General features: G+C 37.4%; 16 protein-coding genes, 2 long non-coding RNA genes and 1 pseudogene across 33 annotated transcripts; 12 read left to right on the forward strand and 7 right to left on the reverse strand.

Annotated features, from left to right (window-relative positions):
- Positions 1–15,285: 15,285 nt before the first annotated feature.
- On the reverse strand, positions 15,286–107,545 carry LOC125226266. The gene is made up of 3 exons (XM_048130197.1): positions 107,427–107,545; positions 60,693–60,755; positions 15,286–16,023 (listed from the first exon to the last, which is right to left on the reverse strand). Exon 3 carries the CDS (start codon positions 15,965–15,967, stop codon positions 15,515–15,517), a length of 453 nt encoding a protein of 150 aa, XP_047986154.1. The 5' UTR covers positions 15,968–16,023; positions 60,693–60,755; positions 107,427–107,545; the 3' UTR covers positions 15,286–15,514.
- Positions 104,048–132,729, forward strand: LOC125226263 (putative uncharacterized protein DDB_G0292636). 3 transcript variants are annotated; one of them, XM_048130191.1, is made up of 6 exons: positions 104,050–104,109; positions 128,965–129,024; positions 130,092–130,119; positions 130,820–131,443; positions 131,840–131,857; positions 132,204–132,724. In XM_048130191.1, the coding sequence occupies exons 1-6, from the start codon at positions 104,065–104,067 to the stop codon at positions 132,230–132,232; spliced, it is 804 nt and encodes a 267-aa protein (XP_047986148.1). In that variant the 5' UTR covers positions 104,050–104,064; the 3' UTR covers positions 132,233–132,724. The 3 variants fall into 3 exon arrangements, with proteins under 3 accessions (XP_047986149.1, XP_047986148.1, XP_047986147.1); XM_048130190.1 differs by having other exon boundaries at positions 132,201–132,717; XM_048130192.1 differs by lacking the exon at positions 128,965–129,024 and having other exon boundaries at positions 104,048–104,109; positions 132,201–132,729.
- A 636-nt stretch (positions 132,730–133,365) lies between these two features.
- LOC125226264 (protein PIF-like) lies at positions 133,366–136,766 on the forward strand. 2 transcript variants are annotated; one of them, XM_048130194.1, is made up of 5 exons: positions 133,366–133,875; positions 134,283–134,310; positions 135,014–135,643; positions 136,030–136,047; positions 136,394–136,766. In XM_048130194.1, the coding sequence occupies exons 1-5, from the start codon at positions 133,831–133,833 to the stop codon at positions 136,420–136,422; spliced, it is 750 nt and encodes a 249-aa protein (XP_047986151.1). In that variant the 5' UTR covers positions 133,366–133,830; the 3' UTR covers positions 136,423–136,766. The 2 variants fall into 2 exon arrangements, with proteins under 2 accessions (XP_047986151.1, XP_047986150.1); XM_048130193.1 differs by having other exon boundaries at positions 133,564–133,875; positions 136,391–136,766.
- Positions 136,767–139,743: 2,977 nt separating this feature from the next.
- Positions 139,744–143,910, forward strand: LOC125226269 (probable mediator of RNA polymerase II transcription subunit 19b). Its single transcript, XM_048130199.1, has 5 exons — positions 139,744–139,824; positions 140,221–140,248; positions 141,950–142,078; positions 142,795–142,812; positions 143,784–143,910. Exons 1-5 carry the CDS (start codon positions 139,747–139,749, stop codon positions 143,813–143,815), a joined length of 285 nt encoding a protein of 94 aa, XP_047986156.1. The 5' UTR covers positions 139,744–139,746; the 3' UTR covers positions 143,816–143,910.
- Positions 143,911–148,521: 4,611 nt separating this feature from the next.
- Positions 148,522–156,282, reverse strand: LOC125226262 (calreticulin). The gene is made up of 7 exons (XM_048130189.1): positions 156,128–156,282; positions 155,874–155,978; positions 155,456–155,691; positions 151,869–152,066; positions 150,808–151,017; positions 149,791–150,129; positions 148,522–148,968 (listed from the first exon to the last, which is right to left on the reverse strand). Exons 1-7 carry the CDS (start codon positions 156,213–156,215, stop codon positions 148,948–148,950), a joined length of 1,197 nt encoding a protein of 398 aa, XP_047986146.1. The 5' UTR covers positions 156,216–156,282; the 3' UTR covers positions 148,522–148,947.
- A 7,780-nt stretch (positions 156,283–164,062) lies between these two features.
- On the reverse strand, positions 164,063–170,782 carry LOC125226259 (guanine nucleotide-binding protein-like 3 homolog). The gene is given in 10 exon segments (XM_048130185.1): positions 164,063–164,322; positions 164,324–164,425; positions 164,550–164,714; positions 165,594–165,701; positions 166,145–166,367; positions 166,638–166,821; positions 167,529–167,753; positions 168,377–168,563; positions 170,005–170,294; positions 170,630–170,782. Coding segments are annotated over 10 exon segments (1,731 nt in total). The 5' UTR covers positions 170,649–170,782; the 3' UTR covers positions 164,063–164,094.
- Positions 170,783–171,961: 1,179 nt separating this feature from the next.
- LOC125226261 lies at positions 171,962–255,503 on the forward strand. The gene is made up of 4 exons (XM_048130187.1): positions 171,962–173,044; positions 238,836–238,894; positions 253,976–254,176; positions 254,640–255,503. The coding sequence occupies exons 1-4, from the start codon at positions 172,252–172,254 to the stop codon at positions 254,829–254,831; spliced, it is 1,245 nt and encodes a 414-aa protein (XP_047986144.1). The 5' UTR covers positions 171,962–172,251; the 3' UTR covers positions 254,832–255,503.
- LOC125226271 lies at positions 221,968–223,026 on the forward strand. The gene is made up of 3 exons (XR_007177063.1): positions 221,968–222,028; positions 222,470–222,586; positions 222,928–223,026. It is a non-coding gene; the product is annotated as an uncharacterized LOC125226271 (long non-coding RNA).
- A 1,063-nt stretch (positions 255,504–256,566) lies between the features above and the next one.
- Positions 256,567–257,745, forward strand: LOC125226268 (DNA polymerase epsilon subunit 4). Its single transcript, XM_048130198.1, has 2 exons — positions 256,567–256,966; positions 257,500–257,745. Exons 1-2 carry the CDS (start codon positions 256,661–256,663, stop codon positions 257,638–257,640), a joined length of 447 nt encoding a protein of 148 aa, XP_047986155.1. The 5' UTR covers positions 256,567–256,660; the 3' UTR covers positions 257,641–257,745.
- LOC125226257 lies at positions 257,744–272,021 on the reverse strand (annotated as a pseudogene).
- A 656-nt stretch (positions 272,022–272,677) lies between these two features.
- Positions 272,678–305,482, reverse strand: LOC125226256 (5'-3' exoribonuclease 1). The gene is given in 34 exon segments (XM_048130184.1): positions 272,678–274,641; positions 275,774–275,866; positions 277,069–277,172; positions 277,698–277,958; positions 279,499–279,613; positions 280,914–280,981; positions 281,069–281,146; positions 281,581–281,665; positions 283,376–283,528; positions 283,974–284,233; positions 284,661–284,764; positions 284,767–284,858; positions 285,450–285,631; positions 286,229–286,356; positions 287,849–287,978; positions 288,991–289,205; positions 290,018–290,085; positions 290,813–290,962; positions 291,573–291,742; positions 292,199–292,377; positions 295,951–296,062; positions 296,816–296,989; positions 297,750–297,942; positions 298,236–298,317; positions 298,795–298,849; positions 299,087–299,191; positions 300,069–300,229; positions 300,861–301,143; positions 302,077–302,241; positions 302,644–302,804; positions 302,889–302,941; positions 303,431–303,657; positions 304,978–305,262; positions 305,393–305,482. Coding segments are annotated over 33 exon segments (4,608 nt in total). The 5' UTR covers positions 305,053–305,262; positions 305,393–305,482; the 3' UTR covers positions 272,678–274,514.
- A 478-nt stretch (positions 305,483–305,960) lies between these two features.
- On the forward strand, positions 305,961–309,635 carry LOC125226265 (nuclear transcription factor Y subunit B-3-like). Of its 2 annotated transcripts, XM_048130196.1 has the most exons (6): positions 305,961–306,281; positions 306,507–306,631; positions 307,002–307,214; positions 307,413–307,455; positions 307,557–307,683; positions 308,180–309,635. In XM_048130196.1, the coding sequence occupies exons 1-5, from the start codon at positions 306,185–306,187 to the stop codon at positions 307,658–307,660; spliced, it is 582 nt and encodes a 193-aa protein (XP_047986153.1). In that variant the 5' UTR covers positions 305,961–306,184; the 3' UTR covers positions 307,661–307,683; positions 308,180–309,635. The 2 variants fall into 2 exon arrangements, with proteins under 2 accessions (XP_047986153.1, XP_047986152.1); XM_048130195.1 differs by having other exon boundaries at positions 307,557–309,635.
- A 344-nt stretch (positions 309,636–309,979) lies between these two features.
- LOC125226464 (ATP-binding cassette sub-family G member 5) lies at positions 309,980–317,231 on the reverse strand (the record flags this gene model as incomplete). Its single annotated transcript, XM_048130449.1, has 12 exons — positions 317,007–317,231; positions 316,179–316,296; positions 314,947–315,131; positions 314,404–314,548; positions 313,938–314,069; positions 313,462–313,602; positions 312,871–313,072; positions 312,424–312,541; positions 312,243–312,336; positions 311,874–312,012; positions 311,375–311,560; positions 309,980–310,343 (listed from the first exon to the last, which is right to left on the reverse strand). Coding segments are annotated over exons 1-12 (1,878 nt in total), but the record flags the coding sequence as incomplete, so codon positions are not given.
- Positions 317,232–319,051: 1,820 nt separating this feature from the next.
- LOC125226270 lies at positions 319,052–393,183 on the forward strand. Its single transcript, XR_007177062.1, has 4 exons — positions 319,052–319,294; positions 372,264–372,293; positions 392,428–392,493; positions 393,025–393,183. It is a non-coding gene; the product is annotated as an uncharacterized LOC125226270 (long non-coding RNA).
- Positions 393,184–393,955: 772 nt separating this feature from the next.
- Positions 393,956–406,165, forward strand: LOC125226193 (ATP-binding cassette sub-family G member 8). 2 transcript variants are annotated; one of them, XM_048130108.1, is made up of 16 exons: positions 393,956–394,106; positions 394,900–395,031; positions 395,421–395,561; positions 396,065–396,209; positions 396,550–396,746; positions 397,823–397,973; positions 398,304–398,459; positions 398,972–399,163; positions 399,426–399,695; positions 399,890–400,007; positions 400,274–400,454; positions 401,690–401,813; positions 402,498–402,662; positions 403,015–403,135; positions 403,698–403,981; positions 404,371–406,165. In XM_048130108.1, exons 1-16 carry the CDS (start codon positions 393,985–393,987, stop codon positions 404,626–404,628), a joined length of 2,757 nt encoding a protein of 918 aa, XP_047986065.1. In that variant the 5' UTR covers positions 393,956–393,984; the 3' UTR covers positions 404,629–406,165. The 2 variants fall into 2 exon arrangements, with proteins under 2 accessions (XP_047986065.1, XP_047986066.1); XM_048130109.1 differs by lacking the exon at positions 393,956–394,106 and adding an exon at positions 394,166–394,297.
- An 18-nt stretch (positions 406,166–406,183) lies between these two features.
- LOC125226194 lies at positions 406,184–415,851 on the reverse strand. 5 transcript variants are annotated; one of them, XM_048130111.1, is made up of 9 exons: positions 415,604–415,851; positions 415,201–415,384; positions 414,190–414,359; positions 413,374–413,552; positions 409,152–409,271; positions 408,620–408,730; positions 408,114–408,227; positions 407,406–407,534; positions 406,184–406,590 (listed from the first exon to the last, which is right to left on the reverse strand). In XM_048130111.1, the coding sequence occupies exons 1-9, from the start codon at positions 415,646–415,648 to the stop codon at positions 406,371–406,373; spliced, it is 1,272 nt and encodes a 423-aa protein (XP_047986068.1). In that variant the 5' UTR covers positions 415,649–415,851; the 3' UTR covers positions 406,184–406,370. The 5 variants fall into 5 exon arrangements, with proteins under 5 accessions (XP_047986068.1, XP_047986067.1, XP_047986069.1 ...); XM_048130110.1 differs by having other exon boundaries at positions 408,620–408,736; positions 415,604–415,848; XM_048130112.1 differs by lacking the exon at positions 408,620–408,730 and having other exon boundaries at positions 415,604–415,849.
- On the forward strand, positions 409,650–412,798 carry LOC125226196 (basic phospholipase A2 DE-1-like). Of its 2 annotated transcripts, none has more exons than XM_048130116.1 (4): positions 409,650–409,775; positions 410,303–410,364; positions 411,042–411,191; positions 412,163–412,798. In XM_048130116.1, the coding sequence occupies exons 1-4, from the start codon at positions 409,713–409,715 to the stop codon at positions 412,362–412,364; spliced, it is 477 nt and encodes a 158-aa protein (XP_047986073.1). In that variant the 5' UTR covers positions 409,650–409,712; the 3' UTR covers positions 412,365–412,798. The 2 variants fall into 2 exon arrangements, with proteins under 2 accessions (XP_047986073.1, XP_047986072.1); XM_048130115.1 differs by having other exon boundaries at positions 409,659–409,779; positions 410,304–410,364.
- A 239-nt stretch (positions 415,852–416,090) lies between the features above and the next one.
- On the forward strand, positions 416,091–418,290 carry LOC125226323 (cryptochrome-1). Of its 3 annotated transcripts, none has more exons than XM_048130273.1 (3): positions 416,091–416,231; positions 416,325–416,458; positions 416,702–418,290. In XM_048130273.1, exons 2-3 carry the CDS (start codon positions 416,348–416,350, stop codon positions 418,133–418,135), a joined length of 1,545 nt encoding a protein of 514 aa, XP_047986230.1. In that variant the 5' UTR covers positions 416,091–416,231; positions 416,325–416,347; the 3' UTR covers positions 418,136–418,290. The 3 variants fall into 3 exon arrangements, with proteins under 3 accessions (XP_047986230.1, XP_047986229.1, XP_047986231.1); XM_048130272.1 differs by having other exon boundaries at positions 416,109–416,241; XM_048130274.1 differs by lacking the exon at positions 416,091–416,231 and adding an exon at positions 416,232–416,249.
- Positions 418,291–418,930: 640 nt separating this feature from the next.
- LOC125226143 (cystinosin homolog) lies at positions 418,931–487,347 on the forward strand. 4 transcript variants are annotated; one of them, XM_048130034.1, is made up of 11 exons: positions 418,931–419,113; positions 423,390–423,469; positions 463,371–463,477; positions 463,875–463,974; positions 464,323–464,523; positions 465,008–465,248; positions 469,264–469,383; positions 471,082–471,252; positions 474,692–474,912; positions 477,014–477,121; positions 477,427–478,079. In XM_048130034.1, the coding sequence occupies exons 3-11, from the start codon at positions 463,393–463,395 to the stop codon at positions 477,467–477,469; spliced, it is 1,290 nt and encodes a 429-aa protein (XP_047985991.1). In that variant the 5' UTR covers positions 418,931–419,113; positions 423,390–423,469; positions 463,371–463,392; the 3' UTR covers positions 477,470–478,079. The 4 variants fall into 4 exon arrangements, with proteins under 4 accessions (XP_047985991.1, XP_047985990.1, XP_047985992.1 ...); XM_048130033.1 differs by lacking the exons at positions 418,931–419,113; positions 423,390–423,469 and adding an exon at positions 439,165–439,301; XM_048130035.1 differs by lacking the exons at positions 418,931–419,113; positions 423,390–423,469; positions 477,014–477,121; positions 477,427–478,079 and adding exons at positions 439,165–439,301; positions 487,183–487,347.
- Positions 487,348–487,587: the final 240 nt, after the last annotated feature.

Consider the following 487,587-nt stretch of genomic DNA (forward strand, 5'->3'; position numbering starts at 1 on the left):
TTAAACATATTTGGGTATTATTTTTTTCCAGTGATATTATTACTATAGAGTAATTAGTAAAGTGTTTTATTTTATAACCTATAAGATCAACGAAATAAGGGAATCGAATCGAAACTTAGTAAATCCTAGAAGACCATAAAATGTTCTCTAAATATAATTATTTGTATAAAGAAATTTTACAAATCTAGTATCTTTCAAAGAATATATTTCGAGCGTTCTCTATTCTTGTGTTATTTTTCGTGTTTGGTAGATTTGTTTGTTTCAGTTTTACGATTTTATGTCATTGTTATAGTCCCAATAGTTTTGAATCCTTTTATTTAGCACTGAAAGCTGATTATATTGCCTATGAATGCATTGAGTGATGGTAACGTTAGTTATATTCATTAGATGTATTACTAATTACATTAAGACGTATTAATGTATGCATAAAAATATTGTTTGATTTTTGAAGACTTACTGAATGGTAGTTTATTATTTTGTTAAAGATATTTTATGTTTTGTTCTTGTACAAGTCATGAGTTATTCATAATTTAAATGACTTAGTCTATTTCTTAGCGTAAAAAAATATTTTGTTGTATATTTTAGATAATAGTTTGTTTTTTTAAAAGATGATTATTTGATTTTTGTAACGATTTTTTGTTGAAAAAGCACAGATAATTTAAATATGTGTCTAGAAATGATCATTACTCTAATAGTTAATTTATAGTATTTTATTCAACAGGCGTTTAAAGGAGGTCAAGAAATATGAGTGGCGTACTTTCCACGAGTATTTTGGAGTCAGTTAAACACCATTGCATACAATACTTTTACAACGACCATGCACTTAGTTTTTAATAGTTTTTTTAAATAATTCTCGCGAAATTCACACTGTTTCCTGTATTGCAAAGGTTTGCACTGTCAGCTCAGCTGCCCAAAGCCTTCCCGCGCACACACGCAGTATCGTTAATGCAATGCGTTGCCATGATTACAGAACCAAACAATGCGTTTTCAGTTTTTTCGATACGCACAATCCTGTAAATGACGGATAACAGTTCGGGAGTAGAAAAATCATTAAAAGTTTTGATTAATAAATAATGTATTGATTCCTACATGACGACCGGTCTGGCGCAGTCGGTAGTGACCCTGCCTGCTACGCCGCGGTCCCGGGTTCGAATCCCGGTAAGGGCATTTATTTGTGTGATGAGCACAGATATTTGTTCCTGAGTCATGGATGTTTTCTATGTATATAAGTATTTATATATTATATATATCGTTGCCTAAGTACCCACAACACAAGCCTTCTTGAGCTTACCGTGGGTCTCAGTCAATCTGTGTAAGAATGTCCTATAATATTTATTATTATTTTATTATTTATACCTAATAACATAAGTGACCATGACTGATATGTTACTAAAAAGTTTGACGTCGTCGATATTGTGTTAATATTTTAATGCTACTTATTTAAAAAAACACAACAATCACTAACACCGACAAGACGCATTTTCTCAAAATGGTTTGTGGGTTGAGTATGTAAACAATATTTGAATGTAATGTGGCGCACAATATTATTCCTTCAAACTTGTGGAAACTATGGTATGCGTTGAGCTTCTTCTGATCTGGTGTGCTATTTTATAGAACCCGGCTTTCAAATGGATTTCGCTTGCAACTGAATCGCATTAATTCATGAATCAACTTTGGTTTTCCAATGTGTTTAGCTTTGTATGTGTGCTGATCCCTTGTAAAATCAAATCTTCGTCGCACCGAAGTTTTTCCTTCATTCATGTTTTGGGTGTTTTAAGTATGTGCTTGACATTCTAAAAATATAGATACATTCGCCTGCTTACGTGTTTTCAAACGACTCATTAGCAGTCATTTTGAGACAAGATATTTCTTAATAGCATTTTTTATAAAAGTTTAATTCTTTCGGCACTGTTTGTCTTTTATGTATTCCATCTATTGTATCTTTTGATGTAATGACTGTTTGTTGCCATAATAAAATAAAATAAAATAAAAATTAAAATTCTGTCTACAAAGAGCTTTAACAGATTTCATTCACTCAGAAAAATATTTATGAATAGACAATATAATAATCTCTGAATAGTTGAAATCAAAATCAGGAAAGCGGATCCTGCGCTAGGCCGGGAAAACGCCAGGTTGAAGAAGAACAAGTAGAAATGAAAATATAATCTTTATAAAGTATATACATATAGGTACTTTACTTAAATATAATTTTAATAGGGATGTAATATTAGGTCTAATGTAGCAGGTAAATAAATTTAAGAAAAAAACTTATTTTCTAGTAACTTATTTAAAAATGTTTCTTAAAATCTATAAATTTTAATGTATTGCAGTCATAACAGTTCACTATACATTTTATAATGTCAGTTTTTATATCACTTTAGTATTAAGCCACCGCCTGACTTAGCACGCATCAGTTCCGATCACACACTGTGTAAGCCCTCGAAGGCATCAGTTCCGATCACACGCTATGTAACTCGGTATAAGTCATGTGGAAGCTTACTTCGGAGTGTATACCGTCCGGTGGCTTTTAATATATTCGGTATACTTTCATACGGCAGATGTTAGCTTCGATATCACTCTAGTATTAAGCCACCTCCTGACTTAGCACGCATCAGTTCCGATCACACACTGTGTAAGCCCTCGAAGGCATCAGTTCCGATCACACGCTGTATAACTCGGTATAAGTCACGTGGAAGCTTACCGCGGAGTGTATATCGTCCGGTCACTTTTAATACATTCGATATACTTTCATAGGGCAGGTGTCAGTTTCGATATCATTCTGGTGTAATGCCACCTCCTGACTTAGCACGCATCAGTTCCGATCACACACTGTGTAAGCCCTCTACGGCATTAGTTCCGATCACACACTGTATAACTCGGTATAAATCATGTGGAAGCTTACCTCGGAGTGCATATCGTCCGGTCACTTTTAATACATTCGATATACTTTCATAGGGCAGTGTCAGTTTCGATATCATTCTGGTGTTGCCACCTCCTGACTTAGCACGCATCAGTTCCGATCACACACTGTGTAAGCCCTCTACGGCATCAGTTCCGATCACACACTGTATAACTCGGTATAAGTCATGTGGAAGCTTACCTCGGAGTGTATATCGTCCGGTCACTTTTAGTATATTCGATATAATTTCAAACGGCAGATGTCAGTTACGATATCATTCTGGTGTTATGCCACCTCTTGACTTAGCACGCATCAGTTCCGATCACACACTGTGTAAGCCCTCTCGGAGGCATCAGTCCCGATCACACGCTGTGTAACCCGGTATAAGTCATGTGGAAGCTTAACTCTGACTATGGTTCGTCCTGGCAACCGAATTCATCTAGGGGAGCACGGGAAACGAACAAACATTTTACATCACTAGTTAAGTAGTAATAAGATAGTATCTTTATTATTTTATTTATTACATGAATATTAAGGTAACAAAAGGCAAGTGTAATACGTATTAAATTATTAATTCTTATAATAAGTTATAACTGATAGGTATAGCAGGTAGTTAAAATAAATAATAGGAAGGTTTACTTAACGCTTGCAAGAACTAATTTGCATATATTTCGACGAAAATTTAATTTGCTAAAATAAACGTGGCAGTTAAAAGCTGTTATATGATGCTTACCGATTTTAATCTTGTTAGTTTAGACCGTACTGTTCTGTGAATAAAATGTCACCTTCAGAATGTGATTAAATATTTGTATCATTTTAATGATTTTTTTAATAAAAATTAATTAATATCATAAAACAAATGACTAATGGATCAAGACCGCTTAAGATCAAAACAAGTCAAGATGTACGAATTGAGATGTTATTTTTTTGCAATAAATTGTTATTGTATATAATGCCGTAATTGATATGAAACAAACTAATGTGTAAAAAGTAAAGTATAGTTACTTTACACCTAATTTTTTACTATCATTAACTGGATGTAGGCTTGCATCATCTAGGACACACTGTTTTATCGTAAAGCCATGCATTATGCTATTACTTACACAATTCCTAATTTACTACTACTTTATTGGTTGTTATCAAAGGTTGCTTTTGTATTAAATTTACATTTAAATGCTTAAAAACGTATTCTTCGTATGACCGCAATTAAATTATTTGGTTTAGATATAGTTGCATATTGTGGGGTTGGCTAATAAGTACGTTTAAATAATTTGTTATATTAAACGCACTGTGTTTGTAAGTAAAGCATGCACACGCATTTCACAACCGTTTTTCGTTAGGTTTAGTGGTTTGTAACCTGTAGAATACTGTTGTTTTACACATACATGGTGTATTTAAAAAAGTAATTAGGGCAATTAGCAAGACTGACTTAAAATGATACAGTTATATGAATAACAACATAATTTAATAAATGTCCGCTCAATTATGGAGTAAACAGGAAACATTTTACAGGAAAAATACATACGTTAATCATAAACATTATTAAGGGTATTTTTATGACTTGGTTTAATTATGGATTTTGCTATATAAACTGTAAATAGGTTCAGTGTTTTCTTATTTTACAAATGACAAGAACGGATGGTTATGATTACGTTCTTTTATATATGATTATTTTTATGGTCATAACATATACGGTTATTTTTAATTTCATGTTAAAGGGACACCATATGGGTATATGTATATATATGTTTTTACAAGATACACAGTTTTGTAAATAATTGGAAAAACAAAATTGTACCAATGATGGTTTCAACTTTCAAAGGATTTAATAATGTTTTTCGTAAGTTGGGATTTCATGAGTTTTTTACTAATACATGACATGGACTGAAATTAATTTACATGCGTAGGTTATATGTAGGTAATATGTTTTCACTTATAATTTTAATGTGACTCAAGTTTTGCTAGAAAACAAGCTAAGCCGTGAAACATTTTCATAACGTCCGCGATAAATCGTAAAATATTGTATAAAATACATATGAATAAAAACTTAACTATTTTGTTAATGTTAGGCTGACCAAAAACGAGATAGCGTGACGACTTGAATTTATTATATGAAAATGAGTGGAGTAAACGAGAAAAATTTTGCCCAGTAGAGGGACACTGTAGTAAGTGAATAAAAAATTAAAAAAAAATCAATAAAGAATTACTAGTATTTACAAGACGGCTTAAATAATATAAATTATTGCAAACACACAAAACATAGTATGAAACCCCTGTAAAACTAGGATATATATTTGCGTCTGCTATGAAGGTAGGGAATATAAAAGTATATAAAAAGTATTATGATTTTTAAGATATAGCGACGGATAAACGTTCAGTGTGTTAGGAAAATCTTCATTAAATAAGTATTTTTTTAAGTTGAACTGTTTTATTTTAAGTTAAATCCGGGCGATGGCAAAGGCACGTCGATGACATATTGTAGCATGTGATGGTAATTTACAGAATAATAGTTTAAGAATGAGTACTTATCTTAGAAAACAATATACATATAATTAAGCACTGGTGTTTTACACGCACACAAAATTTGAAACAATGAAATAATAAAATAGTTTAAGATATTCAAACTTCACGTAATCATAAGGTAAAAAGCGTAAGGTATATTTAAGGTTCTTTCATTCGTATTATAGAGATGATCGATGAAAACATGAAAACAGCATTAGGTAATCATATGATGTAATATAAGACTGATATAATATAGTAGCTAGCTATAGATGGTATATTAATTAAATTATATAGAAATAATTTTATACAAAAATTGTATAGAAGAAGAATTGAAAAAGGGTTGAGTGGCAGTATTTTTAAAGAGTGATAATCACAAGAAGTCAAATGTTTAATGAGATCTGATGATGGATGGATCCAGGCGATGTAATTTAGGACGGATAAAATATAAAATGGTATATTTAAGTTTTGGCAAATGAAAATAATTGAAGATAAGTTGAGTGGTATTTATTTTAAAAGTTAAAAGGTATACGAAATAAGGGTAGTAATTATATAAGAAAGACACATTTTAAAAATCTAACGAACTTATAATGATAACGAAATATATTAAAATAAAACCCTAATACTTTTTAATGAACAGGGTTCGCTCTGGTCTTTTTGTACTTTTTTATATTCAGGTACCGCTGCAGTTAAGTAGTTCAGCTTCGCACACTTGTTGTTTTGAAACAGATGAATTGGTATTTTGCCTTAAATTAGAAGGTATCATCGTATCATCAGTAGAGGTAAATATATCTCGTTACTTTAAATTTTATACATATAGTTTATAGAGAAACTTATTATGTCACTGTGACGTAAAGCAATCAATAGTATAGTAGCACTCAGATGGACTAACTATGAATTTAATAAGTTTATATTTATTACGTCTTGGTTATTTAAAGCTATTATTATTTTAATAGTTTCAAATAACTCATATTTTTAAGTCGCCTCTGATATATCAGAAATAAAATATCATGTTGCGTTTTAAAATTCACTTGGTGAATCGCGACCTAACATAACAACTTTTAATGAAAATATAATCACCAACAAAAATGATTTCCTACTGAGTTTCTTTGGCGCTTCTTCTCAGTGGATGGTCATTTTCGAAGCGCTGGTAGAATCACTTAAAAACACGAGGGTTTTTAGCTCTTTAGCTACAGAATCCTAAAATCAACATTATTTTATATTCGAAATTTAATAATGATGTTATGCATTATGCAACAAAATAAATAAATATGTTGAACTAAAAACCGTATCAATTGAACATACCAATTAAAACCACCAATTGATATTAATATAAAAGTACATTAATACGTTATTGTATGCTGACAAACATCATTTTGATACTAAAATCATCTCAAATTAACACATTCAAAGCATGTTTTAGGTTTAAGTTTATTAATTTATATACATTTTTTCCAGTTTAGACTGCGTGTTTAAAAATTAAATTATCACCATTTGCTTCGTGTTCAGATACTTTCAAGCCTTCGGAAACGTTTTTTTTTTCTTTTCTTCTCTTTGTTTTTATATTTCAGCGATGAAGTACTTAATAGCTAAAATATATTACACTACAGTTTTCTACCATATTTCTTTACAGACATATAATGAACTTTGCACTTTATGATTACACCGAGAAATAATTTATGATTATTCCTCTATAGTGTGTAAGCTGTAAAGGCATCTTTTTCAGTAAAACATTTACAGGTAGTGAGCGAAAAAAAAGGTGATCACTATGCACTAGATAAAACCAGACCTAACTAAAACTTACCTACCTAATTAACATTTTACCAAGGTTAATAGGTAATAAAAACATCAACCAAGCAACCATCTACAGAACCTTCAGGTATTCCAGTAAGTTAGAACTCACATGGAGTCAACAAAATTGTTATACATAAACTATATCTACTTAATTTTATATATTTATTTACTTACAAACATCATTAGCCAGATCATTATTTTGTTAATTAGCAATACAAGGTAACAAGGTATGTAGCTTGTGCACTAGTAGAAGTTTAGTCACGATTGCAAGAACTACCCTGTTTATTTTTTATTTATTTTTATACATGTAATCGATTTTTGTATATTGAGAATCTGAATCTGTGGCAGTAATAAAAAAATTTAGGCGAACTTAATTTGAAACAAATTTTCAGTGTCATTTAAAGTAATCGTCTTTTTTGAAATGAACGCTATTTCATTTCACTATGTATTTATAAAATAAAAATAGGGTTTCATGTTTTACCTACCTATTCCCTTAATGCCAAAGGATGTAATCTGTCAGTGATTAAAGATTCCAATATTCGCAACAAATTATTTGTGTTAATACAGTCAACGTCTATCATATGATAGTGAATAAATAATTAAACAATGAAATCGTAAAAAATTGTATTCATCTTGATCTACCATGATTCTACTTGAAACTGTATTAACATTTCTATTACTTATCTTTTCCCAGAGTAAATTGCAAACAATTTTATTTCTTCATTAGTTTGTAAGTTTTTCCTCATACATATCTCTTTCAGTAATTTCTCCATCGCGGTCGTCGCTGGTATAAATCTGACAGACAACATAAAATCGCGTTACTAAACATCGGAGGGGGACACCAGGAACTCGTTTAAATCCCAACTACAGTTCTTGCTCCAAATAACTGTCGTCAGTTTCACAGGCGTCGAATAAATGTATAATATTCAATCAGGTAAATTAAATGAATCAGGTTTCTTTGTTACGCTTATTTTACCATTCAAAAAAACATTTCGAATCAGGAATTTGTGAGAGAGAAAAACTACTAAGTACAAATAAACTGAGTAAATCACGATAAGTTTGGTTAAACTTGAATTTATAACCTGTAGACCTACGGCCTCATGATTTTGGCTTTTGTAGCCGTATGTAACACGGTTTATAAAATTTGTCAAATGATATTATTTTTCCTGGAAATTATTAAAAAACCTCTTCAGCCAAATAGTTATTGGTATATTAAGCTTTTTTTTCTACTAATTTCCCACTTTGTTTCTTTTGAATCAAAATTGTTTTAGTTCATAAGTTTTTCCTAAATGCCGTCTTTTCCAGTAAAATTTCTAACAGCATATCAATCGGAGAAATTGGAAGCAGACCGTGAAATATAGAAGGTGATAGCACACTCGTCGAAACTTCATATATCAGTTCGTAATTTTGATCAGGTACACATCTAATGACGACAGGTGGCTAAATATCGGTAAACTTCAGTAAGTAACGTGCTAATACTAAGAAAAAATCTAGATATTTATTTTTCAGCTAATTTATTTAAACCATTTAAATACTAATGTTTGAATTGCTTCACATACCTTGCAATTAAGCAAAATAAAAAAAAACTTGGATTTTTTTAATGATTTGGTCGTTTGGCTAAAACATTAAACTGTATAGGTACCTATAAGCCTGTTTACAGTCTTTATACTTCTATGCAAAGTGAAACGGAACAGTTTGAATGCATCCATTATATTGTTCTAATTACCTACCTAATCTAATTTGATTTTACATAAATATTTTAGTTTGTAAGTTTGTCCTTATCTCGAATCTCTTCCAGTAAGATTTAGCTGTCGTTTATTTTGGCGGTAGCGGGACTCGAAGGCGGTCACGGACACAAAGTTGAGAGGCGCTCCCGAAATAATTGAGGGACACTTGCGTTACGAGAGGCAATTTCCAATACCTACGAATGAAGGGAAATTAAACACGAGGCACAGGAACATCGCGCAGAATATTAATAAAATTTAAATGTACATCTCGGGTACATAGTGACAGGTATCACTCGTAAGTCGGTAGAGTATGCAATATGTATCTATATTTATTTATACTATATATTCATCAGTTACCATACTTGTATGTTTTTAAATCTTTTACAGTTATTTACCTATAATGCGACGACAACTCGGATAGCGGATAGGTAGCGTTGCCTAAATTCGTGCTACGAGATAAGGTTAATTTATTTAGGGGTAAGTCATAAAATATTTCTTCTTTAGCAAAAGGCGCCCTAGGGTTCCGCGTTTGAAAACCCATTAGCAAGCCTATGACCAGATCAAGCACTATCCTAGTGTGGTTAGTTGCTTATCGTTTATAAAACAAAATTGACGTAAGCGTTGTGGAATGACATGTGTCAGTATGTTTATTTACTAGTCATATCTATTTTCATAACACGATAGAACGATTAGTGTGCTCCCATTTTGGTCCGTACCGATATGGGAATTATTTTTATAACTATACAAGTAGGAACATATATAATTGATACACTTATATACGAACGAATATCAATAATTTAAAGCGTTAACTATTTATTTGGTATGTGTTTAATATACCGTGTAAGTCATAACAAGCATAAACATACAAATAAAAAACTGAACGCAACAAAAAATATGAATGAAAAACAAATAAAAATATAAAACATCACAAACAATAACAAAGTACAAAACTAAAACTAAACAAAAGAAACAAAAAGGTTTAGTTGCCAACTTAAAATATTTACTCAAATGTTGTTTCCAACCAAAATTCCTATTGCAAATGTAAAGTATATGGAAATAATAATAACAAAGTTTAAACACAATAAATATACATTTTATATTTGATTTTTACAAATATATAACTGAAATAAAATAAAATAAATACTTTTGAAATTTCAATTTATCAAAAAAAGGAAGAAAAAATATTTAAAAAATGATTTACTTTAAATCAATAATATGATAATGACATAAATTATGTTAAATATATATTTTTTTGTAAATTCAATAAAATACTTGCAATAATTAAAATCAAATTTCAGTATTAAAAAAAAATTGTATAATTTGAATACGAAAACAAATTTCTAAAAATAAAATCAATTAAAATATGATGGCCATCAAAATAAATTTTGCTATTTTTGAAATATATTGGCAATTTTAAACCTACCTGTTGTTTTATTCCCAACAATCCATAAAATGAAGATTATAAAATATTTAATCAATTTGGGATTCAGGACTTTATACCTGCATTGCATTTTAATCCCAAAATTAAATATTTTATTATTTTCATCATACTACACCCTGAGACATTCAGCCAGCAACAAACTTTTCAGCAATTTTTCTAAACATTTTTGTTAAAAGTAAAATAATTGTAATCTTTGATTTTGTTAATTATACTAGATTATCTTAAAGTTTTGTTGCTGACTGGTTATATAAACAAGGAAGATAAAGTCTTGAACAAAATTGAACTATTAGGTACGAGTAAGTTGGGGCAAAATTAATGACTCAATAATATTTATACATTTTAATTTAAATATTTAGTTATTCACAATTTAATTTTGCCCCACCTTGTGGATCATATACCATACCATAAATTAGAATACCATAAATTTGTCTTACTGTTGAATCTAAACCTAATTTTGTTGTAAGAACATTTTAATTTTTATAGTAAGTTTTACATTAATACGTGACTTCTACAAAGAGTAATTCAGTAAGACAAGTATGTGGAATTATCAAGACAGCAATATTTACCCAAATATCAGTTGAAAAAAAAAATCAAGAAAAACAGAGCAGCGGGCCGATTTTTGAGTCACGCGTTCGAATTCAGAAAATTGTCACTGAAAATAATAGGCAATTCACCGTTTTCAACCGGTATTTTAGTGACAGTGAGACTCAAAAATCGGCCCCTAGGGCTTTAAATTATATGGCTCCAAGAAACGTAATTGGAGAATTGGGACTAGTTGGAATACCATAAGACCATTATCCTCTACTGATGAGTCTTCTTACTGGTTGGTTTCTATCTCGTCCCAATTATTTACCTAATCAGTATAAAATATTGGGGCTGCAAATAAAACACAGTTTTATTCATCGGAGACCTTGGTCTGCGGCAGTTGAATGCAGGCATCGGCAGCAAGCGGCACAGAACTACGAGAAACAATATTTTGTGTAAGTATGAAGTGAGATGGTAAGACATTTGAAAGTGTCAAAGAATATTTCTTCAACACTGACCCAAGTATTCGAAAATGTATGTAGGTAGGTACCGATTATTAGGACACCTCCAACAATTATTGTCATAATTATTCAACATAGTCACAAATACGAAATTGTGATAAATATAATAATTATTTTCAATAAGTAGTAGGAAGGGTCTATATCGAGAGTCTTTACAACGATGTAAAAAGGTCTTGTTCTGTCATTTAATTTCACCCTCAATAATACATGAAATTGAGTGCTAATCAAGTGGAGACTAACCCTACATAAAAATACCTATAAGAACTCAATAAAACTATCTTCTTTTTTGTTATTTGATCACAAGCTTAACCATAACGCCATCTACATACTGTTTTGGTAATTAGGTAGTAAAAAAGTATGAAATATTCTAAGAGATGTCGGTAGGAGGTTACTTGATGTGTAGTTATTAGTTCCAAGTAAGGCCGCAAGGTGGCGGAAGCTTCCCACTCTCCCCAGTTTGATTTGATGATGATTGATATAAATTAAGTATACATATACTATGATAGAAGTAGTGATTAAGGCTTCAGGTTCACGTCCCAGTCCCATAATATTCTATTTTGTTGGCTCCACATCACATTTTGCTACGTACCATGTGATACATACTGTTTTTCACATCACCATAAAGGATTTTTTTATTAGTTTTAATGATATATTCATTTAAACAAAAAAGTAACCATAGTTGAAAATCACGTATCCCTCCTAGCAGTAAAGAATAGTGCCTCTTTGCTCCCTCGGGTGACGTTTCAGATAAATAATAAATAAATAAATAAATATTATAGGACATTCATACACAGATTGACTGAGGCCCACGGTAAGCTCAAGAAGGCTTGAAACTTTAGGCGTTAGGGTTTGGCTAAGGTAGTAAATTACACAAACATTAAAGTTGTAAAATTATTTATATTGCAATATATACCTAAAATTGTCACAACAAACTGTTAGGAATTGCCACGAGCCTACCATATACAATTACCACTTACAACATATGATATTTATGTCTAAAATATGCATATCTGTACAGTCAAACACAGTTCATTTTCACTGAATTCATTTTGTACCCAAAACCATTAAATTTTGTACTTAAACCAAAATAATAACAATTCGATAACATATTTTCACGCTCCAAAAATCATAATTTACTTATTGAGTTTACAATCCAGATTCAAAAAAATAATTTAAAGAAGTACAATTTTAAATAATTGTGTGTACAGTGTACACTGTACATCTTTCGCTCAGTACCATTTAATATTAAACGTCGTTGAATGATAGGTAACAGCATATTTAAATTTATTGCGTTATATTATGGCGTAGGTACCTAGGTACCTACATAATTATTATTGTACAATATATACTAATGATTTACTAAAATTATTGCAATAATTGCCCTTCAAGCAGCTTGAAATCAGATTTATAATATGGTACCCAGACCTTTCAAACTTTTAGTTGTGTAGAATTTCCAGTCCCTCGTAGAAACTAATAGTAAGTACCTATTTACTGTTCTCATACTATTTGTATGTGCATTCTGTTCTCTTACGTCTTACAACTACGTGTTTGACTGTATACATATTAAAACTAACCTAAGCGACTTAACGTTACATCACATGTAGAACGAGATATTTTATAAGTAACAAAAGAGCTCCTACCGTGAGTATTTCACGTTTTAAGTATAATAAGTTACTCTAGCGTAAACGTCACGGAAAATGATAGAAACACGGCTAAATTCAACTCAAACGGTTATGTATGTATGTATGTATTTTAAGCTTTATTGTACATAAAGGAAACAAAAGAGACACAGTTACAGAGTCAGTACCTAATATTCAACGTAGGCCGACTTATCCCTTAATGGGATCTCTTCCAGTCAACCTTTGAGTGAATGACAAATTTAAAAATGTACAACCACTAAAAGAATTAAATGCAAATTTTGTATACACAAACTTTGTATTTACTAATACCAAAAATTACACAGGGTGTAAGGCATACGGGCGATAACTTAAACGATACATACATAATTATAATTCATTAGTGTTATAATGAGTTCAGTTATCATTAATTAAGAGGTGTTTTTAAGTTACTCTTAATTTTCACCCCATAATTAGTTTTAGAGAATTTGCTCAGCAGCAACGTACTATAAATTTAATATGGTTGTGATAACAGTTAATGACATTGCGGGCTGAATTATTTTGTATGGATAAAATTTTCATTCCAATTTCAAGTAAAAATTACCTAAAAAATTACATTTCTTAACCACCGTTCAGCGTTCAGATTCGCCCGTATTAGAATTACACACTGTATATACACACACCGTGTATTTTCCATGACATTTACGCTACCGTATAACGTAGTATTCTAAGACGTGAAACACCCATGGTAGCGGCTCAGCGGAGCATTGCTGCGGCTCCTTTCCCACCAAACGATAAGTTTGACAGTTGATAAAAGTGCTCTATTGTGAACAAGGCATTGCTTAATATTATGCGATTGTTAAACTAGAATTAAAACATCGAGTTTCTGTCAAATCTGAAAGTCTAAACAATAACAAAATTGTGGATAATTTTACACTGCATTACAGTCCTGCAGTTGTGTTAGATTTTAACTTTTTTGTATAGTTATTAAAAAAACAAGTTATATTTTAACTTCTGATTGGCAGAAACGTCTGCAATCGATGCCGTTAGGCTTAGGTACCCAAGGCAGACATTTTCCACTTTTAAATTTAAACAAGTTATATGTCAAAATTCTTCATCACCCAATATAATAGGTAATATATGTTTACACAAATATACATTATTTCATGCTTTTTGTAATTAGGTGCACTACTAGCTGCCCGCAATTCTGCACATTGGGCGTTTACTGCAGTGTAGTTGTTTTCCAAAAACAGAACAAATGTCTAAATACGTTCCAATTTGAAAGAAAATCTCAGCCATTAACTTAAAATTCCTGAAAAGGAACAGGAAAAAATATTACTCTCAATCAACCTAGTTAAACGATATAGAGTTCAATTTGATAATTTATTTCACTAGAAAATTAAAACGGCAAAACCAAACAAACGCTTTTGTACAATTATTAATATTTTACATTACAATTTTTCACGAAGGTGGCAAACCAATGTAACAAGTACCTATACTATACTTATGGGCCCTATTTGTGTACCGCAGTCTATCGCAATTAGTTAGGGCAAAAGGTTTCCTTTACATAATTATTCAATAACTTTTATCAATATTTTTCACGTACTGAGATCTCCCTAATTTTTCGTAACATACTGATTGACCTACAAATCTTTTCTGTAATTATGTGGTAAATGTTAATACATATTGGTTTTTCTATGGATCTCTTAAATAATACATACTCCAGCTTTTAATAATACGATTGAATAGTCAGTACAAATCTGAGAAGTCAAAAACTTACTACTTATTATACAATAATAATAAATATTATCCGAGTAATTGACATAGAATAAGTACAAAACTGGTCTATTTAGTAATCTATGCCAACATCCAAAATACAGTCTTAGGTTTAAAGTTCACTTCAAATATGATGTCGTAAATCACGAAATTGCGTAAATAAGTAAACTAGACCGTCAAGCTAATAAAAGTATGGATGATGAACTTCGATAGGTGGCACCGAACTACCTAAAAAGTACATAAATGTATTAAAAACATCGACATACTGTGGCGTAAGCACCAAATATATACACAGATAAGACCAGAGTACCTATTGGTTTCGCGAACTATGCCTCTGGTCAATAAATCCGTGATTCGTTCTTATATAAATAATAATATAATAATAAATATTCTAAGCAAAGCTTGTACTATGAGTGCTAAGCGACGATATACATACTTAAATAGATAAATACATACTTATATACATAGAAAACATCCATGACTCAGGAACAAATATCTGTGCTCATCACACAAATAAATGCCCTTACCGGGATTCGAACCCAGGACCGCGGGTCAGCAGGCAGGGTCACTACCGACTGAGCCAGACCGGTCGTCAAATAAAACTATAAACTTATATCGTAGGTAGTGGTGCCAAGTAGTTTTCCCAAACATTAAATTTATCAATCTTCTAGATGGCCAGTAATCTTGATGAGAATGGAGTATCGGCAACGCATGCTTTATCTCTTGTTCTTATTCTTCATGGTGAGCCGCCGCCAGAAGCTGGTCTTCTCCGCCGGCGGCTGCTCCTCCCTGGCCTCCTCGCCCCTCGTCTCTCCTCGCAGCATGTCCAGGAACGTCGGATCATTTTTCCGTACGTTCTTCTCAATTTTCACAGCCTCGGCGCTCAATTCTGCCTTTAGTTTCTCAGGGCTCGTGTTCTCGACCTTAAACTCGTTAGGGTCTTCAACGAACGCCTGCTGGAGATCCCGCATGATCTTCTTCCGTATAGTCTTCTTCATGCTGAGGTGTCGTTCTAAGGTTTTGACGTCACCGTTCGTGTAGGTGCGGTAATCGTCCTTCTTTTTCTTGGACTTCTTGCCTTTGTCGTCGTCTTCGAAGCTCTTGGTGTCGTACTGCTGGTTGAGGCCGAAGATGTCCCGCAGGTGCGGGATGGCGCGCTCGGACGTCATTCTGGTTGTGTAGGCGACTGCCTCGTGCTTAGATCACAGACACCTCATTGTGGGACCTGGAATTGAGAAAATAAAATATTTAGAATAAGACTATCACTTTTATTTTATCTTTTCTATGTATGCTTTATATTTCCAGCATTTATTGATGTTACGATTTTGATTTTGTGTAGACAAAATGGAAAACAATTGCAATTTCATTAGGATACTAATATCTCATCGTTACATGTTCTGAAAACCGTGGGAAATAATGAATGTTGATTGTTTCGACAACACGCAATATTTGACTTGTTTTATAAGCACGCAATTATCTTAAACGAGTTTCCTGTGCAGTGTGCAGGTAGGGCTGCCATCTCGAATTTCGCCAAACCCGGACAAAGATACAAAAAACCCGGACATTTGGCGAAAATCGCATTTTTTCCCCGGACGAGTCAGAATTTATTTTTAAAAAACATGACCTTTAATTTTAATAAATTTATTTTTTTAATTTCACACCATGTATTTTTGCGAGAAGAAACACCAAAAAAATGTTTTTAATGTTTTCAATTTTATGTTTTTTCTACTCAGAATAACGAGCCCTTTCGATCTAGGGCAAAAAACAGGAGACAGAAAAGTGGTCAAAAAATTTTCTATTATTTTGCGTAAATACTTTCCACTTTGTAACCGTTGTACAAAGTGTTTGGAAAATGGTTCGAAGTGGAAAAATTAAATTTGGGACGCCTTTTTTTACCTAGTAGGATCGAAAGGGCACGTTAATTCTGAGTAGGGAAAACGTTAAATTTACCTATTTTACAAAAAAAAGTTTTTGAATCTTTTTTCACGAAAATGGCCATTTGCAATAAACAATAACAAAGACAAAAAAATTCTTACAAAAAAATTAAATTTGTCTTTTTTGAGGTTTATACTGAGTTACTAGGTCAAATTAGAAAGAGTTCAAATTGCACATAATTATCAAAACTATTTCTTATAATTGTTTTGTTGAAGACAAAAAAAGAATTTTAAGGATATTGTTAAAAAATTACCGTTCTTCCCCCGCCCCCCTTATCTCCCGAAGTTTACCAACGAAAAATTGTGAACATTTTACGAAACATTATGCTAAATATTACAGGAAAAATTGAATCGAGTGTGTATCTTGGAAACTGTTTTTTTAATTGACAAAAAACTTCTCGATTTCAATTTTACCACCCTTGCATATACAAATTATACATCCATATCATATTTCAAAATTATACGAGATTTTACTTAAAACATTCTTTTAAATAAAGTAAAAACTGTCGAAATCGGTTAACATTATAAAGTATTTTCCCTGAAAAACCATCATACAATACAGGTCGCACAAATTAGTTAGAGAATTCACTGAGAGATGGCACTATACTATACACAATAATGTTCATTCTAAAGGGTGAACACTATTAAACTGTCGCCGGTCGAACATGCTACAGAAGAGAAAATAAAAATCTTAAATACTTAAAACTTTTTATATAACTAATTTTACATTACGTACAATCGATAAAAAAAATTATAAGGGCTATTTCAAGGACCGACGAGAAAATTCCCGGACTTTACTTTTGATGTGATTCATCGACCTTTGCACGGAATCGTCTGTTATCAATTTGGTGCATTTAATCCATTTCCGCTGAAAGTCTGGCAATGAAGTTGCAGGTTGGCAAGTTTTTCGTAATTTGCTTTTTATATTTGCCTAATATTGTTCAATTGGGCGAAGTTGGGGACAGTTAGGCGGGTTGCTCTCCTTAGGTACTAACTCTACTGAATTCGCCTTATACCATTCCAAAGTGCGAGAAGAGTAATGGCAGCTTGCTAAGTCTGGCCAAAATAATGTTGAGGAAGTGTGTTTCTTAATGAATGGTAATAGTCTCTTTTTCAAGCATTCTGATATATATATACATCAGTGTTGATTGTCCCAGTAGTAATAAATGGTGAGCTCCTCAAGCCGCACTGACATATAGCTTGCCAAACAAGGTATTTCTTAGCAAATTTTTCTACTGCGAGAACCTTTTTCGACTCGTCAAGATTCGAGGCGTCACGAGCTGAATAGTACTGGTTACCTGGTAAAGACTCAAAGTCTACCTTGACATAAGTTTCATCGTCTATAATTAGGCAACATTTTTTCTCAATCAATAAGGCATACAACAACCTGGAACGTCTTACCGCACGATTAAACTGATCCACAGTTCTCTTTGGAGCCTTTTGCTTCTTATATGTTTTAATGCCGCAAACTTTTTTAATTTTTTGAACATTTGACTGACTAGTTCCCACTTTTTTCGCCACATCCCGGGAAGAGATACACGGATTCTTCTCAAATAGCTTGCACACCTTTCTTTGTAACTTAACATTAGATTTTCTGGTAGGTTGACCCTCACGCCGCTTCCTATCTATAGATTCACCTTGTTTAATTTTTTTTAGGGTCCGTTGAACCGTCCTCCTAGTAGTTTGACAAGATTTTGCCAGCTCCAAAGTTGATAAACTGGGATTTTTACTAAATTCATGCAAAATTAATTCACGAGTACTTTTTTTGTGTAACGCCATTTTCATAAATAAAAAACAAATGCATATTTCATGGTTATCAAATAATACAGGAGTGTTCTAAATTTAAAATTTTAAACAATACAAAAAAAAGGTTTGATGCATTACGCTAGAAAAATAAAAAAAGTAGGCGACATTTTAATAGTGTTCACCCTTTAGTACCTATACTTCTAGACAAGTCATTAGAGTTACATATATGAACTGAGTTTTTTTTAACCATTGAAGGTTTGTACGAATACGGTACCCTCGGTGGGCGAGTCCGAGTCGCATTTGGCCGGTTTTTTATTACGTAAACAGATATTAGTTAATCAGCCAACTTAAATTCGCTGATAAATACTTAAATTCAATGAGGTGCTTCCTTACGTGAAAAATGTCCGGGTTTTCCCCGGACACTTCTTGACTCCCCGCCCGGACGGCCCCCGGACGGCCTCCAAACTAGGACAAATCCGGGGAAACCCGGACGGATGGCAGCCCTATGTGCAGGCAATAGGACTTAGATTACTTGATAATTCACAGTAAATTCGGTTCAGTGACGATTCATTAAGAATTAATTCTACAATCTTTTCAGTTGAATTTGATTCTTAAGTACATATTACAATTAAAAAAAAAACTTGGATTAGGTACGTGTATTTCTAGTACAGTAACATAAAACATTGTAGAGACTAACAATAGACTTTTGAATTTCTATCCCGTTGGAAAAGGCGATAAATCAAAATCTTTTTCTTAACGCGCACGCGATTTGTCTTGCGTTGATAGTTTTTATTTCTTTTAAATGAGATTATAACAACATAGTAAAATTTAATTACAGATAGGGATAGGTACCTACTTGATTTAACAACCACTTATTAAAGTTTGTGTGTTAGATTAGTGTGCTGTGCGGCTTAATTATGTACAAGTAATTAAGTACCAGTAAAAGTAATTATGAAAGGCCAGTGTAGACAACAATATTACTGAATAAAATGTATACTTGAATTACAATAACTATATTATAGCGTATATTAAATAGTGCATGCATCATAAAAGGAATAAAAGTTTTCATTATTTTAAAGTCATCTACACCGCGCTATATTATGATGACGTTTTATTATTAATTAATTCGATTATGTAACTATGGCTTCAACGTAGGGCGGGATTTAAGCTAACAGTGGAGGTACGGATACCGTTAGTGCTTAATGACCTGAGTAATTAGTAATTTAATAACTTCACTGAGCCGTGGTTCTGTTTTTGTTATTGACAAAGCAAAACCATTAATCTGAGCACAATATAAACGAAGTGACGATTTGTCAATAGGAAAAAAATTAAATACTAGGACATTTTACAACAGTATCTTTTCTTTATTTCTTTTAAGTCTTCAGGCTAGGCTATTAAATAAATTTTATAATACGAATATAAAAGTAAAATACAAAACCACTTACAAAACAATTAAAAAAAAACATATTATAAAAAACCTAACCTAGGGTGCCGCTAGCAGCGAGGCAGGGTCCAAGCTGCCGGTGGTTAAGGATGCAGAGAGAGAGAGGAACCGTCGGACTATCCGCGCCGTATCCAAGATCACCGCCTTCTGCATCTGATCCCACCACCTAGCGAGAGTCTCTCGAGATGTTGGTCGAGACTCTTCGCTATGAGACCGTTCGCTGAGACGACTATCGGGACAATGATCGTCGAATCAACATCCCACTTGGCGGTTATCTCGTGAGCCAAGTCCAGGTACTTACTGGACTTGTCCTTCTCGTTCTTCACGAGATACAAGTTTTTTTTAAGATTATGAATTTTTAAGACTGTCTGTGGGGAGCCAATAAATTTGGTATTATATACTGTGATATGAATTATGAACATAGAAACCGTACCAAGTTGATAGATTTAGCTCCATTCAATAAGAGTAAAATACCATGCATGAAAAAAGATTGGTCACCCTAGTCGTAAAACCACACATAGCTATTTTTTTCTTTAAAGGTCATATTTATCGTTCTAAACCTATTCGCGGGAATTTTGATATCATTTGAGACAATGAAAACAATATAATGATTAGAACTAACCAAGATTACAAGCAAAATAGAAGAAAATTGATTGTCAGTGAGGTTTATGAACATTTTGGTAAAATAAGTACTTACTTGTGAAATCTTATGTCGGATTTCGGTTTCCATTTACTTCCACAATGCTGCACTATGCAATACATTGCGCATAACTTAAGGAAACCGACGAAAAATGTTTATATCACAAAAGAAAACTCTGAATTGGTGAATTACTTTTGACAATTCTGACATATCGGGCATATTTCTTTATTATTAGTGTTCCCATAGTACGCAGGAGGTAAATACCGGAGAAATAAGGTTTTTGCTTGAGTGCTTTTTTGTATAATACAAAGAAAACTAAGTCAATTTGATTGAAGAATGTTTTATACGTTTTTTTTAGTAACTAATCTGGCAATACATCACAGTGTCGGAAAGAGATAGAACATAGGAGTAAAGGTGAATGAACCTGGCTTCAACTCATTGGTCGGCACGCACTATCCAGAGATATATATAAAATTCTTGGTTTGCTGTGACGTTGACGTTTGATTTATATTTCTTTTTAATGTATATTTTAGTGTTCAGTTCTTACTTTATTTCCTGTTGAATTGTATACTTTTTACTGTTTTCTTTTTTAAATTTGACTTTTTTTTGTGTAAATGGTTGACTGGTGGGGTAAACCGAAAGTACCCGACGAAAAGTCGATAGTTATTATTTTTACTTGTGTTTTTACGCACGTTTAATATTTATTATATATCTATATCTATTTTATATATTAGTACCTACCTGGTGAATTATTATGTCTGATGATGAATCGTTTCTTTCAGCATGCGACTTGTCAGCTTCTTTTCATTCCTTCAACAACAGTGTATCAGAGCCGGACACCCTCGGTTGTGTCCTTGAACGCACTTTCATAACATCCACTAAACATTTTAACGCATGTCACATCAACGCGCAAAGTATCCCTAGCCACTACAACGACCTCCTTGATTCTTTTACTTCGGACAATATTAACGCTATTCTCATTTCTGAAACTTGGCTCAAACCTACCCTCGATTCTACTTCATACAGTCTACCTGGTTTTGTGTTGCTGCGGAACGACCGCATTGGTAAACGTGGCGGAGGGGTTGCCATTTACCTCCGTAGCAATATACCATATAAAATAATTTCATCTTCTCCATCTCAGTTTTCGGGTTCTATGGAATATTTAGTGTTAGAAATAAATATAGGAGGGACAAAGGCCGTGCTGGGTGTAGTGTACTGTCCACCTAACACTGACTATTTCTTGGAACTTGAGACTCTTTTTACCTCTCTTAGCGTGGATTACGAACATCAGATAATCATGGGCGATTTCAATACTGACCTTTTAAAGAACAATCGTAGGACGCGTAAACTTACTGCCATCATAGAGTCTGCCGATCTCTCTGTGCTTCCCCTTTTGCCTACTCACCATAATATTGACACAGCTGACTCGTGGTTAGACCTTATTATCGTCGCATGCATGGACCGCGTGAACATGGTTGGCCAGTTCCCCGCTCCAGGTTTTTCACATCACGATCTTGTCTATGTAAGCTATCGTCTTCGACCTCCTAAGCCGCAGCGTGTAACTATCCAACTCCGCAGTTTTGCCAGACTAGACGTGCAAGCCTTACAGACCGATGCGCGCGCGGTGGACTGGTCGGCGACGTTGTTAGCTCCATCTGTTGATGAAGCGGTGGCGGCCCTTAACTCGTCAGTTCTTAAACTTTTCAATATCCATGCACCCGTGCGCACAGTAAGACTGAAGAGGCCGCCAGCGCCGTGGATTACGCGAGACGTTCGTGTTGCGATGACTAGGCGAGATCGAGCTTTTCGTAAATTTAAACGCGATCGCTGCGAGGAGAATTGGTGCCAATTTAAGGCTGCCAGAAATAAATGCAACCAGATGGTAAGAGCAGCTAAACGTAAATTTATCCACCATAACATTGCCATGTCATCACCGGCTGACACGTGGAAATTTTTAAAATCAATCGGTATAGTTAAGTCTCCGGGTAAATTAACATCTTCAGCTTTTTCTGTAGACGATCTAAATTCTCATTTTGCAAAATCATCTTCTTTAGATTCTGTTACTAAAATAAATAGTATTGCTGAAATTAGTGCCCTGCCTTGCCTTACCACACACACTTTCTGTCTTACCCCAGCCACAGATGAGGAAATTAGAAAAGTGATAATTTCTATTAAATCGAATGCTGTTGGCCATGATGATGTAAGTAGGACTATGATCACTTCCATTTTAGAATGTATTCTCCCGGTTATAACGCACGTTATTAACTTTTCCATGTCATCTGGGGTTTTTCCTTCGCTGTGGCGTCACGCCCATGTCATTCCACTTCCAAAAGTTTCCAACCCCAGTGCTCTCAAAGATTTCGGCCCATTTCTATTCTTCCTTTTCTTTCAAAAATATTAGAAGCAATAGTCCATAAACAACTGTCTACTTACATCCACTCCAACCAACTGCTTACTTCACTCCAGTCCGGTTTTCGTCGTGGCCACAGTACTTCCACTGCTTTGCTGAAAGTGGTCGATGACGTGAGACTCGGTATGGACTCTTCGTTGTTAACAGTGTTAGTTCTTATCGATTTCTCAAATGCATTTAATGCTGTCAATCATGATCTGTTACTGGCCACTCTCAGGCACTTGAATGTATCTGCATCTGTGGCTGGGTGGTTTTCTTCGTATCTGGAGGACCGCCGACAGATGGTCCGTGCTGACCGTACGACTTCTGACTGGTGCACGATTACATCTGGAGTTCCACAAGGGGGAATCCTATCACCACTTCTCTTCTCTATTTTTATCAATCTCGTTACTACTAAATTAAAATGCTCTTACCATCTGTATGCTGATGACTTGCAGCTTTACACAACAGCAGGTGTAAAAGATTTGGATCAGGCCATTGCTGAAATTAACATGGACCTTAACCACATTTCCACTTGGTCACATTGCTTTGGCATCACAGTTAACCCAGCAAAATGCCAGGCTATATTACTCGGCAGCCCCCGCCTACTCTCTGGGGTGAAGATGGCTGACTTGGTGCCAGTTCTCTTCGAGCAAGAAGTTATACCTTTTGTGTCGCAAGTGAAGAATCTGGGGCTAATAATCGACAGTGGGCTTACATGGGAACCTCAGGTGTCCGATGTTAGTCGTAGAGTGACTAACACATTGAGAGCACTCTACCGTTTTAAATATTTTCTCCCGGTCAGCACAAAAACTCTCCTCGTCCAAGCTCTTGTTCTGCCAGTACTTGATTACGCTGATGTTTGTTATTCTAATCTCACCCAAGATTCTTTGAATAAGTTAGAGCGGTTACTTAATAACTGTATTCGTTTCGTTTTTGGCCTTCGTAAGTACGACCACATCTCTTCTTTCCGTAGAATGCTCAATTGGCTTCCTATTCGAGAACGTAGGTCCCTTCGTACTTTATGTACTCTATACTCGATTCTCTTTGACCCGTCAGCCCCCGAATATCTCCGCTCGAAATTCAAATTTGATACACCACGCCCTGGCGCTGATCTTCGTTCCTCTCGTAGTTTAAGGCTTATTGTCCCTCAACATCGTACCGGTTTTATGTCCAACTCTTTTACTGTCCAGGCAATTAGACTTTGGAACTCTCTTCCTCTCTCAATTAGACAAGCACAGACCAAATGCATTCAAGCGCATGTTGCGCAAGTATTTCCTTGACAAAGTTTCTTCATCGTCATCTTAATGATTCACACTAGGTATATCAATGTAAATATATATGTATGTTTATTTTTATTACGTATATATGTAAGTTTATCTTGAATATGTATAGTTTAATATTCATCTATCCATAGTTTAGGTTACAGTTTCCTTTTCCTTCTTTTTATTAAGACACTGCACCTACTTAATCTTTCTGGTTTAGCCCATTGGTTGACTGGTAGAGAATGCCTTGAGGCATTAAGTCCGCCATTTGTATCTTATTTTGTTGTGCAATAAAGATTAAATAAATAAATAAATAATATAATTAAGTTCAAAATCATTGAATAGTTTATAGTAGGTACTAAATAATTACTAATTAGTAATTACCTCGTAATTACCTGCCGTTAAATGTGCCTGATTTTTATTGTTGTAGGTACCCCATTTGATGTGGATATACCTAATTATTTAGGTAAGTAGGTACATATTTCTTGTAATTTCGGTGCTACTAGCATATGCCCTAAATCAAGCATACCTACAATCTAAATTTAAATGAAACTTCAAATTTGGGAGCAAATTGTAAAGGAAAAGAGATGGAAATTATTGACATATCCATACTAATATTACAAATGGGAAAGTGTGTGTGTCTGTTTGTGTGTCCGTCTTTCACGGCAAAACGGAGCGACGAATTGACGTGATTTTTTAAGTGGAGATAGTTGAAGGGATGGAGAGTGACATAGACTACTTTTTTGTCTCTTTCTAACGCGAGCGAAGCCGCGGGCAAAAGCTAGTAATATATAAAGCTCTTCTGTATTGGCGCGACAGAGCCAAACTGCGTTTCGATCGGCGTCTAGCGTCAACGATTGTCATTTTGGCTAGGCCGACCGAGAGGTTAAATAGCCACCCTGTATTAAACCTAACCTCCGGCATTAAGTCCGTGTTTTCTGTAATTTTGATGGATCAGTCTTAAAATAAATTAAATCACCTTAATTATCCCTTATATTATCTATCACCCGATACAGCTACATATATACTATATATAGGATATAGGATAATGTGAAAGGGCCCTTGTTATGTACGTTAATCTGGCCATCTCAGACGCGCTGACGTCTGACGCACAATGCAGCCACTATAAACAACGGAGGCTGCGTACCGTGAAGCCTGGTGCTCGAGAACACAAGTGCTATAAAAACTTACGTTTATACAGGCTGAAAGAAAAAGGACCAGCCAGTTTGGTTCTGTCGCGCCAGAGCGATAGAGATAGATTGCATTTCCGCGGCGTTTGACGTCGCAGAAATGCTATTCGGCTACGGGGCCAGCCATACTTTGCATAGTAAGATTAGGTATGTTATGACTTGAGGTACTTAAGCTTATGAACAACTTTTATTATGGGACTAATGGTGAAATCGCGAAAAAAATTGACTGTTCTATACATTCCGGCTGACGTGGCACACATTGGTTCATTTTTATTTCGCGATTTCAGCATTTATCTCATAATAAAAGTTGTTCATTATGACCTCTAAAAAAACTGGTACAATATGGCTGGTCCTTTTTATTTCTGCATCTAGCACTATGGCACTTGAAATATCTATTCATGATAGGAGTAGAAAGAGCAAATGCAATTGAATTATACTTACAATTTACACAGATGAAAATACACCTAATATAAAGTAACACACGAAAAACGCAACAGCTAATCACAAATAAAAAATAAAAAACTCAATATGTTTCTAAACCATTTTTACAAATTCTTCTATTTTTACTGGGCACTACCTTAATAACTATAATACCTATTATAATTATTTTAATGTAACTCCGCCCCCGCCAGAACACGTGCTGTCTGGATTTAGAAACCTCAACTCAACATTAAAGTGACAGTACAAAAGCTGCTCATTATATAAAAAAGGTTTTGAAAAAAGCAACCGCAAAGATTTTCGCACGCGACCGTAGTTGCATTGTGGAAAATTGCGCTCGACTGCATCACTGCCTTCCCAACTCACAAAACGTTTTCAACAGTACGTTTGTCCCCAGAATATCTAGACCTGCACAACTTGCCATGTCGCGCGCGAGTACATACTTGAGTTGCGCTTGATGTATGGACTCGCGCGCGATAAGGCAAGTTGTGCTAAAGGGTCTGGGGGTCTACGCAAGTTGACGCATCGAATGACAATGTCAGAGGGTACTGAAGTTTTTTGTGACTATGGCCCGATTCGTCAAATATTTGATCTAGATTCGATATGGATCGGATATGCCAGTGTCTAAAACAGTTTTTTGTTGAAAAAAGTTGCAGTAAATCCTTACTGAAATCTTAGAATCGTTGCTCGCATACGGCAAGATTTTTTTAAATATACTTAGGTACATGTACTTTATATCTACATACATGTGTTTTCTTGTCTTTTTACAACATTTTTTTATTTTTCCACAAGTCTCTTCATTACAACATTGCTCTAAACTAAACATCTTGGCTAGACCCCCAGGACACAACACACATATGACATATACCTCCAAATAAATCGGATATTATTAAGTATCTTGTTGTTCGCAAGTCATTTTGATAGATTTTGAGTGGCATTTCACATTTATAGGCACATTTATAGTATGATAATATTTCTCAATGCTGGTTAAGTTTGACTCAATGGGCCCGCTTTTTCTTGTGAAGAGCAACGCAGGGATGGTTGATAAATCAAGTTGGTGGTTGACAATCAAGCAAAAATAGACTCTTTTAACAATAACATAAGAACACAGACGTGTAACCAAACGTTGGCAGATCTGGCCGACTTAACAAAAGGAGTGTTAACTATATTCTGTTCTGCATAACAGTTTGACAATAATGCATAGATTGTTCTCGAACGTGATGGACTTTCCTTGCTTTTATCACGTCATTTGCAAAATATTTGACCCGTGACGACGTTTCATTCTTTACAAAAATACAATTGCTCTAAATGCTAAAATCTTACGCACCTACTTGTGAACAAAATTGAAGTCAAAAGAAACGAAAGAAGTTTAAGACTAGTCGAGGTTATAGATTAAAAGATTAGTATTTCTGACGATGACTTTCACAAATGGTCGGATTACAGTTACTGGATGCTGGAAAGTAACTAAAGCTTAAATATCATCTGGTTACATAAACTGAGCATCAGAATAACTAGCTTAGCTACCGACTGGGTTCAAGACCTTAATCCTTTTCTGTCGAGGGGTTCCTTTGGCTATTCGATTGCATCATCATAATAATTATATCAGTTCGGTATCAACAGTTACATAGTCATTGATACTTATTGGCCAAATTTCAATGGGAACTTATAGGCTAAAATAATATTACTACAATACGTTAATCAAATGAACATCTAGATAAGATATACGAGTACGAGACTTAGAGATTTTAAGTAGATATTATATTTTAGGTAGGTAGTTACTCTTTAAGTTAACGCAATACAGTGGAAAATAAATAAATATGTATAATAGCTTATAAAATGTTAGTGCAAAAAATTCTAGACACATAAGAAAGCCAGACGATATTATGCGATATGCGATTCTTACGAAGTTAAAACTAAATCCGAGCTCTGTCTATTTAAACCATCGACACAATCTATGTCTCGCACTTAAGCTAAAATAAACCAGACGCTACAAAAAGATGAAACCCTTCCAGAGAACAAGTGTGAAACACAAACAGTGGACCGTTGTTCGTTATTTGTCCGATCGGCGATCGGAAGCCGACAGACGGGCCCCAGACTATTGAGTGGTTACACCCTCCTCAAATAGATTACTGCAAGTTTAGACGCGGGTTTATTGCCTTTGTTTTGTGACGGTTTGTAGATTGCACTGCTGGGATCTAAACGGGATTTATTTCGTGATATATTTCAATTATATCATTCAGACCACATATTTTAATTTCAGTATAATGACTAAACGTAAGTACTTACTTACGTACAGTAAACGGTCATAAAGAATGCACATCGGTTTTTCATCTTCGTAGAGCGTTGTCTCGTTCTTGCTTATATTATTGTCTCTTTCCAAAGATCGATCTGCATTCTTTATGGCCGTTTACTGTATATAATTCTGCAATTATTTACATTACACCGTTTTTTTATTTATTTAAACGATGCAGTTAAAATAAATGCCAAAAGGACTATTTTCTAGGTGGAAGATAATATTTATCTCTGAAATTGTTACTTTTGTATTGTAAAAAGTTAAAAACCTTCTACGCATCTTCTACGCATTACACACGCCACATCTACCACAGAATCTATCTACAGTTTACTAAACCGTCTCATACTGGCGCTTTAACAGCTGACATTAACATTGACCGGGGTCGCTGCACTTTACCTAACACGCATGATTGGCGGCCATCTTGTGACGTCATCGCGCCGTGTGTGGAAACGGTGGAAGTAGGATTTGATTTGACTTCCACTTAGAAAATGGCAAGTTTTTTTATCGCAATCGCAAGTTTAAAGGCCCTACATAGAAGAAATCGAACTAGATATTTTTTCAAGCAAAAATTACACTAATCTTAATACTGACATATCTAAACCATATCGTATCTAGAGCTAATATTTTACGTATCTTAAAATTTGAATCGACCCGAAAGACAAAGTAAATTATACAGAAACTGAAATGATTAAAATGTATCATGAAAGAAATGTACCTATTTAAGTATTTATACATATAATATTTATAATTTTAAGTACCTAGTTGTTAGTTTGACTATGGACAAATAAACAAAATGTAATTTCCAGTATACGTTTAATCATGTTAGAGCCAAGAAGAAGATGAGAATGAAAGGACGATATTCATTAAAATAAACATGTTAACCTTGTTTATAATCGTTTGCCCTTATCTGTCATTTAAGTAATTTTGTTGTTGATAATAAAATTACAGAAAAACACAAAACAAACAACGCGTTAAGTATACAAAGCTTTATAAATAAGGGGGTTAATGTTTAGTTACATAAAACAAAACATGTTTATTTTATGGTCTAGGTCATTGCACAAGTCATTAAAGTCCTCTGATTTAATTCTGAAAGCTAGTCTCATCTTGTTTGTTTGCAAACTAGTGGAACAGGTCTCATCTCCAACCCAACTTATATCTTATGTCAAGAAATTTAATAGGTTATGTTTCAAGTTTTTACTTGTGCTAGTTTGACGTAATATTTAACGACCCATGAATACTTACATACATTTTAATTTGAGTATTCGTCTTTATATTGTAAAGGAAAAAGGAAAACATGATCTAGTATTACCCTCTGGTCTAGATCTAAAAAAACTCCTGTAAAGAGTCCGCGGCAAGCCAAATTCAGTTTCCACACACACACATAACCATGATCCAGGTTATAATAAGACATATAAAATGAAATGAGTTATGTCTATCACTGTAGATTGTAATACCTTCAGCGTATAAAACAAACGAACTAGAACACAAGCTTTGTTTCTTTGCTTCAAGTGGATTTTCTATCACTGTAGATTGTAATACCTTCAGCGTATAAAACAAACGAACTAGAACACAAGCTTTGTTTCTTTGCTTCAAGTGGATTTTCTTAACTTTGTGGTATCTGAAGTTACATAAAGGTATACATACATGCATATAGTTATACATATTTAAAAAGATTTTATATTGTAAGCACAAAGTTTCACAGTTGTTTAGCTAGTAGTTTTGAAAATGAGAGCGTAAAGATTTGACTTGAGTTTCAGGCGTCCATAGGTTACGGTAACCGCTTTCCACCAGGCCGACTGTATACCTGTTTGCCACCGACGTGGTATTAAAAAAAGTCTGGAGAACCGAGCTTGCTTCACACTTTTAATCTACAGTCACAGTCTACAGTGTAGATTCTACAAGATTTTACAGTCTACGCCAACGGCACCTACCTCGTATTGTATGTAGCGCTGGGACACTTTTTTTCTTCCACTGTGATTCTGTGTACAATTGTCCGTAAAATTCCGCATGCTCACCTAGCTTATGTAGCACGGATCACACGAGATGACCGACACGATGGCCCACAGATCCACTGACACCAGCCAACTCGACACTCCGCAGACAACTCGTTATAATTACGCCACTAACAGATGAACATGACAAAATGTAATCACACTTTTTGATATTAATTATTGCGTTTTAATAATTCACGTATAATCACTTAAACTTTAGACAATACTTCTTTTGTCGATTCCACAGACAGATTGCTGTCATGCGTTTTATGTTATATTATACCACTTTGAGATAGAGTTCAAAATGTGTTATAGATATTAGAATCCAGTACACTTTGGTTAGTTGGCTCGTTGAGTCGACGACATCCGGAAAATTGTGGGGCACAACGGGATTGAGACTAGCTCAGGACCGGGACAAGTGGCGTACTAGAAGAGACCTATGATCAGCAGTGGGCGATAAAGGGCTGATAATTATGATGATGATACATTAAATACACTAGGATTACACTTATAATTAGACTTATCTCGTCGGACTTTAACAATTTAAATTAAATTCAATAACAAAGTTGTGTTAAGATCACTCAAAGATAAACATTTAATAACAAGTTATTGTAAACAACAAAACGTTTAAAGAATTAGTAAGTTGTACTTTGAATTATTTTGGTGCTAAAACTAATTATAGTTAATTAGAATAATTAGGTAGGTAAGATGAGTATTATCATTGTATCTTAAACTGTAAACAAAACAATAACCCAAACATTTATTTCAATGGTCTTGTTTTGTAAACATTTTGTTGTATTTTTATTTCCGTAATATATGATCATTAGATAGATATTAGGTATTCAAGATCTAATTACTGATCTAATGATCATAGTGTTACCATTAGGTACACTGCTGCAGTGCCGCCGGCCTAGCCGAAGTTACAATTTTTGACGCTACGTGGCGCTGGCGATCGAAACATTTGGCATTTCGCTCTGTCACGCCACTACAGAAGAAACGCACGAAGTGTAACCGTTTGTAACGTTGGCTAGGTACCCAAGTAATTATCTAATAGGCACTTCAGTTATTACGGCTGCAATAGAGTTAGCGAACTTCAGTAAAAAGCTTCTATATTAAGTGAATTATAAAGTTATACTAACTGTATTGTATGCAACTGTAGAACTCGTTGCAATATTTCTAATGGATATTTTGTGGGTTTTATAAACATAAAAATGAGGCTCTAAAATATTTATCATTTTATCTTTGCCATAACAATCAGATACAATAGACATCGCAATGTTAGTCAGTCATCTGATGATGATGATGTTGTCATGGCCGGTTTCGGCTACAGCGACTGCGTGTTCTGGAACAGACAGTTTCAAGAAAGAGAGAGTAGCTGTTCCTCTCTCTGGTGCCGTAGCCGAATGGCATTTCTGCGACGCTAAACGAAAACGAAACGCCGCGAAAGGTAGTCTGGGTCCGTCGCGCCAATACGCAAGAGCGATAGAGATAGATATCTACGAGCGGTTCGTTTCGTGAGTTTGTGCCATTCGGCTACGTACACTGGTGTGCCTTTACGTGGCTCGCGTACCCTATCAAAAATTATGCTCACAACACAAGAGTTACATTACACAAATGCATTTAGATCACATAACAGGATATTTCAGGATTCCACTAAAATATACATAACTATATATCGTCACTACTTTAAAAAAAATCTCGTATCTCACGCTGCTCCTCAAAGTTAAAACGCAGTAATCTATATGCATTCCATACATACTTACTACAATTTTATTTTCATTGACAGACGAAGATACAAGTTTTTTTTTAAAGTAGTGACGATATACCACGGTCACAATTCTTAAAAGTAGAAGAGAATATTCAAATAGAGGCATTTAAGTCGAACATCGTAGGAATAAGCAGAAATTCTAAAGCAAACTATAGGTACGCTGGTACGTAGAAATGCAGTTACACGCAACCCGTGTATCGTGGTCGTAAAATGCAACCATGGACATTTATATACAATTCTAGTGATACCATACATATTTTATTACCTATGTAATTACATATACATACAGCCACTCAAAAAAGAGTAGAAAATAATAGGGGCGCCACCGTCTATGAAAACCGTTTTGCATGTGGCAACTATTTTGACAGGTTTTAACACTTTTGACACTTCTATGAGAAAAGTGTTGCTAATATAAAAATTTAGTACCATTTCTACTCTTTTTTGCCAACTGTATTATAGCAACTGTAGTAGAGCGCGTCTTCGTGAACTATGTAAAAAAATATTAGTAAAAGCTTCACTATGTACTTTCTTACTGTAAAAATATGATTTAGTTATTTCATTATCTCGTTTTTTAAACACGCTATATCATTCATAATTTTAGATTCTAACGTACGTCATACATATTAATTAATTAGCAGTAGAATTTCTACAACACATTAGCTAAACTGGAAGCCGAAAACTGCTTGCAACCGCTTCGAAACCGCCTTTCAGAACCTAGAAAGAAGGCACGGACCGTGAAGGATTAATATAATTAGACAATATAGTGTTATAAAGTATTATTTACTGGGGACAAACGTTGCACCAAGCAGACAATGGCCTGGGTGGCTAGGCGAATGGCACAATCGCTCACGAAACGCTCACGAAACGAAGCGCTAGTAGATATCTATCTCTATCGCGCTTGCGTATTGGCGCGACAGAGCCAGCGGCGTATCGCTTTCGTTTGGCGTCGGAGAAATGCCATTCGGCTACGGGGCCTCTGGCCTTGCAGGTTTTTAGAGAATAATAAGAGTTTATAGCTTATTGGTACAAGTGCGAGTCACAATAGGTAGTCGCGGCAGACAAACCTTAATTTATTCTTGTGTCAACAGTGAGTACAATACAAACATGTGACGTGGAGACGAAGGCGAAGAAAGCTTGTGTTGTTATGGTGATATCATTTGATGTTGCTAACAATAAGTACCAAGCTGGCGCTTTATCTACGACATAGGTAATAGCAGTTGATCATAGTCTGTAATGTTAAAGTAATTGGCCAAATTAAAATAGATTAAATTAGTCTAAGTTGAAATTACAAGATTCAAGACGTTTTATAACAGTCATTATTCATTAATCAGCAGCAAGAGATGCATCGGAAACTACAATCTTAAGCACAAAGAAAGATTTGTCTAAATGAGGTGTTATTTTCTAGATTATATTTGTTATTATTTTTTTAACTAGGTATCCTTATAACATACCTATACCTACATATAATACTTTCCGCTTATTTTACAAGAACACTTATGTAATTACCCAATACATTTTCAAAGATTGATTTTAAACTCATATGCCAATCATCATGAAAGACAATGAGTGGGTTAGAGGTTCTAAACTTTGACAATTAGACAATTCCTCTTTTGGCGTAACCGAAGTATAAAGTCCGACCTCAGGGTCGTCGAATCGAATCGAAAAAAATCGCCTTCTATATATTTATGAGCGGTGAATTCGATTGCGTCGCTAATCGACGCATTTTCATAGTAAATGTAGAAGGCGTATTATTGAGATTCGTTTCGGCGATCCTAGTGGACGACAGTCTTAAACATACGAGTACATATGTATACTGTATACCTAACAGTTTGTAAGTAATAAACCATGATACAGTCTGTTTACATTTAGCGCCTGCGATCTAAGTAACAATTAATCTTCCCACGTAAACTTTACAATCGACAAGCGAACCGAATATAGTGGCAAATAAACAGCTCAGCCGGCGTAGCCGAATGGCAATCGTCAACGCCAGATGCCGACAGAATTGCAGACTGGCTCTGTCGCGCCAATACGCAAGAGCGATATAGCTACGAAACAGATATTATCGTGAGCGTTTGTGCATTTGGCTACGTACCCAGCTGTTTCATGTTAATGGGATAATGGGACTAATTAAAAACGGGCGTCGCGGTCTGATTGTTCGCACGCAAGTACCAGGGTGACATAAAACGCTAATAATGACAACTTGACAACATAATACGCTGATCTGAGTGTTCGGAACATGCGGGTACTTGTGAAATTTGATGTGAATTCAATTACCTGCCGTAAAACTGTGACTATTTCTTCAATAACAACTGAAATTTCTTGGACTTGGATTATCCATGGTCATTGGTCAACTTCATTATATATATATATTTTTTACATTAGGTTCTAATGCTTTAAGAAAGCAGTACTTTACTTGTCTATGTCGAAACTTGAAAGGGCCATTATTTAGAGAACTGTTTTGTTTTGCCTCACTAAAAGCGGTCCCAAGCTGCAGATTTCCCATTTAACCATGTTTCACTGACTGTAGTAGATAAAATACAAAAATATTGCCCTTTTTGTAAATCATTGCGAACCTTGTTATAAATAGTAACCCCCTTATTCATAAACGTACACTAAAGTTATCAAGCCGATAAAGTTCGTTTGTCCCTTTCCGACGTATTGGTGTGATAGAAAAGGATAAACGAACTTTATCGGCTTGATAACTTTAGTGTACGTTACGTTTATAAATTAGGGAGTAACAGTGTAAACCACAGGCAGCTTTCGGGCGTCAATTTTTGTAAGTTGAAGTCAATCAAAACATAAAAAAATGCCTCGTTACGTGATATTCAATTGCAACAACACAAAAATTATGAACAATCAAGAGCCTGAGACATATTTAAAATTACAGGCAAGAAACAACTTCAGTACAAAATTTGACACGCTCGGCCCCTATACAAATAGATGAACTTGTTTCTTCTATATAAATAAAGTTCTGTGGTGTAAACAGTGTAACGTAATCCATTTTGATTCCATACGACAAGAAACGCGCGTCACTCTATTGTGCATCAGCCAGCAATGGTGTCATAGCGACAATGACCGCAGGATGCGGCTATCTCTTTTATTTACCATTGTGGTTTATTGCTGTACCTACGCACAAATTGGAACGAGTGACATGAGAGTAGTACCTAGTAACGATTACCTTTTAACGAATTAAATTGTGTTTTTAAAACTTCAATACGCTTTTGCAAAACTTTATAATAACCATTGAGATTTAAATAAGCTTACATCAGACCCAGTACTCACTCCATGCGCTTGATTATTTTTTAATCGTTTTATGTATCTTAAGCCCAAAATCAAAAGAGCCGAAACGGTGGTGTATTCCCACTCGCCCCATATGACGAATCCATACATGAGGTGGTGTTTTAAGGTATATGAAAAACGGGTAAATATTTACTTTACATGCAGTGCTCATTTCCCATCTGTGTAAGACTTTGTAATCGATTTTGACAAATAAGGTTGATATCGATCGATTTTTTGTGACGTGTGTCACGTTTTCTGTTACAATTACAAGCATAATAATTTTTTGGCAAGAAATTAATACGTTATTTTCATTTATAGGGTCAGGATTGCAAACTATTAGTCATGTCTACAATGTTTTTTTTTTCGAATATAAGACAAAAAATGTGATTAATAAAACAAGACAATAGCAAAGGCAGTGACTAATGACATCTCCTCGTCACGTTATTTCCGTCATGTTAGACCGAGATAGCTGCTAATAACGCCTTTTGTCTCGTTTTTTGTTACACGATGCTAAATTGTCGTCTTATATCGATAACATTATGATATGATTAGACGATTTATGACTGTTATTGTTTTAATTATGATCCAAGTACTTAATAAGAGAGCTTTTTATAAGTATTTATTTTACAAATAATGAACACTATGACGAATATAAAATTAAAAAATCAAAACCAATTTACAGTTTCAAACGATCGTAAAAATTAAAATCGTGACCGACACACACACACAACACTGTGTGTGTTATAAAACACTGTGGTGTCGGTCACCACAGATGTCATATATACCATAGATCAAGCAAACGTATCTACTTAGCGTGTCAAATGAACTCAGTGAAATCCACTGAGTTGTCTGTCTTTACTCGCAGCTTGCAGCTTTCGGGCGTCAATTTTTGTAAGTTGAAGTCAACCAAAACATAAAAAATGCCTCGTTACGTGATATTCAATTGCAACAACACAAAAATTATGAACAATCAAGAGCCTGAGACATATTTAAAATTACAGGCAAGAATCAACTTCAGTACAAAATTTGACACGCTCCCCATATAACCATAATCGGTCGCCGTTCCTACGCAAATCCTCCTATTTTGTGTACACACAGGTCTTCGGGTCTCAATGCTTAGTCGCAGTACGGTCGACGTTTAGTCGCGGCGACCCAAATGGGGACGATTGGTAACAGGCACAAATGGTCACAGAAGTGACAGAAGTGTGCACTACGCGTGCACACATTGTTACCGTTTGGCGACTACTTTCCCAAAATCATTCGTTCATTTCATTCTTTTCAAATGGCGACTGTCAGAGACGTCAAAGTAAAAAAGAAATAAAATCATTTGACATTAAAATGTAATGGCGTAAGAATTTGTTAAAGATAAAATATTGTTTGCATTTGTAATATAATGTGGGCTAATTACCATGGCCAATTAAATTGCTCGAGTGATTTCATAAAATAAGTCTAAATTTATCAACGCGCCATCAATTTACCTCAGTTTAACCAGTAATAATATTATTGACTACTCGGTGTTTGCGTGTTATGTATATCGATTGGTGAAGTTTTAGTGCTCCGGTGCATATACTATACTGAAATAATAAAAATAATGCCTAGAAAACCAATAAAGTTGTTAAAATATGGATTAAGACGGTAATATTCCATGTAAAAAACAGTCGCCAAACGGTCACCAAACGGTCGACAAACGGTCGCAAAATGGTCGCAGCGTACACGCGTGACGGAAAGCAGTGAATATTTATTATATTTTCAAAATGGCTTCATGTATTAATTTTTTCCAGGTATCCTCAAACTTTATAAACAATTAAATATGCCGTCGTACTCAGTTGCCCTCACCAAAGAAGATTAAAAAAAAATTGTAACGTGCGTACCGAGCTGCTGGGTTGTAAAGGATCGGGGATCATATTATTATGGTCTTCTATAGAGCAACTAGTATTTTGCGGCATTTCACAATTGACACTTGTTGAAGTAGTCGTTATTAATATTACTATCAACATTAATTTCAGCGATCTGTACTTCTTAAGTCAAGATTTTTGTATAGATAAGTGTCTACAAATTTGTAATGTTAAAGAGACATAAATAAAACGTAGTAGATTAAATAATGTGTTTTTTTTGTAACCCAAACAAAATACTTGTAGATACGAGTGCGGAAAAGAGGAAAATCGATACGAGTAGCGATAAATTAATACACGAACGAAGGGAGTGTTTTACTTCGACACGAGTTGTGAATGTCCTTTTCGCACGTGTATCGTACGACGATTTTCAGTACCTAAATCTGAGCTAAGAGTTTCGACCAGACAAGAAATGAATCATTTGCTCGCACTACTGCGTTAGAAAAAGCAGCATCTGTACTGAAAAAAACTATCATTGCGGAACAGAAATTCTATTAATATCACAGTAAATACTCTATTTCATTTGATTCTTACTTTTATTGTGTAAAGCAACACTACACTTCATTTTTATCAATAAGAATTAAAAATTATATATTTAATACATTAAGTATTTATAAAGTGCTTATCTATTTGTATTATTTATTTATTTAATCTTTATTGCACAAAAGAAAAATCTTACAGTACAAAAAGGCGGACTTAATGCTTTAAGGCATTCTCTACCAGTCAACCTCGAGGCTAAGCAGAGAGACTGTGAGCGGTGCTACAATTTCAACAGTAAAAGGAAATAAAAGAAAGCATACTAAATAAACTATAAACATAAGTACACATATAATCTACAAATACATATACATACATATAACTATACACACACACACACACACACACACACACACATATATATATATATATATATACACGTATACACATACACACACATATATATATATATATATACATATATATCATACGAAACATGTGAAACTAAGAGTTTTTCATTCTGCTAGCAAAGAGAGCTCGTAAGGATTTTTTGAAAGCGAACTTAGTTGGGGCGCTTTTATTTAATTTTATAAGGAAGTACGTTCCAGAGACGAGCCGCTTGTACGGTTATCATTCTGCACTTTTCTTAACTTTTCCACATTTCTATAAAATGTCGAAGAGTGCTTAAATGGTCGTCGTCGTTTATTATTATTTAATTCGCTCATATTTAAATGATTCAAAGCAACCAGTCCACAACTTCACAAGATAGTTTGAGAAACCTTCGTATTTCAGATTGTCATTTGCGGATACAGTGGTTTAGGAGCAGTTCGGTAATCAGACCTACACATGTGTGTACAAATTCTGTCAATGTCACTGTCAGAAACCGTTCTGACAGTGACAATGACAGCCACAAATTCGTCCACATGTTGTTACCGTTATGTGTGCAAACGTCGACTAATAAAGTGTCGTTAAAAGTCATTCTGACAGTGACATTGACAGCCACAAATTCGTACACATTTTGTTACCGTAACGAGTGCACACGACGACTACATTTTGTTATTGTATCAATACGGTCGCATTGTTTGCACGACGTTACCACGCGTTATGTCACATTTGACAGTTAGTTACTGATTTGAAGATTTTGCGACTGAAATGGTTGTATGGGTCGGCCCCTATACAAATATATGAATTTGTTTCTTCTATCTAAATTAAGTTCTGTGTCGGTCACTTTTAAATTCCTATGATTATGTACATAAGAAAACAACACCACGGTACGATTTTTTTTATATTAATTTTTAAATATTTTGAAAGAAAGAAAGAAAGAAAAGACGTTTATTAGTACAGCATACACTACATTTACTCATATATTAGATGATTTATAGTGTTTATGTTTTTACCCTGAACATATTTTACGACATGGAATGCGGCGGCAGACTGAAACCGTCGGAAGGAAGGGTTTGATTATATGTAATCTCTTATTTTGTTGTAACTTTTAGTGATATTTAAAAATATCGTCACTGTCGTAAAATAATCTAGAATGGTATGTTTTGGATTAAAAAATAAACTGTTTTTCTTTCTAATTGTATTCAATGACATATTAACGGGTAGTCTATCATATGCTAGCCCTGCAGGGTAAAGCCACTTATTTATTCTTAGACAAAACAATAGTAGGCATGCCTCATCTGAGAAGATATTTTAGATTTTTTAAGATATAAATAAATAGTATTAAGATTTATTTATTTATTCGTATGGCATACATGTTAGAAAATAGAAACATAGAACGTGAAACTTTACTTAAATATCTAGACTAAGAGCAGTCAGCCATTTGCTTCTCATCTGATCAGGTCATCGGGAGATATTTTGAACTATGTGCTGGATGGTTTTTCCGCACCGCAATCGCAGGCTGGAGAATCCACCCACCCACAGCGGTGTTTGTAATAGGCGCATCGAGTATTAAGATTAAGAAAGTACTGCATTTATTATTTAATTTGTTAATTTTATTATCCTGCGGTTTTTCGTAGATCTTGCTTATTGAACGTAATAAATTCATCGCCTCGTCATTCGAGGTCTACCGCAAAATAAGTGTCCGATAACCAAATAAAAACGCCATGTTTTCATATCATAATTATATAGTCATCAATACAGTAACAGTTAATGCATGTAAACCTCGGTAATTCCTCATATTAACATTTCCATTACCCTAATTTGCTTACCTCATGTCAATAGTAGACTGCAAAGGTAATCGGCAAATAACATACAATTAAGTAAATGCCTTGTACATGTCTGCGTGTATCGTTCATTTAATATTATGCGTATGAGTAAAGCGTGTGAAGTTCGGAATGAATGTCTTTAAATGCTGTTTTTGAGTTTTTTTATTTTATTTTTTTAATATTATTCCCAAATTCTTTATTTACCTATATGAACATATTTACATAATTATATAAGAAACTAAGACTAAACTTAAAAGCTAGCTGATGTCCAAAATAGGCCCTTGCGGCATTGTACCAAGGATACTGACGACATTTCCTCGCTGTATCGCAATGCTGATACGTTGTGCGAGAAAGTCGCCAGCTCTTCGATCACCAGTTACCTCAACCAGACGCTTCGCGATTTCTGTGAACAACTTGTTCGCGCTGGGACCCCATGGACCTAGAGTTTCTACGCCAAAATGTACAAAAAGGTATTCTTTGCCAAGACTTAGTTTGTCTAGGTTGTTTTTAGAACAGAGCATTTAGAAAAATGATACATACGGACCATGAACCGTAGCGTATCGCAGACATCGCAGTTAGGTATTTCTGTCTATCGCTCTTTCGTAGGTATTACATAGTTAGACAGAGATGGATAGAAGATAAGAAGAGAAAGAAGAAAGAAAATAATGCCTAAGGGTTTCTCCAAACGTTGACGCGGAATCGGCTCCAGCTGACCAAAATCACTCGTTAGAATGAATACGCTTACGCCAGGGGCGGCTCACTCCGCGATTCTATCGTCCCGCTACAAGTACATGTCGGCGGCCGCGAGTTCGCGGCCCATTCAGTGGTGACGACCTTCGCGCGGCGCAATAAAATTCAATGTCGGCTGCTCGCGTGCGGTCCGTTTGTTAATGTAGGTAAGAATTTAGGATGGCGGCATTTTGTGAACATCAAAGGAGTGAGCCTTCTGTACTTGTACTATTATATATTCTGTGCTTACGCATCGTCGTCGCTGAACGCATGCGTACGCATGTTCATACTAATGAGCGATTTTTGGTCGCGTCCGCGTTCCGCGTCGATAGGTTTGGAAAGACCCTAAGCTTGCAAACCAAAATAAAATAATGCTGTCGTCGGAATAGCCTCTCAAGGAAATCAAATATTTAAGTTTCCCTCTCATCCGAACGGAATGAAAAATACAGCGGCTCGTAATATTTAATGCGAGCAAACTGCGGAGGTGAGACGATTCCTGTCTTAGCTTTTAACCCGGGGAAGTTCTGTTTTAGGTATTTTAATATTGAATAAACTCAGTTTGAGGAAGTTATGCTTTGTTATTAGGGACATTCTGTATACTTATAACATGTAAAATGGTGCAATAAAGAATATTTACTTACTTACTTACTTACACGAGTAAAGGTTACGATAAAATATGCTATTTTGGCGTCTCAAAGAATTCCTCAGAAATACGCAGATTCGAATTTGGAGACACTTAAGGGGTTTATGGGGAAGCCTTCTGAGCGAAGACTGAAATCTGGCTCTGCCTATACGAATAGTTTCGGTTTAAAAAAGTACCAATACCAATTAAAGGAGCTGTGTCGACGGTGTTAATATTTCCCCCCCTTGGGCATAAGACTTAGGTAAATACCTATATATAGACTCTGAGAGCTACCACGTGGAGGGGACCTGCAGGAAAAAGACGCGCCGGCAAGCCAAATAGCCGTTGGACTGATGACATAAATAAAATAGCTACCTGGAACTATGTAGCTAATACAGGGATCGATGGAAGTCCTTGAGGAGGCCTTCACTCGATGAGGGGTTCTTGTCCGCCATAAATAAATACACAATTTTATATCACAATTTTATTAAATATTATATTAACATTAAATTATAAATTAAATAAAATTAACATTGACATAATTAGGTAATTAGAATATAACTATAAATTGTGACGACATTCGATGATATGTAATAGCTTAACTTGGACTCGAAATAAAAGGCTTTTTTTATTTTTTTTATTTTAAATACCTATATAAAATTGAAATTTTTAAGGGGTAAAGTACAACAAATTACAAATATTCCCAATAAAATAACCCCTTGTCTAAACCCGTGCAGTTGCTCTTCGTTACAGAATCGTTATGATTCTCACGACGCATTGGATAACGCGGGTTACTTAACCGCTCATTGAATTAATAATTATACTTATTGTTGCGCAAAGTTCATTCAAGGTTCGAGGCGTGCGACTGCGCACAATGCCTGTTTTTACACGATCGTGATACAGTTTAACAACAGGCTACGTTAGAATATACTTTTCCCCTCACTAGCTCGGAAACACGTGTTTTGTCCTTTAATACCAGCGGGTAAAAACGCATTTTATCCACTAGTGGGTAAAGTAATTTGACCTTGAATAAAGTCAAATTAACTGCTTTAAAATTGATAAAAGTAGGTGAATCTAGTAATAAAGATGATTTACCACCTGTAGAACTACTGGAAGCAGTGATAAACGCATTTTTGCGTTGTAGTTTCCTCGCTATAGTGAGGGGAAAAGTTTTGTGTTACACTCGGGTGCAAATGTATTTTACTTCTCGTGTGTTAAAAAACTCGCAAGTTCAGGATTCTATTCTCGAACCACTCGCTTCGCTCGTGGTTCAACTATAGAATCCTTTCACTTGCTCGTTTTTCAATTTCACACTCGGCGTTAAAATACAACTTTGCCCCCTTGTATAACAAATAACTATTAATTTAATTGTCGCTATGAAAATTAAAAGTAAATAAATACCTGGTTTAAATTTTTAATTCTGCGGTGCTACCTCCCAACTCAAAACCTCTGGCCAATATAGGTCTGGAGGACCGATCTGGCCTAGCTTGTAGTGACCCTGCCTGCTAAGCCGCGGTCCCGGGTTCGAATCCCGGTAAGGGCATTTATTTGTGTGATGAGCACAGATATTTGTTCCTGAGTCATGGATGTTTTCTATGTATATAAGTATTTGTATATTATATATATCGTTGTCTGAGTACCCGCAACACAAGCCTTCTTGAGCTTACCGTGGGACTCGGTCAATCTGTGTAAGCACGTCCTATAATATTTATTTATTTATTATTAATAGGTACTATGTATATATGGGTATATATTTTATTAAGATTTTATGTGTATATGCTGTTTGTTCTCTATTAGATTTCTTGCACTGTATCTGGAACACCCTGGAAACCCTAAGTAATTAAGATGATCGTAAATCTTAATTATATTTATAGTTTTATTTTGTCTAATTGAAAGTTGTCTGGAAAAGATCGTTTTTTAAAGAAAATACTGCCAGTTTTTACACCTTCGTGGTTTTCTGTAATTCATTGTATTTTTACTGTATTGACGATTTTCTGTCTGAAGATATAATATATCTTCAGACAGAAAATCGTCGTCATAATATGTCGGTGTGCAAAACAGAATAGGTATTTAAACACTGGGTAGGTAAGTACGTGTAACTTTCTTGTTAAAATTCAAGGATATATTACTATGTAAGTACATAAGATAGAGTTGCATAACTAGAGAAAATTTATAATAAGGTTCTGTCCAGCGAGTAAGCAAAGCACGTTGCTCCTTTGTAAGAATAATTGCATTTTGTATTAGGCGTCGTCGTGACATTTTTTGTAGCCATCTTGCAGTTCCGATTTGATTGCAACGCTGGCCGTGAGGGTCTGTAAGGTCATGTGATTGTTCTGATACAAATAATTACATGCATAAGAATAGGTTACATGCATATACGCGCAGTATTTTATACATACATATATATATATTATTTTATGATTTAGGAATTTTAAGACTATTGTTATTAGGAGTTCAGGTTAGGGAACTGCATTACAAGGATTTCAATAACTTTCCTACTGTCGATTTCAAACAAAGTTGTACCTATCTCGGAAGTCTGTTGGTATTTGATAATTATTAGTTTTTTTTAGAAAATAATTGTCAGAATGTTTAAAGATCGCTGTATCATATTCATTTCTCTGTCTGTGTTTCCGTCTGCATGCAATAAAGCTTATAGTAGACAGTACGAGTAGACGCCCATTTTTTGTAACGGTGAAATGAAGGCTATTGAAATATCGTATAATATAGTAAGAGCCCAGGCTATACGATATAATGTACGTTACACAGGAAAAATTATATATAATGACGATATTTGTAAACCACAGGCACTTACTTTTATCAGATAAGTTTCGTGTCTATCGCAACCAATGCCGTGCGACTGACTTGTAACTTATGTTTAGATAAAACAATGGAAACTGCACGGAAATATCGCTAGCAATAATTGCAAAAGGTTAATAAGGAAAATAATCATAGTCATTGAAACGGTATTTTTTACGTTTTACCACTCCTATTCTAATCTATTTATATTCTTGACGCTTTTGAAAATTCGTATGAAGTTCCGACTATTCCTTCGATAAAGATGTTTTAGTACAATATAAAAAAATATATTTAAATGCCTGTAAAAAGGAGGCAACGAGTTAGGTCACAGTTTCCAGCGAAGTTTGAAGGATGAACTTATTTTTGAATTACCCATGTCTCGAGATGGTAACATCAATTTAGACCGTAGATATTACACAATTGGATAATAAGTTGTCTACGAGTTTCTTTACATATCTAAAAGTCGGATATAATAATAAATTCTCAAGATAGTATAAAAACAGTCTGTATATCTCACTTCATTAATTTAATATTTGCGACCAGGGCGTGTCTTTTAGATATCATCATCAGTTTTTGTGAGTTCTAAGTACCTCTCAAAATAATAATTCACGTCACCCGAGACAAATGCTCATTTTCGAAGCACGTAGGTGAGGTACAGAACTAATTGAAAAAATATAATTACTCATCCGTTTTTACCGTTTCTTACTCATTACTTACTTCTTGTGGTTGACCTAATGTCACACAAATAACCAACAGAAATCTTCTCAAAACGGGTTTGGAACCACCCACTGGCTTTGTTGAGTTTTTAATATAGTAATTAACATACAATAGACTAGATGTCGCGGCTATTTTTGTCATAAGCGCCCCTGAACTGAAGTGGGTGTTTGAGTTCCGATAACTATCAACATTAATTTTATTAATATTTATATTAATAGCAGATGATTAAGCTAATATTATTGTTTGGTGTTTTTCTTATTTATAAAGCACCACATACTGACATACTATTCGTATATTTAAGTTATACCTACCTACCTTCATGACGTGCGTCACGCTGATACTTAGGTAAATGCAATAAGAGTTTCTTTTACATGTAACGTGACGTACTGAATGGTACATTTTGGGACAACTTTTTTGATGGTAGGATGAAGATTGTTTTCGATTTTGAGTATGAAAATCGGGTTTTCAATACTTATTTTAGAAAACGCCCATTAATTGTCTTTAACAGGTGTCAGATTCTCAGATTCCCACCCAGATATGGGTCCCATTTCTCCAAAGTTATTTGTCTAATGTGTTGTCATACATGTCATAGCAAACCTTACGATTTTTTTTTTTTTTTTTTTATGGGATAGGAGGCAAACGAGCAGACAGGTCGCCTGATGGTAAGCGATCACCGCCGCCCATGGACACCCGAAACACCAGAGGTGTTGGAGGTGCGTTGCCGGCCTTTAAGATGGATGTACGCTCTTTGACAGTTCGTGGGCTAATATTAAGTCTAATATCGTTCGAGAAATGAGCGATCTATTTATTTCATGACAGTTATTCTAAGAGCCTGTCACTAAACTGTCCAAATCTACCTCCTGTAATTCGTTACAAGCGTACACTTCATGTTTGTTTTTCCGAGCAAGTGCGTTGTTTTGGAGTTAATCAGCCAAAAGATCAGAATTTCCCCAGATCCATGTAGATAGGAACCGTGAGAAGCCGAGTAATCTCACTTCCCGTCCACGGGTATCATGTTTAACGGTGTTATAGCCCCGGCCCTGTGCTATAACGTGGTATAACTCACAGTGTAAACAGACCAGTGTAATTGTGACCTTACAATCGGAGTAGAAACTTTACTATGTGATGACCGGACACTCTTTTTAATACAAACGTTCCACCTATTCTACTCATTGAATAATAACGTTGTAGAAAATTTATACACCCCCTGTTGTAACTTCATCGCAGCAATGCCTTTTCTATTTGTTAATTGTCCTTGCTTTTAATCAGGATTTTTTTTTAAATCAGGAATAAAGGAAAGCTTTAATCAATAACCATTAACTTGTTTCAAAATATCGGAGCGTTTGTGCCATTCGGCTACGTATCCAGTTTGCTAAAGAAGGAATCACTTTTTCTTAAAAGTCTTGGAGGCTTCTTAGCCTACAAATTATCAGTTCGCCAAGTGATATCGGCAAATCGGCATCAGTTAGCTCTAAAAAGCATCAGTGCCGAAGAACTGACTCGGCCACATCGTCCGGGGATCTGGTAACCTGTGGGTCCCTCTACACTGGTTGGTGTAAAATGACTTGGATCTGGTAACCTGTGGGTCCCTCTACACTGGTTGGTGTAAAATGACTTGGATCTGGTAACCTGTGGGTCCCTCTACACTGGTCGCCGACAACTCAACTGGCTCCGCATGGTGTAAAATGACTTGGATCTGGTAACCTGTGGGTCCCTCTACACTTCCAATGGTTGGTGTAAAATGACTTGGATCTGGTAACCTGTGGGTCCCTCTACACTGGTTGGTGTAAAATGACTTGGATCTGGTAACCTGTGGGTCCCTCTACACTGGTTGGTGTAAAATGACTTGGATCTGGTAACCTGTGGGTCCCTCTACACTGGTTGGTGTAAAATGACTTGGATCTGGTAACCTGTGGGTCCCTCTACACTGGTTGGTGTAAAATGACTTGGATCTGGTAACCTGTGGGTCCCTCTACACTGGTTGGTGTAAAATGACTTGTGGATTACAGCCCTGCAGAGGTTTGCTACTTGTTCGAAACTTAATGCCGTTTAAATCCTATAATGGTTTATGTGTTATGCAAGTTGTTTACGTAAATACACGTTTTAAATATTCTTAAAGAAAAGTGAATGAGTAAGACTCAGTTGTAGATAAAGATAAGTAGGTAAACTTTTTAAGTAGCATCTAAAAGTGCCGTGTAATCTTAGTTGAGTGCTTTTATACCTATTTATTTCTACTATGTTGTGTAGGTACGTGAGAAAACCGGGCTAATTCCAATAAGGTCTAGTTTACTCTTCGGGTTGGAAGGTCAGTTGGCAGTCGCTTTCGTAAACACTAGTGCCTACGCTAAATCTTGGGATTAGTTGTCAAAGCGGACCCCAGGCTCCCATGAGCCGTGGCAAATGCCGGGATAACGCAAGGAGGATGATGATGATGTTGTGTAGGTACAACCGGGGGTGTAGTCATTAAATTGGTCTGGTTTACACAAGACTGCAGAATTATATATTACATACATACATACATACAATCACGCCTGTATCCCATAAAGGGGTAGGCAGAACACATGAAACTACTAAAGCTTCAGTGCCACTCTTGGCAAATAAGGGGTTGAAAGAAAACGAAACTGCAACATTGCAGTGACAGGTTGCCAGCCTCTCGCCTACGCCACAATTTAACCCATATCCCATAGTCACCTTCTACGACACCCACCACGGGAAGAAAGGCGGTGGTGAAATTCTTAACCCGTCACCACACAGGCATATATTTCATAAGGATAATAAATAATTAAATATCCCTCATATCTATGTAAGGTTTCCAAGAAAATGATGGAAATACAATACAATACAAATCCACTTTATTGCACAACCTCAGAAATTTACATAGGAACACACACATTACAATAAATTTTATTACAGAGGTAAACAACAGGCGGCCTTATCGCTAAAGAGCGATCTCTTCCAGGCAATCTTTGGGTAGTGGAAAAATAGTATTCATAACTTTAGCTAATTAGGAGGTGCAAAAAAACTAAATTAAAAGTAATTAATTTCTGCTAAAAAGCATATACCTACATAATACATATAATACCTACACATACATATACATGCATACTGCTTACATATTATATACCTACATACATATATTATAATACATACAATATTTCGTGCCAAACGTGTAAGTGGAGAATTTACAGAGACACTAATGAAGGGACAAATAATAGTCTTTCAGATGGGATTTAAAAGTAGCAAGGGATTGAGCGCGTCTCAATTCGACAGGAAGAGAGTTCCAGAGCCGAACAGCCCGAAAAGTGAAAGAAGAATTGTAGAATTGGGAAGAGGAAGGAGGAACAGAGAGAAGCAAGTTTTGTGAGGATCTAGTGGAGTTTAAATAACTGAAATATTCTTTTAGGTAACGAGGTGTGGTGGGATTAAAAAGTATATTATTTAAAAGACAAAGAATATGAAAATTTCGTCGGAAGCGGATTGGGAGCCACTTGAGTTGCGCGAGGAAATAATATCGCTTCTTTATTTCAGTAACTTATATCAATAACACGTAATAATATATTATCCTTAATATATCCAATAATAAGTTCTCCTTTGCTTGAAAATGACATGCGCAAGATACACAATGACGTAACATGACATCAACATGTTCCCATGAAAATTAAGTCAATTGAACAATTATCTATGAAGATAACTAATACACCCACTAACAGATTAATTGCAATTCCACTTATCAATCAGTTGAAGCAATTAACGAATTATTTACGTTTTTGCTGAGAAAATAACTCCAACACATACCTACTCCGATAACATAGACATCAACGCGCGGCGCGGTGCATTCCTTTGCCGACGCACGTAATTTCATAAATAAGTGTAACGATATTTTGACGTAATAGTTACTCGGGTTGTAATAATGAATAAATAAATAAATATTATAGGACATTTTTTTACACAGATTGACTGAGCCCCTTAGGATCAACATTTGTTCAAGCTCAATTTTTCATACAAAATAAATATTAGAAGTACGCTTGTATTGACGTTGTCTGGGACTACTCAGCAACGATATATATAATATACAAATACATATATATGTATGTACATAGAAAACATCCATGACTCAGGAACAAATACCTGTGCTCATCAGACAAATAAATGCCCTTACCGGGATTCGAACCCAGGACCGCGGCTTAGCAGGCAGGGTCACTACCCGCTAGGCCAGACCGGTCGTCAAATATTATTTTAAACTAGTTTCCTTATGAAATACACACACACTAGAAACATACACTAGTGAAATTTTGACGGGTACCTCGGCGGTCGAGGTGGTGTAGCGGTCCTACTCGTCACCCGCGACTGGACACCCGGATTCAATTCCCGGCTGCCCCGCCAGTGGGATTGATCGCTTTTTCTTTAGTGTATGGTATCTGTTTCAGTTTATAGTCCTTATGACTTTGTCTGTTTGAAACGATAATGAGAATAAACACTATCATAAAGCCTTCTCGGCGTCAAGCTATCTCCATACCATTTCGTTTATCGCTTCCGTAAATTGATAAGTTTCGCCATGTCTTTTCCGTCCGTCCGTCCGTCCGTCCGTCCGTCCGTCCGCGGATAATCTCAGTAACCGTAAGCAATATTAGGGTACCCCCCCCTACATGTAAAGTGGGGGCTAATATTTTTTTTCATTCTAACCCCAACGTGTGAATAATAGGTATTTAAAAATGAATAAGGGTTTACTAAGATCATTTTTTGATAATATTAATATTTTCAAATAATCGCTCCTAAAGTAAAAAAAAGTGCGTTCTAACTTTTGAACCATTGTTTAAAAAATATGAAAAAAATCACAAATGTAGAACTTTATAAAGACTTTCTAGGAAAATTAACTTGATAGGTTCAGTAGTTTTTGAGAGAAAATAAAAACTACGGAACCCTACACTGAGCAGCTCTTGGCCGGTTTTTTATTTAAGCTTGAATAACTAAAATACAGACGTTCACATTTATGGGGATTACATTTTAGAAAGATAATACAGTAATTATGTAAATATTGTAAATTAAGTACGACTATTTTTTCTCGATTGACCTGAACATTAGCGGGTACCAGTAAATGCTTAGTTAGTTACTGTATATTGTTAACTGTGAGTATTTGTTTTCGTTATTTCTCTCTCGAATTTCACAAGAAAATATTTTTAGTCCTTCCCTGACATGGTGAGAAATGCATAACAGTCATAAAAAGCGTGAAACGCGACATGGTTGCATTGCATGCCGATTGTAGCACGTGAGAAAACGAATGCAAATCGAGATGAACCCGTGGCAATACTCACGACTTTCTTTGAGACCCACTGACTTTAGGATAAGGGTAGAAAATTAAATTATTTGCATTAATAATATATGCCTAGCTAATATGATAATCGCTTGAAGAAACGAATCGCTAATATATGAACGTGAAATGCAAATTTAAATCCATTCTGCTAAATAAATAGGGGCTTATGGTGTATGATTATCTTTCAGATCAATATTATATTTTTCTATATTTATAATAAACCTTAAAGCGTCCATTGGTTACCTGCTTTCCATCAGTTGGACCGTATGTTTGTTTGCCACCGATATATAAAAAAAGGGCCATTAAGAGATACTGATGGGCAAATATATGAACAGGTTTTCTACGGAATAAATAAATCGTAGGCCACGTCTTTGCCTTTGGCTAGTCTGTGGCCAAGAGTAAGCCCATTAATAATTTAAAAAAAAAATTAAAAAATCTCAAAAGTACTGATGCTATCATAATTATCCTAAGATGCACAAGGATTTAATGCGAAATATCGAAATTATTTATAGCATTTAAGCACTATGTACAGACATAATTAGAATAAATCAATACAGAGCCTTGAACCCACTTCCTAATACTAATGGTTCGGGCGAACGCACGATCTGTGACGTCAAGGCGCCGGCGGCGCATACGCCGGCCATTTGTATACATGAGGCAGTTTTGAGCTTTGTAATGGTGCTTTACAAGTATTAGAACCCATACACGGTCTCATTGCAACTTTACTAGATATATAGGTACATATGTCAAATTTAATTTTGTTAATGATAATATCATTAACAAAAGCGATATTTCTTTAAACAAAAGCTAGCTTTCGACATTGCCGTATCCCATTCGTAACGTATCTAAGCTAAATCGTATTAAAAGCTAATTTTGTGACTTATATTAAAGAATCAGACCAATACACTAAGTTGCTGTCACCTGGGGTAAACAGATATTTGACCTAGTGTGAGATGTTTAAAATGTGACCTATATTCTCATTATAGTTGATAAAGAGTCATTCAATGAAAAAAAAAAACTATTGTCCCTGTTGCTTGCTTGTTACTAACAGAAAAATAGGAATAGGACAGTATTAAATTTTTGATGGGTAAACTCTAGATAGGCAAATTTCCAAGTAGAACGTTAAGATTTTTTTCCATCTAGGTACATCTGTATAAATACACAACAATTAAGCAAGGTGTAAGATCAAAGACATAACGTCTACAGCGCTTTAAAGAATGTCCTAGTCTAACGATTCGTCCGTGGTTTGTCATCGTAAAAAACGCGAAGTATGTCACAAGGAAACTCTTACATATTCAATGGCGGAAATCATAATTGTTGTACTAGTTAGGGATATCTCGGGTAAAGGATGCAACTTGCAGACTGAGACAATAATATATGAATAAAGAAATACAAACTGTGTTAGCTTAATTGTTACATAAATATTTAGATAGTATATCAGATCGTATTTGCTTTAACAGCGTCGGAAGTTCACAGCAGTAATAGGGTAATAATTTAACATGAGTTGTAGTTAGTTCAAAATTATAAGAGATGTTAGAGATGTATTAACAGGACTGATTTGTGATATCTGCTAAATAACAATTTTATTCTTATGAACATATGGTCGCAATTTTATTCTGTATTTCCCACTCTTGTTATACTCATTCTGTCATGTCATCATGTGCGGCAGACTTTGAATATATCTTAGAAATTCGGTGTTCTAATAACCCGGCAACCATCAAACCAAGGGTGAACAGGCATCTTCTGGGCGAGCTCACTCCATCGTAGGCCACGTGAGCCACGTCTTTGCCTTTGGCTAGTCGGTGGTCAAGAGTAAACCCATTCATAATAATATAAAATAAAATGTCGGTGTTTTGGAATAATCTGTAGAAGATGGGCACTGTGCAAATAAATGATACAACATCAGTTGTATAATTTGTTTGCATCATTTAGCTATTTACAGAGCATTATATATGACCAAGCCTTCATTAAATTGTTACTACTAAGCTGGTAATTTCCTTTCAAGTACCAGGACACCATAAACATAAACCAACGCATCAACAGGATGAATAAACCAAGTAATTTGTGACACATCCCTGCTCGATGGGCGATGAACGTGCGCGAGCGCCGAGCCAAGCATTCATTTGTTTCTTTTGTTGCAAGCCCAAGTCATCGCCGATGACTTACCCAACAATAACTTGTGAAGTACGCTTTGTAATGGATCTTTGTACATCATAGCGATTATTTTTCTTACACAGATTGGCTTTCCTAGTTATTCGATTAGTAATCTCATCAGACATAAAAGTATATGTACACCGGTCAAATCTTACATGAAAATCGGCTAAAAAAACAAAGTGTGATGTAAAGCTGGATTTTTGGTATGTTATTTGGAGTCCTTGGGGGAATGTAAGACTATATTTTGCAAGCAAAAAAAAAGTGTGCTAACTTCGTAATTTAAAAAAAAAAGTAAAAAAATCGGACTTTTTTTGGTTTTTATTTTTTTATTAAAAAACTATGCGTTTTTGATCAAAAGTTGCTGTGTAATGTTGAAAGCGCATTAAATTTCAAACAGTTTGACATCTTCTTTATCAATGTCCGTCAAATAGTTTTCGAGATATGAAGCGTCAAAAAAGGTTAATTTTTGACGCATTTATAAAATGTAGCGTTTTGCCAATATTTTTAGACAAATATCTGCAAAATACTTCATGATATGGTATATATAGCAATCTAACATTGTATAAAATTTATTTTGCTTTAGTTTTAATGCAAATAAAGGTCAGTAAGACGAATAGTTACTTTGGTAAACAAAAAAAATCTATTAATAGAAAAGCCAAGAGTCTGGTAGATTGGTTAAGGTAAAATAGTTTACGCTAAAAGTTTTAGGTTGAAAGTGCTATCTATTCGATCTTACTTTCTTTGATATCCGTTTATCTGAAAAAATTGTCTAAGCTAACTTTGCATCGATTTGACTATTACTAATGAAGAAATAAATACAGTAAAATTTTGAAGTTTAGTAAATTAGAAAAATAAAACAGAATTTGTTACATTTAACTTTTTCCTTTTTGAGGGTCCTGGTTCTGCATCTTGATGGCACAACTCCTGTAGTGATAGAAAGTCCACTTGAGTTGTATTTGACCACCAATTGCTGTGGAATAAACTACGGGAAGAGAAAGCGCCCACGCCAATTATTAAGATACTGGAGAAGTGGTATTCCCAGCAGAAGAACGTAGTAAGATGGAAGTCAACTCTGTCCACAACTCCACAGCCAGTGGGCTAAACTGTGGCGTGAGACAAGGTGGCAGTATGTCTCCAGCTCTCTTCAGCGTGTACATGGATGGGCTGTCGCAGGCTTTGACCAGTACCGAGGTTGGCTGCTCCATCAATGGGCAAATGATAAATCACATCGCATATGCAGACGATATGGTCCTACTAGCACCATCGGTGGGAGTTATGCGTAAGTTACTTGCAGAATACGAGAGATACGCCAGCCAGCATAACATGAGATACAATCCGGACAAGTCTGAATTTATGCTCATGGAGGCAGCACATATGCCCACACATGTACCACCTCTTTTTCTTGATGGAGTTCAATTGCGGAGAGTACACGAAGTCAAATATCTTGGCCACAACTTGTTGTCCAGTTTAAAAGACCAGGAGGACATAGAAAGGTAGATGCGAGCCACCTCAGTAAGGGCAAACATGTTGGCTAGAAGATTCGCCAAATGTAGTGACAGCGTAAAAAGACAGCTGTTCCTCAGTTTTTGTACAAGCATGTATACTGTCGAGTTATGGTCCGACTACACCTGCGCGGCGGTGAGAGACCTGCGCGTGCAATACAACACATGCTATGTACTGATATTTCGTTAAACGGAGAGTACTATGATTCGGGCACATCCACGACAACGCTCGTGAGATTGCATCGATGTTATTGACCCCCAGTGATATGCTTTAAAAACCAGTCCGTACAAGAACAATTTCGGAACAATATGATTCAATTAATGAGGGTTTTCTACTCGTAAATATTTTTTTCCGCCAAGCGGCGATTCTGAGCTCTTTCTGACCATAAACTTAACTTACTAAATAAATGTTGATTTGATATACGCAAATATGTGTCTGAGTAACACTTGAACAGCCCCCAAATAATAATAATTCGTTCTCCGCTACGCCTCCTGTAAATATATGTAAAGTAAACTATCCCATTTGGCCATTACCATCCACCGATTATTTCTGATCCAGTTATACTAGACTTATGATATAATCCTTTTTTTTTAAATAACTGGCACTCTTTTGGTCTTAAATGAAAGCTAGAGAAATTTTCTACATTTTTATTTTACAATTTATGTAATAGCCTGAGTTGTTTTGCTGATATCAGTCTCAAAATATGAGCAAAACGAATATGTTCATAGAAAGGGGAAAAATGCTCTTTTTTTGACGCTTCATATCTCAAAAAATATTTGACGGACATTGATAAAGAAGATGTCAAACTGTTTGGAATTTAATGCGCTTTCAACATTACAAAGCAACTTTTGACCAAAAATGCATAGTTTTTTATTAAAACGGCAAAAACCAAAAAAAGTCTGATTTTTTTACTGTTTTTTTTAAATTACGAAGTTAGCACACCATTTTTTTGCTTGCAAAATATATTCCTATATTCCCCCAAGGACCCCAAATAACATACCAAAAATGCAGCTTTACATCACACTTTGTTTTTTTATTTCTCTTTTTGACCAGTGTAATGAGCCAGTTGCACCGGCGTGACCAGCACCACTTAGCACTTTGAAATGATTTATGAAACTTTCAACACCATAAGTTTCGCGAACGTTTTAATAGTGGCACGGTCCTATTCGAAATATGTACAGGATACCTATGTCAAAGTCAAACATAACGTTCTTGTTTGAAGATATATACATGTCTGACGTACTGACATTTAACTCACATCATAAAAAGTTTTTTGAATACGTTTGATATGTATCCACAATCAATTAACTACATCTTCGCTTTTATTATGTATCTAAATTTTTTATTTTTTTAATATTATGTCCTAATTATAACCTATGTAATTAATAAAAAAAATATATATATAACCTGAATTGACTAAAGTATGTTTCTGTTTCTTAGGGCCACTTGCACCAACGAAAAGGTTAACCCGAGGGTTAACCCACCATTTTATATGGAATTTGACAGTTGGCAGCCCACTAACCCTGAGTTAAATGGTTGGTGCAAATGGGCCTTCAAGCGTGGATCCAGCTTCGTGCCCAGGGGGGGGTCACGTGGTAAAGGCCCAGGCCCCAGGGGGGGGATCACGTGGTCAGTTTGTATGGCCAAGCTAGGCTCCAGGGGGGGGTCATGACCCCCATGACCCCCCCCTGGATCCGCGCATGTGGGCCTTAACAGTATCAAAAGACAAATCAAGAATGTGGCTACAAGAAATCGTTTGACACTATAACGCGGAATAATATATAAATGTCAGTGTGTAACTGTGTATAAGTTTTGCTTACATTAGACTACACGGTATATATACATTCTATACACACGGGACGGGACATTATAATATTTACGACATACGGATCAGAAAGTTCTGAAAAGGGGTAACTGGAGCGGGTTTTGTTTAAGATCTAGAACACCGTGAGTGCAAATACAGCTGCGGTACTCAGGGCCGATTTGTGCAAGCAAGTCGGTACATATTTAAAATTGAAGACGCCTCTGCATGCCTTGTATTGTACTGCATATAACATTTTATAAATAAATACTTATTATGTGTAAAGCGAAAGTGATTTGTCAGGATCGAAGTAAATGGAAATCCGTGATCTCTGCCTACCCCTCTGGGAAACAGGGTGCGTAGCCGAATGGCACTAACGCTCACGAAACGCTCACGAAACGAAACGCTAGTAGATATCTATCTCTATCGCTCGTGCGTATTGGCGCGACAGAGCCGGACTAACTGGCGCGGCGTTTCGTTTTCGTTTGGCGTCGGAGAAATGCCATTCGGCTACGCACGCAGGCGTGATTGTATGTATGTATGTATGTATGTACTTATTATAGGACGTTATTACACAGATTGATTGAGTCCCACGGTAAGCTCAAGATGGCTTGTGTTGTGGGTACTCAGACAATCATATATATATAATTATATAATATACATATACTTATATACAGAAAACATCCATGACTCAGGAACAAATATTAGTGCTTATCACATAAAGAAAACCAAGTATATCTGAAATATGATTGAGTTGATGACATAAATGATAATATATCTAGTTAGTTATTTTAATGCCTTTTTTATTATGTAAAAATGTAATAAATATAGCTTAGGTATTCAGGAAGTAAAGTGATGCAACATGCGAAGTTATGACAATTAGTGCCGTAGATGGTAAAGTCACTCACCCTGATGAAGTAGAGTAAAAATGACAGATTTTAACATCATACATAGACTACAACTAAGAGTTAGATGCATCACTTGTTGTGAGTTATAAGACCGTTTTTTAAACATATCTAAATATTTTAGAATATGTTCGTATGTTCAAAGAGCACGTAGTAAAATGCATGATCACCGAACTTTTAAAGGTGTTTATGCTACGTTTCGAATATACATTCAAAAGACGCATTAACACCAAGTGACACATTCCTCAGATGACCCTACATTTTTATCAAGAAACCATTAAGTTAAAAGTAACAACATACACAAGTGAGAGCACTTAAATACGTATAAGCATCATGTCTAACATACTACCTACTATCAGAGGACAAAAGTGACGTTTCGTGTTGATTCTCTGGTAATGTGGATAAAATCGCAGGTTGTCGAATTACCTGTCAAAATGTGACTTTGCAATCCACAAATAGGTAACAATGATAAGTTGACAATCAAATCAAACTATTATAAACTGTATAGTTGTGTAATAATAATAATATCTCGGCCCCACGCACGCCTTCCAAATATCCGGGACTCCATTGGTCCCGATACATGAAAGACATACAAATAATATATAAAACTTGATATTTATTAAGTAGGTACTTACTTACTTTTTTTTCAATTTATATATTTAGGTTAGTTGATCGAATCAAAATGTGACAATATTCACAGTTAATTTTAAGAATAGAAGAAGCCTCTGTCTGTGTCTGGAACTACTCGCTAAGTATCAATCATTTGCGATTTTTATAGCCAATAAACAATAGGTATAAATAGAGACTCGGATGAAGTTAATCGTGTTTTAGTTTTAATTTCCCAACGAGTGAAAGGCAAGGCCGAGACAACAATGCAGCCGGAAAGACGATCCATTCGCTTTGTTGCCGAGATCCTTGTTACTGGCTTCGAATACGGTGCAAGTACAGTCCGATTCGATTAATCTCCAATAAGTACCTTATGAATCTTATGATATAACAGGCATTAAGAAAATCTTCCAAAATGTTCGATTAAACAATAAAAGGTTTTATTAAAAAAACTGTCTTAACCAAATACAGTTTTCCCGAATTCTGTAAGTTGATATTAAGTGTATGAAAACACAAACGGAATTTTTACAACTTAATAGACTTTCGAAATCAACAACGCACGATTCCCCAGATTTCAAAGTCACAGATGAGGATAGTTTTTCGTTTAGCGATTGGGCTGTCTATGAATATCTCTCGTAACACAACATTTCTCGTAAGTACCTAACTATTTATAAAAAAATTATATTAAATAAGTATTGTCAAGGCGAGTCATAGAAGAAAGAGAGAGAACTAAAAATAACAAATAATCTAATCGATAAGAACACTAATTTTCTAACTTTTTGTCAGCGTGACAAATCTAATAATCACGTACTTATCAAAATAAAAGACTAAGTTTTTTGAAGGGTTACAAGAACAATCCGAATTGCAACAGTCGGCTAAAGAAATAACTGTTCAATGCACCGGAAACGCAAAAGGTTGCAATGATCATCTTCAGACGTTGTTCAAACACAACTATGTCCCTGGTCACGGGTCGAACGTTTCGAGCAGACGATACGATAAGTGCAAGCACGAAGTAAGGAAGGAATTCCGTACAATTTATTGACTTGGCTATATTTTCTCTTTACTAAGATTATTGCTTGTTTCGTCTTCATCAAATTAAAGTAAAATTGGATATAACTATCAGCGCCGTACGTTTCGAAAGTGATGATGGTATGCACAAGTTCAGAGAGCATTTATTACGTGTCAATGTAGCGGTTTAAACGAAAATGCCAGACGCGTGCGTGACTTAATGGAAATATTTGTAGATATCATAATTGTAATTATTATATTAGACGTCAAACCGTTTCGGTCACTATAAAAATTCAGGAAATTAAGAAAATGTAGACGCGAAAGTTTCTCGTCAGTTTTCTAGTGACCATCTATACAAAATTTCAGTGTCTAATTAGATATTTTTAGTACTAAATAAAAGTGCATCGCAGCAAAATAGTCTTGGATTGCGCACTTTATAAGAGTAGTGGGCTTATAGCACTCTTATATTTGTTTTAGAAAATGTTATGCTCTTATATTAGCCTTAGACAAGTTAGTACGCACTCTAGTACTCTCTGTCTCATTACTTAGTCTTATATATGTATATAAGCGCATTTTATAATACTATTATAAGCCTCTTACTCCTACAATAACATTTACGTAGATTCATTGTTCTTGAGAGTAAATGTTCTTATAGTCCCCTTCTCTAAGTTTATTTGATTTTATAATGGTCCTAATAAATGCTCTTGTAAGAATGTCAGGCTAATATCTGCATAACATAAAAACACTATAAGTACATGCCTTTTTCATCTTATTCAAAACTATTATAAGATCAATAGCAGTAGTTTAGTAAGATATTAGAGCGATATTGGATCATTTGATGTTATAATAGCCTTAATAAATGCTTTTGTAAGAACTTCAGACTAATATCAGCATAACATAAAAATACAATAGTGCATCTTTTTGTGACCTTATTTAAAGCTATTATGAGATCAATAGCAGTAATTTAGTTCGATATTAGCGTGATATAGAATAAACATACTTAAATAAACAATAGATGAGATCAATATAAAGTGATTAGACCTTAAATAGATTTTGAGAACACAATTGTAAGTATACAACCATTTCACATCACCAACATTGCCATTTGTATAAAAAGTAAAAACAATAAGTATATTTGTTTTTATAGGGTCAAGTGATATAAAATCAGGTCAAGATAAAGAAAATGAGGTTTTATATAGGTAAAGCAAGGAACCCTAAATTAATTAAACATGGCCGTATCATTGGTATTCAAGAATGCTAATATTAAGTAAATGATCTTATAATAGTCTAATAGCGCACTGAGAAAATGCAACTATAACAATGGCGTCTTTTTACTGCAAATATAGAAATAAAATAATTAACGAGGATACAAAATACTATTATTTGAGTGGGCGCATGAAATTTGAAGTGTAAATAAGGGTCCATTTTACAGTAAATAATATTTTCCAAATACTTACTGCGCAATATGAAGAAGCACCAAGGATAATAAACACGCTATTATAAGTTTATAAGTATGTATTACTAAATGGTAATCGTACCTTCAGTGTTTATTTTGTCACAACATTTTTTTTATATTATCACGCTACAGACCAAGCGTACCGTGTTGTCGTACAAAAATCAAAATAAGCTTACTTAGGCTCATAAGAGTCTAACGTTGGACCAAAATAAGCCTATGCAGGCCTAAGGAGGCTAATATCGCTTTCAGGTAAGTATTTTATAAGCCTGCATAGGCTTAAATTAGTTTTGGCATGATTACTGTAAAAGCAAACAGTATACAATAAAAGTGATATTAGAACGATATTAAAATAAATACGCTTATAATTGTGCCCAAATCCAGGATTATACGATGATATAGAATCAATATAAAACCAAAAAAATGTAGTCTTGAGATCGTTGTAAGCGCGACTTTTGCTAGTTGACATATCAACAGCGTGAAACAGAAGCGTAACTTCAACAATGGTAAAGAGGTCGCCCTACATTTTCCAATGGCTGCCGCTGACTTTAATCACTACAAACCACTTGGAGAAGAGGACTACGTTTCCATGCCCGTTGAAACTTATAAGGACGCTTTGCAGTTATGGCGGTGAATCGGCAAACAAAGGGAGCTGGGACACATACACGCACACATTCGCGCCATTTTCATAGTTCTATTGCGAAAGTTTCGTGAGATAAGGGAGGTGAGATACGTGAAATTGATAGTATTGAACTGCCCTGTGAAGGGTCAATAGAGACAACTATATATACTTATTATTTGGACAGAAAAGGGGACCTTTATTGTCATTTTGATGTCGCCGAATATATGTCTTTAATATATGTCTTCATTATCATATTAATATCTTACCGCTCAGTTTTACTTATAGTTTTTTGTGCTTTTCTGATATATCTCCAACATCCCAATAAACATTTTTTAAATAAAAACTAAGGCTAGTCGGGCATTAAGTAATCGAAAACAAAATTACGTATACCCAGTATAGGGGTACCTACCTAAACAACTTACGCCTAAGTTACTTACAAACTCTGTACAAATTACAAAAAAAAGTTTCTCTCTTAACCTCCTGGGGTTCGATGTCCTAATACTAGGACAAAATACCTACAATGAAATTTGAATCTGCGTGAAATAGAATTGAGTTGCTTTTGTTTTGATTCGTTCGATTTTCAAACAAAAGAAATTCAGCCCTGTTTTCTAGTACCATTGATTCAAATTAGATTGGCAAAATTTTTGTATGGTGGATGGCTAGAGGTTAGGATGGCATAATAAAGATTAAATAAAAGTTATAAGTACTCACTTAGTTACAGATCCATATTCCGCGAAGCGAAGGCCGGGTTGTGTTGGCCGCGTCGGCAGCCGTCTGCAATAACGAAATTCAACTTTTTCAACACGTTCTGATTTTGAACACTCAGCATTGGAATTTATTGATTGGCCATAAATTTTTGCGGGAACAGGTTTCGAGTAGGCATTTTTAAGGCATTGTTTGTCGTTTTAAGGGTTCCGCAATCAGAGATTGTGGACAGAACCTGGGAATCCTGGGATAATGCTGCAGTTTAGTTTTGTTTATTTGTATCTTATACTATTAAACGAGCAATTCTTGTATATTTATTTATTTATTTATTTATTTATTTATTTATATATACCGACGATCTCGGAAACCGCTCTAACGATTTCGCTGAAATTTGTTTTGTGGGGGTTTTCGGGGGTGAAAAATCGATCTAGCGTAGCCTTAGATCCCGGAAAACGCGAATTTTCGAGTTTTCATGAGTTTTTCTTTCGCATTTGTAAACGTAAAATATGGTCCTTAATTTCGCCGCGCGCGCATCGATTCCGCTTAGCTCAGTCGCACGAGGTCGGTCTAATGTACGCAGATAGATCGTAGGTGTCAGGGTTTCGAATCCCGGTCAGAAATTAAGTTTTTGTTTTTTGTCTTTTTTTTTGTTTTTGTATTTATAAGAGTTTTTTTTTATCTAAAGACGTGATATATTAAAATAGAACCGAGCGAAGCTCGGTCGCCCAGATATTATTTATTTACGGCAGTAATTTTTCTAGTAAAGTAACATGAGAGTATTTCCTAATATGAAAAATGTTGTAACGAAGCGCTTATGATCGGCTTTCTATCTTATCCCGCAAGACCTTTCAATCTTCACCCCATGTTTACATTATAGCAATCTTAAAAACATGATAGCAAAGTAAATAATAACAACATTAAGCAAAAAAATCTTGATTCCCACGGATTTCAGGCAAAAAGTTTCAGATAATTTTTGATGCACATATGCAATTTTCTCTCGAACATTCGAGAATGAAAGTGTAGGTTGTTACGAATTGTAATATTTTCTATCATCAATTCATCACCTTACAAATACATAATCGAATATTATTCCGTAGGCGGTGTTCAATCGCAGAGATCGATTGTCAATCGATCCATCACGTTCGATAGCAGTATCATAAAGATCTCTCCGTGTAATAAGCTATAACACCCACCATTGTTTTGCCATATCACGCAAGCGTTAAACGTGTTAGAAAATGTGAGAAAGTAAGAGTATCGCCGATCACAGGGGGATCGATTCTATATCAATTATATCGCGTACTTATTGAATTTGTATAATGTTAGTAATTAACGTTTGTTAATTTAGTAACTCATACTTAACTGACCAAAATTTGAGAAAGTATGGGTATCGTTGATCACAGGGGGGTCAATTTTATGTCAATTATATCATGCACATACTCATTGGATTTGTATAATGTACCTAAGTAACGCTTGTTAATTCAGTAGGTAATATGCAAATACGCAGTACGCACATAACTAACTGACTCAATTAAAATTTGCAGTTGTCGGTTTTTTGTTTGAGTTCCTTACTACATACAGTTAGCAATAGTTACTATTCACTTACCTAACAATTTTTGCATACAAACTTTTAAATTGGGGGTCACTTTTCGCTGCAGCGGACTGTAGGTTCATTATTGACCCTTGCCGCTTCCGAAAACCATGCCTACAGTATAAAAATATACATGTCCACCTAAAATAACATACCTAATTTATAAACCAACATCTCAGTTAATAGCGATGGATAAAGCCAATATTTTTACTTTTATCAACTCAAACACCGGTAGCCCCAAAACCAGCTTTGCGTCGGCAGTCGGCAAGGGGCAAAGTAATTTCCACAGGGATCCGAGGCAACTCATCTTGTTTACAAAATAATAATCGCTTACCAGAATGGAGTGCTGTTTTGGGAAACCGGATCAAGGATAAGACACGTGCGAAGTTTATTTTAACAGCCGGTTTTTGGTGAATAAAAAACATGAGGACTATAAACGGCTGTTTATTATATCTACATAGGGTTTATTTAAGAAAATAATGATTTCGGACCTGTGTGTAGGCATACATTTTATTTTAATGTGTCTGAATTGGTTTACCACCGTTTTCCTGCTTCTCTGCACTTCGCACATAAACTCACGCCTCTATGGGAGTAAGTAAATACGAGATAGACATATATTACATGAAACTGAGCAAGTTTCAGGTCAACGTATTTTTATAATACGTTTAGCAGCGTACCTAAGTAGAATATATTTATCCATACTAATATTATAAATGGGAAAGTGTGTGTGTCTGTTTGTTTGTCCGCCTTTCACGGCAAAACGGAGCGATGGATTGGGGTGATTTTTTAAAGGGAGATAATTGAAGGGATGGAGAGTGACATAGGCTAATTTTTGTCTCTTTCTAACGCGAGCGAAGCCGCGGGCAAAAGCTAGTATGAAATAATAGTAAAAGCACAGCAGCACGAAAAGAAGAATATTACCTAAGACATTTTGCTATTAAAGATTTATTTTTATTAATTATGACTCGCAGCATGACAAGTATGACAACATAGTCTATGTCATGATTAATAAATCAGTTCGTTTAGTCACGTACTCGTATGACCTAAGGTACAGCGGGGCAAATTTCGACTCGATTGTAACTGATCCATTTTTTCCATTTATGATGTTGAGTTCTACATGTTTCCACTGAACACGCCTGTATACCATATATAATCGGTGCACGGTGGACACTCTATGTAATAATGCAAACATGGAAAAAATGGACACTTGTCCCCCAGTCGAGATTTGCCCGCTGTACCTTATATAATATATGTATAGGTCATAAGTTTATATTATAAACTTGAAAGAACTTATCTGAGAAACGAGTAGGTGCTGCGAATACCACCAACTTAAGCAATTCATCATAAATATAACAATTATTATACATATGTACCTATATCTGAAATTCACGTCAGTAACATATCAGCAGCAGTAGATATTATAAGAATTATGCAATTTATTTAAGTCCAAGGTTAACTTTTAAAATATAGGGATCTACAGCAGTTATTTGATCACATTTAAATAATATACACAACTGTAGTTTTTTTTATATACACTTTTGTATATATACAGTATTGCAAAGTAATGAAGCTTAAAAATAGAGTAGAGTAATACATTTAAAATTAAAATAAAATACAAATTTAAAGCATCAAAGCTATAACAAGCCGTGATTCGCGACTTAAGCCTCGCTCAACCGGTTGCTCATAAGGTCAGGATCCGAGATCTAGCTAGATAATAACAATATTACCTATCTACGCGTGTACATATTGTAATATGTTACGATATTTTAAACTTAGAAACGCTTACACCTTATAAGTATAACCTAACCACAAAATTAAAATTTTGAAAAACTCCCGCCATAGTAGATCGATTTTCATGAAACATGGCTTAGAACACTCCTGACTAATTCAGCTTCAAACAAAAAACACTAAATCTAAATCGGTTCGTCCGTTCGGAAGCTACGATGCCACAGACAGACAGACTGACAGACAGACAAACAGACGCGTCAAACTTATAACACCCCGTCGTTTTTGCGTCGGGGTTTAAAAACTCCACCACCGCGTCTGTCTGTAGGTGAGCAAGAAATTCAAAAACGACTAAACTCACTCAATGGAGTTTGCATGAGCTACACAACCTATCAACAGAGCCTTAGGAAAGAAAAAGTATAATAATATAATATGTAATGCTTATTGTGTGGATTGATCAACTCTTGCGAAATCTTCTGATGGACTAAATTGGGCTTATCAAACCATGATGGTAAATCTACATAATAAAGAAAGTAGCCTAGTCATAAGTAGCCTAGAAAAGAAATTTAACACCTATATACTTAATTTAATTATTTATTTAAACTTTATTGCACAAATTATCAATAAAAAGTACAAATGGCGGACTTAATGCCTTAAGGCATTCTCTACCAGTCAACGATTGGGCAAAACAGAGATAGTTAGTTTGGTGCACAAGATTATAAAGCCAGTATGAGATTTAATTATGTAGAAAAATATCAGTAATTTATTTGGTCAACACCACAGGGTTAGTTCTGTTTCTGTACTGTACAAATTACAACGAAATAGATCAGATCTAACGCCGCGCCGCAGGGCCAACCGCCTAGTGACATGACAATGTGTTTTTTGTCCATGACATTATTGCCTAAACGACCCATTATTCTATCATTCGCCAAAATTACTCGTACCGTGTGACCGGCCGGTAACTAAGTGTATGATTAGTAACATAATATATCATGATTCATTATTTTGGTAACAATTGTGGGTAGAGCAGATCATTTGATGAATAATATTAATTAATAAAATGTTTATTTTCCTTTGCTTCAGTTCTTACATTAAGCATCAGTAGAACTCACTAACGAAAGTTGCTTCAAAGCACTAATAACGAAAGTTGCCTTTTTTATTCTTTGAGTCTAAATTTGCTAGACAAAAAATTAATGTATTTAAATAGCAATTGTTATTACGATACTGGAAAAATAGGTTTGTTTAGAGTTCAACATAACTTATAACTCCACTAACTATACGTTTTTACGACAAAATTACCCATTAGATGTATACCGGACGTAAATAACATAGGTACTTATAGGTACTATGTAGGTATCTGAAACTTCATAAGAGTGTAAAGAAAACAGAAGCAAAGTCTCATAAAGCATACCTATTTGTTTGCTACTAGAAGCAAGTGAAACTCAAGAAAATTGAAAACTCATTTCTCCCTAACACAAACATTAAGGTAGAATGTTGGTACACGTATTGTGGTCTACAGAAAGGTAGAAAGGCTACCTGTCGACCGCAACAAGGAGAAAAGCGCAAGTGACCAATAGGGGCTCTCTATAAGTATTATGCGATTATAGTAGCAAGTGCAAGTCCGTAGATTTTATCATTGCATGTATTGCAACTAATTTTATGAGGTAGGCTTCCAGGTTTCTCTGTCCACAGGTTATACATTAAAACCATTATAAATAAAAAATATGCACTCTTGATTGATCTATGATATGACACAACAATCTCAAAGTTATTCGTATTTTTGTTAAAATCTCGAGATTTAAAAAAAAAAACAATATTTATATTTTTTTCGTGTTTTGTTGAAACATACATTTATTAATTTAAAAAAACGTAAATTATTCATAATTTCATGTTAGGTAGGTGCAGTGATTTCTTTTTCATTCATTTGCTTACCTACTTTGTTTTCAAAATAAACTAAAGTCTCCAACATTAACTATCTACATATTAAAAAAAAATACTTACATTGAATTTCGTTTCGTTACCTACTTACAAAATATTTTTTCATTAAACTATGACAAAGTAGTAGTTACACCCATGTCAACGTATGATTAGAGTGTGTTGTTTTTTGTTCAAGTTTTTACAGAGTTCACATCATGGCACCTCGTTACTCACACCCAAGAATGACGCCCGAACCAAACCAACACATATTTATGTCGTTAAATTTGTTTTCACACATGGTTGTCTTATCCACTCTGTTCTTATTATAGAACTGAGATGATATTTATCATATTACTTAGTGGCTGATGTTGGTTTTAGTAGATAAATACGATTTATAAGTTCCAGTTGATTTAGTCTTAACGTGTTATTTATGTTTTCTTTTTCAGTGAGGGTGAAGGGTACCTACTGTGTATATTTATTATAGGTAGTATAGGTACTATCTATATATTGGTATTATTGGTCCTTCCATCCACCAGGGAATCAAATATGTAAAGTACCTAATCTAAATTCACTTGCCAAATATCTACCAACACATATACCAACCTATAGATAAAACATTAGCCTAACTACTTTTTTATTAAGGAACTCAAATATCGTTACACGTCTCGACTCGACGCGCAACTCAAATTTAGGTTAACTTGATTACTGACTATGTATTTTCAATAGCAATCATATCCGTTATTCGGTTAATGTAAAATGAACATTAACCCATTACGGAAATCTAAAAAGTAGTGCAGACATGAGTGATTACCTATCGGATATAGTCGTCATCAGAATCAGATATATCTCAGCGGCAATGATGCTCACAAATATTGAAACGCGCCTTATTGTGAAAGGCTAAAGTGCGTGTCCAGATGATTTTGAGCGCCTCGGATGCTCCGATATAATTGGTAGCTGTGCTTTCCTAGCCGCATCAATCAGCAACTTGCCAAAATCTAAAGGTGCTTATCTGTTACGTGATTTTATGATTTATAACAAAGTGAATTTTTGGTGTTACTGTTTGCCAGCTTTGACAGTCATACATGCGTTACGTTACGATTGCAACAATACGAAAAGTAATCATCAATTTGTCAATGATTTGTTAAGTTCTGAAAAAGTCTTGCAAGTCTTGCAACGCGGTTCTTTATTTTCAATAGAGTCACGAGCGCGCGCTCTCTAAAAGTTTCTGCTAAAATAAAATGTGTCTTAATTCTTTGTAATAAATATGCAGGAAAGTGAGACAGGGGTTTGTGAAGTAATAGGCCCACGCTTGGCTTGGCGGCTTGGATTTCGACTTGACATATTAGGTTACCGTGTTGATAAGATGTTCACAATAAGGTATCATTAGCATTCTTTAATAGATAATTATGGTTTAAGCATCGTCTTTAGACTTAGAAGGAGAGATTTAAAAACTTATGGAAATCTGCGATTATTTAGTTTAGTATTTTATGGAATGCTTAGTAAATAAAATATTATAAAATGCACCAATGTGGAAGCAATGATACTACAAAAATGTTTTGGGAAAATATAACTGTACATACCGGGTGCCCGGTAATTAATGGACAACCTTTTAACCACCAAGAGGGCACCTTATACTGGTCCAGAAAATCGACATTACGACGACCTTAAAGTCGATTTTCTGGACCAGTATAAGGTGCCCTCTTGGTGGTTAAAAGGTTGTCTATTAATTACCGGGCACCCTGTATATAACAACAGACAATCTTTGACTATCGAGAAATGCAAAATATTGACATACAAAATTCAACGGTATTAATAAATATATGAATAATTGCACCACTTGCACCAACGAAAATGGAGGGTTAACCTGAGGGTTAACCCACCATTTTATATGGAATTTGACAGATGACAGCTCACTAACCCTGAGTTAAGTGGTTAGTGCAAGTGGACCTAGTATCATGAGTTTCGAATCTTCGCCTGAACTAAATATTAAATATCCTAATTATATCGTATCCACTCACATAAAGAAGCTAAATTGTCATAATGAAGAGGCATAATCCGAATAACGTACCGGCAAAGCGGTGAACGCATAATTAGCTGCGACTGCGCGACTCGGTGTCGCCCACGGTGCGCCCGCGCCGCCGTTTAACGGGCCTCGCATTGTACTGTATGTTCGGTAAAAAATAATCATTATTTAGCTCATACTTAGCAAGAAAGACATACTAACTTATTTTTGTTGAACAGTCTGCATCAAAAGTAGCGGACCAAAGTAGCGGAGAAAAATTATTCAGGATGTTAGATAGGTACTTTCGGTGCGTTGTAATACCACTTGTATCTGTCATCCGCTACAATTAGCAACCTATACTGAGCAAGAAAAACCCACATTGTCATATTTTACAAAAATCTAAATAAGAATGTTAAAGGAATAAAATCTATTAGGACGAAAACTATACGATTTCAGATTAATAGATTTCATTTATCGCTGTAAATACACGTGTGACCTCAGCAAATACACGTAAGTAAATAAAAATATAAGATCTGATAAGGTTAAGGTCTTATTCGCTTACTTAGATCATTGATCGATTTACTAATATTCTACAAAATTTGATTCAAGTGTCTTTCGCCCGCATAATTGCCATAACATAAAAATCACATCACATGTATAAGTAAAAAAACTAATTTTCTGGTTTTCATCAATTGGGTAGGCACAAAAGGGGAGTTATAATTAAATTAATAAATATGAGTAATAAAAATAACGCCCTAATGTTAAATAAATAGCCAATTAAGGACCCTTTTTAGTGTCACCGGGACGCATCAGATAATGGTTTACGCACACGCAACAAAAAAAAACTAAATAAACTTAGGAACGGCGGAATACACTCATATAAGTCGACTGTAATTTTCCGTAGAACAGCCAATTCATTATTTTTTGTCCATGACCATTACAAAATTAAATATTTTGAGGTAAGTAATAACTAATTAGTTAGCGATACCATCTGAGGTCGAATCGTGTCCATAAAATGTATAAAAACAGTAGTGTAATGGTTTACACACGAAACTAATTATATTTCTTTCCATACACGGACGTATCGTCGATCTGTAACTATCATAGGTACTGTAATCTGTGATCTGTGATCTAGTTTTAATATAAGAATTTCGGTCAGTTCGTGTGGGACGCTCATTGCTCATTCCAGTTCAATGAGAGTTAGGATAACGGATTCATTCAAAAAGTTTATTGAATAGGTATCTGTATCTACAGAGAACTGCTAAAATATGGGTGTACACATCTTACTCAAAGATATATCATTTTAATCCAGTGTAATAATAATAATAATAATAAAAAAAAAAAAACCGCTGACACTGACGGACGTGTCTTTGGATAAATTTTCACAATTTTATTTATTTTTATAGTATTTTTATCGCCGTTCTTGGTTTTTGTGGTTCAGTTTATGTGTATTTCTTACGCTACATTAAAATCATGTACAATGAAGAACATCCAACGAATTACTATACTATCTAAATACACGGATATCAGCATGAACTGTCAAACGGCGATAAGTGCATTGTGAAATTTGTGAAAATGTTAACGAGGTCACGCACCAAAGCGGCACAAAGAAACGCACGCCCACCATCCCCGCCCGCCTCGTCCAGCTCCCCGTCCGCATCGTCGTCGGGCGACGAGTTCGCCACGGCGCCCGACACCGACGGGTCCAGCGACGAGAGCGGGCCGCCGCCGCCGCCGCCGCCACCACCTGCGCGACGAGGGCGGCCACCGCTGCCGGCACGCTTGGGGCCTGCGGGACATCCTGCCCCGCCCACGGCTCCCGCTGCCGGTGGTGTAGTGCGTCGCATGACATGGACTCGAGAAATAAACGAGAATGTCATGCGCGCCTATTACGGGGCCACAGAGGGGGGAACCCGGCTATCCGCGTACCGTTCGAGAATGCTGCCTCTGTTTCAGGCACTCGAGCCATCCACCACCGTATCGGAGCAGCGGCTATCGGATCAGGTGCGCGTCATTCAGCGGTCAAAGCGGTTGGATGACGCCACACTTGATCGGCTCCGCCAGGAGGCTCTCGCTACTCGCGCGGACCCTGCCTCGGGGCGGGATTTGCCCGCCATGTCGCCGGACCCGGTGCCCGAACCCGACCTGGCACCGGAGGCGCCGCGGGTTGATTCCGGTAACGACGGCGGGGACTTCGCGAGTCAGAGCGAGAGTGAGCCTGCCAATGAGCAACTGAGGAGGTCTTTGGAAGAGGCGATTACGCAGTATCGCTCCACAAGCAATCCTAGGCCACGATTACCACGTCTGCCCATGAATAGACGCAATCTAGCGCTAATAGGAGGCTTAAATGCTTTACTAGATCCATATATGCGGACTAGTAAAGATCTAGATGATACACACTCGATCATGTACTGCGGGGCCATCGCGGCGTGCCGTGTTGCTCGAGTCAAGTTTCCGGACGCTGACCGTGCAACTAGGACCGCCGAAGGTGTCCCTGCATGGCAAGTACGGATCGAGCGTCGTATCAACTCGTTTAGGACTCTCATTGCAAAGCTGATCTGCTTCAGAGGGGTAATAATCGCCCCCGAGTAATGCGCTTTGTGAACCAGGCGTTCGCGGGGACGGACATCAGGCCCCGCGACTATTTGGCCAATGTCACAGAGCGCATCGACTTCCTGAAGCAGAAAGTCTATGCATGGGCAAGCCGTATTCGCCGCTACAGAAAGCGTGTGGACCGATTCCAGCAGAATCGTCTTTTTCAAAGCGACCAAAGGAAAGTATACCGAAGGTGGGAGGAAACCGACCCTCGTGTGTCTGACGTGCGGCTGCCGGATGCTACTGCCATGTCTGATTTCTGGCGTAGCATCTGGTCGGTGCCCGTCGAACACACGGAGGGTGAGTGGATGACCGTTGTCGAACGCGAGTGCGAGAGCATCGAGCCTATGGGGGCTATCACCATCAGCCCCGACGACGTAAGTTGTGCTACCCGTACGGCCCAGAACTGGAAAAGTCCTGGACCGGACGGATTGCACAACTTCTGGCTAAAATGGTTTCGATGCTCGCACTCGCGTTTGGCAACGCAATTTCAACAAGCCCTCGATCTTGGTTCTCTCCCACCTTCCCTAACAACTGGTGTTACTTTCCTGCTCTATAAGTCCGGTAGTACCACGGAAGCAAAAAACTACAGACCCATCACGTGCTTGCCTACACTTTACAAGCTCCTTACATCCATTTTGAGAGCAAAAATTAACGCGCATATTGTCGCTAACAACATTCTGGCTCCCGCTCAAAATGGATGTAGGGTTGGGTCCCGTGGTACTAAAGAGCTCCTCCTCATAGACATGACCATCTGCCAACAAGTTCGGCGGAACAAGGGGGCCATTTCGGCCGCTTGGATTGACTATAAGAAGGCCTATGATTCGGTGCCTCATTCATGGCTGAGAAGGGTATTGGAGCTGTATAAACTTGATGCAGCTTTAATATCCTTCCTGGCTGCATGTATGAGGCAGTGGACCACAGTCCTTCGTCAACCAGGAGGCAGGGATGGCCCCCCTGGCCCGCAGGACTTCATAAGGATTGAGCGAGGAATATTCCAGGGTGACAGTTTGAGTCCATTATGGTTCTGCCTAGTTCTGAATCCCCTCAGCACGCTGCTGAAGGATTCTGGGCTAGGTTGCCGGCTTCGGAGAGAGGGTGAAGTCATCTCTCACCTTCTGTACATGGACGATCTCAAACTATTTGCACCGAACACCCAAGACCTGATGGTGCTATTGAAAACCACAGAAGTTTTCAGTACCGCCATCAGAATGGAGTTTGGTGTCGATAAGTGTGCGGTCATGCATGTGCAGCGGGGGGAGGTTGTAAATTCAGAAAATTTACAACTTTCTGAGACGATGTCGTTCAGATCTATCTCTGAATCAGAAACCTATAAGTACCTTGGTATGTCACAGTCGTTGGGTATTGAGGATGTTGGCATTAGACGGTCGGTGAAGGAGCGCTTTTTCAGTCGGCTGACAAAAGTCCTTAACAGTCTTTTGTCAGGAGGCAACAAAGTGCGCGCCTTTAACGCCTGGGTAATGCCTCTACTCATATACTCCTTTGGCATACTACGGTGGACCCAGACTGAGCTGGACGCCCTGGATCGGAGGGTCCGCTCACTGCTTACCACACACCGTATGTTACACCCGCGCTCGTCTGTTATGAGATTGTACATCCCACGGAAGTGCGGAGGTCGAGGCTTCCTAAACGCCAAAGATCTCCACAACCGTGAGGTGTACAATCTCAGGAATTACTTCCTTAACAACGAGTGCGGAATGCATCGTGATGTGGTGGCAGTGGACGGAAACCTCACGCCGCTCTCCTTGGCGAAACAGAACTGGCGCAAACCTGTGGTACTAAGTACTGCGGACCGCAAGGCGGTATGGGAGAGCAAGCAGCTACACGGGCGGTTCTACAAGGCCCTCACGGGACCCGATGTAGATCTGCTCGCATCGGTGAACTGGTTACGATTCGGGGACCTCTTCGGAGAAACCGAGGGTTTTGCCTGTGCAATTGCGGACGAAGTTATGATGACGAACAACTACCGGAAATATATCCTGAAGGACGGTACGGTCGACATTTGTCGGGCATGCCGCCGTCCCGGAGAGTCACTCAGGCATATTATTTCCGGTTGTTCTCATCTTGCTAACGGCGAGTACTTGCACAGACATAATCTCGTAGCCAGGATTATTCACCAGCAACTTGCTCTTCAATACGGCCTTGTGGACCGCGAAGTACCGTACTACAAGTACTTACCTGCGCCAGTTCTCGAAAATGGTCGTGCCACGCTCTATTGGGATCGATCTATTATCACTGACAGGACTATTGTAGCCAATAAACCTGACATTGTGATAATAGATCGACTGCAACGCCGGGCAGTGCTCGTTGACATCACCATCCCCCATGATGAGAATCTCGTGAAAGCCGAGAAGGACAAGTCCAGTAAGTACCTAGACTTGGCTCACGAGATAACCGCCATGTGGGATGTTGAATCAACGATCATTGTTCCGATAGTCGTTTCAGCGAACGGTCTCATAGCGAAGAGTCTCGACCAACATCTTAAGAGACTCTCGCTAGGTGGCTGGATCAAGGGCCAGATGCAGAAGGCGGTGATCTTGGACACAGCACGGATAGTTCGACGGTTCCTCTCTCTGCAGCCCTAACCACCGGCAGCTTGGGCCCTGCCCCGCTGCTGGCGGCACCCTAGGTTAGGTTTTTTATAATGTGTTTATATGTGTTTTATATTGTTTTGTATGTGTTTTTGTATTTTACTTTTATATTCATATTATAAACAGCCTAGCCTAAGAAAGAAAATAAATAAAGAGTATAATAATAATAAAATACTTTATTGCACACTACAGAAGAAAAAGAAACATAATTCAGAACAGATACAACGTGGTAGGTAACAACAGGCGGTCTTATCGCTAAAACAGCGGTCTCTTACAGACAACCTTCAGATAGTCGAGTGGCGATCGGAATAAAATTTACGGGTGGTGCAAAAAAGAATAACAGAAGGCTAGTACCTAAATGTACAATATAATAAAATACATATACTACAAATATAAAAACTAATAAGAGCCATAGTACCTTTTTGAGACGATTTTGCACTTGATGGCACCGCGGCACGCGTGGATTAGTACCACATCCACGCGTGCTGGTGGATTGCAATCTCAAATACCTATGTATTGCATTTTATAAAAGTTTTCATCACATTTGCTGTTTAAAGGTCTCATTGCGTCTACGTGTACTGAAGAATAATGTACTATTTTATTCCCAAGGGAATAATGGATTTAGTTTTAAAAATTAATACAATCCGTACAATACTTCAGGCAAAGGATGTTTCAATCAGCCAAGGACATTTATTTTGTAAATTTCACGTACAAGATACAAGATACAAGACATTTATTGATAAAAGTCAATGTTTTACACGTCAAAAAAGTTTACAATTCATTATTATAAATTCAAGGTTACATACCTACATATTTAGACAAATAAATAGTGGTACAGCGTAGTCTAAGTTAACATTAATGTCAATTATTATGATATATTAAAAAAAATACAATTATTGAATTTATTACATGAGATAAAGTGAGTAGGTACCTAACGATTAGTGCACAGTTCAACAAATTCGTCAATGCTGTAGCAAGCTAAGTCGGTTAACATTGATTTAAGACTTCGGTCAAACTTTTTGTCGCTTTTTTCTTGTTTTATATTGTCAGGCAGCAAGTTATATAATTTCACGCCTAGGATCGCCAGTGACTTTCGGGCCCTTGCGAGCCTGCAACGCGGGGGAATTAAGCGGTTATTTCTACGGGCCTGCGAGTGGGTAGCGTATTGATTCAGATTGGTCCTAACATACTTACATGCGGTTAATATGTAAACACTCGGAAGAGTAAGTATCTTGAGTTTTGTAAATAAACTTTTTGCGGGATGATCATACGACTTCCTGCTAATGATGCGGACAGCGCGTTTCTGCAATTTGAAAGGCCTTTCGTAGATAAATCGTTACAATTTGCAATCTGGCAGGAAATTGTGACGGCCGTCTCGATTTGCGCTTGATCGCGTTGCCATAGCAACGGGCAGTACAACACCGCCATTCATTAAAGGTTTTGCCTTATGTTTTTTTTCTCTGTGTTTTCCTCTCAAATGAGATCAAAAATATTGTGTGTAACTCAGGAGGTAAGGATTTTGTAAACTCGTGTCTATAACTATCTCCAGCCTACGGCTGTCGCGAGTTATTAACACTCGTCGACCATATCCCCCTTACCTCCCTTGTTGCACAATATACTCTCTCTCTCTTCTGAACTTGTAAACATTTAAAATAAGTGAAGTGTCGGAACTTTTTACCTTTGTAAGTTAAGTAATTTCTATCTTCATTAAATGACAACGACAAAGTGGGACGTTTTGCTAAACACACTCACATATATGTATAGGTCCAATTATTTACACACTAAAGAAAACCTACCAAATCTAGATTAAGTGTACTCGGGTAATTCCGAACGTCAAAAATCGTCGGTGAATTCCGAAATTCAAATGATAATCACCCTTGATTTCATAGTAATAAGGGTCCCTTTTCGGAATTTACCGACGGTTTTTGACGTTCGGAATTACCCGAGTACACTTATACATAAATAAATAAATTAAATAAATATTATAGGACGTTCTTACACATGTGTTATTTATTTATACATGTGTTTATACTCTTGGATGCATACTTATTTCTTTCTGTTTCATTCCACTAACAACCAAACATTGTAAATAATTCGTTCAGTAGTAGTTATAGTTTTTAAAAAAGCATGTAATATCTTTCTTTTTTGTGTGTAATATGTTGTTTTCTATAATTTTGTTCATGTTATCTGTCGTGATTGTTTTTCACCGAATGGTTTAACCGGAAGATCAGCGCTGGAAGTCGCCAGCAATATGCTGAGGTTAAACCATTTCGTGGCACCTTCTCGTTTTTATGTGTTCCTATTTGTAATATTTTTCTCTTTTGTGTGTTTACGAATAAAATTTATTCTATTCTATTCAATAAATAACAGATATTAGCCACTCTAGAAACCTGCAAAAACCAAACGTCTGCATCGCATAATGGAAGTGAAAATAGCTCAAACTTTCACTGAAATGCACTTTTTTATCCCGCTTCTTGTGAATGGATAATGCCTCCTTGTACGGAGATCTAGATAGTGCATTATAGCAGACTATAGCAGACTATAGGACGTTAATTGTGTCTGATTCGGTCGATAGTGTGCAATAATGCGCCTTTGTATGAAAGCGGTACGATTGCTGGTTGATTTAGTACTGGATCGTCTTGTTTTTTGTGGGCTGCTAATAATCACGCTCTGATAGGTATAACCTAAGGTTATAACGAAACATTTATGTAATAAAAATTTAAGGTTAATTTTATTTTTTTAGGTTTGTTTTAATGTTTTATAAAAGAAGAAAAACAGAGACATATTCCTATGAGAGTCCTTCTTAACTTTTCAAGGAATTGTAATAATTAAGTATTACAAGATAAAAAAAAATATTTACACTAAATATTTTCATGACCTTTGAATAAGCGGAACCCATTTTATAAAACTGACGTATGTATTAGAGACATTTTTATTGTCGTATTCACTTTGTTTGGCTAAATACCCTTTTTTATGTAACAAAAAAGGGATCGTAAGCTTGGTTATTTTTAAAAATCGAATAGACGGATTAAATTACCCACGAGCCTCTAAAAGGGATTGGTAAAAGGTACCTAATCCTTTAAGGATTCCCTTTTACTTACTCACTTGTGCAACCGAAAATAACGAACGTGTATTTAAAAACCTTATGAAATGTATAGCTTCATCCTCATACATATAGTTCAACACCGTGCCTAGCTCTAAAATTACATCATGCTTTAGGAATTGTAATATGCGAAGCATGTTTTTGCAATTAATTTAAATCATCGGGCTTGTTAGCTCGCGGAAACGAATTAAGGATAGGGAAAACTAAAGCACTTTCGCTATTGAAATGAATGAACACGACATAGGTAGGATATACCTAAGTTATCTGTAAGTTACATAAAATTACTAATAGTTTACATACACATGAGACCCCGAAGATCTTGAGGAGAAAGTCGAGATTTTCAATTACCGAGGCAATTCTATCGATGCTGAGAATCTGGAATTCCGCACTAACCGCGCCGTAAATCAGTCGCGGACTGGGAAGCAATCATTCGATAAATCACGGCTAGTTGGCAATCACGCTCATCAGGGTGGCTAGCCGAATGGCACAATCGCTCACGAAACGCTCACGAAACGAAGCGCTAGTAGATATCTATCTCTATCGCGCTTGCGTATTGGCGCGACAGAGCCAGCGGCGTATCGCTTTCGTTTGACGTCGGAGAAATGCCATTCGGCTACGGGGCCTGGCCCCGCAAGCGCGATAGAGATAGATATCTACTAGCGCTTCGTTTCGTGAGCGTTTCGTGAGCGATTGTGCCATTCGGCTAGCCACCCAGGGCCGTGAATGTCGCCTGCGAGCATAGCCGGTGAGTCCTTCCGGTTTAATGTGTAGCAAATAGGTCGTTTATTAGAGTGCCTACTTATCGTTTAAGCACGAAACATCTTAACTAGCTGAAAACTATTTGACAACTTTTTTGTCATCAAATACAAATGTTGCAGTTCATCTCACCCGTCATTAATTACTAAAATAAGCCTCTATTAAGAGTTTTGTATGATTCACGATTATTTTTATTAGACTCCCGGTCATTATAAGCCTCTATTTTCAAGATAAAATGTGTCGCTTAACGTCAAATCCATTCTGGTCTAAGGTTGAACATATAAAAAACATAATATGTTCTGAAAGATAACCAACCTAACAGCAGAATAGGTTTACCCAATTTTGAAGTTAAGCGACACAAATGAATGTTGAAATATTTAGAGCATTATGACATTTGTGACTGACACTAAGGTACCGGCCACATCAGGGCGTCGCGTGTCTCGGGGCGCGCAACGGACGTCCGCGCCACGCCACCTGAGTGTAATTCAAAAAACGTCTCCTCAGTACATTTTAAGACGTGCCCCAAGCTTATTCTGGATGCGATTTGCCATGAAAAAGTACGTATTGATAGTACTAATCAAATCAGTCAAATCTTTTGTAACTGTCCGCCTTTTGTAACTGTATATTTTTATTGTGCAATAAAGTTTAAATACATAAATAAATATTTACATCTTGTTCAAAGTGAAAAAGACGTGAATGTGCATCTTAGGACTTCGTCTTAGTCGAGTCGATGCGAAGTGATAGTAAGTAGTCACAAAGTCCATGGACTTTTGCGCCTCTAGAAGATTTACCAACCTTTTAAAAACCTGTAATATACTACACGAATTTTCAGGAGAACTCCCTACCTAGCTCTCGAAAAAACCTCGGCAGGGAGCTTATTCACCAGATGGAAGAGAATTCTTCTTAAACTAAAATTGTGAGGATGAGTTGAGTACTCGTACCTAGCCGACGGCGAGTGGTGTGGTGATAGAAAGTGGCCTTTGGCATCATGTGTAAGAATTCTTCTGAGCCTGTGCTTAGAAGATCGTCTGTACTTTTACCTTTACCTTTGACATTATAGGCAGAATCTAAAGGATTGAAGCTTTACGTTCGATGCATCTTTACATCATATTGAGTATTGAGACCATTCAGGCATAAACATGATGCGTCATAGAGGAAGTGAGAGGCGTGACACTGCGATGTGCAGGATGCCTGATGGATTGGATGGCTTCAAATGCATAAAAAATGTTATGTGTAAACGTGGACTTAGGTGGATTGCGTTGAAGCGTGGTGATTCAGCAAATGGATTGCCGTTTTACTTATGCAGGTTGATGGTATTGCTTTTAGCTTACCGTCGGTGTGTATATCTACATCTTTGTACAAGAATTATATTATATACCTATAATAAGTGGAAGTTGACGGGACCTATTTATAGGACCCATATTTTTCTTATGAATCTATGGGCAATCTTTGAATGAACCCAGTAATTACCTAACTATAATTTTATAATAATCGGGGTCAAGATTTTTTCGCGTCTTATTTCTGACCACTCTTACATTAGTATTTTTATCTTTTATCAAATAAAAGAAATCGGACGATTGTATATCTATTTAGCTTTAGATTATGAGAAACCATAGAACTCATGAGAAAAAATATTAACAATATAATATATGCCACCCATAGAAGCTCCATTCTATCATTTTATGAAAAACAAAACAACGAATATAGGTTTTTACCCAAACAACTATATTTGATATTTGGCTTGTAACACCTTATCATCAATTGATAGTATTACCTCAAATTTACAGGAAAATATTCAAGAAGTTGGTAATTACATGTGCAAATGTTAAATGAAATTACTTTACTGATGTCAAAATTGAAACAATAAATAGTTACATCCCACTTGGTTCCGCTCCGTTTGGCGTGCCGAGTGCCCAAAACACACACTTTCGCTCTCGGCTGTTGTGTGTTAATTAGGTACCCACGCCGCACTCATTAATTGAAACTGAGGCTGTTTTGATTGTGACATCACTTTCGGATGACAGATAATGTAGTCAAAAAACGCTGTTGATTAAATGAGATGAGTCTCTACGTGAAAAGTTACGCACACTATTAAATAGGTATCTGTTAGTAGTGGGTATGGACCTACTAAGGATTTTTTAAATGTAGAGATAATATATCACGATTGGCCACTGTTTAGACTCATATGGAGATCCATCCTCATGTTACCAATCGCGATATATTAACGTGAATGCATCCGTTAAAAAGTGCCATCTTATTATCTAAGTCAGTCAAAATGTCTGTGATGACTGTGATGTTAATAATCTGTTACCTAGTTCACCTAGTTTATTTGAGTTCAGAAGATCAGAACACTTCATTATCATCAAACCAATAGCCCTAAAGTTAAAATATTTAAAAACTCTGCAAAACTTCCGCGAGTACCTACATTCTATTTCTTATGTTACAAAAACAAAACATTTTTGTGATTAAACTGGGGTAAAATTAATGACTAAATATAAATCAACGTAAAAACCTTTTTCCGCGTAAGTAGCATAGATTAAGCAGATGCTAAAATTTTATTAGGTTAAAACAATGCTGAGTCAGGGGCGTATCTACCCCTGCTACACTGGTAGTATAGACATCCCATACAACCATTTCAGTCGCAAAATCTTCAAATCAGTAACTAACTGTCAAATGTGACATAACGCGTGGTAACGTCGTGCAAACAATGCGACCGTATTGATACAATAACAAAATGTAGTCGTCGTGTGCACTCGTTACAGTAACAAAATGTGTACGAATTTGTGGCTGTCAATGTCACTGTCAGAATGACTTTTAACGACACTTTATTAGTCGACGTTTGCACACATAACGGTAACAACATGTGGACGAATTTGTGGCTGTCATTGTCACTGTCAGAACGGTTTCTGACAGTGACATTGACAGAATTTGTACACACATGTGTAGGTCTGATTACCGAACTGCTCCTAAACCACTGTATCCGCAAATGACAATCTGAAATACGAAGGTTTCTCAAACTGTCTTGTGATGTTGTGGACTGGTTGCTTTGAATCATTTAAATATGAGCGAATTAAATAATAATAAACGACGACGACCATTTAAGCACTCTTCGACATTTTATAGAAATGTGGGAAAGTTAAGAAAAGTGCAGAATGATAATACAAATAGATAAGCACTTTATAGTTACTTAATGTATTAAATATATGTATAATTTTTAATTCTTATTGATTTCATTTCATTTCAATAAAAGTAGGAATCAAATGAAATAGAGTATTTACTGTGATATTAATAGAATTTCTGTTGCGCAATGATAGTTTTTTTCAGTACTGGCCCTGTAGCCGAATGGCATTTCTCCGACGCCAAACGAAAGCGATACGCCGCTGGCTCTGTCGCGCCAATACGCAAGCGCGATAGAGATAGATATCTACTAGCGCTTCGTTTCGTGAGCGTTTCGTGAGCGATTGTGCCATTCGGCTAGCTACCCAGATGCTGCTTTTTTTAACGCAGTAGTGCGAGCAAATCAAGCAATGATTCATTTCTTGTCTGGTCGAAACTCTTAACATAGATTTAGGTACTGAAAATCGTCGTACGATACACGTGCGAAAAGGACATTCAAACTCGTGTCGATTTAAAACACTCCCTTCGTTCGTGTATTAATTTATCGCTACTCGCTTCGATTTTCCTCTTTTCCGCACTCGTATCTATAAGTATTTTGTTTGGGTTACAAAAAAAACACATTATTTACTCTACTACGTTTTATTTTATGTCTCTTTAACATTACAAATTTGTAGACACTTATCTATACAAAAATCTTGACAAAAGAAGTACAGATCGCTGAAATTAATGTTGATAGTAATATTAATGACGACTACTTCAACAAGTGTCAATTGTGAAATGCCGCAAAATACTAGTTGCTCTATAGAATACCATAATAATATGATCCCCGATCCTTTACAACCCAGCAGCTCGGTACGCACGTTACAATTTTTTTTTAATCTTCTTTAGTGAGGGCAACTGAGTACGACGGCATATTTAATTGTTTATAAAGTTTGAGGATACCTGGAAAAAATTAATACAAGAAGCCATTTTGAAAATATAATAAATATTCACTGCTTTCGGTCACGCGTGTACGCTGCGACCATTTTGCGACCGTTTGTCGACCGTTTGGTGACCGTTTGGCGACTGTTTTTTACATGGAATATTACCGTCTTAATCCATATTTTAACAACTTTATTGGTTTTCTAGGCATTATTTTTATTATTTCAGTATAGTATATGCACCGGAGCACTAAAACTTCACCAATCAATATACATAACACGCAAACACCGAGTAGTCAATAATATTATTACTGGTTAAACTGAGGTAAATTGATGGCGCGTTGATAAATTTAGACTTATTTTATGAAATCACTCGAGCAATTTAATTGGCCATGGTAATTAGCCCACATTATATTACAAATGCAAACAATATTTATCTTTAACAAATTCTTACGCCATTACATTTTAATGTCAAATGATTTTATTTCTTTTTTACTTTGACGTCTCTGACAGTCGCCATTTGAAAAGAATGAAATGAACGAATGAAGCTAGGAACATACTACGCGGACGTCCGTCGTAAAACGACCGCGACCGCGACCTATCAGTGTGCACGGAACAAAACATCCAGAGAGCCAGATTTCGATCGGACGTCCGTGCGCTCAAGGCCACGTCCGCGTCCGTCGACCGATAGTTTGCACGGTTAATGTGTATTTCCATTGTCCAGATTCCCGTCCGCGGTCGATTCACGACGGACGTCCGCGTAGTATGTTCCTAGCTTGATTTTGTCAAAGTAGTCGCCAAACGGTAACAATGTGTGCACGCGTAGTGCACACTTCTGTCACTTCTGTGACCATTTGTGCCTGTTACCAATCGTCCCCATTTGGGTCGCCGCGACTAAACGTCGACCGTACTGCGACTACGCATTGAGACCCGAAGACCTGTGTGTACACAAAATAGGAGGATTTGCGTAGGAACGGCGACCGATTATGGTTATATGGGATGGCAACTTACTGGGTGCATACGCTGTTTGGTGCCGAGTCGGCAACAGGGACAAATGGGTAGGACAAGTAGGACAACACACGTATTTGGGTTAAATACGGGTGGAAATTGGTGCGTGAGAATGGGGATTTTTATGCTAATATTTAAATCAGAGGGTGTTTCTAACAAATATAGGTGACTGAAATAAATTGCTAAACAGGTATCCGGATTTCGAACACAATGTGTTCAAAATTTAAGTTAAATTAACATTTTTGCTGTTGCAACTGTTGCAAGACAGCAGTTATAAAAGAACAAAAGTTTCAACGCGCAGTGTGAAAACTTGCGGCTGAAGTTTTTGAGTTTGAGCGGGTTTTCACGTTTTTCGGTAAAGAAAACTCTAAAATGCTGATTTAAAATAAGACGATTTTTACACATATTGTAAACGTAAGGGTTACACGATTAAATCTAATTTAATAATAAAAAAACTTAAAAAGTATGAACTTGTCCCTCGGTTTTCTAATAACAGGAAAAATTATAATTAGTCACGTTTTCCTAACTTTTTCAATAGAGGCCTCACAAAGATAATCTTTATGAAGCATTTGCCACTGATTGAAACGAAGAAATGGGGTAAGGTCAGTCGGGTTAATAGGTAGTAACTACGGGGCAAATGTAACTACTGCAACTTTTAAAACTATTATTCTTATCATTCTGCGGCATATTAATTGTATTGATAATCCTGTCCTTTTACACTGCAATATTAATTGCCGAAGCGCAGTAAAATATTCATAATTTCAAGTATTTCAACCCGAGCAATCTGCACGTCAAAGAACGCAACGCTTATCAACTCGGTAGCGAGTAACGATGTTTCACATCGACCCACTTGCATATTTGCAACATTGATTTTATTTTTATAATAAGTACCTGTTGGTACAGTTGGCATCAGTAAGTAAATATTATAGGACATTCTTACACAGATTGACCCACGTTAAGCTCAAGATGGCTTGTGTTCGTGTTGCAGGTACTCAGACAATAGTAGCGGACGAATAACGCACCAAAAGTATTTGATTTCGAATAACTTTTCTAAATATAAATAAATCTGCACAGTTCATTTTCAAAAATGTCAAAGCTTATTTTTTTATGTATAGACAGACATGTTTTTTTGTTCAGCGGTTACAGAATGATACATCATACATATAGTTACTTCTGAAGCGTTATTTGATCGCCTAATTTTGATGCTAACTGTAGGTACCTGCTTAATATCGTGATTGCTAAGAAAACAACTGAAGATGTACTGATTGGAAAAGTTTTTTCTTAAAACTTATACTCATTCATACAGCCCAAATCGAACTTTAATAATCTACGTCAAATATTACACCTATTAAACACTTTCGATATGGATCGGATATGTCAGTAGGTATTGTCAATTTGCCAGTATCAAAAGTGACGTTTCTTCAACACGATAATATACGAGATGCTTATCGTAAATGTCCGTAATGTCCTATGTTGTGTCGCCCACACCCACATAATAGATATTTTAAGTGTATTAAAGTTTGAAGGAGGCCGTGAGGTGAGGCAAGCCCTTGCCCCTTTACAAATTAGACCTAAATTATAATGTGAACCATAACCTAACTATTTTATTACATTAATTGGGTAATTTTACATTTATCTAGCCCATGTTAATATTTATAGCGATCCAGGTTAAACAAGAAGTATGAGAACACTAACCCCGTTGCTGTAAACTTTTTACGGTGAATCACCTTTCAGGTCAACGGATTACCTGGTTTGTTATAGTTCGGTTCACACTCTATCTACAATAAGTATAACAAAAAATAGTCTGAAATTGTACTTTCTAAGTAATTTCGATATGGGTACGTATATCCTGTAAGGGGTTGGTAAGCTGTACGATCCCATGCAGTAGTGCCAAAATTGCTGTAGGTAATTAATTGACAAATTCAAATTAATTAGGTACTTAATAAATATTTAGGACCAAAAATGTTACAAATTCATTTAAAATTAAAATTCCTTCAATGGAATAAAACATCTTGTATTTTACACAACGCGCATTATTGTCTCTGTATTGTATTCATAGTAGGTATCTATTTATTTAAAGAATTTCTCATTTCAAATAAAAAAATACGAAATTTCTCCCCATCTTCTATAATTTACACCGTCCCGGTTAATGCTAACCTCGAATCGTACGTAAAACCAGTAATTTCGCGTAATGCCCACAATTACCATCGTTTTGAACTCTTACCTTCGCCCTTCTTCGCGTCACGACCCAAACAAAACCAACGCTCCGAATTGTGCGCGTGACCGGAGCGCCTTACTTTTTCTACCACCCTTCCGAAGCACTTATCCTTACACAAATAGAAGCTAAAATCAAACAAACACATCTATAGAATTCCACAAAGAGGTTAATGCAGTTGTATAAGTAGAATCGTAAAGGTAGTCTTCAGAGAACAGTGGCCGGCGGACGGCAATGGTAAAATGGTTCTGGGAGGTTGGTACACCTGATCCCACCACGTAATGGTGCTTACATAAGTAATTTACATTGTTTCCGGGAGTTCGGGTGCAATGGGATTGTTATTTAGAAAGTGGAAAGAGAATGGATAAATAATTAGATTTATGTGATGGGAAGATGTCCGTTTAAAGGTTACAAGTTGTAAGGCACATAATTGGTTTAAGTGGAAAATATAATTTTAATATATAATCGTACCTACTCTTTAGGGTTTTGTGTCAAAAAGATCCAAATGGATGTTATATTATGTTTTTTTAAACATAATAAATGTTTACACAACATGGGGACAATAGATAATAATATCTACATACCATTGTCCCAAATGACCACAAATAAACAAGTGACCAAGCAAGCCCTCGTGCCAGTCGCGGCGAAGGGAGATTTCCAAGATCGAGTATTTCTTCCTCAGTTTTATAAAATGTCTCAAGCAGTTGAACAAAACATGGAACTAAAAAACTGGGGTCCGTTTTTGCTCCCAAATCGTGATGTATTTTTTTTTAATCCGCCACCGAATATTAGAAAGCGTTCAACCTTTTTCAATATCCCTTTGTCGCATTAGTGGTCTTCCCGTCGCTGCCACACTCGAGTAGCCTCCGGCAAACCATTCAAAAGTTCGATCTTCAACTATAGTAGCTCTAATAGTTATCGAAGTCCCAGTTCTGGTAGACATCCTTTAAAAATCGCCAGTGCTCGGTAAACGAGAAATATTCAGAAAATTCTTATCCGAGCTTTACTGGGTCCTTTCAAAGTTTTTCTGTGTTAGCTCACTAGTCTAAGTCGGAAATCATTGTCGGTTCCTTTTAGGCTTATTTTATCGCTAAACGGATTATAATAACGGATGTCAAATTTAAAAGACATTCATTTAACTTTATATTAGAGCAAGGAATTTTATAAAATACTTAAACAAGTATTTTGCCCCACTTAGCAAACCCGAAATGTAAGTATAATACAGTCGATTAGTGTAAATAATAACTGGCCATTGTTTCTGCTAATATGCTTTAACCACATAACATTTACCGATATAAACCAGTAACGATAAAAATTGTACAAACTCAAATTGTGTAAGAAAGTGAAGGGTGGCAAAATGGCATTGAAAAAATGGAAATAATGGTACCGTACTTTATATTGCGGTTGTTGACTCCAAAGTGTGTTACTAAGGGAACCAAATCAATACCTACTTGACATAGATACTATATTTGACGAAGCCTGTATTGTGGATTTATTTGTTACCTACTTATTTTTTTTATTTTTTTGCTTATTTATTGAATAAAAATGTTTAATACACTTTGTTCATTATAAACACTTCGAATGTGACTAGGCCTAGGCGTACTACCTTCTAACTTCTAAGGGCCTACGCTAGCTTACGCGGATTACCCGCAACGGACGCCCGCCTCAAAGAAATTGTATAGACACCGCTAACTGGCGCGGGCGCGTGCGACGGACGTTCATCCGCGCGGCGGGCGGCGGGTGTCCGCTCGCTCCGTGCGCACGCGGCGGGCACACGGAGCGGACTTGTTTCTTGAATTCAGTCGAGCGCCGCATCGTGCCGCGGATACACGCGCCCACAGAGAACCTCCTATAGAGTGGCAGTCTTGTATATTTGGTTCGCGATACGAGTCACCAGTGTTTGGGGTGCGAGGAGCGGGCGGGGAATGTGTTAAGCGCGCTGTGATTGGCCGTTTCAAGGACGGCGGGCAGTCGCGCCAGATGAAAAGGGACAGAAGTATGACTGTCCCTCTACTGACGCGTAAGTGGCCAATGTAAGTTGACCTATGCCGGCTCTGAATAAATTATAAATATGACTTATTTGTGGAATGTAATGCCGTCTGTTTTTAAATTTGAGCTTCTTGTTACCTTTCCACACCATTTCACACTATAGGTGGACATCTTTAAGGCATCAAAATACCCTTTTCCAATTTTTTTGTGCGAAAAACACGCGCTGCTTTCGGGTCTGTTACTTGGTCGATACTGATCGGGCACGGCGAGCGCCCGCGCTTATATCAGTGCAAATACTAGGAAGGCTGGCCACCGCGAGTCGTCTTGTAATAGATGTCTATAGGGGTTGGTCTGTGCACGCGCCGGACAGTACAGTTGAGACAATATAATGATCGACACGGAGCGCGTAATATTAGAAGTGCAAGCTCGACCAGTATTATAGGATATGAGAAATGAATTATATAAAGACAGAGATGCACGTCAAAAGGCGTGGTTAGAGGTTTGTGGAGAACCTATTATTCAGGAACACGGAGATCTGTCGACGTTTCTGTTTCTGCCGACGTTTTTTCGCCAAATAATAAATTATTAAAAAATCCATTATCTAACGGACACGTCTGTACACACTGCGAACCAAAATTATACTGGTAGCGCTAAGTAAGGCGTGCGCCCGTCGCGGGCGCCCGTCGCGGACTCGCTGGCCCGCGGCGGGTGTCCGGAGCGGGACCCGCGAGCGTGCGCACGCGGCGGGCGTCCGCGTAAGCTAGCGTAGGCCCTAACCGATTTTCTTTTATATTAGTACAATATTAAATAATGATCTTTACTTTTTAGGATTTAAGGTCGACGGTTCTCCATTTAAAAGGACATTAGCTTGTAATGCCCAAGTTTCCAAACTGAAAAGTTTAACAATAACAGCCGGACTGTGGCCATTTTGCAAGCCGTCTGCTCAAACGTTGCATAACGGAGACAATTCAGTAAAATGGTAACCATTTTGTTATTGATTTTATGCTGGTGTGACTAGCTTACATTATAAATAACAGCTTTTTAGATGACTTAAATAAAAATCTTAAAAATTATTAATAAAAACACCTAAAACTAAAGGTACCTACTTATTTTTTTAATGGATTGTATTGTAATTTTAATGAAGAATGAAATACCAAGCACTTGAATACGATAACATCGGATAAAGGAAGTGTTTAGCAACATCATGATGTTCTTTGAGCGTCTCCTTTTTGCTAGCTCCACCAGACTGGAAAACAAGGAGTGATTTGCTACTTTCAGTAATATTTTTCATTTTTAATTAGTTTATGAAATACGAGTACCAAAGTAATTTCTACTCAGCGCAGTCTTTCATAAAATATAAAGACGAAACTAAATTAAATTGGAAAGTTATTAAATTCGGCTTCAAATTAGGGGCTCCAACCCAGTAACGGTTTACATTGAAATTTCAATGGCTATAAATTGCAAACTGTTTCAACAAAACTTTGTGCTTGCTACCTAACACGTCAAGTATTTTCATAACGTTAAATTAAATTGCATTTACTTAAATTATGATTCACCTAAGTACAGCGAAATTGTTATTGATTTGGTGTGGTGAAAATTTTTTGTGTTTCACTCGGTGGATAAATTTGTTTCACCTCGCAATGTTCAAGATTTCATATTCGAGCGACTCGCTACGTACGACGCGACGTACGGTTAAACAACTTTGCCCCCTTGTAAAACAAATAACAATTTTTAGGATCCTTCTGTACCGGAAAGCCGCAAACAACCGTGCCAAGAACTACAGCTACGTCACCCGCGATTAGAAAAGGAAACTCAATTCTGAGGGAATGTGCAACCCGAGCCGCGTGTGCCGAGAGCAAATTACCGCAACCAGACACGAGGGCCGCCTCTCCTCTCGTTTCTGTGTCTTAATTGCTTTAATTTAATATATTAATTCTTAAATTATTAATGATAATGTAGTAGGTCATTTGACTTACTTATTTTAGTCGTTATTTGACTTAATTACTTATCGCAGTAAAGGAAAATTGGAAATTGTTTTTTTTTTCAATTGTAATAAATAATAGTTATTTGTTATACAAGGGTGCAAAGTTGTATTTTAACGCCGAGTGTGGAATTGAAAAACGAGCAAGTGAAAGGATTCTATAGTTGAACCACGAGCGAAGCGAGTGGTTCGAGAATAGAATCCTGAGCTTGGCGAGTTTTTCAACACACGAGAAGTAAAATACTTATGCACCCGTGTGTAACACAAAACTTTTCCCCTCACTATAGCGAGGAAAGTACAACGCAAAAAACGCGGTTATCACGGCTGCTTCCTTCCTATAGGTGGTAAATCATCTTAATCACTAGATTCACCCAGTTTTATCAATTTTAAAGCAGAAAATTTGACTATATTCAAGGTTAAATTACTTTATCCACTAGTGGATGAAATGCGTTTTTACCCGCTGGTATTAAAGGACAAAATACGTGTTTCCGAGCTAGTGAGGGGAAAAATCATTTATTTACAAAAAGATAGTTACAAACAGACAATACATAGATAGGTATCACGCAACAAGACAGGGAATCAGGGACTATGTCAGGTAGAGGAAGGATTGGGTAGGGCTGCGCCGTTGTTTCAGGTTTCAGGCGATGAGCGAACTTGTGACACTGGATCACTGCCCATGCTTTGCCAACTGAGCTATAGGTATTATAAACCATGTCAAGAGCTAGAGCCAGGGGCGGCTCACTCCGCGATTCTATCGCCGCGCTACAAGTACATCCTGGCGGCCGCGAGTTCGCGGCCTACTCAGGGGTGGCGCGCGTTCTCACGGAATGCACGTTCGCACTTTCTATTGTTACTTTACGTCGCGAGTTTTTTTAAGGTTCATATGCGATGTCCGCGTGTCGAATGGCTAATAATACTTAGTTAAATAGACATCATGAATAAAATAAATACCATAGGACATTCTTACACAGATCTATTACTAATTAAGTCCCACGAAAAAGTTCAATAAGGCTTGTAATGTTGGAACTTGAACAAAAATATATAAATACAGTATGGGTACCTAGAAAGTACCCAAGACTTGAATATAATAACATTTTATGTGAGTATTAATTCGTTTTAATCCATAGGTAACCCTATCGCCGGACGCCGCGCACGTGCGGCTCGTTTCTTTGTAAGAATTTTGTAGGTATTTAAAAAGGCGGCATTTCGTAAACATCAAAGCAGTGAGCCTTCTGTACTTGTACTATTATATATTCTGTGCTAGAGCTTTATACCACTTATTTGTCACTGAAAGAATTCAAGAAGGAAAATGGCAGGTTCTAATGGGGAAAAATATTAATAAGCAGTCGTAATATTAGACATAGACATAGAATCTTATTAAGTATACCTTTATTATTTGGGCAATGTAAATTAACATAAATAACAAAATAAAAATTGTTGACAGATATTTTCGTTTTCTGGATATTATTTACACGAGTGTTAAAATTACGGATATCCTGTACCTACCTATATAGGTCATACGGCTAATCATCATCTCTATTATCCACAACATTGATTGTTCTTCTGAAATGACCTCCGACTGACCTTTGCAAGTGAAATGTGATGCGTTCAAAACGTTTGACCATGGACGAAATGTCACCAATTTACCTAGCGAGGTTATACGGAAATCTAAATCGGGCTAAATTGACAGATGTCAGACGTACAGCGGAAAACAATTAGCACTTAGCTTTTATGTTTTTTGCTTTGTACTAAAGTACTAGCTAGGTTTATTCAAACATACCTAATTGTAATGGACGTAGGACATTTTTGCGCAGAGAATTGTTTGCAAAACTTCACAATTTCTTTAAAAAAATACTAGTTAGCGAAACTCCGTGAAGGATTAAATGCCATAAAATAATAAGTAATAAATGTGCATAGGCAAGTACATAATATTTCGGTTTTTATGTGTGAGCTTCCTACCGAATGAAAGGATTTCCTGAAGGTCTAATCCGCTGTCTTTTATACCAATTGGGTCCTTCAAAAGAGGAATGGTACAAGTTTTGTTAAGGTTCAGGATAGTATAAAAATATGTTTCCCCTTTTTGAGGTATACCTTCTTAAAAGACACATTTGTCGTCATGACTTCCATATCATAACCTCCTTTGTTTTTCCGCACATGCGTTAAAATATAATATTTATCGAACACATTGGCAACACAACCATTAGTAACCCTGTCAACCCGTCACTTGTCAAGTGAAATGGGTCAAGTGTGCAGTCCCCATCAAATCTAGAGGTGCTTAAAAGCATCTGACCACGCACTTTAACGCTTTTACAATAGAGGCGTATTCAGATATATATGAGAGCTTTAGCCGCTTCGATATCTCTGATGGTGACGTACAAGGGTATGATAACAACCCCATAATAAACAGATAGTGGTCGCGCTTATCTATATGCCGGGGGAATCAGGGCGAGCAGCGTTAAAGTTTAATAGGTTATGGTGGAGTTGCCATCTCATGATTGTTGTGACAATATACACGTGAATTTGTTTTTTATGATGGGGTATGGGGTAGATAGTCTCTTGGGGTTTTTGCCATATTTGGGTTTTCTTCAGGGTTCATTAACATTTTATCGTTTACAATGAGTTGAGATAGGTTACCTTCTTTAGATAAAATTATCGGTGACACAATTAATATTCGCTCTTCGGTTCGCTCTCTCGCAGTGACAGTTTTGTCTTGTTACAAGGACATGGGAGCATACAATCCACAATGGTACAATACAAAATTCTTGAAAATTCTCGTGCAATTTGTAACCAGGCCCCGTAGCCGAATGACATTTCTGCGACACGAAACGAAATCGAAACGCCGCAGAAAGGTAGTCTGGCCCTGTCGCGCCAATACGCATGAGCGATAGAGATAGATAGCTACGAAAGAGATATTATCGTGAGCTTTTCTGAGCGTTTGTGCATTCGGCTACGCACACAGGGCTTATAATAATGTGAATATTTATAGTGAGTCAGTTTTAGAAGTAGTTTTAAGAGGATACGGTAGCGAAAATGCTAAAATGGAAAGGAGCCCCCCTTTCGACTTGGGAATTTTAGTTAAATATACAAGTGCTATTAACTAGATTTTGTCCATTAAGATCAACTCAGTCAAAAGATATTTCAAAAAAAATCTTTAAAATCGAGGTTCCGCTCTCGACTCTTTACTCCTTCAAAACTTAATTAATCGGAACGAAATTTGAGAATCTGAAATAATCTATATCGTACCGTTTAGCTTTTTTGGTTAATTGTTACCAATCTTGAGTATCACACCTTTTTTTGCGCCACAATGAAAAAGGCCGTTTTTGGAAATTTTTGATTGGCTCTAGAGTCTTTAAAAAGCAGAATATCAAATAAATCGAAACGGTCCCACACAGGTAAAAATAATAACAATCTATGTTGAAAAAATTGTCAAAAAAATCAAAATCAAAATAATTTATTCAGCAAATAGGCCACAGGGGCACTTTTATTACACGTCACATGTACATATTTAGAAAATATTTAAAATTGAATTGAAATTACAATTGATACTATTATATACTAATTTTAAGTTTTAACTAAAGTTAACTCTATACAATTAATTAGAGATGTAGAAGGTCTCTAAATGTCGAATTACAACCTAGAACTACACTAAATATAAAAAGTACAAAAAAAAGTCTAAAATTACTTTAGAGGTGCAAATGACTCTAAATGTCACAACTAAAGATAAAATGTATACTTAATCTAATTCTCCTTAGAGATGTATACGGTTGCCTTAAGGTGTGCATACCTATCCGTAAGCATCAGTAACAAATCTAAAAATAAAAGGCACTAAATAGCCGTCATTCCATTGCAGGCGAGTAAGCTAATTTAAACCTAGGTTATTGTTCGTACCTAGTTCGGTATTCTTGCCCGATTTCTCCAGCACTAGCACGCTAATCGTAGCTAGGTATCAGATATTGTGAACTACACTTTCCATTTATTACAACAACATACTGTGTAGTGTAGGTGTTTTGTAAGTAGTGGCTTTATTACAAATCACTTATTTTATTGGGCTCAAATTAGGTACCTGTATGACTGTATGTACCTACTCGTACTTAGGTACCTAAAAAGAAGTGGTAAAAAGTGGTATGCAACAAGTTATTAACTCATCATCATCATCCTCCTTGCGTTATCCCGGCATTTGCCACGGCTCATGGGAGCCTGGGGTCCGCTTTGGCAACTAATCCCAAGATTTAGCGTAGGCACTAGTTTTACGAAAGCGACTGCCATCTCACCTTCCAACCCGAAGGGTAACTAGACCTGATTGGAATTATTCCGGTTTCCTCACGATGTTTTCCTTCACCGAAAAGCGACTGGCAAATATCGCACATAAGTTCCGAAAAACTCATTGGTGCAAGCCGGGGTTCGAACCCGCGACCTCCGGAACGAAAGTCGCACGCACTTACCGCTGGGCTACCAGCGCTTCACAAACAAGTTATCAACTACAGTCTGAAATTGAAATAAAATCATAGTTTTTATTTCAATAATAACGTATATAGTTTTTAATCAATATTTAATTTTTATTTTATTTATTAACCTTATTTAGAAAGTCCCTATTCAATCAAACGTGCCTATACAGCTTAATCAAGCACGAAAGAAACGCATTGACAAACGCAGCATGCTATTTGTCACAGTTAGCCACAAATGAGATAAAAAGCGATCGGAACCTGATTGTATGAGTCACCCGATTGCTGTTCTAGCCATAGAATAGCCAATTCGAATTAAAATTCCAATTTCAAAATGGTGTCATTGATAAACTATTCATCTCGCTCTCGTACGATAGAAATCTACCTACTATGCGAACTAGGGTAGTTACCATGAAGTACTACAGTTCGACAGAAAAGAGTAAAAATTAAAAAATGGCTACATTGTAGTGTCGACCCGTTTTCTCACTCTTATTGATTTGAAAGGGATGACACTACAATGTACCACTTTAATTTCTACTCTTTTTGGTTAGACTGTGAAGCCGCTCCGTTTAGGTTTAGAGAAAGAGACAGAGCTATATCTGTAGGGTCTATATTAATTCGCATAACTGAATACTCCTAATATGAATTGGCATACCGTTTATTACGCATAACGTTAAATACGCATATCATTATTTCGCATAACAGATTACGTATAATGCTAATGCGCATAATGTAAATTGGTATAACGATGAATTGGTATAAGTATAATAAGCATAACTTTGTTTCGTAGAATTATTAAATGGCATACAAGAAAATTATATTTTCACCACACTAACGGGTAAAGACTTACTTTGCTGTTCGAAAACAGATAGCAAATTTGAATTTTATCCACAAAAGTGCAAAATAATTTCATACAAATTTTAACTTGATGTCTTAAGCTAGTTGTTTAGTATACAACTTTTTTATTTATATCGCTGTATTACCTCATTGGATGTAGTGAGGCTACTGGCCTGTTATTAAAATCACATGTCATGCAAATACTTCAAAAAGTCAGTGTCACAAATGTTTAAGCGAGAGACAGCAGAAATTCTAAATAATAACATAATTTGAATACGTATAAACCAGAAGAAGCAGAAGCAGAGGCCTCTGCCAACTCCAACTGTCGCCACATCAGGTAAGCCCACTAGCTCCATATGCGGTAGTACGCCTTACTTCTTTATCACACAATACAGTCCATTTTGAACATCTGCTGGCTTTAAGCCACACTATTTGATAGAATTTTACCTATAAATGATGATTTTGAATCATAAATATTGAAGAAATCGATGGATTTGATTTAGTTTGATGTTTTATAGTCAGTATTTTGTTCGTGTTGGGGTGGAGAAATTTTTTGTGTTTAAAACTCGGTGGCAAATTTTAACGTGCTGTACGAAGGTTAACGTGCCTTGAAAGCCTCGCAGGGAGAAACGGACCAGTTACATCTGCCCCCACTCGAGATTTTCCCCACTGTACCTTACTTGCCCCTATTTTTTTCAAGCTTAGTAAGCGAGACAGTATAAAATTAAACACTCAAAATCGAGCGCTCGAAATTGGAAAATCAGCCCCTGATTGATCCAATCGCTTGCTCCATACAGTTAGTAAGTATGGAAATTAATTTTAGGATAATTAAAGTTATACGTAATAATAGTATGCAAATTTCAATTATGCAGATTCATTGTTATGCGAAATAAGAATTATGCATTTTAATATTATGCTTATTCAATGTTATAACAATTAAGTTATGCCAAATCTGTTATGCGAATTCAAATTATGCGAATTAATGATAGGCGAAATAGAGGGCACCCATATCTGTATCCTTTTCTGTTAACCTAAACTGAATGGCTTTATGGTAAGTCGCCAGAACGATTTAATTATGATATCGGAATGCGTGTTCGAATTGCGCTCCATAGCGAAGTTGCATGCGCGGGAGTAACGTCACCGTGTCGTCTGGTGAGTCATTGTGAAAAGGAACTGTTTGCTCTTAGTGCATTCCGGATTCTCTAACGATCTTTTATTGCAGCTGAAAGTTTTAAGAAAAATCGGGGGATAGATTGAGTAACTAAAACCTAATGGAACATCATACATAGCATTTTTCCTACTTCTCATACCTACTTAAAGATTTCTTCACTGGAGATCTAACATAGTATATCTATACACAGCGTAATTGAATGTATTCGTCAGGATAATTGTTATACAAATCCTCTGAATCAAGCATATAACAACATTAATTAGATCGACGCATGCGAACTTAGTGTGCAATGTCCTGTGCATAATATCAATCTATTAGAAAAGTTTTGCCGTGATATTTTTTGTTATCGACTATAACAAACTTACTAAACTTACTATTCAGGTTTAAAAATTGTTATTTGAATCCAAGTTAATAATATATATTAGGTACATATTAGCATACTACATTTTCAAAATCGGAATGCGCTTCCAGCCTTGCGCGCTTCGGCCTAGCCGAAATGACTACTAATCTTTGACGCTAGACGCCGATCGAAACGCAGTCTGACTCTGTCGCGCCAATACCGAACTACGATACGACAAAACAAAAGCTACGATGAGGAACGATGTTATCGTAAGCATTTGTGCATTTCGCTACGTACCCGTGACTCGCCAACCGGTTCCATTCTCCAAACACACCACACAACATACAATACTACAGCATACACTAAATTGCGCTAAGATACGAACCAGGCTTTACCATCTAAGGCTTGTGGGCTCTCAAATCTCAAATTAAGATAACCAATAGGTACAGTGTGCATCAACCTACCGACAAGATATCGCAAAGTTTCATTGTGTCCATTTGTTTCAACGTGGGGCAACTGACCCAAAATCAATACCCAAATTGTGTTATTGCACTTATTGATAGAGAAAAAAGTTCGCTGCGTATTTGTTCTGTTTGGCCCATTTGACTCACCCCCCTTGAACTTTCCATATCTTGAGGATGTCAGATACTTTTGGTGCGTTGTTTTATCCGCTACTATTGATGCTGTTGCTGACTGTACCTGCATAAGTACATGTTTCGAATGTGACTAGAGTCAAATTTGACTGTATGGTTGTGTTTGTAAATGTTGGTGCAATGATTTCCTTTTTGGGTGCTATTGTTTGGATTTTGTGATAAAGTGAGAATTTCACTGCCGTGTTTGGGTATTGAAATGCTTTGTGTTGCAAGATGCAATTTTATGACTTTGTACATTGAAATCATAAAAGTATTTTAAAGGATATGCTCCCGATATATCTTAGATACTAAAAAGAGCGCTGGGTGGCCTAAAAAAGCGCCGGTGGCCTAGCGGTAAGGTAACAGCGTGCGACTTCCAATCCGGAGGTCGCGCGTTCGATCCCCGGACACCAATGACTTTTTTGGAATATATGTGTCATTTGATATTTGCCAGTCGCTTTTTGGTGAAGGAAAACATCGTGAGGAAACCGGACTAATTCCCAATAAGGCCTAATTAGCCTTCGCGTTGGAAGGCCAGATGGCAGTCGCTTCCGTAAAACTAGTGTCTACGTCTAAATCTTGGGATTAGTTGTCAAAGCGGACACCAGGCTCACATGAGCAGTGGCAAATGCTGGGATAACGCAAGGAGGATTAGGAGGATATCTTAGTAATACTTACTTACAAATCGACAACATATTTCGACGGTTACTTAGATAGATTGCACAGTGGGGAAAACAGATCAGTTCTTAGTGTTCTTACCCTTATCCTGATTCCATTTAGTATTCCCTAAAGCAAATTTATCCCTCCTCAATCAACGATGAGCAAATAGACGATTTAAACACTGATGCTTCTTGGTGCCAATTCACTTCGGAATTGGGAATCAAAACGTCAAAAATACGATAAACCACGATACAGACCTCGCCTGGTGTGGGACCACGGATATAGTTGTACAATTTCATGTCACTTCTTTTAATAAACAATTTTTTTTTTATTACTTCTGTTGAATTTTTAAACTGGGTTAAAAAATCTAGATTTTCGTTTGTTTTTGCCGTTTCGTAATTTTCGTAAACCGGAGACCGTCAAACGGAAATTCTATTGCTGCAATACCTAACGAATTAACTTGTGATTTTAAATTAAAAAGTAAATGTTTGTATTCTTTTATTTTACGCATACGTACGTACGAGTAGTAGGTATCATATCGATAGGGGGAAAAAATGTCCAATTTTATAACAAATCAGCAAGCAATTAGAATAAAACAATCGTAAGCTTTGAAAAGTTGAATATTGTTACTGAACCCTATATGCCAATCAGTATAGCATTTAACCCAGGTTATTAAACGTTCTCGTCCAATGTTTGTTCGTCAAACAAGGCAAAATGCACTGCGCAGGCGCAGGCGGCGTGGGAGCAGAAAATAACACGATCCTTTTAATAACATTGCCCGATATGGCACGTGACATAATATCAGTACTGCAGGAAGATTCTCGAAAAACTCGTCTTTTCATTAAGAGCTATAACCGGTTGAGCTGAGACCTTAAGGCACTGGTCCCACCAAAAGCGAGTAAGCTATGACATCGAACGCTATAAAAACGAACAAAAGATAGTCGCTCCCGTGTAAATAAAAGAGAGAGCGAGCGATTTGTAGGTCATAGCACAGAATATATAATAGTACAAGTACAGAAGGCCCACTGCTTTGATGTTCACGAAATGCCGCCTTTTTAAATACCTACTAAATTTTCACAAAGAAACGAGCCGCACGTGCGCAGCGCCCGACGCTAGGGTTGCCTGTGGATTAAAACGTATTAATACTCAAATAAAATGTTGTACTATTATATTCAAGTTTTGGGTACTTTCTAAGTATATATAAAGTTTTTATATATTTTTGTTTAATTTCCAACATCACAAGCTTTATTTAACTTTTCCGTGGGACTTAATCAATCTGTGTAAGAATGTCCTATGGTATTTATTTTATTCATGATGTCTATTTAACTAATCATTATTAGACATTCCACACGCAGACATTGCATATGAACCTTTAAAAAAACTCGCGACGTAAAGTAACAATAGACAGCGCGAACGTGCGTTCCGCGAGAACGCGCGCCACCCCTGATTAGACCGCGAACTCGCGGCCGCCAGCATGTACTTGTAGCGCGGCGATAGAATCACGGAGTGAGCCGCCCCTGATCATAGCTCGGCTACGAACTATAACTCGCCCGCGCTATCATCGCGTCTCTTTTATTTACACGGGAGCGACAATATTTTGTTCGTTTTGTAGCCGATAGCTCATAGTTTACTCGCTCTTGGTGGAACCAGTGCCTAAGAGCTACGATAACATTTAATAAGTAGTTGTGCTAGAGTGCTAGAGACGTCATCTGGGATATTTATAATAGTTTCAATGACCGTCAATAAGCTACTGAAGTAAATAAAAACAAAGGTCGTAATATTATTGTTTACCGCAAGAAGGCTTTGTTGAGGTATGGTTCATAAATATGGGAATAAGATTATATGAAACGATTTGTCAGCGTTATTTGAATGATAATTGATAGTTATTATGTTTATAGTAGGTAAGGCGTGTAACTGGAAGACAGTCAGGTTGTTGCACTTTTAGCACCAGTGATCTTAAGCTACCTACGCCCTCAATATTGAATAAAAATCGATTAAATTTGTATATTATATTTTTATGCATAAAGTTAAATTTCGTCATTGGACGTTTTTTTTGGGCAACCTTTCTTGTTTCAACCATGATTAGTTAAGGACACAGTTAACTATTCATAACTACTTATACCAAAAGAATCACATCGTTCACGAGAAAGCCACCAGTTGCCTGATTTTTTTTGCCCCAAAACTATTGATCTACACTGTTCTAGTACCTACTGTCCTAAACTTCACCAGTACTAATTCTCTTACTTCATATTTATCAGTCCTTATCAAGATAAACATCTCAAATCGACGATGATTCACTCCGAAAGCGTTTCGAAACCCCAGAAGATGCAACCTTATCTGACAAACTGTTTGTATGTCATCGATAAAGACATTCTTTTGTTTGGGTTACATAATAGGCCTATATTCGTCATCAAATAACAAATGACGAAGATATTGCAGTCATGTTCTAAATTACAAACAAATAAATACTGACCGGCCAATATTCTAGGCACCACCAAGAGATCATTGCTGGCGACATTTTTTGACCACTTTTTAAGTAAGTGTTTTATTTAATTTTGTATCTAGTCTCGTTGTAATTTGTGGCACTAATAAAATATACAACTTTATCAAGAAGTAATTTGCAAACTAATAAAATCGAGTAACTACCGACTGCGACGTCATGTAATAAATACTATATAACTATACTATTTATACTTAAATAATTACTCGCATTATTAGCGAAGGTAAAAGATTTTTTATATGTAGGTACATTTTTTCATTTACATTTTTTATATGTATTTTCTTCCTTACCGACCCCACATTCATTTATTCACCCTAAGTGTGATATCCCATACATTATACAGGCACCATCTAGGATTTTTTCCATTGAAATCCTTCCGACATCCGATATTGGATCGGATAATGTGAAAACGGACTTATTGTGCTCCCACATTGGCTGTTATAAATGTTATATAACATTGTGTGACAGGGACAGCGTGTTAAGTTTTCCTTGTCTCACAGTAGTATGTAACATTTATAACTCACTCTTATAATTGGCCACAGACGTGGTACAGTTTCCCCGCTCCGGCGCAGACGTTCGCAAAGTTAACGCTCTCATTGTCTGGCGCAAGCGCAACAGAAACCGGTCCGGCCATGCTCTTACGGCGGGACAAGAACATTGATTTACAGACGACTCAGCGATTGTAGGTTCCAACTCCATACATGTTCCAACTAGCTTTTTGCCATCCACTTTTAAAGGTTCAAATATAACAAGCAACAATTCGAGCGTAGTTTCTGCAAACCTTTATACTCAACTCAATGTCTACCCTCTTAATTATACATAGACTACCGACTACCGACCTAGGTACCAAAGAACTCTTAAGTGAAGGGATCAAGATGCCCCACTCCTAATGATATAGGTAATTATTTAGGAAAAGACTTAGAAATAGTGAGAGAGAAGAGAAATCAAACCCTCTTGTACCAAGCGTTTGTAGTCATCTTGACCAAACACCCGTAATACACTTGTAACTTCTAAAAATCGTGCAGTGCAGCCACATCTATGAATAATTTTGACATTTGTTAGAAATTCGAAATTTAAATTCAAACTCGGTTGAAAAGGTCCACCAAGCCAGACGGAGTACAAGCGGAAAATTAGTTCCAACCGGGCGCAGCTATGCGTCATTTGAAAGCACGGCCCTCATGATGTGATACGGGACGGGAGGTTTTTGTAGGATTTTCCGCAGACAGTTTTACAAATTGTTGGGGAAACTACGATTTATATTGTCTCCCTGTGATTCATGTGAGGTGTACTTAGTTGTGGGTGAATACGCTCTTTTGTTGTATAGAATGAAAAATGTATGCTTACATTAATATCAGACGCACGAACGACGAACTTTTTATATTTTTTCTAGCATTAAATTTTCATGTCTCTTTTTTCAGGTTTATTAAGTGTTGATGTACATACATACATACAACATTATTTACTATCTCATTGTGCCTAGAATTTGACCATGTGACTGCCTCGTGCAAAAACTGTATTTGACGTCGTGACATTTCCCCCACTCCTGGATCCGCCCTTACTTTTCGCAATTTAGTATTAATGCTGATTGATCTGTCTGTCTGTCAAATATAAATTAGTCAATCGCCAGCAACTGGTTAGCGAACTAGCCAAACAGGCCGCTTGCCAGCGTCAGCGACGTCAACGAACTAATTGTCAAACAAAGGGCGCGTCGTGCTTGCACGAGCCTGCATCGCTGCATTTCATTGCACGCAAAAGGCTTGAGGCACTTTAGGGTTACTGACATAGTCTGGATAGAGCTCTTTAAACAATCTACGGCGCACTTGAGACAAACGAGAAATTGTCGAAGCAATCTTGATGAAAAAACCAGATTAATGAGCCCAAATAATCTACCGTGAACACTGAAGTCCTTTCCTTCATATAAAATGTTATTAGACTGAGATCACTGAAGTAGTTTAGATGGAGTTCTTCAAACAATCTAATAGACTTCTTACCACCTTCATAATAGTAGGTTCAGTGAACTTGGCACTACCAATATCACAAAGAATGTGTCTCGTGATTTGTGATGGCAATAAGTAGGGACATCGCGCGGCTTTGACGACCGGTCTGGCGCAGTCGGTAGTGACCCTGCCTGCTGCGCCGCGGTCCCGGGTTCGAATCCCGGTAAGGGCATTTATTAGTGTAATGAGCACAGATATTTGTTCCTGAGTCATGGATGTTTTCTATGTATATAAGTATTTATATATTATATATATATCGTTGTCTGAGTACCCACAGCACAAGCCTTCTTGAGCTTACCGTGGGCCTCAGTCAATCTGTGTAAGAATGTCCTATAATATTTATTTATTATTTATTTATTTATGACGCTTTAAAAATAATGATGAATAATCAAGTTAATTAAGAGGCCTTATTCCTAAAGACGAGCGTTTTTTGCAACATAGAACCTTTTTCATTCAAAATTATAAAGAAACTATAAATGATTATTAAAAAAATGATAATGTTCCTAAAAGTACATATCTTAAGCTAGAAAGTCAATTGGTACTACTTTAAAATATGTCTTTTTATACTTCCGAAAAATCAGTTTTTTCGGAAGACGTTTTCAAATTTCGTAGTGGAATAGCTCGTTTAGAATCGTGATTGTGCTGTTAAAAATGTTATTTGGGGTAATAAATGATCACAATCCTATTTGTTATATCCTGTACGAGTTAGCTAATACTTTGACATTTTAAGATTTACTTGAAATGGTGGATAAATAACCTTCCGTATCCTCCCCATTTTTTCGATAAAAAGAGGTTTACATTATGTATTTTTCCTGCGATTCCTGCATTTTTTGTAACTCTTAAATAATATTATCCTAAACTAGAACTTCTTATTGACCTATAAAAAAAAAAATCATACATATAAGACATACCTTTCTGTCGATAGATATGTTTTTAAAACACCTAAAATTCGAATAAAAGACACTGTGCTAACGCGAGCCCGCTCAGTCTGCGCCGAGCGCTCGAAGACAACGGACCTGCGTTTGATCGTCCGGCGCACCTAGCTTTCGTAAGCAGCTCGATAGTTCCGAGAAGTGCCGTAAACTGCGACTAAACAAATCTTGATCCTTTTTACACCTTATGCAATTTTAGCATTCGACATGCTTTTCATATGATTTTGGATTTTAAGTTATACGTGAAGTTTGTTGAGAGTTTGAATTATTATTATATTTTGGGACCAGGATGAGGTTCTGGTTCTCATGATGATGGAGTCAGGCAGGAGATGTTCAACAGAACTGCTATTCTACTTATCATAACTCCACCATGTTTGGGCTCATTAGATTTGGGCTGATGAGCACCATCGATCTAGATGAGGTCCAAGGTCTCATGATGGAGTCAGGAGGTGGTCAACAGAACTGCTATTCTCCTCATCATAACCCCATCATGTTTGGGCTCATTAGATTTGGGCTGACGAGCACCATCGAACTAGATGAGGTCCAAGGTCTCATGACGGGGTCAGGAGGTGGCCAGCAGAACTGCTATTCTCCTCATCATAACCCCATCATGTTCGGGCTCATTAGATTTGGGCTGACGAGCACCATCGAACTAGATGAGGTCCAAGGTCTCATGATGGAGTCAGGAGGTGGTCAACAGAACTGCTATTCTCCTCATCATAACCCCATCATGTTTGGGCTCATTAGATTTGGGCTGACGAGCACCATCGAACTAGATGAGGTCCAGGGTCTCATGATGGAGTCAGGAGGTGGTCAACAGAACTGCTATTCTCCTCATCATAACCCCATCATGTTTGGGCTCATTAGATTTGGGCTGACGAGCACCATCGAACTAGATGAGGTCCAAGGTCTCATGACGGGGTCAGGAGGTGGCCAACAGAACTGCTATTCTCCTCATCATAACCCCATCATGTTCGGGCTCATTAGATTTGGGCTGACGAGCACCATCGAACTAGATGAGGTCCAAGGTCTCATGATGGAGTCAGGAGGTGGTCAACAGAACTGCTATTCTCCTCATCATAACCCCATCATGTTTGGGCTCATTAGATTTGGGCTGACGAGCACCATCGAACTAGATGAGGTCCAGGGTCTCATGATGGAGTCAGGAGGTGGCCAACAGAACTGCTATTCTCCTCATCATAACCCCATCATGTTCGGGCTCATTAGATTTGGGCTGACGAGCACCATCGAACTAGACGAGGTCCAAGTCCTCATGATGGAATCAGGAGGTGGTCAACAGAACTGCTATTCTCCTCATCATAACCCCATCATGTTTGGGCTCATTATAAATATGTGGAAGGTCGTTAATAATAATAAATGTTTTATTAGGGTACCCCTACATGTAAAGAGGGGACAGATATTTTTTTTTTTATCTACTACTTTTTTTTTATCTGTATTCATATACATTCAATAATTTTTTTTTAATCGGTCCAGTAACAACGGAGATATCGAGGAACAAAGATAAAAAAATTAAAAAAATAAATAAACATACAGACGAATTGAGAACCTCGCCTCAAATCTCTCAGATTTGAGGCGACGGTTAAAAAGTGACACATCATGAGCAGTTTCAATGCACCAAATGTCACTGTTCTGGACGTAAGTGCATGCTGTTCTTATAAAAATATGAAAGTCACTATAACTGTGATAATTTCCGAAAATATTAATATTATCAAAAAACGATCTTAGTAAACCCTTAGACTTATATTGACCGGGATATAGACCGTGATTACCTTTTTGATTTTTGTCGAGCTCCCGATATTTCGACGCAGTTGCATGCATCATGATCACGGAAAACTGACGAAGGCGGGTGGATGTTAAAGTTGTATAGACAGCGCGCGATTTACCCTCCTTCGCGCGCGTTTGCTGCGTTCACTTTCAGCGTTACCACTGGTCGCGTTCACACTCGATGGTCTGTCCAAACACACTACACTCACAGTGTCACTACGTTTGTTCAATTCTGACTTCACCGGCCAAAGAAGCCATTCAGAGAAGCCATTGAGATTCACAAATATAAAAATTTCAATCGTGAGGATGGCTTCAAACTATCTAATGTATGGAATCCAGTGATTTGTTTGTGTAAAAAATCGGTGACGTCAGAATTGAACAAACGTAGTGACACTGTGAGTGTAGTGTGTTTGGACAGACCATCGAGTGTGAACGCAACCAGTGGTAACGCTGAAAGTGAACGCAGCCGACGCGCGCGAAGGAGGGTAGATCGCGCGCTGTCTATACAACTTTAACATCCACCCGCCTTCGTCAGTTTTCCGTGATCATGATGCATGCAACTGCGTCGAAATATCGGGAGCTCGACAAAAATCAAAAAGGTAATCACGTATAGACCGTCAATATAAGTCTAATGAAAATAACCGTGAATCATTCAAAACTCTTAGTAAACCCTTATTCATTTTTAAATACCTATCCAAAAATATATCACACGTTGGGGTTGGAATGAAAAAAAAAATCAGCCCCCACTTTACATGTAGGGGGGGGTACCCTAATAAAACATTTTTTTCCATTTTTTATTTTTGCACTTTGTTGACGTGATTGATATACATATTGTTACTAAATTTCTAGTGCTTACGGCTACTGAGATTATCCGCGGACGGACGGACGGACGGACGGACGGACGGATGGACAGACAGACATGGCGAAACTATAAGAGTTCCTAGTTGACTACGGAACCCTAAAAAACAGAAATCACTATTAAACTATTCTCTAATTTCAAGTTCCTAACTAAAATTTTCCTAATAAAAAAAAAACAAATTGATCCCGCTACAAACTTTCACCCCTTTTTCCCTCTACTAGGGGTGTAAATTTTCATATTAAGCTTTGGTTCAACCAATTGCTGTCTTACGCGCGGCCACCTACTATTTACTACACAATCGCAGTATTAAGTTATTAACTCACTATCAAGATTACGGGGCCCACTTTATTAAGCTGTCTGTGACGAAACCATTCTATTATGATGGGTCAATGATGATTGGGTTGTATGTCACAACGTTGAGCATGTCATGTCATGGCTAGGCTACTTATTCCTAAAGAATTAAGTTTTAATAATTATAAACTTAGCAATTAAAACCAGCTTATCAGCGAAGGCGTTTGTGCTTCAGATTTTCTTGCACGTTATCGTCGCCATTAAATACGAACTCTACCGATTTAACAATTTTCTTGTTTTGATTACTCTCTTTCTCTTCATTTTTTTATAAGGGTATTTTTTTGCTCTATGAGTCGGATTCGAGCCTTGAAATCACACCTTTTTAGGGTTATTTTTAGTCTCCAAGGCAAGGGGGAAAATGATTATCTTAAACTTTACTTATGTTAATGTACTCAACATAATTCTCATAATCGGCGACATCTTTCGCAAGCATCTTATTCCATTATCATTTTGTTCACGTCTCAGCTTGCCATTGACTTCCAGGATATGGTATATTTTACCTTAAGGTACGTGTTATGAGCGCCAAGGTGATAACAACTTGATAAGAATAATGCTACTTTACATAGTGTGGAGTGGCGTTAAACAACTCATAGTTTTAATCGCGTAGTACCTTAATAATTTACTATTTTATTGATCTGTTTTCGATAGATAAGTATTATAAGGATTATAGTTGATACAAATTCCTTCAAAGGCACAGTATAATTCATTAATCCATCATTTAAACTCAATAAATCCGTAGCGATAGCGATTTCCATAAAATATTCATTAATCAAATTTAACATCATCCTAAGTAACGAAGACTTTGATGGATGTGAAATTTATCGGATTAACAAGCCAAAGTTTTGAATAAGATAATCCTAAACTTTTGTTTATGTAATTTAGTAACCATTTTAGTAGAGTCATAAAAACTACTCGTTATCATGATATACTCGTACGTTTTATTTTTGTTAATCTGCAATGAAAATTTCTACACAAACATTCATTTCATTTGTCAACGTTTTGTGAGGATGAGGACTTGTGTCCTTAAATATACTATACACAATCTAAACTACATACTTATATTTGTAATGGTAAGTTAGGCGAGGTTTTTTTGACTATTTACTGTAATTGTATAACTTGTCTTCTCGCAAAAGCTATTGCAAAGTGAATCAACCCTTGTCAATGTGGAATCCCTCAGCCTCTATCCCTTTTTCAAGCCTTTTGCGGACTAAAGCACACCGCAACCGTGAAACTTCGCCAATTACGAGGATTTTTCCCATTCACTCCAGCATAAGGCTTCATAAGAGTGACAGAGACAGATGCCTCATTTTCTATTTCACGATTTTATCCCAGGAATGGAATCGAACTGCGAACAGGCCACAAGAGAAAGGGTTGCCTTGAGAACGTTCCGAACTGCTGCATCTCGTGTTTGACGGGATCAGCGTCGGACACCAACACGACTGTAATGTCAGGGGCGTTAGACTGTACATTTAACAGACTTGATATTTCGTGAGGGGTAATAAAACTAAGACTCCAAAGCTTAAGTTTCATGTAAACGTTTATAACATTACAAGTATCGAAAATGACTCTGTTTCTCTAATTAAATTTAATGTTCTATGAAAGAGATCCCGACGAATTGAGAACCTCCTCCTTCTTTGAGATACGAGAATCGACGTCGCACTCGTACAAGTGGCGAACATGACCTAGTACAGTATAATTAAAATGATTTATCAATAAAAGGACACAAAAATATATAGTAGATAGTACGAGTACATATAATAAACCGAAAAGGGCATCAAAGGGTCAAAAGGAAGTTAACAAGAGCGTAATAAATTCCGGTCTACCTGATGTTAAATACTTAGATCGGGATAACATTACGTATGTGGAACGAGATCGTATTAAATTGGTAGTTTAATATTAATTCACGCCCATTACCCCATCAGTAAGGAAGTCCTCATAAATCCTTAGGGGTACCTTTTTGACATCTTAGCTTAATTAATATCCGGGTACCTTTGTCAATATCCCTTCCGTTTAAAGTTATTTACATTTAATTTCATCAACGGAAGCTTCAAATTAGGTTTAAGGTTTAGGGTATGAAACCCTCTTGATTGCCGAGAAATTAATTTATAAGGAAAAGTACTGTTTATTCTTCCTACCTTACGCTTTTCAGAGTAGTCCTAAGTTCTAATGTTTCTTAAAGTATTTTGTCTTACATGCCGTATGAAGAAATATAGTAAGATACTATGTGATGGAACTCACAGAATCAGCAGCCGAAATAGGAACTTTTTTGGTCTAGGTAGAGTCGCATTTTTATAACGACTTTAGGTAGTTATTTGAACTGCTGACTGTACATACTTTAAGTCAATATGAGTTTACATATAATAATTCGACAAGTAAGTGTTAAGAATATAATCCAAATGAATCAAGACCGGACAGGCAAAACGGAGATGAAAAACAAGCCCCCTCTTAAGGTAACGAATGCTGACCAACCTGAAAACCGCAATATCCGAAAACCTTCTCAATTTTCCCGTTTTAATTTGATAACAAAGCTAACTGTAAGCCATCAACTGCGTAAAACGATAAAATCAGACATGGCAGTCACGTTTGCGAGGCAAAACAGGTGTTTGAATTGAAAAACACAACTTCATCTTCGTACAATCCCTGTTAAGCTGAGATTCGCTCACATTTCAACAAAGTTTAGTATTTAAAAAGTCTTAAATAACGTACCTTAGGTGATAATGACTTACAGGAGAGAAAATCCGATAGTTTTTATGTGATAAATGTGAACACAGCACGTTTTTTGTATACAATAGTGGGCACTACGCGCGCGTGTGGATTCCGCGGAGGAGGCGAGAGGACTGGCCTGCCCTCTTTGCGAGGGCGGAGGGGCGAGCCTCCATACCATGGGCGCCGCGCAGATTACTTAGATTTGATGTACATTGATTACTAACTTAGATTTTCCAATTTATTTGTCCCAAGTCCCAATACAAATAAAACGGTTTACCTATTTCTATATAAATTATGAATGATTTACTTACATTGTTTTGGATCAATTAGACTCTAATTATTAGAAAATCGTTTTCAAGTATTTTATTTATTTGGTGGAGAAAAGAGTTTTCGGGAATGGGTAAACGGAAATGATTTCTTGTAACTCTTTCTTAGATGTGAAAATAGGTATTTCCTATTTTTTACGTTTTCTTTGGCAAGTTAAAAACACTGGAAGAGATCCCTTAAAGGGATAAGTTCGCCTTTGTACTATTGATAAGCTTTTCTTGTGTGTTGTATTATTTTCTGGTACAATAATAAGTGTTTTACTACTTACTACTAAAAACATTCCTATAAGTACTCAACAACGAGTTTAACAATGAATACTTATATTTACCGACTAACGAAACGACTATACGAGTACATATCATCGCCCACTTGACTCTCTCCAATCCTAGCGTCAATGTACAGCGTCCAATAACCAACATCCGCTCTCACATTACCTCCAACTGTCGGTGCGGGCAGGCAGTGAGGTGGGTGACTGCAGCGGTGCATCCCAGGCTAACTGGAACACCCTGCTTCTGCATTCGGCGGGTTTTCAATTGGGTCATGGAGTCTCTTAGGCTCTTATCTCCATACAAATCAAAAAAAATCTAGCACAGTTCCATGTAATTTTAAATGTAAGTCAAAACAAAGTGTATTGGAATGTTAAGTATTTTTATTTAGACGTACAGTCAACCAATTGGAACCCTAGGCCACTCTACAACCATGTCAAAATGACAAGCAGTAAGAGACTTCTTACAATCTGATTTATAAAGTCACTATGACATAGTTCTACAGTGGCCTAGGGTTCCAATTGGTTGAATGTACGAGTACTTATGTATGTCAAATAGTTGTAGAGTTATGAGGGGTCAAAAGAAAATGCTACAAAATTCAGCAACAAAACTACAAAAAAATCCGAATATTTCGTTCTTCTGGGTAATATTAAGTAGTAGCGCAGGGCTATGAAATGATTACTTTGTACTTAAATCCAAATTTTTTCCTTTTTAAAGTTTCAACATAATCTTTTGGATAATGTAAAACATTACACCCAAACTCCCCGAGAGTTTAACAATTAACCTATACAATTAACTCAACCCTGTTCCTAGACTCAGTTTGCCTCTCTCCTAAGAAAGATCCTATCAGAGCGTCAACGTACAGCTTCCAACTCCCGACATCCGCTCTAACATTTCTTCCAACCGCCTCTCAGTCCTCTCGCGCGGTGCAGGCAGTGAGGCCGGCGACTGCAGCGGTGCATCCCAGGCTAACTGGAACACCCTGCTTTTGCATTCGGCGGGTTTTCAATTGGGTCATGGAGTCTCTTAGGCTTTTATCTCCATACAAAAAAAAAATAACACAGTAAGCTACATCATTTTAAATGTGTCAAAACAAAGTGTATTGGAATGTTAAGTATTTTTATTTAGATGTACGAGTACCTATGTATGTCAAATAGTTGTTGAGTTATGAGAGGTCGAAAGAAAATTCTACAAAATTCAACAACAAACCGACAAAAAATCCGAATCCTATCCTATCAGAGCGTCAACGTGCAGCGTCCAACTCCTGATATCCGCTCTCGCATTTCCTCCAACCGCCTCTCAGTCCTCTCGCGCGGTGCGGGCAGTGAGGCCGGCGACAGCAGCGGTGCATCCCAGGCTAACTGGAACACCCTGCTTCTGCATTCGGCGGGTTTTCAATTGGGTCATGGAGGCTCTTGGGTACCTGTCGAGGGCTTCAAGATCTCCATACAAATAAATCTGACACAAAGCCACATGTCAGGTAGGCGTACATGTAGGTAATTTTTAGGGTTAATGAAATTTAATCACAGGGGTCACTTTTGGGGGTAAAATTGAAAATTAAAAATCAAAGTTATTAAAACTATATTGTGTTACATATCAAAATAAAAGAGCATTTTATCAGCATCTGAAATATATTTTTTTTATATTTTTTGTTTTGGTAATTTAGAAGTAATTTAAGAAAATAAGCAAAAAATGACCATTCCCCCCCCTTATCTCCGAAACTACTTAGCGTAAAATTTTCAAAAAAATACACGAGATAGCCCTCTCCCTGTAGATTACAGGAAAACCTATTAGAAATCTACAGTCAAGCGTAAGTCGGACTTAAGAGAAAAAAACTCAGATTACGAATTTCACTCACTGCCGCTGCAAGTAGTTACTATACGTCTTAAAATTGTGTAAGCGAGTTGGACAGGTATAAAGAAATTCATTTCTGTCTTTTTCCTTTTAGAACTTGTTCAATTTTTTTTTCATTTGTACAAAATGAGTTAAGTTCCTACTAAAAAGGAGGCGCTTAAGACTGTTTATAAATTGACTGAGCAAAATTTTATTCAAATCGGTCCAAAAAAAGGTGTCTGTTGACGAAAACATAGAATTTGTGCCACCGAGAGCCCAAATCTGAAGTCCATTTTGCTCTATCTCTTATCGTTTCCGAGATATATACGTAATGTCTTGAAAGTGCGAAACGTTAACTTTGCCATCATAGTCGTTCAGGCGCTCGAGTTCTTTGTATGGAAAAGTCGAAAACCGACTCGCACTTGACCAATGTTCATAGAACGTTGTGGTTTTTTTTTTATTAGCAAAAATGACTTAAGCGCCTTCAGAAGTGCAGGTGCTTAAGACCGTTTGTAAGTTAAAGTTAGCTGTGATGGCTCAACGAAGAAAGAAGATTTCAATATCCTACTTATACATATTATTTCATTAATTTAACTATACAGTTTTTAGGGTTCCGTAGTCAACTAGGAACCCTTATAGTTTCGCCATGTCTGTCTGTCCGTCCGTCCGTCCGTCCGTCCGCGGATAATCTCAGTAACCGTTAGCACTAGAAAGCTGAAATTTGGTACCATTATGTATATCGATCACGCCGACAAAGTGCAAAAATAAAAACCGGCCAAGTGCGAGTCGGGCTCGCGCACAAAGGGTTCCGTAGCAGCAAATATAATAAACTTATTATGTCAATTTATACACCTGCCAAAATTACAGTTAAATCAACCTATCTCAAAAACTATAAGAGATACTTTGATCAAACCAAAAATCGTTGAAAGAGTTAATTAGCATGCATCACCTCTATTTTTTTTAGAATTTTATACCCCGTAGTTATAAAAATAGAGGGGGGGGGACATACTTTTTACGACTTTGAGAGCTGATATCTCAAAAACCGTTCACTTTAAGAAAAATGTTTTTTAGAAAACTTTATATCATTTTAAAAGACCTTTCCATTGATACCCCACACGGGTATGTACATCGAAAAAAAAATTTTCATCCCTCAGTTACATGTATGGGGGCCCCACCCCAATTCTTTTTTTTTACTATTTAGTGTCATAATTTTGTAGCGGTTCATACAACACATATTCCCATCAAATTTCATCACTGTAGTACTTATAGTTTCCGAGTAAATCGGCTGTGACAGACGGACAGACGGACAGACGGACAGACGGACAGACGGACATGACGAAACTATAAGGGTTCCGTTTTTGCCATTTTGGCTACGGAACCCTAAAAAATGGAAAAAAATGTTTTATTAGGGTACCCCCCCTACATGTAAAGTGGGGGCTGATATTTTTTTTCATTCCAACCCCAACGTGTAATATATTTTTGGATAGGTATTTAAAAATGAATAAGGGTTTACTGAGATCGTTTTTTGATAATATTAATATTTTTGGAAATAATCGCTTCTAAAGGAAAAAAAAGTGCGTCCCCCCCCTCTAACTTTTGAACTCTATGTTCAAAAAATATGAAAAAAATCACAATAGTAGATCTTTATATAAACTTTCTAGGAAAATTATTTTGAACTTGATAGGTTCAGTAGTTTTTGAGAAAAATACGGAAAACTACGGAACCCTACACTGAGCGTGGCCCGACACGCTCTTGGCCGGTTTTTTTTTTTTTTACACATTAAGGGCCAGTTGTATCAACCACATTTTGACAGACACATCATCGTCACGCAGCAAATGTCTCTATGGACCTTTCCAACACTAAAATTTAACGAACGCTTTAACGCTGACAGGTGGTTTGATGCAACCGGCCCTTAATCAATAATTTAATAAGTAATTAAAAAAAAAATGCATTGGTTTCTTGATACTTTATACTTAGTACAGTTAGTACTTATTTATCAAAATCTATCCAAAGTTGTATTTCCCCGAATATGAGCATTTAGTGCGATTTGGGATTATCCGATAGGTATCGCGAAAATGACTAATCATTACAAACTCACTGATAATAATTTTCCTTAAAATCTTTGAGATTTGAGTTAAGGAATAGGTACCTCAATCATACCTTGAAGATTGTCACACTTTGAAGATTTATATTTAAACACATTTAAGGATTTATTCTCTTTTTTTTAAGTATATTCTCATAAGTCTAATGGGGTAAGTTTCTAATGGGTTGGCAACGCGCATGTGAAACTCCTTGAGTTGCAGGCGTCCATAGGTTACGGTGACCGCTTTCCATCAGGCGGACCGTATGCTTGTTTGCCACCGACGTAGTATAAAAAAAAGTCTATATCTAGTCATTTTTTTTGATATCCGATTCATATCGTATCCAGAGTTAATATTAGACGGATATTATATTTTGAATCGGTCACTTAGCATTTGGAAAAGAATTATCGAATAACAAATCTTTTGGAGCCTTCGCTACTATTTATAAAAGCTGATTGTATGTACATAATATTGTAAAACATACCTATACTTGATATACTTAGTCTAGTTTTTCAACGTAACGTCTCTGGTTGTCGACAGACCCCATTAATCTCTACCCACTCGTGACTGCGCTCGCGACTGCCTGGGAACACCGCGTACGTAATTCGCTCAGACACTAAATGTTATTATTATCAACTAAAACAACTTAACTTTAACTTCCTTCCCAAAGCAATTGCTTTGTCTCTGAATTTACATAGAAACTTTCATTATATATATATACACAAGTCTTTGTGTATATATATATAATGAAAGTTGATGTTGACTCTCTATAATTTATTGTAAATCTCAGGAGGTTGTTTTGTTACTATAACAAATTCATTTAATTTGTCCATAATTTATATTAGACTAAAATACATTGTAGGTTAATTTTAATAGTTTTAATACTTTTAATCCTTACATAATTGAAAGCTGTTTTGTATTGTAAATATATTTAAAATAATGTGTTATTAAACTGCTATCGCAGATTAATGTCAGGATTGATAGACAAAAACATAACCGATGGATTAACGGAAGTAATTCCTTAGGAAGTTACTCTGATTCTGGATTGAGGAGTTGGATGGATTCGTCTAAACTTCCATTTTGTAATGTAAGTAAATTCCTATGAAGGAAAAAGTAATGTTATTAAGACATCTGTTCATAAATTAATAATAAAATCGTTTATTGTAAAAACCTTCTACTTACATACAGCGCCTTAATCTAAAAAAAAAATACTTACTCTCTAAACACTTAAAACTATGTATTAAATACATCCAAAAATAACATTTTACAACAAAAGTAAAGATGCATCAGTTACAGAACAACAAAAAGAGGAGTATTTAACTAAAAAAGACATTGGCGCTGGCGCTGGTGTAGTGGCTATAAAGGGACGCCACTCAGCATATGCTCTGGTATTATGAGTACCACAAGACCTAAGATAAAGGTAAGGTAAGGTAGGAAATTCACAAATTCCCATACATATCTGAGTGTGCACGGGAAAACGTCCCACTTTGTCGATTGCTATAAAGCCGCTTTGTCAGTTTATTCATATAAAGATACAAGTAAATCTCGCCTTAATGGTAACCGACAAAGTGGGGCGTTTAATTTACTAAACACACTCACAAATATTCTACTATGAACATTACACATGTATCAGCAGGCCCTAAGCTCAAAACCTGCTCTCTCTCTCTCTCTCTCTCTCATCTTAACGGTTTCCCGGTTGCATCCTCAGCTCGGGCGCTTCGGAGCCCGGGGTCCGCTTTCCGGCTTTTTCTCCTCCACTTCGCACGGTCTTCTGCATCCCTTTTAGTGAGACCATTAGCACGCATCCTAAATCCTAAAGCTCAAAACCTGCATTCCAAATGTTACCAATTTCGTATCAAAACACCAGGAAGCTGAGACAATCTCTCGAAATACTGACAAAGGAACAATGAGTTAGCGCCTGCGGCTCACTTGAGGCACTAAACAACATTACATCACCCACATTTTCCATGGATTCTTCGAGATCCGCATGTTAGACGCTATATCATTGATATAAAAGTGTTTATCGCTTGGTAGTTGGTAGGCAAATTTGAAACGAGTGGTGTTCTGAGTTCACTGTAACACAGTTTAGTTTAAGTCGCGTACATTGACTTTTTCGCGTCGGCTATATAGGTAGTGTAAGTTCGTTGAAAAAATAAATAGGAGAAGCGCGTCAGTAATGTCAGTATCCACTCCCACGGTATCCCGCAATGCACTCTTCCAGTGTTGCAGGTGTCCATGACCGACGGTAATAGCTTGCCAACGGGTGAGTCGTCTGCTCTTTAGCTGTCTATGCCACAAATAACATATTAATCTAACTATATACCCAATGCACTTGGAAACTAACTATGGTTCAATAAAATCTTGACCAAATCCATTCAAGTTCTCTCCAAATTTTCTTGAGCTACCTCTTCATTTAAGAATTTAAGAATAACTAAACAAAAGTACCTACCTAATGCGGGAGGCGAACATAGTATACCTACATCATGTTGGCTAACCGCACGCGCTCTTTCGAGGTGCTGCAAATTCTACTGCGCTTGGCTCCTTGCATAGTTACTAAATTAACGTTAATCTGGTCCAATCAATGCCGAATGGTCGGGTGCCCAGATCGCATTACCGCGCTGAATAAGAGATGCTAATGCGCTCAGCAAAGACTGAACCAGTCATCTGGTGGTTAGCATCACGCTTCGCTAGCTTAGTAGTTGTTTTACTTACATTAATTATAAAACTAATAGTATTATTGGCGTTATTCAGAAGTAGGGAATGCAAGCCGGTAAACCGGTTTACCGGTTTCCCGGTAATTTTGCCAATTTTGGGTCCGGTAAATTACCGGTAATTATATTCGAAAACCGGTTTTTTACCGAAATTTAAATTTACTTAAAAATTACTACAAAAAGCACTTCTGTCGCAATTTCTTCTTAAATAAACACTTATAAATACTTCTGGTAAACATTTTATTTAGCAAGAATTCGTTTTCTCCACGAAAACGTTTATTTTTTGTGTCATTGCTATACTATATTGTGGTATTGAAAGCATGTCTGTTATAATTATCTTACCCACGTGCGAGAGGGATGAATGGTTGTCGTTTCATAAACGTACCTATGTCTGCCGACATGTTTCGTGTCATATGGAGACCCATCATCAGGCATGAGTGCTTGCGGCGGCTAGAGTCCGTACATTCCTGCCTGCACTGTGCGTGCCTGCATTGTCGGATCCAAGATCAAAAAATCTGATTTCTATAAAACCAACAAGTGTGGAATGTCCACAGTTGGTTTCATAAATTCCAAATTTAAACCCCGAATGATTATCCTCCATTAATTCACTCATTGTTATATAAATATTTGATTAGCTTTAAAGATAAGACATCCTCCTCGCATTGGTATCTTCATTGCTGAGGGTCGTGAAGTCCCAATAGAATCAATTTCATTCTGACTTTTGGTTCCGGTTCTGAAATTGGGTGTAGAGAGTGAAAGGGATCTCATCTGTCCATCTTGTTAGACTGCGACCTCTGGATCGTTAGCGATCAACCTTGCCAGTTGCTCAAGGTTGTGGCCTTTTCCAAAATTCTCCAAACTCCAAAATTCTACGTTATCAGATGGTTGATAACCTTGTATTGATTTTCAATTCGCGTAAGATAGACACATTTGTACGGAAGGCAATCCAGGGTATTTGCAAAATCTTCATCTAGCACCACATCTCGGAAGCGGTTGCGGTCAGCCTTTTTCAGACTCCAAGTCTCAGCTCCGTAGTAGAAAATGGAGAAGACTAGAGCGTAATCCAAACCGGTTTTGATCTTTCTAGACATGCGGTTCTTAGGAACCAAGAATTATGGAGATAATCCTTGTAGCTAGGGCTCTTTTGGAACTATGCGTTTTCTAATTTCTTTTTCAGAAGAACCGGTATTTAAAAATATTTTAAGCGGGTTACTCACGTATTAAGTCGATATAGCGTTCGACATGTTTCGGTTCAATTTCGAGAACCTTTCTCAAGAGTAGCGACCCCGCCTTTACATGTCGAGAGCGCGACGCATACTGCGGGCGCTTGCTCGGTGCGCGCGGCTGCTGAAGAGGTAAAGGCGGGGTCGCTACTCTTGAGAAAGGTTCTCGAAATTGAACCGAAACATGTCGAACGCTATATCGACTTAATACGTGAGTAACCCGCTTAAAATATTTTTAAATATGTATGAGTCTCACGGGAGTTTTATAGTTAGAACCGGTATTGTCGATGTTTGCGCCGAAGTATATGAAGTCATCTACTGTTACTGGCCTAAGAGCACCTGTGTGTTGTATCTACCTAACACAATCCACCACCACGAGCTTGGTTTTTAATGTGGTTAATCTTGAGATCCGTTTCCAGACTGATGCGTTCTATAAGTATTTTACCAGTGATGTCAACCATTTCCACTTCATTGGCGGCCAGAAAATTGGTGTTATCTGCCTATCAAAGATTCGTTATTTTGGTGCCCACCAATGATGATTCCTTCCTCCTAGCTTCCGCAGGCTCTTCTGATGATATGTTCACCGTAGTCAGGTGAAGGGCATATCAACACCTTTTCCAAAAGTACTTAAAAGGGCTCGAAATTTCTCTGCCGATTCAGTTTCCTTTTTAGGGTTCCGTAGTCAACTAGGAACCCTTATAGTTTCGCCATGTCTGTCTGTCCGTCCGTCCGTCCGTCCGTCCGTCCGTCCGTCCGTCCGTCCGTCCGTCCGTCCGTCCGTCCGCGGATAATCTCAGTAACCGTTAGCACTAGAAAACTGAAATTTGGTACCAATATGTATTTAAATCACGCCGACAAAGTGCAAAAATAAAAAATGGAAAAAAATGTTTTATTAGGGTACCCCCCCTACATGTAAAGTGGGGGCTGATATTTTTTTTCATTCTAAACCCAACGTGTGATATATTGTTGGATAGGTATTTAAAAATGAATAAGGGTTTACTAAGATCGTTTTTTGATAATATTAATATTTTCGGAAATAATCGCTCCTAAAGAAAAAAAAAGTGCGTCCCCCCCCCCTCTAACTTTTGAACCATATGTTTAAAAAATATGAAAAAAATCACAAAAGTAGAACTTTATAAAGACTTTCTAGGAAAATTGTTTTGAACTTGATAGGTTCAGTAGTTTTTGAGAAAAATACGGAAAACTACGGAACCCTACACTGAGCGTGGCCCGACACGCTCTTGGCCGGTTTTTCTACGGAGTTTCAATGATAGCTACCAAATTCTCGATGACAAAACGATGCAGTCAAAGGCTTTGCTATAGTCGATGAAGCAGAGAATCATCAAAGTGCTGAACTCGTAAGCGATCTCTTTTAATGGACGTATGTACATTTAGGATCTGTTCGCATCTTCGCCCTTGACGAAACTTGCCCGTTTTTGCGGGATCTACCAGTCCAGGATGTGACATAACTTGCTGTGTAACAGCACTTTTCTGGCGTGGGATCGGTGGGATACACGAATCAGGGTCCTGTAGTTGTCCTTTATACAATTACAAATACGTGATATTTCAATAATCTGTGATGATTTCTTGTGTTTTAGTTGATTTCATCGAAGATGATTGCTAATTCTAAGATTTGGCATTTAAAATTTATTTATTTTTTGTAACAAAGACCTAAAACCTGCATTTTTCAAGATTCCATTATTAATTTTTGTCTTTTGAGAGTGTTAGTTTAATGAACACTACTAAAAAAACGACTTACCTATCGATTTTGACGGAAAATATAGATTTTTCATGAAATAAAGTAAAAACCGTGAAATTACCGGTTTACCGGTTTTAGCGACGTTATGTCTGTAAATTACCGGTTTTGAAAAACGACCGGTAATTGCATTCCCTATTCAGAAGTCAAGGTACTGATAAAAGTAATACCGACCGTGGTATTGGCGACCTTGACAATTATCCGTTGAACCGTGGCCGATGTGAAACAAATGCTTTCGTTTTGCCACCTCTGGGTTCTTTGTCTGCGATTTAATTAATGGTGGTTTCTCTGTCGAACTTGAGACGACGTTATATAATTTTTATCACCATGCGGCATTTGTGATTTTACGACCCCATGTAACTATTTAGTTGCAGACACTTTTCAAACTTAGGAAAGTTCCAGCCCCCTTTTGACCTATTTTTGAAAATTTCGAATGCATAAATTCGCTGTTCGAAAGTCTGCTGAAAACGTCGAAATGCTATTTTTGAAAATAGCCCTTTCTCTATTGGGCATGCTTGTATGGAGAGGTATATATTTTTGAGTACAGCATTGGCGTTTGGTATGGGTATTATACACGTCCTCCTGAGTCAAATAAGACCGGTAGCCACTTTGAACTCCGTGTCCGAAAGCGGGGTGGGGGGGTCAAAGTATGGAGCTTCCGGTGCTCAAAAAAAAATTCTGGCCGATTAGTTTGAACTTTTAAGTTAATTTTGGTGTCATTTTTATGTAACTAGATAATGCTCAATTTATTCCCAATACTAGTTTTTTAGGGTTCCATAGCAAAATATAGCGCAATATTTAATACAATAAATTTTTCGTAGCCACGAAATGTAAACAAATCCTCATATTTCCATATTCTTATACTAAACTTGTTTTAAAAAAAATACTGTTTAAAAGATCGTTTTATGAGTAATCGAAAAACATTAACATTAAATATAAAATTTATTATATTTGATGTTAAAAAAAATATTGAAAGTACTGCAACGATCGCCAGCGCAGCACAGGGGCCGGCATAAAGATTTTTAATAATCATTATACTGCACCCCGAGTGTTGTCCACGATGAATAAGAAGCGATGTGTTATAAGTTATATCGTACCTCCTCCACACTTAATTTTATCAAAATTTGTTAACCTACTTGGGCGTGTAAAAGTAACAAAGTAACACAGTACCTATGCTCACCAACTTTTGCCTTTAAAATATTACAGTGACTTTTAATCCTCTTCAATTTAAAAACGAACCGAGGTAACAGTTAAAAAGAAAAACATACAGTAAAAGAAGGAATTATCTTATTTACATCCACCTCCACAGTGACATAACTTTGCATTTGAGCTGGCGTTTGATACAATTGCACCTGAAACTGCAAGATTTAAGGCACCGACATCTTATCAATTCTAGGCATGTTTGAGCTGCCATAGGTCTTTGGGTCCACAGTGGCATCCAAGCTTCGTCTTCCTTCTGCCAACCCCATTCAGATGGACAAGGGAGATTTTGAGACTTCTGCAGGCATTGTCTCCAAATAGAAACCGCCTGTAACACTTGTTTTTCAGATCATGCCCCTACGAGGCGGTAAATGAGTGCCGAAAATTTTTGTTTACAAAAAAAGGAAAGACAAATTTAAAAATTTTCTCCTACAGATGCTGCTCTCAAACAACATACCTTGGCAGTGTTACAGGCGGTTTCTATTTGGGGACAATGCCTGCAGAAGTCTCAAAATCTCCCTTGTCCATCTGAATGGGGTTGGCAGAAGGAAGACGAAGCTTGGATGCCACTGTGGACCCAAAAGACCTATGGCAGCTCAAACATGCCTAGAATTGATAAGATGTCGGTGCCTTAAATCTTGCAGTTTCAGGTGCAATTGTATCAAACGCCAGCTCAAATGCAAAATGTCACTGTGGAGGTGGATGTAAATAAGATGGTTGTCTATTGTTTGCCCGACAGTCATTTAACATAATATTCATATGTGCCTTAAATCTTGCAGTTTCAGGTGCAATTGTATCAAACGCCAGCTCAAATGCAAAGTTATGTCACTGTGGAGGTGGATGTAAATAAGATGGTTGTCTATTGTTTGCCCGACAGTCATTTAACATAATATTCATATGCCCGAATCTAACTTGCCTGAATTTCATTTGCCCGAATGATTTGTTTACCATAAAAATTGTATGACATACTGGTTGTTTATCCGAACATTACCTTCCATAATCATACAATGCCATACTATTTGTTAGCCATATTATAAATTTGTTAGCCATATTTGTTAGCCATAAAATAATTATTTACTAAATTCTACCAGCCAGCTCAAGGCACCAAATTAAAATTTGTATGAAATTACTTTGCACTCTTGTGGATAAAATGCAATTTTGCTATCTGTTTTCGAATAACAAAGTAAGCCTTTACTAGTTGGTGTGGTGAAAACGCATTTTTTGCGTTGTAGTTTCCTCGCTATAGTGAGGGGAAAAGTTTTGTGTTACACTCGGGTGCAAATGTATTTTACTTCTCGTGTTTTAAAAAACTCACAAGTTCAGGATTCTATTCTCGAACCACTCGCTTCGCTCGTGGTTCAACTATAGAATCCTTTCACTTGCTCGTTTTTCAATTCCACACTCGGCGTTAAAATACAACTTTGCCCCCTTGTATAACAAATAACTATTCTACTCGATCCATTAGGGACTTCTCGTTCTTGTACCAGAAAATGTGCAGAATAGTAAATTTTAAACCAATTCCCCCGGAGGCCAGTGCGGACCTTCGGGCCTAAGTATTAGTGCCTGCCCTAATCGTGTTATCTTCGATTTAGATTCGATCAAGGGGATGGCCTTATGGGATTGATATTATGGATTTTGAGAAGTTGCCGATGCGAGTCTGCAGAGCTTATAATTTGGCAGTATTTTAATAAGTTTAGTACCTATTACCTGTTATTCCATGAAGCAAACAATATTTTCCGGTTAATATTGTTTTTTTTCTTTTGAAAACGAATTGTACATGAACATTGGTATGCATATTATATTAGTTATATTACACGTGAACATTGAACTTACCTAAAAAAGTAGGCACCTATCTAAAAGTAGGTATCTCTAAAATACGAAAGCTTAGAAAAAATATCAAAATTGACTTCTACACGGCTGAAATCTTTTTTTAGTCACATTGAAGAATCTATTTTACAGCATTTTAAAAATTATGTTACGATGAGTAAATATCTTACATCAAATAATTTTCCGTCTCTATTGGTTCCCATAAACTCTTACGTCATAATGTATCTTTTGTTCACATTTTCATTAGTCATAATTTGATTTTTCTCAGAAACGCGTAACTTTTCAGAATTGCCAAAAAACAAACCTAACCTAACCGGTTGGTTAGGTTAGGTTAAAGATTACCTAAATGAATACCCTGAAAAGTTAACCGTTTCATAATTATGACTAATGCTAATCTGGTAATCATTACATTATGACTTGTGATCATTATGTCAAAGAAAGGGATCCGAATACTTTTCCCTTACCAATTTAGTTTAATCAAGAGCTACTAAACACAAATTATTTAAACATACAAATTGAACAGTTATGTAGACAGGCAGCTCATACATACCGTGTAGCCAATCATCGTTTCCCATAAAATGTGTTTTAAACCGATCGGACCCTAGAGCCTACCTTGTTAATCGTGTTAACATCGATTGGACATAGCTCCCCCACGAACGACATAAACCCAAAGAAACGTAAAGAATGTTTACGACAGACGACGTAAAATTCCCTTTGACAATTTGTCATGGGGGGGAATATAAAAGCTTAATGGACCGTGACGGAATTTGGGACTCAGAGATGTAGGTATTGTAATTGGGTACTTATTCTTTCTGATATTATATTTATTGCAACGATTAAGGATTGATTTGAAACAAGAGAAATGATGATAAGTTCCGAGGATGTGCCAATTTTTTTGCACATCTAAAGGATTTTGAAGTGTAACAGGGGGCAACTTTCAACAGACACAACACAAGGCAAACACAATTCAACAAATCAGCTTGATGGTACCAATCCATACCATAATATGAAGTTTTAGGAGAATCAAATACTTAGGATTACCTAAGACACAACACAAGGCAAACACAATTCAACAAATCAGCTTGATGGTACCAATCCATACCATAATATGAAGTTTTAGGAGACTTCATATTCAACAAATCAGCTTGATAGGAGAATCAAATACTTAGGTAATCCTAAGTATTTGATTCTCCTAAAACTTCATATTATGGTATGGATTGGTACCATCAAGCTGATTTGTTGAATTGTGTTTGCCTTGTGTTGTGTCTGTTGAAAGTTGCCCCCTGTTACACTTCAAAATCCTTTAGATGTGCAAAAAAATTGGCACATCCTCGGAACTTATCATCATTTCTCTTGTTTCAAATCAATCCTTAATCGTTGCAATAAATTTAGGATTTAGGATTACCTAAGTATTTGATTCTCCTAAAACTTCATATTATGGTATGGATTGGTACCATCAAGCTGATTTGTTGAATTGTGTTTGCCTTGTGTTGTGTCTGTTGAAAGTTGCCCCCTGTTACACTTCAAAATCCTTTAGATGTGCAAAAAAATTGGCACATCCTCGGAACTTATCATCATTTCTCTTGTTTCAAATCAATCCTTAATCGTTGCAATAAATATAATATCAGAAAGAATAAGTACCCAATTACATTAGGCCCATTAGGGCAGGTCAAAATTTAAGTCGGATTAAAAGATTTGGCACAAAGAATAGACTTACAAACATTACAATTTAAATAAAATCTTATACAAAACAGCTTAAAGCATTCTCGTCATTTTTGCGTTCATCCAGATAGAGATACCCGTATCAGTCGTCACCGGATATCCGGCGAAATCGGGGTGGAATTTCATACAAATGTTGACGTTTCACATTATCACCTTGTGTTACAAATACTATTTTAAATCTGCAGTCCGCAAACAGCAAACCCGAGGAAAAGTCAACCCTATGACTTTGGCAGAGGGCGGGAGATGGTGGTTTCTTTTATTTTTGGTTGGTATTTGGATAACATTAACGAGGGTTGAAAAGAGAACCCTAGTGAGTTGTCAGAAAGCGTATAGTCACCGTTCGAGGTATTATGTTAAGTGTTTTGATTGTTAAAGCAATATGTTTCAGTTATGCTGGTGATTGAATGATCATTATTCAGTCAGCGAAAAGTCAGAAATAGCAGTAGTTCTTTTTTTTGTGAAAAGATATATTTTAAATTTGAAATATTACCGGTACCTATAATTTTCATTAATAAATTTAAGTAAAGTCTTTATACATAAAGCTATGTTAGCTATGATATATTCTTGAAACCCTTTTTACCTGAATTGACATAAAATTCCTACTTTTTAGTGTGTAAGTTTATGCTTAGTTCAGTTAATCGGCTAATTTTTCCTATAGTAATACAACAGCAAATAGGTGTTTGGAAGTAACAACGGAATCATATGTCATACTTATGTAGGCGTTATTCATTATAATGATGGTGCCCTTGAAGCCTTTAACATAATTCTAGATGCTTTTTGTGGAGACATAAATTTGTATTGGGTAGCTATATTTTTCACTTATGTAAAAGAATTCAAGAAGTTAAAACTTCTGGAGTTAGAGCCAATAGAAAAGAAAGAGGTATTGGCTAGTAGGAATTAACCCTGCCTGTAGGTAAAATCGATGGCCCTCAGTTCAAATCCCCGTACTTATCGTATTTTTTAATGTAATAAGCACAAATATATGCCAGTACAAGACAAATGCATAGAAAGTAGGAGTTATAGAAGGTCAACCAAAGTACATTTTCAATCAATTTTGAAGTGTTCTGTACTCGTCGATGAATCCCCCAATGTTAAGATTTAGGAACTTTACGCGTTTCATGAGTTTTGCCACTGAGCCCTACGTTTTTCAAATCTGCCGCTTTTTTAGTGCCAACTTGCAAGATTTAGTTGACCATCGTATAAGATCAGAAGATCACGCAGACAGCAAATATCTTATTGTCAAACTCGTGGTAAGTTTACAGTTCACCATGAGTTCATACTGTTCATAGCTTTCGTCAATCGACCTGTATGACTTCTGAAACAAGTGTCAAGGAGTGTTCGTAATAGTTCGCAAACAATGACAAACCTCATGAAGCCGTGAAATCGCACTTTACGCGTATCATCACAAGAATAGGTGAACGACAGAAATATACGCAGTACCTTATTAAATTGACGTAGGTTGCGTCTACCTAAATTCTCGGAAACCTGTAGGTACAGTCAGTTCTTTAGGTTTCTGTAAACTCACTAGCTCGGAAACACGTGTTTTGTCCTTTAATACCAGTGAGTAAAAACGCATTTTATCCACTAGTGAGTAAAGTAATTTGAACTTGAATAAAGTCAAATTAACTGCTTTAAAATTGATAAAAGTAGTTGAATCTAGTAATAAAGATGATTTACTACCTGTGAAACTACTGGAAGCAGTGATAAACGCAGTTTTTGCGTTGTAGTTTCCTCGCTATAGTGAGGGGAAAAGTTTTGTGTTACACTCGGGTGCAAATGTATTTTACTTCTCGTGTGTTAAAAAACTCGCAAGTTCAGGATTCTATTCTCGAACCACTCGCTTCGCTCGTGGTTCAACTATAGAATCCTTTCACTTGCTCGTTTTTCAATTCCACACTCGGCGTTAAAATACAACTTTGCCCCCTTAGACTTATATTGACCGGGATATAGACCGTGATTACCTTTTTGATTTTTGTCGAGCTCCCGATATTTGCCCCCTTGTATAACAAATAACTATTATATTTTTTTCTTCTTCTAAGATACACAGCGCGCGGTTGTTTTATGCGATAGACAAAGCCTTGAACGAATACTCGTACAACCAAGAAATAATGAAAAACTATAGGCGACTATTTATATCTGTTTTGATATGTAATTTTTTATACATTACGTTGATTGCGTTGCGCGTTTATCCACACTTTCTGCAAAACACGGCTTTCAGGATTTTTTTTTTACTTCTTCAAAGTTATATTACATGTAATGTAATAAAGCTATGATGTCTAAACAGTAGCGGTTATTATCACTAGGTAAGTAGTTAGGTAGCCATTAATGAGTTAAACACACGTAAAAACTATACCTTAGGTATATGTAGGTGTACATATACATACAATGTACATATCGCATTTATATGATTTAAAAACCAACGTTTTTTCAAAATAAATGTATAAATATACCTTATTATTTAACAAGTGCATAAATTTACAAACATATAAAATTACTAAATCTAAAAGAAAATAAAACTACAGGAGTTTGGTTTTTTTTAAATAATAACTTTATTTAACATTATCCTTATTAACCGCCGCCCCAAATCTCAAGGAAGGTGGTTCTCAATTCGTCTGTATTATTTTTAATGTTTGTTCCACGATATCTCCGTCGTTACCGAACCTATTTGAATTTTTTTTTTATTGAATGCATACAGATTGGTCCCATTTGTATCAGAACCCAGTTCTGATGATGGGATCCTGGAGAAATCGAGGGAACTCCTCAAATCTGAAAGGCATACATATGGTGATTTTTATGTTTTAAAGGAACAGCATGCATTTACGTACGGAACAGTGACATTTGGTGCAGTGGAACTGCTGATGATGGTCAGAACGGAACTCCTCAAATCTGAACGGCACACTTATAGTGACTTTGGTATTTTATAAGAACAGCATGCACTTACGTCCAGAACAGTGACATTTGGTGCAGTGGAACTGCTGATGAAGATCAGAACGGAACTCCTCAAATCTGAACGGCACACTTATAGTGACTTTGGTATTTTTATAAGAACAGCATGCACTTACGTCAGAATAGTGACATTCGGTGCAGTGGAACTGCTGATGAAGATCAGAACGGAACTCCTTAAATCTGAACTGCACACTTATATGTAGTGACTTTCGTATTTTTATAGGAACAGCATGCATTTAAGTTCAGAACATTATTTGTTAGGAGATTTGTTCTCTTTGTTATGCTTACATATTGAGTTTTCAAATGTTGTCAAGCTCGATTTCTTATAATCGGATATCGGATTCATGAGGAATTGAGGAAACACTTCAAACCTTAACGGTATACGTATATTCATTTGTGTTTCCATCAAATAATCAAAGGTTTACAGTAAAAGCAGTTTTAAAATATACCTACACATTTCTACATAATCATACATTCGCAAGTACATTTCACCAGAAGTACCAGAACCCCAAAAGCGGCGGTTTTTTTTTCTCAAAAAAAATATTATTTATTATGATATCGAATTGTCGAATCGATCTTGACTATTCAAAATTTACACACTTAACGAGAACATCTGTTTCTAGATTATTTATTTTTGATGACTAATTAAGAAATTATTATAAATAATTTTTAAGGAAAAAAAACCGTCGCCTTTCGGGTTCTGGTGAAAGTTACTTGCGAATGTTGGATTATGTAGAAATGTGTAGGTATTTTTTAAAACTGCTTTTAATGCTTTAATTATTAGATGGCAACACAAATGAATATACGTATAACGTTAAGGTTTGAGGAGTTTCCTCAATTCCTCATGAATCCGATTATATTATAAGAAATCGAAGCTTGACAAACTTTGACTTGAAAACTCAATATGCTTAACAAACATAACTAAATAAATGTCACTGTTCTGAACTTAAATGCATGCTTTTCTTACAAAAATACCAAAGTCACTTATGAGTGTGCCGTTCAGATTTGAGGAGTACGGTTCTGACTATCATCAGCAGTTCCACTGCACCAAATGTCACTGTTCTGGACGTAAGTGCATGCTGTTCTTATAAAAATACCAAAGTCACTATAAGCGTGCCGTTCAGATTTGAGGAGTTCGGTTCTGACCATCATCAGCAGTTCCACTATACCAAATGTCACTGTTCTAGACGTAAGCGCATGCTGTTCTTATAAAAATGGCAAAGTCACTATAAGCGTGCCGTTCAGATTTGAGGAGTTTGGTTCTGGCCATCATCAGCAGTTCCACTGCACCAAATGTCACTGTTCTGGACGAAAGTGCATGCTGTTCTTATAAAAATACCAAAGTCACTATAAGCGTGCCGTTCAGATTTGAGGAGTTCGGTTCTGACCATCATCAGCAATTCCACTGCACCAAATGTCACTGTTCTGGACGAAAGTGCATGCTGTTCTTATAAAAATACCAAAGTCACTATAAGCGTGCCGTTCAGATTTGAAGAGTTCCGTTCTGGCCATCATCAGCAGTTCCACTGCACCAAATGTTACTGTTCCGTACCTAAATGCATGCTGTTCCTTTAAAAACACAAAAATCACCATATGTATGCCTTTCAGATTCGAGGAGTTCCCTCGATTTCTCCAGGATCCCATCATCAGAACTGGGTTCTGAGAAAAATGGGACCAATCTGTATGCATATACATTCAATCAAAAAAAAAATTTTCAAAATCGGTCCAGTAACGACGGAGATATCGAGGAACAAACATTTAAAAAAATAAAAAAAATAAAAAACATACAGACGACTTGATAACCGTCCTTCTTGAGAGATATGAGGCGACGGTTAAAAACTAGTTAATACCTTTTATTATTCCTCAAATTATTTCTTGATAAGCCAAGCATGAGTGTAAGTAAATGGTAATAAATATTTTACTTAAGCATGAGGTTGATAATGATATAAGTACCTAAGTATTATTTAACTATTAATTTTACTGATACATATTAAAGACTGTATCGTTAAATATGGAGACAACTTTGAGTAGCCGTATTTATTTGCTATTATATTTTTTTCTTATAACAAGCCATGGGCTTAATAAGGCACATAATAAGGTACGCATTTTGTCCTAGAAACTCGACGTAAAGCATGTGGTTTAGACAGCATTGACTTAATCCTCCCGAGTACCAATTACGATTTCGGACAAATGCTACTAGAAAATTCACAAAGTGCGTACAAGACGACACAATTGCGAAAAAAAATTGTACAGTGCGAACCTCAACGACACATGATCCACAAAGCAGAATATCTAGACATAGTTTAGCCACTGTTATTTAAAAAAATAAAGTTCATGATCTGTGTATGGCGGCCATTTAGAGAATGTGGCATGGTGCTTACGCTAACTCCGACTTTGATGTCGAATTTAACTATCATACACTGTTTATATCGATCTGGTTTAGGCATTGTTCAAACACCATGAATGTCTATTAGACATTGGCCTATGCCTAATTTTTTTTATCTATTTCTCTCATCCTGCTTGTATCAAAAATTTACGGCAAACCGGAACGTTGCTCAAAAATGCGTTTTTTTAAATTATATAAATTTACCGCATTTATTCTGCAAGTACCCAATTGAACAACCATGAAGAGGACTCTTAAAAAATATATTTTGGCAGCATATTAACCTTTGTTTGTCGAAATCGTACAAAAAGTCTTTGAGATATTCTCAAATTAAGCCAGATTAGGGGTTGTCCGAAATGTATTTGCTAAACCTTAATGAAAGTACCATAAAGTCCCTAAAATAAAAAAATATCAGACCTTCTTATATCAAATAGTACTTACCAATACCTTCAGATCATACTCTCGGACCATAATAATACAAAATTATGCACATGTCAACATTTAGACGAGGTTTGTTGTGTCCCTATAATTAACGATACAGTCCTTACTTATTCTCCACTGCTACGAATTTTCCACCAGGATTTTTATAACACTCAGATATAAGCACTGGAAACTAGCTAAAAGTTTGGAGTATGGTAAAATACTAGCTCCATTGATGAAATGGTCGTCCAAAATGAATAGTGATGTCCAGTTATTTTAATTTTGATATGACAACCCTATGATAGTACCTAGTTAATGAAATGAAATGAAATTAAATTAAATTAAATAAAATGAAATGAAATAAAAATGAAATGATTGTTTGCTTGAAATATAGTACAAAAGTTGTTCAGACAATATTAATTATAAATAGGCAACACATATTAATTTGTTCATCCGGTGAAACAATCATGACGGGTAATTCCATGTAACAGAGTAATGTAAGTGACCAATTATTTGCATGTTTTTTTATTCATGGTGCTAATTTAAATATCAATATATCTAAGGATTAAAAGTAGGCTTATCTAGAGATAAATAAGATTTCAATTTGCATCATAAATAAAAAAACATGCTCAAGGAAGTGGTCACTTACATTACAGTTACGTGAAATTATGTTTTCTATAATTTTACTTTATGTACATATTTTTTTTCTATAATTTGTATGTCAAATAACTTTATAGAAAACATAATTTTACTTTATGTACATATTTTTTTATGCAAAACTTTTCATGCTTGCCTTACAATTCTGTTATATAAATATGACTAATAGAATGGACTTGCATTCAGACTATAGACGCTAACATGAGGCAACTGTCGGTGTGGCTGCTCCTGACAGTTTTTATTGTGGTAAATATAATTTAATAAACATATTTTAATTGTTTAAGATTGTACATACTAAAATCGCTGTCAATAGAAATTGTCAACAATGTAAACAAACCATTATATAAACTATCAATATTTGAGCCCAATTTTATTATTTTAAAGGTTGAGGATCATAATGTGATATGAATTGATTAAATAACACCTGGATTTAGCCAGTATCTGATGAGTTAGAATGGAAATCAAAGACAATTTGAGTACAAGAGTACAAGTAAACAAAACATTGTTCACAAGTTCTATTGACGGCTACTTTAGTCACTTTTTATTTATTGAATAAATTTATTTGTTATTTAATAAATTCGATGACGTATTTTGCAGACTGTTTATTTATCGCAAGTTTGTTGTCCTAGTTCATTGTTTCAAAATGCCGTAGGTTCACCAAGTGCATATTTTTACTAGCTAAGGTACCGCTTAAGACCATTTTTTTTTTTCACGTTTAATATACTTTTGCAGTTTTGTTTATAACATAAAGCTAATAAACATGGACACATAATTTAAGCTCATTCGCACTTACAAAAGTTTATCTAACTTTGAAAGTGGAAAAGCAAGAGCCAGGCCCACTTATCTAAAAACTTAAGGAAGGGAAGAGTTGAAAGTAAATGGTCAAAATCACGCAACTAGCATAAATTATCAGTACTGCTACTCGACACTAGGCCGACACTTGCCAAAAATGTAATATTAAAACGTTTATACCTTATATTATAAGTGAAGTAATTGAAAGCAAAGTACTGATTAATACTATTGTAATATTAGCTAAAAATTGTTGAGCAATAGACTTTTTGTTCGTCGTGACATCTATTGAAAGTAGCATAGATAATTTACGCTAGTTGGCGCGTGATTGACGAGTGAATGACGATAGATGTCACTACAAATAACTCGCATTTACTGATGTATGGAGTTACAACTCTTCCCTTACTTATTCCTCTATGCTTAAAATAAGTCTTCGTCTTGCCTCTTAACAATTTTATCTTACTCACCTATGTATGAATTATAAAAAAAAATATTTTTGTATTAATAAGTTACTTTATTTACAGGTGTTAACTTACGTACCTGACAATGAAGGTTAGTAGTTCTTTTAAAAACTGTAATGAGAATGTTTTTAGTCAGTCTATTTTTATTTGTTTTGGCACCTTATTTTATTTGATATATAGTTCAGATACATAGGTTAATTTATGAATTGACTTAGTTATTTATTGTTACGAATTCATTTAGTCATAAGTTTTTGATCAAAATTTGTATTTTTATTACTGGTAATCCTGATATAGGAAATTCTTAATTAAATATGTATGTCATGTATATTAAATTCTAATTAATTAGGCAATTATACACCTTCCACTTCAAAATTATTTTGGTGTAACCTCAGTAAATTTTAATTTACATACAAGCGATACACTATAAAAAAATAATTATATAAGTAGGTAGGTATGTAAGATCTAAAGAAATTGCCTATAAGCAAACAACTTTCGAAAATATTCTGTTTTTTTTTATGTTAGATTTTGTCTCAGAATCAGAATTATTCACGTTTTCTGGAAATAAGTAGAAAAATATATCGTATTTATTGACCATCATCACCTGAGTGCGTTTTAACATTATCCGATCCGATATCGGATGTAGGAAGGATTTCAAAGGCAATAATCAAAGATGGCTTCTTAAATGTATGGAATATCGGTCCTACATTCGATATCGGATCGGATAATGTGAAACGCACTAACGTGTGCAACACTATGAAATTCTCATCAATAATAATGTTATGTAATTCCAGTAACAGCAGCACCAAGCGATCACGACCACCATCATCGTCATCGCCGTCATCGGCCCAAACACGATGATGATGATGACGATGATGACGATGACGAAGACGAAAAGCCTAAAAAACACAAGCCTAAGAAACATAAGAAAAAAGGTGATAAAGATAAAGATGATGATGACGATGATGATAAAGATGATCAGGATAAGGACAAGAATAAAGATAAGGATAAGGACAAGGATAAAGATAAGAAGAATAAGAAAGATAAAAAGAAAGGTAAGGATGATGATGGCGACGAAGATAAAAAGCCAAAAAAACACAAACCTAACAAACATAAGAAAAAAGGTGATAAAGATAAAGATGATCCGGATAAGGACAAGAATAAAGATAAGGATAAGGACAAGGATAAAGATAAGAAAAATAAAAAGAAAGGAAAGGATGATGATGACGACGAAGATGAAAAGCCAAAAAAACATAAGCCTAACAAACATAAGAAAAAAGGTGATAAAGATAAAGACGATGATAAAGATGATAACAAAGATGATGATAAAGATGATAAGAAGGATAAAGATAAGAAAAAGAAGAAAGGTGAGGATAAAGAAAAGGAAAAAAGCGACAAGTTGATGCAAGATGGAAAAGGTACAGTATTCACGTCTCACGACCTGTTTCTACTTACAGTTAATAATAAAAAGTATACATTTTCAAGATTTATTTGCAGGCTGCTGGCAATTATTGATGGTTTTGGTTAGGTAGATCAAATTAGTTGCATCAACCACATTTGACAGGCACATCATCGTCACGCAGCAGACGTCTATAGAACTTCCCAGACAATAAAATTTTACAAATGCTTTAACGGTGGCAGACGGTTTGATGATTGATAACGGTGCAACCGGCCCTAAGGCCTAACCATAATAAAGACCATTAAATTTTGAGTTGATAGGTCTGATCATAACTTTCTACTACTAGGTGGTTTTTATTTTACCTCCTAGACCCTAATTTACGTTTCTTTATCTAATTTCGCATTTATTGTTTCAGAAATCATCAAAGATATTGGTAATTACATTATAAAGTTTTTTTTATATATATTTTACGCCATCTTTGTGTGGATGGCTATCGATTTTAGACAATTGCCTCCCAATATTACTTATATTTTAAAAATACATAGCTGTAACTACGTAAATTTACTAATTTAGTTATTTAACTACATATGTCTTAGATTATTATACAATAATTACTAATTAGGTATGTAAATGAAATATGTTCATGTAAATAAAGATTTTCTTTACTATAATTACTATGTACGTATTGTATTGTATACTTAGATAGGTAGGTCAATATTAACAAATTTAATGTGGAAGGGTCAAATAGAGATATAAACAATATTTTTCTTTTACAGCAGATATTTTGGAGCAGATATTTTCGCGGTAAACGACGATTGCGAAGCCCAAACATCGAATTACTGTAAAATATACCATTTTGATAAAAGTTTTTTTTAACACGAATATCTTAAAAAAATATTTTTATTTCTTCCCCTAGTACCTTATCCGGTTGCACGTTGGGTATGTCAGGCCCCGTAGCCGAATGGCATTTCTGCGACGCTAAACGCCGCAGAAATATGCAATCTATCTCTATCGCTCTTGCGTATTGGCGCGACAGAGCCAGACTGCCAGAGATACCATTCGGCTACGGGGGCAGGTATGATGATTGGTTATAGGGGAGTGGGGGAGTGAAGGGGAAATTTATGGTGGTAAGTTCCTTCTCCTTGGGATATCCTAAAATCCTGATTACTTTCATTTGATATGAAATTATATGAAATGAAAATGAAATGAAAAAACAATATTTCAGACGTAATTCCATAGAGTTGTTAGTAAACTTAAAAACTATCCCTACTCTATATTAGTCACAATAATACCAAAAATAAATTAAATTAAATTACAATATAAATTAAACTCTACAATAATAAATACCTACCACATAATTATTTGTTAGGAGATTTGTTCTCTTTGTTATGCTTACATATTGAGTTTTCAAATGTTGTCAAGCTCGATTTCTTATGATCTGATATCGGATTCATGAGGAATTGAGGAAACACTTCAAACCTTAACGGTATACATATATTCATTTGTGTTTCCATCAAATAATCAAAGCAAAAGTCTACAGTAAAAGCAGTTTTGAAATATACCTACACATTTCCACATAATCATACATTCGCAAGTACCTTTCACCAGAACCCCAAAAGCGGCGGTTTTTTTTTTCTCAAAAAAAATATTATTTATTATGATGTTGAATTGTCGAATCGATCTTGACTATTCAAAATTTACACACTTAACGAGAACATAGTCTGTTTCTAGATTATTTATTTTTGATGACTAATTAAGAAATTATTATAATAAACTAGTTAATACCTTTTATTCCTCAAATTATTTCTTGATAAGCCAAGCATGAGTGTAAGTAAATGGTAATAAATCTTTTACTTAAGCATGAGGTTGATAATGATATACCTAAGTATTATTTAACTATTAATTTTACTGATACATATTACTTATTCTCCACTACTACTAATTTTCCACCAGGCTTTTTATAACACTCAGATATTAGCACTGGAAACTAGCTAAAAGTTTGGAGTATGGTAAAATACTAGCTCCATTGATGAAATGGTCGTCCAAAATAAATAGTGATGTCCAGTTATTTTAATTTTGATATGACAACCCTACGATAGTACCTAGTTAATGAAATGAAATGAAATTAAATTAAATAAAATGAAATGAAATAAAACTGAAATGTTTTTTTTTTGCTTGAAATATGGTACAAAAGTTATTCAGACAATATTATAAATAGGCAACACATATTAATTTGTTCATCCGGTAAAACAATCATGACAGATAACGAATACAAATTATAGAAAACATAATTTTACTTTATGTACATATTTTTTTATGCAAAACTTTTCATGCTTGCCTTACAATTCTGTTATATAAATATGACTAATAAATGGACTTGCATTCAGACTTTCTATAGACGCTAACATGAGGCAACTATCGGTGTGGCTGCTCCTGACAGTTTTTATTGTGGTAAATATAATTTAATAACTTCGATGACGTATTTTGCAGACTGTTTATTTATCGCAAGTTTGTTGTCCTAGTTCATTGTTTCAAAATGCCGTAGGTTCACCAAGTGCATGTTTTTACTAGCTAAGGTACCGCTTAAGATGGTCCATTGTTTTTTTTTTCACGTTTAATATACTTTTGCAGTTTTGTTTATAACATAAAGCTAATAAGCATTCATAATTTAAGCTCATTCGCACTTACAAAAGTTTATCTAACTTTGAAAGTGGAAAAGCAAGAGCCAGGCCCACTTGAACGTCAGTTTCTTACTTAAAATAAGTCTTCGTCTTGCCACTTAATAATTTTATCTTACTCACCTATGTATGAATTATAAAAAAAAATATTTTTGTATTAATAAGTTACTTTATTTACAGGTGTTAACTTACGTACCTGACAATGAAGGTTAGTAGTTCTTTTAAAAACTGTAATGAGAATGTTTTTAGTCAGTCTATTTTTATTTGTTTTGGCACCTTATTTTATTTGATATATAGTTCAGATACATAGGTTAATTTATGAATTGACTTAGTTAGTTATTGTTACGAATTCATTTAGTCATAAGTTTTTGATCAAAATTTGTATTTTTATTGCTGGTAATCCTGATATAGGAAATTCTTAACTAAATATGTATGTCATGTATATTAAATTCTAATTAATTAGGCAATTATACACCTTCTGCTTCAAAATTATTTTGGTGTAACCTCAGTAAATTTTAATTTACATACAAGCGATACACTATAAAAAATAATTATATAAGTAGGTAGGTATGTAAGATCTAAAGAAATTGCCTATAAGCAAACAACTTTCGAAAATATTCTGTTTTTTTTTTTATGTTAGATTTTGTGTCAGAATCAGAACTATTCACGTTTTTTGGAAATAAGTAGAAAATATATCGTATTTATTGACCATCATCACCTGAGTGCGTTTTCACATTATCCGATCCGATATCGGATGTAGGAAGGATTTCAAAGGCAATAATCAAAGATGGCTTCTTAAATGTATGGAATATCGGTCCTACATTCGATATCGGATCGAATAATGTGAAAACGTACTATAACGTGTGCAAAACTATGAAATTCTCATCAATAATAATGTTATGTAATTCCAGTAACAGCAGCACCATGCGATCACGACCACCATCATCGTCATCGCCGTCATCGGCCCAAACACGATGATGATGATGACGATGATGACGACGACGAAGACGAGAAGCCTAAAAAACACAAGCCTAAGAAACATAAGAAAAAAGGTGATAAAGATGATGATGACGATGATGATAAAGATGATCAGGATAAGGACAAGAATAAAGATAAGGATAAGGACAAGGATAAAGATAAGAAGAATAAGAAAGATAAAAAGAAAGGTAAGGATGATGATGACGACGAAGATGAAAAGCCAAAAAAACACAAGCCTAACAAACATAAGAAAAAAGGTGATAAAGATAAAGATGATGATAAAGATGATCCGGATAAGGACAAGAATAAACATAAGGATAAGGACAAGGATAAAGACAAGAAAAATAAAAAGAAAGGAAAGGATGATGATGACGACGAAGATGAAAAGCCAAAAAAACATAAGCCTAACAAACATAAGAAAAAAGGTGATAAAGATAAAGACGATGATAAAGATGATAACAAAGATGATGATAAAGATGATAAGAAGGATAAAGATAAGAAAAAGAAGAAAGGTGAGGATAAAATAAAGGAAAAAGACGACAAGTTGATGCAGGATGGAAAAGGTACAGTATTCACATTCACGACCTGTTTCTACTTAGGTACAGTTAATAAAAAAGTATACATTTTCAAGATTTATTTGCAGGCTGCTGGCAATTATTGATGGTTTTGGTTAGGTAGATCAAATTAGTTGCATCAACCACATTTGACAGGCACATCATCGTCACGCAGCAGACGTCTATAGAACTTCCCAGACAATAAAATTTTACAAATGCTTTAACGGTGGCAGACGGTTTGATGCAACCGGCCCTAAGGCCTTAAACCTTAATAAAGACCATTAAATTTTGAGTTGATAGGTCTGATCATAACTTTCTACTACTAGATGGTTTTTATTTTACCTCCTAGACCCTAATTTACGTTTCTTTATCTAATTTCGCATTTATTGTTTCAGAAATCATCAAAGATATTGGTAATTACATTATAAAGTTTTTTTTATATATATTTTACGCCATCTTTGTGTGGATGGCTATCGATTTTAGACAATTGCCTCCCAATATTACTTATATTTTAAAAATACATAGCTGTAACTACGTGAATTTACTAATTTAGTTATTTAACTACATATGTCTTAGATTATTATACAATAATTACTAATTAGGTATGTAAATGAAATACGTTCATGTAAATAAAGATTTTCTTTACTATAATTACTATGTACGTATTGTATTGTATACTTAGATAGGTAGGTCAATATTAACAAATTTAATGTGGAAGGGTCAAATAGAGATATAAACAATATTTTTCTTTTACAGCAGATATTTTGGAGCAGATATTTTCGCGGTAAACGACGATTGCGAAGCCCAAACTTTAATGTATGTGGGTAGATTTAGGTTTCTACAATAGAGGGTAGATTTCTCACATTGTTTGTCACAAACTAAACACTTATCAAAAAATGCACTGATGTCCAATTGTTCTCGTCGCCACTGAAGAGTTTCTGACGAGGGTCTAGGAATCCAGGATATGAGGAGATCACAAAAACACGTCCGTTCAGTATTACGTTTAATCCATCGACAAACAATGTGAGAAATCTACCCTCTATTGTAGAAACCTAAATCTACCCACATACATTACACAAACATCGAATTACTGTAAAATATACCATTTTGATAAAAGTTTTTTTAACACGAATATCTTAAAAAAATATTTTTATTTCTTCCCCTAGTACCTTATCCGGTTGCACGTTGGGTATGTCAGGCCCCGTAGCCGAATGGCATTTCTGCGACGCTAAACGCCGCAGAAATATGCAATCTATCTCTATCGCTCTTGCGTATTGGCGCGACAGAGCCAGACTGCCAGAGATACCATTCGGCTACGGGGGCAGGTATGATGATTGGTTATAGGGGAGTGGGGAGTGAGTGAAGGGGAAAGTTATGGTGGTAAGTTCCTTCTCCTTGGGATATCCTAAAATCCTGATTACTTTCATTTGATATGAAATGAAATGAAATGAAATGAAAAAACAATATTTCAGACGTAATCCCATAGAGTTGTTAGTAAACTTAAAAACTAGGATTACTCTATATTAGTCACAATAATACCAAAAATAAATTAAATTAAATTACAATATAAATTAAACTCTACAATAATAAATTACATTACATACTTAAATTTATTTTACATTATTTTATTGAATTATATTAATTTGCTCATGGAGGTTGTTCCAGCGTCTCATGAGAGGGCTATCCATCCGGGAGACTATTAATATAATGCGTTCAGGAGACCGTTGGTACCACCCTGTAATCGATCGATACCACTGAGAAGCCGCTCTTTTACGCATGATAGCGTAAAAGTCGTCCGTATGGGCATCCGCGAACATCCCAGAAGCGCTGCAGTACCGAGGGAGGCCCATCAGTATCCTAACCTAAACGCATTATTATTTTGAACACGCAGGGTGGTTTATGCTCGCTGCGTAAAACTGGCCTACAGGCTGCAAGTATAGAAAGATTGACAATAAGATTTAAATAATGTGATCTTGACTTCATTACTACACTTTGCAAACCTGCGCACCAGCATGTTGCATCGAACAGCCAACGCCCTACGTTCCGTTCTACGTTCCGATATATAACACAATATAGTTCTAGAAACTTTGATTTTTAATTTTCACTTTTACCCCCCAATAGTGGCCCCTATAGAGGTAATTGAATTTTCTTAATTTAAATTACATGCCCGTCTTTGGGTCACAGGTTTACATGTGTGCCAAATTTCAAGTTAATCGGTTCGGTAGTTTCGGAGAAAATTGGCTGTGGCAGACGGACAGACAGACCCACGAGTGATCCTAGGGTTCCGTTTTTCCTTTTTGAGGTACGGAACCCTAAAAATATCATAAGATTGAGACACTAATCATTCTGGAGATCATATTTAAGACTGCGTTGAACATAGAAATTACGATTTAAGGCTACTCGTGCTTTCACGCTACATCTAATATAATTCGGATCCCACGGATCCGATAAATGGCCTATGCCAGAAAGAAGTTTCCTATGAAATGTCAGTGTCGCAGGGAAATGGCCTAAACAGAGATTTGAACAAATCTTTAAGGACATGATTAAATCAGGCAGGATGATAAAATTACGAATCCATTTCATCATTTTTCCAGAAAGTTTCAGTTGATAAGTAAGACTTCAAGGGACGAGAAAAAATATCTCACTTAAAGAGGTATTCCACTTATTCAGGGTCTCAGTTAGACAGGTATAATAAAATGTTTGTCTCATTTATAGAGGGTATCACTAATAGAGGCCAAAATAGGGAATATATCAGTTATAGAGGTGATAAATAAGGTGTTTTGCTTATAGTTATTATTAGTTGTATACTAAAAGAAAAGGTAGGTACATAAGCCTTGTTTTTAGGGTTCCGTAGTCAACTAGGAACCCTTATAGTTTCGCCATGTCTGTCTGTCCGTCCGTCCGTCCGTCCGTCCGTCCGTCCGTCCGTCCGTCCGTCCGCGGATAATCTCAGTAACTGTAAGCACTAGAAAGCTGAAATTTGGTACCAATATGTATATCAATCACGCCAACAAAGTGCAAAAATAAAAAATGAAAAAAATGTTTTATTAGGGTACCCCCCCTACATGTAAAGTGGGGGCGGATATTTTTTTTCATTCCAACCCCAACGTGTGATATATTGTTGGATAGGTATTTAAAAATGAAGAAGGGTTTACTAAGATCGTTTTTTGATAATATCAATATTTTCTGAAATAATCGCTTCTAAAGGAAAAAAAAGTGCGTCCCCCCCCCCTCTAACTTTTGAACCCTATGTTCAAAAAATATGAAAAAAATCACAATAGTAGATCTTTATGAAAACTTTCTAGGAAAATTGTTTTGAACTTGATAGGTTCAGTAGTTTTTGAGAAAAATACTGAAAACTACGGAACCCTACACTGAGCGTGGCCCGACACGCTCTTGGCCGGTTTTTTATGCAATAAAATTCTAACATCATTGTGTCTTAAAACTTTTATATTTTAATAAAAGTTTTTTTTTTATTTTTTATGTTACTTATCGAGATTTTAGTTTTAATAATTTTTAGTATTAATTAAAATAACCAAGAAAACCGTTAAACTCACCTAAACACAAAGAATCAATCGCGTAGGTAATAGATAGGTTTAAGAATTATAAAAAATATGGAAATTGATTTTCAATAAAGTCCAAGTTACGGAGGTCATAGATTGACTGTATCTCAGATACAGAGGTAACTTCTTATAAAATTCTTAACAAACAATTAACTGAATATCCATTTCAAATATAGTCTCAGTAACAGAGGTAAGATACACTCTCTGTCTTACTAATAGAGGGAAATGTGACAATAAAATAGAAAAGGCTAATCTCAGTTATAAAGGTCTGTTTTGTCTCACTAACAGAGGTAAATCGGTGCGAAAGTATCGGGACCGCACCTTAGGTCCCAGCTAAAGAGGTTTCTCACTTATCCAGGTCCCACTTAACCAGGTTTCACTGTATTTGACCAAAACCCTGATTCTGTCAAGTGAAATCACAAAATCGGCCAATAAACGCGCCACGCTTTGTCATTTCACTAGATTTGTTTGAAAAACAAATAATATAATTATTTTGCATAGTTTTTCATGCATACCGTACAATTCTGCTGTATAAATAGGGCGACTGGAATGCAAGTATTCAGACTTTCGACACACGCTAACATGAGGCAACAGTCGGTGTGGCTGCTCCTGATAGTTTTTATTGTGGTAAATATCATAATAACTTCAATGACGTATTTTACTGTTTATTTATCGCCAGTTTGTTCTAGTTAATTGTTTCAAAATGTCGTAGGTTCAACCAGCGGTGATTTTCTAGCTAAGATGTCGGCGTCTAAGATGGTCCATTGTTTTTTTTTTCACGTTTTAATATCATCTTGCTGTTTTTGTTTATGGTGCTAATAAATATTGACACATAATTTAAGCTCATTCACATTTACGAAAAGTATGAATGAGAATTTTAAAACGTGGGCGTCACCGCGTCAGTAGTGTTAGTACCTTATTGAAAGACTTCCCATTGCCTTTTAACAATAGTTTTATCTTACTCACCGTTGTATGAACTATTATTAAAATTGGTTTTTGTATTATATGTTACTTTCTTTACAGATATTAACTTACGTAGCTGACAATGAAGGTTAGTAGTTCATAAATGTTTTAAATTATAGGAGCATAGATGAATTTGCTCTGAGTATATGAGCATGTTCATCACTTTCATCAGTCTTTTTTATTTATTTAGGCACTTAGTACATGTATAAACAACTTTGAACCATGGTTTTCAATAAACGATTTTCTTACCCTGTTACTAGAAGTTAACTTAGTTAACATATAGAATATTTAGATGGAAATCAACGACACGTTCTATAAACGCGCGTTGAATTCGTTTGTTCTATGGTTTGATTAGTTATTACTTACTTTTGAATAAACTAGAGGTAGTTAACACTACCACACATGAGTAAAACTAAGACCTTTGACATCTATTTATACTGTATCTGTTTATACCTATTCCATTTAAAAAGATGATAACAAAATTGTATATCGGTCTACAGATGGTGTTTTTTTACGCTCTAGTGTGAGAAGTGGTTCATTATAATTTCGGATTGCCATCTGTACTGAAAAACGTCGTACGATACACGTACGAAAAGAAAATTCGTAACTCGTTTTGAACTTCCTTTTTTACGCACTTGTATCGTAATGTATTCCTAATTTACATCAACGATCTTCCCAAAGTAATAAACCATAGCAGTATCCTATTCGCAGATGACATTTCCATAGTTTTTCCACACTCTGCACATGAAAAAAATTTAGAGACGCTTTTGGGCGACACCCTCAGTAAAGTCGTTGATTGGTTAAATTTCCATAACCTTGAATTAAACATAGGAAAAACAAAAATTATGCAATTTAAGCCGCACCAAAAACGTAGCATAACCATCAACTATGAATACAATAATCAAATCCTGTACTTTGTAAATTCCTCTTATCTGCTGGGCCTTGAAATAGACACAAACGTAAACTGGAAACTTCATATCCAAAAGATTACATCTAAACTGTCCTCTTTTACATACGCTCTGAGAGAAGTAAAAAAACATGCAGATTTTAAAACTGCTTTATCTGCATACTACTACTACTCCTGGCTCCGATACGGCATAGTTTTGTGGGGCAACAGCACAAAAATTCACGATCTATTTATCTTACAAAAGAGATGCATAAAAATCCTAACCAATTTAAAACAAACAGATAGCTGCAGACCCCATTTTTTCAAACTTAACATACTTACTAACACTGACCTCTCTATACATACTCGAAATATGTAAATTTAAAAGGAAAAATAATAATTTGTTTCCAGTACCAAAAGATCCGAGTATCTCACATCTACGCCCTAGAAATAATTATTCCCGTCCCATTTTCAAATTTAAACATCCATAGCTCCAGTCCATATATTATGTGCATTAAGATCTACAATAAACTTCCCATAGAAATAAAAAATGAAAAATTAGACAAAGTATTCACCAAAAAACTAACTAAATATTTATTAGAAAACACCTTTTATAATACGCAAGAGTTTTTTGAAAGTTAAACTACATTAAATTTAAAAGAGATCTCATAAATATTACTGTAATTTATATAGTTATTATAAATAAAGATCTATCTAGTAATAAGACTAATAAGTTTACTAATTAGAATTTAGATAGTAAGCTAGCAATAAGGATAAGGATACAAATATGCAGTGCCCTTACAGGGTTCATAGCTGTCCACAAAATGAATACTGTAATAACTTTATGTACCTATGAATTTGCAATAAATTACTCGTACTGTACCTATTATTATTTCATTCCAGTAACAGCTGCACCATGCGGTGATTACAAATATCCTCATCATCATGAGAAAAAAGGCGATAAAGTTAAGGATAAGGATAAGGACAAGGATAAGGATAAGAAAAAGAAAAAGAAAAAAGATAAGAAAAAAGGTAAAGATGACGATAAAATATACGCAGGGAAAAGCTACAAGTTGATGAAAGATGGAAAATGTACAGTATTCGCGATCTAGGGATCGATTTTTGAATTTGGAACGCACGAATTCGCCGTTCGGAAGTCTGTAGAAAACGTCGCAATGCTATTTTTGAAAAAGGACGGCTAGTATTTTTAAAACTAGTGGCAATGACCACTCGTTTTCGATTTCTGTTAGTAGAATTTAAATCGCTAGTAGTGGAGATATTATTGAACTAATTTCACGAAATCGAATGGCCGAGATTCAAAATCGGCCTCCTGTTTCTACAGTTAATAAAAAAGTAGGTACCTATACTTACCTACATTTTCAAGATGATCAACTTGCAGGCTGCTGGCAATTATTGATATTTTAAGGCCTTAATAAAGACCGCCACCCTAAGGCGTTTAAGAAGTGAGGGACGGCATGGATAAATTCACACATATCCAGCAGGCCTCCGTGGCTCAGTTGGTGAGAGCGATGGCTCCGGCAAAGTCGCAGGTTCGAGTTCTGCCGGAGGAGTGAATTTTTCCATTTTTCCTTTAATTACTTAAATTTAATGAGTTGGTGGTATCTGTAGCTGATGGGTCTGATTATAACAAGTTTCTAATACTTACTACCCGTGGGTTTTATTTTAGCACGTAGATTTAGTAGAGCCTCATTTAAGTTTTTTATCTAATTTCGCATCTATTGTTTCAGAAATCAAGAAAGATATTGGTAAGTAAATTGTAAAGTTTTTTCTTTATTATTTTACACCTTCTTTGTGCGAATGGATACCAATTTTAGACAATTGCCTCCTAATATAATTTGTATTTCTCAATAAGATATCTAAATGCAATAAACTAACCACAAAATAAAATTTTGAAAAAAGCCTCCGAGCTAGTGAACTGATCTCCATGAAACCTAGACTCCCGACTAATTCAGCATTCAAACAAAAATTAATTCGGTTCATCCGTTCGGGAACACAGACAGACACGTCAAACTTACCTACATATCGTTTTTGCGTCGGGGGTTAAAAACTAAGCTATAACGTTATAAAGTATAATTTACTTCAACATAATACCTACGCAGCAGTATGTGTATATTCAATTGTATTCAAAGGTAGTTGAATTGAAGAATAGGTTCTTAGGTATACAATGTATACCTATGCAATAACGTAACTTAATAGCAAACATACGCATATGTTTTAATTAACTACAGGTACTTACTTAATAGTATATTTTTCCACATGTACCTAATTACACATATTCAATATTAACAAATGTGACGTGTGTGAGTGTGACAGGGTCAAATAGAGGTTTAAACTAGTATAATACCTACATTACAATACAAGTGCGTAAAAAAAGAAGTTCGAAACGAATGGCGATAAATTAAAACACGAGCACGACCGAAGGAAGTTTCGAATTTATTTTCGCACGTGTATCGTACGACGTTTTCCAGTACAGATGGCCCTCTGAAGTTTCAACCTGACCTATAATAAACCACTTCTACTAGTGAGAGAAGTGGTTTATTTCTTGTGGTCGAAAATTCAGTACTGAAAAACGTCGTACTGATACACGTGCGAAAAGAAATTCGTAACTCGTATCGATTCAAAACACTCTCTTCGGTCGTTCTTAATGTATCGCCACTCGTTTCGGGCTTCTTTTTTCCGCACTGGTATCGTTATGTACTATTTAATTCTTTTACAGAAGACATTATGAAGAAGATCTTTTCACGTTAAAGGATGATTGCGAAGCCCAGAAATCAAAGATACTGTAAAATGTACTTATTTATGTATACGAATTATTAAATTTTATCATACGAATATATGTTAAACATTCTGTTTTTTGTTTTTCCCCTCAAGTAAATCCCAATGCGTACAAATCTACCTATCGTCACTGCTTTGAAAAAATCTCGTATCTCACGCTGCTCCTCAAAGTTAAAACGCAGTAAGTATATGCATTCCATACATACTTACTACAATTTTCTTTTCATTGACAGACGAAGATACAAGTTTTTTTTAAAGTAGTGACGCTATGTAACGTTTGATGATTAGTTAGAACAAAAGGGGTAATTAAACTAATTATTAATTAATGATGGTGAGTGCCTTTTGGGATATCCTAAAATCCTGATTAATACAAATGCAAACCGACAGCTACTTAAGAATGGCAATATAAAAATCTTGGAAACCGACCAAGTGCATATCAATCAAAATGATCAAACATCAAACCAAGCATAATGGAAGGTTCCGTGCCTTTATAGGATACAACTCTTAATTCTCATAATAATATTAAAAATCAAGACAAATCAAATGCATGGTTGTGGCATGGCTGTGCTATACAAAAAATGGTGCCTAAGTACCTACCTACTTAATTTGTAAAAAAACGATTTCGGGCATTTCTCGAAAGGTACAAGCCTTGTATTACAAGTGCGCGAACTGTCAAATCGTATGGGTTGTCATGGAAACACACTTGTAATACAAGGCTTGTACCTTTCGAGAAACGGGCCCCTGGTCATCCAGTTTCGTATGGTGTAGTGTGGCGTGTGGCCAATAAGTTTCTTATTACTCAAATATTTCCTACTTTTCTCACTTGAATCGTAAATAACTATTAGGTACCTGCTTACTGGAATAGAATAGATACATAACATGATTATGTCCGTAAAACTAAAAAAATATTCCACAAATGAAGTCTTTTGTATGACATAGTTAATGATATTCCGCGTGGTACGACCGTGTCCAAATATCGCTATATAAATTCCTCAGTATTGTAACGCTACACTGTCAGACAAAACAACGGGTCAGTATGAGAAGACATCCAATTGTGATCGTGTTGGCGATATCCATAGTGGTAAATATTTACTGGATTTTTTTACATAAAAAATTAGAACATGAACAATCGCTTTCAGCAGAGGTAGTTAACTAAATTAAATTACTCTTAACTCATTAAGGCCCACTTGCACCAACCACTTAACTCAGGGTTAGTGGGCTGTCAAATTCCATATAAAATGGTGGGTTAACCCTCCATTTTCGTTGGTGCAAGTACCCTAACATATCAACTAGGTATTTAACTAATCATAAGATCACATTAACATAGATCGCCCTTTCTTTTTGACTATTTTATTATACGTAATTACTTATATTGAGAAAGAAAATTTAATCAGTTAACTTTTAATTATTTCAGATATTATCCTACATCGCTGATAATGAAGGTCAGTTTACCTTAATTTATTAGAATTTAATTACCTAAATAATCAATGGCGTTGGCCGGTCTCAATATTATACCTGTAGTCCTATATTTTTGCCTTGTCAATCCTTAGAATTATGCCAAATTCATATCTTTTCCTGATTTTTTATTTAAAATTCATCATATCGGGGTACGTAGCCAAATTTACAAACACGACAATATCGCATGCGCGGATCCAGAGGGGGGGTAGGGGGGATATGTCATGGGGTCATGACCTACGATTGTTATTTCGACTAAGCCGGCAGGTCTAGATGATCTAGTTAGGTATTTATTAATTTGCAGTGACAGCAGCGGCAGCGCCAGAGCCCTGTTTCTTCGACCTGCCCTTCCGGCTGCCCCGCCGCAGGAGACCCAGGGATGACCTTGACGATGATGTTGACCAACCGAAAAAAGATAAAGATAAGGACAAACTGGAGAAGATACCCAAGGCAATAATAGACCGTAAGTTATACACGTTAAACTTTCGTGAGACATATTCAAATCATTAATGAATCTACGGTTGTACTCACGTTATTATATCGCTGTTGCTGCGACATGTTTCGGGCCAATTTGAAGGCCCCTCTTCAAGCATATAGTCCGCAGAGTCCACGGAGTTTAGCCGCCGCGGAACTCCTATAGGTATGCCTGAAGAGAGGCCTCGCCTATACATAATACCCACTATAAACCTATTTTTATTGCTTTGTTTCAGAACTTAAGAAGGATTTTAGTAAGTACCGAAAACATGACACTTCGTTAAAACTCGACATTTTATTTTAAAACTTAATATTCTCAATATTTATAAGTCAATATTTTATTCTTGTAACTCAATATTTTCTTTTATATTTTATTTTATAAGTATCTGTTTTTTTCTTAATACGGAATCCATTATTAATAAAATATGCATATTCATTATTAATCACTTATGAATACCTAGATACCTACCTACTTATATTTTTTTATTTTACAGACTCACTGGTTTCACTAGTCTAAGGACTATCTCAAAAGGTAAATGCAGGCAGTGCCTAATTGAAATCAAATCTAAATACATCGTTAACACTACAATCGTGTTTCATTTTGAAAATATTAAATATACATTTATACAATTTACAATAAATTATATGTATACCTATTTCTATCGGTCCCTCAGATGGCTCGCGTCGTATATAGGTACTCGTATATAATTGTATACAATAGTTTATTCACCATACCGACTGGTACCTAAAGGCTCTCTTTCAAAATGGACGAGAAAGTTCCATCCAAAGACCTTTAGTGCGTTTTCACATTATCCGATACGATATCGGATGTCGGACCGATATCCCATACATTACAGGCGCCATCTTGGATTTTTTTCACTGAAATCCTTCCGACATCCGATATCGGATCGGATAATGTGAAAACGGACTTACAGGGGACAGCGGAATCATATTTTTTGCCATACTAAATTGAACCTTATCACTGAGACAGAAAGGTGATCGTATCAGACTAGCGTAAACGGTCCACATGAGAGGGCATTGTTTGGGCTGGTGTCCCTATAGCACGTACGTGTGGCCAGTGTTAATGAGGTTACCATAGTAGTAGTATTTTTATCTGTATATTACCTCACTTTATAACTTCTTATATAATTTTAGTGTTATATTCAAACTAGGGTTTCGATATATTTTAAAGAATTGGCAAATAATTATAATGTAATTATTTTGATGCCAATAAATCAAAGATTTGTATTATTAAAAAATACCTTGAATTGGGTATTAGTAGATTTGGTAGTAACTTTGAAAATTGACTGGTATCCCCAATGTATGACAGTGACGACGTCACTGAATAATTTTGACAAATTGACATTGTTTTTTTTTTTGGGGATTTTATGGCAATTGACATTGTCAGTAAGTAAGAGGGATACCAGCCCAAACAATGACCTCTCATGTGGACACACTTTTTGACCTAACTACGCAATCTAGTTTAATAATTCTAAATCTATGGTTCCATCTTATCCACAAGAGTGCAGTCATTTCATACAATTTTAACACGATGGCCTAAGGGACCGGCCACATCTAAGAGACGCATGTCCTGAGGTGCGGAACGGACGTCCGCGCCACGCCGCCTGGGGCGCGTCTTACGTCCTTTCTATACAAAATGTACTGAGGAGACGTTTTTTGAATTACATTCAGGCGGCGTGGCGGAGACGTCCGTTGCGCGCCCCGAGACACGCGACGCTTAAGTGGGAACGCTGCCTAAGATAGCCTGGTACAATTTACCTTTATTTGATAACGATTTGATTTAGTTTGATGTTTTACAATTAGTATTTTCCTCGTGTTAATGCCACGCCCTTGTACGTTAATGTGGTGAAAATGTTTGAGCAGTTAAACAACTTTTCCCCTCACTAGCTCGGAAACACGTGTTTTGTCCTTTAATACCAGCGGGTAAAAACGCATTTTATCCACTAGTGGGTAAAGTAATTTGACCTTGAATAAAGTCAAATTAACTGCTTTAAAATTGATAAAAGTAGGTGAATCTAGTAATAAAGATGATTTACCACCTGTGGAACTACTGGAAGCAGGGATAAACGCATTTTTTGCGTTGTAGTTTCCTCGCTATAGTGAGGGGAAAAGTTTTGTGTTACACTCGGGTGCAAAATGTATTTTACTTCTCGTGTGTTAAAAAACTCGCAAGTTCAGGATTCTATTCTCGAACCACTCGCTTCGCTCGTGGTTCAACTATAGAATCCTTTCACTTGCTCGTTTTTCAATTCCACACTCGGCGTTAAAATACAACTTTGCCCCCTTGTATAACAAATAACTATTGTCCCTTGTAAAACAATTAACTATTTGATTGACTGCTCTGTTACAGTATGACCAAAGAGTAGAAATTAAAGTGACAACATTGTAGTGTCATCCCTTTCAAATCAATACGTGTGAGAAAACGGGACGACAATACGATGTTGCCACTTTTTAATTTCTACTTTTTATGGTCAGACTATAATTATTGTATAATGCACACAACTTTAAATAAATATGTCTAATGTTATAAGAAGTGAAAATCCCAGTGGGTTTTTAGCATTGTCTATTTTGTCTTGCCTCTAAAGACACATTCACTGTCCATTGCCCCAACTTATGGGTCCAGATCAAATATTATTACAATTCCTACAATTAAATTAATGGGACAGTGAACGTGTTAATGCGACATGAATAAATAATGGTTTTTAGGTTTGTGCATTGAAAAACAAAAATCAATTTATATTAATTTTTTAATCAGACTCATTTCACAACATAACAAAACTCATACATCACTCGAGATTATTTTACAACATAGGCTTTACACTTACAAAATTAGGCGGCCGACGTTGTAAAACCACTCACAGACGACACACAGTGCCGTCAATAAACGACGCTGCGAACTTATTGAGACGAAAACACTACACAGCCCCGACCGTCTCCGATAAGTCTGCAGTGCTTTAAAATGAGCGTGACTTATGTACACAAGTTGCATAAATAAATAGATACTTGTGGCGTCCAGGTATTTCACACATTAACATAAGTAACTAGGGAACGTTAGGGCCCGTGCACACTGCGCGAACTGCGGGCACGGGTCCTAAAGCTGGAACGTTTCACTCGTGTACCCGGCGGTACTAATGTCTTTACACTATTCACTACGCTTACAGCTCATCGTGCTCCTCCTGTGAACAAGCAAAATAAAAATATGTTACTAAATGTGTTGACAGACTTAACTGATCAAATATCCAGAGAAAGTCCTACATAGACACATTCACTGAAGATTTTTTCCATGAAATGTGAGAGTGAGTAGAAAGCTATGTTATTTATCATAACGGTTTTAGTCTTTATGATTTGGTTTAACTGATTTTTGAAGCGAAGATTTGAGGTTTATCTACTATTATTCTTTATCCTTTGTATACTATTGTTTCTACTAGATGAGTACTATTCAGCTTTGTTAAATCTTCACAATATGTTTACAATGTGTTGAAATTGGCTACAGGCCAACATCCTTTGTTAACATTTGTTCAGCTTCACACGTCAAAGCAGACCATATTCTTTGTCTTTTACCTCGAATCAACAATGAAGAAATATAATTTCAAATAAAAACAACTACTCAGAACCTAACATCTTGACTACATATTTGCAGCTCAAGCAAATTTCGAAACTATTTGCATGACTGAGTAGTGTCGTGGTGAAATAAAAAGATTATCAATCATCCACCTACATAAAAGAGAAAGTATAGTCATTGGCTTGATTCAATGCAGATTTATCTACGTGGTGTAGTTTTAATTTAATGAATCCATTTCGATTGATATATCGCCTGAGCTGATAGCTTGAATTACGTTGCGCGTCTCAATGCCTTTAGCGCTACTTCAACTTACACTTCTCTTACAGTCTGTGCTAATCTTAGTGTATACTATCGCTTTCAAGCGAGCAATGACAAAGTTAACACTTATGTGGCGCGTTGCTCCCCTGAAGGAGCTATTATAAAATAGTGAACTCACCACAGGCGCCGCATCACCGGCCTCATCATCCAAGTCCTCATCATCCTCCTCATCATCAGGCCTCTCAGCCTTCTCCTTCTCCCTCTCCGCCTCATCCTGCTCAGTCTTCATCTTCTTCTCTCCCTCTTGCGTCTTCTTGATGGCCTCTCCGCGCTCCTTGGCTATTTCTACATCGTCGGTGAAGAGGATGTTGTCGAAGATGGTGCCGCTCTTGACTTGCCACAGGTCCAGGCCGACGGAGCACAGCTCGTCGCGCTTGTACAGGAGAGGGTCAGGGGTGTATTCTGGGTTGTCGATCTCGGGGTGGATCCAGGGGCCCTTGTACGCGGGGTTGTCGATCTGTGGAAGATTGAGAATCTAATTAGCAAAGGTTTTCATACTAGAGATATTTTTAAGAATCTCATTCATTCATTCCGCCACAAACAACATTCACAATTTGAGTCATTGTTTTATACATCGGATATTGACAATCAGTAAATTGAGTGTTGATATGGGTAAAATTACAGTGCAAATGACATTTTGTGCCGGACTTGCTGCACTATTTTGTGAGGCAAGTTTCTATTGTTCTTCTTCTTCTCCATGTACCATCTCCGTCCAGGAGGTCGGCGACCATATGTCCATATGTCTCTCTATTTTCAGTCATGCGAATTAGTTTGTCTATGCTCTTCACTTTTAACCAGTCTTTTATATTCCTACTCCATGATATGCGCCTTCTACCACAGCCACGCTTCCCTTCAATTTTTCCTTCCATTATCAATTTCAGTACGTAATATTTATTGTCTGTACTGTGTGTTTCTACTGTTACACATGTTTAAATAGAGATTTTTATCGGCGTTCAAACAGTTTGTTGCCTTAGGGCCAGTTGCATCAAACCGTCTGTCACCGTTAAAGCACTTGTTAAATTTTATTGTATGGGAAGTTCCATAGACGTCTGCTGCGTGACGATGATGTGTCTGTCAAATGTGGTTGATGCAACTGTTCCTTAGTCTAAACTACAGTGTAATAGTTGTGTCCTACCTGCTTGGGTGCCCAGACGCCCTTGTACTCCGGGTTGTCGATCATGGGAGGCTCCCATTCACCGTCCATCTCATCGTCCCAGTCATCAGGCTTGGCAGCATCAGGGTCGGGGATGTGCTCAGGCTTCTCCCAGTCATCGGGCTTCTTGTCTTCGGGGTCAGGGATGGTGGCGCGGTCGTCCCAGTCTTCGGGCTTCTTGGCTTCGGGATCCTATGATAAAAAAATACGTGAATTAAACAACAAATCCTAATTTTTGTCATTAGGGGATGACCTTAACTTGGTATTGATCTGACTAATAATAACTAGGTACATAAAACACGGTAAATGTTCAATCATTGCAGATGCTTTTTGCTTTGTAGCAGAATCATACGTCTTCGACAATTCCATTTGGGATGAAAATTATAAAAATATTTAAAAAAATCACACATGGGAGTATTGGGGTTTTCCCATTTGCATCTTCAGCTAGATAGCTAATAGATAATCCGTGTTTTTTTTTAAATCTATATGTGACCTTTACGTTTTTCATTTGACCGTCATTTTCGTAGAATAATTAATTTGTTAAGAAAATATTGTTAACCTTTTGACCGCCAAAGACGTCAACAAACAAAATCCATACTAATATTATAAATGGGAAAGTTTGTGTGTCTGTTTGTTTGTCCGTCTTTCACGGCAAAACGGAGCGATGAATTGACGTGATTTTTAAGTGGAGATAGTTGAAGGGGTGAAGAGTGACATAGGCTACTTTTTTCACTTTCTAACCCCCCACTTCCCCATAATGGGGGTGGAAGTTTGTATGGAGCATGCCGCAATTTTCGAATTTAACGCGAGCGAAGCCGCGGGCAAAAGCTAGTAGGTTAATGGCAAATATAATTTTATGATATAGAAGGCTAACGAGCAGACGTATCGCCTTTAGGCAGTTACCGCTACACTAGATGAGTTACCGGCTTTTAATCCATAGATGTCCCAGACTTATTCTCCTACTAATTTGCATGAGCGCTTTCTGCAGTGGATCGAAAACGACCCAATGGGTTAACATGCTAGAGATTTAATATACACCATACCTTGATCTTCTTAGGTGGCAGGAAGTCCCAGTCGGCCTCCAAATCGCCAGACTCGACCTTCTCATTGTCGATGAGGACCTCGTACGTGTTGTCGGGCTTCACGATCAGCGTGTAGAGATGCGTGTACACGTCGTCCTTGCAACGGATGTCCTTCTTGATCAGGTGGTTCTTGCCCTTGTAGCTGAAGATCACGTGCACCTGGAATCGGGAGGAATTTTAAAATGAGGTAAGGCGTAAAAAATTGTTTATTTTGTACCTATTTGCTGGCATTTTAAAGAATTATTTTATTCCCAACGCAAATAGAAGGGAATATTGGTTTAACAGATATGTCTGTCTATGTGAGACATCATGGCTCAAGAGACTCGATGATATCGCTTACTCGCTTTTAGTGGGACCAGAGCATTAAGCGGGTGATCCAATTTGAATGCGTTTTTTTTAAACAAGGTTTCTAGTTATGGTTATTGTTGATATGATATGGATGGGATGTTTAATCAAAATGAACATAGCCATTCTCCAAATATCTACGTTTAGAATTAAAATGTCGGGTTTCTTATAAGTTGGTGCCTAATCATTATTAATTACAACTTCCATTAGTGCAACACATAGTGATTCACATGTAATGTAGTGCACATGTATTTCTTGTGTCTAATGTGTGTATAAGTATTGTAACAAGAATTTGGTAATATTAAACTTTCAACACTTAACATGCCATCCGTGAAATTATTCACATTAATACTAAAATAGAGGACCGGTAACGAATAAATGGTAATTTACTGTTGCAAGCACTTAAATTGAATTTACAAGTTTTACGATATTTTTAACGGTTACATCGATATCGCTGATATTGCCTACCTCAAGAGTGGGTAACCTCAGCGACTGCTGAATGCAGACAATAAGTATGAATTATGCTGATTCAGAAACCGTCTCCGTTTTTTCAATCTAGGTCATTTAATGAAAAAGTTTTTTGGCACGTGTTCTCACAAAGAGAATCCAATTCTCAATGCTGTTTTGGCCATTGACCCGCGTGAATGGAGCGCCGATGGCATCTATGAAACGTATTTGGCCACTCACTAACTCGCGTCTCGTACCGTTACTGACGACTCGGGTGAACGAACTGTGTTACTGTCATAAGTGTTTAAGCAAACACGCCTATCTTGTTGATTAAAAAAGACTGGCAAATGTGGTTAGTGACACATTGTTTAAAACGCCTTCATACATGTTGGTTCCTACGCCATACCCCCTGGAAGTAAATGTAAATGCATTACAGTATAATGATACTGTTTCCAAAGTACAATACATTTTATTAACAAATTCATACGTATAGCTCTCTTATTTAGGAAAAACTGTGTGCTTATCAGCGAATTACGACAACGGCGAAACCATAAAAAAACTATCGGAGTCGGACTTCGAAGATAAATTATATTCTATCGACTTGTAGCGATTGTGATAATACCGTAGTCATGCGAAGATATTCAGGTATTTTACAAAATTGTAAGCATTCTTTAGTCTGTTAACTTACTAAATAACAAATTAATGACTGAAATCAAACATGCCGGCAATTTTTTGTAGGTACTCGTTATGTAATACTCTCAACTATCTCATGTCAAACTATTGTTGAATTACCTTGTGCCTATTTTCCTATAGTAATTATGTATATGAAATAACAATAACTAATAATTAAATGTGAGTTTTAATAAAGGATTCATTGGTTTATCAACTGTGACTTTCCACACAAAAGGCTTACCCTCTTATTCATAAGTGTTTAATAAAATTAATAAACCTATAATAATCGTTTGTATCTTCCTTTTGGTAGAAAGAGACAAGCAATTTTGGCTTATCAACTTTAGGAAACGTTTATGAATAAGGCGGTTACTGAGTGTCATACGGACGTTTTTATCTTAAATTCCTAAAGAAACTAAATCTTACATCAGTTGAAGCATAATTCATCATTAGGCAATTTAGATATGTTACAATACAATTAACGAACTAAAAAAATCAGCCGTTGTTGTCACGTCCAATCGCGCATTTATCGTAAATATAAGATATTAGGAAAGTTGATAAGGCTGTTACGGTCGATTAACGAGAACAATTAGGACCGGATCGGTGTTGCAACACTTGCAATATCCGGTGCGTGGATGCCGCAAGGAACAATGCAATTGTCTTACGCGATTATACAAACCATTATTTATTTGTGGAAATAACGCAGTCGTTACGTTTTAAATCTTGGTCTTTATGAGATCGGTAGTAAGAGTTTTGAGAGCCGCATGTGACAGTTTACACCCACAGTCATAGGTCTTTCGGTGTCCTACCCTACATGCGGTACATAATATGCCATTCTTTAGATTATGGCACACCTCAGTAAAGGATATAGCATACAAGTACCTTAGAAGAAATAATTCATTTTGACATGACATTACAGAGGCAACAACCTACAACTGCATAGGCAGCATTATCTCCACTTGAAGACTTATTTCTTTGTCAACAGAATTAAATTGGAACTTACTTCATAGAGAATTTATATCAGTCATCTTGTTTGGCTTTCTCGAGTTCTCAGAACTGACTCCTAAAAGAGCCTCTTTTCAGTTGCAACTCTTCAATATAAATAACAGGTTGGCTCTTAAGTGTGGATTCAATTTTGTCAGGACTAAAATCCCTACTATTAACAATCATCATTATCATTACTGATAATAATTAGGTAATGCTATCATTGCTATCCCTTATCTGTATCAATTGACTAAATACTATACTTATTGAGTCCTTGACAAAGTTTTTAACATAAATCGATCATACTTTCACTTTTCATGAATCATGCTCTAGTTAAGTTACTTTTAATTATCATAGCTACTAATGAAAGTTATTTAGTTTTAAAATACATTAATATATGTCAAAGAGAACAGTTTGAACAGATGGCAGTGATCACAAATTCATGATCAAACAAAACATCTATAATGAGCTATTAGTGACATGCATGGTATATTTTGAAGGTCACTAGTATAATAAGGGCAATTATTTTTTTTATCATAGGAATATAATGGAACATATTTTTATAAGTACAAATCTGTTATTTTGGGGACAGTGTGGTTCAGTTAGATATATAGATAAGATATCAGTACCTAACTTATAAAGTTGGTAATATTAGAACTAATGATGCCCTCAAAATACAATGAGAATTGGAAAATAAATTATGTACTCATCAGAGGCTGATCCCAGCAATGGTATTAAATATTATAAAAGTAGATAATCTGATGAATCTGCTTAATATCTAATAGTTATGCTTACAATGAGACTATTTGTGTGTGTGTTACTTTTTACACACGGTGGGATGGTTGTTATCATGATTACCTATATGACAATTTACCTCTACCCAACTGACACAATACATGTTTAAAAATGACAATTTATTAGACCTGTTGCTTTTTATCTTGTAATATAGACAGTTCATGAATTAGATGAAGGTAAACAGAATGGTTAGCTTTTTCAAATTAGCCATCATTTCAATTTGAAATCAGATTATTTCAGTGGCATATTAGTGAATTGTAACATGTTTAACTTCATCTAATAAGAAAAGTTGAGTTAGAAAAGCATACCTTCTTGGTGCCAGGTCCGCAGATGTCGGGGCCAAACATGATCTCGTAGGGGCTCTCTCCGTGCATGTCCTTCTGGTCCAGCTTGCAGTCGAACACCTTCAGGTAACCGCCTCCGCAGTCAATGTCCTGTTCGTGCTTCACCGAGAACTGAACAACCAGGGGCTTGTCCTTGTTCGAGAAAGGCTTGAACTTCTTGGACAGAGCGTAGAACCTGGCATCTTCGGAGGTTTGCAGACCTGTAGCACCAGGGAAACATAAGTATGAAGCCAGCTCGGCATCTAGGTACATGGGCGGGCACTTTAATTTGAAAGTACGAAAGTGGGAGGAAATCATACATTAATCTCGACTAGCTTAATTAAAACTCAATTTTAATTGGTTCCCGAGAGTCAAGTGATTCAACTAATTGGGAAAGGCTTACCTTTGTCGGCCTCCGCGTCATTGTAGAACTTTCCAGCAGTTAACTTAAATTTGCCGAATTCCTTTCCAGGGTGCTCACTATAGATCCATTCTGATTCCCACTTGTCTGCAACGAAAGAACACAATGAATTAGCGTCTATTTCCCTAAAATAACCGGCGACTGGAGCCGCGGACAATCGATAGACGTAAGCACACGCGGCACCGGCGCGTCCCTACCAAACTATCCAATTTTACATAAAAAATATATTCACTTACCATCGGGGAACGTTTCTTCATAATACACCTCACAATTTACTGAATAAATTGCCAGAAAACTGACAAATGCTAATACTAAAGACTTCATTTTGATTCACTATACCACCCGCACTCGCAAAGGACTGGCCACGAATAAAATGAAAAGTCGTCGAACCTCTGTTTTGTAATATCAACCGGAATGACACGACTTGGACAGCCGACACAACCACGCCAATTCGATTTCCGTGGAAGTAAACGAGATGGCAATAAAATACGGTGTCTGTACCTCCGAGTGACGCTACGTCAGAAAGAGAGAGACAACTTTTGCAATAGGACTTTTATTATAAGTGCGACAGAGAGGTAAACTCAATAACGCCGAAAATGACATTATACTACGCCAGACAGATGGAAGCGCGCTATTGGATGGCGTGTAGCGAATAAGAATTGAACACACTGCTTCATAAAATTACGGAAACTGCGGGAAAGTACAAAATTTGATTTAGCCTTGTTTCATCCAATTCATACGTAGTTGTTGCGAAATAAATTAAATACTATTTCTTTTAATAATGTATAGTATCCGAATTTATAGCACATTTTTTTGCAATCTAAAGTACAAAGTTAGATGTAAATTTGATAGACTATAAAAACGACAGCGGCTGCTCCAAAACTTTCAAGGCTAATCTGACTCTCGCCAATCGGCGACGCACATGGCATTAGAACAGGACAAATATATAATTACAGACGTGTTAGAAAAGGTCCGAGAGACTCTAAAGTCGTGTAATGCCATTACGAAGACTTGTAATCTTACGTGGTATCTGGATGGTATCTGGTATCATAATCACAACAGAAACCATGCCTGTCATACATACGAGTAGTGACATAAGTAAAAGTAGTTCGGTAGAGGTGGTATCGTCATACAAAACTACTTTTACTCCTTTGATGGAGCTTGATGTGACTGATCTGCAATATTTTAAGGTGTGGAGTCGAGTAGGATATTACGATTACGTATGCATACGTACCTTGGTATATGCCTAATACTTACTTATGTGGGTGTGTAAGGATTTTTTCCCCTCACTAGCTCGGAAACACGTGTTTTGTCCTTTAATACCAGCGGGTAAAAACGCATTTTATCCACTAGTGGGTAAAGTAATTTGACCTTGAATAAAGTCAAATTTACTGCTTTAAAATTTATAAAAGTAGGTGAATCTAGTAATAAAGATGATTTACCACCTGTGGAACTACTGGAAGCAGTGATAAACGCATTTTTTGCGTTGTAGTTTCCTCGCTATAGTGAGGGGAAAAGTTTTGTGTTATACTCGGGTGCAAATGTATTTTACTTCTCGTGTGGTAAAAAACTCGCAAGTTCAGGATTCTATTCTCGAACCACTCGCTTCGCTCGTGGTTCAACTATAGAATCCTTTCACTTGCTCGTTTTTCAACTCCACACTCGGCGTTAAAATACAACTTTGCCCCCTTGTATAACAAATAACTATTTTCTTTACTGACCAAATTGTTCTTTGGAATCTCGTTTTTTTTTAAACTAAATTTATGGATAGGTTTATATTGAACAAGATAGTAGTTGCTCGGGCTTAGTTCGTGCCATCCGAATCCTAAATATACCTCCATCTTAAATACCGGCAACTTTGGTATTACCTTGTATTCTGTGCTTGTACTAATATGACTGTATTCTGTGGTATTACAGGCGTCCATGAGCGGTAATAATCGCTTACAGTCAGGCGATTCGTTTACTCGTTTGTCTCCTACTTTTTAGGGTTCCGTAGTCAACTAAGGAACCCTTATAGTTTCGCCATGTCTGTCTGTCCGTCCGTCCGTCCGTCCGTCCGTCCGTCCGTCCGTCCGTCCGTCCGCGGATAATCTCAGTAACCGTAAGCACTAGAAAGCTGAAATTTGGTACCAATATGTATATCAATCACGCCAACAAAGTGCAAAAATAAAAAGTGGAAAAAAATGTTTTATTAGGGTACCCCCTACATGTAAAGTGGGGGCTGATATTTTTTTCCAACCCCAACATCATTCCAACCCCAACATGTGATATATTGTTGGATAGGTATTTAAAAATGAATAAGGGTTTACTAAGATCGTTTTTTGATAATATTAATATTTTCGGAAATAATCGCTCCTAAAGGAAAAAAAGTGCGTCCCCCCCCTCTAACTTTTGAACCCTATGTTCAAAAAATATGAAAAAAATCTAACTTTTGAACCATAATATGTTTAAAAAATATGAAAAAAATCACGAAAGTAGAACTTTATAAAGACTTTCTAGGAAAATTATTTTGAACTTGATAGGTTCAGTAGTTTTTGAGAAAAATACGAAAAACTACGGAACCCTACACTGAGCGTGGCCCGACACGCTCTTGGCCGGTTTTTTTTAAATTATAAATGGGCTTAGTGCGTTTTCACATTATCCGATCCGATATCGGATGTAGGACCATCCCATACATTGAAGGCGCCATTTTTGATTTTTGCCTTTGAAATCCTTCCGACATCCGATATCGGATCGGATAATGTGAAAACGCACTTACTCTTTGCCACAGACTAACCAAAGGCAAAGACGTGGCCTACGATGGAGTGAGCTCGCCCAGAAGATGCCTGGCCCCGTAGCCGAATGGCATTTCTCCGACGCCAAACGAAAGCGATACGCCGCTGGCTCTGTCGCGCCAATACGCAAGCGCGATAGAGATAGATATCTACTAGCGCTTCGTTTCGTGAGCGTTTCGTGAGCGATTGTGCCATTCGGCTAGCCACCCTGTTCACCCTAAATTTGAAGGTTGCCTCCGGGTTATATGTGAAAGCGAGAAACATAATATAGTTCAGCTATGCAGAGTTCCTCCCTACCGCTTCTTTCCGCCATCGCCCTACGCGACAACATTTCCATCGTCATCATCTAGATGGCTGGCAGTCCTCAACTGTGCGTTTCTCCAGAAACTTCCTGCCCCGCACAGCTAAACTGTGGAATGAATTGTCGCCTGCGGTATTTCCGGACCGATACGACCTTCAAATCTTCAAGAAAAGAGCGTACACCCATCTTAAAGGCCGGCAACGCACCTCCAACACCTCTGGTGTTTCGGGTGTCCATGGGCGGCGGTGATCGCTTACCATCAGGCGACCTGTCTGCTCGTTTGCCTCCTATCCCATAAAAAAAAAAGTTATCGTTACCCGCTAGTTGAAATTGTCCCCCTGTACTTATCTTACCCATATACTTAATTTGTTAAGATTTTCTGTGAGTTGATTACGATGTTTGCTAATCGAGAAGGACAAAATCGCGAGAAGAGCTTTATTTTACTACGATTGCGAGAAACATAGTTCAGTCAGGGCATAGAGAAATAAGTTAGAATACCTACTTTTTTCACCACACCAACTGGTAAAGAACAATTTTGCTGTTCGAAAACGAATAGCAAAATTGCATTTTATCCACAAAAGTGCAAAGTAATTTTGAGCTGGCTGTATATTGAATAGATTGGTAGATTTGATTTAGTTAGATGTTTTATAGTCAGTATTTTGTTCGTGTTGGTGTGGTGAAAAATGTTATGTTTCAATCGGTGGCAAAGTTTGTTTAACCTTCGTGCCTTGAAACCCTCGCAACTCTCAAGATTCCACTTTTTGAACCACTCGCTATGCTCGCGGTTCAATATTGGAATCTTTCGCTTGCTCGGGAATCAATAAAGGCACGTGCGGTTAAACAACTACTTTGCCCCCTTGTAAAACAAATAACTATTGTTCATGTTTTTTTACCATCAATACATTAGTATTTTTTTTTTGTAAAGAATTGTAGTATGTGCAGCGTTTAATGATAACGACTGGATGCTTATCAGTACATAAATTATTACCACGATAGCATTGAGCGTTGACACGACACGTTTGTACAGTTGGTGAAACTCTTTCAGTTACTAGCCAATCCGGTTCGACCTAATCATCCTCAATTTTCTGACATGTCCACTCTTACATCATAAGCATGTTCTTAGCTCGTAAGTTTTTCTAACACAATTTATATTGTTCAAGAAATAAAGAAATGAAATGAAAATTACATAAAAAATCGACATTTAACTTAGTAGGTACATAATACCTACCTACCTCTATTTACAATATTTTAGTATTTACCAAGAACCATTTAATACTGGACTGACAAAGCCCATACAAAAAAGCGTAATCCCTGAAATGTCCGTAATCCAATTATTAACTTTAAAGTCTAAATTTAGTACTTGGATTTAATTTAGTATTAGTTAAGTTTTTTTGTACCTACTTGCTAATTTGTTAATTCGTTTCTGTGGCAATAAAGAAATTTCAATTTCAATTTCAAATGTATGGGCCTTTTAGGCTTAAAACTAGATGGCGTAGTATGAAGTTGGTATGAAGTACCTATGTAAATCCCAAATACCTAATCCTTGGCTTCAATTAGATAAAAAATCGACATTTAACTTAGTAGGTACCAAAGTAGGTACATAATACCTACCTATTTACAAATTAGCATTTACTGTTGAAACTTGAAAATAGTTATTTCAACACTAGGAAATGTATCTTGTGTCAAAACCATCTTGTCTTGTCCCTGCACTTCTGAAGAGATTTTCCCTTGTACAGTCAACAACACAGCTGTGTATACAGACAAAGTGCCAAAAATATGTATACACACCTTTATGTACAGGTAATAAAGTTCTGTATACATATTTTTGGCACTTTGTCTGTATACACAGCTGTGTTGTTGACTGTACGAATGTACTAGTTTTTGCCCGCGGCTTCGCTCGCGTTAAATTTGAAAATTGCGGAATGCTCCATACAAACTTACACCTCCCATTTTAGGGAAGTGGGAGTTTAGAAAGAGACAAAAAGTAGCTTGTGTGACTCTCCATCCCTTCTACTATATCCACTTAAAAAACCGGCCAAGAGCGTGTCGGGCCACGCTCAGTGTAGGGTTCCGTAGTTTTCCGTATTTTTCTCAAAAACTACTGAACCTATCAAGTTCAAAACAATTTTCCTAGAAAGTCTTTATAAAGTTCTACTTTTGTGATTTTTTTCATATTTTTTAAACATATGGTTCAAAAGTTAGAAGGGGGGGACGCACTTTTTTTTCCTTTAGGAGCGATTATTTTCGAAAATATTAATATTATCAAAAAACGATCTTAGTAAACCCTTATTCATTTTTAAATACCTATCCAACAATATATCATACGTTGGGGTTGGAATGAAAAAAAATATCAGCCCCCACTTTACATGTAGGGGGGGTACCCTAATAAAACATTTATTTCCATTTTTTATTTTTGCACTTTGTTGGCGTGATTGAGATACACATTGGTACCAAATTTCAGCTTTCTAGTGCTAACGGTTACTGAGATTATCCGCGGACGGACGGACGGACGGACGGACGGACAGACAGACAGACAGACATGGCGAAACTATAAGGGTTCCTAGTTGACTACGGAACCCTAAAAATCATATCAATTCATGGCTCCGTTTCAAACAAACAGACACACACACTTTCCCATTTATAATATTAGCATGGAATATGGATATATTATTCCCTTACCTTCCTCACAACGTGCGTTCACGTGGTGGTCGTGATATTTTGTTAAAATACCTAAAGGCTGCATTTCCAACAGGGAAGTGCCAAGATCCTTGCCCAAATCGTTCACTTATTTTTTTTAGGGTTCCATGCCAAAAAGGTACGAAAGGAACCCTTGTGGTGCTACTCTGTTTATGTATGTAACTTTGTACAAAAGCGCACTGAATCTCGCTACGCATCGTCGCATAGGTATCTTTGTGTAAGTAGCCGAATGCACAAACGCTCACGATAATATCTCTTTCGTAGCTATCTATCTCTATCGCTCTTGCGTATTGGCGCGACAGACCCAGACTACCTTTCGCGGCGTTTCGATTTCGTTTCGCGTCGCAGAAATGCCATTCGGCTACGGGGTCTGAACGGCTGAACGCAGCCTTTGTATATGTGACCCGACCAAATCAGGCAGGCAATTATGGTCGCGCGATAAATGATAAAACATCTGGCCGTCCCTATCGCACTTACTAATAGTGCGATAGGGACGGCCTAATATTTTATCGTCTATCTATCTAGCCATAACACCAGAGCCGTATCAGCAGGCAAATATGTAGTTCCTAGAGTGTCGAATTACTACGGTGATAGGACACTTAAAAAACGCATACCCTACTTACTGAACTCATTGCCAAGTGACATAACACAGGAACAAAACAAAAATACCTTCAAAAGACGGCTAAAAAAGTATCTCTTAGAAACTCTATAAGGGATCGTCCTCCTGCATTTATGTTTATGTTATTTTAATGTTTCTCAAGTGTGAATTTTGATGATATCTGATTGTTAACCATTAGAATTATTTGATTTCTTGACTCCACAGTCAAACTTATAACTTAGTTTTGTGGAGCACTGTATATTTTATACCATTGTTACCTTTTATTATAATAATTAAATAAATAATAATAATAATATCGCGCGACCATGCTACCCGTGCAGGTTCATTGACTACAACACGCACATGTCATGAAATGCATAAATATTACACCGTTACCAGGGCGAAATATTCATGCCAGATCAGACGAATTATTACTTATGCAGCCTGCTGGTAATAAATAACATGCGATTTCATGGAGTAAACTTGTAAATTTATTGTGTATAACTTGATTTGTTTCGCCATTATACTTGAAGAACAAATGGAAAGTTTAGGTGTAAATAATTCGTTACGAAATGAATATTTTCGATGTATCTGTTCTGTTTGCGGCCGATGCTAAAATCCGGCATATCGTGAAAAGCATTTATAGCCAGTTTACCTGTTTCTGACGCATCCGAACGAACCTATCATCATCATTCCCTTGCCCTTTTCCCATTATTTGGGGTCGGCGCAGCAGATCATCTTCCTCCATTTCTCTCTATCAGCCGTCATTTCCATACTAATACCTTTCACTCTCATATCGTTGTTCACACATTCCATCCATATTTTCTTAGGCCTTCCACTACCATTGTATCCATCCACTTTCATATTTACCTCTCGTTTTATAACATTGCTTTCATCCCTCCGCATTACATGCCCATACCATGCTAATCTACTTCCTCTCAATTTCTCTGTCACTGGCGCTACTTTCAGGCTTCCTCTTATATACTCATTCCGAATCCTAAATATCCAGTCTTGTCACACCACACATCCATCGCAACATTCTCATTTCATTCACATGCAGTCTTCTCTCATCATTCGTCTCATGCCTATCTAATCTAAACAAAACTGTAAAATATTACGGCAGGAAGATTACGAATAATGGATATAGAAAGGAAGGAGATCGGATGTGCCGGGCGATTTGTATTGAATACTCACGCTACTCGCTACCTCTTGAACCCACACATACTTGCAAATGGACGCAGATATTGGGCTGTTGCACAATATCTACACGTGCATAATAGGCCAGTTTCCTATACTTAAAATAAAATATTTTATGCAGTGTACGAAATAAATAAAGCACCACATAATTAGAAGAAGAATATGGACAGTACTTATTTTTAAACATAATTCCTATTTAATAAGTCAAAGAGAAAGATATAAAGTAAATAAATTGATCGTGACGTCATTCCTCAGTATTATACTCATAGTAATTCCATATTAGCAAATCGTTTTGACAGTTCTTAAAAAGAAGCTGATGTGACTAGTAGGAAACTAGCCTATTTCCGTGTATCGCTCAATGAGCTAACTGCTACGAGTACACGTGTTGTAATGTCAACACGGCTTGTCCGCTCTCGAGTCCAATATTGTAGTAGTATGTAGTAAAATAATTTAATGAATAAACTTTCCGTATGAAAATAATTTGTAATCTGTAAATTTACCTAATGGTTTTAGCCTGCTATCTCAGAACAAGTCATGATTTGCAATAATTAATTTTTTTGGACGACTTTTTCTTCCAAGAGCAAATTTTAATAAAAACACTAAATTTGAATACAACTTAACTTTTATTCAAAGTTATTACATATCAAAGTCCTCTTTAAAGTTATAATCGTCCTTCTTATTCTTAAAAGACGTTAAAGTGACATTTTCTAGTACACCCGCTAGATTGACAGCCACCTTTTCGTTCCTTGCGTGTTTCTTCTTATCTTTTTTAAACTGTTGTTTTCTTAGTTTGTTTAACTTGGTGTTGCCCTCTAGAAGCATTTCTGGGTCGACTTTGGCACGTTTGGCTTCTGAATGATCTTTGATTTAACTTGGAACGTATGTTGAGGGTCTTTGGGAGTAGACTCGATTCGTCCTCGTCGACTTGCATTTCGTCTAGGGCTTTGACTGGGCCGGTGCTGGTGATCTGTGAAAGAAAATTCAATAATTAAACACACAATCTAAACAGCATGAAGATAAGATGAATTAGCCAGAAACTCTAAGGCAATTCAATTTATTACTAGAACTCTTTTGAGTTTAGTTAAATTTACCTTAATAGCTTCAGTGGTGTTGCCATTGTTGAGTGCATCCATGACCTCAGTTTCCATTGCCTCAAAGGCGTTTATATCGAACTCCGCAGCAGCGGCGGAGACGATTTTGGCGTCCACGTGGATTTCTGACTCCATCGTCTCTGGTGGCTCGGTGTAGTAGCGGACCTGTAGATATAACATTGTGTTAATTGTGAGGGATTCTTAGAAAAATCATAAGATTAGGTATTATGTTTATAATAAAACTACCGTGAGACACTGACATATTAAATATGTGAAATCAGGTAACTCACGTAAATTGTCGAAGGTTGCTCGACATGTTTCGCTCCGTAACGAGGAGCATTTTCATTGAGCACGCCGCCGCCGACCCCCGCGCTGAGCCTACGGTCGCAGCGAGCTGCGGCCCGCAGTCTGCGTCGAGATACCATCGGCATCGCGCGTGTTGAATGAAAATTCTCCTCGTTACGGAGCGAAACATGTCGAGCGATCTTCGACAATTTTACGTGAGTTACCCGATTTTACATGTTTAATATGTTTATATTTGCACTACACAGAATGTAGATCTAACAAAAGGCTGATAATAGCTCTGCTCCTCGCGCTGCCGCAATGTTGTCATCTTTGGCGACACGACTTCATATTGGCGTTCTTTATACCAACAAAATAGAATCGACTCGACATATCATATTTAGTGACATATTGCAGCTCAGTCCATTTTTATGGCCCTACCCGAATGTTGCCCTTACGTTGTGGGTATAAAGGTAAACACACGAGCACGGCATACGAGGGAAGCCAGTCTATGTGTACTTGTTATGATGTGTAACTTGGCAAAGAGGCACAGACATTACGAGTAGCCGGGTCCACACTAACCGAGCAGTCTCGAAGGCAATTCTTGGCGCGCAAAACGTCCGTGCTCGTGCGCGCACGTTTGCCTCGCCGGAGCCAATTTGCTCGGCAAGATGGCGGCCCTCAGTCAGTTGATCAAAATAGTTGCGATGCTGTTCAGTTAGTGTGGACCTATTCAGAGTGATATTTTCACTAACCACATACCTTGCCAGTATTCCAATCGTTGAGCAAGATCCTGGCGGCCGCATCCTGGTCAGGCACGCCGCCCTTTTTGTAGCGACCCATACGCGACGCCACCGACGCGAAGAATTCCTGCGAATAAAGCAGTTTAACTATGAGAACATTTAAAAGGAATTAGGAGAAGTTGACAATGAAAACCATAGTTGGTATTCACATAAAAATTCGCTTGGAACTCCGTTGGCCGTTTAAGAGTTGTAATACTTGCGGTAGATGTCGCTAAAGAGTGAGGTCTTAGTGGGGCAATTGGCAGAGTGCTGGGGTAGCGATCCAGCGACCGTGAGTTCAAGTCTCACCCAAGGCATTTTTCCACTTTTAAAACTAACTAATATTACATATTATAATATAGCTTTCATTTTATTAACCCATATGGGTTTAAGCATATGCTCAAGAGGGCATCCATTAATGACGTCATACGTTTTTGGCTTTGGAGTCAAGTTTACAGGGGTATCACTATTGCTTGGAATCGCGTTCATGGTCTAGTAACTTAAGTTAAGAGGTTTGAATGACTGTATTACCTGTGGTGTGCTAAACTCTGGTATCATATACAGGTCCACAAGAGTGGCTTTGTTGGCTCGCTGTAGTATAGCCGTGGCCGGAGTCACAGGGTCCTTAAGGCTGCCAACTCGGATGGCATTCTTGAGCGCCACAGAGGAGTCACTCTCTGCTCCGGCAGTGAACACTATGCCCGGGCTGTCCAGGATCTTGATCTTTGAGTCTAGTTGGACGGTCTGCATTTGTCTGTAAACAATATTCTTAGGTTATTTTTTTTAATACATTTTTTTATCATCTGGGTTGAACCTGGAAGTGATTTTGAGGGCAACCAACCTAAAAATTTCAGCATCTATGAGAATCATGATTTCTACTTCTTTTTTTCGGTAATCATCCAGTAGTCACTTTGGCCCACACATTTGCGCTTTAGCGCCAGTGGAAGGTTGCCCTTCATTAGCGCCTTCATGGACCAGAACAGAAGCTTCTATTTTAGAATAAAATAATACAAAATCAACTTACTTAGTGACCCCAGGAGTGCTGCCCACATTGCACGCCTTGGAACGGTTCAGACTGTTGATGATGGAGCTTTTCCCAACATTGGGCAGACCCACCACACCCACTGTGATGGAGGTCTTGATGCCCTTATTGCGGCAGTAGTTTCCCAGGAGACTCATCAGCAACTCGGCACCGACGCATGCTCCTCCTGCAAGTGATTAAATAAAAAAAAAGTATTTAGGAATTAATAACTTGTAATGAAAATACTTGCTTCTCGCTAGTCTCTTTGCTAATTGAAGCTTTATCCATACCATATCTCAATAGCCCAGCTACCACCGGCCGCACGACTCGTGAGGCAGTGCTGAACAGCTGACTGAGGTCCGCCATCTTGCCGAGTAAATTTTCTCGGGCGAGGCAAACGTGCGCGCATGAGCACGGACGTTTTCCTCGAGACGCGTGCGGCCAGTTGCCCGGCTAATTGTAAAGCTGTATAAAGTCGTATGCAGCACAATGGACAGTGGACACCTAGAAGTGCTATGACATGATTGGCGAGTGATGAAGTATGTCCTGACGCTGTAGTAACTGTGAAGCTTTCAAGGTCGTAGTAGCCCACGCGATCATGGCGTGTAAATGACATTTTTGTTTATGATGTACCTACAAGTACGGCACGTAACATTTTTAGTGCTAAGTGAAATGTGGAGGGGATAGCTGCGCATGGGGACGCATACCCTTCGCCTGAGACCTGTTTTTGACTTCTGCACAATAACGGTCAGCGCTAAAGTTACGTGCCGCGACTTGTAAATGTAAAACGCTCGAAAGTGGCTGTTTATAGAACATGGCACTAGAATATTTGCAGACCTCTGTCTTTTTCCTAAGAAAAAAAAGGGTAATGACAATTTCTTTAAAAAAAATTACCTTTCATCTCCTTCTCTTTAACAATATGTTTCATTTTCCTTCTTCCCAGGTTATGTTGCTGGTCCTGTGTTGACGCCTTAAAGGGCACGGCTGGGGCGGAACGGCGAAGGTACTTGAGCCAAGCTGAGAGGTTGGTTCTGGGCACTAAGTCCGCCTTGTTGAGAACTAGTACTAGACGCTTGCCGGCGTCTCTGACTGCCTCTTCTACTTGTGTGCAGCGAGTTCCTAGAAGAAATAAAGTAGTCCAATAACTCTTGTAACACTTACAAATGTTTGAATGCTTTAATGTTTGCGTTTAGTTGCTTATTCATAACACCCTTTGGGATTTTTTGTGGAATCATCTATGACCTTTTCAAGAACTTTTTTTACCATTGTTATGTTTCAGCAAAAGGCGGTCATGGTTAGAGCACACATCTCTTTTGCTTTCAGATAAACTGGTATTATGTTTAAATTCTCTCTGGTGATAAACACAAATCAGGTGTCATAGGCCCCCCCACATCTAGCGTCTCGCAAACGTAGCGTCGGGCCAACTGTATGGCAAAGCCTGACCCCGCGCCGACGAGACGTCTTTTTCCATACAGTTTGCCCGACGCTACACTCGCGAGATGAGGGGGGGAGGAGGGCTTAGAGTCTCTTCCTCTTTAGCAAAATTTAGCAATGTTGTTGTCAGAGGGTATCATTTTGGACATTTGGCATTAACATACATTAAATCCCAGATTACAACTCTTAATACCTATAATTTTTTTACATCAATGAAATCAAGAAGAACTAATAAACTTAATAATTAATCAACTAATGTTTTTCAATTGTAACCATATTTTAATTTTTTGGAATTCTAAGAATCTTACCCAAAGGGTCTCTCGCATCCACCACTTCTAAGATGACCTCAGCTTCAGATATGACCTTCTTAAACTCCCTGTAGTAGGTCTTCAATGAGTTCTCTTGTCTCCTGTCTTTACCAAATTCCACATCATCATTTTCTTCACCGCCCTTGAAGACATCATGGACTTTGCCACGCGCTTCAGCATTTGCTACCTGTGGAAATTTTATTCTATAAGGTAACAAATAAAACTAACCAGCTAGGCAGAGAAAATACTGGAAAGTGCTGGTAAGACGCCTTTGCCAGCATGTACAGTCAACCACCCTAGTGGAACCCTAGGCCACTGTAGAATATGTCATAGACACGTTATAAATCAGATTGTAAGAAATCTCTTACTGCTTGTCATTATGACATGGTTGTAGAGTGGTCGAGGTTCCAATTGGTTGACTGTACACTGGACTATGCAACTTTATTTAAAAAACTTAATTAAAAAGCTATCAGTCCATGTTTAGAAGAAGAGATATACACCGTGTTTCCGGTATCACTCAAAACCTCAGACACCCCAACTGATTTTTATTTTTTCAAATGTGTCTAGAGTGTTCATCTTTTAATCTGATGATTATTATTTTTTTTAATTGAATTTTTCATTTTCTGTACAGCTCTACTCGACTTTTAACTCTACCTACACTCAATAAAATAATTGCTAGCTACCATCATAAACCTTCAAACTATTTATTTGTGTACGTTACTGCAACGACATAAGGTTTAACAATAGACAGCTATGTCACTGTAAAGCACTTAAGCTTTGTCACAGTAAACTTCAAATTGGACAGGTAATCGCAGTAAGCAAATTTAAACCTAACATTCAAAATGACAAGGTTGTAATTTGGTAGGAGTTCAATTTGAATTAGCATATTACTTTTTTATTCCATTGCTGTACTCTTTTTGTGTTATGGTAATAAACGTATTTTTTTTTTATGACTATGATAATAAACATTAAAAGTAAACTGACACACAACGTCAAATTCGTAGCGGAAAAAATAATCGTCCACATAACCAGCCATTATTAATACCCCTAAATACTGAAAAAGGTATACAACCTCTAGCAATGTGATATGCACAATGTTGTATTACGAATTCGTAGAATGGGCACGTAAAAAATAACTAATAATACAAATTAAAACAAAAAATATTACCCCCATCAAGATATAGCTCAATCGATTCTACTCTCGATTCTGAACAAACGGTTTTCAGGTTTTTAGTGTTAAGTGAAACACGGTGTATAGATAGATTAAAGAATACTAGCTTTTGCCCGCAGCTTTGCTCGCATTAAATTCGAAAATTGGAGTTCTCCATATAACCTTCTACTCCCCATTTTAGGGAAGTGGGGGTTTAGAAAGACACAAAAAGTAGCCTATATCACAACTATCTCCACTTAAAAAATCATGTCAATTTGTAGCTCCGTTTAGCCGTGAAAGACAGACAAACAAACAGACACACACACTTTCCCATTTATAATATTAATAGTTAAATAATATAATTAGAGGCTTCATCAAATTGTTATAATCTTGAAATGAAAACTACTACAAGACACAATCGTATTACAATGATGATAGCAATTACATACAATTTATTGTAGTGTTACAAAATACTCACCAAAGAATTTATGCTGACTTTGCTGTTTTGTTTCTCCTCCAATTTCTTTTGTTTCTCTAACTTTGCCAACTCTTTTCTCTTCTGCTTTTCTTCTTCTTTGTGTTTCTTGACCGCCTCAACTTCTTTCAAGATATCTTCTTTGAATGGACACACATTTGGAATCTGAACAGGTTTAGGCTTTTTAGATTTGTTACTCTTCTTTGCCTCTTTTTTCTGTTTTCTGTTGTGTGCTTTTACTTTTTTCTCTATTTTGTAGCGCAGGCGGGCTGGTTGCCTTTTGGAAGGCTTTTCTGTAAAGATGGTTGTGATATTAAATGTAATTCAATGAATTAAACATAAAACATATTAATTAAATTTACGATTATGTCTAAAAATAGTAATGTAGAGATAAACAGTGTATTGCATGTCCAACCTAACCTATAACTTCACCATTCTAATTTAGAAAACTGCCGATGCCGTAGGCAATTATCCATAATATTCTACAATCAAAAACTTTTCTACAAGTGAATAAATACACAATCAAGTAATATTCAAGACGTAAAAAAGAGAACAAGTTACTAATTATAAGGAATCAAACACATGAAATATTACAAGCAATGGTCATAAATTTACTTCTACTACTTACTCAATTTGAACTTTGCCATTATTATATACAAGAACTTGTTTGCTTATTGTTTAACTCCTACTAAAAGTAGTTTATATAATAAATATTGAGGACGAATTTTTATTTATTCCACTCGGCAACTGACATGTTGCCAAAAGAAAGCATGCACATGTGAACTGTCACTGTCAACCAAATGAACGTGTGACAATTACGAAGTGTATTTTTCTACTAACATAGTATTTGCGTATCTCACAAGAAATTAAATACTAACGTGCGTACTGCGTACATCTTGATATCTAAATAATATAAAGTCTGTCAAGCCATTTACGTCCTTAAGCGCCCTCCACACTCGATGACGCGAACGCGAGTGTGTATTCGATACGCAGAAAGCATCCACGTCTGGAGGACTGTCGCTTTAGAGAAAAAATCAGCAAATTTTAAATTTAGGCACGAGTGTCGATTGTAGGTTGCAGAATATGTAGTACTCAAACATGTATACTTAAAGTTCAACTTAATACGTGTGCAAGCACCACCACAAATGAGAAAAACACACTCCTCAAGTGTCACTTCTACTGTTTTGAATTTGACATTGACAATTAAAATTTAAATTTTTTCACGTTTTAGTTGTTAATGTTAATCTGAAAAACGAAATTTTCCGGTGAATTATGTTTTGATCAATTTACAATAAAAGAGATTTCATTTCATTTATGTTTCATTGTGACTTAGATTATTTATACGAACTTATTTAGGTCAAGAAACATGATGGTGAAAGGAGTAATAATTTTTTTATGGAATGTTATAAGTACTAAGACTTATTAAGTAATATCATATCTACTCTTTGCCTCTTATTTGTATGCAGGATAGCTATAAAGTATAAAGCTATATAACAGTTTCAAATCTTCGACTCAACAGTATAAAGTAAGGCATTGATGTAACTGCTCTATACTACAACATAAATATAAAATGGTGCACAATTGCACATTAATAAGGAAAAGTAGGTTTACTATGCGAGTACGAGTTATCATTTTGTTAAGGTTCTTTCCTTCTTTCTCAATGTTCAGTTGGTCATCTGCAACTACCTAATAGGTAACATGAGTCCAACTTTAATACATGTTTAGAAATTTGTATAAAGCGGCTAGTAGTTCCCTAGTTATCAACTTTGTACTTAGGTATAGGTAGATACAGCAGCAGTGCGGCATCGGCAGTCGGTCAAATTAAAGCATTGTTGGGACCCATTAATTATCGCATGTAACCGGTCAACAATAAATCATTGTTGGCACCTACGTGATGCCAAACTTATAAGTAAACAAGCCACGTCTCGGCCCATTCATTGCGCGTTTCATTGAACGACTGCAGGGTAGGCTGCCATATGACGCGCTTTGTTCGTCACAGGCAGCTGCGTTCGCGAAGGGCCGTTTGTACCTGAGCAAGGTAACAGCAACAGGTCATTTCTCCGGGCGAGGGGAGCCACCGGCCTCGCCGTCTCGCGGCGCTTAGTCGCGAACCACCCGCCGCGACGACCGCACGCCCGGCCGCGCTCCGAATCGCAGACTTTCACGCGAACGACTCTAGCCACACCGAGTTATGTGCGCTAACGCACGCTCCGATAACCGTCGTGTTGGCCTACACTCGTGACGGCTCAAATGTCGCCCAGTCTAGAAGGGATCATGTTCAACAGGAACGCGAACCTGTCCGCGCGCCGGCCGCTGCTGGCGGAGCCGCAGAAGCCCTTAGTGGTCCCGCCGCGCGCGCCACCCCGCGACACTGGCCCTCAGCGGCCGCTACCTGCGCCTAGGAACCTGCCGAATCCCTACGAATACCGACCAGATTACTGGAAGCCCTCGAATGTCGAACTTGAACGGAGATTGCAGGAGACGAGATCTCGGGAGAAAATCAGTTACTTCCAGGATAAGTTAACGCCACCGGAGCTGAGTTTAGATAGGAGAGAAGCCGAACTAGTGTTCAGGTTCGATCCTCACGCGTCTGCGGAGTATTTATCGAGTCAGTACCGCGCTCCCACTGTTCAGTACGCGAAGCCTACGCCGGCGAACGGGTTTTCTAACCGTCTGCCGGACCGCGACGGGCCCTTCGTGTTCGGCGTCCACAATCCCAGCCAATTCCCGATCCCGCGAGATCGTCGCGACGACGACGACTACGACTACTCAGAAGTCGCCGAAGAGAATGGACGAGTCAAAGATGATGTGTCTGAAACGAACTGTTGTGATAAAGTGAACGAGTGGACGTCTCGGGACAAAAAGAAGAGGACACTTAATCGGATGTTTCAGATTAACGGAAAGGTGAAATGTGCCAAGAAGGAGAAGATTAAGTGTGTGTTGGTGGGGGACGGGGCGGTGGGCAAGAGCTCATTGATCGCGGCGTACGCGCAGGACGCCTTCCGGGAGGAGTACCAGCCCACGGCCTACGACACATTCAAGGGTAAGACAACTTACCTTATATTCTATATCAACACAAGATACCTATACCTATCCAGGAACATATAACTGACCCACACTTTGTACCAGACAGGTCTAATGCAGGCCAAGTTGTCTATTATGTAGGTCAGGATGAATACAGCGAATTGATCTACCCATAACCACTTAATGGCCAGCAGTTATCGTATCGCTAATGACCTGATTTGCTGCTAGATAATAGATGCAATTATAAAATTACCATTTTCCGATCGATCATTCCTTGCGACAAGTCTTAATGTGTTGTCTAATGGCGACTATTAATAAAAGATAACATTATTATTTCAAATAAGTTTACGCGTGTAATTGCAGTTAAATCGTATGCCTATCGGTATCAATAATAAGTCAACGGCACGGACATTCTGTGGCCTTATCAACAAAAGAAACTTGTTTTAAACCATGCGTTTGTCGCTCACAAAGACTGCGGTCGGTTTCTTATTTAAAATTCTTGCTACGCTTTCTCATTTCATTTTATAATGAACGGGTGCAACAGAAAAGTTTGATTATGTAACGTAATTTAGGTGTAGGCATAATATTGCGGAATGGCTACATTAAACCTAGTATTCATTTTAAAATTGCTACTCTCGGGCAACAAAAGAACATTACATTTACTAGATGGAGTTTTGAAACCAACTTGGGCTTGGAGATATTGCAGAGTTTAACCCGGCAGCGAGTACTCTTGTGTTCATAATGGAGCCGGCAGCGAGTTCCTCTTTGCTGTTCAGTGTATAATTTATTTACGTAGTGTTTTGATTAAAGTTTCCGCCTTGCGATGGAAATACTCAAAACAACGCTGAGCCAGAGCTGCTTGTAGCAAAATTTAAAAATGTTATGTCTGTCGTAGCCAAATAATAGTAATAGGATCGAACATTAGGAACCTTAAAGTCGATAAAAGGAAGCAAACCGTTGAGATTGTCTGTTAGACATTTCCTCGGTAAAATGATATCGATTTACCCGAAAATTTTCCTCCGAAACATATTTAGTTTCCTTGAATGCAGTTATTATTGTTATCTAAGATAAGGGTATAATACCTACTAACTCAACAAGACGGTCATCAGAGCGATATCTTTTCGCAAGTCGGTGCGAAGGCGCGTCATGATGGTGAAACGCGATAGCATTTGATAACATTATCAAAACACAAAACACAAGGTAGCATTGCATATTTTAAAATAATGTTATTTATTAGGAACTTACAGTTATTCATTGACATTAAATAATCCGGAGTAGTAGCTGACACATGAACCCAAAAGATATACGTGTTGTTATGTCCACCTGGAGCTGGTCATACATACTACTGGAATTTTCAAAGGCTGACAATCTACTTCTACAAAGTTTTCATAGGTTTCAATCTACTTTTAAACACTTCAGTTTCTATAATTTTTGCCAGAGAGCGCAGCATATTATGGAGCGCAGCATATTAGGTGTGAAACTAAGGGATCGAATCCGAAACACCACGCTGCGCTCAAAAACTCGGATAATTGATGTAGCTCGAAAAGCGGCCAAGTTAAAGTGGGACTGGGCTGGACATGTCTGCCGTATGCCGAATGACTTGTGGGCCAAGATAGCCACGGAATGGGATCCCCATGAGTCGAACAAAGGATCCGGCAGACCTCGCCGGCGATGGCGGGATAACTTGGACTCCTTTTTGACAGACTGGCCAGTTTTAGCTCAAGATCGAGAAGAATGGAGAAAGAAGGGGGAGGCCTTTGCCCAGCAGTGGGACACAATAGGCTCATAATAATAAAGTCGGGATTTTGGGTTTGCGTTGTTTCCTCCTTAACTTTCAGCATTCGGCGTCTCGGTACGTCTGAGAGATTTATGATCCTTACTAAGCTTTTCCCACTTTAACATAATTATGTCTTGCTTTAAAAGAGTACTTCCATATGAACGTCTTGTTCTGAGTAAGAAATCATCCATTTAACCAAATGTCCTAAACTTTCTACAGTGATGACACGTAAGTGTTGCGGTTGTGTTAAGGGGTTGAGGTGCTTCCATTCCGATTTTCTATCGAGGTTGGTTACCGCACCGACCACATTTTAATAGTCTCCACTAAATAATATAATTTCTGTGAATGTTAAGTTATTCTCGGACACAGTCGCCATACTCACGATGTCAAAATACGATGTTAAAATTTCTGCGTTTTTGAACACATACAATACAACAAGAACCAGGAATATCAATGAGATTTAATCAGGAGTACAGCGTTATACACAAGGAGTTGGTTTTTCTCTTATGTTTTTTCTAGATTCTGAGATTCCTGATGAGCTTGAGCCTTTTGATGTACATTTCCGCGAATATTAACTACCCGTTCCATTATCAGTTTTCCGTATAGGTACATAATATCCGTCTGGCATAATAAATATTTAATTAGCCTATACAGCACATTATGTTTATTTATGTTTATTCGTTTCCATAATTGACACTTTTAGGTAGAAAGACATCATCTTAGATGCTTATCTATACGAACCTTTGACAGCATTCTAAAATATAGATAGGGGATCCAATAAAGCTTTAACTAACTACGACGGCTGAATGTTAATGAACAAACTAAATCTAAAAACAAAAAATCTAAACATTTCCTCACGTTTCGTCTACAGGTCAAAGCACCTGTTTAATATGGAGGCTGGATCCCGCAGACCAATTAATGGTACAGCTTTTGAAATTTAAATACATTCTCACAACTTGTGTGATAATAAAACTACATTAATCATAACATTCGTATGGAATCATACTGGCCGGTATAAAATTTAATTCAGCCGCCAACTTTTGTATTTCGAACTCCATGTGAAGGGAAATGGAATGGCATTTAAAAACTAACTGACGTTTTGTTGTGCCAGTGTTTCCGCAGTTATTTGTTTGAGTTACGAAAGTACTCAAAGCGCTTTGTGTTGACGCACATTTTACGGTATTCTATTTGAAAAGCCATAAACAGGTAGCAGTGGCGTAGCGAGGGGGGGGCCGGGGGGGCCATGGCCCCGGGCGGCACATGACAGGGGGCGGCAAAATCGGCAATTAAAAATTATAACATACATAGACAGAGTCGCACCATAAGTGTTCCTTTGTACCTTTTTGTTACGGAACCTAATAAATAAAATTGTTAATTATGAGACCAACATTTTTCAAATCGCGCTGAGAAATGCGCCAATTCTCTGTTTTGTGCTGGCGCCGAATGCACCACGGCTGCGAGGGACGCGGGGCAGGGGCGCGAGCGGCCGAGCGCTGCCGAGCAGCCGCCGAGCTTCCATGCACGAACTATATAATAGGCGAATGTTCGAAAAATTATGGCGAAAGAGCTTAAGCGTAACACCTTATCGTCATACTGTTAAGCCTTACTTTGTAATGAATGAAGTTTTACATTTTTAGGGTTCCGTACCTCAAGGAGGAAAAACGGAACCCTTATAGGATCACTCGTGTGTCTGTCTGTCCCTCTGTTACAGCCGATTTCTCCGAAACTACTGGACCGATTTACTTGAAATTTGGTACACATATGTAAACCTGTGGCCCAAAGACGGACATGTAATTTAATTAAATGAAATTTAATCATAGGGGTCACTTTTGGGGGGTAAACTTGAAAATTAAAAATCAAAGTTATTAAAACTATATTGTGTTATATATCAAATGAAAGAGAATTTTATGAGCATTTGAAATATATTTTTTTTTAATTTTTAATTTTGGTACTTTAGAAGTAATTTAAGAAAATAGACAAAAAATGACCATTCCCCCCCCCTTATCTCCGAAACTACTTAGCGTAAAATTTTCAAAAAAATACACGAGATAGCCCTCTACCTGTAGATTACAGGAAAACCTATTAGAAATCTACAGTCAAGCGTAAGTCGGACTTACGAGAAAAAAACTCAAATTAAGATTTTCACTCACTGACGCTGCAAGCAGTTACTAAACGTCTTAAAATTTTGTAAGCGTGATGGACAGGTAGAAAGAAATTAATTTCTGTCTTTTTTTCTTTTTAGAAATTGTTCAATTTTTTTTTTCATTTGCCAAAATGACTTAAGTTCCTACTAAAAAGGAGGCGCTTAAGACCGTTTGTAAATGGACTGAGCAAAATTTTGTTCAAATCGGTCCAAAAAAAGGTCTCTGTTGACGAAAACATAGAATTTGTGCCAACGACAGCCCAAATCTGAAGTCCATTTTGCTCTATCTCTTATCGTTTCCGAGATATATACGTAAAGTCTTGAAAGTGCGAAAAGTTAACTTTGCCATCACAGTCGTTCAGGCGCTCATGAGTTCTTTGTATGGAAAAGTCGAAAACCGACTCGCACTTGACCAATGTTCATAGAACGTGTTGTGGTTTTTTACGCGGGTCCGCGACTGACGACGTTCGAATGTTTTGTTCGGAAATGTTTGAGGGTGGTTTCTTTGAAACGTCGCCGGCGGCGGGTGGTTCGACGGGCGAAGGTCACACGCCGCACGCGACGGTCTGTATTCGTTTTGTACAATAGCAACGGACGGCGGGTGGCGTCTTGATATGGAAAATGACTGACTTCACTAAAGATAATGATGAACTCATTGAGGTAATACTAGAGAGGACACTGCGAGCAAAACGTTTGCGCTACAAACATAAGTCCATTGGACTTATGTTTCTGCCTGCACACAAATAAAATGTAAAAATGCCTTCCTGCGCAACAAGATGCTGTTTAAGCCATACGAGAAAATCGAATAAAACTGACGTGTCACATTTCATCGGTTAGTATACACGCTATGTTAATCGATCTTTATTTAAGTAATTATTTCAATGAAGGGACGCGCTTCACGCGCTCCTCAAACGCGAAGTTATCGCTGCCATTTAGTTGAACGAAATCATAGATTAATCGCATCATAATCGCACAGACTTGACATGTAGGTAATGAAGTATAGTAATTGTGATTATATTCTGTTTGTAATATATAAAAGAGAAATGTTAAATTTATTTCACGTTATACTTATGAATACTACACAGTTCTAACACGAGTTGTAATCGATATTTTCATACAATAATAACCTATGATTTTCTTCAAGGGCAATTAAAGTAGGTATATGAAAAAAATCAATAATGTATTTTTGTTTCACTTAGTAGAACTTAAACATAGCACAATGTATGATAGTGCTAAAATTAAACTACTTACCCCTTATTCATAAACGTTCACTAAAGTTATCAAGCCGATAAAGTTCCTTTGTCCCTTTCTATCACACCAATACGCCGAAAAGGGACAAACGAACTTTATCGGCTTGATAACTTTAGTGTGCGTTTATGAATAAGGGGGTTAGTATTTTACAAAAAAGTATAAAAAAGGTCTACACTAAGAGTGTCGCGTCTAGGTGGTCATTGGTCAAGTCTTACTCTATGACACGGTACCTCCCCACGCATGCGCCGCGCGCTGCCGGCCGGAGCACAGACTTTGTTTGGGGTGTAATTTCTAGTATGTTAGTACATAGTAATTCAATGGATGAATTGTACTTCTGTGAATTGTTTTCGATATACTTAATCGAATATATGATGTAAATTTTTCTTTACTACAATGCAAGTGTTTGAGTACCAAGTTAAAAATTCCACTTTCTTTTTGCCGGTTTCATACAAAAATATCGTTTGACTGTCTCTTTTTTTGGGTAATATCAATATTTATATGGAAACGGATTAAGTCGCGTATAATCTTCTTCCTCTAAGAATTACAATGTAAGTATTTTTGCATTCATTTTGATCAGAGCACAACACAACAGTTCAAAAATCAGACTACCAGAGCTTCTGAGTTCCGTCGCCGACGACGGGTGACCAAGGGTCAGAAAACCCACGCACCCGCGACCGACAGCGTGTGGCACAGCGGCACATGCGGCTCACATCCAAACGCCGCCGGGCGCGTGTGACGTAGAGATGTGTCAACCCGAGTTAGGCTCAACTCGGCCCGACTCGGTTTGACAGTTGACCAAACCGGTTCCAACGAGCAGACGGAACGCAGCCGAACGAACGTACCGATCGGTCCCACTCCCACATGACTCGACTCGAAAATGTTGATAACGAAACCGGCAATATCGGCATCGGAACTGCAAGCCAGCGAGTGCAAGCAGGATAGCTGTCGCGCGGAAGTGGCGCCACGGCCAGAATCTGAAACACGTTCGCGGTCCGCCCGGCCGGCTCTTTTTCCTAATAATAAATGGGGAAATATAACAGTTTACAACTGTCATTGAATGCTCCCGCTATTCTGCCGTTGCCGCCCTTGCCGATATTTTGTGAATTCTGTCTCCATTACGAATATTTTGGTGAAATGAAATGAAATATATTAATTTAGTTTTAGTTTAGCTTGTTCAAACACAACTTTAATTTTAAATAAATAAAAAAAAACACACGTTTATATAATGTGTTTCGGGCATAACTTGACTCGACTCAACCCGACCGACTTGATTCGTGTTTAATTTTGACGAATCGCTTCACACGGGCCAAACCTTACGCTAAGGACCGTCGTAGCAACTCGGTTTGGTCAAACCGGGTTGAAACCGGTTTACGTAGAAAATCAAACCGTTCAGCCCGGTTTGCGATATTTTCGGTTTGGCACATCTCTAGTGTGACGGGCCAGAGAAACCAGGGCCTTAGGGCTAGGTGATTATCGCCGCGCCGCAGAGGACGCGCTGAGGGGGGGGCGGTGCCTACAGCAGTTGTAGTTGTATGCATACCTAGCTCCCTCACACAGACGCGTCCGCTGGCGCCGCCAGGGGCGGCTCACTCCGCTATCCTATCGCCGCGCTACAAGTATATCCTGGCGGCCGCGAGCTGTGGCCGCGAGTTCGCGGCCTACTCAGGGGTGGCGCACATTCTCACGGAATGCACGTTCGCACTTTCTATTGTTACTTTACGTCGCGAGGTTTTTTAAGCGATGTCCGCGGGTGGAATGGCTAATAATACTTAATTAAATAGACATATTGAATAAAATAAATACCAAAAGATATTCTTATACAGATCTACTACTGATTAAGTCCCACGGAAAAGTTCAATAAGGCTTGTGATGTTGGAACCTTGAACAAAAATATATAAATACAGCGTATATACCTAGAAAGTACTCAAGACTTGAATATAATAATATAACATTTAATGTGAGTATTAATTCGTTTGGATCCATTGGTAACCCTATCACCGGACGCCGCGCACGTGCGGCTCGTTTCTTTGTAAGAATGTTGTAGGTATTTAAAAAGGCGACATTTCGGAAACATCAAAGTAGTGGGCCTTCTTTACTTGTGCTATTATATATTCTGTGGCGCCGCGCCGGTGTCCACGTGCGCTCTCTGCAGTGTGCGCTGCCGCTGCCACGAAACGTTTACCTACTCCGTGTAATACTGATAAAAGAAAGTATTGACATGAATTCACACGTTTCGGAAATGACTGTAGGTATTTTAAATATTTTAGCACAATATGTTTTTTGCCTCTTATTGCCTATTATACAATATATACATACCTACTATGGCAACTCTATCACAGCGCAGAATATGCAGAAGCCACATGGTGGTCTGCGACAGAAACTCAATAGACATTTTTAGAGTTTTTAAAATAAGTACCTAAGTAGGTACGTGAAGTAACATGGTAAATTAAAAAAATATCATTAGATACTTATTGCGAAGGTGTAAACAATTTCCTTCGTTTTGCCACATATCAATAATTACCTATCTATATTAAATTCATTAATCCGTATACATTACATTTTTACAGTACGGTAATACTCACCCCGTTATTCATAAACGTACACTAAGTTATCAAGCCGATAAAGTTTGGTTGTCCCTTTCCGACGTATTGGTGTGATAGAAAGGGACAAACGAACTTTATCGGCTGGATAACTTTAGTGTACGTTTATGAATAAAGGTGTTAAAATTTATAGCTACGAAATTTTACATAAAACACCTACTTTAAAATAAAATAAAAAATGTTGAATTTGGTTAACGTTATAAAAGACCTCACGCAAGCTGTGCTAATTAGTTCGCGAATTCGTCGAGAGGTGGCGCTAAACACAATTATGCTCATTAGAGAACCTATACTTCTAGCCTAGCCCAGTCTTTAGACTTATGTGAGTAACGTAAAAGTACCTAATAGTTTTGTAGGTACGGAACCCTCGGTGGGCGAGTCCGACTCGCACTTGGCCGGTTTTGTACTTACGACAGATGAATACTTGAGTTGAGCAAACAAAATTCGTCATTTTGTTCCGAAGTTTCGATTTTAAAAACTGCAATTACTTCTTAGTGCTAAGTTTAATTATAATTGGAAAATATTACATTTGATTTGTAGATTGATATTCAATTCACTTATTGTCAAATTGGGTAAGTGTCTATTTTAAGTATTTTAGAATTTGAATTGAATGTTGAATAGTTTTGTTCCAAGTTTGAAATATTTCTCGTATGTTATGTGCGTAAGTAAACAATACTTTAGCTTTGTGCTAAGGTCACCCAGTAATATTAGACGGTCAACCAAATGTTAGCACTAAAAAAACCGGTCAAGTGCGAGTCGGACTCTCCCACCGAGGGTTCCGTACAAACTAGGGATGGGATGTTACGAATATTTGCATTCGCATTCGCATATGCGAAAGATTCGCATTATTTTAAACATTCGCATTCGCTTCAAACGATGCGAATGTTTTGCGAATGCGAATATGTGCAAGTCGCAGCTTGTTCCTCGCCCGCGCCGGCCGCTCCAATTGCTACTTGTCGACTGTCGACTCGCGCATGCGCAGATAGCTCAAAATCGTACGGCGTAAAGTTCGTACTCGGCAGTTTGACCAATAGTAAGCATTTTTACCCAGCGGGTTGTTAGTGATTGCTTGGTTTTTATTTTGTTTTTTTATGAAATTCAGCGATATTCGCATTCGCACATTCGCATTCTGAATATTCGCATTCGCGAATGTGACACATGCGACATTCGTGACATCCCTAGTACAAACTTTCAATAGTTGAATCATCAAAATGTTATTCATATAACTCTACAAACTTGACTAAATCCCTCAAGAGTCAATTCCCACATAAGTAATATTTGAATATACAATTTTATTGTTAGACAACGTCTTAAGAAAATCATAACTCGACTTCAATAGTTTACGACATGTAAGGACGCTCCTGAAGCGACCTCATTATATCAGGAAAAATGCGATGTAGGAAATGAGCGTTCAACGTACAGCGATTTCTTTCGGCAAATTAAGTAAACTAATGTGTGCGAGCTAGTATGGAGGATGATTTTTATGGGATAATTCAGATAATTGTTTATTGTGTGAACCGATTTTAACCATTTTTCCTCTCTTTGAAGTTTTATTCTGTAAAAAATACAGGTACAATAAACACCCGCAAGAGTGTTCAAATTGAAAACGTAAATCTGGAAGGATTTTTTATAAAGTAAAAAAAAAGTTCATTTTTTTTTCAAAAACATTTTTTTTCCACAAGAAAAAAATCATGAAAAAAATAGTTTTGATATGTATAGTTTGAGTTTTTTGTAACGATACCCCACTTGCCCGAGTAAATTTGACATTTATAGTTTTCCCCCCTTTTATTTTGGCCATTTTCTGTAATTAATATTAATACATTTAAAAAAATATACTTTCAATTTGTAGACATTAACGATGTTCATAAGTATTGCATAAATATTTCAAAGCGATAGCATAATTTAAGTAGTCCTCGAGATATTAAATAGTGTGACAGACAGACAGACAGACGGACAGAGTCGCACCATATAAGGGCCTTTTATTTGTACCTTTATGGTAAGGAACCCTAAAAAGGCGCGAAATTTAAATTTTCTATGAGAAAATAACCTTCGCCCCTATATTTTCAATATTTTTTTGAAGTGAATATGGTTCGTCGATGATTCCGCCAACGCCAAGTTTTAGGAAGGCACGCGTTTCAAGTAATTAACTAGCTGCTGAACCGTCTATTTTTAAATTTGCCGTTTTTTTAGTACCAAGATTTGGTTGACAGTCTTCTTTAGTAGGAACAAAAGACAAAAGCTATTGGTTTGGATTACCTCAAAAAGGAAAAACGGATCCCTATAGGATTACTCGTGCGTCTGTCTGTCCGTCTGTCACAGCCAATTTTCTCCAAAACTACTGAACCGATTAACTTGAAATTTGGCACACATATGTCCTGTGACCCAAAGACGGACAAGCAATTTAAATTAAGAAAATTTAATTGTAGGGGTCACTTTTGGTTGGTGAAAATGAAAATTAAAAATTAAAGTTTTTTAAACTCTATTAATTATGTTACATATCAAATGAAAGAGCTTTTTATAAGTATAAATTTCAAAAATATTTTCTCAAATATAATTATAAGTCAAGTAATTTAAGAAAATAGGTAAAAAATTCACAGAAAAAATACACGAGATAGCCTTCAATCTATGGATTACACAGGAAAGCCTATTATAAATCTACAGTCAAGCGTAAGTCGGACTTAAAAGAAAGAAAACTTAAATTTCACTCTCTGCTGCTGAAAGGAGTTGCCAAATCTCTTGAAATCTAACTAAATTAATTTCTGTTTCGTTTTTTTTAGAAATTGTTCAGAATATCGATTATTCTCAAAAATGATTTAAGTGCCTTCAAAAAACGAGGCGCTTAAGCCCTTCTTGTGGTGTACGGAGCCCTTACAACAGTTACAACGATAGCACAACTCGCACTTACGAGTATAATGAGCAAATAATCTAGATATGTTGATCATAAGAGGGGCGGCATATCGGCAAAATTGGTGATCGGCCCCGGGCGGCAATCACAGACGCTACGCGGCTGACAGGTAGACGTTAAACCTGAGTACTTGTAAAAAAACGAAAGTGGCGTCTAAGCTTCGACATCACTGCGACTAATTTTATGTACCTAGGTACAGCCAGCTGCAGAGATAGTTAACCCACTGCAATCAAATTTCAGTTCAGGGGACTAGTTATTCCTGCAAGCTCTGCAAGTCTGCACTTGATTGTACTGTCGAGTTCACAAACATCTTTACAAGCCAAGAAGTCAAAAATATATATACACGTCTCTAAGACAATGATAATAAGGTCGTGTATAGGTACGTATATTTGGAATGTTAGTTTTGTAAGAGATGAACTTCACTGTACAGTGTAACACTTGTACAGTAGTCCTGGTTGGTAGTATAGGTAGGTACCAGTAGATAATTCTGTAGTGAATGAAGTTTAACAATGTTCAAGCAAAAAAGATTATACATTATCGCTTTGTTGCTGAGCTATGATTTTATAATCTAAACTTATCTTTTTATTAAATTGATTTGGATGAAGATATATTTGTTCAGTAGGTTTGCTTTGATGTTGCCAAAAAATATAGTGTGGAACCGTAAACAAATTATTTTTCCCCTCACTAGCTCGGAAACACGTGTTTTGTCCTTTAATACCAGCGGGTAAAAACGCATTTTATCCACTAGTGGGTAAAGTAATTTGACCTTGAATAAAGTCAAATTAACTGCTTTAAAATTGATAAAAGTAGGTGAATCTAGTAATAAAGATGATTTACCACCTGTGGAACTACTGGAAGCAGTGATAAACGCATTTTTTGCGTTGTAGTTTCCTCGCTATAGTGAGGGGAAAAGTTTTGTGTTACACTCGGGTGCAAATGTATTTTACTTCTCGTGTGTTAAAAAACTCGCAAGTTCAGGATTCTATTCTCGAACCACTCGCGTCGCTCGTGGTTCAACTATAGAATCCTTTCACTTGCTCGTTTTTCAATTCCACACTCGGCGTTAAAATACAACTTTGCCCCCTTGTATAACAAATAACTATTTCAGCTTTATAGTGGTTGCATCAGCGCGCAGGTTGTCCTATTTTCAGTCGATAAACGTAGGATAAATGGGAATTCGTGTTGCAATCTATTCGGGTCACAAATTAACAAATTGGTTACTCGATAGTCTCGATACAAGAACATTCGTCCCATTTGTATTTATTTCGATATTCGATATGACTTTGTATATAAGTGGCTCATTGTATTATAGTATAAAAGACGAACTTACATTGTAGATGAATGAATGATTGAAAGATTTTACTAATAAACATGACTTTGCATTATAACATACATATAGTTCTAGAAATTGCCAGTCGGAGTAATTAATAAAATAGGGTTTGTCCAATTTTGTGTTGGACGTGCTCCGATTCCCAGCATCATTGATTCAAATCAAGTGATAATGGTTGCTAAGCGAGGCAATAAGAGCCTAGATGCTAGAGCTTGTATCATGTTCAGTACGATATCATTCTTTTAGTATTGGATTATTAAATTGAAACTCTTGCATGAAATCAATATTATTGTAGTTACCATTGCATTACCTATATGTATGCAAAATTCCGACCTCTTTATTAAACTTTGCTAAAACTTGTGTCTATCTTAATTGTAAAATTATAATAAAATTCGAGACACCAGGAGCAGGAGTATCAGGACAACCGATACTTAAAATGTTATGCAACTTTGTTTACAAAACACATTTCATCTAACGATGTTCTTTATTGCCAGGTGACATTAAAAGTTTTGAAACGACTAAACTTTTCTTGCCTGCCAGCTGTAGGCGCAGGCAGCTGACTCAACTCTTTGTGCCTTCTTCTACGAAATTAAAAAAAAACCTGCGAGCGATTACCTTTTAAGGCGCCCGGTGCCTTTGGGATCTACCTTTACCTTCCATTTTTTATGAGCCTCCCCGAAAGCCCATTATGAACAACACATTACATTTGGATTGGAACAAGTAACTAAAAAAAACCGGCCAAGAGCATGTCGGGCCACGCTCAGTGTAGGGTTCCGTAGTTTTCCGTATTTTTCTCAAAAACTACTGAACCTATCAAGTTCAAAACAATTTTCCTAGAAAGTCTTTATAAAGAATTTCCTAGAAAGTCTTCCTAGAATTTTTTTAAACATATGGTTCAAAAGTTAGAGGGGGGGACGCACTTTTTTTTCCTTTAGGAGCGATTATTTCCGAAAATATTAATATTATCAAAAACGATCTTAATAAACCCTTATTCATTTTTAAATACCTATCCAACAATATATCACATGTTGGGGTTGGAATGAAAAAAATATCAGCTCCCACTTTACATGTAGGTAGGGGGGTACCTTAATAAAACATTTTTTTTTTCATTTTTTATTTTTGCACTTTGTTGGCGTGATTGATATACATATTGGTACCAAATTTCAGCTTTCTAGTGCTAACGGTTACTGAGATTATCCGCGGACGGACGGACGGACGGACGGACAGACAGACATGGCGAAACTATAAGGGTTCCTAGTTGACTACGGAACCCTAAAAAAGTAAAAGAACGTGGCATTACTCGGAGATGGGCGTCACGATTCTGTTCGAAGGGAATTTAGAGAAACGTGCGTTGAACGCTGTTTACGTTTACATACATCATTTCTTATCTATTCTGGCCATGATTGCAGGTAATTAACGAAATGGTAAAATACGTTACGATATATCTGTATGTACTTGTTTACTGTACTCAGTCATCTCAGTAAGTCTTAGATCGTCATACCGAAGCCCCTTTAAACAGTTTAAACATGTTTATAAATTAATATATTAATACTACAAAACTCGAAGATGTACCTTTTCTAGATTATAAGTCCAAAAGATTATACTGGATTATAAGTACTCTTACCCAAATTTTCTTTAAATCATCATTCAATATCGTAGCTTAACTCTTGTTTCACAGTTTCTTCAAGTCGGGAATTTTAATAGTTATTTGTTATACAAGGGGGCAAAGTTGTATTTTAACACACGAGAAGTAAAATACATTTGCACCCGAGTGTAACACAAAACTTTTCCCCTCACTGTAGCGAGGAAACTACAAAGCAAAAAATGCGTTTATCACTGCTTCCAGTAGTTCCACAGGTGGTCAATCATCTTTATTACTAGATTCACCTACTTTTATCAATTTTAAAGCAGTTAATTTGACTTTATTCAAGGTCAAATTACTTTACCCACTAGTGGATAAAATGCGTTTTTACCAAAAGTATTTATCCTTTTTAAATGAGGTCTCCGTCGTGGGTTTTCAAAATGTTTAATTTTGCTTTTTATAGTCGGATAATGTCGCCTGAAGCTTAGCAAATCAATAGTCATCGATGTTATGAAAACATGAGATATTGGTTCAAAATTATTTTGATAACTCTCATGTCATTCATATCTGCAATTATTCCGGAAAAAAAGAAACCACGCTTCGGATTATCATCATTAATATTATCATTTATCATAAGTATTATTATCAAATAAATAATCAAAGTTGTCAAAGCGGTCCAATGCAGGCTCCCATGAGCCGTGGCAAGTGCCGGGATAACGCAATCGCAAGGAGGATGATATTGAATATTCTTTGGGTCATAAAAGCGTAAAAATAATATTGCAGCGCACTGCACACCACATTAGGAAATAGGAACACAGCCTGTATCGTGGCTTATGGAGATGAAATAACTAGTAACTTTCTATTGCAAAGAGGTACCTACATATACCTAAGTACCTACATTTAGTAAACTGATAAAAACACAAGTCTTCAAAGTTCTCTTCTTTTTTTGATGCTATTAATACCACCGTGGCCGTTACGAGCTAAAATCTGTATTTGCTTTTTGCATTCGCTTTGATCTATTTAACCAATTTAACTGATGCAAAGATAAACATAATCATATAATGCCTGTCAGGTATATCAGTTACAGTTTACAGTACTTACAGTCCCAAATTATCTTAAATCGAAACGCTAAACGCTGTTATGATTTCGCTATTCGCCATGTCTGAGCCACAGTGGTGTGGTACACAAAAAGTGGTAGTCAAATTACTTTCACATGTAATTATTTCTTTCAATCGGTGAAAGTTTGACGGTATTCATGATTTTAATAAATTTAAGCTTCTGTAACTGTCGGTGGGAATAATTCCAAAATTCAGCGTGGTAATTTACATTAATTGATGTGAAATTAGTTTGTAAAATTTTAAAAGAACACTGTCAAACTTTTACCGTTACGCCGCGACAGTCAGCATATATTTCCCGTGCTGTGGAAATACCTCCAATAAGTATGCTTTCTAAGTTTCTACAGCTGTAATTCCCGTACTCGTAAATATTCTTGTTTTCCCACAATTGTCTATCTTTCTGATCAAAGTTAACAGACGTTTTATATTTTAACCATTTAAATCTTTCCTTCGCCAGAAACCTTGTGTGGTTGTTAAAAAGTCTAGTATTCTTTGCCCTGCGCACTTTTTTCGGGCAACTGTGCGATTGCATAATACAAGTTATGCGGGCTCACGCATCTGTCCGTCGACCGTTAGTTACAATATTTATATCGGCGATCAATGGTGTTCGCCGGCGCTGGGATTATCGTATGCTATGTAAATTAAATTGTACATACTTTTTCTGACTGGTCCCTATGGCAGTTTATACAACGTATAGGTAATTTATTAGTATCGGCAACTATCGCATATTTATTTTAAAACAATCAAGTGATTCACCCGATTAATGACGACCTCGAAACCTCTTAGGATCTGAAATGAGGTTAGAATTAATCTCAGAAAGTTTATTTGGGTCTACGACTAAATCTGTTTCATTTCCGATAATTTTTATTTTTAGTTTTATTCTAAGATCTGCTACAATTTTGGTGCTAAATTTAGGTCGTCTGCTATGTAATATATATGTGCTTTAAGTCTGAACCAAGCAGAAATGCTAGCTGCTACCACTCATCTTGGCTATTCAACAACATCCGCCTTTTATGTTAGACTAAGGTAAAGTGTTCCTGGCGTGTTCAGGAAGTATAAAGTGCATTTAACGTCACAGTCCTGATGGGTAAAGGTATTGTCAGGCACAATGATAACCTGACGACAGAGATCACATCAGAGTTTATCATCTCTATAACTGCTCCAAAAGTGGAAGAGACGTCTTACAACGACGAACAATGTCGGCTGATATAGGTAATACCAATACATCGTTACCGATACCGACTCATTGTCGATGGGATCTTAGCTATTCAATATTAAAATCCATTGTTATCATATGATTCATATTAGTTATAACTGATTGAGCCTGCTGAATGTGACCTAGAGTTATTTCTGTTCTTCCTGATCACATTATTAATGGAACAATAGATTGTTTATTTCAAGTCGTCCATCTTCCGTTGTTTTAATAACTGCCTTTGTCAAGTCCAAGTCGTGGATGTCGTGGTATGTTCAGAAATCTTTGACGCAGTGGCTACTCTTTAATTCTTTAGTGTCTTTACTATATCATTATTAGAAATGTATTTAACAGAAGAGGCTTTGTCGCATCATATTGGTCAATAGGTTTACAAAATTCCATTGACTTATTTTCGATCTTTTGAACAATTAGCGAAGATAATTTTAATTTCCGATTGCGCATAATAAGTTGACGAGAACTTATTGACTTTGCGTTAAGTGGATGCGTAGGCCAGTACTTTGTGATTTATATAATACCTAGGTACTTACTTACTAAGGAAACTTAGCCATAGTTTATAGAACCATGACCAATGTTTATTAATCCGTATCGCCCACAGTATTTCAATTTTTTGCCATCAGATCCGTCCGGTCTTTTTGTTTCTGAACCACTTTACTCCTTTATCCTTTTATGGAATGTTGCGGTGCTCCAAGACCGATCGCTTCACCCTGTCGGTCTACTTAGCTTTTTTATTGCCTGTGAGATCAATTGCTCACCAACTTGCTCGAGCTGCTTGTGCTAGGTGCTTGTTTGGTGGTACGAAAGCGCCAGCTACAATGTAGCTTTAATAACAAATTACAGTCTAGTTGTCTTGAAACTCTTGAACTGGCGTAACATTGTGGTGGTGAAATTTTTTACTTACTTGCAGGATGCTGCTTGGAATAAAAACTTGTGATGACAATACCATCTTATATGTAATGTCCACAGAGGCGTTCACGGTCAAGGTTAAAATTAAGCATTCTGTCTTGAACCGCCACCGCCCACTAGTCTGACTAATCATATATGCAAACATATTTTTACTTACAAATAAATTTGCATATATTTATTTAAAAGTATCCCATATCAATCACTTGAATTAAAATGTTATCGTGAAGTAAACATTTAGAAATGTCGCCTTGAAAACTTTTCCAAGAAAATGGATGACTTGAGTTTTCCACGCACCACATGACACAAATTCGGTTCTAAGATACCACATGTTTTTAGAATAAAGTTAATGGAGATGTATTAAATACAAGAAGCATTATAAGCATGCATGAAATTATGACTACTTGGTAGATAACGTGGGTAACCTAAATCAGGTGCTAATGTGTCAAGAGTGTCGCAGTTGACAAGTATTTACTCAAAACTAGGACTAATTAACACTAGTAAAACTTCATAATATAGACGAACTCAAAGAGTTTGCTAATTTTGTTGAGTCATATTGTTATAAAGCTTGGGTATGTCGATAGACCAACTTGCATAATAGGCTTTGCTGACCTTACGTCTAGTATGATTACGAATAGTTAGATGATTCATCAACAATTTAAATTGCCTAAACTTACGGCACATGAAGCCGATTCCAACAGTTTCCAAACTATGTAATCAGTCAGACGTTACGTTGCCAGGTTGCTTTAGAACCAGTTCTGCACGTGTTGTCTCGAGAATCGAGATGCAATCGTGACTTCCACGTTATTGATTTTGTGTTAGGTGATAGTTTCTTCGATGTTTGGACAGAACTTAATTCTTACGTAACTTGATAGCCCGCTGTGCTATTGATGATCCGTGACGATGATTTTTTTTAAATTGTATTCTAGGCGCCATAGGAGTTCGAGCCTTTCTGATGTACATCAAAAGTACTCGGTCGTACCGCGGGATAATAAAGGCATTTACATAATTCAGCATTATCTAACCCATTGTGAGCCTAGGAAGCGATTTATTAACAGACAACAGTTCCTCGAAACAATATTGGAGTCTATTTGTGTTGCTATTGCGAAAACTGTCTTCTACTGTTAAGCGAAGAGTCGTTAAATACGAGTTAAACAACTACTTCCTATTAATGAAGCCACGAGTCGTTGACAGTGAAATTTATTGGTTAAAATTCTGAACGTGTTTTACTTTTTAATACCAATACTGTGTTACTGGATTTACCGCCATGAAACGAGTTAGCAAAGTTAATCAAGTGTCAAATATTTAATAACAAATTACCATCGTTTAAATGAAATGAACCAACCTGCAAAAGCAATTCAAATAAATCCACCTTCAACTAATCAAGGATAATAATTCCCAGTTATAAACCACACCAACGCATTGTACCTATGCCTCATCGCTATTATCTATCATCGATATCTCTAAGATAAGCGAGTCTAGAATAATCGCTCTTGAACTAAATTCGTAGACTATTTATGTCAGACTTCAAAATTATAATAATAACGTTTTTGAATTTAATAACATACCTAAAATATTTAGGAAAGTTCTTTTGTACAATTGTTATCACGGAAAGGACGCGTAGGTATTCATGCGATCTTCGGCTTAAACCCACTGCAGAAATGAGTTTAGCTATAGGTAGATAATGCCTGTTACGAAAACGTTGAAGTATATACTATAAAACTTATATTTACCTATAATATATAGTTATTAGTTATTACATAACAACTGAGGATGTGATTGAGAAAAGTAAGGTCATTGATATGACGCCTTTTTGTTTTCCATCAACATGATCAGTCAGTGCGTTTTACCTTTAGAAATTGTGACCAGAATTAAATTGCAAACATTTCAGAGTACGAAATTCTGTCCGCGGTGTCCCGGCTCCGCATACATAATTCATGCCTTGATACATGTCATAGGCGTCGGGCAGATTGCTGCGGCCACTCATTAAAGTTGAATTGCTTCACCGGGGTCAGTGTTATCGAATGGACTATATAGCAGCGACCAAACTGTGCCCTGTGCCGCGAAAAGTGACCTAGATTATGCACAACAAGGAGCAAAATCAAGTGATGAAATGTCGCAATAAAAGACAGAACTTATTGCGGCTGCTAGACTGTCGCTGGGAGGATTGTTGATTAAATTAGGTACATGTTTGGGTTCAATTATTATGGCGAGGTCCGAGGGTTCATATTCTAATGCATTAAGTTAATTATAATAAGAATCTCTCGCGCGCTTCCCGCGCATCAACAGCGTTTGTAAACATTCCGCGAATAAAAAATAGTTTAACTGGTTTAAAATGGGATTTGTGACTCGAATCTTATACTAAAATACTCCTTACAACTCAGTGAATAAATAAAAGTTAGTGTAATTAAAAAATTAAAGTACATAACACAAAAAACACGGACCGACTCAGTGAAACGCGTAAGTGCATTCAAAACCGGCCGCACTTACGCCCTTTGGCTGCTTAGTGAACACCCAAATTTGGCTGCCTAGTGACCGAGCGGTGTTTCCAGGAATCGCCGCGAGCGCAGGTGTATTTATTTGCACAATAATATTTTGATAAATCTGCATCATGAGTACCTGTGACGACTGCGAAAAACCAGTGAAGCCTGCTGAAAAGCTGGTTTGTTGCCGCTGCAGCTCACTACACCATTTCGTCTGCGTAAACATAACATCGTCTGTCTTTAAGAAGTTACCAAAGACGAATTGGACATGCGAAAAGTGCAGCCTCGCCACCGGCGACCAGACACCAGCGGCGGTTAACAGCTCACCTGTCGACAAAGCTGAGGAAGGGCAGCGTAAGCAACCAGAGGACATGAGTTCGCTGTTAACAGAAATCCGCCTACTGCGCGAAGACATGGCCAGGCTTCAAACTGATTTTGCGAGCCGATTTGACTCTCTTTCCCAAAAACTCCATGCGTATGACGTCCGCATTTGCCACCTAGAAGAGAAGGAAAAGGAGAACACTCTACTTAAAGCACAAGTTGCAGACCTGCAAAACCAATTGAACCAGCAAGCTCAACACGCACTTAATTCCGAGCTGGAAATTATCGGCCTCCCTGAGACCCCAAGCGAGAACCCGTACCACATGGTACTAACAACAGCCTCAAAACTGGGAATGGCCCTTGAAATCGAAGATGTGAACTACGCGTCGCGAGCGGGACCGCCTCGCCGCAATGGCGAAAACAGCAACGCGCAACCACGACCGTTAGTGGTTTCCTTCGTACGGAGAGCGAAGAGAGAAGAATTTCTCAAAAATGTAAGAACCCGACGCTCGACCCTTAACAGTAAGGAAATTGTTCCGTCTGAATCGGAGAAGAAAATGTTTGTCAATGAGCGGCTGACTAGTGGCAGTAGGCAGTTATTTCGAGATACACGAGGTTGGAGCAAAGAGTACGGATATAAACACTGTTGGACACGCGGAGGGAAAATATACGTTAGGAAGCACGAAGGCAGCGATGGAAGCCCAGCCGTTCAGATCAGATCGCACGAGGATCTGCATAGATTGTCAGGGAAACCTGACGAACAACTTAAGTAAGATAGTTTATACTTGTCGCTCTATCATATTTTTACGATTAATTGTAATTGCAAATAAATCTCAAGACACTGTTCTAACACTCACTCATACACACACACACATCACAAATAACACACACACATCTAGATCCAAAATACACATCATACAGAAAAAATACATATCGCTTTTTAGGGACCCTCATTATTCGCAGTGGCATTTGTGGCAATATTCACCCGGAATACCTATACTTAAAATTCATATTATTTCTTTATGGCTACGTTAGATTTTATGACTGAAATAGACAATTCTTTCAACATTGAATGCCATACAATCACAACCCCTGAAGAATGTGGTCCCCTATTAACAAAATATACGTTTAAACTTCTACATGTAAACATCAGGAGTATGCAACGGAATTTTGACAACTTCTTATTGATTTTCTACAGATTAAACATTCCTTTTGACATTATTATTTTTAGTGAGTGCTGGATTAATGATTATTCCACTATTAAACAAATCGAAGGCTATACTTCATTCTGCACTAGAACATACATAAACAAATCCGGTGGAGTAATTGCATATGTTAGTAACAAATGGTCACCAAATGTCTCTGAACCAGATATAGTTGACGCAAACTGTTTAAAGATAGAAGTACCACAAGTTTTTACTGTTCTAGGTTTATACCGGTCACCCTCGTTTACTAATACTGATAATTTTATTTCGTCCCTAGATCATCTCCTTAAATCCTTAAGTCGGAATCCCTGCCTCATAATCTCCGGAGACGTAAATATCAATATTTCAGACGCAACATCAGATGAAGTACATGTATCAAATTATCTAGAACTTCTTGCTCGTTATGGATTACTACCCTACGTAAACAAACCCACTCGTGGTAAATCCTGTATAGATCACATATTCACTGAAAGCACCTTTGAAGCAGAATCAATTGTTTGCTCCACTGACCTCACCGACCATAACCTCATCATGATAGGCATTAAAACAGAACATCCTAAAAACGCAGCACTAAATCGATCAAAACTGAAATTTGATTATGCGGGACTTTACAAAGAACTTGAATCTGCTGACTGGTCTCCCCTGACACACACTAAATCTATTGATGACGCTGTATCCTACTTCACGACTATAATATCAAAAGCAATTTCAAAAAATAGTAAACTTATTAACATAAGCCGCTCCAAGTTTTGCATTAAACCATGGATGACGCCCGGGCTTATTAGGTGCTCCAAACATAGAGACAAACTCCATCTCATCTCAAAACAATTCCCAAATGATGAAACTAAGAAACTGATTTACTCAAGATATCGCAACTTTTTCAATAGTCTTCTCAGAAAAGTAAAAGCTGAATATGAGAAAAAGCAACTATCCGCGCACAAAAATTGTCCCAAGAAACTATGGAAAACGATAAATAAGATTACCCATCGCAACCCATCAGCACCCGCAGCGCTAGATTTAACTAAAATAAAACAAAATGAAATAGACTCGTTAAACGCCTGTAATGAGTATTTTTCTTTAGTCGGCCAAACCCTTGCAAACAAAATACTAGTTCAGGAAAATGAAACACAGGAGTCACTAGCAAATAAACAAAAAATAAATTGGTCATCTCCGAACTCTATCTTCATGTCCCCGACAGATAAACAAGAAGTTCTGACTCTTATCCAAAAACTAGATCCTGACAGTTCCCCAGGTCTAGATAATATAAATAACAAAATTTTGAAAGCCATCGCCACACTCATTGCGGAACCACTTGTTACAATATTTAATTTAAGCATTGAGAGTGGTGTATTCCCTTCAGCCTGGAAAGTAGCAGCAGTCGTACCGATACATAAAGGAAACGCAAAGAATTTACCAAGTAATTATAGACCTATATCTTTATTAGGATCTATTTCAAAGATTTTAGAGCGAATCGTAAATAAAAGATTAGTGAATTATCTCGAAACCAATTCGGTACTAACAAATAGACAGTTTGGTTTCCGTAAAGGTTTATCAACAGAAGACGCGGTATCGACGCTCACGAAAACAATTTCAAATCATCTGGACGAGGGGCGGGCCTGTGTCGGAGTTTTTCTTGACTTAGCAAAGGCTTTCGACACAGTATCTGTTCCCATCCTGCTAAAGAAAATGGAAGCATATGGAATACGTGATAAAACACTTCACTGGTTTAAAAGTTACTTGACAAATAGAAATCAATGCATTAAAATCGACAAGTACCTTAGTGACATGAAACCAATTTCTTTCGGCGTACCACAGGGCAGCATTTTAGGACCTACTCTCTTTCTCTTATATATTAACGATATCTCTACTATCCCAATAGAAAATGCTGATATCCCGTGTTACGCCGACGACACTGCTGTACTTTTCCACGGGCCCTCATGGGAGGCTGCTCAACATACCGCCGAACACGGAATCTCTTTAATATCAAAGTGGTTAAAACATAATTTGCTAACCTTGAACACGTCAAAATCCAAGTTCCTATGTTTCCACAAAACCTCTGCTTCATCCCCAAGATCGCTGAATCACCTAAAAATCCATAGCCCTAATTGTTCTATCCCCACCATTCCAGCCCAAAATTGCAATTGTGACATGATGACTAGAGCCGGTTCAATCAAATACCTCGGAATACAAGTAGATGACAAGCTTACCTTCAGAGAACACATGACTGCAGTCTCAGGAAGAATAAGAAAACTGATATACACGATGAAAATGCTCCGCGAGTCTGCTGACCTCTCACTTATTAAAACAGTTTATTTGGCCCTCGGTCAATCAATAATAAACTATTGCATTCTTGCCTGGGGAGGTACAACATCGACTAACCTCCTAAAACTTGAGCGAGCGCAAAGAGCTGTTTTAAAAGTAGCCCTAGGAAAACCAATTAGATATCCAACACTAAGCCTTTATAATGACGCGCAAGTACTTAGTGTTCGAAAGCTGTATCTAATAAGGGTTGCACTACATGTGCATAAAACAGTATTAAACCTATCTGAATATAACACTTTACTTGCAAACAGAGTTTTCAAAATACCTGTCACTTCCGTCAAAACTTCATTTTCTCACCGCTTTCCATTTTTTTTGCATCCCCGTATTTACAATAGATTAATCAGCCTATATAAATTTCAGGAACACTCGATGAAAGAAGCAAAAAAATTACTGGTACAGTGTATGATTCACCTATCCTATTCTGATACAGAAAACGTTATAAGGATACCATATTGATACACGCTTGCATACTCTTTTTAACACACGCACACACACGTTCGCACACACACCACACACAATAGACACACACACACACATACACACACACACACACACACACACACACACGTCCAACCAACATATTCTCTTAATGTCAATTTAAAATTTTGTACAAGAACAACTTACTTTATATCTACTCACTACTACTACTACTCTTTTTTACTACTTTTTATATCTTTGTTTTAAATTTTTATTTCATTGTTTCACACTATTTTCAATACTTACCGATTACAAACATTGTCGTATTGTTTTGTTTTATTTTGTCTTAAAACTTTAACTGCTTGTTAACACTTAGTAATTTTTACCTTTACTGTTTTTTCTGTTTTTCTTTTATATGTAAGAAGTTATGATATTATTTTAATTGATACCTAAGACTGAACCATCTCCTCCACGGGACAGGCATCTGCCTAGTGTGGAGGTCAGTTTAATTGTATACATGACTGTATTTTCTTGGAAATAAACAAATTTTATTTTATTTTATTTATTTTAATTGTCTTTGAGATGATTTAATTTAAGAAGTAACACAATAACGTGTTAAACTAACAGAATTTTAACTAGGCCACTAAGGCACGAGCCGGGTGTAAGACGCACTTTCAACCAAGACTAACATGAGTTCGTAAGCGAGCTTTTTTGCAACGCAAAATTTCCCTTCCTCCTCATACGATCCCTAATACTTAACAGCTTGCGAAAACCGGTTAGTTTCAACAGCTAATAAGTACTTAATCATGCGACACCGACATCGACCGACGAGAGCCTATTAGTAAACATGATGTTCAATGGCTCCTGACTTCTGCGAACCATTGTCACAACCATCTACTTATACCAATGTTATTTTTGCATGTCCGTTATAACTTGGAGCAGTATTCCAAGTTTAAACATCAATTTGATTTAATATAGATTCAGCGTATTCCATTATTATTACATAGCTACCTTTTATCGTTTAGGTCACCTGAGCCATACTGATTTTAGGCTACTCTTTGTCTCTTTCCTTCGTGTTATGTTTTTGTCTCTTACCATCTATTAATAATGAATTTTCATTGCCATAATAATATATAACTATTAGGAAGCACAAAGTATAACCGGAAATGGGTTCAACTATTACATGTTCCTTATATATAGTATCATCATTAGTCGCTCAGTAACAATCGAAAATCCCGCTAGTTGTTAAAATCATGAATTATGACTGTAAACCAAAGACTGAAGATCGCAATAAATAAAATAAAAATAGCAAGTACCCCTTTTGAACTGGAAGGTCAGATGAAATCTAGTGCCTGTGTCAATTCTTGTGACAGGTTATCAAGCGGTCACGAATGAGCTCCTTTCTTGTGCAATGTCGAATGGAATAAGGAAGCTACTCGAGCTAAATTTCATGTTTCTGATGTTTATAAACATTCTTGACTGAATGGAAACATTGGAAATTTTCTCCAGTCTACTGGATTATTGATTACCTATTACATTTTAAGATTCTTAATCTCTGTTTTGACGTGAAAAGTTGGAAACAACAACATTTCCGTATTTTGAAATCTATCAACACCTTGTCGTTTTTAGAGTGAAAATCCAAGCTCGGAATACTGAATATTTCTAGCCGTAGTCGCTCGGAACCCCGAAAATAGATTTCTAACTAAACCATAACCATTTAGTTAACCGTCTTTAAACTTAATTACACCTAAAGATAAGCGGGAAAGAATTCTCATTATGTAATTGTTATCGGCACAGTTCTACGTGATAAAAGATGTACGTGCAAGAGAAAACAAAGGACATGCCATGCCATGCGTGTTTGTGAATCATGCTTGTGTTCATACAGATGATACAGAAGTACAGAACGTGCATGTGGCTCGACAATATTAATTTTGTTGGTTACTGAACGATATCTATAGATATCTCGGAGTGACGAGTTTAGTTTAAAATCAAGACAAGAACACTTTAACTTGACTCAAACTTGAATAGAATGAATGGTCACCTAATAAGCCAATTAGTCGCCGTCAGACAATAAATATTGCCTTGGGGACTAATGGTAAAAAATACTTTTAAAGCTTAATTCGCCGCATAATGGCACAAAATGAGCAGTAAAAAGTTTTGTAATTACAATTAATGAAGTCGTTAGTGAGGAAAGTGCAACTTTAGCAAGAATCATTCAGTCGAGAAATTACTGCGCCCGTTACTTTGACACCTGCACTTTATTAACTTAACACACCAAATACGTGGCTGAAATGTTTAATTGGCCGTTATGTGAGTGTCTTAAATTGCTTTTGATGACATATATTTTTTTCTACGCTTACGATAGCCGACTCCGAAGGATGCAAGCTGCGCGACCGGTCGCATTACATACAGTTTACAGAAAAACGCAAATTATAGCGAGTAAAAACCATCCATTACATGAATGTACTGCAGCTTACAGCATTAAAGCGCATTAAGGCGATATCCTGCCCGAGTGCCTGTGCCAATGTGTCCTGTCTTGTATTGTATTGCGATTGCTTGCGGACCCAAGACTACAAGAACCATTCTATCCGACGCCTTTGAGATCATCTGTCTATGTTAATACACAGCTGGTAATTTCGCTTACGTTTAGTTATACGGCTGGAATAAGACCATTGCAGATTAGTTCGCGAAAGAATTCTTCGTATGGGCATCAAATCAATGTATCGAGTTTGCGAGTTACTCTAAAAACATTCCTAATGTTCATTAGCAGGAGGCCATATCATCGTACACTGTAGTTGACAACTTGACTGAAATTCTAGAGAAAAGTATGATAAATTTTATAAAAACTGCACTAAATCCTAGCGATTTTGATGGTTATCTACTTGAAAATTGATCTTTTACAAAATGAATGTGTGAATGTTATGTAATGTACCTAATACGTATCTAGAAGGTGCACCTTAACCCTTAAATCAAACTAATAGAGAATAGATGTGGCCCCTAGCCACCTGTTTTTCAACAATAAAATGATTAGTTGCATCTGACACCGACCGGTCCCATGCATGGAGCGTTGGCAGTGAATGCCTTTTAATAAAACATGTCAGGTGCAGACCTCATTTGGCTAGTTGATCGATCAATATGGGCTTATTTACTGCTATTCTAAATGGCTTGTGGCCAGCTAAAAATACATTTCAGTACTCGTAAGTGGTTGTCAGCCCGTACCTTATTTGAGAAGGGTGAACGGAAATAAGTTATGACACAGAGACAGTTTTGGATACTTACTAAGTTGCTAAGAAAATAATAGTTCGTATATATTTTATTGTCTTGTTACAATTATTATTATCTAGACTTTTAGACTTATTACGATTCATAGGAAGGTAATTCATGTTGTATATATCTATACATTTTTGTAACTAGATTGACTTAATTAGGAAAAGACCATGGTTAAATACATAGGTCATAGCATGACCTATGTATGAACTTACGTGTACTTTATAAACTAAAGGAGCTGAAGTAATCGTTAAAATATACTAGGTATAGGTATATTACCTATTTGTTTTATTTTACATGAAGGTAGTCTTAAGGCTAAAATTACTGATTTCTTATAGCACATTTTAATAGGGTATGTATGTAACATGTAACTACTAACTATGTACTTACATTTGTTTAATTCCCTTGCCCCACAGTAGTTTATGGTATTGTATTAATACTTGTTCTCGTTCTGCGTCTATTCAACTGCAATTTACTGCTTATAAACGCCTCAAAGAAACGTATTAAGAAAATTCTTTTAATCAATCAATAAATCATAACCGCTTATGGAGCACACTCCGCGTCTTACAGAATTAAGACTGCGTTCATCACATGCTTATTACAAGGGGATAACGTGTAAATCCGATTGTTTATGTTGTTTATGAAGATGGCAGGGTAACGGTGTAAGCCGGCGTGACGGGCAACGCAACATGCACTTAATGCATTCCTCCGTGCAAGTCCCAATCGTTTGATACGAGTATGTTGTACGTACTGCTAACGAATCACCCGCTTGCGCTACTTTCCTTGCTTTATGGCTTTCTTACCGGGAAGGAATTAATTCGGGTGCTTTATATGCTGACCCCCGCCGCGAACGGACTTTACGAATTGCTGACAACGAAATAAATTTAGTATTTATTACAGAACATAATTCTCAACGCTTCACCCGCCGTAAAAGAGCATTTATCTTCGTTATCATTAATTTTCATTACCGTACTTTTGCATCACGTTTGTCAGAATTGTAAGATATAGAAGAATGGGAAAATTCTTTTTTGTAAAATACTCGTTACCTAACCGCAAAACAGTAATCTTTGTAACTTAAAACCTGCTCCAATATTAGAGAAGATAATCTTACCACAATTATTTCTGGCCTCGAAACCCCAGATCCCTAGATATCGTCACTACAAAAAGGGCACTGTTTTGTTCCGATTCTTGAGTCATTACTGTCCCTAAACAAGAAGACGCCAATTTGAGCGTGAAAATAAACTGCGGTGGCGCCGGCCGCGGCCCAGCTGCGGTCGTAATGATCTGGCGCATTGCTTCTGTATTTGGACTTCAGGGGTGCACGGGAGTGCACTGCCAAGATCCCTACCTACAACGAATGTCGGTTCGCAAATTGCGGAAATCTTTATCTTTTACTTCAAGGAGTAATCAAAGTGACACAATGTTGCCTGCATTTTACAAACTTTGGTGCTCGCGGCAAGCTGATTTTACAAAATTTTCTTACCTCCGAAAGGAACAACCTAAGTTAATGAATTTAACAAAAATGTGTTTCTCCTAGGGAAATGTATAACAGAAGCATCGCATCTAATTGAGCTCCAAATGTGTGCTTATTCAGAATCCAAAAGTAAGAGTAAGAAAAAGCGTTCATCAAGCACCAAAATAAACAATTATGTAAGCGGCCAAACGGAAGATAGATAAAAAAGCTCTTGTAATAATAACCATAACCTAATTTTTTTAGAGCAAAGCAGATAACCTCTCTCTCAGTCCAGATCACGTCATCGACCGACATCGTCACCACCCAATTCGATTTTTTTTCACACTGACCGATGACTAACTTGAGTAACTTGGCGTCTAGTCATTGTCTTTGTTCTTTTACCCGATGTTTGTTTTTGTTGTAACGTTAACCTTTTAAATACATACTTAGTTTTATTTTTGTAAACAAAGTTATTATGTAATGGCACGTGGGCTAGGTACCTACTTACTGTTTATAAAGTTTTATGTAAGTAGTTTGATTGCGATGTCGTGTAGCGTTTAATAGGTGTATTATAGTATGTTAGGTCAGTTATGTGTTTGTGTTGATATCTCTCATGGTGTTAATTAATCATGGTGTCAGGAAGAAGCCGGAATAGTGGTCTTACATATTCAAATAAATCAAATTTAAGACAGACAGATACAGGGTTTACTTTTTCCCAAAACAGTGGATTAGATTTACTATTTCAAGGAAAAGTCTTGGATGCTGGCATCGAGTTACGTACATTATTTCCCAGAAACGGTCGGAAGAGACCTGTTAACGTAGTAGTGAGTGTTATCCGATTACGCCAAGGCGACAGGGAATTATTATGCTTTATTTAGAATGGAGTTGTTTATGACGTTACAATGTTAAAGGTATTTATGTACATAATACAGATATTAATAAAAAAAATTGTAACCATTATAAAAAATCACTCGAATGAGTGCAACCGATTTCGAATATTTAATAAATTTAGGAGTCTACAGGACACTATTCTCCATTTCTCCCTGTAGGAGTCTATCAATAGAAGCTATTCAATTTCTCTTCTGACCATTCACTCATGATGAAAAGTTTGACGTTCGCAGCGGATTGTTACAACCTCTCTTCTCGACGTCCTCGAGCGCACTGCGAGCGCCCTTTGATTCGCGGCAAAAACCGACAATTATCGGCTCGCTGTGAGCCGCTCGTGTTGCGTTCGTTGCAGGCTCGTGAACCACGTACACACTATGTTTTTGGTTACAGTAACGGTTACGGTTACATGCAATGTTACAGGTTCTGAAATGAGTACGTTGTAAACATTGGTTCGCTGCGAGCAGCAACGCGCACCGCTCGCAGGAGGTTCGCGAACCATGTACACACTATGGTCTTGGTTACAATAACGGTTACGGTTACCTGTAACGTTACCTTTAAATTACACATGCGCGCTTTCTGTAAAACTTAATCAGGACTTCCTCATTCTTCATAAATCATAAGTTAACTGCACACACCACGATACTATTTGACGTATAATAATACTTTATTTAATTTTTATTCATGCTTGAAAAATAATAGTTCTCAGAATTCTGTACCGTCAATTGTAAACCAAAATAAAGATGTTACGGGACTAATGGGACATATTTTTGAGTAAAGTGTCTACACTACATCGATATTTTTTTTAGCCATAAACTTGACTGTAAGTACAAAAAATGTACAAAAATATGATGTTAGGTGTCCTTTTTAGACCGTTGTCCCGTAAAGAGTTAAATCAGTCCGTTATAATTATTATTAGCAAAGTACCTAATTGCTTTGTGGTTGTCCATTTGTCCAATCGGTTTCACAAATGTTCCAACGACTTATTATTTTTGCCAGTATGACGCACTATGATGCAGTTTGTTTGCACGATGTCAACTTCTCGAAAGCTATTGAGGCGACATTATCAGTATTTACCCTATCGAACAGTCAGACCACTAGCTATTATGGTTTATGGTAAATTGATTATCATCTTTATGGCATGATAACATAACACTCTTGATATGATACCATAGTGATTTTTGATCGACGGTATCAAAGTGCCATGGTTTGATGAAGTTTATTTTAACCTTTTTATAATAAATAAAAAAGTCTGTCCTCGATGTTGAATTTACTAGGGCTTCATTGCCTTAGCGGTGTTTACTTTATAAAAAAAAGATGACAGCATAAATTAAGGATAACATATATATTGTTTGAATATTAAAATTTAAAATACGTCATTGATCGTATTAATATGCCCGATACAGATAACAATTGGTATTGTTTCTTGAACTTGTCTGCTTGTACTTAAGTTCAAAGACAAGAGTGTAACAAACGTACAATAGATTAGGTATTAGCTAGTTTTACCAAACTCGTTTGACAGGAAACTGTAGCTTTAACCCGTCATTCGCCGACGTATCAACGCAAATCACGCTAGACTGGACCTGTCAAACTTGTCAGTCAGAAAATGCTGTCCCAATGTCGAAACGGTATGATCTTACGACTCGTTTTGTTTTACATTCATAACAAAATGAATCATTGTTGTGTAAAAATATCTGTAATAGATACGGTAACTTAATAACTTAAAAGTTAATTGAGAAGTAATACTAACATTAATTAATAATAAGTTAATAACCAATCCATCACTATTTAAATATAAAGATGTACTCACGTTGTTATATCGCGCGATTGGCGACATGTTTCGAAACAATACCGTGATTGCGTCTGTATACACTATGTAACATAATTGCCGAAGATAAATCCTACGGCTTATACATTACCTTCTATAGTACCTTTAATTTTCATGGTGTTTATTTAAAAAAAAGGAAGTGGTATTCGTAACCGCTATTCGATACCGGTTATGCTCTTAAATGGATCACCAGCATTAATGTTACATCCTGTATTTACCTATATATATTTGAATGTCTCAATGGAAGTTTAACGTCTGTAAGTACTCTTAATCTGTTGTGCAAAGAATAACCGCAGGATAGCCTTCATCTCTAGGTCTATGGTGGATTTGTCGTATTACCGGTATTTCGAACGACATGACAAAAATAATTCTTTTCCATAGTCCCTTTTTTGTCGTTCATATAATTTATTCGGAAAGAGGAGAGAATTCGTGAGATGTATGAGGTCATACGTGGTTCATACAATTATATGTATATTATGTGAGTATTTTCTTTCACAGACTCTTCTATGTTTACAAACAATATGCTAATAATAGGTATCAACGTAACAAAATAGAACTGATTGCGAGGAATTACCATGAAATGGATTTCTGTGTCAGACCAATTGACTTAAAAATGAAAATACCTACTGAATTGTGTAAAGAAAAGATCTGTCGTGATCTTTGAGACCGGTTCTGAATATCATGGCACTGCAATTACTTCGGAATGAAAGAGAAATTCTCGAGTTATGATAATATGTCGTATAATTACATGTGTAGATATATGTACCTATAGGCAATTTCCATAGTATGTAATCTACCTACTATTTTGGTGGTGGTTTGTTTTGTAATGTACTTATTTATTTTACTGTACCTATTAAAAATTCAGAAAGCAAAGTAAGCTAGCACATAGAATACCCTATGTTGCATTGGTAACAACTAGTTTTATATCAATGCGTTATTCTACTTAATATAGGACTGTACTTTGTATGTATCTTCTCATACCATATACGAACAGCCTTCGGCGGATATAATTTGATTATGGCAAGTTATGAATTAAGACGTGGTTGTCTATTTAATATGCATCCTTTGTAGTCGATGACCATATTCAGAGGTTTGCTCTAGGTTTTGATGTGGTCCTTATATTGTACCATACGTATTTATTTCCTATAAATAAATTGAGATATTTATAAGTTAACTCGGCAACTTTACCATCGATGAAAACTATCTTATCATTATCAAATTCACTTCAGCACGGCTACTAATTAGTGTACCTACCTATTTACTAAAATAATATCGTGATGAATTTCAATGCATTAGATTAAAGTCAATGTTATCTTCATACTAACAAAACTTACTGCCAATTCCCACTGAAAATATAATAAATGATCATATGTAGGTACAATTATAATATTTCCTTGTATTGAGGCGCCGATTAGGTAGGTGACTTTATATTTAAACTCTTCGCAAAATGATTCATAAGAACACCTACTCGGTTGATTAGTCATAAAGCGACTCAATGAAATGACCATTAAAATCATAGCAGTCGTAAATAAACTTCATAAAATTAGACATCTGCTTGACATTATACACATAATTACCTACATACGAAACGTTTAACACAGGTACCTAAATATACTCTGCCAAAATCAGTAGTCATTAAAAAGACACAAAATTCAAATTGTCTATGGAAGGATAGTCAATCTTTCTATCTTTTTCTGCTGACAGAAAAAAAAATACAAAATCATTTATTCAGCAAATAGGCCACGGGGGCACTTTTACATGTCAACATTACAAAGTATTCATTAAAATTAAACAAATTAAATTAAAGGAAATATTAACAATTAAAAATATTGATCATAAGCAAAGTAGCTATACACTGATATAGAGTTACAGATGTATGAAGTCTCTAAATGTCATATTATTACTGACTATAATTTAATACATAAAGAAAGCACAAACAGATACAAAGAAAAAAAAATCTATAATAATTATTTCAGAGTTGTAAAAGACTCTGAATGTTACAAGTAAAGATATTATACTTAATCAAATGGAAATGGTTTTCCAGTCTTTTATTAACGAAGAAAAGTTTTGTTTTATAATACTTAGACGTCGTAGGTCGAATATTTGTATGTATGTTTTTTAATCACGGTCATTTTGTTTCCCAACATTCCCAGTAACGGAAACCAAAGAATTTGACCTGAAGAAAATTCAGCCAGCTTTTCCTTAGACACACAGCTATTTCGTAATTATAATATTTACCAGCGTGGAAAGTGCAAATAAACAGTCGACGGCCATGACACTTGCCGCGGAAACGGAACGGAAGTTCAGCCCGAATTCCAGAGTCAAATAAATAACCGGAACCACATTCTTCACGCCAATACCATAATTACCATACCAATGATCATATATTCTGAAAAGTGCACCTGGAAATACGTAATTGTTATTAATATCTGATGAAAAGTTAGTAGAAAATGTCGATCGATGAAAAAAAAGACGAACCTTGTGGTAATCCTATTAATACATATCTCAGTTAGCCTAGATTCTATACGGAATGAGTGAAATCAAAGGGATATCCAACACATTCTACGGCCCTTTTCTTTCCTTCCCTATAAGCAATATAGGTATTTCGTGGAACGTGAAAATGTTTTCAGGCATCTGAGGCACCCTAAAGAACCAATCGTTTCCATTTATTGGTTTATAGTGTCTAGCAAAACATTACAATCTGCCTAAACTAACGATTGGCCGCCGACATCTTCAACTTACTTTGTAACAGTAATGTGCATTGCAATACGTCGTCGTCAGCAGAAAGACTCAGATGTTAGCATACACTGGCGCCTATTGAGCAGACATTACAATTTTGCTTCACGGGAATTATAAATAAATTATCACAACCTACACTCAAATTATCCTCTGGCACCAGACAGACCATATCTGGCGTGTTGCAATATGTATTGAATTGTAGATTTATTAAATGGCCAAGATATAAGGGTCTATGTCGTCTATGGGAACAAATATGGACACTAATCGCTGCCCTGCGGAAGTGCGGATTACCCATTGATTGACATAACTGCATTACCTGACCCTTTAGCACCACTTTCTTTGTCGCGTGCGAGTTCATACATCAAGCGCGACTTAAAGTATGCACTCGCCCGCGACAAGGCAAGTTGTGCTAGAGTGTCTGCAATTAACAAATCAGAATAGAAACTAATCCTTTTTCAATGAGGTTAAAACGCAGATTTGTATTATTAGGAAACTTTTGGGATTTGTATATTTACATTATTTACACACGGGTTCGAATCGGACGTAGTTACTCGCAGTTCGAAACCGCTGTAACAGTTATAATAAAAAAAATGCCAACTTCCCGCCATTAAAGTAGGCAAAGTAGCAGATTTTAGATAACAGATATTTTTGGCGATTCTACAAACCAGTAGCTAATTAATTTTAACCTGATGCTTAACTAATCAATGTAATCTAAGCATTAATTAAAGATACAACAGGTTTCCTAATAAGCTTCCTTTAGGTTGCTCCTTGTTACAATGTTACCTATGTTCCAACTTTGTTTTATCAGTTTATTCTGATCGCTAAGTCAGAAGCGATCCGCTATTTTGTATAATATTTTTTATTTTATGAAGATGCGTTTTGTGAAATGTTTATAAATGCTTATTTTTGTATTACCACCAGACTTCAGAACAGAACATCACTATCACTTCAACTAAGCTTCTTGTCTGCTATAAGATTTTTCTTGCTAGACTAATAACTTAGTATAACAGCTGCAAATTCTCAGGACCATGGGGTCTCGTACCGGGCATATGGAAGGCGTGCGTGGGGCCGAAGCCAACACATAGAAGCCCCTTGTGAGCAGAAAATTTACTCTAAATGTCATGTGATACTAACCGACGATTATATCCCTGTATGCACTATGGTAGTGCACCATCACAATTCACAATTTCAGTTAGCACCATTTTCGATAGCCACTGTTTTGAGATTCGATTTATTAGTATCGATAAAAATCGCTATCGAAGTACATTTCTACCACGACCAGACGCCACACACTGGCGACCCGGCGCTTGCCCGTAAATGGCATCGACGTAGGTGGCTAGGCCCTTACCTAGCCCTAGACCTGGAGACTGGCTTATTAAACTTTGGACCCGCCCCGGCTACGCACGGGGATTAAATCATTAAAAATCGGATAAGTAACTTACTATGTATATCCGTAAAAGATATTAGACATGTGCCACCGGTAACTTTTTTGTAGTCCTATACTTACTTATGTAAGAGGTACAATTTTACTATAGGTACAAAGTTTATTATATCTCAATCGGAAGTATTAAAACCTTTGAGCAGCCATTTTAGGTAGGTACATCATCATATTGTAATCAATTTAAAAGAAAACCTTAACAAATTAGGTATATACCTGAACCTTCCTCAAGAATAGCCTATTCATAGGCGAAAAGTCGAAAAATGCATGAAAATCCATTCAGTAGTTTTTTTTAGTTTATCGCAAAAACACACAGAAACAGACAGACGCGGCGCCGGCGGGCAACTTTAAGGTGTACTGTGTAGAAGACTTTGTTTTAGAAGACCTCCCCGCGGGGAAATATATGACAAAAGTTGAGTCCTTAGAATCCTTAGATCATTCGCAGCGGCTTTAACTTTGATGGGAAAGTCGTGTCTCTATGACCTATTAAAGATAAACCTTCTTTATAGCCTCGAGGATGTTTCTCATGTATCTTAGTGGAGAATGTTAAACGTTCCATTTATTATTAAACTGATACTTAGCTATACGTTATAGGTCGCCTCTCTGTTTGAAAATTTGATCTTAGAGGAATCGAGGAGCCTCTTCAACTAATTGCATGCTTTTCTATGAAAAGATATACGTTATGTTCATGAGATCATGATCAATTACAATTAATGAATTATACACTATCGCTAAATAATTTCGCTAATATATGTAGGTAGGAGACAAAAATCAAACTGCGACTAGTTTTAATACAAACCTAAGGTAAAGGAACATGCATGTTGATGTTGATAAGGAGTTCTGGGCTTCTGGGCAAAAAAAAACAGACAGACTTGTGTACGGGTTGATGAAACCCAAAAGCAATGTTCCAAAAGTTTAATATGGTAATTAGATTGTAATTGTAAAGCAACTTATGAAACTACATGCCAATATAAACTGCGGTTTGTGTACCGGCCGATCAGTCCTGCTATCTATCTCCATTCACCCAACAACTCTATTAATATGAATCCAGAACAGTGCGAGCAATAAGGGCAATTATCGCGACGTGTCAGAGGTCAGACACAATTGGTGCATTTAGCAGATATTGTAACAAGCTTTAGTAGTATAGGAATAAGGCTTAATGTCGGGAATTAGATAGGAGTGTGTGAGGCAGTAGTGAACTCTTTAGTTAACCTGACAACTCATTACATAGTAACGGGCCACCCGTGATTTTATTATTATAATAAGTACCTACTGTTCATACTTCATTATTATACTTACCCATTTAAGAATATTTTATTTGATGTCTTAATGTAGGTAAATACGTAAAAAAACTGCCATGAGGTACTTACATATACAATACACCATGTTTTTTTTTTGTTTTCCGTTAAATTCGACACGCAGTTGAGCATTTCTTTTTTTTTTTTGCCAATAAAAAAATTTTGATTGTTTTAGGGAATTTTAGGTCACTTGTACTCAGAATCACGAGTACTTTCAATCTCACTGGGAGACAAAAAGTGTCCCAGAATGTCCATCCATTTTTGTTACTTTCCTCTTTTGTTACCCCATACAACATGTACGGAAAGGTAAAAAAATAGGAAAAAAATCGTATGGGACAATTTTTTTTTACTACTAGGATTGAAAAAACTAGTAATTCTGAGTAGAAATAGCATTTTTTTTTCCAAAAATATCACACTTCATAAAAGTGGCAAAAAAAAAGAAATGCTCAGTTAGGTTCATCATCAGGTTCAGGAACCACACTATATCTGTTTTTAAAAAATTCGAAAAAAAAAATTTTTTTTTGTTTCAATACATAATAAATGAATTAATTAGTGTGAGAGGAGTTTAATCATAACATTAAAGTCAGGTTCAAGTGTCTGACTGCACATGTCAAAACAAATAACATAAGGAAGTGGTAAGGGATGACACACGCGTGTTCAGTAATTAAATTTATTTTTTTAATAATTTGATAACTGTAAGAGTTAGGACGCTAGTTTCTTAGAAATTAATTGTATTTGACCATTTTGACCTAAAGAACCTTCCCTTAAAGTTAACGGAATTCAATAAAAGTACGGTGTAGAAAACCTATATTTTATACGTCTTTTTTTTCCCCGCCGAGATCAGAAGTGGGATTCTATCAAAATCATGAACCAAAACATATTCGCTGAATGTCTCTATTCCATCAATACCAGCAAAGATAAACAACGCACAAATTCCTAATTACTCGCATGTTGCCGTAAACAAACTGGCAGACAATGACGATGCCAGTAAATAATGGCAATTGTTTGGACATCATTTCCACGCCGGATGTAATGACGAATGACAAGCTCATGATTGCCATAATGCCATTCCGTGTTTACAGAACTGTACAAATACACTTGATTATGGACCACGGTGAAATGCAGCTTATTGTGACAAATATTAGAAGTGGAGTAGAATGATCTAGTTCTTTTAAGGACAGCTCATGATACAGCAGTACAGCTAATTTATTTCCTGTTAACTTTCAAACTTATTCGGTAGTGACCCTGCCTGCTGAGCCGCGGTTCGAATCCTGGTAAGGGCATTTGTTTGTGTGATGAGCACAGACATTTTGTTCCTGAGTCATGGATGTTTTCTATGTATATAAGTATGTATTTATCTATTTAAGTATGTATATCGTCGTTTAGCACCCATAATACAAGCTTTGCTTAGTCTGGGTGGGGCTAAGTTGATCTGTGTAAGGTGTCCCCAATATATATTTATTTATATTTTATTTTTTATTTATTATAATCGTACTTAAGGTAAGTGGCATTCTGGCAGAGGAGAGATACTTTTCGATCTTTTAATATCTTGTAAATTCTAAAATAAACCAAATTAAGAGGTGGGTAACTAATAGTGGTTGTTTCATAGCTGGAAAGGTGATTTGATTAAAATACTTACCTATAGTTCAAACACTAAGATGAACTTTACTAAATAGCTGAATACATAAAAATAATAGTTATACTTAGTTTTGCAAAGAAGACTGTATTATTTTGTTTTAATTTGCATCACAGCGATTCATATAACCGTTAAGATACTCCTATCGAAAGATTTATTATTTGTATTTTCTTTATTTATTTTCTTTCTTAGGCTAGGCTGTTTATAATATGAATATAAAAGTAAAATACAAAAACACATACAAAACAATATAAAACACATATAAACACATTATAAAAAACCTAACCTAGGGTGCCGCCAGCAGCAGGGCAGGGCCCAAGCTGCCGGTGGTTAGGGCTGCAGAGAGAGGAACCGTCGAACTATCCGTGCTGTGTCCAAGATCACCGCCTTCTGCATCTGGCCCTTGATCCAGCCACCTAGCGAGAGTCTCTTAAGATGTTGGTCGAGACTCTTCGCTATGAGACCGTTCGCTGAAACGACTATCGGAACAATGATCGTTGATTCAACATCCCACATGGCGGTTATCTCGTGAGCCAAGTCTAGGTACTTACTGGACTTGTCCTTCTCGGCTTTCACGAGATTCTCATCATGGGGGATGGTGATGTCAACGAGCACTGCCCGGCGTTGCAGTCGATCTATTATCACAATGTCAGGTTTATTGGCTACAATAGTCCTGTCAGTGATAATAGATCGATCCCAATAGAGCGTGGCACGACCATTTTCGAGAACTGGCGCAGGTAAGTACTTGTAGTACGGTACTTCGCGGTCCACAAGGCCGTATTGAAGAGCAAGTTGCTGGTGAATAATCCTGGCTACGAGATTATGTCTGTGCAAGTACTCGCCGTTAGCAAGATGAGAACAACCGGAAATAATATGCCTGAGTGACTCTCCGGGACGGCGGCATGCCCGACAAATGTCGACCGTACCGTCCTTCAGGATATATTTCCGGTAGTTGTTCGTCATCATAACTTCGTCCGCAATTGCACAGGCAAAACCCTCGGTTTCTCCGAAGAGGTCCCCGAATCGTAACCAGTTCACCGATGCGAGCAGATCTACATCGGGTCCCGTGAGGGCCTTGTAGAACCGCCCGTGTAGCTGCTTGCTCTCCCATACCGCCCTGCGGTCCGCAGTACTTAGTACCACAGGTTTGCGCCAGTTCTGTTTCGCCAAGGAGAGCGGCGTGAGGTTTCCGTCCACTGCCACCACATCACGATGCATCCCGCACTCGTTGTTAAGGAAGTAATTCCTGAGATTGTACACCTCACGGTTGTGGAGATCTTTGGCGTTTAGGAAGCCTCGACCTCCGCACTTCCGTGGGATGTACAATCTCATAACAGACGAGCGCGGGTGTAACATACGGTGTGTGGTAAGCAGTGAGCGGACCCTCCGATCCAGGGCGTCCAGCTCAGTCTGGGTCCACCGTAGTATGCCAAAGGAGTATATGAGTAGAGGCATTACCCAGGCGTTAAAGGCGCGCACTTTGTTGCCTCCTGACAAAAGACTGTTAAGGACTTTTGTCAGCCGACTGAAAAAGCGCTCCTTCACCGACCGTCTAATGCCAACATCCTCAATACCCAACGACTGTGACATACCAAGGTACTTATAGGTTTCTGATTCAGAGATAGATCTGAACGACATCGTCTCAGAAAGTTGTAAATTTTCTGAATTTACAACCTCCCCCCGCTGCACATGCATGACCGCACACTTATCGACACCAAACTCCATTCTGATGGCGGTACTGAAAACTTCTGTGGTTTTCAATAGCACCATCAGGTCTTGGGTGTTCGGTGCAAATAGTTTGAGATCGTCCATGTACAGAAGGTGAGAGATGACTTCACCCTCTCTCCGAAGCCGGCAACCTAGCCCAGAATCCTTCAGCAGCGTGCTGAGGGGATTCAGAGCTAGGCAGAACCATAATGGACTCAAACTGTCACCCTGGAATATTCCTCGCTCAATCCTTATGAAGTCCTGCGGGCCAGGGGGGCCATCCCTGCCTCCTGGTTGACGAAGGACTGTGGTCCACTGCCTCACACATGCAGCCAGGAAGGATATTAAAGCTGCATCAAGTTTATACAGCTCCAATACCCTTCCCAGCCATGAATGAGGCACCGAATCATAGGCCTTCTTATAGTCAATCCAAGCGGCCGAAATGGCCCCCTTGTTCCGCCGAACTTGTTGGCAGATGGTCATGTCTATTGTAACTAAACCTCCGCTCACCTTACTTATTTACTTACTTACTTGACTAACCAACAGTATAGCTAACCCCCCTTTAAATATATCCCGTAAATTTGGCCTTGTGATCGTCTAGCGTGAATAAGTAGAACCCTTCGACGTGAACCGCGATAACCTAGATCCTTTAATGAGTATCAGCTGTATTTTTGACTAATATTTAAAATTTTATTTATTTATATTTTAAAGAAGAATAAAGGTTATTGTAGCATAATAACATAGTGTTATAGAAGAGTATTTTATCAGATTTAGACCTAGAAGGTTATATGTGAGAAAATTAATGACGTAATGAAGAAATTTTTAGAAAAGAAGTTAGTGAGTGAAACATACATGAAATAAATATTAAAAAATATTTTGGAAAACAACCGCTACGCTCTATTAGTGATCCTGGCTTGGGTACGAACTTGCGTTGCGGAATAGGATCCTTAATCTCAATCAAACTGCTTTATTGAGAGTCCTATGCCAAGCCAGAAGGGCTATCTATTTATGAACTAACCCCCTTTTTGTTTTGTTTCTTGTCCCTAGCTAAACCCCCCGTTCCCCAATACTGCTAATAGACCATAACTTCTCGATCTTTCTAATGTTTTATCGAAACACCGAGCAGTTGCTAACTTTTATAAGAAATAAGTAAGTCAAACTTTTCTAAGCTTTAGACTTTCCATCAGTGGACGGCGCTCGCATGCCACTGGGCCCTATAACAAACAAATCCTTTTATTCCAAAGACAGTTTGTTTCCCTAGCCAATTTGATAGAATTTACCTTGAAAAACTAGTTAGCAACACTAAGTGTCCCGCAGCCACACCGAAAAATCAGAAATTGCTACCACAATTATTAATTTCACTCAAATAAATTAAGTAATAAGAGTTTTTATAAATTACCAGTTTTACCACATATTTTAAGATAGTAAACACCACATTTAAAGTCCATTTAAACCATATAAATAGTAGTAGTTAAATTATTTCTCCACAATACACGTTGACCAATTAAATTCCAAGACCAATCATAAAAGAACTCTACTTTTATAGAAATAGTGTGTGACTCTACCCTAGTCCTATCGTTTTCCCTACTCTAGCATATCTGAAACACAGACCATCACTTACCATAGATCTAATGTTCAGAATATGCACAAGTGTATCCCTACCATAAGCTGTACAGTTCAGCCAGCGAAGCTGAGATAGGCAACCTATAGGCTTGAGTTCTGATCCCCCCCTCTGCTTTTGCCCGCGGGCTAGGGTAGCAGAGAGTAGATCGCCCTATCCGTGTATATATCCAGTATTCTAGGACACACCAGTACCAGCCACATGAGAGACCCAGCTGCGATCAACTTTACTTAGATGTGGATCGATCACAACCGAAATCCCCAGCGACCAACGCCAGCATGGACCAGAGCACCGAGTAAATAAATATAAATATATATAGGACCCCAGCCTCAAATACTGCCGACTTTAGTGAGCAAGGATTACTCCTAATGCCTTTCGTCAATCGTGAAAGTCCTCACTTCCATCTAACAGTTGGACTCTTTGAGACCGGTGAGAAAATACGCTTTTGTAAGTATAGAAAAGCGTCCAAGCCCTCCACTTGGAACAAAAAGACCCCTAAACGCCTCTTATTTGACACCGTAAGGGAAGAAGCGCCTAGCCGGACAACAGTCTGTCACAAACAATGATCTGGCTTATAACTTTCACAAAATAACCCCATAGAAAATTACTAAATTCAATTTTACTGACCAACTAAACAAACGAATGAAGTTTCCTTTACGTGCTATAATCTACGCTTAGTTTTGCAAGAATTACTCCCTACAAAACCAAACACAGACTTATCTCCAAACACCAGCCATACATCGACCCAGTCTTTGTATTGCTTAACGGCACTCATGAAACAAAGCACAGAAAACTTCACTATACACATTAATTTAAATATAACACTACACTATAAATAGAACACTAAATTAACCCCACAACTGACGGTAAAGCAATTCCACCACAGGTCCAAGTCCAACTGTACGACGATATTGTCCCCGCACAATCAAACAAAGACACAATTTCAAAGTTTACAATCACTTAGAATAATTTCCAAGTAAAAACAAACAGAGAAATAATAGCAGAACAACTTTACTCACCAGTATAACACACGAAAGCCAGAGACACTGTTAGTCTTGTGGATATTGTAAGAATGACACGCGTCGGCTCGCTCCGACCCTTTTATAGATTCAAAGAGTGACAGGCGACAAAAAGGGCGACTGGCGACAAAATGGGCGACTGGCGACAAATATGGCGACAAAAGGGGCGACTGGCGACAACTATGGCGACAAAAGGGGCGACTGGCGACAAATATGGCGACAAAAGGGGCGACTGGCGACAAATATGGCGACAAAAGGGGCGACTGGCGACAAATATGGCGACAAAAGGGGCGACTGGCGACAAATATGGCGACAAAAGGGGCGACTGGCGACAAATATGGCGACAAAAGGGGCGACTGGCGACAAATATGGCGACAAAAGGGGCGACTGGCGACAAAAGGGGCGACTGGCGACAAATAACAATGGATAGCCGCTAAATTACACTCATAAGTAAAAGGTCATAACTGTTTTGTTTACTAAGTCGTACGCCTTAGGCATTAATGTCCAAGACAGCTCAGCACGTACGTTTTTGCTTCTCAATAGTAACATCTGCATGACTGCACGTGTTCCAAAGTGATATAGGAATAATTTTATTGATACCTAGTTAAGCGACGAAGAGTTATGTATTGCGGTTAGTATAGGTATGCAGATATTTTTTTTGTTAAAGGGTTTTAGTTAGATTTGTAGATCAAATACGCAGTAAAATATCATTTTTGTTTCTAAATGCTACATTAAACACATCCAGAAAGTATACTACTAATCATTATGAACTTTTATGACCTGTGATTGAAATCAAGACATAATATTGGAACGCTACTCAGTTGACAACTGTCAGTGTCAGTATTTCATCCATGTGAACGTAGTTTGTTGATAAATATGTTTTTCCAACCTGTTTTGCATCGAATAACAGTGAATTTTATGAGTGAAAACGTGACTATACATGTGATAAAGCTTCAAATATATTATTTGTCAAAATATCCAATGAAATCCCAAAGAAAATATGCACCAAGAAAGTTGGTCAAGGAAAAGTTGATTCGCCGTAAGTTTTATATGTAATAACGAGTCCATTTCCTCGTCATAGACGCTTGTTCTGTTACAACTCGCCCCCAGATTGGAATTCTTTTACAAAATACAAAGTAGTTTGCAAAAAAATCCAATCTCACCTAGCAAAAGAAGCAATAAAATTGAATAAAAGAATAAAAGAAAAATATCTCTAGATCAGTCGGAAATATCCCCCATTTCTAATCGTGTGGTGTGTATTCCAATACTATGCAACTGCCAGCGACTCAGTTTTGAAATTAGCTCATCAGAATTTCGACAATGAACCATGATAACTCTTTTCCCAGAGTCCACGCATCGCCAGGGATATCAGGTTGTGAATCTGATAGGTCCTACTAACCCGTTCTTGCTAGCTCGTTCCCCGGTCGCGGCGAATATTCATTCCATCCACACTGTTGGACCGGAATAATTATCGTAATAATTTCAACGAGTTCACAATAACTTCCCACGCAATTACGAAGAAACCTTTTGAGCTCTCATTATAAGTCCAGAGCCTTCAATCTCCATTGTCGGAACTCAAACCAATTCCTCTACCCAATCACTCCAGCCACATGTCTTGGCGCATGTCTCATACTTGAATAAAATATACTGACTTAAGATCTGTTTGGATGTTTTTTTTTTTTTTTTATAAAACAAACCTTAAATGACATAAGCATGTACCTCAACTCGGTACCATCATGATCAAATGAAGAAATGATTTGATGATACTAAACTTCACATATTTGAACACATAACAGGGAAACAAATATTGAAAAGAGCCTCGTTCTCACTAGACGATATCGGCCCTAAAATATGTCGATTGTCAAATACATCCCATTCAAGATGAGGTGTGTGGTTTTAGTATGGGTCTTATTACCTTGTAGAGTGAGTAGCCACGAAAAACTACCCTTGAAATGGGTCGAATCCAAATGGATTTTAACCTAACCGATAAGCTTTTTATGGCTAATGTGTTTCCCTCAGCCCCCCGCTGTTTATTCCCCGCAAATTCCGACCAAACTAGTTTTGACCACTTTACAGCGCTGTCTGTCTATATCAATCCACTCATTCTATAAAAAAAAAACATTCAAGACACACATCATTCAGTCATTCATCCCATTCAAAACATTCTTACATCTATAAACATTCATCATCTCTAAATTATTCACACACACACACACAATGTAACCATTCTTACTTCCTCATTCGCTCTTTCACTCGATCTCAACAGAAAGCCAACGCTTTTAAAAGTAATCAAAATAACGAATAAAAATGGAAATAAAATAACATAATAACTTCAAAATTCACGTATCCCATTTTACCCCACTCTACCCTGACTCGAGGACAAAGAAAATTTCATTTTATTTACGAAAGGTCCTTCATTCATCTATATTTAATTTTATAAAATAATTACTAACCGCAAACAATTTGACAATATGTGAAATTTGTTTGATACACATGTTAAAAATAAAATGTTCGTACGGACAAAATGTTACATTTTATGGTCACATTTTAACTAGAGTCAATTACTGTAAGTTCACTACCCTACTTTCAATTTTCCTGTCTTTGTTTTTTTTTTCTGCAGTTCATAATGCAAAATTGATAACATAAAATGCAAAAATTTAATAAAAGTAAGTACAGTCAGCTAAAAAAATTAGTGGCCCTCCCTACTCCGATCTTTGTAGGATAAAATACTGACCAAGTTATGCTTAGGATCGAGGATCTGCACTGGTGATTACCGATATCGTACAGTATACCACCCTATATAATGTAATAAATGATAACGCATAAATAATAAATATCACTGCTAACTGTAATAACTAAAATGAAAAATAGCTTATCCACCGATCTCGATTTTCCTAACGTCTACCCCAGGCAGACTAGATACTATATGTCCACTTATTGTTATATTAAAATAATCTAACCATACAATGTATATCCAATACATTCTTCTTACAAAATAAAGATTTAAAAAAAAAAATTGTTGTCCATATAATGAACCGACTTCTTTATCTAGATAAAAAAAAAATCCGTATTATAAATTTACATCCACCATACACCATTTTATAATCCTAGGAACGAAACTACTAAATGACAGAGAAACTTTACGATGGGCTAGCCAATAAGGCCCTTTATCACACAGATCACTATAGAAATAAAATTAATTTTAGTCAAAATTTTGACTTCTACCACCCCTATAATAATAACAGTGAATCTCAATAAAATTTTGAAAAACTCATGACGCATTTAAAATAATGATAATGATGATGATGATAAGAAAGAAAAATAATAATGTTCCACATAAGTATGTCGCAATAAATAAACATTCTTTACTAAGAAGTCATTGACTTGTAACCAATGTACTCATAGAATTTACATTACACATCATGTAATGTTCATAATAAACGCATAATACAATTTTGCAAAAAAAAAAATAATTGCAGTTTTGAAGTGGTTTTCATATTTTCAATTTTTTCCCGCAAAATATGATGTATCCTTAATTTTGATATGGTTTTGATATTTTTTGTAAAATATAATGTAACATCAAATTTGATGTGGTTTTGATAAAATATATTCCTTTTTTTTTTCAAACTATCTGCAAAATTTTATTTTGGTTTTAATTGCCTTATGATAAAATACAAAATGATGTCATAAGTAGGTTCAAAATACTTTTATTTGATTGGATAATAATATAACAAAATAATGAATTTTTCTTGAAACGAGCTTAAAACTTGTATTGTCCTATTCTATGTCTTCAATATTGTATAACATGCCCCGAAAGTCTTTTGTAACCTCAGGCAATTTATTCCTTCTTCATTACATTTGCAGCTGCAGCAAACTTTGCAAATTGTTAACAAACACGACAATGGGCTGAGGAACTTGGTTAAGGTGTCTCTCTTCCTTTTTTTTCTTTTCATACTTGGCTAGTTCTATGATGAGTTCTTGAGTAGCTAATGATGATGATTAGATCCTGCTGGCCTCCTGGTAATATTTCAAAATTTTCCAAACTATTCTCTTCTCAGTCGGTGTCATAACCCAGGACACCATGAAACCTCTTCCGAAGACACGTTGCACACTTGATCACAATCAGCATAACCGCAAAAGATCCAGTTACTTATTTTTGAACACAGCAAGTAACTTGAAACCAATGAATATTTCTTCAACTCTAAAGTTGGCTAGTCCTTATTTGTCCAATCATTGGTCAAAAAATAAAATATTGCATAAATCGAATATCATAAACACTTGTTATTTCACTAGCGTTACTAAGCATGCACTTAAACACACACTGATGGTATTCACTGGTCCTCCATCCTCGCTGTTTCACTATGTTCAATGACAGAAACACTGCTGTGGTAAGAATCTATCTTAGGTTGAAACTAAAGCTAAGTTATAGATGTTCCAATAAACAGAGGGAAAGATAAAATAAAAATCACAAGGTCAAAATATTTTCCAAAAATATTTGCCAACTAAGGTTGCAGGACCATCTAGGTACTTTAACCATATGAGACATACGTCTCATTTACGTTCACCTACAATTATTTTTTTTTTTCATTTTCCTCAAATATGATGTCTGATCGCTAAGTGACTTTAATTTTTCTAACTCAAAAATTACTGCAGACTATAAAACTCCGTTTTGTTTGCTTGATAAAACAAAAATACTCGTAGGGTAAATTAACTGGGGTTTTGAACACTTACATATATGTATTTTTCTTGATCCTCATTTTCTGTTCCATTCTTCTGCGTAGTGTGGCATAATATGGCACCAATAACAACATAATCATATTGAAAATCTTCAGTAACACGTTGGTCCTATGAGCAGGTGTGAGACCAGGCTCAAAAACTCTTACTCCTCCGTTAGTTGACATCAAAAGCCGGGTACTTCAACTCGAACGTCCCACGAAATATCTCAATGTTCACTTCATGTTTTTCGCGTCCAAACTGTCGCTAACTCGGTCTCCATGTACTCAAGTCTTGCACTATTGCACTAACACCTTTTTTAACTAACTAATTATGGCCTAAAACTAATTGAAATTACTATGTTTTCACTAACAGAGCTCTTCGTTTCAAAACGTAGTTAACTCTCACATTTCTCTACGTGTGATAATAAGACGTCACTAAAAATCACACATGCTCCTACACTATCAATTACACTAATTATTTGAAGCTACATAACACTATAATTTCAGTGAAATCGTTTTCTAAAAAAAAAATAATAATCTCGCGCTTCAAGTTTTGTAAAGAACTGTCATCCTCAACAGTTTTTTTTTTTTTACAATTGTCCTCATGGGCGTATTTTCATTGTAAACACACTAATGTGTTTTTAGTAGTCACAAACATTAAATCAACAAAACAATTATTTGATATCATAAATTTAGCCTATCATAATGTTCAAATATTTGACTAGTTATTAGAAATATATAATTGTTTTTTTTTTTTTTCATAATTTAATGAAATCGAACGAAAACTATCATGTAAATTTGTCAATGCGTAGGAAATCGCGTGTGCGCATCGGTTTACAAAAGTGTGACCACATTAAAAATATATTGTGAGATTCTTTAAGGATCTAACAGACGGTCGGACCGCACTTGTAAGGGGACATGTGTTAGGCCCTATTTACAAAATACCGTTCAAAATCTACACAACTTGAATAGTTTGATGTGATTTAAGCAATAGAAAATTAAATTAACAAAATCTTTTGTATTTAAATACATCTATTGTATTAATTTTACTATAATGAAGTAGAGAAAAATGAAGTAAAGTTTTGTAAATGACAACACCGGACAATAAATTACTGAATTACTGAATATCTTTTGTCGAAAATTGTATGACCGATCAAGCGTACCAACTTAAAAACAATGATAGTTTGTGTAATGTCACCGATATATTACCATTTGTTGAGGAAAACCGTATATATGTTATCTGTGGCTAAATCCTTTTCTCTAATCTACCTGCCATGTTTATCGCCAAACCGCTCTATCTCTATTCGCGAAAGAATGGCAGATCCGTTTTTGTTTTCTATAAGCTCGTCATTAATTACGTGATCTACAATTAGAATTATTTAAATATCTGCTTTATTTTAATCGGCTTAAACAAACGACAGGCAATTCGGCGCCGACGCCGGTCATGAGCCGTCCATACTCGCCATTTTGTCATTTTGCAAACTAAGAAAATGCAAACAAAACATTATTTGCCCTAAACACGCGTTACTTCTAAATAATTTTGTCGACAAAGTGAGCCTGTTTTATCAAATTGAACTCTGAACTGCAATTGCAATGTAATTTTCCGTTAGCGAAAGTGAGGTTACGAAATTGACATGACATTATTGTTGGAAAAAAAAAACGTGAATGCAATGGACATGTGTTTTGTTGTGTTTCTCATCAAGATAATAGAAGAATTTAGTGCTCATACTCATGATCTAATGAGCAAACAGCCCATGCAAAGGATGTCTTATCGGGCTATGCCTCAATTGATAAAGTGAACTAATTGCCTACTTCAAAAGCAGTTTTGCATGAAAGGTAAGCTTTTGTTTTATTATTTGATGTGTTTTCAAACTAGTCGTCGTTTTCGAAACCCAGCAGAACATACTTGCGAAATACAACGACTAGACCGAATATATATGAAATGAAATGAAATGAAATATTTGAAATGAAATATTTATTTAACATAAAGATTTACAGACAATTAGTTCTATGGTCCCACACTAGGCGAAGCCTGTCCCGTGGAAACCAAGCAATTACGGATAAACAGGCCATGCGGCTTAGGTTTGAAACGATATGGTGAAATGTTGCTTATTTCATTGTTCTGTCGTCAGATAAGTTATTGATAGTAAATTTCCCACGTTAATTTCTGACTTTCACATTCCCCAAGAGGATCTAAATGTACGTGAAATAGGCCTAACTAACAAAAAATATATTTGTTACTTTCAATGAGGTTTACATGGTTGTTCGATTTTTCAGTTTCAACATCTAATTGGAATTTCTCTGGAAAGTTTACAATGTCCGATATTTCTACACATCTGCCACAAATTTATGGAAATCAATATTTATAGAAACTGAACATACCTTGGTTAAACGGTAAGCATTAAAAATATGTTCGACTAATTTATTTGATCTAGGCTACCTAACTGTTCTTGGAAATTGTAACGTTGTTTCCGTACCAACATATAAACTTCTCAATTATTTTTCTGAAGCGCTGGCTTATGGGCTATAGAAAATAATATTTGTAGGACCTCTAACGAATGTCATGGCATTTAAAAATAGGCATTGAATTTTATCTAAACTTTAATTTTGTATTTTTCAAAAATAAAACTTGACGTCTGATACTTAAATAAAATTATGTAGACTAAAAATCCAGACTTAGCATAGATTTTATTTCTGCTACATTGAGTTTAAACAATGTATGTATTAATTTTCAGTATATGAAATGGGTAACCATCATCGAAGAACCTCAACTAGCTGTCGGCAACGAGCAGGTTGACCAAGGAATTTTCGGTGTGTCCTTTATGAACTGTACTCCGTCTTAGCACTATCCTCAAGTAAGTACAAAAAATCATTGCCACTAAACAGCTACTTTTTAACTTAATTAACTCTACTTAGTGAGTAAAACGACTCCGCAGGAAATTTTACATAGAAACATGGATATGGTTGTTCTTCTTTTTTTTTTCTTAACCATGAATGGCCTAGATAAATATAAACAATCTTAATGATACGTATTTATAAATAAGATTCCTTAAACATACATACACCCTTTTTTTTTTTAACTAATTTTTTTTTCATATATACAATTTCAGGTTTTACCCGAGAGGCCATGCTTCAGGTTGGACCGTCTTCCATATATCTACTGACTTCATATAAATGAAAGGTACTTATGTTTTATTATAATAACACGTTCTAATTATTAAATTTAAAAGTGAACAGCTCATGGCATCAATATTTTATCTAGAAAATTGAAATGAAGCGTAGAGCAAAACGGCGAGGCATGAGCAACCGGATAAAAATCAAACTTAACTGACTCATCATCATTTTATTGGCTAAGTAAACTCATTATTAACTTATTTATGTACTAACTCATGTAGATATGAACTGCAAAGCAGAGGTTCTCAAACTTTTTAATATTTTTTTTTTCCTTTTGTAAATTTTGTAGTATGCGTTGTTTTTTCTGACACAATATTTCTCACGGGCGTGTCTTAGTTCCAAAATTAAGCGACGCGCCCCCGTGAGTAGATAAGTGAAATAATATTGTTCCTAATTGGCAGAACCCCACTCTAAACAATACCCCTTTTCTTATTCTATAATATATGAAAATTTCTAATGTCTGACTATTTCTTTTCAGTCTCGCTGATCTGCACAACCAGCTCATGTTCAACGTTACTGAACTACAAAGTAATCCGACAATCAGACTGGACCCGGTCATATCAGGTAAGTTTACATACCTACTGCGTACCACATTCATACTATTTCTGAACCTCAGTAAAATATGGTTTTATAGTAGTAATGGTGCTTATTATCTATGCCTACTTAACAGGAATATTACAAGTTTCAATCAATTTTCATAAAATTATTTGAGCAATTGTGACAATGAGCAAGCAGTGATGGAGTTAAGGTATGGCGAGGTACGACCTCCCAGATGCTGGTAATGCTAATATTTCGTAGGATATGTTTGACATGGTTGTAATGAAGTACAGTATGTTGGCATACTCCTGACTTGTGAAATATTGTATAAAAGCTGTGTACACAATCTACCGAACATAATGATTGTATGGTTTTACACTTACTATTTTAGACTAGCCTACAGCTTATCATGTGAGATAACGAACTCATGTCATATGGACCTATTGAAAATCTTGTTATACATACATACTTATTTGTATTACTACAGTAAAAATGTATACCTATAGAAAGTTGAAATTCGTACAGTGCATTTAATTTATTGAAATAATTGGCAGACATAGGCTACGGTGACCGCTTACCATCAAGCGGGACATATGCTTGTTTACTACGGATGTAATATGAAAATATATGATGACTTATAAGCTAATGAACTAAAATTAGTCCTAATATGATTTATACCTATATCTTAACAGACAGAAACCTGTTCTTCTCACGGCTGCACTACAGTGACAATATTTGGTACAAACCGTACAAACAATATGCCAAATTATTGTATGATGTATGAAATCCTGTGAGCCAATTTGTAGATTATAGAGTTACAACTGAAATGCAAATAAACCATCCATCGAAGGATGTACTGTCATAGTATAACATGCGTGTAGCTATTCAGTATTCATAGAAAAATGGCGGGGCGCCCCATATAATATTGTACTTCAGCGCGACAATGAATAATCGCGCCCCCATAGCCATTAGACTAGAGCCTATCTTCTTGTATTACTAGGTCTTAAATCTAGGGCTTAGGTATCCTAGATTATTTTAGGAAAATAACCTTACATCTAGACTGTAGTTATCCTGCCTATGAATGAAATTCTGTATAACAAGCCTGCTAGGAATATGTATATCATCAGAGTGTTCATGGACTATATAAGACAGCATCGAAGCTATCCGATCTCCGGTGTGAAGTGCAAACGTGATGTTAGCTTTCAAAATAACCCTGAAGATGGCAGAACCTGCTAAGAAAATGTACTGGGCATATAGAGAACTATTTGTTTTAACATGAAATTCTATTACTATTGTACATTGTGTACACACTTATGTTTCCAATTCCGGTCACGAGGTGGCAAACTCTTCTAAAGTGCTACAGCTCCGCGCTTCCTATTATTTTAGATACATGGGTATTTTCTATATAAGTACCTAGTATTTCCAGTACTTGCCCTGCCTATACAACAGCCATAAAACATACATTAAGACACAGAATAAATAATAGTACTACGCACAGGCGCAAGGGAACGTCAAGATGCGCCAATGCCAACAATTGCTACGTAGCAATGCAACCCGAATCGCCTATTGGGGACGATGTTTAACCACTACGACTATGAACTAATTTCCTAGAAATATTTTTTTTGTCTTAGTTTACTACGCTACTTTACTTTTATTACTATGTTTTTTTTTTAGATACCAGTGGAAGGAGATGAACATACAATTGACTCCGCATCGATGCATGACTTCGCCCGGAACGCGGCAAGAACCAACAATGGAAGAAAAACTACAGACGTGTTTATTAACAATAAAGTTATTTTTGTTTTTATGAAATAGCGATTGAATAAAATTATTAGGTATATGAGTTTTATTTAGAGATGAAATAAGTCAGGAAATACAGCACACCCACTCGTTTTCACAACAACAAATGTAGCCTGGTAAGGCTAATTCCTATTATTTATTTATAAACCTTGGTATCCAAGATGTGTTCTACAGAGCACATCTTAGATCCCTTGGGCACGGAACCAAATGTAACTAAACCTCCGCTCACCTTACTTATTTACTTACTTACTTGACTAACCAACAGTATAGCTAACCCCCCTTTAAATATATCCCGTAAATTTGGCCTTGTGATCGTCTAGCGTGAATAAGTAGAACCCTTCGACGTGAACCGCGATAACCTAGATCCTTTAATGAGTATCAGCTGTATTTTTGACTAATATTTAAAATTTTATTTATTTATATTTTAAAGAAGAATAAAGGTTATTGTAGCATAATAACATAGTGTTATAGAAGAGTATTTTATCAGATTTAGACCTAGAAGGTTATATGTGAGAAAATTAATGACGTAATGAAGAAATTTTTAGAAAAGAAGTTAGTGAGTGAAACATACATGAAATAAATATTAAAAAATATTTTGGAAAACAACCGCTACGCTCTATTAGTGATCCTGGCTTGGGTACGAACTTGCGTTGCGGAATAGGATCCTTAATCTCAATCAAACTGCTTTATTGAGAGTCCTATGCCAAGCCAGAAGGGCTATCTATTTATGAACTAACCCCTTTTTGTTTTGTTTCTTGTCCCTAGCTAAACCCCCCGTTCCCCAATACTGCTAATAGACCATAACTTCTCGATCTTTCTAATGTTTTATCGAAACACCGAGCAGTTGCTAACTTTTATAAGAAATAAGTAAGTCAAACTTTTCTAAGCTTTAGACTTTCCATCAGTGGACGGCGCTCGCATGCCACTGGGCCCTATAACAAACAAATCCTTTTATTCCAAAGACAGTTTGTTTCCCTAGCCAATTTGATAGAATTTACCTTGAAAAACTAGTTAGCAACACTAAGTGTCCCGCAGCCACACCGAAAAATCAGAAATTGCTACCACAATTATTAATTTCACTCAAATAAATTAAGTAATAAGAGTTTTTATAAATTACCAGTTTTACCACATATTTTAAGATAGTAAACACCACATTTAAAGTCCATTTAAACCATATAAATAGTAGTAGTTAAATTATTTCTCCACAATACACGTTGACCAATTAAATTCCAAGACCAATCATAAAAGAACTCTACTTTTATAGAAATAGTGTGTGACTCTACCCTAGTCCTATCGTTTTCCCTACTCTAGCATATCTGAAACACAGACCATCACTTACCATAGATCTAATGTTCAGAATATGCACAAGTGTATCCCTACCATAAGCTGTACAGTTCAGCCAGCGAAGCTGAGATAGGCAACCTATAGGCTTGAGTTCTGATCCCCCCCTCTGCTTTTGCCCGCGGGCTAGGGTAGCAGAGAGTAGATCGCCCTATCCGTGTATATATCCAGTATTCTAGGACACACCAGTACCAGCCACATGAGAGACCCAGCTGCGATCAACTTTACTTAGATGTGGATCGATCACAACCGAAATCCCCAGCGACCAACGCCAGCATGGACCAGAGCACCGAGTAAATAAATATAAATATATATAGGACCCCAGCCTCAAATACTGCCGACTTTAGTGAGCAAGGATTACTCCTAATGCCTTTCGTCAATCGTGAAAGTCCTCACTTCCATCTAACAGTTGGACTCTTTGAGACCGGTGAGAAAATACGCTTTTGTAAGTATAGAAAAGCGTCCAAGCCCTCCACTTGGAACAAAAAGACCCCTAAACGCCTCTTATTTGACACCGTAAGGGAAGAAGCGCCTAGCCGGACAACAGTCTGTCACAAACAATGATCTGGCTTATAACTTTCACAAAATAACCCCATAGAAAATTACTAAATTCAATTTTACTGACCAACTAAACAAACGAATGAAGTTTCCTTTACGTGCTATAATCTACGCTTAGTTTTGCAAGAATTACTCCCTACAAAACCAAACACAGACTTATCTCCAAACACCAGCCATACATCGACCCAGTCTTTGTATTGCTTAACGGCACTCATGAAACAAAGCACAGAAAACTTCACTATACACATTAATTTAAATATAACACTACACTATAAATAGAACACTAAATTAACCCCACAACTGACGGTAAAGCAATTCCACCACAGGTCCAAGTCCAACTGTACGACGATATTGTCCCCGCACAATCAAACAAAGACACAATTTCAAAGTTTACAATCACTTAGAATAATTTCCAAGTAAAAACAAACAGAGAAATAATAGCAGAACAACTTTACTCACCAGTATAACACACGAAAGCCAGAGACACTGTTAGTCTTGTGGATATTGTAAGAATGACACGCGTCGGCTCGCTCCGACCCTTTTATAGATTCAAAGAGTGACAGGCGACAAAAAGGGCGACTGGCGACAAAATGGGCGACTGGCGACAAATATGGCGACAAAAGGGGCGACTGGCGACAACTATGGCGACAAAAGGGGCGACTGGCGACAAATATGGCGACAAAAGGGGCGACTGGCGACAAATATGGCGACAAAAGGGGCGACTGGCGACAAATATGGCGACAAAAGGGGCGACTGGCGACAAATATGGCGACAAAAGGGGCGACTGGCGACAAATATGGCGACAAAAGGGGCGACTGGCGACAAATATGGCGACAAAAGGGGCGACTGGCGACAAAAGGGGCGACTGGCGACAAATAACAATGGATAGCCGCTAAATTACACTCATAAGTAAAAGGTCATAACTGTTTTGTTTACTAAGTCGTACGCCTTAGGCATTAATGTCCAAGACAGCTCAGCACGTACGTTTTTGCTTCTCAATAGTAACATCTGCATGACTGCACGTGTTCCAAAGTGATATAGGAATAATTTTATTGATACCTAGTTAAGCGACGAAGAGTTATGTATTGCGGTTAGTATAGGTATGCAGATATTTTTTTTGTTAAAGGGTTTTAGTTAGATTTGTAGATCAAATACGCAGTAAAATATCATTTTTGTTTCTAAATGCTACATTAAACACATCCAGAAAGTATACTACTAATCATTATGAACTTTTATGACCTGTGATTGAAATCAAGACATAATATTGGAACGCTACTCAGTTGACAACTGTCAGTGTCAGTATTTCATCCATGTGAACGTAGTTTGTTGATAAATATGTTTTTCCAACCTGTTTTGCATCGAATAACAGTGAATTTTATGAGTGAAAACGTGACTATACATGTGATTAGGGTTTGCAAACCGGATATTCGAATATCCGAATTATTCGAATATCCGCCAATATTTTTATCCGAAAATATTCGAATAATCCAAGTGCAATTATCCGGATAAACGGATAATTTCTATAAACATTATTTTTTATTTATAAGTAATATATTTAATAGATAGACGTCACTGAAACCAATTTCGATCAATTCTTAATACGGACAATGTTATTGCTAACAAGTTAACACCTATTTATCTTCAACTTCCCTTTCCTTGGTCCCTTGTTTTTTTGAAATTGAAATTTAGCGCCTCACTCCGAACTAAAACCCATCAAATCGCTGCCGAGCAATTTGAGGCGTTTTGGATTTGAATATTTAAATAAGTTCGCCTTTGTACCTCCTCCTTCTTCATTTTTAGGGTTCCGTAGTCAACTAGGAACCCTTATAGTTTCGCCATGTCTGTCTGTCCGTCCGTCCGTCCGTCCGTCCGTCCGTCCGCGGATAATCTCAGTAACCGTAAGCACTAGAAAGCTGAAATTTGGTACCAATATGTATATCAATCACGCCAACAAAGTGCAAAAATAAAAAATGGAAAAAAATGTTTTATTAGGGTACCCCCCCTACATGTAAAGTGGGGGCTGATATTTTTTTTCATTCCAACCCCAACGTGTGATATATTGTTGGATAGGTATTTAAAAATGAATAAGGGTTTACTAAGATCGTTTTTTGATGATATTAATATTTTCGGAAATAATCGCTCCTAAAGGAAAAAAGTGCGTCCCCCCTCTAACTTTTGAACCATATGTTTAAAAAATATGAAAAAAATCACAAAAGTAGAACTTTATAAAAACTTTCTAGGAAAATTGTTTTGAACTTGATAGGTTCAGTAGTTTTTGAGAAAAATACGTAAAACTACGGAACCCTACACTGAGCGTGACCCGACACGCTCTTGGCCGGTTTTTTTTTAATTTTATGTCTTGTATATTTTATGTTGGTGGTACAATAAAGAATTTGTTACGTACTTACTTATTTATCACCTCTCCCCTTCCATTGGTACTTTGGTACCAGCCACTGTGCAACTAAGGTCTAAAATGATCCACACCTGGATAGGAAGTGTCTTCGACTAATTGGTCTTCTCTTTTTTTGGTTATTCTGTTTTGAACGAGTACCTGTTCTCAGTTGCTCATTCCTATTCTAAGACCCTAACCAGGACGCTTTTGTTTAGAGCCTATTACGAAAAGAGTTTTCAACTTTTTATATTAAGTATCCGATCCGGTCCAAGATGGCATCTGGTACGGGCGTAGGCATTTGTGCAAATGACTAGTGACTATAGTGGTAGTATCAGCATGGGCAATTATGCCACTGTCTTTTAAGCCGAGACATATGCAATAATTACCTTTGTACATAAGAATATAGTTAGACAAACCCAAAGAAAGAATATCTATATACTCAGCGACAGTCAGGCGGCACTCAAAGCCTTCACATCGCCCAGAGGTGACTCTTGACTGGTATTAAACGGCATCCAAGCTCTTAACAAGCTTGGAAGGCAAAACAAGGTGCGACTGGTATGGATACCGGGGCACGAAGGCTTCATTGGCAATGAAAATGCTGATGAACTTGCCAAGGCCAGGTCTGAAGACAACGTCACAAGGAACCATTAAAACAATTAATTGAAATACGGTTGTACTCACGTTATTATATCGCTATTGCTGCGACATGTTTCGGGCCAATTCGGAGGCCCCTCTTCAGGCGTATAGTATACGCCTAATTAATTAGTTAATTATTTGAATATGTCTCACGGAAGTTTAACGTGTGTAACCATTAAAACGGCTATGAAGGACCATACAAAGGCTAATCACCAAAAAGAGTGGGATGCCCTGGTAGGTCTGAAGCATAGGTCTTTATGCGGAGGGTAGAATCTGGATGGAGCAAAAAGCTAGGAAAGCTAGGCAAAAGACAACTCCAAATTATAACGGGGGTGTTCACAGGCCATTACGGGATCAAAGGAATGTTGGCCAAGATGGGACACGCTGACTACACAGATTGTCGCATGTGCGGCGAAGAGGAAGAGACCGTCAGACATCTAATGTGTGAATGTCACGCCCTCGCCAGACAAAGAATGAAGAACTTTGGAGCAGGCTACCTAGTACCAAAGGACATCAGAGAGCTACCCATGAGCCTCATCATCCGATACGTGGAGATGATCGAGAAGCTCCTGAATAGCTGAAGGATCTTAAGATCTAAGGGGTAATTGCACAAAAGATCCCGATGGGTCGAAGTGTATCCGGAAGGGCCCCGCAGATTTAAGATGAGTATCCGATCCGATCGAGCGAAGGACCGACTCCTATACATTCTCGAAATCATTCAAGGCGCCATCTTTGATTTTTGCCTTTGACATCCTTCCTATATCCGATATCGGAACGGATAATATTACAACGCTGTATCGCCTATAACCATCATCATATCCAATGATGTTGTCTAACGTTCCATTCTACACAAGCCATCCTCTCTACCATCCATTTCCAAGGTAAAGGTGTTGTAAGAAAAACTTCTCGTTATATCTAACACCTAACTAATCACTACTACTAACTGTCTTATATCGACAGCTCACCATCTGATTGCAAGATTCTAATCATAGAACTAAAGATAGAGAGCAAGGTGTGTTTTAATTTCTACAGTTTGCTGATTTATGCAAAAAATAAATAAAAATGTAGGTAAATTTCGCATTATGGCGCTCATCTATCTCAGCCGTTATCAATTCCACGCTTATACGCACCTGTAACATTAATTTTGTTCCATTTAATAAATTATCCGAAATTATCCGAATTATTCGAATATTCGAATAATAAAAATTGTATTATCCGAATTATTCGAATATTAAAAATCCGCCGGATAATGCAAACTCTACATGTGATAAAGCTTCAAATATATTATTTGTCAAAATATCCAATGAAATCCCAAAGAAAATATGCACCAAGAAAGTTGGTCAAGGAAAAGTTGATTCGCCGTAAGTTTTATATGTAATAACGAGTCCATTTCCTCGTCATAGACGCTTGTTCTGTTACACTATGAGGAGGAGCTCTTTAGTACCACGGGACCCAACCCTACATCCATTTTGAGCGGGAGCCAGAATGTTGTTAGCGACAATATGCGCGTTAATTTTTGCTCTCAAAATGGATGTAAGGAGCTTGTAAAGTGTAGGCAAGCACGTGATGGGTCTGTAGTTTTTTGCTTCCGTGGTACTACCGGACTTATAGAGCAGGAAAGTAACACCAGTTGTTAGGGAAGGTGGGAGAGAACCAAGATCGAGGGCTTGTTGAAATTGCGTTGCCAAACGCGAGTGCGAGCATCGAAACCATTTTAGCCAGAAGTTGTGCAATCCGTCCGGTCCAGGACTTTTCCAGTTCTGGGCCGTACGGGTAGCACAACTTACGTCGTCGGGGCTGATGGTGATAGCCCCCATAGGCTTGATGCTCTCGCACTCGCGTTCGACAACGGTCATCCACTCACCCTCCGTGTGTTCGACGGGCACCGACCAGATGCTACGCCAGAAATCAGACATGGCAGTAGCATCCGGCAGCCGCACGTCAGACACACGAGGGTCGGTTTCCTCCCACCTTCGGTATACTTTCCTTTGGTCGCTTTGAAAAAGACGATTCTGCTGGAATCGGTCCACACGCTTTCTGTAGCGGCGAATACGGCTTGCCCATGCATAGACTTTCTGCTTCAGGAAGTCGATGCGCTCTGTGACATTGGCCAAATAGTCGCGGGGCCTGATGTCCGTCCCCGCGAACGCCTGGTTCACAAAGCGCATTACTCGGGGGCGATTATTACCCCCTCTGAAGCAGATCAGCTTTGCAATGAGAGTCCTAAACGAGTTGATACGACGCTCGATCCGTACTTGCCATGCAGGGACACCTTCGGCGGTCCTAGTTGCACGGTCAGCGTCCGGAAACTTGACTCGAGCAACACGGCACGCCGCGATGGCCCCGCAGTACATGATCGAGTGTGTATCATCTAGATCTTTACTAGTCCGCATATATGGATCTAGTAAAGCATTTAAGGCTCCTATTAGCGCTAGATTGCGTCTATTCATGGGCAGACGTGGTAATCGTGGCCTAGGATTGCTTGTGGAGCGATACTGCGTAATCGCCTCTTCCAAAGACCTCCTCAGTTGCTCATTGGCAGGCTCACTCTCGCTCTGACTCGCGAAGTCCCCGCCGTCGTTACCGGAATCAACCCGCGGCGCCTCCGGTGCCAGGTCGGGTTCGGGCACCGGGTCCGGCGACATGGCGGGCAAATCCCGCCCCGAGGCAGGGTCCGCGCGAGTAGCGAGAGCCTCCTGGCGGAGCCGATCAAGTGTGGCGTCATCCAACCGCTTTGACCGCTGAATGACGCGCACCTGATCCGATAGCCGCTGCTCCGATACGGTGGTGGATGGCTCGAGTGCCTGAAACAGAGGCAGCATTCTCGAACGGTACGCGGATAGCCGGGTTCCCCCCTCTGTGGCCCCGTAATAGGCGCGCATGACATTCTCGTTTATTTCTCGAGTCCATGTCATGCGACGCACTACACCACCGGCAGCGGGAGCCGTGGGCGGGGCAGGATGTCCCGCAGGCCCCAAGCGTATTTGTATTATTTGTATTATTATTAAAGTAGGTATATGTCGCTTATTAAAACATGATAATTATCGATGCAAGCTGCATATTTTTTGCTATCACCGCTGCATCTTTGACCCAATTCCGAACTGGAGATATCGATCCCTTATAATCGCACCGATTACCAATCGGGTAGTAATTTTAAAGCGTACCGATACCGAAGCAGTAAATTATCAGGCCTTTTTACCGTTGTAAGACAATAATTCTTAGTGACGTCATCCGGAATTCTCGTCGGGTTTCAAGACAATAACATTGAAGTAGGATAGCATAATGAATAGGATGGACAAGAAAAGAATTGTAACATTGGTTGAATTAGATTACGAATCTGAAATCTGAATACGCCCATATCCCAAAACGCGTACCTGGGTAGGTACCACAGATGTCATATATACCATAGATCAAGCAAACGTATCTACTTAGCGTGTCAAATGAACTCAGTGAAATCCACTGAGTTGTCCGTCTTTACTCGCAGCTTGCAGCTTTCGGGCGTCAATTTTTGTAAGTTGAAGTCAACCAAAACATAAACAATGCCTCGTTACGTGATATTCAATTGCAACAACACAAAAATTATGAACAATCAAGAGCCTGAGACAAATTTAAAATTACAGGCAAGAATCAACTTCAGTACAAAATTTGACACGCTCGGCCCCTATACAAATATATGAATTTGTTTCTTCTATCTAAATTAAGTTCTGTGGTAGGTACCTACTTACCAAGCTACTCAATAATCATAAATCACTTTTGAATCTTCTACTGATTCATAACCTATTTTATTATTATAAAAAGCGTTCTTCATCACGCTTCAAGTGCCTAATAGTGGGATCTGAAACTAAAAGGTTAGCCCACTAAAATATGCGCAAGATCTGTTTGCTAAACCTACTTTCTTTTATAGGTCACTAAATTGGGGCTGCGATTGGCGCCAGCTAGACGCACCTAAAGGTTGTCCAAGGAGAAAAGGGTTATATTATATGAAAGGGCTTTAATCCCCTGTCTTTGTAGTTTGTAGTAATTCTCGAAATTCGACGCCCTTCACTTTGGAGGTCTTTTTTTCACTTGGATCTTGCCATTTGACATTTAACGGACCTTCCCGAAAATTTGCATTTTAATTTTGTCGTTAGAATAAGGATAATGTTTTGTTCTATTCCCTCTTGGGGCAAGCCTCAAGATCATCTTAAGATATGAAACAGTATCTATTACTAGATGGGACTAAGGAAAATATTATATACAAAATAAGACACTCAAAAATTAGAGAGAAATTAAAGTAAGGTAACCGATGCTCTCACACACGCCCTCAAACTCAAGTGGAACTGGGCTGGTCATGTCGCCCGTATGACAGACAAAAGATGGACCATACAAACCACAAAATGGAGGGTGCCCTCTATTTCGCCTATCATTAATTCGCATAATTTGAATTAGCATAACAGATTTGGCATAACATAATTGTTCATAACATTGAATAAGCATAATATTAAAAATGCATAATTCTTATTTCGCATAACAATGAATCTGCATAATTGAGATTTGCATACTATTGTTTCGTATAACTTTAATTATCCTAAAATGAATTGCCATACTTACTAACTGTATGGAGCAAGCGATTGGATCAATCAGGAGTGGAATCTTGTGCGTTGCGAGGGTTTCAAGGCACATTAACCTTCGTACGGCACGTTAAACATTGCCACCGAGTTTGAAACACAAAATTTTTCACCACCCCAATACGAACAAAATACTGACTATAAAACATCAAACTAAAGTGTATAAACTTACGTAGATAATGGGTCCCTTCTTCTTTTGTTTAGGACTATGTATTGTACGTAATAGCACATAATTGTGAATGTGTTTAGTAAAAAGTCCCACTGTCTGTTACCATTAAGGCGAGATTTACTTGTATCTTCATACCATAAATAAACTGACAAAGCGCCTTTATAGCAATAGACAAAGTGGGACGTTTTCCCGTGCACACTCGCAATTATGTATGTACGTAACATAACAGTCATATTCGATGAAATATTAAGAATGATAGCACTATTGTTCAATTCAATAATCGATCTAGATAAATTACTCTAGTATTAAATACAGCTATATAAACGGCGCATAAATTGCATGCAACCTTATCATGTTACCTTAGTTAGCCCTCGACGTGGTCAAGGAAACAAACTAGTTTTTTTCTTTTCCTATTTAGAACCGCCTTGTAACGGTCATTGAAGCAAGCACCGTGATTCATGGTCACTCGGTTCTTTAGTCTTTCCATAGAGTAATATTTCCGAGATGTTTATATTTTCAAATCAAGAGTGAACAGGCATCTTCTGGGCGAGCTGACTCCATCGTAGGCCACGTCTTTGCCTTTGGCTAGTCTGTGGCCAAGAGTAAGCCCATTTATAATTGAAAAAAAAAAAAATGTATTCGTATGTGAAATCTTTTATTGCAATTTACTATTGTAGCTTTGTTGCTTTACTTCCAATTGTAGAAAATGCAAATACTTGCCAATACGAAACAATTGCAATGCAACAACGAGGAATTTATCACCACGCTCTTTTTTGAGCCTAGGGTCTGCTGTCAACTGGTTCCAAGAGCTGGCTGGGGTATTTTACGAAAGCGACTGCCATCTGAATATAATTTTTCAGTACAGATGGTGCTTTTTTTACGCACTAGTGCGAGAAGTGGTTCATTATATGCCAGGTCGAAACTTCGGAGGCTCATCTGTACTGAAAATCGTCGTACGATACACGTGCGAAAAGGAAATTCGTAACTCGTGTCGATTTAAAACACTCCCTTCGGTCGGGTTTTTAATTTATCGCCACTCGTTTCGAACTTCCTTTTTTACGCACTTGTATCGTAATGTACTATTCCATAGGGGCCAGAAAGCCTTAAATACCTACTACATCTAATTTCGAAAGATTAGGGTTTTTAAATAAGATTTCTACGCACATAAATCTACGATTTTGCACGTTCGATGAATCAACTTCCTTTAACAACTAGCAATACCTATCCATAACTGAGGATATGACTAAGTACTCCACTAAAGTGATTAATCTATGAGCTGAGTATACGTATAAGGTTCTCCTATCTTGGCCAGGATTAATTTTATGAGGCCAAGTTTTTAAATAGCATTGGATTAATGATCTATGAAGGTGAAACTAAAGTTGTGAAGTTAATTGTGACTTGTTTTTACTTTTTACTATTAAGTAGGTAAATACGAGTTTCTAATTAAGAACTTAATTAGCACATGACCTGTTGTGTTGGTTTTTATATTAACACTATAGTATGAGATATAAGAGTAGGTAATAAGTTATTATATTTTATACCTACTTGATGTCAAGTTTTTAGTTGCGATGACTAGTGTATGTTCGCCTGCATGGCGCGGTGACGGGCTAACCGCGAACCTTGAAAACCCAAGTTTTGTTTATTTTCCTCTTGATTGGTCTTGCACATTTAAGCTATTGAGAAAAAATATTCGATTCTTAAATATCAAAAGCCTCCTGCCCCTAGCCAAGTGGTCGCGTAAACCATTTGACAATTCTGTTATAAATAGTCATTCGATTTCGAAGTGCAAGCGGTTTTTGCGGTCTTAGATGCGCCTTAGTTTTAAGAAGGTACTATGACAAGTATTTTGTCGCTGTGGACTAGGTAGATGATTAAAATCTATGTTTAACTTCAAAAACCTAATATGTAGGTACCCTTACTGTAGTACCGTACGGTCCGGTACGGGTCCTTTGTCCGTGTTTTATGGCACGGGCCGGACACGCACCAGCCACTCGGACATCCTGGCGTCCGAACCGGTGTGACCAGTGCGATTGTCTCGCAGCGACCACCATGACTGGGACACTGGTACTCTTACTTTTAAATTTTCATTTTTATGTGACTTCCTTATAAAATCACATGTACACGATGTACATACCTGTATGTATGTTATGTAGGTAATATAATACAAGTCGTCGTAAGTGCATAATTCTATCCATAAGAAAAACAATACAATCCTTTTAGCGCATATCTAAGGAATCCTTAAAGCTTCAGACATTATTTAAACCACTTCCATTTCTGTTCTAAAAAGGTTCTTAACGCGCAGACATATAATCCACGTCCTAATTCAATAGAAGGATATAATCTGCTGGTTGAAAGGTATTAACTCATTAAAGGCTAGTCCACGGTCGTTAACGCTTGTCTGAAAGCTTTATTTCATCGGTCAGGCAGTTTATATTAAAACAATACGACAGGAGGACTTAACTACAAAAGGACGGTAAACGCGTATCCGTGAGACGCATTTGACCCCTTTTAAAGATTGCTCGTTGGTTGACGAAAGGACGAAGTGCTCGAAATTTATATATATAGCTCTACAGTGTAGAGTATATAGGTAATTAATTAAGTACTTTACGTATCTTAGGCTTAAGGCGGCCTTGAATGCATTTCGACCCATCAGTATTGTATGTGTAAAATAATGAACCATAAAGAGCTACCTTGTGTCTATTCATGATCTTTTGAGACCATCTCCTAGTATCGGATCATGAAGCGCAAAGAGTGACTGATATCTTGTAGAACTTACAATATACTCCATCATTTATAAAATAAAGACGCAGTCAGGTAGTTAATGAAACAAGTCATTCAATCGTTATACTTTTTACGTCATCATTCTCTCTTTCACTGGGTCATTTACGTTTTAGGTTTTAGGTTAATATTAAAAATAAACAGAACCGGTGATTTCGTTTTTACAATTTTTACTAGCACGCATAGTTATTATTGCAACGAACTCTTGCCAAATACTTACAGTACGTTTACGTACGTGATTTGATACCTAACCAGCTGAACAAAGTCATCCGGTGAACACAGGTGTCGATGTTGTGCCGTGTGTTCGTTCTGACGTTTAAACACTTGGTACTTTTCCGACGTTCCAAATATGAATTTGTTGAGCCTGTCATTAATTAAAATAGAACGTCACAGTTAATTGTTTATGATGTGAATTGTGATGTAAATATGAATATCTAGAACATGCAATCCTGTGATTCCTGTGTCTAGATACAGATCGCTTTCTGCATTTCCGATGGGAAGGCAATTGAAACGCTAAAGAGAATCATAGTGAATCAATACCTACTTAGTCTAAGAAGTTCGATTTGAAGGATAACGATAGCTCAGAGATGACCCTTTTTCATCATAATCATTAAATCGTTATGTTAAATAGTTTTTCTCTTTTGTTTACAGTTGTAGTGGACGTGGACGACCGACCGATCCGAGTTGAAATCTGTGATACTGCTGGACAGGTAAAATAGCCCTTTGTAACTACAGTTTTCTCAATAATTTACCCATAAAATTTATAAACACTACCTATACATATAAAAAGCACACCATAAACACTGCCTCATCTTAACCTGGCTTGTCCATCCGTAAAGTAATAAAACCATTCACACAACATAAAACTATTGTTAATTGTCCGAACGTTTATCCATACATTTTCCTGCCGTCATAGAGTCGCAGTTAGTTATTATTTAATGATAAGACTGGACAGAAGGCATCTCCCAAAGGTAAGTAAGGTAAAAAAATGCTACCTGAGTGTAACAGCCGTCGAAGCCTCCGATAGAGCTGGGACTTTGGGAGATCTCAAACCTCTCGCCAAACTAATGAAACGTGACACAGAGGGATCAATATTTTATCTCTCGTCATCTCCTGTGGTCACTAGTCAATCAAGATTATACGTATTATATTACAATATACATCGATTTAATTACGAGGAAATTGTCTATGTGTGTTATTATTTTGTACGGAGGACGTTGGGAAGGATGTGAATCAAACAAACATTAGGCTCTAACTGAACTGTATTGGGTACAAGGCATGGTTATATAGAGTACATAAGGTTGAGTATACAATGAATATATGTCTTACCACTACACCTCCCATGGGGAAGGGAAAAAAAAAAAGAAAACAATTCCTTTTTTTTTTTTTTTTTTTTTTATACGAGTCTTAGATTTAATTACTTAATTACCTAGTAAAGTTATTTTGACATTAATGTATTCTTTCTTAGTTACAATTGGTCACGGTACATTTTTGTACGATTTTTGTGTATGACATCAAGTCTTCCATCTTTCGTTATTTGAACATTAGGAGAGATATCTTTTACTACTTTAAATGGTCCGGAATACAGCGCATCCAATTTTGTCCCTGTTTCATTTTTTACTAGTACTAAATCACCTGTTTTATATGTTATAGGATTTACATATGAATCATACTTTGTCTTTCTTATATTCTTACTTAAAAGTAAATTTTCTCGTGCTTCGCTTTGTGACAATTGCAAACGGTATTTTAATTCGCAGGGATAATTGTCAAAATTGTAAAGGGGCTCAACGTTTGATGTAATGTTACTAGGAAGTGAGCATATTTTTCCAAAAACTAATTCGTAAGGGGTAAACTTCGTTTCAGAGTGTACTGCCGTATTATAGGCAAAACACCAGAAGGGCAGCCACTGGCTCCAAGTTTCTGGGTGATTTTCGGTTTGTATCCGGAGAAAAGACTTCAAATGTTTATGTGTTACCTCAAGTGCGCCAATTGACTGGAGGTGGTATGCTGTCGAGGACAACTTCTTAATCTCTAGCAACTTACATGTTTCTTGGAATATAGTCGACATGAATTCTTGACCTCTGTCTGTGGCTATTTCCTTTGGTACACCGTATCTAAGAATAAAATTACAAACTAGGGCTTTTGCAACTTCTGTCGCCTGTTTTGTGTATAATGGAATTGCCTCAATATATTTCGTCAGTTCACATTGCAGTGTTAGTATGTATGAGTACCTATTATCGTCTGTTTCTAACGGTCCCACTAAATCGAGGTAAACCTTTTGAAAAGATGTTTCAGCTGTAGTAGTCAGTGACATAGGTTCTTTTACTGGCAAGGAATACTTATTACGTTGGCATTGATCGCATTTTGCTACGAATTTTTTTACGTCGTTATCAATGCCGGGCCAGTAGTAATATTTTTTGATCTTATTAATCATTCTCTTTACACCCGCGTGTCCACTGCTGGGCAAAAGGTGGAAGTCATTGATAATGACACGTTGGTCATCTTTATCAAATACCTTTGTTACATTATTTAGAACACATAGCCTAAGCCCTGAATTATGTTCAGTTTTGGTCATTTCCTCTGCCAGTTTTTTAATAAAAATATCGTTGTCATTATTTTTAACTATACACAATTGACTTATGTTTTCTTTCATACACATTTCATTTAATTCCTTCACAAACTCCGCTCGCGTTATTAGCGGTAATGAGTTGTAGTGCTTTATGTAAATGGTTTGTTTATGGCGAACATAACATAATGTTTTACTTTCATTGGTAATTATACCTTTTTTCCTCATATTTTCTATGCCTATAGCGTCACTGAAAACTAACTCTACCGATTGTTTTGGCTTAAAATGAGTACTTACTACTTTTTGATTCATGCTATCAGACCTAACATTAGCGTGCACTATATCTGACGGTGGACACATATTTGCCAACTTACGTGCCTGTGCCCTTGTCATGACGTGAATGTCATGAAATTCTTTTAATTGTTCGGATGTTACAGTAATACGAGACAACGCGTCCGCAGCCGCATTATTTGTGCCCTTTACATATTCAACTTCGAAGTCATATTCTTCTAAAACCATTCTGAATTTCATTAATCTACTAGATGGGTCTCTTAGATTAAACAGATAGATTAACGGTTTATGGTCTGTTTTTATTTTGAAAGCTCGTCCGTACAAATATGGACGGAAGTGTTTGATTGCCCATACTATAGCCAAAAGCTCTTTTTCTATAACCGGATAATTTTTTCTGCTGGATTTAAAGTCCTACTTGCAAAAGCTACTGGTCGTCCATTTTTGTTCGACAATATAGCACCGATCGCTTTATTAGACGCATCGGTTTGCACTATAAACTGATTTTCTTCTGTTAAATTTGGATAATCAAGAACTGGTGGAGTTACTATATGTTCTTTCAATGAATCAAATGATTTCTGGCAATCGTTATCCCAAATAAATGGTGTATTTTTCTTACACAAAGCATTCAAAGGCTGCGCTATGGCTGCAAAATTATAAACAAATTTCCTGTAGTAGTTAGTGAAAGCTACAAATCTCTTAACCTCTTCTGTATTTTGTGGGCGCGGATAATTTTTCACCACATTTATTTTTTCTGGATCTGGTAATATTCCTTCGTTTGAAATGACGTGACCTAAGTAAAGTATTTTCTTTTTTAGAAAATCGCATTTTACTGGATTCAATTTTAATTTAACCTCCCGCAATCTTTCGAATACACTCTGCAAATTTTTGTTATGACTTTCTAAATTTCTACCAAATATAATTAAGTCATCGAGGTAAATTAAGCATTTTTCATAATTTAGTCCAGCTAAGGCGATATTCATCATACGCGAGAAGGAACTGGGGCTCGATTTTAATCCTTGTGGCATACGAGTCATTTGATATTCCCCTGAGGCGAATGCTGTTAACTTTCTACTATTTTTCTCAAGATCAACATTGTAGTAACCCTGATATAAATCTAAATGGGTGAAATTATATGCTTCCAGATAATGATTCCAAGATTTCAGTAATATTCGGCAGTGGAAATTTGTCATCTTCAATAGTATTATTCAGTTTTCTATAGTCTACTACTAGACGCCACTGTTTTTTGCCGTTTTCGTCCAACTTCTTAGGGACTAATAATATTGGGCTAGACCATTCGCTTTTACTGGGTTCTATTATACCTTCTTCAAGCATTTTATCTAATTGACGCCTAACTTCTGCCCTTTGAGAAAATGGTAACCTATAAGGCTTTGTGAATATTGGCTGGGTATTTGGTTTCAAAGTAATGGAGTGTTGATATATGTCTGTGGTAGTTAGAGAGTCTCCAGGTAAATGGAAAATATCCGCATATTTTGCACATATACTCTCGATTGTCAATTGTTCTTTTATTGAGGTGGCTTAGCTTTAGTTTTTCAAATAAATGTTTAACTCTATCAGCATTTTTTGTTACGTTACCAAAAGCGCATAAATCGTAGCCATTAAGGTTATGAATCGTGGGTGTTATGCTTTCCAATGATATATCAGTGTCAGTAACATTTAATATTCTTATCGGTATCACTCCATTGACGGGTGTCGCAATTGAATTTGCTACGTATATGCCTTCTTGTATTGTGTCTGAACAAACTACACAATCCTCGTTAAATTCTGTTTCTACATAGTGTACTGATTCGCACCTTTTGGGAATATTTATTGCTGTATTACAGACTGTCGTTATAGGTATAGAAATAAATGTTTCAGCATTTATTTTTAATCTTAATTTATTATATTCGAAATCTATATTAGCTTTATACTTCCTTAAAAAGTCGCGACCTAATATGCCGTCCGATTCCACCGGCAATGTTCTGAATACGTGGAACTTATGTTGCACATCCCTGTCTCCCAATTTGAGAGTAAGGTAGACATATCCTATCGTTCCTGCCCTTCCACCGACTCCATTTATGACTATGCTCTCAGTGTGGATTGGAATTTTGTGTTTAGCTACATGTCTATATTTGATAGCAGACAACGATGCCCCAGAATCTGCTAGATAGGATACTGACGAAAGGTGTACGTAACAGTCGCTGTCAGTGGCTAAAATTGTATGTTCTGGTTTAGTCACGAAAAAACTGATTTGGGACTTCCGGTACGAGGTTTGCATCGTCTGAGTTATCATCCACCGGTTCGGTCATAATGTTAAGATCATGTTGAGGACGCGTTCCTTGATAGCGTTGGGTATACGTACCTCTGTTTGGGCGGGTCTGCAGATTCTGAGCTCGTGACGTAGATGGCTGTGGCTGTCGTCGCCATTCGCGACTTTGATTCGAATATTCGTAGCTGCGGCCTCTGGAACCGGAGGCAACCCTGTGGCCGCCCCCCCGGAATCCCCTGTATCCGTTCCTATTACCTCTGTCTGAATAGAAATAGGTATTTTTATACATACCCATTATTTCTCCCGATGTGACAGTTGTGCCCATTTCTTCGTCCTGAGCGCCTTGAATCGCATCCTTGAGGGAGGTATAATTCCTTGCTGAAATTATTGTGCTTAATCTACGGTTCCGTAAGCCGTCGGCAAATTGTTTGATTGCATATTTCTCATTAATTGGTTTCAAAATATCGTAACAAGTCGTGTTCCCATCGGCTTGCGTAACCGTAAGGTCAACAAATAAGTTTGTCAACTCCTTCCCGTAGTCTAAAACCGATAAATCATTTTGTCTAATTTTTTGCATCCTACTCTGGATAGCCGTGGCTGCCTTTTTTGGCAATAATTCTGCCCTCATGTCCAAAATCAAAGTTTGTACGGTGTCATATTTAGTCTTCATTTTAAGTTTGGCAGCCTGCGATAATCTACTCTTTAAAACGAAGTTTATTAAATTTTTCTTACACCCAGAGTCAGTGAGAATTGAATCATAATATTCAATATTATCTATTAATTGCTTAGTAGCATTTTCTTCATCTGTCATGCATGGCAGAAGGCTCAAGGCCGTCTTTAAATCGAATGTCGACATGGTTATACTATTTATCTCGCTGGCTCCGTTCACTGGAATATCCTTACATAAATTTACTATCTCGTCATATAATGATATTATTTTCTCGTTAAATTTCTCCAAAACGGGTAAATCTTTCCCGCTTATAATCCCTGAAGTAATTTGAGCGTCAATATCTAATAAACTCGTAGTATATCGCTCATATATCGCGTGCGCTTCGTTACTTTTTTTTTAAGATTTGACCTGTCCTTCTGGATGGGCCTATTTTAATTAGGTACGTCCTTACGTCCCTCAACTCATTAAACAGTAATTCTAAGATACTTGCCATAAATATATGATCGATATAATACTAATCAATCGAACGTCTTTAATTGAAAGACATTTAACATTACAGTGCTATATATTCCCATCGGGGTGAGTTATAAGTAACTTTCTAATCTACTTACAGTTTCTATGTTGCACTTTCATATTTACCATTTAGCACTATCACTTCACTTTATGAAAATGGAATGCAATTAAGTTCACTTAACTCCCGGATCAAATTAAAGTTCATCAAACGTTGAGCACTCAATGAATCATTCGGTGACCATTTACGGACGCGCGGCAAACATCGGGCACGAGTGGTGTCGTATGGCGGCGGTGGCGCGTGCACTGTACCTACTTTCGTAATTGCAAGTTCAATGCTCCATCCCTATCAAAAGATGTAGACTTGTAAAATGTTTCAAATTTGAAATTTAGATTCCAACATTCTTATTCACTTCTTAGAATCACATTAATCACCGTATTATACCCCTGGCACTCTTGGATATAGTTTTGGCTGAACGCCGTCACTGCCTGCGGGGTCCGCTGGTGCACGGCGAAATACTGATCTCCGTAAGGTATTGCGATGAATTTCTCGCGTTATCCATCCCACGTGGCACTTCCGATACAGCTTGATAATGGAGTAGAGTAGACCCAAAATTATGGATAACACTATTATAGACAACAATATGTTAGTTGTTGTAATGTGAAATTTAAGTTCTTCAACGGAAGCGTTGTTATTGCCTCCCGCGGCGTTCTGCACCACTATTGTTTCTTCGGACTTGGATTGCTGCTTTCCCATTTTGCTGGTATATTTATCGAATGCACACACACGTCTGTCACTTTAAGATCACAAAACTGAATTTGAATCATCGTTACTTCGTAAGTGATCTATGTATCCGCCTATAGATAGAGAACGGTCTCATATCCGTATTAGGCACGACGCGTGGATCCGAGAGGGTCGACAACCTGTCACGGTCGCCATGTACGGAGGACGTTGGGAAGGATGTGAATCAAACAAACATTAGGCTCTAACTGAACTGTATTGGGTACAAGGCATGGTTATATAGAGTACATAAGGTTGAGTATACAATGAATATATGTCTTACCACTACAATTTATCAGTCAATATGTTGAAGATTCTTACAGCTTTCATTTTTATTGTGTAGTTCATGAGAGTCGTGCACACAAGAAGAATTACGGTAATATTTATTATTTCATAGGTACAACAGTAAAAATAAGTTGCTAAATCATTTTAGATACTAAGTAACTTATATACTTAGTTTGGTTAATAAGTACTTTTTACAGTCCAAAAAGTGTTTTTATGTGTCTTCGGCGCCTTTTTACGGGATGATACCAATAAGTTTCACTTTTTATTTCCACCAAACCTGTAAATTGCCCCCACTAAAAAGGGCCCACGGTAGACGCACATGTTAAATGTCAGCGAGGCGAGGTCAACCAAATAAAAAGATATCGCAGATTGACTCACTCCTTTGAAGGAGCTAATTTAATTTCTCTGTGAACAAAGCGTATGAGATTGACTCATATAACTCGACGAAAGAGAAAACGGCTTATCTGAAATCAGTTTTTTGGGGCCTAAATAGATTACTTTTCAATGATTATGTAATGTGAGAATTTATTTTTACTACACATTGTTATAGAATGGGAAAGTTTTTGTTATTTAATCTACAGTCGTGGAACTGATGGAACCACCTCATGCCTCCGTATCCCACCAAGTTGACGTTAACTGTACTGTTAAAAACGTGTGAAATGTTATTTTGCTAGTAAACTGTTGTAGGAAGTTCTCACAGTAATGTGGTTATAATAATTATGTTGCAGTATTGAATACCTGTAGGTACCTATAGCCAATTCTACTAGGTATTGTCAGAATCTGATTTGAGTGATGAACCGATGAAATTCGGTTTAGCTGCTTATTTCAAAGCGCAGCTTTAACAATAGTGCGATCGAGCCTATCATAAACATTTTTTACATAAGCATTTATTATTCTTGTGACGCAACCAGCGCTAAAATTCCCAAGCGAATAGCACGTGCACTTTATGAATGGCGACAATGGACGCACTTCAGTGCGTTCACATGTCCCCCGATTTCCTTTCGATTGTGCACCGATTTGATCAAACAGTCCTGATTTTTTCCGCGTCGCAGACAATGGCCACATCTTGCCTGTCTCCCACACTCTCTCTACCTGCGAGCGAGGTGTTGCCATTGTAGAATGTTAGGGAAGTTGGACAGCCGTTTTTGCACTATTGTCTCCTTTAGCGATCCGTTTTAGGAGAACCAGTATAAGAGAGACTCCGTAATCCTAAAGGTTACATATACTGAAAGATCGAAGGCTACAATTTTTACTGCTCCGTCTGAGCGGCGTATTTTGTAAACGCAGACAACCGTTCTGTTTTGATGCTCGTTCGTTATTGTGTTTTTCGCGCGACGCTAGTTTTACGACTTGCTCGTATGGGAAGAATAGTTATTTGTTATACAAGAGTGCAAAGTTATATTTTAACGCCGAGTGTGGAATTGAAAAACGAGCAAGCGAAAGGATTCTATAGTTGAACCACGAGCGAAGCGAGTGGTTCGAGAATAGAATCCTGAGCTTGCGAGTTTTTCAACACACGAGAAGTAAAATACATTTGCTCTCGTGTGTAACACAAAACTTTTCCCCTCACTATAGCGAGGAAAGTACAACGCAAAAAACGCGTCTATCACTGCTTTCAGTAGTTCCACAGGTGGTAAAACATCGTCATCACTACATAAACCCACTTTTATCAATTTTAAAGCAGAAAATTTGCCTCTATTCAAGGTCAAATTACTTTATCCACTAGTGGATAAAATGCGTTTTTACCCGCTGATATTAAAGGACAAAACACGTGTTTCCGAGCTAGTGAGGGGAAAACCATTTTCCTAGGTAGTTTAACAGCTGCATACTAAACAATTGGTTTCCATTTGCAAAACTGTTCTAGAATAATTTGTAACCTTATGTTCTTAGGTGTAAGTAAATTATATTTCATTACTTTTTATTATATAGTCTGTGGAAACATTAAATAAGGAATCAACTCCATGAAAGCCGCAAAGAAAAGTCATCAAGTTCCGGAAATAAAAACTTTCGCCAAAAAAGAAACTCGTTTATATCATAACCATACCTAAGTAGTTAAACTTAGGTAATATAAGTAATAGGTAATAACACATCACAGAATACACAATCAAACATTGTGTATAGGTAGGTAGATACTATTGGCTAAAATCTTATTTCTCCTTGTAATCACCAGGATCGGACGGTTTGCGACATGTTTTTCAATATTCTTATCTGTATGACTTTCCGTCATTTTAATAAAGAAAATTAAGAAATAAATAATAAGGTAGTTAGAGATGACGGGGGCAAAAATCCGATCTCTGTAATCACCACCCATAAAAAGGTGGAAAGCTACTTGTTGAAGGATATTATTTTCAATTATCGCTTTCTATAATCACTAGTCTTCAACGGCTGATTCTTTGACATGAATAAATGAGCTCGATTTAATTACTTGTCATATTTGCATCGCGTAATCTTTGCTGTATGAAGCACTAGAAGTTTCGAAATATAAAGTGCGATAGATGATCGATAGATGATAGGCTAGGAGCTTAAAGGATTAGATTATTTTTTTTTCAGAATTATGAAAAAAAACATGAAAAAAAAACCGAGCACCATGGTTTTTTTTCAGATGAACAAATAATACGACAATAACGGTTTTTCGTGAGTTGTAACGTGTTTCAATAACAATAACGTACGTTTTAATTCAATTAACATTCAGTATACAAACGTCTATTGGGGAATCCCCGATGCTGCGTGTAGCGTGGAGAGGCGGTGGTGTTGCCAACAGTAAATAGTGATAACTACCAACTACAGATTTCGTAAATGCATAGCTGGGCATTAACTCGTTAATCCGTTAATCGTTAATTAACGAAGTTAACATTTCGATTAACGGATTAACTTTTAAGTTAACTTTAAAAAATGTTAACGGACTCGTTAACTTCCGTTAAATTTCATAGAGTCCGTTAATCGTTAATCCAGCACCCCATGCGGCTCGCTGCGCCGCGAAAACCACGTTCTTACACAGAAGTGTAAGTACAGTAAGAATACTGCTACTGTAAAAGCCCGTAGTACGGCAAAACCTAGGTTTTATCGGTAAAAGCAGATCCGTCGGTTATAAACAGTCTAAAGACCAATTGGCGACTTTGGATCACTTATTCGAGATCTTCTAAATCTTATTAGGCGTGCTAGATCGATCACTAACCTGGGAATAGAGTGCAATCATCAGGCATGACAGACATATCGCGCAATCGACGCATCGACGAGTTAGAGTCCGGCGCGGGCCTTAGATTAGATTTAGATTACTCTACCAAGTTATCGTGGCCCACAGCATCGAGTTGTCATCTCAAATCTCAATCTGAAGAACCGACGCACCACGATCGCGACCGCATGAATGACCCAATAATTACCAATCCAAAGTAAAACCTAGGATTTAGCCAACCAACGGCGGTACACGCCCGAAGAGATCGAAATTATTACATTTCGGTTTTTTACCGATTGGCGTCACAGGTTTTAATGGTTTTTGGTGGATACTTAGTAAATAGAAATACATAATACCTACAGTGGAGTCCTATTTTTATAACGTGTTAACGGATTATCGATTAACTTTAACTTCCGTTAAATCTACCTAAATGTATCGCTTTAACGATTAACGAAGTTAACTTTTTAAGTAACGGATTAACGATTATCGAAGTTAACTATTTGATTAACGGTGCCCAGCTATGCGTAGGGTTTGCAAACCGGATATTCGAATATCCGAATTATTCGAATATCCGCCAATATTTTTATCCGAAAATATTCGAATAATCCAAGTGCAATTATCCGGATAAACGGATAATTTCTATAAACATTATTTTTTATTTATAAGTAATATATTTAATAGATAGACGTCACTGAAACCAATTTCGATCAATTCTTAATACGGACAATGTTATTGCTAACAAGTTAACACCTATTTATCTTCAACTTCCCTTTCCTTGGTCCCTTGTTTTTTTGAAATTGAAATTTAGCGCCTCACTCCGAACTAAAACCCATCAAATCGCTGCCGAGCAATTTGAGGCGTTTTGGATTTGAATATTTAAATAAGTTCGCCTTTGTACCTCCTCCTTCTTCATTTTTAGGGTTCCGTAGTCAACTAGGAACCCTTATAGTTTCGCCATGTCTGTCTGTCCGTCCGTCCGTCCGTCCGTCCGTCCGTCCGTCCGTCCGTCCGTCCGTCCGCGGATAATCTCAGTAACCGTAAGCACTACAAAGCTGAAATTTGGTACCAATATGTATATCAATCACGCCAACAAAGTGCAAAAATAAAAAATGGAAAAAAATGTTTTATTAGGGTACCCCCCCTACATGTAAAGTGGGGGCTGATATTTTTTTTCATTCCAACCCCAACGTGTGATATATTGTTGGATAGGTATTTAAAAATGAATAAGGGTTTACTAAGATCGTTTTTTGATGATATTAATATTTTCGGAAATAATCGCTCCTAAAGGAAAAAAAGTGCGTCCCCCCCTCTAACTTTTGAACCATATGTTTAAAAAATATGAAAAAAATCACAAAAGTAGAACTTTATAAAAACTTTCTAGGAAAATTGTTTTGAACTTGATAGGTTCAGTAGTTTTTGAGAAAAATACGTAAAACTACGGAACCCTACACTGAGCGTGACCCGACACGCTCTTGGCCGGTTTTTTTTTTAATTTTATGTCTTGTATATTTTATGTTGGTGGTACAATAAAGAATTTGTTACGTACTTACTTATTTATCACCTCTCCCCTTCCATTGGTACTTTGGTACCAGCCACTGTGCAACTAAGGTCTAAAATGATCCACACCTGGATAGGAAGTGTCTTCGACTAATTGGTCTTCTCTTTTTTTGGTTATTCTGTTTTGAACGAGTACCTGTTCTCAGTTGCTCATTCCTATTCTAAGACCCTAACCAGGACGCTTTTGTTTAGAGCCTATTACGAAAAGAGTTTTCAACTTTTTATATTAAGTATCCGATCCGGTCCAAGATGGCATCTGGTACGGGCGTAGGCATTTGTGCAAATGACTAGTGACTATAGTGGTAGTATCAGCATGGGCAATTATGCCACTGTCTTTTAAGCCGAGACATATGCAATAATTACCTTTGTACATAAGAATATAGTTAGACAAACCCAAAGAAAGAATATCTATATACTCAGCGACAGTCAGGCGGCACTCAAAGCCTTCACATCGCCCAGAGGTGACTCTTGACTGGTATTAAACGGCATCCAAGCTCTTAACAAGCTTGGAAGGCAAAACAAGGTGCGACTGGTATGGATACCGGGGCACGAAGGCTTCATTGGCAATGAAAATGCTGATGAACTTGCCAAGGCCAGGTCTGAAGACAACGTCACAAGGAACCATTAAAACAATTAATTGAAATACGGTTGTACTCACGTTATTATATCGCTATTGCTGCGACATGTTTCGGGCCAATTCGAGGCCCCTCTTCAGGCGTATAGTATACGCCTAATTAATTAGTTAATTATTTGAATATGTCTCACGGAAGTTTAACGTGTGTAACCATTAAAACGGCTATGAAGGACCATACAAAGGCTAATCACCAAAAAGAGTGGGATGCCCTGGTAGGTCTGAAGCATAGGTCTTTATGCGGAGGGTAGAATCTGGATGGAGCAAAAAGCTAGGAAAGCTAGGCAAAAGACAACTCCAAATTATAACGGGGGTGTTCACAGGCCATTACGGGATCAAAGGAATGTTGGCCAAGATGGGACACGCTGACTACACAGATTGTCGCATGTGCGGCGAAGAGGAAGAGACCGTCAGACATCTAATGTGTGAATGTCACGCCCTCGCCAGACAAAGAATGAAGAACTTTGGAGCAGGCTACCTAGTACCAAAGGACATCAGAGAGCTACCCATGAGCCTCATCATCCGATACGTGGAGATGATCGAGAAGCTCCTGAATAGCTGAAGGATCTTAAGATCTAAGGGGTAATTGCACAAAAGATCCCGATGGGTCGAAGTGTATCCGGAAGGGCCCCGCAGATTTAAGATGAGTATCCGATCCGATCGAGCGAAGGACCGACTCCTATACATTCTCGAAATCATTCAAGGCGCCATCTTTGATTTTTGCCTTTGACATCCTTCCTATATCCGATATCGGAACGGATAATATTACAACGCTGTATCGCCTATAACCATCATCATATCCAATGATGTTGTCTAACGTTCCATTCTACACAAGCCATCCTCTCTACCATCCATTTCCAAGGTAAAGGTGTTGTAAGAAAAACTTCTCGTTATATCTAACACCTAACTAATCACTACTACTAACTGTCTTATATCGACAGCTCACCATCTGATTGCAAGATTCTAATCATAGAACTAAAGATAGAGAGCAAGGTGTGTTTTAATTTCTACAGTTTGCTGATTTATGCAAAAAATAAATAAAAATGTAGGTAAATTTCGCATTATGGCGCTCATCTATCTCAGCCGTTATCAATTCCACGCTTATACGCACCTGTAACATTAATTTTGTTCCATTTAATAAATTATCCGAAATTATCCGAATTATTCGAATATTCGAATAATAAAAATTGTATTATCCGAATTATTCGAATATTAAACATCTAAATATGAAAAGTTTATTTGGTAAATTAAATAATAATTTATGTCTTTAAGTTAGTTACGCATTGGTACAAAATTATTTACATTGATTTTAACTTAGTCCTTCATCAATTTGTAATAAATAATAAAATACCAAACTTGCTGCGACCTTTCGAAGGACTCCTTGTAATTGTAACGATAAGAACCTAAAGAATGAAACAACTTTATTTTACTCGTCAGTACGAATGTCAAACTAATTCACTACATCTAGTTACACGAGGACGTGAAAACACGTTGTCGGTCCCTTTGAAACTATAACCGTAGGGATGCTTTTTACCTGAGCCTGGCCCTGACACCTGATTACATTATAACTGCCTCCCAGCCAGGGGATATTACGGCGACGTCCACTGTCCAGTGAATTATAGCCTTATGGCTGGGTAGTGGAAGTGGATAATGTTTCGTTTTTGCAATAAGTTTAAGCTTATTCTATGTAATCGGCTTTGGGTAGCATTATTGTCTAAGTACTGTGTATCAAAACAAGAAACAATAGATACCTAGCTGGTTCAACCCCATCCCCAGTAGGTATAGACAGAGATGCAAGTCTGCAAGTGTTATTTTAAACGTCATAATTTCATAGAATATTTACAGTATGGGCTCCCACACTCTGTGAGCGCACTACTAAATACTTACGCCGCATGGTCAACTTAGCCTAATTCTACTCACTAAAGTACTTGAATAGACTTTCAGTTGAATGTGTATGTTCATAAATTCAACGAACTCTATTACCCATAAGATTTTCAATAGCAGACCCAGCTGAAAGGACCATAAACCATAACTAACCATTAGTAAATCCTGAATAGCCATAATAACGCTGTAGGAAACTGCCATAGTCACAGAAACGTGCATAATGCATATTGCATATGTAATTTCACTTTCGCATCATAATGCATGGGACTGCAATACAACATATGCATAGTAAATTGAGTAAGAGTCGATTTGAATGAAGATTATACATTATAATTGCGAGTTAATAAGCGAATAGAAAATATAAAGGTTGATGAACTTAGGTGGATGATCAAATCAACCGATTTGATCGGAAAAGAATGTGAATCTCATCTATATCCACATGCACACAATTCACCAACCTAGTTCAAAATTCGCAATCATGTGTAAATTTCCTATGGATCGGGAATACCTAATCTCACAAATTCAAGTGGGTTCGGCGAATCAATTTCTTTATTGCATCCAAACTACCACACCACATGATTTGATCAGACAATTTAATAGATTTCTTAAGATCTTGTCGAGACTGACTTTGAATCTACGGCCAACATCGCAGTCATCGGGAAACAGATGAATAAGAGTGCTCTTGCATTTGTATTTAGATTTTTCCATTTTCGCGAAAGATCGTCTGATTGTGTAAAATGTATCGCCCTCTTACTTAGCTATGTATTTTTCTGCAAACTGTTCTTTAATGCTGATCTCTGACTTGTCTTGTCTTCTTATAGCAACATCAAACTCAGAACTTTCAACAGCCGATCGCGATCACGAAGGGAGTTATCGAAATTGCGCAACGTTTTGATTTATTAGGCAACCATAGCATTGTCAGGCTCTCAGGCGTTGAAAGTACACTTTCACCCATAGCGTTTTGTACGAGCGTCTGATCGCGGGAGGTGATTTTTTTATCGATATTTCATTGTATCACGTCTGGTGGGTAGACTTTTATTTTATGAGCCATGTAGTTCTCTGAAATTGTAAATGTTGACCAGAAAAACTAGTAAAGGTATAGTGATGGAACTATATATTATCTACTTAGCCCTCTCAAGCTTACGTTTTATTTATTTATCCTTTCTTTCCTTTTCCAGGACTCAATGTCCGAGCTGCGCGAGCTGTGCTACCCGGGCACGGACGTATTGCTGCTCTGTTTCTCCGTGGTCCGGCCGGAAACCTTCCGCTCCGTGGCGGAACGGTGGACGCGAGCCGTCGCTGCCGTCAATGCCCCCTTGCTTCTCATCGGCACGCAGAGCGATTTAGCGCTCGATCCGAGAGTCCTGCAGACTTTGAGGGTGAGTTTTGTTAGGCAATATCACAGAAATCTTTAATCCATAATGCAGAAGAACCAGCTGCCTGACAACGTGTCACTGCTGTGCTTCTTTGTTATCTGGCTGGAGACCTTCTACTCAGCGGAGTAGTGGATTCGCGCCGATCCTGCCGTCAACGCCCCGTCACGGATTTTTGCCATACAGAGCGATTTAGCGCTCGATCCGAGATGAGTCCTGCAGACTTGAGGGTGAATTTTTTGGGCAATATCTCAGAACTCTCAGAAACCGACTGCCTGTCATAGACGACTGACGTGATTCTCCGTTGGTCAGGCCGGAGACCATAGCAGGGTATGATACGTGCGTGAAAGAGAAGAGGTGGATAGCCACACAGATTTCACCGAATTGGATCATCTACATGCTAAACATGAAATTTAAATTCCACGGTTATAAAATATAATTCTTGACCATTTTTTTTTTGTATTTTCAGAGTCGGGGCGAGCACGTTGTGACCGACGCTGAAGCGAGGGCTTTGGCGGCGAAAATAAATGCGACCTACATCGAGACTTCAGCCAAGACCCGCAAAAATTTGAAAGACGCTTTCGACGCCGCTATTTTGGCGGGGTTGCCAGTACTACAAAGCAAAAGGCCCTTTTGGAAGAAACTGCTATGTATAAATTGAATGGTTATCTAAAAAACTGTTAATTAATGAATTGTTAAAGACTATATTTGTATATCATGAGATGTGAATGAATTAATACAGAATAATGCGTGATTTTGCAAGAAGTTTGAAGACTTGAAATAATATTTCTAATTAGTAGTGGTTTGTTCCTAAATTATTATTTTTGTAACTACATAATTCTTGGACGTGCTAGGCGAACCTTTATCAAGGGTTGTGTTTGATAAAATTGCACGTAATAATGATTTAATGAACAAGTATTGTGATGAACAAAAACATTAATACATGTGCCTTATGATTGTTAGAATTCTATTGAATTTTGTGTATATTCGTTTTCAAAAGTAGAGCATTACGAATAAATCTAGAGCAGTAAACCACTGCGTGGTAGAACTTGCTCTTTAACCACAACGCTGAAAGCTGCTACATACCATCAATAAAGATATATTTTTAATAATGTAGTGTGTGGTTAAAATAATTGCAGCTAATTTAAATTTATTCCAATAACTTTATAATTCTTCTAGGTATTATAAAGTTGTACAGTTGATTTATTTTAAACATAAAATATACTGCGTTGCTATGCTAAGGATGTACATAGATCACTTCTTGTATTAATGTTAATGTTGTTTTATACTCAACACGAACTGATAATTATATTTTTATTAGAACATAAACAAATGTGGTTTTATTTACGTTTTATTAATTACATTGAAAAATATACGTATGGATTGACTATGAACCGTCTATAAAAAGCGTCAGCCATATATTACCACAAAAAAGGCTCAAAATTCAATTTTTCCATGGGAAATAAACCTTTTGTCCTACATTTTCAGTTAAATTTTAAGTGTTATGGTTCGTTGATGATTCCGCCAACGTCGTTTAGAAAGGCACGCGTTTTATGAAAATTAGTGGCCGATGAGCCTTAAATTTAGTGTATTTTAGTGCCTTTTTTAGTGTCTAAATTGGCTTAAACGTCTATATTTTCCATGTTTTACGATATTACAAAACTATCATCATGTGGGTTCTGCAAATTTGAAAAATCGCGGGCTTCACCTTATCTGGATATCATTATCTTAAAAGTAAAGTTAGTTATGCTGGAAAAGTTCGATAATTTGGTTGACATCTAGTAACTTTATACATCTGTAGTATGCGTCAAATCCGGTAGTTCAAATTTTTTGCAGATTTGCGATGTTGGCCTAATGAATAATCCAAGTTTGTAACCTCGAGTGCCGAACGCAACTTTGTCAAAAATCGAAAACAAGTGTGCACAAAATCAGAACTATCGGATTTGACGCATACTGTTTCATATTTTCAGGCGACAAAGTTACTGTACTATAAAGTTCCGTATTCGTTGCCCAAAAACTAATAGGTAGCAATATTGGTGTCTCTTTCGGGCGCATATTTGTAATTAGTTTCATTTTAAAGTGGCGATGACCGAGAATAGTAAACCCAGAGATAAGTTAAAACAACGTAACAAACAACTAATTGGGGAAGCATATTGAGAAACCATCGACCAATGAACTGACGTCCCTTTTCTGGCTCTATACCTACACACAAATTTTGTAACAATTGAAGATAGTCGCTTTTTTCTGCTGATGGAAACGGCTTGGGTTTGACAGACTATACATGCTTTGTGTGCAAGCACAAGTTAAGTGAATGTTGCCAACTTCAAAATTTAATTATTTACCATAGGCAAGTACGTAGCTGTCAATGTCAGCTGTCAGTGTCAAAACTGTCAAAGCCCTGGCTCTGGTGTATAATAGCGCGCGGTTATTGTTTTCTTGTGTTTTTACTGTAAATTTATTACAATTATTCGTGTAAATTTATAAATAACAATGACCGAAAGCGAGCATTATACGGATATCGACATATCAGACGTTATCGACGACACAGAACAGTATGCGGACACTGAACAATACATCGATACTGAAATAAACTCCGAACCCATCGAAAGTGAGATTCTTCAAGAATCCGAGCTAGTCAGATCTGAAGAACATGTAGAAAAAAAGCCTCAGAGTGCAAAGAGCGAGGTGGTGAAGGCTACGAGATTACCTATAGCGAGGATTAAGAATATTATGAAGCAAGACCCTGACGTGAGCGTCATCAGTGCTGATGCTGCGTTCTTAGTTACGAAAGCAACGGTAAGAGATTGTTTATTTTTTTAGATACATATATCTATCGGGATATAATCTAGCCTACTTTGTCTATGGAAAATTACATATTTTACAGCATACTAAATCGTAGACACAAGTTTGTCTTGGCTAAATTAGTGAAAGGTGGCTGTGAAACATAGAACTTCTTGACAAGCTATTGTTGATCTGTGTAAGGTGTTGATACAAGTAAACAAGGCATTACTACCAGGGGTATTTACCCTATGGCCAACTGGGCCATGACCTGGTGTGGTTGGCTGCTTCTGGGGCAGCACTGCAGGGTTTTCCTTATTTTAAGTGTTTTTTTGCCACATCATCGGGCAGCAAAGCTAGCTAACAGTGTCTGTGTCAATGACCTGTGGCTACCTTTTCCAACAGCACTTTTTGTTAACACATTCAATGCGGTAGGGGGACCAAAAACCTCTTACAAAGTATGGATAATTGCAAGTTAAGCTAATTGCTGCAGCAAAGGTGTTAATTTTGATACCTATCATGTTTTTTGAAAATGTTTTCTTTTGTTACAGGAATTATTTCTAGAAACAATAGTCAAAGAAACATACAACACATCAACTAAGAAGAAAAAGATAATTAATAAGAAGGACTTAGACTATGTTATAAATATGGTAGACTGTTTGTGTTTCTTAGAGGGTGCTATGGATTTCTAATACCAATGATAACTAATGTAAACTGTACCTTACGAGGAAAGTAAAAATAGGATTAAGTAATTGTTAAAACTAATTAAGGATTAAATTAAATCAAACTACAAACTATTTGCTATAATTTTAATACCATACTATCACAATTCTGAACATAATTTTGGTTTCTAAAATTATTGTCTCACATTTTACGGAAATTGGAAATAGTAGTTGATTGTTTATACAAGGATGTGTGGTACCCAGATGAGAGACTGGAGAGCTATGGCACTGTGAGGGGACACTGTGAATCTTGATTTGATCACCTTTTGTCTGTGAAACATACAACACAAAGTTAAAATTGAAATTTGTACATTTACATCTATTACTTAATATTACATGTTGTGTTATTAATTAGCCAACTTTGAATAAATAATAATGTTAAATTGGTAAATATCAGCAGTTCTCGAAAAGTTTGTACAAAAATTAAGGGAAAAGTTAAATTTGTTTTTATTAATTCCTATTTTGTTACCAAGATTTTGTTGATGAATTGAGATTTTATTAAGTTTTATTTCGTCATTAAGGTTCTCTAGTATCTATATTTTCTTAATTATAACAATTATCCTGTATATATCTTACGAAAGTCGAATTATATTACTAAATGTTGGTAACAAAATAGGATCAATTAAAATTTGCTGACGTGGCATTGTACAAAGTTGACGGGAATTGCTGATATATCATTTATGAAGAGCATTTTAGTATGTTGACAATTTCTGACTCAAAACATGGGCGAGCTTGCTTCATTGTAGGCCACATCTTCGCTTCAGCTAGTCTGTGTCCATGAGTAAGCCCATTTATAATTTAAAACAAAAAACTGCCATGGGTTGCAATGACATTTTTGTGACATGTAAGCCTAATCTTAAAACAAAAGCTTGGCTAACCTATTCTTTAGACAAAATCTTATTTAAAGCAAGAACCATACCCTTTCTGCAGCTTGCTGTTCACTCCTGAAGCCTTGACCTCCAGCAGTGACGGCAGCAGTCTGATAGATGAAAGGTCCACATCTTGCTCCTCATCAGACAGGTTCACCACACCGACTACTGCACGGGAGCCTGGCTTCAGTCTGAAAGAAAAGTAAGATTAGAAAACTCGGTTAGACAAGACACAGAACATGCAATAAGTTTATTTGTGACCAAAGAGGAGATAGTATTATAGAGAGTTACTATCAAAGTAAAATGTGTAATCACAGTGCATAGACTGCCATCTCTCAACACAAGCTTGTTAGCTTGATATGTGTTCAAATGTCAAATATTAATATTAGCGCCATCTAGCCGAGCGTTCCCCAAAGGTGTCACGCCATCTAGGCCACCGTACCTTTTTCTCTATGGCTTTGAGGTACGTTTTTTTCTTAGATCTTATCCGTCTATACGGAGTTATATATGTCTTTGTTTGTGACATTATCTGAGTAAAGGGACCTTATTGTCGATGGCGCTTACGGCGTTATGAGCGATGTTCGTGTACAAATACGACGCCGCGGGACTTAAGCGCCATCGACACTTATTGTCCCTTTACCCAGATAATGTTATATTTATAAGTCAAACTCGCTTATCCCATGCGATGCACATATAGAAAAAACTACGTGCTTCTGATGTCTTATCCTGTTCTGGAATTTAGAGGTTCTTATATATTTTAAAGAATCCCTCTTTAAATACCTCATTTGTGTTAATTACAAGGTGCAAATTGAATAAGAATTACCTGGCAACAACCAGCACGTCTTCGTTGAGCGCACGAGTCTCGAGGTCTCCTGAGCGCACCGCTGGGGTCTTCTTCAGAGCTACCACGTCCTTGTAGAACTGTCAAACGAGAGGTTATTTATATTATTCGGACTTGAGTAAGTATCCAGACCGCTGCTTAGGACTATTGTCACACAGTTATGCAATTGAATGTACATACATACAATCACGCCTGTTTCCCATGAAGGGGTAGGCAGAGCATATAAAACTACTCAAGTTTCAGTGCCACTCTTGGCAAAATAAGGGGTTGAAAGAAAACGAAACTGTGACATTGCAGTGATAGGTTGCCAGCCTCTCGCCTACGCCACAATTTAACCCATATCCCACAGGAAGAAAGGGGGTGGTGAAATTCTTAACCCGTCACCACACGTGCAATTGAAAGTGTTGACTAAAAATAAGCATTCTTACCTTATAATGGCTCTTTGGTGCTCTCATCTCTCTCTCCAAATTAACTTCTCTATAGTTGCCAGCGATAGGCAACCAAGTCTTGCCATGAGTGTCGGAGAACCCTGCATTCCTTCTTCCGTTCCAGTGGTACGGGGTTCGGTTGGGGTCCCGAGAGTGGCTGGCATAGTTGACGGGGTCTTCGGTGTTGCAGGCCTGCGGGTCGACTGTGTCCTCCCATGATATGTAGCCATCGGTCATACCAAGTTCTTCGCCCTAGATTTATGAATACTTTTAAAATTAGAAGGTAGAAAGTTGCTCAACGAAAATGAGCCAAGCTAAGGAATACGGAATATACGGATGCGTGATGTAGTGCAAAAACATTGTAAACGCAGTTTTCACTTAATTATAAGTATACAGGGTGTCCCATGAATAAATGTCAAAGGGATACCTACGGGAAGTATCATGACCCCAGTAAAAGTTGCACGGTTACCCAGTTATTGACAGATTAAGTTTCCTCATACATTCTGAGCGTTTGAAACAATGGCAGCCTGGCAAAAAAGGGTTGAAAATAATAGAGGCACCATCTAAGATGTAAACCGTTTCGTTTTGCATGTGCCAACTATTGAGTCACTGTTGTATGAAAAAAGGAAGTGTTGCTATGATAAAAAAAATTGTTCCATTTTTACTCTTTTTGAATGTGTGATTTCATGAATATTTAAGTGTTTTCGTACCTGGTAGGTGAGTGTGACTCCCGGCAGGATCAGCGCGAGCAGGTTCATAGCGTCGATGCGATCTATGCCCTGACGGTTGGCTACACGGCTCTGGTCGTGATTCCCATTCTGAAAGAACAATTCATTTTCTTAAGAACTAAAAGGTTTTCTACACAATTTGAATACTTAGATGAGACAAAGTCGTTGGCATCATGGCAAATAATTCTTCGGAGCACAGTTAAACAATGGGTTCCAACGATAAAACAAATGGGCACAAGAAGGAGAGTTTCCGACCGCAAGGCACTAACCTTGACAACCTTGTCACTTGGTAGATGTTCCACCAATTCGCGAGAACCACTTTGCTTATACTCACTGCCAAGGAGTGGAATCACTCATCGGCGTCAAGTACCTAAGCCCATTTATAATAATTTAAAAAACCGGCCAAGAGCGTGTCGGGCCACGCTCAGTGTAGGGTTCCGTAGTTTTCCGTATTTTTCTCATAAACTAATGAACCTATCAAGTTCAAAACAATTTTCCTAGAAAGTTTTTATAAAGTTCTACTTTTGTGATTTTTTTCATATTTTTTAAACATATGGTTCAAAAGTTAGAGGGCCCCCCCTTTTTTTTCCTTTAGGAGCGATTATTTCCGAAAATATTAATATTATCAAAAAACGATCTTAGTAAACCCTTATTCATTTTTAAATACCTATACAACAATATATCACATGTTGGGGTTGGAATGAAAAAAAATATTAGCCCCCACTGTACATGTAGGGGGGGTACCCTAATAAAACATTTTTTTCCATTTTTTATTTTTGCACTTTGTTGGCGGGATTGATAAAGGTTGAACACGCCAAAATTGAGGCATATAAATTCATTTACTGCTTCGTTAAAATTAAAGGTATAGGAAATGTTTTGATGCCATATAAATTGTAAAAAAGCATAGTTTTTAAATATATCAGTAACTTTTGTGAAAAAATTATATATGTAGCGATATCGAACAGGCAACTGAAACAATGCGAACTTATTTGGCACGAAAACACGCAAAATCCAACGCTCAGCTACAGGGATGTGGGTAAAAAATTAAAATTTCCACAATCCACTGTTTGTTCCGTATTGAAGAGGTTTTGGGAACGCTTAACTTTAGAACGAAAGCCAGGAAATGGTGGATTGCAGGGTATAAAGGATAAAAAAAAGGAGGAACGCATCTTAAGGATATTTGCTTCAAATTGTATGATATCACCTCGTGACGTGGCTAATAAGTGAAGATGTCCCAATCGTATGTTCAAAAGGTGAAACGTAGAGCAGGGCTAAGAAATTTTAAAGCACAAAACGGCACCAGATCGGAATGCAAGACAGAATTCAATAGCAAAAACTCGATCGAGAAAATATACGAAAATTTACTAACAAAATTTGACTGCGTTCTGGTGGACGGCGAAACTTACATAAAATCCGAATTCTAACAAATCCTTGGCCAAGAGTTTTATACTAGTAAAAATAGCACAGAGGCTCCCAAAGCCTGATAAATAAAAAACCGGCCAAGAGCGTGTCGGGCCACGCTCAGTGTAGGGTTCCGTAGTTTTCCGTATTTTTCTCAAAAACTACTAAATCTATCAAGTTCAAAACAATTTTTCTAGAAATTCTTTATAAAGTTATACTTTTGTGATTTTTTTCATATTTTTTAATCATGTGGTTCAAAAGTTAGAGGGGGGGGACGCACTTTTTTTTCCTTTAGGAGCGATTATTTCCGAAAATATTAATATTATCCAAAAACGATCTTAGTAAACCCTTATTAATTTTTAAATACCTATCCAACAATATATCACACGTAGGGGTTGGAATGAAAAAAAAATATCAGCCCCCACTTTACATGTAGGGGGAGTACCCTAATAAAACATTTTTTTCCATTTTTTATTTTTGCACTTTGTTGGCGTGATTGATATACATATTGGTACCAAATTTCAGCTTTCTAGTGCTAACGGTTACTGAGATTATCCGCGGACGGACGGACGGACGGACGGACGGACAGACAGACATGGCGAAACTATAAGGGTTCCTAGTTGACTACGGAACCCTAAAAAAGATTTAAGTTTCCAAAAAAAAACCTAGTTTAGCAGGCAATTTGCAGTTGCGGGAAAAGAAGCAGCTCTTTTGTCACTACCGGAACAATAAACGGCAGCATCTATCAAAAAGAGTGCTTACAAGAGCGGTTGCTTCCGTTTTTTAAGAAACACCACTCCCGACCTTTATTTTGGCCAGACCTTGCCAGGTATTACTACGCAAAACCTATCATGGAGTGGTACAAAGCAAATGGAGTAGCCGTGGTACAGAAATATAGCTATACACTAAATTGTCTAGAACTCCGGCCCATCAAGGAGTATTGGAGTATAATGAAAGGATTTCTTAAAATGAGAGGCGGGGAGGTTAATTCCGTGGCGGAGCTGCGAAAACTGTGGACCTGGCGACAAAGAGGTATCCTGACGTGATGGTGCAGACTCATATGAGTCGTGTTCGACGAAAAGTACGGTCCATGGCTTATTCGTCAAGAAACCTTGACTAATTATGATTTGCATTTAAAATACATTAAATTTGCTCATAGTTAAATCACACAACTTTTATTTATTTATTATACATTTTTTATAATAAACATTTATGTGTGCCCCACTTTTGGCGTGTTCAACCTTTATACATATTGGTACCAAATTTCAGCTTTCTAGTGTTAACGGTTACTGAGATTATCCGCGGACGGACGGACAGACAGACATGGCGAAACTATAAGGGTTCCTAGTTGACTACGGAACCCTAAAAAGTGCTTCAGCCCAAGGGTCTTAGTAGTCCTGCTAGACTATATGTCTATGGGCTCGTATCTTCTTAGTAGTTTGTGATGGGTTCTAGCTGATCCCATTTCCCCAAAAGGCATTCGCATTAAATTGTATAGAAATACTTACCACCCAGTTAGCAGGCTGTCCCGCCGGCATGTATGTCATCCATTTATCAATGACCACTTTAATGTCCTTAGCGTTAGAAGTATTCTTGACATCGCCCAGGAAACTGAAGTTGAAGGGGATAGAACCGTTTCTCTTGCCGTCGCCGTAATACCTATAAATATAGACAATATATAAAACTTATTAGCTACCTGTGTGGGTAGCCGAATGCACAAACGCTTCACGAAACACTCAAGAGTCGTGAGCGAATCGTGAACGAAGCGTGATCGAATCGTGAACGAAGCGTGATCGAATCGTGAAGCGTTTGGGCATTCGACTACGTACACTGAACTATAAAATCACATTAAACTGCTAGAGTATTGCAATGTGATCATGAGTAATACTAATGCAGTAATTTAAACTTCGCTCTACGATATATAACAGTTACGACTACATAAACAGTGTTACCTCAGCATCAGGTTCAGGTCTGCGTACGCCTCGGTCATCATAATCTTGTACTCGCCATCATTGTAGAAGTACTCGTTGAGTACGTCACGCCAGTCGTACACTACAGAATACGTTTCATCTTGGTTCTGTGTGTAGATGTGGTTTAGGTAACCGTAGTCGTCTGACCGGAGTTAGGGTCGCCTGTAAATTAGAAGAAAAATTCTTTGATTACTCTAATGTAAGTTGTATGTCATAAGACTCATAAGAAAATTTTTATACAAAACTAAACAGAACTAACACCGATACCTATGTAAATACCTATTGAAAGTTACGAAGCACCCTTTTTATCTCAGCCAAAAAAAGGGACGAATAGTTAATGTCCTTACCCTCATTTTCGCCGCCGCCGATGCTGTTTGTGCCTAGCTTACTTAAATAATATGAGTTACTGTCTCTCTCTGTTAGTCAAAGATACCCAGACAGAATTTTCAAAGCATATTGCTGTATTTTATATTGAAGTTATGTGTATTACTGAACATTGGTTGAAACAAGAACAGTTGATATTTGATTATGTTAATTTTAAATTAGCTAGTTTTTTTGCCAGAAAATCTGCTGCTCATGGTGGCTCCCTTATTATTGTTAAAAATTGTATGAAGTGTAAAGAGCGCAAAGATGTTGTAAAATATTCCATAGAAAGAACTATAGAAATTTCATGTGTTGAATTAGACAGATATATTATTGTATGTGTTTATAGACCACCATCAGCTGACTTCAGCATATTTGAATCTACAATGGAAAATGTTCTGAATTTAGTATGCAAGGGCCAAAAACATGTTATTGTATGTGGAGATTTTAATGTTAACTTGCTCGAGTCATCTAGTAATACTGTTAAAATGTTCTGTTTGTTTAAATCATTTAATTTATTTAATTTATTTCTTGAACCTACCCGGGTAGGTGTGACTAGTGCAACATGCCTAGATAATATTTTTTGTAACTGTGAATGTATAGATAAGAAATTATTTAACTGTTTTCATTCCGATCACAGCGGCCAAAGGGCAGCTTTCTTAAACGTTATTCATGATACTCCACAAACAATAACATATAGACCCATTACTGGATCTCGCTTGGAATCATTCAAAAATGAAATTCTACATAGTTTGTCTATAATACCATTTTCGCATTATGACTGTAATCATTTGTATCAAGATGTTTTCAATGTAATTCTTAATCAATTTAATAACAATTTCAAAGAGAAATCTATTAGTGGGTCAAAAGTTAAAACAAAGTTTAGTGAATGGGCTACTGTAGGTATTCACAAAAGTAGAAAAAGACTTTATGAACTTTATGGTGAGAGAGAGCTGAACAAGAATTCAGAATTCCTGGACTATGTAAGAAACTACTCAAGAATCTTCAAGAAAGTGTGTTTAACTGCCAAGAAAAACTTTATTAGTTCTAAATTGAAAGTGTCGGACAACAAAGTGAAAACAACTTGGAGTATTATAAATAAAGAAGCTGGTAAATGTAAATCACGCGATTGTCAAGTCAACATTGTATCAGATAATCAACAAATAGTGTCGAACAGCGATGTTGCCTCGGCATTCGAAGATTATTTCTCAAATATAGCCGTTAACACCACAAAATGTTTACATTCTTCTGCGGCTCAAGCCCATTCATTACTTTGTGCTAATGTTAAGAAATGTAATAATTCATTTGAATTTAGTCAAGTAGACTCTGTAAATATTGTTAAAACATTCAAGTCACTCAATTTAAAGAAAACGGAAGACTTATGGGGAACATCAGTTAAAGTAATTAGTCATGTCATAGATATAATAGCACCTTACTTGGCCGTAATATATAATATTTCAATTTCACAAGGCACCTTTCCAGATCTTATGAAATGTAGCAAAGTCATACCGCTTTTAAATCGGGTGATTCGAGTGATATAACCAATTTCCGTCCCATATCAATACTTCCTGTACTAAGTAAAGTCTTTGAGAAGCTAATGTTAAATGATCTACTGGGACACTTCAACAGACATAGATTACTTACAAGCAAACAGTTCGGTTTCACAAGGGGCCGTTCCACGACCGATGCTGCTTCGGTACTCATTAAACATATATATAATTTTTGGGAAAATTCTTGTGATGCAATTGGCATATTTTGTGATCTTTCAAAAGCCTTTGATTGTGTGGATCATGGAACGCTCATTTTGAAATTAGAACATTATGGTTTGTCTATAAATGCCCTAAACTTTATGTCTTCTTACCTTAGCAATAGAACACAAACAGTAGTTGTTAACAAAACTCGCTCTAGCGGGACTGTAGTCCAATTAGGAGTGCCACAAGGCTCAATTTTAGGTCCATTCCTGTTTTTGGTTTATATAAATGATTTGCCATGTATAGTGAAAAACTTTTGTGAAATAGTACTTTTTGCTGATGATACATCACTGCTTTTTAATGTTGACCGAAAATCTACGGATTACAATGTAATTAATAGCACGTTAGCTGATGTACTGCAGTGGTTTACTGTCAACAATTTACTTCTTAATTCTAAGAAAACCAAATGTATTCGATTTTCTCTGCCGAATGTTAAACCAATCGATACAAAAATACTTTTGAATGATGAATGCTTAGAGATGGTAGATACAACACTGTTTCTTGGTTTAACATTGGACAAAAATCTACAATGGAGTCCTCATATAAAGAAACTAGCAAGCAAATTAAGTTCAGCCGCATACGCCGTTAGGAGAATCAGGCAACTGACTAATGTTGAGACAGCTCGCCTAGTGTATCATAGTTATTTTCACAGTGTAATGTCATACGGTATTCTGGTTTGGGGCAAAGCAGCTGACATACAGACTATCTTTGTATTACAAAAGAGAGCCATTCGTTCTATTTACAACTTAGGAACACGTGAATCAGTAAGAGAACTCTTCAAAGAAATTAATATCTTAACTGTAGCTTCCCAATACATTTATGATAGTATAATTTATGTTGTTAAGAATTTAGACTGTTTCACTAAGAATTCTGATATCCATAATTATAACACTAGAAACAAAAATAAGCTTGCCATAAAGAAGTTTCGTGTCCGTAAAGTACAGAAGTCATTTGTTGGGCAATGCATTCATTTTTATAATAAGTTACCTGACACTGCTTTGAGATTACCCCTCCCAGCTCTTAAGAACTACTTAAAAAAATCATTGATGTTAAAGGCTTATTACAGAGTCGAGGACTATTTGACAGACAAACATGCATGGCCCGAACCAGAAACTACAAAAAACGAATAGCAATTAAAATAATTGTATTATGTATAGAGGACACAGTTCAGATAAGAAAGCACATCAAATATTTTATATTTTATGTTGTGTAGGTAAATTACATATTTAATGATATTGAGATTCATATTATCTTTTTCTTCTATGACAATTTGATATGTTTTCTCTGAAGAAGAACGACGTATTATTAAGCAATAATATAATTTATTGAAATTGATTTCCATAGAGTACCTAGTCTGTTCATATTCTTTGATGAATACTTTTGCATGTTAAATTGTATGTTGTTATTTAATGCATGTTAATTATAAGATGTAATGTTTTGAAAAGAAGTTGCCCGCCGAGTTTCTTGCCGGTCCCATAGTGGATACCCCCCTCCCAACTGAGGGGGGACTGAAATCTTCTCGAGGCTGAGGCGTAGGGTTAGAGCCGGCGTAGCTTTATTTGACGTTCATATGCGCATTGTAATATGCCTACTTGAAAAATAAATATTTCATTTTCATTCATTTCATTTTCATTTTCATTTTCATTACCTCACCTGAAAGAGGTTCGTCAGGGTACTGTCCGCCGAAATTAGCCGGGTCTACTTCATACATCATGTTCACAGCGTCCACACGGAACCCGGAGACGCCCTTGTCGAGCCAGAAGCGAAGCACATCCTGTACACAATATCATTAGGTAAGAAGATAATATGAAGGAAACTTGTCAAATATTGTCCTAACGCGTAGTGATCCTACCCACTAAGCCGCGGTCCTGGGTTCGAATCCCAGTAAGGGAATTTATTTGTGTGATGAGCACTGATACTCGTATACGTTCCGGAGACATCATCTATAAAGTTTGTCTTTGACGACCGGTCTGGCCTAGCGCGTAGTGACCCTGCCTGCTACGCCGCGGTCCCGGGTTCGAATCCCGGTAAGGGCATTTATTTGTGTGATGAGCACAGATATTTGTTCCTGAGTCATGGGTGTTTTCTATGTATAAAGTATTTGTATATTATATATATCGTTGTCTGAGTACCTATAAACACAAGCCTTCTTGAGCTTACCGTGGGACTCAGTCAATCTGTGTAAGAATGTCCTGTAATATTTATTTATTGTTGCAGATTCACGAGACACTTTAGTGAGTCTTATCTAAACAAACAGGCGCCTCCGCCAGATCTGACCAGCATAAGAACCCATAAAAAGGTTTACCCAAAGACCTTTACAGGGGACAGCGAAATCACAATTTTTGCCATGCGAAAAACCTTAACACTGAGACAGAAAGGCGATCGTATCAGACTAGCGAAAACGGTCCACATGAGAGGGTATTGTTTGGGCTGGTGTCTCTCTCGCACGTGTGGCCAGTGTTAATGAGGTTACCATAGTAGTAGTATTTTATCTGTATATTACCTGACTTTATAACTTCTTATATTATTTTAGTGTTATATTTAGACTGGGGTTTCGATATATTTTAAGGAATTGGCAAATAATTACAATGTAATTATTTTGATGCCAATAAATCAAAGATTTGCTTAATTAAAAAAAACCTTCAATTGGGTATTAGAAAATTAGTAGTAACTAGTAGTGACTTTGAATATTGACTGGTATCCCCAATTTATGACAGTGATCACGTCACTGAACAAACAAATAAAAATCTTTGAATAATGTTGACATTGTCAGTAGATAAGTGCGAGAGGGACACCAGCCCAAACAATGCCCTCTCACTCTAGTCTAGCTACTACTCAATCTCTACTCAATCTAGCTTAATATCTCTAATTCTATGGGTTTACCTACTAACAATCTGTTAGAGTATTTAACTACCTTCATCTCCTCTCGGACCTTGTGGTCGCGGTAGTTAAGATCAGGCTGGCCGACCACGAACTGATGCAAGTAGAACTGCTGGCGATCTTCGTTGTACTCCCAGGCGCTCTTGCGGAACACACTGATCTGTAGAATTAAATAGAGTAATGTAATCATTTGTGACAGAAGTAAGAGTAGGCCAGAGCTGCTCATATACATATTTATTGTATTTGTGTATGTTTATTTTATAATAGTAGGTATCGACTTGTATTTAATCATTACAATCTCATACTGGCTCTGTAATATTGTGCACCAAACTAACTATCTCTGTTTTGCCCAATGGTTGACTGGTAGAGAATGCCTTAAGGCGTTAAGTCCGCCATTTGTACTTTTTATTGATAATTTGTGCAATAAAGTTTAAATAAATAAATAAATAAATATACGTAAGGTGCCGTAGCTGCAAAGGGAAGATTTTTGAACACGTGGACTATTTAAGTCAATTACATATTTAAAAGGCCAGATGTAGTAATCGTCATGACCGTCCTTTCGCATGCAGGATTTGACGAACCATTCGCTCTCATTCACTGAGAGAAAATACAACCAGTTTTCATGTTCGTTCAACAAGTTTTTTGGTTAAAATAGCGCCTACAGATGGTTCAAACAATCTTGTCATTTGAATCCCAATATATTTGAATCAACAAGTCGATTTTATAAAAACAACTGACACATATTGTTTTAAACATACGTTTGATTTCAAACGGATAAACGAACCAACTTGTTAAATTCACAATGCAAATTTCTCCAGTGTTCCCTGTGTGGTTCGACACCTAGTCAAAGACTACTTTTATAATAACTACATAACAAAAGAAGTACAAACCTAGTTATTAGGAGGCAGCGGGTCATCAGAATCCTCAGGGTTCGGCCTGCCATCAGCCCAGATGTAGTAATCGTCATAGCCTCGCTTGCAGGATTTGACGAACCATTCGCTCTCATTCCCTGTATGGTTCAGCAGGTAGTCAAAGACTACTCTTTATAATAACTACATAACAAAAGAAGTACAAACCCAGTTATTAGGAGGCAGCGGGTGATCAGGATCCTCAGGGTTCGGTCTGCCATCAGCCCAGATGTAGTAATCGTCATACCCGTCCTCTCGCTTGCAGGATTTGACGAACCATTCGCTCTCATTCCCTGTGTGGTTCGGCACATAGTCTAGGACTACTTTTATGCCTGAAAAGGTCAAAGGTCAGATTTAATGGTAGGCAATTTTATTAAAAGGGGTTTTTGCAAATGATTGGGCAATTTAATACGCCACCTGACCGAAAAAAGAACAAAACACTTAATTACTTTACTAAGTATTTTGTTACGAGGAAATTCAGTATAGGTAATATTTTTAGAGTAGGTACCTAAGTAATGGTGGTTGATAAGGAACGAAGCGCTACAAAAAATACCTTTTTGGAACGCCAATTTAATACGCCACCTGACAAGAACAAAACACTTAATTACTTTACTAAGTATTTTGTTACGATGAAATTCAGTATAGGTAATATTTTTAGAGTAGGTACCTAAAAGTAATGGTGGTTGATAAGGAACGAAGCGCTACAAAAAATACCTTTTTGGAACGGAACCCTAAAATACATGATATCCCTTTGTTTATACAATGCCTACATTTACAAATTTTATAATAGAGAAGTTTGTTCAGCAAAACGATATGTACCGGAAAACGCTGTTTAACTTAACGATGCGACACTTTAAAATGAGGTTATTTTACCCGCTGGACTATTTGATGGCATTTTCTAACCTTGACTGGCGATTATTATCTGTTCCTTTATATTATAGCAACCTTGGCTTTGAAGATGTAAAATGACAAGAGTGTATCGACTTGCCTTGCCTTATAGGTACAGTCAACCAATTGGAACCCTAGGCCACTGTAGTCATAGTGACGTTATAAATCAGATTGTAAAAGAAATCTCTTACTGCTTGTCATTTTGACATGGTTGTAGAGTGGTCTAGGGTTCCAGTTGGTTGACTGTACCTACCTACCTAAGTACGAATTTGTCGGAGTCTTTCGTCGAATATTAAGGGAAATTGTACACAGATTCCTACAGAGGCTTTCCCGATGGTAGGTACATCGGATTTAAAACCATTGGCTCAACGCGCTTGTAACACCTCTGGAGTTGCAGGAGTCCATAAGCTAGGTGCTGTTCTTCTTCTTCTCGTGTCGATAGTTTCTTTTTTTATATTAAGCGGGACCAATAAGCTACTGTTAATCACGAGCGGGTTATGTGCTTGTTTACCACATGGGTACCTAGCATGGGTGCTATATAGCCGTGCTCAGACTGAAGAAAACTACCTATATAAGTACTTCTAGGGACTAGACTTGCCTAGCTTCTTAGCCTCAGCCATGAGGTTATCAAAGTCTTCCATGGTACCATACTCTGGCGCGATGGCGCGGTAGTCGGTGATGTCATACCCAAAGTCATACATAGGAGACTTGTAGATCGGTGACAGCCATATTGCGTCCACGCCGGTGTCGGCTAAGTAGTTCAGCTTGGAGGTTATGCCTGGTGGAAAGAAAACATAAAAAATGTAAGGGACATATCGTAACAGTAACTCAAATCAACTCTTTCATAGGCATAACATAACATTAACTAGATACAGAATAAAAAAATGAAATAATTGTTATCGAATGTCGAAGTCATATATTAAAGGAAAAATGACGGACACCACCAGTGGCGAAGGCCGGATTCGAACCGGCTTCTTTAGCAATCCGGGCTAACGCCATAAACCCCTAGGTAGGCCACCTAGGCAATTGGATTTGTTCCCATAGTTGCGTGTAGATACACAATACATAACGAAACTTACGGCAACCAGTATAACCGTAACCGTTTTGTCTGCGTGACTAAAGCTACTGTCTAATAAAAGATCAAAACATAAACTGGGACTCACCATTTAAATCCCCGATCCCATCTCCATCGCTGTCTTTGAAACTGCGAGGATATATCTGGTAAATCAGGGCCGACTCATGCCAATCAGCATCCGACGCGGCAACCGCCGTTGCCACGGCAACCAGTATAACCGTAACCGTTTTCATCGTGCCTTGTCTGAGGACAGACTAAGTGAGGAGCCTGGCTCGTGGGCCGTTAAATATGCTAGTAAACACTTCATGTTGTTTACCGCGTTCAAGTGTTTCGGTATGGTTTCAATTGTTTCCTAGATTGTGATCGAGATTTGAACTTGATCGAGATTTGTCAAAGTAAAATGTGTAACATTGAGGAACCTGGGTTTAGCTTGTCTATAGTACCTACATCTACCACCGTACATATTCGTAGCAATATAAGTTCTATACGTTTTTCACGAAGTTGAACTCTTAAAATATATTGCTTGAAATTAAACAGCTTTAATAGAATAGAGGAATGTGGCGCATTTTTGAACAATATCTTATATTTTTCACCTGACACATACGCTAGTATGACTAGTCAATAGACCAACATAATATATATATAAGAATAGATTTAGGTTTAGGACAACAGACAAAACAAAATATTAATACATATGTATAAACTTCATATACCCATCACTGTAACATTGTTCCTCTTACCAAAACGAATGCACAAAGAGAAACAATATCCTAATATTTATTCATAAGTTATTGTCTGGGAATTTAAATTTTACACCAATTGCATGGAAACTGCCATAAACATAAACTTGGGCGTCTTTCCTATACGAAACAAACTCATGAGAAAAATTAAGATTAAAACACATATTCAGAATTCCACATTTATTATGATGTCATTTCTTTCAAGAGAACAGTCAATGAAACAGTTTGTAGGCAAACATTTGATTATGATTGCATTGAGATTTCATTTCAGAACGATTGGAGTACACTTAGTTTAACCTGGTCAGAGGAAATATTACATTTATACACAACATTTAACACACCCAAGAAATTGAGCATAAATTATTATCGTGTTTTGTACTTTAATAGAAATAACTATAACATAAATTTTATAAAAATAAAGAATACTCAATATTTTATTAGACTCCGCACGATACCCGTTGATTTTACTTTTTTTTATGTGATAATCACTAATTGTCATAATTTGGTAGAAATATTTTTTTTACGTTATCAATTTTGACTAGGTTGATTAATATTAAAAGTCAATATCTACGTTATTTTACTTTTTATAAACTTGACTTACATGAACGCCGTCCATATTGCTGTTTTTATTTTATTTTAGAATCGGAATCGTGCGGTCTATGGTCTTTCAATATTCCTTTATACTTTTTATCGCATTTATTAAATTGGCAGATAAAGATGTGGTTCAACTGCCACAACAACGCTAAAGAATATTTTACGATAATAAACGTTAACCTTTTCGACGCCGTGTCAAGCAAAAGCACTATCTCTCAGACGCCACGTTACAGAAGTGTCAAAACTGAATTTGAGATTTATCCATATGCTGTATGCAGTCTATGTTGCTCTGTAGTCTACGGCGGATTAATCCGCCCTTCGCATCGAAAAGGTCAAACTTTAAACATTACATGCTGATTAGTGATTACCTTTTTTTTTTACATTATTACGACCGAAGCTGTAACTCAATGTATGATATTCTGCGAGGTTACCACAGATTAAGTTTGAGATGGTGTGGAGCCGTGACCTTGTAAACATATAATCACATATTATGGGGTATATTCCCCAAAACATTTGTGATTCCTCTACGTATTAGGCATCTTAGCTCAAACACAATATAAAATAATAAAAATATATGAACATGTTTTAAAGCTCAGTCGCCTAACGTTAAGAAGTAAGAAAATAACTTATCATACCACAATCTTGCATTGCAATTGATATATGTTTGCATTTTTTTAACGAATATCTGGTATTCTGTAGTAAAACTGAACGACCAGAACGACCTAACACATGTAAATATTTAGATCTTATTAGAAGTAATTAAAGTCCATTTTTTGGTCCTTTATATTAATGGACATCGAGTCACCATACGACAGACACCATAGACAGTTACATATATGATCACAAATATCGTTATCTTAAATACCATTGCAACATACATAGTCATTTATGTCAATATATACACTATGTACAATAGTAATATAACTATATTCAGCTCTTACACCGTTTTGAGTTCATTTACTGAGTACTCATTGATTATTTTTCTGTCATATTTAAAGAACTATCCTGTATTGTTTGTGAATAAATAACTATAATTATGTCTTACACGTACACGGAAAGATATTGCAGGGTCAAGTGGGGTAAAAATAGGACGTTACCAAATGATCTGGCTATACAGTATACACTTATAGGACCAACCGGGATTATTGCATCTGGTGGGGTAAACGAGTATTTTAAAACATTAGAACTATGATAGCCATATAAATTTAAGGTTTGGTGACCATACTTCGAAAGTAGAGGGTTGCAATAGTTTATGATTTTATGAAAGCATAAACAATTTTATACTTATTTATTGTCTTATTTTACCCAACTTGACCCCATGGTTTATTCGCGCAATTAAAAAACTCTACTATTGAGATGGAATTATTTGATGACTTAAATATTAACTGTTAACATTGATTCTGATTCATTAACTATGTACAAAATTGGCAACATTATATTTATAATTAATCCATTTGGAAGGGAAGGTTGGCGGCAACTCTCGGCTTTTTCTTCCTTTGTGGCCGCTTTGATGAGTCCTCTTGTTGCCTGAACGTCTGCACAAACGAATATGTAAATGAGTAAAGAGTAAAGACATTATGACACTTTTAATTAATGAAAAAAAAACTACACCAAACAGTACTAGAATGATATTTCGAAACATATGTACAGTCAACCACACAGTACATAAGAATCAGTAGCAGAAAAACCACATCAAAAGATGTCTACCCGTTTGAGTGCTACGATGCCAATGACAGCAAAATGTTTGCAAATATATTACACGCTCTTTTTGCATCGGGGGCTAATAACATGGAATATCCTATAGGAATGGCGATGGCCATTACTTCCTACCGGGTCGTCCAATAGATTATTCTGGTTAATGTAGCGATATTTTTGTTTTGTTATATTAGCGAGCTCTGACTCCACAGTCAAACTATATAAATAGTTTTGTGGAGCAATATATGTATTTAAAATAATGTTCTTGTACCCACATGTATATTAATTGAATAAATATAATAATAAATATATTATGTGTCTTAAATAACTTTAAGACACTGGGTGATAAAATAAACCACAAATTTACCTGAGAAAAAATATTCTCTAGTATAGTATGTATGGGGGGTTCTGGTATTTCAAATAAAATTACCATCGCGGTCCGTTGCAGACAGAACGACAAAATTCGGTCCGAGGTCAATAAGTGGGGATTACCATGAAGTGCTAAAGCCGTTCAATTTAGGTTGAGAGAGAGGGACGGAGCTACGTAACTGCTATAGCTGTGACCCTTTCTCTCGACATAAACTGAACTTTAGTATTTCATGGTAACCCTCAGGTCGGCGGTCCGGATGCAGACCAAATTTGAGGTGGCGTTTGGTGCTGATGTGTCCATACGAGCATATCAGAAAAGGGAACTTGACTGTTATTAAAATAAAATATTTTATATCATGCACGGAATAAAGTATCAGATAATTATTAGAAAAAGATGGACAGAAGTTTTTTTAAATCGAATTTGTATTTAATAAGTCCGGCATGAATATATAAAGTAACTGAATTGTCCGTGACGTCACTCAATTCGATTTCATATTCATTCCACATTAGCAAGTCGTTAAAATTCGTTTTGACAGTTGTTAAAAAGAAGCTGTTTTGACGAGAAGGCAAGTAGCCTAATGTGCAAGTGTGAAAAATAATTACCGATTGTGAGGATGAGTGTCCTTGCGCCGGCGCGGGCTGCTGCGCCAGCAGGCCGGCGCCGCGCCGCTGCGGCCCGGCGGGTTGTGAACTCGCCTGTACGATACAATAATAACCAACTATACTCTGTCAAACAAGTCTGTCAGTAAATAAGAACAAAGAAAACTATATGCATCCTTTTCTTTAGGGTGCTAGAGAAAAGGATACCTATAGTTTTCTTTGTTCTTATTTACTGACAGACTTGTTTGACAGAGTATATAATATAGGAATTCATCACATTTCAGGGACAATAGTTTCTGACGAATCGGGTACTTACAGGACGGGAAAATCAAATTTGAATGGTAGTATAAATATAAATTATAACTTTATAAAGTCACATGAGGTAAATGCGTCTTTAGAAGATATCTCCGAAATGCAACTTAGTAACTTCCTTATAGAAGATCTCAAAGTTCTAATGCCATACGCTATATGATAAATAAACAAACACTTTACACTAAATGATGACCATATTTGGTTCACAGTGCAATAGTTCTAAAATATTTTGTTTAGAATATATAAGACGCATTTACCTCGGGCTACCTGACACCAAATATTCAATATCTAAAGGGTCAAAATAAAAAGGGATAAAATTGTAACAATGTCAATGTACAACATTGTCTCTCATAAGAACGCTCTAACTGGTAATTTATATAAAATTACAAAGAAATGTTGTCCTTATTGTAGTAAAACGACGTCGTGGTACTTTTTACTTGAAAACGTCAGATACTCGTACCTATGTTTATAAGCTACCTACCTAAAATGTACCTACATTATTGTGGATTCATAAGATAATGTTCCTGATAAAATAGATTGATTTTAAGTGTGTATTAATTTCAAGTGGTTTACAGCACTTGCACCTGAGATTACTAGAGTAGTTGAAACAACTTATTAGAAACTTTTTTCACAATCATACCGTGAGCTTTATGTGTATGAAATAAGGTTGAAATCTTGAATTTTATATATTGCAGTGACGTGATGAAGTGGAATTATCATAGATAAATTGTCATGTCATCATAACAACTTGTTTAACAACATACAATGAATGTTAAACTACATGTTTCTTTAGTTTTATATTTAAAACTATTGTCTTTTTACCAATTTTGTTATTACACTAGTTCGATCAACTTTATCGCATCGGTGCGTCCCTATCGCACTTACAAATTGTGCGAAAAGGACGGCCGGACGTTATGCCGTTTATCACGCGACCATGCTTGCCTACCTGCCTTTACTATATAGGACGAATATAAAGGACAACTTACCGTTGGCTGGTCTGTACTTGCAGCGGTACAAATGGGTTGGGTTTCTCGGTATTGTTCGGAGCATTATGCGTGGGTGCGGATTGAGTTTGGTTCTGTGGTGGATTCTGAAATACGAAGAACGGTTGAATTTATTTTTTGAGACAAGTCCACAGGACTATGGCCATATTTTAACAAAAGAATGTACCTACCTAATCAAAAAGAAACAATTTTTCAATCCGGTCAACAAGACGCCGCGTATAAAACTGTACAGCAACAGTAAACGGTAGAAAAAAAGCATGTACACACAAAACTGGAGCCATTACGCACACGTCACGCAAGCAGTGTGATGTCTTTCATCTATATCTTTAGATTACAATGCGCGTCTACGCCACCGCACACGAATCCAATATGCACTAGTCACTAATGCAATTTAAGTCACCTTATTCCAACTGGGCGCCGATGCTACTCCAGCGACGCCGAGCAAATTTTGCGAGAACTGTGAATGCTTTTGAGAATGATTCTGCGGATGCAGATGGTTCTGCGTTGGAAGTGCGCGTTGTTGAACGCGGGGAACGCAATGTTACGCAACCGATGTACCGTCCTTCATAAGACGCGACCAGTATGCACAGGCTAATAATTCAACGACTAACCTTATTCCAACTAGGTGCCAACGCCACTCCAGCGACGCTGGGCAGATGTTGCGGGAACTGCGGATGCTGATTCTGCGGATGGTTTTGCGTATGATTTTGCGGATGCGGATGGTTCTGCGGCTGCTGTTGCGGATGCTGCCGCATCGCGTTCTGGTTGCGTTGGAAGTGCGCGTTGTTGAACGCGGGGAAAGGTATCTGGTTGGGCCCAGGCCCTTGGAAGGGTTGGCCGAACGTCGGGTACGGAGGCACTGGTGGTTGGTTCTGTGTGAATAGAAATGGGTTAATATTTGATTTATCACTGTTAATGGTAGCCTGACAAAAAGATTTGATTATGATTTAGGAATAGAAATAGTAGCAATATAAATGAGATTTAAGCAAATCAAGATAATATTTTTGACAGCTTTCTCCGTTTTCTTTCATAAAAAAAAGAAACTATAGACCAAGAATAGAAAGTGGGATACTAAGTTACGATATCTCCAATCGGTATCTCTTTTAAATAGTTTAGTCTCTTTACGCAGGTAAATTTTCAAATAATAATTTTGAAAACGTAAACTATGCTAACTCTATGACTATGCAGTTTTATGTACTCGTATCAGCAAAAACGGTGATAACTACTAATGTATCTGTATTACTAATATAGTTCGTTTGCATGCAAATTTCAAAAGTTTTTTTTTCGTTTGTATTTTTTTAGATCCTAATTATGAGCAATGGAGCTTATGAGTTGATTTTAACACACTCGTGTACCTGAAATCGTCAGATTCATTTGAAAATACGTCTTACAAAACTTCCAAGCAGTTTAACGAAGCGAAACATCTGTAAAATTTCATTTTTGTATATTAAATGAGTCTAAAGTTGAAGTTACAACTAGCCAGTCTCTCAAAATGTAGACGAACTTATCCCGCCATTGTCGAAGCTTTGTCGGTTTAACTCATGAGGCATATATTCAATTCAGTGGTTATTTTGACCCAAAGTTACATATTATATCATAAACCGGAATAAGTGAGATAAGAGAGCCTTTTCCTAATATGATATGATTGACCCTCTTCATTAACCCGTACACTCATCGTCAAAAATACTGTTATAGTCCTAGCGCCAAATTTACCGGAATACTTCTTTATTTTTATAACAACAAATGTGTGTTAAGTAAGGCTGACGTCCACTAACTTACGTCGAATTGAGACGCGTTGAATCGTCTTCCATAATTTACTATGAAAGGTGAATTCCATTTGACGCGTCGCCAATGGACGCAGTTTCATAGTAAAATGCAGAAGGCGGATTAATACAAATAACTTATTAAGAAAAATATAATAGGCTAGTTTCCTACTAGTCAAATCAGCTTCTTTTTAAGAACTGTCAAAACGATTTGCTAATATGGAATTACTATGAAATACTGAGGAGTGACGTCACGGTTAATTTATTTACTTTATATCTTTCTCTTTGACTTATTTAATAGAAATTATATTTAAAAGTAACTACTGTCCATATTTTTCTGCTAATTGTGTGGTGTGGTGTGGTGTGGTGGTGGTGTGGTTCGTGAACTACATAAAATATTTTATTTTAAGTATAGGAAACTAGCCTATTGTAGTGGTTACTCTTAAAGACTAAGAATTTTATAAGGGATGATTTATACAAATGCCTGAGCTAGGATATTAATTAGATTCGATCATTGATGAGAATGATGAGATTCGATTCGGCGAGCCTAGTGGACGCCAGCCTTTACAATATATTTGACACTTTGGCTGTCACTGTACATTTGAAGCTGCCTGTATCCTGATAGAAACTATGGAGTGCCGTATATTACCTTGTACTGTCTGTTCGTCCACTCCTGATACGCTTGGGGCGGAGGCGGCCTGTTGAACGCGCCATTTTGCTCTTTGCGCCAATTCTGAGGCTGAGGCGGTTGCTGCTGTTGAGACCTATATTCGAAAATGTTGAAATCTAAGTCAAATGTAAAATACTAGACATTCATCCGTCACTTCCGTCAGTTACACATTTTATACATACATACATATAATCACGCGGCGTGATTATATGTATGTATCCCATAAAGGGGTAGGCAGAGCACATGAACTACTAAGTTTCAGTGCCACTCTTGGCAAAAAGGGGTTGAAAGATATCCAAATTGTGACATTGCAGTGACAGGTTGCCAGCCTTTCGCCTACGCCACAATTGAACCCATATCCCAGTCGACTTCTACGGCACCCACGGGAAGAGAAGGGGTGGTGAAATTCTTAACCCGTCACCAAACATTTTTAAGTTTTTAAAAACGCTCCTTGACAGTTTGCGAGTCTGGCAAAAAGGAAGAAATTAAAAAGTGGCATAATTGTCGCGTCGTCGGCTCCAAATCAATATGAATGTAAGAAAATGGGTCCTAGGATGTGATGTGCCTACTTTATAATTTCTACTATTTTTGCCAAGCAGCATGATAAATGATAATTGAATATGTGTATGTCAAGTATGTCAAGTGATTAACAAGTATAGGACGGATCACATAAATTGGAGGAGGCACAAGATTCCCTTATATGGCGCGATACGTAAATGTCGAATTTACGCCACAAGATGGTAGAACCTACAACGCACACGATCCCAAGAATTAGTGAAGGAATTTTCTTGGACGAGAGGTAATCTTACCTGCTAAATAATTTCCAAAATTCGCTAGTTTGGCTGCATGTAAAAATTATAATAGTATTTTCATTATACATGTGTTCATAATTTCATGCCTACTATATGCACTAGATGACTAGACCAGCCATACTCAAAGTGTGCTCCGCGGATCCCTAGGGCTCCGCAAAGCCTCTCTGGGGGCTCCGTGTTAATTTTGGCTACCTGCGGGCCGGTTTTTGAGTCTCACGCGTTCGAATTCAGAAAATTGTCACTGAAAATAATAGGCAAGTCACCGTTTTCAACCGGTATTTTAGTGATAGTGAGACTCAAAAATCGGCCCCTCTGACATGCAACTTCAACTTTCTTCAATAAAACCAAATATTCACCAATTGTTAAAAAATAAAAAAAACAGTTTCAGGTATAATACCTCACATTAGAATCTAATGATTAGATTTTACTAATAGGATTACTTATTAAAATAAAGATTGCAACTATTTTTTTTTTAAATTTAAGGGTTCCGTCAGATATTTTGCTTTCTAAAAGGGTTCCATGAGAAAATAAGTTTGAGAACCGCTGGACTAGACGATAGTAAAAATATAACAAGTATTTTACCTGTTTGGTTGCTGTTGCGCATTATTGTCATTTTTCGATCGCCAACTTTGATTCTGATCTCGTGCGTTCTAAAATAAAAATGTTCATTAGTACACTTCATGAAACCTTGGTTTAATATAAAATACTATTTAATACTATAAATAAGTATAACCAACCTTGCTAGACTTTTTATTAGTATCTGATTCTCCTTGACTGATGTTGAGTAGACTCCTTAGAAGCTGTGTAGCATTGTCCTAAAAATAACATAGTTATTATGAACATATTTAAAATTTTAATACATACATATAATAACACATACAGAGCACATGAAACTACTCCAGTTTCAGAGCCACTCTTGGCAACATATACGAAATAGTGACATTGCAGTGGCAGGTTGCCAGCCTCTCGCCTACACAACAATTTATAGGTGACTAGCTTTTTCCCGCGGTTTCGCACGCGTTAGAAAGAGACAAAAAGTAGCTTACGTCACTCTCCATCCCTTCGACTATCTCCACTTAAAAAAATCACAATTCGTCGCTCCGTTTTGCCGTGAAAGGTGGACAAACAAACAGTCACAAACTTTCCCATTTATAATATTAGTATGGATTTATAGTTTTAAACCTTGAGTCAGTAATATTAATAAAATTGTAACCAATTTTTTTTTTGCATAAAGCAGTGGGTCGCTTACTTGTGAATTATCTGTAGCAGGCGTTGCAGCACTAGCTGTATTATTTCTGGTTTCACTCACTGGAGTCTTTTGATCTCTCGTGGGACTGTAAAAGAAAAAGTGAGATGTAAAGTTTACTCGATGAAACTTGAATTCAATTAAATCGCGTGGCAGTTTTCAAAGATTCAAGAGAAATTAATTCAAAGATTCTTAATTATAGTTTTCTACTCCCGTGTTGTTATTCGTCATTTACAGTGTCGTGCATAGATCGTTAAAACCCTACATAAAAGATGCCAGCCGTGGCCCGGCGCCCCGCGCACCCACGCATACGATATAGCTCTAAAAGCATTGTTAGGTAGCCTTTAAGGGATATAGCGGGCCGCGGGGCAACGGTGTTTAACTAAACTGAGTCAAAAAATACTCGTGGCGTCTTTATTGACAATTTTCGGCTTCGCCTAAAATGTTACCCACGCCACTCGTCTTTTTTGACCTCCTTTAAACGCCTGTTGCATAAAATACTATTTGCGATAACGTTAAACGCATTGATCGCGCGATATTCTGTTAATGTAGAAAAAAATACACAACGCTGCAGTAAGCACATTGTATTTACACATTCCGTGATCGCAAGCGCAAATGCTGCGTCCATCGCATCATAGAGGAATTAGTAAGGGAGTTGTAACTCCATACACCAGTAAATGCGTGTTATTTGTATAGGCGTAGTTAAGTGACATCTAGCGACAATCACGCGTCAACTAGCGTAAATTATCACTACTGCTACTTGTCAATAGATGTCGCGACGAACGAAAAGTCTAATGATCACCAATTTTTAGCTAATATTACAATAGTACACTGAGAGAAATTTGCATTGTGAATTTAACAAGTTCGACTTGTTGCGGTTTATCCGTTTGAATCAGCCAAACGTATGTTTAAAACAATATGTGTCAGAGTTTTGAATGATTCACGGTTATTTTCATTAGACTTATATTGACCGGGATATAGACCGTGATTACCTTTTTGATTTTTTTCGAGCTCCCGATATTTCGACGCAGTTGCATGCATCATGCATCATGAAAAGGTAATCACGGTCTATATCCTGGTCAATATAAGTCTAATATGTGTCAGCTTGTTTTTATGAAATCGACTTGTTGATTCAAATATATTGCCGATTCAAATGACAAGTAGGTTGTTGTTTGAACCAAAGAGCATGTAGGCGCTATTTTAACCAAAAAACTTGTTGAACGAACATGAAAACTGGTTGTATTTTCTCTGTGTATTAATCAGTATTCTGTTTTCAATTTCTTCTGCTTGTAATATAAGTTGTAAACTGTTCTAATATTAAATTTTTGGCAGACGAGACACAGTTGCCACCTAGTATCGATTAGGTGGTACATAATTCACGCTATTTGACGCGTGATTGTCGCTAGATGTCACTTAACTACGCCTATACAAATAACCCGCATTTACTGATGTATAGAGTTACAAGTCTTCTTTAACTTATTCCTCTATGATCGCATGCAACTGAGGGGGGACTGAAATCTTCTCGAGGCTGAGGCGTAGGGTTAGAGCCGGTGTAGCTTTATTTGACGTTCATATGCGCATTGTAATATGCCAACTTCGCTTCGCTTCAGAACCATCGGTGAATGTTATTGAAGTGAAACTTCAAATGCGACTTCCAACTGACAGTGTTGCCAACTCGAATTTTGAAATACCCCTTCCTATTTTCAATTCCACATTATGAAGTTATAATTCTTCTTCTCCACGCACTATTTTTTTTTTTTTAATTTAATAAGCTTTTTGTACATAGATGAGTGTTTACCTATAGCTAGCGAACGCGGAGTTGTGCCCGTCGTCCCTGCGCAGTAGGTTGGGCGTTTTGTTCGTGCTTTGCGTCTCTTGCGCCCCGGCGACGGTCACGGCGTTCCTCAGTTTACGGCCGTATGATATGTTCAGCATATTCGTTGGTAACATCCTGTGGAAGACATAATAAGTTTAGTTGTTGTTAATAAAGTCGCACAATCTTTGACGCTATACGCTGATCGAAAGTTTGGCTCTGTCACGCAAATACGGAAGAGCGATAGAGATAGCGATGCATTTGGCTACGTATCCAGTTCTATTATCATGCGGTGATGATGCCTTTATCACAAAAGTGACTCGATCTCTTTACGAAAAACTACCTTAAAGTTGCAATAGTAAAAGCTCATAATAACTTACCTACAGAACATATGCTCTTCAAACGAGGCCCCAGGGAAAGGCTGATCAAACATGACTTGATACGTCGGTTCCGCGTTTAATTTATCCGCCAACCGTACAGTATTCTACTGCAGATATTTTTACAGCAGTAATGGTACCTACCAAATCTAAGCTGACCGGTTCCATTTTTACGAAAAGCCATCTCAAAGTTCAAAATGTCTTACCTATAAAATCTTTGTTCTTCAAATAACTCCTCAGGAGAAGCCCCAGGGAAAGGCTGATCGAACATGACTTGATACGTCGGCTCAGCGTTCAGCTTATCAGCCAGTCGCACAGTATTCGATTGCGGAGGTTGGTACACAGCAGTGATGGTGCCTTTAGCTCCGAAGGGAGCGGTGATGCTGCGAGCCACGCAGACCACGCGGTCGTACATTTTGAAGTCCGCTTTAGGGTCAGGCTGGACGTTTCCTTCATGGAGTTCCGGCTGTAAATATTGAGTTTGGTCAGATAAGAATATTCGAGGTACGATGAGGTGTAGAGAGATGGATCCTTGTATCTTTATATGAATAATCTGTCAAAACGCCCTTATAGCAAGCGATAAAATGGGATTTATATGTACCTTGAAATGAAAGTGACACATATAGACATTCAGATTATGGAGATTTGAATGCTGATAAGAGCTGAACCATCAGCACTACTTTTTTAACGGGTTTTATTGGGATCACTGTCTTGTACAGAATGTTCAATGGGTAATGAGAAGACTGTCACGCTTCACATGAAGCGTCACAGTTTTTTCATTGACCTTTCAAGTTCTTGAAGTTGCTTACCCAAAGAGCTGAAAAGTGCTTGCAGATCTTCGGGTTGAAATTGAAATGCATTTAATTTGTATGAGTGGGGTTCATTTAGCTTACCTTGTACAGAAGGTTCCATTTAACATGAAGTGTGACTGTCTTCTCATTGCCCTTAAGTTCCTGAAGCTGCTTGTCCAAAGAGTTGAAGAGCGCTTTCATCTCTTCGGTTCAAGCGCATCTGAACCGCATTCACGCCGCGCAGCGCTTGAGTGAGGTTGCGCCTTTAGCCACGCTTGTACTTCTTGGGGTTTCTTCTCACTGGAAGAAATTTAATGGATAAGTTAAGCATTTACTATGGTTCAATCAAATATGTATCGCTTAACTTCAAACTTGGGTAAATCCATTCTGCTATAAGGTTGATTATTTTTTAGATCAATATTATATTTTTTATATAATCAACCTGAAAGCAAAATGGATTTACCAATGTTTGAAATTAAGCGACACATATTATTACTAACAATGCGCGTAGTAACAACTAAGGCCAATCACTTTCTATGAGAACTAAACAATTTCCATACAAAACTGTTAATTTTGAATATTATGTCATAATCTCTATTTATTACTGTGTTGAACTGTGTTGTCTCTCTATTTTATGTTCTACTATTGATTTTCACTAATCGTTATGTTACAGCCGATTGTTGTCTTAGAAAATACATAATGCGCTTTTCGTAAAAAATGTGACAGGTACTTAGACAGTGGCCACATCCTTTATTTTATACAATTTCACCTGCTACAAGTATTGATATGGTTTTACACTGGATACGTCCGTTCTTATTACAGCCTGCCAATTTATTTTAATTCTCGAATCTCGATAACACAAAATAACAAGTTAGTAAAAAAATCACTTACCCAACTTCGTTAGGCCAAATGTCGCTCTCAAAGAAGATGTCATTATACATGGATTCCGCCAGCTTGTCGAATAGTTCCGGGAACTGTCGCTCGTAGCTCTTGACTAAGTCGATGCAGCGCTGCGAGTATAGCCACGTGTTGGACACGGGGCAACGTCGGGTGTAGCCGGATACTTCTTGGTTCTACAATAAGTCAATTTATTATAGGTTAAGTGTGTCGCTTAACTTCAAACTTGGGTAAATCCATTCTGCTTCAAGGTTGAATATATAAAAAATATAATATGATCTGAAAGATAATCAACCTTATAGCAGAATGGATTTACCCAGTTTTGAAGTTAAGCGACACAAGTGTCACTTTGACTGTATTTGTCAGTCTCTGACCATGTCTAAGTCTAGGGACTGACGATGTAGTAGAAGTAATTTTGCATTAAGGGTATAAACAAATATACATACAAACTTTATAATACTTGGTCATGGCAAATGAGAATGCCGTGATATCGAACCCACGATCAAAAATTTTAAAACAAGTTTGTTTGGGACATTTTCTTAGAAACTAGTGGTGGACTTGGTAGTGCAACGGAAGCAGTGCTATTACCGCGTACCGTTCTTTTTTAATCACGTAAAATAAAAAGAAAACCATGTAATATATTTCCTATAAAAAATATTGAGTATTGAGTTGAACTAGGTATTTGTGTAATTGACACGGCTGAAAAAAATGTAGTTTACCAACACTTCTTAAACGAATTTGAGTTATTTGTGTTTTTATCTCACTGGACTTACCTTCTTGTTGAATTTCAAATTCAGCCCGACGTTGACTTTATTCTGTGTTTCAGTCGGTAGAGTATTCCTCTGACCAGAAACCACCAGCACGGTACCCGTTATTCTTGAGAGGAATTGAGGCGATATCCCTGCAAAAAAAAACGTAAAGTACCGCGTAAACTGATCAGGACACACTGGTACCTTTTTTATTTAAATAAGGGGTGTAATTTGTATAACCGACAATACATAAGGAATATTTAAGTGGAGTAAAAAAGTAAGGAGTACTGTTACAGAACCCAAATAAAATAAAACTACAATTCACAAATGTAATTACACCGCGTATCCCTATGATTTTAAATTGATGATTTTTTTTAAATTAAAGGGAAAATGGAAAAATGTACACCTCCTGCAGGACTCGAACCTGAGACTTGCTGGATTGCCGGTCCAGCCTCTCTGGCATCCGTTGATCATTCGGTCGCTCTGACCAAGTTAGGTCGCAGGTTCGAGTTCTGCCGGAGGTGTGAGTTTTTCCATTTTTATTTATTAAGAAAATCTAGTGCTAATTTTTAGACGACATTCTAATGACGGGAAACATTTTTTTAGTTCTTGACACTCAAATACGAAAAACGGGATACGAATGTACCAGAGTCGTTAACTTTTATAATATTGTCCACAGAAGTAACGTTTTTAGGGTTCCGTAGTCAACTAGGAACCCTTATAGTTTCGCCATGTCTGTCTGTCCGTCCGTCCGTCCGTCCGTCCGCGGATAATCTCAGTAACCGTAAGCACTAGAAAGCTGAAATTTGGTACCAATATGTATATCAATCACGCCAACAAAGTGCAAAAATAAAAAATGGAAAAAAATGTTTTATTAGGGTACCCCCCCTACATGTAAAGTGGGGGCTGATATTTTTTTCATTCCAACCCCAACGTGTGATATATTGTTGGATAGGTATTCAAAAATGAATAAGGGTTTACTAAGATCGTTTTTTGATAATATTAATATTTTTGGAAATAATCGCTCCTAAAGGAAAAAAAAAGTGCGTCCCCCCCCTCTAACTTTTGAACCATATGTTTAAAAAATATGAAAAAAATCACAAAAGTAGAACTTTATAAAGACTTTCTAGGAAAATTGTTTTGAACTTGATAGGTTCAGTAGTTTTTGAGAAAAATACGAAAAACTACGGAACCCTACACTGAGCGTGGCCCGACACGCTCTTGGCCGGTTTTTACTAAATCTTTTTGACCCATTTAGTATCCCAACCCTTTCCCGCTTGCAGATGTTTCTGCATGATAAATAAGTTTTTTTGCAAAAATGTAATTTTTGGCACAAGCTTTTACTGTACCTTTCTTTCAACAGTCATCTACTGCTCCTCCGAGAGGTTTTTAAAAACCCCTTACTCGATGGGGATTCGACGTTTCATAACAGAGTGCCTATGACCATCTTTCTGCATCATCATCAGATCAGTTCCACGATACCATAACATTGCATTGTCACGTGCTTTAACATATCTGTGCAAAATTTCAGCTCAATCGGAAACAGGAAGTGGGTCTTTAGCTTCTACGTTTTGACCCACACTAACATGCTAACAAGGCAAGTTAAATAAAAGCTTGTAAAAAATGTTTGATTCTCTGTTTTACCACAGGAGGCGGCGGCGTGGTGTGCGCTGCGGTACGGGCAGATGCTGGCGTGCGCGCCGGGCGTCGGCTCCGTCTGTTCCGTCACTTGCACTTTGATGCGCCCGCTCCTGACTGCTTCCGAATCTACCACCTATAACAACATGAGTTTTCAATGATTCACGGTTATTTTTATTAGACTTCTATTGTCCGGGACACAGACCGTGATTACCTTTTTAGTTTTTGTCGAGCTACGATATTTCGACGCAGTTACATGCATCATGATTACGGAAAACTGATATTAAAGTTGTGTAGACTAGACAGGGCGCGATCTACCCTCCTTCGCGTGCGCCGGCTGCATTCGCTTTCAGAGTTACCACAGGGGCCCATTTCTCAAAACTACAGTTACAAGCGAAAGTCTCTTTCCAACTTGTCATATTAGACATTGACTGCCGATTGTAAATTGTAACATGTAGCTTCGATAAATGGGGCCCTAGTCACATTCACACTCAATGGCTCATATTAAATACAACATGGATTTTCAATGTAAAAGTGATAGATTTGTGATTTTGGCCACATGTATCAGGGGCCGTTACTCCAGGGGGCCCTGTAGAGTCCATGCGGCGAGCTGCCGAAAGTGAGTTACGACCGATCGTGTTGAACTGTAGTGACTCAAGAAGGATCGCTGAAGATGAAGTGTGGCGCGAGCTTGTGAAATGTAAAGTATCTTGTTATTTAATGCATGTTAAGATGTAATGTTTTGAAATGAAGTTGCCCGCCGAGTTTCTTGCCGGTCCCATAGTGGATACCCCCCTCCCAACTGAGGGGGGACTGAAATCTTCTCGAGGCTGAGGCGTAGGGTTAGAGCCGGCGTAGCTTTATTTGACGTTCATATGCGCATTGTAATATGCCTACTTGAAAAATAAATATTTCATTTTCATTTTCAAAGGCTCTCTAAAGTTCTGGGATGCTTTAAGACAACTACCGCCTACAACAAAACCTTTTCAGTCCTTACTGTTGCCATGCACCTGCAGTATTGCCCCTGCGTAAGCAGGAACACATTTGATCCCACCGGGAAAGCCTCTAATGGCGTCGAGGACCTGCCAGCTTCCTGTATAACATGTTCGACCACGCCTGATACTACAACTTATCTTACTACAAGTTACCGTAGCCATGCACCCGTAGTACTGCCCTTGTGTGAGTAAGAACACATTCGATCCAACTGGATAAGCCTCTTGCGGAGTCGAGAACTTGCCAGCCTCTTGTATGACATGTTCAGACACGTCCCGGACGACGGCTTGGTACGCGTAGCCGCATGCGACTGAACACCATTCCGGCTCGAATACCATTTGGGTGTTATCTTGTATTAGGTATTTGTAACCTGAAAATAAAAACACATGTTAGTGTAACGGCTCAGCCACGACATTAGTCTAAGCGCGGCAGCGGTGAGCGGCGGCCATACATTGGAGCGAGACACAGCGATGGGACTTTTTTCGCACGTATGGCTGCTTTGAGACCAATAATTAAGGCCCTCGTGCAGGCTTATATTGGGCGTGCAGCGTTGCGGGGCGTGCGACGTGCTAGTCAAAAAATGGAAGCTTATACAAGTGTCCTGAGTCGACGCTGCATAGATAGTATGCACGCTCGCCCGCCCCGCCGAACGTTCCGCACCAAGCGTAGACTCAGGCCTGAAAGCTTGGCCACACATGCGCGTTTTGAGAGCGTAGGCGGAGCGTTAGCGGAGCGTCAGCGGAGCGCATTGATAGCGGTGCGCCTGACAAACACTGGCGTTGCGCCCAGTGGACGCCGGCGAGAACTGAGCGCGCATTGCCAGCGGAATGCGCGCGGATTGCGAGCGGAACGCCGGCGCACCACTATCGCTCCGCTAGCGCTCCGCTAACGCTACGCTATCAAAACGCTTTATGTGTGGCGGAGGCTTTACACTTTGAGGCTCACAGTTCAACACTATATTTACAGGATATTCGCGGTAAGTCCTATTTCTGAATAAGAATCGTTACTTGTGTACTTATGTTTCGACTCGTTTGAAAAAAATTAAGGTGTTAGGGTCTATAAATAGAGGTAGAAATAAACACGAAGTACGTGCAGTGAATTCTGTTTTAAAACTACAGGTTATAGAATCCGTAAGGAATTTAAAGAAACATACACTTTTAAAAAGCAAATACTATGACTCACCTTTCAAATTAACAGCATGAATTATAACATTCACATTGCCCAGTTCAATTCCAAGGCGATTCTGATTACTGAAACGAAGAAAAAACTTATAATTTATTTGTTTACAAAGATTTCATAAAAACAAACTAGGATTAATGTATTTATTGTATGTAAAGTTTTGGCATGAGTTGACAATTTTATAAGGGTGTTATAAGTTTCATGTGTGAGTGTGTGTCTGCCTGTCCGTGTGTTTGTCTGTCGGTGGCATCGTACCTTCCGAACGGCTGTACATTGATTTAGTTCTTTTATTCTAATGAACACAAGTTAAATTATAATCTATTGAAAATCTTTTTGTTTGTTTAAAGCTAGTCAACTACTATGTAAATAGTTAAAACAAATAAATTATATGCAAGAAAAGTTACAAGTCCTCTGGTGCCTGAGTGAATAATTACTTTCCAATGCGTGCCTATCCGTCGGCCACAAAGGTCGAGGTCGAAATTATCTCTCATATGAGTAATCTATACAAGGACTCGTACCAGCCTCAGCACCAGAGGACTTGGTCACTTTTTCTTTCATATGTGTAATTTATTTCGGTTTTAATTTATATACATAGTTCTTTTATGTTTGAAAGCTGAATCGGTCGGGAGTGTTTTTAGCCATTTTTGGTGGAAATCGGTCCAATATGTCGGGGTTTTCTTTTTAAATTTTAATTTTGTGGTTATCGATATTATTTCACCTGTCACGTCGAAAACGAATGTTACGATATCGTTAGTGGTTCAATTTATTTTTTCGCTTACGAAATACTGACATACTTACTGTTCTATGATCGTGGAGCGTTCTGATATCCACTGCTTATGTAAGTTTCCGAAATTAGACTCGGTGGTATAGCTTGGAGCACCGTTCACGTTATTGTTCTGATGGTCTATGTGGTGGAGTCGCATCTTCTCATTTGATACCGAAATTACCCTAAAATACGAAGAAGCATTTTAATTTTCATCATTCAATTCAATACATATGACAGGTGCTATTTTTTGACAAGCAGAATCGTCTGCAATCGACGCTACTAGGTTTAGAAAAAAAAGTGGGAAATCACTGCTTTGGGTCAGATCTGAACTCTCCTCACAGCCTGTGAATATTAGATGTGGTGTTACTATATATCTTTATGCTTTTAAATATTGGGGGACACCTTACACAGATCAATCTAGCCCCAAACTAAGCAAAGCTTGTACTATGGGTGCTAGGCGACGATATACTTACTTATATAGAAAAATGCATACTTATATACATAGAAAACATCCATGACTCAGGAACAAATATTTGTGCTCATCACACAAATAAATGCCCTTATCGGTATTCGAACCCGGGACCGCGGCTTAGCAGGCAGTGTCACTACGCGCTAGGCCAGACCGGTCGTCAAGCTTTAGCCATTAAATGTTGATAACGCGTCATTACTGTCAATTTAGGTCAAATGTCGAAACAAGGATAGTCGGTTGATGCACAGACTCTTATTTCTCATAGACTTTTATCAAGAATAACATCTATTTATATAGAATAAGTGACATAAAAGAAAACTTACTTAGCCTTAGTAAGATGAGGCCATCCAACCCAAATTATCTTCCCCAAGAGGTCCTGAGCAATTTTCTCCAACTGTGGCTCAATATTGGAATCCCTAATAATTTCCACCATCATGTTTTCATTGCGGGACGGCTGGTCGAATACTTTCACCTTGCATTTCTTCAAGTTTGTCTGAAAAAACATCTCATTTGTGTTATCAATTTTTATTTGTAATCTTTTTTTACTATAAAATATACGTTTAAAAATACTTTTGATACTTTTCGTAATTTAATAGTGAAACTTTAATTTTCAGAAAGTGGCTTTTTTAAATTCCCGCACAAATTCTCAAAACGCAACGTGACGTCATGATACACTCGAGGTCTGTAAGTGGGAGCGAGAAAGAGTCATTCTTTTCTCGCTCCCACTCGTGTGTACGGTGCTGCCGCGTGACGTCAGATTACGCTCCATCGAGCGCGCCAAAATGGCCGCGTTAAATCGCCCGTAAATGATAGTGGTTTTAATTATTTTTTTCTATTTTATATTTTGGATGTGTTATATTTATTTTTAGTAATGTAATAACTAGTAGAATCGTGTAAAAAAAAGCTGTGAATGATAATAAATCATATAGTATTATGTAAAATAAAATACCTTGTACTTCAAGTGCCTCATGGTGGGAAAGCCGGGGTACATCATATCTCGCTTGGCGTTCGGTAGCATGCCTCGCTTCAGGACGTGTTCGGGCACGTCTAGCTCTTTGCGGTATATTTTGTTCTCTATTGCGTGACTGTCTTGGATCGCTGGGAAGTACTCTGGAGCTTCTACGGTACCTGTTATAAAATTTAACTTTTTTCAATCATCTTTAGTGGTGGATTATTTTTGTTTTTAAATTAAAAACAAAAATCGATAAAATCGTATAAAAGAGTAATAATAATTATTATTACTCACTGTGATTCAGTGGTATATTATGGATGCAAGAAGAAGGAATCTAGATTCAACTGTGCTGCTAATAGGTCAATCCGCGGCAAAAGTAACATTAGTTACGATTTTATGACATGTTCAATTAAGAGGCCTTATTCCTAAAGACGAGCGTTTTTTGCAAAATAGAACCTTTTTCATTCAAAATTATAAAGAAACTATAAATGATTATTAAAAAAATGATAATGTTCCTAAAAGTACATATCTTAAGCTAGAAAATCAATTGGTACTACTTTAAAATATGTCTTTTTATACTTCCGAAAAATCAGTTTTTTCGGAAGACGTTTTCAAATTTCATAGTGGGATAGCTCGTTTAGAATCGTGATTGTGCTGTTAAAAATGTTATTTGGGGTAATAAATGATCACAATCCTATTTGTTATATCCTGTACGAGTTAGCTAATACTTTGACATTTTAAGATTTACTTGAAATGGTGGATAAATAACCTTCCGTATCCTCCCCATTTTTTCGATAAAAAGAGGTTTACATTATGTATTTTTCCTGCGATTCCTGCATTTTTTGTAACTCTTAAATAATATTATCCTAAACTAGAACTTCTTATTGACCTATAAGAAAAAAATCATACATATAAGACATACCTTTCTGTCGATAGATATGTTTTTAAAACACCTAAAATTCGAATAAAAGACACTGTGCTAACGCGAGCCCGCTCAGTCTGCGCCGAGCGCTCGAAGACAACGGACCTGCGTTTGATCGTCCGGCGCACCTAGCTTTCGTAAGCAGCTCGATAGTTCCGAGAAGTGCCGTAAACTGCGACTAAACAAATCTTGATCCTTTTTACACCTTATGCAATTTTAGCATTCGACATGCTTTTCATATGATTTTGGATTTTAAGTTATACGTGAAGTTTGTTGAGAGTTTGAATTATTATTATATTTTGGGACCAGGATGAGGTTCTGGTTCTCATGATGATGGAGTCAGGCAGGAGATGTTCAACAGAACTGCTATTCTACTTATCATAACTCCACCATGTTTGGGCTCATTAGATTTGGGCTGATGAGCACCATCGATCTAGATGAGGTCCAAGGTCTCATGATGGAGTCAGGAGGTGGTCAACAGAACTGCTATTCTCCTCATCATAACCCCATCATGTTTGGGCTCATTAGATTTGGGCTGACGAGCACCATCGAACTAGATGAGGTCCAAGGTCTCATGACGGGGTCAGGAGGTGGCCAACAGAACTGCTATTCTCCTCATCATAACCCCATCATGTTCGGGCTCATTAGATTTGGGCGAGCACCATCGAACTAGATGAGGTCACCATCGAACTAGATGAGGTCCAAGGTCTCATGATGGAGTCAGGAGGTGGTCAACAGAACTGCTATTCTCCTCATCATAACCCCATCATGTTTGGGCTCATTATAAATATGTGGAAGGTCGTTAATAATAATAAATGTTTTATTAGGGTACCCCTACATGTAAAGAGGGGGCAGATATTTTTTTTCATTTCAACCCCAACGTGTGATATATTGTTAGATAGGTATTTAAAAATGAATTAGGTTTTACTAAGATCGATTTTTGATAATTTTCATATTTTCGGAAATAATCGCTATAACTTTTGAACCATATGTTTAAAAATATGAAAAAAATCACAAAAGTAGAACTTTACAAAGACTTTCTTTGAAAATTTGTTTTGAACTTTATAGGTTAGTTTTTGAGAAAAATACGGAAAACTACGGAACCCTACACTGAGCGTGGCCCGACACGCTTTTGGCCGGTTTTTATTTTATTTTAATACTTTTCTGTGCTATTCATACATAGCCACCCTAGGGGATTCAGTATTGACAGCTTCTTTTTTCTTTCTGCATATATTTCTTTCCGCTTTTAAGTTTATTGTAAATAAGACTGCTTGCACTTACATTGAGATTATAATTACATAATGCTATTAAATTAAATCTAATGAAGCGTTGTTTTATTTCCTAAATCTCAAAACCCTTTAAATCGAATACGTATAGTAATGAGCAAAAATTTTACCGCAGGCTTTCCAAACCGACGATGCTTGATCAGCTACTTTTAGAACGAACATGTACATACATATTTTGATTTTCACCCTTTAAAATGTTTCTAAGACGCAATGTTTTGCAAATTTGGTCACGTCATGCACAGTTAAACTGTGGAATGAATTGTCGCCAGCGGTATTTCCGGACCAATGCGACCTTCAAACCTTCAAGAAAAGAGCGTACATCCATCTTAAAGGCCGGCAACGCACCTCTAACACTTCTGGTGCTTCTGGTGTCCATAGGCGGCAGTGATCGCTTACCATCAGGCAGCCTATCTGCTCGTTTGCCTCCTATCCCATAAAAAAACGTTTAATATTTTTTAAGAAAAAAAAACCGCCGCCTTTCGGGTTGTGGTGAAACCTACTTGCGAATGTTGGATTATGTAGAAATGTGTAGGTATTTTTTAAAACTACTTTTAATGCTTTAATTATATGATGGCAACACAAATCAATATACGTATAACGCTAAGGTTTGAGGAGTTTCTCAATTCCTCATGAATCCGATTATAAGAAATAGAGAGTTCCTAGTTGACTACGGAACCCTAAAAAACAGAAATCACTATTAAACTATTCTCTAATTTCAAGTTCCTAACTAAAATTTTCCTAATAAAAAAAAAAAAATTGATCCCGCTACAAACTTTCACCCCCTTTTTCCTCTACTAGGGGTGTAAATTTTCATAATCGATTCTTATCTCTTCGAAATTTTGTTAATGCAATCTATACAAATTTCGACTTTCTAGCTTTCGTAGTTTCGGCTCAGCGGTGTTGGTTGTTGAATCAATCAATTAGGAAACCTGAATTTATATATGTACATATGTAGACTAATACTATACTTTTACTACATTCATATACCTTATTTACTACTACCATACCATGAATATGAAATTAAATAAAGAGTCCCCATATAAAATTGAAAATTATGTTATTAGCAATTTAATTCAAAACTATCAAGATTATTCGTGTCTGCGTTGAAACGCGCGTTGAGTTGCCGGTGCTCGCGTTCCGAGCGCCAACGCCATCTATCGATGGCCGTTTCGTCAAATTGATGAGCGCTCTAAGGAGTAAGGGGTCTTAATTCAGGAATGATTCAAGTTCAAGTGATAAGTAAGTGAAGTGTTACTTTCTAAATAAGTGTTACTTTCCCGATATATGCATAGATCCTTTCATTTGCAGATGTAGTTCAAATAAACACTTAATGAAGTCGTGACTCACGTCACTAACGTTACTTTTACGTGGATTCACCCTACTGATCCGGGTGAGATGACACTTCAGTGTGCCCCTACTTTTTATTTATTCTTTATTCCATTCGTATTATGAAACATGACGTTGTTGTTACAGTTGCAATTGGTTATAAACACTAGTAATCACTAACCTATCGAAAAAAAAAATGGGAGCTTTCTCCTTACCTAAACTTTCTTTTGTCCAATTATACACAAGCATAGGGCCGTGAGTATTCCTATTTAGCTCCTCCTCTGTCAGTCTTTGGTAGCATGGTGTCATGGCTGACAGCAGATTTACCTGTAACGAAATAGGAATTATCTAATTTTAAAGTGACTTCAGTATTAGCATATTTAAAAGTGAAAAATGGACGACAGTTTTGCCACAGTATAATAAAGAGTACTATCGTACAGTATGGCCACTCCCGCTCCCCGCTGAAAGTGCCACCCACCCCCTCTCGGTTACCTCACAGTTACCGCCTGTCAAAAATGCGAACAATCGACCTGTCATATTTCACTCATACAAGCTTAGTACGCGTTCACCTACACGAGCTTAGACATGTGTGCTAGGAACGCACCTCTTTCATATATTTGATGGCCAGTGTCCGAGGTGGGGTTTTGCCTTAAACCTCTGCGATAAAACTCAAAATGTTTTGCACTTATCAAGGTAATAAGGTAAGGTGGACTATGTACTCGTGTTATTATTGCATTATCAGTGCATTAAAAATTGCCTGGTTTCTTCAGTATAAAGGATATAAGCGTTACCGTCTATGTTTGTCAGTTGTTTCTCTTGCTATTTAAATCCACAAAATAGGTACAATGACGGGTTAGATGACGAGTGATAGAGATGTATAGAAGAGGAACACATGCTGTGCCGACTGCCGACCCCAAGTGACTGGGATAAAGGCAATAAAATGATGATGATAAAATAGGCACAGTGAGCTGTAAAATTGAATTCATTAACAAATTCACCATGCACATTTGCAGCTCACTGTCCATAAATGAAGTATCGCACATCAACCTTTACCCATTATAATAATAAAATAAAACTAACCTCATCGATAAACGGTATAAGAACAACCGCCTCCCAGTCGTTCCTCTTGCCGTTGAGATCCGTCTCGAAGTTGATGGGGTAATAGTGGACTATGGGGGAATCTTCGTCCGTCATCAGGTCGTGGAAAGGTGCTGGTAGGAGGTGCTTACTGGCCGATGGGAGAACTGCCAGAAGCTGCAATAAAAAAAATGTTCAGTGTAGTCAACTGGAGATAGCGCAGATTGAGCTGTGAGGATATCGTACCCAGATAGCAAACATCCATTCTGGGATTCCAGATACGCTCTGCCCTCACGAATACGCAACAGCGAGAAATATTCGGGAGTCCTCTTGTTGACGCCATAATCCTTTTCACCTTTCGTTTGTGTTTCATAAGAATCCTGACCGAATTTTTCAGCCATTTTTTTTAGACTTATAAGAAAGGTTTTTTTTCTTCTCACAAGACACAGGGTGACTGTGAATACTGTGATAGACTGGTTTTGGTTCTATTGCTGGCGTAAGGCTTTAAATGGTCGCGTTATAATTTTGTTGGGACTTATGTTAAGAGTAACAAGTAATAAGAATGGTTGTATTTTCTCTCAGTGTTCTCTTGCTGGCGTAAGCCTTTAAATGGTGGCGTTATAATTTTGTTGGGACTTATGTCATGAGTAAAAAGAATGGCGACGACCGGTTGGCCTCAGTCGGTAGTGACCCTGCCTGCTAAGCCTCGGTCCTGGGTTCAAATCCCGGTAAGGGCATTTATTTGTGTGATGAGCACAGATATTTGTTCAGTCATGGATATTTATATGTATATAAGTATGTATTTATCTATTTAAGTATGTATATCGTCGATTAGCGCCCATAGTACAAGCTTTGCTTAGTTTGGGGCTAAGTTGATCTGTGTAAGGTGTCCCCAATATTTATTTATTTTATTTAATGTTTTGTTTCCTAACGTTACCTGTTCAAAAGGTTTGAAAGGCTCTCCCAGCTCGAACTCGATCTTCAGGTCCTTGAAGCCTTTTATATCTGAGATGTAAGGAGCGTAATGGTGAGGGTAGTACCAACACCACGACGGGCAACCCTTGTAGTAATAGAATAAGTTCCATTGGATCGCTCGCACGTAACCTTCCGCTTGGTCCGCTAATACTTCTCTGGAATATTATTGGTATGGTTAAATATTGGACGGAACAATACCATTTAAAGACAAAAATATTATTATATCATTGTTGTTTCAATATGTGACATCCGATTTATGCATGCATGCAAAATTTTAGTTCAATCGGAAACCGGAAAGTGGATCAAATTTAACTCGCAAGATTTGACTCATACTAACATACTAACGGGGCAAGTTAAATAAAAGCTTGTAAGAACATAAAGACAGCAGACGCCGAACTAATAGCACATAATTTCAATATAATAATAGTAAAAATGTTGTAATACTCACGCAGTTACAGCTGAATAATCTAACTTATTCATATAATAATCCTTCTTGTGGAGTTTGAATTCCATCTCAAATGTGGCTTCCTCTGAAAAGTTTATTCATATAAAATATTAGCAAGGCGAGTAAACTTTACACTGAGAGAAATTTGCATTGTGAATTTAACAAGTTCGACTTGTTGCGGTTTATCCGTTTGAATCAGCCAAACGTATGTTTAAAACAATGTGTCAGGTTGTTTTTATAAAATCGACTTGTTGATTCAAATATATTGCCGATTCAAATGACAAGTAGCTTGTTGTTTGAACCAAATAGCACTTAGGCGCTATTTTAACCAAAAAACTTGTTGAACGAACATGAAAACTGGTTGTATTTTCTCTCAGTGTAGTTAATTAAGTTACAAAAGCAATCGTTGAAGTCTCATAGTGCCCAGAATCCGCTTGTGGGAAGCGCTCGTGAACTTTGCTCAGAATCTCAGATGCAGGAGAACCCACTGGGCGGGTCATATCTATACAAGATGGTATCTATAATGTACTTGTATATTTAAGTTGCAAAAACCAATAATTACCATCACTAGTTTCTTCGTATTCTTCATCTTCTTCATTGTCAACGTCATTGAAATACTGTAGAATAGATGAAACGTTTATAAACAACATAATAGGTATCTAATTTCCTATGTTTTATAATATAATCTGAAGCTATTTATTTATAAACTCGTTACAGGTAAAGTGACCTCACCCAAAGTTTCATTACGATCCAACACATATTTTTAAAATGAGATCGTAACTCTGTGTGGGATGGTGAAATTCGACCGACCTTAGAGCAAACAGTTAAAGTTGTAATTCGTATGCAATCCTTACCATTTCCTCTGTACGGCTGATCAACGCCTGCAGCGCGTCGTCGGGCGCATTCGCCTTTATGTCATCTACGTTTACGTTGAACGTATCGTCGTTGTTAGGTTTGTACTGAAACAAATAATTTTAATATAGATATATAATATACATATTATCATTGTTTAACACATTCATTGCCGACGTCCGCATCCGCATTACAATTATACATGTATTGTGACACGAATTCGCGTCTTCGTGAATGAATGGATTAAATAAACCTCATTGAACTTACCGAATAAGTAATCTGTGTAACAATGTCCTTTACTATTAATTTAGTTACAAGTTACAAGAAAACACAACGACTCCACACTATGCCACGAATTTTAGAATAATTTCTTACTGCGTGATCCAGCTGTGTGCTTATGCTTATTTTCAAGGAAAAACACTAATGTGTCATGTTGTTTTAGTCAGTCTCAGATCAAGAAATACTAACGTTGACCAAACTAGCACGACAGACATACGTTTCCGAGAAAAGATGATGAAAAACTATTACCCACTACATTTTACAGTATCTTTTAAATAAAGATTATTAACAGGTTTGAAATGCGAAGGTGATCTGAAATTGGCTTCTATATAAGTGGTCAATACGCTTATTTGTGTGTATATGTAATAATGTACCTAATGTCTGTTATAAATCTTTGTTGTCTTTTGTATACTTTCTTTTCGCTATTTTTTTATTTTTATTATTGTATTCTTAAATTGTTACCTGTCGTGATTGTTTTCACCGAATGGCCTCATCGGAAGACCAGCGCTGGAAGTCGCCAGCAACATGCTGAGATGAGAGCACTTTTCTCTGTTAGCCTTTTGTGTGGATGTATGATTACTTGTTTGTGTGTCGGTAATTTTTGTGTAAGTATATTATATTGTTATCGTCGTTGTTAAGTGCTTACGAATAAAAATATTTATATTCTATTTACCGCCAATTTAGCTAAAACGGCTGTATACACACCTCTCTCCTTTCATTGGCATTAGGCCGCCTGCCCGTCTTGCCCTCAAAGTATTTGAGATCAGCGTACGTATCTTGGAACTTTTCTTTATCGATCTTGGCTAGTTCTTGCATGAATACTTCGAACCTCGCTAAGTTTAAGTCACCCGCCTCGTTTATATAACCTGCAATAATATTGCAAATTAAAGAATATAATTGATATTTTAAATTACATATGTGCCATATATCTGCAGGGTTAGCACATGATTGCCGCGAGAGCATGTCGCCGAGTGATAGACTACCCGACCTTATGTCATTAATACAGTTAGAAGGAGACGCGGCGACGTACTCTCGCGGCAATCATGTGCTAGGCTTAATGAAACCAAAAGTTGTTAAATTAAAGAAGAAGGAAGAGCTTCTTTCTAAATCCATAATCCAGTGGCGGCATCATGGTCGTGTTTTTGTCACTTGTCATATCATGCGTCACTTTCACACTTACATACTTGTTGCAACGTGACAGACATGGTGACAGATCATGGACAGTCGTCATCTCAGCCCTGCTATAAAAAATTTAGCAACATTACATGAAATAAAAAAAATATGAGTGCCACAATAAACATCATATTAGGAATTTGACGTTTTGGCACTCCATTCACTGTCACTGCCAAATCTGTGTTGTTAATTTCTCATCATTCATATTTTTTATTGAATACATCTCTGCGATTTTTTAAAAACACTTACGATAAATGGAATAATTTATCAACTTATCACATAGATAAAACAACTTGTACTATTCACCAGTTATCAATGACTCACCATCTAAAGTAGGCAAGACCGTCATATAAGTCTTATACAGCACCGGCAAAGCGTCATTACTTATATGCATATTAGGCAAGTTGGGGATGAAATCGTTTCCCACCAGAAATCCCATGAGCACCCAATCGTCAACAATCTTCTCTATGTCGTATGGGAACGGCAGTTTATCTTTGATTTCAATGAACTCTTGTTCTAGGTATTCTCTTAGTAGTGAGAGGTGCAGAAGGTAGAAGTTGGTTTCTTCAGGGCTGGTTGCTCGTTGGGTAGTTTTTCCGAATTTCACCTGCAAATTAATAAAATTTAAATTAAAAAAAAAAACCCCGACATAGTGGACTGATTTCGATCAGACATGGCTAAGAACACTCCCGTCTAATTCATCTTTCAAACAAAAAAATCTAAATCAGTTCATCCTTTCGGGAGCTACGATGCCACAGACAGACACACAGACAGACAGGCAGACACGTCAAACTTCCACCCGCAAACACCCCGTCGTTTTTGCGTCGGGGGTCAAAAACAAATGCAATCAAACATCAATCGCGCAAAGTATAGCTAGAAAGAATGTCTACTTCGGCGCACATTCTATCGTGCCACAGGAAGGATCGATCCTAAAATCCTTGAGATAGTCAGGATCCTAAAATAATTTTAATTTAATTTAGTTAATTTATTATGTTAATATTAGTAATAAACTATGGAATGTATTTCCGGCAATAAAATAAACTAATTTCATTCATTTCAAAATCCTTGTGGAAGGCGTCGTTTCTTCAGTGAATTTTTTCGATTGTCTTAGTAATCATTTGTAATTTACTAAATAGACAATAGCAGTCACGCAATGACTTTTTCAGCGTGGGAAAGGCGTTTCATTCAAAAACAGTGTATATTTAATTATTTACCCATTTTAGGAAACATTAATTACGGATAAGACAACGTAACAACTGCCTTCAAATCCTACCATAAATTATGCCCAATCATTGTTGCCGTAGTGCAACAAGACCGTATTACTTTGGGGCAACGATACTATAATAAATAGTTTGTTTTTTGGAGATCAAAATTGTACAAACATACATACCTAATTATAAAAGCAATGAAGAGCTGGCGAAATGGCTGTGCAAATCAATAAATGTGTAGGTACCTGAAGCTTTTTTCACACCTCCACGAAGTAATATTTCTAGATTGTTTCTTTTTTCGAAAGTTTAACATTTGTTACTGAATAACTGACCTCTTCTCTAAGCAGAGCGAAGTGCGGCTCATGGGTGCACATGCCCAGCATGATCAGGTCAGCGTCGAGACCGTAGAGGCAGTGCCGGGTATTCGGGTCGTAGTCGGGCTGGGAGCGCGACCACCGGATGTAATCCATGATTTTATGCTCGCCTTCGCCTGGGGTCTGAAAAGTATGTTATTTTTAAATAATATTTTATTCCAATCCAATTTTATTATTTCTGGGTCTTCACTTTAATTTTGTGGAGTTGTAGTCCACACAATTATCCTCGGTGACTTTGAAAACATGTCATATTACACTGATTCAAAATTCTTTAAATATATTCCATGAGGTTTGGCGCAGAAATGAATCTCATTACAACAGATGGACAAAAGCATTTTATAAGTTGATACTTGTAATATGATCCTGGCATCACCTCTATCAGATGACGCCAGGCTCATGTGCAAATTATACCTTCAAATAATGTAGTAGAGTTCTAGAGTTAATATATTTTCAATATTGGGTTGACATCGTAGTGACGAAACCCCTTTTCTTCTAATAAAGATTTAAAAAAAGCTTTGACCTAACCTCATGACCCGATAGGATAACTTTCACTTTGCTCCACAAAGGATCGGTGGACATCTTGTGCTTCACAAAGTACTTTAACTGCTCATGCAGACGTGCCATGAACACAGTCCCTGGAGTAATGCAGTTGCTGTCAAACCGCTTCTCCGTTGGCAGAACCTCGCCTATAAATAAAATAAAACATACAAATATTTCAAGCAACAGCAAGAGTAAAACAGTGAGGCTATAGCGAGAGTTGTCCAACTTACCCTTTGATTTTGCTTCTTCTTCTAGTTTTTCTGCTTCCCTGGCTGATCTGAATCTATAGAGAAAACAATTCACTCACATTATATGTACATATAAGTGTATACAATTCAAGTACAATTTATATGTATATAAATAAAATTATTTATTTTATTTATATGACATATAAATTGTACTTGAATTGTACTGGAAAAGTGCAACTAGGGAGTGTACAATTTTCTACTGGATTGGCAACGCGCATGTGACACTTCCTTGAGTTGCAGGCGTCCATAGGTTACGGTGACCAATTTCGATCAGGCAGACCGTATGCTTGTTTGCCACCGACGTAGTATAAAAAGAACTACATTAGCAATGTATTTAAAAAATTATAGATGTCCTGGTGCTATACGGACTATTGACTTAAAGCAGATATAATGCAAAATTAATTGCCAGCGAACAAAGTTACATAATATCGTTCCATTCAAAAGCTATGTATAAAAATATGAATATAAATATCTATTTATAGTTGTACTTAGTTATGTATTTATAGTTCTTTAATGTGGCGTACCTCCTGCCTCTTTGCTGGTTCATCTTAGCCCTCGGAGCGACACCATCAATAGCCATAAAGAACAGTTTCTTCGGCTTTATGATTTGAAACAGTATGCCCAAATAATGGAAGATGTCTTGGAAGATTTTCTCTTCTGTAATCCGGAAGTGCGGGTTGGAGTCGTCTGGATGGGAGCAGTTGTGTATGATACCGTTCATGTCAAGGTACATGTTGTCAAAATCTGGTATCTGGAATAGTTTTTGGTCTATAAGTGCAGTGCAAGGACTAATGAAAAATCTTAGGTCATTTTAGAATTCATGTTAAAATTTCAAAAATCAAAGTATATTCAGCTAGAAAAATAGGCTAGTTTCCTACTAGTCAAAAACAGCTTCTTTTTAAGAACTGTCAAAATGATTTGCTAATATGGAACTACTATGAAATACTGAGAAGTGAGTCATGGTCAATTCATTTACTTTATATTTATATGTTTCTCTTTGACTTATTAAATAGAGATTATGTTTAATAAAAATAACTCCTGTCCATATTTTTCGTCTAATTATGTGATGCTTTATTTTGTACATTGCATAAAATATTTTATTTTAGCTATAGGAAACTAGCCTATTTGAGGAAGATGTTATCTGTGTGGCAGTTTCAAAAAACATCTGAGGAGGGTCCAGAGGAAAAACCAGATAAATCAAGATTACTTTTTATTGAAATAAGAATTTTGTAAACTGATTGGGTTTGACCACTATATGTATATGATAGGTATCTGTCTAAGTACACCCAGTTGAACCAGGGCAACTGAGTGTACTTAGACAGATACTTATCATACTGATGTCACTTCACACCAGCTGCCATGTGTTTAATGTACAGTCAACCAATTGGAACCCTAGGCCACTCTACAACCATGTCAAAATGACAAGCAGTAAGAGATTTCTAACAATCTGATTTATAATTTCACTATGAGATAGTTCTACAGTGGCCTAGGGTTCCAATTGGTTGACTGTACATAGTGATGTGCCACTTGCACACTGGAGAGGTGTGCGCAACCAAATCCAATGCGAATCACCTTATCATATAGCACAAAATCTTTATAATTTTATTAGTATCAGCACCTTGTACTAAAAATAATTGCTTAAGAATAGTAATTGTTGTTGATTTCATTTGCTATGCAAGCAAAAGTTGATATACAAGCCAATAAATTTATAGAATGACATTTTTATATACACATGTACATTCCTTGGCGATATCTGGCATTACAATTATAGAATCTTATAGGAGAAATAATTAGAAATGATTAAATAAATATTCTATTTTATTTTGAGAGACTTTTGACAAGTGGTGACCATTTGTTAAGTAAACAATACAAATGATTGGCAAAATAAAACTATGTGACAACACCCAACAGTGGGAGATACCAATAAGTTTAAATAAATTATTTTCTGCTAATTACCAATAAATAGTTTATGATTATTGATCCATTGCACACAATTTTATACAATAATAAGATAAGGGCAACTTATGTTTATCAACTATAGATTTCAAACAACAAGTAAATGAAATCTCACCTGATATTGTTTCACAAGCTCATTGAGGCAGGGATACCTCTCACTTGTATACCTGAAGAACTTTGGAACTCCCATGGTGGCAGTTTTTCAGTTTTGCTTATTAGGTAGTTTGTGTTGATATAGTGATTCAAGATTTATAACCTATACCACAATCACATATTTTAATTGATACAGCTGCTGCACTATAATTCCGGGATATGATGAATAGCACTTTGAGTTTCTGTAGAATAGAAGATCAGGTGATTTCAGCTAAAAATCTATTCTACAGCAATCAACGTCGCTGACCTGAAATGCAAACAGCATAATTATGTTATTTTGCAAAACTGTATACATATACGACTTTCTTATAAGGTTTTATAAATATACTATCAAACACTGAGTGTAATATAAGAGAATATAATGAAGATTTAAGTACATTGATTGATTATTTCGTGTTGAAAAACTGGCTTGGTTATTTAGGGTATTTGGATGGATTTGATGGTTTTTGATAGTTGGGACTTGGTTGGGACCACAGTTGGGAAGTGGAAAAGATTTTTACTCTGTATCTTTCCTAGTTTTATCCAGGTTGCCTAACATGGAGAAACATAAGATGTCACATGAAACTAAATAAAATTGTGATTACGTGACAGTTTTCACATTAGATAAACACTTTTTCTGATCCAGAATTTATGGCATCCATCTTTTTTTTGTGTAGTCTGTAACTACTTTTTCCAACTTGTGTCCAAATTAAACTTCAGGGTCATTACAATAATAAACACAAGCAAGCACTCATATTCGCTATATGAGTTCATTTTGTGAGTGATTCAGTTCTGATATAATACTCCATGGATTATTTTACTCCTCATCATAAAGTACTTTTGCAAACTATGAAAATTGTAATATCATTTGGACAAACCAAAATGTTTTGGAAAGTGAAATACTCATGGCTACTGTCAAGCACACGCTGTCAAGGAACTGTCAATGTCAAACAAGGGTCGGTCAATTGTTTAGCTTTAGATTATGCTTGTGCTTACTTGTGCTGTGCGTTGCGGACGAGTCAGAGTTAATTAAATTCCTTTAATCGGTTATGTATGGAGTAAAACCTCTTATTGAAGTGCTTTCTCAGCCGCCGTGGAATAATTTTGACCCCTCATATTTTGCATAATCGACAGCATTGCGCCAGGGGTGTTAATGTTTTGGGTCTAACCTCAGCATATTTTTTCTGACCATGGAAAGCGACGAACTCGGTAATGAGCTCGTCCGATTAGATGGAGGCTTCTTGGTCGACGAGGAGACTTATGTTGTTAATTCCGACGATGTACTCGGTAAGCGCATCCATCGTACTGCCTGTAAGATTCTTACGAATGCAAATAATGGTTTTACTCTTAGACAGCATCATTTCTTATATTAAGTTTAGTCTATTTCACTTAGCATAAATACCATTCATAATAAGTGTCCGCTGCTATCCAACACATGAAATTATTGTAATACTTAAGGTAATTGTTTTGTGGTCTGTAAATTCTGTAATTATGCTAGTGTTCCTGTTTCAGATCAAGAAGAGAATAATTCAGACTCTTGCATGGGCAAGCATGCACCACTTAGGGAGCAGGACAGGTTTTTACCCATAGCCAACATTGCAAAGATTATGAAAAGAGCCATACCTGAAAACGGAAAGGTATTGTTTATTTACCTTTAATCAAAGTTAATTCTTAAGAAGATAGAAAAATGGGTGTATATTTTGAGCTCCACCATGTCTACATAATATTAGAAATTATGTCAATAAGAAAGTAGTTCAGTCTGTGAACAACTGAACAGATATCACACTTAGATCACTTAGCATATTTTGATAAAATTTGAGGAATTGTTTGAATCCACGGGACAACATGCAATAACTTTTATATGATTAGCAATATTTGAAAAGGCAAGCATGGCAGACAAACAATGGAATAGTGTCTAAATTGAAATAGATCTACATGAAAAGTATTTTTGATCTGATTGATTTATATAAACACAACAGGACAAAAATTAATTAAATTTTATTTCAGATTGCTAAAGATGCCCGGGAATGTGTCCAAGAATGCATCTCAGAGTTTATTTCGTTTGTCACGAGTGAAGCAAGTGACCGTTGCCAGGTGGAGAAGAGAAAGACCATCAACGGAGAGGATGTCCTGTTTGCTATGAACACGCTGGGTTTTGACAACTATGTTGAGCCGCTGAAGTTATATTTGAAGAAATATAGAGAAATTGTTCTTTCTCCAGTAAGGCAATGACTTTAATTTCAGTAGCCTTGCCATAAAAATAATCAATTAAAAAAAATAAGATCTTGATTCAACTGATAGCCATTTTGAATGAGTTATTATTTCTTGATATCTGGGAAGATAAACTACTAACTGTTGTAATATGAGTATAAAAATCTACCTTGTGAATATTTAATCATAATAATTTATTTTTTACAGGTAACAATACAGAAAATTAACAAAACCATAGTACTGTATGAAGGTGGGTAAGAAAATTCTTATAAACTCAAACACACTCAAGAACTTCTCAGTTAGCATATTATATCAATATACATATAATATTATATTCATTTTTTTTTCTAGATGGAATACCGGACCAAGCAGAGAATGACAATGAGTCACAGACTGAGACAACAGTGATATACACATCATATCCCAAAGGAATGGACGAGTTCACACTCGGATGAGACATGAAAACTCAACCTATCAAGTTAGCTAAAGACCATGTGGACATTGTTAGAAAATATTGAGTATACTGTTCAGATTATCAACATCTTTGTATGCCAATATTCCATAAATATATTTTAATTTATTGTCTGAGGCATGTTAATATGTTTCAAACATTGACATTGGAAGGTGTTGTAAATTCAACAATACACTACAAAAGTGGTACCTAGTTTAACAATGTTTTAGATAATATGAAAGTAGCATAGATATCCATAAAAATAACACAAGTAGTGATATCAATACAGTCAGCGCCGGCCTGAGCACTCAATCAGGGTAGAGTGAAATGGAGTTATGGCGCTTTTGGTTACCTTTTTTTACCAAACTCTCAAACTGCTGCTTTTTTATCGTTTGCCATTTTGGCGCCCCTTCACTCGCTCTACCCTAGATCCGGCCCTGAATAATTGAATACAGTTACCCTAAAAACATTGCCAACTAGAATCTTTTTACACAGTTTTTTTATATATTTTTCATCTTTACAGGTAAGTGGAACTGCGATGATGTTTGATAATGATAACCATGTAAAGATGATTATAGGGCATAGTAATCCGAATAATAGTTTATAGGTGAGTTTTTATTTTATTATGCTGATTATTCTGTACTTAGCATAAATATTCAAAAACATTATTTTTTATCACGAATGAGATTTATCAAACAATTTAAATCACATCCAAATTCCGGAATTTACGACATGGTACAGTAAATCGTATGTTTAATATTTCTACTGCTGTAATTAGGTACCTATTAATATTCAATATCTAACACTCTTAGTTTTACCTGCGGATATGCTTTCTTACTTAATCCTTTAACCGCCGTAGTCCGATATAAAGACAAAAAATGTCCAGTCCATTTCGCCAAAGGCTGATGAATAAGACAATTCTTCGTATACTTAGTACTGCCCTCGACGATACGAACAAGGATCGGGGCAAAAATCGATGCGGTTAAACTCCGACCGCTTCAAAATAATTGTTTCAATCATTTTATCACTTCCATTATGATTCAGAAATATATTTTATGTAATAGTAGGTACCTAAAACTTTCATTTTCTTTAATTTGATTATACCTAATAAAGGAAATACTACTTTTTTTATCACGCACATACTATAATTTCACAAACTGAGTCAGTTGAGTTGCTTGAGTTTGTGACACTTTAATGACTTCCATCAAATGTTTTCTATAGTAAGGTGTACTGGGTAATTCCGAACGTCGAAAACCGTCGGAAAATTCCGAAATTCAATTGATAATCATCCGTGATTCAATAGTAATAAGGGTCCGTTTTCGGAATTTGCCGACGGTTTTCGACGTTCGGAATTACCCGAGTACACCTTACCATAATTAATATCACTCAAACATTTTGTAGTAACTGTTAGTGACTTTAAGCTACAATAGAGCCTTACTAATCTGCAGGCGTAGCACATTAGTGGGATAAACATTATCGCATCGGTGCGTCCCTATCGCACTTACAAATAGTGCGAAAAGAACGGCCTGACGTTATATCGTTTATTACGTGTCAATGCTTGCCTGCCTGGAGTACCTGACCTGCAGGATACGCATTCTAACGAAAACAGGTCTTGAGAAAAGGACTAACTTCACTTAGTTATGAGCGTATAGCGTATGCAAAAGCAAGCAAACAGAAAGTTTTTGTAAGTTTATTTTATCTGCTAATCAAGAACCGAATTTATTTATTTTCAAAACATGTTAATATCACGTAAAAATAACTTGACGATTTGTTTTATGTACTGTAAACAATACACTTACTCTGCCATATATCTGCCTCTCCAGTCCAGATTAGCAAGGTTTTACAGTAATAACTAGATAAATGAGCTGCCTTAACAATAAGCGTTAGTCGTAATTTATGTGAATCTGGCTATTTTTATTTACGAACGTAATTCCCGATAAGATTTTTATTTAATATAGAAATAGACATTGTATTGTGGCTTCAAGAGTTTCCTTTATTCCCCATAACTTCATAAATAATATTAGGTAAGTCCTAACATGTAAAAAAAAACAATAATAATAAAATAGGTAAATCTGGAATTTAATCAACAAAGACCATAATTTGTACAATTTAATTAATCACTTAACAATTTAATTGGACGGATAAAATTATCATATTTATTAATACTAACATATACATGAAAATTATTCTCTAAACTTATCCTTAATGTATGGACAAATTTTAGCTCTTTATGATGAAGCCTATCGATCGGTATGCAAAATTACAGGATGTTTTTTTTTTCTCGTGTAGCGGCAATGGAGTTTTACTTAGTTTTAAAAATAAATACATATTTAAGAAACTTATTCATCAGCATAATGCCAACACTGAACGCAAAACTGATTCCCAAATTGAATTCCATGTTCATGTCTCCCGTCTGATAGATGTCGCCAGTAAAACTCCTCGATGTGAACCTTTCTGCGAGGAACGCTTTGCCGCTCGCGTATCTACAGTTCGCATTCGAATTCGTGTTCAAACTGGAAGAGGTCTGGATGAGGTTGGTGATGGCCGTGCAGTTTTCCGTGTCGCTGTAGGGGAGGATGTTGAAGTGCGGCTGTTTGAACACGTTTCGGTGCAAGAAGATTGACGCGTAGCGAGTGTGGGTGATGTAGGTTAGATAGAAGAGCCAGTCTTCGAAGCCTTTGTAGGATCTGGGGAAAGAAAAGTTATAATTTTTAGAAAAGGCTAAAGGCGTTGGTGACCAGTAAGGCTGGTTTTAGTGTCACGCGGACCGTCCGAAGTTAATGCATATTAGTTCGGTGCGGATTGCTCCGCGCGGTCGGTTCGCGTGAAACTAAAACCAGCATAAGAACCGTATTCTGGCGATGACAGCAGTTGCACTATTGACTTGTTCTATCTGATTCGGCGTTCCCGTTTTCGAGTGAAGTTGTTTTGAGTCTGCTGAACTGGGACAGGTATACTCTATTAACCTCTCAAACGCCTTGATCCAGGTCTGTCCCAGACAATTTAAACTGTAATTAACAGGTTGAAGGTTATTAATTCAGTAACAAATTTTTGACAACGGCGTTCCAGGGGTTTCTCCATAGGGTTTGCCGCAGACGCTCTTCCGCTAACGACGCAGGCGGCAGGGTCATCAGATCAACTATTTAGGCGAAGAGCGTAAAAGCGCTCGCCAAAATCGAGCCGTAAAAGCGAAATATTAATAAATATTGTTATCCCCGACGTTGATTGATGCCAGCGAGGGGTCATCATGCGGTGCGTCTGGTGATCCCCCTCTATTATGCACCTCTAATCGAAGTTGTGATCCACGGTAATGCCGGAGGCGCCGTGGTGAATGAATGATGAACATCGATCCCAGCGCGCCCTCACGAACGGCAAAGAGGATGGAACGCCGGAGTGGGTTTAGTGGGTAGGGTCAAGTTTCCCCCTCTCGATAGGGGAGGGACTCGAAAGAAACGGCGAGTCCCACACATCGTGCGTAACAGCATTCCCACTCCGTCAAAAAAAAAAGGGGGCCCAGCTAGGGTTTCTCCACAATCCACATCTATCGACGCGGAATTGGAGATATCCGGGCGTAAGAAGCTATGTCTGCTCAATAAAAGCGAATACTTACCCGTCGATGCGTTAGAAGTCGGATGTGATCCGAGCTCATTTTCAATGGGGTTTTATCGATTTGGCGACGATGTGGGGAGACTAAGGTAAATTGATTATAATATTTTACCTGAGCACTCCGCTAGCCAGCATAACGTAGACGCAGGTGATGTAAACGTTGACGATGCCGGCGATTAGTCCGTTGCGAACGAACATCATGACAGCCATGGCTTGTTGTTCTGCGTAGATGTAGCATGACCAAAGTACGAGGGAGAAGTACAGGTAGTCCAGGCCTTCTGTTAGGTCTGCTAGAATACTGGAGACAAAAATATAAGAACCGATCAATTTACATCACGTTACTGGGTGACTTGGGGTGGGAAAAACGGAAATGCGCCATGCTTGGGCTGGGCGCTGGTGTTTTGTGAGAACTAAAATTGATATCTGACAAAGCATATGAAAACAGTAAAAGTTCCTACTTAGAAAATGAGCTGGCAATATGTGGCGTTACATGTTTAAAGGATCCAAATGCACATAGGGCCGCCGCATAGTTTGCTATGCTTTACACAATGATTTTCACCGTACAGTGACTTTGAAGTGTACAATGTACTCTTACATGTGTGTTTACTCACGGATAAATGATGGCGGCAGACGCAAAAGTGCTGATGAAAGAAAAAGGCAGGGAGACCAAATTGCAGGACAGCAGTAAGCTGGCCCCGCTATACAGCCCTTCCTGCGATTCTTGGTAGTACCGCGTCCTATAGGGACCGTCTGAAATTATATCGAAATTAAATAAATATTCGAATTACAATGGTTTCGAAGTTAAGTAACAGATATCTTTTAAGGCCAACTTTTCTCGTTTAATTTTTTTAATTTAAATTATTTATTTTTACCTCATAAATACGAGTACCAATGACAAATGGAATGTGTCTGAGGTCTGAGTACATATATATTTAACGCATAGTGAAAGTGCTCCACTTGAAGGAGTAAATACTACTTACATAAACAAATTGTGTTCATTATGCTGATAAAGTATGTTCCAACCATCGCGTTGAATATAAGCCCACTTTTCGTGATGAAGGCTCTTTGATAATCCTAAAGAAAACAATGAAAATGATTATTCAGGTTTCATCCTTCATGATTTGGTCCTTCGAACCGGATTTTTAGGTTAGCTCAACTTACCTTCGCTTCAAAGTAGAAAGCCCATAATACCAAGAAATATAAGGGCAGGGAGAACAATCGCATGAACATTTGCTTCATTCCATTCTTCTTTAAGTTAAATATCGAAGCTAGCATCCTCCTGCCAAGTAAAAAAAAACCTTTTATATGAATACGTACGTCCTGTCGTAGCGTCAAAAGTTCCGGGCGAGACACGAACATTTTATACTATACACGTTCTGGGCGAGCTCACTCCATCGTAGGTCACGTCTTTGCCTTTGGCTAGTCTGTGGCCAAGAGTAAGCCCATTTATAATAATAAAAAATCTATCAAGTTCCATGCTTCTCGAAAAGTCTCGGTAGTTTAATTGGCAGAGTAGGTATGTGCTAATCTAATGGTAATTGATCCGGTATCGCAGCGAAATAATATTTTTACTTACCTCTTTACTAAGCTAAGGTTACTCTTACTTACACATATAACATCCATATGACCTTAGCACCGCTAGGTTTGCCATACCCCAGCTGCATCTTATTGGGGTTGATCCTATGCTCATTGACGTTGCCCTGCATGATGGCCTGCCCTTCCAGTTTGAACTTCTCGACCAAAGCTGCGATCTGATGGTTGGACTCTATGAAGCGTTCGCGAGATCGTCTGTCTACGGTTGAGAGGCATACTGAAAAGGAAGAGAAAAATCAAAAGAAGAAAGGAGGACGAAGTACTGCTTAGGATAATTAATGTCTACTTTAGGACATTACTATGACTTCTTTAGGACGCGATGAAAAAACTCAAACTGCCCTTCCTTTTTATTTGCGATTATGCTGTTTCACCTTGACCTGTTTCTGGTGACTATGCCTATCCTGGATATTTTATCCTGTTTGTCGGAAAATATTTCCATATGTTGTGTTTGTTTGTATTGTTCTTTGTTTGTTATATGTTTTCACAAATAAACAGATTCTGATTCATGAAATGGAATTTATCAAAGATAAGGTAAGATTTTTTGTAAAATACCAAAGTAAAAAACTTCTTAGATCTCTTGATGAACCTTGGTTTGCAGCTACTTACAATAGTACATCAGTGGGTTCTCGAGCTGCGGGCAAGGGAATCCAATGCTGCCGAAGTAGTCTAGCAGGTTTCTTGTGGGTCCAGCGTACACTACGTCGCCTAGACACAGGTATACCACGCGATCCAAGAAGGGAAATACGTCTGCAACAAACAAGGTTTTTATGCTGAAAATTCAGTAGTTTAGAAAATCACTGGCCAAAGCATCTCGACAGATAATTTATGCAGCGGTTTCTAAAGAGGTATGCTCGCCATCAGAGATCGGAGGTGAGGCATATCTGTGACTGTAATGTCCAATGGCAGCATGGCACCTCCTTCCTGCCACAGAGATTGCAGGTGAAGCGCGAATCTGTTGATGGTTCCCGTGAATTCCGAAGTCTACAAAGTATGTGCTGTGTAATTTAAAAATGATTATAATGTTTCATGGCCATTTGTTCTAGAAAGTTCTTACATTTAATATTTAATTAGGCAAAGCTTACCAGATCTGGGCTTCTCCATAGTGAGTATGATGGCTGTGGAGTATTTCTTGGCCGCGTTGGACAGTATGGAGATCACCAGGTACGTGTTCAAGGGATCCAGGTCCCATGTCGGTTCGTCTAGCAGTAGGATCACTGAAATATAGACATGATGAATATTATGATTGATATGGTACCCACTCTAAAAAGGAGACTTTGACGTGTTACATCATACTCAAAGGTCGTAGGTTTGCCATTGTTTTTTATTTAATAGGTAGTCGATTTCTCACTAAATCATCTAGGATCTTCCACCATTATTTTTGTGTCAAACTACCAATCTACCAAGCAATGGAAAATATGTATACAGACAACAGCTTGTTCCTTTCCCTTTTATTGCGGTCTTCTGTCTGGTGATTACACAAAACAGTAGGAAGGCTCTAATAATAGATTCTTTATGTCAATTGTCACGTAGAATCGATGTATAACATACATGGATCCCGAATGAGTTGCACTCCGATAACCAGCCGCCTGTATTCGCTTTTCGTCAGGGTTGTCACGCATTTGTGTGCCACCTGAGATAACGCCAGGTCAGCCATGACTTGTTTCACCTTAGAGGACTTTAGGTAGCCGGAAACCTGGAAGAAAGTGATCAGAATCGTTTGGTCTCTGGAAACTCCGAATATCATCATTTAGAGCTGGTAACAAGAAACAGTCTCTTATCTGTAATCCGAGGCCATCGCCTTGTTATGTTTGACAAACCAGTACATACTCGGGAGAAAAAAAAAATTGAGGGAAGGAGCGGAGCATAGGGCATATCTTTTGAATTGATCTCTCTAAGAGCCTTGCCTTTACGAAAAGTCTGCGTTTTCTGCACATTAAGCCCGAGTAGTATTCTTGTTTAGTGGAATAACAAAACCGATCTGTTATTGAACTCTTCTCATTTTTGGACTTTGCAACCAGAGTTTGAGCCTGAGCGAAGAAATTTTTGAAATAATTCTCATTTTGAAACTCTCCTAGAACAAACGGAACTTACCTTAGTCAACGACAAAGCGAGAGTTTGCTGAACGCTGAGTCCTGGCAGCAGACGCGTAGAGTGACGGACAAGAGCGCAGCAACTCTTGAACTGTTCCTCTTCTAGAGGGACTCCTTCTAGGAGGATGTGGCCTTTCGAGGCCACTCGGCGCGCGATCACATCGAGGAGGGCGCGTTTGCCGCTGCCTAAAAAAGTGAACGGTTAGAGCGTGCGCAGACAGAGAGCGGTCTGCGTTCTGTCAGAGTTCCGCGTTCTGGTGACCGTTGACCGCTCAAAAGCTCCAACGCACACAGGCGGCGTTCAAATTCTCGCGTTCTAGTTTCGTTTGTGTCTTTGTACATGCAACATATCACTGGAAAGTTCGTTTTCCTATGAAGAATTATTGCTCAAAAATTACACCTATTAAATTCTCCTTACAGATGAACAGCGATTCGATATTTTTATTCGCATGTCGATGAATAGTTTCATTAATTGAGAAAAATAAAGACTGGCTGTATTTTTAGGGCATTGTAATTATTTATTAAGGATAAAATAAACATAACAGCATTTCGTCGTGTACTATTCGACCTCAGAAATCCTTCCTTTTCCTAACAAATTTATATTTTTATCTGTGTTTGCAACCTCAGACATCCCCGCGTTCCGGCGTTCTCTGTCTCGGCGGGAAAAGAACGCTAGAACGCGGCGTTCCGCTTTGACCGCCGCGGGCAGTCCGCGGGCAGACTGCCCGCTGTGTGCGTTGCTGCTACAGACTCGGTACATTCTAAAGAACGCAGAACTCTGAACGCAGAACGCAGAACTCCAGACCGCTCTCAGTCTGTGCACGCTCTAAAATGTTATTGAATAAATCGCCTAGGTTTCTATACCTGCGAAGGCATAATACCTACTCTAAAAATATGTGATTGATACCTATTACAGTTTGGGGTCAAATACTGAAGAAAGTTTTCAAGAAGCTGGAAAAGTTCACGGAAAGTTTAGAAAACAAAATGTTATAGGCTATTTTTATTTATATATAATGGAAAAAAATTATCAGCATACGAAAATTCCGGAATATTTAATTTCTCAGTTTTGGATATTACATATTTCAGTTGTGGAAGTTAGTGTGTGTGGATTGGTGTCGCGTTGGACCGTAAAGGCGTCAACACAAAGATGTGGGTACGAGTCCCACGTAGTACATAATTCATATTGTTATTGTTATCAACGTCTGTTAATACCATTTAAGTTGATTTAGGTACCTTTTGAACCAAGTATCGCAGTAACTTCTCCGCTGTGGGTGGTGAAGGAGACATCCTTGAGAATGATGCCGGTCTTCACTCCGCCTGTCATGCGTTGGAATAAACTGCCCGGCTCCACCTATATGTATTAAATTTAATCATAAATAATATGAAATTAAGTCCCTTGAATCATAAGAGCATGTATTAAATATAAAATGATAAAACTACCCAAACAAAAACATGACACGCAAAAAGTTAAAATAGGAGCATTTGGTAATAGACCTTTATAAATTTTAAGTATTTTAGACCATTTATTTAAAAAAAAATGAAATCACAGTTTCCATGTAGCCAGGAAACTCAGAAGTGGTATCAGTTGTATTTAAATAAAAATTTTGCAACTATTCGAAATTAGTTTCCCGGATAGTCAAAAATAAAATATCGTTGCAACTAAAACTAACATTATTTTTCCCTACCGCGCATCCCGTATCGCGCTCCTCATACAAAAGATTTCAACGAGTTATTCCTTGTGAGTTGTGAGCACACTATTATTGGGTATCGTACCTAAAATATTTGTAAACCTTAAATTTTAGCAAGGATAGCCATTTTAAATGAAGAATCATTGTTTAGTTTATTAAGATTAAAGTAATAATATATACCTACATGAAAAATAATTGTACGTTTATTCATGTTTATGAAACGCGTATGCAAATAAAATATTCTCCATAATATTGAATGAATCGCTAAACCATGTCCAAAATAAATGTTATAAAAGTATCGCATTGTAAATGAAAGGCCACTAACACACACAAAACAAATCCAGTAATCAAATTAAAATTCCAATACACTTACTTGTCCTGAGTGAAAAACATTGTACAACTGCAACATATAATTCCCCCCAGCCATTTTTACCACTTTAATATTAAACTAAAGCTTAAAACAATCGAAAAACATTTAAAAATGCATTTTAAAGCGACACACCCGTCCCCTAGTTAAGAATTGGCAAACTGACCTTATGTGGTTAACTTCGTAGCTAACTTTTTGTGATGCGACGTTGCCAGTTCCACCCTGTGACTAACTTCGGGCTACTAACTGTACTTCAGTTTTATAGTATTGTGGAGACAAGCGGTTTTAGGCTGTATAACATTGGCGTTGAGTTGTTTTTGTTATGGAGTAGATTAGCGAATTGGTTAAGTTTTACATTAAATACAATTCATTACGCAGATTATTTCAATTATGTTTCTTTCTAAAAATATACAATTTGATTCCTAAACCTAATTTAAAAGCCATTGGTCGTAGTGTAGGTCGCAGTTCTAACCTAACCTAAACCTACACTGTAAGCTGGTCGTTTTTGTGTGTGGTCACAGTTCTAACCTAACCTAAACCTAATTTAAAAGCCATTGGTTGTAGTGTAGGTCGCAGTTCTAACCAAACCTAAACCTACTCGGTAAGCCGTTTGTTTCTGTGTGATCACAGTTCTAACCTAACCTAAACCTACTCTGTAAGCTGGTCGTTTTTGTGTGTGGTCACAGTTATAACCTAACCTAAACCCACTCTAGGATTTAAGCCAATGGTCATAGTTTAATTATGGACGTAAATATGTGATGTGCCACGATAAAATCGACAATTTGAAGTTTCCTAGAATAGAAACATCTATTAACGTGTAGTACGACAAATGAGAAAGTATTGTAATAATACGTCGAATAAATGAATTGCGATGTTTTGTAATTGTATACAATAATGAAACAATATTCGTTAATAATAACTAAGAAAATTTCAAATAAATAGTAGTTGAAACAAAATTACTCGAAACAATTTTACTCGAACTAAACTTTCGAATGAAATGATATTCGATGAAAAGTTTGTCGGCGAAACAAGGGTATTATTACATTATTAGATCATTAACTTACGGCGACCATGCGACGTTTATTTCGTGAGGTACCTTTGAGGTTTATAATTACAAATATAACCATGCAATAAAATGATATTGTTTTCTTCTTCTATATTTTGTGTCTATTCTTTATACTTAATTTATAATCTTGCAACGAACGAACTTGCTTTCTCTGCTTAGCCCAACGATTGACTGGCGGAGAATGCCTATCGCGTTAAGTCCGCCATTTTTGTTAAATTATGCACGAAAGTTTAAATAAATATATTCTAGGGGTTTTAAAGATTAGAAAAAAGGCGTTTTTATTTTACGGCTGATGTAGATGATAGATGGCGCTTTATTTCACAAGACTTATACATATAGTATGAATTTTCTGAGATGCACTTTTCGCTTTTGTCCTAATCTGTTAAACAAAGGCCTTTGTTTCTATTATTCACGGTGGTTAGCTCCCGTTTCCACAGCACGTGCTAAAGTCTCAGTGTAGTTAAAAAGCAACTATCATACTATTATTATTTATATTGCTATCAATAAGGTTCAAATCCATAAAAAGCCCTTTCGGAGATAACACGTTTTGTCATCTTCAAAAAAAGTTACCTGCACACTGCAAACTGTTCAATAAATTTGAACCTTATTGCTATCATGATATGTAGTTGCTTTTTAACTACACTGAGACTTTAGCACGTGCTGTGGAAACGGGAGCTAACCACCGCGAATAATAGAAACAAAGGCCTTTGTTTAATAGATTAGGGCAAAACCGAAAAGTTCATCTCAGAAAATTCATACTATAACAGCAGTTGTATACAATGGATGGAACATAAGGTAAAAGTAGATGCTTCCCCTTAACGCCTCATTTTCCTCACATTTCCAATGCGCCGTTGCCAATAAGGCTTTCCGTCTCTTTTCCTTGCACCACACAATCGTCGGACGCCCACACATGCTTATACCCATGAATTCCAATGATTAGTCTTCTCCCTCACTCTCATACGATAACTCCTAGATAGAGTGGGAAAGCGCCATGCGCAGTGTCACTGACTGCTCAGTCAAACTCGGACGCAGCAAACGGCAGCATGGTAAAAGAATAACAATCTTTAAAAATCGAAACTAACGAATTTTTGAATTGAAAGGTTATTTTCAAAGTTTTTAAAGAACTCTGGGCGTGTTTGAGTGCTTAGTAAATTGGCCGGTCGGTGTGTAAAGTGGGTTTTTGTGAAGTTTCTGTATTTCTGTGGAGTACCGTTCGGCTTATTATTGGGTAAGTTGACACTGTTGTATCTATGGGTGTTTTGATTTTGAATATTAATAGACATTTTTTATAGGTACCGGTTGTAGGTAGGTTTAGTTTTCTCTTACCTTATCAAATCTTAATACCAATTTAATGACCTGTTCAGAAGACATTTCTGACTACTTTTATTTTTTCTTGTAGGTTTACTTGAAGTTAATATTACATGGGTAAAGATAAGACAAGGCTTTTATACTTACTCAAAAACTTATTCTTATTCCTTTAGAATAAGTTTTTGGGTAGGTATTAAAAGCTTTTGTCTTATTTTTATCCGTCGATTAAATGTATTTACTTCGCCTAACCATATACATATATGTATCTTTATTTTCAATACAGACTTATTTCCCGCCAAATATTATGAACCGTCAAAAATATAAATCAGTGATTATAGCGTACAATTGACCCCACACCGTAGGTCAGCTGAGTCATATCGGTTTAACTGATGAGTTTGCACTGCGAATCGTGACTTTTGCAGGAAGCTAATAGCGACGGGGCAGCGATAATTATAGGGGTAATTTTGTGCCTTAGGTCAATAGATTAAGTACAGTCCAATACTATATAATAGAATATAGAAGAGCGACTAGCTGAGTACAAAATATTTTGAGTAGGTACCTAATGTAAAAAAAATGTAATAGTGCCCTCCCTTGAAAATACTTTTTTTTAACATATGCATAACATATTTTGTGATAACATATACATAGGCACAAGGTGGGCGTGGGACCTTCGATTCTATTAGCAATCTTTACCTTCTTATTTTAATTGTGTCTGGGAGAGATCACAACACCTGATGATATACTGTATTTTTTATTGTCGTCGCTTACATTATTTAAGTTTTAGTAGTTTTCTATAGCCCTTTAATACATACATTCACCTACTATTACTTAATCACAAATCTTATGAAGGCCGCTAATCAAGTAATTATCTAACGACCCATAAAAATGGTAGTAATAAAAAAATCCACTTCATCCATAGTAAAAAAGTACCAAAAAAATTATAAACCCATTAAATTATTTTTCCTGGAAGCAGTGATAGGCGCATTTTTTGCGCTGTAGTTTCCTCGCTATAGTGAGGGGAAAAGTTTTGTGTTACACTCGGGTACAAATGTATTTTACTTCTCGTGTGCTAAAAAACTCGCAAGTTCAGGATTCTATTCTCGAACCACTCGCTTCGCTCGTGGTTCAACTATAGAATCCTTTCACTTGCTCGTTTTTCAATTCCACACTCGGCGTTAAAATACAACTTTGCCCCCTTGTATAACAAATAACTATAGCTAGTAGTTACCTAACGGTTAAATAAATGCCTCTACTATTAAGACATTGCAATCGGAAATGAAATGGCCAAACAAAGGATTAGGTAGGACCACTGATAAAAGCAGTTAAAAATAAGCTATGGAATAAAGAGATAAAAATTATGAGAATTTTTATTGTTCTGAGATTTATGTCATACCGAAGTCATACCTTTTGAGCCACTAAGTACTATTCGTATTTACTCCAATGAGAACTACATATCTACATTATACTGAAATTATTTACTTAATTATTAGAATTTTAAACTTATAAGTTTTTGTTTTGTGGTCATTAGCCTGATATATTAGCCAATTTCTTTTCGCATCGTATCTGGATATCTGTTATATTAGATCCATCCAATTTCTTTTCGTCGTATCTGGATCTCGTAGCTTTAAAACTTTCTTTTCGCATCGTATCTGGATCTCGTAGAGTGCTTTAAAAGTTAAATTGTTTCAGATACTCATGACTCTCATGAGTTTTGACTACAAGTTCATTAACCTCTCCAGCGAATTGCTGAAATTGCAGAAAATACGATGATTGTCAAAACTAAGACAATACGTGTTAACGAACTCCTTGAGGATGTGAGTCAGAGCTTCGAGAGCCAAGTCAGTGGAGCGAAATAAAATTCTGCCATGTAAGCACGTAGTTTACTCGCAAAGTACCTAAAAGCACGGCTACATATTACCTACGCTTGTGTAAAACGCCCATTTCATATTCAGAGATCACATTCCAATTTTAAGTGTACCTATTAAAATTCATCAGATTATGTATAAGGTATGGTTATGATTGGATTGATTGATATGCAGCAAACCCCACATTTCGATCCCATATTGGTGGGTTGAGTGTTCAACGAATACTTAGCTATTGTAAGACATTTCTGTAAAATAACGTATAAGTATTTGAATTTCTTGCATGCAAATGATCTATTGAGGTTCTTTCATTAAGTGATTAAACTGTTCCTCGTGTAAGCGGGAACTTCGGTCTTTTGACCTTATCAAACAGTGTGAAACCAGTGAACCATGCCATGACTTGACTCATTGCTGAAGCGTATTCTAATTGACTTTATTTTGTCGTGTCGTTAGCAAATGATAGTTGACAATCAATACATTTGTAACAATCAGTAACTTACTAACTTAGAACCCCTTTTTTTTTATTAGCCTATTTGAGTGTCCCACTGCTGGGCAAAGGCCTCTCCCCTGGCTCTACATGACTCCCTGTTCTCTGTTTCCTCCGGCCAGTTCTTCAGAAAGGCGTCAAGATCGTTTCGCCATCTTTGCCTGGGCCTGCCCGGCTCTCGCTTCGTCGGCATCCACTTGGTGGCTATGTTAGCCCACCTATCCGGATGCATGCGATAGACGTGGCCGGCCCAGTCCCATTTAAGCCTGGCGGTTTTTTTGCCAACATCAGCAATGCGAGTTTTGGAGCGCAGCGTAGTGTTTCGGACTCGATCGATCCTTTTGACACCTAGAATGCTGCGCTCCATAGCGCGTTGGCAAACCTTCAGTTGGGACTTCTGAATCTCTGTGAGTGACCATGTTTGGGCGCCGTAGGTTAGGACAGGCAGAATACACATGTCGACGAGTTTTCGCTTGAGTGACAGTGGATGGTTTCCCTTCATAAGCTCCTTCATGGACCAGTAGCTCTTCCCCTACCACCCCTACCACGAACCCCTACCACGCGGAATTAGGGTTTGCAAGATACGCCGAATTTTCGGATCTTAAAATCTGACAGACGTAACGTATCGGATAAAATGGATAGCTGTGATCTGTGTTAAAAAGGTTCCATTGTAAATATAGATATTTGGTCAAATCAGATAATTACATTATTCAGCAATTTATACTGATAAATGCCCGTATGGTGACAGTTTATATCAGGATATTCAGGATATCCTGGTATCTGGAAAGTGGAATTCAAACTCTAGGCGGAATGAAATGTCTATGGTGAAACATTCCGCCATATGTTCCGGGCTTCCGGCGTTTATTTCTATGACGCGCCAGGACCTACCCTATAATACTACAAGTTCATTGCATCATGATGGTTTGGTGGCTTTGTCAAATAATGAATAATGAAAGCACCAAAATTGCTTTTTTTTTTGTTAGTTGCTTACTGTAATTACTGTGCTGCCATTTTGTGTTGTGTGTATATGTTCGGTTGTCAACTTGTCATTGTCACAACAAGGAAGGATCAAGCTTAAAATCAGCGCTGCAGACCCTGAAGCACAATGCTGAACTTGAGCCTTTTTGCTGATACACATGATCTGTTCATTATTTTGTTGTTTGTTTATGTTTTTTTTTTTATACTACGTCGGTGGCAAACAAAATATACGGGCCGCCTGATGTAAAGCTTGACCGAACTGTTAACTCAAAGCAGTGTACATGCGCGTTACCCCATTAGTTCATGAACTTTTTGCTATTAGCCAGCAAAAAGGAGTGTCTAATTGGCCTGACGACTCAAAGACAATAGACGGCAAGTTACTTCCGAAGACCTCCCGTCATCAGCACAATCGTTGAACTTGAGCCTTTTCACCGGCAGGAACACAACACTATGGTCTGGTCTATGCTATTTGGTTGTTTGTTGGTATTGTTTATGTTGATGTGTGTTTGCAAATAAAATATTTTTTTTTCTTTCTTGACCGACTGTTAACAAGCAGCAAGCTGTACAGTATAGCTCATGAACTTTTCTCATTAGCCTGTCTAATTGGCCTGACGCCATTAAGACACCTGACCCCGAAGAGACCATGGTTCCGATGAGCCGTGACGGTTGAAGTAAGGCTGTAGAAACGTGGCTCAATACTGTACTCGATAATGGGAAACTTAAACAAAAACTTAAAAAAAAACGTTAATTATTTAAAACTGGTGGAAACCCTGATTAGATAAATAGAATACCTAGTAGGTGGACTCTGTTTAAGAAGCTAATACTAACTATTTTTTTTTGATAATTTAACGCATTTGTGAAGATGTGACCTTAATTTTTTATGTAAATACCTACCTACCTAATTATCTATTTGACAAAAAATTGTTATGAAGATAAATTCCGGTCGATTGCCTAATAGGTACGTCTGGGATACATTAAAAAAAATATGGAAATAAGTATTGTGTTTCCGATTATTGACGACATAGCAATCGATTAAAAAAAACTCAGGATATTTATATTTTCACTTCAGCGGTTTCATGATGTGCCCTACTACTACTTCTCATGTGAATACAGACGTGAGTATTTAGAGTGTATGTTTTTTTGTGCGTGCAGCTCTTTAGATTTTTTTTCAAAGATAACTTTATGAAAACTTATGTTTTCTGACTGAGAATAGTCTAATTAAACCTTCTTAGTGCTCACGCGCATGTTCTCGGTCTGGTTGCGACTGTGGCGCCCAATTAAATATGTTTGACCCGCCCGCAGACCGTGAATTTGTAGAAAATCATACGGCTATAATTTTTTGCTATATTTTTTAAGATCGTTTTGTTTACGTCAAACAGAACAGATATAGAGGATTATTAAATTATTAGTCAGTCTAAAGTTTCTAGTCGCAGTGCGTTTACTGCCGTCTCTCGATACAGGCACACATATTCTCGGATATTTGGCGGGCATGCGTGGGGTCGAAGCCTACCTACACGTGGCAGCCACATGTAAATAGACAATTTACTTTACATGTGACAAGACACCAAACCGCCATTGTCCCTGTGATTAGATTAATGTAATGCGAGAAGGGTTTCCTTCGTAATTTTCCGGAAACATTCGTATTTGTGCATGCCATGCTAGTTCAGTCAAATTCAGTAAGTACATCAAATCTTTTCGTACTACATAGTACATAGATGCATAGTTCGAATGCGTTAAAGTTTTTTTTTACCGGTAGCGTGGATATCTACGAGCGAGCCTTGCTCATGTGCTCTGCATCATTTTCCCTGCCTTATATGACAGTAACAGGATGAGATGGGGTGCACGGGTGGTGCTATTCTGTTCTGATGCCGGCACCACACGGCAACGATTTATATTGGGATCCTTGAGTTATATAATGACCGATGTAGATTATTAAACCTAAACACAAACATACATTTGGGCAAACTTTATCTTATCTTAATCAAGACACTGATACAACGCCGAAGACTACCCGCGAGACTACAATTCCTGACCCGATACATCACGATCTCTGACGAATACGCCATCAAGCGTTGGGGCCACTAAACCAGAGGAAAAAACCCCACTGATTAGCACCGAGGCACCGCACAATGACGAGCTATGCTCACAAGTAGAAAATGATTGGACGGAGGTAAGCGGAAGAAAAAAACGCAGACAGAAGCGCAAAATAATGGTCGGTGTTGGAAATGAGGATGATGAGTTGAAGTCTGTCGAGCGGATGAAATACCTCCAGGCTTGGTCATTTCAACCCAACACTACTGTTGACAATGTTAGAAAATTTTTGAACAAAACTGCCCAGATTTTTATGTCGAGAAACGGACTATAAATTCAACTAGACATGCATCATTTATTATCGGAATTCCCGAACAACTGTTCGACCGCTTCAACTCGCCAACGGTATGGCCGCCGCGCGTTCGCATATCGGGTTGGTTTCTCGTGCGTCCCCGCAACGGGCGGGGCGAGCACAACGATGGACTGTCGCACTCATCGCCTCCCGCTTCCGCCTCCGCGCTCATCACCGGTGCGCGCTAAGGAGAAAAGGGACGAAACTACTACGACGTCAGCGTGCACGGCGATAGCAACAACCGGCCCGCTACCCGACGGGGCAGATAGGCAAAATGCTGACCAGACCGTTGCGAAGCGGAACGCGTATAATGTACTAAACACTTACAACTGTAATCGTAAGCATAGTAAGCAACTAGTTATATGTCACCAAAATATAAGGAGTCTCACAAATAAAACTAGACAAATCGATATATTACTTTGTAACGAACTTTTGTGTGATATTTTATGTTTAACCGAACATTGGTTAAAATCTACTGAAATCAAACATATAGCTTTTAATACCTTTCAACTTGCTAGTAGCTACTGTAGACAAACCATGGAGCACGGTGGCTCGGCAATATATGTAAAGGATAATGTTAAGTTTCTTGAAAGAACTGATTTATGCAATATCTCGGAAGAGCATGTACTAGAAATATCTGCAATTGAGGTCCCGCATTACAACCTTATTGTTGTGTGTATTTACCGATCTAATTTAACTACATTTGAACGATTTATTCTATTATTCGAGAAACTTTTTGATAAATTAGAATCGGAAAGCAAGCAGGTGGTTGTGATGGGCGACTTCAATGTAGATTACATGACGGATACGCCACAAAAACGCGTTCTGGTAGATTTGATCACGTCCTTTGATTTCACACAAATAGTAACGTATCCCACTCGTATAGCTGGCTCATCGAGTACATGTCTAGACCACATCTATATAAATAACCTAACAAAGTTGCAGTACATAACACAATCAGTAGACACTCACCTTTCCGATCACGGGGCACAAAAACTAACCATCACTCACGAACACACAAACACTTTCACTACCTATAAACGCCAGTTTTCAAAACATAGACTTGAGTCATATAAAAACTATCTTTATTCGGTTGATTGGCAAAAAATAGAACATAATGCTCAAAACAACCCAATCAAGCTTCTAACATCTATTATAAATATTTTAAACAATGCTGCCAGTATCTGCTTTCCATACAGTCTTGTACAAACACATAAGAAATATAACTGTCCTTGGGTCACAAACGACTTAATAATGAAAAAACAACTTCTCGTTCAGCTAATCGAAATCACTCAAAAACACCCCCATAGTAATGAGACATTGAAACTAATAATATCACAATCAATAAAATTTGAACAATCTCTGTCACACGCACAACGCGAATACTACACTAAAACGTTACAAAGTAGCGGTAATCAACAAAAAACTCTCTGGCAAATCGTAAACACCTTCACAGGACGCGCCCCCAGCAAGCGGCAATGCAATCTGGACTTATTAAGAGATAGCCGCGGCGAACAATACACATCGCAGAACCGGTTAGCTAACGATATTAATATATTTTTCTTATCCGCCGCAAGTACTGCAAACGCACCCATCGCTCGCCCGGAACTGGCTAATGAATTATTACATAATTCGTGCACCTCTAGCCCCGTTTCCATTAGGTTATCAACGTTTACCTGTGATGAGTTGTATAAAATCATAACGCAGCAAATAGCTACAAAAAACACCTGTGATATATATGACACCTCAACTATGTTACTCAAAGTTGGACTACCATTAATCATAGTTCAATTAACAAACATTTTTAACCAATTATTAAAAGTAGGCATTTACCCACCCATACTTAAAAATGTAAAAGTCGTTCCCGTTTATAAGGGCAAAGGACAGAAAGATGAGTTGAAAAACTATAGGCCAATAAGTATAATTCCCACTATGGCCAAAGTGTTCGAAGCGGGCGTGAGTAATCGGCTGTATAACTTTTTGGAAAAGTTTCAGTTAATACACGCAAAACAATTTGCCTACCGACGAAATCGCTCATGTGGCTCAATAATCCGCGAAACATTGCATAATATAATGCAGGCTAAAGAAAACCATTTACATGTAGCTATTAAGAGTTTTGAATGATTCACGGTTATTTTCATTAGACTTATATTGACCGGGATATAGACCGTGATTACCTTTTTGATTTTTGTCGAGCTCCCGATATTTCGACGCAGTTGCATGCATCATGATCACGGAAAACTGACGAAGGCGGGTGGATGTTAAAGTTGTATAGACAGCGCGCGATCTACCCTCCTTCGCGCGCGTCGGCTGCGTTCACTTTCAGCGTTACCACTGGTCGCGTTCACACTCGATGGTCTGTCCAAACACACTACACTCACAGTGTCACTACGTTTGTTCAATTCTGACTTCACCGGTTTTTTACACAAACAAATCACTGGATTCCATACATTAGATAGTTTGAAGCCATCCTCACGATTGAAATTTTTATTATTTTTAAGGTAATCACGGTCTATATCCCGGTCAATATAAGTCATGTAGCTATTGTTCTCTGCGACATGACGCGTGCTTTTGACCTTTGCGATCACAACGTCCTTATCAAAAAGTTTGAGCACCACGGTCTACGTGGCCCAGTTTTAAAGTTGATGACCGATTTTTTACAGGGAAGACAGCAATCCGTAGTAATAAATAGTGGATCGGTAAAATCTGACTGTGGGTCTGTGGACATTGTCGCTGTGGCGATTGTTGTTGTGGCTGTTGTCGTTGTAGTAGTGCAATAAAGTATTTTATTATTATTATTATTATTATTGGGGTCCCCCAGGGTTCGTCCTTGGCTAATCTATGTTTTTTATTACAAGTAAATGACTTACCGGACGCCGTAGACGGCAATATGTACGTTTTTGCTGACGACGCTTGCGACATAATAACCGCTCCTAACATAGACAGCTTAGAGACGTCAATCACCCGTGACGTACATAAACTCCTACATTGGTTTTCTGTTAATGGGCTCGTCCTCAATGTGTCAAAAACTCAGGTTCTCCACTTTAACCTAGGAGGGAGACCGCCAAGACCGCTAGTGGTTACCATTAACAACACAATCCTCCCGCAAGTCAACTCTGCCAAATTTTTGGGTGTTACACTCGATCAATCGCTAAAATGGGACACCCAAATTCAATTAGTATGCACTAAGTTGGCAGGCATCTGTTTTGCACTTAAAAGATTGTCTTTTGTTCTTCCTCAAGCACAAGTGCGGAATAGTTATTTTGCCCTTTTTCATTCTGTGCTAAACTACAGTCTAGAATTTTGGGGGGTCGCCGCTGACTGGCGTCGTGTCTTCGTGTTGCAGAAGCGAGTGGTAAGAATAATAGCCAACGTGCCTTCTGGATCGCCAGCTCGACAACTATTTATATCATTACGTATTATGACATTACCATCGCAATATATTTTTAACATTGTAAAGTTCGTAAGAACCCACATTGACACATTCCCACACAGAGCTGGTAACTTGAGATGCTTAAGGAACAGAAACAGGGGTTTACTCGAAACATCTAACTTCAGACTGACCAAATCTACCAAAACGACCTATGCTATTGGCCCTAAAATCTATAATTGTATCCCCGAACAAATAACCGCTATATCCAATGATAATGTATTTTACAATAAATTAAAAAAATGGCTTATTGATAATGCCTTCTATGACATCAATGAATTCCTTGAAATGTAATATTTAGCGCGATAATGTATTTAAATTATTTAAATTATATAGAACACATTTATAAATTTTATAATTTAATTCTTAGAGTAATAAGAATTACTTAGTAATAATGAATGTTTATGTTTCTGACGTGTAATGTATAAATATGCAATATCAATAAATATGAATATGAATATGAATATGAATATCATATCGCTCACACGTCTATGGACACATTCGTGTTACGGTACCCGCGTTCTCTGGAGCATTGAACTTGCTCACGCTCTGGTCACTCGCGTCTTTCGGTTATGAATTCTGACGCCATAAAAACGATCTTGTTTCGATAACTGTAGATTGTACACGTACAGTCGCCAACATATATATCGAAGCGGTCGAGGTGCTCACAAATATCTGAACACGCCTCTATTGTCAATGTCAAGACGAGACGCGCTCGGCCGCTCAGGCCCGTAGCCGAATGGCATTTCTGCGACGCGAAACGAAAACGAAACGCCGCGAAACGTAGTCTTGCTCTGTCGTGCCAATACGCAAGGGCGATAGAGATAGATAGCTACGAAAAGATATTATCGTGAGCGTTTCGTGAGCGTTTGTGCATTCGGCTACGCACACAGGCCCCGTAGCCGAATGGCATTTCTGCGACGCGAAACGCCACCGAAACGCCACAGAAATGTAGTCTGGCTCTGTCGCGCCATTACGCAAGAGCGTTAGAGATAGATAGCTATCGTGAGTGAGTGTTTCGTGAGCGTTTGTGCATTCGGTTACGCACATAAGGTACATATATCTGATGGCGACTGTACTTAGAAGGGCTTGTCTTGTACTCTTGATGTAGGTAATAGTGCGCGTGATAGCTTGACTTTTTTATTGGAATGAATTGGCTTTAATCATTTTAATTTCATTTAACGCAACGCTTTGTGTTGTACGCATCCTTTTCGTTGTACCTAAGGGCCCATTTAGACGGTACGAGAACTCGCATACGAGTTTTATTACATTGCGGTATTTGATGGCTGTACAAAATTGTATGTAACCTTAACAGCCCGCAATGTAACTAAAATCGCATGCGAGTTCGCACGCCGTCTAAATCAGGCCCAAATTTTGACATCATAAAAACGATCGAATTTTGGTAACTGTAGATTTTATTAGGGCCTCCTGTAAACTCTTGATGGGGTTCGCGTGAAAGTTGGACTTTTTTATTGACATGAATTGGCGTTTAGTACTTTAATTTCATTTTACCGTAAACGCTTTCGTAGAATATTTTACAGAATTGATAAAATAAAACCGTGAGACATATTCAAATTTTAATGAATCTACGGTTGTACTCACGTTATTATATCGCTACTGCTGCGACATGTTTCAGGCCAATTTTGGAGGCCCCTCTTCAGGCATATAGGAGTTCACGCGACGGCTAAACTCCGAGCACTCACTTAAAATAAAACCGTTTGGTAAATATGTATAATTACGATATGTTACGGTAATGTCTGAGATATGTAATTTTATAGTATTTATTTAAAAGTTTAAAAACTTACGCAAAAGCTATAAAGACGGCTATTCAATTAAATCCAAAAGTTTCAAGTCCTTTATTAAAGTCCCCGAAGGAAAACTAAGGCGGACGTTAACAACTTCAGTGATAAATTATATCTACCCACTCATGAAGGCACTTATACTTAAATAAAGTGATTTAAATCTCATCGCTGCAGAAACACAGTTTCTACACCTTACATTACACGGAAGACCTAGATTTTCGCGGGTAACTCAGTGATAGCTAGCGGGGTTGTGGACTGTTATTATTGACGTGAAATGATGAAAACATGTAGTAAATGCACTAATTTTAATTATTGGTAAACAAACACAAGCTTAGTTTCGTGACAGAAGGCAGACTGACTGCCGATTGATTATATTTCATAACATGAGGACAGTTTTTGAAAATGACATAATTTTAAACTATGAAGGAGGTCGCGCACCAGCCAGTCGCCAACACTAAGTAAACATTACACCAGACTGGCTCGTTATAGTAATTCGCAAATATTGACCTTGCCAAAATTTGTAGACCATTCATTAGGCTAGATTATGTGGTGAGCTTACAATTGACTTAGCTCTTAGCTTAGGATACGTTTCTCGATAGCATAACCATATTGGAATGTGCATGTAATTTTTATTTCTAGTGAGAAACCGATTGGGGGCGCTGTTAACGTTCTAAACAAAATAAGTGAACGCTTATGCCTATCGCAATAACGTTTATTATATTACTAAACGAAAATAAAAATAGTAATAATTCTCAGAATCTTCCTACGTGCAACATACGCGCAATCATTGCGATAAAAAATTATCAATTATAAATAAATTAAAATGTATGTATTTACGTCATACACATATCGGATAAAAATATTGCAATGCTTACTAATTAAATTCGCGAAATTTAATTTGTGCTCATGCTTGCATGTTAGATAGGTATATTCATACAGAGTAATAACCTTATGTCTTAGAACTTTGACAATACAGTAAAGAAACAAATGTTGGAAGGCGTCTATAAAAAGATAATTCTAATATCTTTTATACCTATTATTCATTTGCGCGGATCTTTCCAGGGCTCGCGGATCTAGAGAAAAATAGACCACGTGACCCCTCCTGGGGCCTGGGCCTTTACCAAGTGACCGGGGGTCACGCCCCCCTGGGCCCGAAGCTGGATCCGCGCTTGATTATTCCTCCACTAGCTCTGGATAGCTCGGGTTACCTCCTCACATCCCATCTATAATACCCTAAACTTTCTGCCAATAGGTACAAATACAAACACATATCATCCGTATTTAAAACATTCTAGGCGGGTTACTCACGTTTTAAGACGATATAAAGCTCGACATGTTTATTATCCGCTTAGAAATGACAAACTGAGCCTGTGTGTACATAATATTGTACCTAGTAAAAATGATTGGCTAATAAGTTAGGATTTTCGTAACCATACATTTTAATCTCCGATAATAAGCTCTCAATTTTAAGCCGCTTGGATAATCGTGACCTCAGTATTTGGTCTCCTTCCTTTGTATCCAAGATTCGTGTCCGTCAGCTTAAGGGCTGGAACCCATAGAGTAATAGTCAGTCATTGACCTGCTTAAGATCATAATTGACAATTACAGTAATAATTGTGCCTTTCTTAAGCCAAAGGTACCAAATTTTCGCTTCACAGGCTATAAGGACGCTCTAACAGGTAATTCGCATAAATTTATGATTTTTTACTACGCCAAACAAGTATACGGTCCGCAATTTCATCAACTCAAACAGTGTCAAGGTAAGCGAAAAATGTGTACCTTTACCTGAGAAGGTCACAATTTATGATTGATCACTTGGTTGTTTTGGCGGCAGTAGGTTACGTCTGGTGAAGTCATTGTTTATTATCGTTTAATTTACATTCGACATAGTATTTGATGTCATACTATCAGTAGACTTATGTAATGTTTACACGAGTCCAATGACGATATTAAAATTGACCACATGAGCAACAATTGGTTAAATGAGCTAACTAATCTGCTTTGCACTGACTACTGTTTATATTATAACTGTCAATTACGCATCTTTAATTGACAGTTATAAACGTCATAATCCATACTAATATTATAAATGGGAAAGTGTGTGTGTCTGTTTGTTTGTCCGTCTTTCACGGCAAAACGGAGCCACGAATTGACGTGATTTTTTAAGAGGAGATAGTTGAAGGGATTGAGAGTGACATAGGCTACTTTTGTCTCTTTCTAACGCGAGCAAGGCCGCGGGCAAAAGCTAGTATAGTCATAATTCCATAGGGGATTGACGTTATCGGAGGCAATTTCTCTAAGATTTGCTTGTATATGTACTTAACTTGGTCTTATTTTATCATTCAGCCCACGAACTTAGAAGACGCGTGGGTATTCAACATTTTGAGAATGAATGATGGGCAAACAAGAATGATAGATAGATGATTCCCCCAAAATGTTAAGGCTTGAGTGCACACGCTCATATTGCGCGTGGCTTGCGGCGTGCATTGCAAACAATTGAAGCTCATACAAGGTGCCCTCAGTCGACGCTGCATAGCGTAGACGCAGGCTTTCCCGCCCCGCTAACTTGAACCCAATAGACCTTCTGGTTCTAAAGACATTCCGCCATTGGTATGCTCTTGAGCATGCCATGATGCCACACGCCTTTGAAAATGCATGTAAGTATCACACCATTCGCACCAGAGAAGAGAAACACCTATCCTCTGACCTTCCTGGCGCGAACACGTCGCGTCAAACAATGCAGCTATTAATGCGTTGCGTATGCGCACCATTGGCTGCATTGCCTTCACGCTACTTAGTATTGGCATCGGAGTTTCAGGGCCTCATCCTACATTCATGCCATCTGCAGGCATTTGTATTTTGTGTAGGTTACACGATTTGGGTGTGTTTGGGCGCGTTTATTAATGAATAAATAGGATTTTCTTGTTTAAGGTATCAGTACCTGTGACCTACCTTATTGACGTTGATTGATATCTTTTAAACAAAGAATTCTTGTATAAGAGTTTTGAATGATTCACGGTTATTTTCATTAGACTTATATTGACCGGGATATAGACCGTGATTACCTTTTTGATTTTTGTCGAGCTCCCGATATTTCGACGCAGTTGCATGCATCATGATCACGGAAAACTACTGCGTCGAAATATCGGGAGCTCGACAAAAAATCAAAAAGGTAATCACGGTCTAATATCCCGGTCAATATAAGTCTAATGAATTCTTGTATATTTAGTTATTTATGTTATAACGGCGATCTCGAAAAAAACTCTAATGATTGAAAATGACTCTAAAGCTGAAATTTGTTATGTGGTGGTTTTCGGGGTGAAAATTCGATTTAGCTTAGTCTTATTAGGTCCCGGGAAACGCAAATTATCGAGTTTTTGAACTATGACTAAGATACATAATAGTCTAAGTAAAATTTTAATCAACTACTTTGTTCGAACTGCGAACTAAAGTTAAAGTAATATTATTTACCTTAAAATTATCGAACATTGACACAGAAAATAAGCGACCGTAGACCCAAAAGTCTATATCAACATTTTTTTCGTTCCTCAAAATCGTGAAATTAACACCAAACGGGATTCGGATTAACCGGACCGGTCAGACCAAAATGATGTCAGTGTGTACGTACATTACTGTCTAATGATGTCATCACATCAAGTCATCACATCATCTAACCGCAGTAATGATATTCGCGAAAACGTATGATCATTGCCTCTGCACGACTTTTGTGCGAAAAAAGAGATTAATCATAAAGGCTGATTAAGACGACGCGGGCGTGTGAACTCGTATCTATAGACCTTGGTCATTCTGGTCCCGTAGCTGTAACTCTGTCGCGCCAATACGCTAGAGCGATAGAGATAAATAACTATGAGCGTTTGTGCATTCGGATACGCACACTACCCGCCGCGGACGACGTCCAGCGGCTCGTGATGGACGTCGGACGCTGCGGACAGCGACTGCGTGTAAGCACGGACCCAGGAAGGGTCATAGGTCTCACACGGCGGCCCGCTGGACGTCGCTTGCGACGGGTCTGAACGACCAAGGCCTTAGTTACATAGCGGAGTGTTGCGGTACATAAAAATCGCATGCGAGTTCTCGCATCGTGTAAGTGAGCCCTAAAATTAATAAGCTAATTAATTCAAACTATAATTACTTCATATAGTAGATTACATAGTTTACATATCTACTTATTTGTTTTTCCATGGAGTAAATTTTGGGGGAATGCACATATTTATGTATGTAGCGATATAATACAGTTAGTACACCGTTATGTTGTTGTTCCTGTATGTTAAATGCGGGAAAACAGACATTTTTGGATTGTATACATTACTCCACACAAAGCTGAATCTCTCAGATATATATATTTAAAAGAATACTAACGTGTCCCGCTAACCATCGTCATCGGAAACCAAACCGGAAACAGGGAATCCCATAATGTTCGAGCTTCCGGCGTATGGCTATTGATTGTCTATGATTTGATAACTCGTAATGAGAACGTTTATTTAATTTGAATGAATTTAACGGTCCATTGACTGGTCGCATATTGAATGGCTTTCCAAATGCAGTTTTAGAAGTTATTCGTCTGGCTTTGATTTGTGACTGTAGTTTGGCGTAAATTTTCTGACAAATGCCCTATCAAAGTTGTTTTTATTAACACATGAATTGCATGCAAATTGCTATTGCACAAACGCTTCGATAACATCTCTTTCAGTACCAACAGATGGTGCTTTTTGATCGCACTAGTTGTTAATTTCTTGTCAGGTCGAAACTTCAGAGGGCAATCTGTGAAAAACGTCGTAAGATACAAGTGCGAAAATGTACTATTTCGTAGCTGGCTTTCTCTATCACTCTTCCGTAGGTACATAGACGTGACGTGATCAAAACACAGTCTGTTTTGATCGGCGTCTAGCCGTCAACGATTTTCATTTCGGCCAGCTGAAAATAGTTGACCACATAGACCACAGTCACACCTCGGACACTGGCGGTCAAATATACGAAAGAGGCGTGTTCCTAGCACACAGTCTAAGCTCGTGTAGGTGAACGCGTACCATGCTTGTATCAGTGAAATATGACAGGTCGATTCAGGTTTTTGACAGGCGGTAACTGTGAGGTAACCGAGAGGGGGTGGGCGGCACTTTCAACGGGGAGCGGGAGTGGCCATACTGTACGATAGTACTCTTTATTATACTGTGCCACAGTGCTATAGCTATGAAAAACCAAATAACAACAACTACTTATTTACGGTGTCAACCTGTCAACTGTCAGGTTAATCTTCCAACACCGTTAAACGACCGAACGGGAACAGTCAAACAATTCACAAAATTCACCATTTTCTCAGGGTCCGAATGTCTGGACCGTTGTACACAAACAAGCTCGCACGATTTGCAACTGTACCCATAACAATAGACTATAAAGGTAAGTAATGATGCCATTTATATATGCTACTTTTATAGCTCGTTATAAATAACTTGATAATTATGTGGGTAGTTAGATATTTTTAAATTGCGTGACAAGGATGAGGTATATTTGAAGAAGGTCAGACGATGGCAGTCGCTTTCGTAAAATTAGTGTCTCATGAGCCGTGGCGAATGCCGGAATAACGCAAGGAGGATGATGACTTAGGTACATTAGAAAAGGTGTAGATCTAAAATATCTTCCGGTAATCCACAACGAGTTATATTTTCTAACTTTTCTACAAACTTCCTTGTACTGTAAAATTACACCACTTAAACATGAATGAAAGTCGCGGTAACTAGTGCAGATAAATGAAATAGCTAGACTATCCCTAGCATTCCACTCATCAATTACTCTAATTCGCTGGTGCAATAGGGTTTCCTAGGCACGCGCGTGGCGTTCCCAAGCCTACGTTTCAGGAGACAAAAGAAACATGATCTCTGCGTCCGAGTAGCTGTGATGGGGTTTAGATCACATTTAAACTGGTCTAACTAAGTGATGGGAATGTACAGGCTACGCAAGAGTCGCCAGCGGAACGATCTCTATTGTTTCACATCACTATGCCTCAAAATTAAAACGTCATATGTTTATATGCAGACCATAGATCCTTACAGCAGTTTTGTTTGGATTTGTATTATCTCTGGATCGTAGAGATTAGTGTCGATGGTGAGCCGATGCCCGGCTTTCGCTTTTCAACGTGTTTAGCCAATTAGGATGTGTTGCGGTTGCGTCAGAACGAAGCGCCTTTCGTCGTCCTTGGTAACGGTTTTATGTTCACATTGTGATGGTGACTGTACGTACGGTTAAATGTAGCGGATATCTTTTTTTTAATTTGTCGATTTTAGTGTCCCACTGCTGGGCAAAGACCTCCCTTCGTGTCCTCCATTCAACTCTATTGCTTGGTGGGCAAGTGCCACCAATTTGGATATTTTTTTTCCAAGTCGTCGCACCATCTCCTTTTCGGTCTGCCTGCACCCCGACCTTACACCATCTATGGTAGACCGTCGTGGGTCCCACTCGGTAGGTATTTTGGCCCATCTTTCAGGATGCTTGCGGCAGAAGTGTCCAAACCTACTTGACACATCTACTTACTCCCGTTCTGGAGCGCAGTTCAGAAATTACATAATTACGATCGTCTCCTAAGTTTCTGAATGACAAAATTTGCTGTTTAAATGTATTTTTTTTAATATTGTTTTTTTTTTTTTTAAGTAGAAACGTTTTCGCAGTTTTAATGACGATTTTACGAGCCGCGAATCGCGATACGTACGAAATCCTCGAAAAGTGCATTCGGCGTTTAACAAATGCTGCTCACATTTCTAAATTAAATGAAATAAAATAAATGGAGTTATTATCTTAAAGAGTGTGTCTACAACTTTTGACAATTCAGAATCTCTAATTATTAAAGGTATAATAAATAAACCCACGCAAAGTTGACCTAAAATGAGAAAAACGTATGTCGCCGTTTAGTAAACTTTGTTAAAAAAATTCAATACTTTAGTTATAACATTAAGTGATTCTAAAAGCCAGATAAATGGACTAGAAGTTTTGAGGTTTTTTATATTTTTCCTCTCAAAGGCAACAAAGAAATTTTACCTTAAATTTAAACTATCGTAAAATTTCCATACATTCGCCATTGCTGTCAGAATTCTCCTTTCGATTAGATGCCGTGAGCGGCTCATCGGAGGCAGACGTGTCGCCGGTCGCTCCGCGTTGACAATTAAATTTGACAAATATTTTGACAGAAAATAGTGTACGTACACGAAAAACCATACCAGTGTAAAACTGTGCTCAAAATAAATAGGGTAAATCAAATATGTCAGGTGGAGATCCAATCTCATTTAAAATTTAAAGGTGCATGGCTTGTGCATAAAAAATAAATAAAAATATATCACATTATTAAAGAAAATAACGAACACAACCGAATGAGTATAAATGATTTCATTCTAGTTCGGTTAAATTTAAAAAAGTTTCATGTTTTCTTTTACTCATTGGAATACATTTTCATTACGCTGGTATTAACAGTACGTCATTTTAAAAATATATATGACAGTACCTACGTCAAATTTTGTCAACCAAACTTCACAGGTTGTATGTAAACAATTACAATTTAATTTATTCATACATATTCAGATACGTATTAATCGATTCTTACTTAGAATAGAAAAAAGGGGAATGCGAGCGGGTATAGGTATAGTGCTTCTGGTTCAAATTTAATTGTGTATATAAAAAAATGACTCAATTTCATTAAAGATTTACTCTGTGCATACCGCGAACACGTAACCGTAAGTTGAAACAATAATAATTATAAATCACCTAAATACATCGTTGTTTACAAAGCGCTTGTTTTGAATGGCACTTCTCCACTCAACTAGACCAATTAATATTCATGGAACACCAGCTGGTGACCAGCATAAATGACTATGAACAGCCGTGCAAAAATATCTGATTTTCTATAGTGGGCCATAAGTATATGACGACATGATCCCGGCAAAAATTTGTGATGCTCCGTGACCGGCAAAAACATCGTCTCTCTTTCTAGCGTCTCGCGAGCGTATAGCGTCGGGCCAACTGTATGGAAAAAGACGCCGCGTCAGCGCGGCTTAACCATACAGTTGGCCCGACGCTACGATCGCAAGACGGTAGATGTGGGAGGGATCCGCATACATATCTGGGTGGCTAGCCGAATGGCACAATCGCTCACGAAACGCTCACGAAACGAAGCGCTAGTAGATATCTATCTCTATCGCGCTTGCGTATTGGCGCGACAGAGCCAGCGGCGTATCGCTTTCGTTTGGCGTCGGAGAAATGCCATTCGGCTACGGGGCCTGATCGGGTCGCTTAAAAATATTTGATTCTTTATAAAAACCTAAATTACACTTTCACCTGCATAAATATCTATCCATTGTTAAAGCAAATATATATCTTACGGGCTAGAAATCATTAATATGTAATTAAAGTGCAATAATAAACCCTACCTGGTTGCCTTACAGCCGTAAATTGTATGAGGTGATTTGACAGTTCACGAAAACGGTATAGACTTGTGTCATTGGATATGTCTGTCTCATCTGTTCTTAAATTATGACAAGTAAACTTATTGTAAATCTAGTATCAGAAGCCTTTATAGGTACAAGCTTTTATTCAACTTGCCTTGTTAGTAGGTATGTTAGTTTGAGTCAAAACGTAGAAGCTAAATTTGACCCACTTTCCGGTTTCCAATTGAGCTGAAATTTTGCACACATATGTAAATCAAGTGACAATGCAATATTATGGTATCATGGATCTAATCTGATGATGGAGCAGAAAGGTGATCATAGGAACTCTGTTATGAAACGTCGTATCCCCATTGAGTCACGAGTTTTTAAAAATGTCTCGGAGAGCAATAAATATTTTTTCTCAAACATGGTATGAAATATTGATGTTATGTGCCTTATAATTGGCAGCGAAGTATGACGTTGCAGGTGCGGCTAGGACGATTGATAGATAATGGAATTTCATACAAACCTTGCAGGCCAAGGCCGGCAAAGTCTTCTTTTTTAATTTCCAAACACAGATAATTGTGACATAACATCCAGGTATTTAGCCAATTAAAAAAAAACTATAAGGGGCTTTATAGACGTGCCGACTGCAACTGGTACGGGCCCTAGACAATATTTGATTTTGGGTGCGTTTTCATACAAAAACAATTTTTTTCGTTTTTTTTTTATTTTTTTTTAAACTTTTTATAAGCGTATACGGGGCATCAAAGGGGAACGAAAATTCGATTATTTTTGCGCTACGACGCACCGTTTAGGAGATACAGCCATCCAAAGTTACTATTTTCAGTATACTTTATTTATTAACCGTCGCCTCATATCTCAAGAAGGACGGTTATCAAGTCGTCTGTATGTTTTTTAACCGTCGCCTCATATCTCAAGAAGGACGGTTATCAAGTCGTCTGTATGTTTTTTTTTTTTTTTTTTGTTTGTTCCTCGATATCTCCGTCGTTCCTGGACCGATTTTGAAAATTTTTTTTTTTGATTGAATGTATATACATACAGATTGGTCCCATTTTTCTCAGAACCCAGTTCTGATGATGGGATCCTGGAGAAATCGAGGGAATTCCTCAAATCTGAAAGGCATACATATGGTGATTTTTGTGTTAATAAAGGAACAGCATGCATTTAGGTACGGAACAGTGACATTTGGTGCAGTGGAACTGCTGATGATGGCCAGAACGGAACTCTTCAAATCTGAACGGCACGCTTATAGTGACTTGGGTATTTTTATACGAACAGCATGCACTTTCGTACAGAACAGTGACATTTGGTGCAGTGGAATTTCTGATGATGGTCAGAACCGAACTCCTCAAATCTGAACGGCACGCTTATAGTGACTTTGGTATTTTTATAAGAACAGCATGCACTTTCGTCCAGAACAGTGACATTTGGTGCAGTGTAACTGCTGATGATGGCCAGAACCAAACTCCTCAAATCTGAACGGCACGCTTATAGTGACTTTGCCATTTTTATAAGAACAGCATGCACTTTCGTCCAGAACAGTGACATTTGGTGCAGTGGAATTTCTGATGATGGTCAGAACCGAACTCCTCAAATCTGAATGGCACGCTTATAGTGACTTTGGTATTTTTATAAGAACATCATGCACTTTCGTTCAGAACAGTGACATTTGGTGCAGTGGAACTGCTGATTATGGCCAGAACCAAACTCCTCAAATCTGAACGGCACGCTTATAGTGACTTTGCCATTTTTATAAGAACAGCATGCACTTTCATCCAGAACAGTGACATTTGGTGCAGTGGAATTTCTGATGATGGTCAGAACCGAACTCCTCAAATCTGAACGGCATACTTATAGTGACTTTGGTATTTTTATAAGAACAGCATGCACTTTCGTCCAGAACAGTGACATTTGGTGCAGTGGAACTGCTGATGATGGCCAGAACCAAACTCCTCAAACCTGAACGGCACACTCATAGTGACTTTGGTATTTTTGTAAGAAAAGCATGCATTTAAGTTCAGAACAGTGACATTTATTTAGTTATGTTTGTTAAGCATATGTTTTGAAGTCAAAGTTTGTCAAGCTTCGATTTCTTATAATATAATCGGATTCATGAGGAATTGAGGAAACTCCTCAAACCTTAACGTTATACGTATATTCATTTGTGTTTCCATCTAATAATTAAAGCATTAAAAGCAGTTTTAAAAAATACTTACACATTTCTACATAATCCAACATTCGCAAGTAGCTTTCACCAGAACCCGAAAGGCGACTGTTTTTTTTTTCTTAAAAATTATTTCATACCATGTTTGAGAAAAGCACTATACATACCTCGGCGGGAAATGGTCTGAGGCGGGCAACCCCATTTCCCAACCCCATTTGTCCCGGCCTCTGTAGTAATGTACTATTTTTGCAAAAAAAACTTATTATAAATTGGGAGGTGTAATTTTTTATTATCTCTTACATAGCATTAAGAAGAAAAATCGACCAAGAGCGCGTCAGTGTTGGGTTCCGTAGTTTCCGACATTTTACATAATGACAATTTAATAAATACCGTAATTTGGGGAGAAAAAGGGTTCCGGGGGTATATAATGTTATTATAATAATATTTCTTGACATATTCCTTCTATTTTCCGCAATCAAAGTAGGAAAATAATATATTATGTTTTTTTTATTATTATTATTATTGGTATTTAGGACAACAGCCGTAAATATTCAACTTACATAGGTATTTTTACATAGTCTTAGGCCAATAACAGTTATCTGTTGAGTGAAAAGTATTATACACAATATGTTACTAAAAAAAATGTGTTACATAATTATTTAAAATTACAGTGAAAATGTGCAAGCCACACATTTTTATTTACAGTTTCATGTCTGTCAAAGTTGACGTTCAAATTTATTGGATTTTTACTCATTTTAATCGTTCATTATCCTTTTGAATGTGTATACACTTCTAAAGTTTATGTATGACAGAAAATCATAAGATATATTTTCATTTTTATAATGGTTTTCATGAAGAAAGCGATGCAACTGTGTTGGGGAATTTTTACGGGATGAATAAATATCCGCGGCCTGAGGGGTGACTGGGATCAGGAATGGGGGGAATCGGGTCGCAAAGGGGGTGAATAGGTTTACGAAGGGGCTGATTAGGGTCGGAAGAGGGGTGAATTGGGATGTGTGGTCAATGCTTGTCACATTGTATAAAATATATATAACTTACCTAAAGTGGTATTTTTATGAATGACCTCTCTGTACATGGACGCAATTTATACGTCAATGTATTGCTTCGTAGTTAGACTAGATACAAGAAATTAACACTTAGAAATGTTAATCACATTCACACTTCTGTCTACCTCCACGTTTCTACTTAAGTCCGCAAAAATCACCCATGGTTGCTATAATATAGACGGATTACTTTAAAATAAAAATCATAAGTATGAAAGTATACAACTAGGGAAGAAATAAAATTATTATATTGAATCATTTTTGATTTGTTCTTTTTCAAGTTTATATAAATAATAAATTTTCAATTCGCTCAAAGGTTGGAAGAGATCCCTTATTGGGATAAGTTCGCCTTTGTACATCATAACTATACTGTATTTTTATGTCCTAACTTGTCTTATGTACAATAAAGTGTTCACATACATACATCTAAATATATAAAAGAAGAAGCTGACTGACTGACTGACTGACTGACTGACATATCAACGCACAGCCGAAACCGCTGGTCCTAGAGATTTCAAATTTAGCACGTAGGTTCCCTATATAGTGTAGAGGAGCACTAAGAAAGGATTTTCCAAAATTCACCTCCTAAGGGGGTCAAATGGGGGTTCAAAGTTTGTATGGGGAAACAAGATTAGTTTGACTAATTTATTCGAAACTTCACAGGAAGATTCCTTAAGACATATGACTGAATACGTGTTTCAGGTTTTTTGAAAATTTAACCCCTAAAAGGGTGAAAAGGGGGTGATAAAGTCAAAAAATCAATATGGGTATCGTTTTTATGGTTTATCGGGTCGCTGATCACGATAAATACAACGTTTTTAAAATCTAACGAGGCGGAAGTGAAATACCTTCTCCCCTGTAGTGGTGCAATGGGGTTTAAATATCAAAAAAATATATAAAAGAGGATATTGACTAACTGACCGACATATCAACGCACAGCCGAAACCGCTGGTCCTAGAGACGTCAAATTTGTCAAGTAGGTTCCTTATATAGTGTAGAGGAGCACTAAGAAAGAATTTTCCAAAATTCACTTCCTAAGGGGGTCAAATGAGGGTTCAAAGTTTACAGAATACAGAATACAGAATCATTTATTTGTCTGGGGAAACAAGATTAGTTTGACTATTTTATTCGAAACTTCACAGGAAGATTCCTTAAGACATATGGCTGACTACGTGTTTCAGGTTTTTTGAAAATTTAACCCCTAAAAGGGTGAAAAGGGGGTGATAAAGTCAAAAAATCAATATGGGTATCGTTTTTATGGTTTATCGGGTCGCTGATCACGATAAACACAACGTTTTTAAAATCTAACGAGGCGGAAGTGAAATACCTTCTCCCCTGTTGTGGTGCAATGGGGTTTAAATATATAAAAGAAGATATTGACTGACTGATTGACATATCAACACACAGCCGAAACTGTTGGTCCTAGAGATTTCAAATTTGGCACAAAGGTTCCTTATATGGCGTAGAGGAGCACTAAGAAAGGATTTTTCAAAATTCTCCTCTTAAAAGGGTGAAATGGGGGTTCAAAGTTTGTATGGGGAAACAAGATTAGTTTGACTATTTTATTCGAAACTTCACAGGAGGATTTCTAAAGAAATTTGACCCCTAAAGGGGTGCAAAGGGGGTAAAGTCAAAAGCACAATATGGGTATCGTTTTTATGGTTTATCGGGTCGCTGATCACGATAAATACAACGATTTTAAAATTTAATGAGGTGGAAAAGAAATATTCTCCCCTGTTGTTGTGCAATGAGGTTAAAATATCCAAAATAGCCATAAGTATAGCTTTAGTTTTTATCTTTACTTCTGGTTCAAGAGATTTCAAATTAACACGGAAGTTCCTTAGAGGAGCACTAAGAAAGGATTTTTTATAGTTCACCTCCTAGCATGATAATTAGAACCCTTGATTTCAGAACCAGTCACACATACCTTAACTATAATGATTCGTTGGCACATCATAAACTCCAAACTCTCTCTAGTCGACGAGACTGTGTAGATTCTGTCCTACTTTTCAAAATTATGAACAATGTGTTAGATGTCCCCCAACTATTACAGCAAATTAATTTAAAAGTTCCTCGTAGACGTCAGCGCCTTTGTCAGAAGAAGAAAATATTTTCCATTCCCTTTAGTAGAACATGCTATGTACAAAATGTATTTATAACACGTGTTTGTAAATTATTTAACGAAAATGAAAAACTTTATCAAATTGATTTGTTTAACAGTTCCATTAATTCAATAAAATGTATTTTCGGTCATTAATTTTCTAAATTACTGTTCTCGTAATGCCGGTAATTATGTTAGTACCCATAATTTTTTACATTTAAGTACCTACCCACATAGTTTTATAATCTTCATGTACCTACACCTATTTCAATTTTTCAATTTCAATTTCGTTTATTTCACATATAAGCTTACAGTGTAATACAACCAAAACACTTATATGGTAAAACACAAATATTATTAAACAAAATAAAAAAATGGGACGATTCGCGAAACTTGGCGAGAATAACTTGATGTTAATATAATAATTATAAAAATATAGACTATTGCCTGGCTCTCGTGAATCTACCCATGAAAGTAGTATTTTTATATAGACTGCAATATTGTAAAAAATAAGGAAACTCCAAGTCTAGATTTAAGAAAAAATTGTAACAATATTTGTAAACGACTGTTTGTTTCTCAAATAAATAAATAAATAAATAATTTGACAGGGGCAAGGACAGGGACAGGAACGGGATAGGGTTAGGGATAGGGATAGGGATAGAGACAGGGACAGGGACAGGGACAGGGACAGGGACAGGGACAGGGACAGGGACAGGGACAGGGACAGGGACAGGGACAGGGACAGGGACAGGGACAGGGACAGGGACAGGGACAGGGACAGGGACAGGGACAGGGACAGGGACAGGGACAGGGACAGGGACGGAACGGGATAGGGTTAGGGATAGGGATAGGGATAGAAATAGGGGACGGGGACGGGGATAAAATGCAGGTGGCTCAGTGGGAAGGTATTAGTAAGTAGGCATCGGCGAGTATCCTCCATCCGTAATAACTATTACATTCAATGTGCTGTAAGAAGATCGTTGTTTGCTTGCCTTTTATAATTTTGCAATAAGTATAAGCAAAATGGAAAAAATTGTAAGCGATAATGCAAGGAAGTACTTTCTACCCTACCGACCATAGCGTCGAGATACTGGCTATGTGGGTTGTATGAAGTTTCCCCAGTATAAATATTTAAATAGGTAAAATACATACATATTCGTACCTACTACCTACGCTGTGGTCGCTTTGTAACAATTCTACAATCATTGCAAGAATTTATTTCAAAGCAATAGTAATATGTGTAAGGTACAGTCAGCCAAAACCGGACCGTACAGCAAATAGATCAGTTACAATGGCCCTCCAGTCGAGAATTGCCCCGCTTTACCTTAATCGAAATAATCGCGGACATCTGTACCTACAAAGAAACCTACGGATCCAAATGAAAATCTTATTTTTTGTAAACGTTTCAATAAGAATACTTTTATTACGCGGGCGAAGCCGCGGGTAAAAGCTAGTACATACATATATTGAAATAGATATCATACACGAAAGAAAAAACGACAAGGCCCACGGTGGCTGAGCCGGGAATCGAACCCGGGTCTTCAGCTTACGCAGCTAACGTTATTACCAGTGGCCACCAGGCCAGGTTAAAAAAACCGGCCAAATGAGAATCTATTTTCGCACAATTGTAAAACTAAATTATTTTTACTAGCTACCTCCAAAATACCAAATAAAATTGGGCTACATAGTACATCGTTTTCTGAAGATTTTGGGTTCATGGGGTCGGAACGGGTATAAACTAACGTAATTTATGGTGAATAGGGCCAAAACCGACTTTTGAACGTCGATAGCAGTTTTTTTATATGTGCCATGCTAATTTTTTACAAAAAAAATCTTCCGGCAGTGTGAACTTCGGTTTGTCTTTGAAAATATGTCGTTTTATTTAGTAATTTTCGCTCACCCTAACGTTGGAGTGAATAGGGTCGGGAAGGGGGTGAATAGGGAAAAGGGTTGACTCTTTCGGATTGCGAACAAAATATGACCTGTCACGAGCGTATTATATTTATTTTACCAAAAAATAAGGATTTAATATGTTATGAGTGGTCGGTAATGAAATCTACATATTATGATAACCCTTAACCAACCTTTATAGTTAGATGGTGCTCTGACGCGGTGAATAAGTATGGTCGTGGGCAGTGCGGATAACGTGTCAAAATATAAGCATAGTTTGTTGCTATTTTTCATGTTTAAATAAACTTTTAAACTAACGTAGTGGGTATTAAAGTAAAAGGTTCACAGTGAATATTAGGTTGCCAGAAATGTGTTTAGCTATACCATTGTATTGAATTTTGTATCATAAAGTCAAACTAGGTATTTACTACTAATGATTTACTCTGTGGGGTGTCTTTGATCACTTGCATGGGGTAACATTGACCATAATGACACAGTTAATTATTGTCTGATTTTGTCACGGTACTTGTTGAGGCTGATAATTTGATCGCTTCTTGTGATAAATATTGAAATAATTGCAAATAAAGTTTTTCGAAGATGTTAATTTTTATTCTTGATCAAAGTAACCCCAAAATAGCGTTAAAGAGTTGTAATATTTGACTGCGAACCATTTTTTTTATCTTTTCTTGACATAAACTACTTTTGTAAGGGATTTACATTCGATTATCATTAAAAAAATATATAGTGTATCAAAGTAACCCCAATTTCAGTTTATGTTTGATCACATAGTTTTTTTTCTGCGTACATTATTTTATTTATTTATTTATTCCTTGTTGCACATAAAAAAATAAGTACAAATGGTGGACATAATGCCTTAAGGCATTCTCTACCAGTCAACCACTGGGTTAAAAAGAAACATTTCATACGTGCAGGCATCGTGACAGAAAACAATAATCCTGATATCACTTATTTTGTTACCTTTTTAGATTTTTAGCAGGAAAAGACTGAAAAAGTTGATGGTCCCATTTTTTTTCTTCCTTAGTTACGTTACGTTGACCAATTTTGGAATTTATACTTCTCTAACTCCTACATTTAATGGGTAAAAATACCCATTAAATGTAGAAGCTAGAGAAGTTTAAATTCCCAAATTGGTCAATGTAACCCCAGTTTACGGAGACACCGTCAACCTATTCTAATATTCTCTTTTTATTTGAAAGAAAATTCGTTACGATAATATGCATATAAAATATGCAATCTAAGATAAAAAATGCTTTTCATATAGTTACAAACTTAGTTCAGATTTTTTTTGTACAACTTTTAAAAATTGTTCTACCTATCAAGTTCAAAATAATTTTCCTAGAAAGTCTTTTTTCTACTCCCGAACTATTATTCGTCATTTACAGGGTCGTGCATAGATCTTTAAAACCCTACATAAAAGTCTATTCCCCAAAGCCAGTGTCCGCCGGCTTTCCGCGCATGCGCGCAGTATCGAAAAAACTGAAAACGCATTGTTTGGCTCTGTAACCATGGCATCGCCTTATAACGATACGGCGCGCGTGCGCGGAAGGCTTTGGGCAGCTGAGCTGACAGTGCAAACCTTTGCGTCAAAATACAGGAAACAGTGTGAATTTCACGAAAGTTATTCAAGAAACCTATTAAAAACTAAGTGCATGGTCGTAGAAAAAGTATTGTATGCAACGGTGTTTAACCGAGTCAAAAAATACTCGTGGCGTCTTAATAACAATTTTCGGCTTCGCCTCAAATTGTTACCCACGCCACTCGTCTTTTTTGATCTCCTTTAAACGCCTGTTGCATAAAATACTATTTAAAGTTCTGCTTTTGAGATTTTTTCATATTTGAGAAAACAGCCCTTATGGCCTGAAATACGGCATACGGCAGTGATATTGACATTGACATATGCTTTTTCGTATTTTGATGGTATTTTGACTGCACTAAATTTTTTGCCATGCTAATTTGAACCTTATCTCTGAGCGATGTTTTTTAATTTTCAGTTACATCACAGATGTGTATGACATGACATCTAGGTATTTAGCCATTTAAAAGAAACTACAAGGGGCTTTACAGACGTGGCGACTGCAACTGGTACAGGGCCTAAGCCATAATTTAAAATTATATTGTGATTTTTATATGTATTTGTGGTTTATTTAATACTAAGTATGAGTTTCAACATTTTCAACTCAAGGAACTGAAATTAAGAGAAGGGACTCGGAAATTGGGTAAGATCAAGAGTCTGATGCAGATGCCGATGGCAGTATTGGATAAGATAAGATATGCGTCGGTATTCCCTCTTTCTTTGTGTCTCTGACATGACTGCTGCTAAATAGCTGTACTCTATTCATTAGGTTTTTATTTTATACACATACTTTATTTTTGTATCAAATTTAATACACCCCGCATATACGTAATGTGTGCATTACGTATGTATATGCACAGGCCTCCGAAGACCGGCAGGGCAATCATGGTCGCGCGATAAATGGTATAACATCGGGCCGTCCCTATCGCACTTACAAAATAGTGTGATAGGGCTGATGTTTTATCATTTATCACGCGACCATAATTGTCTGCCTGGAGGTATCGGCCTTTAGCCCTTCACACACGTCTTTGAATAATGTTTGCGGGGATAGGCAGGCTGACGATTTTTAATCTAAGTATAGAAAAGTAACGCAAAATGAAGTGCAAAGTAATTTGAAATATACCTAGATAAACAATCAATTGAATAAGGAACGTTATCTACATATTTAGGTAAATTTAAGTCACATGAGACATGAACAGAGAAGGAAAGCTAGATGATGCGTATTTTTTCTCTGTCTTCTTGTATGCTACCTTTTTTACAGTTTTAATTTCTCAAAGGAGGTCAGTAGTTGACTACAAACTCAAAATAACACTCTTGAAAAAAATTTAGGGTCACTGACCTTTCACAGTAAATTGAGGTAGTGTGAGTGAAGGGTGTTTGTGTGTGTAATGGGGTAATTTGACAGATTCTGAAAATTCTCCCTGCTCTACCCCCTCTTAATTCGATACAACTTACAGTTACCAGGAAAATGATCAAATATTTACGGAATTAAATTATACCACAGATAATTCATAATCTACCGCATTATGTTTTTTCTGAGATGTTACAACGTTTTATTATACTTAATTTATTTTAAAACAGCATCTATACTATACTATCATGGTCCATTACTATGCAAGTAGCGATAGGTACTAATACTACTAATCATTTTACTTGGTTCAGATGGTTCTTCTAAACATGTACATAATTATATAAATTATGTAACAATAATTATGAATTATTTTTATAGACGATTTTTTAATGTTTAAATGTTGTGCTTTTATGTTTATTGTCATGTTTAATTGTATATCTATGGGTCATTTGCCTGAAATAAAATAAAATTTTTGAATTGAATTGAATTATTTTAGAATTATTAAATATAGGTGCGGGTGTACCTATATTTAAATATTAATATTATTAAACCCACGTTAATATATCGCGATTGGCAAGACAGTCGCATATTATCGCATAACGTGACCGTGTGTTGTGTGTGTAGGTATATTTAAATATTTGAATATGTCTCACGAAACTTCGTCTATGAAAATCTCTTATTATTAATATTCAGACGGTGAGAAATCTTCAAAAACCGGAACCCCAACTCTGTTGCTCAGTATCAAGTGTCAGCCCACGTGTCCAGCTGTCTCGAGTGTCCAATGTTAGTCATAGGGCTTACGGAAAAAAACTGCATTTTATGCAGAAAGCAAGCCACTTTGCACAGTGATACTAGGGACCAATACAAATGATTTCATCCGAGGAAACACAATTTTCATCCACTAGAATTCAAGATGGCGGACATTTTCCAAAATGGCGGCCGCATATTTTTAAAAATTTATAGAATCATAACGGCTGACCCGATTTTGATGGTTGGAGTGTCTATCAGTTCGTATTGAAGCGTTTATTAATATAAAAAATTAAAATCATAAAAAAATTAAGATGGCGACCGAATAATAAGAAAAATATGAAATTTTCAAACTTTTTTTTTCATTCTCGTGAAATTTACCAATAAAATTTATATGATATGGCCACATTTGTATGTATTTAAATTAAACCTGATAATATTATCTACAAAATAAAATAAAAATTATGAAAATCCGTTGAGTAGTTTTTGAACTATACCCATTTCAAATAGAGCGCGCCGATTTCAAAGACGTTTCTGCACGTGATGTAAAAAAAATTGGAATCATAACGGCTGCACCGATTTTAATGGTTGGAGTGGCTATCAGTTTGTATTAAAACATTTATTCATATAAAAATTAAAATCATTTAAAAATTAAAGATGGCGGCCGAATAATAAGCAAAATATGATTTTTTTTTATTCTCACGAAATTTACAAATACTTTTTCTACGATATGGTCACATTTTTATTTATTGAAATAAAATCTGATAATATAATCTGCAAACTAAAATAAAAAAAAACATTAAAATCCATTCAGTAGTTTTTGAACTATACGCATTGCAAATGAAGCGCGCGGGTTTGAAAGACGTCTTTGCACTTGATGTGATGCATCGGCATCGCATCGTTTCGTACCGCTATACACGCAAGACTGATTATTTATTTTGGTCACAACTTACCATATTACTATTTGGAATCAATGTTTTTAGTATTTATATACATTATTAGTTTTTTATTCTGAGTTTAGGTATATTTAAATAACCCCGTAAACTTTGATGGTCATAATTTTTATTTTAATACGTAAAAGAACTTAAATGCACATAACATAACATTTGTATTAATAGCAATTGTCCTTTACGAGGACTCCAGAGATAATTTTCGGCAACTTCTGTAGGGGATTACAGAAATATCTATGTATAAAATAACTTATTTTCTGCTTCTCGTCTATTTAGTCTACGTTTCAAGATGGTCTGCTTGTTATACGACAAAGAGCGTATGTTTTTGTAGTGCTGACGATGTTGATCCCGCCGGCATTGGTTATTAATTTTGGTTGGAAACAGTTCCTTGCGCACCAAGTTTACCGATAAATGTGGAGTCTGCTGATCATATATAACAAGGCTTGTTCCAGAAACTGTAGCCTGTTGATGTTATTAGTGTGGTATTTTTTTTTCTAAACAATTTACTTCCTCAGAGAACATTTGCTCAGGGCAAACCATAGGAACGTAACTGGAAGAAGCTAATAGCCTCATTGTACCTCGCGCAAAAGATATGGCGGAACAGGGACTCACGCGTATCATCAGATCTTCCGATACAGATGTCTTGGTATTTAAATAAAAACTACTGGAGTCTGAAGTACGGGCGAAGGATAGACGTAAAGTCAGTGGCCAGATTCGGGTTTGGACCTAGCTTAGAGCCTCGAAAGGTCTTTGCCTCATGAAGAGGCCTCGAGTGAGTTCAGGGTGGTAACGGATACTAGAGTGTACCATGCCCTTTGTTGTTTGAGTTTATTTCGCAGTTTGTAGCCGTGGAGGGTTTCAGGATGTTACCTGCGAGATCGGACGTGATGTTAATGGAAGCAGGGATGTCGACAAAACGACACTTTACGAATGCCTAAGCCACCAAACCATACCGGTAAACAGGCCTGAGTCCATGCTTGCTCACTAAAATATATGTTAAGAACGGTCCCAATTTGGCATTTAAGCATGGGAGCTATGGAGCTAATTATATTGGGAAATTTCCAAGTCTTATCTAGTATATTTTCTTAATATTTAAAATGAGAATAACCTGCCAGAGTATAAGTTATATTAATAGCCAACACTTTGGAACCTTGAAGACCGACTGCTGTTCGTGGTTTTCACGCCTTTACGTCTGACACCACTTCTTTTTTCAATACAAAAGGAAAAAATCTTGTTCTAAAACATTGTTTGCACCCCCTGAAGTTATACCAGGTTTGATAGAAACATCGCAGTAACTACAAAGTCTTCTTGGAGGAATAATCGCCATACTTAAAAGTTCACCAGAACTTGGTGAGCAAGAATCTGTTTACCACCAAAAATAAATTAGTAACCAACATCGGCAGCACTTGCGCTCCGTGTCGTATAACAACGCCCCATATTCTGGATATTACTTCTGTGCCTATGCCATCATCCTGGGGTTGGAAGACATACAATGATAGTTGGGTACTGCAGTGATCTGAAAACTGGGAGATATGGTATAGATAGGGTATACTTGGACAATTGCGGTTTTGAAAAAGGCTGCGAAACAATGCACTGTACGTGTTGTGGATCTACCCTGCGCAATGCAAATAATGCAATGTAACATTTGGAAAGGCAGCTGCCAAAATAAAAAGTAAATATTTTGTAAAAATGATATTATAAATTATTATTTATTCATTATTTTCTTGTATTTTGATATTATGTATGTATGACTCTTTTATCTTTCAGTATGACCTAGACGAGAAGCAAAAAATAAGTTTTGTATTAATATATGTTTCAGTAGCTCCCTACAGAAGTTGTCGGAGATTATCTCTAGCCTTGAAAAGGAGAAGTGATACAAATGTTATGTGTACCTATTTAAGTTCTTTTACGTATTAAAATAAAAATTATGATTTATGACCATCAAAGTTTACGGCGGTTATCTAAATATACCTAAACTCGGAATAAAAAACTAATAAAGTATATAAATACTAAAAACATTGATTCTAAATAGTAATATAGTAAGTTGCGACCAAAATAAATAATCAGTCTTGCGTGTATAGCGGTACGAAACGATACGATGCCGATGCATCACATCAAGTGCAAAGACGTCTTTCAAACCGCCGCGCTTCATTTGCAATGCGTATAGTTCAAAAACTACTGAACGTATTTTAGTGTTTTATTTTATTTTATTTTGCAGATTATATTATAAGATTTTATTTCAATAAATAAAAATGTGACCATATCGTAGAAAAAGTATTTATAAATTTCGTGAGAATAAAAAAAAATTGAAAATTTCATATTTTTCTTATTATTCGGCCGCCATCTTTAATTTTTTAAATGATTTTAATTTTTATATGAATAAATGTTTTAATACAAACTGATAGCCACTCCAACCATTAAAATTGGTGCAGCCGTTATGATTCCAAATTTTTTTACATCACGTGCAAAAACGTCTTTCAAATCCGCGCGCTCCATTTGAAATGGGTATAGTTCAAAAACTACTCAACGGATTTTCATAATTTTTATTTTATTATGTAGATAATATTATCAGGTTTAATTTAAATACATACAAATGTGGCCATACCATAGAAAATTTATTGGTAAATTTCACGAGAATGAAAAAAAAAGTTTGAAAATTTCATATTTTTCTTATTATTCGGCCGCCATCTTAATTTTTTTATGGTTTTAATTTTTTATATTAATAAACGCTTCAATACGAACTGATAGACACCCCAACCATCAAAATCGGGGCAGCCGTTATGATTCTATAATTTTTTTAAAATATGCGGCCGCCATTTTGGAAAATGTCCGCCATCTTGAATTCTAGTGGATGAAAATCGTGTTTCCTCGGATGAAATCATTTGTATTGGTCCCTAGTATCACTGTGCAAAGTGGCTTGCTTTCTGCATAAAGTGCAGCTTTTGACCATAATTTCGCCGTAAGCCCTATGACTATGTCAGTGTCAGCATTCTGTGTCACTTGTGTCAGTCATTACCTCTCGGGTTTCAGCTTTCCTGCAATTTCACACCTGCTATCTAGATCGAGATCGTGAGACTTTGTGTCTTTGGAAAATAAAATAGCTTTATTACTATGCTAGTGTGCTAGGCTAAATAGGTAATATATTAAAATATTTGAACAATAGGTGTACTTAAATCCATAATTTAAAATTAACATAAATTGTTAAGTACAGGGACCGGCATAAAAAAGTGATGATTTCTGTACCTTGTCGCTTTTAATCGTTTGACTATTTCGTATGACATTTCATACATGACGTTAATATGACAAGGTACAGTCAACAACAGCTGTCAATACAAAGTGCCAAAAAATATGTATACAGAACTTTATTGCCTGTACATTAAGGTGTATATACATGTTTTTGTACTTTGTATTCACAGCTGTGTTGTTGACTACAGAAATCATCACTTTTTTATGCCGGTGACTGTACATATTCATATGTTTAATGTTGACTTTGTCACTAGCCATGCTTACAAGCTTTCTTGACAGTTCGCACAGTTGACAGCCGCGCTGTCATTTAGGGTTCATTCGAAACCTCACCAGAAGTTCGGCCATCTGGCCGTGACCTTCGACCTCGAAGGTCTCTTTTGCTGAACTTCAACACCACACTCTTCGTATCTCAGCAGCGATTTTAGATCGCGGGTTCTCTTCTACTCGCTTACTTTACGCTTTCTCAGAATCTCTAAAATTGTACTTTTATATAACTTATTCTGTGTTTGTACCTAAAGCTGGATCTATTTATCCCGGCTGGGCCTATTTACAGGGCCGGGAAATCTTTTTATTTTAAATATGTAGAGTGAATCCTATGTACCTATCCCAATTGCTCAAGGCGATTGCTTAGTCTAAAATACCTATTTTATCAGTGAAATTTAATCTTTCTACGCAACTTGCTACAATAACTGTCTGACGAAACCCGCCATCTTTCAAATAATACATAGAATAATACGGCAATAAAAAATGTAACATCCTACAGACGATAAAAAACATAATCATGAAGGAAACACGCTCGATAGATTGACCATGCATTGTATAGAGATAAAGAGATCACTCTTATCTGATGTCCGAGGCTCAGACATGCAGCTAACTTACAAAGATGTACGTAGACCACGCAACGCACATTTTACGTACGATAGCTCTTCTTTTTGTATATTAAAAACATCTACGTGACAGCACAACTCAATAAAAGAAACATTGCAGATATAAACAACATCTAACGCTATATTTGTTACTAAAAATACTATTTGTTTGGGAGCAAAAATGGAGTCTCATTCCCCGATAGTTTTATGCAAATTTGAAACAATTGAATATTAATTTCTCTTTTACCACCACAAACACTGAAAAGCTATAGATGGCGCTGAATTTGTTTACCAAAAAAATCTACTCGTATGACTCGTATCGTACATTAGATAGGTACCCACGCTAAATACAAATAAACATACTCGTATGTATGATTTAACCCCACCTTTATTATTTATTAAATACTGTTTTTCTTCTGATTCTTCTTCAAACCAGTAGGTATAATCTCTGGTATTCACCTCATTGACGCTTGACGCTCTCTCGGGTTATCATAAAAACGCGTCAACAATCAACAATTGTTGACGAATTAAACGCGTTCGCGTAAGACGCGTTCAACGTCGTTGTTGACTCAGTTATATATCTGGTCGGTTTCGAAATATCAAATATCTTCGGCATCGCAGTAACGGTAGTCTGTGCATCTAACGGATCGGTTAGATGACGTTACGAAACCAGTGCACTTGTGAACGAACGGTGTGTTGGCAACAGTTCCTACATTGATCAGGGTTTGATGCTTATAGTATTTCTTATTAAAGCAATGTGAGTATGATAGGGACATCTCAATGTTTTACTTTTTGAAATTAAAGCGATTTCAACTTGCGGTTTTGCACCTTTTAGTCTTATGCACGGTTATACGCTCTTCCAGATACAAAGCACTACTGTCGCACGCAAAATGCTGTAGGTAATGCGGTAGGTTAACCATAAACTAAAACTTTATCTCTGATACTTAGTTAGTAGTGAAAATACTAGGTACTAGTTGTGCGGCACTATACGTAGACTCACTATAGGAGGATGTGTTTCTAAAGCGTTTCAGACTCTTTACAATCTCATTCTCATAGCATTGCTTACACAAGAATTGATCTACAGCATTCACGAAAATCACGCATCTTCTATTACAACGCTAAATGACAAATGACAGCAGACGAAAGCAAAAACAAAGCGCTATGTACCGTGAAAACGATCACGGCCTTCGTTACTGGAGCAGATGTAGCGTAATTTTAGGGTTCCGTACACGAATCTGGTATGACAGTTTCTAAACTAAATACTACTTTGTCATCTACTTAATGTTTTTTTTAAATATTTACTTATTTAGGGATAGGGGTTAATACAAACATGTATGTATGTAGGCGTAAGTACTACGGAAGCAGTAGTAGATAACTGTTATTGAATAAGTTAAGCCCCTAACTTCAGGTATGTCCACAGCAGAGACGGAAATATTTTGGATATCAAGATAATAGGTGGATCGAGTCCGGAACACCACGCTGCGCTCCAAGACGAAAATTATCGGTGTAGCTCGGAAGGCGGCCAAGCTAAAATGGGACTGGGCTGGTCACGTCTGCCGGATGCCGAACGAGTTGTGGGGCAGAATCACCACGGAGTGGGAGCCCGAAAATCGGGGATCTGGCAGACCCCGACAGCGATGGCGGAACGAACTGGACTCCTTTTTGAAGGAATGGCCAGACACGGCTTTGAATAGAGAGAAGTGGAAAAATTTGGGGGAGGCCTTTGCCCAGCAGTGGGACACGACAGGCTCCAAATAATAATAATAATAATAATAAGATAATAGGTAGATGTTAGCGCATCCCATCTGTAAGTATATACCGTCTTTCTGTCAAATCTTTAAAAAATGTAATAAAATGAAATCATATCACCGTACTACATAGAAGACGATTGAAACAGCGGCCAATTGATGCATTTGATGCCCACTTCGCGTTTGGATTAAGTTTGATATAACTTCAAATAAATTCAGACAGACAAGGCGTGAGTCGCAAACATATTTGTCTCATAATTTGAAAGTTGACAGGAACAATGTAGAAGTTATTAATGCTACAGAACCCTCTATAAGCGAGTTTGTTTCTTGCTTTCCGAATTATTTATGAATGTAGGTGCTATTAGGTATTGTAAGTAGGTGTCGTGCGTGCGCTCGCTAGGAAACGGAGTGTGGTCGCATCATTTAGCTCCGGTAATGTGAAAATTAATTGGTTTGTCACTTGAACGAGCATTCATTTAAAGTTAAAACCCTGGCTTTGCAACATTGTAGATGCTTATCTAATTCACGGTTTATTATAGCAGGGAATGAATACTAGCTTATTATGATTTTGCAACCGAAGTATTAGACAAGGTGGAACTTGAAACGATCTTCTTATTTTGACTGATCGCCTGAATGCCGAAACAGACGTCATAATTTTGATAAATATCTTGTTTGAGAAAAATTTGGCAGAATTAAGGATGACTTACAATAGACGAAAACGAAGTTGACCCGGCTCCTAACGTATTGCATGATGGTACGATTGAGAGAGAACACGACTACTTACTACTACTGCGTTTAGCGCAAATGTCAAAAGCTGACCCTTGGTATCCGTGCTGAAATAGCATAACCAGTAGTTAATAAATACTTGATTATCGTATCATAACTCAACAAGAGCCTAAAAGGAAGTTACACGAAGTAGGAAATGTCAAGGATACCGCATGATCGGATAGCCAATGAGTTATGACGATTACTTGTAACGTTAAGCGTTACACGTAATCGACAATTTAGGAGGTGTGTAATGTAGCGGCACGATTTCCTAGGTATTTGTAAGAATACCGAAGTCTAAACATAGGCTTGGCGTGCGTATCATGAATTTGAAAATCGAACGTAATTCTCACTTAATTGCTAAGATAAGTTTGCACAAAAACGTCTCAGGCAAAAAATGGGTTCATGATGAGAAGGTAAAAGAAGAATTTTTGTTTTTATTTTGTTTTGTATAAGTATTCATAATAATTAACACAGCATGACGGATAGACATACTTAAAGCACTGTGAAATTACATAAATGATGGGAAAAGTTAACATGTATAAATAAATATCTCATTTTAATATGTATCCTCCTGGGGTTCAATTTCCTAATACTAGGACAAAATACCTACGGTCCTACGATGAAATATGAATCTACGTTAAATAGAATCGAGTTGCTTTTGTTTTGATTCGTTCGATTTTCAAACAAAAAAAACTCAGCCCTGTTTTCTAGTACCATTGATTCAAATTTTATTGCCAAAATGTTTGTATGGTGGGTTGGTAGAGGGCATTACTTTGTATTCGCTTATTCAAAATATTTGAACATTGTTTACATCAGAATCTTACACAAATGCGGATATCCAAATGTTTAGATAACAATCAACTAAATAATACGATAAACAAATGGCAACCGTGACCAACCCACAATCCTTTTACTTTTCAAATTCCGAACAGTATTTCGATTCAGACTCAAACGCACGTAAACAAGTGGCCAATCGCTAACGCTCCCTAGCGAACGATCTTTTTTTATGCGATAGGAAGCAAACATATTGACAGGTCGCCTGATGGTAAGATCACTGCCGACCATTGACACCCGATACAAAGGGTTGGAGGTGCGTTGCCGTCCTTTAAGATGGTTGTACCTCTATTATTGAAGGTATAGAAGGTCATATCTGTCCGGAAATACCGCAGGCGACAATTCGCTCTACAGTTTAGCTGTGTGAGAGAGGAAGTTTCTGGAGAAAATAAACGCACATTTGAGGACTGCTAGCCGTCTATAAGTGATGAAAATGTTGTGTCGCACTGATGCGGAAGAGCGATAAATAAATAAATATATTATAGGACATTCTTACACAGATTGACTGAGGCCCACGGTAAGCTCAAGAAGGCTTGTGTTGTGGGTACTCAGACAACGATATATATAATATATAAATACTTATATACATAGAAAACATCCATGACTCAGGAACAAATATCTGTCATCACACAAATAAATGCCCTTACCGGGATTCGAACCCGGGACCGCGGCGTAGCAGGCAGGGTCACTACCGACTGCGCCAGACCGGTCGAGAGTAAAGAGAGAGTTAAGAGAGAGTTCCACATCGTTCGTCTCGGAGCGTGAGGGACTGGCTCCTTGTCTACGGGCGCTTTATTCTCGTTTTCTCGTAGGTAATATTATCGATTTGCTAAATTGACGCTTTCTTCGACTCGAATCAAGGTTACGTGACTCTCACCCGGGCATAGATTAAATAAAAACCGGCCAAGAGCGTGTCGGGCCACGCTCAGTGTAGTAGGGTTCCGTAGTTTTCCGTATTTTTCTCAAAAACTACTGAACCTATCAAGTTCAAAACAATTTTCCTAGAAATTTTTTATAAAGTTCTACTTTTGTGATTTTTTTCATATTTTTTAAACATATGGTTCAAAAGTTAGAGGGGGGGGGGACGCACTTTTTTTTCCTTTAGGAGCGATTATTTCCGAAAATATTAATATTATCAAAAAACGATCTTAGTAAACCCTTATTCATTTTTAAATACCTATCCAACAATATATCACACGTTGGGGTTGGAATGAAAAAAAATATCAGCCCCCACTTTACATGTAGGGGGGGTACCCTAATAAAACATTTTTTTCCATTTTTTATTTTTGCACTTTGTTGGCGTGATTGATATACATATTGGTACCAAATTTCAGCTTTCTAGTGCTTACGGTTACTGAGATTATCCGCGGACGGACGGACGGACGGACAGACAGACATGGCGAAACTATAAGGGTTCCTAGTTAACTACGGAACCCTAAAAATTACTACGTGGAGTGTAATCTGCCTGATGAGATATTTTTGCTTTCGAATGACACTGTAACCTTATTGTTTGTTCTCTTACTTTCTGAAATTATTGTACAGTCAGTCCAAGCTAAGTCTGCAGCTTATTTGATAACACTGATTGTGGAAGAGTTATTTTTAAACATCATTATTTCAGACACTTGAACATGTGTCAGCATAGAATGCTATCAAATTCGGCTGTTTTCAATATAATGATAAGTTAGTATCGATGTATTTTCGAAAAATGAGTGTCACTCAAATTATGTTTATTAAGAGCGAAGCAAAAACACACTTGGTTTTACAGGTCAGTAACTTTTTTTTTTTCATGCCATAAAGATAACTAACGTAAACAAACCACAGAACTTGAACTTTTTACATAACACCGCCTCGTATAAGCGGTTAAAACTGTACCATAGACAAAAATAGTAATTTAAACACCCGTTACCAATGCGCGGTCGAACGGTTACCATAACCGTTTCACCGCTGTCGCACTCCACATGGCGAGGATTGCATGTTGCCAACCTGCAGATTATAGAATGGGTATGTTGCCAACCTGTAGATTATGGTGGCAAATTGATGGTCTGTGCGATGGTGGCTTCGGGACGTTGAACTGCGTTTTACGCATGCTCATGCAGTCGCCAATCGCCTTTAGATATATTGGAGCAACAAGGCGAGGTGTACTCGTGTAAAAAATGATAAAATAGCATTCATAGCATGAAGGATATCGATATGATTATAAAGATAAAAAAAAACTTCTTAATTTCCTAGAGTCCTAGAATTGTTATGTAAAAGACATCAACGAGCGGTTCTTATGTCCAAGATAGGTGCCTAGGCAAAATTTTCACAGCTTCGCCTATGTAAATGCTGCAGCTGAATCAGCAGGGTATGGTAAGTAGTCAAAGCACTACCAAAAAGTTTGTGTACCTACTTACCTATTTTTATAGCCAGGCCGATTTTCTAAAATCACATAATTCACAGATCACATGTCTCGCTTAACTTCAAACTTGGGTAAATCCTCCTCTTGTTTCTCTTTGCCTTAATCTTATTATTTGGGGTCGGCCCTCCGCGTTCTTAAGCGCCAGGACAATCTGTCCTGAATTGTCTTCGGGGTAAGTTGGGCTCGTTCCAAGTCGCGGGTCACTGTAGACCACCATGTGGCTTTAGGTCTTCCTTATCTGCTCGCTTGTGAAAATCTATTCTGCTATATGGTTTATTATCTTTCAAATCATATTATACTTTTTTTATATAATCAACCTTTATTTACCCAAGAATTGATTTACCTAAGCTTGAGTTAAGCGACACACATATGTATAAACGCATATAAATGTATGGCGAACTTGATCCGAATCTAGCAGTACCTATACCATTAAATATGGTTCATTTTCTAACAGAGAATATATCAATTGTCAGGTCTAAAAATTGATTTTCACATATGTACAGTGGTTTATAGCTATAACAGACATGTGTATACAATCAAGACACTATCGCAACTTTTCTCACACGTTGGCGGCGGCAGATAACCAACTGGCATAGTTTGCATACATAATAGTCTGCTATTATAATAATATAATCCAAAACCAAGTGTTTAAGAAACGGTTACCGTAATATAACGGGTGGTTAACCTTTTAATTTTGTGGTTGCGTGACGAATTAAGTAGCTTGAGATCGTGGTTTTGTGATCTTCTTTTAGGCAGTTTTTAATATTTTTTTCTTTAGGTTTTTTAATGTTTTCTTTCTAACTATAGACACAATTATATGGTTAACTGCATTGGTCTATTTATTTGTGTCTTCATTGTTACTGGATGGATTGTTGCATTTGTTGCCTACACCCATGGCCATACTTTGTTTATTTTGGAGCTTACTATGTAAGTCAGTCTTTCTACGATCAGATAGTTTACGCCAAAATATTTACATGGTATACTTTGTTGGCTTGGCAAACAGTTTAATCGCCAATATCTAATACCATCTAATAGAAAACGTCAGCGCAAATATTTACCAACCACCTGAGTATAACCAGTTTAGGAAATATCTAAATGTAGCATTTCAATATGGTATGTATTTATAAAAATATCTAAAAGTAGTATTTATATTGAAGTGAATTAAATCCTCATTCGCGTCGCTTCATTGTTATCACGGCTTGATGCAACTCTCCCACAGTAACTGTGTCACTTCTTGCTCCAACCTTTCGCTCAATGCCAACCGGATGTTCTTCCAATATCACAGCTAATGTAAAGATTCCCACATTGGTTTTTACTATTTGCATTATAAATACGCCCTTCGTTGTGCAAACAAAAATTTGGCGTAGGCGCTAGTTGTTAAGACTATTCTTCTACCTGCGAATGAAGTCAAATTCATAGGTACTGAAGTCAAATTCATAGGTACTGAAGTCAAATTCATAAGTACTTAAGTATACATATTTTATTTTTAAGTACGAGTACAGATGGTGTTACTTTGCTTTGTGATTTATGTGTCCAATGCCCATGTCGAAACTTCAAAGGTTCATGTACTGAAAAACGTCGTAATGTACTATTATGTGCCAATAAGGGCCAGAAAAAAAAGATAGAAACGAGTACTTATGAGAGTTAGAAAAAGAAACGTTTCAAGACACCGTTTTGGCGCCGAAGAATAAAGGATAGAAGCGACCCTTGTTATCTAAAAAGAGCAAAGAAGAGGAGAGAGGAGCGTAAATATTTATAGCTTTATGTTGTTTCGTCGTAGCACTGTATAAACTTATCAGTACGTGACTGGACTAAGAACTTACGCAAGTTAGTTAGGCCTATATTCAGCAGTGGACGATAAAATACTGATATGATGATGATGATGAAGTTAGTAAAAACAACTCCGCACTCGGTATCGCTTACCTTTAGCTCTCAGTTGAGATTGACAGTCTGAAAAGCCAATTATGTTAATACTATAGGAAATGTGTATTTCTGGAGTACCTACCTAGTGTAGTGTAGTTCCCGGCAAAACATCCTCCGTCGGGATCAACCACTGATAAAAGCACAAGACAATGTTTCCCGCTGTTTTGTGATAAATGGGTCTTGCCAAATAGAAAAACACAGGATATGTATTATACGTGCATATAGCCGGCGCGATAAGAATGTTGACACCGAAACGAGCGATAAGCTTGTTTAAAAAAGTTTGCGGTAAACAAAGCGAAGATTGTAAACAGACCTTTACAACGACCCATTTTAAAGGTGTTTGCAACTTTTTGTTTGCCGTTTACTTAGGTGAACCTACAGAGTGTAATGCTACGCGACAGATTAAAGATGCTTGTGAAAGTAGTACGATTGGGTGATGGGTGCAATGACGAATGTATATTGCATCTGAAAGAATCAAATGTCTTTAAAAATTAAATTTGTTTCTGCTGATTTTCATAATTTGAGAGTGTATTTTGCAGTAATTTGCACTTGTTTCTTTTAATTCTAACTGAAAATTATTATTATTTAAATAATAAAACCCTAGTAAAAATGCTTAAAATTACTTATATGTAGATGTACTTACTTAATCCATTTTCGAGAAGAATTTAGCCTCTTAACAGTAATGTATACGTAAATCAAACTAATTTGCCAACACTCGTGAGAAAGATACTATCAATTGTATGAAGGCGGCCAAGGCGGGTCACACGCGGTCACGGTAATCGTGTCATCGAGTCACCGGAGAATGATTTGAGCCAAAAAGAGTTTGAGTCATCCAATTAAATATACATTTGGTACTTAGTATAAAGTCGCCATCAATAGAATTTGCGAATTCGTCAATAATAAAATAGTGCTAAAATCTGGCTAAGGTACAGCGGGGCAAATCTCGACTGTTTTACAGTGTTGGCATTATTAAATAAATGAATAGAGTGTCCAGCAGTTATATATGGTAGGCGTGTTCAGTGGATACATGTAGAACTCAACATCATAGTGTAATAATGGAAAAAATGCATTAGTGACAATTGTCTCCCAGTGGAGATTTGCCCCGCTGTACCTTATTCAATTGATGAATAGACTTTCAATAATTAATTACAATTAGTGTATTCCAATCATCTTATTAAATATACATTTGTTACTTAGTATAGTAAATCAATAAAATTTACTCGAACAATATAAACGAACCTTGTCAAGCAAAATGTATTTAATTTTCAATCTACCTAATCATATAATATTGGCTGAATCTGTTATTTAATATTTTTAATATTTTTAACCCATGGTCGTAAACCATTTAAATAATAAAATAGTGCTAAAATCTGGCCATTCAATTGATGAATAGCTTTTACATAATTAATTACATTTAGTGTATTGTATTCGATCATCTGTACATTCATCATTACAGGTTTTTTTTTTTGCTTTGTACGTAAATTTTTCACAATCATACACACTCTGGTAGGTTGATCTTAAAGCACATGTATGTAGTTAACTCTAAAAGTATACGGTTTTGTTTTGTTTTCGTATATATGTATCGTAAATTTATTTATTATCAGGATAAAGCCGTAACCATGTTTAACGATTAAAAGTGCCACATAAATATAATCCAACGCAAGTAAAATACGTGTGCGTTATCAGACGCAGTAAAACACGCTGGCCTCTTTCTGTCGCTCCTGCCGCGAACAGCTAATCAAATAGCTGTACCAGGTAGGTCAGTAACGTTTGTCTTAGCCTAAGCAAACAACCTGATTAGAATGGATACAAACTGTGCTGAACGGGTACAGAGGTACCTAATGAATAAGTGAAGAAACTTGCTGGTATTAGACAAACGAAAGGGGAACCTACTAATCCCCTCTCGCCTTAGCTTTTTGGTTTCATATAAATGCAATCATGCGTGTCTATTAATCAGGCTTACTCATCCTCACGTAACTCATCCTTATCTTATGAATGTCAAATAGACCTACGTCGCCTAAACCTTACACCTCTGACCCTAGAGAAAATAAATAAATAAATGTATATCTATAAAGATAAACAAAGTTATAATCTTCTACATGTCAAATGAAGATACACTGCCTCTATATCGCCTACACCTTAACCCGAGAAGATTTGAATGCCTCGCTAGTTTTGATATTTATTACTAAGTATTTTCCTATTTCTCAAGTATTCAATTGTAAATGTAAATTATGTATAATAAACAGCACAATTATATAAAATATAGTGAAAGAAATAAGTAGTGTGAATAATAATAGGGCTATTTTTATGCAAGAAATAGCTACGAACGATAAGATAGGACCTGTTTAAGTATATGTAGGTATGCTGGTTGTAAACATTATGCAAACCAATGTGTTTATGTTCGTTCCAACGCTTCACCGGCTGGGCGATAACTATCGCTTTTATGCAGATATCCTACGAAACCCTACTATGTTAGTGATGTGCCGATTAGAATGTTCTCGTTTCTGAAAATTCCTTTCCGAAGAAATTTCTAGAAAAATTCCAACATCCTCGAGAACGTTCTCGCTGACTTCGCTGAGTAGCAAACTTTTGTGCACTATAAATAATTAAGTATCTCAATTTTTTAAGTGGAAAACATAGTTTGTTTCGTTTAGTTTAGGTACATCTTTTACTTCAAATAACGTATTTGGAGAATATTGTGAGATTTTACTGCCGGTCTTTAATTTAATGTTAGCAACCATAAAAATAACAATGTATTTTGCGTTCAAGTTTCTGTGGTACCTGTCTTATTTCTTTTACTTAAGCGATTAAACATAAGTATTCGTCGAGTTTACGACAAAAAGGTTTTAGTTTCCAGAAAACGTTTCGGAAATTTCGGAAAACGTATCCGATAGATTTCTCTGTTCTCGGGAAAAAATCGGAAACGGCACATCGCTAAATCCTACTGTTTGCTAGAAAGAAGTAGGCGTTTCGTGTGCTTAGTTAGATCATTACCGCGGCTCATTCATGCAACGAGATGTTATGAAACAATCGGTAAACAATGTTTTTTTCTTGTAATTGAAGAGTTGCAGCACGCAAAAAAATAATTGTTTTTAGAATTGCGATTAAATTGTAGTAACCGGGGCTTTTCGACAACCATGGCTGTAAAATTTTGCATATTTTAAAAATCAACAGTCGATATATACCTGGGCCATTTTTTTTGCAAAGTTGTCCACCCCACTTTTTAGGGTTCCGTAGTCAACTAGGAACCCTTATAGTTTCGCCATGTCTGTCTGTCCGTCCGTCCGTCCGTCCGTCCGTCCGTCCGCGGATAATCTCAGTAACCGTTAGCACTAGAAAGCTGAAATTTGGTACCAATATGTATATCAATCACGCCAACAAAGTGTAAAAATAAAAAATGGATAAAAATGTTTTATTAGGGTACCCCCCCTACATGTAAAGTGGGGGCTGATATTTTTTTTCATTCCAACCCCAACGTGTGATATATTGTTAGATAGGTATTAAAAAATGAATAAGGGTTTACTAAGATTGTTTTTTGATAATATTAATATTTTCGGAAATAATCGCTCCTAAAGGAAAAAAAAGTGCGTCCCCCCCCCTCTAACTTTTGAAACATATGTTTAAAAAATATGAAAAAAATCACAAAAGTAGAACTTTATAAATACTTTCTAGGAAAATTGTTTTGAACTTGGTAGGTTCAGTAGTTTTTGAAAAAAATACGGAAAACTACGGAACCCTACACTGAGCGTGGCCCGACACGCTCTTGGCCGGTTCTTTTATTTGGAATTTTTTATGTGGTTTCCACTCAGAATCGCGAGCTCTTTCAATTATAATAGGAGAAAAAAGTGTCCCAAGGTTTTTTCCCATTCTGTTACCATTTTTTCATACATTTTGTATGGCGGTAACGGAAGGTTTGAAAAATGTATGGAAATCTTGGGACATTTTTTTTCTCCTTATCAGGATCGAAAGATCGCGATACAAACTATGTATTATCGTTTACAGTCTGACCAAAAAGAGTAGAAATTAGAAAGTGGCAACATCGTAGAGTCGTCCCGTTTTCTCACACATTGATTTGAAAGGGATGACACTACTATACTACGCGCTATGTTGCAACTTTTTGATTTCTACTCTTTGTTGTCAGACTGTACTTGTCGCCTAATTGTGGATAGCAATGTCAAATTTTGACAAATGATTGTAACAACTCCACAAATTGCGACTTTTACGAAAAGTCAGTTTTCACCAGTTAAATAAGGTCTTCGCATTGTTGAAAATAAATTCTGTCAGGTACTTATCTATATTCTATTAGTCTGCTGATATAATGCCCTAATCGTAATCCTAAAATAATGAGCAGTGTGGCATACCTATCAACCATAATTTACCTACTTATATAAAGTCTTGCGATAAATAAATGTAAATCTTTCACAGTCTAGCAAAACCGAAATCAAGCAGCGTCCACAAAATTACAAGATAAATCGCAATGTTGCTCAAAACAAGTAGGTATACTGCTCTTGACCCACATACACAGCAGAAACAGCCAATTTAATTACTTATGCATTATTATAATGAATGGGATTGATTTGCACACGTGTTTTTGTTCGAATTGCTGCGGTATCGTCGGCGATATCAAAAGAAACGGTTTGTTATTTACGCATATGTAAATACATACATATATAACTGTGTTTGTTTAGTACACACATGAATTATGGTTAAAAACGTGTGTAAAACAGTGCTGTGATAAATCGAAGTCGTAGAGGTTCAAGGGTCGATACCGCGCAACTACACCTCTGGAGTTGCAAGTGTCCATAGGCTACGGTGATCGTATGTTTGGTACCAGCGTAATATGAAAATGTTACCTATGGATTTTAGTAGGTAATAGTCTGGCAGGTGCCACATGCATTACTTACTACTATTTTTGCTCAGTCATCCAAAGTGAATGGCCTTCCAAACGAAAACATTCGTTTTTACTAATATTTGTAATTATTCTAACTACTTAATACCATACATTAATTAGGCAAATTCAAAAGTTACCGATAATTTCGTTACAGATTGGTTCCCGATAATGATCATGTGAGTGTATGCGTGTCGGTAATACTAGGTTACGTACATGCATACTTTGCAATCTTTCAATACACTATTAGTGCCGTTCTCGAGCAAAAGGTAAGTACTCCATTTTCGCTTAAGCATAAGGACGCTTTAACATGTACTTCGTATAGAGATATGAGTAAATTTCGTCCTTAATGTAAGCGAAATGGGGTACATTTTAACGGCGAATGTCACATTAAATTAAACAGATTTACGGCAAATTGTATGCTGTGCTGTAAAGCGGGGGAAATTTAATATGTGTGAAGCTAAAACGAGTTTACATTGTCTGCGTATGATTAATGAAGGCCAAATATGTAAATGTGTTCAAAAGGATTCTACTGCGTAATTTTTTATTCTATTTATTTAAAGAATACACGGGCACAAAAGATTAATTTTGAATTTAAGCAACCCCTGCTTAAATTCAAAATACCACAATAGTCACTTTTAAATTAAAAAAATAATTTAATTTATTTCAAGCTCATGGCTCATAAGATGTTAGTTATATACAATAATACTTAACAACTATGTTAGTAAATTTAGTAATACAATAAATAACTTAACTAAATGGTACACTGTTACTGGGCTTTGTGAAGTTCAATACAGTGCACTATTACGGACAGTCAAGTCTGTCCGCAATCATAGCCAGGATGTTGTTGGGATGGTTTTGATAGGGCAAGATAGTATTTGAAAAAGTGATGTAGGTACTTATACGGATAAATTAAATATGTACGTGCTTTATAAATCGTTGTTATCAACTGTGAACATAATAAACCTAGCATAATACCTAAGATACGTAAATTACTACTCGTAATAAGATTTCGATACACTTATAAGCATGTAACATTTCATAACGACATTGCCGTAATTTCGTTCAGAATCCGGCACTATAAATCACATATCATTGACAAGGAGTCGTTTCGTAACTAAATTACTTGTCCATCAGTTATCTAGGCTGTGTAGCAAGAAACAATAATGTAGTAGGTATCGTGGGATCAGTTAGTCAATGATTGACTGCATTGGTGGAAACTCGTTAGGCGATTTGTCATGTTTGCAATTGTTTTATAATTGGATCGTGCCATGGCGAACTTCTTTTCATTACTGTAATCGGTGCCAGCTTTGGTATTAGGGGCCAATATTTTAATTTAGACAGTTCGATTTACTTTTTTACCTATCACTAGATTCATACATATTTCCCATCTCTCGTATATAACATTTTTGAGCGACGAAACTTTTACTCAAAATTCTAAGTTCGACCCCCGCCGAGTACGATATTTTAGTGCTCTAATGTATGTAAGTACTTGGTGCTCTGGCTAAATGTTTGATCTTAAATATAGTTAAAGTCCTAATAGGCTAATACCTACATAAATAAATTTAATTCTAGGTACCTCATCTCCACGACATGTCGTGTATATTTATATGTATATTTAAGATCAAACATTTAGCCAGAGCACCAAACACATGATTCACTGGTTTACCTCTAAAAATACTTACAAAGGTATATGATATGAAATAATGCTTACACTTTAATATATTTATGAACCAAAAGTCTAATAAAATTAGCGTCGAAAATATCTAAGTATAAAACGAAGCTTCTTTAAATTACATATAAAAATATGGAAATACTTGTACTATTAATACTATTATACATAATATATATTCTGTGATAAAGCTTGGACGGTACCATAACTGGCCCAACAATTTGACCCAAAGGATTTCATGCAACCTATTGGCAAACACGGGAGCACTGGTGGCAAACACAGGAACAGTGTACTCAGTTGTATCAATACCATTCATGCTTAGAATAGCTTTACAATGGCTGCTAATTTCACAATCCACGACATATCATAATCGGAATGTATAGGTACTTTAAATTCTCGGAACGCACGTGCCATATTAAGAAATTGTATGTTTTTATTACGAATGCACGACAGTTCTAATAAAGTGACCATTTACGGTGCTCCCATTCTAAGCTCAGCTAGAAATAAATGTCATGGATAATTGGATATCTATGCTTTAACCGATATAATTGTATTGAGAAGACAAAAAAAAAGTGGAAATTGAACTATTTTTTTATTTATCATAGCAACACTTACTGTTTCATTTACATCTCAATAGTTGCCATATGCAAAACGTTTTACATAGACGGTGGCACCCCTATTAATTCTACTCTATTTGAAAGAAGTGAAGTAGGTAGGTACTGTAGGTAGGTACGTACTTGTACTTAGATCTTTTGGAGGTCTAGGAGGTTACAGAAACCTTCTCTCTCTTTACTAGAGCAAAAAAAAAAACGTTCGTCTTTAGGTCATTCTTCTTGAAATTATTTAAGTATTCATGAAACAGCATATTAGGTATATGTATGTAGAACCTTATATGTACATATGAATATACCTTTGTGTTATACGGGCAATACGGACATCATTTGTATAGGTAGGTGGTAGGTAGGTACTGTAGGTTGGCTAGGTATAGAGAGGTACATAAACAAAACCTTCCGTCCTATCAAACAGTATCTGAGCCAAGACGTTGAACACAAAACAAAACACAAGCAGCTAACACGGTCATCTCGGTCCCGATTGTCCGTTATATTTCACAACTACCGCTACAGAGATATGCCCGATTATCAAAGATATGACCAAGTTCTTATCACAATGTTACAAAGACTGTATTTGTCTGTACTGGGTCTCTACTGGCTAAGATTTGTCCTGCTTTGCGCTAATCATCTGGGTATAATTTTGCCACGTTCACGATAAGTTTTATTTGATGAACGTGACCGTCGATTGCTCAATCTGATTCTAAAGTGATAGTAATCTGAAGGTTTAAGACTGGATAAGTAACAAGGAAAAAATACTCTGATATTAATTTAGTTCATACTGACACCAAAAAACGACTCAGCACTCAAAATGTTACTTCTTTTCTCATAGCACTGAATATTTTAGGCATAAAGTCTTAAGTTCAGAAGCAAATCGTAGTATTTGGTATTACATTCATTCACAAGCATAACGTCGTAGTTACTTTATACACTTTTCACAAAGACGTGTGCATATTTTACTAAACTCTATCTAAGTCTATTACCACTTACCACAAAATCAAAAGATTTGAGAAGCAAAAGTATGGAAAATGATGTATATAAAAGAATGATTTATTTTTTTTACAAAAAATTAAGGTGTAGGTACATGTAGGTACCTAGGAATAAATCATAAAATCTGTCTTTTCGGGCTAGCTTGGATATCTTTTGTCCCTACTCGAGTCTGATAAAGGTAATTCAATATTTATTTTATTACAGTTATGTGAGTTATGTGAACAAGACGTTATGCAGTTCTTGTAAATTATTACTTGTATATTATTTCGATGCTCAATGGATAAAAAAATAACTTTAACGTTTACCACTATCAGACAGTTATTTTGATACTCCCAAAAACTACTTTTTCACCACCCCAACGGTAAAGGCTCTCTTTGCTATACGAAAACAGATAGCAAAGTCGCATTTTAACCACGAGTGAAAAGTAATTCAATACGATTTTTAACTTGATACCCAAAGCTGACTGTTGGAACTTCAGTTCAATAATGGAATCTTTCGCTTGCTCGGGTATCAATTTTGACACGTGCGGTTGAACAACAACTTTGCCCCCTTGTAAAACAAATAACTGTTGACTAAAGTGGATAATAGTGGATACCCTCCTCCAACTGAGGGCGACTGAAATCTTCTCGAGGCTGAGGCGTAGGGTTAGAGCCGGCGTAGCTTTATTTGACGTTCATATGCGCATTGTAATATGCCTACTTGATGAAAAATAAATATTTCATTTCAAGTTTACCATAAACAAGAAACCATAATTACGTCAATAAATAACCTAGGTACTTACACTTACACGACAGGTTTTTCCGGGAACTCATAATCTCTAGTTAGAATAGAAGTAAGGTAGAAATGGGAGTTGCTTCTTCAACTACTTCGAAATTGCCTAAAACTGTCACGCACGTCTCAATTTTCGCCTGTTAACCCTTCAAATGTCTCGTAATGCTTTCATCATTGCGACAATACACTCCCAACGTAACAGCTTTCTTCTCATGTGCACCACGTTTGCCGTTTGTAACCTTATGGTTTTCCGATTAGGTACCAATCTGGCTTGATGGTGGAGGGTAATTTGTGGCAGCATGCGTAGAATTGGCTCGTACGTAGATAATCGAGCGGGTTCAAGAGCGTTACGAATGTTAAGTGTTAGGTAGCTTTCACAAAAACAAAAAATGGTAAGAACAGCTTGGGAGTATGGCTTGTCACAGAGCACCGGAACTTTAGCAACTACGAGTACACAATCTCTATTGGTCAAAGATGCAACAGATTCTGCCATAAATGTGACTTTTGATTTCAAAAGATTTGGTTTTATTAATTAGTCAGAACTCTAAAAAAGGCGCAAAAATATAGCAAATTTTGAAATTTAACACATTGTACATAATTTCTATATCTTCATATAAAAGCTAGTGTGTAATACGGCACATTCTGGGATGTGTTGCCAAACATGAACTCCAGGCAGGCAAGCATGGTCGCGTGATAAACGATAGGTATAACGGCAGGCCGTTCTTTTTACACTATTTGTAAGTGCGACGCACCGATAAAGTTTATCACACTAGTATGCTGCTATACAGATTCTCATTAACCATGCCAAAATGTAGGGTTAACGCTACAAGACATAATTTCTACCTATATATTTAGCTTGTTGCCATTTCTCTTTACAAATAATTATTGTTTATTCCTTTGCTAACATTTTAATTGTTGTTACAGGAACATCACGATCTGCAGCGACCGGCTCAGGTAATTTGATTTACATTTCGTGACCGTGGCATTATGGTTGCACTTGTCTCATACGATTAAGTGCAGTGATAGCAACATGTACAACTTGTACTTACATTTGAGTGAAATGGGCAAAACTTTATTCTTCGTGCCTTTTCCCATCTCATTTGGGGTCCTCCGAATGGTATTCCGCCATTTGGCTCTGTCATACAGGTCAGCTAGAATTTTCTCTGACAATCTGTGCAAGCCCCGTAGCCGAATGGCATTTCTGCGACGCCAAACGCTGCAGTCTGGCTCTGTCGCGAAAATACGCAAATGCCATTCGGCTACGGGGCCTGGTTTCTCCACCTGCGGGTTTAGTACTTTCTGTATGTGTGAAAAGGATGCACCATATGACGCGACCGTGCTTATACCGCAGGTTACTTTAGGGTGTCCTAAATGTTGCTTACTGCGATTTTAACTGGGTCATGTTGCCCCGGCGCGCCGGGCGCTTGACGTGTCCATACCATCGCAATTGACTTTCGGGATTGGTGCCACTTTAAAGCTACCTTACAATATTATTATCTATGTATCAAATTTCTTTATGGCTCATAAGACCATTATACTGATCACATAATTGAATGAGAAAGCTCTATACTTTACGTTGGCAGTTTATTTGCAGCATTTTCGAAATGTGGCACAAGCTTTAATGCGGCATTCCACTTCATTGCAGTAAAATATTGCCGTAGAAATTACTTACAATGGAATATTTAACAGGAAGATTCTGTTCTATAAGCACATCGAATATGACCTAGTTTGTATGGTGCATGTACCTAACTAATACCTACCTTGCTATGCGGGTTTCATATAACATTTAGTAAAAAAACCGGCCAAGAGCGTGTCGGGCCACGCTCAGTGTAGGGTTCCGTAGTTTTCCGTATTTTTCTCAAAAACTACTGAACCTATCAAGTTCAAAACAATTTTCCTAAGAAGTCCTTGTAAAGTTCTACTTTTGTGATTTTTTTCATATTTTTTAAACATATGGTTCAAAAGTTAGAGGGGGGGGGACGCACTTTTTTTTCTTTTAGGAGCGATTATTTCCGAAAATATTAATATTATCAAAAAACGATTTTAGTAAACCCTTATTCATTTTTAAATACCTATCCAACAATATATCACACGTTGGGGTTGGAATGAAAAAAAATATCAACCCCCACTTTACATGTAGGGGGGGTACCCTAATAAAACATTTTTTTCCATTTTTTATTTTTGCACTTTGTTGACGTGATTGATATACATATTGGTACCAAATTTCAGCTTTCTAGTGCTAACGGTTACTGAGATTATCCGCGGACGGACGGACGGACGGACGGACGGACGGACGGACGGACGGACGGACGGACGGACAGACAGACATGGCGAAACTATAAGGGTTCCTAGTTGACTACGGAACCCTAAAAAGGCATTTAAAATTGATTGCTTTTTGATCAGGAAAAAATATTGTTATATACATTGATTTTATTTTAAGGCGTGCGTGATGTGTGACCAAACCAATGACCATGGTGCGGGTTCAATTTGACTTGAGAAAGCGGCAGAAGGTGAATTTGACTAGTTTTCAAGTTTGCTTGAAGTTGCAATACCGTTAAAAATATGATAGTATAAAATGTATACATAGAGACCATGGAAAGAAGTACGTGTCAAGGCTTTATTTATTTTAGTTCTGCATGTCGTAGTTAGGACCCATATACAAATACGTAAAGTCTCTGATGGTGCGTGTCTTCGTGTATCGTGATTTGATAAGATTCCCAACAAAGATACCCAGAAACATTATCAATAAAACATCCTCATTACCGTTTCCCGCCCACGACTAGCCATGTTATTCTCGCCATCTCAATTGACTGCAATATTTGAAAACACGATTGCTATGCTATCTGATGTCGAGACACGAACCCGTGTTATCTGCGGCATAAATTGAGCATTTAAATCGGAACAAGTATGCAAATCTGTTGGAGACTTTGGAGAGTGATTCTGAAAGCATGCTTACTCGTAACTCTCTCGCATCTATTTATTGATTTGTAACTCTCTTTTTAGTTTATGTAAGTGAAAATGTAATTTATGAATAAAAGCGACTCGATTCGAACTTCACGAATACGGCACATAGCTCTAGATACGATATGGATCGGATACATCTCTGTTAAAGATCATATCGTATGGAGAGCTAGTATTTTGAGAAATAGTATCGAATCGGGCCAAGATACATTTGAATAGGGTTAATTCGTATAAGGTGATATTTGTGAGTGTCCCAGAGTTGGTACTGCTCCTGAATTCTTTATATCTTGCCTTGTCTATACTCTACGCACTAAAGGTATTTAAAGCTGATATTATACCTACGTAGAACATAGTAAATATGTAGCTATTATAGAGTTATTGCAGTTTGTCCAGAGTTAACTCTGTTTAAATAGTAATGTTTTAAACATACGCATCGAGATGTTGCAAATGAAGACACGACTGCCAGTGTAACCCATCATTAAACGCGTCAGCGTGCTAAAGATCCGTTTAAGAGCAAACCAACCAACAATAATGAATTAACGATACTATCATTATCATTATTGAATTGAATTCCATTGTTCATTAGCGTTCGCGTGGACGCATCGCTAGATGCGCACGCGTTTGCAATCGGTACACTACTGTTACTTGTTACAGTGAGGAAGGAAAACGATTAGTCGGTAAATGCGCAAATTATATAAAAGGTAATGATGGCTTTCTTTTGAGAAATGTATTATTCAATTCACACTTAACGATTACATGACAAACGTGTTGATAAGGTAATTTTGCTACGCAGCGTGTTGGATAATTTACTGATTAAAGTAAAGGGGTGCGACTAAAAAGCAAGCTTTCTTATGTAGACAAAAACAGTCTTTAAAACACTCCAAAATCTAGACCAAAGATAAAATTCCGAAAAAGTCAGCTTTATTCGAAACTTTAAAATGTTTTCTCCTTTTTAGGCGCCGCTTATCAATAAAGCGAAAGTGGGACCACTTTTATGAATAAAAATCGCCGCATGTTCGCGTCCGAAACTCCGCGTTTGGTGATAAAAACCCGTTGGCCCACTGCGGCTGTGTTGCACCGAAAAAGGAAGGCTGGGCCACTTGCAAGGACGTTAAAATTTTTACGTGGAAGTGTGAAGTGAACGCTAATATTTTTGTAGGTAATACTTAATAAAAGCTACTTGAGTGTTTTTGAGTTTTAATCATCATGAAAATGGCTAATTTATGCATGTGCATTATATGTGAGTTGTTGTTTTATAATTCACGTAGTGTCGTATAGTGTGAATTTTCTGAGATGAACTTTTCGCTTTAGCCGTAATCTGTTAAACAAAGGCCTTTGTTTCTATTATTCACGGCGGCTAGCTCCCGTTTAATCGGCACGTGCTATAGTCTCAGTGTAGTTAAAAAGCAACTATCATGATAGTAATAATAAGGTTCAAATCCATTAAAAGACCTTTCGGAGATAACACGTTTTGTCATCTTCAAAAAAAGTTACCTGCATACTGCAAACTGTTTAATAAATTTGAACCTTATTGCTATCATGATAGTTGCTTTTTAACTACACTGAGACTTTAGCACGTGCTGTGGAAACGGGAGCTAGCCGCCGGGAATAATAGAAACAAAGGCCTTTGTTTAACAGATTACGGCTAAAGCGAAAAGTTCATCTCAGAAAATTCATACTATAGATGCCGGGTGTGCTTTTACGGGCGGATTTAAAAAATATATATATGACATTTGAATGATCTTTTATTAGGAAATTCACTGGGAACCGAAAATATCGAATATGAATTTATACTACTGTTTATAGTACCTATTTATTCACTAATTCTTTTTTTGAAACGTAAATAAGTTTTAAACATAAAAGTGATAAGAATTCTGGCTGGTAGCAGCATCAGAGGCAAATAAGTTCGAGTTACTCAGAAGATATTTCTATTTCTAAGATACCTACAATTTCATAATATCACCTATACTAGGATAAAGCTCGTGGTGACTCACGCTACCGATCGCGTCAGATACAAGTAATGGTCATCTGTGGCGAAACAGTGCAGGCATTTCCGATCAGACTGCTTTTAATACCCTGTTGGAGTAGTTGAAGAAATAACCACTAGTTTATTGAGGTGACTGAGACTTCTCGTGCAGTTTCCAAATCGGTAGCCGTGGGATCCAATCCAATCCAGTATGTGCAAAAATATGTATGATAAAACCACTTGGTGCAAGTTTTTCGGTAACATATTAAAGGAGCTTCAGACAAATCCTTCCTAGCATGTGTAACCGGGTGATAAAAATGGAAATGGTTTTTACAAAGTAGTGCCTGCATCAATTCTTGAGATTCATTCGCTATAGTGGTCCTTGGACTTTTACTTCACAATTTGTAGGTAGATACTAGATATACCTATGCAATTAAACAATTTGTAAAAGCAAGAAATTGAAAATCAAATGTAAACATCCACTGAACTGTCTAAAAAGCTCCTTGTTGCAAGAGACCTTAGATTATTACATTCTAATACAAATCCAAGTATGTGTACTTACCAGGAAATTACTGTTTCGCGGCCCATAATTTTCCAGTAAATTGTAATTTAAAGACACGGCCCCACACGTCCGGTTGTGGCTTTGGGCTGCATTCCGATATCGTGAACAATATTTTGCGCAACCCGTTAGGTATTCATTCACTGACTAACGACAAACTAAGTGCAGCTGTATAAGTATAGCTTGCGATGAAATATGAAATTAAGTATCGGTTATTATAACTATGCTCGAGAATAGCTAAGAAGGTAGGTACAGTCAGCATTAAAAGTAGCGGACTTGAGAAGTAAACACTAAACAAAAAGAGATGTGTTTCATTTCTGACCACGAACTGCACAGGTTTGTATTCATATAGTTTGAAAAGTCATTTAGGATGTCAGATACTTTTGGTGCCTTGTTCTATCGGCTACTATCGATGCTGACTGTACCTACCTTTAGTTACTATCATTATCTTACTGTTTTGTTTTTAAAATTTTACGTTGTTCAGAATCTGTCTCTAGAAAATGAAGGCATAATAAATGTATCAAAATTCAAAACCAGTCACTGAACTTTATAAGGCTAAAATTGTTCAAACAGTTTCAATCCGCAGCTAGAACCATTATCAAGGATCGGTCGCGTTGGCTGACTGTAATATCCGTGTCTATAATATCGAATATATCTATTTCTGTACTTAATTAAAAAACTTTTATGTGAAAACATTTTTCGATAATATTTCTTACAGGGTGCGCTATATCACCTTGTTCAAAGGTCGCTGTCCGTTTCAAGAAACTTGTTTTCTGCAACAAAGTGTTTTGCCTAACATACACTGCTTCATAAAGGTATGCATATTTAGATACTAAAAGCGAAAGCTTTTGCTTCGTCTGTCTTTTCTACCGATGGCCTGAATGACTGTGCAAGACGAGATGCATGCAGCATGCAGAATGGTTGATTGACGAGCGTAATATTTCCAAGAAATGCACGTGTCACTCTCTTATGGGCAAATGTCAGGTGAAACGTCTGCAAGCAAATGACCATTAGGGAGCGTAAATGCATTTTTGTAAAATTGCCTATTAATCTTGCTTGCGGGGAACAAGTTTGGTTACTTTCCACGGTGAAATTCTCTGTTTGCCCGGTTATTATATGACTTATATGAGATGCCTGATTTTTGTTTATCTTTTGATTCTAAAGTATTAATATCAGCTGACGAATGTATGTATTCTTCAGTGTCTCCACCTTAGCTGCAAGGATATGGAATCTTAATAGTATGGTCGTCTTAGGTACCACTGCTGCATTTCACTGACGCATACCTACATGTAGGTAGCTACCAGCAGCGGCTGGACCATAAAAGCCGATTCCCACCAGCATGCCTAAAATTGATTACTAGTAAAGTACCTAAAGTTAAGGTAGGTTTCTTTTTGCTCAGTGTTGCCTAGCAGAAATTTTCACCAGCCGCCACTGGTAGCTAGTACTATTATTTGTATGTCCTTGAAAGGGTTCCATCAACCTCGCATTAAAGACAGACGTCGTTACTTAGTTATGTTGTCGCCTATGTAATTATTTTACAATGACATCTTGTTGGTCTATTGTAGTGTGTGACAGGATAACAATGATGAACGTAGTCGGAAGCATGTAAAATAATTGACGAACACGGTCATATATAGTAGACATTATAGTAGAATCCGTAATATCTGAGATCTGAGTAAGTACTTACGAGTATTGATAGACTTACATGCATGAATTGTACCTAGTTACCTAGTTACCTCCAACGAGTTAGGAAATAATATTAGATTGATGTTATTTCATACCTTTATTTACATGAACATATTAACATAATTATATAAGAAACTAGCTTTTACCCGCGGCTTCGCCCGCGTAATAAAAGTATTCTTATTGAAACGTTTACAAAAAATAAGATTTTCATTTGGATCCGTAGGTTTCTTTGTAGGTACATCTGTCCGCGATTATTTCGATTAAGGTAAAGCGGGGCAATTCTCGACTGGGGGGCCATTGTAACTGATCTATTTGCTGTACGGTCAGCCAAGAAAGTGATTTACCACTTTTCGACTCTATTGATCGAAAAGTGGAAAACCACTTTTTTGGCCGACTGTACCTTACACATATTACTATTGTTTTAAAAGAAATTCTTGCAAGGATTGTAGAATTGTTACACAGCGACCACAGCGTAGGTAGTAGGTACGAATATGTATGTATTTTACCTATATACATATTTATACTGGGGAAACTTCATACAACCCACATAGCCAGTATCTCGACGCTATGGTCGGTAAGGTAAAAAGTACTTCCTTGCATTATCGCTTACAATTTTTTCCATTTTGCTTATAATTATTGCAAACGTAAACATATAAAAGGCAAGCAAACAACGATCTTCTTACAGCACATTGAATGTAAAAGTTATTACGGATGCAGGATACTCGCCGATGCCTACTTACTAATCCCTTCCTATTTACTGAGCCACCTGCATATTACACTGCCTAGATATCGATTGTCGACCGATTATTCCGACCCCAATGTCCCGTCCCTGTCCTCGTCTATCCCCCGTCCCCATCCCCTATTCCTATCCCTATTTCTATCCCTATCCTTATCTATACCTATCCCTATCCTTATCTATCCCTATCCTTATCTATCCCTATCCCTATCCTTATCTATCCCTATCCCTATCCCTATCCTATCCCCCTATCCCTATCCCTATCCCTATCCTATCCCTATCCCTATCCCTATCCCTATCTATCCCTATCCTATCCCTATCCCTATCCCTATCCCTATCCCTATCCCTATCCCTATCCCTATCCCTATCCCTATCCCTATCCCTATCCCTATCCCTATCCCTATCCCTATCCCTATCCCTATCCCTATCCCTATCCCTATCCCTATCCCTATCCCTATCCCTATCCCTATCCCTATCCCTATCCCTATCCCTATCCCTATCCCTATCCCTATCCCTATCCCTATCCCTATCCCTATCCCTATCCCTATCCCTATCCCTATCCCTATCCCTATCCCTATCCCTATCCCTATCCCTATCCCTATCCCTATCCCTATCCCTATCCCTATCCCTATCCCTATCCCTATCCCTATCCCTATCCCTATCCCTATCCCTATCCCTATCCCTATCCCTATCCCTATCCCTATCCCTATCCCTATCCCTATCCCTATCCCTATCCCTATCCCTATCCCTATCCCTATCCCTATCCCCCTATCCCTATCCCTATCCCTATCCCTATCCCTATCCCTATCCCTATCCCTATCCCCCTATCCCTATCCCTATCCCTATCCCTATCCCTATCCCTATCCCCCTATCCCTATCCCCCTATCCCTATCCCTATCCCCCTATCCCTATCCCTATCCTATCCCTATCCCTATCCCTATCCCTATCCCTATCCCTATCCCTGTCCCTGTCCCTATCCCTAACCCTATCCCGTTCCTGTCCCTGTCCCTGTCCTTGCCCCTGTCAAATTATCACGCTAGGAGATGAACTTTGAAAAATCCTTTCTTAGTGCTCCTCTAAGGAACTTCCGTGTCAATTTTAAATCTCTTGAACCAGAAGTAAAGATAAAAACTAAACCTATACTTATGGCCATTTTGGATATTTTAACCCCATTGCACAACAACAGGGGAGAAAGTTTCATTTCCACCTCATTAGATTTTAGAATCGTTGTATTTATCGTGATCAGCGACCCGATAAACCATAAAAACGATACCCATATTGTGTTTTTGACTTTACCCCTTTTGGACCCCTTTAGGGGTCAAATTTTCAAAAAACCTGAAACATGTATTTAGTCATATGTCATTAGGAATCCTCCTGTGAAGTTTCGAATAAAATAGTCAAACTAATCTTGTTTCCCCATACAAACTTTGAACCCCCATTTCACCCTTTTAAGAGGTGAATTTTGAAAAATCCTTGGCGTAGAGGAGCACCTCTACGCCATATAAGGAACCTATGTGCCAAATTTGAAATTTCTAGGACCAGCGGTTTCGGCTGTGTGTTGATATATTATGTCAGTTAGTCAGTTTCTTCATTTATATAGTTTTTGATATTTAAACCCCATTGCACTACAACAGGGGAGAAGGTATTTCACTTCCGCCTCGTTAGATTTTAAAAACGTTGTATTTATCGTGATCAGCGACCCAATAAACCGTAAAAACGATACCCATAATAGTTTTTTGACTTTATCACCCCCTTTTCACCCTTTTAGGGGTTAAATTTTCAAAAAACCTGAAACACGTCTTTAGTCATATGTTTTTAGGATTCCTCCTGTGAAGTTTCGAATAAAACAGTGAAACTAACATTGTTTCCCCATACAAACTTTGAACCCCCATTTGACCCCCTTAGGAGGCGAATTTTGAAAAATCCTTTCTTAATGCTCCTCTACACTATATAAGGAACCTACGTGCCAAATTTGACATCTCTAGGACCAGCGGTTTCGGCTGTGCGTTGATATGTCAGTCAGTCAGTCAATATCTTCTTTTATATATTTTTTTGATATTTAAACCCCATTGCACCACAACAGGGGAGAAGGTATTTCACTTCCGCCTCGTTAGATTTTAAAAACGTTGTATTTATCGTGATCAGCGACCCGATAAACCATATTACCCATATTGATTTTTTGACTTTATCACCCCCTATTCACCCTTTTCGGGGTTAAATTTTCAAAAAAACCTGAAACACGTATTCAGTCATATGTCTTAAGGAATCTTCCTGTGAAGTTTTGAATAAAATAGTCAAACTAATCTTGTTTCCCCATACAAATTTTGAACCCCCATTTGACCCCCTTAGGAGGTGAATTTTGGAAAATCCTTTCTTAGTGCTCCTCTACACTATATAAGGAACCTACGTGCCAAATTTGAAATCTCTAGGACCAGCGGTTTCGGCTGTGCGTTGATATGTCAGTCAGTCAGTCAGTCAGCTTCTTCTTTTATATATTTAGATAGACACCACAACAGGGGAGAAGGTATTTAACTTCCGTCTCGTTAGATTTTAAAAACGTTGTATTTATCGTGATCAGCGACCCGATAAACCATAAAAACGATACCCATATTGATTTTTTGACTTTATCACCCCCTTTTCACCCTTTTAGGGGTTAAATTTTCAAAAAACCTGAAACACGTATTCAGTCATATGTCTTAAGGAATCTTCCTGTGAAGTTTCGAATAAAATAGTCAAACTAATCTTGTTTCCCCATACAAACTTTGAACCCCCATTTGACCCCTTAGGAGGTGAATTTTGGAAAATCCTTTCTTAGTGCTCCTCTACACTATATAAGGAACCTACGTGCCAAATTTGGAATCTCTAGGACCAGCGGTTTCGGCTGTGCGTTGATATGTCAGTCAGTCAGTCAGTCAGCTCCTCTTGTATATATTTAGATAGACACCACAACAGGGGAGAAGGTATTTAACTTCCGTCTCGTTAGATTTTAAAAACGTTGTATTTATCATGATCAGCGACCCGATAAACCATAAAAACGATACCCATATTGATTTTTTGACTTTATCACCCCCTTTTCACCCTTTTAGGGGTTAAATTTTCAAAAAACCAAAAACACGTATTCAGTCATATGTCTTAAGGAATCTTCCTGTGAAGTTTCGAATAAAATAGTCAAACTAATCTTGTTTCCCCATACAAACTTTGAACCCCCATTTGACCCCCTTAGGAGGTGAATTTTGGAAAATCCTTTCTTAGTGCTCTTCTACACTATATAAGGAACCTACGTGCCAAATTTGAAATCTCTAGGACCAGCGGTTTCGGCTGTGCGTTGATATGTCAGTCAGTCAGTCAGTCAGCTTCTTCTTTTATATATTTAGATTGATGTTATATCCACAAATTTGAATATGAGGGCGAGAGACTAATTTTTTAACCGACTTCAAAAAAGGAGGGGGACTCAATTGGTCGGGATCTTTTTTTTTATTTGACCAATTCAACGCGTCAGCCTTCAATGCCAAAAAGTTTCTTGTGCTTTTTTTGCAATATTAACGAACTTTTATAGGAATTTTAGATGAAAACGATCCAATACCTACAGAGAAAAACGTTGGCAATATTTACCTCAATATTATGGACAAATCGGTAAAATGGAGTCATCTCGTCAAATTGCAATTTCAATCATAATGTGCCTCTAAATTAGAAATAATTGATCTCGAATAACGGCAACAATTAGCAACGGCCTTCTTCGACTAAACGCTTTATTAATTTTGCAACGAAAAAATGTGTTCGTTTCCGCCACTTTCATTCACCGAAGGAATTTACAATGAGGAGGCACACCGACATTTTATATTTTGTCCCGCCAGGCGGCGCCTGTGCTAGTGCCTAGTGCACTGTCATTGATATGTGAGCGAGAGAAACAAATATCATCTTCTCGCTCTCACGTATGAAATTATTTATCCGTGCAATGGACTAATAAGGTGGCGCCATCTGTCATAACCTTTGAGTGTGCCTCCTCATTATATTCCTTTATAAATTGTAGGCGTACCTTTGACACCCTTCCATAGAAAGTTGGCAGGGGGGTCACTTAACTTTGATGCTTACTGTAGGTACATTTACTCGTAAAACCAACCAGTTTCTCTGGGACTCAAAGCCAGAAAGAGCAACGTATACCTACGGTACGTTCCTTTACAGTACGTTACGTACCTCAGCATCTAATTTGCCATTATACCATTGTCCTTTAACTTAAACGTTATATCCAATTGTCCATACCTATGTGTAAAGATATGCATAGGAACAAAGCGTCTTTGTTTTTTTTTAATTTATACTACATTCCCTGCTTCGCTGACCTTTTAAATAACTCAAAACATATCGTCATCGCGGCCTACACTTGTCTTACATTTACATATATATTAAATTGTATACACGTTCCTATCGCTGCGTACTTTAATCGCTTTAATTAAAGAATGGATTAGCTGCAATTGTACAATACTGTTATGTCGTAATTGTTATCGTAACTTGGGGCAAAAAATCGGAAACATTTTAGCGTATAAATGCTGATAGCGTAACGGTTCTCACAATATTTGCCTAGGCGTGTTGGCAACATTGCATGTTCTGTTGGTGCAGTTTGCGTGGCCTGGGTATGAAAAAGGAATGCATTGTACATGGATGATTGGAAAGGTTGGGGTTAGAATGGTTAGATCGATTTTATGGGAAATATCATAGTACTGTTACTCTGCTCGGAGCCAGCCAGACTACATATTCGGAGCTGACAAAACTCGCACACAGAAATAACCCTGCTATATATATTTTTTTACATCTAACTTCAAGTTTCGTTTAGGTCGGTACTAACTATAGCCTACCTAGTCCACATTTGTCGGTGTTGGTAAAATCGGGTTTTAGTCCGATGAGTAGGTAAGATGTGAGTTCGTGATGGCTAAAAAATTTAGCCAGTCCGGGGTTCGGAACATGTAAACACTAAAATACTAAACAGGTGTTTAGCGTTGGGAGAAAACTTCTAGTGAAACGTCTGTTTTCTCATATATTCATTGACAGGTCAAAAATATTACTCTCTATTGGCTGTTAACCTATCCGTGAGTCATTAATTTTATTAATATCGTAATGAAAACCTGGTCCTGCTTCTTAAATGGCAGCAAGTCTTAGTCACTTGCGTGGGTAACCAACTGTCAATAAAGCCAAGCAGACAAAAGGGCGTTTTTGTTCTTCCTCATACCACATTACTGTACTCGTAAGCTGACGCAGTATGTTTTGTTGTTCTGCATTTTTGTAGTCAGGTGTAATAATTTGTACTTAATAAGTTGCACCTAACTAATTACGACATATGTCACGAGAATTAAGTACCTACTTATCCGCATATTACAAGTGGCATGTCATTTCTTTGTTCATTTTGAAACTTGTTCTTAGTCGAAATGCTGGGTAATCTACGTATGCTACGACAGCAATAATATAAATATATTATGTAAGTATAATATAAATATATGTCAGTGCTGCAGTGAGTAGTAGTTGGGGTTCCGTTTTTTTTTTAAATCCAGTTGATATTCATCAGAATTCCCAGATTGGTATGCTCGTAGATTTTTATGTGACATTGAGCTTGAGTACACACCATGCCCACCTAATTTGAAACAGACATTTTATTTTTATTTTAATACGGCAATAATAAATAGTTTTTTTGCATACTTATCTCTGTTTTAATTACGTGCAGATAATAGGCACGTAAATATTACAGACTGCAGCTATTTTTTATTGTGCTTTAAAGACTTTAGTATGTCAATATTATCGTGAATATCGTGATCGTCGTAAGTAGGCAGGTATTATCTATTCAATTATTGAACAATGCCAATTATGGCCAAGGTTCATTGCATAACAATAATTATACCCGTATTTAACTGTACCTTACGTATCTTTATAAATACTCTTCATAAAACATTCGCTAAAAGAGCTCGACAGAAAGACCATCTATTGGGCAGTAGCATGTCGAGCACTTTTGCCTTAATTTTCAGTAGGTATACGAATTAAATAACCATTACTAAGTATCTGGTCTGCTTTTAGATACTACTCAATCAAATATTAAGTATTTTAGACACAAATAGGTACCTAATAGTTAGAGTTTAACCTTCGCGTCTGTAAAGAAATTCCAAGCAATAAATAACTCCAGCAAAGTTGACCACACGGATTCGCTCAAATTTCCACGAACCTATCACAAATGCATTAAAGGGCTGCAATTCCAAGTGCATTATCCCTAGTCCTTACAATGGTCGGGGTCATTGGCCAGGGGGCGCCGGCCGCAGGCCGTCCCGGGTAAAAATAGCCGGCGAGATGCAGCCTGCACTGGACGAGGCATTTTCAAGGAAAGCTAAGCATATGCACTAGGTGCGACTGGCCCTGTCCCTGCCCACATTGTGTCGCATTCTTGCGAAAAATCTTATGCAGTTAGGTCATAAGGCTGCCGTTTAGCATTCATTTTTAACCCCCGACGCAAAAACGACGGGGTGTTATAAGTTTAACGTGTCTGTCTGTCTGAGTGTGTGTCTGTCTGTGGCATCGTAGCTCCCGAATGGATGAACCGATTTAGATGTTTTTTGTTTGAAAGCTGAGTTAGTCGGGAGTGTTCTTAGCCATGTTTCATGAAAATCGGTCCACTATGTCGGGGGTTTAGTAAAATTTTAATTTTGTGGTTAGGTTATACACGTTATTTAATATTCCTTTCAAGGAAAGCTATATATTCGGTAGGTGCACAATGGTGCTGCTCTCATTAAGTCTCCTTTGCCGGCTGCCGCTAGCATACGTTTGTGACATTCTATAAGATTACATGTGTTTCTGACAATCAGCAAGGGAGGATGCACATTGAAAGTTCCGGACAGAAGCTTGTGGGTACGAAGCATGAGTGGCAACATCAGCCGATCATCATAAAAAAACTAAGTAATTTGACAGTTTATTGTACTTATTGTGTTGCCACATTGTGAAAATATACTCATATCGTAATACAATTCAGGAAACTAAAATACTTTCCCATTTCAAAGATGAAACATTTTGGAAACATTCCAACAACAAAAAAATATGTTAGTTGGACAGCGTCAATAACAAACAGATTTGACAAGCTAAACTTTGAGACAAGGTTTCCAAGTAGGTACTAATTCGTCAAGCACGCGTGTAGGTTCAGAGGAGGAATTTGGAGGACGCGCCTTGCATAAAACGAGGCGCGCCTGCGCATATTGATATTCACCAGAGACGGGTAAACTTTAACGAATTTTTTTGATCTCTGCTCATAGTTATTGTTGACTACAATACATATAATATATGAGTACAGATGTAGTGCGTAAAGGGTTTCCTTCGGAAACGTTCGTATTTGTCATGCTAGTTCAGTCAATGTCAGTACATCTTGTACTGACATTGACTGAAATAGCATGACACGTTCGTACGTTTCCGTAACAATACGAAGGAAAATCTTTTCGCACGTCTGTATATCGGTACATTATTTAGTTTATTAGGAGCCTGTCAACACATCAGGTTAAGGTTATCGCAGACAGGTTCAAAATTAATAGGTACATATGCGTTAATTACATATTAATTATACGTGTGGTGACGGGTTAAGAATTTCACCACCCCCTTTCTTCCCGTGGGTGTCGTAGAAGTCGACTGTGGGATATGGGTTAAATTGTGGCGTAGGCGAGAGGCTGGCAACCTGTCACTGCAATGTCACAATTTGGATTTCTTTCAACCCCTTTTTGCCAAGAGTGGCACTGAAACTTAGTAGTTCATGTGCTCTGCCTACCCCTTTATGGGATACAGGGGTGATTATATGTATGTATGTAATATACGTTTACCGTCTAAAATTGTATTTCAAAAACATCGTGAGGAAACCGGACTAGTCCCAATAAGGCCTAGTTACCCTTCGGGTTGGATGGTCAGACGGCAGTCGCTTTCATAAAACTAGTGCAGCCTACACAACATCTTGGGATTACCTGTGAAAACCCCAGGCCCCCGAGCCGTGGTGAATCTGCGGTCTTTATTTTTAACTAGTCTTTGAACTACTTAACTGATAGGTGTTTGTCTCTCTGATGTAATGTAAACTTTGTCTTATAAATACATTGTTGCGAGATGATGGATGTGCGTTGGTTATATATAAATTACACTAGGCACTCTAGCAGTTTAAATGAACTAGGCGAAGCTTAATTTGACTCCTCAAAATCAAAAAGTCCTGATACTTAGACCACGTATTATGTAGGTAGATAGGTACAAACAGGTTCCTGACTGAATTGTATTCATTATTATCAAAATCAGACAAGTTTTCCCGCTAGTGTAACGAAAGCTTTCGCGCGCCAACCTATAAGCATCAGTCTAGCACGACTCCAAGTTCGATCCACTTGTGATTTCTATTTTATGTTTCTGCCACACTATCCATATTAATATTATAAATGGGAAAGTGTGTGTGTCTGTTTGTTTGTCCGTCTTTCACGGCAAAACGGAGCGACGAATTGACGTGATTTTTTAAGTGGGGATAGTTGAAGGGATGGAGAGTGACATAGGGTACTTTTTGTCTTTTTCTAACGCGAGTGAAGCCGCGGGCAAAAGCTAGTTTTTAACCCCCGACGCAAAAACGACGGGGTGATATAAGTTTGACGTGTCTGTCTGTCTGTCTGTCTGTCTGTCTGTCTGTCTGTTTGTCTGTCTGTGTGTGTGTCTGTCTGTAGCATCGTAGCTCCCGAACGGATGAACCGATTTCGATTTAGTTTTTTTTATTTGAAAGCTGTGTTAGTCGGGAGTGTTCTTAGCCATGTTTCATGAAAATCGGTCCACTAGGTCGCGGTCGGGGGTTTTTCAAAATTTTATTATATAAATGTGTTTAACATGTTTATACCTACCCTCCTATTACGGTTGGCATGTTTAATGTTTCACTTTTCATATATTACATATTATGATGGACCAACACATCAGCAGATCTTAAAGGATTTCCACACAAGGTGGTCCCTGGTGACGTATGAAAGTCGGCGAGAACTGAGACTCGTGTGGGTAATGTGTAATTAGCGATTTACATACAAAGGCGCCCACGGGACTTATGTAACTTCACGACGAACATCGGATCATGTCGTGAAGGAAATGATTAATATTCTGAAGGGCGCCTAGACTTAGGGGCACGATGCTCTATGGTTATCTCTTTCTGAAATACATGGAAAAAGGGATTTTTGATTACTTTGTTTTCTTTGTTAAAGACGATAGATTTCTTTGGATATGTTTTCTAATACCTAGCCTTTTTTGTTGCTACTGGGAAAAGTCCAGTCCTCCTCAATCCTCCATACACCTCGAACCTACGGAATTTCAATAGCGTATTAATAGCCCATGGATGGACTTATAATCGTAGGTACATGTGAACACCACGACGCCACGTAGGTATGCTTATATTTAAGAGTTTTGAATGATTCACGGTTATTTTCATTAGACTTATATTGACCGGGATATTGATCATGATGCATGCAACTGCGTCGAAATATCGGGAGCTCGACAAAAATCAAAAAGGTAATCACGGTCTATATCCCGGTCAATATAAGTCTAATGCTCTTATTTAGAGCCCGATAAAAAAATTGTTTCTATCCAAATCATAGATTAATATCATGTAAGGGTACAGCGGGACAATTTCGACTGGGGGGTAAACGCAACTGATCCATTTTTTTCCATGATTTACAATGTTTGCATTATTAATTAGTGTGTCCACTGGTTATACATATATGGCACGCGTGTTCAGTGGATACATGTGGAATTCAACTTAATAGTGTAATAATGTAAAAAATGGATCAGTTACAATTGTCCCCCAGTCGGGATTTGCCCCACTGTACCTTACCTAAATCTATAATTTCCAATGGAAAAATGTGAACCTGAATTCCTCCAGTTTGTATTAAAAAAGCTTGTGCCAGCGTAATTAACATTAATTAAAGATAACTTACACGCCTAGCACCCACGTGTAAAACGTATTGACATAGGCAATTACTTAACTTTCTCAAATCCTACTGTTTTCTCGTAAATGCTAAATGTAGCTTTCGACTTAATCCCTACACAAACATAACGTACCATACCTTTATAATTACCATAATTTCAACACACCTTGAGTGAACGAACCGGTAATGTTACCGGTAAAACGAGTGTCAAACATGATACCTGAATGGGGTGAGGGTCTGCTAGAGGCCCAGGAAAAACAAGTACAGTCGCGTTAAGTTTCTTCTACACACTTAAAACGGTGTCGCACTACGTTCGATCCGAACCGTCCGTAGTAGGTACCCGTAACGACCCGTAGGACTATTTCTATGGTAATTTACGCATCTCCGTCTTCCGATATATTTTCGCCATTCTTCAGTTCTATTCGGATCGATCTCCGAATCGTCATTCGGTTCGGTTCAGATTCGGATCGGATGTAAAGCGAAACCGCTCCTACGCGAACAAAATTACCCGAACACCAGTCAAAAAAATAATAATAATAAAAGGGACCCTGTCAGAAGTAATAAGTAGGTAAACAACGCTGAATAAGTAAGAGGTCGCTATTCTCCACCGAACTGGTGGTCAGTAGACCCCTTCGCATGAGCGTAAAAGCTTATTGTTCAGATTGTTTGTCCGTATACCTACGTGCGCGACTGTACCTAGGTCCGTAATGTGGTATGGACATTTTGCATTGTAATGTGCAAAATGCCAATCGGATGACATCTGTAGATGAACTGGAAATACTTGTTTAGTTTATTTATGATCAAGTTTCTAATATGCTGGATGGTGCACTGGATATTCTAAGGCTCGCAAAGAGTTTGATGACTGTTTCTAAACAAAACATGGTTTGCTAAATAGCATTACAAGTCAGCCGTTTGCAAAAAAATGCATTGACTTGCTTTATTTGTAGGTAACGTAGGTGCCGCCATACAAGAAAATAAAATGAAATAGGTAATACTTAGATTCTTACTTTCTAAGATTTTTTCTTACCGATTTTTTTTATGCCGTGTAAGGCATCCAAAACTTGAATGGAAACGTAATTGTATGAAGTTTATACCCATGCTCTGTGACTCTCTGCAGACATACAGGTGCAGAATTAGTTTAGGCTTAGATTGACTCTTCTTACTTAGTAAGATATCATTCAAGATTATCTCCTTTTATCAAGCAACGGCAGTTAATGTGTCAATTACATCGAAGCATTTCTCACATCACGTAATTACACAAAAAAGACATCCCCATGAATAAACAAATACGATTCACAATGATTCACAGTTTCGCAGTAATTTATAACACGCATACATAGGTGATAATCTAACTTAGTCCATAAAAATACCTTATTACATAAGTGACTAAGTCGGTAGTAGACAGACACGTGAAGAAATTGAAGACAATGTGTCTGAGTCCCACGGAAGTAGGTATAATGTGGAGGTCTAGTTCAAGTATTTTATGACAAGCAAATAGAGCCGTTTCTAGGCTATTGTGCTCGGTTCGTTCCGACGTTTACCGAGGTTAGATTTCACACCCTCGGAAGTATGTCCGCTGATGTCTCCGTATTGACTGTGAGCATCTTGCATGTAAAATTCATTGAGGAACAGAGGGCCGATTTTTGAATTTTGCGCACTCGTTTTTGTCACTCGAAAATCTGTGGAAAACTCAAGAAATGCTAGTTTTGTAATACGAGCGATGGAAACCGAGAATAATGTAGTAAGTATACGGTATTGACGATTCTTATCACTAGGTACACTTGGAATGTACCTACCTAACATGCTACACAAAAATCGAGCTCTCAAAATTCAGATTTTTTATGTGATGTGCTGCCAGTGTTGGAACCCACATCAAATCGACGACACGAAATAAAATCATTAATTAGAACTGACGCTATGCGGGACACGGGTAAAATTATTAAATTTTCGGGCGTGCTTAAGAAAACAATATTTAATTTAATGTGGCATTTATACTCGAACACGAAAAACATTGCTCTGCATTCTAAAAATAGAAACGTTGACCGCTTACTTCGAACTTACTACTGTACCTACCTATGTAGATACATATGTAGTAGGTACCCTCAGTATGTCTCCTCACAATGTGACATTAAGTAACATTCATTTGTTTTCATATTTATGCAAATATTGTTAGTTAGGCGAGCACACAGTTAAATAACAAAAGCAGTTGTTTAACATCAAAGTGATTTCGCAATTTGAATACATAGGTACCTATCTACCTATACACTTGTCTAAGACATACATAGACGATAGCTAGAATATATAATGACGTCTTGAAGGATATTTAAAAGCGTTATTATGCCTGATTTGAATCCTAAAATGACCGAAACACACGAAATCGAGCTGTCGAAATTCCGTTGATCCCCAGTATTGCACCTGTTGCGGACGTTTATTTATTAAGCACAAAACCGCTGTCAGTAACTCAAACATTTACGAAGTCAATAAACTGGTACCTATTCAAATGATGTCCCTAACTCCCTACAACACAGAAGACCGTGGCATAACCCATAGTGCTACTGACACACATGCGATTTGCGTAACAACAACAATGAGATCTAGCGATCGGCGTGACGACCGTCGCGGTAGCGTCCGGTGACGCAACGACCGCAACAATTCGACACTGCCGAACATTTTATGTTGTCACCAATGTGTGGTATCTATTAATTTAATAAGTGGATAAGGTCGGCGTCGGTGACATTGGTAGCGGGTCAATGCCTTGGAATTGAACGATGGGACGTGCCAGATTACAGCCTTTCGTGCAGGCTTTCCTGCAATCAGCAACGCTTGACGAATAACTAAGAAGTCAACATTAACATGTATAAGAATGAATACTTTGACACCCTCAGAGATACGGGCGCAGTAGACAATGCAGTTAATTACGTACAAATACCGACGACGACCGGTCTGGCTCAGTCGGTAGTGACCCTGCCTGCTGAGCCGCGGTCCTGGGTTCGAATCCCGGTAAGGGCATTGATTTGTGTGATGATGAGCACAGATATTTGTTCCTGAGTCATGGATGTTTTTTATGTATATAAGTACCTATGTATTTATCTATTTAAGAAATATCGTCGCTTAGCACCCATAGTACCTTTGCTTAGTTTGGGGCTAAGTTGATCTGTGTATAAGGTGTCCCCAATATTTATTTATTTATTTAATTACTTACTATATCTACTGGTTCTAATAGACTTGTGTGTTTGTTACAGATGATCTAAACCGGCCATGCGTAATCTGAAGAGTTTCGTTTGCAGTAGTCTTCGGGGATGACAAAGGTACTTAATTTAAATTTTTACATCCTGAATAAATCAGATAAATACTAAGTAATAGCTTTTGCCCGCGGCTTCTCTCGCGTTAAATTCGACATTTGCAGACTGCTCCATACAAACGTCCACCCCCCATTTTAAGGAAGTGGGGGGTTAGAAAGAGACAAAAAGTATAGCCCATGTCACTCTCCATCCCTTCAACTATGTCCACTTAAAAATCACGTCAATTTGTGGCTCCGTTTTGCCGTGAAAGACGGAAAAACAAACAGACACACACACTTTCCCATTTATAATATTAGTATGGATTAACACTGGCGTATCCTAATAGCTGAGCGCCGGCTTCTAGACCCTTTACGGCTGCTGCTCGACGCAAAGTTGGCATCGACACTATTTTCCATAGCATTGACTAAATGCCGAATTAAGTTGCACCAAACCATCCGTTAACGAATTTAACGCTCGCTAAATGTTTTATATGGGAATTACCGCAGACTTTTGCTGCATGACGTTGATGCAACCCCTAATAAGTATTGGGTGTTCCAGGATCTCAGCCAAGGCTCATGATGTCGCAGTCGGCGCTGGGGCTCGGCGGCGAGCGGCGCTACTCCGTGCCCTCCAACCCGCTCGTCCACGACCCGCGCGGCATGCACTCCGAGGATCTTCACGCGTGGTCCATCTACAGGTGACCTTCACATCTATATGACAGTGGGACACCCCATACTAGCGTCGCAGGATCTCAGCCAAGGCTCATGATGTCGCAGTCGGCGCTGGGGCTCGGCGGCGAGCGGCGCTACTCCGTGCCCTCCAACCCGCTCGTCCACGACCCGCGCGGCATGCACTCCGAGGATCTTCACGCGTGGTCCATCTACAGGTGACCTTCACATAAGTTACCCAGTGGGGCCACCACACTAGCGTCGCAGGATCTCAGCCAAGGCTCATGATGTCGCAGTCGGCGCTGGGGCTCGGCGGCGAGCGGCGCTACTCCGTGCCCTCCAACCCGCTCGTCCACGACCCGCGCGGCATGCACTCCGAGGATCTTCACGCGTGGTCCATCTACAGGTGAGCTTCACATAAGTTACCCAATGGGGCCACCACACTAGCGTCGCAGGATCTCAGCCAAGACTCATGATGTCGCAGTCGGCGCTGGGGCTCGGCGGCGAGCGGCGCTACTCCGTGCCCTCCAACCCGCTCGTCCACGACCCGCGCGGCATGCACTCCGAGGATCTTCACGCGTGGTCCATCTACAGGTGACCTTCACATCTATATGACAGTGGGGCACCCCATACAAGCGTCGCAGGATCTCAGTCAAGGCTCATGATGTCGCAGTCGGCGCTGGGGCTCGACGGCGAGCGGCGCTACTCCGTGCCCTCCAACCCGCTCGTCCACGACCCGCGCGGCATGCACTCCGAGGACCTTCACGCGTGGTCCATCTACAGGTGACCTTCACATCTATATGACAGTGGGGCACCCCATACAAGCGTCGCAGGATCTCAGTCAAGGCTCATGATGTCGCAGTCGGCGCTGGGGCTCGACGGCGAGCGGCGCTACTCCGTGCCCTCCAACCCGCTCGTCCACGACCCGCGCGGCATGCACTCCGAGGATCTTCACGCGTGGTCCATCTACAGGTGACCTTCACATCTATATATGACAGTGGGGCACCCCATACAAGCGTCGCAGGATCTCAGTCAAGGCTCATGATGTCGCAGTCGGCGCTGGGGCTCGACGGCGAGCGGCGCTACTCCGTGCCCTCCTACCTGCTCGTCCACGACCCGCGCGGCATGCACTCCGAGGACCTTCACGCGTGGTCCATCTACAGGTGACCTTCACATCTATATGACAGTGGGGCACCCCATACTAGCGTCGCAGGATCGCAGCTTATGATGTCGCAAGGTTCTATCCTCTCCCCCACTAATTGCCTTCAAAGTTCAACGTCTAGTCAAACACGGCTGCTGCATGACGCAAGATTGACGCAACTGCGCAGCTCAGGCGACGCTCAAAAGACAACAGGATGGGGTGTCTAACTGCTGTAAGGCTTCCTGATAGGGATGGCAACTCTATTTTTTTATACCTACCACGTCGGTGCCAAACAGTATACTGAGTATACGGTCCGCCTGATGGAAAGCTAGTCTAATTAATTAGCATAGCGGACGATGTTTTTAGCCTTTAGGACTGACACATTGTTGTTATTCATTAATGGTCAAGGTTTCCGTATCGCTTGATGTCTTTTCAATGTCACTTGTATTGTTTAAATCTTCAATAAATTAAGTTAACATTAATCTGACTCATCAAGGGCATTAATAGTTATATAAACTCAAAATTATGACCGATAAAAAGATTTTCACTTAGCCATAGCACTTAGCACTTCCAATGGACTTTGTAAAATAATCAGTAGAACTAATTTATTTTATTTTTTCGCAGGCAAAATCTGAATTCCGATTTCACAGACAGCGCGCTAGGAAGCACCGACAAGAGCCCATTGCCGTATGGAAACTTCCAGCTCAGAGATACCACTGTCCAGTCCATCCTATCGCATCCCAGATATGGACCCAAGTAAGACCAATATTTTTTCTAGGTACCGCCTCTAGACTGTCTAGTCCAGGTACGATAGTTTGAAAGGACTTGCTTCCATTTGTGTAAAAAAAAAAGATGTGTTGTTTCGTGATCTTCTAAAACTCTTTTAAAAATAATCTGCAAATTCTTTTTTACACATTTTACAGATGTATGGTTTCTTATAAGCAGTAAGGACCAATCCCCAACAGTCTTAAATTCTACTACCTATACATAAATTAGGCCAAACACATCTGCCAGAAAGATCTGACGGTCATACATTAAGCACTCCTAGATATTCAGGGCTAAGCTAAGACTCTGACTGATTTTGGTCTTAGCGTCACACTATAACAAATTTGTTTCACTTAAAAACCTTGTATTTTGCTCCACAGATCAGCGCTCGGTTCAAACATGTACACGTACCTCAAATTCGGGCTGCCGCGAGTGTTTCCACCGAACCACAATGGATCGCAGCGCTCCGGGACGCCTAAACCCAAAACCTCGATTGGCAGTGGAATGAAACCGGTACCCAGGTACTTATACCAACATTTTACATGGGCCATTTGCCCCCTTTGGTTGTTCTTACATCTGCAGCAGAAGAGAGGACGTTGCATTATATGAAGATTATTAACGCCAGACGTAATCGAAACGTTTCGTTGTTTATGCTTTCAATGTTACTTATTGAAAATGGCGTTAAAATGGCAGATCGTCCAATACGCACTGCCCGTTGTTTAATAGCTACCTAAGAGACGTAAAATGCCAGTGCCGTTTTTAACCCCCGACGCAAAAACGACGGGGTGTTATAAGTTTGACGTGTCTGTCTGTCTGTTTGTCTGTCTGTGTGTGTGTCTGTCTGTGTCATCGTAGCTCCCGAACGGATGAACCGATTTCGATTTAGTTTTTTTTATTTGAAAGCTGTGTTAGTCGGGAGTGTTCTTAGCCATGTTTCATGAAAATCGGTCTACTAGGTCGCGGTCGGGGGTTTTTCAAAATTTTAATTTTGTGGTTAGGTTATTACAATATTATATTTCAACAGGATACAAAGGCAAAGTAGAGGAATACGCGAAACGTCATCAGGCTACGACAGCTCCGACAATGAAACCTCCACAAACTACAAATACAGCCGAAAATACCGATCTGATCCGGATTTTAGAATGCAAAACTTGCACACATCCTACCAAGTAAGTCTACTGTAGATCATTAATTTAAATGTTTCATAAGTTTTATTTAAAGATGAGGATGCTTAGGCCCACATTTCAATTTATTGTAAGACCGATTAGGTCGATATGCTGTTGTCATCTCTAAAATCTAATCTAATCGTCTTCTAAAATCTTCACTTTTTTCTATTGTAAGAGTTTGATTAATTCTGGGCGTTTTTTCTATCCCTCTCAGTCTCCTTTGTACATATTCTAAAAAATATTTTGAACTTAAATTGAGTAACAAAACACTTTCCACATTAAAAAAACAAAACAAATGCTTCCAGGACACAGGAGGCAATTCTAAATCCGTATACATTTTCAGCCTCACGGCGGTCCCGGCGTGCCCCTAGTAGCCATGCAGCAGGCAGGTCTCAGAAATGAGCCCCACTGGACCAACTCTAGGCATAAGTCCGTGAGCGAAGCCAACCTGCTGGGCATAGACGCCCGACCGCACCGCCCCTCTTACAGCCATCGGAGGAATAGTGTAGCTGACTTCGTGCCTGACAATGACCATCAGAGGTAATTTGATATCACATAGCTATCGGGGTATACAATATACATATTACAATGCCGACACTGCCAACCTACCGGGCATAGACGCCCGACCGCACCGCCTCTCTTACAGCCACCGGAGGAACAGCGTAGCTCAGTTCGTGCCTGACAATGACCATCAGAGGCAATTCTATAAGTAATCTTTTACTTTAGATAAGAGTATACCATGAGAACAACCTTTCGGCTATAGATGCCCGTTCATTCTGCTCCCATTCGGAACAGCCACTAGAAAAACAGGTGATTTTATTTGTGCCTGTCAATGACTAAAGACAATTTCTTGACTTAAGCAGCAGCAAAAGGCATGCGGGGGGGTCATGATTGGAGCCTAGGTTTGCCATACAAATAGACCACGTGACCCCCCCCCCCTCCGAGGCCTGGGCCTTTACCACGTCACCCCCCCCTGGGCACGAAGCTGGATCCGCGCTTGGCAAAAGGCTGCCGGGAATAATGATTCTCTGAGCTGCCTCTGTTAACTAGTTGGCCAAAACCGCCGTTCTGGATAGGTACTTATTTGTTTTGTGGTTCTGTAAAACGTTGCTGACCCATTTTACATGTTGGAGTTTGACATTTCAATGTCGTCGTTTTACATCGCTTGTCAATGACGTTATCGTGTGTATTTATATGTTACATACCTATTGTTTTAACAATGACTACGGGGGCATCGCGATATTTCACAATGACAAGCCGGTCGAGTTTGCGCTAAAAATTTGATTTGGGCCATTGTTGTCGCATTCAACACTTCACACGTGCTGTTTTTTAGACTTTTTGCACCATTCTATTAAATAAATCCTAAAGATTAAGTGGCGGGTAATAAACATAGTGTCCGTAGTGACCTTCTTAGTGGTATTCGATGATACCTACTTAATAATTGTAAAGGGTTAGCCGTGATCACGTCAGCTGAGTCTCAAAGTTACAAATGAATCTGTAGAATTTAGCTGAAGAAGTGACTTACTTTATGTTTCTTCCCTTGCCCTTACCCATAAGTCGACTACATTGATTTTACTACTTCAATTAAATACCCTTAACCTTCATTTGTTTCCCAGTTACCTGATGGCGGCGTCTCACCTCGGCGGTCGGATGTCGAAAGCCGGCAGTCACATGTCTTTACCGCAGTCCAGAAAACAGTCCACACTACGGCCTGGGGACCACTTAGATGGATACACGCATTCCGCTTACATTTACCCTAACTATTATGTGAGTATGAGTAGGCTACCTTAATAATTGTCATGGGCGTTGCTAACTGTGGATAGCTGATATTATCCTCACAGTTGATAGACTTAATCCTTAATTAGATATAGCAAAGAGAGAATTGTTGGTTACAAAATGTGGTATCTTCGCATGAGCAGGGGGGGGGGGGGGGTAGCAAGCACATTCCAATAAGCGAAATCAAGTTCTATTAAATGTCTCCAATTTTAATTAACTTACATTATAAAAAAATGTATGCAGAAAAGCATTCATTCAACATCTACAACAGATGCTGTCGCTAATGATGATGCACATATTTATTTCTGCTTTGTATTTCAGGTTAATAGTTTAGAAATAACAGCACCGAACAACAAGTCAGCGCTGCTGGTGTCAGGGCTGAGCTTCGAGGTGAAATCCGGCGAGATCCTCGCGGTGTTGGCCACGTCGCAACACGAAGCCACGGGGCTGCTGGATGTCTTGGCTGGCGTTAGGAAGGTTAGTTTAACCTTATCATGTAAGGCTAGGTACGCAGTACGCGGCTAATAGCCGCAAGCGACCAGACGCACAGTGGGTACGAAACCAGAGCCGCAAACACTGTACGCACTATGCGAGTATGAGGCCTTCCGCAACCGCACGCAGCTAGCCGGTTAGTGCGTACATAGCCTAACAGTACCTACCTACGTGCTCGTGTCGGGACTGGGTTTCGAGGGATCTACGTGGTGTTGGCCTTGTCGCAGCATGAGGCTACTGGCCTTCTGGATGTCTTGGCTGGCGTTAGGAAGGCTAGTTAAGAAGCATTTTCTGAAGTTGTCAAAAACTGTGCCTAATGAACAGATACGTGTCTCCTCTAGAAATTAATGCAATCTCGGTGGCGTTATGGGGCGGGAACATGGTAACAACCTTCCTACCAGATTCACCCAAATCTTTCAAATCACTGTATCGAATGAGAACTGTAGCGGATATGTTAAGAACGTAGAGATTTTTTAAATAACACGTTTCTTTTGCAGAAATTAACGGGCGATATAGTCCTCAACGGCCAGCCTGTGGCTTCATCGACCCTCCGTAAAGTAGCAGCCTACGTGCGAAAAGACACGTCTCTCTGCCCCTCCATGACGGTGGAACACACGCTGAGGTTTCACGCGGCGTTGCGAAGGCCGAGGAATAACCAGCATCAGGTCAAGATGGATGATAGAGATCGGGTGAGTTCTGATTCTTGATCCCATGATGTTTGGACAGCCAGGGTCAACAGCCGGAGAATATACACCAGTTAAAAAGGGTTACTCCTTTATACGGTTTGATTCTAAGATCCCAAGAACATGGATTCTTGGCAGAGGGCTGCCCAAGTAGGCAAAATACTCTGCTCCTATATGGACTATATGGTCTAATACAGCAAAATTGCTCATTGTATGATGTGTATTGCATGTTCCAGATGATACAATTATCTACTCTCATTTGTTCCAGATAAACTGGCTAATAGAAGAGCTAGGCCTCGACCAAGTCCGAGACACGAACGTAGCCCGTCTAACGCGATCCGAGATCAGGCGGCTCAACGTGGCCTGTCAGTTGTTACTCGACACGGCCATCCTGATCTTAGACCAGCCCACGAAGGAGATGGACATTTTTGACACCTTCTTCTTGGTGGAGTATTTGAGGAACTGGGCGAGCGGTGGGCGCGTTGTGATCATGTCGTTACACCCGCCGACTTATGAGATATTTGCTATGCTTACTAAGGTAAGTTGCATAATTAGTGTCCGAGTGTGCTATACGGAAATCAGAATAGTTATGAGTCTTTACTTCTATCAGAACAGAAGGCACAGAAGAACATTGATAGTCACAGTATGTTACGTTTGAATTCCATTTCATAAGTAATATTTTCAAATAACACTGTACCTTCGAGCCGGATAATATATTTTGATCTTTTTCAGGTGGTCTTAATATCCGCTGGTAGAACGATGTTCAGCGGGTACAGAAGAGACATGTTGCCATATTTCGCTTCTATCGACTATCCTTGTCCCGCCTTCAAGAATCCTTCTGATTATTATTGTAAGTATCTGCTTTAATATTTGTTTTTCGTTACACACTTTTACATAAATATCCGGTAAATAATAAAAATACTACGTTAGATATCTTCTAAATATGATGTGTTCTACAAATATTTTTTTATATTGAAAACTGTCAAGAATTTTCCTTACTAAGCGATTTAACTAATTGTATCTGCTTTTGTGCATGTACTTGTAGCTCGGCAAAAGAATCGCGGAGTGTGCCGCCCCTGCTTTTATCATGATTTCTGATAGAAATTTCCCTTCCAGTGGACCTAGTGACCCTCGACGACCTATCAGCGGCGGCGATGCTGGAGTCATCAGGGCGGATCGAGGCGCTGGCGGGGCTGTTCTGTGGCGCGCAGGCGCCGCCCGAGCCGCCGCCGCCCGTGCCGCTGCCCGCGCCCATCGCACGCCCCAATGCTGTAGTACAAGCGTTCGCTCTCATTGAGTAAGTAACCTGCGACACAGTATAAAACCAGTAATAATTCTTCTAACAAATTTTGCGCCGCGCGGTTTGTCCTTGAGTAGCGCTCGCACGCAGCGAAGTGCAGCGAGTACATGCATAACCGGAGGATGCCTGTCGCGTCAGTACAGTACGGGTCGCCCGCGCTACCGAGTCGCGCGCGGCGCGTGCGAGAGCGCCAAAAACCGGTCGCCACTGCTAGAGATTAACTACTGAGTCGTCCTTTTACCGTGCCTGCGACCTCAAACTATTTTGGCCTATTACGACGACGCCGTTAGACACTTCTTTACCTTCTTCTTCTTCTCAGCATATTCGCGCCTACTGCCGAACTTATGCCTCTTTTCGGCGGCGGCGGTTCTGTGCCATTTTTGATGTCGTCCTGGCTCGTGGTTTTGCGTCACTTCGGCTTCCCAGTCGACGTCTCTACAGCAACACTAGCTGGCCCCATTTATCGTCATCTCTAACAACAACCTTACTAGACTTCTTCCTAGTGTTTGTCCCTTTTTTTTTTGACGGAGTGGGAATGCTGTTACGCACGATGTGTGGGACTCGCCGTTTCTTTCCCCTCCCCTATCGAGAGGGGGGAAACTTGGCCCTACCCACTAAACCCACTCCAGCGTTCCATCCTCTTTGCCGTTCGTGAGGGCGCGCTGGGATCGATGTTGTCATCATGTCATTCACCACGGCGCCCTCCGCTAGTGTTTGTCCCTGCTTTTTGGCTCAGGAGTTTCTGGGGTCCGCTTGATCCAAAATCAATCTTGGTCTCCTAAACGAGAGTGTATCTGTTTCAATCCTACGTAAGTTGCTACTGTCAGTTACTGCCGTGAAGCTGACACAGATTCGCCGACACACTGGCTTCCCGACGATACCTGAACCGACCTGCCGGTCAGTCGTCCCAATGCCGATCTAGGCAGCCTGATCGTCTCCCATTCTAAATAGATGTACCGCACCTTTGAATAGAAGTTCTGTCCAGCTGCTGAGCATTTCTGAATATCACCATTATAGGCATTATTATTGTAATAAGTACATAAATTCTGCGTAACCAGTAATGGCTCAGTCAGCAAAATACAGGATCGTAAATATTAAATGGGGCAGGGCATCGAACCCCTCACTACATATTGATAAATCTTCTCGAATCTTGAAGTGTGTGTGGGGAAAGTATTTAAAATCATTGAAATTTGAAATCTTGAACCTTTTTAACGACTATCAATTGCTTCCAGAAAAAGTCTGGTGTTCACTCAAATGACAACGCTGTCTAACGTGGTGACGCGGGTGCTCATCGCAGCCATCATGTCCCTCATCATGGGAACCATCTTCTGGGACCTGCCCACCACTGACGCGAAGGTAAGAGGGAGGAAAATAAATGTTACTGATACTGTTGTTAATATTTATCATTATGCATGCCCACTGTTGAGCATAGGGTTCTCTTCAGTATCTACGCCACTTGTCTTGGTCCTGAGCTAGTCTCAACTAGCTATGACCTGGAATTTTTCATATGTCACTTCTAACGACATTGCTAGACTTCTTCTTAGCAGTCGTCCCTCCTTTTTGCCATGGCTTGTTTTGGCAACTAATCCCTTGAATTTGCAAAACATTCGTTTTCACGAAAGCTAAGTATGTCTTGTGTGTCTATCTATCCTTCTATTCATTTATCATTTTCAAAACTCTAGAAGTCATCTATTTGATCTTTGAACCTCGTGAGTTTTCTGTTAAAATACATTTATTAAAAACTTAACTTCTCTCGTCGCGCCATAAGACACGCATCACGACTTACATTTCCTCTACATCGCACGATTGCAGTGGCAGCTTCCGATTCACTGCCGCCAAGTGTTGGAACAATTTTCCACCGCCATTATGCAATTCTAAAACAGTATACACTTTTAAAATTCACCTCCGTAAATTGGTATTGGCTAAAGTGGCTAAGCAATACAAGTCCTTTTTTATATTACGAGTATAAAGGGATTTAACTAGTTAATCATTTCAATCAAATGAGACTAATCATTTCAATTAATTCTTTTCTTGTTTCAGTTAACGCAAAACGACCGAGTTGGATACCACTACTCCGTAATGTGCCTAAGTCTATTTCCACTGCTCATGTGGCTGACTGCTCGGGAAGCCAGCTCTATGAGAAGGCACGTTGAAAGAGATGTTGCTGTGCCGTTGTACTCCCGCACCGTATTTATACTTTATGATGTAAGTACCACGATCCATTTGTTCTACTTCAAAGTTATTTGTAAAAAAAAAACTATTTATTTCTTTAAAAAATAATCAGTACATGCTTATAGCTTAGCCTAATCTATATTTATTCTAGATACCTAATTATGTCCTTTCACATAGCCGCCCGTGTCTAAGATAGGCAGAGACCACAAATTTCTACTAACTTTCGTTTACTTCATTTTCATAAAGTTTCTCATGCACACTCGCCAGTTTAAGGTGTTCCTGGCCTGGTCTTTTGTCCATATTTTCAACTCCAGCATCTACTTCCATCTACCCTCTCTTTGTCTGCCGTCTTTCACTCTTCGTTAATATTCATTTTTTATTCTAGCAATTCCTGGAGCTATGGTCAGCTGTGCTAACATGGTTCGCGTACCTCGTGCCAAGTTACGCCATGAGTGGCCTTTACGCACAGACACCGGGTTCATTCGATGGATTCTATATTTATTTAGGTAAGTTACTTTGGTATTTCCTATAGATATATGTGACATTACCTGGATTAAGGGACCTTATTGTCGTTGGCGCTTACGGCATTATGAGCGATGATCGTGTATTATAAATACTACCCCGCGGGAAGAAAGTCACATATAAGAAGCTTTAGTCTTCCTTTGATGAATGAATGTTTATGTGGGACTAAAATAATTGTAGTTCGCAACATTTAGATTTCGCAACGACTAAAACTAATATTCTCTCCTTTTGTCTCCTGCCTTGTTACTGTCATGTCTCAAGAGCTAAAACATTTACCCTTTGAGTCCCTAGCATTTTCTCAACCTCAGAAACTTATCTTCTGTAACACTGACATCATAAGATGTCGCTGGGACTCGAAGGGTTTAACAAAGTATTGGTAAATTATAAAAAAAAGAACTAGAAACATTATTTCGCACATTTGAAGCACACCACCGGGGAATAAGATGGATTAGAAAATTTCCCTCTACGTTTTCATTCTCATTACCCCCTCAATTTCTCCCCGGGCATACCGCCATAAAAACACTACAATTTAAATTACAATTCCAGGTTACAACGCGCTCTATCTAATAGCCACCCAGATGATGTTCCGTGCCTTCGTCTTCCTGGTGCCAATGGAGAAGACAGCCACAATCTTAGCAGGCTTCTGCTTCCTACTCAGCACGCTAGCCAACGGCGTGATGTTGCATCGTGAAGACTTGCCGCAATACTGGCGGTGGCTGGAGTATGTCTCGCCATCCAGGTGGACGCTGCCGGAGATACTGATGAAGGAGTTGAGCGAGACTGCCTTGAGGACCAGCATTAGCAAGGAGATGAGGTGTACTAATAAACAGGTACGTTGATGTATTGGTTATAATGACTATCTAAGAGCAATCTAGATGATGTTGCCAGCTTTCGTCTTCTTCACCTCAATGGAGAAGATAGCCACTATCTTAGCAGGTTTGTAATCAAGATCACCCATGGTTCCGTCATTTAGAAAAAATAATCCAAAATCGACCAAAAAGTTAAGCAAGCATAAATCTGAAAATGTAACGAGAACCGGTAGAGAAATACAACCTGCGATGCGTTTCGTAGCCAAGATGATAATAGTTGGCTCCTTGGCGGACGATAGTTTCTCTCTATCGCTCTTCCGTATGCCACAGATACCGGCATTTCGTTCAATTGCCCAAGTCTCCATAATCGATGTTCATCTTAACTAATTGTAACCTTCTTATTCTTCCAGAGGCCGTATAACGACATCATAGTACAATCGCAGTGCCCCCCACCAAACGGCACCCAGGTCCTCTCCAACTACGAGTACCTTCGCGCCGACAACATCTGGGAGTGGTCGGACGAAAGCTTCCTAATCGCTTTAGCCATATTCTACGCGGCGTTCGCTGTGATCGCACTTTTGGCGTTTCTGTGCGACTGTACCAAGTACGTTAGGAGAAAGGAACGGAACAGCTTGAAAGGACACAAAGTTACGGTTAATACTCCTTGATAATTAATTTCTAATGAGAAATTTTGGAGAAATCTGTTTTCGACTTATAGTCAAAGTGATAATAATAATTTACTGAAATAGGACCTAAATTCGAAATAATGATTTTTCGAACGCAACACGGTGCAGGATAAAATTACCAACGGTACGCATGTTTTAGTAATTAATTTGTAATAAGCCGTAAAAATTATATCAATGAAATTAAATATATTTGACCAACACAGATTGTCAAATGTACATTTATGCAGTCAGGTCAGTAATCTACATTTATTTACTACTCGTAGATCAAATCATACGTATAATTTTCTAAAATTTTATCACGTTAGTAACGATCATACGATTTCGTTGACCTAGAATCAGATTGTATTGGAAGATGAGTTAATTTTCCATATAATTTGATGCAGATCTAGGTACTGCAAGTTTTAGTTCAAAAAAATGTGGGTTACTTTATAAAAATCGACTACAATACCATATAAATATTGATCGATTACAGCGTCTGAATGCCATGGCAGCGTTATCGATTTAAGGGAACCTGTAAATTCAGCTAAGAAGATTTAGGTAATTAAAGTAAGGTTTAAAACTTTTTAACTGACCGTCTGCTTCAAAATTCTTATTTTCCTTTATTGTAACTCGACCACGCTGCCATCAAATTAAAACGTTGTTATCGCTACTACAATAATATACAGACATGTTGATTTGATATTAAGGTTATTTTTGTAGCTGAACTAGTAATGTCGATCTTAAAATCTGATCTTCAAGTTAGATAATTTATGGATCTGTTCAATGTTCTATTCTAGAAATTAAGTAAATAAATGAATGTACAAAGAAATTATAACTATACTAGTATATTTAATAGATTTATATGAAATGCAAAAGGCTGACTTTATACCGTCTTCCGTCCTTGAAAGCATGAATACTTGTATGATAAAATGTGCCGAATGCATGTAGTAGGTTAGTTAGACAGATATCACAAGTTTATCTTAGTCACTATTTTCTTCTTCACATGTTTTGCCAAAAACGTGATGTCTATGAAACTATTCTTTTATAAATAGAGTAAATTAAGAGAACAGAGTACCTACTATTGCAAAAACAATGCTTAGAAACTTGATTTTCTTATGTATTATCACAACAAGTTTGGTTACTCTGTTCTGTTTCTTTACTCTTATATAGCTTTCTCTTTTCTACTTGTGTAGAAAAGTCCTTCAAGCACTTATGACTGTGAATGTGCATGTTGTTTATGCAATGGTATGAAATAATAATTTAAAACTGGTATTTTTTTCAAATCTTTTGATGTCTTAGGTAAATCAATATATTGAAATTCGCTAATTAATCACCATAATACATTTGTACGAAATCCAGTATTATGACATTTTAAGAGTTAAAAACTACTGCCAATTAACTAATCCATATCTATTTTTAAATCATCTTTTTATTTAATAGGTATAGTTTATTAAATTTTAGGTAGTTTAAAGGAATAAAAGTGGAGCCATATCAATTAGATAATTATTTAATAATTGTTAAGTTACCTTACTTTCGGCATAATAAAAATAAATTTAAATTATGTGTGACTCGTTTTATTTCATGATTAGTACAGTACATTTTATAAAATTAGTAAAAAACAATACAACAATAAAATTTCAAACCCAAATAAATAAAGCAGTTTTACGAACACCATTAAATAATTCAACAGGTACTTACGGAGGGGCAAATACATTTTTGACAATGTGCATATTTATTTTTGGTTCTCACGAAACTTGTGCATCCAAGTCCGCGTGGAACAACTCGTGGTATCTTCTACATATTTCGCACAAGCATGGTTTGTTTTCGTACGCGTGCGTATGGACTGTATGGCTGATATTTGGTGTGTCTTCGCACTCGGGAGTGTGTTTTATATCATCGTCCACATAGCGACTTTCAAGTTGTACTTTTTTGTCTTCGCTAGGCGGGTAATCTGGCTTCTTACCACTGAAAACATAAAAATATTTTTTTTATTTTCATATAGGACTAATATGCAATACTGTCTAGTTTAAACTTCAGTTCATTCAGTTGACTTATATTGACGGGGATGTAGGCCGTAATTACCATTTTGATTTTTGTCGAGCTCTCGATATTTCTATATAGTTACCCGTGATCGTTGTTCATGTCTACCTTCACGGTCTTTGTCCCGGTCAATATGAGTCTAAAGAAACTAACTGTTACTGATTAAAAACTCTTAAGATTATTCTCCAATGATCTTATTCTGTTATTTGGATCACAACACTTCTTTTTTTGTGACAAAATAAATTTAAAGATAAATCGACGCCACACGCACTACTACACTGTCAAGAGATTGGGAATGGGAAGGAGTAGGAACACAGAGACACTTTAAGGAATAAGGTTCCCTACGTTATGTACTGCAACTTCACCATCGCTTACGATCCGTGAGCTAGCTCTCCCTATCGCTCTGTAGTGGCTCAACCGAGACAGACGGTATTTCGATGGCCACGTAGCGTCAACGATTTTTTTTTAATTTCAAAAACAAATACTATTATAATAATTATTTTTTTATCTCAAAGGTTAGCTTAACACTTAGTGTAATAACGTTAACATAATAAACTTAATAACTAACTCAAGACACCCGATCATCCATCGCCTCGTATAACCTCTGACATTCATAACATAAGACCTTCCATCTACTGGCAAAAACGTCACAGTCAGGTGCTGACTTGAGAAGCGCATTAAGGTATTTTAAAACGCGAACTAAGGGTGAGTTCCTTCCATTATCACTTCGGACCGGTTACCTTTCATCACCATCATCATAGTTGCCAGCAGCTTTGTTCCAAAAATCGTCCGGGACCACGTTGACGTTGAACACGCAAAAGTCTCGGCGCGGTTGCGCGGACGCGGACACAGGTCTCTTGCAGGCGGCGCTAAGGAAACGGGATCGGGAATAAAGATAGAATTTATGGGTCAGGAACTAGGACATCTAGAGTAAACCGTTTGGAACAGATTGTAGAAACATTTCTATTTCAGTTTATAATTGTAGAAACCCCTAGATAAAGAGTAGGTGACGTCATCATGGCACCACTTTCCATTATGATAATGTATGACTTAATTATATAGACCGTGATTACCTTTTGGATTTTTGTCGAGCTCCCGATATTTCGACGCAGTTACATGCATCATGATCACAGAATATTTTCCGTGATCATGATGCATACATGTATAAGCAGATATAATTGTCTAATGAAAAATGAAAATAACCGTGATTCATTCAAAACTCCACTATGCCAATTGCTAAGCAAAAAGTCATATAATTTTCACAACGTTGGACAGTAAAAAGCGGTACCACGATACTGATTGAAGACCGAGTAGAGTTAGCTACTCTGTATTTTTCTGGTATGCTTCATGAGAGCGTACGGAATGATATGTCTCATATTTACATGAATATTAACAATTCCGATCCAGGCAGCTTATACCAAACTCTATAAACAAATAAATATACTTACTCGAGGTACCCGCTGCGGAACTTGTCCTGCTTGCGACTGCCGCTGCTGCAAGAGCCCCCGGACCGCGAGCGGGATCGAGACTTGTTGCTCGGCAACCTTGTGTGGCATTTGTTTCTGAAATTATTACATATAGCCCTTCAAACGAGTTAGGCAATAGGAAAAGGCGCGAAAATTCTAATTTTCTATTTGGATACGATACGATAAATATTTACGTCAACTTTTTTTTGGCGCTTTTTGTACTAACGGACATGGCTTGACCACAGTATAATAAAGAGTAGGTAAGTACTATCGTACAGTATGGCCACTGCTGCTCCCCGCTGAAAATGCCACCCACCCGCTCTCGGTTACCTCTCAGTTATCGCCTGTCAAAAACGCGGCCATTCGACCGGTCATATCTCGCTCATACAAGCAAGGTACTCGTACACCTACACACGCTTAGACTCGCCTTTTTCATATATTTGATCGCCATTGTCCGAGGTGTGGCTCGACAGACTTTATATACTTACTCAGAGTATCCGCAGCGGAACTTGTCTTGATATCCGCGACTGACACTACTATTGGAGCCTCCTGACCTCGGCCGGGGCTTCGTGCTCGGCAAACCGGTGCGGTATTTGTTTCTGGAACTAAAAATATATAGGTATAGGTACTTACTCTTGTCCCCTGTGTCGCCTCTTGTCCCCTTGCCCCTTTCCTCCCGTGGGTATCAGAAGTGGGATTTGGGTTTAACTATGGTGTGGGCGATGGGTTGCTACCTGTCACTTCAATGTCACAATTTCGGTTTCTTACAACCCATTACAGCGTGGCAAAAGAGTAGAAAATTATAGGGGCGCCACCGTTCATGTAACCCGTTTTGCATGTGGCAACTATTCTGATACTTCTATAAGAGAACAGTTGTGTTGCTATGAAAAAAAAATAGTTCAATTTCTTTTGCCGAGCTGCAATTGCTAAGAAGACCATTGAAACGAGCAGTTTTATGTGCTCTGTCTACCGCTCCTGCTCGGAATAAATGCGTGAATGTATGTATGTTACATCACTTACTCGGTATAAGCGCAGAGGAACTTGTCCGGGCCGCGACTGACACTGGTACCGGAGCCCCCGGAGTGAGACCGGGATCGGGACTGGGATTTATCGCACGGTATGCCTGTGTGGCACTTGGTTCTGGAATCATCCATACTAATTTTATAAATGGGAATGTGTGTGTCTGTTTGTTTGTCCGTATTTCATGGCAAAACGGATTTCAACGGAAGTCCTAAGATGTTTACAATCGATGGTTAGTATTCTTATAATCAGATATTTTACCTACAATAATATGTATTTTGTTAAAGCTCGGAGAATGCATGCCTCATGAACAATTGTTATCAATACTAATGCTCGTAATATTAGCTGTTACCCTATTCTAATTACGATAAACGATAATCATAAATTTTATCTACTAAATTATATCAAATATGGCACAATGGTACCTATAACAAATGCCAATATCGCGTTTGATTAAACAAAACTACCTAATTAAATCAATAAAGGAAAAAGAGAACAGAAATAATTGAATGAAGTTCTGATTTTTGGAGTCATTTTGAAATTGTGTATCATGAAATAAACATGGGTCGTGTAGAAATATTCTTTATTGCCATTTGTGTATTTTACCAAAGTACCAACGGCGCCGCCGGTAAGTAAAAAAACTCATAGGTTTTAGAGTAAAATACTCAAACAAATCTTTAATAAGTGATATAAGGTCAATACGGATAAGTATGTCATAAGGTGAAGTGTGTCTGGCCTTAACATTTGGCCGTTTTACTCATTGTCACAGGTGGTTTTGAGAGTTCATACTTTTGCATCTTGCTACTCACGATTAGTGGGTAACGTATTGAACTCTCAATAAGCACTGTCATTGTTAAAAACAGGCCAAATGAGACGGCCAGGCACACGTTAGGTGCATAAAAAAACTTTGCCATTGGCGTGTTTTTGGCCTGTCTCTGGTTCCGTACCAAAAAGACACAAAATGAACCCTTATGCTGCGACTTTGTCCGTCTGATCGATAACTTCACCGATAGTCAGAACTTCCTTGTACATATTTCTATTTATTGCTGAATAAGTATGCATTTTAACAAACGTAGCATACGCTGCAATGCGAGTCCGCATATTTCATAGTTAGGTGAAACTATTTGTATTGATTCTGTGATGTTAATTTAGTTTCCGGTTCGTTGCGGAGATATCAACTATTGCAGCAATGGCGTGAGGAGAATAAAACAAGGCAAGTCATTATCTAGTTAGTAGTTACCTATTTTAAAATCTGTAAAGTTTCTTAGCTTACTTATACTAGGTACATTATTTTAAAGCCATCCTGGACAGGTTTAGTAGGGTTAAACAGTACCTAACACATCCGTGGTGTGGTAGCCTCGGAGTCAAGATGTCCCTACGACCCATCACCCATGACGCGGTAACCTCCAAGAAAGTCGTCTCAGTCACTTTGGGTTTGAGCATGTCAATAAAAGGCCGCCTAAATAAATAAATAGGCAACAATACTTTGGCATTGCGTAAGTCATCGCAAATGGGTTAGCTGAAGGCACAGTAAGGGACAAACGCTACGAAATTACTGGCAGAATACCAGCGATGTGGCTTGCCGCATCACGACGCTGACTGCTGTGTCAGCGCCTTTTCTCTGCAACGATGCATGGCATAGGTATTAGTTAAAATAATGTTATTAGTTAAACTAAGTTTGCATGTAACTCTTTTACTGTTTTTTGTTTTTAATTTTTTTGATGTTAAATTGTCAATGCCATGTATGTTGTGGGTATGAATGTATCTATCTATCTAAATTCTAATTTCGCTTTCATTGTAAACACTTATCGATTACACCTATATAAGAGTCGAGGCCTAATATCATGATCTCATGGTGATTCCTTGATTAGGTATATTTTAAATTCACAGGAACATCACCTCAAAGCCGTCTCTTCGTGGCTTTATAAACTTATTCAGTATGATCGAATGCGCGACCGACTGCAACCCCTGGCATTTAAGGAGCTATGGAAACTATTGCGGCCTAGGTGGATCCGGGAAACCTATAAACGACATTGACAGGTGACTTCCTTTTTGCTACGTTTGACACTTAATCCTTTGAACGTCAATGACTAGGTACCAAAAGACTCGTTGTCTGTCGTGCCTCCAACGTCAATGACCACAAAAAAGTATTATGGCAGACGTCCAAACGACTTTCCTACTGCCAGTTAAGTTTTATATTCGATCGACATTTTGCTGTCTGAACAATTTTTCGACACGGGACTGGAGAAAAAGCATTCAAAAGCTTGCTCAAACCATTTTTAATCAATTCATGGGTATTTCTATTCGGTATTCAGCTTATAAAATCAATTCTTCTATCGGCTTTCATAGAATAAATAACAGCCTATGCAAAATTATAATGTGCATCACAAGTGTACATATACCTACCGCATTTTCATTTTATAAATTTTAAACAAATAAAGAAGCACTTTTTTGTTTATTACTCTTACAACATATACAATTCCTCCGAATTGAGTAGGAATACAAGATTCTAAACTTTTATCCACGGTTCCCTAAGAAATTGAATAATAGACGCAGACAACAACCTTCTCTCCCGTAATTTAGCACAAACCACTAATAAGTTCGTGCGATCAAGCTTCTTCGCTACTACATTGTACTTACTAAAAATTTTGATTTAAAAAACATACCGGTCAAAATCATAACCCTCCTTTTCCGTTGCCTTAGTCGGGTAAAAAAGACGATCAACGGTGTTGTACCTATACCCTGTCATACACTGCCAAACTAAGGGTTTAATCATTACTTCGCACGAAGCGCTTTGCTTCTTTTTTTCTTATGGGCTCTGCCAAGGAGTGGAATTTCTTGCCGGCGGCTATATTTCCGAGATAATATAACCCGGCAACCTTCAAATCAAGAGTGAAAAGACATCTCCGGGGCAAGCTCGCTCCATCGTAGTAGGCCACGTCTTTGTCTTTGGCTAGTCTGTGGCGAAGGGTAAGCCCATTTATAATAAATAAATAAAGACTATTTGACAGTTGCTGCGAACAACACGACGCGTGTTACGACGACAACCGAGACTTATACGGTTGCTCGAGCGGGATGTACGTGTCGTCGTACCTGTGGAGCTGCGCCGACGGCTACCCGGCCTGCCACGACGGCCGCGACCAGTGCGACCTGTGGACCTGCGTGTGCGACAAGGCCATGATGGAGTGTCTGCAGGACGCCGGGTGCCCTTAGCGTGCCTTACTTTACTTTATACCGAAATATTATACATACACAGACATTTTTCGAATGAGTTTTTTCTGATACTTTCTAAAACACGCTTTTTTTAAAGTCGCCGTCAATAGAAATTGCGAACTATGTAAATAAACCTGTAGTCGAAATTTCTGTGATTAATTTCCTTTCTAACTCGTCAAATACTGGCTAAACACTGTGTTATTTAATCAATGTGCATCACATGATGATCCTAAAACAATCAAAGAGTGCTAGAATACGGATATTACATTGGCTGGTTTGTTTACATTGTTCGCAATTTCTATTGACGGCGACTTTAGCAAATTTATAGTTCCATTCGATCGCACAATAGACGAAATAAGTAAGTATACTAACTACCTAGAGTAATAAAATTAGTATTTGTACACTATGGGATATAATAAACAGACAGTTTTTAAGTTATGTTTCTATATCTCCTTAAAATAACAAATATCTCCTTAAACGTACTTAATTAATTATTTACGGTGGGCTTTATCTGCTAGTCGACAACCAATCAACCATGGCTCCTATTTTACCTAAAGCTACTTTATATTCGCGCGTTCGTCGCGCTTCCACGAGTGTGTTTATGTACACAGAGATCTAGCTAGAACACCCGGCCGCGCCAAACTAAAAGATTTCCCAAAAGTTTGCACATAGGTATTTATTGACCTTAATCGTGAATGATTTGTTTTTTCTTTTTGATCTTTATTTAAAAAAAATGCGAAATTTGGCTTGGGCGCTCGCGAGGCTGCTCGGTCAGTGTGGACCCGGCTATTAAAGTCTAACCCCCTTATTCATAAACATACTCTAAGGTTATCAAGCCGATAAAGTTCGTTTGTCCCTTTCCGACGTATTGGTGTCATATGAAAAGGAGAAACGAACTTTATCGGCTTGATAACTTCAGAGTACGTTTATGAATAAGGGGGTAAGCCGTCTATATTATGGTTTTGAATAAAGAAATGATTTTTCTCTCTATTTACCACTGATGACTCACCTATGATACTCTGGAGTGTGGCAAACAGTCTTCTGCCGGGGCCCTGTCCGAGCTACGCAGTTGCAAGTGGCGATGTTTTTGAAGTTCTGAATATTCACATTAAATGGCTCGGATTGGTCGTTCCAGACTTCATCTATGCGGACCTTTGTGGCTATCTCAATCTTTGGCGAGAGAATACCCTAAAAAAATATACAAGTATAAGTATTACAACTTTACAGTGGTTCAGCTTATTATTATTCGCGTCACTAACCAGGTCCATACCGAGCGAGAATAATTGCGAGAAAATTGCTTCACTTTGATGCTCACTGTGTGGACCTGGCTATTAATTAACGTTTTACTTATTTAATTATCTAAGAATCAATGAATCTACGGTTATACTCACGTTATTATATCGCTATTGCTGCGACATGTTTCAGTCCAATTTGGAGGTCCCTCTTCAGGCATATAGGAGTTCACGCGGCGGTTAAACTCCGTGGATTCACCCGTGGTTTTTGTACAACCGTAGATTCATTAATTATTTGAATATGTCTCACGAAAGTTTAACGTGTATATCTAAGAACCATTGAAATCTTTCAATTATGCACTAAAACTAATGATTATTACATTGGAACCAAATGCATTTTTAATAAAGCTGTCCATCCTTCCCCAAAATTTCTAAATTCATTTATTCAACCTCATGAACTAAAACCTTCCCTAACCATTACCTAACCCATCGGCCATCATATGGCGACACCCTTAAGTCAAATAGTTCTGTCCAACTAAAATTTTTAATCAAACGTGTAATCTTTTTCAATAACTAAACTTTCCAGTACTCACCGGATACTTCTTAGACCTCCTCATAAGCAAGTCTACCCCGTCATTACAACACATCTTTGGCGGGAACAGAACATCACTAAGGGAGCCGAGGTACTGGGCGAGTATATTGCATTCACCGGTGTTGCAGTTCTGGCACCATTGTACTAGCTCACAGTATAAGGTTTCATCTTCTGTAATTGAAAATGTACATTAATTTCCTTAATAAGAGGTATTTTAGCAGCAATATTTGATGACCGGTCTGGCCTAGCATGTAGTGACCCTGCCTGCTAAGCCGCGGTCCCAGGTTCGAGTCCCGGAAAGGACATTTACATGTTTGATGGGCACAAATATTTGTTCCTGAGTCATGGATGTTTTCTATGTATATAAGTATGTATTTATCTTATGTATATAAGTAAATATATCGTCGACTGGCACGCATAGTACAAGCTTTGCTTAGTTTGGGGCTAGGTTGATCTTTGTAAGGTGTCCCTCAATATTTATTTATTTATTTTTATTTATTATATTCCATTTTTGACTCAAATATTACTTTATAAAGATGAACTCTATGAGCACCAGAATGGTGTTAGGGGATGCTCAAAATACAGTTTGTAAGAACCAGGAGTTACCGTATGTAATTGTAATTAATACTAGGAGCACTCCCTAGTAGTAGTAGTAGTAAACTCTTTAACTTTATTGTACAATTAATAACAAAAAACACAGTAATTACAGTAAAGAACAGTACAAAGGTGAACTTATCCCTTTGAGGGATTTCTTCCTAGTGTTAATACATTGATGTCATCACTCATTTTAGCATTTTTTTTTTCATTCTAATGCAACTGGTTCCTCCCCATTGTAAATGTTACGAGAACTTATCAATGAAGTGAGCATATACTATTTACAGATTACCAATGCACACCAAACTAAGAATGGTACTAATGTCCCTAATTATACTTTTGAAATCTTTCATTATTAGTATTTTTAATAAAAAAAATACTACCAGAATACTACATATAATACCAGATATCAACTTACTTAACAAACAACACATGTTACTCAATGCACAGGTTTCTTGGAACCTTTTCCGGAAGTACAATCGGTCATTGAACTCGAGGGGGAAGGTGGGTGGTAGAGTACAGGTTTCATAGCTTGTGCCCAAAGCTGATACGATGAGTGAGACGCTGCCATCTTGGCAAAGCCAGACACCTGGACAGGACACCTGAGAACAGTTAAAAGTAAACTTTTTAAAATGCAAGTACAAGGTCAGGCACTTACAATTACCTACTTATTTAGTTTGTGCAGGTGATCAACAATTAATACCCTTTCTTTTGTGACTCCAGCCATATATATATTGACATAAATATAAGCTCAGTAAGCTGGTATTTAGAGAAAAGGAGAAAACACTAAACTTCTGTCACGGAAACAGTTGGAAACTTACTCTCTGCACAACGATTTCGACTGTGAGTTCGATAGTTTTGGGCATTTTGCATAATTTTTTTAACTTTCCATTCCTAAATTAAATAACTATTGTAAAAATTAATTAAACCATGATTCTGAAGTTATATTCTATCACTTTCAATTTCTTCTCAATTCTCTCAATGTACCGTCACTATGACATTGACATCAAGAATTTGTTGCTATGGTAACGGTCAATACACAATTCGTTTAGAAATTCTACACCTAAGATAAGGCCACGTGTCCACTATCCAGTCGAACAGTAATTATCATATAATTTATACTTATCCCTTTCTTTTGAGTATTTGAAATGAAACATTCCTACTTTCTAGTCTCAAGCAAGTATTCTTTGATTTCTAGGACAAACGTAGCATGTGAACTAGCCTTTATTTATAGGCGGGAAATTGACATGACATGTCATGTCATAACAACGTTACCAAAACAAGCTAAAATACGCTAAAGCGATCGCGCTCGCCTTTGTCGCTACTCGCTTTGGTTGCCAATTTATTATTTTCTAGTTTTTCTACTGTATCTAATTTTGCCACTTACGATGCTTTCTATTAATAATTTACAATAATCAGCAGTATACCGCCGGACAATTAGAGGAAGAGGTGTGTCAAGGTGCAATGGTATCAAATCAAATACCACATTGTTGGAAACTTTAAGGCTATTGTTTTAATAACTCTATTGTAATTTACTTGCAGCTCACACCGACGTTGTACATTGCATGTTGAGATCGATTCAAATCATGGCAAGAGCTACACCGGCTGTTATTCACTGGTTCCGTCTGGACTTACGCGTACACGACAATCTTGCTCTTCGAAATGCAATAAACGAGGTAAGATAACGATAACTGAATGAAACCTTATAACAGCAATATTGTTTCCCTCATCAATCTTAATATTTAAGCTCACTGTGAGTCTTGTTTTCTCTATGCTCCATAGTAATTTAATCTTTATAAGTGATGTATACTTATGAGTCTTATGTCTGTGTTATTTTTAAGGCTATTTTGTTCTGTTTACAGGCACTATGCATAGTCTCTTTCCATTCAAATAAGTTATTTTTTTTTATAAAATTTCAGGCAGAAAACCGAAAATACTACCTCAGACCAATCTACATCATAGATCCTGATATCAAAGACAAGATTGGAGTGAACAGGCTACGCTTCCTGGTGCAGAGTTTACAAGATCTGGATGACAACTTAAAAAAACTAAATACCCGCCTGTACATAATAAAAGGGAAAGCTGAAGAGAAACTGCCAGAGCTGTTTGATAAATGGCAGGTGAAAAACTTAACATTGCAACTTGACATTGATCCGGAACTGGCGAGGGTAGATGATATAATAGAGAAAATTGCTGAAAAAAAAGAGATATTTGTTGTTAAGAGGGTCCAACACACAGTTTATGATTGCAATAGGGTGTTAACAAAAAATAATGGAAGTGTACCAATGACATATCAGAAGTTTCTATCTTTAGCATCAGAGCAACCTGTGAAAGCATGTATTGAAATAAATAAACAGATATCTGATAGTTGCCGTCCATTAGATCATGATTCTCAGGAGTATGATGTCCCAAATTTAAGTGACTTGGGTATCGATGAATCTTCACTTTGTCCTTGTAAATATGTTGGTGGTGAAACAGAAGGATTAAAAAGACTTGACATGTACATGGCTCGAAAAGAGTGGGTCTGTAAGTTTGAAAAGCCTAACTCATTCCCAAACAGTCTTGAACCAAGTACTACAGTGTTGAGCCCATATATTAGTCATGGCTGTGTATCTGCAAAGCTGTTCTACAATAAACTGAAAGAAGTTGAGAATGGCAGGAGACACACAGAGCCACCTGTGTCTTTAATGGGTCAGCTCATGTGGAGAGAATTTTATTACACAGCTGGAACTGGGACTGAAAACTTTGACAAAATGGTTGGTAACCCTCTATGCATACAAATACCATGGGTTAAAAATGAAGCCCATCTTAAAGCATGGGCTGAAGGTCGGACTGGATTTCCATTTGTTGATGCCATAATGCGCCAGTTGAAGCAAGAGGGCTGGATACACCATTTAGCCCGACACATGGTGGCATGTTTCTTAACCAGAGGAGACTTATGGATATCTTGGGAGGAAGGAGCCAAAGTATTTGAGGATTATTTGCTTGATTACGATTGGTCTCTTAATGCTGGTAATTGGATGTGGCTATCAGCTTCTGCTTTCTTTTATAAATATTTCAGAGTTTACAGCCCTGTGGCTTTTGGTAAGAAAACTGACAAGGAAGGTGAATACATAAAGAAGTATGTGCCAGAATTGGCAAAATATCCTGAAGCATTTATTTATGAACCTTGGAAGGCACCAAAAGAGGTACAACGCAGAGCTGGTTGTGTGGTTGGTGAAGGCTATCCTAAAAGAATAGTTGAACATGACAAGATTCACAAAGATAATATGGCAAAAATGAATGCAGCTTATAAAGCAAATAAAGAGAAAAAGGAAAAGAAATCTTTAAAAAGGAAGAGAACTGACGATTAACATTTTGTTTTTATTTTTGTAGCATTTGAACATCAAGTACAAATTATGTTTATAAGATTGAGTGTTAACTTTTAAGCATAAAATTAGTTTGTTTTATAGAAGTTGTTTTGCATGTTTACTTCTTCAGATTACAATGATTTATCCTTAAAAAACTGACTTATTGCTTACAGTCTGGTAATAGAGTAGAAATAAACAAGTGGCATCATAGTATTTTCCCTTATCTATGTGTGAGAAAGTGTGATGACACTACAATGCTGCCACTTTTGGATTACTTCAGCTTTTGCCATAAGGGAGTACGATCCTGCTGCACTGAACAAAATACACATTAGGCCAATCAAACAAATCTGCGTTTGTTGCTAATTTGTCATTTGTGCAATAAAATGGCATGGTGTGTATGGCATACTCTGGCACACTCGGCAGGTCAATAGAAAATGGTCCAGAATTCATATTTTTAACATTTTTAATGAGGAGGCACGGCACACTCAAAGGTTATGACAAATGGCACCACCCTATTAGTCCATACGTGAGAGCGAGAAGATGATATGTTTTTTCTCTCTCTCACATATGAATGACAGTGACTTGCCTAGACACTTGCACAGGCGCCGCCTGGCGGGATAAAATGTCAGTGTGCCTCCGCATTACAATTTGTCACTTTTTCTACCCAAATTTTACAGTATAATTTTTTGTGTCTTATTAAAATGTGGGATTATGGCCTATTGTCTTAGCCTATGACGAAACCAAAAAAAGCGTAATATGTCAATAAATGTCAGTGTCAAAGTTTGATCGCTGATCCGTCATCTGCTGATTCTGCCGAATTTTTCATAAAATCTTTAAATCCTTATTTATATGCACAAATATAACGGAAAATGTGATCGTGAACCTCCAAGTTTTCGAAATAACCATTCCCAAAACATGAATGCCCTCTGAACGAGGTCGTGATACCTGAAAGTCAACTATGCCGTGACTTGAATTGTTAAGGTAGGTAGCATTCTAGTCTAGTCGTTCTATTGTATCATTGTGTATAATTATATTACATATTTTGGCTCTTTTACAATATATGAAATAGATTTAAAAGTTCGCAGTTAGTTGTATTACATATCACATTTCATAACAAATGTTGGCATAGTACCACTCGTAAGAATATGTTATGGTATTACCGGTGAAACGCCCATTGATGTTTTGCGTATAAATTTGAACGTAAATGGTCCAAATTTATGTAATTTAGATTTATGGAACTTAATATTTAACAAGGTGGCTCTATCATATGTATATCCGTTTATTTGCTTGTCACAATAGTTCACAATACACACAGAATACACAAAAGAAATAAGTTACAAAAAAGAATTAAAATACATAATAAGCAAATTGGAAAACAGGAAATTGCACAGATTTTTACAATATGTGGCAGTTGATAATAATGCTTGCTCAAGGATTTTAAGTTTTTGTGTTTACATTGTTTTATGGTTCATATACAAAAGTAATAGAATGATCATTTGCACTTAATATTTAATACCAATGCAATTTGTAATATGTTCATTATTTTTTCCGAATGGTAATAATATACAGCATTATAAATGTTGTCTTATCAGTTTTACACACATTCCTGCTAGTGTAGTGACACATACCTACACATAACAGTGAATCCATGAATATCAGTCAACTGGCCCATAAAATAAGCCATTATAGTTTAGATTATAAACATTTCAACAAATCAAATTTTTTTTATGTACTACTTTTCTTATTTTGTGGTTTGTAAAGTATGATTGATATTTAAAATAAGCAATTTATTTGTGGTTTCCATGACTAAAGCCTCCTTACAATAGTTTTGATCCACATGTACAAGAACTTTTGAGTGTGTAACTTAATTTTTTTAGGCTGGGTAATATACATATCTATCCCACCTGAGTATGAATTTGATACCATCCTTGAATTTAGAGTCTTCTATATGCTTATGGCAATTGCTGTTCAATAGGAAATATAAATATAAAAAAGTATAAAATACAATCAAATCAGAAAAATGCTGTCTGAAACTCGGAAACTTAAGACTTTTAACAATTAAAGTTTGGCGGTTTGCTATATAGGTCAATGTTTGAAAAAAAAAGGAATATTGATTTTTTTCTTATGAAAATACATAATATGAATTATACATATTATGTCTGTATTCACATTTAGTTAGTAGGAACTCACATACCTAATACATCAACTCTTACTAAGGTTAACAGTGCATTCACTGCACTGTCACACCGGTCCAACCAGTATTTTCACTTTAGATTCAACTTTGTGTACAAACTGGTGGTATCAGACTCACTTTCTATAGCATTTTTGCTTATGTTTACAATATTAATGACCCATAGCTGTGGTGATTTTCTTAGTATTAATTTGAATGTTAATTACCCTTTGCTTCCAGGTTGTCAGTAAATAATAGGGGTAAATTTAAAAACTGTAGATGCAAAGGTTTTTTTTTAATTTATTTATTTAACTAGGGACTTATAATCCTTGATGATTATATCAGCTCCATTGTACCTTCATCAATATTACAACTTATTGTATGGTATAGTCTTATATCTACTTAAATAGCCTAACACCAATAAATAAATTTGTTTGGCCTCAACCACAGACCAATACAACAAGACGGCCCTTACAGGGCGACTCGCGGTCACCAAGCATACGACAAATCAGGTTTATAAAAGTTTGAACGCGTGCGACACCGATCAGTAGCGCCCAAGTATACGACCCGTTAACAGTGTTCGTGTCCGCTGGGGAAAAAATCTTAAATAATCAAATTTGGTTGCAAACAATGGTCTCTTGCAGCATAAAGTGGTGTGGCAAGTCTTCTAACACTTCTACATATAAAAAAGATGGAATAACATTCCACAGTTAAGTCAAATTAATTATTTTGTTGAATATTGTTTATTATCCGCGGAGTTCATTTATACTGGTCAATATGGTTGTACTGAGCGGCGCCGAGGCGCGTCCATCCCTTTTTGCCTAGTTAACAATGCGATATGCTATCCCTTTCACGTAAACGACTAGGGATGGGGCCATGTTAGTTTATGTCTGTTGCGGGAACTTCGTACTGCCGTTCGTACCATGTGCTACCATTTTATGAAATATAAAAGAAAGCAGATTTGTAATTGTGAATAATTATCTATAATCTGTAGTGTCTGTAGTGTTATTTAGTTGATTGATTAGTTTAGAATATTTAGTTGGTAATTTAACTTAGTAAACGTAAGTAAAAATGCACAGTTTAGTTATTTGTTACTAGAATGATTTTTATTGAGGTGCTATCACAATCATCATCCTCCTTGCGTTATCCCGGCATCGGCATTCGCCACGGTTCATGGGAGCCTGGGGTCCGCTTTGGAAACTAATCCCAAGATTTGGCGTAGGCACTAGTTTTATGAAAGCGACTGCCATCTGACCTTCCAACCCGAAGGGTAACTAGGCCTTATTATAATTTAATTATAATATTATAATTTGTTGCAAAACAAATTCATCACAGTACTGGTACCGGTACCATTGTTTATAATAGACATGTCCCATTCCCATCCCTACTGCTAATCGTAAAGGCGCGCCATTATTTGAAACGACCAATGGCAGCACCGTGCGCGCCCGCCTCACCCCGCAAGGATTGGTGATTTGCGTCTCGAACAATATCGCTTGCAATAGGCTTCTAGTGGGGTGTTCTGTGGCCTCAACTGACGTAGGCTCAGCTAAAATACACTGGAATCCACCCATATCTACCTATTCAGATTCATTTGTTAAGCGGAATGTGCCCAGAACGTAACCTTAATGCTATTTTAATTAATTTCCTACCTAAATTTGTGAATGCGCCAGTTGTCATGGTTCTTTTATACTCCTAATCCTATCACACCATTATAACAACATACATAACGTACAATCACGCCTGTATCCCATAAAGGGGTAGGCAGAGCACATGAAACTACTAAAGCTTCAGGGCCACTCTTGGAAAATAAGGGGTTAAAAGAAAACGAAACTGTGGCATTGCCGTGACAGGTTGCCAGCCTCTCGGCGACACCACAATTTAACCCATATCCCATAGTCGCCTTCTACGACACCCACGGGAAGAAAGGGGGTGGTGAAATTCTTAACCCGTCACCACACAGGCAAACCATTATAAATCAGTTGCAATATACTGAATGTCAACTATACATTGACCTGCTCATTGTTCTCTATGTAGGTTATACGCATTGCGTTTTAGAATACACATTACCGTGTAACATGTTTACATAATTGTCTGGTCACGGTTTTTTAATGGGCTCGGCAGATCGCGTTTAATGTTTAAACACTGCTCTTTCTTTTGTTTTGTCTTACTTTTTATACATACCTATACATTTTATTACACATAAACACGACCAATTGAAAGAAAAGTGTTGGTATTCATCTAACACACGCTGTTATGGAATTGGGCCAAGCGCGGATCCAGCTTCGCGTCATTTTTTTCGTTTAGAATGAAGGCATAATTATCGAGTTTATGAAATCTCGAACAGCAACCCCGTAGGAGACCCCTAGAGTTCATCAGCGCAATTGTTCCATCGAGTTGGAAGTGACAAATCATCTGCTTCAGCAATTGTCTGTAGCGTGCGAGAAACTACTCACTTTTTTATACATCTATTAATGAGGCTAAAGAATAATAAATAAATCTAAGATGTTTTTATACTACAGTACAGTAATCTTATTCTTATTAAGGAGAAAATATCCACGAGCGACACTATAAACTTTTAAACTAAAGGAAGAGTAGAAAAACTTGATACCTTCGGTAGGATTCGAACATGCGACTCTGGAACTCCTACATTCTATTACGGATTTCGAAGTCCGCTTATTTTTAAGCCGCTGTTCTCTGGTCAAATCACGCATGTAGCTGACTTCCAGGATACAGGCTTAGCCTAGTGTGGGAGTCGTCGATTCATTGCATACTGTATTTTATCAAATTCTCTTGGTTAATAAAATAATTTTACTTTTTTTTTTTAGATTGATTGTTTTGCGTAATACCCTTTTATCGCACGATACTGCCGCATGCATTGGTGCCGATTAGTGAACGGTGGGCAATAGCGGTACAATTGTCCAATTGCTACCGAATAATCTATACCCTACAATCTATACTAATGGGATAACTCCTTCCTGTTTGCCATTGGTCAGTGCTGATGTAGGGTTATTGAGTGTGGCTACTTATTTACAAGAGGACTATTATAGGTTCAAGGGTTCATTTTCATCACGTTCAATTTTCTTACAGATAAGCCATGATCGGCGACCATCAACACACTGAGCAGAAAACATCGGCCATGGGAACTGTTGACTAAGTACTCGTGTTTGGTAAGTTACATTCGAAATATTTTGGTCCTTCGAACCGGATGTGATGAATGAAAAAGGAAATTTATTCATCTGTTTTTCTATCGTTCGAAGGAGGCAAAGAAGGCAGTTAACGAGCTTTCGTTTTCCATTAGTGGTCTTTTGGGATTCACAATACCTCCGTGGTGTTTAAAAGCTAGCTGGACACACTCGTTGACATACCCTGAGACGAGAGGCTCAGAGTGTCTACGTATGCTGCCTTCTTGTCTTGCTCCTCTCCGGTTGGGTGTGGTCAGGAGTGTGTTGTACGTCTTGTACACATCGGCATTAGGGAACGTACCCAAACCACGTGACACGTTTGGGGGGGGGGGTCTAATTTCTGTCACGTGTCACGTAACCAGTGGAATATTGGCCCAGCCGTGGCCAGCAGTGGGATGCATAGGCTGGTGTTGATGATGAAGGTGATGGGATGAAAATCATTGTTTAAGGGCTGGTAAAAAGTGGAGAGTATATAGACACATGAATATTTATTAACAACTTTCTGCAAAAAATGATTTAAAACTTCATTTATAATTACAAAGCTACAGGGGGGGGGGGGTTGGCATTTGGCATGTACTACGCTTGGTCACCGGGTCATAGTTTGGGTATGTTCCCTTAGGTATATGAGGAAGAGCTCACAGCCATGTATGAAGCGCTTTTACGGCGCCATAAGTTCCTTTCCCATCAGTTCTTAATGTTATTATCTCTTATGCTTCGTCATACATCATGCAAAATATTCTGTTATGTCAATACACATTGCTCATAAGCATGACACGATATTGCGCTATTTCGGGAATGTTTTCAGTTTAAAGAACATGTGCCTGTAACTTATCATTTAGTTGTGCCATTTGACCCCGTTTTTATAATGGCACTGTACACTCGAACAGCAGCATCAATTGATAAAGATGATATATTAATTATCAAACGCTATCGACGTGCCCTTGACACCTATTTGTATGGAGCAATGATCTCGTATTTATACTCGGGGTGATTGTACGTAATAATATAACTGATAAATTTAATGGTTGTTAGGTATAACTCGTTCGCGAATGTAAAGGGCGTTTTGGCAATTGCGGCTAAATGAAAATGTGCGCATAGAAAAACTTTTATGTCGCAGCAACCAAAAAGGGCTTTGCCTAAAGGGCACGGTGATGTAAACATTGTAAACCTTATCAAAACTCATACAAACCCTTTACAAGAGATAGCGAGTAGATTCCTGATTTTAATATGATCCGTTATTGTATAATTATAGTTATGATTTTACTTGATTACAATTTATCGCAATAATGATTACCTACGTTAACAATATTTAAAAAAGGAAATAACTGGCAGAAACCTAATTAGAGTAGGTTAGTTTAAGTATGACGACAAAGCGTAAATTATGGCACTGTGATGTCAGTGATTATGACTAAACATGCGTAGAGTAATAGTTATTTGTTATACAAGGGGGCAAAGTTGTATTTTAACGCCGAGTGTGGAATTGAAAAACGAGCAAGTGAAAGGATTCTATAGTTGAACCACGAGCGAAGCGAGTGGTTCGAGAATAGAATCCTGAACTTGCGAGTTTTTTAACACACGAGAAGTAAAATACATTTGCACCCGAGTGTAACACAAAACTTTTCCCCTCACTGTAGCGAGGAAACTACAAAGCAAAAAATGCGTTTATCACTGCTTCCAGTAGTTCCACAGGTGGTCAATCATCTTTATTACTAGATTCACCTACTTTTATCAATTTTAAAGCAGTTAATTTGACTTTATTCAAGGTCAAATTACTTTACCCACTAGTGGATAAAATGCGTTTTTACCCGCTGGTATTAAAGGACAAAACACGTGTTTCCGAGCTAGTGAGGGGAAAAATATCATAAACAATCTGGTAACGTATCGTATAACTATCATCGCAAGAACTTACAGATGCCTTCATCAGGACGATAACTAAAACTAGTCGATGATGAACTTGCTAGAGATGCTATTAGTAGGTATACTTCCTCTCCTTTACATAGAGGGATGATTGCAGAAGTGAGAGCGGTTTGGCAGTTTTTACACTATGTCCGTCCGATCTCCCATTCGAATCCGTGTAAAAAAGATCCGTCATAGCCGTGGAACTATTTGTATGGTACTTTACGTACTACATCCGCTTTTTTCCGTCATTCTTCGCATCTAGTGCGTAAACTACTTATATGACTATGAGAGGAATGGGACAAATCTCCTCAATGACGACAATGGCTCTTCAGGCCAGGACCACTACCACAATAAGAAAAGCACATGCATAAACGAATTAGATAAACAGATAACATTATTAATGTATACAATATCAACAATCCCTTGTTTGCAAGCAAAAGCAAAATAAGTTGATGTCACTGTACAGTCATCAGCATAAATAAGTGATGATTTCTGTACTTTGTCGCTTTTAATCATTTGACAACTTCGTATGACATTTCAAACAAGATGTTAATGTGATAAGGCAAGGTATAGAAATCATGACTTATTTATGCCGGTGACTGTATACACTTTTTCAGTACACAATGTGTACTTAGTACTTACATATGGTGCTATTTTCTCGCACTAGTGCGATAAGTTCATTATGTGCCTATGACGAAACTTCAAAGGGCCGTATGTACTAAAAACGTCGTATCGTACGATACACGTACGAATAATAATTCTTACTCCCTTCGGTTTAATTTATCGCAACTCATTCCGAAAGTTCCGAACTTAATTTCTCTTTTCCGCACGTGTATCGAGAACAATAATGAATATTTAGTTGTTACTATTGTAAGTTTTTTGTTAAATTCAAAACATCAACTATGAAGTCATTGATAGAAGTCATACATCTAGATTCTAAAATAAACAAAATTCACTAGTAGTCCTAACGGCTTTAAACAAAGAAATTAGTCCTGTGGACCTAAGGATGCACTTATTATGTGGACCCATCAAGAAATGAGAGTACTTCCAACACAAAGGCCGAAATCGCACCTACATCCTTTCTGGTGTTTGGGGTGTCCATGGGAGGCGGTGACCGCTTACTATCAGGCGATCTGTCTGCTCGTTTGCCTCCTATTGTTATTCATGATCATCATCATTCTCTTGCCCTTATCCCAGTCACTTGGGGTCGGCGCAGCATGTCTTTCTCTTCCATACATCTCTATCACTCGTCATCTCATCATTATCTTGTTTTAGTTCCATATCATGTCTCACACAGTCCATCCACCTCTTCTGCGGTTTTCCTCTCCCGTTACTTCCACCACCTTCCACATTCATTCGTAATATCTTTCTCGTCACATGCCTTTCATCCCTCCGCATTACATGTCCATACCATGCTAGTCGATTCGCCCTTGCTTTTTCTACTATCGGTGCTACTTTCAGGCTTCCTCTGATATGCTCATTCTTTATCTTATCCATTCTTGTCACGCCACACATCCATCTTAACATTCTCTCTCTGCTACATGCAATCTCTTTTCATCCATCACCTCCTATTGTTATTGTTCATCAAAAAAAAATAATAATATCTCAAAAAAATACAAAGTATACACAATTCGTTCCGAAACTACTAAAATAACACTAGCGGCTCTTTCGTAAACTGTTCCTTTGATTTAAAATTCGTATAGATTAAGTTAGAATAATTTATAATGTAATTTTATATTATGAAATAAATAAATCTAAATCTAAATCTATGCCCATATCCCATATCTCCCACCTAAAATCATTTTACATATTTCCTTTACATTTTCCATACTACAATACCTAATTAACATGTTTCATTGATACAATTACAAGAAGCAGTTAGTTAAACATACGATAGTGCGATACAAAGGACACACTCCGCCTTCTTTCAGTTGATTCAGATTCAGATTCAGGGGGTAACTCCAGCCAGCAGATCCTGCTGCAAGGACTAGGAAGGGGAGACTACAGGGGAGGAGATTTTGATACGCAATAGCGCTGTAGGCTCACGTGACTCTGATGATTGAGCCTAAGAGGCAGCGAGTCGTTGGATATGTCTGCGTCACATCTCACCGACTAAGACTCGAACGCAGAATCAGACAGAGTACGTTTGCAAACCGGCTCATTGCGCAGCAACCCCTGCTGCCCCGCCGTAGGCCCCCGCAGCCTGTCCAAGACACCAGAGCACCCAGTAGATAGGGTTGGGAGTGTAGGGTTTGCAGTCAGGATAGTAGGAGAGACGGGAAATTTGGAGCCGACCCGAATACAAGGCATCGTAAAGTCAGCGTTGGGTAGATAAATACTATACTTGGTGTGTAATAAATATTAGGTGTGAGGATATGTGACTGCATTTAAAATACACCCTCCCCTTTGTCTCACTTGTCATTTCTTCGTCTCGGATGTATCAGACGGAAGCTGGCTAGCTTCCGGAGGGGCTTCTCCCGTCTTCTTTTACGGTTTCAGAGCCAGCTTGATGTCGTTGCACGGAGTATATCGGTAGTTTTCTATAACTCCACGGATCCCATGTATATTATTCTTCTTTGTCTTAATTCTTCCATAAGTAGTCTCTACGCGTGAAGTGTGTAAATATTGGTTGATTGCTACATTGCCACTGTTAGGATCACCCACAACACTTTACTATACGTTAACTAAACAAATGACACTAAAAAATCAAAACGTAACTAAGTAATTGTTAAATTTGGTAAATATTTCACACTGTAACTGCTTTCACTGTAAGATAAAACTGAGGCCAGCATTCTGAAGACATTGTAGCACAGTTCTCAGTTTTGTTCAACCGGCTGCGCAGCGCATTCTTGATGATGAGAAGAGACAGAGTAGGTACCTATGTAATAACTACGAAGTGGGTTGAGTTGAGCACTGTTCAGATAATGAGTTATTTTTTCTGTTGCTTATTCTCGTTGATAGTTTCATTTCATGTCATTCTTTGTGAACTCGATGTATTTCTTATTTCTTGACAGACGACAAACACGTGAGGTTTAGTACAAATGTCCATAATATGAGCAGACTTGGCGAAGTAAGGGCTCCAGTAACGTTGTCCTGTTGTGGGTAAGTGCAGAGTAATGTAATAGTGTTGCTGGTTGTAGACGTCTACAGCGATAAGTTTGATAACACGTCCGCTGATGGGATAATTAAGAATGAATAACGTTTTAAAGCGCTGATGCAACTATGTAGGTATTACCATTTAGGCAAATAAGGGTTTATGTATTTCTTTGGTATCTTCTTGTGACATCTATTTCTTCAAGCTCATAAAAGACCCTCACAATTTTAGGCCCATACTTTCACGGTGCATCCATTCACCACAACACATATAGCATTAGATACACAAGTTCACTTAAGGATAGCACAGATAATAACAACGACAAATTATGGTAGTAATAGATCTACACTCGAAATCACTTAATAAGTACTATAATTCTGTTAGTACTATTTTGACTACCACAAGTACCACAACACTAGATCGCGCCCGTATGTATTCATGTAGGTACCTAAAACTGAGAGAATAAAAATATAGTTTAATATAGTTGGCCGACGTTTAGTCTGGTCTGGTAATAAAAGCGATTGTTATTTTTTTCTCTAGTAGGTAGCGTGGGTTCGAATGCCAGATGGGGCCTATTGTCTTAGTTATAAATTTGCGTCAGGAATTTGGAAAGACATTTGGATGAAAAGATTTAATGGGGTTTGCAGTTATACTATGGTCGGGCGGCCGGCCGTTAAACAACCCTATATCAATAGAGTATTGCATAATTTATATCCTTTTTGACCGTGTTTGGCAGAATAGCGGTGACTGGAGGCCAGATGTGTGCGTCTTTACAAGGAAATTGTCTTGGTTTTTTTAAGAAAGTAATTTATCCTTTTCTTTAATGGGCAGTTATTGGCTTGGTTTATGATTTGGAAGTGCAATGTGTTATGTTGTAAAAGTTGCCCAGATAGTTCAAGAAAACAGCCCGTGTTTTTTTCCTTTTTTTGAGTCTCAGATACTTGTTTGGTATTTCCAGCTAGCAATGTATCATTGGGGGTTGAGTAAGTACCTAAGGTGCTATTATGTAAAGCTAAGTAAAGTGAAGTTAGTATCCACAATATTATAGGTATGTTTTCCAAACTAAGATATTTCGTTACAGTTCTTAGTTAAAACGGTACCAAAGGTATGATATAAAGTGTTATACAGCGCAAAAGCAATGGTAATTTTAATGCTGACAACCTGGTCAAATAGACATCGCTATCGGTTTTATTGAGACCAACAGGCCTTCTTAAATCAACTTTCCTGTCTAGTGCAGAACCGTATTATAGCGCTAGTTCTAGACACATAACTTAATTAACTAATATGAACTATGCGGCCCGCTTCTAATACCCGGGCCATGGAAATTGCGTAGTGGAAATTTTAGGTAATACAGTTTAATTGAGGTACCTGGGCTATGTGACCTGTCTTACCTACCTAGTTACTAAAATAGTCAGGTATAATTATGGTAACGTCACGGCTATCGCTCAACGGTTCTGCGAGTCAATGTTAACTTTTGTTCTCGATTCATTAATTTAAAACTGATAAGTCGATGCTAGATTATAGATTTGAAATCAAAGTTAGGTAGGTGTAATAATAATAAGTTACTTAAAATGATAGCGTGTACAAATGATAGGTATACATTATTGAATGTTTCGCTTGGTTATTCTTAAAATGTAAATTTAGTATTAAGTATATATGTTTAGTACAGTTACATGATATTTGTATCCGATTTACATTTTGTTACCTCGCCTAGAAACAAATAAATAATTACCATTAGATTGAACTATGTGGAATACAAGCATACTATGTGTTGTGCTTATTAAATAGTAAATAAATAGTCGCGTTATATAAATTAGGCACAATGTGTATAATTAGCTAAACTGGGCGTATAATTGTAATCAGCTGATATCCCTTTCGTTGAGGCTTAACAACTTGGTCAAGCTAAATCTAGTTAAATAGGCACCTAAACCTAGGAGCACCGGTGTTAGCGCTAAGTAAGACAACAGAGATGGAACGAGCTCACCAATTTGGTCGCAATGAAGGTGTAGTTAGCATCAGCCGCTGCTTCTCGACGTTGGGTAGTAGGCGCCGGGCCCAGGTTGGGTATGGGCGGCGCGACGACGAGAGCCACCGGCACTTGGCTTGATTCGCTACTAAGTACTCCTAAGTATAGGTATTTAATCTAACACTGTCTCTAAAAATTGAGCAACTGTCACTGTAAGTATGTAAACACACTGCACACGCTTGTGGTGCGGGAAGAAGCTCGTAACTCGTACTGCGGATTGTCTGTTTGGATGCTACTGGGTGTTTTTGGTCTCGCACTGTCTCTATAAATTGAGTAAATAAGAAAACACACGGCACACTCGTAACGCGAAAACTATAAGCTCTATACATTTTAACACTACTGTCACAAAAGTCTGAAGTTAGGTACAACGCGTCGCGGGAGCTTTGGTCGGGTCGGGGCGCGTCGGCGGTATTTAGATGCACGTGCAGCGGTTGCATTTGGGATCTGGCGCGATGGGTGTCTATTGTTTCGATGGGTTTTTACGCGTTTATGAGACTTGCTCCGGACACGACCGTCCACCACGGCGTCCCAAATGGTTCTCCTCTTACATTTTCAATAAATTTTAAGTGTGGCTCGTCGATGATTCCACCAACGTCAAAGCAAAGTTTAAGAAGGCACGCGTTTCATGAAGGCAATTCGCCGGTGAGCCCTATATTTTTCAAATTTACCGCCATTTTTACTGCCAAGGTCAGTTGACCATCAGTATATGATGAGAGTGAGAGTGATTAAATGAATACTAATTTCAATAATTTATTTTTAAAAAACGAAAATTTCATAAACTTCGGAAAAAAAAATTGATTTTTTCCGGTTTTTTCAACGCTAGGTATGAATTAATACTATTTTTAATATAATAAATATTAGTTAATTATTATGGTGGAGGGGTAAAATGAAGTTTCATCTTTAGTCTAAGGGAATTCAAAAGGTTCAGAAACCACTACTTAGAGTTTAGTTATATGCGGTTCTGCCGCTCAAACACGATTTTGAAAATCTCCGTCACCTCAATTTTGAAAGAGGGTTAGATACCGAAACTGAAGAATATAAATCAATATCTGCTTCGAAATTAAGTAGGTAAATAAGACAATCCAGTCGGTTCCATTCAAAGAATACACGCCCGTGCGACATTGCAAAATGTTATCATAACATGACATTGTTGTTCGTCCATTTCTGTCAAAACCCGTTTGGGGTCAAAGTTCAAAGCAAATCACACTAAAATTTTCATCAATGTCTGAATTGTCTGGCCGGCGTCAAGTACACCTTTTCAGTTCTATTTTTTGTGTCGTTCAGTTGTGCTCTCATCAGGGAAATAGTGTTTTCTAGGAATTAGTAATATTTCAGCATCATTCACTTGCCCTTTTCCCATTATTTGCTGGGGTCGGTGCAGTAACCTTCTTCTTCCATTCCTCTCTGATCAGCCGTCATTTCCATTCCATACTAATACTCTAGAGATGTTACACAGGCGCGTTGCCGATTCTAACACATCAGCGATAACATTTTGTGTCTATACTCCAATTGCTAATTCGAGTCCAAAAAAACTACGACAGATACGTCAATGTCACAGCTGTCAGTGTCACTTATGTCACTGTCAAAATACTTTTCAGGTTTCGCCAACCTTCTACATTCTTTATTTGGCACGTAAGAAATCCAAGAATACTTGATGATAAAATTGTGAAGAAAATTCGTTTTAGTTTTTTTGTTTTAATTCTCATACGTCAAATTAGTTCCACCGGTCGCCACTAATGATAAATGTTGGTAATTCGCATTATATTTCCTCGCTTCATTGTTCGATATAATTATTAAGTTTACATTATTGTAGTTTATTTAATCTACTGGCAACATATTGCACGCTTATTTTAGAGATTTATAAAAAATAAGTATTTCAATTGCCTCTAAACCTTCCCCCCCACCCTCAGGTCGGTGTCAACCGGCGGTGGCATCCTCATAGTCCGCAAGGGTTTACCAAAGATTTGAAGGATAAGATATTAAAAGAATACCTTATCTCCGAAAATTGTAGGTACGCTTTTTTAAGCATTTAGATGCTTCATGCAGAAATTTCTGCGGCCATTACAGCCATGCTTTTTGTGGCAGCTGCCAGTTGGGTGTAGGCATTACAGCCATAAACCGAGCTATTACTGTTCTATTGACGTTTGATGATATATAAGATCACTGCTACCAAGCTGTTAAGCGACAGTTGTCGCATCTTATCAGACTTGCATTATTGCAAAACCCAAGCACGTACAAGGCTTGTCACACCCAGGTTATAAAAACCCTTCTTGACCATAATTCAAGATGCGGGCGATTTACTCTATGGAAGTAAACTCCCGGAAAAAATAAAAGCCTCAAAAGTAATTGAGAAACAATGGCTACAGATAAAAAAGTCTGTATATTCGGGAAAGAGCAACACGGCTCCATCAACTTCGACAACAACGTCGGCGCCGCAACCAATACCAGTTTCAGGGAAACGGGTCAGGCCCTCCTCGTTACCAGTCGAAAACGGCAGGGGGGGGGGGGCAGAGAAGGACAGCTGTCAACCAACCCCGAACCATCCAGCCAGACCAGCGGGCCAGGGCAAGCCCCGTGCCACTCCTCAACAATGAGTCAGTTACCTCACGCTGGTAAAATAAAATATTTTTTATGATTGCTGGTCAAAAATAACATCAAATGAAGTTATTTTAGATTCGCTTAAAAACGGTTGCTCGGTAACTTGTACCCCAAATAAATTGGGCAAGTAGTGAAAAAGCCGTTATGGAGGTACGTCCAAAATTTAATTCAGCTGGATGCAGTTGTCCCTTGCATCCCACAGCATGACCAGTTTATTTCGAGAACGTTTTTGTCACAAAAATCTAATGACACCAAACGTTTTATTCCAAATCTCGAAAAGCTGAACAAATTTATTCCTAGAGATCATTTCAAAATGGAAAACCACAGACCAACTGTTAAGTTATACTTACCAACAGGTAGCTTCATGGCTACAGTTGCTTTGAAGGAAGCTTACCCACTGATTCTTATTGCGAGACATTGCCGCAAGTATCTGAGCGTCCATTTTGAAGATGAAAACCCTAGTATATTAACTTAAATGAATTTACGGCTTTGTCTTATGGTCTTTTTTAGCGGTATTTTATGTGTCGGGTACTCTTATGTAGAGTGTTTACGAAACGTAAACGTTAACCTACTAGAATGCTTGTGCTTTGTCATAATCTATACTAATAGGACATTAAAACCGCGACAGGTTTGTCGAGACTTAGGTTTTATGTTCAACTCAGTCGATTTTTTTTTTTACCTACGGGAAAAATGAGAGAAAAATCGACGTGATGGTTAGAAAATCTCTGTCACTACACTCTTGTTCCGTTAGAGAATTATCTCAACTGATCGGAGTACTTATTGACGCATGCCCTGTAGCTAAATTTGGGTGGCTATATACTAAAATTCTAGAACGCCAAAAATTTCTAGCCTTGCAACGCGACCCAAACTATAGTAAGAAAATTAAATTACCGAAACTAATATTAAATGATCCGAACTGGGGGATGAATATTATATTCTCTTGCACACGGAGCGTCGAGATCCGAGGAAAAAGCTTTCCACATAAACCAATTGGAAATGTTAGCAGTATGTTTACCTCTTAATATTTCTTTAATGACCGTCGTTGTGACTGTTTTATATTAATTCGTATAGACAACACGAAAGCTATAACTGATATAAGCGATGAAAATCGCATGGGCAGCGTTCAATTTCGAAATTTGAACGACCCTTTCAGACGGATTTGGCAGTGGTGCGAAGAAGCGAAACCTTTGGTTTTTTTGCATCGTATATAAATATTAAATATACGAAAAACAATATAGAAGTAGACCGGGTATCACGAAATGTGAATCTCGATACTGAATGGGAACTATCTCATGAAGCGTTTATACTGCTACGCATAATGTATACTGCTGGTGAGCCTGATATTGATCTTTTCTCTTCTCGCTCCAATGCCAAATGTACACTTACTTATCATGGTGGAAAGACCCAGATGCATCAGCTGTAGATGCTTTTACACTAGACTTTTATAGTTTCCCTCCATTGCCGATCATTTTAAAATCTTTAAAAAAGATAATTTATGACAAAGTAACAGGAAGTTTAGCTTCCCCGTCTGGCAATCCCAAGCGTAGTTTCCTTTGTTAATGTCGCTAGTAAAATCCGATATTATTTACATGAGCCCCGAAGAACATAAGGTCTGTTCTGATCACAGCACCAGGAATCCGTTCCACAAGCGCCTTCTCCTGGGTGCAGCCGTGCTCTCCGGTAAAGGTTATCTGAGGAAACTTCATGTGATCGCATCTATTTCTAAAAATACCATTCAGCAATATAACGTTTCGTTTAAACGTGGTTTAAAGTATGGTGGACATTTTGATCACAACTCGATCAAAACGTTTTTAGTAGTTCGATTTAGTTGATTCTAAGATTTTTAACGGACCAGTTTAACGCAGGATCGTCATATTATGGATCCGCATTATCCCTGTTTCTCAGGACCAAAAAAAAAGAACATGTTAAACGTTTGTTAAAACGCACATTTAAAATGAGACCTAATTTTCCAAAATATACTTACTCACTCTTGGGATCCAAAAATAGTATTGGATTACATTGATGAATGTTATCCAAATACGACTATAGAGCAGATTACCTAGGTACTAAAAAGCTTGTCGTATTATTGGCATTATGCACTGCCCATCGCGTGCCAACATTCTTACTGATTAAATGAGTGAATATACACTACCCAAATGGGGTAAAAATTATCGTGTAAGATATAACCATCTGCCCCGACATACTTATACTGTTCCTTTCGTACCTTAAAGAAACGTGTCGCGCGACTTCGGTCCTTCGCGAGTATCTCACTCTAACAAGCGATAAAAGGGCCTCCGAACTCAGAACACCTCTTATTAACTGCGAAGCGCCCCCACAGGGACGCGATGGCACAGTCAATAAGCAGGTGGATAAAACAAGTAACTAGCGGAGATCGGGATGGACGTGGCAACATTTAGTGCACACAGGCACTCGCCATGCTACCACGTTTACTGCCGTTTCGGCAGGGGTCAATGTTTGACATTATCAGAAAAACTGCGGGTTGGACCTCAACCTCGCAAATATTTCCTAAATTCTGCCATCGTCAAATAGTTGCCGAAGACCTATTTGCAAGATCAGTTTGCTATAATTAATTATGAACTGTGTTACTGAATAAGACTGATCTTGTGTATAAATTACATAATTATGTAATTGCTAGTTGTTTAGTAATAATTATGTAACAAAATTGAATGATAAATATTTAATTTTGTTTTCACAATTGCCATCCGCAAAACTTTGTCTCTAAACAACTACAATAATGTAAACTTAATAATTATATCGAACAATGAAGCGAGGAAATATAATATATGATCAAACGAGCTTCGCAAGCGAAGTTCGATCGATATTATATGACTCGCTTCATTGGAAGATATAATTACCCTCCCTCCCGATACACCCAGATTCCAAAGTTTTGCTTGGAATAATCTCTGAAAATAATGAGGATGCCACCGCCGGTTGACACCGACCTGAGGGTGGGGGGGAAGGTTTAGAGGCAATTGAAATACTTATTTTTTATAAATCTCTAAAATAAGCGTGCAATATGTTGCCAGTAGATTAAATAAACTACAATAATGTAAACTTAATAATTATATCTTCCAATGAAGCGAGTCATATAATATCGATCGAACTTCGCTTGCGAAGCTCGTTTGATCATATATTATATTACGTGTATTTGTGACAATCAACATCACCTTCATTCACGTTGCTAATAATAATAAAACTTAAACCAGACAAATGTATGCACTAAAGATGCCTTGTCTCAGTCAGGTGCAATTTTCGCCAATGTTTATTAAATTAGTCATTGGAGTCTAACAACTAATTACCAATATTAGAAAGTTATTGCTGAAGGGTAGCACCTGAACTGGCTCTCAGAATGGCGCGTGGCGAAGTCAGGGGCTCACGAAAGGTATTTCCTTAGCGTATTGAACGAGTGCCCAATGTATCTCTGAGACTCCTCAGGAGATTTGGAACCATACATTGAAGAACATTACTCAAACTTTTTTTTTTTTTTTTTTTTATTGGTAAATAACAACTTAAATCTATCTTTACAGGTTTTCCTAATGCGATAGATAAGCGAACCAAACAATAAAACAGTTATTGCCAGTATATAAAAAAAGAAACTAAACTAAAATTAACATAGTGGCCTTTGTGAGATCATTCAGGGAGCATGTAAAAATGTCTATCTCGAGAGCAACTTTATTGATAGCGCGAATCGCCCTCGTAAGCGGGGCTTCCATGAGTAGCTTTGTACGAGCTGCGGGTACGGCCAGCAGCGGTGGCCGGCGACGGCGCCCCACGTGCCCGTCCGGCGCATACAGTGCCAGGGCGTGCAGCACCCCGGGGTTGCACAACTCACCTCGCAGCACCCTAACTACATATAAAGCGAGGGCAAGCTCTCGCCTCACCTCTAGTTTGTTATACCCCACCATTCCGAGCACGAAGAGTGTGGGATACAGTAAGGGATACCCAGGATATACACCATAAAGCTTTAAGTAAAGAAGTCTAACATATTTATTTTGAATGCGTTCCATCATGACTTTGTACTTAGCTGCATGTGGACTCCAAATTACCGCGTTACATTCAAGATGACTCCTTACGAGAGCCCCATACACAGCTCGTATCGCAGCTATGTTCGTAAATTCCTTTGCTTGACGCATGAGGAAACCTAGATTACGAAATGCTTTCTTGCAGACACTGACAATATGATCACGGAATGACAAATCGGCAGCTAAGTGTACTCCCAGATCGCGCACGTTTGATACCCGTTGCATTGGCTTTCCTCCGATGCTGTAGCCAAAGTTTATTGGGCGATGTGCGCGACTAAACGAGATCATCGTGCACTTCGCTTCATTAAAGTACAACTTATTGTCTGCACTCCATTGGACCACATTGTCAATATCCTCCTGCAATTTACTACAATCCGAGATATCCTTGACCACTCGGACCAGTTTGAGATCGTCAGCAAATAAGAGGCAGGTAGAATGAACCACTGCGTTAGGAAGATCGTTGATCATTAATACAAACCCCATCGGGCCCAAATTACTGCCTTGACTCACCCCTGATCTAACGTAGTACGATTGAGAAATGCTGCCAGAGCAATCCACATACTGTTGCCTGTCGCGCATGTAGCTAGCAAAGAACTCTAGAGTATGTGGCGTGCAACCGGCCCTCGCAAACTTACTTACATACTCGCAAATACTTTCTTTAAGGTAAAACAATAGATGCCATTGAAACAATAGATACATGTGCCATTTTTTATCTAAAAGGTTCATAAGTGTCGGTTGTCAATAAAGCGCTACTTGCATATTAACGTTTGGTCACAATATCTATATCATCAATAGTTTGTTCTATACCGCAAAATATAGCACCAAATGTTATTGATACCTGAAGTGATACAAGCGCAATACCAACTTTACAACTAAAAATCACGGAAAAAAAGAATTTTATTGCAGTGGCAACATCGTAGTAGTTTTTTTGGACTCGAATTAGCAATTGGAGTATAGTGGTGTTAGGATACCCTTTTCTGTTAGTTGTAAGTACTATCCCATTTGGGCTCAGCTCCTGATTTGGAATGACATCCGCTATGCTGGACCCTACTTATCATTCAAAGAAAGATGAAATTCATAGTGCCCGTAGAGTAGTTTTCGACGTATAGTTTAAGGAATACACCTGGATCCAGTATTTGAAGGTCGAATCGCATTAATTTTCGCCATACTAAACAATTTCCTGTCTATTTCACAACAAATGAAATCGTTAAAAAGTGCTGTATCATCCAATATGTTCAGCAAGTTCCTGAATGAATTCTCGAAGCTGTGACGTCATATTCTTATTTGCCTAGGCTTAATAGGGGCGAAAGATGCAATGTCATTCAGCCATAATGACATCATTGTCTCACTATGTCCCGATTTGTCCCGTTACAATTATTATGAGCAGTAGTCACTTAACCTGTTTTAATAAATGTCACCGCAAAGGGAAAGAAATTTAAAATAATTACCCAATTTACGACGATTTCAGTATGAGTTACTCGTTGCGGTTGTTGCGTCAGTATTATTATATTTTTTACTGTCATGTTTTTAGCCGCAAAAACTGAAATAATTTAAATTATTTCTTGGATTCTGGCTAGGCAAAGGTATGTTTTTTTCATTAATTTTGTTTTTATCGCGCTATTGATACCAGGAACAGTACAAAATAATATAGTATATCATAGTAAATTCTTAGTGATGTATGTTAGATTCATCACTAATCATCACTAAATTTTTTTGGGATGTCTATCAAATGCATTCTGTTACAAATTCTAATATTATCAAATCATTACAGTGCAACATATTAATTAAATCAAACATATTTAATCACAGCGGAAAAGATAAGAACATTTAACCGGGCGAATTGCATCTTACTCATTGTTGATTGTCAGCCTGCTTGATACAGATTTACCAGTAACACTGTCGTCGGATTAGTCAATAATAGTCTTACTGCAGATGTTGTTAAAGGGTAATGTAATAGCTAAAGATGTTGGTAGATCAGTGTACGTTACCTGCAGCAGATATACACCGTTGTGGCCGACTGTTATCATTCAACGGAGCGACGTAGCCGTAACCGCACGCGGCGCGAAAAAAAACGTTCGATTTTTAAATCGCTTCGTTTTAAAGTTCAGTTGTATGTTTAATCAAGTTAAATTGAGTGATAGTGATTTTTTTAATTAAGTGAGTATGTTTCTATTATTTTATAGTTGTTTTAATGTAAGGTGAAACTAAGTTAATATTGTTTTCAGTGCGCGAAGAGATTATTAATTTTATTGTGTTTAAAATGAAAACCCAACAGTTTTTAGTAACTACAAATTTACAAACTAACTAATGTTTAGTTAGTTTGTAAATTTGTAGTTACTAAAAATCAGTGCTAGAACCGACCGATATGCTCAGAGATACCTTATGAATTATGATTTATAAAATTTCTAAAATACCTACTTCTTCAGCTTCACTATAATTTAGGTCTTTTAGTTGCTGCACGGTGGTGATGGGTAGTAGTTTGATATTTGTGTTATTTCGCCCCACATTTTAATTTTTTCTCATGATATGTTTTTAATTAGTTTCTATTTATATGTATATAAATCATTTTAGTTTAAATTAACCACTTCCCGGCGTCTGATTAAGTTGAAATTTGTTACGCTTCCATGATTCCGATCCTGATCTAATGATATATTCAAGGGATTGCCTAAGGATAATCCCGTAACTCCCAAGATTCGATAAATGAGGAAAGGACTGAGGTACGCTGAGCAATTAAATATGTAGTTAAAAAAACAGGGGTTGTAAAGTTTTTAAAATAGGTAGGTAATGCGAACGTTAATCTTGAGTTGAATGCCTAATCCTAACTGTAGTTGCTTACAACTATTATCCACATTTGGATAAGTAGGTGACTCGCATTTCGCAAAACGAATATCTTGAATGATCATGCAGTCTTCTTGGATAAGATTTTTATGTATCAGGACTATCAGGAGTACGTTTATGCGTTTTAGGACACAAAAAGGAAATCATACGTATCATATTTTCCTGTTGTCTCCAAAAAAGAGCTTTAAGACTAAAGATATCGACACTATAAGTAACATAGCAAGCAACTAACAATAATATCACTGTCGGTGACATTGTAGCTTGTATATGTGACAATATGTCATATTAAGAAATCGAATGTAAACCAAGACATTGCGCTCGAGTTTCGTTACTGATATCTTTTGGTTACGGTCTGTCGTTAGTTCATACTCATATTACTTGGTCTATGAAAGTAGTCTAGAAACTTTCCATGGTAAAGGATATCCTGTAGAAAATCAACGTAACATATCTTTAACACTATGTAACATTCTATATTTTCCTCTTGTATGTACCTATTTTACCTACGTGGTCACATATTGGTACAATAAATGAGCCACTTATTGGCAACTAGCTTTATACATACGTACCTTTTTCCTCTGTTATAGTGAAATGCAATAATTTATACAGGTAATATAGAGGTTTCAGTGAATAAAGGTTCTTCTTTAATACTAGTAACAATACTGAATTCGTTATGAGTTATGACACCTACCGTTTTAAAAGGATTCCCCGTAGATTAATACATTAAAAAAGTTGATTTATTAAGAATAGATGTTACCGATATCCCCAGTTAATTAGAGAAGCATCTATAAAGTCATATTAAATTAGTGTTATGTACTTGTGTTTAAACTATGTGAATGTGACAAATCACTTGAATCGGTTGTCAAGCGGCAGAATGAATTAGTACAGCTTTGATACATTCGACACGCATAATGAAGTGCCTGTATAAATAAAAACATAATAATATGTTTATGTTTGTACTCGTAAGTACCTAGGTATTATCTTCAGACATTTTTTTATTTTTTTATTAGAAATTTAATTATTCTTTTTTGTTAATTTTGGACTTTTATCCTAAATAAAATAAATAGTATTCACGTTTTTTCTGAACATTACTTATGGTGTTTGTGGTAGTTCAAGCCAATGGCAACTGTCTCTTTTATTTAGGAACTATGTACTAGATTAGATGAGAATATTGAATACCATATTATGTAGCAGTTCGCTTAGTAATCATTTATAATGTTTCGCATCATTTCTGATTCATTGTTTAGTGTCTATATTACATTCTCTCCTTGTTAGCGATAATTCGATGAACACCAAAGGCATTGTTCTAATTGGTACGATAGTCAGCCAGTACATTTTGTACTGTACAATAATCAGGATAAGCCTCGAAGACTTAGTTAAGTACCTCAATATTAAATTTTGGTGTTTTTAAATATTATCAAGAGTCTTGTCTTGTCAAGATTCCCCGTTAAGGATAAATACATTCTGTGAGTTGAAACAGGTAAAATAAGATTTTATCGACTTCCTTAAGAAAGGGTTTGGCATTAGCCGGAGTTTTTTTGTAAAATTTTCCTCATAATTAAGATTTACATGAGGTTTACTCTGCCTCAGGTCTTTTAGGATTCATTTAACGTATGTTCAGTTCGAATTCCGCTCAGGGAATTTATTTGAGAGATGAACACATTTTGAGCCATGGATATTTTCTACGTTTTTAAGTATATATATGTATTCTATCATACAATATTTATTTACATATAATTCAGAGGTAATTATTACTAGTTGATTTTTATCTCCATTTAAGCATCAGAATTTCCATGTCCATGTGCAGAACCCTTCAGTCCTACATGTATATTTTAATTTTATATACAATCGATATCTTCAGGCATTAATTTTATACTTCGTTATGTTGCAAGGCCAGGATATCGATTTGAAACTAAACCATTCTACGTCATATCCGATTAATACGTCAATTGTTAACCGCATTCCCATTAATTCTAACATGAAATAATATTAATAGATGCACCCAGAAATTGTGTTTGCCCAACCATTTGCACTTAAAGCTACAGTGTTTGAAATGGCGGCATAAATAATCCCAAAATATAGAATCCGTGGTTTCGAAATACCGCGTATATTTTGTTTACAAGGTTTGTTGCACAAGTCATAAAATAACTCGTAAGCATAGTTGTAACGTACGATGCTTGCGATTTAATTTTAGTCATATTTACAAACTTTATAGGAAACACCAGAATTACAAAATGCATACTATCCTTCCATCTTTCGACTTTGATACGGTTTGGCTTTTCGTCGTCCTGTAGGGCTAAGATGGACGGCTGTCTATCATTTGTCACCATGTCTGTCACGTTCTGTCAAGTATGTAAGTGCGAAAGTGATGATATGACAAGTGACAAAAATACGACCTGCGGGCGTATCATGCTGCCAATTTTATCACTTGTCCACGTGGATAAGACATCTGTCACTCTCACACTGACATACTTGCTAAAGCGTGACGGATGCTTTATCCACGTGGATAAGTGATAAAATTGGCAGCATGATACGCCGGCATGATACGGCCACTAGTTATCGCGGGCTAGTGCAGGACAGAATTTCGAGGAGCAGCGTAAGGTTGATCTAGCCTTATGACCTCATGGTAAGCGCGATGACTGAAAGCACGCTAGCTTACAATTCACTACCACTATGTCGCTGGTGTCATCACGTGCCCTCATTGTGCGTTGAGCTTTACCTCGAAAATAGGCTATGTGAGCTATTTTCGGGAGCACAACACAAGCGCTGAATTAAAAGTTAGGAGTCGAAGTAGTCGCCATGGTCCAAATCGGGAGGATTATCATCACAGTTCCAAACCAGGTATACAGTATAGCCGATGTCATTCTTGATTTAGAGCATAGTCCAACAGGTGAAGTACCTACCATCTCGACTTTAACGAAACTGCAGCCAAATTGTTGTTTGGTTGCGGCTGCTAGACTCTACAAATAGCGTTGTATAGGAATAACATTGACCACATGACATGACAATGATATTTGAAAATAAAATCTTTATCGTGTTAAAAAGAAAACAAGCAGCACAAATAGGCTTTTGTGTTTCTTATCCATCGACATAATATTTGAGACAATAGTTAATTTATGAAGTCATTTGCACCGTTATTCATTAGCAAGACGCTAGTAAATTTTAATAGTAAGATTTAACAAATATAATAATGTTTAATAGTCAAACACATAAAAAATCTAGTGCAAGTTGTAATTGATTTTTTAGGTTATTTCGGTCATTGATTAGTGGCCTGACATTGTTGTTAGTTGCGGTCAACTCTTCAACCAGATATCAACTGAGATCACATTGGCATTGAACTTGCTAGGATTAGGTAGTGGGCGTGCGAAAATTATTGGTAACTTGTTTACGTCAGTTTAGTGTCGTTACATGCACATGTCAACCGTATATTATATGACTTCCTATACTTAGCTATTATAATTATTGCTGTGACGTATTATTTATTGATTAATGAACAACATTATTGTTAACGAAATAAAATGAAAATGCATAGCAATAAGTAAGTACTTGAAAATATGTCTTTATGGTGTTTAATTTTGAAGGATAAGGCTTTCTACCTTACCTTGTAAGTATTTAGTTTTATGTCAATCCATGGTTATACGGCAGTTGAATCTCGCTTTCAGAATATAAGTAGCAACATAAACATTGTAGAAAGTTTGGAGTGTTTTACATATTATCATATGAGTGTTAAATGCCTTTTGCATACTTCTGTTAATATCAGTTTCTTTCCGCGGGTCGTTAACGCCACGCATTGTCTAGTGTAATACACCTGCTAGATTTCTCATTCTTCATATCTTTATTATGGTATTTTTATTGTAATATAAAGTTTTGTTACAACACACACCTGTAACATCGACGAATGTGCGTCGTATCAAACACGTGTCTTTGCTTCGAGGAAATTAGCGTTTACCTTGCCTCTAGTGCACTGACCACGATAAATTCTACCTGCTCCAAACTGTCCAACCTTAAACATACTTCCTTAAAGCCCACTATAGACTATGTCCGAGATTTGGACAGCACTACTGAGCTGCCACTAGACGTGAACTGTTTCTGTTTTGTAAATGGCCACGTCCTTTCCTTCGGCATTTGGAAACATTGATTTGTTATGGAGAGCCATTGATAAATTATGTTAATGATCGTGCTACAATACCTACACTGGACATTGTGTTTCGGTATAATTTTTTCTGCCCCTCATTCCGGTTTTATGCTGACATCACTCTTTTCATGCCATTTATAGCAGTTGTTTGCTGATTGTTCATTGACCTTGCCAGCCGCTAATTTTTTTGAAAAAAATCTCACTTTAGCGCATACATATTTTGATAACCTGTTATTGGAATGATGTTGGATTGGAACTTTTTGCCAGACTTTGATTATTTACTTATTGTCTCTAGATTGCCGATGAGTCTAATAAGGCCTGTTGTATGTGTACATAAACAGTTACACTACCAATATGGGTAGTCATATCATGTACGTGGTAGGTTGTTGGTAGTAGGTTGTCTGGTAGAAATCGCTCTTTAGCGATAACACCGCCTGTTGTCTGCCTCTATTTATAATCATTTGTTTTGTCTCCACTGTATCTTTTGCTGAGGTGTGCCAATAAAGAGTATTCTATCTATCTACCTATGAAGCAGCAGAAGTAAACTATATCAATGATACGATATGATATCATTATTAGCCTATGTCCGTTCTAATTCTAGGTACATGCTTTCTGGAGATCTCCATCATAGACGAGAGGGATTAGGTAGGTATGCAAATGTAATAGAATAAATACCGAGTTACGCAAACTCGGCAAACTGCGGGACGAGTTATTTGAGGATGTGTTTCATTAAAGTCATAATCTCTTGTGATGTAAATGTTACACTCCCGTCACGTTTACTATGCATGCACTGATTTAAATGTAAAAAAAAAACTCAATGTAAACTACGCACCAGAAGTACTGAAACATGTACATATATTATCATATAATCTAAATACTTTTCTTTGTCACGGAAGAGGTGATAACCTGTAGGATACTTTAAATAGTTTGAGAGGATTTAAATTTGGTTCAATAGTATTCAGGTTTGTTTACATTACACAATACGAAACATGTTTTACCTACCAAAGTAACACGTGTTGGACTAGTCTGGAAATGACTGATCTTGTATATATAATTGATTATAAATAAACGAAATAAATTAATAGTTTAAAAAACACTATAAAACACGCTTTTATAAATGCACGTAAAAGCCAAAAATAAATTATGGATCGTTCAAGTTGTCTCTATTTGTGAGCTGAAGTTTAAAAACTATGTGCTTTTAATTATAATATTTGATTGTAAAAGCGTGGGGCGCTGGAACAGGAAAGACTTTTTGTATAACCACAGAATATATAAGTATAACTTGCTGATAAATCAAATTATGCTATGTTACGGGAAGGAGGTTACACAGATTGACGCGCTAACTGGAGTTGCAGCATGACTAGTAGGTTCTACATTAAACAGTCAAATCAATTAAAAGTCAGTGTTCAAATTAGGTACCAGTTTGTCGAACTCAGACAAAATATGCGCTAGTAGCGAGGAGAGTCGACAGTCACCGACACTTAGAACGCCGCTTTTTTCCGGTAATCAAAGTACAAAAGGGGAAAGTGTCTACAGTGACAGGATGCAGAGTTCTTGTTCGTGGACGAGATATCTTTGGTTCTCTTTGGTAACCCTTAGGCGGCATATGTAAACGTTATGTTCTTATGCAACTTCATTCGCCAGGAAGTTCGAATTAGTATTTGTTTACAAGAAAGTCTTTACTGTTCCAGCGCCCCACGCTTTTACAATCAAATATTATAATTAAAAGCACATAGTTTTTAAACTTCAGCTCACAAATAGAGACAACTTGAACGATCCATAATTTATTTTTGGCTTTTACGTGCATTTATAAAAGCGTGTTTTATAGTGTTTTTTAAACTATTAATTTATTTTATACTTTTTAGTCATTAACACTTTCGCTACCAAGAACCCGACTGTCGGGCACACCGCTCGTAGAAGCGTAGCCGATTACATGGATTTCCCCGTATGTAGCGAAAATGTCGTAGCGCCGCGTAGAAGCCCGGTTTCGAAAGTGTTAATAATGAAATAAATACCTTTTAACATTTATACATAAAATTATTTCAAGTAGGCGGATTTTACATGCCATTTGTGGCTTAACGTGTACTTATTGCTAATTGCTACTTAATAATAACTAGCGGCTACCTTCTTATTACGGTATTATCATAAAAATGTTTATACCTAATAAGTTATCCGTAAAAGATAGACAATATAGACATGTGCCATCGCGGACTTTTTGAAGACATTAGAGAGACATACTTTCGCCATACATTGTTTTGAAGCTCTCAGCTAGTGGGATTTTGTTTGACTCGATTAGAAAATATTGTCACATTTCAACTAATTCAAACAAAATTTAAGTATTTCTTTTTTGCCGAGCCCCCTTTATTTGCACTTAAGGGTCACAGGAAAACCATTACCCAACTTATTTTAAATACAACGTTGATCTTTATTTTATGCGGGGGCTTTGCCCCGAACCCCCCCTTTGTTTGCTCTGAAAGGTCACAAGAAAACGCTAACCCAACTTATTTTAAATACTACGTTAATTTTTCTTTTATGCGGGGGCTTCGCCCCCGAGCCCCCCTTTTCGTTACTCTTAAGGGTAACAAGAAAACCCTAACCCAACTTATTTTAAATACAACGTTTATCTTTCTTTTATGCGGGGGCTTCGCCCCCGAGCCCCTTTTCGTTACTCTTAAGGGTCACAAGAAAACCCTAAACCAACTTATTTAAAATACAACGTTGATATTTCTTTCATGCGGGGGCTTCGCCCCCGAGCCCCCTTTGTTTGCTCTTAAAGGTCACAAGAAAACGCTAACCCAACTTATTTTAAATACTACGTTAATCTTTCTTTTATGCTGGGGGCTTCGCCCCCGAGCCCCCTTTTCGTTACTCTTAAGGATCACAAGAAAACCCTAACCCAACTTATTTTAAATACTACGTTGATCTTTCTTTCATGCGGGGGCTTCGCCCCCGAGCCCCTTTGTTTGCTCTTAAAGGTCACAAGAAAACGCTAACCCAACTTATTTAAAATACAACGTTGATCTTTCTTTTATGCGGGGGCTTCGCCCCCGAGCCCCCTTTGTTTACTCTTAAAGGTCACAAGAAAACGCTAACCCAACTTATCTTAAATACTACGTTGATCTTTCTTTCATGCGGGGGCTTCGCCCCCGAGCCCCCTTTGTTTGCTCTTAAAGGTCACAAGAAAACGCTAACCCAACTTATTTTAAATACTACGTTAATCTTTCTTTTATGCGGGGGCTTCGCCCCCGAGCCCCCCTTTGTTTACTCTTAAAGGTCACAAGAAAACGCTAACCCAACTTATCTTAAATACTACGTTGATCTTTCTTTCATGCGGGGGCTTCGCCCTCCGAGCCCCCTTTTCTTTACTCTTAAGGAACACAAGAAAACCCTAAACCAACTTATTTTAAATACAACGTTGATCTTTCTTTCATGCGGGGGCTTCGCCCCCGAGCCCCCTTTGTTTGCTCTTATATGTCACAAGAAAACGCTAACCCAACTTATCTTAAATACTACGTTGATCTTTCTTTCATGCGGGGGCTTCGCCCCCGAGCCCCCTTTGTTTGCTCTTAAAGGTCACAAGAAAACGCTAACCTAACTTATCTTAAATACTACGTTGATTTTTCTTTCATGCGGGGGCTTCGCCCCGAGCCCCTTTGTTTGCTCTTAAATGTCACAAGAAAACGCTAACCCAACATATCTTAAATACTACGTTGATCTTTCTTTCATGCGGGGGCTTCGCCCCCGAGCCCCCCTTTGTTTGCTCTTAAAGGTCACAAGAAAACGCTAACCCAACTTATCTTAAATACTACGTTGATCTTTCTTTCATGCGGGGGCTTCGCCCCCGAGCCCCCCTTTGTTTACTCTTATATGTCACAAGAAAACGCTAACCCAACTTATCTTAAATACTACGTTGATCTTTCTTTCATGCGGGGGCTTCGCCCCCGAGCCCCCCTTTGTTTGCTCTTAAAGGTCACAAGAAAACGCTAACCTAACTTATCTTAAATACTACGTTGATCTTTCTTTCATGCGGGGGCTTCGCCCCCGAGCCCCCTTTGTTTGCTCTTAAAGGTCACAAGAAAACGCTAACCCAACTTATTCTAAATACAACGTTGATCTTTCTTTCATGCGGGGGCTTCGCCCCCGAGCCCCCTTTGTTTGCTCTTAAAGGTCACAAGAAAACACTAACCCAACTTATCTTAAATACTACGTTGATCTTTCTTTCATGCGGGGGCTTCGCCCCCGAGCCCCCCTTTGTTTGCTCTTAAAGGTCACAAGAAAACCCTAACCCAACTTATTTTAAATACTACGTTGATCTTTCTTTTATGCGGGGGCTTTGCCCCCGAGCCCCCTTTTCGTTACTCTTAAGGGTCACAAGAAAACCCTAAACCAACTTATTTAAAATACAACGTTGATATTTCATTCATGCGGGGGCTTCGCCCCCGAGCCCCCCTTTGTTTGCTCTTAAAGGTCACAAGAAAACGCTAACCCAACTTATTTTAAATACTACGTTAATCTTTCTTTTATGCTGGGGGCTTCGCCCCCGAGCCCCCTTTTCGTTACTCTTAAGGATCACAAGAAAACCCTAACCCAACTTATTTTAAATACTACGTTGATCTTTCTTTCATGCGGGGGCTTCGCCCCCGAGCCCCCCCTTGTTTGCTCTTAAAGGTCACAAGAAAACGCTAACCCAACTTATTTAAAATACAACGTTGATCTTTCTTTTATGCGGGGGCTTCGCCCCCGAGCCCCCTTTGTTTACTCTTAAAGGTCACAAGAAAACGCTAACCCAACTTATCTTAAATACTACGTTGATCTTTCTTTCATGCGGGGGCTTCGCCCCCGAGCCCCCTTTGTTTGCTCTTAAAGGTCACAAGAAAACGCTAACCCAACTTATTTTAAATACTACGTTAATCTTTCTTTTATGCGGGGGCTTCGCCCCCGAGCCCCCCTTTGTTTACTCTTAAAGGTCACAAGAAAACGCTAACCCAACTTATCTTAAATACTACGTTGATCTTTCTTTCATGCGGGGGCTTCGCCCCCGAGCCCCCTTTGTTTGCTCTTAAAGGTCACAAGAAAACGCTAACCCAACTTATTCTAAATACAACGTTGATCTTTCTTTCATGCGGGGGCTTCGCCCCCGAGCCCCCTTTGTTTGCTCTTAAAGGTCACAAGAAAACGCTAACCCAACTTATCTTAAATACTACGTTGATCTTTCTTTCATGCGGGGGCTTCGCCCCCGAGCCCCCCTTTGTTTGCTCTTAAAGGTCACAAGAAAACGCTAACCCAACTTATTCTAAATACTACGTTGATCTTTCTTTCATGCGGGGGCTTCGCCCCCGAGCCCCTTTGTTTGCTCTTAAAGGTCACAAGAAAACGCTAACCCAACTTATCTTAAATACTACGTTGATCTTTCTTTCATGCGGGGGCTTCGCCCCCGAGCCCCCCTTTGTTTGCTCTTAAAGGTCACAAGAAAACGCTAACCCAACTTATTCTAAATACTACGTTGATCTTTCTTTCATGCGGGGGCTTCGCCCCCGAGCCCCTTTGTTTGCTCTTAAAGGTCACAAGATAACGCTAACCCAACTTATTCTAAATACTACGTTGATCTTTCTTTCATGCGGGGGCCTTTTCTTTACTCTTAAGGATCACAAGAAAACCTTAACCCAACTTATTTAAATACAACGTTGATCTTTCTTTTATGCGGGGGGCTTCGCCCCCCGAGCCCCCCTTTGTTTGCTCTGAAAGGTCACAAGAAAACGCTAACCCAACTTATTTTAAATATTACGTTAATCTTTCTTTTATGCGGGGGCTTCGCCTCCCGAGCCCCCTTTGTTTACTCTTAAAGGTCACAAGAAAACGCTAACCCAACTTATCTTAAATACTACGTTGATCTTTCTTTCATGCGGGGGCTTCGCCCCCGAGCCCCCTTTTCTTTACTCTTAAGGATCACAAGAAAACCCTAAACCAACTTATTTTAAATACAACGTTGATCTTTCTTTCATGCGGGGGCTTCGCCCCCGAGCCCCCTTTGTTTGCTCTTAAATGTCACAAGAAAACGCTAACCCAACTTATCTTAAATACTACGTTGATCTTTCTTTCATGCTTCCCCCCTCGAGCCCCCCCCTTTTTTTTCTGTTCTTATCTTCCGGCACCATCATCAGGCCTTGAAACCTAATCGTAGTCATAGTTCATTACAAGACTTTTCTAAGAAGCCCAAAAACAGCTATGATACGATGTTCCATCATGTAGTTCCAGTTCATATCTTCCGGCTCCATCATCAGACCTTGAATTCTAATCGTAGTCAAAGTTCATTACAAGACTTTTCTAAGAATCCCAAAAACAGCTATGATACGATGTTCTATCATGTAGTTCCAGTTCATATCTTCCGGCTCCATCATCAGACCTTGAAACCTAATCGTAGTCAAAGTTCATTACAAGACTTTTCTAAGAAGCCCAAAAACAGCTAATGATACGATGTTCCATCATGTAGTTCCAGCTCATATCTTCCGGCTCCATCATCAGACCTTGAAACCTAATTGTAGTCAAAGTTCATTACAAGACTTTCCTAAGAAGCCCAAAAACAGCTATGATACGATGTTCCATGATGTAGTTCCAGTTCATATCTTCCGGCTCCATCATCAGACCTTGAAACCTAATCGTAGTCAAAGTTCATTACAAGACTTTTCTAAGAATCCCAAAAACAGCTATGATACGATGTTCTATCATGTAGTTCCAGTTCATATCTTTCGGCTTCATCATCAGACCTTGAAACCTAATTGTAGTCAAAGTTCATTACAAGACTTTTCTAAGAAACCCAAAAACGGCTATGATACGAGGTTCCATCATGTAGTTCCAGTTCATATCTTCCGACTCCATTATCAGATCAGCTCAACAGTACCATATTATTGTATTGTCATCGGAACTACATATAGCTGCCAATTTTCATTACGCTACGACTCCTGGAAGATGGTTAAATTAGCCTCCGCAGATTCCATTACATACATAGTTACATACACGACGACCTAATAAAAGCGTGTTAAAAATATATACCTACCTAGACTTATCCACGTACGAATAGTTATGAGTCCAGAAAAGTTAAAGGATGATCTTCATTAATATTTCTGCTGGGATCATTCATATATGTATCTCCCATGTATGTTATAGAGGTATAATACATTTATAGAGGTATAACACATACAATTTAACTGATTTAAGTTTATTATACATTTATGACTTCCAGCTTCCAATGTTTGCTAATGTAGTGTAAATAATTAGATTTGTCTGCCAAAGACTAGATACAAGCAAATATGCGAAAATGACACACACATTGTAGTATTACTAGTATTAATAATGCAATGGTATAAAATTAATGTTCCGTGATCTTCACTGAGATAATTAAGCTTTTTTATCATTAACCCTATTTAAATTCAATGTCATTGATAAACATTTATGTAATTGGCATAGTTATCTTCCAATTCATTGTCGTCATTTGCTACGAAAGAACTGCTTCATTATTGTACATATTCGTTCATTATCTTACATGATTTATTTATTCATTGGTCCATTCTTCGGACCAGTATGACGCCTCAATTCGATGTCAGTTGGAAGCAGATGGTGTTTTTTTACGCACTAGTGCGAGAAGTGGTTCATTATATGCCAGTTCGAAACTTCGGAGGGCCATCTGTACTGAAAAACGTCGTACGATACACGTGCGAAAAGGAAATTCGTAACTCGTGTCGATTTAAAACACTACCTTCGGTCGTGTTTTAATTTATCGCCACTCGTTTCGAACTTCCTTTTTTACGCACTTGCATCGTAATGTACTATTTCAGTACAGATGGTTTTTTTTACGCACTAGTGCGAGAAGTGGTTTATTATATGTCAGGTCGAAACTTCGGAGGGCCATCTGTACTGAAAAACGTCGTGAGATACACTACAGGTGCAAAAAGGAAATTCGTAACTCGTGTCGATATAAAACACTCCTTTCGGTCGTGTTTGAATTTATCGCCACTCGTTTCGTACTTCCTTTTTTAGGGTTCCGTAGTCAACTAGAAACCCTTATAGTTTCGCCATGTCTGTCTGTCCGTCCGTCCGTCCGCGGATAATCTCAGTAACTGTTAGCACTAGAAAGCTGAAATTTAGTACCAATATGTATATCAATCACGCCGACAAAGTGCAAAAATAAAAAATGGAAAAAAAAATTTATTAGGATACCCCCCCTACATGTAAAGTGGGGGCTGATATTTTCATTCCAACCCCAACGTGTGATATATTGTTGGATAGGTATTCAAAAATGAATAAGGGTTTACCTTGAAGTCAACCAAAACATAAGATCGTTTTTTCATAATATTAATATTTTCGGAAATAATCGCTCCCCCTAAAGGAAAAAATTAAGTGCGATCCCCCCTAAAGGAAAAAAAAGTGCGTCCCCCCCCCCTCTAACTTTTGAACCATATGTTTAAAAAATATAAAAAAAATTACAAAAGTAGAACTTTATAAAGACTTTCTAGGAAAATTGTTTTGAACTTGATAGGTTCAGTAGTTTTTGAGAAAAATATGGAAAACTACGGAACCCTACACTGAGTGTGGCCCGACACGCTCTTGGCCGGTTTTTTTTCGCACTTGTATCGTAACGTAATGTACTATTTTCTAAGTGCAGGTGTTCCTCAAAATTCGCTTATTTTATATCAAAAATGGCTATTGCACTGATGTTATCGATACTGCTTTTATAATGGGTAGGTAGGTACCTAAAATGCAGCCTTTGATGTCCTGTCCTATTGCCCCATACTCAATATGCGTCATACGTGGCACAGCCAGTCTATCATGTTAGCAAGTGGAGTTGTATCGGTATAAGCACATTCATGGAACACAGTATCTTTGATAGGTTCCAAAAAGTACGCTCCGCATGTATTTTTTGTACGGGTTCTTAAGCTAGAAGCTTTTTCCCTTTGAAGTTCCAACAGAAGTTCTGATAAAATGATAAAGGTCTTGAAACGTAAGGACCTTTATCTGACGGAAAGCCACATGCATCGATAAATGCACTAAAAGAAAAGCAAGCTCAAGGCGTTGACCTCAAGGGAGTAGATGTCGCGAAAGCGTTCGGACCGCTTTCATTCGAGATGACCGTGTCACGTGCGTCTCGAGTTTATGTTTTCTATTCCACGTATGTTTACTGAATGCAGGACACGATCTGTCCTTTATTGAAAAATGTAACGGACTTTTAAACTTCCTTGCCTTATGGTGCAGACAAACTTTGCCTTTTTATTCTTTATTCTTGTCTTCTCTCTCTCACTCTCCTCTGTCCTACATTTGTTACACTTTGTAAAATAATACATCTTCTTCTTCGGTCTTACAAGATATACTGGTAATGCCCGCATGCATCTCGTGATTATGTGTTTTATTCAAAGTATGTTTACTATTATACGATCCATCGCTTCTTGAAAAATCTAACATATTTTCAAAGTAGTTTACTTACCTACCTGATAATGTAAAGAACTCCATCGCTTTCATCTATCTACTCTGCTTTTGTTACATTTGTCAAAGATATAAAACGTCATAGTAAAATGACTACTGTCTTCGAATTTACACTGCCAATGACTGCAATTTTCCATACTTTCCTATATAAATCACGTTAAATTGCAAAGTTGTTAATTGATGAAATTAACATTTTCTTGCATGAATATATTTACGTTAATTCATGACGATGACTGAATGACGTTAGTTTTAAATTGAGACAGTCTTGTAACTCGTATAGTGAAGTGATTCATTACGAGAAAGCATATGATTTACCTGTTTTTAAACGTAACAGGTATAAATTATACTTTATATGTGCTGTGGGAATATAATTATTGATAAACAACTTCTTCCGTTTATTGTTATAGCCTTATTGTTTACTCTGTGCGTTGTTTTGCTATCATTAAAACATAATTAATGAGGTATTTGATGCATTTTGCCATTTCAATTTTTAATTTATTTCATGAAAAGAAAAACCCATGAGTACATAATTGTGTTATTAATAGTCACATTAAGAATGTGAGTTTGACTTCAATGACTCAGATTTGGTCACACTTAGGCATTGCATCGAAGTCGAATGCCAGGCACATGACTAGATCGATTCGGTTGAATGAACTTGCTAGTATTATGTATCATTCATTCATTGTCTAGGCCTTCGTTCTACATTCTTAAATTGATTGTCTGTCTTATGTCTAGCCCATGCAACTAAGTCTTGAGGTAGAAACTAGATTGCATTTTGAATCGAAGCGAATAGAATATCCGAGACACTTTTAATATTCACTCCATAAAATTCTTAAATTTTTAACAGATGTATCTTTTGATGTCTGCCGCTTTTCGGTGAAAGAAAAACTAGAAAAAGTTATTAAGATAGCTACATTTTCAAAATATTGATGATCAATTTGGTCCGAGTAAATTAGCTGATATATTACTTACATGTAGTGCGAAAAGGGTTTCCTTCGTATTTTTCGGGAAACGTTCGTATTTTGTAATGCTAGTTCAGTCAGTGTCAGTACATCTTGTAAACGCATGACACGTTCGTACGTTTCCGTTTCCGTAACAATAGGAAGGCAAATCTTTTCGCACTACATCTTTGCCTTTGTTATCCATCCGAAAACCCAAACCGGAGATCTGACAGACCCCGCGGTCAATGGCGGGATATCCGGATTCTTTATTTGAAGGAATGGACATACCCGTGTCACCAAATAGTGATTGTGTGGAGATATTGGTGGAGGCCTTTGGATAGAAGTGAGACATGGACATGACAGGTTGACAGGCTTCTAATAGTCATGCTAGCGCATCATAATCTTTTATCTAACGGCTATGATTATTACAAGTTGTAAAGTCAATAGACAGCCAAGTCGCATCTAATCACTGAATGGCATAGATACGGAGTCACGCAGGTATTAAACGGCTTAGTACACCGGAACGTTTACTGTTGTAAGTAGTCGCACGCGCCGATTGCTGATAATGTGGGCCCACGAGTGCGCAGAAGTTGTGATAATGTTACAATTAGAACAATCGCTTCTTCTTCAGTCGTTCTCTCATTAGTCTCATTACCAAGGATCCTGTTCCTGACATCATGCCATTCTGTTGAAGACTAGCTAGTTTCCTCCATAGGTATCTGTTCCTCGCCAAGCGCATGGCCTCGTGCAGTTTTAATTGCACGGGTGCAGTAATTTGAACACACCATTTACTAGGTTTACAGAGGAGAACGACAAAAGCTACGCAAATAAGTTGAAGACATTTCTTATCAATAAAAACTATTATACTGTTAAGGATTTTATGAATGATAATGACATGACATGAGCACTGATTAATTATACCTATTACTATTTTAATACTATGAAATTGATTATCACATTCGGTACTATTTGTAATAATTAAAGTATGTTGCTAATAATAATGATGTTAGTATTTTAATAATTATGTTCATATTTAAAATTTTATTCATTGTAATTCTTAATTAATTTTAATGATATACATGCACATATGTATTAGCACATAAGTTAATTTTAAGATTTAAATTGCCATACCCATCTTGGGTCCATGAGGTACTGACTATTTCGCATGTAAAAAACATATTGTAATTAGGTACCATGGTGCAATAAAGAAATAATAAAGAATAAAGAATAGGTCTTGTGCCTTCAACTTTGCCCGTCATTTTGACATTTGCTAGCGTTTTTGAAACTGCATATACATTTCGCTCATAAAGACGTTTTAGTGCTAGTGATTGTTTCAGTATCACGTCATTGTCAAGCTCTTGGTAAGGTTCATACGACTGAATTGATTTATTAGTAAATACAACGACTCTATAAACGAAGGCGCCACTAGACGATCGACACAGTTTTAAATAATCAATCTCGGCGCTTTGAGATCGGTGTCATACCAAGTGGAATCAATTTATAACTAACCATATTTTTAATTGATTTGTAATGTTACTAATGATCTACATTTGGAGACTTTATTGTATATCTATGAAAAACTTCTATTCTAATCGCGAACTCATCATTTTAATGCGATATTCAAGTAGCATACTTAGTCATGCCCGCAGAGTATTTTACCAATTTTTTGGATATTTATGGATAAGTTAATAATTTGATTTACCTACACGACGAATGTGCAAATATTAGTATTATCAGTACCTATTGAAGCAGAAAATCCTGTTTTACCTCGTTTTACGAACAACCGGGTTTACTATATTTATAGGCTGCATGGTATCTCCACAATAATAAACTACGTTATTTGTGTAGAGTGCCGGATTGAGATAATCAAGGGTTCTATTGACATATATGTTGTATTACGTGTGCATGGCTTTATATGATATAATTATGTGTGAATGGCTTTATTTTGATGGCCAAGCTTATAAAGATAAACGAAAATAGCCTTACTTTGCACATTTACCTACAATATTTGAGTGTATTTTGTTATTCCGCAAATTTATTGTAAATTATCCGCCGTTACAGTTAGATTCACAATGACCGGGTGGTCTTGGAGTTAGAACACGTTAGCCGCGTAAGCTAAAGACACTGAGAACACGTTAGCCGCGTAAGCTAAAGACACTGCACTGCTTCGATTCCCTTGTATGCAATAATAGTACATTGTGCAACAAGGGGAGGAAGTTGAATATTGTAGATGTAGATGTAGATGTAGTGTAGGGACGCCCGGCCGGAGGCAGGCGGGCTGTCGATCACTTGCTGTGTTCATTCAGCCCAATTCCCTGGAGTTGGAGCTGCAGGTTACTGTTCCGGCAGCATTCCCACACTTCCTTCTTCAAATCTTCTTGTTTTCCTGCAGAACAAAAGGACATCTTAGTTCGACATCCTTGAGTTCTTCTGCTTTTAGTCTATCTCTACCAAAAGTGTTGTATCGCGGTGTCGCATACATACTACATTCCGCTAACAAATGTAGGCTTGTTTCCTCCATACCACAATGTGGACAGGATTCGTCATCTCTTATTCCTATTACCTTGAGGTGTCTATTGAGAGTGTTGTGCCCAGTAGTTATACCTGTCAACATTCTCAAGTTGAATATTACTAACGAGAGTAAGTTAAATCGCGACGGCTTGCCGGAGCGATTTAAAGACTCGAGTTAGTAATATTCATACTCCCCGAGTTACACACAATGTTTTTCATCACACTCGTAATGTAAAAAATATGTAAATAGATGTAAAAAAGTTAAGTGCGGTATAAGAAATTTCATTATTCCCTTGGGAGAACGATTTTTCTATAACTCACGCTCCGCCTGCGTGCACAGTGCGGGTGTGATGAACAAATATAAGAAGTCTTTTCACGCTTTTGGGCAAATACAATCAAGGTTAATTAAATAGTAGTTGCGGACAAAGTGACAACACTATGTATCCACAACCTTATGTATACTGTCGCGTATACATATTTTTGGCACTTTGTCCGCATCTATATTTAATAGCTTGATGGTACATTTTTTTGGCATCCCCTTATATACATAACAGTAACAGCCTGTAAGCGATCGTTGTCCCCGTGAGAACATGCACTGCATAAACTGCATTTAACATACCATGCGAAGCCTGAACTAATACGACTTTTACGCCTTTGTGTTAAGGCCCAACAGCCATCAGCCACGCTGGTTGCATAATTATGATATCGACCTCGTATCTTCGCTCTACCGGTTGTATAGGATGACCAGTTTTTGTGCACTTGTGGCACAAACTGGCATAAGTGTACCGTACAAATGAGGCGACTTTACTGTTTGATTCATTAACGATTATGGCGATAATGAGCAATAACTGATCGGCATGTTATTCATAAGAAATTCAATATACATAATAGCGACTTATTGCATTGCCGTTTAGTTACCGGTAACAAGAATATCTTTTTTTACCTCGTTTTCTAGACTTTCCGGTGTTAGGTAGTATATGAAAATCGTCACAGAACGTGTATTGGCACTCCATTTAGATATCGGAAATTTTCAAGGCATTTCACTGCATCATTTTGTTTTTCACTAATTTAATGTTCGTTAATTAAACTACATATTTATTTATTTAATCTTTATTGAACAAAGAAACACAATGTACAATAGGCGAACTTAATGCCATAAGGCATTCTCTACCAGTCAACCTTTAGGCAAAGCAGAGAAGTTGTAGGCAGTTACTAGTGTGTTCTTTTTTTTTATAAATTTATTTTTTATTACGTCGGAATTTATCCTATCAGCATTGATAGCAGACGCTAAAGCGTACACAATAGTTTGATGGAAAATTATAATAAAAGTACCATATACACCTGTGTATACTAAGGCGGAGTGCCTGAATCAATATGAATGTCATTTGTCCGCCAAGGTTGCCTAGTTGCTTAATACAAGTACCTCAGTAAATACTGTACTATAGCACTTTAAGTGAATAATAATCACGTAGCGGGCTTTAAAGCCTTTCAATGCTTACTTTAAGGGTATAACAGGACACACCTAAGACTACTTTTACGGTACCTACCTAACAGTAGCCGACTCTTTTAGTTTTGAAACTAGTTGACAACCGGCCTTTTTTGGTCACGTTTTTTTTCAATGATAATAAAATAAATACGTTAATAAACTATTTATTGGTTAAGGTTAAGTGACGGGTGCCATATAATAGTCACTTACCTTCATTGGGTCATACGTAGAAGTTATACTCGTATAAGACACACATTATATAAATGGCATTTAAATAACGTCTAAATGCCTGCATAAAATGGTATGAAGACGCTTGTCGGTAAGCTGAACACATGGGTGGGTAAGCGTTGTCATACAAACGAACGAGCGATTTCCCATACGTAAGATGCGAATCGATGTGGATAGATATGGTTACACCCTACGTCACAAAACCATGATACAGGCTAAGGACGCTTATCTACAACCGACAAAGTAGAACCTTTCATGAATCTAGTCAGGAAAACAGGTATGTCTTGCATTTGCACATAAAATGTAGGTACCCAGTTTTAAGACGGCCGGTCTGGCGCAGTCGGTAGTGACCCTGCCTGCTGCGCCACGGTCCCGGGTTCGAATCCCGGTAAGGGCATTTGTTTGTGTGATGAGCACAGATATTTGTTCCTGAGTCATGGATGTTTTCTATGTATATAAGTATTTATATATTATATATATCGTTGTCTGAGTACCCACAACACAAGCCTTCTTGAGCTTACCGTGGGCCTCATTCAATCTGTGTAAGAATGTCCTATAATATTTAATTTAATTTAATTTTAATTTATTGCTCTATAGTGCATCGAACACAGTACGTAGCATTAGTATTATGTTATTAGTTATTTTCTCTGAGGCATTACATTCTTCTAATTTACTGCCTACCGGTATACAATACAAATTTTATACATATAAATGTTATTATTTAGTACCTATTTAGTCATTTAAAAACCGCAACCATAATGTGCGAAAAACAATGGTTACCCATTGAACTGTCATATTTCCTTCAGTTATTATTATTACTGCTTTGACGCCTATTACCTATATTTTACTAAGTAAATGCGAGATGAGCAAATTAATAATATTTTAAGCAATAAGCGTGACATTAAAATAACTTTCAATTCTTTTAATGTTAGTAACGCTACTACTAACTGACATGGTTTATATTATACTTACGTTCTTTATAATCATATATTTTTCCCCTCACTAGCTCGGAAACACGTGTTTTGTCCTTTAATACCAGCGGGTAAAAACGCATTTTATTCACTAGTGGGTAAAGTAATTTGACCTTGAATAAAGTCAAATTAACTGATTTAAAATTGATAAAAGTAACTGGAACTACTGGAAGCAGTGATAAACGCATTTTTTGCGTTGCAGTTTCCTCGCTATAGTGAGGGGAAAAGTTTTGTGTTACACTCAGGTGCAAATGTATTTTACTTCTCGTGTGTTAAAAAACTCGCAAGTTCAGGATTCTATTCTCGAACCACTCGCTTCGCTCGTGGTTCAACTATAGAATCTAAATAGAATTCCACACTCGGCGTTAAAATACAACTTTGCCCCCTTGTATAACAAATAACTATTTAAAAAACCAGCTATTCATAACAATCATAACAGAACAGAAATTTGCTATGAACTTGTAAACTTCGACATTGTATATTGCGTATTGCGTCAGACATCTATTTATTTACTGAACAACTGTTATGAATTTAATATAGCGCTAGTAGCCTAGCGGTAAGTACGTGCGACTTTTGTTCCGGAGGTCGCGGGTTCGAACCCCGGCTCGCACCAATGAGTTTTTCGGAATTTATGTGCGAAAAAATTTCATTTGATATTTGCCAGTCGCTTTTCGGTGAAGGAAAAACATCGTGAGGTGAGGAAACCGGACTAATTCTAATAAGGTCTAGTTTACCCTTCGGGTTGGAAGGTCATATGGCAGTCGCTTTCGTAAAAACTAGTGCCTACGCCAAATCTTGTGATTAGTTGTCAAATGCGGACCCCAAGCTCCCATGAGCCGTGGCAAATGCCGGGATAACGCAAGGAGGATGATGAACTGTAATGTTATGAATTGAATTCTTTATAACAGGAGATATATCAATTTATGATCATGATAGGTTTATTTTCCACAATGTTATTACCACAACATGTGTTTATTCATGTCATGATATCTATAAATTAACATACATATTTACTAGCTACTATAAAATGAGATCGGTACTATGTGGTTAAGACGATACGGTAGGGGTCAATTCTCCATGCAAATGCCGGGATAACGCAAGGAGGATGATGAACTGTAATGTTATGAATTGAATTCTTTATAACAGGAGATATATCAATTTATGATCATGATAGGTTTATTTTCCACAATGTTATTACCACAACATGTGTTTATTCATGTCATGATATCTATAAATTAACATACATATTTACTAGCTACTATAAAATGAGATCGGTACTATGTGGTTAAGACGATACGGTAGGGGTCAATTCTCCATACAAACGCTCTCGGCTATTTCCTCCCTGGTTTTTGAAGATTGAGCAATGATTTTTTCAACACAAATTGTTATTATTTTTATCTGTGTCGGACCGTTTTAATTTTTTTGATATTCTGCTTTTTAAAGATTCTAGAGCCAATCAAAAATTTCCAAAAACGGCCTTTTTCGTTGTGGCGCAAAAAAAGGTGTGATACTCAAGATTGGTAACTATTAACCAAAAAAGCTAAACGGTCCGACATAGATCATTTCATTGTTATTCAGATTCTCAAATTTCGTTCCGATTGATTAAGTTTTGAAGGAGGAAAGAGTCGAGAGCGGAACCTCGATTTTAAAGATTTTTTTGAAATATCTTTTGACTGCGTTGTTCTTAATGGACAATTTATTTTCGGTAAATCTAGTTAATAACACTTGTATATTTAACTAAAATTCCCAAGTTGAAAGGGGGCTTCCTTCCATTTTCGCTACCGTATCCTCTTAACTAGACTGCACGACTGCAGTTTTTGCGGGTCGCGCTGCCATTGACAATGAAATCACAAAAGGTCGGTCGCGGTACATTGCACTTGTCATGAGACTTCTATCTCAATGGAATGTTTTTACTTATGATTTTATAGTAAAGACATGTTTCATTCAACATTGTGTTTTCTTGATTACCTACTTTTGTGATTTGATTAATATTTTCTCACGTTCTCATCGAGTACAAAAATACTGACTAAAAATCAAGTTTATGTTTTTAAAAGAGTACTTTATTCCGGTAGGCAAAATACACGGTCCGTCCGCCGGGACCGTTCAAACTTTGCATAGTGACTTTTGGGGTCATATTGAACAACTTATGGGACCAATGCTGAACTCGCAGAAAACTCACTATAAAAAGTTATTTTTTTTTAAGATAAGATAATCATTTATTGCAAACCATGGTATACAAAGTTGTGTACATAGGTAATAGGTATAGGTACACGGGACACATGGCACCCTGGTAGGGTATGGCAATTTTTCTTACACTATTTAAACAAACATATTTTTTGAACGGTTCTTTTTATTTCACCCTGTATATGCCATTATTATGCATATTATTATTGTGCATTATTATTATGTTGATATATCGTATACATTAAGATCGGTTTCGCATTAAGTCCGATCCGAATCCGTGAAAATAAGATCGGATGGAGTGCGTAAAGTACCACAAACAAATAGTTCTACGGCTATGACGGATCTTATTTTCACAGATTCGGATCGGACGTAGTGCGAAGCCGCTCTTAGTACTATGGATTGTTTAAAACCAATTCAGCGATATTGTGATTAGTTAGCTTTTATTTTTTTAAATGCCCACACGCTGCTATATAAAAGTGCATAATTACTAAGACTTGTAAGTACAAAATGTAGTTACACGATTGTATATAAAAATAACTCGTAAATCTTACGCTTTGTTGCATTATATCGGTTTGCCTAACCCGCGTTTGTTTCTTTTATCGTTATCGCTTCGAACGGTATTGCATAACAAAAAAACACATTTTGGAATCCGCTAATTTTGAGCCTCTACAATGGGCTATTGAAGTTTTAGAATTCGATAGCGTAATCGACGTAATCGCCGCGGAAAATGTAATGTAATAAAAATTATTGATTCTTGCCGTTCTAGTCTTAGTTGTTGTCTTTCTCCATTTTCCGATACATGTCCGTTTGTTTTCTACTCTGGGTACGTAGCCAAATGCACAAACGCTCACGATAATATCTGTTTCGTAGCTATCTAGCTCTATCGCTCTTGCGTATTGGCGCGAAAGAGCCAGACTACATCTCTGTCGGCGTCTGGCGTCGAAACGCCGGCTGACGTTAACGCTATCGAATATTTTTTTATGCGATACAAGACAAACGAGCAGACAGGTCGCCTGATGGTAAATTATCATTGCCGCCCCTCGACGCCCGAAACACTAAGAGTTGGGTGCGTTGCCATCATTTAAGATGGGTGTACGCTCTTTTCTTGAAAATTTGTAAGTAAGTAATCATTTATTGTCAGATTGTGCATATCAGGTTACAGGTGTTGTAGGTTGTATCGGTCCGGAAATGCCGCAAGCGACAGTTTATTTCATAGTTTAGCTGTGCAAATATTGAGATGACTGTCCGTCTGTGAGTTTTAGCGTCTCGTCTTAACCTGGGAAAAACCATTAGGAGTTTATCGCTTTTAATATGCATTAAATAATTTTCCCGTTATTATTCACGTGCCTATATAATTGGACTGAATGAATCAAGAATTTCATTCATGTTTCAAACCGCGCATACAGCTTACGCGCTAGTCATTTTTATTTGGTAATAAAAATATTTTATGTGTTGTTGCAGAAAACAAATCGAAAGCAGTAAAATGGCGCGCGAAAGTATGCTTGCACGTGGATCTTCTAGTCATAGCGTAATGTTTGTTAAAGTTGCTGTTGCAGTATTGTTCTTAGGTAAGTTGTACATTTTAAAATACATATTTTATTTTAAAACTTCGGCAAGATATCGTTGGGCGGATAGAGTGGCGGTGATTTTTGTGAGCTCAGCGTCGCTGAAAGCTAGCGCATTACTGCTCAAGACCGAGTTATCTGAAAGTCTGCGGATCTTTGACAATACAATCATCAAAAACGGTTTTAATATTAGGAGAAGTATAAATTGAAATAGATATCATACACGAAAGAAAAAACGACAAGGCCCACTGGTGGCCGAGCCGGGAATCGAACCCGGGTCTTCAGCTTACGCGGCTAACGTCTTTACCACTAGATCACCCGCCCGCCGTTAGGAGAAGTGCTTTAATTTTAAATATATTATTACCGAAATGGTAAATAAAATTGACAATTTATGTTACAGGATTACCATGTGCACAATCGCAGATAGAAAAAATGTATGTCGACGTCACAGAAGTCAACCTCTTAGTGGACGAGACGCGGCTCTTCAAATTGATTCAAATGTAAGTTTAATTTAATGGCTATCTTTTAACATCTATTTTAGGCACATTCAATTACCATATTATCGAATAATCCATACATTTTCCACCATTTTTCGGATACTTATTGTAAGCAAATGGAAAGCGACTTTTTTACTTTTTATATTATGAAACTTAATTTGCTCTTTAAACATAGCACGCTGAAACCAGCCATGTAAAGATAGCAATTTTGACAGCCCGTCCAAGTATTATTTTCAACTTCAAACCTCTATGAAATTGCACAGGCTATAAAATGTTTTTGCTCATCTTGATACGTACCACCTATAAAAGAGCTTATGAAAAAGTTATTAACACCTTTTATCTTACTTGCAGCGGCGAATACAACGAAACCATAGACGTGGCAATACAAGCCCAGCATCCTGACATCGTCCAGTTTTCACCGCCTCACGTCTTAATACCGGGAGTAGAGAGACCGAACACAACAGTCGAGATATCGTATGATATCAGCGCGCATGGGAAAAGTCCCGGACATTCCGACGTTTCGTTTAATGTCACGCCGAGCGGCATCGTCAAGTAAGTGAAACGAATACAAAACCATACTTGTGTGATAAGTGTATATATAGACTTCGTCTAGTTTTCACCATCGTCTTAATACCGGGAGTACAGAGCCCGTACACAAGTCGAGATATCATATACAACACGAATATCATTAGAAACGTATACTTTACAGCAGACAATTGAATTTAGAGGATATTTATTGAGTCCGATCAATTGAGATCTCTAATGAATATTAATCTGTTTGTTAGAAAATTCAGTTTAGTCTCACAAGTTTGTTAATATCAGAATTTATCAGAGCGAATTCTTAATTTAGAAAACAATAAGAACAAATTAAATTACGTGCCACAAGCCTTCAGGAAAATTCTCATGAACTTAGAAATTTCGACCCATGCAACCGTGACCGAGTCCGGGTGGCCGAGCAATCAAGGCAACTGCCGCGTAAATCACTGGAAGTGTTCTTGCTCCGCATCTATATGAAATGTGCACTGTTTCCTTCCAGCATGGACTCAGTATTCATCCTCGTCACTGTGATGCACTCCAACGCCATCTACATAATCTCCTACATCATGGGCTGGGTGTACTTCGCGGCGTGGTCAGTCTCCTTCTACCCTCAAATCTACACCAACTTCAAGAGGAAAAGTGTCGTGGGACTCAACTTTGATTTCCTGGCGCTTAACATCATGGGCTTCACTATGTATTCGCTGTTTAACTGCGGCCTTTATTTCTCTGGGGAAATACAAGTAAGTAGATATGCAATTTTATTTCTCATTTTACTGACCAGATGACCTGACCGGTCTGGCCTATATTACTATATAGGCCTAGGCTAGGTTACTACATTTTTCTCGGAGAATTTATAACTATTAAGATTTTTAGTTATTAAGAACTATATTTGCAGTGCCCTTATAGGGTTCATACCTACTGCCCTATATACCTGCGAATCCCGACATTTATGTTCATCAGACACAGTGTCACAGAGTTTGTGCGTAGGTAAATGTAAATATTTGTATTTACCCAACCAATTGGAACCCTAGGCCACTGAAGAATTATTTGATTGTAATCAATCTTACTCTACTGCTTATCATTGTGACATACTTGTAGAGCGACCCAGGGTTCCAATCTAAAGCCTAGGTCACTGAGGAATCCTTACAATTCAGTAAAAGTCAAAATGACTTCTTTAGCAAATAAAGCACGATGTTGACTTGATTGGTTGACTGTACGAGTACATATAGTACAAGCTATGCTTATTTTAAGGCTGGGTCGATCTGTGTAAGGTGTCCCGCAATGTCTACTAACGTAATATTACTCATATATGTAATTTTATTTCAGGGGCGTTACTCTATTAAATTGCGCTGTTTCTAGTGAGCTCCACATTTATCTGTTCATGCATTTTAATACGGCTACTTCTCATTCCAAAATTATTAACTCTGACCGATTAATGGACAGCTAGCAATACTCTTTCTTTCGCACATTGGCACACAGACTTGCAGAGGAAGTATTTTTTTTAGGTAATAGGTTTTCTATAATAATAGCTAATTTTCGGCTACTTCTCATTCCAAAATTATTAACTCTGACCGATTAATGGATAGCTAGCAATACTCTTTCTTTCGCACATTGGCACACAAACTTGCAGAGGAAGTATTTTTTTTTAGCAGCAGGCATGGGCAATATACTGTTTTCATAATACCCGGCGCACGATACCTCAGTTTGAAAACTAGCAGATAGTCGCGTGCCTCGAAATGTATAAACATTCCATTCTTTTCAACGTGTCTATTCATCACCAGGCTACCTGTTATTGACAAAGTATTATTTAAAAATTAAGTTTGGTTGTTTTCATAATAATACGCCACAGCGATGACCTCGCGTCACTCGCCTGTAAACATAGGTGCCCAAATTATCGATCGAACGTGTATTAAATTAAACGAATCGTTTCATATTCATTTATGCACTCCCTTTTATATTTTATCGGACCACAAGCATACTAATTTGTATTTCAGGTTTATGCCCTCGCAAGTGCCGAAAATTTATAATATTGATAAGTTAAGCGCGTATTTTTTTTATTTTTTAAACAAACCAAACAGTTTCCACTTGTAAAAACGAACATATTCTGTTGCTCAAACTAGACTTTTACAATTTGGTTAATCTTCTATAGGCTTGGCTAAACTTTAATCGTTATTTAACTTTTACAATAAATACTAATGATAAACAACATTTTTCGTTCAGTATTTTTCGTTTGCATCACCCTAATGTTATGTGATGTGATGAGTAATAATGATCACTATGATCAGTTATAGTGATATTTTACCATTACCATACTAACTTGGAATTTTAGGGCTCAGAATTTTAGGCATACGATGGAAAGCGGTTATTGTAACCTATGGACGCCTGCAACTCATGCGCGTTGCCGATCCATTAAAAACTTGTAGCTTACACTCCTTTTTTGAAGAACCCCATACTACTTTAGAGCTTTATTATTAATGCTATATTAATTAATGAATCTACGGTTGTACTACTTGTACTCACATTATTAACATGTCGCAGCAATAAATAAATAAAATAAATAAATATTATAGGACATTCTTATACAAATTGACTGAGTCCCACGCTAAGCTCAAGAAGGCTTGTGTTGCAGGTACTCAGACAACGATGTACAGTACCGGTCAAATGTTTGAGTTCACCCTTTGATTTCGGTACAAATGAGTACTTTTGTACGGTAATTATCTTCGGTTTGGTAGTCGAAATATGTTTTCAACTTATATTTATTGTTTTGTGGAGATTTGTTTTACTTAGTTAGACACAATTCACGTACCTTTCTTTCACTAAAATCTAATAAACATGACGGCAAAATGCTAGTTATACTTATGGCCTTGCCTTTGCCACTAATTGAGACACATCTTTACACGAAACACAGTTTTAGCCAGATAATATAGGCCAAATAATTATTTAGCCTATAAGATTTGAGGGAAACAGATGTTAAAAAAATATAAATTGTTTACGAAACAAATTTTGACGTCTGAACTACAAAAAACTATCTCTCTAAAGCAGTCAATTGTACTGAAAACAAGGAGTGAACTTAAATTTTTGACCGGTACTGTATATAATATACAAATACTTATATACATATAATACATCCATGACTCAGGAACAATATATCTGCGTTCATCACACAAATAAATGCCCTTACCGGGATTCGAACCCGGCAATAGCGATATAATAACGCGAGTACAACCGTAGATTCATTAATTATTTGAATATGTCTCACGAAAGTTTATATAGCTTACTAGCTTTTGCCCGTGGCTTCGCTCGCGTTAGAAGGAGACAAAAAGTAGCCTTTGTCACTCTCCATACCTTCAACTATCTCCACCTAAAAAGACGGACAAACAAAAACAGACACACACACTTTCCCATTTATAATATTAGTATGGATTATTTTTTCTCTATTCCATTCAATATTGGGTGCCATATGTCGGGCTAGGCTATAATGCTATAATGAGTTAATCTAATTATTGTTAAGATATAATGATACGTTATCAGTGTTATCACATACATATTATAAATAATATACCTGGCATCATTATTATATCGATATTCGTCAGCTGTGAGAGAAACGTGTTTGATTTCGGTGCACGATTTCTCCTATCAGTGTTATTTATGTTTTATATTATCAGCTGTTATTATATTTATGTCCTTCGTGATCTAGTGAATGTATAAATAATTGACGTACAGCCTGGAAAAAAGAATAGCAAATAATAGAGGCGCCACCGTCTATGCAAAACGGTTTGCATGTGGCAACTATTTTGACAGATTTCGACACTTTTCAATGACAACAGTTAAGTGTTGCTATGATAAAAAAAATTAGTTCCATTTCTACTTAGTCTGAGAATAAGAAAAAATTAAAATCACATTAATTACAAGATTCTTCCATTGACGATTGGCCTGACCTCCTATAGTATACTATATGTAGCAGTTAGGGACTCTGTCTTTGAACCGATGGTCCGAAAGTTCAAATCCTGGAAGATCATTATTTGTTTAATGAGCACGTGTATTTCCTGAGTCAGGGGTGTATTTTTGATGTTATTTAACTTTTGAGCTTGGTCAGTTTGTGTAAGATTGCCCCATGACTATCTATTTATTTCTACTATCTGTGCCCTAGTAAAATGTGTGCAGTGTTCGTGTGTTAGTGTAGCATATAAACAAGTTGCCACGCCCTAATAGGGTCCATGAGTACCTTGTTAAGACTATGTATTAACATCTTTTTTCAGTACAGATGATGTTTTTTTTACGCACCAGCGCGAGAAGTGTTTCATTATATTTCAGGTCGAAACTTCGGAGGGCCATCTGTACTGAAAAACGTCGTACGATACACGTGCGAAATGGAAATTCGTAACTCGTGTCGATTTAAAACACTCCCTTCGGTCGCCTTTAAATTTATCGCTACTCGTTTCGTACTTCCTTTTTTGCGCACTTGTATCGTAATGTACTATATTATCATAACCGGCCTGGCGTAGTCGGTAGTGACCCTGCCCGCTAAGCCGCGGTCCCGGGTTTTAATCCCGATAAGGGTATTTATTTGTGTGATAAGCACAGATATTTGTTCCTGAGTCATGGATGTTTTCTATGTATATAAGTATTTATATATTATATATATCGTTGTCTGAGTTCCCATACCACATGCCTTCTTGAGCTTACCGTGGGACTCAGTCAATATGTGTAAGAAAGTCCTATAATATTTATTTATTTATCTTTTCTCCATTCCAGGCAGAATACTTCGCTCGACACCCGAAGAGTTTGAACCCAGTACAACTGAATGACGTCTTCTTTTCTCTGCACGCCGTGTTCGCCACGCTCATTACGATTGTACAGTGCTTCATTTATGAGGTAATCACGTTAACTATTATGAAATATGAAATATCTTGGTTGAATATGGTAAGAAGGTAGGTCTTAAGGCTGTTTTCCGTGCATATACAACCTGCATGCAGGCGTGCACATTTTTTCCATTTTAATACTTATTCAATCATTTTTTTCATGCACATTGAATAAATAAATTACAAATTGATTAGATGTCCTGCACGTTCTAAATTTCTAAATTAATTTCTATTTCTAATAAATTATAAAGATTTCCTATTGAACGCGAGTAAGCGAGGAGCTATCGGCGATAGAAACGACAAAAAATAGTCGCTCCCGTGTAAATAAAAGAGAGAGAGAGAGTGAGCTCGCACTATCATTGCGTCTCTTTTATTTACACGGGAGCGACTATCTTTTGTTCGTTTCTAACGCCGATAGTTCCTCGCTTTCTCGCTTTTGGTGGGACCAGCTATCATGTTGCTCTTATGTTGACTAAATGCATTGAACTACTATGTACTACGTACTAGAAATGACAACTCGAACATATTCTGTGCGCCGGCCGGCAGCGGCGGCAGCGCGAGGCGCATGCGCGTGAAGCGGACCGTGTCATAGAGTAAGACTTGACCACCTAGACGCGACACTTTTAGTGTAGACCTTTGTTTTATACTTTGTGTGTGAAATACTAAGTAGTTTATTTTTAGCACTATTATACATTGTGTTATATTTAATTTCTACTCAGTGAAATAAAAATAAGTAATTGTTTTTTTCATAAATTTTAATTTCCTTTGATTAAAATTAGTTTTGTAAGAGTCTGTCGCTCAGAATAATAATCGCGCCATTCACCTTGTTTTACCTCCCTTGCACCGGTTTAACACCGGTTGCATTAAATACTATAATACTATTTCAGTTTTGTTGTCACTATTTTTGGTCCATAATGAGAATTATAATTCAGAAATAATTTAAAATCATGCTTATTGTATAATATTATCGCCTAAAATTCGTATTAGAACTGTGTAATATTCAAAACTATAAATTGAAATAAATATTTTTATATTATATATTGAAAACAGAATATGATCACAATTATTATACCTTATTACCTACATGTCATGTCTGCGCGATTCATCTATGATTCCAGTTGTCAAAATGGCGGCCATAGCATCGCGTTTAAGGGTCAACATTTTGACTTATGTAACATGAAGTGTAGTTTCTCAGGCAATAAAGAATATATTCTAGAATATTTTTAGAGCATACAGCTTAATTCAGAGATAATCAATTATTGCTATTTAATCGTTTTCGTTACCAATGTCACTCAGTGGCTGCTTTAATTTAGATAAGAAATTTTGGTGATGCTTATTTTGTATATTATAAAGTACTCACAAAATACCGTTATTTTTAGACTGAGCATAGCTCATTTGTAGTGTAGTGTCGCGACCAATAAGAATAAGAAAAAAGTTACTGTATGTATACAGGGTAATCCATAGGACTTATAATTTGACATATATTTCGTCATATTATAAAACAATCAGCTCATTGTTTTCGACCTCTGATCATAGGTCATGTCTTAGAATTCGTTTTAAGAAAATGTTTTGTATTGTTTTTATTATTAGGGTCCCCTTATATGTCAAAGCCTGACGCCGCGTCGGCGCGACGTCGACGAGGCGTCTTTTCATGCAGTTGGTCCGACGCTGCGCTCGCGAGATTTTTAATCGTACTCGTTTCTATTTACAGCGCGAGGATCAGCGAGTATCGCTAGCGGGACGCGGGATCCTGGGCGTCTTCGTCCTTGTAGCCGTAGTGACTGCCATCTTAGGCGGCGTCGGCACTGTGGAGTGGCTCGACTTCCTGTACTACTGCAGTTACATCAAGCTAGCCATCACACTCATCAAATATGTTCCTCAGGTAACTTGCATACGATTGTTATTGCGTCTGGTCTTGTAGTCACAGTGACGGCCATTCTGGCTAGCGTCGGCACCGTGGAGTGGCTCGACTTCTTGTACTACTGCAGCTATATCAAGCTAGCCATCACACTCATCAAATACGTTCCTCAGGTAACTTGCATACGATTGTTATTGAGTCTGGTCTTGTAGTCACAGTGACGGCCATTCTGGCTAGCGTCGGCACCGTGGAGTGGCTCGACTTCCTGTACTACTGCAGTTACATCAAGCTAGCCATCACACTCATCAAATATGTTCCTCAGGTAACTTGCATACGATTGTTATTGAGTCTGGTCTTGTAGTCACAGTGACGGCCATTCTGGCTAGCGTCGGCACCGTGGAGTGGCTCGACTTCTTGTACTACTGCAGCTATATCAAGCTAGCCATCACACTCATCAAATACGTTCCTCAGGTAACTGGCATACGATTGTTATTGAGTCTGGTCTTGTAGTCACAGTGACGGCCATTCTGGCTAGCGTCGGCACCGTGGAGTGGCTCGACTTCCTGTACTACTGCAGTTACATCAAGCTAGCCATCACACTCATCAAATATGTTCCTCAGGTAAATTACATACGATTGTTATCGAGTCTGGTCTTGTAGTCACAGTGACGACCATTCTGGGAGGCGTTGGCACCGTGGAGTGGCTCGACTTCCTGTACTACTGCAGTTACATCAAGCTAGCTATCACACTCATCAAATACGTTCCTCAGGTAAATTACATACGGTTGTTATTGAGTCTGGTCTTGTAGTCATAGTGACGGCCATTCCGGGTAGCGTCGGCACCGTGGAGTGGCTCGACTTCCTGTACTACTGTAGTTACATCAAGCTAGCCATCACACTCATCAAATATGTTCCTCAGGTAAATTACATACGATTGTTATCGAGTCTGGTCTTGTAGTGACAGTGACGGCCATTTTGGGAGGCGTTGGCACCGTGGAGTGGCTAGACTTCCTATACTACTGCAGTTACATCAAGCTAGCTATCACACTCATCAAATATGTTCCTCAGGTTATGTCTAAGATTCTTAGCAGTGTGAAGAAATGTCTCGACTCGCCATCTTGGGTGGTGTAGGCACCGTGGAGTCACAGAATACATAATACTACAAGTACAGAAGGTTCTCTCCCTTTGATATTCACACAATGCCGCCATTCTAAATTCATACCTACATTAACAAACGGACCGCACGCGAGCAGTCGACATTGAATTCGCGGAGTGAGCCGCCCCTGGTGGAGTATCGACTTTCTAATTCTGTGCTACTGCAGTTATATCAAGGACCAAATATGTCTCTCAGGTAAGCTACCATGAGCATCCGCCACATACCGCGAAGTATTAGGAAGCGCGCTGGTTTTGGAAAATGAAACAACACTTGAAAACATGTTTATAATTGTATATTGTACATTTTTACTCTTGTTTCGATTTTGCTTATCTTTTCGTCATCGGCGTAGCCACAGACCAATACAACAAGACGGCCCTTACAGGGCGACTCGCGGTCACCAAGCATACGACAAATCAGGTTTATAAAAGTCTGAACGCGTGCGACACCGATCAGTAGCGCCCAAGTATACGACCCGCTAACAGTGTTCGTGTCCGCTCGGGAAAAAATCTTAAATAATCAAATTTGGTTGCAAACAATGGTCTCTTGCAGCATAAAGTGGTGTGGCAAGTCTTCTAACACTTCTACATATAAAAAAGATGGAATAACATTCCACAGTTAAGTCAAATTAATTATTTTGTTGAATATTGTTTATTATCCGCGGAGTTCATTTATACTGGTCAATATGGTTGTACTGAGCGGCGCCGAGGCGCGTCCATCCCTTTTTGCCTAGTTAACAATGCGATATGCTATCCCTTTCACGTAAACGACTAGGGATGGGGCCATGTTAGTTTATGTCTGTGCGGGAACTTCGTACTACCGTTCGTACCATGTGCTACCATTTTATGAAATATAAAAGAAAGCAGATCTGTAATTGTGAATAATTATCTAGAATCTGTAGTGTTATTTAGTTGATTGATTAGTTTGGAATATTTAGTTGGTAATTTAACTTAGTAAACGTAAGTAAAAATGCACAGTTTAGTTACTAGTTACTAGAATGATTTTTATTGAGGTGCTATCACAATCATCATCCTCCTTGCGTTATCCCACTTATCCCGGCATCGGCATTCGCCACGGCTCATGGGAGCCTGAGGTCCGCTTTGGAAACTAATCCCAAGATTTGGCGTAGGCACTAGTTTTATATGAAAGCGACTGCCATCTGATCTTCCAACCCGAAGGGTAACTAGGCCTTATTATAATTTAATTATAATATTATAATTTGTTGCAAAACAAATTCACCACAGTACTGGTACCGGTACCATTGTCTATAATATACATGTCCCATTCCCATCCCTACTGCTAATCGTAAAGGCGCGCCGTTATTTGAAACTCTGTGGGCGTAGCACACTAGTTGGATAAACTTTATCGCGTCGGTGTGTCCCTATCGCAAGTCCCTAGTGCGAAAAGGACGACCTCACGTTATATCCTTTATCACGCGACCGTGCTTGCCTGCTGGAATCAAGTGTTTCTCAATTCATTCATTCATTACGCAATACCTAGCTTATTTTTTAAGCTAAGCTAAGCTAAACTTTTATTCAACTTGCCTTGTTAGTTTGTTAGTTTGGGTCAAAACGTAGAAGCTAAATTGACCCACTTTCCGGTTTCTGATTGAGCTGAAATTTTACACACATATGTAAATCACGTGATGCAATATTATGGTATCATGAAGCTGATCTGATGATGGAGCAGAAAGGTGGTCATAGGAACTCTGTTATGAAACGTCGCACCCCATCGAGTAATGGGGTTTGTATTAGAAACGAGGAGCATTAGATGACTGTTGAAAGAAAGGCACAGTCGGCGATAAAAGCTTGTGCCAAAAATGAAACTTTTTGCAAAAAACTTATTTTTCAGTAAAGATGGTGTTTTTTTTACGCACTAGTGCGAGAAGTGGTTCATTATATGTCAGGTCAAAACTTCGAAGTGCCATCTGTACTGAAAAACGTCGTACGATACACGTGCGAAAAGGAAATTCGTAACTCGTGACGATTTAAAACACTCCCTTCGGTCGTGTTTTAATTTATCGCCACTCGTTTCGAACTTCCTTTTTTACGCACTTGTATCGTAATGTACTATTTCAGTACAGATGGTGTTTTTTACGCACTAGTGCGAGAAGTGGTTCATTATATGCCAGGTCGAAACTTCGGAGGCTCATCTGTACTGAAAAACGTCGTACGATACACGCGCGAAAAGGAAATTCGTTCGCACTTGTATCGTACGTAATGTACTATTTAACTTCAACACCACAATGGTCAACCATCAAATGAAATGTTATGCTCCAACTCGCTCCTTAAATATCTCCATCATGTTCCAGGCCTACATGAACTACAAGCGCAAATCCACCGTGGGCTGGAGCATCGGCAACATCTTCCTAGACTTCACTGGCGGTTTCCTCTCCATCTTCCAAATGGTCCTCAACGCGTACAACTACAACGACTGGATCTCCTTCTTCGGAGACGCCACCAAGTTTGGCCTCGGCCTGTTCTCGCTCGTGTTTGACGTGTTCTTCATTCTGCAGCACTATGTGTTTTACAGGTCAGTTTGTAGATGGCGCTACTAGTTTGTCAGTAGAAAAGGGAGGGAAATGTATTAAAAAAATGCTTATAAGGCACTGATCATAGTTACTCGCCCAGTGAGCTAGTCTTTTATTTGCACGGGAGTGATTATCTTTTGTTCGTTTTTATAGCCGATAGCTCATAGCTTACTAGCTCGCGGTGGGACCAGTGCTTAACTGATTTGCAAGACCGAACAGGCTGCGTAGACAAGAAGTCAATCCACTAGGCTCCATAGTGTATCGTCCTCTCTTTGTCGCATGGAAGAGCGATACACTACGAAGCGTGAATGTTTAGTCACTTTTCTACGGGCTAGCACATAATAGGCTAGTTTCCTATACTGAAAATAAAATATTTTATACAGTGCACGAAATAAAGCACCACATAATTAGAAGAAAAATATGGACAGTAGTTATGTTTGGACATAATTTCTATTTAATACGTCGAAGAGAAACATATAAAGTAAATGAATTGACCGTGATGTGACTCAGTAGGTATTTCATAGTACCTAATTCCATATTAGCAAATCGTTTTGACAGTTCTTAAAAAAAAGTTGATTTGACTAGTAGGAAACTAGCCTATTCGCGCGGTAGTATCTCGCCCCGTCGTAGATCACAAGTCTTTTTTTAATTCTCATAACGACATAAGGCCGAGTAGTCTACGTGGCGATGGCACAATTTCGCACCAATCATGTGCTAGTCCTAATCTTATAAGAGTTTTGCGAAAAAAATGGAGGCACAAAGAGTTGACTTCTATTAAAACTTGGATTTATTACCTTTTTCTACTGACAAATTCAGTGTGTTTGAGTTTAGATGCCGGTGGAGTTGCCAGGGGTGGATTGGTTGGACCTAAAAAAATATTCGGTGCCTGTCAGGTGTCTGATGGTTCTATGAACCTGAATTTACGATTCTTAAGGCACGTAAAATTATAGTACTTATGAATGAATAAAATAAATAATAATGACGTGATAACACAAGATGATTCGGAAGCCGAATTGTGTTGGATTCATTATATTATAAACATGTAAGGTAAATTAGTTTGCTTTTTTTTTATATGACAATGACAATTAAATCTTCTTATGTAGATGTTTTCAATTAAAATCACGTTGGTTTTCTGATAACCTAATTAAATTTAACACCAAATAAATTATTAACCATTCCAAAACCTGGCAACTTGTATTGTTCGTTATTACGTCTTGTGTTTCGTTTATTGCTTCTTCAGTGAAAAGTGGATGATTTCCTCTTTTCTATTTTAAATCCACTTTTCATTTTTCGGTGTCGGGCTATCTAACATATACTTAAGACGCTCTATTAACACTGTACTGTACTTACTAAACTCTTCTTACTCTAATATATCGTTAAGAAACGAATTAAAATTTTCCACGAAGAATCGAAAAAGAGATAAAATCCACGTCATATCCACGATATACCTGATTCAACGCTAAACATGACAACGATGTTATGCTATAAAGAGCCAACACGTTGAACGAAGCTCATCAGAATTATAAATAAGAAATGAAACACTGAAATAAAAAAAAAAGTGCTGTGTCTACTTTGACTCAATGACGCATATGCCATGCCTCTCAAAACAGTCTATAGGTAAAATATATTCGTGGAACAAGAGACGTAAAAGGCAACGAGATGGACCAAGGAGTGAATGGGCGAGCACTAACAAGACTAAACACAATTGGGAGGCTCAAAGATAGATCACAAGACTCAGCAAAAAACACGTAAAGACAAAATTTTAAAGTGGAAAAGGGTGAGATTGAACTCACGGCCTCTGGATCGACATCGATTGAAGACGTTTTTACTTGTCAGAATGTTAAGACACCTAAAGACGACATGAAGTGGATATATATGAGAGAGAGTTCACGCAAAAAATTACATTGGTCACTACACACATTCTACACATGCGGAGAAATATTATTTGTGATTTCAATAATTTTAAAATTAAATCATAAACAATATTTCAACACGGGAACACAACCATCAAACACGCTTAGCTTTTACAACCGAAAAATGGGGTATTTAAAGTTATTTTTTTATGAAGTTAAAAGAAATGTGTTTTTGTGATTGATATTTCAGAGAGACCAACGATTTTGATGTAGTAGACAGTAACAGTAGTGACGAGTCGAGTCAAGGGGAAACGCGGAGTGGTGACGGGCGGGAGTACTTTTTATTGGTCCATAATTGGTATGTATCAGGCTTTTGTATTTCTACGGTAACGCTGGATTAAACCTTGTTCCGTACTTCTACTAACCTAATCTTAATTTCTTGTTTTAGTTTAACATAACAAATTGACTTGATGCCTGAGCACGATAAAATATTACTAGTTATTTTTGGCATAAAACCGTTCATCGATCATTGCACATTGAATTTTATTGTTAGTCCCACATAATCTTATTTTATTTGTAATAAATATTACATTCCGAGTGCTCATGTTTCTAGTCATTAGTTTTATATTACTATTGTATATTAATTATTTGTTTATATTTTAGGAATGCCGATGAAAAGAAGTACGATCTCAATGGCAAAGCGTGATGAAGGCTGGAAGCAGCTCAGGATCCTGTAGTTATAAAAATTAGGTTATTTAATGTGGTTGATAGCTTTATTGCAATGCCATACACTTTTAACTTATCCGCCCATAAGTCTACCTAGAATTATGTCTAGCTTGCTCAAGAAAATACCTGAAAGGTACCTATAGATTTCTTCCTTATTTGTAGCTAAGATATATTATATTTTTAGACATTGGTAGTAACAGGGACCAATCCAAATTTGTATAGATTAATAATTGACTGTTTTGACTGTATTTTACATTAGGTAGGAAAGAAATTTCAAATCGTGAATAATATCATAAATATATTTGTGTTGTTAAATTGTTATTGAATGACACGGTCATTCGTTCGAAAAGATCTGTGATGACATTATATTGAATGGCGCATTTTATATTAAAATGTGTACATTTCGATGACATTTTATTTTATTCTTCAACTCAAAATATGACCGGATATTATTAAAAAGCCCATCCTTTTCCCGCATACCACATTTAAATTAGGTCTTTATTTGTGTACAATTTTAATTAGATCAATTAACATAGAATTAAGACGAACGCTGTAACTTTTCTTGTTTATAAATAAACGAATTTTGGCTTTGCTGTGTTTTCCTTCTCCCTCAGTCCAATTTAGACTAGTTTATTACTATACTTAATCAAATATATATATAAAAAAACATAAACATTACACTACATAAAGCAAAACAACACACGAAAAATAACTTGAACTATGGCTATGCTCCTATACATACCTATATACAGATTTTTTTAATAGACACAATGATATTATGAGTATTTTTGTATCGACATATTTCGGTAGGTTTTCATATAGGAAGGTATCAACGCAGGATCGAGATAAGTGGCGTGCTCACGTTTTGGAGGCCACGATCCTCCTTGGACCACAGAGCCATATTAGTTAGAATGAAATACAAGCACCTCAAGAAGGTGGCATTCCTGTTTGACGACGAAGCCATTGCGTTAATTTTAGAATATGACAGAAATGAATACTCATACATCTCAAGATAGCTGCACTCTATTCTTTTTCGACTGCAGACAAAGCTACATGTGAATACCGTAAAACCGAATGTTAGGATATTTATACATTATCTACCTACGCAATTTTGTCTGGCTTTGTAAGAGCTGAAATCTGGTCAGGTTTTGCAAAAAATAATAGTTATAAGGCGAAGATAGGTATTTTGCGGTAGGTAGTAGTAGGAATACTAAGTACTGCGTAGAGAGCTTTTGCGGATGTCGTCCACTCAGTAGTAAGTGTCATCCGTAGCAAAATTGCGGGTCACAACTGGATGAGACTAGCTCAGAACCGGGATACATGGCGTACTAGAGGAGAGGCCTATGCTCAGCAGTGGCCGATAAAGGGTTGACATGATGATGATAGAGCTTTAGTCCGTTTTCACATTATCCGATCCGATATCGGATGTAGGAAGGATTTTAAAGCCAAAAATCAAAGATGGTGGTTTAAATATACCTATGGAATATCGATTCTACCTCCGATATCGGATCGGATAATGTGAAAACGCACTAAGGGTCACCCCATATAAGAATCTCCTGAGAGTCTAATCAACTTTATAGCTGCTGATCGACACTACGAAGGTGCAACTGTCGCGCCATTTTTCATAGTGCTGATTACATACCGACGGTCAAAAGCGCTAGTGTGGAGTAGCCCTAAAACAAAATCTAAAGTTAAAGATTTTCTAAAATGATAAATGAAAGTTTCAAATAGTCATGACATTTCGTTAGCAGACAATAAAGAATTTATAGAGGTAAGTCTGTATAAGTGAGTGCCTAAGTTGCCTAACATTGAATTTGAATATAGGGGTAGATGAAAGGTAGCTAAAATCGGACCACGATAAAGGATTAAGACGTGAAATGACAAAATGCGATAATATCATTATCAGTACTAAAATTAAAATTCTATGACAATATGACATGAATGTAGTGTTGTGAATTTAAGCTTTGAGGCGTAAACTACAAAACTCGAGTCGCGACTTCTGAGTCTTTAAGCCTCGAACCTTAAAGCCTCGACCATATAAGCCTCAACCTTATAAGTTTGCGTTGCTGCTTACGAGCACAGAATCCTCGAGTCTTTAGTCCTCGAGCTTTAAAGACTCCTAAGCTTTGAAGGTTTAAGTCTATAAGGTTTGTAGCATTTAAGTCTTAAGAGCTTTTAATAAACTAGATCCTAAGGTCAACAGAAGTAAAAAAACAGGCCAAGTGCGAGTCGGACTCGCCCACTCAGAGCTCCGTACTTTTTAGTATCCTGAGATACATGAGATACAGCGTGGTGACGTGACCGGGCGGACGGATATCTGAGTCTTAGTAATAGACTTACGTTTTTACCCATTGTGTACGGAACCCTAAAATCTACCAAACCGAGAAGTCAAATTAAGGGTTAAAAATAAATACTATCTGCCTATAAAGCTCGTTGTTTGAGCTCTTTAAGCTTGACACAGGCCTTCGACGTTTAGGGGGCTAGAGCTCTCACTCTTAAGAGCTCATAAAAAGCTTGAGTCGTTAGGGTTCTGAACCGTTTCTGAGCTAAAACCTTTAACGCTTGAGTCTTTAAAGCGTGAACCTTTAGGGTTTGCAAGTCTTTAAGGTTTAAAAGTCTTCAAGACTAGTCTTATAACAACACTACATGAATGACCTTTCCTCCCTTGTTTCTGTTGAGAAGTTCGCTTGGGACTAGGACTATTAAAGATACCTTTTTATTTACCTACACTAAAATATTATTTTCGGTTGAAAAATTAGAAATATTATTTGCTGTTATTGGTCATGGTTCATTAATATTTCTTGTACCTATGTGGGTAGCTTTTGCACATGGTAATTTTTCCTCAGTCACTCGTTGACCACGAATGCTGTACTGTTCGAAACGTCGGGATGAATTGTAAATTCATTATACGGGGTATAATCCGTTTCCATACTTTTATTACACTAAAACAGTTCATTAACCTTAAAACCTTTGAAGAATTGTATAGGTTAACAGATAAACTTGACAAAAATATCCATTATTATCTATAGTATGTTACTGACGTTACTGTATCAATATTTTGACGAACATTTTTCACCTTATCTACGGGTAAATAACATATTGTTTGTTTGGATTCTCCTATGTTAGTTACTAACGTAAATAGATCCTAGGTGAATTATTAGAATAATAACAACCGACAGGTATACACTTTAATTCAACAAAAAATGTGTCAATTGAAAGGTATTGTTTTATGTAATCAAAAAATAAAATAAAATAAATTGCAAAAAAATCTAAGAAAAAATTTAAAGACACTTAAATTTTCGTATCTCACTGAATAACTCCAAAAAACGACAGATAATGTACAATGTGTATGTATGAGTTTTTAAAATCATGAGGTATAATTTATGGGGTCTGCATCTATCAAGTTTGTATAGATGGCGCCATCAAAAGTTACAGCTTTCTCAAGTGTTATATTCTCAAAAACGTGGCTTAAACATCTTAAAATGCTGTCCTGGGCAACAGTATCCGATAGGAAAATAAAAGTTTGACATAATTTCATCACGTACCGTCTGGTAAATACTTCGAGCGACGAACCCTATTCTAAGAACCATGATGATTTTGAATGAACAGATCTTGTCCGATAGATCGACTGGTGTTCGTCGCATACCTACGTACTGATTCGACCGCTGTCTGTCACAGAATTGATACGAGTATTAATAATCTGATAACAATGAACAAAAAAAAAGGCCAAGGAAATATTGTGCAGTGTTTAGCTGTCTTAACACTGTAACAGAACAAGCGTCTATGACGAGGAAATGGACTCGTTATTACATATAAAACTTACGGCGAATCAACTTTTCCTTGACCAACTTTTTGGTGCATATTTCCTTCGGGATTTCATTGAATATTTTAACAAATAATATCTTTGATGGTTAATCACATGTTTAGTTACGTCATCACTGATAAAATTCACTATTATTTAATGTAAAACAGGTTGGAAAAACGTATTTATCAACAAACTACGTTCACATGGACGAAATACTGACATTGACAGTTGTCAACTGCATAGCGTTCCGATATTATGTCTTGGTTCCAATTACAAGTCAGAGAGGTAATAATGACTAATATTGATTATTATACTTCCTGAATATATCATTCAATGTAACAATTAATAACAAATGTGATCTTTCATTGCGAAGTCACTTACTAAATTGATTTAAACAGTCTTTCACAAAATAATATTTACGTAAAAATATTTACGGAACACTCCACTATTGGACTACATAGGTATCAATACCAATAGCTCTGTCTCTCTCTAAAACAGCTGCAATCTGCACGTGTTGATAAGCGAACGTCCGCGTGATGATCGTGAACTTTATTACGTAGGGCGTATGACTTAGTAAACAAAGCATTTATGATCTTTTTCTTATGTGCGCGATTTAATAGCCGCCTAGTCGGAGATAAGTCGGAGATAGGTCGGATGTCGGAGATACGTCGGAGATAGGTCGGAGATAGGTCGGATGTCGGAGATAGGTCGGAGATAGGTCGGAGATATGTCAGATGTCGGAGATAGGTCGGAGATATGTCGGATGTCGGAGATAGGTCGGAGATAGGTCGGAGATATGTCGGATGTCGGAGATAGGTCGGAGATATGTCGGATGTCGGAGATAGGTCGGAGATATGTCGGATGTCGGAGATAGGTCGGATTTAGGTCGGAGATATGTCGGATGTCGGAGATAGGTCGGATTTAGGTCGGAGATATGTCGGATGTCGGAGATAGGTCGGATTTAGGTCGGAGATATGTCGGATGTCGGAGATAGGTCGGAGATATGTCGGATGTCGGATGTCGGATTTAAGTCGGAGATAGAGGCTATAAAAGGGTCCAAGCGAGCCGACGCGCGTCATTCTTAAAATATCTACAAGACTAACAGTGTCTCTGGCTTTCGTGTGTTATACTGGTGAATGAAGTTGTTCTGCTATTGTTTCTTTGTTTGTTTTTACTTGGAAATTATTCTAAGTGATTGTAAACTTTGAAATTGTGTCTCTGTTTGATTGTGCGGGGACAATATCGTCGTACAGTTGAACTTAGACCTGTGGTAGAATTGCTTTACCGTCAGTTGTGGGTTTATTTTAGTGTTCTATTATAGTGTAGTTTTACGTTTTAATTAAAGTGTAGTGAAGTTTTCTGTGCTTTGTTTCATGAGTGCCGTCAAGCAATACAAAGACTGGGTCGATGTATGGCTGGTGCTTGGAGATAAGTCTGTGTTTGGTTTTGTAGGGAGTAATTCTTGCAAAACTAAGCTTAGATTATAGCACGTAGAGGAAACTTCATTCGTTTATTTAGTTGGTCAGTAAAATTGTATTTAGTAATTTTCTATGGGGTTATTTTGTGAAAGTTATAAGCCAGATCATTGTTTGTGACAGACTGTTGTCCGGCTAAGCGCTTTATACCTTGCGGTGTTAAACATAAGGCGTTTAGGAGTCTTTTTGTTCCAAGTGGAGGCTTGGACGCTTTTCTATACTTACAAAAGCGTATTTTCTCACCGGTCTCAAAGAGTCCAACTGTTAGATGGAAGTGAGGACTTTCACGATTGACGAAAGACATTAGGAGTAATCCTTGCTCACTGAAGTCGGCAGTATTTGAGGCTGGGGTCCTATATATATTTATATTTATTTACTCGGTGCTCTAGTCCATGCTGGCGTTGGTCGCTGGGGATTTCGGTTGTGATCGATCCACATCTAAGTAAAGTTGATCGCAGCTGGGTCTCCCATGTGGCTGGTACTGGTGTGTCCTAGAATACTGGATATATACACGGATAGGGCGATCTACTCTCTGTTACCCTAGCCCGCGGGCAAAAGCAGAGGGGGGGATCAGAACTCAAGCCTATAGGTTGCCTATCTCAGCTTCGCTGGCTGAACTGTACAGCTTATGGTAGGGATACACTTGTGCATATTTTGAACATTAGATCTATGGTAAGTGACGGTCTTTGTTTCAGATATGCTAGAGTAGGGAAAACGATAGGATTAGGGTAGAGTCACACACTATTTCTATGAAAGTAGAGTTCTTTTATGATTGGTCTTGGAATATAATCGGTCAACGTGTATTGTGGAGAAATAATTTAACTACTACTATTATGGTTTTAATGGACTTTAAATGTGGTGTTTACTATCTTAAAATATGTGGTAAAACTGGTAATTTATAAAAACTCTTATTACTTAATTTATTTGAGTGAAATTAATAATTGTGGTAGCAATTTCTGATTTTTCGGTGTGGCTGCGGGACACTTAGTGTTGCTAACTGGTTTTTCAAGGTAAATTCTATCAAGTTGGTTAGGGAAACAAACTATTCTTTGGAATAAAAAGCATAGGTTTGTTATAGGGCCCAGTGGCATGCGAGCGCCGTCCACTGATGGAAAGTCAAAAGCTTAGAAAAGTTAGTAGACTTAGTTCTTATAAATGTTAGCAACTGCTCGGTGTTTCGATAAAACATTAGAAAGATCGAGAAGTTATGGTCTATTAGCAGTATTGGGGAAAAGGGGGGTTTAGCTAGGGAAAAAGGAACAAAACAAAAAAGGGGTTAGTTCGTAGATAGATAGCCCTTCAGGCTTACTTGCTTAGGATCCTAATAAAGTGGTTTGATCAGGTCAGGGGTCCCATACCGTATCGCAAGCCCTTGCCCAAGCCGGGACCACTAATAAGGCGTAGCGGATGATTACCAAAATATTTTTTTAATATTTATTTCATGTATGTTTCACTCACTAACTTTTATTCTAAAATTTCTTCATCACGTCATTAATTTTCTCACATATAACTTTCTAGGCCTAAATCTGATAAAATACTCTTCTATAACACTATATTATTATGCTACAATAACCTTTATTCTTCTTTAAAATATAAATAAATAAAATTTTAAATATTAGTCAAAAATACAGCTGATACTCATTAAAGGATCTAAGTTATCGCGGTTCACATCGAAGGGTTCTACTTATTCACGCTAGACGATCACAAGGCCAAATTTACGGGGTATTTTTAAAGGGGGGTTAGCTATACTGTTGGTTAGTCAAGTAAGTAAGTAAATAAGTAAGGTGAGTGGAGGTTTAGTTACAACACGAATTGCGAACCAAATTTAACTTTATTTAAGCTCCCTAAGGACGATGAAAGGTAAGAACTGTTTTCATATTGTTATTATTATTAAAGGTTTACATCCAATTACCATTACTTATCATTATATGATTGTACTAATAAATAGGTTTAATACTTCTAAGTAAAAACTCCTAACTAGTTACACGCGAATTTATTAAAATTAAACCTACATACCACTAAGACATATCTTAGGTTTATTCGAGCTAAAGTAGAGCAATATAAAAAAGGTACTAGTTAAATATTAAAATTATATTATTTTTTTAAAGGAGACTACCCTATATCGTCAGAAATGGTGTGAGTTACGCGATAGAAAGAGAGCGCGCTTCTACGTCAATATAATTGTAGGCATTTAGCGTTGCGCGGTCGGAATTTCAACTTAATAGTATCGTAGCGCGAGTCGTTATTTCTTTAGATGGGCTGTTGGAGTGGGCTTTCTGTACTTGTACTAATATGTATTCTGTGACTAAGGACGATGCCTTTCTTTAACCCGTCCCATATTATAATCGTAAAAAAACATTTAGTCGAATTGAGAACCTCCTCCTTTTTTTGAAGTCGGTTAAAAACAAAAAACCGCATCGAAATTCGTTGCGTAGTTTTAAAGATTTCAGCATACACAGCGCAAACGACTTTGCTCTATCCTCGTAAGACCCAGGCCAGTTTTTAACCGACTTCAAAAAAAGGAGGAGGTTCTCAATTCGACTGAATATTTTTTTTTTGTATGTATGTTACTCGATATCTGCGAGAATCTTGAACCGATTTTCAATCGATCAGGTATAACCCCGAGATGGTCCCATTGGCACCAAGTTGGGGTCTGATCATGGGATCTTGGAGAAATCGAGGGAACTCTTCAAATATTATAGGCACATGTAATGTTTTTAGTGTATTTTTCAAAGGTACACCAGTATTTACGCCTGATGGTAATAATTTTTTGTGGCTGAGCTGATGATGGAAGGTCTACTCCTCAATGGTTAGGAGTTCAAGGATAATTCTTTCACTACTGTACATATATTCGGACTGATACATATAATATCAATAGGAACCACTAAAAATCAACAAATAAATAAACTTTTTAACAAAAAATAAAACCGCCTTCAAAAATAAGCGCGTTACAAAAACACGGAGAAACTAAAAAGCAAAAAATAATAAACCTTTGAATTCAGATTTCTTATCGTATTGCAGTAATCTAAACATCCAAATCATAAACAAATCAATTATTTTTGGAGTCGGGGCCAGCCTGCGTATGGTTGGGTGGGCCAAACAGGAAATAGCAAGGCGACGAACAGGTCTGGTACCGACTACAAAAATAATTGATTTGTTTATAATTTGGATGTTTAGATTACTGCAATCCGATAAGAAATCTGAATTCAAAGGTTTATTATTTTTTGCTTTTTAGTTTTTATGTAACCGAACAAAGTGCTACGAAGAGTTTTAGTTTGGGAAAAAACCTTGTCCACCTACGCGCTCCTGCTACGCGCTACGGCGGGCAGCATAATGTTGGCGCAAAACTACATATCGGAGTCGTATGCGATTCAAATAGTGAATTACGATACAACTGTAAAAATACTACTAAGTGTAAAAGTACTATACATATTGTGCTAATTTACCGCAATGGTGTCATAATTAGCACATTACGTAGGTACCTACCTAAAGTCGAAAATTGGTTAAACGCTGTTCGATACATACGCCAACAGTCATAGTCACATATTATTCACTTCAAGAAGAATCTAGAAGAATACTTTGCGAATCCCCGAATAGATAGCTCCAACTCTTGAGTTTTGTATTTTTGGTGCTTGGTTGTTAGGTATAAATATGTATGTTGTACGTTTGCATGAACATTCATTGCATGTACAAAATACTTGCCTGTGATTTTAAATATGTCTCAGGCCCTTGAGTACCAATTCATAATTTTTGTGTTGTTGCAATTAAATATTACGTAACGAGGCATTATTAATGTTTTTGTTGACTTCAACTTACAAAAATTGACGCCCGAAAGCTGCAAGCTGCGATTAAAGACGGACAACTCAGTGGGTTTTACTGAGTACATTTGACACGCTAAGTAGATACGTTTGCTTGATCTATGGTATATATGACCGGTCGGTCTGGCTCAGTCGGTAGTGACCCTGCCTGCTGAGCCGCGGTCCGGGGTTCGAATCCCGGTAAGGGCATTTATTTGTGTGATGATGAGCACAGATATTTGTTCCTGAGTCATGGATGTTTTCTGTCGCCTAGCACCCATAGTACAAGCTTTGTTTAGTTTGGGGCTCGGTTGATCTGTGTAAGGTGTCCCCAATATTTATTTATTTATCTATTCGCGGATTAGCAGTCATCGTCTAGATTTTGATTAACATGGATTTCCGCAAAGTAACGCCTGATTCCATCGATTACGTAATGTTAACTCATTCCCTACCAGACAAAAAAGACGCACTACGTCAGAAACCGGTCGTAATTTATAACCCCCTTGTATGGCGAGAACCCGCCCAGCGTGGTTTTCGGCATCTGGGCAAAGTTCAGGAGAGCCCACCGCCTGGGTTCTTAGTTGCGAAAGTGTTAACGGCTCTTTTCTTTTTACAGGGAAGCGCGTTACATTCTTCTCCCCGGGACTTCGAACGAGGACCAAGAAAACGCAGACAGCCCGTCCGACCACGAGTACTCGCAGGCCGAGTCCTATCAGGGAGCGCCGGCTGACGGATAGTGAACGTTACACGGTTAGAACCTTTTCGAATAGACGGGTTCAAACACGTCACGTTGGACGTTTGCCGCGCGAGCAATCGAGCATATTGGCTTGCGATGTGTCTCGCTGAAAGGTGCGTGAGTGGATGAGTGGACCCTATTGGTGCTTAGTAGACAATTTGTAGCAAAACTTTAAACCAATTTTATTTTAATGTAAGCGCAAACTTTATGTAATCAACAGTGCGTGTGATCGTATCGAACATAAGTACTCATTGATTTAAGACTATAAATAAATGGCGGTGAAAA

Source organism: Leguminivora glycinivorella, chromosome 5 (genome assembly GCF_023078275.1).
Source record: "Leguminivora glycinivorella isolate SPB_JAAS2020 chromosome 5, LegGlyc_1.1, whole genome shotgun sequence".
NCBI classification, from domain to species: Eukaryota; Metazoa; Arthropoda; class Insecta; order Lepidoptera; family Tortricidae; genus Leguminivora; species Leguminivora glycinivorella.

Bases quoted from the DNA above. Each gene is read 5' to 3' on its own strand.
- LOC125226269 (XM_048130199.1), top strand. From the start codon at position 139,747: ATGCAAGTATTCAGACTTTCGACACACGCTAACATGAGGCAACAGTCG. The intron at 139,825-140,220 runs GTAAATATCATA...CTTTCTTTACAG, and splicing joins TCCTGATAGTTTTTATTGTG to ATATTAACTTACGTAGCTGA. The intron at 140,249-141,949 runs GTTAGTAGTTCA...ATTTCATTCCAG, and splicing joins TTACGTAGCTGACAATGAAG to TAACAGCTGCACCATGCGGT.
- LOC125226263 (XM_048130190.1), top strand. From the start codon at position 104,065: ATGCAACTGCGTCGAAATATCGGGAGCTCGACAAAAATCAAAAAG. The intron at 129,025-130,091 runs GTAAATATAATT...CTTTATTTACAG, and splicing joins TCCTGACAGTTTTTATTGTG to GTGTTAACTTACGTACCTGA. The intron at 130,120-130,819 runs GTTAGTAGTTCT...ATGTAATTCCAG, and splicing joins TTACGTACCTGACAATGAAG to TAACAGCAGCACCAAGCGAT.
- LOC125226268 (XM_048130198.1), top strand. From the start codon at position 256,661: ATGACCGAAAGCGAGCATTATACGGATATCGACATATCAGACGTTATC. The intron at 256,967-257,499 runs GTAAGAGATTGT...CTTTTGTTACAG, and splicing joins TCTTAGTTACGAAAGCAACG to GAATTATTTCTAGAAACAAT.
- LOC125226266 (XM_048130197.1), bottom strand. From the start codon at position 15,967: ATGACGTCCGAGCGCGCCATCCCGCACCTGCGGGACATCTTCGGCCTC.
- LOC125226143 (XM_048130034.1), top strand. From the start codon at position 463,393: ATGGCGCGCGAAAGTATGCTTGCACGTGGATCTTCTAGTCATAGCGTA. The intron at 469,384-471,081 runs GTAATCACGTTA...TTCTATTTACAG, and splicing joins TACAGTGCTTCATTTATGAG to CGCGAGGATCAGCGAGTATC. The intron at 477,122-477,426 runs GTATGTATCAGG...TTTATATTTTAG, and splicing joins TTTTTATTGGTCCATAATTG to GAATGCCGATGAAAAGAAGT.
- LOC125226194 (XM_048130110.1), bottom strand. From the start codon at position 415,648: ATGCCCAAAACTATCGAACTCACAGTCGAAATCGTTGTGCAGAGA. The intron at 409,272-413,373 runs GTGAGTCATCAG...GGATGATTCCAG, and splicing joins CACACTCCAGAGTATCATAG to AACCAAGTGCCACACAGGCA. The intron at 408,737-409,151 runs GTAAGTGATGTA...ATATATTTTTAG, and splicing joins TTCCTCTGCGCTTATACCGA to TTCCAGAAACAAATACCGCA.
- LOC125226265 (XM_048130195.1), top strand. From the start codon at position 306,185: ATGGAAAGCGACGAACTCGGTAATGAGCTCGTCCGATTAGATGGAGGC. The intron at 307,215-307,412 runs GTAAGGCAATGA...TATTTTTTACAG, and splicing joins GAGAAATTGTTCTTTCTCCA to GTAACAATACAGAAAATTAA. The intron at 307,456-307,556 runs GTGGGTAAGAAA...TTTTTTTTCTAG, and splicing joins AACCATAGTACTGTATGAAG to ATGGAATACCGGACCAAGCA.
- LOC125226262 (XM_048130189.1), bottom strand. From the start codon at position 156,215: ATGAAGTCTTTAGTATTAGCATTTGTCAGTTTTCTGGCAATTTATTCA. The intron at 155,692-155,873 runs GTAAGCCTTTCC...CTGGTGCTACAG, and splicing joins TGACGCGGAGGCCGACAAAG to GTCTGCAAACCTCCGAAGAT. The intron at 148,969-149,790 runs GTGAGTTCACTA...GCTTGTTCACAG, and splicing joins CCGGTGATGCGGCGCCTGTG to GAGGAGCACGATGAGCTGTA.
- LOC125226323 (XM_048130273.1), top strand. From the start codon at position 416,348: ATGTTGAGATCGATTCAAATCATGGCAAGAGCTACACCGGCTGTTATT. The intron at 416,459-416,701 runs GTAAGATAACGA...ATAAAATTTCAG, and splicing joins TTCGAAATGCAATAAACGAG to GCAGAAAACCGAAAATACTA.
- LOC125226264 (XM_048130193.1), top strand. From the start codon at position 133,831: ATGAGGCAACTATCGGTGTGGCTGCTCCTGACAGTTTTTATTGTG. The intron at 133,876-134,282 runs GTAAATATAATT...CTTTATTTACAG, and splicing joins TCCTGACAGTTTTTATTGTG to GTGTTAACTTACGTACCTGA. The intron at 134,311-135,013 runs GTTAGTAGTTCT...ATGTAATTCCAG, and splicing joins TTACGTACCTGACAATGAAG to TAACAGCAGCACCATGCGAT.
- LOC125226261 (XM_048130187.1), top strand. From the start codon at position 172,252: ATGTCGCCCAGTCTAGAAGGGATCATGTTCAACAGGAACGCGAACCTG. The intron at 173,045-238,835 runs GTAAGACAACTT...TTTTGTTTACAG, and splicing joins GGCCTACGACACATTCAAGG to TTGTAGTGGACGTGGACGAC. The intron at 238,895-253,975 runs GTAAAATAGCCC...TTCCTTTTCCAG, and splicing joins TCTGTGATACTGCTGGACAG to GACTCAATGTCCGAGCTGCG.
- LOC125226196 (XM_048130115.1), top strand. From the start codon at position 409,713: ATGGGTCGTGTAGAAATATTCTTTATTGCCATTTGTGTATTTTACCAA. The intron at 410,365-411,041 runs GCAAGTCATTAT...TTAAATTCACAG, and splicing joins CGTGAGGAGAATAAAACAAG to GAACATCACCTCAAAGCCGT. The intron at 411,192-412,162 runs GTGACTTCCTTT...ACTATTTGACAG, and splicing joins CCTATAAACGACATTGACAG to TTGCTGCGAACAACACGACG.
- LOC125226193 (XM_048130108.1), top strand. From the start codon at position 393,985: ATGATGTCGCAGTCGGCGCTGGGGCTCGACGGCGAGCGGCGCTACTCC. The intron at 400,008-400,273 runs GTAAGTATCTGC...TTTCCCTTCCAG, and splicing joins GAATCCTTCTGATTATTATT to TGGACCTAGTGACCCTCGAC. The intron at 400,455-401,689 runs GTAAGTAACCTG...AATTGCTTCCAG, and splicing joins CAAGCGTTCGCTCTCATTGA to AAAAAGTCTGGTGTTCACTC.